This window comes from Myodes glareolus, chromosome 24 (assembly GCF_982192425.1).
Source record: "Myodes glareolus chromosome 24, mMyoGla1.1, whole genome shotgun sequence".
NCBI classification, from domain to species: Eukaryota; Metazoa; Chordata; class Mammalia; order Rodentia; family Cricetidae; genus Myodes; species Myodes glareolus.
Genome location: NC_142049.1, coordinates 27826389 through 28403104, shown reverse-complemented (window position 1 = coordinate 28403104; position 576716 = coordinate 27826389). Strand labels below are relative to the sequence as shown.

At 45.6% G+C, this 576716-nt stretch overlaps 3 protein-coding genes, 1 long non-coding RNA gene, 1 other non-coding gene and 2 pseudogenes across 7 annotated transcripts; 3 read left to right on the top strand and 4 right to left on the bottom strand.

The window, feature by feature from the left end:
* Nucleotides 1-16165: 16165 nt before the first annotated feature.
* Nucleotides 16166-16344, bottom strand: LOC148117984 (Nuclear RNase P; annotated as a pseudogene).
* Nucleotides 16345-79641: 63297 nt separating this feature from the next.
* LOC125400827 (large ribosomal subunit protein uL24 pseudogene) lies at nucleotides 79642-80093 on the top strand (annotated as a pseudogene).
* A 78246-nt stretch (nucleotides 80094-158339) lies between these two features.
* Igf1r (insulin like growth factor 1 receptor) lies at nucleotides 158340-443206 on the top strand. Its single transcript, XM_048434815.3, has 21 exons — nucleotides 158340-158586; nucleotides 208303-208848; nucleotides 371882-372194; nucleotides 375940-376091; nucleotides 379428-379572; nucleotides 387685-387899; nucleotides 390140-390266; nucleotides 391731-391969; nucleotides 394844-395011; nucleotides 395161-395365; nucleotides 401185-401468; nucleotides 402983-403119; nucleotides 403602-403761; nucleotides 410034-410136; nucleotides 410843-410913; nucleotides 416575-416804; nucleotides 417080-417190; nucleotides 421171-421333; nucleotides 424375-424504; nucleotides 428123-428257; nucleotides 435647-443206. The coding sequence occupies exons 1-21, from the start codon at nucleotides 158493-158495 to the stop codon at nucleotides 436032-436034; spliced, it is 4116 nt and encodes a 1371-aa protein (XP_048290772.1). The 5' UTR covers nucleotides 158340-158492; the 3' UTR covers nucleotides 436035-443206.
* A 5796-nt stretch (nucleotides 443207-449002) lies between these two features.
* On the bottom strand, nucleotides 449003-450133 carry Pgpep1l (pyroglutamyl-peptidase I like). The gene is given in 3 exon segments (XM_048434969.3): nucleotides 449003-449248; nucleotides 449946-450023; nucleotides 450026-450133. Coding segments are annotated over 3 exon segments (420 nt in total). The 5' UTR covers nucleotides 450122-450133.
* Nucleotides 450134-470625: 20492 nt separating this feature from the next.
* Nucleotides 470626-472274, bottom strand: LOC146889912 (uncharacterized). The gene is made up of 2 exons (XR_014999598.2): nucleotides 472195-472274; nucleotides 470626-471046 (listed from the first exon to the last, which is right to left on the bottom strand). It is a non-coding gene; the product is annotated as an uncharacterized LOC146889912 (long non-coding RNA).
* Nucleotides 472275-484888: 12614 nt separating this feature from the next.
* On the top strand, nucleotides 484889-576349 carry LOC125400701 (protein FAM169B-like). 3 transcript variants are annotated; one of them, XM_087901314.1, is made up of 9 exons: nucleotides 484889-484980; nucleotides 506087-506217; nucleotides 510148-510247; nucleotides 528495-528580; nucleotides 535043-535220; nucleotides 558933-559115; nucleotides 563898-564029; nucleotides 570263-570366; nucleotides 574031-576349. In XM_087901314.1, the coding sequence occupies exons 1-9, from the start codon at nucleotides 484950-484952 to the stop codon at nucleotides 574271-574273; spliced, it is 1188 nt and encodes a 395-aa protein (XP_087757440.1). In that variant the 5' UTR covers nucleotides 484889-484949; the 3' UTR covers nucleotides 574274-576349. The 3 variants fall into 3 exon arrangements, with proteins under 3 accessions (XP_087757440.1, XP_087757439.1, XP_087757441.1); XM_087901313.1 differs by lacking the exon at nucleotides 484889-484980 and adding an exon at nucleotides 489220-489403; XM_087901315.1 differs by lacking the exons at nucleotides 484889-484980; nucleotides 506087-506217; nucleotides 510148-510247 and adding an exon at nucleotides 520035-520238.
* On the bottom strand, nucleotides 492263-492373 carry LOC125400858 (U6 spliceosomal RNA). The gene has a single exon (XR_007232118.3). It is a non-coding gene; the product is annotated as a U6 spliceosomal RNA (small nuclear RNA).
* Nucleotides 576350-576716: the final 367 nt, after the last annotated feature.

Here is a 576716-nt window from a genome sequence, read left to right as displayed (position 1 = left end):
TAGTTGGCATATATAGGGAGAATCATAGTCCTCAGTGGAGTAGCCATTGGTGGGTTGCTCTTATGCCAATAAATAATCACATACACACTCACACACGACAAAAGCTTTTCTAGATATTTAAATGAAGTCTGGAGAGATGGCTCAGAGGTTAAGAGCACTCACTGCTCTTCCAGAAGATGCAAGTTCAAATTCAAGCACCTACACCAAGCAGCTCACAACCACCTGTAGCCACAGCTCCAAGGGATCCAACAACCTGTTCAGGCCTCTGGGGGCGGGGGCTGTACACATGCAACATATATCCATATGCATATAAGTAGATAATAGCTATTTAAGACATTAACTGACATATAATAGCATTATGTGTCTATGGGGTACAATTGATATATTGGCACATATTTCATCCTATGTTCATATTTCATCTATGTTCATATTTCACCCTATGCTCATATTTCATCTATGTTCATATTATCTCATCCTATGTTCACCAAATGAAGGGTTAGCCCTGTCACCGCACACATTTATCTTTGTGATGTGTGCACTCCAAAACGACTCTTTTAGCTGTTTGGAAATGCACAATATGAAGTTAGGTGTGGCGGGACATATCTGTCATCCCAGCAGTCAGGACTGAGGCAGGGGGATCGCTACACGTTTGAGGCCACCCTAAATGGCACTGCAAGTGCCAGGGCGGGCTTCGTAGCAAGACCCTGTCTTTAAAAAGGGGGGTCTTTACTGATGCATTACTGACTGTATGGCCCTCCTACTGTGAGATCCAAAGCAGAACTTACTCCTTGATCTCTGACTCAGCACCCATGGGCCCATTTCTCCCCATATGCCCTTCCCCTAGCAAGGGCCTTTGAGAAACTGGCTGCTACTCTAGTCTTTATCACGGCCCCATAAACACACCCCTTGTCCCTTTAGGATCCGTTCTTCTGCCTGTTTCCACCAGCGGCCAGTTAGCCAAAGTCCTCCTGGTGGACGGTCCTCCCAATTTCTTCTTGTTGTTGTTAATATTTATTAGTTGGTTAGTTAGTTCATCCTTTTAGACCAGGCTGGACTTGAGCCCGTGATTCTTCTGCCTCCATCTCCTCAATGCTGGGGTTATGCGTGTGCTTTACCAGGCCCAGTTCCTTGAACATTTTTAGCTCTCATGACTCCGTGGGGTTCCTCGCAGACTCCCATCTTTCTCCACACAGTGGAGGAGCAAGGTGCTCCCCTTTCTCTCCTGCCAGCCCGAGTCAGGGGAACCCATGAATTCATCAGTCAGAGCTGAACAGCGGGAACCTTCAAAACCGTCACCAGCAACTCTGAGGCTGATAAGAGGCAGAGACTTTAAACCTTTTTTTTTTCTCTAGGATGAGTCAGCTTCTTATCTGTGGTGTAGGTCAAGTAATAGCCAAGATCATACTCAGAGAGTGACATGTGGTCCATTCTATCAGCATTCCCTAATCCCCACGATCTCTTCGAGGAAGGGTCCACAAACCAGCAGCCAGCCATAGAATCACATCCTTGAATATCTCAATTCTCTGGTAGCGACTGAATAGGGAAAGAGACTCTAAAAGATGCGATTTTAAACATCCCCACACAATGACGTGTGAACACTTCACAGACCTGTCAGAGTTTCTGGCTGTTTTTGTCTTTCTACCTGGTTCTCGCCAAACAGAACTGGCAGACTCTCCCCTCTCCAATCCCGGTTCCAACCCCAATCCTAGTCTAATTTCTTGCACGTGGTCTGAGGACTTAGCCACACAGGAACACAAGGGAACAAGTTTGGTTTTTAATAACGCAGGAGAGGCAGAGAAACAAGAGCCTTCCCTGAGTAATGAGACGCGGACAGCCTAGCGTTCTGGAAGAACACAACCTTAACCAGGGATTTCCCCTTTTGACTCGTGCTTGTTAATATAGAAAACATTTGCTGCCACGTTTAATGATGAAGCTTTGTAATATGTCTGTAGCCAGCACAGAACCAATTAGTGTAGTGCGGATGGAGTCGTAGAGGCAGCAGGCAGAGCTCCTGCTCCCACCTCGGCCCTTCCAGCAGACAGGGCATCTCTGGGTCTGAGGACAACTGGGCATTACAGGTCCTCCCTTGATGAAGGCTTGCACCAAGACAGGGGGATCAACCATTTCTTCATAATCTCCTGCAGGAACCCACTGAGAAAAGAGCAGCCTGAGGTGAAAGGTTCTATTGATAACCTTCAGAAGTTTCCAAATATCTTAAACCTCGCAAGAGCAAAAATGGGGGCATAGAGGGACAGGCAAGGGTTCGTTCCTATGTGCTTGCCAATCTCTAGCAGCCAGTGGCACCCAGCTGGGCCTCAGCCAGTGGAGGGTGGGAAGCCTAACCCACTCTGGGCAACTTTGTTTTCTTATGGCAGGCACAGCTGCCATCCAGGCGTCTCCCTGGGGTGGCACCAGTCCTACCAAGGCTGGTCTTGGTCACCTGGGTTGACTCAGTGTCCCTTCCCATAAGTTGATGCCTATGTCTTCCAGATTTGGAATGTGGCTTTGCATGTGGACTGGGGAGAGGCAAGTGAGTCTTGGCGATCTCACTTGGTCTTCATGACAGTCTCGTCATGGAGAGTTCTTATTTCTCGCATTTTTTTTAAAAAAAAAGGAAGGTAAAATTCATATTACAGATGAATCACTTACTGTTGAAAGAGTACTGCCATCTTCAAGGGTGGGGAAACTGAGATTCCAGCCAGTCAATGGCTGGAGAGGCAGAGTTCTCCAGGATTAACTCTGGTAGTCCCAGGTAGGCTCCCTTACCCTTGTATTCCCAGAGCTGGAACTGAATAGGTGCTCAGTAAGCAATAGCTGAGTGAATGAGATGTAGAATGAACGGCAGAATGGCCAGGAGCTGCCACCCCTTCCAGTTCATAATGCATCCTACTTGGGATGAATTCCCTTCTGGTTTCTTGAGGCTTGTCTCCTCTTCTAGTCCCTGGGAATTAAGCCTGTGACTCTCGGCAGAGAAGCCTGGCTCATGAAGGGGACTAGCCACTTGTTGAGACCCTTGAGTACCTTTCCCATTGTGCTAGTTAGCCTTTGTCAAATTGGCACTAGCTATAGTGACCTGGGAAAATCCATCCTATTGGTCCATGGGCATATCCGTGGGGCATCTTCTTCTTAAGAGCCTAGCCCACTGGACCAGTGCTACCTCTGGGTAGGTGGTTCTGGGCTGTATAAGAAAGCAGGCTGAGAAAGCCAGTGAGCAGCATTCCTCCATGGCCTCTAGGTTCCTGCCTTGGGTTTCTGCCCTGATTTCGCTTAGTGATGGACTGTAAGCTGTTGCTTTTGGTTAGTGTTTTATCACAGAATGGAAACCTAACCAGGGCACCTACCATAGCCTCTGCCTAAGCCCTGTTCATCCCTGAAAGAGTACCTCTACCAGCCTCTTCACAGGGGCAACCACTGTCAGCTCTACCCTCACTGTGTCTATGACCAAGTCCTCGAACTTCTCTGACTCTTGATTCTTTCATCTGTTAAAAGAGACAAGTAACAAGGTTCATTGTGTGACTGGACCAGACCAAGTCTGTGCAAAGACAGCCAGATGGTTCCACCACTAGAGTGTGTCTGTAGACAGGATCTTCCATGATGTATACATGGTTATTTACTATACTAGGCTCTCTTTGTGTGTTTGAAATACATATTTTTTTCTTTTTTTTATATTTATTTATTTATTATGCATACAATGTTCTGCCTGTATGTCTGCCTGCAGGCCAGAAGAGGGCACCAGATCTCATTATGGGTGTTTGTGAACCACCATGTGGTTGCTGGGAATTGAACTCAGGACCTCTGGAAGAGCAGCCACTGCTCTTAACCACTGAGCCATCTTTCCAGCCCCTATTTTTTTCTTAAATAAGTGAACTCATGTAGATACTGCAATGAGGCATAAAGACCATTTCTTTAAAAGTTTTTCTTCTACTTCCTCTCCTTTATCTCCTCCTCCTCATCTTCTTCGTGTGTACTTCCGCAATGGCTGAAGCCAAAAGACGTAGGTCTTTTCCTTCCTCCTTTATGTGACCACCAGGGATCAAACTCAGGTGGCTAGACTTTGTGGCCAGTACCTTACCAGCGGAGCCATCTCCCAGCCCATGAAAACCTATTTCTAAGGAAAATGAGGGCAAACACACCCCAGGGGCTCTGAGCAGTCTGAAAGGGTGGTAGAGGGGCAAAGAAGTCTGATCTCCTTTGTGTGCACAGATGTGGAGCAACGTCTCAGCAGCTGGAAGTCAGATCGAAGCACCTTGGTGGGTCCACATCACCTACAAGACATCCACTGGGGGAGTCCAGAGGAACCGGGTGCTGGGGACAGGGGAGTCAAATCCTCCACGTGCACAGATGTGGAGCAAGGTCTCAGCAGCTGGAAGTCAGATCAGAGCACCTTGAAGGGTCCACATCATCTACAAAGCATTCCATTGGGGGAGTCCAGCGGAACTGGGTGCTGGTAAGAACTTCCTCCAATACGGAAGCTCCTGGTACCCCCACTTTTATTTCCATCCACGAACCCAAGCCCCTTCTCCTAAGTTTTCCCTATTGGCTGCCCACCATACCCACACTATCACGGTCCTGTAGGTATACCTTTCTCCCGGGTCCCTTATTTTTACCTCCAAACACTTATGACATTTCCAGTGACTGTCCCATTCCTACTATCCCTGAAAACGGTCCTCTGCACTCCTCTAGCAGAGCTCCCAGAAGGATCCAGGGTTCTGCTTCTTAAATATTTTCCAGGTATGTGAAGAGTTGGCTGAGTGATAGGACACCCCTTGCCGGGTCAGTAACATGTGAGTGAAGACACCAGAGGCCCCATCCCAGGGAGCTGTGAGAGCCAACACACCGTTTACTAAGCTTGTCCCTGTAGCTAGGGGCATTCTACCATTCATTTGCATCCTTAAGTGAAGTTTAATCAGGAAAATCCCCCCAATGCCCCAGTGACGGACATGCAACATGGTCAAGAAAGCAGGGTTTTTTTGTGGGGTGCTGTTTGTTACGCAGCATGATTAAACTATCTGATGCAGGGTGATGGCGGCAACTGAAAGCGCTCACTGGCCATTGGTAACGTCTGATTGCCCTCTCAAGGATACCAAGAGATAGAAACAGAGGCAGGACATCAAGAGAACCCAAGGCTGTGAGTAAAGAGCTTCCATGGGACAATGTAAAGACATAAAGAGCTTGGCATTCCTCGGGTTCACTGTGGGAGCCTACAGTTCTTAATCTGCTCCATCTTGACTGAAGGTCAGAGAGTTCAAACCTATTCTTGCTCCTCAAGGAGAAGTAACAGGACGTTTGACCCAAGGTGTGGTTACTGGATGTCTTGCTACTCAAAGACCAGACAACAGGATGTTTGACTTAGGGCGTGGTTACCAGGTGTTCAGAGATGTGAGGAAGTCATTACGCTTGTCCGTTCCTTGTCTCACGGGAGGGAAGTCTTGTGCCCTCCCCTTTCGAGTGGGGTATATAAGGACTATGAACAATAAACTCAGGGTTGTTATAGTAGTCACCGGGAGCTTTAATACCGTTCCTCATGCCGTGGTGACCCCCAATCATAGAATTTTCATTGCTGCTTTATAAATGTAAACTTGCTACGGTCATGAGTCACAGTGAAATTATCTGTGTTTTCCGATGGTCTTTGGTGACCCCTGTGAAAGGGTCGTTTGACCCCCCCCCCAGGGGTCGCAGCCCACAGAGCGAGAGTCACTGGTTTAGAGCTTGCTGACTCATCCAAGGGCCATGAGTTAAAGGCTGACTCAGCAGCCTATGTTACCAAAGGGGGTAATAAGGGTTCTGCGTAGAGTCTAACAGAAGTTAGGTCACTGGGGGTGTGTCCTCAAAGGGGATATTAGGTTAGCCATTCCTTCCTCTGTTACTTTCCAGCCACGAGGGGAGTAACTTTATTCTACCGTGTGCTCCCTCTACAGAACCACTTCGACTCAAAACTGTTAGAACTGCCACCACCCCAATTCCCCAGCCATCACTAAAACCTTAGAACCCCTGAGACAAAACAGGTCTTTCCTCCTCTGGAGTAGTTTGTCCTGCCTAGTCATCACACCCAGCGTCCGAGAGGAGGGGAATGGAATTATCTCCTGTGTCCCTCGTAACACAGCAAGGGAATTTGATGGGATTGTGTGGTAGGGTCAATGCTATGTCCCTTGCTGTGGGCCCAACGGGCTCGTATTGGGACCAGGGGTGTGTTGTGTGTAGAGAGGTAGCCGCAGTGGCCCACACTCTCACAGTTTGCTGGGAAAGAAGATGATGGAACATGATCAAGAAAGCAGGTTTCTAATCATGAAGTAGGTGTGGTCCTATTGGTCCAAAGGTCCCAACAGCACATCTGTGTGGGACAGATGACCGAACCAGGAGCTGTGCCTGCTTGGGAAATGCACTGCCCTCCTCAAAAGATACTCACAGAGGGGCATTGTAAGTGCTCCACGCTTGCCGTCCAGTATCTGGGAGGTAGAGACAACAGGATTTTGAATTTGAGACTAGCCTAGGCTATACCGAGCATTCCAGCCGGGGCTCCATAATGAGAGTCTCTCCCCTCCCGCTCTGTCTCTCTCTCATATCAAAAGCACTGAATTCAAATCTTTTCAGGGGTACCCCCAAAATACTAAGGAAGTCCCTTGCTAGAGTCTGAGACAGGTTATCAGCCAGGGCTGGGGATCTGAACGCAGGCCCTCACACTATCACAGCAAGCCCTTCGCCCACTGAGCCCCTTGCCCAAACTTAGTGCTCTCAAAACTGAGAGTGGCCATCTATAAATGATGTGCGAGGAACGCATTTAAACTCCAAATATATGGTGTCTACACTAATTGCACTTTAAGCAAGCTATCCCGTAAGAATGCATTTAGTAACAGGCGGTGAGGTATAGTCTGTCACCCATCTTAGCTCATACAGTCCTGTTACCCAGGACCGGGCATTACCACATGCATCTCCACACGGGAGGAAGTTGGCAAGGCTGGACCCAGGACGCCAGGGTAGGTCAGCCTGACCACACTGTCCCTACACAGTCTTTAATCGAAGTCTCAGGGTCTCTATTTTCCAAACTGTGGGCATGCCTTGTGGTTCATTCAAAGACAACCACAAGTGGTTACTGATGGGCCAAGTCAGGATGGCTTCACGTTCAACACCACGGCCTTCAGCATCCAGACTGGCTGGCTGCAAACCCCAGCAGAACTGCCCGCTAGTGATCTGTGGGTGTGCTGCCTGGCACACGCAGGAGACTCTCTGTATAACACTATATCTAGTATGTAACCATTCTTGCCCTTGGACTTGAGACCTGGTCCAAGACATCAGTCCCTCCTGGAGAAGGCAGGAGAGCCTTCTATGACCTTCCATCAACAAATCTGGAGCTGGCTGTGGCTCTTTGTCCTTGACGGGTTGCACATGCACAACAGAGACTCTGCCAGATGTCCGGTGCAGATCTAAACCCCTCCCCCAACATCTACCTCTGCCTCCTGACTCTTGCTATGCTCTCTGGGATTCTACATTTGACCCCCCCCTTTGGGTTCTCTGCAAGCTCCTGTAACCAGTGGCCAGACAGCACATTGTTCTATGTCCTCCCTAGCATCCACGCTGCAGTGTCAGGATTGCTCAGACACGCGACATGTGTTTTCTCTGACGGGGAGCTGACTGGCATGCCTTCCACAGGGAGACACCGGAGAATGACCCATCAACCTGCTGGCACCAACTTTTAAAGTCTCAGGGGTCTCTTGAGCTGGTTGTTAAGTGGCTGACAGATGAAAATCAGTCATGGTGGGGATGTTTTCTGCAGAGACGGTGCATGCTAGGATGTAGGCCTTTTCCTGTTGGCATGCAGATTAAGTAGGGATCAGCACATCGCTGGGTACACGACTTGGTTTTAGCCGGCAGATTCCATTGGAGGCCTGGAGTCTCAAGTAGGTGATACAAAAGCTAGAACCCACCACTGCAGCATCCGGTCACATCAGCATCATCTGTGGGAGTAGGTGGCAGTAATCAGGGGGGCCGGAGCCAGCTGCTATTTACTTGTATCACCGAATAGGTCTTCGTTCATCCTGCCTTCTTTTCTTCCTGCACAGTTTTTAAGACTTCCTCTGCCTTTCTATTAGTTCCTAGCTGCCCCTTTCTGCTCTGTTAACCAGAATCAATTCCTACTGAACGTCTCTGCCTTGTATAGATGCTTGATTATCTGATAGAGGACACGCTCATTTTGCTTTCTCAAAAAGAAGAAGGGCTGTGATCAATTGCATAGTAAACATTTATGGAGTGCCTACTGTATGCCTGGGCGGACCTGGTATCAGGATATGGAGAGGTTAGGAAAAGCATGTCTCTGCCCTTGGGAACATATTGAACTAAAAGAAGGCCAACATCAAACAACTAATTATGTATTATTTCTTCAGTGGGCCCTTCACCATTGCTAGGTGGTACCAATCTATAGGTGTATATCTATGTGAGTCCTGCCGTGGATAAAAAGAACACACGGAAACCAGAGAAGCGTGTCTCCCTTCCAGAGTCACTGGTTCAGCTGGCAGCGTAGCTGTGTGCTCATGTAGCCAAGCAACCATCCCACACAAGTTCCCACACCGAAGGAACATGGGGATCTGTAGCGTCCAATTTGGGGGACCAGGGAAGAAGACTTTGTGGACAGCCTTGACAGTGGGTCACAAAAGATCTCGGTAAAATCAGCCACCGAAGGTTCTATCACCCACCAGGGGCGTGAGTGCCCTCCACACAGCCACAAGCTGAGATCCAGTTATTCACACTGTTGGATCCCAGATGTTTCCATGAGACTGTGTGTCCTGGATATATGCCCCTGCCAGTTATTCCCAGTTCATATCACCATCTAAGCAGCTAGAGAATATCCCATTATATAGGTGTATTGTAAATTAACCAAACCCCCATTAGTGAATGTTTACTGTTTGGATCAAGGGCACACACACTCTTGGGCCCCAAGGCCTGAGCCTCTACCCAGTTAGTGATCTGGCTGGGTGGTGAGCGGAACTCTATGCTTTCTGAAGGCCTGATCCTTCTTCCTAATAGAGGTATTACTACCTGCAGATGGTGATGCTCTGGGATAGTTAGAATACTTTGGGATAGTAGAATAGTGTTTAGCACCTAGTTAAGACTCACAATTGATAGGCTATAAGCATCCTGCTATATGACGTCAGTTTGTGCCGCATCCATTTCAGTACCTAAAACACCCAAAGTGCAAACACAGTCAAAAGCACATACTTAAAACCCTGAGAGCTAGTGGGGCGGTGGTGGCGCATGCCTTTAATCCCATAGGCAAGCGGAACTCTGAGTTCGAGGCCAGCCTGGTCTACAAGAGCTAGTTCTAGGACAGGCTCCAAAAGCTACAGAGAAACCCTGTCTTGAAAACAAACAAACAAACAAAACAAAACAAACAAACAAAAACCCTGAACGCTATCATTCAGTCACCCCCTCCAAAAGTGTTATCAAGCTTTGCACACTGTAGGAGGTTGTGAATGAAAGCTTAGCCAGTGCTCCTAGAACAATCCGGACCCTCCCAAGTCATCCACAAAGCAGCCAGCGAGGTTTCTTGATTTGCCAACCTTCTGGGTGGCTTTCTGGAATCTAAAGCAGGAAGAACAAGGGTAGCACGTCAAGTCAGCCGCTTTCTCTCTGATTTCTAAGAGGGAAGCTAGACTTGAGGTCATATTTGAAAATATAGGTCAAATTTTGATTTCTGTGGTTACTGAACAATCAGCCACAGTAACTCCCTCCGTGTGGTTGACGCGAGGGTTTGGAGGCCTGGCAGCCTGACCTAGCTCCCCTCAGAGTGTGACACCCACCCTCCACACCCACCCCGTCCCCCAGGGTCCAAGGCTCCTAGTAGTCCTGCTGACCAGCGGTCCCAGAGGGTCCGGAGCCTGGGCAGCACCTAGGAGCAAGCTACCGCGGGCACCCTGATCTCTGAGGTTGCTGGGGCTCAGAGGTGCTGCTGGTGGGGTTCAAGGAGGCCCGGATACCCTGGCAGTCCTACCCACGAGTCCGCTACTGCGTGCGTGCGTGCGGGGTGGGGGTGGGGGGACCGCGGGGGAGCAGGGAGGAGACCATGTGCGGCGGGAACAATGTAGTGGGTTGTTTTGCCGACTGTCAGCCTCATTCTGGGATCCTCCTTTCCACGCCCCTTGGTCTAACCGCCACAGGCACAGCACGCAGAAGGAAGAGCCCCCTTATTTGGTCTTGGAAAGAAAGGGGAAAGGTTATCCTCGGATGCCTGCGGCGTTGGGTCATCCGCCCGCAGTCGCTGGCCCGCACTCTCGGGTGCAGTTCCGTCTCCCGCCGGCAGGTGGCGGCCCCGCGCAGGGCCTGGGGAGATGGCCAGCTGGTAAACAACCCGCAGGATCCGGTGCCCCAGGGTGGGGACCGGCCCGGGTGGGGGTGGACTCCTGTGTCTGCACGTGGACGGAGACGCGGAGGGAGACGCTGGGGCACAGAGGAAGGGAAGGGAGGAAAGAGCCAATACCTTGTTTGTGAGAGAGTCAAGCTTCCCGAATTGCTTTGGTTGTAGGGTGTGACTTTGCCCGGTGGATTTCACGTGAGCCCCTGGAGAGCGCACTGTAGGAGGCGGGAATCTGTTTCAAAGTCAGCCACGAGGGTGCAGGGGACTGGAATCTCTGGATGTGGATCAACAAAGCACCCTGTGGGGCTCTGCACCAGATGGAAGATTCGCTTTCTTGCCCATCCTTTCCCCTCTCACTCTCCGTTCTCCCTTCTTCCCCTCCCTTGCTTTTCCAGCCTCTGCGTGAGCCTAGGCGTGTGAAGCGACCCACTTTCCTCCTTGTAGCCCAAGGAGGAGGACGGAGGGCGGTTATGTACGAACCGCCACGTAGTTGGTTCCTTTTCTACACCATCCTGCAAGAGAAGAATTACCACCATTTTATCTGGAGGTCAGAAAGACTCCACTCACTCACCCATCAGTAACAGACAAGGCTGGTTCCCCAAAGCCAATGCTTGCACAGTAATTGAGAACTCACTCCCCTCCCAGCGACTCCTCCAGGTCAAACTCAGGGGTATCATTGAAAGTTGGAAGGGTCTATTGCTTTCTTTAAACCCAGCACTCAGGAAGCTGAGGACCTCCTCGGCGAGTTTTGGGCCTTTCAGGGCTACATAGTAACAATCTGTCTCAAAACAAAAACAAACTAAAACGCAAAGATCTGGGCTGCAGAAATGACTGAGTGGTTAAGAACACTTGCTCTCGCAGAGGACCCAGGTTAGAGTCCCAGCACGCAGAAGGTGATTCACAACCCTCTGCAATCTCCAGTTCCAAGAGATGCCTGCTTCCCATCTCCTCAGGGGCCAAGCATGCACGTGGTGCACACCAGACATGCAGGCAAAATATACATAAATGAGTAAATCTCGTAGAAAACAAAACAAAACAGAATGCTGTTTTAGAGATGACCCCACAGTGGAGCCTCTTCCTGAACTTTCAAGTCTTGTCCCAAAAGGCTCCTAGGTAGCCAGATTCCTGCTGCGGTTCTTGTTGCTCCATCGAGGGCTCCAGAGAGATGCCTGACCGGAGTATAAACTAGTTTTGTTGTTGTTTGTTTGTTTGTTTCTTTGTTTTTCTATTTTAGGTAAGTTTCAGTCAGCCTTTTGCTTGTAGGCACATCCCACGTGCTCCTCCACCCGTCCCCATCTACCTCCTGACCAGGGGTCCCCAAAGATCCACTAAGGAGGACCCACTTTGGGTTTTTTTTTCACTCAAAAAGAAATTAATTTTCCAAATCTGCACATTTATGGATAACTTTTGAAAGTTATTGGGGTGACAGGTCCATGCTTGCCCTACAGTGCACAGTACCCATTTCCTTTTCTTTGTGTGTGTTGTGTGTGTGCATGTCCTTGCATGTGGAGGCCAGAGGACAATTCGAGTGTCATTCTCCAGGTGCTCTCCACCTGTATTTCCCTAGGCTGACTGTGAACCCCAGGGGTCTGTCTGTCTGCCTCGCTCTCATTTCTAGGCTTATACACCCATCCCACACACTGGCCTTTTTTTTTTTTTTTTTTTTTGGTAGGTCCTGGGAACAGAAATGAGGTTCTTCTGGGCCTCTTTTTCTTTCTCCTCTTTTATCTTAAATTTGTGTGGACAAGAAAGATTAGGAACATCTTTTGTTTTTCACGAGACACTCTTTGAGCTGCTCCTGTCAGTTTGGGTGGCTTCCTTGTTTCTAAGAATCTACTTATCATGCCATATAGTAAGCGCGGGTGTGGGGAGTTCCCAAAGGCTGTCCAGGAACTGGGTACTCCGCGGTCATGGTTTTATTGGTTACAGTTACTCTAAACTCCACTGATAGCCAGGTGGTTCACATGGATGAAGCCTCCCTTTTCTAAAGCCCCCAATCCCACAGGCTCATGACGGCCTTCAGTGAAGTCCTCTGTGGCATTTCTGTTTTACATCACAGGAGGCTAGGCTGGCTTTCTCTGGAGCCATCTTCCCTGACAGCATTGTCGTTGCCCATCTAGGTTTGCCCTGGCATCCCAGAACCGAGTTCCTATATCAGGAGCAAGAAACAGTTTGGGGTAGCCTGTACTATGGCAGTATGGTTTGTCCCCGCCCATGTGTGCTGGTCAAGTCGGGTGTGCCCTTCTTCTGCGCTTCCTCCTGAGGTTGACCCCACCAGAAGATAATCCCCATATCTTGACTTGGTTTCCTTCAGTTGCCTAGGTCCTGTCCTCTATGCATGCCTTAAGGTAGGTTGACCTACCATCCCTTTAAGAATGGCCCTTGTTTGGGGGGCAGTGGTACCCAGAGATGAACTGTAAACTTGGGGGAGGGCAGTTGCAGAACCTGAGGCCCACACTTTAAACTCTGTGCTGTAACTGTTAGGGGAATTTAATGGTTCTGCCTGGGTGCAGGGCTGACCATACTGTCCAGCCTATGGAGCGCACAGAACGCCCACCTTCAGGGTTGAGGGGAGAAGGAAATAAACTCCTGCTGCTGCGTGGGGGGTGTCCTGATGTCTGCTTAGATCTCTGCGGCCACACAGAGCCACTCTCAACCCAGGCTGTCAGGATTTATCCTTTGTAAAAGACAGAAACTCGGCCCAAGCTTGTTTATGCAAATAAAGGCATTTAATTGAGGAAAATGACAGTGGAGATGTTCATTTCACATACAGCTTCATCTAGCAGATGAATGACATTATTTGAATCGCCCTTATTCTTATCTCAACCAGGTTGACTTTATTCTCACTGGCTCTTGATTAGCCTGCATTGGCCAGGTCTAAGACATCTTAGGAGACTTTAGTTCCTGAAGGGAAAGGGGGGGGGGGTACGTGTGTGAAAGAAAGCCAGAGATCCTGAGCAAGAACAAAGAGCCGGCGTGTACTTCCCTCCCTCCGGGCCATCAATCAGAAGAGGGAAAACATGAATGGTGAACATTCCTGCCGTGAAGGGTACTTAGCAAACATGCTGGCGAGAAAGGGTAAGGTGAGCTGTGTCCACTCACCCAGGAGACCAGCTCCCTTTCTGACTTCAAATGACAGCAGAAAACCGTGCTGTCTGTGTCGGTGAGATGACACCCACATGAGAGAACCTGAGTAAGGATCCCAGTATCCAAGAAAAAAAAGCAAAGTGTAGACACCCACCCACCAACCCAACTGCTGTGGGGGACAGGACAGGGAGATCGTCCTGGCCACAGCATAATTCAAAATTCAGTGAGAGACCTTACCTTATAACGTGCAGAGCAATGCAGAGAAGTACCTGATGTCCTGTTTCCAGACCCACATCTATGCATGTGCACCTGCATTCATACATGTGTGCATAGAACACACACACACACACACACACACACACACACACCCTTGCTGTCCATAAGAACTCTATGTAAAGAAGTCTAGAAATCCTTATGCCCGAATGTGGCAAAATGATTTAACAACATGATATACAATGGTATGAAGAGAGCAGCTCATAAGATGGTCATGACAATGTAATATGTACAAATAATCATGAACGTACAAATATACTACCATAAGATAATGGCAGACAAGTACATGTGAAAATGCAACAAAGTCTCACTGAAGGAGCGGAGCTAAGGATCCCTGGGGACCCTTAATGAGCATCAGCGCACAAACACCTCTAAATAAGACCTTAGCAATCCACACCGAGGGGCATGCCAGGCTGTGGACTGGGCTCGGGCACAAACTGCATGCGGACATACTTCTTGATTCAATCTGATGCGATTCAAGCTGGTGCCAGAGCAAACAGGCACATTATTAGGCACTTGTGGACCCTTGGGTGCTTCTCAAGTAGTTAAACTGGAATATATTTACTGAGCCAGCTCTGGTCATCCAATGTCCCCTGAGCTGAGGGGACAGCATGGTGGCACATTCTGCATTCAAGAGCACCCCAGGAACCGAGCTAGAACGTGGGCAAGCCTCCTCTTTTCTGGAGCTGAGTCTCCACTCTCCCCTTTTCCCCTTGGACCCGCTCCTGTCTGCATTGTCGTCTGGCAGAAAGACCCTGGACCCGTGCACAGGTTAGCCTTTGACGACAGGCAGGGGCATCTATTGGTTCAAGAGCTCTTCAACGTCCTGTTCCACCAAAAGCAGAGAGTAGGGGAAATGAACATGAAACCGGCGTCCGCACCTCCATGTGTCTGCGCTCTGGCTACGTGCCTCAGCTGATCCTCTGGCCCCCAATATTTGTTCCTTGGGTGCCTCTATTGTGGCTGCATCTACAGTGGCTGCACCTCTCCGGGAGTCACCACCTAATTCTCCTGCACACCATTTCCTTCATCCCGCCCCCCAAGGGCCCCGTGAGGCCACCACTGCGGGGCGCCATCCTGTCCAGCAGGAATGAACCCCACCAAAAACGAGAATTCCTTCTCTGGTCACATCTTTATTTGGAGCATTCCCTTGAGGAAAATTGGGGGAAGGGAAGATAGAGCAGGGACGAGAGAAAGCTTAGAGAGAGAGCGTTGGGCCCCGAGGCAGCTGCTTTTAAACGGTGGAGCGGCTTGAGCGCTGTCCTGATTGGTTAATGCCATTCTGCTGTTCTGAGCATGTGCAGGCAAGGGTGCAGGCAGGGTTGCTCAGCCCCACGTGGCTACCTCCAAACTGCAGGACCACCTGTGCCTCCAGGTGGCTCCCAACATCTCCCCCTAATTATTGTCTTTAAGAGCAATAAGGCAAAACTATTTTCCAATCTGGTCCCCACCTAGACGCAGCATGCCAAGGATATCTGCTCCCACCCATCCCCAAGGAGGGAAAAGGCAAAATAGAGTCAGAGATAAGAGGTTGCACAGGGTGTTGCTCAAGTCGATGGTGTGAAACAGCTGCTCTTGACACCGCCCAGAAGGTCATCTCTGCTGTCTCCGCACGAATCTTCCACAGCAGGACACTCAGCATCCACTGGGTCATCTTTCTTCTTTACTTCTCTCGTCAGTCTTGCTGGCATCCAGATGTATGTCAGCATTCCTAGAAAAACATAAACAAAACTCTCCTCCCAAATTAACATTTAAGAGTACTAAAAACTCTCAGTGTAAAAATTCAGCACAATCAGTACTGGAAGTAGGCTGGTTTTGAACTTAGAGGTCTGCAGGTCTCTGTTTCAAAAAGCAAATCTTGTTTGCCTGTACCAGCAAAATTTTGAATTAAAAATTAAGTGTATAGAATGCAAGAGAAATCCTTTCTCTGGGGGAAGCTGTCACTGGTAGTGTAGTCCCCCTCTATTGTTTAAAAACCAAAGCAGTTGTCATTGGGAATTGAACTCATAACCTTTGGAAGAGCAGTCAATGCTCTTAACCTCTGAGCCATCTCTCCAGCTCCCCTATTTAGATGGAAAAACCTCTAGGTAGCATTGTTTATCTCACCAGGTGCCTCAGGCAAAAGGTCCGCCTTTCTTTGTTACCTAGGATACGGTAACCAGGTAAACATGCCTTTATTATGATAATCACGACCAGTTTTTTAAGGGAGAATGGGCGTTGCTCATCAATCTGGCTACTTCCTGCTGACGAAGGGGCGATGTTTGGGGGATAAATGTTTTTATCTGACTGAATTTTTGGCGACAAATGTTTTTATCTGACTAAATTCTTGGCGACCTTGACTGAGGGCGGCGGCAGCAGCGGACAGCGGCGGCTGCCACAGCTCCGCCTCTGAAGCCCATAATGGCGCGCTCCGCATGGCCCAAAGGCATGGCTCCGCCCCGGGCCGTGCGCGGGCTCGCCGTTTCACCTCAGGCAATGAACTCGCACCGCCGGCTGTGAGCCTTTTCCAAGCTCCGGCGAGGGGGGGGCATCCGCCCACCCGTGGAGGGCCCGGTCTGCCCGCGCGCGGAGCCCCGTTCTCTGGGAACTCATCTCCGCCCGCCCATGATGCTATGGAAACACAGTTTTTCCGCAGAGCCGATTCAGCTCCTCTCTGCCTTCTATGGCGCCGCTGCTCACCACGCAGCTTCCGCCTCAGTCAGGCGAGTCCGCTCAGGTGCTGAAAAAGTCCTCCAAAAACCATAGCCCCGCCAGAAGGCCGGGACATATAGCCTCTGATGTCACACGGACTTTAGCCCGCCCGTCGCCATGGCGATCTGGCTTTCCGTAGGCCCCCAGCAAACTCCCCGCCAGCAACCGGCCAGCATGGCCACGCCTCCCGAACGAGCCAGCACTCTCCAGCGCAACTTTGCAACTTTGCGTCTCCCTCCTGAGTAGCTGGGATCACAGGTGTGCACCACCGTGCCTGGCCCACTTCCGTGTTTCTAATCAGGCATTACCGCTCAAAGGCGGGCCGGCTGCCGCCAGCACTCTCAGCACGATCAAGCAGCTTGTCTTTCTCAGTCAAAAATTAAAGTTTTTTGTACGTGAGAGCCAGAGACTGAGCTCTCTTAACAAAATTAGGCGAAAATCACCTCAGAAACTCTGTGGCTCTTTAAGAACAGGGAAGGCAGTGATCAAGTTCGCCTCCCTACGAGACTGTTGCCTCCAGTCTCTATCAGCGAGTACGCAGGTGGACGGAAAGGGAGCGGAAGCCGCGGTCTCCCGTACCCCATCGTCCTCAAAGTCCCGCCTTAGTTACCTCGCCTTTTTTTCTGCTGTTTACATCCCTCCTGCACTGAACTTAAGGGATTTTTCTTCCCCGTTGCTTTCTGTACCTCCTTTCAGATACCTTAACTTTGATTTTTTTTTTTTTTTTGTATTTTTTTTTTTTTTTTTTTATTTTAGGCCTATCCTTTGAAATTCCTTTTTACATTTCTTTTCCTCCCCTTTCTGGGGATTTCAACCGACGTCACTCACCGCTCCATGTTCTCAGAGTTCTGAAATTCAAGGCTCTCTGTGCTGGTGTCTGATCTTGGCTTTTTCTCCCGGGCTTTCTCAGGGTCCCCCGGCGTAGTTGTCAGGGTCTCTCAGCGTCCCGGAGTTTCGAGCACCAGTTGCGGGGCGCCATCCTGTCCAGCAGGAATGAACCCCACCAAAAACGAGAATTCCTTCTCTGGTCACATCTTTATTTGGAGCATTCCCTTGAGGAAAATTGGGGGAAGGGAAGATAGAGCAGGGACGAGAGAAAGCTTAGAGAGAGAGCGTTGGGCCCCGAGGCAGCTGCTTTTAAACGGTGGAGCGGCTTGAGCGCTGTCCTGATTGGTTAATGCCATTCTGCTGTTCTGAGCATGTGCAGGCAAGGGTGCAGGCAGGGTTGCTCAGCCCCACGTGGCTACCTCCAAACTGCAGGACCACCTGTGCCTCCAGGTGGCTCCCAACACACCACTATTATATTATTATTATTATTATTATTATTATTATTATTATTATTATTATTATCTTCATTTGGTGCTCAGAAAGGCCTTGTCAGTTCCCCCAAATCACACACAGAAGAAGAGAATGAAACCAGATTGAGTGTCATTGATTCATTGTTTTCAGGGTTTCCTCATGGAATGTGTGAAGGCGAGAGGGTCAGACTTTGTTCTTATTCCTTAAGTGCAATTCATGTTGATTTTCCTCGGTCTAGAACTCACTGATTTGCTAGGCTGGCTGGTCAGGCAGCCCCAGGTAAACTTGTCTCTCCTCCCTAGAGCTGGGATTCCCAGCATGCATCATCCCTGGCTTTTTTTTTTTTTAACATGACTGCTGGCAGCAAGCATTTACTGACCTCACATGGCTTCTCTGTGTAATAGCCCTAGCTGTCCTGGAACTCACTCTGTAGACCAAGCTGGCTTCGATCTCACAGAGATCTTCCTGCCTCTGTCCCCTGAGTGCTGGGATTAAAGGTGTGCGCCACCACCACCCTGCTTGCTTGCTTTGCTTTTCTAAAGCCAGGCTCGCCTGTGACTAACTCCTGGGGTGAGCCACCAGATGAGGCCCCTGCACCTGTCCGTTCATCTTATCATTCTGTGCAGAGCATTGTGCATTAGTATGTCTTAGGCAGCATTGAAGGGCATCTGTCAGTTTAGTGGAAAGTGAACCTTTGCTATCAGGGGGCTTAGAATCTGCTGGAGAGGCAGCTTGTGGGCAGAGGTGCTATGACGCGTGAGCTACATGACATGGAAATCTGTCTTCACCAAGGTTTACCCCCAACACTGTGAGATGCAGTTTGCATTTGAGAGCCCATCTTGGAAGTGAACGGAGGCAGGAAAGGTAGCTGCCAAAGGGCATGCCAGTGGCCAGCTTTGTTCTGTGGGCACTGGAGGTGTTCTGAGAGGTCACAGGTAGCACACTGCAGAGGTGTGCCAGGGTAGGTGAGAGACTAGATGCTCATCTGTGCCCCTTATTGCTGAAGGATGCCCATAGGAGAGCGCCCATGACTAGTACTTTGACCTTCACCCAAAGTCTGTGGTCTGCAGTCACGGAAGACCCTCAGGAAAGGAGGGGGTCCATCTGCTGGGGAGCATCCTTCAAATCCCTAGGGCCTTGTGGTTGACAATCACATCTACTCACCTGATCTAATTTGGTAAGTGTGGGCATGGCTGGGTGCCAAGGCAGGAGGAAGCCCAGGTGTTGGAGAGCAGGAACGAGGTACATGGACCTGGCACACGGAGCTTGAACTAGGGGCTGGGGTGCTGCATGTGCTACCTTGAATTTTCCTCCTGCTGAGAACCAGGCAGACTCCTGGGAGCTACTGTGGTTGGGCCCAGGCCATAGGAGGACCTCTGTGGCTGGGCCCAGGTCGTGGGAGGACCTCTGTGGCTGGGCCCAGGTCGTGGGAGGACCTCTGTGGCTGGGCCCAGGTCATAGGAGGACCTGTGTGGCTGCTCATGAGCAGTGATTCCAAGATGGCTGGAGAGACAGGAAGAAGTTGGGTAGAGACTATTGCTGAGAGGGGATGCTAGCTGGGCCAAGGCAGGGAGGTGGTAAGGCAGGAGACACTTGCTCTTTCTGATGTCCCCACACACTTCTGCCAATATGGTTTCCCACTGGATCTACCCCTGTGTACAAATTCCATGTTTCGACTTTCATCCCAACCCCAGGATACTTATTAAGTATTTTCAGATATCATAAAATCTGAAAAATATTCCAAATCTGGAACACTTCCAGTCCCAGACATACTGGACAAATGTCACTCAATGTGACATAATTATTGTGTCTACATTCTGACATCATGAAATAAAGTTGTAAAGAAATGAATAATATATAATACATGTGTCCAGTTAAAGTGAATTTAATTTCATTAACCTCCATTTTATGACTAGGTATCATTTTAGAATGATGTGGTTGGAAGCGTTTTATGGTTTGTTTTATGCATTTACCAGACTGTGACTACTATAATGTGAAAACCTGGTTCTAAAGTGTAGTTTACTTGAAGATTTGGGTTAATGACTATTTAGCTGCATAGGATAATTTCAAATGTGCCCGACTCCAAGGAGCAGACAGCATCTTTGGCTATAATTTGTTGTTGTTGTTTTTCTTCAGTCTTATCCATTAACTGACAAAGTCTTAATAAGATGTAGCCAGTAATTATCCATCTTAATTTTGCTCAAAATCTTAGCCAGGGCAAAATAAGATAAGAGGAAGAAATCTAAGTAGGAATGAAGAAGTCAAGTGGTCTCTATTGCAGACAACATGATTCTCCATACGTAAGAGACCCTGCTGAAAACTCTTAGGTTTAATGAATGCTTTCAGGGAAGTGGTAGGACACACTGAAGACAGCAGACAGAAGCTTCATGCATTGCTGCTGTATTCGGAATAGCAAGGAAACAGGACCAGCCAACTGGTAGATAGTGAGAGGGTGGCATAGGAACACAGTGGGATTTCACTCTGTTGTAAAGAAAAACAAAATTTTCAGGACAGTGGACGGAGCTGCACAGTAGTGTATCAGGTGAGGTGACTGGATCTCTTAAAGACACCAATCGCATGGGCTCTCCTAGGTAACTCCTAACTTCTGATGGTTGTCTGTATGTGCATAAGGTGTTCTGGGCGTGAGCAGAGGTTATAAAATAAAACTAGATAGGAGAAGCCAGGAGTTGGAGAGGGATGGGCGTGAAGAAGGTGGAGAGGCAAAAGTCACGGGAACCTAAAAGGGAGGTTCCTGGGCTGAGAGGACACAAGGGAGGGAGGGAGGATGAGGAAGAAATGGGAGAGAAACTAACAAAATGTTTGTTGGAAAATGTCTTGATGAAACCTAATTCTTTATAAAAATAATTTAAAAAACAAAAATAAGATGTAGATAATAATTCTCCATCTCCTTTTATAGCAAGTCAGCTATTATTGAAATACGTTAAGTATTGGCACTTTGTATTGTTTTAATTGTAAAGCCTATGTAACATCAAATTTGCCATCTTGACCACTTTTCACTGCAATGTTCAATTGGCATTAAGAGCATCCACATTGCGGTGTAACTCAACCTCTGAACTATTTTCTTGTAAAATTGAAATTCCGTACCCATTTAACAATAATCCAGGTTCATATACACACCCACTTTGTGTGAGTGGCGTGTGCATGTGGACGTGTTCATGCGTGCACATCTGTGTGTGGATGGGCATGTATGTGGAGGAAGAAACCCATGTCAGGTTTCTCCCCTCTTTGTCCTTCGTCTTATTTATTTATTTATTTATTTATTTATTTATTTATTTATTTATTTATTTTTGAGACAGGGTCTCCCACTGTATCAGAGCTGACTTATTCAGCTAGACAGGGTGACAACGATCTCAGCGCTTTCCCCTTCTCTGCCTTCCCAGGACTGGGGTTCAGAACCTCAAGCTACTGTAGCCAGTTTTCTTTACGGGTGTTGGTGACCCAAACTCAGGGCCTTCAGCTTGGACAGCAAGCATGTGACTGAGCCATCTTTCCCCAGCCTATGAGCTTATATTGTCAATGGCTGAGTTCAAAACTCAATTACCTATTTGCTTTGGAAGAATGAAGCTTTGTTCCTACTTTTAAAAACTGTACATTATTTTTTTTTTAAAGAATGGATTTTGGCCATGTGCTTTTCAGTAAGAAAAATCAAAAGTGCAACATGCTGACAACATCTGGCCCCTAATTATCTCTGCGCAGCATTTCCTTCTGATGCAGTTCGTTTCTAACTCATTATTCAAAGCAACACCTTTATTTGAAGGTTCAGGCGAAATCCGTTTCTTGAATTCCACCTGTTGTGTACCTGGGTTAATGAAAGCCACTTGCCATCCGGGGAAATGTCGGGCAATCTGCAGCATTTTCTTTTTGTCAAAGGACAACACCTGTTCCCAAAGATCACCGCCTGGCGTTGTCCCTTCATGTACGCGTACGCCTATTGTTGAATGCTGAACTGTTCTGAACCACCACGATGGTTCCGGTTCTCCCAGGTGATATTTTGCTTCTGAACATTGCGCTGAGCAGCCTTCGTCTGCAGACTTTCTCCAAACACCAGCCTCAGACTTTCTCAAAATTTCTGTCAAAGGAGTCCACCCCTGCTGTGGTTACAGTAACATCGTTTTCCCTCAACACCACATCTTTGGAGCCCACCCCTGAGGGGTTACAGTAGCATTGTTTTCTCTTAACACATCTTTAATAAATGCCATGTGATTTCGACAGTGTCTCCTCAGCTACATTTTTTAGCTTCTGAACAACCAATTTCTTCATGTTTTTCACCATTAAAACAAATTTAATAAAGAACATAAACTAATACACGTCTGAAATCCCAGTGACCTTCCACACGATCAGCCAGTGCCCCGCGTTCATATGGTGCTGGCTACCACACTTGCTGGTGAATGAATGTGTTTTAGTTAAACCTTTATTTTTTACTTTAAAAATTGTTTCTTTTTATTTCTGCTAAGGAACAAATGCCATTAGAATTTTGGTCTTTTGCATCAAGAATCTTGGCAGACGTTTCTAAACACCCTTGCATTTAATGAAGTGTTTTAAAATTGGGATTAAATACCTCCGTGAAGATGGCTGGTCAAACTGTAGAGTTTGACATTGTGCTCTGGACGAAACAACTATTTCAATATTATTAAAATACACAAGTCTTAGGCGTTCAGGCCATTGGCTTTTACTCTCTGCTTTCATCCGTACGAATAGGACCCAAATCAAGATAGAAAATGTTTCCTAAGGCTGGGGAAATGTCTCTGTGGGTAAGAGTCCCTGCTCTGCAGCCATAAGGGCTTGAGTTCAAATTCTCAGCATTGGGGATCTGGACCAGTGGACCCTAAAAACTAGCCGGGCAGCCAGCCTAGTCAAAATGACAAGAACAGTGAGAGACCATGTGGAAAGTGATACAGGCATGTAGCTGGTGTCCTGCTCTGGCCTCCACAGGCGCACACCCTTCTGCATGCTCGCAAACATGCACCGTAAACAAGGAATGAAAGGAAGGAAGGGAAAGGAAAGAAGGGAGGGGAAGCATGAGGGAGGGAAGAAAGGAAAAGAATGGAAAAGAAAGAAGTAAAATCTATCCCGAGTCACAGAACCCCCACTCACGAAGCTGTGGTGGTAATCATGGCTGGTTTGGAGTCGCAGATTAATTAATTGTGCAGTTCCAACACACAGAGTCCATTTCGTTCCGTCAGTATCTGTGGAATCGCTAGTGCTTGCCTCCCTTGATGTTTTTAAGGCGGACTCAGGTTTTGTGTGTGTCCACACGTCATTCTTTATTGTCTCATTCTGATCTCACAGGCAGGTACACATCACAGTCTGTTTGCTTGATCTTCAGTAGAGCATTTGGAGCATTGGGATCATCAACACTCGGACGCAATAAGAGAGAAAGTCGCAGCGAGCTTTCTTGTGCCAGTCAGGTAGCGTAGGCTTACGCTTAAATATCTTAGAAGCCACCAGAAGCTTCCTGGAGTTGCTTCCTGCTCCCAGCTTCTCCAGGTCCTGTAACACTTGGCCTTGAGCATGTTCATTTATTTATTTATGAAACTCTCAACACTCACACAAAAGGCCAGCATTGGGGATCGGGACCAGTGTCAGGGTTTCACAGGAAATTCACTACATGGCAATAAATGAATACTTTTTAAACCCTTTTGTGCCAGTTTTTTGTTTATTTGTTTATGTGGTTGTTTGGTTTAGCTTTAGTTTAAGTACTTTTGTGGGAGGCACCTAGATGCCACGGCATTTGTGTGGAGGTCTCCTTCCATCACGTGGGTTAACTCAGGCCATTAAACTTGGTAGTAAGCAACCCTTATTTTTATTATTTAAAATGTTATTCTGAACTCTTGAATTTAAGCCTTTTGCGGTGGGGGACAGACTAGGCTGGCCTGGAACCCACAGGGTTTCACCTGCCTCTGCCTCAAGATTGTTGGGGTCAAAGGTGTGTGAACCACCTTGATTCAGCATTTTCTGCTATAGTTCACTTTGTCCCAGCTTGGGCGGCAATGTCCTCTTCAGGTCGGCTTCTGGGTCCCTCCGACATAACAGGAGGTCTTCGGCAACTTCTTCACTTTTTTGTTCCTACATTTTTTTTTTATTTTTTAGAATTTCATACATGCGTGCTGTATTTAACATCACTTTTACCCCACCCCCAGCCCCTTTAACTCTTCCATGGCTCCCTCACTTCTCTCAAATTCATGACCTCTTCTTTAATTATGATTACACATAGGTGTATACATACGCATATATACCTACAACCTGCTGAGTCCAATAGGGCTGCTCATATGTGTATGTATTTATGGCTCACGACTTTGGATTGTGTAGCCTATGGGGGGATTGTGTAGCCTATGGGGGGATTGTGTAACCTATGGGGGATTGTGTAGCCTATGGGGGGATTGCCCCTGGAGAATGGTCTGCTCTCAGCCTTCTTTATAGCTCTTCGTCTAGGGGTGGGGCCTCATGAGATCTCCATCGCCATTGGCTGGTCAGCTGGTGTCACTGTGCAGGTCTTGTTTAAGTGCCATATTGTTATTATTCATAGGTACAGTTTCCCTGTCACACACAGGAGGCACCGACTCACAGAAGACATTCTGGCCCTCTACTTTGTTAGCCTCCGCACTTTTCTGTGGATACCCAGGCCCGATTCAGGTGCGCGCTTTCCTGACTCAAGTCCACGAGAATGGACGATTGTCCTAAGGGTTTAAACACACAGACACAAGAGACCTGATCATTCACCAAAGAGTAAATGGCCACTTTATTAAACTCAAGTCGGGTATTTATACCAGTGGGCAAGAGGGCAAAAGGGCACGGCCCCCTCCCATCAGGAGCAGTGGAATAGGATGACAGGCGCCCGGTGCCTCAGGCAGAATCAGCTGCGGGGAGGCAGGCATGGCAGGCGTATAGGACCTGCAGCTGGAACCTTGTTTACAGGTGGAATCACCAGAACAAAAGAGAGCCAAGTTCTTTCTAAACTATACCTTCAAGCCAGTGCTAGTGCAGAATCTCCAGGGAGCCAGAGGTCAAACGGCCCTGCAAATCGCCAGGAAGAAAAGGGAAAAAGACCTGTGTACCTACATACCTCGATCTTTCCACCCCCTCTGCTCTGCCGTTCCCTGAGTCTTTGGTGCTGCGTTGTCTTGTGTGTAGATGTGTCGACGGGAGTGGGCACCTCCCAATCAGTTGTCCTCCGCAGTTTGGAGCCAGTCATTCATTTCCGTGATGGGCTCCATCTGGTGCACAAGGAAGCCGTATTTACCTGTGGGTGTGAGGCTCAGCATTTCGAGTGCCGTTGGGAATGATACTGGTGTAGAAAAGTCGCAGTGGTGGACTCTCCTCCAGGGTTCATGGTTTCAACAGCCCCAAGGAGTTGGTTTACAGCACCGGGTGTGAAGTCTCTGCCATTGTGTGGTCCCTAAGTCCTCTCAGGTGGTTATGGAACATTGTGCCGCTCCTGAACCGTTGGGTATCCCTCGCCATCTTTGTCATCATTGTGTTTTGTAGGTGGCACAGCCACACAGGCTAGTGATTGCTTTTCTCCCCTTTGCGCCTGCCGAGAACCTTCTGCGGGAGTCTTTGCCTCTCACTAGGACGAGATGTTCTACGCTTATCTTTTCCGTTTCTAGAACCAGTCCTGAAGTCACTGAGTTATTGAAGAAATCCTGGCTCTTCTGAGAGGGAGTTGGTGCTTGGATACACAGTCCTTGTGGCTACATAGTCTCAGCAGGAGGGACCGATGTCTCCAGGTTGGTCATTAGAGGAGCTAAGGATGCTCACCTCTCCAGGTCAGTCAGAGGAGCTAAATACACTCACTTCTGAGTTCTTCTCCTTCCAACACACTGGGTCACGTGTGTGTACGTGTATATATAAACACAAATATATATGTCTACATATACACAAATACATTTAAAGATAAAATACATCATGAATTAGTATTGATATCTCTGGTCTAATTCAAGATTACCAAGATTTTATTTACTTCTTTCCCTCTATGTCATGAGTTTTGATTTTTAAGAATATAAAACACAAAAAACTAAAAAAACTTTTAAAAAAATCCTTTTTTTAGAACTTAAAAAAATTAACACCAATAGAGCAAATAGTCCAACCAGCAAATAGGCAAGTGAACTGGACAGAGAGTTCTCAGCATCTAGTAAATAAATAAAAAAATGCTTACCGGCGGGCTGGAGAGATGGCTCAGAGGTTAAGAGCATTGCCTGCTCTTCCAAAGGTCCTGAGTTCAATTTCCAGCAACCACATGGTGGCTCACAACCATCTGTAATGAGGTCTGGTGCCCTCTTCTGGCCTGCAGGCATACACAAAGACAGAATATTGTATACGTAATAAATAAATAAATAAATAAATTTTAAAAATGCTTACCGTCTTCAGCCAGTAGGGAGATACAAACGAGCTATTCTAAGATTTCATCACCTGGTCAGAATGACTGTCAAGAAAAAAAATGACCAATTCTGAAGAGCGGACGGGAGGGACTCACACACCGTGGTGGGGATAGAGAACAGCGGGATTACTTCTCAGACACCTAAAACTAGGAGGTGTGATCCTACTGTCGCCCAGAGGCATCTAAGTCAGCGTTCTACAGAGGCACTCCACATCGGTGGTCCTCAGACTGGCTCTGTTCATGACAGCCAATCCTTGGAATCAGTTTAAGTGCCTACCGAGAGGTGAACAGAAAAGAAAATCCTGGAGAGCAGGGCAGCTGGAGGGTGGTGCAAAGCCCCTGAGGCTCTTTCAGAGGACCTGAGTTCAGTTCCCAGTTCCTGTGTCTGATGACTCATAACCGCCTTTAACTTCAGCTCTAGGGGATCCAGCGCCCTCTTTTGGCCTCTCTGGGAAACTGCACAGATGCGGTGTATACAAACACACACACACACACACACACACACACACACTAAACAATAAATCTTTAAAAGGTGTGGTTTACCTCTGAGGTCTGGTGCCCTCTTCTGACATGGAGGTGGACATTCAGGAGAAACATTGTACACATAATAAATAAATAAATCTTTTTTTAAAGGTATGGTTTATACTATATAATGAAATTTTTACTTAGAAATAGAAAAATAAAATCATCTCATTTTTAAGAATAGAAATCATCATGTTAAACAGAATAAACCAGACTCTGGAAGGCAAATGTATGTTTTCCCTCATGTATGGAATTTATATATATATTTTTAAAAAGACATAAAGGTATAACTGTTACTAAAAAAGAAGGGGAAGAGGGACCAAAAATGGGAAATAGAGGGGCGAATGTGGTCAAAGTATGTTATATGCAGATATGAAAATGTCATAACAAAACCCATTGTTTTATATTATATATTAGCACACATTGTATTAATACATGTTAATAACTTCTTTTAATTTTTCAAGACAGCGTTCCTTTGTGTGGCCCTGGCTGTCTTGGAACTCACTCTGTAGACCAGGCTGGCCTCCTCAGATCCACCTGCCTCTGCCTCCTGAGTGTTGGGATTAAAGGCAGGCGCCACCACTGCCTGGCACCAATATAGTTTTTAAAGGACAATATAACAAGACATTTTCCAATTAGTGATTTGTTTGATTCCACTGTGCACACAATAAAAATATTAAGCTATAAATCTCCCACCAAATATGACAATTTAAAATACTAAAATAAATCTTTTTGCACCTCTTTTCATCCTACCTTGTCAGGGCAGAGGGCTGACAGTCTACGCCCCCTTCCCTCCAGATGTCAGCCCTCCAGGTTATGGTACCACCTTCCAGCCTGTTTGAAGAGAGGTCTCCTGTATTTTGCTGCCATGTACACCAGGTTAGCCAGTGTGTACACCAGGTTAGCCAGTGCATACACCAGGTTAGCCAGTCCATGAGGTCCCCAGGAATGTTCCTGTCTCCACCTCCCGTCTCACTGTAGTAGCTCTGGGATTACATGTGCACTACCCCATCCACTTTACATGGGCTCTAAGGATTCGAACTCAGGTTCTCATGCTTGCTCAGCAAACCCTTTGCCCACTGAGCCATCGTCCCAGTCCCTCTTCATTCCTTCCTTAGCGTCTTTCCAAAACAAATGTATTTCTGCCTTTAAATTTTCTTCTGATGAATCAGTCGGGTATGGCGGCACACACCTGTAACCCCAGCACTGAGTGGTAGAAGCAGGAGAATCAGGAGGCCAAGTATAGCCTTGGCTATGTAGCTAGTTCAGGGCCATCCTGGGCTACATGAGAGCCCTTCTCAAAACCAAACATACAAAAACCAAACCAAAACAAAAAAATCTTTTAATGAGTGTTACTGGAGGCACATTCACAGTTTTTATTTCTCAGAGCACGCTTATTTTCTTATTCTTAAAACAACCACACAGGGCCTCCGTCTTCTTTGATACTGTGATTCCCTGCCCTCCCCTGGGAGCTGAGGCTGGATCCGCTTGTTCATTAAGAAGCTTGCCCGCCCGTAGGTTTGGAAGCTGCTCAGCTAGTCACAGGGGACACCACTTGGTCACAGAAACCCTGGAAGAAAACGAATTCCTTATTCTTGCAGCCTGCTGTCTCAGGATGCAGAATCTCATTTTTACCCGTCCAGTTGATGACACCGCTGTCAGCTGCCTGACGATGTCCACTCCTACGGCTGATAAAGCACAGATGATATATCTGTTTGTCACCGGGTCTTTACTCTGCTTCTTCGGCAACTTTCAGGGTTTTGGTGTGCTGACACTTCCCTATGATATCTTGAGGCTTGTATTTCTTTTATTTATTCTGCTTAGGGCTCATTATTGGGTACATCATGGAATGATTTGTTTTGAGGGGTTTTTTTGTGTCACAATTTTTCAAATACAGCCTGTCTGTTTCGTCTACGGGAATTGCTCAAGTACGCGTTAAACCTCCCTTCGTCTTCTGTATCTTGGACCCTCTGCTGTGCATTTCCATCTTTGGGGAATCCAGAGGATTTCCCACTTACTCAGTTCTCTCCCGAGCTGTGCCCAGTGGATCGCCTTGTGCAATTCAGTCATTTCCTGGGTCCTTTAGCCCCTTCTTCTGTAGAACTCCTACCTTTCTTTCCAGATTGTCTATGTTCCTTTTAGAGTTCCCTGTACAATGAAGTTATCATTAATCTTTTCTATTAAAATTTTATTCTAAAAAAAAAACTTGCCAATAAAAAGCATTACACGTCAAAATTAAACAGACCCAAAGTCTAGTCTATTCATCTCAATGGACTTTGATACAGTTAAAGTAGCCACTTTAAAGCCATGGAGTACAACCCTGGGTTTTATATTTTCACTACTATATTTTAATGCAACACACACACACACACACACACACACACACAGAGAGAGAGAGAGAGAGAGAGAGAGAGAGAGAGAGAGAGAGAACCACCACCACCGAAACAAAACAAAACAATCTATGAGAGTTAGAGTTGGGAAACCACAAGCTTATACAGCCTCTCTTTATTCAAGTGGCCACTATCTGCCTTCAGCCCTCCTCCTAGCCTTCCCTCTCTTGGTTAAGACAGCAGCATATTGCGACAGGGACTCGCTCCCTCCCTCAGGGCTTCTGCTGCTGCCTGCACTGAAGACATTTGACCGGAAGAAAGGAAGAAAGCCCGTTGGCAGTGCCAGCAACAACTCGACACCTTCCGCTCCCTCTAACTGTGGAGTTCAGATCCACGGGTTCAATCACACCCGAACGGAAAACCTGAAACAAACAGCTTCCAGAAGAAATATGCAGAGTACTTTCCAATAATACAGAACAGCTGTCTGCATGGCGGTCACATTGTTCCGGGTGATAGGAAAAGCCCGTGAGGCAATTTGAGGTAGGCAGGACGGTGTGGGTCAATTATTTTCATGTCTTTTGCCACTTGATGTAGAGAGCTCGAGAATTCATAAAAACTGTTACTGACAGAGGCTGTGGAACCAATCCACCAGAGACACGAAAGGACAAATGTACTAGTGAAAAACCAACTCATTTCTTAGTTTCATATAAAAATTTGAAATGAGAAACCACCGACTTCCTTTTCATATATAAAAAGATCATATTATGTTTTCCCTTTTGACTTCGGGATCTGCCCCCACCCCCAGCACTCTCCTATGAGTCTGTGGAACCTATCAGTAAGCACACCTGGGTCCCCGGATGCTCCTGACTCCACCTCTTTCCTTGGCTGTTAAGTGAACTGCAATTGGCTCACTTACCCTGACCTTTAGCTTTGAGTCGGTTTCTCCCACCCCACTTGACTGGGGTGGCCACTATACTTCTCTGTGCATGTGAATGTCCCTTTTGTTTTGTGGCTGTCGTTTTAGTAGTGCTGGGAATCAAACACAGGGCCTCCTGCACACTAGGCAGGGACTCTGACACTGAGCCACACCTACAGCTCCCAAGAACTTTTAACTGGGAGAAGGAGCCTTTGGTTTGTCTCTGAGGCATCTGATTATACACAGCCTTGATACACCGATGTCTGGGGATTGCCAGGAGCAGACACGGGGACCCCTTGTTACCTTGCCAGCTGCTCTTCTGGGTAGTTCTCTTGGGAGCCTCTGTGCTACATTTTGGAGCCCCATTTCGTTCTCATTTTCACAGTGCTGAGTACATAGCTCTTGAAGTCTGTGAAGAAGTGGCTTGTGGCCCCAGGTTACCATTTTGAGGGCTTTTGACTAAAACTGGGTAATTTTTAAATTTTGTGTTCGGAGGATCAAGCAGGTCTGCTCTGGATGGAAAACCTGAATCTTCATCCATCTTTTGCTGCTACAGCATGTACCTTGAATGTCCCTCATGGCACCAAGCATTAATGACTCAGGCACCATGGTGATGCCCTAGGGAGTTGGTGGTACTTTTAACAAGTGGGTCCTAGTGGGAAGAGTTGAGGTCACCATGGCCTCCCCTCAGAAGGAACCGTGCACTCTTAGTCTCTTTCCCTTTCCCGTTTTCTGTCCCTGACCACAAAGCAAGCAGTTTGATCAGCATGGCATATTCCTGCCGTAATAGACCATCTCAAGACAAGCCCCAAAGCAACGGGTCCAACCAACCATGGGCTGAGACCTCTAAAACGGTGAGCCCCGAATACACCTTGTCTCTTTATACTCTGGGTATCTTGGGCACTGGCTGTGGTGATGGAAAGTTGACTGTCAGTTGTGGGCCGGTTGGTAAAATCAAGGAAATTGCTCAGGCTTTCTGAATGCAGTTTGTGCTTCGGCAAGCAGAGCGACAGATGGCCTGGTGATCTTTGAGATCCCAGCTGAGTGGGGCTGGAAGATGGCTCAGAGGGTAAATCTCTGCTGTGTGAGGACCTGAGCTCCTGGGATGGGGAGGTGTGGTTCACTCAGAGGTGAGAAGCACTTGCTACTCTTGCAGAAGATCTGGGTTCAATTCCCAGCACCCACAAGGCAGCTCACAACTATCTGTAACTCCAGCTCCATGGGATCCAGTGCCACCTTCTGGCCTCAGAAGGCATTAGCCATCTGTGTGGTGCCCATATATACATGAAGGCAAAGCACTCATACACATAATTTTTTTTAAGTCTTAAAAAAGGAGGGGGCAGGTAGTGGCAGCACACCCCTTTAATCCCAGCACTCGGGAGGCAGATCTCTGAGTTCAAGTCCTGTCAGGTCTCCAGAGTGAGTTCTAGGACAGCTAGGACTACACAGAGAACACACACACACACACACACACACACACACACACACACACACACAGAGATTCCATATTACTCAAACACTGCTATTCTTTCCAATGCAACGTCTATTTTATCTCGACATTTCGGGTTTATGGTAGGATAGATGGTCAAAGTCTAATCTGCAAGTCAGAGCGACTTCTCCCGCCACTTCATTTCTTGTAACTTTTGAGAACTGGCCAAACATCATCTCTGGGGGCTAAAATTCAAGGTCGTTACCAGGACAACACAATATAGATACCATTCTTCAAGTTTAATAAACAGATGAAGAAATTTGGAACGGAGTCTTGGATTCTGTTAGGTCTCAAACCAGGACCAACTGGTAACTGAGGTATCTATTTAGCAATTCAAAGCAGACCTGGCTACAAGTTCTCCCAGCATCCCTCAGTCCCTACTCAGCCCCCATCCTCAACCTCTCGAGTCCAGGGACTGGGCTGTCCTGACCCGAGCTGCCCCTCCTGTATAACCCAGCCATTTTGATTAACCACCCATTCTGCCCACTCTTCAGTCTCCTGGCTCGGCTCTCCCCAAACAACTCAGCGTCTTGTCCACTCCGGACTCTCCCAGATGTCTCTGCCTCCAGCTATGTCTCTCTCTCTTTTATTGACAACGAACTTTCTCCTCCACCATCCCTAGAAGCAGTCATGTCCGGTTTTATTTATTTACTTTTTCATTCAGTTTCCATGGTAGGATTTTTGTCCTGTTTATTGTTTCAGACCAATTCGAATGCACTTGCACTAAACGCGGGGATAGATGTTTTCCTGTTGCACTGCTTCCTCTCCATCTTAAAGACATTCTTGACTGTGGCTTCCTCCTTCCCCTTCCCCTCTTACGAGGAAGCAGACGCACTCAGTGCCTGCCTGGCTTTTCAGAACCGACCTCCAGAGCCCGGTTTGTAGTGTGTTTGGCTCTCGAGAATGAAAGTAGGTGCAGCATACTGCATCGATTTTCCCTTTCTTCTCTTTCCTTTTTTTTTTTTCCATGATCTAGTTTTCACAACTTAAAATTACATTTAGAACCTGGAAGAAATTGTGTTATTTTTAGGCACGCATAAAAATTTGGATGGCTCTGCTCTAACTCAGCTCCAGAATCGCTGGAGGAAGGAGTGTGCTGAGTGAGTGGCCAGGCTTGGCCAGTCCTGTCTGGTGTCTGCCTCCTGGCTGTAGCCAGACCTCCGTACTGCGAAGAGTTCCTGGTTTCCGTTCCCAGGTGCCTGGTTTGCGACATACATGGAGACCACCACACGTGGCTCCCCGACAGGCTTTCTCTTGAGCCCATCCGTTTTCAAACCACCATTTTTTAGTTCTACACCACATTTTCAGATTTTTTTCTTTCTTTTCTCTTTGTGCCTCGGTGGGTAGACTGGTGAGTTTCCAGGATCCCTGAGAAAGGTGGCAGCCACCATCTGTTCCACTGCTTTCCAGCTTGGGAACATGAGATGTGAGCTTGACATGGGTGTGAGATGGTGGCGGGGACCCAGGCACCGGGAAGCTGTTCACACCCTCTCCAGGGTCTGACTGCAGCAGCGGTGGGATTCTGAAGCAGGGCCTGGCTGCTCGTCCTGCTCCTCTGACCAACCCAAGCTGCACAGGGTCTCCCGAAGTTAACGGAAAGCCAATGCTTCATATCTGCAGTGGAGGACTCTCAGGGTCTCTCCACATCACACACTTGCTCCCCCTACCCCCAGGATTCCTTACAATGAAATTGTGAATTGCTCCTCTACTCCTCTGTTCTCCTTAATGGGCAGGGTGAGAAAGAGGAGGTATTGTAGTGTGGGAGTATTGTGAACCGGTGTATAGGTATTGTAGTGTGGAGGTGGGTGTTATGGGCTGGTGCACATGTACTGCAGTGTGGGGGTGGTATGGGCTGGTGCATAGGTATTGTAGTGTGGAGGTGTTGTGGGCTGGTATATAGGTATTGTAGTGTGGGGTGTTGTGGGCTGGTGCACAGGTATTGTAGTGTGGGGGTGTTGTGGGAGGTGTATAGGTATTATAGTGTGGGGTGTTGTGGACTGACATATAGGTATTGTAGTGTGGGGGTGTTGTGGGAGGTGTATAGGTATTATAGTGTGGGGTGTTGTGGACTGACATATAGGTATTGCAGTGTGGGGGGTGTTGTGGGCTGGTATATAGGTATTGTAGTGTGGAGGTGTTGTGGGCTGGTATATAGGTATTGTAGTGTGGGGTGTTGTGGGCTGGTGCACAGGTATTGTAGTGTGGGGGTGTTGTGGGCTGGTATATAGGTATTGTAGTGTGGGGGTGTTGTGGGCTGGTATATAGGTATTGTAGTGTGGAGGTGTTATGGGCTGGTGCACAGGTAGGGGGTGTTGTGGGAGGTGTATAGGTATTGTAGTGTGGGAAGGTTGTGGGCTGGTATACATAGATATCTGGTGACTTGTGGCTCTCCACATGGACACAGTATGGAAACTGATACAGCATAGCTGTGTTATGAACGATATGTAAGTCAACTAGCACAAAATGTTTTTAAAGAAAGATCCATAAGAGTAGCAATAATAGATAAAAGACAGATATAAAGACTATGTGTGTGCGTGTGTGTGTGTGTGTGTACTTACTCACTACACAGATTAGTTCTATATGATTGTGAAATACTGCTTTGGATGCTGCATTTGCATGGACCCTGGGTCTTAGGCTTCTATCAGGATCCATACATCTGCTCTTGAGAACCTGTCAATCAGTGCCGGCTGGTGAATCCAGGAATGCACAGCGTTTCTAAAGCAGGCTTCTCAGTTTGTCCACAGGGCTCAGCTCCACGTGCCCTCAAGTTGCTGTTTAGGAGTACGCTTGATGTGTGGCCTCTGCTCCCTGTCTCATTTCCCACAGTCCTGCTGATTTCCTTCTATCTTTCAAGTAAACCTGCACTGGAAACCCTGGCTTCTGACCTGCTTCCATGGGAGACAAACCAAGGTGTGTGTGTGTGTGTGTGTGTGTGTGTGTGTGTGTGTGTGTATGCCTCTGTTGTGTGTAATGGTTTGTAACTCTTTAATTACCTACGTGAAAGACAGCCCATGCATGAGAAAGTGTGTCGTGCGTGAGAATTGTAATTAACGCAATTCTACGTGCCTGAGGTCTGTTTTCAAACTATTTGAAAGCATGGACTCTGGAGCCAGACTATTGGGCTTGCCCATGCCCTAGCAAGCTGCTTATCCTCAGTTTCTTCATCTATAAAATGGGCGTCGTAAGTTCATACAGGTTCTGTGTGCACCACAGGAGCTAGCCTGTGGAAAGCTGTCAGGACAATGCCGGCAGCGGGAGTTAGCTGCTGCCGTATTGTTGCTCAGCATCAGGCTTCCCTACCGCAGGGATCACCAAGACGCAGAGAAAGAGAAAGCAGCAATAAAAGCTTTATTGGGACTCTTTGAACCAATACTCCAGCTTTCGCATGACTAAGAAGGCCCAGACGTTGGGCTGCGCTAATGAGTCCTTATTGTCTTAGTCACATTTTCCAGGGTCTGCCAAGAGCAACCCTGGTCCCCATCGTTCAGATTCCCGGATTCCCATCGCCAGAACACACAGTCAGCGCCTGCTTTACGACCCACTGGCTACCGAATCCAGACACAGGCAGGCAGTGACTTAGCAGAATGAACTCTGTCGGGCAGCAGGTCCCTTTGGCATGAGAGAGCCTCTCCGCAGTTTTATCTCCGAGTTGCAGCCCCAGTACAGAACAGACGCAGGCAATTACTTCATGCAGTCACACAGGCAAGAGAGGGCCCAGATTTTCTTATCCCACCAGTAGCGAGAGGAAGCCAGCATGCTTCCCGCCCATCACAGCTTCTGAAGTGACGGGTTGCTCCAAAGTAGCTCTGACGGTGGCATCATTTGTTTGTGAGTCAGATCCCGTGAGCTGATAAAATGTTTAACATCCCTACAAAACTCGGAACGCTAATTCCCCTCTGGACCCAAGCATTTCCACATAGCTCCACAGTCCACAGACACTGCTTGCTAGAGCAGGGAGTCCCAGCCCACACAAGCCTCTCCTTGCCCTGATCACATCAGATGCACCTCCTAATCGAAAGTTTCACTTTCTCCTACCATCCTCCCTTTCCTGTTCCTTCAAGCCATGATCTTGCCGTGTGACTTTCCCCCACTGCATCCAGCCAACCGCCCAGTAAGCGCCCAGGAACCGACTCTGATACAGCTGTTTCCAATACGCCACAGGCTAGGGAGTTTTGTTTTTTGAAAGGATACAAAGTAAATATTTCAGGCCTTGGTTAGTCCTATCAGACTTTGCCATTGTAGCTTGAAGAAGCCACGGACAATGAATGTGTCCTTTTTTTTTTTTTTTTGTCTGAAATAAAACTGTATTTGCAAGTAAGCGATGGGCTGGGCCTGGCTCACAGATTACAGTTCAGCTCTCACCATAGAACATCAGAACCAAACAAAGTCGGCTGTCCTCCAGCGCCGCTCGACAGGCTATTAATGAACTCTCTGGCTTTCTTTAAAAAAAAAAAATTTTATGTAAAATCATGCAATGAAAATTTTCTATATTTACTTCTAAAGCTGCTTCAAGACACAGCCGGAGTTGTGCTGCCACATTTTGTATATATTCACTCTACTTTGTCAACTAAAAGCAGTCATTAGGGTCCGGGTATTCATGCTTTCCTCTCATACAAACCACACGCTGGCCGTGAGGTTACGCCCGTCGGAACACTCAGCAATGCTTCTTGCTTTGCTTTCCTTCTCAGGGCGTGCAGTATAATTTTGTTTACCACATTCTGCACAGTAACAAGACTTTTCTCTACCATGGACACACAACTCAAAGGGGGGAAAACCGAATATTGACTGTACTAACTTGGGCCCGAAGAAGTCTGTATGGAAACTTTGGGCCAGAAATACAGCTTCTCAGCTCCTCTCCTCTCCTCCCCTGAGTTCAGCTTGACACAAATGACTCGTCCTTGGGGTGACACAAATATGACTCCATTAACGTGGCCATCTGATGCACTTGAGCCCCCTCAAGAGTGAGATCGCAGTGAAGTTCATGGTAGGTGGCCCTGCCGTTTTCATTAAGGCAAACCTTGGCTAAACCCTGGTACCTCGGTTACACAAGCTGCCATTCCAGTCCCCGGGGTTAATGAAAGTACCGACGTGCCCTCGCTGAAAGACGACAACGCTTGCAATCATAGGCCTGTCACATTTTTATTTAATGATATGTGTCGGCGTTGTTTCTAGTGTGTTCTTTCCTAATCCCTTGTTCCTTTGCACCCCCAGTGGATGGAAGAGGAATAAATCGGGTTTCAGCAGTGACACGTGGTAGTTTATTAACTATCAGGAAACCCGGGTTTTTTTTTTCTTTCTTTCTTTCACTTATAATTAGAGATCAAAGTAGTCCTTAGAGATGACAAAACCTGGAAAGGTACAGTCCCAGGCACTTATCTGGGATCGTGAGAACGGAAGAACCAAATCACCGCTCTGTGAAAAACATGAGGATGTGGCTGTTTCTTCTGTGGGAGCAGAACACAGGACATGAAGGCACAGCCCAGTGTTCAGACCCCTTCCTGATGTGGGTTGTTGAAATGGGGGAGTTCAATTTCCTGATGTGATGTACACTAGGAATTCCCAGGGGGCAGATGCCACTCTGAATGCAAACGTCTGTGATGGCCTGACCAGCCAGAGAGGATGCCATCCTTCACAGAATGGGTTCAGCCTCTGATCTGAGCCTAGTTCAAGGTCAGGTCCTGCCTCTGTTAGAGCCAAGCCTGGTTCTACTCACAAACTCCTTGAAAAAGTCAGTAGATTGGCATTATACCATTTGGGGATAAGAGAAGCCCTGTTAGTGACAGGTGGAAACCAGACCCCAGAGTGGTCTTTCTGGGAGTCAGTGGGGTGAAGGCAGGCTCCAGGACAGGGCTATGGGACAGGACAAAAATAAGATATACATCCAGGGAGCATGAATGTCACCCAGGGCATACAAGTAAGTATCACGGGTCCTGGGGCTACTTGCTATTGAGATTACATGAGTCTTTGATAGCAGCTTTCTCTATGCCCCAGGCAGGATAGTTCCTCTTTGCATCCTTTTTTCTGAGAGGTTGGCTTCAGCTATTAGACGAAGCAGAGGTGGGAACAAAGTCTGCTATAAAGGGGAGGCAGTCGCAGCTAAAGAAAGATTTGTGCATCTGGATAAGGGCCCACCATCCAGCGCCTGAAGCCAGAGCCTCCTCTAATCTCTTTGAGAGGAGAACTTGATAGGTCCAACTGGCATCTAGATGGGAATCTCGGTGAGAAAGTGTGTGTGTGTGTGTGTGTGTGTGTGTGTGTGTGTGTGAGAGAGAGAGAGAGAGAGAGAGAGAGAGAGAGAGAGAGAGAGAATATCAGAAGAAGAAGAAGAAATGGAGGGAAGTGGAAAGACACACAGCTGTCTGGACTAACAGCTAACAGAGGCCCAGGAAGAAGGCTCCCAGGTAAAGTGCTTGCTAGGCCTTTGCTCAGATTGCCAGAGCCAGCCAGGCATGGTTGGTTGATCTTTACTCCTGAAAAAATGGAAGGGAATTCAAGTTCTTGACGCTGTCTGTTCTGGGAACACGTAAGTTGGCGGGGGCCACTATGAACACAGAGCCCTTTGATGGCCTCGCTGTAATCCCAGCACCGGGAGGTAGAGCCAAGAGGACCCCAGTCTAACAAATTAACAAGCTCCAGGCTCAGCGAGAGACCCTGTTTTAAGAAATCATAATAGTAAGACAGAGAGTGACTCTAATGTTAACCTCTGACCTTACACACACAGGCCCTTGCAATATAAGCACATATGTGCACATACATGTATACACCAAACACACCTCATATACACACAGAATAAAATAAGACAAATAACTCAAGATAAACATTTGAAAACAGATGTTGCACTTCGGATCTAGATTCTCGGCGGGGCGGATGAGGAAGATGACAGGACAATGAGATCTTTCGCTGCACCAGACAGACCAAGTGCTCCAGACACGCATCACTGTAGGCTTTCATCCACTCTGAGGTCACTCCTGCCATCCGGAGGCTGAGCCAACGGCCGAAGGCTTGTCTACACTGAAACTGGCCTCGGGAACAGACTGGCTCTTCAAGAACTAAGTTTACCGTCAAAGGGAATTTGCAACTGATCGAGACCAGAGTTCAAACCCAAGGGGCTTTCGGTTTATAAAGAGAGACCACATAAGCTGAGCAATAGCTTCATCTAGTGATAATAGTTTGAGGCCACGGGTATGTCCAGCCTTGCAGACTCTGCACCCCCAGGACAGCTCTGAATGTAGCCAAACGCAAAGAGTAAACTTACATAGAACATTATGGGACTTTTGGTTTTGCTTAACAAACAAGCAAACAAACTATACTTGAGGCGAACCTTGCAGATGGCAGCACCATATCATAACGTCAGAGAGCTGGACACACCTGGCAGGGTCCTTCCACGCACTGGACTCTGCCTTCCGCCTCACGCAGACTCTAAGTTCCCAGAGCCTTCCAACAGACCCACTGTTAGTTCCTTTTCTAAGAACCACGGAAGAACTATGAAGCAATAAAAGACTAACTATTCAATCAAGTTATTCTCCTCATGAGGTGGCAAGGTCGGGATCCTAATAAAGCCCAGCACTCTAGGAGGAGAAGGAGAATGAAGACCAACCACTATCAAGACAGACAGAAATGCAATTACTTCCCGGGGAATCATATTCAATATGCTTGGTCCCTATAAAGTCGGAGTATGCATCATTTTTCAAATGAAGAGATTGAGCACCAGGTATACTAAGGTTTTTCTCTTAGGTCACCAACTAGTTCCCAAATTATGACACAGAGATTTATTATTAGTTTCGAACACTTGGCCTTAGCTTAGCCTTTTTTCGTTTTTGTTTTCGTTTTTGTTTTTTGTTTTGTTTTGCTTTTTTTTTTGTTTTGTTTTTCGAGACAGAGTTTCTTTGTAGCTTTGAAGTCTGCCCTGGAACTAGCTTTTGTAGACCAGGCTTGCCTTGAAAACCCAGAGATCTGCCTGCCTCTGCCTCCCCAGTGCTGGGATTAAAGGCGTGCTCCACCACCGCCTGGCTATTTTAGCTCTTTTCTTGCTAACTCTTATAACTTAGCCTGTGTCTCCTCATCTACGTTGTGCCTCGGGCCTTTTCTTACTTTCTTGCCGTCTCTGTGTCTGGCTGTCGAGGTCTGCCTGGCTTCTTACCCCAGGCATGTCCCTTGTTGTCTCCTCTCTTCTTCTCTCATTCCTCCCTTCTTTTTCTTAAGTCTAAATTCCTCCTATTTATTGCATCCCGGCCTCACTATCCCGCTTCTGCCTAGCTATTGGCCATTCAGCTCTTTATTAAACCAATCGGGTTCCTTAGGCAGGCAAGGTGAAACAAATGCTACACATCTATTTCATAATTAAACAAATGCAGCATAAAGAAATGAAGCAGTTTTACACAGTTAAAGAATATTCCGCAGCATAGGCAAAGGTGACATATCTCTGCCCAGTTCAATCTTCCACAGCAACCAGGAGAGGGGGTGGGACCATAGCTAGGACCTGGCAGAACAGGGACCCCAAGCTGGTTCTCTACTGTCTACATGCATCTCGTTCTCCTTTCACCAATCTACATTGCTTGATGCCCTGACCCCTGTCCAGGTTCCATGATGCTTCTTTGCTTCCTGGAGATTTGCTAGAGCTGGGAGCCCACAATGGGCAAGGCAAGATTTCTCCAGAGCTGAGGTCTACTCACTGAAGGCTAAAGGAAGATGAGATTATTTTTCCACATAGAAGAAACAACACAGAGTTATCAAGTGTCACAGTTTCCCCCATCTGCAGAACCAGCTTTGGGCTATATGGAAGATTTAAACCTTGTTAAAAAAAAAAGGCACAAAACTTAGCTCTGTTCTATAAGCCCAGTGTGTCAAGTAGAGTTTTAGGACATCCCAGAAACCAGAATTTTGAATTCTTGACTGGGAAGACCACACCCTGAAAGGGCTGTTGTAACAAACACCGAATGGCTTTGCCGCCCACTAATTGAGTCATCTGTCAGGTTAGTGTGGAATTTTGCATGTCAGGGTACCCAGCCCTTTGGAGCAGAAGGGCTGGTGACATGAAGTAACTGGGACTTGAGGTTTCAAATAGCATTCTTGAAGTAAGTGGCATTTTGGAGCCTCCAAGGGTTGTAGCAGGCAAGTTTAAATGCAAAGTTTAAAATCAAATGAACAGAAGCAAAAAGTAAAATCAAGGACTTGTCAGAAGGGACGGAGGCAATCAACAGTTCTTCTGTTGAGATTGTATTTTGGGGGGGCTAGAGAGATGGTTCAGCATTTTGGAGCGCTGACTGCTCTTCCAGAGGACCTGGGTTCAATTCCCAGTACCCACATGACAACTCACAACTGTCTGTACCTCCAGTTCTGGGGGACTCAGCACCCTCACACATACATACATGCAGGTAAAATATCAATGTACGTACAATAAAGGTAAATTTTTAAAAAAGAGATTTAACTGGAACCGGAGTGATTGCTCAATGGGTAAAGATCCATGTTTTGTGCTGTGATGCTTTTAAGGATGTGGAGGTACAGACCTGTCACCCCAGCACTGGGGAAACTGAGACAGATGAACTTCTGGGCCTTTCTGACAAGTCAGTTTAGCCAAAAACAATGTGTTCCAGGTTCAGAGAGAGACCAAGTCTTTTAAAAAAATGGTGAAGAGCAATTGAGGAAGTCATATTGATATCTTTCTCTGACCTCCACACACACCTGAGCAGGTGAATGAACCTGCACACGTATGAATACATGCATCCACCACAAACACACACATGTGTTCACATAGGAAGAAATGAAAAATGCAGAAGAAAAAAAGGGGGAATATCAAATTTGTATTTCATAGAAGGAAACCCTCAATAACAAACAAGAATTATGGAGATTGTAGAAATAACAGACGAAAAGCAAGAAGCATGGCTTGTTTCTTTTTTATGAGCATCCCAATGTGGACTCTTTAGAAAGGTGTTTCTCCAGTACCAGAGGTTGAACATAGACTCGGTGCTAGGTAAGTGATCTCACTGAGCAATAACCCCAGGCCTCCAATATGGTCCTTAAGACTAGTGCAGCCAATTTGCCTCATAGTGATCTTGAGGAACATTTTAGTTGGGGTTAATCCTATCTGTGATGATAGGCAAGCCTGAAAATTTTAATGTCTTAACAAAAAAAATGTTGCCCTTACCAATTATGAGTCCAAAATAAGGGTTAATCCTCAGTGGATACCTTTTCTCCGTAAAGTTTTATAATACTAGTTAAGTAAATCACCTAAAGAAGTGTACTCAAGGTTTAAGCAACCTGGGTTAGAATTCCACCAACCTCTCAAGTCTTGAGGTCCTCGGCATGTGGTTAGATGTAGAAGACAATAGGGGATGGAGTGTTGATCCCAAAGATCCACATCCCCAGGTGAAATCCATCACTCCTGAACAAATTCCATTGGCTAGGAATTATGAAGAAGAACAAGGAGCTTCAGGAACCCAGGGCCCTCCGATCTCCTTGTAGCTCAATGATGAGTTACGCTCAAAATTTCCTCTGTGATCCAGATGCTCTGCATCTGGAAACCCAAAGAGCCACCGAACTCCATCCTGAATACAAGTCATGACCTCCTCTGTAGTGAGTTAATCTCCTTGGGCAGTCAGACGGAGGAAGGAAAAACAAACAACACAATGGAATAAGGGTGTCTACAAAGCGTCAAGTGTCTTGGCTTCCTTGTCTGTAAAAAGGGGAGATCATAAGAGTGCTTGCTTCATACAGTCTCAGGAAATGAAGGCATAGTACAAGTAGGGTCCCTACAGGGGTGCCTGTCTTATAGTAAAGGCTCAATAATGGGCAGCAATGGGGGAAAAGAGACCAGGGAGATGGAACAGAAAAGAAGGGGTTCCTTGGAATGGAAGTTTTACCTCAGCTGAAGATTCTGCTTTTTTCTTATTGGTCTGAACTTAGTCACATGACCACGCATAGCTGCTAAGGAGACTGTGAAATGCAGGCTTGATTTTCTAAGCGAGATTTACATGTTTGTCTAGAAATCAGAACTTCCTTCACCTCTCATGGGAAAATGAAATAGATATTTGGAATAACCAATGGTCTTTACCGGTCACCATCAGCCTAGGCAAGACCCCCTTTCCACGGCTGCTAAGTTCCTGCTTAGTGGGCAACACCTTCTGGTTTAAAAGACAGGACAGTTTTGGGTAGACCTGATGGACAGCTTGTCATCCCACCCTCCCTGTACTGACGTCATCAGGGAACCCCAACAGGAGCATCCTGGAAACCGCAATGTTGGATACTCCTTTCATGCGGCTTGAATGCCTCATTTTCAAACACATGTCATCCGTTAGAAATTGTGCAGGGATAGGAACCACCCCCAAGACTAAAGCTAATGCTCCTACCATGGGCCTCACTCCCCAAGTCATTCCACAGCGCCAGGCAGGAAGTCTGTCTTCACCACGCCTCAGATACTTCCTCTTCTTTCCTTTATCCCACAACCCACGATGACACTCAGCTTCCATATTGCTTCCCTGGGTTCCATTCCCACCTAGGCTCCACCCCTATCAGTCTGCCCAGGCCTCATCCAGGCCCTGCCTCCCCCTAAAGACTTGATGCTGGGGCTGGAGAGATGGTTCAGTGGTTAAGAGCATTGCCTGCTCTTCCAAAGGTCCTGAGTTCAATTCCCAGCAACCACAGGGTGGCTCACAACCATCTGTAATGAGGTCTGGTGCCCTCTTCTGGCCTGCAGACATATACACACAGACAGAATATTGTATACATAATAAATAAATAAATAAGTAAATAAATAAAGACAGACAGACTTGATTTTTGTCTTCTCAAGCCAGCTCCTATGTTGACATCACAGCCCTGGTGCCTACCAGTGTAATGTCATTTGGCAATAAGGGTCACTACAGATGATTACAGGTGTCACACTGGGTGTGACTGATGTCCTATAAAAGGGACATGTGAAACCTTGGGAGATTGTTCAAGTGTTAGTTGTGCAAACAAGAGGATGCAAGTCTGAATTTCCAGCACCTACATAGAAGCCAGGCATGACAGCATGTGTCTGTACCCCCAGCACTGGCAGAGCCAGACAGAGGCCAGGGCTTTCAGACCCTCTCATCTAGCTGAAATGGAGGCATCCAGGATCAGTGAGAGACCTTATCTGGAAAAACAAGGTTGAAAAGGATTGTTAAAAACATCCAATATTGAGTTTTGGCCTCTGTATGAGCATGAATGCCCATGTACATATGCCCACCTACACATGTGTGTACACATGAACAAGTGAACAAGTAGACCCTCTAGTACACGTACACACACACACACACACACACACACACACACACAGGAAATGTGGACCCTGAAACACAAAAGCTTTCACTGTTTTTAGTAGTAACCAACATACATTACCAATGTTTAATCTCAGGAGGGCCTGGAGAGATGGTTCAATGGTTAAAAGTGCTGGCTGCTCTCTTAGAGGACCCCAATTCAATTCCCAGCACCCACATGGCAGCGCACAACTGTCTCGAACTCCAGTTCCAGAGGACCCAATATGCTTACACAAACATGCATGCTGGCAAAACACCAATGCACATGAAATAAAAATAATTTTAAAAACAAAACAAAACAAAAACCTCAGGCTTCGGAACAGCAAGACAATGAACATCTGTTGTGTGAGACGCAACCTGCAGCCTTTTGCTGTGACTGCCCCAGGAAACAAATATTCTCCTTGCCTGGTCTCAGCTCCTCAGAGAAATACTCTGTCCTGGCTGACCAGGCTGGGGGTTTTCTCAGTTGGTCCCAGCCTTCAGCCCATGCCCATGTTGTCTTTTCCGTTTCCCAGCTCACTCTATTGATGCCTGCTTTATCCATCTGGCATCCCCCTGCCTCTCTGGGCCTCCTTCCCTTAAACACTCCAGGTACTGCCTTCGGCAACCTGGGGTGGGCCACCACACTCAAGGATCACACCTCCATTTTAAGACTTCCCCCTCACACAAAACTGGACAAGCAACATATCAATGGAAGTTACAGTCGTTCACCTCCTCCTGGGGCTTTATTTGGGCTGCAGAATGAAATGGGGTTAAACAGCCTTTGTGTGATCTGAGGACTACTGACAATCAATGATCAGATGGCTTTCTTGGAGGAAGGACTTTGCCAGAACCAAGGCAGAGGTGGGTTCTCAGCAATCCTTCTCTTCCAAGATATCCAAAATGCAAGATACCTCAGCTGTTATCGACAACACACTTCTTCCAGTAATAGAAATGTGATAGCTAATTTTAATTTTTGACCTGACTGGATTTGGAATCACCTGGGAGACACACCTTGGGATGTGGTTGTAAGGGTATTTCCAGAAAGGATTAACTAACTGATCAAGGAAGACCTGAATGTGGGCGTTCATCTCTATTTCCTGATTACAAATTCAATCACCTTTGATCAAGGACGGCCACCTGAAAAATCTCCAGTAGAAACAGATGGCCCAGATGTCTGAATTCTACATCCAGAACAGATTCAAGACTGCTGCCTGAGATGATCAAGGCTCACAGGATAATCCAGTCAGGACTTGATTATAACTCTAAATTTTCTTTAGGTCCCCATAAGATTATCAGCGCCCCCAACCAGCAGGAAGTAGCCTGAAATACTATGCCCACATTCCCAACAAATGGACTATGGGTATTTTCCTTTGTTTAAAAAAAAAGAGGGAAATGGTGTGGGAGAATTGTCTGTATTCTGTCAATCATATTTTAATAAAACGCTGATTGGCCAGGCAGGCAGTAGAGGCGGGAAAGCCAGACAGGAAGTAGGGGTGGAGCAAAGAGACTGGGAGTATTCTGGGAAAACAGGAAGCTCCCTCCGCAGTTCTGCCCAGACCACCGGAGAGGAAACATGTAAGCTGCCCAGCTGGAAAAGGTACTGAGCCATTATGGCTAACATAGATAATGATAATGGATCAATATAAGTTACAAGGACTAATAAGAAGCCTGACCTAATGGGCCAATCAGTTTATAACCTAATGTAGACTCTGATTTCTTTGGGACTTGCCGGCTGTGGGGTACCAGGCGGGACAGAAACCCCAGCAAGCTGGCCCTCGTGCTACATATGCGCCCCAGACTCCTACCAGCCAGAACCATTCTCACTGAACTGCTTCCCTGCTTTGATGGCCTGGACCACCAAACAGCAAATCAAAACAAACCATTTGTTTTTCCTTGAAGTTGCTTCTTATTGGGTGTTTGGCCGCAGTGATAAGAAATGCGACTACTATAGCAAATAAGTGGGTTCCATGCATCAGAAACCCAGGAAACGGTAAGGCACTCCCTGCGAATCTGACCATATCCAGAAGGGAAGTCCACTGGAAAAGCTCCTGAGCAACCTGCGCCGTGGTGCCGATGCCGTGTGTCCCAGACTGTCCATGCAGTTGTGTTATCAAAGATTTACTTCCTTAAATATCCCAAGAAGTCTGAGTTTACAAAACATGGTTTCTGAAAGATACAGAGTAGAGGAAGAGAACCCTTGCTGATGGAAGGAGGAAGGAGGAAAGTCACTGAGGGGTGCTGAGGAAAATGAGCCGAGGACCACACGCCGATGGAGCTGCAGATCAGCGAGGTTAGTATTGGGGCAGGAGAGTCTCCATCCCCTGATAGTGAAGCAAATGCTCTCTGGCTAAATGAGCCTCGGCTGCAGCTTTGAACTGGAAAAAAAGTCCTAGAAAAATAACCCAAGAGGGGACTTCCAGAGACAGCCATCAAATGCTCCCTTGGGCTACTGAGAGTGTGGAACAAAGGGGACCCTTTGGGACTGTGGCATTGTCTCTCACCTCTAGCATTTAGCCAGAATGGAAGGCAGAAGCAACACAGGGGGCTGGCCCAGGGGCTCTGCCTAGCCATGGAGGGCAAGCAGCAGGTTATAGGCTTTCCTTCTGGCTAGCTCTACTTCAGGGAGCCAAGAGAAGTTTCTGCCTTGGGCTACAGGCTGTGCCTCCTGGGTGTACTCCAGGTTAAGCTCCCAGGTCCCCATTGAGTTCTGCAGATCCGAGGTTTACGGTAATGCATACTCGGGTGCCTGGCAGCCATGTTGGGTGTTCAGGCTGTTCCCGTGAAAAGATGCAAGGGAACATGCTTTCCTTGGTCCGTGGCCTCACTTCCAGGAAGGGAGAAGGAAGGAACAAAGAGAAGGGACATCCCGTCTGCACTGCATCCGAGTTTTATTTTGTTTTTATGTTTTTAATTTCCAGATGAATAATTCAGTGGCTATGCCAAGGTTGAAATATTTTTCTGTTTTCAGTGAGATGTGAGAAGAGGAAATGAATTTTAATGAAATGTTTTGGTTTACTTTATCTGAGACTCCCAGTGTAGTGGGATTCCCATGCCCTAAACTAATGTCGGTCCTGGAGCTGCTTGGCTGGAAGAGAAAACAGAGAACCAGATGGTCACCCTGCTCAGTCCTCATGCCTGGATGGACAGAGATACCTGTGGGCACGGGTCTGGTGGACCACTGAAGCTGCGAGACGGCCTGTGATGTTCTCACAAGTGTGGATGCCGATACATACGTCTCCATCCATGATCGGGAAGTGCCTGCCTCAAGTTACCTGGGCCTGGCTCCATCCCTGTCTGGTCAGAATGTTCTGGAGCTGGCATTTGATCAAGTATTTTTTTTTTTTTTTAGCAGAACAGAAAGCATGCAAGTGTTTCTCAATTCCATAAACAAGACTTACGGGAGGCAGAGAAAGGTGGCAAGCTCTCCAAGGGGAAGCCGGAGTTGTCAGTCAGGTGGAGGTGACATCACAGACATCTGCGAATATGCCAGAACATGAGCTAACTCATAGCCTCAGGCTCAGGACATGTTTTTAAGCAAAGGTTTGTGAACAAAGGCGGCAGCTAAGAACAGACCACGTGGATTCTGTTACAGAGGATTGCTGATGAGTTTTCTCCAGAGTCAAGAAGCCACCTGCCCCAAGTGAGTTGTCATCGACAGATCACTCAAAGGAATGATTCGCTGAGCCCTTCCCTAGTGTCGGCACGGAGGTGGTTGCGCGACATGGAGAGCTGGGGATAACCAGCCCCGGCCTGCGAGCACTTAGGAAAATAGGCTTGGCAAGACAGGGCCTAAGCACACGAAACCAAAACCCCAAAGGGAGTCTGTCATTGTTTGAGCTCTCAGTGACCATCCTGTTTAGGGTCACCTTGTCTAGGGATCCTCGTGAACATCTGAAAAAGACAAAGACATCTCTTGAAATAACGAGGCTATAAAGATGGATGTGGCTTCCCACAGGAAGCGCTAGGGAGCCTCTCCCACGTTTGCTTGTTTAAGGTTTTCAAAGCACCGTCTGAGTTACGTACTTTATCCTTATTGTAGTGAAGGGGAAGGTCATTGGCAACTTGGAGAGGACATTGGGACTCCCCAGCCCCCTGGTCCCCCAGTCCCCCAGCCCCCGAGCCCTGTAAGAAGAAAGGCATCAGGCAGAACACGTGTGACTCTGATGATCTGGAACGGAAACCAAACCAGAGTCTCACGTTTCTCGTTCTCTTTTCTGGGTCTGACGCCGTCCAGGAGAAAAGTCCAAAGCTCCCTCACGGATGTGACACTGGCGTCCTTCCCCGAGTGGCTGAAGGATAGATGCTATTGTTCGGTGTGTAGTTTCTGCTCTTCCCTGGGCTCCAAATCCTCCACCTCCACCCTAGGCTAGTCTTTCACCCCCACTGCACACGTTATCAGCCGTCAGTTATGTGTAATCACCCTGTGCTTGTAACGGCAAAGCAGAGGTCCTTGTTCTCCCCCAAGGCTGAAAGGGAAATAGAGGGGACCCCGAGAGCTCAGCAGGGACAAGCCTATCTTTATAGGAGGACAGGGATAAGGTAACATGGAGGGGAAGGTCTGGGAGAGTTGGATTCGATAGATCTGGCTCTAGAATACATCTGGCTGTGGGAAAGGGACAGAGAGGGAAGGAACATCTCCACTCTGTGGAGAGCTGCAATGAAGAGGTGAATGGGCCAGGGCAGAGATGCACTCTGAGCAAAGCAAGCAAGACTGGGCAGGAAAGCAGGGTGGGAGGTTCAGGGAGATAGACCCAATCCTTCTGAAGAAACCTATTTCACAGCTTAATTTACCATAGTGAGGAGGTTGTTAAATGTTCTGACCAATTTCTGCTGCTATCACAGAATCCTGGAGACTAGGGGATGTGTCAGGAAAAACGTTTCTATTGGCTGTTTATGCGAGGGGGGCAGGAAGTGAAGAAAGTGGTGTGGTAGTTTGAATGGGAACGGTCCCCATAGGCTCTCCTGTTTGAATACTTAGCCCATAGAGAGTAGCCCTGTTAGGAGGTGTGGCCTTGTTGGAAGATGTGTGGCACTGTGGAGGTCTTATATGCTCAAGCTACACCCCGTGTGGCACACAGTCTCCTTCTGCTACCTGCAGAACAAGAGGTAGAACTCTTAGCTCTTCCTCCAGCACCATGTCTGCCTGTGCACTGTCATCCTTCTTGTCATGATGCTAATGGACTAAACTTCTGAAACTGTAGGCCAGCCCCAATTAAATGTTCTCCTTCCTTTATAAGAGTTGCCATGGTCATGGTGTCTTTTCACAGCAAGAGAAACCCTAAGACAAGCATCCCTCAAATGTAACAACACTGCTAACTCACTACCTTTGTCCAGCATTTCCAGCTCTGGAATGCTAACCATTGCCTCTCTGGGATGGAAATCTGATGAACAAGGCTCATTGTTGTATGGTTGCTGGAAGAGGAAAATGTGAAACCCAGAAGAGTCATCAAATAAACCATGCACCACTGTGCAACTTAAGGAAAAATGAATTGGAGCCTCTATATCCTAGTTGGGAAATCTCTCCACAGTGTAGTAAGTGGGGGAAAGCCAGCTTCAGAACTATGCTGTCTTCTCTTCAAGAAGGAGGGCACATAACACGGTGTACTCACATTAGCACAAGCAACACTGCTACATACATAGGAAAGTAATCTATAGGTACATGAGGTAGGACAGAGTGGCCAGGAATGGGACAAAGACAGACTTTAGGTCTGGGTCTAGCTCCCCTGAGATGAGTCCAAAGCTTTTCTTACATTTTCCCTTTAGCACTAAGCAGATAAGCAAATTTCAGGTAAGAAACAGGGAAAAGCTAATAGGAAGAAATTCAGATGAAAAACAAACTTCTCTGAAATGTCATTTACCCTGAACCTTCGGTCTAAGTCCCATCCTACATTAAATCAGATATCAACAAGAAATCCCAAGTCTGGAAATAGTGTTTCAAGCTACGAATGATTTCAACCGTTTGCTCCGTATGTGAGTTAAAATCTGGATTGGAGGGTTGGCTCAGTGGGTAGAGTGTTTCTTGCATCAGTGTGAGGACGTGAGTTTGGTCCTCAGTGTTCATGTAAAAAGCTGGGTGTGGTGATGTGTTTGTAATCCTGGAGCTGGGGAAACTGAGACAAACAGATCCTCAGAGCTTACACGCCTGTCAGTCTAGCCAAAAAAAAAAAAATGAATGGTCCCTGAGGAGGATCACCCAAGGCGGTCCACTGGCCTCCATACTCACACAGGCACATATATGCACCTGCATGCGAACACACACAGCAACAATTAGATTTTATAATATCTGTGGGAGCGTATATATATATATATGGAGGTTTATATATATATACATATATATATATATATGTATATATATATAAACCTCCATAGTTCTGACATATAAATATTTAAAACAAAGCAATGTGATATGATGTTGCAAAAAGAGATAAAAATGTCTGTCCTTGTGCCTTCTGTGTTTCCGAAGCAAGCACTTTATGGAAGGTTCTTTGGAGCTCGCTGGTCTCCAGGCAGAGCCCCTTTTGTAGGCTCTGTGGCTTTGATGGCACACTGTGCCTCACACCTTCGCCCTCAGTCTGTCCTGTCAATTTCGTGCCCACGTTTTCTGTCTTCCATCTGCCGACCAGGGCATGCCAGCAGGGAACGGGCTGCCCATCTCATCTGGCCAGCTGCTGCTTTTGCCTCACGCCTCCCTCAGCTCAAAAACAGGGCTTCACACAAAGCCCTGCGGGGGCTATGGCTGTCCAGAGCTGCAAAGAGCAGGGACGTGAGGCCATTGATCCCAGACACAGGGTTCTTTTTGGGTTAATGGAAATGTTCCGAAGTTAAATGATGACGATGGTTACATGATTCTGAAAGTACTAAAGCCCACTGAAGTTGAAAAGACAAGTTTGTTTTAATGCCTTCTTCCAGGAAGTCTTCCTTGATGTGCGTGTGCACCCACTGGGTCAGGAAACCCTCCTGCCCACCACAGCAGGTGCCACTGTTCTCAGGAGTAACTGGGTCATACCTTTAGGAAACTGAGGGCAAGGCGGAAGGAGGGCTGCTTCCTCTGTGCAGAATTCTAAAGCAGCTAAAAGCTGCCCCCACTTCCATTGCCACGACCTAAGCATTCTCAATAATATTATTAATAGAATACACGTCCCAAGCAGAGAAGATGATTCAGGTCAATAGAACACTGATTGATTATTCAATTTATACCTTCTCAATTATGTGATGGCACAGAAGCAATGGGCTTGGAATTTGGAGTCTTTTCTTCCTTTTCTCTTCCGGATGCTGGATAGCAGGGGTGAGTCTCATGCTAATGAGGGTGAACCAATGATCCTCCACTGTGCTGTATTGCTAGGCTGTGAAGTCCGGGAGGCTGGATGAATGCACTGCATCTTGGATTTATGACACAATCAATGGTCCAGCTGTCACCTCACTGCAAACTGGGGTGCATCCGTATACATCAGCATCAAATCTCAAAGCAGTATCACGTATCCTTTAACAAAGCAATGTTATTCTATGTGGAAGTTAGCTCACACATTCCCAACACCCTCTGGTCCCACTAGAACCTTCTGCTAAAGGGCTCTATCTGAGGAGATTTCCAGCACTTTGGTCGGGAGTAGCCCCATGCTACCAGCCTCATTGCTTTTAAAATATATACCCAAAGCAAAGATCAATAGCAACCGGGGCAGCGAGAAGAAAAACAGAACTGGGTGTCCTCAGTGTCCCCATTCTGTGTGATCGCATGAGTTTCAGTTTGCGTACTAAAATTTAAGTTGTAAGAGGTAGGACACTTCCTGTGGTGGGAACAAATTTTAGTTCATACGTGAAATATGTCACAGTTGTTTTTTATCTAATTTGTTCTATTTACCAATAAAGACTCCAGCATCAGATATTGGGCTGAAAACCTTCTAGATCAGAGGAGCTGAGACGAAAGCAGTTGGCCTTCCTGTCTGGCAGCGGACCCAGCAACAAAGTGCCTCTCCACCCATCCCAAACCACAAGGACCTTGACTCTCCAAATCCCTCCCTACTCCTTCCTGTGTGTCTCTCTATCCGTCTTCCTGGGTCCTCCCTACTCCTTCCTGTGTGTCTCTCTATCCATCTTCCTGGGTCCTCCCTACTCCTTCCTGTGTGTCTCTCTATCCATCTTCCTGGGTCCTCCCTACTCCTTCCTGTGTGTCTCTCTATCCGTCTTCCTGGGTCCTCCATACTCTCTATGACTAATACTTTGCAACTAGTCAATGGTTCCTCTCCCTGATCCAAGGTTAATTTTATTAACACAGTCTAGGGGTTTTACAACGTGATCAAATACCCCACAACATGTTACTGACTTTGACACTGAAGGAAAATCATTTTGTTTTACACTCAGAACAAAACAAGTCACTATAACAATGCTGGGTACCTAAGCTGTATCTCTGATATATTATTGTTTTATCAAAGTTCATTTAGTTAATGAACAAGTATTTGCACTGAGACTATATTGAGACTATAATAAAAATCAATACTTAATGCTCACTAAATATAAAACTGATAGAGTAATGGCATTGGATTTTCCCCTTCTTTTTCACTTATTTCTGGCAAGATTAAATAAATAATCAGTTCAAGGAAATTTTTGGCTGAAATTTCTTTTCTGGCTATTTTTGTTATTAATTTCACTACGTGATTATTGACAAAACCATTTCAATCATATAGAGAAAGGTTATTTCCTAACACTCTTCTCTATTCTACTAAATTGAATATTATTTATTGAAATATTAAAAATTAATATGTATGGCAAATGTATTAATGTGCTGCTTGAGTATATTTCTAAATGTTGAATATAAACATATTTATATATTAAAAATATTCCTATTAATGTAAAGTAGTCAAGAAAACAATCCTTGGTGCATGCTTTTGATAAACTGCTAAATTTGATAAATTGTCCTAGTGACTTGACATGAAATTGCTTCCGCCCTAAAGACAGACAGCGTGTCTCTGTAGAAAAGCTGAGGTAGAGAGTATGTGGAATAATTTATCAGTGGTCAGCACACCAGTGAGAGGTGCTCTGGTCAGCAACGGGCCCTGAATACTCTCCTGGCCTTCCCTCACACTCTCCCTCCACCACTTCAGGTACCCACGAGATGCCACCTGCCTTTCCTTCGCTGGAAATGCTGCTGGCGTAAAGATCGGCAGCTGGAAGGACCTGAGACTCTGGTCTACAGCCCTGTGAGTCCACCGCCATGTCAGCTAGGAACTAGAAAGGGAGAGGATGACCCACACATCCCAGGACATGGACACACTTCTTGTGAAGTGCATTGGCTCCATCTCCCAGATCCCCAGCTATGCTCCGTTCATTTCTGCCTCAGGCCCTTTGCTCTCAACTGTTCTTTCCTGGGCTTTCTGCCTCTGCCTCTTGAGAGAACTCTTTCCTCCAATTACCTGGTCAAAGAGTTGCACCTTGAGTCAGGGATGGTGGCTCACACCTATAATCCCAGCACTTAGCAGACAGGGGCAGCAGGTGTGCTCTGAGTTTGAGCCAGCCTGAACTACACACAGTGATTTCTATGGCAACTTGTGTTACTGAGAGAGGCTACGTCTCAACCCCCAACCACAAACAAGCAAACAACTGACTACCGAAGGTAAAATGACCCCCCCCCATCACTAGCCAATTACTAAGCATTGCCCTATTCCATTTATTTTATAACCCACGGCACTGCTTTGCTCACTATCCATCCGGTTATATTTTCTTGCTCACTTTCCAGCTCTGATATCAGATCAACGCTTAGCATACAATTGGCTCCTAATAGCGCTTATTAAAGCATTGAAGGAGCGAAGACATGAAAGGATTAGCAATGCACTGCGCAAAGCTGAGCCGACCTGCATTCAAAGGGTGGGGTGAGGGGCGGGGCACCTGGCTGCTGAGCCCTGAACTGCCACAGATGGGGTCAAGCTCCACCACCCCACCAGCAGTGCTGGACAGCATACTAACACAGTTCTTCCAGAGGTAGGTTTTCCTCAGACTTTTCTCTGGACCCCCTGGGGACGTGCAGAGGCTGACCTTTGAGGAAGGCAAATGGGAGCGAGCAGCACACTGTGGTCACAAGCCTGACCTCAGGGTCAAGGGGACATTGATATATCACCACTCTCACTGTTCTGTGGAGACGGGAGAGCTGACAGTGAGCAGAGGCTAGTCCACAGCAGAATCCAGTGACCAAGCCCCCGTAGGTTCCCATACCCCCAGTTCAAGAGAAGCAGGCAGAAGAAATAAAGCCACCCTGACCTCCACTGTGTGAGGTTTTCTCCTTCCCCTCCCAAATCATTAACAAAGACTGACACTGTAGTATTTATCAGAAACTCTTGTCTCCTAAGTGGCGATGCAGAATAATTATCTCAGCATGCAATCAGCGCAGCTATCTTCTTCAAAGCAATTTGTGGCAAGGATATGCATTTTTAAAATAGATTAGATTTTCAAGAGCTTTGCCTCTTAAACCCCGGTCAGAAGGTATTTACAACTCACCCGGTGAGATGATGCCTGTCTCCAAGCCGGATTTCTCTTTCATTAGGTCTTACTTAATTGAATCAAACAAAGTCATTTTGGGATTGTCCCAACAGAAACCCTTTTTATCTCTTGGTGAATGTGTCTTAACAAGGCCCCAAAGTAAACAAAGCCAGAATTCCATTCACTGGAGCCCCAACCCCCACCCCACCCCACCCCAAGCCTACCACCCTTCTTCAGCGGTTTGTCTTGTCCTGAGGAAATTGCTTGTGGAGTTAACTGTTGCCAAGGAAAGCAACAAGTTGACTGGTGGACTCTTGTTTGTTTTAATTATTAAAGAGAGACATTGTTATTCCCACTCCCTACTTCCCAACCCTATCCTATATGTGTATACTAGAGATGGAACCAAGGATCTTGCGTATATTAGGCAAAGGCTCTACCACCTTCGACTCCCGAAACCCCACCCCAAGCTATTACTATGTGGTTCTCTCTGACCTGGAACTCACAGAGATTCCCACCCCCCCCACACACACCTTTGTTTTCCAAGTGCATATGCCGCCACCACCAGCCCCCTCCTTTCTATTAATAAATGAGTGCTGGTAGCCAGAGTAGGCTTGCAAAGCCATGGATCACAGCATACAGTCAGGAGCGTTGCATTCATCATTGGTGGATTTGCTCTGGGTCGGAACTTAGTGCATGTGGAGGCCAGGGGCTGACGTCAAGTGTCTTGCTCAGTCACTCTCCATGACTCAGGCTCTTTCACCGAGTCTGGAAGTCACTGTTTTGGCTGGCCTGGCTGACCTGCCTGGCCAGAGAGCCCCATGGGTCCTCCTACCCAGTGTTGGGATTACAGATGCACCCCCACTTTTGTATGGGTGCTGGGAATGGGATTCAAGTCCAAGCACTTTGCTAACTGAGTCATCTCCCAAGTCCCTGGGTCTAGAATTTAAAACTCTGTTTGCTATTAATTAATGGCAGGGCAAAGAGGATGTCTGCGCAAAGTCCTTACAAAGATATACAGGGCTCATCTCAGTCGCCAGGGTGCCTGTCCCCTACACCTGTGCTCCTGGGGACCTGGCTCTCTCCAGGCTGGGAACATAGCTCAGGGCCTCACATGGACGGAGTAAGTGTTCTACCGCTGAGCTGTATTCCCAGGCCAGCCCCTGCCTTACTAATAGTCTGGGTCAGAGAGATGGGGCATGAAGTAAGCTGTGAAGTAAAACGGACCAGCAAACCAGATACTTCAGACCCTAGAGGCAACCCCAGCTCTGGATGGTTTTATGCAGTCCCCCAAAACAGTCCAAAATTCTGGAACATGGCTCGCGTGGCCTTTTTCTCCAAGACTCTCCGGCTTTCAGCCTAGAAAACACTGAGGTTTTGACTTTATTGCTTTGGCGGTGGGTTTCCTTAACTCCACCTAAACTCCAATTCGACCCCAAATTAGCAGCAGCCAGAGCTCCCCCGTGGCCTCCACCATAGGCCAGGCAGCCATTTCCTCTTTTTGCTCAGGCTAGTATCCGATGTCACTGGGGGTGACCCTGAGATGATTAGCCACACTCCCAATTCAGTCATCTGACCTGTCACGTGACTTGATGCTCCCACCCTCTGCCCATCCTCTGGATCCCTAGTGTCACCAAGTCTTCCGCAAAGCTACGCAAAAGTCCGTGGGTACCCACAATGCATGGAGAAGCTGAATGAACGCTCTGACTGGAAAATCTGCTCTCAGCTCCCCACCCAAGCCAGACATTCCGCACCCTCCCTCCCGCCCTCCACCCCCTTCCCAGCAAGGAAAGAACCCAGGAAGTTTCTCCCATAAGAAATCATTCAGGAGGGCTGGAGAGATGGCTCAGTGGTTAAGAGCACTGCCTGCTCTTCCAAAGGTCCTGAGTTCAATTCCCAGCAACCACATGGTGGCTCACAACCATCTGTAATGAGGTCTGGCACCCTCTTCTGGCCTGCAGACATATACACACAGACAGAATATTGTATACATAATAAATAAATAAATATTAAAAAAAAAAGAAATCATTCAGGAGCTGGAAATCCAACAAAAGGCATTTTCCATCCTAGATCAGTGTTGTGTTCTGCAGCCCACAGGGAGAGCAGGGGCATCCTGGACTCACGCATTATATAAACTTGGCCTTGGCTTTGGTTCTGTGCTCAGCTTCAGCACTGCGGGACATTTGCAAACAAATTGGGGGTGAGACCCAGCGGTTCCAGCTCCTCCCATCTTTTCCAGCCTTGGCCTACCCAAGGCCACCAAAGTGTCCCTTTCTCACCAGTCCTCCTATGACCTGGAGATGGCACCCTGAAGCATGAGGCCACCTAAAAATGGCATTCTATTCTTAAACTAAGGTGTTTCTGTCACAATCCTCGTTCCCAGCAGGCATTTAGAAGCGTTTGGTTCACAGAGTCTCAAGGAGGGGATCAGGGATCAGCATCCCTATGCTTCTCAACGTGTAAACAGAATGGCTCTGAGAAGAGAGATGTTCCAACTCTGAAAGTCAGGCCCATGCTCATGGGAACTGAGATGGCCCCAGGAACAGCACTTCTACAAGCCCCCAAGCCAAGATGCTGATGTTGAATTTTGTTTGTTCATTCCTCTTTGAGACAAGGTCTCAGTCTAGCTGAGGCTGGCCTCAAACTGGCAGCAATTCTCCTGCCTCAGTTATTTGGATACTGAAAGTGCAGGCCTGTGTGGTAACACCAGACTCTACTGTTTTCCTTCATTAAAAAAGAAAAAAAACAAGTGTGTTCAGCCAGGCATAATGAAGCGGCCCTGTAAACTTAGGACTTGGGAAGCAGAGGCAGGTGCTTGATCCTGATCTGCATATCTAGTTCTGAGGGAGGTGTGTGTGTGTGTGTGTGTGTGTGTGTGTGTGTGTGTGTATGTATGTATGTATGTATGTTGCAGGGGTGTGTTGACTCCGTTGCTAGAGCTCTTGCATGGCATGCTCCAAACCCTGGGCATTCACAGTACTTCATGACCTGGCACACATCTGTAGTCCTAACACTCAGAAGGTAGAATCACGAGAATCCTAAGTTCAAGCTCCTATTCAGCGACAAAGGCATTCCAGGTCAGCCAGGAATACAGAAGACCCCGTCTCGGGAAAATAAATACATAGAAATAAACGTTTGCCAACCAACATAATACCATAACCAAGAAGTCAGAAAGCCAGCCTCCTCTCAAGGAGTCCCTGGCATGCCAGAGGCACACACTGACAAACACAAACATGTTTGTTATAAATTATAACATCTGTCCTTGTGTGTGATGAAAGCCTTTTCCGGAGTACCGCAACTTAAGCCGGGCTCACTCTGAGAACATGGAAATCGAATCTTTCATAGCAGCAGGAGTCTGCAGAGACTGGCCAGGTGCCAGCCTCACAGAACAGAGCCCAAACAAAGGTCAGTACAATGTGTGGATCTGAAAGGACCAACATTCGGGCAAGCAGGTAGGATCCTCGCTAGGACTCAGATTCGGCCACCAAAGAACTGTGACAACTTAATTTTTCTCAGGTTCCCGACCTGTGAACTGGGATCCAAGTCTGTTTCGCTGCAGCCATGTGAAAATGACACAGAAGGCAGGAAAGTCACAGTTTGGGTCAGGTTGGCTCAAGCGTCCTGCTAAAACCAGAACTCCAGCTTCGATACCTTATTGATAAGGGGCCTTCTGGAGCCCAGGTTGCCTCCACTTTGCTATTTAGCCCATGATGATTATTTCCCCCCTTTTTTTCAAGACAGGGTTTCCCTACCTAGCCTGGCTGACCTGGAATTCTGAGAGCTTCCCGCTTCTGCTTCCTAAATGCTTGGAATGAAGGAGTGTGCCCCATGCCAGGCGGCCCAGTGACTTTGATCTTCTCATCTTCCTGCCTCCAGAGTGGGGGGTGGGATTATAGGAATGTGTCATCTTACCTGGTTTTGTGTTGTGCAAGGGATGGGATCTGAAACGTTGTGTGTGACAGCCAAGCGCTCTGTCGGGAGAGCTGCATTCCCGACGGTGGATCACTAACTTCCAGATCAGATAAATTCTGCTTTTCTGACACTGGAAATGGAGCCCAGGGTCTAGTGTGTGCAAGGCAAAGATGCTGTGGAAAATTATTTTAAGGTGTGTTCCTCTTGTTTATACGGTGGAACGTTTGTGTAATGATGGAAAAGTGTGTGACTTTTGTTTATGCTGCATTTGTTTAACTCTGTGAAGCTGTGATTCTTTGCCTGTCTAAAACACCTGATGGTCTAATAAAGAGCTGAATGGCCAATAGGAAGACAGGAGGGAGGATAGGCGGGGCTGGCAGGCAGAGAGAATAAACAGAAAGAGAAAGGAGGAGGAAGAAGAGTAAGAGGAAAAGGGGAGGAGGATTTCAGGAGTTAGCTACCCAGCCAGCCATGGAGGAAGAGTGAAAGTAAGGTACAAAGAAGAAAGGGGAAAATCCCAGAGGCAAAAGATAGTCAGGATTATTTAAGAAAATCAGGCAAGAAATAAATAAACTAAGGTGTGGGTATTCTGAACTAAGAATAAGCCTCCGTGTGTGATTTATTTGAGAGCTGGGTGGTGTGCCCTTCAAGAAGCCAAAAGAGTAAAACATCACACGACACAAACACTCCACTGTCGACCTATATCAACCCTCAGGTTATTTTCTTCAATTCCAAGTATGAGATACTTAATATTTTGAATAAGATTTGAATTATCACGACACAAGAAGACACAAAGGTTACCATGCCTATCCTCATCAACCATAATAGGCTGCATATTTTCCAAGTTTTACGTCTTAAAATCGGGTGTGTAAGAAGCTTGCAAGATGGCTCAGTGTGCAAAGGCCCTTGCTGCCAACCCTGACCTGAGTTTGCTACTGAGGCTCCATATGGTGAAGTGAGAACCAGCTTGTGAACGTTGTTCTTTCGCCTCTGTTTGCACATGCCGACACATACATACCCACACATACACATACATACCCACATATACACATACATACCCATACATACACATACGATAAATAAATGTAAAACATTTTTAAAATAGGCTCATAAAAATTGCATGTATTTAGGAGGAAGGGTAGGAAGGGGGTGGGAAGAGGAATATAGGAGTAACATACAGAAATGTACAGTATATACTTATATAAAAGTCCTATGTAACATAGTACCATGTACAATGAATAGGTACAATAAAAATTAATTGGACTGAGTGGTAGCTAATGTTCGCACATACTTTTATAAGGGCATATATTTGTTAGATCAAGGCAAGAAGATTTATCTCCTTCTTATCTCTTTTAATAGTTTTCAAAACTGGGTTTCTCTGTAGCTTTGGAGCCTATCCTGGAACTCGCTCTGTAGACCAAACTCAAACTCAGAGATGCACCTGCTTCTGCCTCCTGAGTGCTGGGATTAAAGGCGTGTGCCACCACTGCCTCGCCCCTCCCTAGGTCTTAAAATAGGAGTTTTTCACGGCCCTGTTGTGTAGAGAACATTTCTTCTAGCATATAGCTGATCAGGGCTGGAGAAATGGCTCAGCAATTAAACCCTTGCAGAAGACTCAAATTTGGTTTCCAACACCCATATCAAGTGACTCACACCTTCCGGTAGCACCAACCCTGCAGGGATCGGACACTTCTGGCTTCCACTGCATATATATACACGTGCACACACACACACACACACACACACTTTTAATTTCAGCACTGGGTAAATAGAGGCAAGAAGAATTCTAGGAGTTTGAGGGCAGCCTAGGTTACACAATGAGATCCAGGAAGTCAGGCCACAGAGTGAGACTCTATCTTAAAACAAATGAATACACAGAAACATATGTTCAGGTGTGCATGTGTGCTTTCATACACGCAGGAAGCCAAACCTCAATGGAGAAAATGCCTCCATCAGATTGACTGTAAACAAGTCTGTAATGCATTTTCTTAATGGTTGATGTGAGAGGGCCCAGCCCCTTGTGGGAGATGCCACCCCTGAGCAGGTGGTCCTGGGTTCTATAGGAACCCTGTGGGACTGAACCACGGAGATCAAGCCAGTAGCCATGGTCTCTGTTTCAGTTCCTGCTCCAGGTTCCCGCCCTGACTTCCCTTCGTGAACTATAAACCCTTTCCTTGCCAAGTTGCTTGTGGTTGTGGACTTTATTATAGCCATAGAACCCAAACTTACACATATCTTCTAGCTTTCCACTGACTTCAAAGCATTTTCTCCTCATTAGCTCCAGTAGATAAAATATATTGACTTCTTAGTCGCTAATGAAAGTTACTGCAGTAACACCCACAGTCCAGGAAGATTCTAGATGCTGCTTCAGAGTCTTGGTGATATTTCTACTCTACACTGCCTCTTCACCTCCCCAGCCCCCATCTCTCTTGGTTTCTAAAACTGGAATTTTCAATAGTCTGGAGCTAAGAATAGGTAGGTGTTGAGCAAACTATTATTGCCACAGATAGCTTAAGAGCTATGAGTTTTTAAACTTCAACCTGTTTTTGTTTGAGTGGATGGGGGGGATATTCTGAGAGGAGTTGGGGGAAGGGAAAGAATATGATAAAATATATGAAATTATCTGAAATATCTGAAATTATCAGATAATAAAATAAGCTTCAGCCTGAGAATATAATAAAACATAATATAAGAAATTATTAGATAATAAAATAAATAAGCTTCAGCCTGGAGCGTTGTCCCTTTGAAGGACCCCAACAGGCCATATTCCTTCCTAAAGAGCTTCTCCTGGGTCATCCGGAGGCAGGGGCGGTTGCAGCATTTTTACGTTTGCCGTTTTGAGAATCCTGAAGGGAAAGCGATGGGGGAGGAGATGACTGGTCAAATAGTTTAGGTGGGTCCACTGGAAGTGTGCACAGCTGTGCTGGTGAGTAGAGAGGACAGTCGCAGGCCTTTATATCCGGAATGAGATGCTGAGTCGCTAATGGCCTCCCAGGGGTTCTGTTTGCCGCTGTGTGTGTGTGACGCCTGCAGATTTCATCAGACTTTGGGTGCATTAGGGTTATCACCGTTCTGACTCGCATTAACCCGTGTTCTTGACGTTGCCGCTGAAATCATGCGGGAAGAACACTTCTTTTGCACGTAATGCAGCTGCGAGTGGGTCTCAACAGACACCTCCACATGAGACGGCCTTCCTGGTAAACACCGCTGTGACGTCTGTGGCTTTGAAATCACTGCGGTGACGCATCAAACAAGTTCAGAGTTGCTGCTTTTCGCTGGGAGAAGCGCTGGCCTTTCCATACCCCCACCCCCACCCCCGCCACATCCCCCCAACACGGCTCTGATTCACCTTTTGGCTCATTTCATAATTGGTCTCATTTTCACCCCCCTCCCCGACTCCTTATGTGGCCTTTAAGATCTTGCCTTTCCACTCTGGGTCTCATGGCTTGTCGTGTCATGAAACCACAATCTGGGGTTTTAAAAGCCAGCTGGGTGCACTGAGCCAGGTGTCCCTAATGAGTCTGCAGGTGGGTGCCATCTGTTACCGGATGGAACTCCATTTCAAATCAATGTACTTCCTTTTCTGAACATTAATGTCTTCCCTCGGTTCCCTCAAGTTGCTGTCTTGTTTTCCCCTTTTCATCTTCTTGAGATTTCCCTCCTTTGTCAGTAACTTGCGATTGTGTTCTTAGCTGCTTTGATAGAGAGATTTTGACCAGTTTAGCCTTTTACCGGCTCGTGTTCCTTGGTCTCGCAAAGCAAGCTTGTATTGTACCTGTGTTGATTATTAGTGTAACTAATAGATACAAACCTGTCTGTCATTTACGATACAACTGGAAGTGGGGTCGATGTAAAACTGAAGCTTGCTCATCAGGATTTTTCTTCCAATGACATCCATGACTGTGATGCATTTAGCTAATTATTCTCTATCAGTAAACACAGTACAATATCAGAGTAAGAACCTGAGTGACCAGAGAAGCGGCAAAAGGCAGTGACCCTCTCGAGGCCCTGCCCTACTACTTCCTGTCTTTCTATCCTCAGCACGCCAAAACCTCTATGGTTACTTTTGGTTGACTGGTAGCTAGCTTACCCTCTGGTTCAAAGCAAACTTTGTCAGAATGTGATCAAAATATCATACAACATGAGCGTTTTCTTTTGCATTAAGTTCTTGGATAGTAAACACATGTTCTTGTCCAGAAAACCCACTGATGCCTGGCTCGGGTTATACAAAGAAATACCTTTTTCCTTGGGAATCTGACGATGGTGGCCAAATACGAGTGGCTTTGACCCTTGACAGTGCATCATGGAAAGTACCAAGGGCTATGGAAACCTAAGGAGCGGCATCTGACCTGCGTTTGGGAGGCCAGGATGGCTTCCCAGAGTTGGTGGCTGCTCCGCTGAGTGTAAGAGGAAAAATAAGAGCTAGAGGAAATGAAGAGTCGGTCACACAGGTCAAATGACCCTTTGAATTGCTCTTCTCAGAAATTCATGTATGTCTACAAGTGGCCAAAAACAGAACAGAAGCTATTTTTTCCCCCGTTACATAAAGCCTAGAAATGATATAGTGGCCGGTATCTAAAGCCCACTGTTCATTCTTGCACCACTGTGCAAGGCTTCTGTCCCCTACCCAACGACTTGATCCAACATGGCTGCAGGAGCTTCAGCCACAAGAGGGTCATTTCAGAAAGCAGAAATACGGAAGACAAAGGCAAGAAAGCCTTTCTTCTTTTCTTTCTTTCTTTTCTTTTTCTTTCTTTTTTTTGTTTTGTTTTGTTTTGTTTTCTGAGACAGGGTTTCTCTGTGTAGCTTTGGCTGTCCCAGAATAGTCCTGGCTATCCCAGAATTAGACCAGGCTGCCCTTAGACTCAGATCTATCTGCTTCTACCTCACAAGTACTGGGATTAAATGCATGTACCACCACCGCCCAGTTTTGTGTGTGTGTGTGTGTGTGTGTGTGTGTGTTTGTTTGTTTGTGTTTTGTTGCAGTTATTGTTGCCTTTTTCAATGAGTTCCTCAACTGCCATGCTTTTCTCATTGTCAAAGCTCATTGGATAAGGGAGGCTAGGAAAGGAAGCCTTGACTACACTATGAACAGAATAGCTGCTAAAAACAAACACAAACAAACCAAAAAAACCTACCTGTGTCAGCCACGGTACTTGCAGGCAGAGATGTAGCCTGCATAAAGGAAGGAAGAAACTCTTAACCTTGTTTCGGGGCATAGACAAAGCTATGCAGGACAGTTTAGGCTTAGCGTTTGGTTTGCCAAGGCACTGAGGAAATAAATAAGCAGGTGTTAGGAGAGTCGCTGCCCTGCTGGAGAGTTTTATTCTGAGGAAGCTGGGAATCAGTGGAGGGAGTTGTAGTCTAGATGTTGAAGGGAACATGCATTGGGAAGGGAGGGCTGCACCACCTTGTCAGGCAATGGCAGCCTCTGAGAACAGTGACAGCCTGGGCTGATAGGCATCAGGGACAGGAGAAGCAAACAGAAGCCGGAGGTATTAGAGAGGGAGAACTGGTCAGGGGATGTAGGTGGAGAAGACAAAAGATGGCAGACACCAAAGGAGGAGCAACTAGGTGGAATGGCACCAGCCGTCAAGGTAACAGGCAATTCAGGAGGGGTGGGTGGGGAAGGGAGCTCGATTGGGGTGTTGAGCTACACACTCAGATTGGGTTGATCCACTTCTTAACAGCTTTGATGAGGTATAATTTACATACCACAGAACTCAGGTGAGTCTCTGGAACATGATAGTTGAGCAACCACCACCATTCTCCAGTGCGGGAAGACTTGCTCAGCCCCAGAAAGTTCTCTGGGTGCCTGTTTTCAGTGAGTCCCTCTTTTCCCACTTTGGGAATCCCTGCTTCACTTACTGTTATTTCTACTCCTTAATTTAATAAATTGATCAATATGATGACTGCAGGGACCTAAGGGGGACCTCATGGCTCTAAAGAGAGGGAGCAAGAATCAAATCATCTTGGGGCTTTCTCAGCTTTTACATCGATCCCCAACATGCTCAAGGGTGGTGTCATCTACCTGCTTCCCTTCTTCCAGAGGAGGGGGGGTCCCCTATTAACTAGAGGACCCCCTCAGCATACAGGGCTTATTTACTAACATGACAAATTTTTGTTTTGTTTTATTAATTTAAAACATATGTCAATAATTAGCATTCAGATTTCAGTTATATCATAAACCTGGAGAAATAATGCCTAACCAACCAGTGTGTAACACCTCAGTTTTTGGAAACAATGCCTGACTTTCCCATGGGAAATACATTGATAAGTGGCTCACTCACTACTCCTTCAGTAAGTTTTTGTTTGTTTGTTTTAATTTTGCTTTATTTTTGTCCAGATGTGGCGGTACATGTCTTTTATCTCAGGACTCAAGAAGCAGAGGCAGGTGGGTCTCTGAGTTGGAGGCCAGCCTGGTCTACGTGGCGAGCTCAAGTCCAGCTCCATAGAGAGATTCTGCCTCAAACAAATGAACAAACAAACAAGATTTATTTTATTTTTAATTGTGTGTGGGTGTGTGTGCAGGTGAGCAGCAGTGACTTTGGTGAGAAGAAGAGGGTTTCTAAGATCCTGGAACTGGAGTTACAGGTGGGTATTAGCTGTCAGTGCTGGGAACTGGACTCCGGTACTCTGCAGGAGAGGTACTGACTTGCTGAGTCATCTCCCCAGCCCCTTCAGTAAGGATTTCTAAGTGCAGCCCAGTCATGTGAGACCTTAAGGGCCTAGTCTCCCTGGATACAATTAGCATTTGGGGGGGGGGGCTGTGAATAATTTCCCATGTAAACAGGGGCAGGTGGCGACTTCAGCGTCTGCATGGTTCTGTTGAATGTTTGAGGACAAATCTGTTTGAAGGGTCCTGGTGTTTCTAAGGCAAACTATCCCATCAGGGACCTGCTTCTTAGTACTTAATCTCTGAGCTTATTACAGATAGCTAAAGTCTCTTAAATTCCATTTCAATTTTATCTGTCTTGAGTAATGTCAAGATTTCTTAATTAGCTACAAACAGTGTCAACACTATGAAGCCTAAACCGCTGCTTTAGATATGATAATTATCAGCCACTTCTCTCTCTGCTCTCCCAATTGTCTCAAAGCACCAGGGATTCAAAGAGGCTTGAGGAAGGCAACTGTGGCCCTGTTGTATTTTCACTCCTCAGAAAGGTTCCTCTGCCATGTCAGCCTCCCCAAGTCCATCACATGCAGAGATAGGAACTGCTATAGTTAAGGTGATAGCAGCCACAGGCTTTACAAAGTATCCTATCGCGAGAAAAGCAAAACTGTTGCAGCAACAGTCCCCAGGTTGAACCTAGGCTCAGCAAGCTTCACCAGCGCTGGGGCTTATCTCCAGAGAAAGTGACGGAAAAGGGCTTACAAGGCATTCCTTCCTCAGCCTCTATTGTTTTCCCTTGATGGATTGCTCCAGCTGTGATAGGTGTGGAAATTCTCGCTCCTGCAAGATGGCTGTCTAGAGAGTACAATTAACCAGCCATAACCCCAGGCAGGAAGGAAGAGGAAAAGGTTACATTCAAGTTCAAATACATCTTCTCCTCATGACTTGTCTGATGCCATTTCATTGTTATCGATACTTTAACCACAGAAGTGAAGAAGAATACTTTTTTATCACTAGTGCCAAATCCATGAGACTGCTGCTGCCTGTCCAAGGTAGGGACTACATGAAAAGAATCCTGAGACAAAGTCTGAGCTCTCCAAGAAAGATGGAGTTAGTCGTTGATTAGTAATGTCTGTACCGGCCGAGGAAGAGACCACTAAAGCATGTAGGCCGGTCTCATCCTCGCTGGAGTTCAAACCTGCTTTTGTCCTCAACTACATTGAGTAATTCCGATTCTCCCAGCTGATATGGATCCTTCTTCCCACAATATTCATAGCACTTGGTTCAGACTTCTGGCACACCTGCCACAGCCTGCCCCATGCCCCTATTAGTCACATGTGAGTGTGTGCATCTCTTTCCATCACTCCTGGAGATAGGGGGAAGGGCATCATCTTCTTGTGTTCATCCTGTCTCCCAGGTCTCTCCTGACACCCTATGGCACTCTATATCTATCCAGCACACAGACTGCTTGCAGAATGTAATAACTCTATGGACCTGAATATTCATACAGTCCCTAAGGGAAGAGAGAGCCCTGAGGAGGTGTAGCCAGGGATGGGAGAAAGTATGAAGAGGGAGGAGTCGAGGGTGCTTGCTGTCATCCCCTGATGGCTGCAGCGGGCTGCCACCAACTTAGCTACTTAAAACACACATTTATCACCTTACAGCTCAGGACTTTATAAGCGCAGTGTGCTGGGGCTGTGTTTCGTGAGGAGGCTCAGGAAAGATTCTGCCTTTGTCATCACCTCCTGCAGAGGCTGCCAACTTGCATTCCTTCCTCCTGACCCAGCATGGAGCATCTGCCCAGCCCTGGGCTTCCCTCCTTCCCTCCGCCTTGTCCACAAGAACCCTGTGTTTGCACTGATGCAGCAGGCTTCCTCCCAAACAGTCTCTGTCTGAATCGGCTGAGAGGCGGCCTTGCTTCCACCTGCAGCTATGCCTCTCATTGTCGTGTGTTACAGGGGGACTCTGGGATGTCCTCCACAGGCTCACGTGGTGGTGCTGTGTGTGTATGTGGGGGGTAATGAAACATACATTACTATCTCAGAAATGTCTCCGGCCACACCTTGGCCTGACTTTGCCTACAGCCTGTCTCAGCTCCATAAATACCTCATGACAGACCTGTCTGGGGGCTACTTCCCACAGATGTCTCGGGACTCAGTGGTCCCTGAGCCCCGCACAGGAGTCAGCCACCCTGTCCACTGGCTACAAGACTGTCGATGACCAGACCTGGCAGGGCACACTGGAACCTGCAATTGTGAGCGACTCATCTCCACAGCTGGCAAGGGGACCACCCTGACTTGAGGGCTCTGAGGATTCATGGGTTCCGGGAGGGGCTGACTACTGCAACAGAACAGTATTGAAGGCAGGCGAGCAACAGCAGGAATATTCAGTGATGACGTGGGACAAACATTGGGTCGGGAGGGCCTTCCTAGGCTGTGTAGTTTTCTATTGGCTTTGTGGCAGGGGAGAGTGTTCAACTACTTTTGGAAAATGAACATGAAAAGGTTGCGAGAGGCGGAGGGAGGTCCTGACGGTGAAAGCCCTTAACGTGGCCCCAGAGGCACAGGCGGTCCTGGCTAGGGATGAGGTTTGGAGCAGGAGCCTACAGAGTAGAGGCATGGAGTCCTGGAGGCAAATGCACCATGGGAAGTCTGTGAAAGCCTTCTAGGCTCTTCAGCTTACCTGTTACTCTACCTGCAAAGACGAGCCAGACAAATCCCACTCTTCCCCTCTTAGGATTCAATCAGGCATTTCCTGTAACTCTCCAAAAGATGTTTACCTTGGTATCTAGAGATACCTTGAAATGTGTCTGTTGACTTTGTTCTGGAGTGAGTTTCTGGATCTTTTATAATGTTCCTAACACATTACTGAGTGCGAAGACCCAAGTGTTGTGACCACATTTGGGTCTACGAGCTTGCCTTTCTTAGGGGACCTCACACCTGAGGTCCTACTAATCTTATCAGTCATGGACCCCCCTCACTGTGTAGGCAAAATGATTGGTCAGGGACAGACACATGACCCAGGCTTAGTCAATCATAGGATTGATCTCTATGGGCACAGACTGAACACAGCGATTAGTCAGGAGTGAACACATGGCCCAACCTTGTCCAGGCACAGGTCCTCTGGACATGGTGTTTGGTTCTTGATGATCACATGGTCCAAGCAAAGGCAAGGTGAGTTCGTCTGGGGAGATGGGAACTCCCCAGAAGAGCAGAGAGCCCTGATTTCTGCTGGGGCCACCAAGCGGGGTCTTACCTGGCTGCAGGAGGTAGCCTATGGAAGGAGAGCAAGCTGTGACAGAAGGGAGGTAGATCGACGCCACGCTGAACTTGGAGTCGGGACACTCAGTTGGGTAAACTGAGAAATTCCCTTTTCATATCGAAGTTTTTTCGAGTTGAGTTTCTGTTACGTACAACCTGAAGGATTCTAACGCTTTCATTGGAGGTAGTTTTTGAGTTGGAAGAGCAAGGCTCATATTAGAGTGGATGCTGGAGGCACTGTTTCCTCGGGTTCTTTCCTGTGGTCATCACGGCTATGCTTTTATTTGCAGTGTGTACGTCTAGCTACCCTCCCCCCGACACACACACACACACACGCACACACACACACACACACACACACACACACACACGCACGCACCCTCTGCTGTCCTGTGGCATTGGGAGGCAGCATGGCCTGTTCTTGTTCCCACCTCATCAGCAGTATCTCTTCATCCATGCAGCTGAACACACCACGATGGAGCCTCCCTGAATTGTCGGTAAAGTGCCCGTCATGAGAATGAAAGTCTGCACCATGAAATGTGTGCCCCGAAGCCCCCCCCCCCTCCCAGGCCAAGCTGCCCTGGAATGGTGCAAAAGAATGAAAACTAGTTGCAGAAAGGCAGGATGGTGCAGTGGTGTAAGGTATGGTCTCAAGAGCCATACTTGTGTCACATCTCAGGACCACCGTCTTGCTAGCTAGCATAGAACCTAAGCTTCTGGTCTCTCATTAGTCTTGTCTGTTCAGCGGAGCAATGGTGACAACTGACCCAGAGGGCTGGGCTGTGCATTTAGCTGCCTACTGCGGCTACTAAACAGACCCCCAAACCCAGAAACAGACAGTTCAGACCCAGAATCCCAGGGACCATCCACAAAATCCTAGTCTACTCTTTTAGCTGTGACACATTGCGAGTCAGTGTCCCTAAGACCATTTTCACCTTCTTTCAGGACTGTGTGAGGACAGGATGCAACAGGGCTATAGACTGCTTGGTACGTGGCAGCTACTTGGGACACCTGTGCCGTCAAGGTAATCAAAGTTGTTCTTTCTTGAGAGGTTGAGAGTGAACCATCCCAGATGCCTGTGAATGCAGCAGACTCTGCCAAGTGTGAAGTGTGACACGGGGCATTTAGTCTGACGCAGCGTCAGAAATGCTGCTCTGGAAAGAGCCCTCCGCCGTTGCACCTGGACACACACACACGTGCAAATGGGCAGGCACACACACCCTCAGGCCAGGGACCTCTATCTTCCCATGGTCTCGAGGTGACTTCTCTGATAACTGGTTCCAATACTTACGTTCTCTTCTTACCTATTCTAAATCAAATGGCCTACCCTGGTGCTTCCTTCGGAATCCTCGCCTTGTGCAATTTGTACCCATGTCCTCTCTACCTTCCCAGGCATATCTTTGACCCTTTACCTTTCTTCAAAGGTTGTCCATGTGGAAAGACTCAAATATTATGAAGAAATAACTTCCATTTGAATGCAGCTTTAATAACATCATTACATTTTACTTTCAACCATTTTTAATTGAATACTTGAAATTCATACTTTATACAGATTTAAGCATATTGTTACACTAAGATTACACACACACACACACACAGAGAGAGAGAGAGAGAGAGAGAGAGAGAGAGAGAGAGAGAGAGTCAAACCCAAGCCTCACATGTTAGGCAGGTGCAACTCCTGAACCCCACAGCACAGCCTTTGTCCTTGGTGCCATGTATCTATTCTCTCCCTCACAAACACTAATGCTGTTGAAGGAAAAGATTTTAAGCTTTAAAGATTTTAAAAGAAAACCAGCGGGCTTTTTAAAAATATCAACTTTAAAGTTGCAGTCGGAGAGATACTGACAAGGTCAACCACTGTGCAGAGGCTATCAAGGGCGAAGACTAGGAAGAACTGTCACCAAACAGGCATTTCTGAGCCATTTAATGGGGAGAAGGGGCAACTACAGTCTTGACAGGACCGCGTCTTTGAGAGAACCAAGACAGATCGCATGTGGAGAAGAAGGTGTTCTCGCAATTGCTGCCTCTAACTCCTGTGGGACTGGGGACTGATTTCTAGGTCTTCCCTCAGACTGGGTAGGCAGGTGGGCTTGGGAGTGGATAAAGGTTGCATTCATGTGGCTCCACCTTGAAGGCAAGAGAGACGGCCGAGCACCCAGATCAATGAGCCGTGGTGTAACCACAGACAAACAGCTACCTCTGAGACAGAATACAAACCAAAGATTTTGCCAGGCTGTTCCATCCGTGCCATAGCCCAGTGTTTCCTATCTGTACCAAATATTCTGTTCCCTTGGCATTCAGTGTAGCATTTTATCCTGTCTGCCTTGTATTGGCCCCTGTTTCCTGGGTGGATACTTTGCCTTCCTGGTCTGTCTGGGAGGCCAAATTGGGAAGTATAATTAACCCAGGTTTTATAACTAACTACACCAGTCTGAATCCCAGCAGAGGGCCCTAATGGCCAAGAAGAATCTGGCAGATGTTTATTATCTGCCCCTTTGGAAGTTTTGCCTTTAAACTCTCCTCTGAGCCTCAGCTAGCCCATTCATAAGCTATTAATAATGTCTGCCTTATAGGTTTGTTATAAGAGTCAACCCAGAACAAAGATTACCGCGTGGTAAACCTAGTCCCCCTTGTCCTTGGGCAGGGGAACTTTTCATGTTTCTCAGTGTCTGCCTGAAGCTGCAGAATATTAACTCCTAGTTTAATGCCTTTAAATTTAGTTGAGCTCTCCTTATGCATTGTGGCTGTTGACTTTTGCAATGTGAGATACAATGGCAAAATCAGCATGGGTTTCTTTTCTCCTTACTATACTGCAGGTAGAAGATTTGATTTTTACTGTAAAACAAATCTTAGAGGCACGAGGACTGGGTTCTTTTCATCGAGACAAAAGTTTTCACCTAAGAGAAGAATTTACTACTTCTCTTTGGCGTGTCGAAAAGTCCAGCATCCCTGCTCTTACAGGGCTATCACTGAACAAAATAAAGTTTTATTTAAACCCAATATGACAAGCTGATCTGACAACCTTCTATGATTAATGGGTGGGTAATATACACGACATGGATATGCTGGGCCAAGAGATGATCACACCTAGGAGGGAGTTGGGTGCCATGAGATTTCATTATGCTTGCGACAATGGCATGTAGTTTAAAACATGGATGCTCTTAATTCTGGAATTTCCCATTTAACATCTTCAGGCCACAGCTGACTATGCTAAACGGAAGCTGAAAGGAAAACCTACAGGTGAGAGGCACCATTGTGCCATCCACAGCTATTATTTCTACTTTCATTAACATATCGCTAGTGTAAAAGTGGTGTTTTCCAAGGCTTTAAGTGCCCTGCTTCAAGGAAAAACACTTGGAGTCTAGCTTCTCTCTTGTATGATTAAAAAAACAACAAAAACAAAAACTCTGCCTCATAAAGAATAAGTTCCACATCAATTACAATTCCACGTCAATTTTAGGATACGACACCATTTTTAAGTTTGAACACAATCTTAGCAAAGAAATTTAAAATGTAGAAGTAAAATAAATATCAACTTATGTTCTTCCCAACAACAAGAAGAAGCAACAGCAAGAAGGGGTGGGGGAGGCGGTGGCTCAGTAGGTAACGCATTTGACACACAAGCATGAGAGCTTGCTTTTGGTTCCCCAGACTCCACACGGTGCACATCTGGAATCTCAGCACTGAAGAGCAGACACAGAGGAATCCTGGGGGCTCTGCTTAGCTCAACCAAATAAAGATAGAGAGGGATTGAAGAGATACTCAGCACTGACCGTTGCCACTCATTATAGGCGGTAGTTTCTGTCCTGGCAGCCGCTCCCCAAATAACCACAAGAGAGACTTATTAATTATAAATGTTCATCTGATAACTCAGGCTTGTTATTAACGGTTCTTATGTTTTAAGTTATCCCATATTCCTTACACTCGCCATATGGTAGTACCTTGTTAGCATGGCAGTTCATCTCCTTTTTAAAGCTTCTTAGGTCTTATGTGGATGTACATGGCTTTTTTTCTTTTATATTATTTTATAATATAAGAACTTTTTTAATAAGTCCTTTATATTTTATAATATAAAGGACTTCTAAGGACTTGATTATTTTAAAGCTATATATTTCTTTTTATGACTGTCTATAGACTCTTTTCTCTCCCAAATGTATGAATATTTTTAAACATGTTGTAACCCACTTAGAGGTTTTTTGGTTTGAATCTCTCTTTACCAAACATGCACATACAAACATGTAAGCATGTGTGCACGCATATACTCAAAGAGGCACATACAAACATGCACCCACACACATAGAGTCACATTCACACACACATGAATACAGCACACACACACACACACACACACACACACACACACACATGGAGAGACAGAGTAACAGAAACAGAGAAAGGGAACATAGGGGAGGTGAGATGTGTCTGAAGAGGACCTACTAACATGATCCCTGATCCATGGTCTATTCTGTGCTTAAGTGGCAATCAGATGCAGAAATCCCTCCTAAGGAGTTCTGATTCTCTCGAATCCCTTTCTTGCTCCCTGGAATTCCACTACTGGCATCAGGTGTCAGAGCACTGATTGCTTTCTTTCTGGGAGCCTTTGTATACCCAGAGGCTTCATCCTTACCCTCAAGCAATATATAAACCCTTGCTTACTCTAAGTCACATAGTAAAAGCATTCAAGTCAAGACGCTAGTCTACATAGTTGAACTGTCATTCAGAATTCTTATTTCTGTCCTTCAGGCCATCAAGACACGAAGGGTTTGCCTGCAAGAATCTGGTAATGCTACCATTCTGACTGCCTGCTGTTGGCAATTGTGCTCGATTTCCCACTTTTAAGGAAGCAGCTAGGGTTGTATTGAAGCAAGCTGGCGCAGGCTTAGTAATGCTCCACTTGGTTCCTTCAGCTCTTCCAAGGGTTCTATTAAGCATGTACAAGGCTCACAACCTAGAATTCTCACTTAAACTTAGTGGAAAACTGGAAGATGAATGGAACTCTTTTTTTCCCCTCCCCAGACCTTCCCAAACTCAACATAACCCATACCTCCATCCCAGGGATAGCAGGCAGGGTGGTGGCTAAAGAAATAGTAGGCTCACACCCAAGCATTTGGAGACAGCTGGCTCTTTCTGCTCTCAGTGGTGGTAATACTCAAGTGCTAGCCAACCGTGCCATGGCCTGTGCTGGGTCACCAAGCTGCCAGGCTTCACTCAGCAGTTCCCATAATGTGGCAATCGCAGGTTAGGTAAGTGCAAAATGTGTGCAGAAAACAGAAGCTGTGACCCTGCTAAGGGGCTGACGGAATCTCTGCAAGCCCCCCTCTGCTCTTCTAGCACTGAGAGGGTCTCTGCAAGCCTCCCTCTGCTCACTATAGAAGGAGCACTGAGAGGGTCTTTGCAAGCCTCACTCTGCTTCCCTCACTATATGGCACACAACTCAGTTCATAATGTTATTTATTAAAAACCATAGTCTTATGTTTTGTCTTTGTTTAGGTCCATGCACCCACACACATAGAGTCACATTCACACACACATGAATACAGCACACACACACACACACACACACTGAGAGACAGAGTGACAGAAACAGAGAAAGGAAACATAGGGGAGGTGAGATGTGTCTGAAGAGGACCTACTAACATGATCCCTGATCCACGGTCTATTCTGTGCTTAAGTGGCAATCAGATGCAGAAATCCCTCCTAAGGAGTTCTGATTCTCTCAAATCCCTTTCTTGCTCCCTGCACTATGTGTGTGTCTGGAGCCCTTAGACACTAGAAGAGGGCATTAAATCATCTGTGACCAGGGTTACAGATGGTTCTGGGCTGCCATGTGGATGCTGGGAATAAAACCCAGGTCCTCTAGAAGAGCAGGCAGCACCCTTAACTTCTGAGCCACCTCTCTAATCCCTAGATTAAGATTTTAAGACATGAATAGACTTTAAGAAATATCCTATCAATCAACTGAAATATTATCTAATGGACTTAGTAAACAAGTTAGCTAAATATTGATTGAAATTCATCCCAAACAAATAATTCATATAAACCAAATGTAAATGATCAAGTATTCATGAAGTGGAATAGCCCCCTCCCACCATCAGTTTTCAGGTTTATTGCACTCATTGACAATAAAGTGTGAAACAAGAAGACATGTCACATGAGTTCTAATTGGCCTTAATAATAAAACCCGGGGTCAGATATAGGAGTTAATGCCGAAAGCTCAGAGAAGCAGCGCATTAAGCCACTAGAGAGTTCTTACCTCTACCAATGCTCAGACCTAATGGGTGATCCTGTCTCTACAAAACCTCAGACTGCATCCCTCTGTGGATTCTCAGACTGCATCCTGAGACTGAATCCTCAGACTACACCTGAGCTCCTGCCTTACACGCCTCTTTCCACTCAGCCATATCACTCCTGTCTCCACCTCCCTGGTGCTGGGATTAAAGGCATGTGAACCCAAGTGCTGGGATCACCTCTGTGTGAGTTCTGTTTCTCCTTTAGACAGATTCAGTCTTGTGTAGCTTGGAGTGGGCTTGAATTTACTGCAACTCATGTACCTCTGTCTCCCGAGTGCTGGGATTGAAAGTGTGTGCCACCACTGCCTGGCTTCTATGGATAATTAGTGGGTTAGCTCTGCACTCTGGTCTTCAGGCAAGCTTTGTTTGTTAGATTAAAAACAAAAATATCACTACGTTTCCCCTTTTTGTCTAAAATAGACTATAACCAATAAAAGAAAAATGACATACAATAAATACAATAATAACTAAATATAATATAATAAATAAATAATAATTAAATTATTATACTAAATTAAATATATTAAATATAACATAATAAATATAATTAAGTACAATAACTAAAAGTACAATATATAGGCAATAAATACATCAATATAGAATGTATGAGCTTCAAACACTGGTGTTTCCTGTAAAGTGCAAGGAAGGATGCATTCAGTTCTCTTTATAAGTTGAATTCCCTTGCTTTTGGGATATTTGTTGTTAATATCTCCCCAAAAATTACTCAAACTCTTTGCCAAGGTTCACTCTCTGTCCATTATTTGTCAATTTCATCATTAGTAAAAGGTGCTTTAATTTCAGCTGGGTCTATTCCTACTAGTTAACAAAATCTCAGTTTTCCTTTTATAATTAATTTAGAGATCTTTTCACATAAATTGTTTTTACCCTGTTTGTGTGGTAAAAGGATCCATTATACGATAATATCTTTCCTCTGCATCAAAATTCCTGTAGAGGAATGCTTGCAGGATTGTGTGAACAGAATGCAGTTAAACTGTAGAATCACATGATTCACATGTGCATTCTGTAATTTCTCTTCACCCAAAGCCAATTCTCTCCCAGATTCAGCTGATAATTTTCTGGACTAGTTAAGTCCTTGTCACCTTCTAAGGTTTTGAAAAAATTACTCCGTTCATCAAGTTTTATCCCAATAGTGGTTTGTAGATAAGAAATGTCTCCTAGCAATTTTTGAAAGTCATTAAAAGTCTGCAATTGATCTCTTCTAATTTGCACCCTCTTGTAGTCTAAGTTTTTGTAAACCTATTTTATAACCTAAATGATTAATAAACTCTCCTCTTTGTATTTTTTCAGGGGCAATTTGTAGTCCCCAAAAAGGCAAAATTTTTTTTCTTCAAACATTATTTCTAAAGTATCAACATGTGACTCAGATAGTAAAATGTCATCCATGTAATGGTAAACTATATATTAAGGAAATTGCTTACATATTATTTTCAATGGCTGACTTACAAAATATTGGCACAGGGTAGGGCTATTTAACACTTCCTGTGGGAGAAGAATCTTCTATTGATATATCTTAGCAGGCTGAGAATTATTATAAGTAGGCACTGTAAAGGCATTTTTTCTGTATTTTTTTGTAAATGTATAGTGAAGAAACAATCTTTATATATATATATATATATATATATATATATATATATTTGTTTTGTATACAATATTCTGTCTGCGTGTATGCCTGCAGGCCAGAAGAGGGCACCAGACCTCATTACAGATGGTTGTGAGTCACCATGTGGTTGCTGGGAATTGAACTCAGGACCTTTGGAAGAGCAGGCAATGCTCTTAACCACTGAGCCATCTCTCCAGCCCCAGAAACAATCTTTTAAATCAATAATTATGAGAGGTCATCCTTTAGATAATAGAGAAGGCAAAGGAATGCCAGACTGTGTCTATCCCATTGGCTGAATCACTTTATTAACAGCTGTTATATCTGTTACCATTCTCTATTTTCCAGATTTCCTTTTAACAACAAATACAGGAGAATTCCAGGTACTAGTTGATTTTTCAATATGCTGAGCATTTAGCTGCTCCTGTACCAGCTGTTCTAAGGCCTACAGTTTCTTCATTGTTAAAGGCCATTGCACAGCCCATACAGGTTTGTCAATCAACCTTTAAAGGTAGAGAGAGCTGTTGGTACTTTTGAAATATCAGGCTGTTTGTGCCCCACTCTTGTACAGTCTGAATGGTTAGTGACTGCTCTTTCATACCTTGCAATATTTTTCCCAGACACATATGTTAATTTATGGTTTGTTTCTAAGATTGGGGGGAATGTTAATCTGAGTATTCCATTGCAGTAACAAGTCATGTCCCACAAATTCATTGCTATGTTAGCCACACATGGCTTTAATTTCCCTCTCTGTCCTTCTGGCCCTATACATTTGACCATCTCACACACTGTTTTACTTGAGATAGAGTTCCAATCTCTAAAAGCTGAACATTTGCCTCCTAAAGAGGTCAATTTGGATGCCAAGATTCTGGTGAAATCATTGTTACATCTGCACCTGTGTCTACCAGACCTTCAATGACAACAACATTTATTCATATTTTTAATTTTGGCCTTTGTACATTTGTAGAAGTTTGCCAGAATACTCACTTTATGATTTCTCCTGAATTTTTTGTTCTTTATTCTACAGATGTTCTATCATCTAGTGCAGTATGGTTTCTTACAAATAGGCATTAGGTTCTTTAATTACTCTGAGAAGGAGTTTCCTCCAGGATGACAAGAAATGACTAAGCTGAATTTGGTGTGGGGGCCAGTGAGGGACCCCTCAAGGAGTTTCCTGACTATAAAAGGCTACCTTGACTATCTCTTGTCGATCTATATTCATTAATCCAACACCTTTTTTGCCATACCTTCTGCATAATCCAAAAGGGAGGGGCATTCTGTTTGGACTATGATCAGAAAAAAAACATTGTTTCTAGGAATGGCATGCTTACAGTCCCTTTTAAGGAGACCTTGTTTACCACAATTGAAACACTTGTCATTTTCTTTTTTCTTTTTCTTTTTTGTTTGTTTGTTTTGTTTTGTTTTTCGAAACAGTATTTCTCTGTAGTTTTAGAGCCTGTCCTGAAACTGTTTCTTGTAGACCAGACTGAACTCAAATTCACAAAGATCTTCCTGCCTCTGCCTCCTGAGTGCTGAGTGAGATTAAAGGCATATACCACCACTGCTCATCTTAACACTTGACATTTCTATTTTTCTTCAAAAGTCTAGAAATTACCTCTCCTATCCAAGAGTCATCACAGTTATGAGATTCAATATTGATTGTATCTTGGATCCATTTCTCCAACAGTGTTGATCTTACCTTTGATGGCCTAATTAACCTTTTGCATTGAGAATTAGCATTTTCAAGAGCCAGAGAGTCAATTATTGTTTGTCTAGCTTCTGAATTTGGTATCATTCTCTTTACTGTCAGTCTTTGTAAGAAATCTGTGAAGGTTTCTTTCAGGCCCTATATGACTTTAGTAAGTGACTCAGTCTTCTTTCTTACTTCTTCAATTCTATCCCAAGCATTCAAAGCTGCTGTATGGCATAAAGCCAGGGTGTGGCCATCAATAGAGACTGACTTTTTATATTAGCATTATCTCCTTCTCCATGAAGTTGATCTTGGGATATTTCCAGGCCTCTAGCCCTACTCCATTGTTCAATGATTTTAGCCTCTTCTTTCCACCAGGTCCTCCATTGTAATTGTGGACCAGGCTCCAAGATTGCTATAACAAAGTCTCTCCAGTTTTGAGGGATAATTCTATTACAAGTTGACCGTGAGTTTGACATCTGCTTCATAAATGGTGAATGCATACCCTATGAGACTATCACTTCCTTGAATCTTGAATCTCCTTAAATCTAACATTGGTTCAATCAGCTCTTACAGAGTCTTGGGGATTTCTATCATTTGGCAATTTCTGTAAGGTTACTGAATATATGAAGGTTGATTGTTTGAAAACCTTAGGCTGTTCTTCTCTAACCTTATAATGAAATGCTGAAATTGGTTCTCCTTTAAATTCCTCTATCTGGATTTGAGTATTCTAAGATCTGTTTTTATTAAGTTTTTCTAAAGCCTGTATCTTGGCACTCATATCAAACAATTTTTTAGAGATAAACCAAGAATTATCAAGGTGATAATTAACATTATGCCAATCCCAGTTAAGCTTATTATTTCTTCATTTAATTATTCCATTTTTAATCATGCATTGCATCAATCATACAGAGACCTAAGTCTCTCCATCATAACAGCATTTTCCATTCTTAATGTGGGAAGAAAACCTCTCTCTCTTAACTAATTCCTCCCTTTAAAAATTCCCAATTTTTTCACTAAATCTGCCGCCAATAACAATGAAGATGTGAGATTGATTACTGATGCATAGAAAGCCTATCAGGAGAGAAGAAAAATTTAACCAGAAGGGTGGTGACTCTCGTTTCATATAGTTCTGGCCTATGCCCATGACTGCAGAGCCACAGATAAGTAACTTTTTTGTGACTACATAAACCAAAAGTTGGGCGCCAAATGTAACATGAATTGTAATTATAAAAACCCACAGTCAGATAAAGGAGTTAATGCTGGAAGATCAGAGAAGCAGGGCAGCCAACCACTAGAGAGTTCTTACCTCTACCGCTGCTCAGCCCAAATGGGTGATCCTGTCTCTATGAAACCTCAGACTGCTGCTGTCTCTATGAAACATTGAACTGCATCCTCAGATCGAATCCTCAGACTGCATCTGAGCTCCTATCTCCTCCTGCCTCATATTCTTCTCTCTGCCCAGCCATACCCCTCCTGTCTCCACCTCCCTGGTCCTGGGATTACAGGCATGAGATCCCAGGGGCTGGAATCACCTTTGTGTGAGCTGCTTCTCTTTTAGAAAGACTCAAGCTTCTTTAGTCCAGGGTGACCCTGAACTTACAAAGATACATTTGCCTCTGTTTTCAGTGCTGGGATTAAAAACGTGTGCCACCACTGCCTGGCCTCTATGGACAACTGGTGGCTTAGCTCTGCAGTCTGATATTCAGGCAAGCTTTGTTTTTAGATTACAAACAAAATATCACTAAAATGGCATTAAGTTTTATTCCTGTTACATCCCCAATGATAAGAACAGTGGACCAGAACACCTTACCTAGGACAATGACAATGACAGCAGTAACTAGAATAGGCACAGCAGCACCTGCTGGTAAAGTATGGAGAAACTAGAATCCTCCCACATAACAGGTGGGAGTAGAAAACGCTGGAGCTGCTTTAGAAAATAGTTCAGTGATTCCTCAGTTACAGGTTTACCACCTGGCTCAGCGATTACTGTAAAGAGCAGAAAGGAATCTTCAAATGCTTGAACAGGAAGTGTACAGTGCACTTTACAGCAGCTAAAAGAGGTAAACGGCCCGGGGCAGTCTGTGGCTGGCTAGGCAAGTGAACTGTAGAACCTGATAGACTATTGCTCCATCATCAAAAGAGAATGAAGCACTTTCCTCTTGCGGCCATCGCTGGATGGCCGCCGCCAAAATGAAGTTCAATCTGTTTGTGACTTCTGACCGGAGCAAGAACCGCAAATGGCATTTCAATGCACCGTCTCACATTCGGAGGAAGATCATGTCTTCCCCCTTTCCAAAGAGCTGAGACAGAAGTACAATGTTCGATCGATGCCCATTCGGAAGGATGACGAAGTTCAGGTTTTCCGGGGACACTACAAAGGCCAGCAGATTGGCCAAGTAGTCCAAGTGTATAGGAAGAAATACGTCATCTACATTGAACGGGTGCAGCGAGAAAAGGCTAATGGCACAACTGTCCACGTGGGCATCCACCCCAGCAAGGTGGTGATCACCAGGCTAAAGCTGGACAAAGACCGCAAGAAGATCCTGGAAAGGAAAGCCAAGTCTCGACAAGTAGGAAAGGAGAAGGGTAAATACAAGGAAGAAACAATAGAGAAGATGCAGGAGTAGGGGCGTCTCATACAGTTTTCATTAAAGACTGCTTGAGTAAAAAAAAAAAAAAAAAAGAGAATGAAGCATTGATACATGCTATGACATGGATGAACCTTGAAGGGATGATAAATGAGAGTCTAATAACCTGCACACGTGGTACGATTCCATTTGTATAAAATACCTACAGAGATAGCAAATAGAGGAGATGGCCCATAGGGGCTCAGGGACAGGGAAGACCTGCTAGTGGGCACAAAGTTCCTCTCTAGGTGATGAAAACACTTGGGTTCTGGCGGAGTGATGGACGGATGCACAGTACTGTGAATGTAGGAAAGTATAAATACCTTTTTTTCTTTTTACATTTATTATGTATGAGTGACAGTGTGTGAATTGGATCAGAAGACAATTTGTGGGGTTCAGTTCTCCGTTTCTATCATGTGGGTCCCAGATTTTGAAGTCAGGCGAGAGCAGGCTTGGTGACAAGTGCCTTTTACTCCTGAGCCATCTCAACAGCCCCTCTAAAAATATTTTTATATTTTCTTACGTGCGTGAAGCAAACACTGTTAAAAGAAAAAAAAAACAAGAGAAAAAATGAAACATATTAGGCAAAAGAATTTGCCAGCTTTAAGTCTGCAGTTCTGAAATCTTTCTTTTTAAATATTGACACAAAAAAGTGTTAGAGGAACCTCTATATTTTATTAAATGTGTGGCATTGTTTGATAACACAAAAATTCAAATCTACGGTACTTGAATTTAACAATACATTACAAAGTAATTAAAAGAGATAATCTGTGTAAAGAATTTTGTTTCGTACAAGTATTTGTCAAGGTACGATTTTCTGAATTCATGAATCTAAAATGAAAATATTTTGGTCGAAATATCTTTCACATTGTAAATACTGAAATAAACGGAATATGCTACTAAATAGAATTTCCTCTGAGCTTAGCGGGTTCCTCAGAACCTGTAGAAAGAAGAGATTTATCATTAGTCATGGTCTATTCTACAGCAAAAACCTCAGTGGCGTTGACATCAAGTTAACAGTTCCTATATGGAACAAATATAGGATGACAAAGTGTGTCCTTGAGGATGATCCTAACAGTGAATGTAGCCCTGGTGTGACTGCGCTCTTGATATAAGCACAGCCACTTGAAGGTCTCAAGGCCAGATGAATGGCAAGGGCTCCCCTGGGCCGCAACTGTGAAGCTGTATAACACTGACCTGCCCCAGAAGAGCAGCATGCAAGGCTCCTGCATTTTCCTTGCTCAGGGAGACCGCATGACCACAGGCTCCTGCTCCAGACCCCTAAGATTAGCTGCCTTTCCCTTGTTTTGCCTGTGTATAATGAACACACCAAGCACTCTGTAATCATGGTGCCTCAAGTCTAGCCTGTCCACACCCCAGCACAGCTTTTCTGTACTTGTGCCTGTCATTTCTAAACTCCATGTTGCCCATTGGGCTGCAGTCACCTCTTAATCCAAGCATCTTAATACCACCCTACTGGATCCCAGCTTTCTGTATTTTGTCTATTTTTCTCTTAGTTATTTTTTTAATTTTTAATTTTTTGAGATTATATCATTAAATATCATTTCCCCTTCCCATTCCTTCCTCTAAACCAGTGGTTCTCAACCTGTGGTCATGACCCCTTTGGGTTGCCTAAGACCATAGGAAAGCACAAATATTCACATTATGCTTCACAACAGTAGGCCAATTACATTTATGACATAGTAATAACTTTATAGTTGAGAGTCGCCACAGCATGAGGTCAGCATGAGGTATTGAAGGTCAGAGTGTTAGGAAAGTGAGAACCACTGCTCTAAACACTCCCAGGTACCCTGACCCCTCTTTCAAATTCATCATCTCATTTTCTTCATTGTTTCATATATATGCCTATATATGATATATACACATATATAAAACACATATACAAAAATGCATAGATACAATCTGCTCAGTCCATAGCTGTTCTTTGTGATATGTATTTATGTTTCAGGGCTGACCATTTGCTCTTGGCTAATCCCTCAATATGCTCTTCCTGAGGAAGACTATTTCTTCTGCTCTCAGCATTCTTTGGTGGCCTGTAGTTCTTTGTGTAGAGTTGAGCTTTCCCTCTTCCATGTCAGCATGGATATCGATGTTGTCCTCATTCAGGTCATGTTTAAGCCGCCATATTGGTGAGACCTCATGGGTGTAGTTTCTGCCATCTCTAAGTAACACAATTTCACAGCAAACTCCCTGTTCTTCTGACTCTTTCCATCTTTCTGCTCATTCTTCTGTAATGATCCCTGAGTTTTGGGTGCGGGTGTTTGGTACTTTTGTTTGTTTGTAGATAAATCAGTTGGGCCTGGGCTTCATAACTCTACATTTTGATTAGCTGTGTTTTTCTGCAGTGGTCTGCATCCGTTGCAAAGAGAAGTTTTCTTGCTGAGGACTGAGGACACGAGTGGAAAAACACATGTTGAGAATGTTGCTCGGAATTGTGCTGGTTTAGTAAAGTGACAGGAAGAGGTTCTCCTGAGATCCATGACATCGCCAGCCTTGAGTAGTTGCCTGAGCTTCCGTTGTCAGGCCTGTTTCCCCTCTTGTTGAACAGGTCATAAGCCCAATTAGAGAGCTGTTGGTTACTGCCAAGGTATGCAGCCACTACTGCACCCTGGGGACTATAGTGCTGGTCATTGTTACGGTCTGTAGGCAGTAGCTGGGTAGGACTGTTGGTTGCTTTCGAAGCTTGCATGGTGCCTTCGTGTTCTATGAAAGCTAGTCCTGAGGACGAAAGCTTTCCGGTTAGACCTAGTTCGGGTCCTTTGGGCTCTATTTCTGGAGTGCATGGTATCTTCAGCAATAGGGACTTACCTGTCACCTCTGGGAGGCAACCTAAGCCACTAGCAATAGCCAGCCTATAGTATATTGAGAATCTGCGGGGTTCTGACAACTCTGACCAACAACTCAAACAGTAGTTTCTCTTGCCTGGTATTTGGATTTTTGTTAGATTGTCTTTGGCTCTTGAAGGGAGCATTGTCAACCCAGATGAAAAAATTTAATTAAACTATTACGTGTATTTATACACAATATTGTAAGGTTTTTAAAGGTAGTTGATAGTGTGGTTCCTATGACTTTCCAGACATTCCTACTGCTGCTTTACCCTTCCCTCCCTCTTTTGGGCTTATATTTCACCCCTCCCTATTTAGAGTCCCTTGTTTTTCCCATTTTCTCGTTCAGATCACTTGTACCCTGCTATTTTCCTTTCTACTGTTTCCCTCCCTACACACACTGCCCTGCCCCCCTTCTTAATCTTCCATTGCTCCCAGTTTGGTTTCCAGAATCTGGCTGTGCCGGTCTCCAGTTGACAATTTTATAAAAAAAAATGATAATACCATGTTATAAATATACTGGTAGAACAAATAAAGCCAAGAAACTGACAAGAGTTTGTGAATCTGCACCGAGTTTCTCTCTCTCTCTCTCTCTCTCTCTCTCTCTCTCTCTCTCTCTCTCTCTCTCTGCATGTGTGTGTGTTGTGTATTTTATGATTATATGAGTGCCTGGGTAATAAATGAATCTTTATTATTTTTAATGTTCATAGTTTGTTTCATTTTAAAAAAATATATTTCAAAAATCTTGAATAGACTATTGTCACAATGTAGTAAAATTAATTATTGTTTAATAAACATTTAAGATGAATATTTTATGTGTTTTCAGTGCCTGCTTTCATTTCACAAATATATACTTGGATGATGAGTTGCACTGCCAACCAGAGGAGCCCTGGCTGGTAGGGCATATGGCACCCTCTGACCCATCACCTAGCTCTGCTCGACCATGTAGGCTGAAGAAGATGGAAGGAGGAGAGACCAGGTGTAAGGATGCCTTCAAGACTAGGTGGTAGCTCAATTGGCAGAGTGCTTGCCTAGGATGTGGGAGACTCCGGGTTTGATCCTCAGAACCTTGGTATGGTGTCACATGCCTGTCACCAAACACTGGGAGATAGGGCCAAAAAAAGATTAGAAATTTGAGGTCATTCTCAGTTACATACTGAGTTTTGAGCCACCCTAGGCTATGTGAGACCATGTCAGTGTCAAAATGAATATTTGTATTTGGCTAACTGCTTTGAACTTTGAGGGTCTGGAAGATAGTTGAAACTGATTGTCTTAATTTTGAAGAATCTTCACCCACCTGACTCCCCCACCATTGTTGATGAGCTCCGGTTCTGGCTATTGCTGTTGGATTTGGAGGAGAACTTTTCTATACAGAGAAAGGGATCTAGTGGAATGACTTACAGGCTTCAGTCCAGCTAATCCAGCTCTGACTGGATGGGAATAGAAAGTCCAAGAATTGAGTAACTGCTCAGTTCACAAGGCTGGATGTCTCAGCTGGTCTTCAGTCTATACTGGAGTCCTGGAGACGTAGGCTTTAATGCCAGTGAAGGGATGGATGTGCTCGCAAGGGGAGGGCAAGCAGGCAAAGGGCAAAAGCTTCCTTCTCCTATATCCTTGTATAGACTTCCAGCACAAGTCTCGTGGCCAAGATTAAAGGTGAGTCTCCCCGCATCAAGATCTGAATTAAAGGCTTGTATCTTCCTGCCTCAAGATCCAGATCAAAGGTGTATATCTTACTACCTCAAAGGTCCAGACTAGAAGGGGATTCACCCACTTTAAACCAAGCCAAAAAAAAAAAATCTATCACAGTATGCCCTCCATTTCCAGATTGAAGTTCACTCCAGATGTAGCCATGAGAACAACCAAGAGTTGCTATCACACTGGGTTGCAGAGTGAGTTCCAGTCCAGCCTAAGGAGCTTAGTAAGATTTCCTTGCAAAATCAAAAGCGACAAGTGCTTAGGAGTGTGGCTCAGTGGTAATGTTGTCTAGCATGTGAGACTCTACCTTCAATCCCCAGCACCAGAAAATGCAAACAGAAATATACGTACAAGGAAAGGTGTGGTAGTGCATGCCTACTAGGCTAAGACACGGACTGAGACAGGAGGATTGGACGCGTAAGGTCATTTGGGCTACATAGAAATGTGCTATAAAACAAATTCAAAAAGTGAGGAAAACATGAATGAGTTCCTGTTGGTCAAATTTAGAACAACCTGTGTGTCCTAGTAACACTGCCCATGGATGATGATAACACTAAGTGAACTTAAAAATAAAAGAATGCAGGGAAAACAGAGAGCTCTGCCTTGCAGGGAGATAACAGGTGACGGTCATGCACAGGCGCAGAACTAGGGATCATCATTTAAACAGAAAGTAGAGAAACAAGGTCAACGGTAGCATGAGGCAGCAAGCAAGCCCCCCAAGTTTAGAGTGTTCTATGGGGAAATTAGACAGAAATACAGCAGGGCCACCCTTGGCATCACTTCCCACCAGGGGAACACAGATGCATCTGGGGCATGAGAGCAACAGGAAGAGGGGAGGACTTGCATCACAGAGCATGGAGCTATCAGTGCACACTAGGGTCAGGTTAAAAACCTGGGAATCCACTTGAAGACAATTTGGGACACTCGGCGAGACAATACGAGCGCAGCTGCAATATGAACGGAAACACAAACAGGAAAAGAAATCACTGAGTTTGGCATATTTTGAAGTCATGTGATTGCTGCTGGCTCTTGCTAGACACTCGTAGCAAACAAAACAAAACCTTGATGAATAAAGACAAAGAATCATACACTTATTGTCTTTCTCTAGAAAATGTATTTCAAGATACCTAATGGACAGCCAAAGGATGGGAAGGATGGGGGAGTTTCCCCACTTTGGGTCTTGTAATGAATGTCACAACCAGGTTGTGAGCATATGGCTCTCTAGTGTCGTACAAACACTTGCTATTTAAGTGGGAAGAAAGAATGTGACCTCCCGGGGAATTTTGGCATGAAAAAGGGAGGGCTAGGGCTGTGGTCAGTTGGTTGAGTGCCATCCTAATATGCATGACATCCTTGGTTCACGTTTAATCCCCACTCATGCATAAATTGGGCACAGTAGCAAATGCCAATAATACAAACTCTTGAAGTGGAGGAAGGAGGATGCGAAATTCAAGGTCACCCTTGGCTACTTATTGAGTTAGGTGCCAGCCCGAGCTAAGAGACTATCTCAAAACAAAATCAAAACCAACCAAACAATGAACAAGACAAAGATCAACCTGAGGACAGTGACTGCAGCAATGAGCAAACAGCTATAGAACCCGCCCCCCCCCCCCGCCCCTGCAGCATTCTTGCCAAAATATTTAGTCCAAATTGGATTAAATCTTTTGATCTAGCCACCAGTTTACTGAAAAAGCAGAGACCAGGCTAAGATATACACACAGGCGTAATCAGCACTAGAAATGATATGGAAATGCTACCGACAAACGCCCCGGAAAGAAGCAGGCCTTGCCCACTGAAAGGGATTTAAGCAACACGTGCACCCCATGCAAGGTGTGTACACATTGTTTGGACTCTGATTCAAACCCATTGAGGGAAAAATAGAGATAACAAATAAATTGGGGTATTGATTCATGTTAAGGAAGGTAGTGTAATAGGGGGGTGAAGGAAGAAAGAGAAGGAACACAATTGGAACAAAATGTAGGAGCACATTCTCCAAGCAAATTCATTGCAGTGACCGGAAGTGATAGGCTAGAGACAGATCTTGGCATACTCAGGACCTCATCAGAAAATCCTGAGGGGTCTCTGGGAAGGTAGTGGTTATGTGGGTTCAGCTTCCCTCCAGTCAACAAGATTCATCGCTCTGTCAAATTCTAACCTTTCTATTTCAGCCCTAAGGCTCCCTCGGGGACCCCAGAGGGATGCTTACCTCAAAGTTGGCAAAGCTTCGAGAACTGTCAAGACAGGAACTCCTTTTGAGGTTCTGAGGAAGACAATACTACTGTTGGTCACGCGACTACATAGTTTTGTAAAACATACAAAATAAGAGTCAAAGCATGTTCAAGACTCCCAACTCTACTTCATTCTCATGCTGGCATTGGAATGGTCCTGTAGGTACCATCTATGAGTCTATATACATATACATCAGTGGGTGTATATGTGAAGGGAAGGGAGCCCTGTGATACCAGCATCTCTGGGTGCTTAATCTTGCGATATTGAATGGCAGTAAATTTGCATATGTGCTAGGTTCATTCTCCTACGCATGCTAGGGCATACTTATGTTCCTTCTATATCTAAGGTGATATAAATGCTGTGTCAAAAGTTGTTACACTGTAATGCTTAAAGGATAATGACAAGATCTATACTTGTTTCGTACAGGCGGAGGTGCCGTACTTTCCCCAGATTTTTAGCAGCGGTTCAGTCTTGGGATCTAACCCCAACAGGCCAGGTGGAGTCAGGGAGAAGCAGGGAATGTACAGAGTTAGTAGCCAGTATGGAAAATTCTATCAGCTTTTCTCCTTTGTCCATAACATAGATCTGCTCTCTCCTCCCTCCTCTGATCCGACTCCAGTCCTGTGTCCAGCGTGACCAATAGTGAATTCAGTTATCAGAATTCAAAAACAAAGGTCAGCCGGGTGGTGGTGGCTCACAATCCTAGTACTAGGGAGTCACAAGCCTTTAATCCCGGCACTAGAAAGAATATAAAATGAGAGAAGAGAGAGGCTTAGTCTGCTTAGTCTGTGGTCGCCCAGCCTTGGTAGAGATAAGATTTCTCTAATGGCTTGGCTACTTTGCTTTTCTGTTTCTCGGATTGAACCCCCTAAATCTAACTCTTGCTTTTATTATTCATGCTACAGACAAGACACAGGAGTCTTGCATGGAGACATGTCGTGATTTTTTTCTTTACATTTTTAAGTTTTCTAATTTGCTACCATTTCCTTGCAAATAACTACTTATTCACTGACAAATAGGATGGAATGTTTATAATTTCATAATTTGGAAGAGGCCTCTGTGTCTAGTTTCAAGCTCTGTAAAACCTGGATTCCCTCAGAATACCTTACTTGAGCCCAAGGTCACTGGGGTTCTCCTTCCAATCTCCGAAGGCATCTTCCATCTACGTGGCTGCTCCGATTATAGTCTGGAGCTATGCATTCCACTGCGGCGGACTTCTCCCTTGAGAAGGGAGTCTCCCTCTGTTGTCAAAGAATCCTCTCGAGACGATAGGCGGCACCATATTGCCTACGATGACAGTGAAAGTTTGATTGACACCTGCCCTCTCTCAGAAGTGAGATTCTGCCTTGGAGCAGGGGATTGCTCCCTAGTAACAAGGTCATAGTCAACAAATGTTTGTTGAATAATGATCGAATGTGCATGGCTTCCCTTCTGGTCTTCAGTAATTCTGCTTCTCCTTCAGTCTTATTCTCTGATTGTTTCTGTTCCCTTTCTGTCTCAACAGGTGGTTGAAAGCGAGAAAGCATCGTCTTGAAGTTTTCTAGGCATTAGCTGCTTCTGTGTATTCAGTCTTTTTCAAAGAAAGTTCGTAAACCTTTATTTCATATCCACGAAGTGTGATGCTAAGAGGTTTTCCTATTTTCTTACCTTAAAAAAAAATGGTATTCTATTTTGGTCTCTTCCAACATATGTATTTTCCTTCTCACTAAGTTACCTATACTTTCATTAACTATAAGTAACTATGAAAAAACTATCTTCCTGTGTGAAAATTAGATATAGCAAAGGAATCCATTCAGAAACCTGAGGAGCTGTGGGCAGGTGTGGCGTGCGCAGCAAGGTGGTCTGTCGACTACTACTCCAGGACACACTGAAAGGGGCAGGGGAAGGACAGCAGATGTTGTTCTTAAAGTACATTTCCAAACCTAATGTTGGCTGCAAGTGTTAGGTGTCTACCACCACCACCTACATTAACACTACCACCATCATCTCTACCATCCTCCCTTCTACCATCAGCAGCGCCATCGCTGACATCATCACCAGCATCAGCAGCATCACCATAATCACTGACATCATCACCATCACTGACATCATCACTGACATCATCACCATCACTGACATCATCACCAGCATCAGCAGCATCACCATCATCACTGACATCATCACCAGCATCAGCAGCATCACATCATCGCTGACATCATCACCGTCACTGACATCATCACCAGCATCAGCAGCATCACATCATCACTGACATCATCACCATCACTGACATCATCACCAGCATCACCAGCATCAGCAGCATCACATCATCACTATCATCTATTCTGTTTTACCACTTCTTGAAGTTTTTAAAATATATAACTTATACCAATTCAAGGTGTCATCTTGGGAAAAAAATACATACAATGCAACTGTATGTATTTCTTGCTTCTATTATGACAGTTAAGGAATTATACCTCTGTTTAAATGAAATGTTTTCCTTTTTAAATGATAATTTGTATATATTGTAACTCAGAATAGGAGATTTTTAAAATTGGAAGTTCTTAGGAATAATTTTCTAGAAACTGTTTGGAAAATCATGTCTTTGAAGGGGAAGCTTGGTTTATTGTATTTTCACCCACTCCACTTTTCAATGTTTATTACCATTTTGTAAGCCCTTGCTGGCCTGGAACTTGCTTTGTAGACTAGGCTGGCCTTGAATTCACAAAGATCTATATGCCTCTGCCTCCCACGTGCTGGGAGTAAAGGCATGTGCCACATGCCTGAAATGTGTATATGCTTTATATGTATAGGTTCTCATGTGTGCATGCATGTGGAAGCCTGAAGTTGATGTCAAGTGTCTTCCTTGCGCACACTCCTTTTTGTTCAGGCAGGATTTCTTGCCGAACCTGGAGCTTGCTGATCTCACTAGACTAGCTTGCCCAGAGGTTCCCCTGTCTCCACCTCCTGAGTGCTGGGATTACAGGTGGCTTCCACGTCTTTCCAGCTTTTCCATGGGTTCTGTGGTTCTGCACTCCATTAGTCATGCCTATACAGCAAGTACTTCATCCACTGAGCCATCTCCCCAGCTGCAGGGCAATCATTTTAAGGACTGACTGGTTCAGTGCTCAGTGATATTCCTGAATACCTTTCTAACGATTTTTTTTAACTTATGCGTGTAGGCCTGTATGTGTTTACTGTGCACTGGGTGCATTCGGGTGCCTCTGGAGGCCAGAAGAGGATGTCAGATCTTCTGAAGCTTAGCTGGGGTCACAGGCGATTGGGAGCTGTTTCGTGGATGTGCTGGAAACAGAACTAGGATTCTCTACAAGAGCACTAAGTACTCCAAACTACCTAGCTCTTCCTGCACACTCTTGATGGCATCCAGGATGCTCTCTGAAAGTGCGTGTCTGGAACAACGCCAGTCAGGGTTGAGAAACAGTTTTCCAGGAGACGTTTAAACTGCAAAAATACTTGTTGAGTCTGCTGTCAGTAAAGCAAGAGAACCCTTAAAGACTGTTGCTTTAACTTGTCCATTGATGCCTAGTGTATTTGAATTTTAAATTATATATTTACCGATCATTTTTAAGGTTTTTTTTGTTTGTTTGTTTTTCGAGAGGGATACAAGCATCCACTTCAACTAGGGCAGGGGTTATCTTTTTTCTTTCTTTCTTTTTTAATTAAAATTTTTGTGTTATGTGAATGGATGTTGCGCTTGCAGGTCTCTCTGTGTACCATGTGCATACCTGGTGGCCTGCAGAGGTCAGGAAAGGCACTGGATCCCCTGGGGCTGGAGTTACAGACAGTTGTGAGCTACCACGGAGGTGGGAATTGAACCTGGGTCCTCTGAAGAGCAGCCAGTGCCCAGAACTGCTAAGTCATTTCCCCAGCCCCTGCCTTTCTGTTTGTCTGTCTCTGATTTGTATGAATAGGTTTAGTTTCAATGAAACTATCAATGACAGTTTCCAGGAGGCCAGAATAAGCTGTTGGTGATGGTCAGATTGTGGTACACGGCACCAACACCATTTGTTGTTTTTTGTTTTGTTTTGTTTTGTTTTTTGTCTAAAACACTAGGCATAAACACCATTTTAGCGATGACTGTAGCTAACTGTCATGCTCCCTGACCCCACCCCTGACGTGCTGATGGAGTGTACAAGAAGTGAGGCTCAACCCTTGCCTCCTGACACGGAACATCTTCTGAGGACTCACAGAACTGCAGCTCTAGTCAACCGCTGTAATGCTATCAGGGATGTCTTTCTGCGTCTGAAGACTGGGTGTTCTTGCAGAGGTTCTCAGAGGATGCACGGTGTCAGGCAGGCGTCGTGCAATATCATGGAGAACAAACTTCCTTTCAAGGCAGTCTCAAGATCCTCAGAAAGGGGAATAACGAGACCGCATCCATCTGCGGATTTGCAGCAAGTCAGAGGCTGAGGGGCCGACGCACTTTGTGCCCAGCAAGGCACTTATTAAGTGTTTAATCCACATCCCAGCTGCAGGAAGCAGCTTTTCCCGCAGTGACTTATTTTTAAAATGTTCATGTTTTCGAAGTAACAATCAGGATGACTTTTAACTGCCTGCCTGGCTGATGATGACTCAAAAGGGGGTTCAAACACAAATGATGCTGCGCTCCTTCCCTGTGTAAGACAGGGAGCACCTGAAATGTTATTGTCCCCTCAAAGTCTTCTCTAAAACTGGGGGGTGGAGAAAAATAAGAGACAAATGGGGAGAGGTTGAAGCACTGGTGCCATTTGGGCATGGGTAGGTTTGAATAACACCTTGTCATCCCCCTACCATGAACCTTTGCTTGTCCCTACCTTAGAGAGGACAATTCCGTAAGTCTGGCCACTAAGCACACACTAGCCTTTCTCCTGAGAGGTTATAAGAATGCAGGAACCACTCTGGGCATGTAGTCCTTTCTGGCATGCACTCCCACACGACCTGGTGAGGCAGAAGGCATGGAAAACATCAACGAGGCGGGTACCCAAGCCCAAAGACGTCCTGCAGCCAGACAGCTGGCCAGATGCTGTCGTCAGCAGCGGATGTGCGTGTCACGGAGGAGTCCAAGGTGTCTGGCTTGCTCTGCATCCTGCCTCTCCAGCAAAATCATTTCCACTTGGTCCTTGAGTTACAGGCTCTGACGATTAGGTGAAGTGGCGGTATCCCTTCCTGGCACAATTGACAACACTAATAAAAATAGATAACGTATTTTTAAAAACCTACAGCAGATTGTCATGGCAATAAATAATTGTATCATGTTGCTGTCATAGCAACCAAGTCTGTGTAACAGAGACAAATCAAGCCTATATGGAGTTTTTCTAAATTTAGGTGTTTGAAAATAGTTCAAATACTCTATAATCATAGAGAGGTACATTGAAAAAAAGATCTTCAAACTCTCCTTGGAAAACATATTTGAGTCACGTATTAAAAGTTGGGTTGCTTATTGTTACATTTTGTCAATCTCTTCAAATTATGAAACCCAACTCGCCTTTTTGCATGCATACTTTAAAAATCTATAAATTTCACTGTGGGCAAATACGTAGATTATATATGTGCATATGTATACAGTCATAAGAATTTTCATGAATGGCAAAAGACTAGAAAGCGTCCCCTTCTCTTTTTCTCATTCTTTTACTCTCCCTTATAATGTAATACAGTAACTCTTGTATTTCCCACTGGCAGACAGTAATACAGTACTAATGGGACAGCAGGTTGGATTAGATCCACCACAACGTACAGAATGAATGTCTTAGATTAGATCCTCACGACGCACAGAGTGAATAGCTTAGATTAGATCCACCACGACATACAAAGTAAATAGTTTAGATTAGATCTACATGGTGTACAGAGTGACTATCTTAGGTTAGAGCCACCACAGTGTACAGAATGAATAGTTTAGATTAGATCCACCACAACATAGAGACTGAATAGTTTAGATTAGATTCACACGATGTACAGAGTGAATAGCTTAGATTAGATCCACCACAACGTACAGAATGAATGGCTGGTTTTCATGCGTTTCCCTCATCTCTTCAGAAAGCACACCATACTCTTTGATATTGAGTGTCATTAAGAGCTCCAGACTACCATCGTAGGCTATCATTATTTTCCGACACGGTAAGCTTTGCCTGCAGATTTCATCTAAACTCTTTGGAGATGACAAGAGGAAGACTTTGCCCAACAAGAATGATTTTTGTTGCAGATATGTAATCATTGTGCCATTAAGAAAAGTCTCTAAGCCCAAACTAATTGCAGAAGGAAATAAGCTTCCCACCTGACAAAGCAAGACCTCTGTTCCCTGACCACTTCCCCCCTTCCCTTCCTTGGTTTTGGTGCAATAAAAATCTTTTCTCCACAGCCTCACCCTTCTATTCAAGTCCCGATAAAAGACTATTACATCATAAAAACATAAGTTTAAATTTAAACATGTTTAAATCCCAGATTAGCTGTGTAAACTTGGAACAACACTATCATGAATTATTGTTTTACTTTTTAAAACCACATATAGGTATTAGTTAAGAAAAAGAATACGCTGGGCAATGGTGGTACATGCCTTTAATCCCTGTACTTGGGAGGCAGAGACAGGCAGATCTCTGTGAGTTTGAGGCCAGTCTGGTCTACAAAGAGAGTTTCAGGGTAGCCAGAGCTGTTACACAGAGAAACCATGTCTCGAAAAACTGAAAAAAAAAATGTGACTAGGACTTTAAAGGTCTGATAATTACAACAACCTGTGCTAACCACTACTTTCAATCCAAGTCAAATATCAAGTGGCGTGTTCAATTTTGATAATAAAGAGAGAAGCGATCACGTACAATGCAGAAAAAGTGTGACTCCGGAGAATCGTAAGTAACCTGCATCATAAACCAGTGACTCCAGTGCTATACACCTTTTTATCAGCTCTCCTTTATTCTCTTCATGAGACGCTTTATTCAGAGGTGGCTCAAATTGTGGAGAGACTGATCTTAGTCGAGGCTGTGGAAGGGGAAACCTCACGCTGTTGTACCACCTAGAAAACCTGACGCTTGACAGTCAATGTGGAAAAAGCTGGAAGGAAGAGGGTGTCCCCAACCTGGGAGCGAACCAGCACGTATGGATTAAGTGTGTCCAGCAAGGGACTTCCTGCTGGCGGGTTCTTCTTCAGAGCTGGACCTCAACCCTGATGGCAGAAACTCGTCCCATGCCGCGGTGGTCAAGCACACAAGAGAACTCCGTGTGCCTCAGAAACACTCTGGCGTGTGTTCAAGTATTTCTAAGACTTTTGAGGGTAACTTATTGTCTTTGCTGCCTGGGGTTTTGTTTATTTCATTGTGTTTTTAAGAGGACTTAAAATACCACCAAAGAATAGTGCAACTTGCCAGTAATGTTTTACAAGTAAGTCCTCAAAGTAATATCAAATTTGGTGTTAGGAAGTTAATGCGGGTGTGGAAAAATCTTTCTCAGATTCCTGAAAGCATGGATTGGTTATCTTTACTGAAACCCTGGTTTCCTGGGAACATCATTCTGCCCTGCAAATTTTTAAAGAATGGAGGAAAAGTTAGTGTATTTGTAAGTGATGGTAATATGGATGAGTTCTGCTTTCTTTTTTTATAGCTCGTATCATTCTTCCACCTAAAGTTTTTATCTGGAAGAGATTATTCTATAGGGAACTCATTTACTCTTCACACGTAGGTGGTGACTGCACTCACTGCCTTCTGTTTGCCCTTGTTCTGATTGTAACTAAAAAATAAATAAAAATGGAGGAATCATGTCACATGGATTCTGTGATCCTTCAACTTTTAAAAGATGGATTGTCACCATGATCCATGCCAGAGGAAGCAGAGATTGGCATCCGGCTGTGACCTGAATGGCAATGTTTACCAAATTGATGTTGTCGTTAGTGCTATTACATCATGCATATGACACCATTAGATATCTTCAAACCCCTTTATGCTTTTTCCCCTAAGACAGTAATATGACTTTACCCATTTTACAGGAAAAAAAGACAAATCATCCCGTATTGTTTTCTAGAACCATGTCTTATACTGTATCTCCCTAGGAAATGCAAACCCTACTTAGAGCTGACACTGATTCTGCAGTGGCATGTGATATTTGTGTACATGTGTGAGAGGTGGCAGCACATTTATCTTCCTAATTATGTTTTGCTTAGACTAACGAACATACAAATCACATACATTCTTGGCATACTGCCAGCTGGGAAGTGGAGAATGCGTTGTGATGGGGGAAGCTGCTTTCCGACTCAAACTTGGCCATAATTACAGGCAAACAAATGGAGCAAAACATCTGCAGCATGTGCCCAAGCATGTGCAGCCTGTATTGGAAGAGTTAATGTCTTCATTAAATAGTGAGCTAGCAAATGGATAACACTGTCAACACCCAGCAGATAGAATGGACAAACTTTCTAATACCACGACTAGGAAAAGAAATATTCTCAGTTGAAGATTTAGAAAGGCTTCTTCACTCATTGCACTTTTCTCAGTCCTTTAATAACCAAGAAGATTATATTTAGGCCAAATTGGAAAGAGGTGGGTATTAAAAAAAGGTTAAATCAATACATTTAATATCAAAGATAATCCCTTTTTAAAAACCACCGTGGTATTCTTTGTATGTGTTTGGATTCTTCAAAATGTGCAGGGTCTTTTTTTATTATTTTAACAAAGCTCCAGTAATTCTGTAGTTTCAAGACAACGGTCATATGTACAGAAAGGTTGTAAGACACTTGGAATGGTGGTTTGCGTGTTCCTGTGTCTGTACTGACTTACAGATAAATGCAGAGGAAGAATGGAAAGGGAGAACACCTGACCCAGCCTCTGAGAGTCTTATTTTTGCCATTGTCTTTCTTTTCCCCAATCAGTGACCACTGGGATTTTGTTTTCTCCTTTGCTTTTAATTGTTTCCATCTCTTTCTCTTTTCCACACGGTAATGAACACAACCCGGCCAATGCCATCCACACCTGGAAAGCTGAATACGGATCAGCTACTCCAGAGAGGCGTTTGAAAGCATGGTGTCTCCCTCTAGGTTTAGGAGTGTATAAATGTCACCCTTTGAGACAATGGGAGCTTGGAATGGTTCTGTGTGGGAAAAATACCTTTCTCGGCATGTCTTTTAGCATCAAGACTCTAGAATCTATGTTCCTTTGCCCAGTTGCTGTTTAAGGACATCAAAGGTAATGTGAGGACGGTTGTGGGAACAGAATTTTTTTTGTAAGATGATACTTCCTTATGACATAAGTCTCAGGGCCAATCACTGTCCGTTCAGCAGAGACCGAGGTTATAAGGTGTTCATTTATAAACTGTCTTCTTTAAAAACCAAGCCAACCCTCTGTGCCCCCACCCCCAGTCAAGAATTTCTTTCTGTGTTATCTTACGCTGTCAAGAGCAGGTCCCAAGCCTGTGTGTCTGTAATCACCACCGTGCATGGCTGCCTTGTTTTCCTCAGGTTGTCTGTGTCCTGTGGTTTCAACACTTTGATGTTTTATCTTGAAGTTCCCTCAGAAGTAAGTAGGTACAGCAATTGAAAATAAACAAATGAAGAAAAGGAGTTTGTTATAAAAACAGAACACGGCTATTGTTTTCAGAGGCAAACAGGCTAAGAGAGGAGATGGGGCGATCACAGAGTTTTACTGTCCTGCTCCCAGGGATCCAGGGCACTGTACAGCGTTCATGGCTTTGAATGGACAAACTCATCTTATGCCAAAGCAGTCAGGCTTGTGGTGTTTGTTTTTTACATTGAGCTTGATGTAGTTCTGAGAATCTAAATTTTTTAATTAAAAAAATTAACTAAAGGGTTGGAGAGATGGCTTAGTGGTTAAGAGCATTGCCTGCTCTTCCAAAGGTCCTGAGTTCAATTCCCAGCAACCATATGGTGGCTCACAACCATCTGTAGTGAGATCTGGTGCCCTCTCTGGCCTGCAGGCACACATGTAGGCAGATATTGTATGCATAATAAATGAATAAATATTTAAAAAAAATTAACTAAAATATACTTACTCCTTTCTTCTCCCTCCAATTCTTCCCAGTTCTCCCATGCCCTCTCAAATGCCTTTTATTGTTGAATTATTATTACACATAAATTATTACACACACACATGAATAAATATATAACAGCAACCTGCTGAATCTCTTCAGAGTTGCTTCTGTGTTTTAGGGTTGACTACTTGGTATTACATAACCAGTCAGGGGGCTGTTGCTAAAATTCCTTCCCAGGGTGGAATATAAATCATGTCTGCCTGTCTTCCTATGGTTCCAGCAACAAACCAAGTCATGATTCGACAGGAAGTTAACTTTGCGAGACTAGTGAGTTTATTGGGCTTCCTTACTGAGCATCAGGGATGAGTTCCTTAGAGGGATGTGGGTGTTTCTCCCTTCCCATAGGATCCACTCCATCCTTTTACCCAGCAGAGATGATGACTTCCCCACTGTAGCATGGACTGAGCCCCAACCCTCCATTCCCTAGTCTTCGCCGATCCCTCCCCAGGCCATGTTCAGTTAAGTCAGGTGTACAATCAACAGATGGTAGGGAGCAGTTAGAGACTCAGATGAGGGTCTAGTGACCCTCTCCACCTTTACACAAGAGAGCAGGAACAGTCAACAAACCCAGCTGGAATTATTCTTCTGAAGGAAGTCACAGTTGCTCCCCAAGATGGCAGTTACTTGTATCAAAAGTTAGTCATTTCTAACAGAAGCTCATCTCTGGGGAAGATAGAGTCTCAGTCTCTCAGCAGTTGTTAATTACTGTAGCTCTGTCTAGGGGCAGGGCCCCTGGAGGGGTCTCCCGATTGTGTTGATAGAACAATGGTTAGCATTGTTCAGGTCTTGTTGAGACTTCATGGCTGTAGCATCCCTGCAATATTTAGAAGACATAGTCTCAGCTGGCTTCCTGGTTTGCTGGCTTTTACAGTCTTCCCGCCCCCTCTTCCTTAATGTTCCTTGAGTCTTAGGTGTAGGTGTGGGTTGTTATGAAATAGAGCGTGATTTCTTGTAGCCCCACTCAGGTAAGGCACGCTAAGTTCCAGATATGCTTTCCAGAAACAGCATTGTGTGGTAGATGACCTGAAATCTCACATCGAAACTTAAAGATCACCCTAAGTCCAAACACCCCAATTGAATTCTTCCCAGAAGACTCAGGACCGCTCAGCTTAGCAGATTCAGGTGAAAACGTCAGCAAAGGGCTATGGCGTCTTTAGCTGTGGGTTTCAGACTTGAGGTTTCTGTTTTCATTTTGTGCTGCCTTCTCTCACGTCAACTCGGCACACCCTGTAGCCCTCTGAGAGGAAGGAAACTCAATTGAGAAACGCCTCAATAAGAACAATCTACAGACAGGCCTCTATAGGGCATTTTCTTAATTCATGATTGATGGGGTAGGGTCCAGCCCATTGCAGGTGGTGCCATCCCGGGGCTGGGGGTCCTGGACTCTATAAGAAAGCAAGCTGTGGGGGTTGGAGTGATGGCTCAGTGGTTAAGAGCATTGCCTAATCTTCCAAAGGTCCTGAGTTCAATTCCCGGCAACCACATGGTGGCTCACAACCATCTGTAATGAGGTCTGGTGACCTCTTCTGGCCTGCAGACATACACACAGACTGAATATTGTATACATAATAAATAAATAAATATTTTTAAAAAAGAAAGCAAGTTGAACACGCCTTGGGGAACAAGCTAGTAAGCAGCACCTCGCCATGGCTTTCTGCTTCCAGGTTTCTGCCCTGTTTGAGTTCCTGTCCTGGTTTCTTTTGATGACGAACAGTGGTGTGGAAGGATAAACTTAATAAGCCCTTTCTTCCCCAAGTTGCCTTTTGGTCAAGGTGTTTCATCACAGCAAAAGAAACCCAAACTAAGACACTTTTTTTTTTGTCTCTTGTGACTTGATCTTCCACCGTGAGAGGTCAGACATGTGGTGAGTTTTATGGTTGGTCTTACTTTTAGAACAAGAAGCAGTCCTGGGAGAATGGACATAGGCTCAGAGAATGTAGCTCAGAACTTCCTAATTAAAGAGAATTTCAGTTCTTTTTTTAATAGCCAAGAATGGGTAGAATTCTTAGTGCTGGGGGTTGGAGGAGATACACAGAGAGAACTGGGATGAACATCGAGTTTTACATTGTTTTGGGGGTTTTGTTTGTTTGTTTTGATTTTTGAGACAGGGTTTCTTTGTAGCTTTGGAGCCTGTCCGAGAACTAGCTCTTGTAGACCAGGCTGGCCTCGAACTCACAGAGATCCACCTGCCTCTGCCTCCCAAGTGCTGGGATTAAAGGCATGCACCACCACCACCCGACTCGAGATTCACATTGTGCATTTTAATTTATATATTACTTGTATGTGCGTGTGCGTGTGTGTGTGTGTGTGTGACATGTGTATATATGTGCATACAGATACCTAAGAAGCTGAAAGAACAACTTCACAAAGTTGGTCCTCTCCTTCTACCTTCCCATGGGGTTCTTGGGTTGAACCTAGGCTGCCAGACTTGGATAGCAACTATCTTGCCTACCCACATTCAAAGCACTGAAGTGGAGGCCCAGGAAGACGGCTTCATGGGTGAGGACACTTGCGGCACAAATATGAGGGACTTTAATTTGAACCCCCAGCACCCACATAAAAGCCAGACATAGGCATATACAGAGGAAGAAACAGGCAAATTCTGGGATCTCTCTGGTCAGCCAGCCTAACTGAAATGGTGAGCTTTGGGATCATTGAGAGGCCCAGTCTCAAATGAATAAGGCAGAGAATGATAGAGGAGCAGACCAGACACCCTCCCTTGGTCTCTGCACACACACACACACACACACACAGACACACACACACACACACACACACACACACACACACACACATATACACACACGAGGATTCACACACATGTACCACAGCCCCACGACCACATGGATCAGATAGGGCAATCAATGCATAAGTATTAAAACCAAGCATAAAAGCTTAAAAGGAAAAATTAATCAAATACACATAATAAAGAAAACTATCAAAGGACCCATCATGTGGTCCATGTGCCTTTTATCTCAGCACTAGGGAAGCACAGCAGGCACATCACTAGAGTTTCAGCCCATCCTGGTTTATACCAGGATGAGTTCCAGACCAGTCAAAGCTACACAGTGAGACTCTGTCTCAAAAACAAGCAAAATCGCTCACAAATGTAAAAGAAAAGAAAACTATCAAAGGGCCAAATAAATATAAACATATAAAATGTCCTGATTCTCTCTCTTTCCCTCCTTCGCGCCCCGTCCCCCTGCCCCTGTGTGTGATATGGACAACTGAACTGAGTCTTGTATAAGTTAAGCAACTCTTCTATAATTGACCCACATCAACATCCCATGCGGTTTTTTTTTAATTTCTGTAATTATTTCTTATTTTTATGTTTTTATGACAGGGTTTTATGTATCCCCTCAAACTCTCTGATTTTTTTTTTAACTTTTTCTTTTTAACTTTCTTTTTCTGTGTAGCCTTGGCTGGCCTGGAAATCTCTATCTTGGCTGGTCTCAAAATTCATGGAAATCTCTGTGTAGACCAGGCTGGCGTCAAAATCCACAGCTATCTCCCGCCTCTGCCCCGGAAGGGCTGAAATTAAAGGTGTCTCCTGCCACGCTCAGCGCCCACCCCCTTTGTCACAGAAGCCCACTCAGGTTCTCCAGAACTAAGCTCGAGATTTCTTGCTACCATGTATCAAAACATCAGGCTTCCAAACACACACACACATGATTGAAAACATTTTTCTCCCTCTGTGCGAACTTCTTCCTTTCTAAAACAGCTGGCGGAGGTGTGAGTAGAGCCCGCGGGATATTCCCTCAGGCGCGCGCCCTCGAGGATTTGGATGTGGGCAAGCTTGCTTCCAGCATCGTGTCCTCACCGTTTGTGGTCCACCAAGGACTACAGACCTCCACGTCACCTTGCCTTGCTCTTTCTTCTTTGTTTCTCAAGTGATGGAATTTGTCCAAGAATACAATCTTTTGGAAGGGCTCCCACCGATTCCCCCTGTGAAACCCACAGATCCTCCCTGCTACGCTTGACAACTATGTTGAGATTCTCCAAACCAGCTGTTCTGACCAGGAGGCCGTTAACAACTGTGCCAGAGAGAAATAACTCTTGCTGTTTCCAAAGTCAAACACTTCGGCCATTAACACTCTGCCTAGTTGTAGTTTATCTCTTTGGGGGGGGGGGGGGGGGGGAGAGGGGCGGGCGTAGCCGCCCAACTCACGCCCTCATTTGATCTTCGCTATCTTTCTTTCACTCCTGTTCGTTCCTACTTCCTCTTGTTTTTAATCTCCCAGGGGGCATGTCTGCTTCCTTCTGTCTTTTTTCTTTCACGTCCCCTTAGCCCACACAGCTCCAGAGCCACTAATTAGCAGGTATCTCCAGGGAGAAAGCAGTCCTTTCTTGTCATAGGAAGGCTGGGAAACACGGCTGCCTTTTACTGTTGGAGGGGAGGAAGGCATTGCCGGTTGATTCTTGTGAACGAGGGGATACAAGCCATGCTAGTGTTCCCATCTGTTTGGAGAAAGAACAAGAATATAGGGACAGTTGACCTTTCCTGTTTCAATAAAGCTAGGGTGAATCAGGATCTTCAAGCCAGGGAGACCTCAGTGCACATTGTGTAAAACAGATTTTAGACTTTCTCTTCTATATGTGTCTGCCATGATAGTTTTTGAAACATTTAAAAAATGAATGAATGACTGCAGGAGCCCCTTCTGAATGACCTTCAAATGAAAAGCTGGTGAGGCCTATGGGCTCACTGTTGGGGACTCCGACACCAATGGTCCCCCTGACATAGGAGATGCTAGCTCCTCTCTAGGCCCCCCACTTCTCTGCACTTTTATGGGTCCCTCCGAAGTTTGGTAGTCAACATGGGTCACACAGCACACTGAGAAGAACACTTGTAGACACTTTGGACCATCCATCCCTCCACCATCCCCATCCAGGGCCCACCTTGTGGAAAGGCCCAACCAGATGAGGAGGGTCATGGAAAAGTGTGGGAGCCAACATCACCCTCTACTGCGGTACTAGCCCCAGGCTGGACTCTCCTGATTAACAACCACAAACTGCTCTGCTTTTCCCAGGCTCTGGTGCCCTTCAGCCTTCCCCGGAGTCTGTCCTTCCTTAAGGACCGTCTAGCTTGCCCATTCCTCCACTCCTGCTCCATCTTGCCGGACCACTTGAGCCTCACGAGAGAGTGTAACAATGGAAAGTTAGACTTTATTTCTTAGTTCTATGTTATGTTCAGTTCATGCTATCTACAATATTGTAAAATGAAAAAACAGTCGCAACAGGAAAGCTAATTTCGGCAGGATTCCGAGCACTTTGAGATGTGAGGGACAAACCTGGGTCAGCCAGACCCTGATTTTTAAAGTCAACATGGGACAAAATACTGGCTTCAAGTTGTGTGAACCTGGGAACCTCTGTCACTGCCTAAATCAGAATCTCAGGGTCTTCTCTTTAAAAGCAAGGAAATTGAAACACATGATTTCTGATTGGTTTTAAAGTTTGCACCTTGTAGCCCTAGGAAACACATACATTCTTTTGGCAAGGAATTTCCTAAAAAAAAAAAATGAAATATTGTCTTAAAGGAATTAGCAAATTTCTATATAAAACTTCAGATTTAGTTAGGTCCACTCCCACTTCTGAAGATACAAACTAAATAGAGGTATTCTTTACAGACATGTAAATGTCACTGAAGCCCGGGAGACTGGCCTTGGCCTCCACTGAACATCTTCCCTGGTTTCAGAGTAACACCTAATTTGATGGTGACAGATACTGCGGGTGACTGATAGTACAAGCCAAACAAACAACACACTGCCCTCAAAGTGAAAGCAGAAGTTCTTTTTCTAAAAGCTCCAAAGACAGTCTTGATGGGGGGAAAAAAAATACCATTATCCTGTCACTCTAGAGCCATTCTGGCACACCTCTGTCTCCGAAAATGGCAACAGGGTCAGCCTCTGTTTGAAAATCATGTGGTTGTCATCACGGCCTAGCTGACTCGTTTTAGCTAAACCTTAGCTTATGTTCTTTGTATTAAGATCCAGTGAAACTTGCTCCCTCCTTCTGAGCCAAACAGAAACAGCTTCGTGTATACACACGTTTGTATGCGTGGATATGCATGTGCGTGTGTGCACGTTTGTGTATGTGTGTGTCGATGTGCATGTTTGGTGTGTGTGTGTGTGTGTGTGTGCACAAGTTTCTGGCCCTTGAGCTTCTTGGAATTCTCCTGTCTTCACCTCCCAGATTGCCCTTGAAACATGGGAGTTGCAGCCGTGAGATACTGTATCCAGCTTCATGTGGAGTCTAAGGATCCAACTTAAGTAGTTCATCAAGTGCTCTGTGCAATGAGCCCTCTTCCCTAGCCCTGAAAACTTGGTTGTGTTTCAGGTGGATTTAATTGAAGAGATAGCTCTCCTAGCAATAGGCATCAGGTCATGACAGCACCCTAAGCTTACTGTAGAAGACGAAGTGAGTGCCTAGAAATAGTGACCAATGGGTTCAAGGAAATCTCCTGTACACGAGTCATGTAAAATTCGTTCCTTGGCTTCCAGGCAGAAGACAGCGGGGTAACAGGTGAAGAGAGGGCTGTCTTGCCGGGCAGTGGGGGCGCACACCTTTAATCCCAGCATTAGGGAGGCAGAGACAGGTGGATCTCTGTGAGTTCGAAGCCAGCCTGGTATGCAGAGTGAGTTCCAGGATAGACTCACAGAAAAACCTACAGAAAAACCCTGTCTCGAAAAACAAAGAGGTCTTCCTGGAGCAGGTTTACCAATCCTGTTGGAACAACAATAGGTCCTCTCAATCTATCAATGGAGAATTTACTGCACCTCTAGTTAATCTCTCTCTCTCTCTCTCTCTCTCTCTCTCTCTCTATATATATATATATATATATATATATATATCAATGGATATATGTGATATATATATATCAATGGAGAAATACATACATATATATGTGTATATGTGTAGAAAGGAGCTGCGGGCAGGCCTGCTTTTCGCCTCACCCGGCTCCCGCACGGCTAGCTTAGTCCCAGAAATAACAACATACAAATTGTATTCATTTAAGTACTGCCTGGCCCATTATCTCTAGAGAGTTAGTTACTAACTAACTCTCATATCTTGATATTAACCCATTTCTAATAATCTGTATCACACCATGAGGTGTGGCTTACCGGGAAAGATTCAGCATGTCTGACCTGGTGGCAGACTCCATGGCTTCTGGCTCATAGCCCTCTTCCCAGCATTTTGTTCTGTTTACTCCGCCTACCTAATTTTCTGTCCTATCAAGGGGCCAAGGCAGTCTCTTTATTGACCAATGAAAATAACACAATAGACAGATAACCCTCCTCCATCATTTCCCCTTTTTCTGTTTAAACAAAAAAGAAAGGCTTTCATTTTAACATAGTAAAATTACACATAACAAAACAGTTATCAAGCAAGAATTACAGTCACAATATTTATAACTAAATCTTTATCATAATAATGGAAAACTATAACTACGACTATCCATTCTTTAACTCCATCAAAGCCTCCAGAAGGATATATTACCTAAGTAAACAAGAAGTAAGCAACTTCCAAAACTCTAGAAATGACAGAGACATCTCGCTGCCTGGACAGTCACCCAAAGTTCCTCTGTATCGTTGGGGCACCCATCTTCAGCCTTCAGGCCCATAATATCCAGAGACATTTTCATGAAGCAGGAAATTTCAAAGGCAATTCAGTCACTATCTGCTGTGTCCTGCAGAATGTCTCGCAGACTCTTTCATGAATCAGGAACTCCGAAATATCATCTCACCTTTAGGCAAGTTCAGCAGTCCTCTCTCTGCAGGTTCTCTGTGTCCAGTTTATACAACAGTCCAGGCAAGAGCAGTTTCTTGCCCAAATGACTAACCAACTCCATAAGGAGCCTCTTCGATGCCCATCTTCCTCTTGAAGTAGATTGGTGCTGCCAGGAGCAGACGTGTCTCATTGTCATGAAAAGTCCTAAGTTATTAAAACATTAAATGCCATGTTCTGTAGTCTTTGAAAGATATGAATGTCTATCTGAAATATATCTGTGCACTTCTAGAAAATCAGACTAACATTACTACAAGCTTGACTATTATCGATATTATCCATTAACAATCTATATTTTCTAATTATACATTACATTTTTAAAATGAACTACACAATCACAATACATCAGTCAAGATCAGAAATATATATACATATAACAAAATTGACCTTAAAATCCATACCAATGAAATTATTCATAACTATATCATATCCCCCTTTAATGTAAAAGAACATTTATAAACAATATTTGGGAATATGGACGCAGTTATTTCTCTCCAAACTTCTTCCTGCTGTATAGGGGCGCAGTTAATCAGGTCTTTCATGGTATAACCTGTCTGCCAGGTTCATCTCAGTCGGCAGTTGAGTGAAGAAATTTTTTGAGGGTGTTCACAGAAACCTTTCAGGAGGGCGTGGTCTATCATACCATATTGGGATAGAAGCAATCCACAGGGTCTCATCCTCTGTGAAAACAAAAGAAGGACCTCCTTTCCAAAGCATCATATTCTTAGACCCAAATTCTGAAGTCAAGGTATTTTCAACATATGTGTAATTTCTCTTTGGGATTTGCCGGCTGTTGGGGTACCGGACGGGACGGAAACCCCAACAAGCCAGCCCTTATGTTACATATGGCGCCCGACGTGGATAACTGAATCCACAGAAAGCTGGAGAAAGCTTGGGAAAGAGTAAAGCATAATTTCTTGGTAACAGCAATTTCTCGGGTCTGCTCTGCTTGCTAGAGGCAAGCAAATGCTCTCATCTAAGAGAGGCTTCCTGACTCAGCTTTAGCTGCAAAACCTTGCAGCTCTTTTAAGAGGTCCTGCTGCGAAGCACTTAAACGGTGTTGATGAAAAGCTGAACGTATGCTTTTCGGGTTTTCAGCCGTAGCAGAAAAAAAGCTGCGCTGTTTTAAAATGCCGGTTTTCTGGGCTGTCCTGCCAGGTCAAACTCTGACTCTTTCAGGCAGGCAGTCTGACTGAGTGTGGTCTGTGAGCAGAATGCTGCAGCTTGCTTGCTGGCAAGGACCTTGAAACGCCATAGAGTTGTGGCAATGAACATAGCTCTGGCTGGTATCTCAGCCATGAGACTGGAGAGCTGGGGAGTGGGTTGGATCTAGCCGTCAAAGCCACTGCTCTCCATATTGCTTAGTAAATTAAAGACTCATATGGTCAGAAAAAGAAAAATATACAGTAAAGAGAGATTCAAAGAGGAAGAAAACCTCTAAATGGTTTACAGTGTGTATATGCAGGCTAAAAGTTAAAGTTCTTAAAGTTAAAAGGAAAGAAAGAGAGTAGTTGGGTGTGGTGGTACACACCTTTAATCCCAATGCCTGGGAGGCAGAGGCATATTGACCTCTGTGACTTCAAGGGGTAGAGGTAGATTGACCTCTGTGACCTCAAGGTGTGGTAGTACACGCCTTTAATCCCAATGCCTGGGAGGCAGAGACAGATCTCTGTGAGTTCAAGGTGTGGTAGCATACACCTTTAATCCCAGCACTGGGGAGGCAGAGACAGGAGGATCTCTGTGAGTTCAAAGACAGCCTGGTCTACAGTGTTATTCCAGGACAAAGATATACAAAGATCCTGTCTCAAAAAGTAAAAGTAAAAATAAAAGAAATAGAGGTTAAAATAAAGCCACATAAAGATGGAAAATGCACAGAGAATCTTCATACTGTATGCTATTATGCTCTCTTTAAATTGTTTGATTGCTGAGGAAGGAGCAACAACTGCTAAAAGACTTTTGTTTATAAATGCTGCTGAACTAACCCAAGATAGGAATTTTGAAAATACCTTGGCTTCAAAACTGAAGTCAAAAGGTATGTTACTTTGGAGAAGAGATTTTGCTTTTGTTTCCACAGAAAACGAGAGGCTCTGGATTTATTCAGAGTTAAGAAAAATCACCTTTGACCAAGGGAGGCCACCTGAGAAATCTCCGGCAGGAACAGATGACCCAGATGACAGAGTTCTACATCCAGAACTGATTCAAGGCTGCTGCCTGAGATGACCAAGACTCCCAGGATGCTTCAGTCAGGACTTGATTATAACTCTAAATTTTCTTTAGGTCCCCATAAGACCATCAGCGCCCCCAACCAGCAGGAAGTAGCCTGAAATACTACGCCCACATTCCCAACAAATGGATTATGGGTATTTTCCTTTGTTAAAAAAAAAAAGAGGGAAATGATGCGGGAGAATTGTCTGTATTCTGTAAATCATACTTTAATAAAACGCTGATTGGCCAGGCAGGCAGTATAGGCGGGAAAACCAGACAGGAAGTAGAGGTGATGCAATGAGAACAGAATTCTGGGAAGCAGAGAGGTTCCTCTGCCATTCCTGTCCAGACCACCGAAGAGGCAACATGTAAGCTGTCACACTGAGAAAGGTACTGAGCCCATGTGGCTAACGTAGATAAGAATAATGGGGTAATATATGTTATAAGAGTTAACAAGAAGCCTGACCAAATGGGCCAATCAGTTTATAACCTTATGGAGTCCTGTGTGTGATTTTCTTTGTTGCTTGCCGGCTGTTGGGGTACCAGGAGGGACAGAAACCCCAACAAGCCGGCCCTCATGTTAAATATATGCATACATGTACATATATATACGTATGTATGTATGTATTTTTCCATTGATTCTTTGGGAATTTCACATCATGCACTCCGATCTTGCTCACCTCCTAGCCCCTCTATATCTGCTTTTCACCCCACAGTGTCCCCCCAAAAGAATACGCCCCAAATTAATTAAAAACAAGACAACAACAAAAAAACCCACCTCCATTCTCTGTCTTTCCTGCCTCTCCAACACCTCTTCATTCATCCTAGTGGCGCTGGGAGCTGCAGTGTGTCACACAGCGTCCAATCTGCCCCACCTGCAAGTGCTCACTGCAGTGAGTCGCTGGCCTGGTTCAAGGCCTCTGGACTCTGGCCCACCATCATCACTGGACCCTCACCAAAACTCCTCTCAGATAACCTGCTGTTACCCTGGGTCATGGAGGTCCTGTGGCTACGGTTCCACAGGACCAGTCCCTTTATACACTCCAGCCAGGTCATAGATGTGTAGCTGTTCTGGTGGGCCAACCCAAAGCCTGGATGAGGACCTGGGTGGTAGCTGATCTGGTCAGTTCAGGCCACTGTGACTGCCCCCCCCCTCAGGCAAGGGGCAGAGCCAGCTCTCCTGCACTCACAGGGAGAGGGCAGATCTCTCATGAGGGGTGGGGCCAGCTCTCCTGCTGCAGTGTCTACCTCTCTCAGAGCCAGTTGTAGGTGGAGCTCAGCTGGGCCCTTGGATCTCGACATGCATGGTTCCTATAGCCCCTGTGGTAACACGGACCATGGATATCAACACAGACCCCAGTTGCAGCAGGACTATGAACCCAGACACGGACCTAGACAGCAGCTCAGGCCCAGATGTCACCATGGCCCAGGTGGCAGCATGCCCCTTGAATACCAACATGGCCCCAGGTGGCGGCCCAGACCCCTGGCATCAGCATGGCCTTTGATATCAGGAGTCATGCACATCAACACAGATTCTAGATGTGGTAGGGCCACAGACACAGACATGGCTCTCAGCTGCAGCCCAGGACCAGACAACACTTTGGCCCCTTGTGGCAGGGCAGGTCACTCAGATGCCTATGGCCCCTGCTGCGGCATGACCCTCAGACACCAACATGGCCTCAGGCGGCTGGCCAGACCCCAGGCATCCGCACGGTCTTTAGTGGTTACTGAAGCCATGAACATCAACACAGACCCTGGCTGCTGTGAGGCCATGGACCCAGACTTGGCCCTGTGCTGCAACCCAGACCCAGACATCACCATGGCCCTGGGTGGCAGCGCAGGACACTCAGGTCAGCCTGGCCCCAGCAGTGCATGGCCCTCGGACTCCAACATGGCCATAGATGGTGACCCAGATCCCAGGCAGCCTGTAGATTTGGGAGGCAACATAATAACAGGACACTGGATTCTGTGTCAACATAGACCCTGACATGGTCCTCAGCAGCAGTCCAGACCCGGACATCACCATGTCCCTGGGTGGTAAGCAGGCCTCTAACATCAGCCTGTTCCTCACCACCTTGACTTCTTCAGTTCTGCCTCTTTCCACAGCGCATGAGCCTTTCTGCTTCACTTTCTCCCCCATTTCTCCTCCATAAATGTGTTCACCATGTTGTTACCTACCCACAAGGTGCTGGGCAGCCTGCGGATATCTTTACCAAGCCTGGGCTGTGAAGACCCAGGCTGGCCTATGGAATCCTCACAACCATGGCATGAGACAGTGACTATTATGGCCCCAGTTGTACAGTCCAAGAAGTCAACATGGAACAGTCCCAAAGCCATGCATCTTATGAGGCTTGAAGCAAACCCAGGTTGTCCTATTCCATAAACATTAGCGGTTTCTTAAATGATGCGGGATCGCTGGAGGGAATCCAGGGTCCTGTATCCTTCTGAAGTTTTTCTAATTAATTGCAGACACTTCCTGATCCTAACGAGCACGTGAGTTCCCAGACATCTTGCTAATGTGAGGGTTCTGGTAGGAGGTATTGCAAATTCTGTAATTGCTTGTTTTTTTTTTTTTTATTTTTTTGAGGAGGGTTGGTTTGTTTTTTGAGAAAAAGTTTCTCTGTGTAACCCTGACTGTCCTGGAACTTACTCTGTGGACTAGACTGGCCTCAGGCTCGTAGAGATCTACCTGCCTCTGCCTCCCGAGTGCTGGAGTTAAAGGTGTGGCACCTCCCCTGCCCCAGCAAATTCTGTGATTATAATAAGCTTCTGAGGGAGGGGGCAGTTTTGCTGCAGGCTCACAAGCCGCAGTTCAAGGACTGATTTAGAATGTAATTCTCTTCGGGAATGGTTTAAAAGGACCAAAGTGTTCTGGGAATGGGTAACCCCTGCGTCGTTTGCAAAGGACCCCTTGCTGGTGTCATCTAAAGACATTTGAATCAGATGAGGTGCTACAAGCCTGTCATCTCAGCTGGCACCTAGGAGGTTGAGGCAGAAAGATTGTGAATTCGTAGCCAGTCTGGACTACATGATGAGATCCTGTCTCCTAGAAGAATTTAAAAAAAAAGACTCACACTTAACTACATTCCGCAAGCAGATGGGCTCTTCTTACATGGGACAGGTGAATGAAAGTTAATCTTTCCTGGTCTGGAGGCACAGAGATGCCAACTTGATGTCGGTAGAAATGCAAAGATCCCTTTACACTTCTTCTCCATGCTCTGGTGGGGTTTATCATCAACCTGAATAGTGCTCTACCAGAGTCCAGGACTGAAAAATGCACCTGCTCTGTCCCTTTCAGGCAACTTCTTTCCCAACGAGCCTGAGGTCCTCCTATTGGCTATGGAACCACTGGGAAGGAAATCTGTGTCTCAAAACTCTTGGGATGCAGGGCAGATCTCCTCCTAGATCAGTCCCATTTCCTCCATGTACACACTTCCCTGATACTGAAGAAGTATGATTGTTTAATAGTAACTGAAAACACTGTGTACAAAAAGATTCAGCCATTACCAGATGGACCTGAAATCTAAATAATAGAAACAGGCTCCAAACAGACACACAGAGAAAGTTTGCTTGCCAAGGAATTGCATAAGGCTGGGACAGATGAAAAGACAGGGAAATTGTAAGATGCTTATTGTCGTGACGATATCTGCGTCCAGAAGGAGTCTGTGTGACTTAACTTCAGAGTGGAATGGACAGTGGTGTGCATACTTTGGGAACTGGTGAGGCTAAACTCAAACGTCAGGAAGCTCAAGGCTCTGGGTTTCTGCCACGTCCAACAGGAGAGGCACTCATGCCTGCTTGTGTGTTTCCGTTTGACAGGGAAAGATAATGAGAGCTGTTTAAAGGCAACGAGGATAGCTTGATCTTCCCTTTTGTTGGGCTTCATTTTGTCTAGAACCGGGTTGCACAGCTTAACCATCTTTGCTGTAATGTTGGGACTCTTCCGGTTACCAAGAGCAGACGCTGAAGTTCCCTTAGGATGTGTCAGAGGGAGGAAGAATGATCCGTACATTGGTCCCACTCCGAAGCTGCTACACATCTTGAAAATGACCAGATGTGAGTGGGAAGGAGCCTCCTCTCCCAGAAGCTCAACTGTAAATGATTTATTTGTCTGCCTCGTTTCTTGTTTTTGCTGTTTTGTGTGAATTGGAAGTCCTCCCCCCTCAGTCACAGTGAATATGTAAGCTTGACGCCTCTGTAGTCGCTAGCCTCAAGTGGTCTCTGCACATCTGCCACCTTGTCCTCCGCTTTTGACTCCGCTCTTTCTAGGAGGCCTAAGTTCATGTGAAAAGTCACCTTCCATCACGAACGGTGCCTCGACCACACAGTTTGGTCAGTTTCACTTTCATCCCATTTCCTCAGCCTCAAAGAACGTCCTGGACCAGGATCTGGAACTGTGCTGGATCGGGCCCCTGCATTCTTTCTGGAAAAGAGGAACCCCGGGAGCAGGAAATGGCCCAGGTTGCCTTCTGGGACTCGAATGGTATCTTCTGGAGAGGACTCTCCAAACCTTCTCACGGCCCTATAAAAACTAAACACACCTTCAAGGAATCCACGTTTTTCATACCTAGATTTCCATTAAGATGACTCTTTGCATCAAAAAGATTTCAGTTGGCACGCCAATATTCTTCTATCTAAAGACTACTTAAATATCTGATGTGTGAAAAACATTGGGTTGAATTTACCATTTGTAATTGGAGCTCACATTAAACCGAATTTGTCAACAAGGCTTATGTAGAAATATACGTAAAAATGCAGACTTTCAGTGTACATACATAGTGTGTGTGGGAGGAAGAGACATGAAAATATGCAACATGTAACTCCACAAGGCAATCGTTCATTAAGCAGGAGAAGAAAACACATTTCCGGACACATTTTAGAAGATGACAAACTGACCTTAGAGGAGAGGAGGTGTCATGGGGAAGCAGTCATCCCTCTTTCTCTTAGGTCCGATTGACTGGCTGGTATCTCTCCAAACCACTGCTGTGTCCTCATTCTGGGGAACAGGAATATGTGCCTGCTTGATTTGCTACCATATCCAGAGCTAGCATTCCATATAATGCTTTGCACTGGAGAAGGGTTTTGGATGGTAACTAAATGAACTAACTCATACCTGACAGCCAGGAGAGCCCTCAGTGGCATTAAAAAGCAAAAGACAAGGTAGGCAAGGTGGCTCAGTTGGTAAAGATGCCTGCTGCATCTTTACCTAATATTAGGTAAAGTCTAATGATCTGAGTTTGATCCCCTGGGACATGCATAAAGGTGGTAGGAGAGAAATGACCTCTACATACATACCACGGTGTAAGTCACCCCCAGACAATAGTACAGTTGTTAAGGGGTAAAAAAAGAGGGAGAAGCCTTGTTGCTTTCCAATGACTTTTTGTTTTTAATTCTGCCTTTAGTTAAACATTCTTTGAAACGCCAACTTTGAACATGTATGACAATCTTAGTCATAATGGCTGCTGTCAAGGATTTACTGTTTTTCACAAGTCGTTTGGGATCCTGGTGATACCCATTTGGATAGAGGGAATCCTTCTCTTCCTCACTGCTATGCCCGGTTTACAGATGAGGGCAGTCATGTTAGAGGCATGCCCCAGAACACGGATTGCAGTCCTGGTCTCCAGGCTCCATGCTTTTGGCTGTTAGCTGCAGTCGTACCTCTATGAGCCCAATCCTGAGGAAAACTACTTTGACTTTGGACATTAAGAACCAATTATCCGCTTTTCCCCAAATCTCAAGTTTTTAACTTAAAAACTCAAGACTCCCAGACTCTGCATCAGGACTTCCTAGGCTTAAATCCCAACTCAGAACGTGTGACTCTGAGTAAATTTCTCAGTCACTTTGTAGGCTGATGAAACACCTGTCTCCCAGAGCTATGTCTATACCCCGAAAGTCTGTGTATTCACATACATTTCTACATAAGCCATGTTGACAAACTCCATTTGATGTTAGCTCCAATTACAAATGGCAGTGTGGATTCTATGCCATTGAAGTGAAAGATATTTATCGACAAACGGTTGCAGATACAGCAGAAAGCGAAGACGCAAGCACAGACGCAGATAGCAGGGACACAAAGGCACGAACGCTGGCGAATATTTCATGCCTAGAGGCTGGAGAGCTATGCAACAAACCACCTCTATTTATAGCTGAGGAATGGGAGTCTTGTAGAATTCATCTCCAGGCCTCCTTCTTGCTGCTCCCAGTGAGTGGGGCTTTCCGCTCAAATCCCAAGCTGTGAATGACAATCCACACCAAGTTTTAGGTTTAACATTTCCAGGGCCCCTATGTCATGAACCAAAAATGCGAAGTTCAAAAAAGTGGAATGGAATTTAATTTCCAGGGCGGGGGGGATCAGGGACTTGTGCAAGCAACTGAGTCCCTCGAGTGGGAAGCATGTGTACACATGAGCAGACGAGGGCAGAACTGAGACCTCCTTTTACAAAATGGTAAATACAATTTGGAAAACAAGCAAGTCCCTATATTTCTTGGGTTGGAAAGAATTGGGCATACAGGTATTTACAAAACCCAGGCTCCCTGAAGGGTTCTTAAGAGCCTTGGGGGCGGGTATCAAAAGTGAGTGGCGTGTTCCTCTTCCCACCCATTTGCCGTTTGCTTATTTGCACGCGCGCGCGCGCACACACACACACACACACACACACACACACACACACACGCTGCTCCGTCCAGGATTCCGATCTCAAGGCTGCTGGCTCCTGTGGGTGGTCACTCCCCAAAGAATGTGCTCTTTTTGGTTCCCCTGCTAGGAGGCCTCCAGTCCTCTTGGTCTCTGGCCTGCTTTCTTGTTGGCAGGTTTTTATTCTTATTTTCCCACTCTGGAAGTCCATTCCTGATTTCCTCTGAGGGGACTGAGCCCTGGGAATCTGAAGCCGCCACACTGTGTTCACGGCAAACATAGAAGGTTTAATTTAACTTCGAACTACAAAGACATTTCCCTCCAAACAACCAGAAAAGGAACTTGGCCACGCTTTCAAAATGGGAAATAACAAAGGGGCCAAGGGAAACCTCAATGAAAACGCAGAGGGAACATACAAATTAGTCTTCTCATAAACAATTTTGTGTCCTTACAAAAACTTGGACCTTCATAACCCTTCTCATTAGAACACGGAAAGTCCTGTCATAAATCTGAAATAGTCAGGGAGTGACATAGGCGGTACAGAAATGACTGAGGAGCTTGAATCAAACCTGTCCCCTTAAAATACCATGTTCTCACAAAAGCAAAAAGATAACTAACAAAATGAAAAAAAAAGCAAAAAAAATATTTTAGCACATTTGATGAGGTGCTAATACGTGGGATCCATAAAGAACTCTTAAGGGCCAATAATAGGAAAACAAATAACCCAAACTGAAATGGGCAAAGGATTTCAACAGATATTTATCCGAAGATAAACACTGACTAATAGGCACATGAAAAGACGTTCCCTTCCCTAGCTCTCAGGAAAATGCAAATCCAAACCACAAGAGATTTGCCTCACAGCCTGAAAGATGGCTGCAATAAAATGACAGGCGACAGCCAGCAACAGATAGCCTGTGGGGAAGTCAGAACCCTCTTGCTGATGGCGACACACAGCAACAGTGCAGCCACAGGGGCAACGTTTGTTCCCCAGGCCCTCAATCCGTAAGGTCTAGACTTCATCACGCAACAATGCAATTCCTCTCCTGCCATCTGCCAAAAGCTCGTGCCTCCACATTCCTGGTTAGAGCAGCCGAAAATGGAAACAGGGAGGTGAGACAGCTGGGGGGGGGGGGGGGGGGGGATAAAGGTGCTGGCCTCTGAGCCTGACAACCTGAGCTCATTCCCTCTGTGGTGACAGCCTTCATGTTGCCCTTTGATCTCCACATGTGACCTGTGGTGCTGGTGAGTTCACACACTCGCAATAAACAAATCAGATATTGTTTGGCTTTGTTTTTCTAAGTAGAAACAGCCCGAGTGTTTACCAACTCCTGAGTGGGATGCAGCCTATACTGGAAGAGTGGTCAACTATCCACAGAAGTCAGTTAGAACTGAATTTTAAAAATCATCTTAATGAATTCTTTGAGAGTTTCTTTTTTTCTGCATTGAGTTTTTATTTTTATTTTTTTATTGATTTTATTGAGGTATACGTTTTTCTCTGCTCCCCTCCCTGTCCCTCCCCTCCCCTTTAACCCTCTCCCATGGTCCCAAGCCTCCCAATTTATTTAGGAGATCTTGTCTTTTTCTGCTTGCCATGTAGATTAGATCCATGTATGTCTCTCTCTTAGGGTCCTCATTGTTGTCTAGGTTCTCTGGGATTGTGATTTGCAGGCTGGTTTTCTTCAATGTATGTCTAAAAACCACTTATGAGTGAGAACATGTGAGAATTTCACACAATATATTTTGATCATATATTCTCTCCCTAACTCTTCCCAGACCTAATCTCACCTTCCTCTCCCCCAACTCCTTTTCTTTTCTTTTTTCTTTTTTTTTCTCAAAGTTTATTAAAATACAAAAGTCTCCCTTTCCACCCCTCCTCCCAAAACCCTCCCATTCCCCCCACTCCCTCCCTCCCCATCCCCAAGAGCAGTCAGGGTCTCCCACCCTGTGGGTAGTTCAAGCTTCTCCCCCCTCCCTCCAGGTCCAGGAAGGTGAACATCCAAACAGACTGGATCCCAAAAATCCAGTATATGCAGAGGAAACAAGTCCCAGTGTCATTGTCAATGGCTTTTCAGAAAGACTCCGGGCCAGCCACACTCAGAGAATCCGGCCTCATTCAGAGAATCTGGCTGGATCACGTGCTCGCTCAGTCCCAGACAACTGGCCTTGATGAACTCTCATTAGATCAGTCCCCTTGTATCAGTGGGTGATCGCACCCCTCGCGGTCCTAATTTCCTTTTTCATGTTCTTCCTCCTTCTGCTCCTCATTTGGACCTTTGGGGACTCAGTCCGGTGCTCCAATGTGGGTCTCCGTCTGTATCGCCATCCATCGTCGGATGAAGGTTCCCTCTGATCTTGCCTTCCTTGCTCACGTTCTCTTTCCTTCTGCTTCTCGTTTGGACCTAGGAAGTTAAGTCCAGTGTTCCAATGTGGGTCTCCGACTCCATCTCCATCCTTCGCCAGATGAAGGATCCCTCCATTGTATCGTCTGCTACCTTTTCTTTTTTTTTTTTTAAGTAACCCATAAACTCCAATGTGTGCTGCCTGTACACTCCTGTTGTGGGGCATCATTCATGAAAGTCTGATCAACTAGGAGGCACTACCTTCAAAAACAAAAACAGCTGGGCAGTAGCAGTGAATGCCTTTAGTCCCAGCACTCAGGAAGCAGAGACAGGCAGACAGGCAGATCTCTGAATTCGAGGTCAGCCTGGTCTACAAAGCAAGTTCCTGGACAGGCTCAAAAAAAAAAGATTCTTCCTACCCTAAAATGTATTTAGTTTTGTTTCTGTGTCTGTATATGTGTCTGTGTAAGTGTATGCTCCTTGTGCCCTTGTGTGCAGGTGCCCTTGGAGGCCAGAAGAGGGCATCAGATCCTTGAACAGTCACGGAGGTTGTGAGCTGGCAGTGGATGCTGAGAACTGAACTCAGGTCCTCTGCAAGAGTAGCAAGTGCTTGTAACTACCGAGCCATCTCTCTTGTCACCCAAGCAAGTTACTATATAAGCCACAGCTAGGACAAATCTTGAGCACAGTAGGCCAAGTGAAAGGCACAACCAAAGAACACAGAGCTCATGACTCTATTCGCATGGAGTGTCAGAAACAGGCAAGCCAGGGACAACAAAGGGCAGCACAGAGTCTGCCTGTGTCTGGGAACCGTGTGCTGGGAGGAGCTGAGTTTCTTTGGGGGTGATGAAGATGTTCTAAAATCGGGTCATGGTGTTACCACACGGCTCCAGAAAAAGAACCAGCCTCGCCAACCTGAACAGATGAATGAGGCGAAATCCGGGGACGTGAACTGTATTTCAGTGAACATTTAACATTTAAAGTAGTACGTACCTTGCTAACGTGTCTGCGGTTTGGTGCTAAACACCTTAATTTATCATTTTGTTCGCAACACACTTTAACACACCTGCTAGACTATTTCAATCCTTAATGGTTAAAAAAAATGTTTTGACATTAACTCTTGAAAAAAACTGACAATGGCTAGGAGCTAAACTTTCCACGTTTTTCTCGGCATAAGTACTAGGAAATGCCGTCCTACAAAGGGTGGGATTCGTTTCCTTCAGAGAGCACAAAGGATATAATCTTCAAGGCCTTTCCCACTAAAGAACGTTAAGCATTTTTTCTTTTTTTTTGGTAAAGAAAGAACGAAAACCACCACCTAAGTGTTTTTCCAAAGCTTCAGAATAAACATATACTACCTTGTTTCCTCAAACAACAGCGAAACCTTTCACATGGGCTCACTCAGGGGTCTTATTCCCCTGGCCCTAGTACCACACATGCAGGTGGCGCCTCCTGATGCATCTCCAGAGTCTGCGTGTGCAGGAGAGTGACGTCTGACGCCTGAGTCTGCACTGTTGTTGACTCCACCACCCCTTCTAGGTACACAGAGAAAATACTGAATGGATGGCGTTCCCAGCTTATCTCTGTGTGCTAGGCCGGGTATGTGTCCTAGTGTGCTTCTGCTGCCATGGGAAAACATTATGACCCAAAGCAACTTGGGGGCAGTGGTGGGGGTGTCAATGGGGTGGGGGTGTCGGTGGGGATGTCGGGGATGTTGGGGGTGTTGGTGGGGGTAGCGGTGGGAGTGTCAAGGGTGTGTGTGTCGGGGGGGTAGGGGGGTAGCGGTGGGGTGTCGGTGGAGGTGGAAGTGGGGGTGGAGATGGTGTTGGGGTGGAGGTAGCGGTGGGGGTGTGTATTTCCCTCTGCTTCACATCACTGCCCATTCCCGAGGGAAGTCAGTACAGGAACCTGCAGGCAAGAACTGAAGCAGAAGCTCTAGTGAAGTGTGGCTGACTGGCTTAGTGTCTCTCCATGGCTTGCTCAGTCCACTTTCTTTTCTTTTTAATTTTTCTTTTTTGAGATGAATATAATTACATTTCTCCATCCCTTTCATTGCTTCAAACCCTCGTAGGTATCCCCTCTTGCCCTTTTTCAAATCCATGGCCTCTTCTCTTTAACTGTTGCTGTCTATACTCACATATCTGTATGTCTGCATCTGTCCTGCTCAGTCTCTGTAATGTTACTTGTATGTATATGCTATGTTTTCAGTACTAACAAAGGGCCACAGGCTAGTAAGAACTTCTGAGAGTAGGGGAAGAAGACACCAATGGGTTATCAGCCTTCTTTCTTATATAACCCAGGACCACCTACCCAGGAATGGCACTGGTCACAGTGGGTGGGGCCCTCCTGCATCAATTATTAATATGAAAATACCCATACCTACACAGACATGCCCACGGGCCAATCTGATGGAGACAATTCCTCTGGTGAGGTTCCCTTTTCCTTGATGACTCTGCACAGCATTGTCCCCATCTTTCCAAAGATTCCAGTTCCCTACGTGCTTGTGTCCGGGGGCCATGGGATGCACAAGCACATGTCACAAGTGCCTCTAGGAAGCATAAACGGGGATGGGGAGTCTCATATTCACAGAACCTCGGTCTGCGTGGGAAGGAGCTCAGCCTGCAGCAGGTGGGATAAAAACACAGAACAGAACCCAGACTTCAGAGGGCAGGGGTTGGGGTGGGCGTTTCTGGGGGAGCTTGGTTTTGACCTTAGACCTGGGCGGGGAGTATAGTGGCAAATGATGGGAGGAGGGAAATGGGTATCCTACCAGGTAAGAGGGGTAGAACAAATAAAGCCCTGTGCCTGGAAAGCAAAGGACCAGCCTAGGAAGAGAGCCCAGGAGAGGAAGAAGCTGACTTCAGAAACAGGAATTGATGAAGAGGGAGCCTGGAGGACCTGTGGAATTCAGACCTAGTGAAACACCGTTCAAGGAAGTGAGGACCTTAGCTGCAGGTTTCAAGACGCTATTGCTGGAACTGTGTGCTTGGGAGTTGGGGAGCTTAGACACGAAAGCCCCCAGGTGAGGAGAGCCTGGTCAGCAGACATACTTCACGGATGGTTGACTTGCGGTCTGCCAGGATGACCTAGTACAGTGTTTCCCACCCAATCACGGCCGTTACAGCGCCATCAAGTCTGACCGTGTTTACTCAGTGCTATTATATCGACCACAGTGGCCCATATAGTAGTTCCTGTTGTTGGCAACATTTTGTGGGGGGGGGGGGAAGGTCCTCCTGTGTCGCCCCCAGACAGATCACAAACTCCCAGGCTCACATCGTCCCCCTGTCTTGACTTCTCCAGGAACTGAGACGTCCAGCACACACCATTACATCTTGGATAAACAACTTAAGAAAATAGGTCACCAGGCTAGAATCAACAGAAACAGAAACGTTATCACTAAACTCCCAAATAGTATCTGGGAGCTTTTGAAGGGCTTGAGAACAGAGACCTGGGAATCGAAAGGCGACACACACTTGACAGCAGAAGCTTAGGAGTGTCACACAACAGTAATTCCATCTTCTAATGATCCTAGGCAGCTCCACGGAGTGAGCGGAGAAGAGACAGTCTAACTGCGACCTGCACCACTCGCCCTATTTGACAGATGTGCACTGTTTGGTAAGGAGCAAACTTGATAGGGAGCAGATGGGGATGTGTGACCCGAGGCAGGAAAGATCCTCGTCCCCACCCTACCTTGACCTGCCAAAGGAAGCCCTTCCTCTCATCCGTTTGTTCTGAAGAGCCCATCAGGGGACTGTTGGGGGCTTGGCACGAGGTGAGGCCCTGCGATTTCCTTACTGCTGTGGGATAAGAATAGAATCCTATCATCAGGGGACACAGAGGGCACAGCCAAACTTCACAGACAAGTCGCCTTCGGCTCTTTTAGGATGTGCCTGCTTCTCAACATACCAGGGAACCCTAATCCTTTTCCGAAGGTCCTGTCTAAACCTGCCTTGCTCTAGAACATTCTCTGGCACCTTTCCTACCCAAGGTCCCCCCAGATGATGGTGATTCTCTGGCCCTGTGGAAGCTCACTACCCTCTCTCCATTCCCTCACTGCTATTTATCCTTTGTCTCCCTGGTCCAGTGGAGGAGAAGAGCCTGGGAGTCATCTGTGCATCTCTTGCCACTAGAACTTGCCATAAACCTTGCCGTAGAGCTTCTGCATAAATGTTTGCCGGGTGAAAAGCCAGCCACCAGTGACTGTGGTGCTGATGGTGACTGCAGGCAGAAAGGACATCGCTGGAATGTTTGTCCTCTTCCTGTATTTCCTCAGTGGAGTCGACCTGGACAGAGACTTTGAGGTGGAACAGAGAATAAAACATTTTATTAAGGCTTTTAGGACAAAGACTATGTGGTCTAAATGCCTAATGCTGTGGGTAAGAAAATGGAACTTTTCAATACTAACCCTGAAGGAACTGCATCTCCTGGGTGTCCAACATTCCTAACGATGTCATGCTTGTATGAGATGAGAAAGACGTGGATTAGGTGTGGATTTCTATAGCATACAAAGAACTGATTCAAGAAGCTAAAGACCTTTGCTTGAGTCCTAGACCCTCTGCACTGGGCAAGTCAAGCATATTTTCAGCCCGTGTTACTATCTAGAAAATGACAAGAATTATTACCACAGCGTCTTCCTTACCAAAACATCACAAAGTATTAGATCTCAGGCATTCTCACATTTTAAACATCTTAGTCTTTTGCTAGTCATTGCTATGTTTATGATTCTCAACACACCTGAAGCAAGTTAAGATGACAAAAGGCAAGTTTGGCTGTGACTTTTATAAATAATTAAAGGTTACAAATGGGGTATTTGGGAAACGGGGATGGAGGGAGGCTTGGAACAGGTACCAAAGCATGATTGGATGGAAGTTGATTAACATGATCAGGTGACTATAGGTTATAGAAGTTTGCTAGACATATAGTCCAAAAGTTCTCCATGCACAGAAATGGCAAGTGTTTAAGGACATGAAAATGCTAATTAATTTGACCTGGTCATATACGTGTATCAAATCATCATATTATATGTATGTATCCAATCATCACTTTCTATATATTATATATAATATCATAGATATGTATCACCTTATCATTATATATATATCATTCTCATTTTAATGTGATATTTTATTTATAATGCATTTCTCCATAAAGTATTCTATGAATGCATAGAAATATGTTTTACCAATTGAAAAATTTTAAAACTAAAATATCAAAAAGGTGAACACCTGAAGATGTCCAGGAGCATTTGACTGTAGAATGTAGCTGAGGTCCCCCTCCCTGGGGAGACGCTGGCTAATCTGCATCCAGAAAAGCCCAAGGTTGAAAACTGTGGGAACGGAGGGTCACTCCTCTACTTCGAACGTGTCCTCTTGGCCCTGGTTCAGACCTTTGCATCTTCATCTTCCAAGGTAAAGAGTTGGGTTCTCCGCTTAGAAGGTGACTTGGATCTGTTGGTGTCATCAGGAACATGGGGCACCATCTCCCAGGGTTCTTGCATATTAGCGGTAGCTTTTCATTGGTGACTGATCCAAAGCAGTACTGCATGCTTGACTAGCATTGAGAAAGTCAAGCAGGTTCAGAATGTCTGGGAAAGCTGCAGATCAGACTCCTGAAAGTGCGGGCTTTGGTATTCCTCCTTTATCCATCCTCACTCAGCCATCCAGGGCAGGGACATGGAAATACCACGTAATATTTTAACATAAATAGCAAAGCCCCAGCTGCATCTTTGATAGCAAGCACCACTCAACACCACTCTGCAAGACCCAGAAGCTGTTCAGTACACATGGCTGCCCTCTGGGGGGCACTGACAGAGTGCCAATTGTCAGATTATCAGTGTCTGGGGGTTACTATACCTCTTCCCCACTTCCGTGGCTCGCCTCTTTTCAGCCCTGCTACAAGGAGAGTAACAGTTTTTTTTTTTTTTCAGTCATCCCTTGAGTGACAAATGGGTCAGTAAAGAGGGGCAGTGGCAGCCCTAGGATGCTGATGGGACCCGGGATGGTTTTGCAAGTCCAATTTTGGGTAACTTGGTTGTCACGAGGGTTTTTTTTTTTTAAGATGATAGGGGTTGAAGGAAGCTGCCATAGTGTTCCGAGGTATGAGCAATGTCAGTGTCCTTGGCTGGCGATGGATGCAGGTAGAAGTGGTGCTCTGTCGCAAGTGTGTTAACTCTGAATGAAGTCACACATGGGGTTAGGTGAGGCTCAGTTGTCAAGCTATGGGGGTCACTCTTCAGTATGCACACACACACACACACACACACACATACACACACACACACACACACACATGACCACCAAACACACCACAAAGACAGTCACAGTTCTGCCTCTCAGGTGTTCAGCTTTCTCTGTCCAGTATTGCACTATTAAACTCTTTGTTTGTTCATGCCTCCATTGTTTTAAACCTTTACTGTGAACAGATTTATATATATATGTAACTAAAGCACTGACTTAAAAGTAAACAAGCCAGAGTCTAAGAAAAGGCACAAGGAAGGAGAGGGGAAAGGCAGAGATGGCTAATTGTTCATAGGTTGGTTCTGAGGTCCTTTCCATTTATAGTCAAGTAAGCAGCCCTGTTTTGACTGCTCCATGCTGCAGGCCTTATGGCACCTAGCACAGACACCCCCAAGAACGACTTTCCACCTTCCTCCTGAGTGTCCCCATCTTGGCTTGTCCCCAGCCTCCTGGTGATGGTAGTAACTGGATTTTTCCTGAGCACACCTGTTCCCAGAAGACATCTGCCTGGGGTCTCAAAGAAAGTGGCCAAGGAAATCCAGACACAAGCTCTGGAAGGAAGGTCTGTGGTTACTTGGAACACTGTGGCATCCTCAGCTGTATGCTTGGATGCCCGAATTTTCTCTGAATAGACGCAAAAATTGAAAGTTAATTTTCCCTCCTGTACTTTATGTCTCTCTCAGAATGGCCCTGCTAACTAGAGAGGGGAGAAAAAGTGTTGTCAACCCACCAATAGACACTTACTGTATGAAAGAGCCAGCAGTGGCTCTTGTAGAAATAGCACCCTTTGTAATTTTATCTGACTCGCAGGGTGTTTCTTTTCTTGGTGATTGGTTGATATAAAATAGAATAATTATTGTCTGTTAGTATATCAACTAATTTTTTTTAAGTTCTTTAGAGCCAGGCAGGGTGCCACACGCCTGTCGTTCCAACAGGAGGCTGAGGCAGGAAGAGCGACATCGGTTTTAAGGAAACGGTGGAGGTGTCAAAATACCTGCAGACCAGGTTCCTGTTCCCAAAGTAGCCATAGCTATGACAGCGGAAGGCTGCAGAGAGAATTTTTCAGTGTGGAGTGTGTGTGTGTGTGTGTGTGTGTGTGTGTGTGCATTCGTGATGGCTCGCACGAGTGTGTTTGCGTGTGGTGACCTATGCAGCCAAGACTGACCTCCGACTTATGATCCTCCTGCTTCAGCTTCCTCAGTGCTGGGATTCCAGCCACCACACCCAGCTGCTGACGGTATTTGGAGGAAGTGGTGCCAAGTCCCCCTTACCCTTCCAAGGAAATGGCTACGGGCTTGTCCCGAGCCCGTCGGAGTCAGAGGCCGCGCAGGGCGTCTCGGTTCCCATCTCCCCAGGCTCGCGCTGTGAAGGGCCACCGTATGCAGAAGGTGGCAACTCTTGAGCATCCTCTGCTGCCCACCTACGTGTGGCTGAAGACGTCGACTTCTGCGTGGACTTGGTTCTTGAGGCTGGAAGAGGAACAGCTGGGATCTTATTTCTCTTCCTGTTCTGGTGAGAACAGTGGAAGACCAAGTGACGAGAGGCCCTGAGTTCAAGTCCAGATCCTGAGTCCCTGGGTAACCTGGAGCAAGTAGGAGCTTCGAGACATTTGTCTTTGAAGGGAGGTGACAGTCTCTCTCTCTCTCTAGCCTTGGAAGGAGTCCATCAGCTGGGACAAACACAAGGACATTTCAACCATTAAGAAGCCACCACACAGTAAGAGAGGGCTTTGCTGTGACTGCAATTTCACTTCCTCTTGTCACCTTATCTCCTGCTTGGCTCACAGTTCTGGCTAACCATTTGCTTGGCACTTGTAACTCAGGAGTGGCCCAGAATCAGGATCTGCTCTACTAGGCTGGGGACATCACAGAGAAAGTGCCAAGTAACTTGGTAATTTACATGTTTATTGTTTGCCTTGCCCCATTAGACTGTCAACTCTGCAAAGTTCATGGTCTGTCATATCTGCAAAGCCTCCCTAACCAAGCAGGAAGACGCCTAGACGTCTTCACCAACATCAACCAACAACACTGACACGTGTGTTTGTGCACAGATGTGTCCTTGTATGCACAGGTGTATTTGCCGATATGTGCATGCAGAGGCCATAGGCTGACCTTGAGTATCCTTCCTCAGAAACTGTCCACCTTGTTTTCTAAGACAGGGTGTCTCACTGGTCTGGAGCTCACCAGTCATGCTAGGCAGACTGGCCAGTGTGCATCAGAGATCCATCTGTCTCTGTCTCTCCAGATCTGGGATTACAGCTTCACCATGATGCCCAGATCTTCTATGTGGATTCTGGAAGTAAAACTCAGGTCCCCATGCTTACAAGGCAAGCACTTTACTAACTCTTTGCCCGACCTAGCACTGATACTTGTAATCAATATCTTGCTTTACTGTTACATAGTATCAGTTATATAGTTATCTACCATCAACATTGTCAACTGCCAGGTGACCACTCTGTGACCACAATCTTTATCTCCCCTTATCTCTGTCCCTCTCACTTTCCTTCAAGGTTTTCTTTATGCTCTTGTGGTGTTGGGGACTGAACGCAGGTCATGCACACTAGATCAGTGTGCTGCCACTGAGTTACAACACCAGCCTATCTCCTCTTATTTTTACAGAAATTCCTTGTAAAAATGTGCCAGGCTTGTCCCAGCTTACCCAAGGACAGACAGAAAGGTGTGGAGACTGTGGTGAGCCAGACTGGAGTGAAAAGGGAACTCATGGGTGTCACCCCATATCTATGCAGCTCTTGCCTATCTAAGGAGCTCTGTCCACTCTCTCCATTACGGTAGTTCCATATATAAGCAAGGTCAGCTGGAAAGAATTTAGAAACCCATGCCGGGTGGTGGTGGCGCACGCCTTCAATCCCAGCACTCGGGAGGCAGAGGCACGCGGATCTCTGTGAGTTCGAGACCAGCCTGGTCTACAAGAGCTAGTTCCAGGATAGGCTCCAAAGCTACAGAGAAACCCTGTCTCAAAAAAACCACCACCACCACCACCACCACCAATAGTAGTAGTAGTAGTAGTAGTAGTAATAATAATAATTTAGAAATCCAGTGGGTCCCTCGGATAGTTCTCCCCTCCAATGTATATGGTCAGCCCCTTGATTGATGTTCTTTGATTGATGTTCTTCAAGGTTAATGTCACAGAGGATGGGTGGGGATATTTCTCAAATGGAGAGTTTCAAGGTCAAAGCAGAAAAGCAGTTTCTACTACAGGACAATTCAGAATGGCTCCTATTTTCAGTAGGCTGAATAATAGTCCCCCAGTGATAAACCAGTCTTCGAAAATGTGCTTAAGTTAGGTTAAGGTACAGGTTGATCCTGGGTTATCTTGGAAGCTTCCAAATGTGGCTGAAAGTGTCGCTTTAAGTGTCCAACTGTGGCAGATTTGATGCAGGTAGAAAGGGAGAATGTCAAGTGATCATGGAAGCAGAGATAAAAGTGACGTGGCTGCAGACAAGAGATGCCTATAGCTGCCAGAAGGGGGGACAACTATTTTCTTTACCCTGAGAGGTAGCACAACCCACCGGCATCTTGGTTTGACTTGGGAACCCTGGCTTTGGCATCTGACATCCAGTACTATCTTAGTTAGGAATCCTATCGATGCAACAAAACACCATGACCAAATAGCATTTGGGGGAGGAAAGGGTTTATTCTGCTTACACTTCCGTATCACTGTTGGTCATTGGAGGAAGTCAGGACAGGAACGCAAAAGGGCAGGAACCTGGAAGCAGGAGCTGATGTAGAAGTCATGGAGGGATACCGCTTACTGGCTTGCTCAGCCATCTTTCTTTTCGAACCCAGAACCACCAGCCTAGGGATAGCACCACCCACAATGGGCTGGGCATTCCCCCATCAGTGGTTAATTAAGAAGATGCCGAACAGCTGAATCTTATGTAGGCATTTGCTGGTTTGTGGTTCCCTCTTTTTAGATAACTCTAGCCTGTGTCAAACTGATGTAAGATGCACAATTTCTGCATCAAGACCAATTCCTCTTGTTTTATCTCGAGTTTGTGATCATTTGTCATAACCCCCACAGGAAATTAACACAGTGTTTTATTTTAAAACAATTAAATTCCCTAAGGCTTAAGATATTTTCTGATTAGTTTTCCTGTTTGATTTCAAATCGCTGAATAGGACTGGGCTCTTGGTATATGTTCAGTGCATATTTATGGCATAAATGTAGATATTTATGTATCTGTGAGGGGACAATAAAGTCTGGTGCTTCTAAGTTTGCTTACTAAGAAAGACCTTTCTCAAAAGGCAGATGAAGACTATTCACTCTGGGAAAAAAATCCCTTCCTTCTTTCCTCCTGTCCTCCTTCATTTCCCTTCTCCCTCCCTCTTTTCCTCCCTTCTCCTCACTTTCTTTCATTCCTTCTATTCTTCCTTTCATGTCTTCTTCTTTTTCCTTTCCTGTCTTCTTCTTCTTCCTTTCCTGTCTTCTTCTTCTTCTTCTTCTTCTTCTTCTTCTTCTTCTTCTTCTTCTTCTTCTTCTTCTTCCTCCTCCTCCTCCTCCTCCTCCTCCTCCTTCCTCCTCCTCTTCCTCCTCCTCTTCCTCCTCCTCCTCCACCTTCTCCTCCACCTTCTCCTCCTTTTCCTCCACCTCCTTCTTTTCTCCTTCTTCTTCCTTCTCCTCCTCCTCCTCCTCCTCCTCCTCCTCTTCTTCTTCTTCTTCTTCCTCTTCCTCTTCTTCTTCCTCCCCTTTCCCTTTTTCTTTCCCACCCCCATCTTGGGGAGAAGGTTTGTGTGTGTGTGTGGTTTTGTTTTTTTTTGTTTTGTCAAGACCGAGTATTTCTGTGTATGTTTGGAGCCTTCCTGGACCTGTAGACCAGACTAGCTTCAAACTCACAGATACCCGCCTGCCTCTGCCTCCTGAGTGCTGGGATTAAAGGCCTGCACCACCACACCTGGCTGAAAGGACCAGCACTTTACGAATGTCCTATTTGAAGCTGGTGATGAAAACTACTAAGGCTGCTGATGCTCAGATTGTCAGGGAAAATGTTTCTGGGGGTGAATGGCTCTGTAAATGCTACCCAGGCACTGTTCACAGATTCTCCCTGTGAAGGGAGAGGAAGCCAGACTGTCCTGCTTGCCCAGCTTTGCAGTAGTAGCCCTGTTTATTGCAGGGACACAGGAGTGACACTGGCAGTGTTTAGCGGTAGCATCCAACTTCCTGCTCCTAGCCCATGCTAACACTGTGTGCTGCTGCCGACCGCAAATTATCAATTATGCTTCTCCTGAAGGGGACCAGCTTCCTTTCTTCCCCAAGGTGACTGGTGGTGTTTACAAGAGTAACAGAAGCTCTCTCTCTCTCCTTATAGTTCCCAGCTTGTTTATTTTAGGCTTTTGAAAAGCAAACATGCACAGATATGACTCAAATTTGCAGGGACTCCGAGTCCAGGGTCTACTACAAATGAATTCTTTCCCAACCCTGTGTGTGTGTGCTATTTTGCACTTCTGGAAAGAGGTTCAGAACTACAGAAACAAATTGGTGGAGAAAAGATCCTGGGTGGCAGGAATGGCCGTAATGAAAACCACTTTGAGTCTTCGCTTATGAAAACCTTTTTGTTGTCCAAAGTTATCGACTTTTCTGCTTAAGAAAAAGACAGTTACGCTATAGCAAGTTCTAGTAATCTTTGGAAGAAAGGGAATTGTACACACAGGAAGACGCAGAAGCCGAGAGATTATCACCTGTCTATCATCTGTTTTTCCTTTCCTGCAGTGCTGGGAAAGGAAGCCAGTGTATGGAAAGCACAGGTGTTACTGCCACTCATCCCCAGCCTGCTATCTTTATGTTATTTATAATAAAAACTTATAATGCAGAATTAGAAGATACTGAGGAACAGAAGGGACAGAGAGGATGAAGAAGGTTTTTATTGCTGCCTCCCATCTGGTGATCAGGTATGTGGAGCGGTGCTCTGTCAACAAGGTCTCCTGAAGTGGTGGCTATGTGTGCCATTCGATGTATGGACCTATATGTTCCGGGTCTTCTTCGGGGAAATCAGGTTCCACAGGGTGATTCTTCTCTGTTAGGACCATCAAGATAGTAATTAAAATATCTGAAACCTAGAGAGATACTTTACGGCATGCATTAAAACTTTCTAGAGAAATAAGTGAGCCGTATGGGAAAGGAACGAAGAGGAAACAGATGAAAAGCAAGTGTAACTTTGTTTGGTGCCCACCAGGAATAGCATGAAAGCCTGCCCCTTCTGGAAGAGACCAGAGGAATCAGAACCAGTGTAGACGCCTTTCATTCTCAGATCAAGAGGGTTGACACAGAAAGCCCTAGAGCCTGTTGGGCTGTTAACAAGACGTGGCGCTTGCTTTAGATGGCACTTGAGAATAATGATAAGCAATTAAAGACAGTACCTGAGATATGAATCAGTAACGCGAGGAGAAATTAGAAAATCAACTGTACAACAAACAAGGATTAAGCTCTCCATGAATAGCGTGGAAAGAAAAAGTTTACAGTCTGGCTTTGCCAAGGAAACAGCAAACTGGCAACCGGGTCAGTTGGCAGCAGCCGCTACTGATCCCGCTGTCCCTACAGACGTGACTAGCCTCCGAGACCAGCAGGGACAGTGGCCAATGCACAGTTGATTTCATAGGTGTTTAAAGTATTCCACATCTCACGCCAAAAAAGAGCCTCGGCTGTGTGGGGCAGTTACATAACAGACCGGCTATAAATAAAGGACGAATTAGATCAATGGATGTATAAATAAATGAATCTGGGATAAAGGAGCCGCCCTAGAGGTCGGCCTCTTTGACTACTCCAGCTTGGCTTGGAGAGTGCCTTGGGCTTTAGGGAAAGAGGCTGCCGAGGGTGGCAGAGCTAAATTTGATTTCTAAACTCCACACTCCTCCTAGCAAGGGCCCACGACGTCTGACAGTCACAGAAAGTCAGCCAGCTAGGAGCTGAGATTTCCCAGGTGAGCGCAGAGAGAGCAACCAGGATCGCTCTCTGCTGGGGAACGACTATATTGTGGTACCAGCAAGACGGCAGTGCTGTCCTCACACCTGTATTTAAAACGCAGTCAAAGTTGGTGGCTTTCTGCTTGTAAAAAACGTTTTTTAGGTTGTAACTGTTGTGAGAGCAAATGCAGCAACCGAGACTGCAACATTTCTAAGAGACATGGAAAATACTCCAAACCTTTCTAAAAAGAAAGAGGGAGTAAAGACAAGAGGGGAGGAGAGGGAAGAGGAGTTGGAGGGCCTGGGGAGGGACGGCTGTATCTACTGGATTTCATGGCAGAAATCCTTGAAGAAAACTCCTTGTCACATATTTTACCACCAAATTGCATTTCTGCATTTCCAGCAGCAGCAGATACTCAAGCATCGGGGTTAGAAAACCAAAAAAAAAAAAAAAAATGGTTTTTTAAACGATTTATCTCAGACAGATGAGCTGGGAGGAAGGAAGTAGGAAACTGCAAACAAGTAGGGAACTAGAGGATTCTGTGTCAGAGTCTCTGCAACAGTCATCGCTTCATAGTAACAAAATATCTGCTTTGTATTTCAGCTGATAAATAAAGGCGTTTAAATACGACATCTTCCCAAATGAAGAAACAACAGCAACCAAAGAAACGGAACAAATGAACAGAACCGCAAAACTATAACAAGACTACGGTGGTCTGAATAAAAGGTAGTCTCAATGGAGTACACGTTCTCATTTTAAAATTGCTTCCTTTCAAGAAAACAAAAACCCAAGAATATTCTTTCTGAAAGGAAACATGAGTAAATGTTGGGAATAGAAGAAATGGTTGGCAAAAAGAGTGTCAATCAAACATTATGATCTCCGCAGCCTACAAATTCCACTGTGAAAAATTAGATAAATTAGGGGGGAAAGGAAATGAGAATTTGTGAAGCAGCCAGGAACAGTAAAGAGAGGAGTGTGAGCAATTTGATGGTGAGGAATTATAGGGAAAACAAAAAATATGGAAACTTTCGAGGAAAAAAAAAATCATGCACTTTGCTAAGGGGAAAACCCCCCCCAGGACTGCATTTGATACCTTGTAGGTCCTCCCTGGAAAAAAAGTTAATGCTTTATTCTGAATATAGATGAAACAAAGGTTCTATTGTCTGGTTACAGAAATTCAAGACACACTACAAACCGATCTAAAATAATTATCAAATTTTTATGTATTTTATTAGCCATAGATATTAGCCATCAAAGCTTCAAATTTGCAACAAAAAAATGTTTACAGAAAATGTTGTTTTTGAAGGTTTTTCTTAAGAAAAAATAAAAGAACTAACAGCCAGAAATGTCATTCTAAACAAAGAATCAAGCCAAAAGCCAGGGGAGAGAAATACCTGCACCCCTAAATCAGTTGCTCTTGTGAGATCTTTCCAGGACCGGAGAGTACTGATGAATGGCACTCCAGAAAAACAAAACAAAACAAAACAAAAAGCTAAACTTACTGACAAACTTAGTGGAAAAAAAATCATCTTTGAAAACTAGAGAAAAAAAATCAAAATCAACAGAAAGACCAAAACCGATTTGATTCTAAGTAGCTATTCACCATGGAGACGCCTTTGGATGCTTAACTGAAAAGCGCAGTTAAACGATACAGTGGGACCCTGAGGATGTGGATGCGCCAATAGCTGGGGAAAAATTAAGAAAACTGAAGCTAAGAAACTGATTTTCTTGCCACAGCGAGTTCCCTGAATTTTTTTCTAATTTTTAAATAAAAATTACAACTCTAAGACTAAAAACAAAAGCCACAAGAAATCTGCTCAAGTTTAATATTTCTTCTTTTATGTAGCACGCAGAAATGGTCCTGTTTTCAAAACCAGTAGAATTAAAAGGAGATTTGTCTCTAGGTGAGATTTCTTTTTAAAAAATTGTTCATAAAGAGGTAAGGTTTATAATTATAACACAGTGAGTTTAATAAATACAAAATACAGAATGTTTTAGGTTCAGAAACAAAATTTATATGATCTTGATGTAAATTTTAGTATTTTATGAAATTCTATGATTTTTCCTAAACATTTTTTTCTTTGAGTGGAAAACATGACTTAAAAAAACATTGTGTCACTGTGTAACAGTGACTTCTGAAACCTTTTACTTTGAAGGAAGCAAATACACAGATTGTAGTATGAAAATAGTTTATCATGCATTTAGAGATTCTTGGCATCCTAATAATGCTTAAAAAATGTTCTAAAGGATCTCTAGCTTAAAGACAAATCATTATTTTAATAGATATCTTAGATACAGGTTGTTAATTTAGCTTGAACTTGAAAAAACTCAGAATTCCAGCTGAAATTATTAAAAGTCAAAAAGAATTCAGGAGTGTGTGGTGGTACAGGTAAACCCATGAAACTCTGGTACGTTTTAGAGAACCTAAGAGGAAGGGGCAGTCGGTGAGCTCAGTGGTTTCTACTGTGTTAACAGAATCTCAATTGCAGGTGAGCAAACAGCTCTGAGGATGCTCAATGACAAAGGGGGTATTCAGAAGGGTGGGCAATCAGCACGCCAGCTCTTTGAGTATGAAATAGGTATTTTCTATAAGCTAATTTTAAAACCGGATTTACTTGCCACAAACTCTAGAAAAAAACACTTAAAATACGTTAACAAATCGTTCTGGAAAATAAACAGGCATGAATGATAAACACAGTCATGAATCCTTTTTCTTCATTCAAAAAAATAATAAAATCGAGTGAAATAAAAAGCATGCTTGTTGAAATGTTTTAGAAAACACAGAATATTGTGATTAAGAAAACGTATGTTACCCTGGTTTGGGTTTCAAGACAGAAGTTCTACATAAGAGACTAGAAAAGGGTAAAATTAATAAACACATGGAAAAGTAATAGTTATTTAACGGGTATTCCAGGAATGCTTAGAAAGTATAAAAAATAAAATGGTGACTAGTTAGAGACCTCTAACCCATTCCTCTAATCAGCAGTGGCTGGCTCAAATGGTGCGATAATAATTAATAAGCATGACAGGAACACTGGGAGGAAACAGAACAGCCTTACAAAAATAATTTTGGCTACTCAGCAAGAGAAAAAGCAAACTGATAGAATGCGATTTCTAAAAATTATGAGAAACAGTTTAAACAAACAACAGGCAAATGCTTACTGTCTGCAAGAGATGAAAGATTTCTACAAATTTATTTGAACAGAATTAAATACCAGGGCTCAAAAAAAGTAAACGTTTGAAACTGGTGATATAAAAATAAAATGAAAGGTGCACTTGAAACTCCTCTGAGGAACCAACCACCTTCTCCAGAAGTTAAAGAAATTCCTATATAGCCTAAAAAAAATCAAATTTATGTCTTTTTACTTCACACCATAAATTCAACTAAATTAAGAAAATGGCAAAATGTTGCTTGGCTATTCTTTCTGGAAACAGAGAATTCTGGTTGTATGGATGGTAATAAAAGTTTGTTCTTTGGGATCAGGGAGTAAGGAGGAAAATGTGCTTTTTGGGTTTTTTCTTAATGAAGATTTTTTAAAGTTATATTCAGTAATGCTTTTAAAGGCATCATGAATATTAGAAGAAGTGACATGGTAGGGCACAGATCCGGGGTTTGCTGGGTGTGCAGTCACTGGCGGGGCTAGTACAGCACAGAGAAGCCAGTCCATCCTGGCACTCAGGGGCTTATCAACAACAGCAGCAATCACAAGCTGCTTTGCTAAAGAAAATTTGACTGCTACACTTTTCAAGAGAAAGGGTTTAAGATAATTGTCACTGAAAAAAGTACGAGGGGAAGTGGAAAAATCAGAACACAGAAGTGCAGGGAAATGTGTACACCTGTGGCTTAAGGTAGTACAAAACTCCATTGTGCGAAAGACAGGCGTGTTAAAGGGCTTGCGGCAATGGGACGAATAAAATGGTTTACTCCAAAGAGTGACTATTGTTTTAAAATTGGTTTGCTAGTAAATATAGTTAAAACCACAGGTTAAAGGGAACGCAGAAGGATGGACCCTTAAGCCTCAAGCAGGCTGAAACCTCCTGCCTCATGGCTTGGGAGTTCCAAATCACACCCTAGCAAGCAAGACACCAATTGGAATAGAAAGCTCCAGTGGCCCGTGTGCATGGAGAGGGCTCAGCAAGAGAAAAGGGCTCTGGTGGGATCTTTAATGCTCCTCCTACTTATTTCCTGGGGCTGTTTGTTCTGCAGCAAAAGTACTCAAAGGTTTGTCGGGTATTCAATTAATCCAAGTCCCCTTCTCTTGACCTAGTGATATTTATCATATGCCACTGGCCATATTGTTGTTTCTGGTATTGAGTAACAAGATATTAGATACTTTGTTGAGAAATGAAACAAACATTTTCATCAGACGCTTTTCTTCCCCTCCTTCTCTTACAGATGTCGTGAGTTTGCGGGTGAGAGTATGTGTGTGTGCTCACAGTTCGTTCTAATGCACAAGAGGAATGGGGATTTGTGCTTGCTTGCTCAGCAAAAGGAGTTTCAGAAAAGAGATGTGTGAATTTGTTTCTATTTAACACAGCCCAACCTGATGCCCTGATGCTCTCCTGATTTTTCACTGTTGATGAAAACAACCACATCAAAAAAAAAAAAAAAAAAAGAGAGAGAGAGAGAGAGATAATTAGAAAAAGATGAAGTAAATTAGCAGGATAGCTAGCCAGCAGTTAAAAAATACTGGTGGATAGAAATGCAGTCTATGCACCTTTAAATAAAATTTACCCCAAACTGCTTATTACCATAGTCACCTCCTACAGCACTGAGCCTTAGGACGATGGGAAACCCTCCATTCCTGGTCTGCATGTCTAGAGAGCCTCCAGGACTACCACAGCATCTCCATAAATTTAACCTCTTGCTTTCCAAAGGGCACAAGTTCCCCTATTCTTTTCTGAAGGACCGTGTAAATGCAAACATTTAAATTAGCTCTTTCTAACTTTTAGATTAGTAACTGGATGCATTAGTAACTGGATGCGATACTTTGAAAATAAAAAATAATAATAATTGTTGCGTGTGGGGACAGTCAGAGGACAGCTGTGGAATCGGTTGTTCTTGCCTTCTACTATGCGGGTCCCTGGGGTTGAGTTCAAGTCTCAGGCAAGTGACTTTTTCTGTTGAGCCAACTCACTTACCCTTGACATGGTTATTTTCACACCAGAAATGTCAAAATATGAATGGATGAACACAGAGATGCATGGCAAATTCTCTGGATGTGGGGACAAATGTGAGGGCTTTGTCATGATAGCCATCATTTTTCGTTTTCCCCCATCTCCTTTCACTTTTTAAAAGTTATCTGATTTCCTTTCTGTGCCAGTTAGACCCATGTCATTAGATTTCTATAGAATTCCCTATCAGCTTCTTTTGTTTGCTTTGAGATGGAGTCTCAGGTAGCCCAGGTTGGCCTCAAACACACGGTGTAGTCAGGTGTGATCTTGAACTCCTGATCCTCCTGCCTCCACCTCCTGAGTGCTGAGACTGCAGATGTGAGTCATGCCTGGTCTAGGTGGTGTTGGGGATGGAAGCCAGGGCTTCGAGCATGCTAGGCAAGGGCCACCAACTGAGCTGTGTCCTCAGCCCCTCTAGATGAATTTGAAGAGTCTTGTGTGCAGTTAGTTGAATAATCCATGTTGCTGAGGTTGCAGGAAGCTTCTCAGAGTTAAATGCAGAAAATGCCAACAGCAGAATTTTCTGCAGGGCAAATTAGCAGTACCCTGTATTAAGAAACGTATGCATTTATTTTAAATTCCTTTTTGGACACAGGGTCTTGTTCACTGCACAGACCTGGCTAGCATGGGAATTGCCATGTGGACTAGGCTGGTCTCACACTCACAGAGATCCCCCCTGCTTCTACCTAAGAAGTGCAATTCAGGGGCATGAACCAGAAAGTTATACTTTGTTTACATCTTTGATGGATTTATTTTATGTGTCTGAGTGCTCTGCCTGCATGTACATCATACACGTGCCTAGTATCCTCAGGTCCCATGGAACTGACGTTGCAGACACTTGTGAGACACCACGTGGGTGCCAGGACCCGAATCCAGTTCTGAGCACGAGCAGTAAATGCTGTAACAGTTGAGCCATCGCCCCATCTCTGCAGCTGCCCTGTTGTTTTGCTTTAGAGCCGTAATCCTCAGCCTACTAATTTCGCTTTGAGAAAGTTATCCTAAGGAAATAGCTAAAAGTTCACAGCAGACATGCAAGACAGTAAGAGGTTCACTACAGAATGTTTAAGACTCTAACAATAATTCCAATCTTTTACATATCCAACAGCAGCTGGTGGGGTAAACTAAGGGTTCTGGGTGAGATTGGAGTCTTTCTTTTATGTACACAGTGAGTGAAACAAGCTATTGTAGTGTGCTATCCTTTGTATACTTAGGCACATGCATGTGTGCATAAATGTGTGCTCGCTCCTCTCTCTCTCTCTCTCTCTCTCTCTCTCTCTCTCTCTCTCCCTCTCTCTCTCTCTCTCTCTCTCTCTCTCTCTCTCTCACACACACACACACACACACACACACACACACACTTGTGACCAACAAAAAGAAAACTCATCACATCTATCCATGTCACTACATGCTTAGATAACAGGCCATTACGATTTTGTTTTGCTTCATAAGGCTTCCTAAGTTCCCTCTCTCTCCATCCAAGTTCTGGGACTCAAGTTCAGAGACTTTTGTGTGCTAGCCTACTGCTCTACTGCTAAAGTCTACCTCCAGTCCAGACAATCCCTTTAATGAGAATCTGTCTTCTTATTGAAATAGGGATCGGAGGAAGATGCTTTCCAATTTCTTTACTGTGGCAAAATAAACATAACATCACTTACATATTACATTTTAATCATCTTTAAGTATCAGGTTCAATACCTCATATAAATATAGAGTGATACATAAACACAAACATTTCTTCATACTCTCAGAAGATAATGTTTGTCCTATTTGAAAGCCTGAGAACTACTCTGGAAGTGAGCATTCAGTACAAAAGGCAGCATGCTCCGGGAATGGGGTTATCTACCATCACCACAATTTCTTTAAAACGCTTTTTATTTTTTCTCAGACAGAGACTCTGTCCCAGGAAGCAACAACTCCCTGCCTCTTTCTCTATCCCTACAATCCCATAAGCTCTCACCAGCTTTCTGTCTCCGGGAATTTACCCTCCATGATGAGGGAAGTGGGGTAGGGGTATTTTTTCTTTTGCGATTGGTTTACTTCGCTTAGCACGGTGCCTTCAAACCTTGTCCATCTTGTAACCGGCACCAGCATTTGATTTCTTGTTGACAGTGATTATAGCATTCATGTGGATACTGTGCTTTCTCTGTATTCTTTACTGTTGGACACCAGAGTTGCTTGGAATAATGAAGCAGTAATAATGAGCGTAGAAAAAAATCATGAACATTGGTTATCTTAGTTAGAATTTCTGTTTCTCTGATAAACACCATGGCCAAAAGCAGGCTGGGGGAAGAGAAGGTTTATCTCATCTTACAACTTTCAGGTCACACTCCACGGTGGTTTGAATAAGAATGGCCTCCACAGGGTCATGCGTTTGGATACTTGGTCCCCATCTGGACCTTTTTAGGAAGCATTAGGAGGTGTGACTTTGTTGGAGGAGCTGTGTTACTGGGGGTGTTACTGTGTTACCAGCTGTGTTACTGGGCTTTTGAGGTTTCAGAAGACTACCATTTTCAGTGTGCTTTCTCTCTCTCTCTCTCTCTCTCTCTCTCTCTCTCTCTCTCTCTCTCTCTTTCTCTCTCTCTCTCTGCCTTCCATTTGCAACTCAAGATGTGAGCGTTCAGCTGTCCCTGCCACCAGGCCTTCACTCCTCAATCACGGACTCTCTGGAACCTTAAGCCCGCTGACCTTGGTTGTGGGATTTTTGTCACAGCAATAGAAAACTAACTAAAAACTTCCACCTCTAAGGGGAGTCAAGGCAGAGGCTGAAGCGGGCCACCTGCAGAACACAGATAGAAGCTTGTTCTTCATAGTTTGCTCCTCTTGCTTTCTCATACAATTTTGAACCCCCTGTGCAGGTATGGCACCACCACAGGGGAGAAAGCTTTCCCATATCAATCATTAATAATAATGATAATGATAATAATTTTCCCCAAAGCTTGCCCACAGGTCAACCTAGTCAGGGTATTTTCTCAATGAGGATCCCTCTTCTCAGTTGACTCTGGCTTATATTAAGTTAACAAAAAACAAACAAACAAAACAAAACAAAAACAACAACAAAAAACTAACCAGGATATTGATGTACAAGTCTCTGCTTTTAATTCTTTGGTATATATAGCTAGAAATGAAGTTCCTGGATCATATGATAATTCTACAATTGACTTTTTAATGATATGACTGTTTTTAATCATAAAAAGACATATTTCAGAATTTAATGTGATTTAGCATCTGAGTCTATAGGGTAGAAAGTAGTAGTCTGCTAGCGGTATTTATTGGTTGGAAGATCGAGTGTCTCGGAATACTGTTTCATACGCATCCACATCAGCTAGACACCTAGACCAACCTACAGAAAATGTCGATAGAAATTTAACTAAGCTGCACAGGGGACAGAAGGAAGCAGCCAAGCGTGGCAGGGCCGGGAGCGAAAGGAACTCTGTGATCAGGAACTCTTCTGGAATGTTCCAAGTTGCAAAATCACTTGCAGAGATGCACCGTTTACTTTTCTGGTGCCTTTTGCCAGGACTGACATCTTCTCCTCACATCTTCACACACTAAATTCTTCAGTTTCAGGAACACTCCAAGTATTTGCATTCAGGGTTTTTTTAGTGTTTTTTTGTTTTGTTTTGTTTTGTTTTTTGTTTTTTTTTAAGAGAATGTCACTTTGAACACTTAGTCTGAAACCCAATATTGTTTAGTTTAAAGGAGATTTTCTTAGGTAACTTGTCAGAAAAGCATGATTGATTGCTTATGACTCAAATATTTAAAAAATGAGAATAGTAGAATTTAATAAAATAGATTGTTTTCCCTGGAGGTTAAGACGTCTACACAGGATCCAACTTAAACAGGATGTCTAACCTTCCTAAATTTTTCTTCAAAAAAACCTTTTTCTTATTAATCTGGCAAAGAAATAAATCTGGCCAACAGTTGTCCAGACGGGAGGATTTCCCTTTTTTGCTTGCTTTGAAAAAAAAAAAATCTTTGAAAACCCTTGTATATAAAGAGAAGTTCTATAAATAGGAGAATGTGAAAAGTCTGGGTAGAATAAAAAAAGAAAGAAACCTTTACAAATACCCAAGTTTCAAATCTTTCTAGGTGTGCCATCTAGGTGTCTCATACCCTAAAGCCACAGGCATCTAAGATTCATTCTAGAAAGAAACAATCTAGTGTGCTTATAATGGAGCATACTTTAAAATGGTGGTGGGAATATTGTGAGGAGGATAGAAAAGTAGACTTTAGCAAAGGAAGTATATTCAGAATGTGTTAAAATTCCTTCAATTCGATAAGAAGACAGTGTCCCTTAAGAACTGATGAAGGGTTGACTATGTAACAAGAGGAAGCTGAGATGACCAAGAAGCATGCAAAGATATATACAACTTTCAGCAGCAGCTGGGAAAATGTAAATTATAACCGGTACAAGAAAGCAGTTCCTAGCCAGGCTATCGGTCGAGATAAAGGTCTAAGAACATGAGGTATTAGTCTGGAAGCGGGAAAGAGAAGATGCTCACGTCCTGGAAGGAGTGGAAATTGTTGAAACCACTTTGAAGAATTGCTTAGGAAAAAAAAAACCTAGAATAGTTTAAAAAGTGTACCACTGGGACCCAGAAAATCTTGTGCTTGGCATCTATCCTGGAGGAGTTCTTACACACAGGCTCAAGGGGAACAGTACAAAACTTTATGCCCAAATGAGTAGAATTTCTGAAATACCTGTTGTACACTCATTAAATCCCATATAGCTTTATCATTTAAACTGGATGTGGGGGTGCAGTCCTGGGGTCCTCAAATTTGAGAAGTTGAGAAACAGCAGGACTACAAGATCATCCTTGGCTAAGGCAAGTTTGAGACCATCCTAGGTTACATGAGACCTCTTTAGAGACAAACAAACAAAAGAAAAAAAGGAAGAGACAGAAAGGTGAAAGAGACAGACAGAAGGAAAGAAAGAAAGACAGAGACGGAGAGAAAGAGACGAACAGAAAGAGACAGACAGACAGAGACGGACGGAAAGAGATGGACGGAAAGAGACAGACAGAAAGAGACAGACAGACAGAGATGGACAGAGAGAGAGAGAAAGGAAGGCAGGAAAGACGATAGAACAATCTCGTCAATCAAGCACTAACCAAGAAAGGGGTTTCTGATGCTGGCAGAAGTCTCTTGTATCATAGATGCTCCTCACTGCATCCTGAAATCTGAGGCTCCTTCCATACTGGATAGCTGAATGTTCATGAGCAATTGCCTAGACCAATTTTAATTGCTATAAAAATCAAAAGTGTGCTTGGGTGTTTTGGCATATACCTATAATCCCAATACCTATAATCCCAAAGAAAAGTGGAGGCAGGAGGATCAGGATTTAAAGCCATCCTCAGCTACGTAGTGAGTCTGATGCCAGACCAAGCCACATTAGACTCTGGCTTTGTCAAAGAACAAAACAAGTCCAGCCTGGTGGCTCAAACCTTTAATCCCAGCACTTGGGAGGTAGAGGCAGAGGGATCTCCAAGTTTGAGGTCAGCCGGTTTTACCAAGCGAATTCCAGGTTAGCCAGAGGTACACAAGATGATGATGATGGTGATGGTGGTGATGATGAAATAAGAAAACACATCCCAAAATAGTCTTCTCCATTGTTCCCTCATTTTAAGACAAGGAGAATGCTTTCAAGTTTTCAGTTTTCTTTCTAAGTACTTATGGTGTCACCAGATGGCTTACTAGTGAAAAAGCCTAGGGGTTGTTAAGGTCACTAAGCCTGTCGCTGTTTGCTGTGAAGGAAGGCGTTCCTGTGGATTTTCATCTGCAGCCTCTGTCCATCACCAAGACTTTGCAAGTTACTGCAAAAATAGTAGCCTGTTGGGAAAAGTCAGATATGAGCCAACAGCTCTTCCGTGAACCAATATCCTTCCCCTATTTACCAATTACAGATTAGGTAATTTAAAAAAAAATCAGTTGTAATGAGGTACTTCAAAACAGTAGTTACAGTGTGGAGTGGGTCAGTGTCCCCCACAGGGAGTAGGTGCAGCACGCTGTATTCACAGCCTAAGTCAATGCAGATGGATTAGGTCTGTGTCCATCACCACGAACAGAGCTTGAAAACATACTATTAAATTACCTACAGTTGCTGAAGCCTCTCCAGTTACTGAAGCCTCTTCTGGAAGCTCAGAAAGTATTGGAAGCCCATGGTGTGAACTACTTTACATACTTAAGGAGACAATTGCATTTTTTTTTGTCCTGTTTCACCAACTCAGACCTCCACTCCCTAAAATATTGCCCTTTCTACTTTTGACTGGGAAAATTAAACTTCCTTTGTCTGCTAAATCGGTGGTAACTTTCTCTGAAGGAGATGCCGGACAAGACAATACTGATGTCTGCCAGGGTCCATCGGTAATTACCCCTAGACCTATCACCAGACTAGAGACTTAAGCAGGCTCTTAAAGGGGAGAGGGGACATAGTCCATAGAAGGGGCACTATGCTACTAAAGAGCTGAATGAGTTTGCTGATTCATTCAAGCAGAAGTCTGGGTAATATGTGTGGGAATTGATTTTTAAGGGTGTGGGATAATGGTGGAAGGAACATAAAATTAGACCGGGCTGAGTGTATTGACATTGGCCCACTGAGTGGAGATTCTAGGTTTAATATGGAAGCTTGTACAGTTTTAAAAAAAAAAGGTGTCAAAAGTTTGAATGGCTGGCTGAAGCATTTGTCAAAAGATGGCCTACTGAAAAGGATTTGGAGATGTCTGATATCCCTTGGCTTAGGGTTGATGAAAGGACTTTTAAGGCTTTGAGAAATTACAATGTTAGAGTGGATACGCTGTGTAAAACCTAATCCTCCACAACTGAAGCCCAGAAGATGTGCCCTTCACTAATTCTATAAGACACAAAATGGTGAGGGCGCAGCAGCACATCTGAAGAGCTTTGTTGTTGCTTCTTTCCTTGTGTCAGACCTTAGCGCTGGAGACGCCGCTGCTCAGTTGGATGGATTAAACGCAGTAGGTTTACTCAGCCCCAAAGTAGCAGGGGCCAGGTGATAACACCTAATCACCAAAGGCAAGGTGATTGCAGTTTTTGTATTAGACAGCATAGACAAAGAAGTCTCCATAATGGCCCAACCCATAATGGCCAACACAGGCGAAGTGAATTTTATGGTGGCATGACATGTACGGACCTTTGGGACTGGCTAATCAACCACGGTGCTTCCAGGCATGAAATAGATCAGAAGCCAATTGCTTTTTTTTTTGTTTTGTTTTTAAAATCTGTATAAGTAGAAAAATTCTCAAGGAAATGAAAAGCTACACTGGATCATGGCAAAAAGGGAATCTTGGCCTGGAATCAATTTTTAGACTTGAGTCCATGTGCAGACCCCATACTCTTTGAATGAAGGGATAGCCAGGTTCCCGTGAGGAAGGACCTTGATAAAATACCTGAGTGTTTTACTGTTAGCCTTTCTCCAGTCCTTCCCCAGAGGGACCTATGGCCTATTACAAGGGTAACGACACACTAGTGGAAAGGAAATACTCAAACTTTCTGAGGTCTATTGGTCTAGTCTAAACTGATTTGATTCTGGGAGATCCCAAGAAACATTGGGGCTCTCCAGTTAAATTAGAAACTTATAGGGGTCAGGTAATGAATAGAATTTTGACTGAAGTTCAACTACAGTAGACCCAATGGATCCCTGAATTCATCCTGTGGTTGTTTACCCAGTCCCTGAATGTATAATTGGGATAAACCTACTTAGAAGTTGGTGACATTCTTACATTGACTCCCTGACCTGTGGAATGAGAGCTAATATGTTGGAAAGACTAAATGAAAGCCATCAGAGTTGCCTCTGCCAGAGAAAATAGTGAATCTAAAATAGGGTCGCATCCCTAAAGAAACTGCAGAAGTTAGGGCCACCATCAAGGACATGAAAGATACAGGGGTTGTGCTTCCCACAATGTCTCTCTTTAAGTCTTGTACCTGGCCAGTACAAAAGACGGATGGACCTGGAGGAAGACAGTTGACTATTGAAAACTCAATCAAGTGGTGTCACCAACAGCAGTTGCTGTATCAGGTGTGGTGTCCTTATGGTGTCCTTATTTGAGCAGATTAGCACATCTCCTGGTACATGGTGTGTGGCTATTGATCTTGCAAATGCATTTTTCTCAGTACATAAGGATCACCAGAAGCAATTTGCTTTTAGTTGACAAGGCCAGCAGTATACCTTTACAGTTTTATCTCAAGGATATATTTATTCTCCAGCACTGTGTCATAACTTAGGTAGAAGGGATCTTGATCATCTGTCTCTTCCACAAAAATGCATGTTGGTCCACTATATTGATGACATTACATTGATTGGACCAAGTGAGCAGAAGGTAGCAACTACTTTGGACTTGTTGGTAACACATATGCATGTCAGAGAATGAAAAATAAATCTAACCAAAACTCAAGGACCTTATACCTTAACGAAATTCTCAGAAGTCCAGTGCTGTGGGAGACAGTTCTTCTAAGGTGAAGAATAAGTTACTTCACATGGCCCCTCCCATCGCTAAGAAAGAAGCACAGGTTTACAGGGCCTCTTTGGATTCAGGAGACAGCACATTCCGCATTTGGGTGTGTTACTCTGGCCCATTTACTAAGTGGTTCAGAAAGTTGCTAGCTTTTTATGGGGCCTGGAACAGGAGAAGGCTCTTCAACAGGTCCAGGTTGCTGTATGTATGCTGGCCCATATGATCCAGCAGAAACAATGTTACTTACTTGATGTATCAGTAGCAGGTAAGAATGTGGTTTGGAACATTTAGCAGACCCCGTAGGTTAATCACAGAAGACACCATGAGGATTTTAAAGCAAGGCCTTACCATTATCTGCAGACAACTATTTTCTCTTTGAGAAACAGCTCTTGGCCTGCTATTGGATCTTAGTGGAAACTGAACGTTTGACAGTGGGCCACCAAATTACCATGAGACCTGAGCTGCCCACCAAACCATAAAGTAGGATGTGCAAAGCAGCAATCTATGATCAAATGGAAATGATATATATACCAGATTGGACTTGAGTCGGTCCTGAAGACACAAGCAAGTTACATGAAGGAGTTGCCCAAATGCCTATGGTGTCTACTTCCATTGAACTGATCTATTACTGCCAACCATCCCACTATAACCTCATGGGGTGTTCCCTACTATCAGTTAGTTGATCAAGGAAGAGGAGACTAGGGCTTGATTTACTTCTGGTTCTGCGTGTTAGGCAGGCACCACCCAGAAGTGGATAGCTGCAGAATTACATACAGCCCCTTTCTGGAGCAACCCTGAAAGACTGGTGAAGGGAAGCCTTCACAGTGGGCAGTACATGTGGTCAAACAGTTTGTTTGGAGGAAGAGAAGGCCAGATGTACAACTGCTCACTGATTTATGGGCTGTGGTCAATACAAGATTGCCTGCATAGCCAGGGACTTGGAAAGAGAGTGACTAGAAAAAGGGTGAGAAAGACTTCTGGGGAAGAAGTATGTGTATAGAGCTCTCCAAACAGGCTTAGGATGTGGAGATACTTATGTCCCATCTAAATACTCATTGAAAGGTGACTTCAGCAGAGGAGTTCAATAATCAAGTAGATGGGATGACTTGTTCTGTGAAATCAGCCTCTTTTTTTTTTTTTTTTTAGACAGGGTTTCTCTGTAGCTTTGGAGCCTGTCCTGGAACTAGCTCTTGTAGACCAGGCTATTTTCAAACTCACAGAGATCCGCCTGCCTCTGCCTCCCAAGTGCCGGGATTAAAGGCGTGTGCCGCCACCACCCGGCAAAATCAGCCTCTTTCTCCAACCATCCCTGTCATTGCCCAGTGGGCCCATGAACAAAGTGGCCATGGTGGCAGAGAGATAGGGGTTATGCATGGGCTCAGCAACATGGACTGCTACTCACCAATGCTGACCTGCCCACAGCTGCTGCTGAGTGCTAGATCTGCCAGCAGCAGAGACCAACACCAGATATGGCACCTTTCCCCAGGGTGACCAGCCAGCAACCTGATGGTAGACTGACTGCAATGGACCACTTTCTCCATGGAAGGACAACAATTTGTCCCCTGTGGAATAGATATTTATTCTTGTCTTTCGTGCCTATAATGCTTCTGCCAAAACTACTACCATCCACGGACTTATAGAATGCCTTATCCACTGTAATGGTTTTCCACTTTTAACCAAGGAACTCACTTCACAGCCAGAGAAGAGTGAGTGACTATAGGCCCCACAATCACAGAATCCACTGGTCTTATCATGTTCTCCACCATCTTGAATCAGCTTGTCTGATACAAAGATAGAATGGCATTTTAAAGACACAGTTACAATGCCAGTTAGGTGACAACAGTCTTGGGGGCTGTGGTAGGTCACTCTAGAAGGTGGTGTACGCTTTGAATCTGCATCCAACCTACGGGATGATTTCTCCATGAGGCCAGGCGTCCAAGTTTACTTTGCTCAACACACTTACTCTGTCAGACATTTACTGAGTCCTTACTATGTGTAAACTCACTCCTCAGCTATACTGATAACTGGAGAGATGTGTTGAGTGTTAAGAGCATTTCCTGTTCTTGCAGAGGACTTAGATGTGGCTCCTGCACCCACACGGTGGCTCCCAACCATCTGTAATTCCAGTTCCAGGGAATCTTGATAACCCTTTTCTGACCTCAGGCATGAGGCACGGTACACAGAAGTACATGCAGGCAAAGTACTCATCCACATAAATTAATGAATCTTTTAAAAAGAAAGAAATGGCAAAGACACCACCTATAGCGAATGGACAGTCAATGGTTAAGGTAGGGAGGGCTCTACGAGGAGGAAGAAGGAAAACCTACCCCTACCTCAGGAGAACTGAGCTGCCCATCACATCTGCCGAGGTCTGTAGAGTGAATGGCTGAAGAACATCCAACATGGGGTTTCTCCTTGAAGATGCAACAAATTGTAGAAATTCAAAGTTTTCAAAAGCATCATTGGGTGAAAACCCAATACAACGAGACAAAAGATCCCAACAACGTCTTCATCGTAAATGACACCAGACACCTGAATTCCCTTGATTGTATTTTATTTTTCTGTTTTTTCCTTAATGCTACATAACTAGGCATCCAAGTTTACTTCGCTCAACACACACACTTGAATATTGATATTTGAAACTGACCACTGTGATATTATTCTTTTTCACTTGTTGATTTTCTGTTTTGTTGTTGTTATTTTTGTTTTGTGTTGGTTGGTTTTTCTTTTTACATTTTGTTTTGTTTTCAGCAGGGTTGCAAGGGCAGAGGGCAGATGGGGATGGGGGGAGATGGTCCAGGAGATGAGTGGGATTAGGATGCATGATGTGAAATCCAAAAAGAATCAATAAAAGTTTAAAAAAGAAAAAGAAGAAAAACTGGCCACTGTCTGCAATTTGAGGCAGCTTTCTTTTGCCACTCTACCGTGACATTGGGATTATCTCTCATGTCTTCCTGGGTATCAGTTTCCCTAGCTGTAAGTTCTTGTGACAGCAGAGATGGCTGGTTAAGGAGAGGGGAATGGAGAGTTGGACACCATGCCTGCTGAGAGCTGCTACTCAATGAGAGAAACTTGCTTCCTTCCCGCTCTGGGAGAGTCCATTTTTATGAACAACAGAAATGCTTCACAAAACAAATATTCTCAGGCCTTGCTGTGTGCGTTTCCTAATTTCCTAACCGCAATTTTAATTCTAATAAGAATCCACTTTTAAAATCCTTTTGGAAACAACAAAAGCTACAATTTATACTGAGGAGTTGTATTATGAACGCTGCCCTGAATCTCATAGTTTTCTTATGACACGGAGATAGCAAACTTGGCATTCGTAGAAAGCTCATAGAGGGTCTTAGGTGTCCTTCAACTCTAGAATGGCTTACACATTCCATGTAGAACCAGAGGAGAGTTTTTAAATAGAACTTCTATTTGCTTTTGCTTGTATGTGTGTTTATGATTTATGTGTGGACACGCATGCCATAACATGTGTATATGGTTTACAGAACACCTTTGTGGAGTCAGATCTCACCTTCGACCTTTACATGGGTTCCAGGAATCGAACTCAGGTCAACAGGTCTATAAAGCAAGTGTTTCTAGTGGCTTAGCCATCTTGCCTGCTGAGCCATCTTGCCAACCCCAGAAGATTTTGCCCTGAGAGAAACCATCACTTGAGAGAAACCGCCTTCACCTTTATTGCATGTCCTTTACTGGAACCCAGCTTCGTAAAGATAACATTGAACATGGCTCTGCCTACCTCAATTTTAACTTAAAAGTGATTGCCAGGTGGCAGTGGTGGTGCACATCTTTAATCCCAGCACTTGGGAGGCAGAGACAGACGGATCTCTGAGTTCGAGGCCCGACTGATCTACCTGGGGAGTTCCAGGACAACCGGTGTTACACAGGGAAACCCTGTCTTGATAAACAAAAACAACCACCACCACCACCACCACCACAACAAAACCTGCTAAGGAGGGAAATGAGATTGGAACATGTGGAGAAAAGAGAAATATCAGGGAAAAAGAGAGGGGGCTGGTACAGACCACCGGCGTAGATGAGTACACACATCCTTGAGCCTGTGGAGGATGAATGTTCTCTTGTAGCTGTGGCTACTGAAAAGCAAGAAACGAGCATCTGCTGACTGTCGGTAAACAGGCAGACAAGATACCTGCAAGCATGGACAGGACCCGGCCAGTGATGATTTTCGATTTTTCAATGTTGCAGTGGTATGACAGTGACGTAAATTCAGAAAGAACCGTGCTTCAATGCATGGCTTTGCTCTCTTCCCGCACTGCTGATATGTATTACAGTTTTCTCTTATGATGCCCAGTCTCAAGGTCAGGAGGACAACAGTTAACACCCTGCCGTGTGCTATGGCTGAGCTATGGTGCTGGAAGATTCTCTGGGAAGACATTTGGACTTAAAGCTGGGCAGTGGTGGCGTACTCCTTTAATCCCAGTGCTCAGGAGGCCGAGGTAGGTGGATTTCTGAGTTCAAGGCCAGCCTGGTTTACAAGAGCTAGTGCCAGGACAGGCTCCAAAGCTACACAGAGAAACCCTGTCTCAAAAAAAGGAAAAAAAAATTGGACTTAGCTTATTTTCAGTTTGTGATGACTTTCATCTGGAAACTGACTGCATGGTTCTCTGAGGGGCATCTGTATATAAACTATATTGTGGAATAAACCAGTTTTTATTCATTTTCTGATGGACCAGCATATGCTTTATTTAGTACCTAGCACATGGTAGACATGCTTCACTTGGTACCCATCATGCCAGAGGAATAAAAACTCACTCTTTAAGTAGCAGATCGGTGTGGGGGTGAGCACACACAAGAGACGGGGGTAACCTGGCTGTAAAGTTGGGATGCTGTTGTCCTCATTGCAAGCCCAGTGTGTCACCTAACAAATGAGAACAAAGAGACTTCACACAGAATGCATTTGGCTTCCCTGACCAGAGGCCCAGGAGTGGGCCGTGGGAATATTTTTCCAGGCTGAGTGGCCATTGCCTTCATCCTAATCTCAGAGATCCATTATTCCAAAGAAGGTTAGAATTGCTGGGACACGTGAGTTTTTCTCTCTAGCTTGCCTCTTGTGACCTACCGTTCCATTGCTGCCGCCACAGCCTCTTCAAGGTGTCCCTCCAGCGAGCCTGGAGCACTCTGTCCCTCCCAGCAGGGCTTTAGGATTCTATTCTGACAGCTGGTTTCTGATTGTTTTTGTGTTTTGCCTGCGTTGCCATGAGTGTCCCTTAGAGGGAAAAAGAAAACCCACACATGTGTCCCGGCCCCCCAGCAGGAGAGTGAGTGGGATATGAAGTGGACGAGCAAGGGCCTGTAAAACCTCTACCTACAAAGTCACCTCTGCAAATAGGCTGAATTTTTGGTTTAAATACTGTAATAAGTTGAAGCATTTCCTTGCAGTTACAAGTATTTCTCTCTCTCTCTCTCTCTCTCTCTCTCTCTCTCTCTCTCTCTCTCTCTCTGTGTGTGTGTGTGTGTGTGTGTGTGTGTGTGGTATGTTTCTGATGCAGGGATATTTGTGTAGCCATCGAAGGGCTTTGTAAAAATGGTCCCAGGGATTGAACTCAGGTCATAAGTTTTGCACAGCCAGGACTTTACCTACTGAGCCATCTAGCTTTTCCCCTTTTATCTTTCTAAAGGTCTGAGGGGTGGTCTGATGATTAAGTCCACTGGCTGCTCTTCTAGAGGACCCAGGTTTAATTCCCAGCACATATGTAGTGGTTTCCAACCATATGTTCCAGGGGAATCCCTCTTCTGGCCTCCATGGATACTAGGTATGGCATGCACAGACACACATGCAGGCAAAAAAAAAATCCATACAGAGACATAAAACAAAAATAAATAAATCTTAAAACATAATTAGAAATGAACATGGATGGCTAACGGGCCAGCCAGGTGGTGTCACTGTGATGTGACAAAGAAGGAGAAGTTCAAGTGACTTGTCAGCTGATGGCCTTCAGCAGGAATCGCTTCATGGAGAAACAGCTCGTTGCAGCTGGAAACATGTCCAGCTACTCACAAATATAAGATAGGACACAGACACACCTATGTGCTTGCTCTGCCACCCGAAAGATTCTCCCTCCATGTAATTTAGCCCAGTGGCAGTAAGCAGAATTAGCAGCCTGGGTTGGGCTTTGAACAACATTCTGAATTAGAAGGAATCAGAACACCTTGGAGAAAGAACTGATTATAGACCATGGCAGGAACTGTAGAAGGACAATGAGTATACAGTGGCAGAAAGAACATGCCAGAAACAAAACCTGAAGTGATAAAAGGAGCGTCGAAGAGACTCAAGAGGCCAGTGAAATTGCCCCCAGAGGCCAAACTGGATCATTCTGAGCAGCATGCTATTATTGAAATAAAAATGAAACGCTAGCATGGAAATACGAAATAAATACCCACAAGCCTGTTTTGCTATAGAGAAACGATCAAACAGATAGCCAGGAGTAGAGCTCTCCAAATAATTTACACAGACGCTTAGCTCTAAGGAGGTGGAACACAACTCTCTACCTCTTAAATGTGGGCGGCCCATGATAATTTTCTTTCCAAGAATATGGCAGTGTGACTAGGTATGGTGGACTGCTGCCATCAGCAGCGCTGTCACACTGACAGTTACACACCCTTGATATGAAGCGTCAAGAGTGACACTTTATCACTGTGGTCGTGTCTTCTTCCCTGACACACATCCCCCACTCTAATAGTGAGGGAGGAAATGAAACCCCAACTGAGGGACAGTCTGCAAAATATTGCATTCTCAAAACTGTCAAAGTTATCAAAACAAGAACAACGTAAGAAGCTGTCACAGTCAGGGGGAGTCGTAATTCAAGGATGTCCTGGATGGCATCACAGATAGAATTAGGAGAAAACTGAGAAAATTGAAGTAAAGTAGGGACTTAGTTAATAGTAATAATAAATAATCATAACAGCAAATAATATCAACATCGATCTGCTAATTCTGACAAATAGACTTTGACCATATAAGATGTTAATATGGAAAGCTCAAGGTGGCTACACAAGACCGCTGTGACTATAGTAATTCTGTAAATTCTTAACTGTTCTAAAATAAAAGGTTTTTAAAAGGCAAAGGAAACTCACAATAGATCCAGAGTGCAGAAAATAATGTAGCAGACCAGCTAGTTTTAGCAGTACTTTTTCTCTTTTTCCTTTTAAAGAAATAAAATGTTGCCAATGTAGTCCAGACTATTTCCTACTCCTCCGCCCTCTTTTCATCCCTGCCTATAAAGCCTGAAGCTGTTCCTAAATACCATGTATATTTCACTCTTGCTACATGTGTATGTATCTGGTAACAATAGATCCTATTGTCTCTGGCTTGCCAGTTACATAAGAGAGACCACACAAGTTATTTAACCTTGCTGAATCACAATGTTGATTCATTGAAATCTAGTGTCTTCATTTTAACCTCTGTATAGTATTCTACTATATAAACAAATCATGTCATTCATCCTTCCAGTCAGGGACAATTAGATTGTTTCTAGTTTTTTTAAACTATAGAAGACAGTTCTACCTGATACTCTTATGCATCTCAAGGCAGGAGCCTAGAGCATTCATGGTACAATTCTTTATGAATGGAATTGCCAAGTTGTTGGTAGACACATCTTTAAGCTTACAGATACCGACCAAATTGCCCTCTAAAGCAGACACACTAATTTATCATCTCTACAGTCATGAATCTAATTCTCCCTATTGTGCCTCATGAGAAGACTGTACTGCCCACGTTCTAATTATGCCAACTATCATACTGAGTATATTTTTTCTCTTACTGGATGCCCTGTTTTTTTTTTCTTTCTTTTTTTTTTTGAGTTGCTTGTTTATGACTAGAGCCATTTTGTACCAGATTGCTTTTAATTTTCTTACTGATATGTATTTAATTTGCCACAAAGGCAACACAAAGTTCTTGGCTATCTTGGTCATGGATGTCCTGGAGCTGGTTTAGTGTCTTGTAAGTAATCAGAGCCTGAATCTTTTTAAAACTCTGTGCCTAGCAGCTTCATTCTGGGTGCTCAAGTTGGTCACAGTGGGAATATTCGTACAGGCGAAACTGACAATGCCAACAAATCAGGGCTTCCTCCAATTCCACATACAACGTCGAAGTTTACGTGCCAACCATTATCATAATGTCTATCTGCCCTTGCCTGTTCTAACATCTTCCTCAACGTGACTGACAAGTATCAAGTTCTGATCTCTGAATTTGGCCCATTGGATCTAGACCCAGAACCTCTTTCAGGTGTGGTTTGATCAGGATTTCCAGAATACAAGACAACTTTTGTATCTCTTTGAGCACTTGCGTCTTCAACCGTAGTGGACACTTCTTACTTATTTAAAAGCAAATCCAAATTCTTTCAGTGCTTCAGGAGACACGGTAATTCAAACATACATTTAGAATCCATGTATTGGATTAGGGTGGAAAGGGACCACAAATAACACGTCAACATCATCTCATTCAATCCAAAGTTTCTTTGGATAATTTCTCCTGAAGGTGTGAGTTTAGTGTCTCCACAGACGTGCCAAAAAATAAGGGCTCTCTGCCACACAAAATACATTCCTACCAGAGACTGAAAAAAATTCAATTTATTTGTCTTGACAGGAAAAGACAATTTTTCAGAGAACAGAAATGTACTTTCTGTGGGTCTTGCTCCATGCACTAGCCACTAGGAGCCTATCTAACAATCATTTTTCAGGTATCGAAAATCGAGAGTCCTATAGCATTTCTCTTAACATCAATCTGTACATCTCCATCCATCCTCACTGGATGGAGGATCTAGCCTGTTTCTATGTCCCTGTGTTAATGTTGGATTCTTTGCTTGATCAAAGACCCTTCGAAGACAGATGGAAGGGAAACAATTCAATTCTGCAGATGTGGCTACCACACTAGAGAGTCAATGGTATTTTCTCTGTGCCTTCTGTAAAGATTTCTGTGTTCAGTAGCCTGTTCTTAAGGCCAGAGACAAAGTCATCCATCAGGAACCTGACCTGTTGACGTTAAAAAACGTCACAGAAGAGGCATGGTGTAGTGGCGCATGTCTTGAATCCCAGCATTCAGTAGACGGAGGTAGGTGAATCTCTGAGTATAAAGCCAGCCTGGTCTACATACTGAGTCTCAGGCTGGTCAGGGCTACACAGTGAGCCCCTGTCTCAAGGATATAAATGTATCTTACAGAACAAGTTTCCACTGGGACTTAATACTCCAAATAGAACATTTACAGGAACATTCCCAGGTTGGGACTTTCTTTTGTGGGTTACCGTGGCTACTTTGCCCTGCTTTAGCCATGTTTCTGCTTGTCTTTCTTAGGGGAATATATATGGGCACTTAGAACTGCTAAATATAGCTTCTCATCTAAGAAACACTAATTTGTAAACAAACAACAAACAATCAAAAAAAAAAAAAAACCTCTCTTAGTGAAGCAAGGTAAAAAGTCATCATTCCCTGAGCCTGGGGAGCATGATTTATAGACTGTTGGTCATTTGACAGAGAAGATAAAGGTACATTATAAAGTGCTAGAATATCAATCAGAAACCAAAGGTATCATGGGATCTTCAGGCTGAAAATTCCGTGACAGCTTTATCATTTCACAGAGAAAAAGACCAAAAGCTAGAGAGATTCACAGAAAGCCACACCACTTACGCAGAGTCAGAAGGGGCTGGGCAGCGCTGCAGTGTGCTTCTGACTGGCACGCTGTACTGATGATCAAACGCCTCAGAGCTGTTGGCACTAATAAGAGGAAACAGACATTTGATTTCACCTGCATCTTCATGTAATCGAAGATGCCCTGCATCATCGAAGAAGCCTCTTTTGCACTGTCTGCCATGCAGGGATCTTTGCTATTGATATGTCTGAAAGTTAATTACATGGAGATCTAAGGATGGCACACCTATCCCTGGAACTAACCACTGCAAATAACAGCTGAGGAAGACTGCACTCAGACAGGCGGGGTAAGCCTGTGTGTGTCTGTTCATTTCCTCAGATTACCGTGTAGGGCATGATTCATGTCCACTTTCAAGCCAGGTGCTCTCATGGCCCCCTGTGAAGTACTGTGCTTCAGGCTGTGTGTGACCACAGAAGCTACGGCGGTTCCGCCTTGGATCGACAACAATCCCAATGACGGCTGTCACCCCTAGCCCAGACCTGGGTTGTCCATGAATCTTCTCTGTTGCTATTTCACTGGACAGCATGGTAAAAGCAGCCCTAGGAGGGTGTTTGCTTGCCTGGCTTCATACGAACGCCCTCTGTAATCCCTACATGGAGCAGTACAGCGTTTATGCCTTGAAAGCTGGCTGCTGGTGAACCCCAAAGAGAAAAGTTTGTCCATTAGCTGGGTGTGATACCTCATTCCTATAAGTCCAATACTTGGAAGGCTGAGGCAAAAAGATCAGGAGAATCAGGAGTTCAAGGTCAGCTTGGGCTATATGAGAACTTGCCTCAAAAGAAAAATAAATAAAAAATAAAAAGGAAAATCTCAAGCTGAACACACCACTTCTCTAGTTGCTTGTGGCTGTGTGGGGACAGGAACCAGCCACAGCATCACACCTTTGTGCCCCTGGACTTCTCAACAAGGCAATGTGATTACTTTCATAGCCAAAGGCCCTTGTGGGAGATCTCCAACAAAGGCACTCCTAAAAGACAGTCATCTATAAAGACAGCCTGGGTAGGGAGATTGAAACTTCTAATAATTTATATAGAAGCAAAACCAAGGAGCACTGGGTTAACTTTTTTTTTTTTTAAAGAACAACGGTAAAGTTTTCAACATACATCCTGCCCTCTTCAACATCTAAATCAGATACGATCACATGTACTAAAGTCCATGTGTTGAAGTGTACAGCTTGACGGTTTTGGTGAATGCATGTACATAGATAATAGCCCACCGGCGGTCAGCCAGTTGCCATCAGCCCAGAAGGGACTTCGTTTCTTTTCCTTCTGAATTGAAGTTCCTCTTTCCCTACCCACCAAGGTCAACCACGAGCCTAATTTGGTTTAGGTTTCCTAGATCCATTTTGCCTGCTCCTGAATTTCATTTGAATGGTCTAATGCAGTATGTATTCTTTTGCGTCTGGCTTATACATTCTGCTCTGGAGACTTGTTCATGTTTTCACATGGATTAGCGGTTAGCTCCTTTTTATTGCTAGGCAGGGTTGTGTTAGATGATTTGTTTATCCATTCTCCTTCTCAAATACATTTGTGTGGTTTCCAGATTTTCAATAGAATGAATAAAGTGGCTACTAGCATTGTCATATAGCTATTTTTTTTGTGAACTTATTTTATTGCTCTTGGTTAAAAGATAAGGGTAGACATGCCAGAGCCTAAGTTTGGTGTGTGTTCAGCTCTTTTAGAAACTGCCAGTTTGCTTCTCACAAAGTGAATTTTGTCAACGAAGCCAATTGTCCTCCAAAGTGAATTTTTACATTTTGTTTTATATCTGTTTTTATCTTAAGGTATTGATCTAGTATGGGTATGCATTCTTCTGAAATGTATTCTTCAGTATCACATTAATCCCATCATTTTAGTTTTTCTTGATAAATATTTTTGAATTGTTCACAAAACAAATTAAAATCTGGAAGATTGGTATTGGAAAAAATTGAAATCTGTCACATGCTTTGTTTTCTTTAATATTCAATATATGCAAAAACTCTTGGAACATGTGTTAGTCATAAAGTATAATCATAAAGTGGAGGTTTGTAAATCTTCCATGTTTGCAAGAATTTTGTGTGTGCTCAGGGAGATGCCCCTCTTCCCTCCAAGAGAACAAATACCCTTCATTCATCCTTTATATAATTGATATATTTATTTCTATAACCACATACTGAATTTTGTTGCTCAAAAATAACTTTCCATTTTTTCTTTGCATTCAAGAGCTTCATCAAAACAGTGTCATGCTGTGTGGCTTTTGGGAGCATGAATATGCTTTCTCCACATCCTGTCTGGAAGATCTTGCCCTTGGTAGCCAAGAGTTTAGTTCACTCCTTTACTGTGGATTAAGATCATTCTGGAAATTGATCACCACATACCATCCTACCTATAACACTTGCCAGTGATCTGGGCCGTGTCTCACATGTTCACTGCTTACCCGTTAGATCTTTGGGGAGTCTGGTACACTGAACAAAATAATTAGATCTGAGGCCGTTATCAAGTAAAAAAATTATTTTTAATGAAAACAAGAAACCCCTTTCTGCCCAAAAAGGAAGACTGTGTAAGATGCTTAGGGAAACAAAATGGTGTGAAGCAAAATGTGTGAGCCACCATGCCTATAGGGGTGAAACACACAGGGTTTTATTTCCAGGGTCGAAGAAAAGTAAGTTTGATTGGGTAGGCAGAAGGTGATCCCCAAGAAAAGTGAGAACCAACATCTTTTTCAATGCTAAGATAGAGCCTAAAAGCAAGGTCAGTTTCATCTCCTCTTCCAAATATTAAGCATTCAGATTCTCTGTCTAAAAGTATTCATCTCACTGACCTTGAATACATTCGGAAAACATTCAGAAATTCACAGGTAAAGTATAATTTTTAGTAAAACAAACAAATAACAACTAAAGGTGTCCACTACAAATAACCGTTATTTCTCTTTGTTCTATAAACTTCTGCTTGCAGGGACAAATGTACAAACATTTTTATAACTAATATTAAAAGCATATTGCATTTAAAGATTTCATGCTTCACAAACCTAAGAATCACTGCTAAACTTTGCCTTAATCAACAAATATAGATAAAAACATTCTAAAATCAAATCTAATGTTATTCCTTTGCATTTGAATTATCTGCTGAGAGTACCAGGCTGGAAGTATTAAGACTCCCTTGGATGCAAGGGAATGCTCTGAAGAAATACTTTAAAATTAGAAGACTAAATTTGTTTTAAAATGATGCATGATAAATTAAAGTTTTAATATATTTATTTCTTAACGTTCAGGAATATCTAAAACTGGAATAATTTACTTTAAAACTAAGGCAAGTTTCAGCTAAAGAAAATAGCCCTGCGTATGTAATTTTTTTTCTTTCCTTTTAAAATGCCCCTTCTATACAGTCGATTCACTGAACATAGCCCACAATTTCCAAGGGAAAAACTGATTCAGACGATACTGAAAAACATGGGCTTAGTTCCCTTTACGGTAGCTTTTGATTTGTCTTCAGCTCTAAATTTAATAAAAATCCTCTATGAAAGATGGGATGCGTAAGTGTAATGCCGAAATCTTTTACTATTCGAGTAAATGAAAGAAACCTTTCTTTGCTACAGAACGGCTCCTCTCCACCAACCAGACAGTCCGACTGTTTACGAGAAAAACACTTCTATTTGATCCAGACATTCACAAGACTTATGAGCCATCTTTTTATTTATTGTGGATATCAATTAGCCTGAGTCATGAAGCCCGACCGCATTAAGGGCGACACGTGATTCAATCACTATTTTTAAAAGTCCACGTATTTCAAACTCTTCTCTCCAGCCATTGCTGGTTTCTCCCCCTTTGAGACCTGGCCTCCGCAGTGTTTGTTCGTTAGATGGCTGTCCCGGGGAAGCCTCGTCTCGGGGAAACCTCTCCTCTGGCACATTCGCGAAAATCACGGAGGAGACTTGGGCTGGTGCTAGTTTCTAGTTACTTACGGATCAAGTGAAGCTAGGGGGACTCGGAGGGGAGGGGGATTTGAGGCAGGTGCGGGTGGATTTCTGCAGTGGCCACCGAACCCGGGTGAATGCCACACGTTCTTAGATTGGGAACCAAGCCAGACAACGCGTCCGGGGTCGGGGTACCCGCCCGCGAATCCTTCCTTGGGAATCCTTCGGACACGCCCCCCAGCTCCGGGTTCCCGCAGCCCAACACGCGCTGCGGTCCCTCTCCGCAGCTGCCCACGTGGTGGAGCCCGGAACAGCGCGGTGCGGTGGAGCGCCCTCAGGGCGGGAGATGGGGATGGGAGGCCTGGCCAGCACGACCCAGCCGAGTCGATCCCCGACTCGGGGCCCCCACATTTCCTCCCCCGGAGGGAGGGAGGCGACATTCCCCGAGCCAGCCCTCCCGGGCTGCCGCCGCGCCCTCTGGCGGCCGTCGCGGAGACGCGCCCTGGGGACGAGGGGCCGCCTGTCTGGGTCCCCTTTCCAGGGCTGGGGGCCCGCGGTGGGATCGCCGGGCTTCGAGAAGAGCCACGCGGACCGCGCCCTGTCCTCTCCCCGACTGCGCGCGAGCACCGGAATACCCGGGGAGTGTCGCCACGGACGCCCAAGTATGGCGTGAAAAGTGCCCTGCATAACAATCTTCAGGGGTCCCCTTTCCCCCAGGTGTGTGCCCCTCCCGCCGCGCCCGGGCTTCCCACCACGCTGCGAAAAAATGCCGCATGCATGCACTTATTTATTTATTTTGCAACAGCTGCAAGAAACAATGAAGCTTTTTCACAGAGCAGGCCGGCGCGCTCTCCAGTCGCGCTGTTGTTTTCAATGAAGCTCCGGGGCCGCACTCCCCGCCCACCGCGCCCGCAGCCTGCCCGCTCGCCCGCACGACCGGCCGCCTCTCGGGCCACCGAGTCCCACCGGCGCCCGGGGCATTGTTTTTTAGAGTCCTGCGGGAGGGGAGGGTGCATACTGGGCTGGCCGGCGCAGTGCGGGTGGGGGCGGAAGCGTGGGCGCGCGCGTGGCTCAGTGTGCGCGCCGGGGCCAGCGCGGGTGGAGGCGCGGGGGGCGGTGCCTCCCTAGCCCGGCTCCCCACGCCCGCGCTCCGCTCCGCACGTCCCTGCGATCCCGAACTCCGGCTCTTGGCGCCTGCCGAGTCGGGGCCCGGCCCTCGGCGCGCCGGGACTGCGGCTGTGGCCGCTTGGAGTGTGCGCGCGGGCACGTGTGCGCGGCCCCGAGAGCGCGCGCGTAGAGCCCCCAGTGTGTGGCGGCGGCGGCGGCGGCGCGGTGAGGCTGAGGCTCTTGTTTACCAGCATTAACTCCGCTGAGCGGAAAAAAAAAGGAGGGGGGGGGAGGGAGGACCTAGGAGGAGCGAGCGCACCGGGCGAACTCCGGAGAGGCAAGCGAAAGGGAAGCCGCCAGCGAGCCTGTCCCGGCGCGCCCGGCGCTCGCAGACCCTCGGCCCCGCTCCTCGGACCCTCCACGCCTCTCCCGCGCCTGCGAGAGCTCCACGGCGCGCGGCGCGCTCGGCTTTGACCTTCAGCGAGCCGGAGCCCCCGCGCACGGAGTCGGCGGCGGGCGGGGGCCGACGCGGGGCGGCGGGAGCGCTGAGCGCTGCACAGCCGCTGCTTTGTGTGTGTGTGTATGTGTGTGCGTGTGTGTGTGCGTGTGTGTGTCCTGGATTTGGGAAGGAGCTCGCGGCGGCGGCGGCGCTGAGGGAGGAGGAGGAGGAGGCGGCGGCGAGCGGAGCCCAGAGGAGGAGGAGGAGCCGGAGGAGGGGGAGCCGCTCATTCATTTCCACTCCGCATATCTGCCCCTCGCCGGCCTCGCCCGCGCCCGCGCCCGGGACTTCGGACCAGTCTCGCCAACTGCGTCGCGCTCTCCCGCCGCGGAGGCTTGGGCGGTCGCTCCCTCCGGGGATCTGGGGGCGTTTGTCCTCGCCTGCGGCGATTTGGGCTTTGCTCCTCTTTCGGTAACAGTTTTTTCCCCCTCTTCTGCATCTCTGGGTTTGCAAATGGAGGCCGACGACGCCGACAGCCCGCCCCGGCGCGCCCCGGCTTCCCGACTCCGCCGCGCCGTGGGCTGCTGCTGCCGGCGCTGAGGGGCCGCCCCGCGCCACCCTCCCAGTCCACGCCGCCTTCCGAAGATCGTCGCCTGCGCTGCGCTCTTGTTTTTGGACGAGAGTGAGAACTGAGTTGGAGACTTTTTTTTTCTCTTTTCTTTTTCTTTTTTTTTCTTTCTTTTTTGAGAAAAGGGAATTTCGTCCCAAATAAAAGGAATGAAGTCTGGCTCCGGAGGAGGGTCCCCGACCTCGCTGTGGGGACTCGTGTTTCTCTCCGCCGCGCTCTCGCTCTGGCCGACGAGTGGAGAAAGTGAGTATCTGCCCGCCGCCCGCGGCCACTGCGGGAACTTTTCCTCCGAGGGGCTGCGCCCTGTTTGGGAAAACCCAGTTGCCACGGGCGCAGCTGTCGGACTCACTCCGGGGCTCGGGAGCGGAGGGTGGGGCTCTCCCGGAAGGCCGGAGCGGAGCGGGGCCCGAGTTCCCAGCCCAGGAGCCCCACCGGTCTGGTTCAGCGCATCTGCGCGCGGGAAGGGCCTCAGAGCTTTCTCTTTCGCTGTCCCGTGCGCGGCCTGGTGGGTGGGCAGCACTTGTTCCCCGGCGGTTCAGGAGCAGCCCACGCGTGGGCACTTGACGGGGAACTTGGTGTCTGGGTGGGGGCCCGTCCCACCTCCCTCTCCCCCGCCACCTTCGCCTCTCCCCACCCCTGCGCCCGGGCCTCTCGGCACCCAGCGCCCATCCCGCGCAGCGCACCACGGTGACAGCACCTTGGGAGGCTCCACGGGTGGCTGCTGGGGTAGACCTTGGTGGCAAGCTGGAACCTTCTGCCCCGCGTGGTGCAAGTTGTCCTGAGGGGGAGGTGCGGGGTGGGGAGGCCTCGCGGCCCCAGGACACGTTTCCAAACAGCACGGCGCGGCCTCCTGTCGCCCAAGTTGTTTGGCCCTTCAGGCTCCTGGAGTTCTTGGCCTTAGGCATTTCATGAGCCGGTGGGTGTCTAGTCCCCATTTCCCACACGGTTTGGTGACCCGGGGCTGTGCAGTGTGGCTCTGGGGTTCAGGGTGTACTCCCGGACCTTTCCTTAGGGAAGTGTGAGCTTGGGACCTTCTTCATACTCCGTCGGGGGTGGGGGTGGGGCTTGGATCTTCAATTTTTAGGGTCCTTGGGCAGTCTCTCTGTTTTTACCCAGCCCTGGACGCCTCTTCTTCCGAAAAGCGTCTAAGTAAGACGTGGTAGGGGCATCATCCCATGCGCAGAGCCGACGTGCTTTTCTACACACATGTGCTCTCAGCGCGGATTTAGGCGCACCCACAGCCCCACGACCACGAGGGGACACCTGGACGCCCGGCCCGGGGGAGAGGTGTCGTGTACGGTGGTTTGGGCGGCGTCAGGATCTGGAGCGTGGTAGCGGAGGGGGCGGTTGTTTTGTTTTGCGAGCGCGGAGCCCTGGCCTTGGTTTTGTTGTGGCCAGAGTTGTGTTGCACTGCCAACCCCCCCCCCACCCCCGCCCCGCACTTCCTTTGTACATACTTAATAAGCGGTATCGCTCCTCGCTCGCTATCGCTTGCAATCTGATAGCTTTTGTTTTGGTGGTGTCGGGTAGGAGTGCGTGCGTGCGTGCGTGCGTGCGTGTGTGTGTGTGTGTGTGTGTGTGTGTGTGTGTAGGGGGGGGTGTCCCTGGGAGTGAGAACTTTCTACAGTGGCAGGAGGATGGCAGGAGGAGGAGGGTTTTTTTTTTTTTTTCCTCGAGAAAAACAATGTGGCATACTGGTACTTTTGAGACGGTAGAGTAATTTGAACACGATTAAAAGTTTAAATGCAGTCTCTGAGCTGGGGCTGGGGAGGTGAGGGCGTGCGAATGAGTAATGGTTGCAGAATGTATGCAGGTGGTGCCTATTAACTTCGAAAAATCACGACTAAGCCTTGAGTTAGCAAGGGGGAGACGACGGAGGCTGCGCGGTGTGGGCCCCGCTATTGGGGTAGTTAACAAAGGCTGTTTCTGTAAACAAACCCCTGAACCTCTTTTAAGTAATGTCTACGGTGGAGCATGAGCAGATCTTTATAGAATTATAGCTGTTTACTGCCTAGAGCAAGGCGCAGACTGGGGCCGCCCCACAAATCTGGGCTCTCCTATCCTTTGTTTTCCAAACTTTGAGCACACTGGATTGGGCGAAAGGCTTCTGGCTCCCTTCTACTCAGTCCTTTAGATGGTGTTTGGGGGCAGGGTGGATTTCCATCCTTTAAGGACTAAATATGGTTTAGAAGACACTAGGGAAACGAGTCCATTTTACTATGGCATCCTATTGAACTGTGTGCTTTGTCTACTTCTGTTATTTAATAGTAGAAGTTCTGAAATGCAAAGTAGCAGCGATGGCCTTGCCTCTCCGGGCAGGGCGCAGACGTCTGAACCAGGTTGAGTCTGGGTCTCCATGAAGAACGTTCTTTGTCCAGAACAAGGGCGACAGGAGGATGTTTGAATGTGTGTTGTTTTAAAGCCTGTTCATGCCAAGGCTTTCTGAAAATGTGATGGATGTCTAGAAAGCACCCGGAGTCCTGGTTAGGGGCTGCTGAAGTCCTGACTCTCGGCAGGCAGTGACTGCCCCTTACAGTTGAAGGGGTCCATGAAGCATAGGCACCCCGTCTGAAAGGTGTAGACCACTAAACTCAGACGGAAGGCCCTGGGTCCCAGCAGAGGCAGGCTTCCAGTTAGGGATTGGGGAGTCTTTGAAGTGGGACCGTAGTGTGGGGCGTTTTCATCTTTCACTTTGGGACTGTGGAAGTTTCTTGATGCAAAGGCCGCCTTGCAGACATGTTTGCAAGATGCTGAGCAGAGGTTCGAAACAAGGGAATTGAGGAGGGGTGGCAGCCAGATAATCTAGGGCTAGGGCTGCTTTCTGTTTGAAAATGCACCGTGCACTTTGGAGTTACCGTGGCCAGCTCTTAAAAAGGGTTTAGTCAACTTTTTGCCGAGGGCTCGGTAACATCCTATTGACAGAGGAAAGGAGGGACCCGGGGAATGTTGGTCTTGAAAGACGTTAGTTAGTGTTACCTACCAGAAGGAGAACCCAGAATAAGAACTTTTGAAAGAACCTAAATAGCAAATTATAGTTTAGGTTTCTCTGCAGGGAAATAGCAAGTCAACTGTACTTTGTGGAGGGACAGGCCGGTGGGGAGTCAGGGCTTGCAGTTTAAAAGGTCTTATGTATGAATTGTGGGAAGGATTAGAAGAGAAGGGCTCAGTGAAATATGCCAGGGTTGAATAGAGGGGCCTTTAAAATATTACAAATAGAGAAAGAAGCCCCTTATAAAACACCAAGTCTCCTATGATCCTATTTATGTGAAATGTTCAGCCAATCCATAGAGACAGAGACATTGATCCCCAGTTGCTGGGGAGTGATTGTTAAAGGATACAGGAGTTTTTTTTAGGGAGGGATGAAAATGTTCTAACTTCAGTTTTCAGTGATGGTTATACAACTTGGAATATACCGAAAAACAAAAAGGGCATTGAGTTATGTGTTTGTAAACAGCTGTCTTGGGGTGTGTGATAACATCTGGACCAATTTTTGTTTTTAATTGCAAAGATTGAGACAAATACATTGTGCCACCTAGGAGGTAAGATTTGGCTAAGATTATTCAGGAAAAATTAATGCAGATTGGTATTGCTCTTTTTTGTGTTTTTTCTAAATTTGTGAGTTTTTAAGGTTCATGAACTAGTGCAATACAAATTGGTAATCGGAGCTCTGACAGCAGGAATCGGATGCCAGGCAAGAAATGGACAAACGGAGAAAAAAGAATCTTGATTATTCTTAGCTTGAGAATGGAGGGGTTGAATTTAAAACAACAACACACAGATACTAATCGTAGTGTGATTTTTTTTTTTGATAGTAAAAAATCCTCCAACTGAACCTAAATTGAGAGTCTGTATAGTTTAGGAGCCGAGGCAAGGGGCTTTTTTGTGTCTGCAGGCTTCCAACAAAGAAATATTACGTTGTTTTGAGCAGGAAAGGAAGTTTATCTCTCTTGTATTAACTACAAGTGGTGGTGATGGCAGAAGAACTGCTTCTTTTTTCTTTCTTCAAGAAATAAAATTCTTAAATGAAAATACTCCACAGTCTGAGTATATGGAACTGGGTTGGTTGTTTAGGAGTCTATTGCCTTAAAAAACTTTAAATGAAAAATTAAAATTTCTTAGAAAAGATTTAAGAATACACTCAAACCGTTGTGCCTTTAACTAAATGTACATGGCCTTTTCCATAGGAACAGACATAGAAAGTAATGTTTGCACAGGTTTTGGCCTTTTTTCTCAAGGTTATTTATTGGTGAAAATATTTCCTGCCTTTATTGTTGCAAGGTAGGTCAGTAATGATCATCAGCGGTATCATTTTCTCTCCTTGTCCATCTGTCCTCCCTCCTTCCCTCCTTCCTTCCTTTCCTTTCCTCCTCCCTCCCTCCCTCCCTCCCTTCCTCCCTCCCTCCCTCCCTTCCAGAACTCTTGAGGTACTTTTGTTTCCTTTTTAATCCGGTTTCATTTGGTTTGTCAGAATGTACTTCAATGAACTGAATCCAGCCAGTATTTAGTGGGCACCTACTGTATGAAAGCCGGGCTGGTGCTAGATATTGAATTCACCAACAGAGAAAAGACTTCCTTCCTGATACCTTTGGGACACTTTCCATGTATTTGCATGAAAAGAAGTTCCTTGAAAAATCAGACCCCCCCCCCCCCCCAGACCTAGCATGCATTTTCAAGACCCTTTACAAAACAGGGTTTGTAGGGTTGGCTAGTGTGGTGGATAGCCAGTGCCACACTGTTCTTATCCTATGACAGGTTCCCTAGTGTTGGGCTTTCACCATAGGCCATAGCATATGGGTATCTGTCTAATCAGGTGTGATTGTAACAGTGGCTAAAACCTTGCATATTGTGTGATGGGCGTGCTCATGCTCCTGTAACACTAATAAGGGAAGAGTCTGAGGCAGGAGGCTCACCCTGTCTCAAAATCAAAATAGCAACAAAATAAAAATTAGTCACACGTGTGTTCATAAATGTTGCCTGGCAGGATTCAAATTTCAGGAAAGGTGGGACTAGTTTTAGAGGCTCTCCAAGTATACGTAGTTTCCATAGCTTTGAGGTAGTCATTAGGAAATGCTAAGAATTCCAGATATTTTTGTGATTTAAAAATGAATGGACTTGGGTTTTAAAAGAATGAGGGGTAAGAGCTAGATGAAGAGGCAATAATACCTTAAATGATTTTTTTGTTGTTGTTGTTGAGGGAGTTGAGACAGGGTTTCTCTGTAGCTTTTGGAGCCTGCCCTGGAACTAGCTCTTGTAGACCAGGCTGGCCTCGAACTCACAGAGATCCACCTACCTCTGCCTCCCGAGTGCTGGGGTTAAAGGCATGTGTCGCCACCACCACCCGGCATCTTTTTTTTAAATCATAAAACATACAAGACCAGTTTTTCTCTGATTGTGATTTTCTCTGTTTTGTTTTCAAAACTCATTTAAAACTCAACTCCAGAGGTATTTATGCCTGGAGGCCAGCTTGCTTTGAGCGGCTTTTCTTAGCCACTGTATGACAGGTGCTGTCTGAGCCCCAGAAACAAGATGTTTTTCAGTTGGACTAAGTATGTAAAACGTACTCACGTGCTGTGGCTACAGCTCTTGGCTTCTCCATCTGAGATGTTCTGAGGGAAACACTGAACACTTGAAAGACAACAGACTGAATAGTGGGTGTTGCGCTCGGAGCGTTTGGCCTCGGGTCAGCAAGGGGACGTTTCCCGGTTCCTTATAAAGATGTGTGATTTGGCTTAAACTCGGAGTGGATGCGGTCCTAAGTGTTCCGTGAGATACTGAGATCTGTGGACACTGAGGAGAACATAGTTGGTGCCTGATATTTACAAAGATTATAATTAAAACATGTACATATGCCCTATCTCAGTTCCCTTGCCCCATGGATCTGATTTGTTTAGAGATGAGGACATGGGTTTGTAAAAAAACGGTTTGTAAACAGTGGATCTTAAAACATAACCTTGGCACGATGAAGTCCATGTCTTTTGTTGAAGTGTTTGACATTGACTCACAGTCGTAGTATCTTTGGGTTTGGTGCCTGTGGGTTTCTGGAAAACGCTGCAGTGTGTTTTTAGTCATCTCTGCTAACATTTTCCATGTCTGCAGATTTCCTTTTATCTAATGCCGGTTTCACTTAGGATGGATGAACATGGTGAATTTCAGGATCTTAAGGTTGGTGTGTCTTGAGCTGAGACATCATCCATCGTCTCCTTAAATACCTGCGGAGTACTCGCAAGGCTCCGTTCTCCAGGTCAGAGTACTGGTATTATAATGAGTCTGGCCATTCGTTTTTTCCAATGTACTGAACCATAGAAATCATGGCCATGTTTGTTTAAAGAACTAAGAAACTAGTAAGAAAGGCGTACATTTCTCTTCCTTTTGGGTCCCAGGCTGTAGGGATTTATCAACTCACAGCTTGCTGTTCAGACTTGACTAGAGCAGAAAGTGGGGTCCCCTGTGCTGAGGGGTGGACAGCTGGGGCTGCAGGAACTTCCACAGGATAACGATGCTGCTCTTGGGTTTTATATTTAGCCTCAGCTTGGTTCCTGCTGGTGTGGGATGTGTTCCTGAAGCTTAGGGACCATTCCTCCATGCTTCCTGATGGGCTTGACACTTAGAGTTTCTCGTTTGGAGCATCTGGTGACCAGCTACAGAGAGAGAGAGAGAATGTGACCGTGATTGATGGAGCCTGCATTGCGTAGAGAAGGACTCCAGTCCCAAATTGTTTACTTTGCAATGGAATGACAGAAATGACTTTTGCAAGAATCGGAGTTTGTTTACTTGGTGTTGTTTTTCTAGAGACGGTCTTGCCGTGTAGCCCTCCTGCCTCAGTGTCCTGAGTACTAGGATCATTTGTAGGCCTGAGCTACCACACTTAGCTGGACATTTTTGTTTTTTGTTTTTCGAGACAGGATTTCTCTGTAGCTTTGGAGCCTATCCTGGAACTAGCTCTCGTAGACCAGGCTGGCCTCGAACTCGCAGAGATCCTCCTGCCTCTGCCTCCTGAATGCTGGGATTAAAGGCGTGCGCCACCACTGCCCGCCCTGGATAGACATTTTTTAAAGGACTTTAAAAAGTAATTTATCATTATTGCAGAAAATTCCTTGTAGTGGGAGCTGGAACCTTAAAACTTTATTCTTTATTTCTCATCTCACCGCAGGAGTTACAGAGTTACTCACGGTGTGTACACCTGTCTTGGTGTGCGTGTGAGCACGCATCCGTCTGGATTGCTGACTGCAGTGTGCAGCTCTTGGGCATCTGTGTAGTTAAACTTGTCAGTCTCTTTTTAAACACGGTGCTTTGTTTAAGCCGGCTCTGGACTTGCCATTTTAAAAATTAGTCTTCACATGGCAACAAGTATGTTTCATGATACTAAAGCAGAACTTGAAAGTCCCCGAGATATTTTGCGTGTCTGCTTTTGCTTGTCTATAAAATTATTGGGAGTATTTCTGATTGAGTGAATGAGACATTACCAATTTATAAGTCCCTTTAAGGTGTAGAAGCCTGAGGGTAATTAGATAGCAGTGAGTTAATATACAGGACTTTTCTTTTAATTTGGATTATTTTAGTAACCTTTGATAGCTAACTGAAAAACAAAATAGGAAGTACCTGTAGAGATTCCAGGTGACCACTGGCCATTTGGGTGACTGGAAGTTTGATGAGAGCGTCGTGAGTCACTATCTGTTGACTATATTTAGATAGTGAGGTCGTCATCAGTTGTTCCCATGCTCATCCGAGTCCTATGGTGTTTGTTCTCCCTGGACGTCATTGTACTGAAGTAATACACAGGCTCCCAGACTTGCGGGGAAGCCCTGTTGATGGCTCTGTTGTCCACTTCTGGGAGTTAGTGGGTTCACGTGGCTGTTTAGCCACAGCGCAGAGTGGTTGAATCATAGGAACTTAACTTTGTTAACAAGTGGCCTTTCTCACTTGGATGCTGTATTTCCAGCATTTCTTCTGCCGTGAGCTCTTTTCAAGTCCCGAGATTGGCTCAGGATGGAAACTCCAGTTAACCTCAGCTCTACCACCTGCCCTTTTCTGAAGAGACTGCTTAATTGAATGTTTCCTCTCCACCTCACTGAGTCATTTGAAATCACACAGATTTGCCCATTTCTGGTTCTGCCTCTGTCCAGTCCAGACCTGCATCTCAAACCCTTAGAGTAGAGAGGACACCCTGCGCTGGCCTGTGAGCCGGTCCTCAGGCCTGTAAAGGTTCGTGGGCTTTGTGTGCTTTCCAGCCCTAGATCCTCACTATGTGCAGCAGCTGAGTCTCCGGTTTCCACGAGAAGTCCCCCCCCCCCACATGTATTAGACTGTAATAGATTCTTAACACTGTCAGGCTCCACAGTGATGCCCAGAAGCCCCCGTGCTGCCTGAGCATCTGCATGAGCCAGCCATGGTGTTCCTCTCCACCCCAGATATTGCTCTGTATTTTGCCCTGTTTCTGTGGCTCGGTGTGATTTCTTCTGCCCCCTCCCAACACTGAACATTGGAAAGTGCTACTCTGGATGACTGGAATGTCACCTGGGTCAGGATTCTTTTTAGCTGTCCATTCTTTGATACAGCACATGCTATGGATGTGGAGACTCAAAATGATCGTGAAAGAAATTTCTCCTTGTCTCACTAAACCACCAAATATCATTTTCTAATACATTTAGAAAGTTAAACTCAGGAAAATTTGGGGAGGAGGTGTGGTTTTTAATTTTTATAAGTTCTCTCTCTCTCTCTCTCTCTCTCTCTCTCTCTCTCTCTCTCTCTCTCTCTGTGTGTGTGTGTGTGTGTGGTTGTGAGTGTTAGTTTGGCCAGTGTATGATGTCAGTTGACTCCTCCCAGTCCCCAGGACTTTCTAGGATTTTAATATGTAAGAGATACTTGTTTTTTAACTCTGTTTTTAACTCTGCTTTCTTCTTGTGAGGGTGACTGCCATTTCCCCGACTGCATAGATCTAACACTCCCCTTCCTCCCTCTGAGCTCAGACACTGCTGGGCTGGCTCACTGATAGTGATGCCTTGTGTCTTGTTCCTGGACTGTCATTATTACTAAATGACAGAGGAATCAAGAGGAGAGGATGGTTTGAGTCTCAGTTCTTCAGCTACTGGGGCAAGTTAATCTTCCCGTGGCTTTGTTTCCTCATCTGTGAAATGACAACTTTGCTAGTACTCACTGTGTGCTTATTCATTAAATTAAACAAGTTAATATTCTTGTCAAGTGCTTATAGATGAACCTGGCACCTACTAACCCCCTTGGGCTTGAGCTGCTCCTCCTGCCTTACAGATGTGCCATCATCAAGCAGAGATTTTCTTTGGTAGTGCGGGCAATACAGAGGGCACACTCCCTGCTTCCATCCTTAGTTATGTGAACCTGGCGCCTAGTAAGTGCGTAGTAAATATGTATTCTGTGCGAAGATTTTTCTTTGCTAACGTGCATTATAAAGCTGAGCTCTGCTTGTAAATACACGGAATAAAAAGGTTAAACCCAGCCAAGCATGGTGGCACAGGCCTTTAATCCCAGCACTTGGGAGGCAGGTGGATCTCTGTGAGTTTGAGGCCAGCCTGGTCCAATAGTGAGTTCCAGACCAGCCAGTGCTACCTGCTGAGAACTTGTCTCACCCCCCCACCCCCACCCCCACAACAAAACAACAATAACAAAACAACAGTAACAACAACAGCAAAACCCCTAAACAACTCCATTTCCAAACCAAAAATATTAAACTTTTTAAGTTCTGCCCTTTCAGCCTTGTCCTGTTCGTGTGGCCAGCTCCGCTCAGTTCAACTTCCACTTCCCAATTCTGTTTGTCACAGTTTCTCCCTTAATCCTTTCTTTTGTTTCTCTCAGCACAGCATCTTAGATGTGGCCAGTGTGCACTTTGTCAGTCTCACCAAGGCGTCGTCGCCATCTAGTGGTCACATGTGAAATGCAGCCACCTCCGTGAGGTGCTCAGAGGAGGACAAGAACCCGTTCTCCCAAATTCCCAGCTTTTCCTTGCTGGTGTGGCTCCTGGGAAATGATTGGAAGAAAATGTGGATGCTTCAGGCTTTAGAGATCACTGGGCTACGGTTTAGTATAAAACTTGTTCTACTGTTTTGAGTGATAAACTCAGAGAATTAAAGTCTTCCAGAGCAATGTACACACGCGCCCTGCAAACCCAGTCGGAGTTGTGTCTTACAGTCCTAAAATACTTCCCCCGAGCCATGGAACTTTTTTATGTGTAAAGTTTAAAAATGTTTCATTTGAGATGAGAGATTTAAAAAGTTAATTCTGCTGGGGCCAGCAAGATGACTTACCTGGTAAAGGTGCTTGCTGCCAGAGTTGAGTCTCTAGAACCCAGCACAGTCGAAGAAAGAACTGATCTCTTGAAAGTTGTCCTGTGAGCTCCATATATGGCCATGGTGTTTTCATGCTCACCTCCCAAATAAATGTAAAGTAAAAGTTTTAAAAAAAAGGGACTACCTTTTTTTTTTTTTTAAATCTATAGCAAGCTCCGCCTTTCATTGCCCTTTGTAAATAGGTGGCTACACTTGCGTTTTTGTTCCTGTGTGTGTCCCCTTGGGCTACCTCACGCGATCAAGATGTTCACCCGAGAGGAGCGACAACAAGGGACCACGCACAGCTCCATTTCTGATGATCCTCATCCTGGTGCTGGTCGTACTTCATTCGATATTTTCTTTTCCGTTTGTCCTCAGATCTTATTGATAATTTCAGGATCTGTGCCCCCATTTCTCCAGTGACACTGTATCTAGTGGATACTTCCTTCCACGGTGTTATTACCCCCCTCCCCCAGACAAGGTTTCTAGTACCGTCCTGGCTGTCCTGGAACTTGCTATGTAGACCAGACTGGCCTTGACCTCACAGAGATCCACCTGCCTCTGCCTCTCAAGTGTTGTGAAAAGATGTGCACCACTGCCTGGCCCACGGTTGCTTTTTGTTACTTGATTTTAACTTGGAGATCATTTACCGGGCTGAGGGCTTCCGTGTGTTCTCGCAGACACATCAAACAACCCCATCAGCTGTTTCTCAAGCAGACACTGAGTAGTGACAGAAATAGAAGACAACACTTGATCTTGACTGCCCTAAATTGATAACACAACATATAGTAAGTGTTCAGTAAATGTGTGTTTTCTCATAAAACCTTATTTTGCTAAGGTGTGTAAGAATAATTAATAATTCATAAGTTTGCCCCTGTGCCTGGGGCAACCATATTATCACTTTGCTTTCTGATACTCTTCTGAGAATCAACCAACAGTTGATTCCGCATCTAGGATTCTGATTTCTTATTCACAATGCCCTGAACCCATTTTTACCTACCATTGGGGAATGCTTGGTGGGTAAGAGGGTCTCAGGAAATGGCAGACTTCTTAAAGAGACCACCTTTACCCCTTTCACTTGGATACACTGTTTATTTACAGTGAATGTCTTTATCTCATAGTAGCTTTGCCCTTGGAAACATTTTATCACCCCAGTTTCTACTACATAGAATTTAGAAGCAATAAAATGATCTTTTAAACCTTTGGTTAGGCCTTCTGTTCTTGGAGGTGAACAAAAAAAATTTAGAACTGGAAAGGACATTTGCAAGTCTAGTTTTGTGTGCCTGAGGTTGGTGACCATTCTCCTTAAACTTGGATGGGAACAATCCACCATTACCATTACCAGCTACTTCGTTTGTGGCGTACCTTCAGCCATTGGGGAGCTAGCTGCCTGATGAAAGATTGCTGTCTTCAGGTTGGGTGTGACTGCGCCCATCTCGGGAGGAGCCTCAGAGCTGGTGGGCCCTATGCCCTGTGCTGCTGCTGATTGCTCTCCTCCTTCAGGAGTGACCCCAGGGCTTGGAAAGGTTGCTACACTTTTTCAGCCTTCAGATTCCAAAACAAGGCAGAGGGGGGGGGATTCCTAGGTAGCTTTGTTTGGAATGTTGCAGACTCCTGTGGATAGAAGTTTGCTTCTATTTCTTGCATTGTTTTCTAATGAGATCAACGAGAAGTTGCCTTGAATTCCAACAGGGACAATAGTCAGGTCTTCTACATTTGTCCTTTAAGTGCCTGACAAGGCCAGTAACAGTTTGTCAGAGGGCCACCGGAGACTCGAAGTCTGCTTCTATCACTGTGTCCAACAGCAAAATAGTCTTCTTGTCTGGGGTGCTGTAAGAAGGCTACTGAACTTAATACCCACGAAGTCATTGCTGAAGGTTTGATGCTCCTTAGGCATTCAAGGTGAGCTATTTCTTATAGAAAATGCAAACAGAATCATCAAATCAAGTGTGTTTATTTCAAGGGCGGCTAATATAAAAAGCATTTTCATAAAAAGCACCACTGAGCTGAGTGAACATGGGTTCATCTGCATGCCCTGCCTTTGGGGAAGCCTGCTCTCCGCAGGTGCCTGGAGGCCCGTTAGAGAGGGAAGTATGGACCTTGGTACCCATCTGTAAATTGGAGTAGTGCCAGTCTAGCAGGCATGCCAAGGGAATCAGCAATAATATTTCTAAGATGGCCAACAGAAGCCTGTCGAAGGCATCCGGCAAGTGAGTGCTTGAGTTTTTCTCCTCCCACATTGCTGTGGGGCACTGGGAATTTCTGTCTCCCAGTCCTTCCTGCAGCCCCTACGAAGGGGAGGTTTGCCATATCTATTGGTTTAACTCTCAGAAGTGAGGGCTGGGGAGATGGCTTAGTGGTTAAGAACACTAGGATTAGAACCCAGGTTCAACTCCCAGCACCCACATGACAGCTTTATAACTATCTGTAACTCTAGCTATGGGGGTCCAATGCCTTCTGACTTCCTTAGCTTGAACTCTGAAGTGTTACAAAATCGAGAACGTGAATCCATTCCCTCAGCTTTCAGAAAGTTTCCGCTTTCAGAGCATTTTGGATTTTCATATTAGGGCCAGTCAGCTGACACAGATGTTCCTGAGTCCAAACATCTCCATCTCGGAAACACTTGTAGTTCCACCATTTCAGATACTGTGAAACAGTAATAGGAAGTTTGTGTTCGGCACCAAATTATAGGATCTGAGCTAAAAAAAAAAAAAGTCTTTGCGCTGCTGAATAGCCAAGGGACTTTTAGTGTGCCTCCAGTGTTCAGTTCAAAGTGATGGAGACAGTCCTCTGGAAGGTGGGGGCAGGTGGCAGCCTGCTCAGATGCAGGGGAAGGTGGGCGTGAGAACCAAGTACATTGGCGGGAGTTGAGTGATGGGTGGATAATGGGGAACTTGAAAGCTTTTGGAGCATTGTGAATAGAGAGGCACAAGAGCTTTCCTGCCATGGGACTCCAGTGCTGGAGACGGGTGCTGTGCAGACAGGGAGGCAGGGAGCTTAGGGCCAGGGAGGGACATGTCATCTTAGACACAGGATCCAAGAAGCAAGAACTCACTGCGTAGTGACCTGGTTCTGTGGCGTGGGAGTGAGTGATGAGTTCCTTCCTTCCTTTGTTGGGGAGGGGGTTGTGTTCCTGGAGGAGCTAGTGAGGTGTGACCCTGGGTCAAGAGTAGGGGACTGTATAGAATGCGGCCCTAGAGTGCCTCTGGGTTGGCTTGGGGTCTGGGGTCAGCAGCACAGAGCAGGCCCTTAAGGAAGCACCTTTGGGCACAGGATAGTGGGAGAAAGCCTTTTGGAGACTGCAGAATTTACCTTTCTGATTAAAACCGGCCTTCAGGAAAGTGGTGAGGTCATGGTTAAACATGCTGCTTTTTTTCCAAAAATAAACGTCCCAGCTTTCCAGGCAGGCCCTCCTGTAGTTAGTTGCTGGGTGCCCTTTTCTGAGTTTGAGGGCAACCCAGGCCAAAAAGGACTCTTGCTTCCTTCAAAGCATGGTTAAGTGAACCCCAGGCTGGCCCTTCACTGTGGCTGAGGCAAGGAAGAATCCCCTGCTCTCCTGTCGTGACAGCCAACATGGTAGGATGGTTTCCAGCCCTTGCTGTGTGAGCCAAGAGGAGTGATTTGTTTAAATGGGGATGCCAGCCTTGTGTCCCGGCCTGGCTTGCTACTGGCACTTTTTTAACACGTACTCCTTTATGATTTTAAACGGATTGGGCACATTGGGATTGTTGATGAGAAGCAATTGCAGGGCCTTAGCCCAGATCAGAGCTACCAGCTGCCTGCTCCGCAGCTGGAATTGTTGGTTTTCACTCACATCTAGAGTGTAAGAAAGCGGTGATATGCGTGAGGCGCCCTAGGGAGGTGGTGTCCTTTGGTTTGTGGGCCTTTGCATGTGGGGATTTTAGTGAATTCTGAAATTTAGGTCGCTGAGTGACTCAGTTCCTCCCCAGACCCCAAGTTTAACAAAGTTGGTTTGACTGTTTTGGCCCTTTCCTGCCTACTTCTGTGCCTCCCCCCCCCCCCCCCCCCGCCGAAATCTTGCTTGGTGGATTTGATTCAAGCCTGACCTTAGAATGAGAGCCCCGAGAGCTAGAATCCTGATGATAAACTGTGTCCGGTTCACCCTGCTGCTCTCCTTTCTTCATCTAGAAAACGAAACAGCGATGCCCACTTGGTAGGTTTCTTACAAGGACTTTGAGAATGATGGTGGACAAAGCTTTTGAACTCTGCCTGCCATAGATACCAGGCGGTGGTTGGTGGTGTTCTTCAGGGTAGATGGAATATACAGTAGAGGTGTGAGAAAAGGGGACAGCACTTTCCTGGGTGTGCACTGCCGATTTTACACCCTGCCAGGGGACAGTAGCCTCCCTCCCCCCTCTCCTTCCCCCTCTTCCTCTCCCTCCCTCCCTCTCTCCCTCCCTCCCTCCCCCATCATGTTCCTGCGTTTGGGGGAAGGATTGAGGCATTTTCTTCCAGAAGACAGATTCGGATTCCAATACCCTTTAAAGAAGGCTCATGTACCCTGCCCAAGGGGTTGAATGACAGAAATGAATGATTGATGTGTTATGGTATGTGCGGAGTCCTGTGTCCCTGAGCGCTTTCTCTTTTCCAAGGACGGGACCGTAGTTGGAGGTCATACAGCTTCTGTGATAAGAGGCAGATCAAGGGGCCGAGTGTGGTGGTGCACACCTTTAACCCCGGCACATAGGAGGCCAAAGCAGATGTGTTTCTGTGCATTTGAGGCTACCTTGAGCTCTGAAGGAAGACCCCGGTTTGTTGTTGTTGTTGGTTTTTTTTTTTTTTTTAAGCCAAGTCAAGGGTATGAGAGTGGGGTGGGGTTTATGTTCCCAACCAGGTTTAGGATACAGGGTCTTAAATGCAAGGATCTATATTTGCAGGTGACTAGTTAGATAGGCCGAAGTTAAGAGTGGGGCAGGTTGAAACCCTTTGGTTTTTGTAGATCAGGGGCTTGCCACAGGGATAGTTCCCAGAGATGAAGAAGGAGAAAGCTTCAGTGGGACTCTGACCCATTGTACCTAGTAAATAAGTTCTTGCAAGACAGCCTTCCTTGAAGACAGGGCAGGGGCTTGCCTCCTGTTCTGCTCCTGGTTTCCTCAGAGCCCCTTTCCCCAAGACCTGCATTTAAGCCTAGGCCTGCTTCAGTATGTTTTAAGTGGGCTTAGATGCATTTGCTAGGTGTTTCCAAAAAATTATGATTTGAATCTGGACCACTCACTTCACAGATCAGTCAGTAATGGTGCTATTTACTTTTGTAACCAAACATCTCTTAGAAGGTGGAGTGATGCCTTGAATTCCGTAAGCCCCTGAAAAGACGTTAGATACCACTAATCATCGATGAACTGAGGTCAGAGTCCCAGTTGGTCCCAGTTCATACCTCTTACTACAACGCTGACGGGAAACCAGACAGTAGTAGCAGGCATAAGCGAAGACATGGAGAGATGGGGGCTGTGTGTCTTGGCCGTGTAAATGCCGGAATGAGAATGTGGTATGGGTTCCTCCAAAGTTAGTCCTGAGTTGTGTGTGATCCAACTGTTGTACTTTCGAGTCTGTTGCCCAGAGTGAAAAGCGGGGCCTTGAACAGCCCTTTGTATACCAGTATGCGTATTGGTGAATGAGTTTGAAAAGTCAAGGTGGAAGCAAACCAAGGACCCGCCAGTGCCGGTTGAATGCACAGAATGTGATGTGTACAATGGAATGTTGTTGAGACTTAGGAGGAGGGTCTGTTAAGGGCTGCGGGGAGGATGAGTGTGGAACATGGTGTATGACGTGAAACTTGAGTTGTGTATATTTCATTATATTTTTAAGAAGAAAAGCTGTCCATCTAATTGAATAGTGAGAACGTACCAGGTGGACCGTGGGAGAGACATTCCAGACCAGTGTCCCGTGAGGCCTCATTAGAGACACAGGGGCAGCTCCTGGGAGCCAAGTCTCACAGGGCAGGGTCTGCCTTCCATAGCTAGTCACAGTATTGCAGGCCCTTTGCCTCTCACGGAAGCCGAGTCCAGAGTCAACTGCTCATGCCGCTGCCGTCGTCACACATGAAATTTATTGCTAATCAGCCATGTGACGTGTAATTGCTTTTTCATTTTCTCATTTTTCCAGAAGAGAGACTTGTTTAGGTATTCGGGTCCCTCCTTGATTATACTGGAAGTTTTTCATTTGCTTTGACAGCTCAATTTTTTTTTTTTTTTTATTGCAAATGGACTACCCCATCATGTGGGGAGATGAAAGGAAGAGATTGGCTACTGGTGTCAGGAATTCAGGTGTCTTGGAAGTTGAAGCTGGCCAGAGGCTTTCCTTCAAAGGTGAACCCAAAGCACTTTCAGGGCCCGTACTGTTTGAGGTCACAGGACATTGCCTCAACACCTCTCCAGAATGTACTCTCTGGGGCCAGCCCTTTGGACGTGGTTGTCTTAATCTAGTTTAACAAGGCGCAGGACTCAGGCCTGGACCTGCTGAATTCCAGACAAGACTGAGAGAGGTAGTCGAGCCTGTCTGGCAGCGAAAGAGCTTCCTCCACCCCACTGACCCACCACAGCTCCTCTTGGTCTGATCCACGGGAAGAACCCGTGCCCTGTCCGCAATCTAGACAAGCATTTCCCCGAATGTGGAAAGCAAACCCGAGTTTGCTTCTTGCTTTCCTCTGGCCCTCTCCAAACTGTCAAGCCTGTCTGTGTGCATGTCTGCATCGCCTGGCCATTCTCCAGGAAGCCAGCCCTTCTCTGGCCAGGTGATGGGCTCCTGCAGGGCAGTGGAGATACCTTGGTCAGCTCTGGCCGCCGTCGCAAGCTAGAGAAGCGGAGTGACTCCAACAGACACCTCTCAGAAGTTTACCTCTCGAAGCTCCATGTCCAGTATCAAGAGTGTCAACCAGTTCAGTTTCTGGCAAGGGCTGATTTTTTTTGCTTTCTCCAATAACAAATATCTTTTTGCTGTGTTTTCATGTGGCACAGAGAGCAAAGGTCTCTTTTTCTTCAACTAAAGACACGGATCCCTTCATGACCTCATTCAAGCCTAATCTTGTTCCAAAGGGTCTACCTTCCAATACCATCCCCCTGGGACGTGGAACTTCAAACTGATTTTCATCCAGTCCATAATAATAAAGGGATGTGCTATAGTTAAGGATTTTCAAGGTCATGATTCTATTTATGTTTGTTTTTGCCAAGGCTGATAGTCGGTTACAGATTAATTGTAAGACTTAAGTGAAATTGGGTACCAATTGTATATCGAACCCTTTAAATCCATAGGCTCACATTCATGAATTCAGCCAGGCATAGATCAGAAGTATTTGGGGGTGGGTGGGAAGAAGTGTGCCGTGTTGAGCCTGGAACTTTGTTTCTTGTTCTCTAAGAGACACATTGTAATATCTGTTTGTAGCAGGTGCTGCCAATCTTGAGGTGGTTGAGAGGATGTGGGGAGAACTGAGATCGGCAAATAAGTTTGTGTAAGGGACTTCTGAGAGTGAGGTATTTGTATGGGGGAATCCCAGAATCAGCCTTTGTGCTGGGGGACCACTTTATGTGTTTTCAGGATCACAGTGAACAGCCATATTTTTTTTGTTTTGTTTTTAAGTAGATGCCCTTTGAGAGGCACCCCCTTATTGGGAAACTACACACGACTCCATCTCCCACTTCAGAACAGATAAGTCGCTTATTTTAAACTCTGCAGGAGCTACCCAGAGGGCCATTATGCTCCCTGGGAGTTGTAACTTGAAAACCCAGTTCCATGTTAACTCTCTAGCTTGGTGAGTCTGCTCTTATCTGACCTGTGGAATCAGGTCAGAAGTGGCTCCTCCTGATCCTGCCTCGGGGGGTCTGCTTTGCGGAGCCGCCACCAGCACCCGTGGGTTTGCACCGGTTGCGGCAGCACGCAGGCCTGCCACTGCTCCCCCTGCTCCCCCTTCAGAGCCCATGAAACAGCGCTGCTTCTCCTCCAGCAGATCCAGAAGGCTGGGGCGGCGGCTGCTAATTGTTTATAAGCATTAACTGTTTACCAGTCATACTTGCTATTTTGAATCTGACCCTGCTATTATGTTGTTTGTTTCTCTTCACAGCTGAGCCGTAAACTGGGTAGATTTGGTGAGTCACTGGCGGGATGGTAAAACCAGTATCGATCAAGCCGCCCTGCTCATCCTGAGAGCCATTTAGAAAGGGAGATGAAACAGTCTTCAGGGTTTCTTCAGTTGGCCTTCAATCCCAGAGTCTTTGTGCTCAGGCCGGGCTGTCTGTATCTCCGAATCCCCCCCAGGAGCCCAAGGGCATTTGGCTTGCTCCTTGGAAGCCTTGCTCTGTTAAAAGAAGGGGAGAGCAGCCCCTGAGAGAGTTTCTCTTCATCTTTGTTCTCCAGATTCCATCCTGATTACCGACTACTGCTTTCAGGAGCCATGCACAGTTATTTGTGGGGAGTCTGACTCCCCCCCCCCCCCCCAAGCCCAGGCTTTGAATTCCTGGGATGTTGAAGGTTGATTAGAGTTGCCTGGGGGGACAGATGTGCTTGCTGCTGTGGGTTCTTTGAGGCTGGAGTATAGTGAACCGTTGAGCATTAGAGAGGTAGTCAGGGGGTGTGAGGCAGGAGGACACTGATTGGGACCCTCTGTTTCTGGACCCTTTTTTGGGGGGTGGGGTGTAGGCTGTCTCAGGTACCCTGGAGGAGATCTGACTTATTTCAGTGGGCCTTGCAAAGGCTGCTCTTCATTGCTCTTAGACTTGACCGTGTTGTTTGGGACAGGTTGTCTCCGGATGCCTGGAAAAAGGCCCCTCAATGACTTTATATTCTCTTGTGCTTTGCTCCTGGGTCAGCAAACATTTTTTAAACTTGTCCTCTTAACATCGCCTGCTCAGACAGCTGTGTGTTTGATCCCTGTAGAAAGCAACTGTGTTATAAATTTCAGTGCCTTCCCGGTAGGAGTGTCCCCCACTCCTCACACCCCCACTTACCCCGTGTCCCCCTGTTGCCACCTCCCCGCACCTTCCCCCACACCCCTCCCCATACCCTACCCAGGAAGAAGTTCCCACTTGAGTTTCTGTCACTGTTTGTGGAAGCTCAGGAAGGCACCCTCATTCCCTTAATGCGAAACAGACCTACCCACACCAGTGTCCCTACCAGGTTTGTTGGGTGTAGTTTTGGTGGATGGAGTCCTGCCCCTGCCTGTTCCTTTGAGGCAGGTGGGCTAGAGTAAGAACCCTGTCGCAAGGTGTCGAAGTGTTCCTGCATGCGGTCTCCCATGCTTTTGCCCCTTACCTTTGGCCAGAGGTAGTGTTTCCCAGGAACAAATGATGGTTGTTTTCAGACAGAACAGGGGACCTTTGGAGATGTGAAGTGCTTAGGGTTCTCAGTGCATTCCAGGGTCAACTTTGCAGAGGAATGACCAAGCTGAAGTGTGAGGGAACAGACTTGTGTGTGGAAAGTTCTCAGCCCCCCCCCCCCAACAGAACAGGAAACAAAACCCCATTTGTGGAGAGCAGGTTCCAGCCGAGCCTTTAATTATGGGGGTGACATTTGTATTTTGGTAGGGGCATGGAGCCAGAGGCTGGGGGCTTACTAGCTGTCTCATTTTCTCTGGCTCTGTTCTCTCAAGTCTCAGCTCTTTTAAGATTTGAAAAAATAATGCAGAATGCCTAAGATTTTTTAAATTCCTGGCTTTGGAGACTTGACTACATAAAAGGACCAGGGTTTTCTGGCTGGCCATTTGAGGATCTGCAGTTTCTCACTTCCTGATTCATAGCTTCCAGGGTTTGTAATGCCTGCAGACTTTCCCCTTCCAGTTTAAAAGCAGCCATTGACTGAAAAATAAATAGCAAAATCTCTGTCCAGAAATTCTACTTCCTGTTGTCATTGCTCTCTGACAAATAGCTTTGCCAGTTCGGGCTCTTGTTTGGGCTTTTTCAAAGGAATTCCTGAACTCTTTCTGTTTGGATAAGCTGTACGGAGGCGATAAGTTAAAAGAGCCCCGGCTTAATCAGCAGAGTGCAGAGGCTGCATTTTAGGGTCTGCTTTGGCTTTCCAGCGAGCCTGTGAACGCGATACAAGCAGCAGCCATCTGCACAGTTGGGGCAAACTGGCGTTTCTCACACAGTACCAGTTGTTTTCTCCATAGTGTTTAGCATTAATTCATAAAAGGTATGTTTAGACACAGATTTCCTCTTGTGACCATAGAGGAGTTGGGAATATTCTTGGTACAACAAAGGAGAAAGATCCAAAGAAGTCCAGCCAGCATCTGAATAGCAGTCGTCACATTTTCCCACCGTGGATGAGAGTTCAGATCAGCAAACTCCTGCAAGTTCCGATGCTTCCTTGCTACAGTTTATTTAAACAGTTTGAAGATCCTAGGCTTCTTTTTGCTGAATTGACTAACATTTTGGGAAAGATAAAACCTTTCAGGTTTTGCACGGTGATGCATTGGTCCTTCAGGTGCCTGTGACTTGTTTTATCTGTGGTGATTGGACACCCCTACTCTCTGCAGGTGCATAAGCAGTTGGAGCTGTGTATCTGGTGGCACTTACCAGAGACCTGGTGCAGCTAACACGTATTTCTGGGTGGGTTCTAGTCTTCAGTGTCTACTCCACAGCAAAGTAAAGACTTGGGTATTAGCTGGGAGTGTCATAAAGAGCCTTAGCCATCCTTCCCTGAGGTTACTGTGGGGTCCTTTTGGAGCACACCTGGCTTTATACTGTGTGATTAATTGATATCATGGTATATCAGTTGTACTGTGTGTATCACTGTATGGTTAATTGATATACTGCCTTGCATACAATTTTGCAAGTATATGTAAGAGGCTATATCATTAAATACTGTGTGGCTAATTGAAATACTGCTGTATTGACTATACTGTGTGTGTCATTATAATATGTGGTTAATTAATACCCTGGCCAAACAGCCTTGTTCTGGAGGGCTCTTGTTTCTGCTCTCTCAGGGGCAGATAAGAGGTTGTTGTAAAATAAATGGGTGATGATCTTCCTTTTTTTCTTTTCTTTTTTGTTTTGTTTTGTTTTGTTTTTCTCATCTGCCCTTTTAGGAGAGCGACAGGTCTTTTGTTACTGCCTTCTGGAGGTTCTTTCCAGAATAGAAAATGGGAAAAAATTATAAAAGATCCTGGGTGGTGACTTTGGTAGCGGAAGGACCGTTAACTGTAAGCAGCCTTTACAGCGCTCACCTTTGGAAAACAACCTTCTGCATGGTGAATGGAGTGATGGCCGTAGATTCTGGATGCTGGGTTCATATTTTATAAAACGGCCACTCCCTGCTGTGCTTTTGGCTAACAAAATGTTTCCAATATCTGCCTGTGGCACAGAGTTCTTAGGCTCTGAGGGCCCTGAATTGCAGATAGCTGGGACCTGCGAAAGCTGCATCCATTCTGTGGTGGGCTGACAGGTAGACACTACATCAGCATTCCTGGTGTTCTGCCTGAGGCGATCATATTTTCATTTTCCTTTTTCTCTCTCTTGAAATCTCATAAAAATCTTTTCCTCTTCATTCAGTAAATTTTCCATAGTACTCAAAATTCTTGGAAAAACCATTTGGGAAAAGTAGCGAAGGCTTTATTCAAAGTGTTTGATGGACAGGGTGACTCCGGTGGTTCCTGGGATGGTATTTGGTGCTATCTTTAGAAAGTAGAAAATTGGTGTGCTCAGAAATGTTACCAATCTAGTCTTAGGTCTTTGAAGAGTGGACTTAAAGAATTTGTAAAGGGGATCTGATTGTCATGTTGAAAAGTTTATTATCAGACCATATTGAGAAATGCTGGGCAGGTAAAACTGCAGTGGTCATAATTACTTGAACTGGAAGGGCTGTTGAGATGGTTCAACAGGTAAAGGTGTTTGGCACTAAACCTGTTTGATCCCCAGGACCCACACTCCAGAAGCAAGTTGTACAAATTGCACCTGCTGTGATACATACATCCACATACTACATACATGCACCTTAATACACATAATAAAAATGTAAACTGGGTCCCAGAAAAGCAAGAAGTGTTGATTGTAAGAAGACGGGGGAGCGGTTGTTCATTGTAAGGAGGTGGGGGCACAATGATTCCTGACACATGGTAGATGCTCTGTAAATGTAAGCTAAGACGTGGATATCCTGAGCATTCTCCGGCCACAGACTGGATGACAAAGCTGATTCCTTCTGGCACCCGTGTACCCACAGACAGCCCAGTGTTCACAGCTCTGACCTTGGCTTCCACCACTGTGCCTGCACACAGCACCTTAGTAGTTTCACACGTGACCTGTCTAGAGATAATGCATAGCGTGATGAGCGTCAAGCCTTTAATTAGGTGCAAATTTGTCCTCCACCTTCTGCACAATTATTATGTTTTATGCTCCCCCCCAGATTATAATAGCACTGGATGGTTACTGAGAAAAAAGTGAGAAAAACATAGTTAGGTTAAAAAAGGAAAATAAAACTTATCTTTAATCAACCAAGAGATAGATAGCTTCACCATTGTTATTTTCTGTTGTATTTTCCTAAAGGGCTCCGGTGCTCCAATGTGTGTATGTTTATTCATATATTTTAAATTGCATTACCTTGTATATACCGGGTTATTTATTAGCACTTTGCCATTTATCAGCACATTGTATATTTCTGTCTTACGTCATTTATGCTATTATATGGTAGTTTAAGGAAATTATTAAAATTAGTCTCATAAAATGATTCTATAAGCTGCAAAACTGAAACATTTAACACTTTGCACTAAAGCTACTGTAAAGAAGTCTGTGTACTACAGTGGATGTGCTGCGCTGGTTAGTTCTTTGAGAGAAACGTGTAACTCGGTTTCTTAGCAGGGATTCTAAGATTTTATGGGGAGAGAAGAGGGGGAAGAAGTTGTTTGAGTGAACCAGCAATCGATCATTGATAAATATTGCCAGAATAATTTCCAGGAAGCTGCAGATTTCAGCTTCAGAAGCTGTGCCCGTCATCTGTCTTGAATGCTAAGAAGAACCTCACAGTTTGAGCATTAAAGAAGTTGTATCCCCATGTTTACATTTTTTTTTTAAAAAATTGCTAGTAGCATCTTCATCCCTCAGTTTCCATGTTTTGCTTACATTAAAACAGTTACACTTGCTGACCAGCGCTTCCTTTGAATCTAGAAACCTCAGCCTGTTTCCTCTTACCTCCTAATTCAGGACGTGTTTAATAATTGGTACTTCTGTGTAAGGTCCACGTTCATGTCAGAATCAGTTAAGTTTAATCAAGTGTACATCTCATTTGTTCTCTCTTTCCCCCTTTAATGTTTAATACTTCCAAAACTTACTTCATATTTCAGTGATGAGGGATGTCTACCCCTGACGATTTCACTTTGCCCTCGGGTTGCGTTGCCATGCTTTCGTCACTGACTTTTCTGGTGTCTTGCACGTTAGCGATACTCGGAAGGTTCTACCGCTGGCACAGCCCTGTAGTCTCCTTACACCTGTTACAGCCTGAGGGACATTCGTGTCTGTGAACTTAGAGCATGAGTGTGCACACATGTTTTTATTTCTGTTTTTACAAGTCTTTCTCGCCTTGTCCCCCCAAATGGGAAAACCAAATAAACAAAACCCCAAATCCCAAACCAAGAAAAACTGGATTTTGACTATGTTGGTTAGTAAATCAGTTTTGGGGGAAACAACATTGCCAAATACTTGAGCTTTTCATGAATGTTATTTTTCTCCATTCATTCAGCTTTTATTTCTGATCAAGAAGGTCTTGTAATTTTCCTTCTGGTTATTTCTAGGTATTTGACACCTAGTTTGATTCCCTATTGTTTAATTTCTCTGATTACTGCTGCGTATCTGCTGAGAAAGCTATGGTATTTTGTTGATATATCTTGCAGCTACCTAATTCATTGATGGTTTCCCTTGTAATAGTTTTCCACTTGAGTCCCTGATTTCTCCTCTGCACAGAACCTCTGATGATCAACAAGAATACCTCTGCCTTCCGTTTTCCCAGTATGCAGTACCTCCTTATCTGCTTAAGGTCTCCCGATATTTAGGAATTGTCCTAGTTACTTTTCTCTTGATGTGATGACATCATGACCAAGGCAACTTACAAAAGAAAGGGTTTAATGGGGGCTTACAGTTTCAGAGGATGAGTCCATAGCCACCATGATGAAAGGCATGGGAGCAGGCAGGCAGGCAGGCATGAACTGGAACAACTGAGAGCTTATATCTTATCCGTGAAGGGAAGGGAGGCAGAGAAGAGAATGTGTGAGTTGGAATGACATGACTTCAAACCTCAAAGCCCACCCCCAGTGACACACACACACACACACACACACACACACACACACACACAAAGCCTCACCTCCTAATCTTTCCCAAACAGTTCCACCAACTGGGATCAAACATTTAAATATACGCCCCTATGTTGGACATTCTCATTCAGACTACCACAGGAATATGCTAACTATAAACCTTCTTAATAAAGGTTTAGTCCTCTAGGGGCTGAGTTTTCCCAAGTTAGAAAGGCTGGAGGGAAGCCATGTGTGGCCCCGGCAGTATGCTTTGTTCTGAGAGGGCATGGAGGACCCGACTCCTGCGTTCTGTATCTTTATTACTAGCGTTTGTCTCTGACTTTAGTTGTCACAAGATGGCCCACATACCTCCAGTCACCACAGTTGTATTTCAGGCAGGAAGAATCCAGAAGAAATTAAAAATAAAGGGCAGAAAGGCAGAACAGATTGTCAGCAAGCCCTGTTCCACCAGCTGTCTGTCCCTCTTTCTTATTGGCTAGTCCTAACTCACTGCTGTCTATCCCTCTTTCTCATTGGCTAGTCCTCACTCACTTGGCTACTGCAGGTGGCTGGCTGTGGCTTGAGCCTGCTGTGGAGGTAGATGGGCCCAATGAGGTATTGTTGCTTTGGTTTTTCCATCCAAAATGGTGTTAAATGCTGATTATGGGATATTTGTCTACCCCTTTCTTATATTAATGATGCCTCTCATATTTCTCGGTCTGTATGATATCCCTTGGTTTAAGGGGAGTTTTCATCATGTTGAAGAATTATCTGTCTAGTTTTCGTGGGTGATGTATTAGGGATGGCTGTGAATGTCCTCCCATGTCATTTAGACATCTCTTTGGAGTCAGATACTGTTACACTATTAGTGTGATGTAGAAATAGATCACCTGATGGTAATCCCATTGAAGATTTCTTGAGAAATGACTTGGGCTTGTAGTGGATAACTGTTTCAAAATCCTAATTAAATTTAGTTTGTTAAATGACAGATTTAGGTTTTTCTTTCTTATCTAATTTAAAGAAGGATGTGGCTTTATATTTCTCTTTATGTGCATTCTTTTCCAGATTTTGCTATCAGGTTTAGGCCAGCTTTGTAAGATGAATTAGTGGCTTTCCTTTTCAGCGTCTTTGCCATGGTTTATATAGTGTGACAATAAGCTGTCCTTTGTTAAAAGCTTAGAGGCAAATGCTTTAAAAACTGCCTAGTTCTGTGTCAGTTTCTTAAAATTTGTCTATGGGGATTTGTGTGCAGTTGGCTTTTCTGTTTTTCTAAACTGGTTTTCTGTTTAGTGTTTGGAATTGAAAAAATGTCACAAGTCAATTAAAAAGCTCAGTTATGTGTGGGGTTTTATGTTTTCCCTACCATGTATTTTTTTCTGCATTTTTCAGTTGGCTTTCTCTTTTATTCTTGGTTAGATCTGTCAGAGCTCTCCTTGCTTGGTGCGCCCATCTAGAGGATCGCATGGCACTTTACGGATAATGGGCAGGCTCTGTCTTGTCTTGGGTTTGCTCTGTTGTTCTGTTGACAGTGACTCGATGTTAGAGGCGGTATCTTTTCCGTGTACATCTGACTTGTTTCAGGCAACTCTTGAGTATAGCCCTGTTTACTTGTGTCTCTGCTCTGTCTTTGTACCAAGCTGTTTCCTTAGTTACCAGGAGTTTTTCATTGGCTATAATGTTGTGTGGTGGGTATTGGTAGTATAGGCCTTGATCTAAGGAGCTATCTGGAAAAGACGATGTTTGCATATGTGGGGTCATCCCAGGGGAGTTCCCTGAATAAACTTCCAAAATTCAGGTGGTGTTGTGATTGCTTGATTCATTGACCTCATAAGGCACTGCCCATGGTGCCTGAAACTCCATAACTACAGAGATCTGAAGCATCCCTGGGACTCTGGCCTGAGATAGTTGTCTCTGGTGGGTATCTTGAAGCCCTCTCAGGCCCCCTTGCTCCAATTTCAAACTTGGAAGTTCTGAGACATGTTACTTCCACATCTCCTTACTGTTAAAGGTCAGATTGACTAGTTTGAAATTTCTGTTGACTTCTTGTCCTTGAACCCACATTGCATGAATTAAGGGTCTTTTTTATGTACTTTGGATTCTTGTTTGGTATGGGGGGGCCACTAGGAGCTTATTGTTATTTAATGTAGGGAGGGAGGAAGGAGAGCTGTGATTTTGGTTAGCTCATATGAAATCTACCTTTAGTTGTGCATGTACATCTTTGAACTGTGAGGGGCCCTTCAGGTTTCTTTTGAATCTGCATCAGGTAGAGAGTGATGAGGGAGGAGGTTGTATCCTCCACGCACTCTGGTCATGGGGTAGTGTGAGTGGATGATTATCAGGGTAGATGGCTAGAGCAGGCCTGTACCTAGTCGAAACCCTCAAGAACTTGATATTGTTAGAAATGGTGAGTGATGATGATGTTTGAATTGACTGTGACTTGTATTTCTCCCGAGAAGAAGGACCAAGGAGTTCTAGGGAAGACAATCCCCACTATGAGTTTGCATAAAGTATTCTTGTTGATTGGCCCTGTGTCCATTAAGGCCCATGGAGACTCCACTGCCTACTGAAGAATTGAGGATCTCTCATCCGTACTAATTTAGTTTTTGATATAAGTGCATGGTGTATGCCCGCATGTGGATGTGATAAGAGGTGTCTTGTTCTATTACTATTTTTTGCCTTATTCCCGGAGGCAGGGTCTCTAACTGAACATGGAGCTAGGCTGGGGACGAGCAACCCCAGTTATTCATGTCTAGGGTTAAAGGCATGTGTGCCTACACTTGGCTTTTTACGTGGATTCTGAGGATCTCAGGTTCTCATGCTTGTACAGTATGCATTTTACTTGCTGAGCCATCTTCCTAGCCCAGATTATGTTTCGATGGAAAAAAAATTATCAGTTGTAATTAGAACACGCCCCCTCCCCTTTTAAAGGCTTGCTTCAGAAATGTTGCAGGTTTAATTTAAGAATTTGACTTTGTACCTAGATTCTCCTTAGGGACCCAGAAACTAGTATCATTCTTTGGGTTGCTTTTAAATTTATGCTTAATATCTTATTTAGGGCTCAAATGTCATAAATAGTTAAACTTGACTTTACTTGCTATACATTTCATTCTGAAGAGGCATGGAGTCAACAGTCTATTTTCCAGAATTGACAGATCCCTCTGTGCCGGTTAGTTTTTGTCAACCTACTTCCCTTTATCCCTCCCTCCCTCCCTCCCTCCCTCTCTCTCTCCCTCCCTCCCTCCCTCCCTCCCTTTTCTTAGCTCACCCTGTAGACCAGTTTGGCCTCAAACTCACAGAGATCTGCCTGCCTCTGCTTCCCAAGTACTGGGATTAAAGGTGTGCACCACCACCCCTGGGTGTGAGGTATTTACTTGATGGCTGATTGATTTGGGCTGATTGATACAGCTCATAGTGGGCAGTATCATCCCTGGGTAGGCAAGTCTGGGCTGAGCAAGCCAGTGTGTAGTGTTCCTCTATAGTTCCTGCTTCGGTACCTCCCTGACTTCCCTCAGTGATGGACTATTCCCCGAGAATGTAAGAGGAAATAAACCCTTTCATCCCCAAGTTGCTTTTGGTCATGGTGTTTATCACAGCAACAGAAAGTAAACTAGAAGACCATCTCATGGGTAGTCTACCTGCTTTCTAGAACAAGTAGCATACAAGTCTGAATATACTGACCACATGGTGCTAGTATAGTGGGCCCTGTGTTTCTCTGTTGGATAGATCTCTTTAAAAGCATGGAGTATGTCCTTTATGTCTCTAGGATCCAATGAAAGGCTTGCCCCATAGTAGGTATTCATTAAACCAGGTGTACTTGGGTGAATACAGGGTGCTTTTTAAAGAGATCTAATTTAAATATGGCACTCGGAAAGGAGATACAGTTTGTTTTTTATGGAAAAGAGCCTGCAGTTCCTCAGGTGGTGTATATGTCTGTTTAGGATTCCAGAAGTGCTTATATAGCAGGCTGAGTGTTTTGCTATTCTCCAGTCTGCTCTGTCCCCTTCCGAGTCCTGTCCTGGGGATCTTCTGGTCTGGAAGATGAGAAGGCTCTGGACAGTCCCTTGGGCTTTGCAGAGGGACTTGTACTTGGTTGGACACTGTCAAATGACTTAGAGTTTGTTTACTGTCCTTGGATTTTATGGAATGGTGTCATCTTAGCTCTCCTTATTATAGTACAGAGTAGTTTTGCCTGTTGGGAAAACTTTTATTGATTGAACTTCTTAAAAAGATTGTTAACTGGCTTAACAATCAAACAATTAAAGGTGACACACACCTTTAATCCCAGTACTCGGGAGGCAGAGTCAGGAGGGTCTCTGAGTTCCAGGACAGCCTGGTCTACAGAGCGAGTTCCAGGACAGCCAAGGTCCCACAGAGAAACCCTGTCTCAAAAAAATCAAAGTCAAAATCATAAAGTAAAAAAAAGATGGGAGGGATGTTAAGAGTTGCAGGCAGGGGAGTGTCCTCCATCTCACAGGTAGTTTTGCAGTCTCATCTGTCCCGGTTGGGTGGCAAGGTTTATTGTTGGAAACTGGGATCGAAAGAGTCTGTATGGAAACCAGGTCACTTCAGAGGCCAAGACATGGCATGAAGGCCGTGGGTGTTTGGAGATCTGGGTGTAATTCACCCTTGTTTTTAATTTTATTGGCAGTCTGTGACAGCTGTTATTTGAACCTCTAGTACACGGTGTTTGAGATGTGAGGGCTGTGTCCCCACTCCGTTGGTGCGTGCACTCTTCGGGATCCTCCCCAGACTTACAGGGTCGCCCTGTGCACCGCCACCGTCTTGGCCGGCTGGGCCTCAGAGTGGATTGGGTGGGATAATGCTCATTCAAAGGCCGTGCTGCTCCCGCCTCAGCCAGTTGACAAATCACTTTGGATATTGTGACAGACTCGACACGTCTTTAAAAAGTTCTGAAGGTAAGGAAGTAGTCTCCTAGTGAGACAACTTCTGCCTCAAAAATAAAAGCTGCAAAGACATAAATCCTGTATTATAAACAACTTGTAATTTTCATAGTTTTCAGTGTTAGCGCTAGCAGCTTCTATGAGATCTTAAATATGTTTATCACAGCTGGAAAAACGTTGTATTGTCATCCTCGTTCATCATAATATGCCACCTGCTCTGGTTGTGCCTTACAGTGTGGCTCTGCTTTATCATTTTATGCTTTTTTATGGGGAGTTGGGGGCCGGGGGCTGATGGATATAAACGATAGTGAGACATTGACGTGGAGGAGAAGAACGTATTCAGGACAGTCTGCCGTTACAGTGGGACTTCAGCTGGCTGCCTCCACTGTGGCTTTTTTGAATAGCAGTGCCGAACACAGCCCCGAGCAGAGATCCTCAAGTGGCCGTTTCCCAGTGTTTTGCAGACTTAACGAGAGAGTGCGTATCAGGATAAAGGTGGTACCTTTCTTTCCTTCTTTGTAAAAATGAGGCGACTTTGCTGTTGGGATATTGCAGTTTGGACATACTGGAGGAGCAGAACCCTTCCCTCGGTGTGCCAGGAGAGCCTGTGGTCCTGAGAAGTCTGGGTTCTCTACCCGTCCAGCCCTAGAGCATGATGACTGACCTGGAGCAAATAACATTAGGTATTTACTATCTTCCATTTGAGAAGTTTGACCTCATTTTACTGTTGCCATATTCAGTTGGCCCTCTGTACCCACCCCTTCCACAACAGCAGATCTCACCTGTCTCAGTTGAAATGCTCTTTTAAAGCATGCATCTGTGTGTGCATTATAGGCCCATTCTTATCATTCCCTGAACAGTATGGAACAGCAGATATTTCCATAGCTCTTATATCGTACGAGGTATTAAGAGTGATCTGGAGATGACCTGAAGATGGTGGAAGATGTGCATACAGTTATACAACGCTGTACTCTGGGAAGTAAGAGACATGTGGGGTTTTGGTAACCGAAGAGAAGGGGTGTTACCATCAAGGATATTGTAGGACCTCTGTGCTCGTTCATCGTTTTCTCAAATGTGATATCGTCCCTGGATTGATTTTTCTTTTGTGGTTTGATTTTTTTTTGCCCTGCTGGTGATTGCGTACTATTTGTTAACATAATTTGAGAATTGCAAATTCACTTTAATAATCTTGCAGGCCACGTGCCTGGGATGAAGAATTATATGACAAAGCTAGATGCAAGCCAGAGTTAAAATACTTTATCAGTTTGCTTTCTTCCCATGCTCTTGTCTAGAGCATTGGACTTCATTAGAGAGAGTGTCTCAATATTGGTTCCTAGCATTTCAAAATTGCATTTAACTTTTGGAGTGCTGACTTTTAAGAATAGTGATGTGGTGTCTGAGTTTATAGTAACAGTCCCGTGATTTCTGGGCAATGTGTAGAAATGTTGGCCCTAGACATGGAACCCAACAGTGTTAAGTTCTGTCGGACCTCTCTGAGGTGTAACCATTTTAGAGGGTGACCTCTAGATACAGTTCAATGGCTTCCATGGTGTTGGCATCTGCCTTCAGCTTTCTTCATTCCCAGCTGGACACTTCTTTCGTAGAAGCTCGACTGTAAGCCTCTGTCCCACACGGACTCATATGGTGTCTGTCTATATCTGCTTCTTGTTGTCTATCATCTCCAAAGAATCCTCTGTGGTAGTGCTTCCCCAGAGTACTGAAGATGGGGGCCTAAGTGTGAGGCCTTCCTGAGGCTGACTCTCACCACCCAGTCTTGGAACTGTGGCTTCCATAGACGATGGGGGAACTCCTAGAGCCTGAAACGACTTACAGCTTCACTTTAGAGCAGTGCCACACAGGAGGGTACTGTTCAGGTTTGAGTTTTGAGTTTTCAGAGACCCTCACTATGGAGCCTCAGATTTCAGTCTTCCCCCTCCTGCTGCCTGTGGACCATGATACCTGGCTTAAAAGTTTGTTTTTTTTATGATAATAAATAATTTATTATTATACCCCACTCCCCTTTGAGACTGGGTCTCATGTGGCCCAGACCCCCTTGAACTCCAGCTCGTTATATAGCCTAGGATGACCTTGAACTTGTGATCTCCTGCCTTCACCCCCTGTGTTCTGGGATTGTAGGCGAGGGATACCACACTTGGTTTATATGGTGCTGGGGATTAAACCCTGGGCTGTGTGCATGCTAAGCAAAATGCACTCTGCCAGTGGGTGATTCCATTTGTGTTGTGCCCACTTTGGAGTTCAAAGGTCAGTGGCTTTGAATACGTTGCATATGCCACAACCCATCTACGTGGGGCTTTATCAGTGTTCCGGACAGAATCTCTGTGTCCAAGCAACACTGGTTCCGTATTCCTTCCTTCCCTCCACCCTGCCAGCCACCATTTGTGTCTCTAAGAAGTTGGCTACTCTGGCACTGCAGAGAAGTGGAGCCATAGTCTTCTAGTCTGTCTTATTTCTCTCTGTGGAATGCTCTCTGGCCCACCCTGTGTGAGAACTTCTTTTAAAGTTGGAACAATACTCTGGTAAATAATGTGCCTGTACCACATTTGTGCCATATGGCAGCTAGCATTTACCCATTTATCTTTGGGGTGCTTGGGTGTCTCCCATCTTTTGGATCTTATCAGTTATGATTTTATAAGCATGGCATAACAGTAGCATTTCAAGTTTCCGCTTTCGGTTCTTACGGGTGTATCTCCAGAAGTGGGGCTGTATGGTGGTTCTGCTTGGTCATACAGTAGTTCTTACGGGTGTATCTCCAGAAGTGGGGCCCTATGGTAGTTCTACTTGGTCATACAGTAGTTCCACTTCCAATTTTTTTTTTTTTTGTTTTTGGAGGAACTGCAATGCTACTTATTTTCCAATCCCTCTTTCTCCCCCTCCCCTTTTCTGTGGTGTTGGCAATTGAGCATAGAATCCACTCATGCTGGTTAAGTGAGCCCACCCCCTAAGTTCAGCATTTCTACTTTTTATAGGTACAAACTGACTAAAACCTGAAGGTTTGGGAGAAGGGGTTGGGATGAGAGCAGTACATGTGGACAGCAGTTAGCAGCTGGTGGCCAAGTGCTCGTTCAGCTCCCAGCGTTCCTCAGGTCCTTGGACTTAGCCCTTGGGACAGAAAACAACTGTGTAGTCCGAGTTTCCCTGAGTGATCCCATTCCAGTAGGGATCATCATTGACATCCAGGCGAGATGAGCTTTGAAGGCTTATATCCGAGAAGATGAGTGTTGGGACCAAGGGCTTCTGGGAGCTTCAGGTGGCTTCATAGCCCTGTCAGTAGGGTCTCTGCTAACCCATGTTCTGTGTGCTGTATGCTGTCTGAAAACCCCTGTTGGCAGTGTGAGTTCAGGCCTTCGTCTCCACTCCTCTGCTGGTGAGTGGGAGAATTTATATACTGTCATTTAATCTCTCTTGGCATCAGTTTACCCATCTGGAAAATGGCATCACAGTCACTTACAGCCTAGAACAACTTAGGATGGTAGATGAGGTTCCAGGGACCTTTCCAGCTTGATGTTAATGCATTGGAGGCGTTAGAGAAAGGTTCAAGCTTTTATGAGTCTTACGTTGATCCAATCTGGGGGTTCCCGTTCACCAGCTGTGCATGTAGACAGCCCCTCACAAGGCAGCTCCTTTTCTGCGAAGTGGGTGAACGCGTTGGCTGCCCAGATGTTCACTTCAAGTAAACAAAAGCTCAGTCAGTGTTAGGGAAATTAAATCACCCTGCAGAAATCAATGTTAGTGAAATTAAATCACTTGATCTTAAAAGCAACAATGGAAGAGCCGTTTTTCATCTTCCTCGTGCCGTTGTCGCTCTCTGCATGACTTACGGAGCGTGCGTTTGTTTTTGGATATCCTTTTCAAGGAGAGCCGCTTTGGTTGCGTGTGCTAGAGTTTTACATACTGTGGCTGGGGCTCCAGGGATTTGTAATCAGTTGATTGATTAATCAGAAAATATTAAAGGATTAGGCTATCTGGGGATGATGCCTGGTTTGATGACTCGGAGTGCCATACAGAATACTCTGTATTCTCTGCCATAGTGGGTGGGTGTTGTTTACCACGGTACCTGGGTCTTTCAGAATGCTCCGGCAGGGAGCAGTGCTGGTTCTGAGCAGAACCTGTTTAGTAGGTACTGTTACCAGCCAGCGATGTGAGCAAAGAACCAGCCTCAGTAGAGGACAGTCATCCCTTGTGATCATCCCCATGACCAGGAAACCGGGGAGAAGGAAGCGTTGTATGTCCTGGACTTGGAAGCAGAGTTCCAAAGATGCCTGTTGGCTCCAGTGGGTGTGGGTGGTGGGTCAAGGAGATGGAAGAGGTGAGAAATAAATGCTAAGGATTTGTGACTCTCTTGATGGTTATAGAGAAGGTATCATGGTAAAGCACTTGCAGAGATAACGGTAAGAATGCCAAGCCTGCTCCTTCTCTTCTTCCTCCAACTTTTCCTCTTTCTCCATCTCTGTCTGCTGCCCCCGGAAGGCAAGCTTCACGTATGTCTTTCTGCTGAGCAAGCATGCTGTGTCCTGCTCTATTTAAGAACAAATTTATCTTTTGTAATTTTTCAAATTAATGTATCTTGGCTCCCTTCCTATAGTTAGATGATCTTTGTTCTTCAAGTGGCTTTGAGGATGATAAGGAATACATCCGTGAACTCTTGAGTTAAAGCGATCAGTACAGAATCAGAGTAGGAAGTGGTCGTCTGCCCTCTTCTTCCCCTGCCACCCAGTGCCTACTGCCCTCTGCCGCGGGCACTGCCAGTTGGTCTGTGTCATCCACTCCAGGTTCATGCATCCCTGTCTGAGCCAGCAAGGGGATGGGAAGAAGCAAGCTGCAGAGAAATAATAATGATAGATTTTTTTTTAGAAAATACGTGTTGGATCACTGTTGTCCTTGAGACCTGATCCTGCCCACACAAGCTTCCTTGTTCTGCCCGCTGAAATAGGCTTTCTTTTAGAACAACGCTGGGCTTACAGAAGTGTTACCTTGATAGTGCAAAGGTCTCCTGTAGACCACACTGTTTTCTCCCTCAGCACTTGGGTCACCATGGTCTGTGAGTGATTTCCTTTGAGCTTTCGCCAGGGCCCTGCTACTTCACCGGTTGAGGTCTCCTGCAGGACCCCACGTTCTTCGGTCATGTCATCTTAGCCATTTCCGAGCCTGTAATGGTGATTCAGCTCTCTGCCCTCCTTGGCCACTGCTCAGCTTTTATGCAGACTGCTCCTTAGTTTGATTTTTGTCTAACGGTTTTCATATAATCAAATGAAAATGTGAGACTTAAGGAACGGTCACAGAGTGAGGTGCTCGTATCCCATCAAGTCAAGGGGACGCTACTGTCAGAGTAATTTACGGGTTGTTAATATTGATCGCCTGGACGGAGTTTACAGGCGTCAGCTACACAGTCTCTGTTCTTTTTACGTGCTGTGTCTTCTTGTCGTGGTTTTTAAAAGGTGGACAGTCAGAGTTTTGGTTTTATAAGTCAGATCGTGGGGAATACTCCAAATGTGTATCCCTGTTTGCCCAACCTGTGTGAGGATGGCATCCATGGAAGAGAAGCTGATAAGTCAGAAGAGTGGGCATGGGGAATTATGGGTAAACGTTTCCTCTCCAGTGGCCATGTGCAGCCCACAGTAGAGAATTGCTGCTGCCCGGTGGCCGTGCTCAGAAATGGTGGTGTTAGAGCTGTCATTTTCCCCTCCAAATCCAATAAGGGAAACACTTTATGTTGCATTCTTCTAGTTGTGAGAGGCATATCCATACCCTGGCACCCTTAACATACATGGTGGTGAGAACAGGAGTCTCTAGTGATATTTGGGAAACAGCTGCTTAGTATAAGACTCTGGTAAAAATCTATGGAGATCTACTCTCAAGGAGTCAAGTCTTTATCTGAAAGCTCTTTTCACAACACTTACCTGCCATGATGCCTTTGGTCCTAGGCCCCACCATTTAGCTGTAGAGTTGGTATAATGTGAGTCTTTCGTTTTATCTTTCTTTCTCTGTGTACGTGTACACACACACACACACACACACACACACACACACCCATATGTGTTTTTGTGCACATGTGTTAGCATATGGCTAGAGACCAGAAGTCATTGAGTATCTTCTTCAACCTCTTCTCTACCATACTTTAGAGACAGGGTATCTTACAGAACCTGGAGCTCATTAATTAAGGTTGATTATCTGGCCAGTAAGCCCTAGGATCCTCCTGCCCAGCACTGAGAACAGAATCGAGTATCACTCCTGCCTGGCTCTATTACGTGAGTGCTGGGGGTCAAACTCAAGTACTGAAGTTTTTGTAGCAAGTGCTTTACTCATGGTGCCTTCGTCCCAACGTCAAGTCTATTGTTTCCTGTCTAATGCTTGAGGGACTGGAAACATGAATGGGGAGGGCACCAGGGAAGAAGCGAGCCCTAGGAGATTCAGGATGAGGTAAGACAGAATAAATATGCATTGTGAGAGCCTGCTTTTTAATTTCCAAGGTCCAGTATGTTGCCTCATGTCTCTTTGCCCTGTGTCCTGTTGGCCCCAAGCATTGAAGGAAGAGCTGGAGACGCCCATGGAACATGTGTGTTGGTGTTGACTTCCTGGGGCTGCATAGTCTCCACAGCTTCCTACTCCTACCTCCAGCTCTGCTGGCTGTTCCTATGTGAGCATCTTTGTCTTGATCTCTGAGTTGTGGCTGACGGGGGAAGCCTATCACTGCTGGTCCTGTCTGAGAGGGAGCAGATGACAGCCAGCATGGAAGTGGTGTTGGCCACAGGTGGTAAGTGTTGACCTTGATATGCTTGTGGTACATGCTTGTTGCATGTGGAACAGGACTTAGTAGCTATTGTTGGTATGTGAGACATTTGTTGAGGACAAATCACTTCTCCTTTGCTGAGTGATTTCCTGGTCCTGCACCTAGAGTACCCAGAGTTTTGTTCCAGGCAGTTTCCTCATAGTGACTGATGCACATGGTTCCTAAGCAGGGCTGCTGTCCAGCGTATGCTGCCTCCTGCTTCATACTGCAGGAGCCATACCCACAGGCTTAGAGGTCTCCAAGGCCTCTGCTTCCTGGGCACACTGAACACAGAGCCTTCCTTCGGGGCTTTCTCCAGCTAGCATGGGTTTGTTCCTTGGCAGAATGATCTTCCATTTTCTGTGCTCTTCTGATTCCAGGGTTGGTGTTCTTCCAGGCTGTTCCTTCATTATCCGAAAGAGGAGGAGGTCGGGGAGTTCTCTCTGAGAGAACCGTACTTGGGTCTGCTCCGCTCCTCTCACCTTAGCCATGGTCCCTGCTGTCTACTACCAAGAAACACGTCTGATCGTCTCTCAGCACTTACACTCGATCCTTTTCCATCCCAGGATTTTGGATTGTTTTTACATAATGGTTTTTGACTGCATGGTGTACCTCTCCTCTAACTTTTAAGTGCATTGATATCTTGTCCAGGCTAGGGTGTGACAGTTAGGAGAAGCTCGAGTTGGAACCTCAGTCCCATCATTACCATTTATTCATGGGATCTGTTCTATGCCGCACTCTAGTCTCCCACAGGAACTCACCAAGATGAGATGCTGGCCCCTCCCACCCCAAGTCACAGCCAACTTATCTGATACTTTTAGGCCCTCACTTGCCTTGCTTTGTGGCTTTGGGGACATTGACTGCCTTTTTGGACCAGGTATAGGGTGTGGCTGGCCTAGTTTTTTTCCCCTGTCTCCTTGGCACCTCAGTCTGCAGTGTTCCTGACTGGGCTCCTTTGCCTGCTTGATTGAAGGAGCTGGGTACTAACTTCACACCTCATTGAAGAGCGTTGGCTTTGAAGGTTGTTTGAGATCATCAGAGATCTCCACGTCCTTGAGAATTATATGTCTCAGTCAGAACCTGTAAAAGCAGTAAGCAGAACTAAACAAAACAACATGAACTGGAGAGATGGCCGTGCAAACAGCCCTGCTGCTCGTGCAGAGGGCCTGGGTTTGCTTCCTGGAACCCCCGTGGGGCAGCTCACAGCTTCCCCAGTTCCGGGAGGTGTGCGTTCATGTGCACACACACACAGACACACAGACACACACACAATGATAATGAAGAATATCCTAAATTGCAATTTTTTTTTTTTAAACTTCAGGTTACAATATGAACTCTAGGCCTCTCACTTCCATAGCAAGGGTTTTACCTGGTGAACCATCTAACCTCTAGTAGTAACATAAAAAAAAAATTCTTTGAAAATTTTTATTTTTATTCTCTGTGTGTGTGTGTGTGGGGGGGTGTATAGGCATGAGGACCAGGGGTAGATCAGAGGATGACTGTGTAGAGTTATTCTCTCTTTCCAATTTTATAAGCGTTCTAGCAATTGAAACAGTCACCAGGTTTGTGTGGCAGGCACCTTTTACTCACTGAGCCATCTTGCTGGCACCCCTGGTGGTAGCTCTTACTGTTAGGGCTTTTCATGTAATCTGAATGCTAGCATCAAGTGAAGGATGTGCAGTGAAACCAAGGAGGCCAGCTTCCCCCACCTTGCAGAGGGAAGTTTGAATGGTATCTAAGTGTGGCATGGAAGCAGCTGCCTACTTGGGAGTTGAGATAAAGAAAGGAAATGTGATTTGGTGGCGATGGGGAGTGAGTGGCAGATGCCTGATGAAGCTGGGATCCTGTGAATGGAATTTGTGAGATATGCCTCTGTCCTCTGAGGATGCCTGTAGAGTTTCTGTGGTTATGTTGCGCTGCGTTGTGCTTTCTGTCTTCATTTCTTCCTATGGGTTATGACTTCTGTATTTACACCCCTTTGTTTGTGGAAGCACGTGCTGTTTAGGGGCATTAGGTCTGGAACAACAGTAATTCCCCCCAAAGAAGCAGGACTTTATCCTTTCCCTTATGGGCTGTGAAATAGAAAATGAGGCCTTGCTGTCTGTGCCTTTTCCAGCTTCCCTCGTTGTCAGTCTTTGAGAGATGATGGAGGAGATGCTAATAGAGGTGTCTCCTAGTCACCATAGGGAAGTACCTACGCTGATCATATGGCTCTCAGGGTACACAGTGTGAGGGTCTTTCCTCAGGGCTCTGTACCTGGCTGTAGCATCCTTTTCAGTCTTGAGCGAGATCTCCACACAAGAACGCCATCCCATAAAATTGCATACAGTAATTTAGATTTGGGTCCTCTTTCTACCCCTGCTCCCCAATACCAGTGTGATCCCAAACAGGCAATATGGTCCTTATTTACCTTGTTTCCTTTGATACACAAGACAGACAGGGGCTGAAGAGATAGTATAGCTGTTGAGAACGCTTACTACTTTTGCAGAGGACCCCGGTTTGGTCCCCCAGCACACACATCAGGCAGCTCACACACCACCTGTGACTTCAGTTCCAGGGACTCTGACTCCCTCTTCTGGCCTTTGTAGCCACCGGGCAGGTATGTGGTACATGTACATATATGCAGTCACTCAGACATACATGTAAAATAAAAATAAATCTGAAAACTAAGGCACCTAAGAGCCCAAGAGTTTCAATGGCAGTACAAGCAGGCTTATGAAATCGCAAAAATGGGCTCCACCAAAGAAGTGCTTGTTACCTTCGTAGGGAGCTTAGTGTGATCTACAGTAGATCCTTCTGTGTGTATTGACTGAAACTCTTGGTCTGCTTTCCCCAGCTGGTCATGTGGGACCCAAACAGCCCTCCCGAGGGTCCTGGCGTGCTTAGTTTCTGTAGCTGTTCCCTGTGATGACTTTCTGGTCTTTGCCTCTGTCTGCCTGTCACTTAGATGTTTTGCTCATTGGCTTGCCTATTCAAGTGTGGAGGCAGAAAGAAACCCACAATTTGGGGGTCTATTCTTCCACTTCTTAGTCTACTAAGGGCTACTTAGGTGTAGCCTAAGATTGTCTGATGGGGGGTATGGGCACAGCACCCCACCATCACATACAGAAATTATATCTAATTAAGTTTCCTAAGTCTTTCTCACACCTCCTACATTTGTGCATTTCTTTTTCTGCACCCAGTGTCCAAATAACACAATTTCCTCTCTGTCGCAGTTCCAATCTGTTGATCTTTTTAGCTCTTGCCACTCTCACCCAGTGCCTTTTCCGTCTCCCCTGGAAACTTGTCCTTGAATTAGAGGAACAGTTGATCGGTGTCCTCCATGAAGGGGCCGATAGAAACCCTGCAAGAGATGTGACCCAGAGAGAACACCTTGGCCCTCCATTCTGTTTGTTAGTCAGCACCTTGCACTGTTACTAAGCTGATTGATGTAGTTCATATTTCCTCCTTCTGTCAGCAGGGTGGTGATGAGATTGTTTTCTGCCGTTCTATAGACAAAGCATGCGATCTTGGAAACAGCCCCTTTGTCAGGGAAGGGAAAGACACACGTCAGAATCCCCAGTTATTGTGGTGTGTATGCCGACTTGTGGTCCATGACCTCTGACTTCATTCTACGTCAGTATTTCTTGCAGTTTTGCCTTTGGTTGGTGCTGGTTTTAGGATGCTTATGGAAATGTTACTGCCGTGTTTGGGCTCGTGTGGAAGTGTTGAGATGATTCTGAGAGCGGAGACCTAGGTGGGCATTGGTCCTGGTAGAAGGCTGGGAGCAGAGTAGGTGGGTTGTTTGGACCCCTCTGTCTCGCAGTCTTAGTGAGAAGTACAGCTTGCCTCTGTAGAAATTAGAGGTTCACATTCTCCTCTAGATACTTGGAGAATATAAAAGAATATTACCTATAGTGGAGGAGTCTGCAGGTATTAGAGCAGAGGAAGTACATAAATTACAGGAGAGACAGAGGCTATCGCATGACGAGGTGAGATAAGTATGATGACAGAAGTGTAGCATAGGATGGTGGGGTGGACAGGTTAGAGCCTAAGATCCCTGCCTTTCCAGTGGTGGCGCACACCTTTGATCCCAGCACTCGTGAGGCAGAGGCAGGTGAATCTCTATGAGTTCTAGGCCAGTCTGGTCTACAAGTGCTAGTTCCAGGAAAGGCTCCAAAGCTACAGAGGAACCCTGCCTTGGAAAAACAAACATTCAGACATACCTGCATCAAGGAAAACAACCCAACAGTGCTTACAGTTAGGAAGTCAATGGCAGGGGTGCAGTTCTGTTCTTCAGTCTTACCACATAGTGAGATGCTGTTATAGATTGGTTTGCACAGATGTGGGTTGCATATGGTGTCCTGGCTTCTGTCCAATCCAAGAGGTGCATGCAGGCTCCCAACTGCCTCAGTGTGTCTGCCTGTAGGTGAGCTATGTGTTGCGCTCATCTCCTTGGCCAGTCAGACTCTTGCTGGGCCGCTGGGCCTGTGCGTGTGCACTGTGGTAGAATTGTGGCCCAACCTGCCTCCCGTCATGCTGGACTCTCTTAGATTTGTAGTAGCGGGTGTGATTCCTGCCTTCAGCTGTTCTTTTACCTTTGTGTGACTGCATTAAGAGTAAAATAAAATGGGATGACTGTTTTCCTCTTGTCTTAAAAAAAAAAATAAGACAAATTACATAGAAAATAGACTGTGTACTGTTTTCATAGTTTACATTTGTATCATTTATGTTAACCACATCTCCACATTTCTTTTCATCTTGAAAAACTATACCATGTACCAATTCTCCACTCCTTTATCCCTTCTATCCCTGGTAACCACTTTTCCTGTTGTCTGTGCCTTTGATTTGTCTATTCTATGTGCCTCCTAAAGTAGAATGATAGACCTCTATTTGATTGGCATGTTTTACTTAGCACAGTGTCCTCAAAGTTCATTCATACTTGCCATAGGTTAGAGTCTCATTCCCTTTCAAGGCCAAGTAATGGTCCACTGAACACCTAGATCTTGTTTTTGTTTTTATCTGTTTATCCATTGGCCATCACTGGGTCTTTTCCATAATTTGATTGATGTGAACAGTACTGCCATACACATGAATGTGTGGTTCCCTATAGTACGGTTTGGTTAGGTTGATTGTTTCACACTTCATGTTTATCTAATGTTCATGCTACGGAGTCCACAGTGGCTGTCCCTTTTCATTGCTTTGTAGGAAGTTTCCCCCTTGGACTTGAGTATCTTCTGGATGGGGTGAACTCTTCGCTGATCTTGCCTTCCTCTTCCTGTGTGTGCTCTGTCTCTGTCTCTGTCTCTGTCTCTGTCTCTGTCTCTCTCTCTCTGTGTCTCTCTCTCTCTCTCTCTCTCACACACACACACACACACACACACACACACACACACACACACACACACTCCACTGCTTGCTTACAGGGACTTCTTTTCCCGAATTACGGTTTGGTGAAGTTTTTAGTACTATTTGACTATTCCATCTCTGCTGTCCCAGACTCACATTTTATCATGTCTTGCAATTTATGTGTCTACCTAGAGGGCTCTTATCTTGATCTGCTTGTGCATCAAGTCCACAGCATGGTCTGTGTCCTAACTCTGGGTCACTGACACAGAGTGAGTGGACTGTCTGTTCTGTCAGCCCATGAAGTCCAATTTTTGTTTTTAATCACTGCTGACTTCCCAACACCTAGGAAGCTCTTAGCTTGTAATAAGGTTGCTTATCTGTGTATTAGAAGAATTAATAAATTTAGTTCCAAACTTGCATCTGAACCACAAGGAAATGAGGCCTAGAGTGACTGACTGATCTCAGTCCTTCTGGATGTCTAATGAGACTCAGAATTACTCTGGCAGAATCCCCAAATCAGGAGGTACAAACAGGCATGTGTATGAACACACAAAAGAGTTTATGTGTATATTTACACATGTTTAAATTTAAACCTTTTTCTTTTGTTCTTTTGTTTCTCCCTCCCTCCTTCCTTCCTTCCTTCCTTCCTTCCTTCCTTCCTTCCTTCCTTCCTTCCTTCCTTCCTTCCTTCCTCACACATGGGGATAGAACCCAGGGCTTCTTCATTCAGACAAGGGCTGTTTTCCTAAATTTTATCCTCTAAGGTAATTTGACACCACCATGCAGAATCCCATCATAGAGTTGGAGGAACATGTGAGTGAATGGGGTTTCCACACTTGATTATCAGCTTCATTTTGGTAACCGGTTCATTAACGTGAGCTCAAGTCACTAACGGAAACTGGAACCTTGTAGGGCAAAGTAAGACACTCTGGAAAGGAGCACATGGCCTGTAAGCAGAAAGATGCAACATATCTGACAGACGAAGCCAGCATGCAGAAGGGTGGGGGGGTCAGCCCAGCTTGCAGGAAGGTGGGGGTGGGGGTGGGACCATGCCAGCCTGCAGGAGGGTGTGATGAGGGGTCAACCCAGCATGCAGGAGGATATGGGGGTGGGGAGGGTCAAGCCAGCCTGCAGGAGGACGGGGGTGGGTCTTTGCTTAGAATGCTTGCCTGCTTCTGAGTGGAAAGTCACACCTCAGGAGAAGGAAAAAGAGGGAGGTTTTCTCTGCAGGCCCATACTCACTGCGGGCTTGTCCTGGCTTGACTGCTCCCCAGAGTGCCCCCCCCTTTCTCGCACCAGCTTCTAGCTGTGCAGCTCACTGTTGGGAGTACGAGGTGAGGATGAAGGTATGTGACCTGCTGAGGCTCAGTCCTGGGAAGGCCTCACAGTGAGGCAGAGCCTGGGAGCAGGTGGGAGTATTAGCTCCTGGACCCTGTATGGTACCTAAAAAATAAGAACATAGTGAAAAAGGCTAAGAGCCTTTTACAAGAGTCTTACTCTAAATCAGACGCCTTGAATGTTGGACTTTTGGATATTTTAGGACCAGAAAGGGGTGTAGAATGCCTGCCAGAGCAAATGAAGTGTTCTTCAGAAGATCTCCGGAAACAGTTGCTCTTCTGATGAAGCAAACCCAGCTCCGTCCTGCACAGATCTGTTTGGCTGCAGGTGCCTTACGTGGAGGGGACACCCCGAGTGTGTTTCCTCGCCTTGGAACTAATTCCCTGTACATTTTCCATTTCTTAATTGGCACGGTAGGATGAAAGCGCCTCATCCTTCTCTAAATTCCGTGCCACACGCAGCCTTGGTTTTCATGCGCGCAGCCTTTAGAACTGCGTTTTATGCGCATAGATATTTAGATTGTTTCTATGGTGAGATGGCTCCTCTTTAGGGTGGCAAAGAACAGTTTGCACATCCAGATTACACTGTGTTTTTTTTAAAATTCCCGTGCTCAGAGTCACCCATGTAATGGAAATCCCTTCCATGCCCGCCGTTGCCGTTGCTCTCACTGAACATGTCAGGTGGCCAGGCTGTCTGTCTGTATGAAATAGAAATGTACATACACAGTGTAAACACGTTCTCCTTGACACATGGAGATAAAAGGCTTAACATGAATTGTGTCTGTTTACACTTAACACAGAAAATTCTACTCTGACAAACTCTGGAGTATCACCAGTGTTTGTTACCATAACATTGTTTCCCCCCTTCCCCATCTGATTTTCTGGTTAGTTGCCCTTTACTGCAGGTCAAGGCCCCACTTCTCCCTCCCCTGGGGCTGTGCTTCCAGACCTGAAAGGACAGCAGAATCAGCTGCTGTGGGAGGTGCTGTCTTCACTCTCCCACCCCATTTTTTTCTTGGCCTTAGTGCAGTTCCTGTGTTTCTGTATGGGTTGCTTTTCTCGGCTAGCTTAGGCAAAGTCAAGAAAATGATGCAGGTGCTGAGAGAATGGCTCAGTGTAAAAACACTTGCCATGCACGCCTGGGGGACCTGCCTGTGTTTCAATCCCAAGCACTCAGGTATAAAGCCAGGCATGGGTGCATGTACCTGTATTCTCAGCATTTGGGAGTGAGCAGGGTATGGAGGGAGGTGGTTCCAGGATTTCCATGGTTAGCTAACCTGGTCAAAAGGGCAGGCTTCTGGCTCAATGAGGACCTTTCTGATGTTAGTAAGGTGGACAACAAAGAAGACAAGTCGCTACGTTCTGTCTGCACAGGCAGGCATGTGTGCGCACACACACGTACACATACACACAGAGGGGAAGGGAGAGAGACACAAGTATGTAGGCTTTTCCCTGGATCATGCTGCAGATCCTAGCGGGTGCAGAGAAAGGGTAGTGACGAGAGAGTTAAGGGCCATTTCCTGGGTCTCAAAGAATAGTGGCAGAAACATCTAAGTCAGCGTTTGCCATTTCTCAGATGTACAGATTTGGGGGCCACTTTGTGACCTAGCAAACCTCAGCGATGCCGTGTGGTTCTGTTGCGTGTTGGGGAGTCTGAAAGCCATCCTACGTGCAGAGTGAAGCAGGTCCTCTGAGTGCGTGCCTCAGTCTGTTTCCCGGCCTCCGTCCTGCTACCTTCTTACTCTCTTTGCCGCACTTGTTGCACCCCTGGGTTCCCTCAAGCCGCCCCCAGCCTCTGCCTGAATGTCCTGCCCTTTACACTTGTTAGGCCTGATTTTGGGTCCTAGAAACAGAAGGGGAGCAAACCCTTGCCTGTCTTCAGACTATCTTCAGGGATTCCCCTCTTTGAGAAGTCTTCCTGACCCCTTGAGAGCTGGAGAGCTGTGTGCGTCTTTCTTCACACAGCCCCAGAGTCCTGCCCATTGAGTTACGGGAAGTTTGTTTTTCCTCATTGGTTTGGCAATTGCTGGAGAGGGGGTTGTTCGTTCTCCTTGTACAAAGTTCATTGACAGTAGTTCTCTGCCACGCCTTTTAAGTCACTTTGACTTTTACAGAGTGACGGCATCTAGAAGTGGTTTTAGTTGACGGAATGACAGGTACTAGTGGATTCATTTTAAGAGACGTGACTGTTCCGGTGAGCCACCGGCTAATCCAGACTGGGCTTCTTCCACCATGCAAAGGCTTTGCTGGGTTGGAGCTCATCCTCAGAGCTGGAGGTGGTTGCCCAATACATCTTACTCCATCATCCACCTTGAGACCTATAGGAAAAAAGATAATTCAAATTCTGCTCTAAGTGTCTTTTATTTTCAGCTATAAACGACGACTCTCCCATATTTCTGAAGGAGAGTGAGTGGATCAAAATTCAAAACTTTTTTTTTTGTTGTTGTTGTTGTTAAATGGATGACTAATGCTATTCTTGAGTGGGAATTATTAGTAGGTTAGTCAGTAGTTTTGCTAGCTTCCCTCCTATTAGTAGTAGTTAGGTTGGGGTCACAGAATAGAGTGATGCTTTTGCTACAATGCTTAAGGATGCAGCCATCACCGCATCCCTGATGACAGTAACACAAAGCACTCAACCTGACTGGTTGGCACTGTAGTAGGAACAGCCCATTTTACAGGTGAGGCAAGAGAGGCTTAGAGGTGGAGTGTGTTCACTTGAGGGTATGAACCCATAAAGGACATTTCAAAGGGCATTCTGGGGTTCAAACCCTAGTGATGCTCTTTGTCCATTTCCAGGACCCCCGGGTGCCATGCTACTGCCTGGTGACGTCCATCTGCTTTGCTTCTGCTGTCCTTCCCTGGTGGGACACTGCAGCTGGGGACCACCCTTGACCTCCCAGCACCGTCCTTTCTTCCTGTTTACCTGGTTGCCTTCATTTCCATAAGCGTCTACGATTCCCTGTAGGCCACCTGGGATCTTAAATTTTGAAATCGACCCTATATTCCGAAAGCAAGTGTTGAGGTCTTTTGGGGTCTGCCAAGTATGTGTTGGCCTTGCAAGGAAGAAAGCGTGTTTCACGATTCCCCTGCTCAGCTGCGAACAGAGGACGTATGCGCCTCACATGCTGGGGAGTGTCTTCTCCCTCCGTGCAAGGATCCTTTGACAGGCAGGCATGCTGCGTCTCTTTCCTGCTTGTGGCTTGTGCCTTTTGAACAGTACGCTGTCATTCACAGACCGTCCTGACTATCCTCCTTTTCTGTTTCTGTCATCCAACACCCAAAGGCCGGCAGTGTCGGTCAGAATCCAAAATGGCTGGTTGCTGGGTCCTGCCTTGTATTTAGTGGCTTGGGCTTGTCTTCTCTTCTGGAATAAGTAGGTAGTTTCTTCCTACTTTTCCTTTGTTCTATAAATGGGGGTGGGAGTGTAAATAAGGAAATGGCTCTTCTCAAGGAGCTTCCAGTCCCAGCTTTGTGCGACTTGTAACTTCTGTTCCCAGGGGTCTTCACTGGTCGAAGCGGCCAGCGGGCAGGAGGTAGCAGGTCCTTCATACTGTCTGCATATTGATTGCCTATGAAAGACACTTTAGTTATGTCTCCCTGTGCTGCTTCGCTGAGTCCTGAATTTCTATCCTCTACTGGAAATAATAACAAATGGCCTGATACCTAAAGTTTTAAGTACATATTTGATACAGTAACCTAGTTCATTGTTCCTGTAGAATTTAAATCAAATTAATACACCTGATTTACAGTGGTATAGAAGGAATAACATTTTTTTAGGTTGGGCATAGGAAAATTTTCTTTTTCTCATTTCCGACAAATGACCTGTTGCCGTGAGGTAAAGGGTTTTGAGTCATTGACTGAAGCTGGGTAAAGGGGAAGGGGAGAGCTGGGGAAAGAGATGGGAGCTGGAGAATAGTTGGGGGAACGGTTGAAGCGCTTGTATTAAACACAGAGCTCTGGGTGGAGCAGTGAGTGAAGGGGAAGCCCTGTCAAGCCAGCAGGCTTTGGGGAGGGAAGACTAGCCAGCAAGCGTGCATGCTAGCAGGGATATACTAGATGACATAGAAATAGATGGCCCTGAACTCTTGCAGAATCCTTTTCGCCTGGTGTTTGGTCAAGGATGGACTTGGTGGAGCATTGGGTTGGAGGCTGAAGATGACAGTGCATCAGAGTTACAGAGGGGAAATGACAAAGGCGTGGTACAATTCACATAGGCTCCATGTATGTGTCCTCTGCGGTCTGCCATGTATCAAGTGGTGTGTAAACCCATGAAGACATAACTTGTGAACAAATTAGAAAATAGTTTCCCGTCCTCCTGGAGCTACCATCGTGATGACCGTGACCAGAGTGGGAGGACGCAGGAAGACGGGCTAGAGTTGGGCTCCCAAGAGGGTGGATGCACCCTGAGTGGGAAGTGAATGGGGTTGGAGGTGAGCCGTGAGCATTGCAAAGAGGAAGAAGGGAGTTAATCGTGGGAAAAGTCACAAGAATCCATTAGGTTTGGAAGGGAAGCCCAGAGGGTGGGTGTTCTAGACAGCATGTATTCCAGGTGATCCAGGAATACATGTTACTGCCCCATATTCTGGTCACGAATATATCCACCTGCCTATCCCCCATCTTAGAGAGCTTTCTAATAACTCATTTCATTTTCTTCCCTGACACTGATCCATGCTCCCAGCTTCCATATCTTGTTCAGTGATGCTGCTGTGTAACTTGCTCAAGCCAAAAATAAATCTACCCAGTTCTTATCCTTCACCTGGCACACACGCTGTCTGGTAACTTGCTCATACCAGAACCAAGGCTTTGTTGCCTTCTCTGGATCTGTCTCCTCATCCTTAACGTAATGATTATGTGATCTCAGGTGAGCTGTGGTTGGAAGCATCATAGAAGAGGACCAGGACCCTCAGAATTGTCCAGCGTGTTTGACATGCTGAGTTTGCCTTCTTTCATGTCTTCTGTCTTAAGGGCCTTGTTTTCTCAACAAAGTGAACAAAGTAGACCAAATGGATTCATAATCTAGGTTCTATTTTTTAGGTGTCTGTTTTCCCTGCTATCCACCTCATCATCAGATCCCTGCACAGTTCCTTCACTGGCTGTAATGCTCTAATCCACTTTGTGTCTATCCTGGATTAACCCTCCACAAGGCCTTTCTTGGCCTTCTCTCCCCTGTGCGATTCTTGAGAGGGGCTCGGTTCCTGTGAGGTCGTGTTCATCTCCTGAGATCCTTCTCGTCAGGGTCCTCCCGCCCCTTTCCTTTGACCCTTTGCTCCCTCCTGTCACTCTGCCTATCTCTGGCTTCTGTAATCCACAGGTTGTTCAAACCCTGTCTTTGATGCTGTCTCTCCTTTGTCCTGTTGGAAATTGGAATAGGCTTTCTCTGTGCCTTCCACCCATCTTGCCCTGTCTTGACTGACGGTTGTCCACCGTGGGTCTTAGCTCCTGGTTTTTGCTATGAGCTGCTTTGTATCTCTCATGGAGCCAAATAAGTAAATTATGTGGGCCAGGAAACTTTATGGTGTCTGAAAAGCTTTGGTAATGGCTGAGATTATTAAATACTTAGTAAGTATAGGAACCAGGACTGTTTCTCTGTGTGCATTTCAAATTTTTGAAAATAAAAGGTTCAGGGTCTAGATTTCTATACTCCAGAAAGATGGCCCAGTGGTTAAAAACAGCTTCCATATTAGATGACTCTCCACACACTGTAACTCCAGCTCCGAAGGATCTGACACCCTTTTCTGACCTCTGTGGGTACCTGCTCACACGCACGTGCACACCCACACCAAAGTTAAAAATAAAGAAAAAAAAGGTCTAGTATTGAGGTCATTTTTACTGAAAAACTATTGTAACCTACAAATGCCAGAGCAAGTTCTTCTACTTTTAGGTTGTGTCCTAAGAAAGTGCTCTTGGATATTTGGAGTACTGTTTATAATGCAAAAAGGAAACAAAATAAAAAACAAACAAACAAAAAACAGAGATGGCCAAGTATCTTAACAGTAGGAAATCAGTTAAAAGGAATAAAGGACTTGTACTTATTAATAATTTAAAACTAGTTTCCCCTTTTTAAATAAAAAACAACCAGTAAGAACAATTAGTGTGTCTGTGTGTGTACATTTGAGTGTGCAGGTCAGGACATTTGCTGGAGTTGGTTCTCTTCTTCCACAGTGGGTCCTAGGGATTGAACTCAGGGTTGCTCATCAATTACCTCCCTCTCCCTGCCGAGCCAACCTGCAGGCCCCTAGTTTTTCTCTTTAAAAATACAAAGTTGTACAAAGACTGGCCTGGTTAAGTGTTCATGTTAGCTAAGTGAAATAAATCTACTTACAAATGTTATGTTCTTGTTTAATTTTTTCATTATTTGCAGAGAAAAGCTTGGCATAGGTAGATGAACACTGTTTATCTGTGACTGTAGAGATCATTAGTGACTTTTACAGACTTTGCTATCTCCTAACATCTTTAGGAAACATCTTACTCAATTAACACAACGCATTATGTGAAAGTTACAACATAGCAAGTTAGAAGTGTGTACCTCTTCCTTTCATACCATTTTTTATTCAGTTATTTCTTCTGTCTATATCAAATAGGGTCTGCTCTCCAGGTCACAATAACTGTTCTTGAGTAGACGTCATTGTTCGATGTCTCTTGGGCTAGACACAGTAGTAGGTTCCTGACACTTGGCTGCTGAGCTTTTGTCTAGGTGTTGGTGACTTGCACTCTATGGAAGGGTTGGGGACAGAAGCTTGGCAACTCTGGGCTAGACTGAGTTATAGCGTGGACTTTTGCATACAACCCTATGTGACCTTGGACTGAAAGCTTTAGTTTGGATGGTTAATGTAGCTGTCTTCTCCCATGAGTCAGCGAGCATGTCACGTCTGGATCCGTGTAGGTGCATGAGTGGCGGTAACTAGGTAGCTATGCAGGTGTGCAATCTGCAGCCCATGTCTTATTAGTTGGCATGGAAAAACTGAACCGCCCTTTATGATAATACAGGTTTCATGGAAACTCACCGATTGGGGGACTGGAAAGTCATTTTTAAGAATGATCTCTGTCTAACACTGCCCGGCTTTGCCTTCTTGTCTCCCTTCAGTTTGTGGGCCTGGCATTGACATCCGCAACGACTACCAACAGCTCAAGCGCCTAGAAAACTGCACCGTGATTGAGGGCTTCCTCCACATCCTGCTCATCTCCAAGGCCGAGGACTACCGAAGCTACCGCTTTCCCAAGCTCACGGTCATCACCGAGTACTTGCTGCTGTTTCGCGTGGCCGGCCTCGAGAGCCTGGGAGATCTCTTCCCCAACCTCACGGTCATCCGTGGCTGGAAACTCTTCTACAACTACGCACTGGTCATCTTTGAGATGACCAATCTCAAGGATATTGGGCTTTATAATCTGAGGAACATTACTCGGGGGGCCATCAGGATCGAGAAGAATGCTGACCTCTGTTACCTCTCCACTATAGACTGGTCTCTCATCCTGGATGCAGTGTCCAATAACTACATTGTGGGGAACAAGCCCCCAAAGGAATGTGGGGACCTGTGTCCTGGGACCTTGGAGGAGAAGCCCATGTGTGAGAAGACCACCATCAACAATGAGTACAACTACCGCTGTTGGACCACAAATCACTGCCAGAAAAGTAAGAGTGCGCGACATGGGACTTCTACTTTCTCCTTCTTGTTTGTTTTCTCCTCTTCCTCCTCTTTCCCTTTGTCTCTGTTGGGGCAGGGTGAGGTTGTCTCACCTGTTCACATTGCCTTGTGGACATGTTTCCTGAAGATGGGGAGGGGTTGGTCTTGGCTCGCTTTCCTGTGTAGGTGGAAGCTGAGGGTACAAGACTGGGGCCTGGATGGAGACTGCTGTGACTGCTGCCGAGTCTGGCTAGAAATAATTCTCTTTATTTGGGGGCTAGAAGTTTACTAAACTTTAGCTTCTGTGATGGGAAAGGTGACGTGGTGTGCTTTGTAAGTCCCTGACTGGGCAGAAAGGAGCTTTTTACAGGTCCATTCTCATATTCTTTGTGTAAAAGGATTATATAATATCATAATCGTCATTGTCATCATCATCTTTGTAGAGCAAGAGTTCCTTCTCATGAGTTTCCAACTTGGAATATGGCTGACTGGAGGAAAAGTATAGCACTCACTAGTGTCCTGTGAAAGTGACCCATGACTCTTAGGACACTGGTATTTAGGAGACCTGGTTTAATATGGAACACTTGATAGATAGGAGGCCTATGTGCTAGTTTCTAGGAGTCCCTGGTTCAGTCTCTGCTTGTGACAGCTCTGTAGGAGAGTGTGGTTTTGAAACCCTGGGCTTTCATTTCCATTATTGTAAACCTGTTGGGAAAGTCTTATGTGGTCCCTTAGTGAAGGAAGCTTAAAAACCTTCAGCGGCCCCCGAGTCACCTGATGATGCTTGAAGCTTGTTTGTTGATCTACAATGCACGTAATTCCTTTGTAGAATACCTGAACTCTTACCCTAATGTGATCAATGCCATGAGAATCAAATTTTTTTTTTTGTTGTTAGCTAGAATGTGGCTGTGGTTCAGGGAATTTGCTTTATATTGCATTCGATAATTCAACACTATTTAGACATAGTGGCCAGCAAGGTTTCCCTCGCTGGTTTCCCTTAGCATGTTAGCTGTTCTTTAACTTTAAAGACTCAAAGAGTCTATATATCCTAACTAGTTAAGAAGAGCCCACCTCAAAAAGAAAAGTTGATAGGCTTGTCTAGTCTGTGAAATGCATACTCAACTAACGCAAGGTCAGCCTTTACAGATAGCTGATTTAACATCCCTTCAGTTGGGGCCCAAGGAGGAAGCCACACATTGTTCCGCTTCCTGTAATTAGATCTCTCTCTCTCTCTCTCTCTCTCTCTCTCTCTCTCTCTCTCTCTCTCTCTGTGTGTGTGTGTGTGTGTGTTGGGGAGGGGAGTTGTGGGGTGAGGTGTGTGTATGTATGTGTGTGTCGGGGGGGGGTTAAGCTATAATAGTAGAGGCCGGGATCTCACTGGTCAGTACCTTGACGAGCTAAGTGGAAGGTATTTTCCTGGGTGATTAAAACAGTTTCCTATCTTTGTCTTAAATTCCCTATCTTTTTGTAATCTTTTTGGTTGGTTTGGAGATAAGGTCTCAATCTGTAGTTGTGGTGTGGCTACTCTTGAGCTCATGACAGTCCTCCTGCCCTAGCCTCCCAAGTCCTGGCATTACAGGAATGAGTTACCTTGCCCATTGTAACAAATAGCTTTATTTATTTAAATTAAAATGTGTTTGGATATTTTATCTGTGAGTATGACTGTTCACCACAAGAATGTGTCCATGGACCAGAATTTCAGACAGGTATGAACTGCCCTGTGAATACTGGAAATCAAACCTGGGTCCTCTGAAAGAGCAGTCAGTGCTGTTAAGAGCTGAGTCATTTTTCCAGGCCCCCAAATTTTGTTTCTAAAGTAGCCTTGGCATTTGAAAAATTTTATCTTAGAAAGCATCCTCAGAGATTTGAATGCAGAAATGAGAGTCCGGGTGACTGGGCTGGGCTGAGCTGTGGTTAGGCCTGTTCCTAGAGCCGTCGTGTGACCCTTGAATGGTGACCAGACTAAGTATAGGCAAGCAAGCAAACACCTGCTCAGTGGTTCACAGCCGCCTTTGTCTCTCCGTGCTCTTCAGCGGGTTCTGAAGAAGCTCAGGGCAGAGATAAGGCCTGTGTTCTGGGTCAGAGTCTAAGGTCTGTAGCCAGAAATTACCAAGTCATTTAAATTACGTAGGCTGTAGTTTCCTCATCTTCAAAATGGCACGGAACCTGCCTCCCTCGCAGAGTGGATGGAAGGTTAAAAAGAAAACAGGGAAAAGTAACCAGGGTTAAAAATTGAGCCCTGGTGCCAAAGAGCCCGTTGACCGGAACTGGTTTTCCCAAGGCCGTGCTCTGCAGCCTTCTCCTTGGCCTGCTGTGCCAGTCCTGGTGACGTACGTGGTCTGCGATTTCACAATGGAGCAAAACCACAGAGTCCATTCCAGGGTATTGTCTTCTTACCCTAACCTGAAAACTCAGCCAAGGTCACCGGCTCCTGGAGGTTTTCTATTTCCACTAGAATTCTTTTCCTCTGCTCAATTCCTATACAGTCTGTGCTGTCATGTATGTCCATAGTAGCCACTAGCCACGTGTGCCAGAGCTGTGTGGCATGCCCCAAGGAATACGCACTATTGGTATAAAACTTCTAGGATGTATATATAGGAAAAATTCTCGAACAATTCCATGCATTTTTTTTTTAAAAAAAACTGGTTCTATACCGAAATAACACTGTGGTGGATATATTCGCAAAAGAAAACTGCACCATTACAATCAGTTCACCCGCCTCCCTTCACTTCTGTACGTGGCCACTAGAATGTCTGCAGTGTAGATGACTGGCATTCTCTTTATCCTGGAGAGGGCAGCTTTAGCGGCTTCCTTTGAGGCTAAGTTCTTCCCTTCGCCATCTCTAGACAACCGGCTTCAACCATACCGTCTTCTCCTGCCTGTCTCCAGTCAGGGCCCTTGATCCTCATTCAAGGAGCCAGGGCAAGGGTGTTGAGTCCTCACAGAATGCCCACCTTGAGTTCATGTAAGCCATTTAAAACGAATATGGGAAGAATTCTATTCAGCTGTTTCCTGCTGGCTAGTGGTAGAAGAGGGAGGACAACAACAGCCCGGAGAGAAATACCGTGTGACGTTGTCGCTGTAAAGGGGGAGCATTGGTTGTGCTTTGCTGATGGACTGCTTTCCCTTGATGTGTTCACCCTTCTTGGGTCATGTCTGCTGGCCAGTGATACGGAGGAAGCCCTCTATTGACTGCATTCTTTGTATTTCTGATTTTATGCAGGCTTGAGTTGTTCCTAAACAGTGAGGGGCCCTGAAGGAATTGTGCTGTGACCTTTCTGCTTTAGTAAGGAAATAACTGGCAGTGTCTTCACGTATGATCACTGGACCGTCCTTGTTTCGAAATGGCTTCTGCTTCTCCATCTTCCCCTGTAGCTGCTGCTTTGTTGGCCTCTTGTCTACCGAGGCTTTAGGAGCTGGTGGCTGCCAATGGAACTTAGCCTATTTGGACTGCTGTCACCATTTCACAAGCCAGATGACTTAGAAACAATGGCTTTGTTTCTCACAGTACTAGAGGCGGGCGGTCTAAGAAAAGGTGCTGACAGGTTCTCTGTCTGATGAGGGCCTACTTTCTGGGTTCACCTTACCTTTCCACCATGCTTTCACATAGTAGAAAGGGGCAAGACAACTTTATGGTGTCTCTTTTACAAGGGCGCTAATCCCACTTACGAGGACTCTATCCCCATGATGTACCATCCCAAATATTGCTTTACTCTGCCATTCTCCACGCTATTCTTCTCTTATAGTTGTTTTGCCCAAATCTGTGAAGTCCCAGCAAAAGCCAACAAGAAGACCGAGTTCCATGTGTAAAAGCAAAGAGCCTTTATTTTCAGCAAGTTTGCAAACTCGGTCTCTCCGCGTGTCCAATGTATTGGAATAAACAGAGATCCCTGAGCTCAGTTAGAATTAGGTTTTTATAGTAGTAAAGGTGGGGGTGAGGGTTTTTTGAGTTTCAGGACCCCTGATTGGCTGACATTTGTCTAGGGGGGTCCTGGTGAGTGGGGCCTGGCAGGTGGTCCTATCTGTGGCAGTTGGAATGTTAGGCATTTCCTTTGGATGATCTGTTTTTGGGTGGTGCTTGGATAATCTCAGTTTGTGGTTCTTCCCGCAACCAGGTATTGCTTCAGGGTAAACTACTGAGACTCAGGCCTTTTATTAAATTTATCAATGGCTGAGTTCTACTCTGGCAGGTGATAATGGTTGGAAGTAAAGAACTTCCTTTGGGTGACCTGCCCAGACTTAGCTTATCATGGCTGGCTCCCACAACAGTGACTTTAGCTTTGCTCCAGCCTCCTGTTCTGTTTCCTCCCACTTTGCTTGGCACCAGTGACTGTCCCACGCCTTGGGTGAACACGCTGTCCACCTACACTTCTGTAGTAGGCCCTTAGAAAGCTCCTTGGTGGTCTTGCTCTCCCCCTTCCCCATTTTACTGCATCATGAAGTATGCTGTTCCGCTGTTCCCCCCCCTCTTACATGCAGCATCCTTGACACCCTTGCCCAGTTACCTTTGTCTGAACTTGTCCGCCACCCTCTGCTCTCAGACCTGACTGAGTTCTACAAGGAGTTTCCTTTTCGACAAGAAGACCCCAGGACTTTGTAGCCTCCAGTGGTTCTGTCTCCTAGCACCGGGCAGGTTGGTTTTTGAAGTATTGTAAATCTTGACCGTATCTTTCCATGCATGGCTGTTACTCCAGGGGTGGATCCAGCACCTGCTTTGTGAAAATCCACTTTCTTCCAAGCAGAGAGAGCAGTCTGCATTGGTAGATTATAAAAGGTGGTTCTGATGTTCCCTCTGTCCCTGCCACCGTCACAGCTACTGAGGAGCACTACCATGCAAGCCATCTCTAGTCTCAACTGGCAGAGAGAATCTACTTTAGATAAGAGCTCATGTCTCTTTTGCCATTGTCAGATTGATCCAAGGCCCAAGATGCAGAAGCTGTTTATTAGGTTGTGCAGCCATTTGTGACGGCCAGCCTTCCAGAGGTGAATCTTCCTGAGTACCTGTGGTTTTCTCACTTCTCAGTGGGTTTACTTAAGATGATGCTTTGATACAGAGGCTTTCTGGTATTTGATTTTATGTATGGACACTGCCACTAAAAAAAATAAAATAAAAAATAATAAAATCTAATAAAAAAGAATAAAAGTAAAGTCTAAGACCTTACTGCTAAACTTGGCCTCTAAATGCCTCTTTGCATGCCAGAGTCAGCAGCTTGTGACCTGCTCACAGCACCCCTGTTGCATGTTTGGAGGCCATGTCTTTGCCAGAAAATCCACAAAGCTGCACTGGAAGCTCACTTTGCCGGCAGGGCAGCCTTGTTTTGGTCAAAAAGACACTGACTGGGGCAGTGGTCCTGCAGAGTGTGGCATTTCCTCCTGTTCTAAAAATGAGAAACCCTTGTGGCCCCCTTTATTGACAGAGGAAAGCATTATCCTCTCAGGATGGGTTCAGGAACTCACAATGAAGGCTGGTAGTATAAAACAGACAATTCTGGGTCTTGTTATTTTGTTTTTCCGTGATACCAGTTCTTAAGTTCTTGTTTATCAAATACTGGTCACCAGGGCAGCGTAGGTTTCCTTTCTCCATTCTTTGCTTTTCTTTGCAGGCTGGTAGAACATATTCCCCTGGGGAGAAAGTGGAAGGCTTGTTCAAGCATTTGTAAATCCCCTGGAGTTTTTTTGTGCTGTGAGAGTCCAGCCATGTATTTGGCAGGATTTTATTTTAACTTTAATCTTCAGCTACCTGGGAAGACCCAGAATATGTCTGGAAACATGATGGAGTCTGCCTCCGAGCTCCCACAGATTGCTAAAATAGATCATGATGTAAACGTTGAGACAGGCCCATGGACCCTGATGGGTAGGCAGACCCAGAGTTGAACAAGTGGGCTCTGGCTTCTCACATTGTGTTAAGAGCTTGTCTTCATTCCCCGGGAATGCCTCTGTTCTGGTCAGCTGCTCCCACTGTGGGGGTGATCTTTATTTAGAAGGGGTCACATGCCCTAGGCCTCAGTGCTATATGCCTTTTATAGTCGGGTGTGGAGATCGCCTTCTGCCCTTCTGATGGCTAACTCCTTGAACGGAGGTGTTAAAGCAGTTTGTGTCCGCGTTTCTTAGGGACACCACTCAGCAGACTTCAGATCTTAGAGCAGCAGCGTGTCTACTTCCAGAGAGGATTTGCTTTGGGCTGATTCTTCCAGTTAAGGCTTCACTCTTCGGGTCTCACCTTAGAAGTTATTTATTTTTCACTAGGGATGTCGTCTTACTGACTGCAAGGAGTTCAGACTCTCTTCATAGTGTTTATTTATTTCAACTCGAGGTTTTGGGAGTTATAGCCTGAGTCCCTTCCTATTTCTTGGCTGTGCCTACTTGTACGTGGTTCTGATTTCTTCCTGATAGCTTCTTTCTTTGGTTGTGTGATGTTTCTCATATGTATGCCAGTGTGACGTTCTCGACTAGAGTGGGGGAGACATGGAGCCTATGAGCCTGTGGCTAATCTCATCCTGGGTTGCATTCCTCAACTCCAGTGTGTCATGGTTCAAAAGGCAAGTTCGGCTAGTGGTGACCCTGGAAGCCTTCCTTTGGAAATGTGTCTCCTTCCTGCTCTCATGATCTGATCAATCAGGGACTCAGGTTTAATAAGGGGGACGTCTCTGAGCTTGGCCTAGAGTAGAATGTTCCCCTTGACGTGGCATAGCATGGCAGGGCTTTTCTCCATACATGAAACAGAGATGATCAGATAGTAACTGGAAAGCTCCCACCAGACTGCCCAGCATTTAGTGAGTTCTTGGTCAATGGTAGCAGCTGCTGCTATTTTAAAAATAGCTGTGTTCAAAGACCATGTAAAAGTTTGAGCATGAAGCCAGGCTGACTGTATATTTACTGCCATATCTTAAGTGGTCTTTCCCGTTCACTTTTCCTGAATTGCCAGCATTCAATTATCATAAATAGCAGGGCATAGTTGAGGAGTGGTTCTGGCTAATTTAATCTGGATTGTTCAAATTTTCATGTCTGCCCAGATAAGCCGTATCTTTTAAGAACACTCAGTGATGTGCATACATCTGTGTCCAGATGCCTCTGTAGACCTTACAGGTGTATGTAGACTCTACTTCCTTTGTTATCAAACTCCATGAATTTATTCTCCTTGCAAACTTGGTATTTGGGAGAATTTAAGAAATACCAACAGATTTTTTTTTCTGTATGATGTTGACATTAAATATTATCTTTTGAAACCTTTTTCTCCCTTTCTGAGAGCATTGAAGTGGTTAGAGAGTGGGCATAGTTTTTAGCGAAGATAACAGGGAGGCACGTTTTTATTGGTGACAACTGCAGGTCTCACAGAGTGAAGGTAGCAGCCATCTGCTTCAGGCTGGAGCCTGTGCCTATTTGTGCTCTTCTTGGGGTAATAATAGCTGGGTGCATACTCGTTGGTGCGCGCACATGTTTTTGCATTTGCACATTTGTGTGTGAGTGTTTGTGCATGTGTGTTTATGTGTTCATGCATATGCAGTCGTACCACTGTCTTTCTCCCACCCGGCTTCCTCTGCTGTTTTGTTTGGTTTCGTTTCGTTTTCCTCCTCTCCTTGCAGGAAACAAACACTGGCTCTCTGTGTCTTCTCTTAGATCTTCCTTCCGTTCCAGGGGATCAGGTGGGTGGGCAGATGTTGTGCAGGAATGCCAGGCCCTCTTCCGGAAGCTGGGCTTCTGTTTCGTCCCCTTGTTGGACAGAGGTTGCTTGTGGTGTTTTGTTTGTTTGTTTGTTTGTTTTTGCCTTGGTCACATACAAGGACTTGGTCCTCAGTCCTCTCTTCTTCCTGCCGTTTGTTTTCCTTTATGGAACCACGTGAGATGGCAACAGAGACTTGGTCGCTTGATACTCAGCCTTGTCGGCTTTGGTTAGAGAAACTGTCAGCCTGACCCCGTACGTAACGGCCTCCAATGTGTCTTCAGAAATCTTAATGAAGACACTGGATAAGGCAGTCAGGCATGCCTAGTAGTTTCCCCCTACATATTCCGTGACCTCCAGCAGATGAGGAAACCTCTTTATGTGTTCAACCCTCCATAGACTATCTGTGATTAAAGTTCAGTTTACAAGTTGGACACAAGTAGAGATTAGCAACAATAAAAGCATGCTACAGTTACAGCAGGACACGGTAACAAAACTGCCAACACCACTCAGGACTCCTGCACTTGGGGGGCCATTATTAAGTAAAAGAATGTTTACTCGAGGACAAACACTGCGGCCTGAGACCGAGAGGCAGTACTAATTGACAGATGGGAAAATGGTGTATATAGCGGGGACAGACAGAGTGATGATTCGCATCCCAGGTAGGACCGATGGGTGCAGCTCTAAGTTTCCTCTCAATGCTCAGAGCAGTGTATAAGTTAGTTGTTGGTTTGCAGGCTCATAGTTTTGCACTGTAGTGGACTGGGTTATGAAGCCCCTGCGATCCACAGTCAGGCCTAAGGCTGTGCCTTGTTTAGTGTGATAGCCAGTGACTCCCTCCTGGCTAGCCTAGGTGCTGAGCTGCCTGTGGCTCCTAGACCACCAGGAAGGAGGACCCTGCCCTAACACAACGCATCTCCCTCTGGCAGCAGGTCTGTGAAGGCAGGTTATTCGTTCTGGGGTTCCTCATAATGCTCAGATAGTTATAGCAGCCGCCGAAGACCAGGGAGTTGCCCTTGGGTAGCATAAGGGAGGGGAGAGCACCAAAGATCAGCGTACAAAGAGCAGACCCCTTTCCCCAAAAGAAAAGACTAGAAAAAAGGAAGATGATAGTCCCCATAGAAATACTTCTGGGCAATTCTAGTGTTTGAATTAGGTCTCCTGCTGCCCCCACTTCCTAAGAGTACTGTGGTATGAAGATCAGTGGTGACTAGTCAGAGTCCTCTGACAGGAAAACCTAACTCTTCTCCTGGGGTGGTGACCTCATGGGCGGTTTCCTCTGATTTCTTGACCCCTGGATGGATGGCCTCTTACACTTTGCAGAGTAAGTGCTATCAGACTCCTGGGCTAGTCCACAGAGGTAGAGAAATCTTTTTTTTTTTTTTTTTTCTCTACTACTCAGTGGGTTTGAGATAGTTAAATTAGTCTGTGATGTGTCAGTGTTCCCCTCAGAAGCCCCCCGATAACCAGTCACAGAGGTTTCAGAGACTGTTCAAGCACAGTGGCAGGAAACATGACTTCTCCCCTCACAGGGAGAGAGAGAAGTTGGGAGCCGAAGCTTGGACCTGTTTCCCACCCCGTCCCGGTGCTCCTTCCCACCCTGTCTCCATCTCAGACCACTGGGGTTCCTGCCCGCTTCTCCCAACTTCTCCCTTTGTGACCACAGCGGGGCTCCAGTCCTGATGGTCATACGGGTTTATGAATGGAATTCTGAGAATGTATAATTTTCTCTGAAGAATGTTTCTGTAGTTTAACAAATACTTCTTGTTTGCTGAGGGGAAGAAAAAAAAATCTTTCCGAAGAGTCACTAGATGCCAGAGATGTCAATTAGGGGTGGGCTGGAGCTCTGGGTGAAGCAGTTTATACTGACAGACAATGGATGAAAAGCCAAACCCTCTAACCTGGCCAGAGGAGTTTGTCTCACAGGATTCATTTCACTGTAGGTTTGTTGCGGGCTACACCGTGACCATGACATTTGGTTCCTGCTGCTCATAATGATGCAAGCTTATTTGTATTTCGTTCTCGGCCAGAGGGCCTCTGAACATCACCCATTTGCCTGGTGTGAGCAGGTTGCAGACATTTGAGTTGGCTTAGTCTCCCTGGGAAGCTTCCTGAGAGTTTTTGGATAACCACAACTTGATCTTGGTGGGCACTATTGTTACCCTAGTCCTTGGAAGGCCTCAGATCTAGAGGTATTTCTCAACCTGTGGGTTGCAACCCCCTTGGGGGGGGGTGCAAGAGTCACCCTAAGACTATCGGAAAATAGAAATACTTAAAACACTATGATTCATGACAGTAGCCAAATTGCAGTTATAGAGAACCAAAGAAAATAATTTTATGGTTAGGGGCCATCCCAACACGAGGGGCTGTATTAAAGGGCCAGCATGAGGAAGGTTGAGAACCACTGAATTATAAGGAAAGGACTGCAGAAGATGAATTAGGTCAGTCTCAGAGACATGGTAGTCAGGGTGGTGTGCAGACCCCACTTCAGCTCACAAGTTCGAGGCAAATGACTTGTGCGTGGCTCATTGTGGGCTGCTTCAGGCTCTGTTAGCAAGCTTGGTGTGTGTACACAGCCCGGTTTTCAAAGTAGCACTTCATTTGCGAGCTCCTCAACCTCCTATTATTCCAGTCTCCGTGTTGGCTAATATATTCAAATAAATACGAACCTGACCTTCCTCTGTACCTTCGCATTTTGAAGCCAGTCTGGTGGCCTAGATGCCCAGTTGATCAAATGGTAAAAAGAGGAAGGCCCAGCCCAGCCCCATGATCAGGGAATATTGCAGGAAAGTTGTGTGTGCACAAAGATAACGGTTTATTACAGAAGCGGATCACATTTCCCCCAGCTTTGGCAGGCATGAGTGGACCGAAGGCTGTCTCTTTGCCTTCCCTCCTTTTTCTTATCTTTCGCCACAGTGAGTCCTGAGTTTTCTTCGGACTTTGAGATTTAATGTTGAGGAGGGTGGTCAGAATCCAGGGTGGCTGCCCTAGGTCTGGATTCTGGCAAATGCTACCAAGATGGACGATAAGACATTCCAGTCAGTCTCATTGGGTTACGCCCTGTAGTAAAGAGCTGGCTCCCAGACTGACTTTAAGTGGACTGTGAACAGCCATAGGAACTGGATGCAGGCTAGCAGAGCACTTTGGTGATGGGGCAGAAAGAAGGAAGGGTGATTGGAGGAGCTGAGAGCAAATTCAGGTAGGATTTATGTTCAGTCTTGCATTTTTGAAGTGACATTTTCCTTGGTCTGGCCTTTGCTGTTACCAAAGTGAATTATTTATAAGTACTTCTGAGAAACACCAATGAAACTTGATTATGTGGAATGAATTTAAATTCATTAAAGTCATTCTTCTAGACCAATGTCGACTTCCCCTCATCTAGGATCTAGCAACTTGATAACCTGGGAAAGAGCGTTCTCTCCCACTGGTGATGACTGATGTCGTCCATGCTGCAGCTGTTGAGGGATGGATGTCTCAGTGCAGCTCTGTTGGGACGTTAGAGCAAAATGAAAATCTTCTCGTGCTGTCTTTGTTGTTGAGTGCATTTCGCTGTGTGTTCTTCTCTTGGGCCTCAGGGTTTGGTGTGCAGGTTTCAGCCAGGGCAAATATTAATTGCTGGGATATTCTACAAGCTCTCCCCTTTTTTGATGTCCGGTCATTGTCCACTTCCTTTTATACAGTTTCTCAGATCTTCTTTCTTTACCAAGAGCCCTTTTAGGTTGTGCTGGGATAGCTCCATAGAGGCTGTAATTTGGTCACTGAGGGTCGTTTCTGTTCTTTGTCAGTAGGTTGGAAAGGCCTTGTTCACTCACCCCTCCTCACCTCACTCCCCAAACAGTTAACAGACAGCTTGGTGGTTCGGACTGATGCCCTTGCTTAGAATATAGTTTTTGCTTCTCCTGCCTCCCAGTCAATGGCAGGCCAGTGGAGGAGGTATTATGTAAACTGCCACCTTTCTGTGTAGCCCTGATCATACACAGCAATTGAGTAGTCAGACTTAGTATGAGATGAAGGGGACTAAGTAGACATGGTGGGGCACCTAGCACTTCTCCTGGTAGGACGAGAGTGAGAATTGTCTAACGTCAGGACCCCCAGTGTCATAGTTACTCTTCTGTTACTGTGAAGAGACACCAAGACCAAGGCAACTTACAGACAAAAGAGTTGGGCATACAGTTTTTGAGGGTGATTCCAGACCGTCATGCAAGAGAACTTGACAGCAGGCAGGTAGGCATGGCACTGAAGCAGTACCTGAGCGCTTGTATCTGATGCACAAGCAACAGTCTTGGAGCTATTGGGCATGGTGTGAGCTTTTGAATTCTTAGAAGTCCACCCCCAGCAACACACTTCTTCCAACAAGGCCACACCTCCTAATCCTTCCCAAACAGGTCCACCAACTGGGGATCATGTTTTCAAAATACATAGGCCTGTGGGGCCTGTTCTCATTCAAACCACTGCAACTAGAGAGTAGTCTTGTCTCACTCTCCTGTTGATTCTGGTAGGTATGGAAACTTTAAAGAGGGATTTTTAATTTTTTTTTCAAATGACCAGAATGGTCCATGGTTAGCTGGGGTAAATAAAGCTGACTAAATAAAAAAGTTTAAGAGTAGGGCTGGAGAGATGACTCAGAGGTTATGAGCACTGACTGCTCTTCCAGAGGTCCTGAGTTCAATTCCAAGCAACCACATGGTGGCTCAAAACCATCTGTAATTCGGTCTCATGCCCTCTTCTGGCCTGCAGGCATACACACAGACAGAACATTGTATACATAATAAATAAATAAATAAATATTTAAAAAGTTTAAGAATAAATGTGTGAAGAAAAACAAAAAAAAACAAGAGTGAGTGTGTGTCAGGCCCTCGGAGGTCTGTGCTCCTGCTTGCCACCCTTTCAGCCCAGTGTTGTTGGTGGAGAAGAGGTTGCTCTCCTGTGGATGAGGAGAATGCTGAGTGGGCTTGCATCACGAGAAATGTCCAAGTAGGGTCATTCTTTTCTTGGCATAACTGGCTAAAGTCTCTATCCACCCACCCACCTACCCCCATCTTGTTGAGTGTGAGTTCCATGCTGAGCAATATGAGATGGCACAAGCTTATGATTTTGTTGGGTGATAAAAAGCACACAATGGGGGCTGAAGGGATGGCTCAGAGGTTGAGAGCACTGGCTGCTCTGCCAGGGGTCCTGAGTTCAATTCCCAGCAACCACACGGTGCCTCACAAACATCTGGGATGAGATCTGATGCCCTCTTCTGGTGTGCAGGCGTGCGTGTAGACAGAACTCAGTATACATAATAAATCATAAAATTTAAAAGAAAACATATGATGTTGGGATGGGGTGATAGCTTATTGGGTAAACCATTGCTTTATAAGTATCAGGACCCCGGGTTGATGTCCAGAACCCATGTAAAAGAACTGCCATTGGTAGCACACGGTTAGCCTTCCTCTGAGGAGCAGAGACAAGTGGGTCCCGGGGCTTGCTGGCAACCCAGCCAGTCTAGCCAATTTGGTACATCTCAGGCCAACGAGAGACCCTGTCTCAAAAAACCTGGTAGATGGCACCTGAGGAACAACAGCCAGGACTGTCCTGCCCTCCACAGAGTACACACACCTGCATAATCCATGAATACACACACACACACACACACACACACGTCAGAGGATCAGAGGGTGACGGCTTACACTGTGTGGCAGGATAATCTCGGCTTTAGTTGAAAAAGGAATAGAGGTAATAAGTGCAAAAAGCTCAGAGGAGGACGAGTTTGGTTGGTATTTAGAGTTTTGTTTGGACCAGATATTTGCCTCCGGTGAAACTGAGGTCTTTCCTTAAGAATGTTACACTGGCTCGTTCCTGTTTACCCAGCATTGTATACATGGTTCTTAACTCTCGAATAGGTTGTACTCCAAACTTTAAGGTGTTTGGAATGTGAAGCATATCCTTGTGTAAAAACAGAGATTTGGGTGGCGATTTGAAGCCCAGGATCCCACCATCTGCTTGGGCATGCAAGCCTAATTGGCTTAGATGTTGGGTATATCTGACTGACATCCAAAGCTTTAATTCTGTGAGGATAAGGTGAAGTGTTGCCTATTATTTTTTTCTGTTGAGTGAGGTGGTACGAAATCGGTTGTTTGCATTTTTATCCCCCTCACAATTGCCCTTTCTGAGAGCTTGACGCTTTTCCAGATGTTGAGGATGTAGGCATGGGGCAGCAGAAATGCAGGGTTACGGAAGCTGGAAACCAGTACTCCTGGCTCTCTGCTCATCCAACAGGGAGGATTCTGAATGGAATCAGGATCAGGGACATCGCCACCAGGACTTGAATTCTTTCCTCTGTAGCTTATGTGTGAGGGAGCATGGACTTAGGGTTCACATACAGTTTCTACTCTACACAAAAGGCTGCTGAGAAAGTTGGGTAACACAAAGTCAGTAGAATGTCTGACAGCATTTGCCTCTGAAAAGGGCGGGTATGGATACAAATGTGCAGCTTGTCCTCTGGAGGGATTGCTCTCTGGAGTTATCTGTAAAAACAGAGGTGTTCCAGACCACCCCACCCTCTGCGTGTGTCTTCTCTACCCTCTAATGAAAGAAAAACTCCTGGTTGTGATCCTTGGCCCGAAGAAATATGAAATCTATGTTAAGTATGCAGGCCTGAATGGGCATAGGAGAGATTTGTGGACGAGGGTCTGCTGAAACAAATGATAAAAGTGGCCAGTGAGAGATGCTAATTGATTCTCTCTTTCAGCTCCTGGTGTTTAAGGCTGAGATAAAGTCGTTGGAAAAGGTGGTCATTTGAGTAGTGAAAAGAGGGGGTGTTTTGCAGCGAGCTGGGATTTTCCCGCCTGTTCGTAGAGTGGCTTGGAGGATAGCATGTGACGAGTGGGGCAGCTCCAGTCTTGATGATCCTGACTGCGATCTGAGTTCATAGAGGAAGCTAACATCCCCAGGCTGGAGTTTATTGGATAACAGCTCCTTAAACTCCCATCAGAAGGCTGCGTTGAATGTTGTGCGGAGACTTGCAGTATCTACATTGTGGAGCTCTTTAGATCTTTTGAAAAGCGTGCACATAAATTATTTGTTTATTAAGCGGGGAAAGTAGGTTACGATTCCGTGCAGCTCTGCTCCTTCGTAGTATGCCCAGAAGACCAAGATTTCTTGGGATTTTTTACTATGATAGTAGTGAGAAAAAATTTAATTAGCAAGTTCAAAAACACATGAGAACCATTTAGGCCAATCCACAGTTTAACTGTATTGGCGATGTTGAGAGAACGGAAAGAATAAAGCAGATTTACCGTTTTTGCAGGGGAAGTTTATCTTTTAAGATGGTGGGAAACTGGATAAATGTTTTAACTACCAGACTGGAACAAACTACCGAAGGTCAGCCGCGACGTTCTTCTTTGTGGATTACCCCATAGTGTTACCTGTGAGGCCCGTACCTGGGAAGTTCCAAGAGCAATTGATGGTATGTGTTAGCACACGCACCATGTGTGTGTGCGTGTGCTTTGGCTAGAGGTGCCAGGCAAGTGCCTTACCACTTAGTGAGACACCTTTTCCACGTTTATGTATAGGAAATTTTAGTTGTAGGCAGCAGGAAGGAGTCATGGAGGGGAGATTCCGACTCTGCATAGTTGAGGGGCCTTTTTTGTTTCAGGGTTGACTGCTGTAGGAGAATACAGCTGATTTGGGTAACGCTGATGGCACAAGTTTTGGTGAGTGAGACAAAGCCTGAGGTTGCTTGTCTGATCTTTTTGTAAGTTCAGAAATCCTTTCTCTACTGGCCTTAGCAAGCAAGCGCTCTCTTGATTGTGCCCGGGTAAGATTGTGCCTGAGGTAAGAGCTGTCGGCCTTTCTCTAGCCTAGAACTCCATTTTCTGGTTGAATGGAGACTTCTTTCTTTGGGACTTCAATGTTTCTTTTCCTTGTGTCTGCAGGTATGTGCAAGTGAGTTCAGTCTTCCAGTTCCTGCTTGATAAAGTAGGAAATTACGGTCCTGTGGGGTTCATGGCCTGGAGTCAAGTGAAGACATTTTGAAGCCTGTCTTTCCTCCTCACTATTCACTGCAGGGCTCTTAAAGCCTGTGTGCTATCTACAGATTTGGCTATTCAAGGGCATACTGCCACGGAAGTGAAAGCAAAGGCTTCTCCTGGATTTGAGTTCAGTTACAATGTCTGTTTTGCACAGTACTTTCTAGGAAATAGCCTCACATGTCCCTTTAATCCCCAGAAGAGTCATGGTGAGCCAGAGTGGGTACTGACTTGGACACAGCCACATCCAAGTTACCAGAGGCCCTGGACACCACCAGCTACTGTCTACAGTTCGCCTGCCTCAACTGTCCTTCTTAAGGCTGCCAGACACCTTGGTCTGAAGGAGGAGATGGGCCAGTGGAATGAGCCGCACGGACCCACGGTAGAGACAATACACAGGGTTTTAGATGGATCTTTGTCCCCTCCTCCAAGATCTTGACATCATTCAGTGTTTTTGGAAAAGGGAAGAAACTTTCTCTTCTAAGTCACAAGCATTTGATGGAAGGACATCTGGAGGCTAGTCTGTGGTGAACACTTTTCAGGGACTCCCCTACACTTTGAGGTTTTGTGAGTTAGGACCCCAGTTTGTCCCTGAGGTTTCTGTAACTTGTGCAATGAGCTTCTTGAACAATGCCCACGGTTTTCTCATCTGAGGTGGAGATCACCTGCCATCGTTGTTTGCTGTCTATTGCTGTGACCAAAAGGACTTGTTTTGATTACGTATCCCAATCACAGTACATCCTGAAGGGGCACCAAGGCGGGAACTCAGTGCAGGAACCCTGAGGGTGGGAACTGACACTGAAGCCATATGGAAATGCTGCTTAGTAGCTTATTCTACCTACTTTATTTTTTCTTTTTTAACTTTCTTTTTATTCTTTGTGTCTTTCACATCATACATCTTGATCCCATTCATCTCCTCGTCCCTTTATATCTGCCCTTATACCCTCCACCAAAATAAAATTTAAGAAAAGGGGGGAAAATCTTGTCATGGAAGCTGTAGTATGACACAGTGAGTCTGTACCCTTTACTCCATATATCTTTACCTGCCGGTGTTCTTTGCAAAGTCATTGGTCTGGTTGGAGGGCTCCGGTTTCTACTACACCGTCAATGACGGGCTCTCACTGGGCCTCTTCTTGGATATTCTCTTGCTGCCCCCTGTCATGGAGATCCTACAGCTTTGGCTCTACAGGAAATCGCCCTTCAAATAGATGGGGTGGATGTTGGGGTGGGCCTGGATAGTTGCAGGGTTGGTGAGCCTGCCAGCTCTCTCCCATCCTCATCACCAGGGTGAACTCTCTGGCATTGTCCTGGCTAGTTTACCTATGTAGCAATGGGCAAGGGATGGGGTGGTTTGCCTGCTTTCACACCCTCAGGGTTAGCTCACCATGCCTTCACTATCAGGGGCAGCTCTACTGTGTTGTCTAGTCAAGGCGCTGGGGCCACTCTCCCGAGTGCCACAGCCGGTGAGGGGCAGGTATAGCTCTTCTGCTTTTATGACCTCAGGGCCAGCTCTCCCACCTGCCGTAAGCATATGGGGGCGGTATCTGTCCCTCACTCACACCACTATACAGCAGATGAAGGGTGGGGCCAGATCTTCCAAGCTCATGTTATTGGTCTTGGGACCAGTTTACCCACACCCCAGTCAACAGAGTCCACTCTACTGTGCTGTTGAGGGGAGGTGCAGGGCCTGCTTTCCGGAGTGCTGCTCTAGTAGTGGGAGTGTCGGCTCCCTTGGCTGCCACACTGGTAGGGGTGGGGGGGCAACCTTTTTTATATTCAGTACCATTTGCTCAGGGGTGACAGTACCCACATCAATTATTAATAAAAAAAAATGCCCCACAAGCCAATCTGATGGAGGCAGTTCCTCAACCGAGATTCCACTTTCTCAGTTAGGTTTATGTTCAGTTGACAAAAGCCATCCAGCACCCTGCCAGTCCCTCTGTGGGCCTGGAAACTGGGGCGCAGAGTCTTGGCATAAGTTATGCAAGGTACTTCGCCGCTAAATTTCCAGCCTGCCTTCTTGTGGGAATGACTTAAGGCCTGCCTTGCTTGGCTGAAGGTGAGAGACCATCTTTGATGGATTCATGAGGATGTTTGGCTCATGGTTGTATCATTAATATATCTCGGGGGGATCTCCATGGTGATTGATAAAATACGTTCAGAGCCCTGTTGGCATGGTGTCCTCCTGCTTGCTCTTCCCCATACCTGTTCATCCCTCCTCTGTTCCTTCTATCTCTCCATCCTTCCTTAACTAGTCTTCCTCTCCATCCCTCCTTACCACTTGTCACTCTGTCTCTCCTTTGTCCCCTTTCACATGCTGAGGACATCTGTGATTCTTAAGATAAAGGAGATAGAATTAGAAGAATGACCAAAACATAGTTAAGTTACAGCTGCTTAGTTGCACAGCAACTTATTTCTGAATTGTAAGACCTTGCTTCTGCCAACTCTTTATATTCCTCTTCCTCGGGCAGGATCGATTCACAGGACTTTGATGTTGATCAGCAATCGGACTCCTTTGATTGGCTGGTTTTGAACTAAGGGAGACTGTTTTCAAACTATTCTTTAATCTTAATGAAATGGATGCTCCAGCTCTGATGCTTGACAGGTTGTGGTAAAGGAAGAAAGGGATGTGGTTTACAGTAAACGTTTTATCCTCTTAGGAGAAAAAAAAATGTAATCATTACACACAGAGTAAAATGCATAAAGTCTAAGAAAGTAATTTATCAAATCAGATCCTGGATGGTGATTGTGGCAGTGCAGCTTGACTTTTACTTTCTTGCCTTTTAATTATGAACTCTGGGCTCCAGGTTGCCTGATTAGAGTCACCAGCGTGTCCTGAGTATCTTTTCCAAGGTTATAGAGGTATCCTTGGTTTTCTGACCTCTTGGGAAAGTAAGGTGTGCATATGGAACCAGATGCTGTTGTAGAACCAAGCACTCTTTGGTGTCCCCTGAGCACAGGTGGGCATTGCTCCTCGCTACCATGCCCCTGCTGCCCACATGCAAGGACTGAAGAGTTGAGTGTGGTCTTCCTGGCTAGCGAGGGCCCTCCCTGCCTGTCCTGTGCCTGCCTGTCCTCCGGGTGGGTCTAGCGCCGACTGGGATTCTTGTGGACTTAGTCACCATGCTGCAGTGGTTGGAGGACAGAGAAACCACTGGGTGCTCTGTCACCCCAGAAGAATGCAGGCTGGGCTGGGACTGCCTGGCCTAGAAAGTTCTCTAGGCCCTATGGCAGATCCAGCATAAGCCGACTCAAATCTACCTCTTTTTTCCTATCAAAGGGGATAGAAGGGGGAGGGAGAGAGGAGCATGAGGTGCCGCTTTATTCGCAGAGGACAGCTTCTAAAAACTCACTTCAGAATGTACCTTTGTTCTTCACCTTCCCAGACCTGTAAACACGGTTACCCAAGATAGACATTTTCCTGAGAGCTGGAGTTTGAGGAGAAACCCTGCCTGTTGTGGCTGTCCTTTTGTTTGTCTGTAGGAGGATGGCTGGCAGGGTGAGGTGGGAGTGTCAGGTCACTCTTAAGTTCTTCTTGAACTGTCGAACCACATGCTAGGGGACCTTAGAGCAGTGCCAAGGGGTGGCCGCCTTCCTGCTGCTCCCAGAGAGCGGGCTGTGCTTGGTGGTGGGAGTTCTCAGGTGCCACTGATGGCACTGACTGAAGGATCAGTGGCTGACAATAGACTTGCAGGGAACAGACACAGGCAGGAGTTTAGAGCTGAGGATGTTCAGACACAGAGCCATTTAAATCTGACCCAGAAGAGACATCTGTGCTGCTGCTGCTGGGGTGGGGAAGGGTGCACCTGCAGAGTTAGCCCCTTGACTCTGCCCTCTTCCCCAAACCAACTGCTCAGCTTTGGTGACCACTGTTTTTAGGTGACTTCCTTTTCTCTGGTCTGTCCAGGAAGCAGCAGAAAGAATCTGATGGCAGCAGTCAGATCTCACTTGACGTCTTGGTCAGCAGAGCTGGGCTCTGGAAGGTTTTCCAGGTGTACAGTTCTACACCCCGCCCTGCCCCGCCCCCTCCTTTGATAGGACTTGCTAGTTAGTAAGACTGAGAACAGGGCTGTTGTGGGGGCAGTTCTTCAGTGAAGAGCTGTGACACTATTATAATCTTTAAAAAGTAAAATCCCCACGGTAATTGTTTAAAAGGAATTACACTCGACAGAGAAAAGTAGGACACTTTGGAGAGTTTCTTTTCTATATATGTTTCTTACTGTATGGCTGTTTTTGTTTTCCAAGTTAGATCTTGGAGCTGGAGAGATGACTCAGTGGTTGAGAGCACCTACTGTTCTTCTGGAGGACTCAGTTTCTGCCTTCCCAGGCAGTTTACAACCACCTATAACTCCAGTCCCCTGGGACCTGAGATATCATATGAAGGCACAACACGTAGACACATACTTGGAAACAAATAAATTTAAAACTTAGATTTTTATATACTCCTATAAATTAAGTGAAAAAGACCCAGAATAGTGCACAGAGGTCTGATTGATCAGGTTTCAGCTGCTATAATCATTGCAAGCTTTCCAGAAGGGATCCTAAGAAGTAGGATCTCTGTCGCGAGGAACTGGGGTCATGGGTGACCTTCACCGTTCTCCTTGTATTCTCTTGGCAGAGTTTATGTTTTTAACCCGTGTGTTTTCTCCTTTTTTTCAAGGTCCACAGGCGTTATCTGGAAAAACAGGGTTCTGGTCCATTTTGTTTTCATTTCTTTGCGCTAAGAAGAGCACACACATACACATAACTAAACCCAAACCTTGGTGTTGTTTTCCTCAAGAGGACTTTCCTCTTTCGGCTGTCCTTCAGTGATCCCAGGCTGTGTGTGGTCTTAGTGTCCTCCCAGCTCCCTGGAGACAGTAGCTAGCTAGGGTCTCCTTGACTTAACTGGGTCTTTTCTGGAATTTGAGCCTGGGGGGGGGGGGATTCACCTTGTTCTAGAGAAGTCCAAACAGTAGGTTTTGGCAGGGCCTCTGGTCTAGTATGTTCTTGAGACAGCATGTGTGAGCCTGTGTATCTCGCCTTAGTAACTGGCCTTGAACATGCTGTGAGCTTGATGCAGTTTCCCCTGCACAACCCTGGGGAGGCACTCTGTCTGCAGGTCCCTGATACTGCAGTTATGGGATCACCAGGCCCCATTTTCAGGGCATCTGGTCCAAAGTTTAAAAGAAATTGTACTGGTGGTTCCCTTAATTTCTAAAATATGATTATTTGTGGGTTCACCCTTCTGGATACTTCTGTTGAGTATTTTATTGCCTCTTGGAAATAATGTTTAGAGGGCTCCGTGCTCACGTCTGAGTGGATCCTTGCTAATATGCAACTTCACTGTAGCAGTTCACCTCTCTTGGAAAAGGACATGATAGCATATTGGTATTATTTGAAAAAAAAAAAAAAAGACCCAAAGTAAGATCCAGATTTACCAGAGCCCAGATAAAATGACTGTAAAACGAAAACCGGTTGTTTCCAAAGCACTTCTTACTTGACACAGCACTTCCCTGCAATGCACGGCATTTCCTTATTCTGCTTTGCTGGTGATGAGAGTCGCCTTGATGGAACTGTTTAGGAAGCACTTTGCTACAGCCCTTACCAGCCCTGTGCTGAGTCTGTGGGCCAGGCTGAGGACCCAGTTCTCATACCCAGGTGTTAACCTTTGAGGTCAGTCTCTTGTTTTCTTATGAAAATGAGGCTCCCAGGGAATTCATTGTTTCTTCCTGGCCACCTCCAGAGGACTGGGAGGAATTTGAGAACATGAGGATAGATTCCCAATGGTAGTCTATATTTCATCGTTCACTCACAGATATTTGAAAACATTTGAAATCTGCTGGGTTTGGGATGACTTATATAAACTCCTACTCTAAAATTATTAAAAGTCAGCTATTGAAGAAATAAACAAAGCCAGTGGCCAACTTATCTTTCAGTTTTTGTTATACTTTTAATACATTTTGGAAAGACATTGCAGTGACTTTACTGACGAATTAATTGTTTCTGGGCAGCTTTTTATTAGAACTGGAGCAGCCACGTGATATTTGCGCGCTCTTTGTGTACCATGGCTTCCGTCAGCTTGCACTTGTAAGGAATCCTATTGACTAAGTTTTAGCAGGGCTTCGGTAGATATCATTAGATGCGTTGTGAAAATAATGTGGTCTGTTCTACAAGGCCTTCGCAGATTCAGACTGTTTTGGACCGGTGCTTGGTAACTCTGATGGCCAGTTTGAAGGGTTACCATAGTGATAATTCTTCTGGAATCTCCAGTCATTAAAAGTGATATGGCTAGCTCTCGGCCCTGTGCTGTAAAAATAGATGTCATGGGTTCTGCGTATCCCTGTTTTCAGTGTTACAGTTTACAATAACTGAAGGAACGTTGAGCTGACTTGTGCATACTTATTAAGAGGCTGGTTGTTTTTGCCGTATAAATCATCTGTTCCTGTAATAATTAACCCCTAAGAATGAATGGCATTTAAAGCACGATTCAGTTTTCCCCTTAGTTTGACTTTGGTTATTTTGTTCTCGGTGTTCTTTTCCCAGGACGTTTTTCAAAGGTTGAGATTGACAGGTTAATCATCGTTGCTATTGCCCCCGTGGAGTTATTGAGAGAGTAACTAGAACTGCTCTACTCTGTGGGCAGAGGTAGAGCTTTCCTTCATCCAGGAAGTCTCTTCTGGGGAGGCCTGGGTGTTGGCTCAGTCTGCCCCCCTTTCTTCCTGAGGGTAACTGTGGAGAGGTTGGAGGACACTGCTCCCTTTCAGCTCAGCACTGCTCCTCTTTCTTCTGAACCCCAGGGTAGTAATTAAAGGTAACTGTGATCTTTCCCTGGTTAGAGGCATGTAGGTTGGAGACATGTCAATAGGGATGGCCCAGTTGGTCCAGGGTTTGAAGTAAGCCATTGGGAAGTATGTCTGTGCTCACCGTGGGGGTGTTCTAGTTCTACTTGTTGACCAGAATTACTTGCCCAGCTTTACTTAGCCAATGGGTAGCATGAGAGCCATCATGTTCCTTCCTGTGCCCCAGTCCCCTTCACTGGGTACTCCATGTGCTGCATCTGTTCTTCACAAACGTTTGCTGGTTGGGAGCCATGGATGAAAGCATGGCCCTTACTTGTGACAGGCACACTGTCTGAAGGTCTGTGATACTGTAACTAGAAATCCATGTGCTCATGGAGGCCAAAGGCCGTACTCAGCTCTGGGAGTGTATAGAGGAGTGGGCATAGCAGTTCTGTTGGTGATTCCTCTTGTGGTGTCGAGGCTGATAGAGACTGATAGACAAATGGCTCCGCTCCGTGGTGTTTTGTTAAAAGAGCCAGCAGAGAGTCTCAAAAGGCTGAGAAAAGGGGCAGGTTGGTGTGGAAAGGGCATGGAAAAGCCTACCCAGCAGCAGGGCCTCAAAGGGTGCAAAGAAGGTCGCAGGGATTGGGAGCGATGGTGGGGTTGAGTGGACAGAGTTAGAATATAAGGCAGTGTGGCCAAACGGCCAGTAAGGGTGAATGCAAGGTTGCTGGTGGAAATTGCCTGTATGCCTGCATATAGAAGTAAGACTTTATATACAGTGACTGAGAAGCAGGGGGATATTGCAGCCTTTCTGTGTTCTACACAGATTCTCTGACAGCCGCCCAAGGAAGGCAAGAAACCAATGTACCCAGGAAGTAAGCAAAGGGATTTGCCGTTCAGGAAATAAACGTAGAGGATAAGTGTAAGAAAAGATGTCTGAGAGATGGGGGGTGGTGGTGAATGATAAAGCTGGTAGGAAGGACTGCAGGGAAAAGTCAAAGAGCCAGTGGATGGATGAATGAGAACCATTGGGAAAAAACGGATTGACCTCTGAAGCCATTAACTGGGATTAGGAAAAAAAAAAAGGAGAGATAAAAACTGAGCAGGAGTAGGAAAGAGCATGGTAGTGATATTGGTGTATTATTTGAGGATCTTATGTGTGTGCAGACTGAGCTGGGTTTGGAAAGACAGACCTGCAAGAGGGGAGAAGGAGACCTTAGACACCTGATTTTGGAACCAATTTAGTGACACCTCCAGGGATATGATAGTCAGCTTTCTGTTCCTGTCTTAGTTACTGTTGTATTGCTATGAAGAGACACCATGACCAAGGCAGCTTACAATAGAAAGCATTTAATAGAGGGCTTAACAGTTCCAGAGGGTTAGTCCATGATCATCATGAGCAGGCAAGGCACTGGGGATGTAGCTGGAGAACTTAAATTCTTATCTGGAGGCAGGAGACAGAGAGAGAGACTGAGACTGGGCCTGGCATGGGCTTTTGAAACTTCAGATCCTGTTCCCAGTGACATACCTCCTCCAGCAAGGTCAGACCGTCTAAGCCTTCCCAAATAGTTCTACAAACTAGGGACCAAATATTCATATACGAGCGTGTGGGGGCCATTCTCATTCAAATCACAACAGTTCCCATAACAAATACTTGAGAAAAATCAACTTTTAAAGCAAAAACGTTTGTTTTGATTCATAGTTCTGGACATTTGGATATATGATTAGGGAACTCTTGCGCTTCTACCCGTGGCAGGGTAGTACTTCGTAGTGCTGGGGTGATGACAGAGCTGATGACTTGGTGGCCACAGAGTGTGACAAGAAGAGAAAGGGGTTGGGATTCTGCCATCCGTTTAAGGGCACATCTCAAGACCTCCCATTGGATCATACCTTTAAAAAGATCCAGCCTACATGGCCAGAATCCATCATGCTGCTCCAGAGGTGGAGAAGGGGGTTTTGTAGAGGCCCAGCTTCTTCTGTTAGGGTTGAAAGAGAAGTTTCAAAGGAGGTGGAATGTTTCCGCTAGAGAAGTCTGTCTTTGGGGAGCCTGTACTGCTGTTGTCCATCCTTCTGCAGTGTCGTTTAAGGAATAGATCCTCCAAACCCTTAGGCTTCCTCGGTAGGAGCCATTTAAACTACCCATTAAAATGATAAGCATAGGGGTCCCCTCTCCACCCCCAGGAAAGCAGTCTGTGAAGAACTCCGTGAGAGGGACCCTGGACAGTTTACTAAAAGGTGTCTTTGAGAGGCAAAGCCTAGGGATTTGTCCTGTTTACGTCTAGTCTTTGCTTTCACTTTTTGTCAAGGCCTGGGTCCAGATAACGTACATTTGATCTGATTAGAGGCAGGACCAGAACAGGGGTTGATAGGGCACGGGGGCGGGGGTTGGAGTGGGGGGTGGTTCCTTACATACACAGTGCAGTGGCAGCTGAAGTGTACAAAGCAGCAGTTAACAGTAGACCACCTTGTGGGGCCTTCAGACACTGGCCCTATCTGCCAGGAGTTTACAGTTTTTAGGTGTAAGAAGCCGTGTATCAAATTCACATAAACTACACTGCTCCTCTGTCTTAAGTTTTTTGTTGTGTTGTGATTTCTTTGGATTTTGTTTTCTCTGCAATGATTTCCTGCAGTGGGCAGAGCTCTCGGGGTTGGTGACCGAGCGTGATGCTATCAGATGTTCCCCATTTGGTCATTTCGCTCAGTGATGTTGACCTACAGTTGTGGAGCATGCCACATTTTTACTCTGCCTTTCAATTTTTTTCAAAAAGTTGTCAGCCCTAAGCACAGTTGTTTTAAACGTCAAAGTAGTTCAGCACCGAGTCTCAGTGCTTTTCCTCTCCCCTTCACACGGAAACACAAGGAGAGAAAATAGCGCATCAATACCCTTTGGTCACACCCCAGACTGCTCAGAAAGGCATATAAGAATTTACATCTGTAGAGCTTCATAAAGTGGTATTAATTTAGTGGTAAAGTTACTGACCTCAAACCTGTGTCCCTGTAGGCTTGGACAAATACTAACAGCGATTTAAATCTAAAACGGAAGAGGGAATTTGATAAATCCACGCCTGTTGTAGATTAATTGGTGACTATTATCCTGAACATTAGCTGCCTTTTGTATCCAAGGATCCAGGAAGTCCCTTGTGGACCTAGAAAGGCCTTGTTGTTTGGTGGCAAATAAAATTCACTGGTGCCTTCTGGGTCATGATGACTTCAGGGAGCCACAAGGTTGTTTTCTTAGTGTAGTTTTGCTTTTTTAAAGTTTTAAAGCTGTTCTTAATTATATGTTTCCCTTTAATGCAGAGGCAAGTGTATAGGGTGAGAATTTTCCTACATTTAAAACGAGAAGCATGTGGATGACAGCCTTTCCCTGCCTCTTCGGGCTGACGTGGGTTCTGAGAGTCCGAATGGCAGGTTCCTTGGGTTCCAGCGTCTAGGGAGCTGTTTACTGGCGTGTGTTCCCATGCCTTGCCCCTGGCAACATGAGAAGTAGCTGTCTCTAGTCTCATCCTCCCCTTCAAGTCCCAGTAGGGGTTTACAGGCCCATTGGAAACGCATGAAGACAGCTCATCTCATCTGGTTTATCCTTTGGATCTTCCTTAATGGCAGAGTTTAGGAATGGTCTTCAGGTGGATCTCAGTGATCTGCATGCACCTGCCTGCTTGTCTGCATGTTGAGTTTGTTTCTAGGGTCCACGTGGAAGCAAAAGAGTTGCTGGCAGCATCTGTCTTGTACCTCCTTTGATGTACCATTCAGAACCAAGAGCAAAGGCTCTGTCCTGATGGCAGAAGCAGGTTTCTAGAGGTCTCTATCTCTCTGTAGCCATTCATTCTTCTTTTGTGTTCTTGATATTGGCCATCTTAGACCATAGGTTTTTTAGACTCAGGAAGAAAACAAAATGGTTCTTTTGAGGAAACAAAAGATAGATCAAAGAACAAATAAACTCCCATCTTACATATATGGACCATTCAGAGTGTGAGGGAATCCCATTTTGGATATGAATATGGTGGAAGGGTTAACATATGACCTAGTTTTATTTCTCTTAGCGACACTGTGTCAGGGAATGAGAGACTTATAAGGGGCATCTAGAAATAACCAATCCAGGATGTGTGCAGCTTCCTTTGCTCTCCACTGTGAGCTCTCTGCCCTGGAAGCAGCTCAGGGCCATTTCTGTATTGTCAAAATGGTATTGAGCAGGCACATCAAATTAAAAACTTTTGGGATCACTCACCAAAATGGTTTCCGGTACTGTACGCCCCTGAGGGACATCACAGCAGTTACGCATCCATTTCATTGATCCATCGTTTTCATTAAAAGAAAAAAAAAAAAAAACCTCAACCAAGAGAGGAAGTGCAGCTAACTGCCTGAATAGTAGAGAAGATGGGAGATGATATTTTGATTACATTAATCCGTATCCTGTTCATTCAGTTTGCCTCTGTCACTGCTGCTGGTGAAGTTACTAATGTGAACTAATTACATTTGCTCTGAAAAGCCAGAATTTTTAATGCATCTCAGCAAGAAAGGTTAATATTATCAATTTAACAGCATGAATGAAGCATTGTGTGTATTGAACTTGAACTGTCCTAAAAGCTTGGATAATAAAAACCCAGTCTCGCTGGTAACTCACTGGGTAAACAGTATGACTGAGATCTGGGCAATGTCTTCATCTTCTCTGTAAGTTTTATGGAGATGGTAAGGGGTTAGCACTGGATGCATGAGGGCTGTGAGTGTTTTCCTGATCCGTGGAGATAGTCTAAAGGGAAGAGCAGTCCACCCCACCCTCAGATGCTACCAGTCTTGTTTTCCAAAGAATCTGCAACTTACAGCAGAGAGGCTTTAGAAGTTAGTCATTTCTCTGGCGCAGACCCAGTGCCTGAAGACAGTGTTTTGGAAAGTGGAGTGTTCTGGGAGGGGCAACTCCTCTACAGGGACTTAAATTGCCCTGTCCTCTTGTCCTTGCACATGGGACTTCAGTGATCCCCGATGTGTAATTATTTCCTGCTATCACGTGACTCACCCACCCAGCATAAACAATGAGAATGGGAACAGCCTGAAGTTACCCTGCTGTCTCCTCCTTGGGGGCCACCGTGCGCCATTCTCCGTTCTCTGTTAAGCAGGGTGCTGAAGTGTTTGACCAGTGACATTTCGGTGGCCAGTTGGTTCCTTGGTGTCTTTCAGTGTAGAGATTAGGATCTGATAGAGGATTTGGACCTTCGCATGTGTTCTGCCTGGGACAGCGTGTCTCTTGCCCTGAGAGTAGAGGAGTAAGTTGATAGGAGATTCCTGGGTGGGATCCATCCAAAAGGGTGGGCTGAGTCACGGCACTCTGAAATATGATAAATACATCACGTGGGGTCCTTGGCCTCAAGACGTCTTGTGCCATTGCTGCCCTTAAATGGTGCTGAGTGGGAACATTAAATTAAAAACTCTCACGGTCATTCAAGATTGGGATTTTTCAAAAATAAGTATTTAGTTTTGAAAAGTGGCCTTAAAATGAAGAAAAAAAGGTTTTAGAACAACCCCCCCCCCCATGTGTTTTTAAATGGACTGGCCTCTGGAGCTAGGAGGCTGAAGTGGGCAGACGTCCGGAGCAGATTTTGAGGAGGTGTGGGGCGAATGGGTTAGAAAGTGCCTTGACCTTCTACAACCTGCTTCTCCCACTCAGTGTTTCAAGTCAGCCATGCAGGCCTGTACCACTGGCCTACGCCGACAAGGAAAGACCAGCTCTTGTCTTTGACGTCTGTCATAGGAGGAACAGATTTCCTGTCCTCTTTGGAATTCCTGCTCCCTTGTTTATGAAGACCTGTCACTCCTGTTTGGATGATGATCTACGCAGTTGTCACAGTGCTTGGTCATGCCCTTGCGTATGGAACAAACTCCCGTGACAGTTGGCCAGTTCATACCTAAATGCGTCAGGGAGCCCTACAGTGGGAGAAATTATGGAGGCAGAGAGGTCCCGTGACATGGGTAGCACATAGTTTGTCCCACAGTCTGCTCTGTACGACCAGGAAGATACCCAGCGGATGAAGAGCTCCTGACTGTGTAGGCGTCCGAGTGACCAGTGAACCTGATATTCTGTTTCCATGTATGCTGTTCTCTTGCCAGTTGAGCTTGTCCGATGAAGGGGAGGTGAGCGCCCCACCATGCCGACAGACAGCACGAGGGTTGGATCTGGTACATGCCATCCAAAGTCTCTTCAAGAATGAGTACGTTGGCAGATTGTCCCATATTACTTTAGTTCTGGGATGTGCCGTGTTAGGCAACCGTGTTTATCATTACTTCATAGACATTGTGTCCCCCACCTGCTTCAGAATTTGCGTGGGTAAACCCTGTTTTCATTATCCAATGACTTTACTAAGGCTGTGAAAGACCACGGTAAACTGGAAAGTCACTTTGTACTTTGTAGCTAACAATCAGCGTTCTTCTAAACCTCACCTCCCAGTATGCAGTCATTTCCCCTCATCCTCACCCTGTTAGGGATGTGTAATTAACCCTCGGTTGTAGTAAAGACTGTTGCTTCAAAGCCTTTGCTGAAGACTCGAAAGCCTCTAAAATGACCATACTTTGAGCCTTGTCTTCCCAGTTTCTTATACACCAGGTTCACAGAGAAGTGGAGGAACATAAGGACCGAACCCTAAAGTCTATTTTGCCACTTAAATTCCAGTTTATGTTTGTGGAAAAAAATAGTTGTCACTTTGAGCGTGGGATCAACATGCTCACTGCGTTTATGCCATGACTCTGCAATTGGTGTGAATGGACTGAACTCTTCATGGGTCTCAAAAGTTGACCTGAGTTAATGGTTAACTCAAAACTATGCAGACCGTCCAGGAAAATGGTGGCAGCTGATGGACATCTGCCCTGGTGATGGTCTGAGCCAAGGGACAGGGATGCTGACCTGTGTAATACAGCCTCATAGTCACTCTGCACACCGCATTTGTTTTTTCATCGTTTCCTTCAAAAGGACACTTTTGTAATTCCTCGTAGCCAAGGTTTAATTGGGTATTTATTCCAAACAGACTGGGGTCAATGATTAGACGTGTTTTCTGTTACCACAGGGAAGATCCTCGGTAGCTAGTGGAACTGACTAACAAAATTTTGTCTTTTGAATCTGCATTATACACATGATGTTTGTCTGAAAGAGAAGGTAGTCTGTGGAAAAAAATGATACTTTTGCTGAAAGAAAATAGTAACCTTCGAACAAGAGTTGTAACCTGCATAGGAGCGTGGCGCCTGTGCCTGGACTCTGCCAGAGCCCTTCAGCTCTGTACTATGGTGAAGGCCAAGGTCTCATGCCTTCAGGTGCCATGGAGATTTCTGGATGTGGATGACAGTTCAAGCCTGGGTATTACTTTTTACTGAAAACAATTTGACTCATATTATTTACTTTAAAAAAAAAATAACAGCATTGGGTTAGTAACCTTAATGTTGTAAAATACCTTAGCATTCCTGCCTTTGTTTTGCTTGGCATGTGGGTTTGCTCCAATTTACACACCTGTGTGTGCGCACGATCGATTCACCCCTGCACTCAAGGGCTTATTAATGCTGCTTTGCAGCCTTTCCCTTGGAGACTGTCATGGCCATGGTTAATAAGATGATGAATGGGACCACGAGGAAAAATAAGCCAGAGAAGCATTTAACAGGTTGAGGCTCTGAATCGTTTGAGAAGAAGAAGAAGAAGAAAAAAAAATAGTAAACAGGAAGCCCAAACGAAGGTAAAATAGGGCGTCCCCACTGAAACCTGAGGTTCAGAATTTGTGGTAGCCTTGTTGACAAGCTATGGTAGAAGCTGGAAGGGTTTTGTGGTTAGTTTTGTGTGACAGAGAAATCGATGTGTCTGAGAGCAGTGGGATTTCAACCTTGGAGGACAGAAGTTCAACAAAGGGAAGTGTTACATATCATCAAGATGTGGCTTGCTGTATCTGTAGGGTGAAGATTTGGTTAGCCATATATTGAATGCAGGAAAAAGATGTCTAGTAAAATGCCTGCATTGGAGGCTCACATGAGGGCTGCTCAGGAAAGGCATTCTCTCGTCCACCTTGCTTAAACAGAACACTCGGGTTGGGAAGCACTTTTTCCCATTCCCCTCTTTTCTCCACATGCCTCCGCCTTTATTCCCTTAGTCTCTGTAAAGAGATTGAGTGAGACTTCTTTGTGTTGGGGAAGCCATTTTGCCAGAAGTATTGGTTTCCAGGAGAGGGTCCAGTTGGCTGGCAAATAAATATATTGATGATCTTAAAAACAGGTAAAAAGACCAAACACTGATACTTAATAGTGTTTATATTATAAAAGTATTTTCGCATTCTGAACTTAAAGTTTGATTCGTTGGAACTCAGTTGTGGTAAGAGGAAGAAGGTCTTGCACCATAGGGTGGTTGTGCATGATGACAGATTGTCACGTACTGTTCTAAAGCTACAAAGGAAAGAATTGTAGAAATTTTTTTACCTTGAAGAAGTGGGCTGCCTTTGAGGAAGTAAATAAGTTTTCTATAGATTGAGCTTCACACAGTGTGTCTGCGCATTAAAATACTCCATGAAACTGGGCGTGGCAGCACATTACTTTAATTTTGGTTGGTGGAAACTGGACATTCACACCATTAAGGGCAGCCTGGGCTACAGACTAAATACAGAAATAAAATAGAGACAGAAATATCACAAGGTACTTCATAAGCATTGAGTTAATTTTAAAAATTGTGCTTTGTAGATTTCAGTGGAATGTGACATTTCTAATCTCTGTATTTTAGAGTATTGCTCTTAGGTAAGTTATTGCCAGAAACTCTCGTGGCCATGCCTATCTTCCTTGCTGTTCAGCTGTCTCCGTTGTAAGTACAGATGTAGTTTCGCTGTCGTTTCCCTGGGCACTTGGGGTAACAGGTCTGTCTGCACTGAAAAGAACAAAAAACCCTTGCTGCCTCAGTTTTAAACAGTTACTGAAGCCAGAGGATGCTGTATATGGAAGAGACTTGTCTTCCATCGTGGAATAAATTGCTTCCTTCTGGACTACAGGGTCATTCAGTTCTGCAACTTGGTTTGCACCTGATTTTTCTTAGCAAGCAGCAAGAAACTCTCTTGTCTTTTCCCCAGGTATGCAGAGGGCCATGTTGAAAAGCGGTAGCCCGAGCAAAACTGCCCTTTCCCCATAATTAGCTACACAAACTTGAGAGTGTGGAAGAGTAAAGGGGTGCACGTGTACCTGGCCTCCTGGCCCCGTGTTTCTTCATCCTTAGAGGATGACTGAAGGCTGCAGATTTTCTCAGGAGCAATGTTAAGAATCATCATCAGGAAATAAAATCAGGGGCAGAGATGGTTCAGAGGGTAAAGGTACTTGCCACCAAGCACCCAAGGAAGCATGGTTTATGCCAACCATGATTTCATAATAAATAGGTTATTTTTAGTCTTTTTTTTTAATTCCTCTTCTGCCAATGACTAGGTTCTAGCTTTTGAAAACAGCACAAAGTAGATGTTATTTTAAAGAGAATTTTTTTTTAAGAAATCATTTCTTTTTGGTGAGATTTAGAAATACAAACACAAGAAATCATGTTTCCAAGACACTGATAATGTCATCAAGGTATTAGAGTGTACTTGTGAGGTCACTGGAATTACCTTGTCCTTGAGAGTAGGGCTGGGTTGGTGATTCATGTCTTTTCATTGATGCTTTCATTATATAAATAAATCTCAGTGCCCACCGGGGTTGACGTGTGTCCTCATGTGTATGCAAGGGGTGTTAAAGATAATGTGACAGCTCCACTAGCAGGGTAAAGTTTTTTTAGTGCTTTTTTTGGGGGGGGGGGTAATAGGGAGAAAATATCCAGAGTGGTCTAGAACAATCCAGAGCAGAGAGAAAGAGAAAAGGACCAGACATGGCCAGGGTGAGAGCAAGACAGAAGAATGACTATAGTGAGCATTTGGCTCCCCTGTGATCACAGGATGCTAGTGAGGAGGTAGGGAGGTTGCAGACGGGGGCTCCCACATGCCATCCTACCAGCTTGCTTTCTACTCACTTGAAATGAGAGCGGCCATTGGAGCTGGCTTAGACTAGATCCTGGTAGTCAAGAGGAGTCTAGGATTCTGGTGTTGTGATGCCCTGAGACTTAAGTTTGTGCCCGCCACTCTGGAGAATTGCATCTGTGCTATGTAAAGATCACAGACTGAAACTATCGGCTGGGTTACTCAGGTTCATTTGTGAAGAACATTTTCGTGTTTTGAGTCTTAGAACGGCACTAAAATCTATAAGCCTGTCAACCGTCTCAGTTTTCGGGATTTTGAGGAAGCCAGAATTCTCGCGCTTTGCTGTGGAGAGCATAAAACGATTCAGCCTTCACGGAAGGCAATTTGGCACAGTCTGCCAGTTACCGTTGTATGTACCCTTCCATGTAGAAGTTCTACTTCAAGAGATTTATCTTAGAAATACACCTGCTTGGGTATGGACTGCAGGGTTGTTTGTGGTAGTAGCAGGTTGGAAACAGCTCCCTTCAGAGGGCGACTGGTTAATGCATGAAGATCAGTGGATGAAATGGAAAGTATGCTGCCTCTCAACAAAGCCTATCATGGTGTGAATAGGTACTGAGGAGATCCAGGCAGGATTCTAAGCAGAAATCACAAGGCGTACGTGGTAGAGTAAGAAGCAAGGCAGTTTGCGTTTGGTTGTACTTGTGTAGACTGACATTAGCAGGGAGTCCTAGAAACTGATAAGCACTGTGTATTGCATGGGGTAGGTGGGGAGCAGACTAGATGGGAGCAGGGATGATGCTTTGTGTTCATCTTTGTATTGTTTTTATTTTAAAGCTGCTGTGCTATGTCCTGGTTAGGTACAACGGCTTTGGAATGTCCCATAGGTTGGTACAAGACAGCATTCTTCTAGCAAGCTGGATGTGAAAGTAGAGGGTGAGAGCACACACTCTCTTGAGTAGGTTTCTTTTTTACTGACAGGGTTTCTCCCATCCAAGTACTTAACCAGGCCTGACCCTAGATCGGAGGGGATGGGTCATGTTCAGTGTGCTGTGGCTGTCGTAGGCTGGACAGTGCTTCTCAAAGAAAGCTTCTGTCAGTCCCTGCTCTTCCCCCTGTTCCTCAGAGTCCCGAGTCTTTGTGTGTAGAGAGGAAGGAGCATTTCCAGACAGCGTGTCTTTCCTGTTTGCTTGTCAGTCATAGGGCTAAGAATTGAGTATGTCCTTAGGGCTTTAAAAGAACTTGCTGTTTATGGTTGTTGAGTGTTACTTTTTTGAGAGCAGAGGCCCCTAGGTGCATCTGGTAAGGAATTCCAGGACCTCAGTAGGTGTGTTTTGCTAATTTTTTTTTTGAACCTGTTTTGGTGCTTGAACCGTTTTTTTTTTTTTTTTCTTCTTCACTAATTAGGGTTGGCGAAGAAATTCTTTGAACCTTGAAATGTTGCTGTGTTATTCTTTCTCCCTATCTTTTGAGTCAAATCTGTGCTTTATTTTTGAAGGACAAACTTGTAATTCACTAGGTGCGTGGATCATTATCCTGAATTCAAAATAGCACAACACCAGATGTTCAAGAGATGACGTCAGTTTAGTGTAATAGAAATCGAAGGTCGTGACTTCAGCAATTTCCTCTTCACAGTATACTCCTATCGGTTTCTGTTTATTTGCATGTTATTGATAGTTTAGACAGTCAATATCCCCTAAAAGTCAGTGGAAAAAAGACTTAGTCCCTGTTGATGCCCTTGAGAGTTTGTAGATCCTTTAGGAGGTGTGCTCTATGGAAGGTGCTCAGGTCATTGGGCCTTTGCCTTCTAAGTGGATTATGGGATCCTAGGGTCTGTGAAGTGTGAGCAGATTTACCGCTTTCCTTGGGTTTATAGCAATTCTCTTGCTTCCACCTCCTAAGGGCTGAGCTTACAGGTGTGTTATCTCATGATGAAGGCCACCATGACTGGCATTAATCTCTGTTTTTGATTTACCTTTTCCTATTAGGGAATGATCCTTCCACAACAAAACTATTTTCTTGATTAAGCATCCGCACGTCCCATGTTAGAAACTTTTAACTACTAAGTGTCATCGTCAGCAAGGACGTGCACGATGAAAAGACGGGAGCCAATTCTTCTTCTTTCTCTCGTAAAATGTGGGGATTTTTATATCTGTAACAAGTCCTGTTAGTAATTCTTAATGTGCACGCTTGCCTTTGTCATCATTTGACTGACCTTGAACTCCTGGTCCTCGTGCCCTTCCCCTCCCAAGTGTATCACATGCCCAGTTTACAGTTGGATCTTAAACATTTGTGTTGCTGTTGACTGTTGGTGACACAGAGTGTTGCGGGTCATTATGACATTTAATCAAGCTGAACAGCTGGCTCTTAGAGAATGCTTAGCAGGTAACCTGAGAGGCCCATACCTAGTCACCCAAGCAAGTGGTTTCATCAGGATTAACTGATTAATTTCTTAAGACCTCTTTTCTATTTTTATTTTTGTCTCTTAATTTTCATTTTTTTTCCCCAAGAGTTCGCTCAGCCACTGTGGCCTTGCTCATTATTTAATAATGAACAGTTACAAATTGTTTGTATGTTTTTATAATTAGAATGCGATCACCATCGCCTACCAGATGAGCTGACATTGTAATGACATGAAGTCAGTAACAATTATGCCTAACAGGAAAATTAATTATGGAGTCCCATCATTCCATATTTTGTCTGAGATTAGATTTGGCTGCTAGCAGGCTGCCTGTGTGGGTAGCATGGGTAGCATTTCTCCTTGTGACTGAAGCAGCTCACGAGGGTGCTCATTGTGTCATTTGGGGGCACCTTTGATCACTTTATAATTTTTTTCAGTTCTTGATTTTCATTGGGAAGGCATTCCAAATGGCTTCTTCATATCCTAATTTCTCACTTTCCGCCTCAGAGGAGCCATTTTTTTCCTCTTCATTCTTTCCCTATAAGGAAGGAAGATTGATCCAAGGGCAGAGCTGGGGCCACAACGTAAGTGCCCCCATCCTATGGTGTTCCCTCCGTGACATTGATTCTATTTTGTTCTGCTTAAGAAGTAAGATGTGATAAGCATAAAGGGATAAGGGACAACACTTTATTGCTCTAACCTCACAAATCTGGGGGAAAGAAAACAGAGCAAAATCTACATTCATTGCTAAGAGCACTGGGGGACATATTCTAGATTTTAAAAGCACATTAAAATTTATTTTCAGAAAACATATAGTTGAGTCTTCCAAGTTTTATGTTTGCTTCCTGGTGTTTGAAAGTCTTTCAGTGCCGTGAACTCCATATTATTTTTAATGACTTGTAAAGTTGTGAGGGATGAAGATTCCAGTATGCTTAATCCACTCCCTGTGCGCTTGGGAGCCAGCATCATTTTTGCATAATTGTCACATGGTGACAACGTTGTTGTACCTTAATCTTTATTTTAAGTTAAGAGAAGAAAAAGGATTTTTACTGGTTTTGCATTTTAATTCTTACTTTATCCCTAGAATCAGGTTTCTGAGTGAAAATAAAGTATGAACGTAAGGTTCTTTTCCCCACACATACAGGGTCACAGTTTATTCTCTGAGTGATACCTCTAAATGCTACAGTGCACAGTGTCATCCTGGCTCTGTGAGAAATTCCCCATGAATAAGAGAAAATAAGGGAATCATTTAGAACGCATGCTTCGGTTTCTATGGGCTTCCACACTCTCCTCTCTCTCCAAGCCAGTGTTCTGCATAAAACTTGTCTATACTCTTGACTATTTGTCTTCCACATTTGTTGTGTCCACCCGTGTTCATTTACATGAGAATTACACTGGCTGTGTGCTTTCAGATTTACCTGCGGGAATTGTGTACAATGTTGGTTCTTTGGGTACCGAGCTGAGGAGCCCCAAACCCATTTAGATGACTGCTCAGATAAGTCTCAGTAATTGCCTTCCGTGGGTGTCCCCTCCCCATGTCAATCAGTGACTTCATTCTTTGGTAGATTCTTGCCATTTGTGACTGTTTTCTGAACCCAAACCAGGTCACTTTTGTATATATATAAAAAAAAAGGACACAGAACTAAGAGGTCTCAGGGCATGGGGCTCTTCTCACTCATGAGGTAGGTCTACTGTCTGTGGATTGTTTGGATTGAAATCTGTTGTCCAGAGTATAAATTGATGAGAACTTGTGAAGTGTTATCCCCTAAATATATCTCAGGTGAGCTGTATAACACAAGCTAATGATAGATATAAAACTGGTTGTTTTGAGTTACTAGAAATGATCCATTGTTCAACGTCATAGTGAAGTAGAAAGAGTTGTTTTGGTAAGATGGGGAAATGTATGTGGTTGGAAAACCCAGAAAATTTTGATATATTCCCATCAGAGGAAATGTGGCTTCCCCCACCCCGAGAGTGCAGTTATAAAGTTAATTTCTCTCTCTCTCTCTCTCTCTCTCTCTCTCTCTGTCTCTCTCTCTCTCTGTCTCTCTCTCTCTCTGTGTGTGTGTGTGTGTGTGTGTGTGTGTGTGTGAGAGAGAGAGAGAGAGAGAGAGAGAGAGAGAGAGAGAGAGAGAGAGCGCTTTTGGCTTATTTCATTTAGTTTTAAACTTATCTGAGGAAAGATTGCGACGAATTCCATAGTAGCCAAATCATGGTGAATTAATGTTTCTTACAGATGGTTTTATTTCCTTTGTATGATATTATTTGGATCGCAAAGCATGTATCTTGGAAAGTGTGAGCTGGGAGGTCTCTCTGCTGTAGAGAAGTGATAACCTCAGCCGGGCAGGATGTTTCTTCTTGCTCTTGAGTGTGTCTGTCTTATGAGGACTTAGTTGCCGGGCTTGCCTGGACTTTTCCACTTTTGGGACAATGTCTGATTGACACTGCAATGCTTCTGCCACCTCTCAAGACCCCTCGTTTCTCAGGGAAGCCTTACTTTCCTTCGATAGAAAGTTTAAAGCCATTTACTCCTTCCCTTCTGCTGATGTTTTCCTTCTTCATATTTTGTTCTTAGTTAATAATATAATATCTCAGTACATTGGATCAGTATTGGGACAAGGAGGTGTCTGTGTTTTGAACATCTCCCATTTCCCCTTTCCTTTAAAGAATGACCGTTAATTAATCTAGGCCTTTTGGAAGCAGTCGCTGTGGGTTTCCCTCGTGGTTTCTCTACTCCATTCCTGTCCTGGGGAAACCCGAAGCTTTGAAAGTAGAGGGCTCCATTAGTGCCTCCTCCTTTGTCCAAGAGTCTTAAGCAATCTCCAGGAAATCTCTGGTCCCTGCCAGCAGTCTGCCTGTTAGTATTGAGAGAAGTTGCTGCTTTGTAAGTACCAGTTAGAAACTGAGGGTTGGTAGCGTGGTTGTGACAAGCTTCTGGGAAATTCTGGACCACCAGCATTCTCAGCTCACCTTGGGCTGCCTCAGGCTGGCAGCTACAGGAACACTGGAAGGAACCGCCCAAACACCCCACTGTATTTGGAAGCAGCACATAACATGGATGTAGCTACTGACAGGCAAGCCCTTGGAAACCCACTGTGGGGGAAGTTTGCTTCCTTCTTGCCGTCCTTTTTTAGAGGAATAGGCTAATAATAAGATAGACTAGTAATGGCTGGAATTTAAGACTCGACATAAACATGTAATCCTGTGTAACAGGCCAGTGAGCACCACGCATCATTGTTCCCTTCCCATCGATAGGCAACAGGCTGCTAGGTCGAGGCTAAGTGTAGCCAGGGTAGAAATCCAGGTTGGACTGAAGCCAACCGTTGTATGGTATTTCCTGCCTCCCTTTCCAGTAAATAATTCATTTGTTTTCTAAGTTTTGTATGGCTACAAGGTACTTTGTATATATGCATCTACCTACCTACCTAGTCTATCTGTCTGTCTGTCTGTCAGCCAGTCACTATTTATGCAAATGCTCTATGATTCTAGTCTCTTTGAATGTTTATTTTACAAGAGCCTGTAATCCCAGCATTTGGAGAAAAGCAGAATGGCTGGAAGCTGGAGCCCTTTCAAGGCTGCATAACAAGACTCTGTCTACAAAAGCAGAGCAAAGTAAACAAAAACTTAAAACTCACAGTATAAAAACAGTTAAGTACTTCAGGTTAGCTTGGGGTGTGGCTAAGTGGTAGAAGGCTTGATTATCATACATGAGACCCCAGAGTTTGATTCTAGGACTGGGTGTGTGTATGTGGAGGATCTGGGAGGGTGATACATAGATGGAAAACACATCCTTAATCTTTTATTTTTTCCTCTAGACATGTAAAAAATAAATATGTTCAATATGGGTTCAGTTTTTTAAAGGGAGATCATGATAAAGGTTAGGTCTTACAGTGTTTTATATAAATTTTAGTTTTTTTCTTGATGTATAGCCATCACTTTATGTCAGTTGCAAATATTTAAATAAGATTTTTAAATTATAGAAGTTGACAATATGAATGATTCTTAATTAGCTATCTTACATAAGGGCAAACATTATTAATCTGTTTCCCTTTGCTTCTAAACAAGATGATATTAAATTTTCTTGTAAATGACTACACTCTTGTTTATTTGTGCTTTTATGTTTGTGTTGTGGTTTGTCTTTTGTGTTTGTGGTTCAGATAAAAAATCCTTCTGCATTTTAAATTTTAGTAAATACAGTTTATCCTATTTAAGACTATTCATTCCTGTTTTAATTTTAATTTTAAGAAGCTAATGAGTTTTATTAAATGCCCTTTGGCACAATATAATAGTGAGCTTTTGCCTTTATTTTGTGGTGTAGTAAATTATATTGATTAGATTTTCTAATAATGAGTCATCTTTGCATTCTTGAAGTAAACCATATTATTGCTGAAATTTGTGTATATGTATATATATATATGTATATGTATACACATACACACACACACACATACACATATTCATTTTGTCTATTCGGAGACAGCTCTGGCTTCTCTGGAACTCATTTTATAGACCAGGCTGGCCTCTAACTCACGGTGATCCGTCTGATTCTGCCTCCTGAGTGCTGGGATTAAAGGCATGCACCACCAGTGCCCAGCTGGCTAATATTCAGTTTTTCATAATGGCAGTTTTGAGATGTTTCTATAGTTTTTAATGTTTGTACTTTTAGGGTCATATATTTTTCATAACACTTAAGAATTTCAATTTTTTCTAGAATCTAGAGTAATTTATATAATGTAGAAAATGTCTAAATTATTTTAGAAAATTAAACTGTAATGAAGTGTAATGACAACCTAGTCTTAGTATTCTTGTACCTTCGCCCCCAAGCTGTTTATTTTAAATTACCTGTGAGTATGTACATACGAGTGGAGTCATGGGTGCTTATGAGTTGTCTGTTGTGGGTGCTGGGAACTGAACTCAGGTCCTCTGGAAGAAAGGCCTATACAGTTTGCTATCCTCAAAGGACTAGTTACACTAAGCGTTTTGCTAATCATGTTTGCTTTTTATCTTAGTGTTTAGCCTGCTAAAGTTCACTTTTCTATTTCTTTTGACTGAAGTTTATTAAATTGAGTCCCCACCTTCCTGAAATGGTGGCATCCAACCTGAACATTTTCCTGAGAACAGTTTTACTCTGCACCTTCGTTTCTGGATCACTGATTGTCAGTTATTCGCTAGATGGCTAATTAAAATCCCTGCTTGGCTTTTGATCCTGAGGTTGCTTAGACACTTGGGTCGGAGTTTCTCTTTAACTTGTCGTTTGGTATCTGTTAGGATCTCTACATGTGTGTCTGAAAACTCCGAGGGAACTTACTGAAGTTGACTGGAGTCCAAATACATGGTTAATTTTTAAATCATATTTACAAAATAGAGGTTTCATTTCTGTGTTTAGTAAATCAGACTTACTAGTTAGATTGTCTTCAGCTCTTTTCAAGTTCTTGTTTGCTTTTAGCTGTCACCTGGAGAAAAAAATGTTTAAGCATCTCGTAATTGTGTCATTTTCTCTTCTTTTTCAGAGTGCTTTAAAAAAATACTTTAGATTAAATAATACTTGAGAAATTACTTAATTATTTTATGTTTATGTGTTTGCCCTGTATGTATGCATGTACGTTTGTATGTGTCCTGTGTGCGTACCTGGCACCCATGGAGGTCAGAAGCACCCATGGGCGTGGGGGGGGTCCCCGCTAACTGTAGTAACGGATGGTGGTAAGCTAACTTGTGGGCCTTGGGAACCAAGTCTTGCTCCTGTGAAAGAGCAGCAGGTGTTCCTCCCTGCTGAGCCACCTCTCTAGCCCCGCCTGAGCCTCTTCATGGACTCACCTGTCTTTAACCGGATGCCCAGGGGTACAGCACCATAGCGCTTGTCCCAATTCTCTGTTATGCACAATTTCATATGGCCCAGGGCTCTCATTCCTCTGATTTTAACATTGTCACTTTTTCTTTGCTTTTCCCTGTGACTTCAGCTCTTTATTTAGCGCTTCTTACCTTTTTTGGGGTCCCTTCGTTTTGTGTAAACGGTTTTGTCTTTCCATAGAAAAATCTTGCCTTTTTGTGCAGACTGTGGCAATGAATATATTTTGACCTGGTTGTTTTCTAGCTTATCATAAACTCCACTTTCCCCCTCCATTCCCACATCCATCTCACTCTTCCTGTGTTGTTTGGAAAGGTGTATTACTTCCCATCCTGTTAGTGCTTTGCTGTTAAAAGTTTTATTTTCCCCCTGCAAACAGATGCCACTGTCAAACCACCGACTCTCCTTCCACGATGCACCTTCACCTCTACCACTGGGACCCCTGGATCTGTCTCCAGATCTGAATGTCTGGAGGCTTACTCTTTGGGCAGTTCCTTGTTTCTCCTTAATCCTCTAGAATGTAAATCCAGTGCTCAAGAACAGTATTTTTTTTCTGTTCTGTTTACAATTTTAACCTTTTCAAATTCGAGAGAGTATGTGTGGTCTCGCTACTCTTCTGTTAGGTTCTCCTGTGTTGTGAGTTTTTCGAGGATGAGTACCAACCGCTGCAGTCCCGCTTGGCCGCCCTGCTCCAGGCCCTTGTGCAGTCTTCAGTGAGTCATGGTTTTTGTTGACTTGCTGATGGCTCTTCTCAGAAGGGATTGCTAGGTCAAGGAGTAGATTATCGCCTGCTGCAGAGCCGCTGTGTGCCCCAAGCCTAGGAAGCAGTTTTACTGTCCACCAAAGCCCCTCCCTATTGAATTACTGGTTCATTAGAATGAATAGAATCTGAAGTCAGCTTCCATCAAGAGGGACTTCCCTGTCTGTCCACCACAGAGATGTTGAGTACTGCCAGAGGCTCAAAAGGCCCTAACCCCATGTGCTACCTGGAAGTCCTTTAGACCACGCATTCCTTGTTCCTTCTCCAGAGGCAGGGTCGAGTAGAATTCTTCAGGCCACTTACAGTTTTCCTCAATTAAGCCTGGAATACCATTGCTGCCACACGTTTCTCCTTCGGAAAAGGCTATTTCTTACCCCCAACCAGCACTTTCCCCCTTACTCCAACATCACTCAGTATAGAGACTAATACATTCTCTCAATGGAATAATCTCTGTTAATAGCATCCATTATATGCCTGTAGGTGTGCATTGTCTCCTTTCCCAGTTCGTAAATAAGGTAGGGATGCCTAACCAGGTGGCCCAAATGGTAGCACTGACATTGGCACCTTGATGCAGGCGTTTGTGACTTACCTTCGTGTTCTGTTTGTACAGAGTGGGGCTGGGGCACCCTAGAAAGGTCTATAGCACTAGCTTAAGCGTCTGGATGCTCATTGTCAGTTTAATGACAATCGTGTCTTTGGAATTATTTGGTGTATTTTCCTGTTTTTCAGTAGCGGTGCCGAAGCACCCCTATGGTTTAGTGGAAACTACTCCACCCCAGGAGCACAGTAGAAATCTCCCCCTTCTCTCCTCTCTGTCTGATGCACATGTCTGTGATTGCAGCAAGGTGCTATAGAAATAGCTTCTGTCCTTGCAGAATTGCCCGCACCAGTAAGGACCTGGAAGTGGTTGCTACGCATGTATGTCAGAGGGTTTATTAACCACTTCTGTGATGACTAAAATACTTTTTTTCCTTTTTTAAAAATTCTTCTCTCATCCTTACTGTGGTTTCCCCTCCCCCCCCTCTCCTTCCAGTCCCTTCCCCTGACCTACCCTACCCCCTATCCACTCCTCCTCCATTTCTCTCCAGAAAAGAGGCGGCCTTTCATGGATATCAACCAAACATGGCATATCAGGTTGCAGTAAGACTAGGCAGCTCCCCTCTTATTTAAAGTGCATGTGTATATGTCCCGCGCTTCCGTCTCGCCAGCAAGAACCACGCGGTACACATAGGATCCTTCTGCAGAAAAGCTTTATGTCTCTTGGGAGCTAGAGCATAAGCCACATGGCGGAGACCCAGATAAGATGGAACCCATCCCTTATATAGGAAACAGACCCTGCTCTGGACGTGTCTTTCCTGGATTGGTCAACTGCTCCCAGTCCTAGGTGAAACCTTGGGAGTAGTGGAAAAATACCAACACGTGTGAGCTTTCTAGCTCACCTGACGGTGCAGCGCCATCTATGGTGGAGAGTGTGGTTGCAGCCTTCTACATGTATATGTGTATGCATACACATTTCCAGGGCACACAATCTGTTCATTCCTTTGACTATATGAGTCTTAGGTACTGAACTTAGATGACCAGACTTGGTGACAAACACCTTTGCTCTTTCAACCATCTCATCAGCCTGGATGTTTTTTTTTTTTCTTTCTGAGACAATGTGCTGGATCTAAATGAACATTTTTAAGTCACTTCTAGTTCATAGATATATATATATACTTTGTAATACTGTGTTTCAGATCTAAAAGTTACAATTGCCCCTAACCTGTTAATGAAAGCTGTCTGCACTGGCCATCAGAGACACACCCACAGTTTGTCTGGCAAAATGTTCTAGCCTTGCTATCTTCTTCTTCTTCTGGCTTGCAGTCCAGCAGATTGTCCCACAGTATGTGGAGACTTACTCTGCATCCAGGATGACCAGTATTTGCACGCAGTACCACTGCCTTTGCTGCTGTGTTTTGCTTGGTTACTGCATGGGAGCACCATCATTTTTTCTCTATTTTAATGAAGCATTAAGGTCCGTTTACACGGCGATAAATAAAGTAATTACTGTAGCGATGGCATTCTGCCTAAGTCGTCTTGAAAACTGAAAGCAAAATCTTTTTTAATAGCTCCATAATGGTCTCTTGAAGTGTTACAGATTTTTATAACGATAGCTGTAATATAAGTGCCATTATTTACTGCGGGACTTGGACATTTTGACCATTTACATGGTACTTGTCTGTCTCCAGCCGCGCTGAGTGTATGCCGCAGCGACACAGCAGACGCGTGCATGCTGGCTTCTGTAGCCGCATGCCTGCCAAGGGCAGTCTTGGCCAGGAAAGGAAGGCCACATAGCATCACTTCTGATGATCAGAGTGCGTCGGGTCCAGTTCTCTGTTTCCATGTAGGAGTTTTAAGAAAGAAAGAAGAAAAAGAAAAATAGCCTTTTTGGCAAAATAGAGATTCTGTTTTGGGAACTCCAAGTCACTGCCCAGTTTGATAATCTTATGTAAGAAGGCACATTTCTTGTGTTTTCTGATTATACCGTCTTTGAAACAGACCAAACAAAGAATACTACAACAATAGAAAGAGGAAGGAAGCTGTCACTCATCTCTGCTTGGCTGGTGTCATTTGCTTTGACGGAATTCATGAAGGCATCTTAAAGTGGCGTGCGTACTCACAGTTCCTACCAGGTGTCGGGAAGATGAGCGATGGGTGTAGGACATCACTGTGTGGATTCTTGCTTTCTGGGTAGTGACCTGGCTTAGGGGGTCTGTCTGGCTCCCATGCTAATGGAGGGGGAACAGCCCAGGTTTGCTCACTCTGCAGGGCTGTGGCTCAGGTGAGCCTGGCTAGGACTTTCCATGACCCTGTGTGTTTTTGAAGCATGTGCTTTGTTTCCTAGGTGCCCGGGAGACAGGCCCCTTCTATGTGTCTGGTCTGCTTTGTTGATTCTTCCGGAGAAGGCAAATGCTGCTGCTGAGAACACTTGGTGCACTGCATCTGATTTGTTCTCCTGGTGTCTGCATTAGCAATAAATAGACACTGCATTTGCATATTTAACACCCCTCTCCCTTCAGCCCACACCTCTTCACTCCGGGATTAGCTGTTCATTACTTGAAGCTTTTGTGTCTTCACTGGGATTTAACTTTTCTCCTCATTAATCAGCAAAAGTCACCTAAAATGGTGTCATTTAAGATGAAATAGAGAAATAGTCACATGTGAGCTTTGCTGGGTATTTCTGAGATTGTTATTCTTTTGTTTTTTTTTCTGCTGTACCACCTTTGGGGTGTGTGTGTGTGTGTGTGTGTGTGTGTATACAAGCCCCAGAACTTTAGGGAAGTAAAAATAAATTACTCACGTGCTAAAACTTTCCATGCTTCACACATAAAATGTTGGTGTGTATGTGGGAATGCCAGGGACTTCTACTGAACAAGGGAGGTCTGGACTTCATTGCTACATTGTGGGTAGAGTTGTTAGACACAGGAGTAAAGACGGGGTATGAATGTTGTAACATGTTTCTAGAGATAGCAGAATAATAGCGAGTAACAGGATTTCTAGTGATAGCAGAATAGCAGACTAATAGAAAACACTCACTCAACCAATTAAAATCGTTTGCAGGGTGTATTTTTTAGATGACAAGAATTTGAAGGTGAATTACCTATGATACACGCTCATGTGTGTCCTGACCATTGGAAATCCATTTTAAACATCTCTTTTAAACTTCCATTCTCATTGATGTATATGGCAGTAGAATTATTTAAACATAACTATTAAGGTGAAATTCATATAACATAAGCCAGCCATTTAAAACTGGACAGTTCTGTGATATCTCATAGATCCATACTGCTGTGTAACCACCGTTTCTGGTCCCAAAATAGCCTCATCAACCCCAAAGGAAACCCAGTACATTGTGCCTTCTATTTCCCCATCCTCTAAAGGGACAGGCAGACCCCACGCTGCCTTGTGTTTCCATAGAGTCACCTCTTTTGTATGTTTTATGTAAATACAATCATGAACCTACTGTTTTCATGCCTTGCCCATGCTGTAGCAGGTATGGGGACCAAGTTGCTTTTCATGGCTAAATAGTATTTCATTATATGAGCACAGTGAATTGTTTTTTAATTGAGAGGTCTGCTTTTTATTGCATAAATCCAGGACCTTGAACATCTCAGTCTTTGTTCTGGGGTAGATGTTCATGTGTGATTGGCTCCTGTCAGTCCCCTCTCCCTCTGAAATCTAGCAATCCTGTCGACACTTCAGAGAAAATGGGAAGAAGGCACATGAGGTTAGAGTTCAAAGCACTTGAGAAATAAAAATATCCAGTATTAGGGTGTGGTTACCCCAGTGGTTTGGACCCGTCATATTCACCCAAAGTCCTTGCAACACTTTAGCCTTGTAGCAGTCTCCTGGCAGACAGACAGACAGACAGAGAGATACACACAGATGCATAGATACACACAGATTCTCCCCCCACATGCACGCGCGCGCGCGCGCGCGCGCGCGCGCGCACACACACACACACGGGTACCTCTCTCTTTCAGCCTGTGTGCAGTGGGACTCAGCTGTACCACTCTGTGACCATTCTCAAGACCTTGAGGGTCCAGTTAGGGGGAAACTAACCAGTAGATGTTGCTGATACGGAGTGAGTGAGTGAGTGAGTGAGTGAGTACATGATGGGCATGCATGTGGTGAACCTGGGAGAGCCAGCTTCCAGTTCTGCCCAGTGGCTAGGGCAGGGGAAAAGGTGTTCTGCATTGGTTTGGGTCTGGAGCAGCACGTTAGGAAAAGAGTGAGGACAAGGAAGAGGAGGGTGAGGCCCGAGTAGTGGGGTATCCATAGTCTATACGGACATCCCTGGAGAGCTTTCCTGTTGAAGCAGAATTCCCCTAATTCATTAGTTCTTCAGCTTAAATTCAACAGTAATAAACTGTCCATCATCCAAGTGATGAATTTAGTCCCATCGGACTTTCCAAATCCCTAGAAATCCCTTTTTCATCCCACGAGGTTCACTGAGCATAGGACTCCATTTCCAGTTAGCTTTGTTCTAATTCCTGCCTCTCACTTTTCCTCAATTTTCTGCTTACTGGATTTATGCTTCAACCAAATGAAGGTGAAGTACATATTTTGAAAATTCCAATTTTATGAATGATTTAACAAGAACTTTGATGCACTGGGGGGGGCAGTCATTCCATAGTTTTCATTCTTTTTTTTTCTTTTTGCAATAAAATTATACATTTACATATTGCTGGTTCATATATGCACACGTCATTATGTAACTAAAAAAGCACTGTGCCTTTCAGGTGTTTGAGCAGTACAGAAAATCTGATTTCTCACAGGGGTATGAATAGGTGACTCCTTTGGAACCTCTAAAGACAAACTTTCCCTTGGAGGAAAAGGGGAATTTACTGTCCATTAGCACATCAAGAGCCGCATTTAGGGGGCCATTAGTGCTTTTAGCTCTGGGAAGGAAATTGTCCTGTACTTTTCTCTACCCTTGTAGCAGTGGGTAAGGAGCTCTGGCTTTGTGCAGAAAGCCTCTGAGGTGCCTTGCGTAAGTTGCTTAACATCTCTGAGCTTCGGTCACCGCCTGGGCATGGAAAATAGCACCAGTTTGTTCCGAAGATTATACTAAACGTTCCAGATTCAGAACTGGCAGAGCGGGAAGCAGGCCTGCCCTTGTTGAGGTGTGTACGTGATTTGAGGAGATTAAGAGAGGACTAAATGATGTGTCGCTGACTATTTATCTCTGTGGGTCCGTAAGGCTCCAACTGGACTCCCTTGTGGCGCCTTTGTAGTCCTCTTTGAAAATTTTACAGTGCTGACTTCTCCCTCTTGCGGTAGGAAGCAAGCCTTTTGATTTATTCTTGAAGGCATTAGAACAACACCGTCTTAAAGAACTGTGATCACTGTGTACCTAGAATTCAGCGCCAAGTCAGTTAGTTTGTTAATTCATACTGCGAAAATAAACTCACCAGGAAGGAGGTTACTTACCCAAGCCACAAATTTATGATCCTATTTCTAGAAAGATTCCAGCAGATCTAGCTGGTGACATTATTCTAGGACCGCCTGATGGGAAAGTGGAGCCCCTTAAACAAGCGCCCCCATGCCTCCTACCTTAGCAAGTTGTCCACCCTCCTGGTGATACCTGGCCAGCAATTAGAAAAGCAGATAGAATTCTCATGGTTCCCCGGGATTCGTTTATTTTCTCATCTGTGTTTGTTTTCTTTGCATCCTCTGGATCATTAGCTATAAATAGCTACATTTTTACATGCATTCTTAATGTAATCGCTTAAGAGCTGCTCTCTGGGAAGAATGGCTCTGGCATTATTATTTTTCGTTAGGTTAGATGAGATACCAGTGGTTTCTGGACATAGATTCTCCTCCCTCTCTCTGTTCTTGGCCGGACTGGCTCTGACTCCATGCCGTGACTCCGGGGTTCCACCCTGGAAAGGAAGCATGTGTTGTTCAGGAGGCACGACTGGTTTGGGCTTTGTGTGTACCGTTATTCACATCTTCCTCAAATTTAAAGATTTGAAACCCAAAAGTTCATTTTTCCTCTTTCAAAGCTTTCTAAAATGAAGAATATGAGTTTTTAACAGTTGTGAATAACTCAGAATACAGTTTCATTGTTGACCGTCAACAGCTTACAAGTTCAGTAATCCCCCTGCATCTGTGCCTTGTTTAGTATATTAAAAGTTTTGACTCTACAGAGATAGAATGCGCGAGCACAGCTTCTCACTTGAGCCCACTGTGTTTGCTCTAGTGGTTGGCACAGTGTCCCCTGCAGGTTAGGGTGCCTCCTCCTGTTGGTGCCATTGGGGTAGAGAAGAAAGGGGTGGGGAATGCCATGCGTCACCTCCTAAATCAGATCCTTCACATCGCTTGGATATTTGTGTGTGGGGTGATGTGTTCTAGAGAATGTTGCTTAGTTATAGAAATTCCCAGAGTTCTTCCTTCTGCGGACAGCAGCTCACACAGCTAGATGTGTGCCTTGTGCCTTCTGGCCGTGAGGTAAGATTTGAGTTCATAGGAAGACAGATTGACCAACTTTGCAAGCTAAACTTCGAATCTGCTAGAAGACACTGGGTTTGGGGGCCAGTTGAGGCATAAAGGCCCTGATCTGCGGCCTCTGCCTTCCACTTCGCCCTTAGTCCCTTAGACAAGCTCACACGTTCAGGAATTCCTGTTGTTCCCTTCTGCATTGACTAGTTTCCTTTTGTTATCTTGAGACGGGTCCTCATGTTACCCAAGTTGGCCTCAAACTCCTGAGCTCTGAAGCTCCTTCTCCTTCTCCTCTTGAGTAGCTGGAACTATAGACATGCACCATCACATCTCTCTTCGAGATCTTTTGTTTTTTAAAATATGAAATTTTGATTTCCATTTATTTCCAATCTGTTTTCTGAGGAAAACAATCTGATGCCCTTTCTACACTATGGCATTATGCAAGAGGAATCAGACTTTGAAGCAAAAGTGCACGGCCCAGCCTCTCACAGCTCTCAAGTTAAAACATTTAGACAGTGTGAAATGGTAGGATTAGTTGCAAAACCAAACAGTTTACGTGATCTCCTGTTGCGTTAACTATTTTTTAAAATTATCTTTTATTTTTTTGAGACTATAATTAATTGCATATCTTCCCATTCTCCTTCCTCCTTTCTCCAAACCCTCCCATATCACCTTGCTATCTTTAAAGTTTGTGGCTGTGCGTGTTTGTGTATGTGTTCGTGTGTGTGTACGCGCACATGCGTGTGTGGTTTCAAATACATAAATACAACTTGTCCAGCCTGTATGATGTTACATGTGTTTGTTTAGGGCTGACCATTCAGTATTAATCTTTTTGCTACAATCTTTGGACTTTTTTAAAAAGCAATTTTAAGTATGCAATACTTCATTCAGTTTAGTAGAAATTAGCAACATTATCTTTGTAAGCAAACAGGTGTCTGTCCCGTGCATCTTGTAGCTGACATATCCATGAAGGGACACACTGAATATTACTCAAATCTCTCCACACATTACCACATCTACCTGCTTTGCTCTAGTGAGTATACGCTCTTTAAGAAAATGAATGGCCGTTCTCTTACAGTCTCACTCTGTCCATTGGTTTCCTCTGGTGCTTTCTCTGCACAGATCTGGTGTGGTGTGCCCTAGCCTGCCCCCGGGGGCCCTTTTATGCCCTCCTTCTAGCAACAGTGCTACCTAGGAGCAAGGGAAAGGAGCACGCACCATCATCATTTCTTTCTCTGAGGCTTGGAAAGAAATACATCCAAGAGATCAGATGCTCTCAGAATCACAGCGTGTCGCACTTCTAGTAATTAAAACTGAAGCCCAAATTGAATAAGAAATAATTTTTTATTGATTGCTGGCATTTGTGAAAAAGGTTTAATTAGACCAAGATACAGAAGGGACTTATTGGCTCTTTCATTTGAAAGACACTGCTGACATGGTTGTTTTCTGTGTCTCATTTTGCCTGGGAATTTATGATTCTTTTTTACCTTCTTCCAAATACACCAATAGCAAGCCTACACATTCATTAGCCCATGACTGTTTTTTCCTTTTTTTTTTTTTTAATGGTGTGGGCCCATGTTCAAGGGTATTTGCTTGTACAATTTCTTTACAGTGGTGTTTGGGGAATTCTACCCTATCTACTTTGGTGGGTTATCCTGTGCATGTGTTAACTTTTTGTCTCTCTGTAGTCTCGGGGTGGCCTCAGGGTCTCAGGAGGATAACTCAGTTATTCCTGTCAGTCAGTGTGATCATTTGCTTCTTCTTACATCTATCCCAACTCTGCCCAGGTTTAAATCTCTGCTGGGATTAAAATCAGAGGAAGATACGGGTTGGGCATAAATTCAGTTTTTAACCTCAAGGACCTTCGATGATGATAGTTCAGAGATAGTTTTAGAGTGTCAGTATTAGGGCCAAATTTATCTACATGCTTTAGGGTAGAGCAAGAGGATGATTAGTTGTCATCATGTTCTCAGAGTCCCAGCCTTTGAAAATCAGCAGTGAATGAGAAGTTCGGTTGTGTCATCTCAGCCCTCTGGGCCAGTTTATGTGCGCATTTAAAGTTGGAGACTGACCTACTTGTGACTTCATTTGGTGGCTGGCACTGAACCTGCCTTTCTGGTAGCACTAGATCATCACTGTATGCAGAGGTACCCATGGCACTGCGGTGTCTTTGCTCCGTCCATCTGCTCATTTTCCGTCCGCACGCCGAGTGTGGAGATCAGAAGGGTGACTGACACACACTGCTGCTGCTTCTGTCCTGTCTCCAGCGTACTGCCCGTGAGTGCTTCTGAGAGCATCTGTGGAATTCTTTCCTGCATGCCATCCCCACAGCGCCCCCACCCCCGGTGCATCTGTCTGTAGCCTCACCATTTTTCTTAGAGGTTCCTAGGTTCTTCCGCATAGAGCAGACTACATGTAGCTATGGTATTGATGCATGCCATGTGTATTCAGTACGGGGAAAGAGCGACAAGAATAATGTCGGTAGGAGCAAGCCAAAGATTTATGTGTATTGACGTTCATAAAACTAAAGTTAAAGATAGGTCTTGCCCTATCTTTAGGTCCAAAGAGATCACCTGTAGGGGCCCTGTGCTTCCTGGAAGGCGTGGATCCCAAGCTTGGCAGTTCGTCTATGAATAGGCAACAATTTATGTGACAAATTTGAGCATTTTTCAGTAATAAAAGATAGGAAAAACCCTTCAGGTCAAGGTTGAGCTAGGGTTTCTGGCTTATTTGTTCTCATTATTGGCGATTGTTAAAGAGCGCAGGGTGTTCTTTGTTTACCAGCCCCGCTAATCAAGTTACTGATGTTCAGGCCGGCCCACTTCCTCCCTCCCTTCCTCCCTCCCTACTCCTGAGATACTGGCATCTAAAAAAGAAGGGGGGAGAAAAACAGTTAACTTTTTCCAACAGCAGGAGAGTAGCTTAAATGCTCCCCATCTACTGGTGTGCTTACAGTTAAGGTGCGGGCAAGAGGAGCTTGCACAGCTGAGCTCAGAGAATAAATTTATCACCCCTGTTCTCATACATACACTGAACTCCTCTGCAGAGGAACCTCCAGACTGTGAACAAATAGAACTTTTCTTGAACCGAATGCGTGGGTTTTTGTAAGGTCTGACTTCATGGCATCTATGATGTAACTGGGAAGTATTTGAAATACAAAGCACACAGGTGTTTGTTTTTAAGGTTTCTTTCTTTCTTTTTTCTTTTTCCTCTTTTCCTTCCCCACTTCAGACAGAGTTTCTGTGTGTAGCCCTGGCTGTCCTTGAACTCACTCTGTAGACCAGGTTGGCCTCAAGTTCAGAGAGATCTGCCTGCTCTGCCACCCGAGTCTTGGTATTAAAGGCATGTACCGCCACTGCCCAGCATAAGGAATTTCTTGACGTAACAAATTTGTGAAATAAATTTTATGAAACTTAAAAAGTGCTTATTCAGAATTGTAAAAATTTTTTTTTGTAGTTGATGAATCTCTGTTTCTAGACTCTACCTGGAAAAGAAATCTCGAACTTTCATTCAATATATAAAATGGTATGTTTTGCCTACATGTATGTCTATGTGCCTGGTGCCCAGGGAGTGCAGAAGAGTGCATCAGATCTCCTGGTTAGCTGCCTTGTGGGTGGGTGCTGGGAACCACATCTGGGTTCTGTGCTCTTACTGAGTCATGTCTCTAGCAATCCCCTCCCCTTTTGGAGGTAGGGTCTCAACATGTAATTTCTGGCTGTCCTGGAACTGGCTTTATAGACCAGGCTGGCCTCAAACTTGAGTTTCTCCTGCCTCTGACCCCCCTCTCCAAGTTCCCAAGTCCTGGAATTGAAGGTGTGAGTCACCATGCCCAGCTATCATTTTTGCTATGGATTAGTATGGAAACCAATAAGGGTTTATGAAGAATCAAAGTGAAGGGAGACTTCAGAAGGCCGCTTCGTGCAGTTTAGAGGGGCACGGACACAGGACTAACAGTCACGACTTGGTGGGGTCCTCTCGGGTCTTACAAGAACAAACACGTTATGGCTGTCGTTCACACAGACTCTGCTTTCCATGGGGATGAGGCTGAAGGCTAAGTGGTTAGAATTACTCCCTCGTACCCTGGAGGTGGCGGGTGGTTAGCACAGCTGCGACCAAATCACTCTATTATTTAACTTAGGTGTATATAGATGTGTGTTCCAGCATTGGAATTACAGAAGCTTGTCCCACACTTACATGCTCTTCTATGGCAAGTCATCCCGGGTGGGATTTTTATTTCTGCTCATCTGGGTAGCTGAGAGAAGTTACAAGTTATTTGCAATACGGGAGCTTGGATTATTTTCCTCCCCCGTCGCTGTACCGCATGCTTTTCTAGCATTTTACTGTTGTACTTGAGTTTGCTCATGTTTCAGAAATGCTTCCATGGCTCCTGTATATATTCCCCTCCAGACGATGTTGGGGGCCGTGTAAACACTTGCCTTACTAAAGGACGGACAAGGGCTACCGTTTTCTGGGAAATCCTACTTTGTGAAAATCTGCCTAAGTAAAGAAGATAAAGGCCTCTATGATATAATCATACGAGACAAGTCTGTTCCCCACGTAAAAGGAAAATCAGCTGACATAATTGGCTGCCTGTTATTCTCATTAATGACAACCCAAGCAAGCAGCATGTGGGAATTTGACAGTCAGATCAACTTGGAGTATCCTTTAAGCCTTGGGATTCTTGAAGGGTGTTGATCAACATTTTCTTTCGCACGTAGTGCCCAGACTTTTCTCCTGGGACTCCTGTACCCGTGTTGCGCAGTGGGCATACCTTGAAGATGAGGTTAAGCCAAAGGTGCATGAGCTTGTCAGACCTCCTCTGTCTCCCAAAGACAGGCTATACCCAACTCTTTGGAAAGGAAGCAATTTCTGGCCGAAATTAACAGTCCAGCCAGGTTGATCTGCTAGGACATTGGTGACTCTAAGAATCAACAGGCACCTTGTATCTGAGTAGGGCTGAAGCGTAGAGCTGCAGTGGGTATCTGAAGCCTCTAGGGAAGCCAGCCTTGGGACAGTTGCTGTGGGGAGTGGGTCAGACATCCAGAAACCAGCCCCGTTTCTGTGCTGTGTTTGTTTTCTCCAGTTGTAGCCCGCCAGTCCTCTCTGTTGTGTAGTTTGACTCAGTGGGACTGGCTTTGATCAGTCACAGTAGGACTGAGGAACTGTGCTGTGGGTTGGACGCCAAGCTCCTGTGAAGAGGAGCGGTCTCAGACGGGGAGCAGTATCCACTAAAATTCCCAGGGCTCTTCCTCAGCCTCTTCAGGTCAACGGTCATTCCTTCTCTATACAACTCTGATGTGTCTTTTCGGTCTGTTTGGCACCTAGGATTCAGGTTCTACGTGGCCCAGTTTGGGGCTAAATAAAAGACAGATTGAGAATTGTGACTACCCTCAAAGATGTTGTCACCTGCTGGACGGTGGTTGTACGCCTTAATTAATTATTAATTAAGTGTTGGCCTTTAATCCCAGCACTCGGGAGGCAGAGGCAGGTGAATCTCTGTGAGTTTGAGGCCAGCCTGGTCTACAAGTTGTCATCTATCACAGAAGAATTGTAATGTGTGTTTCCGGTTGTAAAAAAAAAAAATCAGAAACCTTGGCTAGGAAATCGAGATTTTGTGCTTGAGAATATGTTCTTTAAAAATGCAGAATATAATTCAGTTTTTAAAACGAGGGAAATTCTGGTGCATGTACAGTGTGTATAGACCTTGTGATCATGATGCTAATGAAATGGGCAGTCCTTCGGTGTCACCAGAACACTCCAGGGTCAGCAGCTACGGGATGGGGACTGCTAGCGTTTGGGGAAGGCAGACATTGAAATGTTTTGGTTCTGCAAAGTGGAAAAAGTGGAGGCGGTAGGTAGGTCGTGATGCCACACAGCTGTGTGAACATATTTAATACTGCTGTGTTTCATGACTAAAGATGATTAAAATGGTTGGTAAGGAGAATGGGATAGTATTCATCTGGCTGTTGACTAGTCCTGGAAGAAGGGATATCCTTGGCCCTCTTCATACATAACAGCTGAACAGTCTGGGCTGCGTCCTGACCCCACCTGGGGTATGAGTGAGGGTGACAGCTGCCTCTGTCCCAGCATCAACCCTCTAAAGTGTGTTTCTCAACCTGTGGGTTCCACACCAGACATCCTGCATATCAGTTATTTACGTTATGATTCATAACAGTAGTAAAATTACAGTTATGAAGTAGCAGTGGATAATTACCTGACTGGGAAGTCACCGCAGCATGAGGCACTGTCTTAGGGGTTCGTAGTATCAGGAAGGTGGAGAGCCACTGCCCCAAGGTATCCTTGCTGGTGATTTGTGTCAGGCCATCCCTGGTGCCAGCCGTAGCTGGATGAGTCCCACATACACACCTGACTTAGGAGGCCTCCCTGTCCTCGCTCCCATCCGTGCCCTCAGGGCCCTGCCTCATGTGTTTTCACAGTGCTCCCGTGACAGCGCGGTAACAGATCTAAACTTGTTTTCACATTATAATCGCCCCAGAAGTGTTTCAGCGCCAAGGTCGGGCTGCCTCCCTCCCCCTCAGACGGACTGAATCACCCTTTCTGGGGGTGAGACAAGGCATGAGTATTTGGAAAGCTGTTAAGGGCCTCCTGGAAGCAGGTGTGGGGATCAAGGCACTATACGGTGTTCTCCTCTGGGCTACCTACCACTGCCACTACCACTACCACAGTCACCTGTGAAGTGTCCCAAAGCTGTACATAGGTTCTAAACTCTTGGGGAGGAGTGTTCGGTTGGATTTGCTGTAAAAACTAGAACCCCTTGGGCTTAGAGAGTGAGGGAAGACACTGGGATGCCGGTGTGGAGCTGATGCTATGTGACTCCCATTCACAGTCCTTTGAGACTTGTTTAGGCAGACTAGCTCCCAACCCTGGGCTTTGGACGGTTCTGCAGGTCCAGGGCTGCAGGCCTTAGGAACTCCCTAGTGCTCCTGCTGCTCTGGAAACGCACCTGGTGAGCTGCTAGGAGGACAGATAGTTGAAAGTACGTGGATTAAAAAAAAAATTCCAGGCATGTGCCAAGTACTCAGCCATCTTTCTGCCTTTAATCATAGAGACTTTGTAAATCACATGTAATTGCACATCCTTTAGACAGCTTTTGACTGGCTCAGGCTTTCTCTTTAGGTGATCCTCCCTCAAACTCCTGGAAGGAGAGGGCTAGTGGGCAAGAAAGAGATGTCTTTGAAAAGAGAGATACAGTGGTTTGTGGTGGAGTTGTGTTCGCGTATTATTCCATATTCTGTACTGCTTAAGAGCCACTCCGCAGTCCATGCCTGACTCTGTGGCTGTTGAAGATCACAGGTGTGTGAGGGAGGATGTCTACCCTCTGTTGACCGTCGGTGTTGTCTCCCTTGCCTGTCCTTTCCTAATATTGTGTCAGTGTGTAAGGTCTGCCTTAATAATGTTAGAAGCAATCGTTTAGTCTTTGTCTTGTTAGTCTGATGGTAAACCTTTAAGGTTGTGCGTATTAAACCATCGTGCCCTGGACGGGTCTTGGTGGAGGAGAACTTGGGTTGGTGCTCTTGTCATCTCGGGTATGTGTCAAACTGCCCGTTTCAGAGCTGGGCACAGGTGTTTAGAAAAACTTCTCACTGAAGGGCTTTTGGGATTTCTAAGTTCTTGCTGTTTTTGTGACCTTGTGTGGTTTCTGGTTTCACAGAAGGCTTTGTTTCTCAGTTCTGTTGCTGCTTTCAGCCTTGCCCTATAATCACGGGGCGCCAGGGAGGGCTGCGGTCTCTTTCCCAGGGTGCTGTGCCAGCCCACGTGTGTCACCACAGCAGCAGGAGGCTGGGAGGGGGCCAGGAGGGGCCAGTGTTCCAAAACATACGAGAGTGCCTATCAGGCCTTTGTGTGATTTCTGAGCCTGCCCTGGAAGGCAGGCAGGCAGGCATTCCTTGGAGCTGCTCCCTTTGGCTTTCTCTAAATGGACCTTTCCTTCCTGCATGTGACCCAAGCTTACGAGACTAAGTAAATGTGCCTTACAAGATTAAAAGTGGGAGCAGTACGGAGCTATTGTCCCTTTTTTGGGGGGTTGTGGGTGGACAAGGCCTTTTGTATTCTTGAACTTCCTTTGCAGCCCGAGGATGACCTTGAACCTCTGATCATTCTTCTCCCCTCTGAATGCTGAGATCACAAGCAGGTGCCACTCTGCCCAGCGTGTGTGGTGCAGGGATTAAACCAGGGCTTCAAGCAAGCATCCTGCCAACCGAGCTACATCTGCAACCCTATCACAAACCCCAAAGAACTAAAAATGCTTATTTTGAATTCAGTTTCGGGGAGTGAGGTTTGGAGGACAGGCAGGAGTGAGGCGCTTCTAGAGGCCCCAAGAAAGGATGTGATGGTTCAGGACACAGCCTCTGGTGGGGCCCACACAAGATTGCCTTGGTGTTCTCCTGTAGTGAGGCGTGATGGTGGCCACAGCGAATGTGTAGGGTGCAAGTGGCTTTGGAGTCTCCGTCTGAACATGTCAGTGGTGGAACAGGCACTTTTTCGTGGCCTTGGTAGCTACTGGCTGAAGTCATGGCGGACGGGAGTATAGCTCCCCAGGCCTGGGGCATGAGGGGTAGACAGGAGTTGTAGTGGGCAGAAAGGTGGGCCCAGTGCAGCTTGACAGCACATGGAGAGAACAGTGCACACCAGGTCTACATGTGTACTCTGGGCACAGAGAGAAAAGTTCTCTGAGGAGCCGCCAGTGGTGGTCTCTGGAGATGCCACACGTGGCTGCAGGTGAGAAGGCTGGTAGTCAGGAAACAGGAGAAAGGGAGCAGACGTTCCACGGTGAATGTGTCTGCAGGCATGGATTGAGCACCTGCCGATGATAGCGAGGCGTGCTCCAGGACCAGTGCAGAGCATCCTGAGAGCGGGCTGTAGACTACAGAAGGAACAAGAAACTGGTTCTGCAGCCACCAGTCGACAGCGTGGCCCCTTCCACGCAAGAGTGACTGGAAGAGACGGAGAGCCACGAGCCTTTGCTGCCCTCTCACCATCCTTCACTGAGCTCTGCACGTGGTTCAGGGTCTCTCACTTGGGTTGTTTGGGAGTTGTCTGGCTGCCCGTCCATTTCATAGGTGAGAAAACTGAGACCCGGAGAAGAGGGCTCTGGTTTACTCAGTGTTCATGTCTGGCCATGTGGGGTAGAAACCTAGCCTGGCCAGTGGCGCATAGACTGTCATCCTCGGGTGGCTTGAGAAGAAGAGGAGGACGGGGACTTCTCAGAGGGGAAGAGTGACCCAAGGCGGTCCTGCTGTCTGTCTGCATGCTGCAGTTTTTGCTTTCTGTCTCTGAGCAGTGTCCTTCCTTGGCCCCATGAGTGTGTGTCCCTCGATGGGGTGAGGAAGTTAACCCGCACCTGTTCCCACCCACCTCCTCACTCTCACTGCCCTGGGCCTCCTTCCCAGGGGCTTCTCAGTAACTTCTAGTGGCCTTAAAGTGTGAGCTGCTAGGTCACACGCCACAGATCTCTGGTAGTGACCTTTTCTGTATTATGACTTCGCTGATGGGCCTCTGTAGCCTCTGTGGAAGTTAGCATATCCATAGCTGGCTGTCTTTTACAAACAATGGAAAAACCCATTACCAGCCCCCAGACCAGCTGTCTTTTCTTGCGATGAATAGACAGCAAGCCCTGAAGAGCAGGAGAGTAGTTTCTCGCAAGTACTCTGGGACTGCATAATACATTTTAAATAAGATTAAAAATTATGTATTCTTCTTCCTACGGTCTCCGTCGGGTCATTGAATGTGAGAGCATTCAGTGCTGTGTGCTCAGTACGAGGTAGTAACATCTATTCAGTGTGCCGTACATCCACTTTGTTCAAGAACAATGTATTCAAGGTCAGTGTATTTTGGCTCTGCGACAGACTTCTGGAAATTCCCAAGAGAATAACTTTTTTCCCCCCCTACTGTTATGTAATCCAGCACAAGTGACGGAGTGGCAAGCAACCTCATGTAAATGACTTTTAAAATGCACTTGATTCTAAAATTTTGCTTTGAAAAGAGTGGCTTAGTTGTTTTTTTTTTTTTTTCTTTCCAAGTTCCTCCCAGGGTTTAAGGCAGGCTTTTTTTTCTTTATTGAATTTGTTCAGGAGTTATCGGTAAGCACTGCTCTGTAGTAGATACCATTCACTGCGCTCTCCATGCTGGTGTCTGAGTACTGCTTCTCCCTCTGCACGGAGTCCGAGCCATGAGAAGACCCTGTGAAGTCCAAGTTGCCCTCCTTCTAGGTAGCAGCCGTCTTGTGAGCTCCAGGGTCCTCCTTTAAGAAGCTGCACATTTCAGAGTCCTTCCTAGTGTTGACCTGCTCTCATCATGCCCTCCTTCTAGGTAGCAGCCGTCTTGTGAGCTCCAGGGTCCTCCTTTAAGAAGCTGCACATTTCAGAGTCCTTCCTAGTGTTGACCTGCTCTCATCAACACGGCTCGCTTCTCCCCGTCTAGGCTTTAGTGACCCGTTGGCACTTGACCACAGCCAATCCCTAGAGGAGGCTGTCTCTTCCACAGGAGTGGAGACAGGAACCTGGGCTTAAGGACCACATCTGTCCAGTAGAGGGAACAGGCGAGTAGGCTGAACATCCGAATGTCCCGGTGGTGCAGGGGATGAAGTGGGCTCAAGCAGCAGTGCAGATGGGCTGATACGCATCAGTTTTCACGCCAGGCTCGTGGGCAGGGATCCCTGGGAATCTGAAGTGCCTGTTCTTCGTGGTCATTGAAGGCACAGATGTGGCCTGCTGGCTGTTAGAGTGTCCTGAAGTTCAGGCAATCCTTCATAGCCTTTAACTTGACTTGTTCAACTGGCCAAGGATGAAATCAACTGGATTTTTTTTTTCAGTCTGCACATTCAATGTCCATTGAATGTTCACACGCCAGACACTTTTCTAAGTGTTCTGTATTATCTCATTTAACATCACTCTGTAATAGAAATCAATGGAATCAGTACAATTACAAGGGGTCTGTGTAACCTCCTTGATAGAACCCTCTCAAGTACCTTGAGTTTCATAATTTTCTATTTACAGACGAAATTGACATGCTAATTACAAATCATTCCCTACTATTCACTCAGGCAAGCTAGCTCCTTAAGGTTTAGATGGATAACTTAATTGAATTGCTTAATGTATTTAGAAGTGATAAAACGGCATTTCTTTTTAATTATGTAATCCAGATAGCAAGGAGTAAGTCTAATAGGAAAGGTCCAGGGCATCTTCACAGGAAATCACGGTCTCACTGAACAATACAGAAAGGACTGGAATGGAGGGGGAAAACACCATTTTCCCGAGTGTAAGAAGCTCAAGTGTTGTCTGTGTTATCTCTTTATGTATTGATGTACAGTTTCAAACCAATGATAGGGTTTGATGAAATAGTTTTAAAGTTTTGTCTTGAAGGTATAATAGTGAGAAAGAGTTGGAATTTACTACTAGTTTTGTTTTATTCTGTTTTGTTTTTTGCTTATTACTTTTTTTTTTTGACAGTCTTTATTTGTAGCCCTGGCAAGCATGGAACTCACAGAGAGTTGCCTGTCAGTGCCTCCCAGATGTTGGGATTAAAGGCATGCACCACCAGGGCCAGCACTTTACAGTTTATTTTGAAGAAAAAGAGGAATGAGCTAGGGGCAGGGAGTGGGCTTGCTAGCAATATTAATTTTTTTATGGAGAATTCCCAAGTCATTGGTGAAGACTGTGTTTTTAATGTGTGAAACCCAGTTTTTCAGTTTTCAGTTCATATTTTCTGGTTTATCAGATGCTTTGTGCATAGCGATAACGCGTTAATCATAGCTAATGTTCCTTGGTAAGTTATGAGCAGCAGCAGATTGTAGTTCTGTAACTGTTGAGAAACCTGCCTCACCTTACAGGTTTCCTCAGTGGCCGCATGTGCATGTCACGCGCTCAGGTGTAGAGGAGTGTCCTCACTGTGCTGCATCTCTTAGTGCGTGTGACGGAGAATTTGGACAACACTGGGTGTTGAGCGGTCAAGGAAAAATCAAGTTCTACCGGTTTCAGACTTGGAAATCCACTGAGCATCTTTACATGCACTGACCTACAGAGTTCCTAGTCAAGTGATGGGAAGCTGATCACCTAATTCACACCCACTCGTGTGTGTGTGTATGTGTGTGTGTGTGTGCGCATGTGTATGTGTGTGGTGGTTGCTGTTTATAGCTAACTTTATTTTCATTGACATTTAATAATTTCATAGGAGAACTTTGCTCTAAGATGAACAAATGAACACCCATTCCAAATCTCACTGGGAGATACACACACACACACACACACACACACACACCACACCACACCACACCACACCACACACATACATAGTTCTGGGCAGGGAGTGACCTGGGGCTTGACACCTAACATTAACCCCGTGAGATGTTATCCACTGGTACAGAGAGAAGAGAACGTCATCACATAAGAACCAAACACCGTCTCAGAAAGCCTCTAATAGTAACGGCTCAGCACCCCCCTCAAACCCAAGTTCACATCGTTTTCCCGTCATTGTGATCTTTAAGTAAAACATCAGACTATGTAAATTTATTGCCATGCTTTGTCTTAATGTGTTCAAAATAGTAGAAATTTGAAGACTTTCAATTCTTCAAGAATTCAAGCTGGGGTGTAACTACTATGGATCGGGTCTACCCAGCCCACCTAATTCTAAGTGGGACAACCATCAGTAAACTGCCAAATACAATTAACTCACAGGCATAACTTTTCCAGAATTGTAGACTCTCCCGTTCCCCAAATGCCAGCCAAGACCCTAGATGTAGCTAGGACTATGCACACAGTGCCAGGATTCTGAGATAGTTGGTAAGCCCCAAAGCATGCTAAGCACCCCACCCCCAGAAAAAGAAGGCCAATAGGCAGGGACGGGGGCACACTACCTGCTTTTACATAGCCAGTAATTCCCACCAGTAACAACCAGTAATGCACGGCTGAAGCCAAAATAAAGAAAATGTGTTAGTGGGGTGTCCTTCTGCCTTCCTCTCTGTCTAGACAGGAGACCACACCAGGCCTGTACCACGCTCCTTCAAGCAATCTCCTCTGCTGGGGGACAAAAAGGGGAAGCTGCAATGAAGCCTTTTAAATAATTCCTAAATGTGGCGTTCGAGAGCCTTTTTTCAGAAGGGCTTCAGCAGGGAAGAGAGGAGGAAGTCTATGCTGTGGGGTCCCCATTTGTGTTTAAACTGCATATTTCTTATCGGTTTGAACAAATAACTTTCCCATTGCTATAAAGAGGTCTTTCAGAGATTTCAGTCCGTGAGTTGCTGATGCAGTTCTTTTAAAAGAAGGGACAAAAATTATTAGATTTGGTTTTAAAAATTGCATCATGCATTTGAGATGAAAGGAAATAATCTTTTCCTTTCTCTCTTTTTATTTTTAAGAAAACAAACCAAACGCAGTTTAATTCCAAGGAAAAGACATTACTTCATAACTATGACTGATAGAAATCTGAATTTGTTGTATTTTTATCTTGTTGTATTTTAAAATAATGGAAATGAATATACATACTTTATCTACCCCCTTAAGTCTTTATCACAGATGATTTAGATAACACTGTATGTTGTACGTAAACATATCCTGATGTGCAGCTTCAGAGTCCCCGGATCCTTCCTTAGCATTGTCTGTACCTTTTCTAGCTTTATAATTCACTGTGATTCTCACTGTCAGTCCACTCTGATTGCCCTGGCTATGTTTGTATGTTTGTTTCTTTTTTTCTTTCCTTTCCTTTTTTTTTTAGATTTACATATTTATTTCATATGTAGTGTTCCACCGACATGGCAGACGAGGGCATCAAACCTCATTGTTGATGGTTGTAAGCCACCATGTGGTTGCTGGAACTCAGGACCTCTGGAAGAGCAGCCAGTGCTCTTAACCTCTGAGCCATATCTCCAGCACTACCCTGGTTATTTTTAACATGGCGCTAGGAGGATGGACACAACCTTTTTAAGCACCAGATGAGGTGTTTATGTTATATTACAAACAAGCCTGCAAGAAGGATGTCTGGGGTGTGTTGTCTTTCACTTTCATGAGGTCCTGTCAGAAAGTTGCTCAGGAATCAACCTGGAGTTTGTTTGTATTAGCTACTCTGGTGGCTTACTTTGAAATCTTTTCTAGCTACTGTTTTCATAGTAAATAACCCTAAACAGCTATGACTAAAATAGTAACTTTTGCTAAGAATGCATTTAATGGGGTTTTTACATAGACACTTGGGAGCTCGATCCCTCTTTGGAGCTGTGACTTCTGAAGTGGCCATGCACAGGCAGAAGCTGTGCCGCGTCTGGATGATGTCCTGCAGCTAGGGCAGTGTGGGTTGCAAGAAGCCATCTGCCTAGCCTTCTAGAGGACGTGAAGTTAGTTTACTTGTTGAGTTTTTTTTCTCTCCCATTAAAAAAAATACTACCACCACCAACACTTCATTCTTGAGAGATGGTAGATTCACAGGCAGTTACAGGAAATAATAGCATTCCATGCTGTGTTTACCCTCCCCAGCCCTTTGTAAAACTGTAATACAGTTTGGCAACCAGAAAATTGCTATTGCTCCATCAGGAAGCGTCCCGTCCGTGTGGAAGTCCATACTGTGTTGCCTGTTACCCTGCTCGCTGCTGACCTCCTTACCCGAGGTCAGAGAGTCTGTTTGCTATCTCAGAGGGTCATCACTTTAAGACTTGTCCCTTTTATACAAACAAGAGTTTACTCATTTACCCGTCTCCGTTCAGATTTTGGTAGACCTAAGCTTTTTCTTGTTTGGGAGAAGTATGTAAAGTTTGATTTCTGTATTATACAGCTATTTTATATAATACCTATCTTTTTATATAGTAGCTGTATGTTTATTTGTAAAGACTCTGTCAAACAGTCGGGAGCAGCTGTGTTATTTTATACTCTCCTCTGTGGAGTCTGAGTGACCAGGCAGGCCCTTTACTTGCTTCTCAGCATTTGGGGTGTGTCTGTCTAGGTGGGGGTGGGTGTTTGTATATGTGGTATGTGTGTGTGCGTTTGTGTGTTTGTAGAATGTATGTCGGGGGTGTGTGTTAGGGTGTGTCTGTCTGGGTGATATGGGTGTCTGTATATGTGGGTGGTGTGCGAGGGGGAGTGTGTGTGTGTGTGTCTGTGTGGGGGGGTGTATTCTCATAGATGTGGTGCGTTATCTCATTGTGGTTTTAATTTGCATTTCCCTGGTGGCTAATGATGTCAGACACCTTCTCACGTGTTTGTTTACTATTTATATGCCCTCCTCGTTGTTGAAGCATCTGTTCATCTTTTGCTCTAATTAGACTGTTTATTTTGTAATGTTAGTTTTTGGAGTTCTCTATAGATTCCAGATCCTAGCTTTTTTGTCAGATATGTGGTTTGTAAATATTTTCTTTCAGTCTGTGCTTTATCACTTTGTCTTCTTAACAGTCTTTCGCTGAGCAAAATTTTAATTTTGTGAAAGCCCTGCTTCCTTATTTTTCTTTTTATGATTTTTTTCCCCTCTTATCGTCTAGACCGGGACCTTTTTTGCCTAGTGTTAGATCCCAGATCCCCCTGCCACCCCACCCCCTGCTAACTTTACTGTTTGATGGTTTATGTTGAATTCTTATATTCTTTTTCTTTTTTCTTTCCTTTCTTTCTTTATTTTTTTGTTTTGTTTTGTTTTTCGAGACAGGGTTTCCCTGTTACTTTGGAGCCTGTCCTGGAACTAGGTTGCTGGCCTTGAACTCATAGAGAACTCCCTGCCTCTGCCTCCTGAGTGCTGGAATTAAAGGCATGCGCCACCACTGCCCAGCTCTGAATTCTTAAATTCTATGAGTTGTTTTGAGGTGATTTTTTTTTATAAAGTATGAGATTGACGAGACTGCCTTTTCCCCCTTGGACATTGCTGGCACTCAGTCATGTGCTGAGCAGGCCTTGCTCCAAGATCTGCCATTGCATTGGTGAATGGGTGTATTTCTTTGCCAAGATCACATAGTTTAGAATGGTGTCACTATATCCTAAATTTTAAAATCAGGTAACCTGACCCAGTTCTTTCTGTTACTAACTCATTTTAATTACCACCACCTTTTCTATACCTAAAACAATCTTGCTGGGATTTTACTAGAAAATGCAATATTAAGTTTAATGAGATGGGACCGTACATCTTGTGTGTGTGGGTGAGTGCACACGTGTGTGCTTGCATGTGTGTGTGTATGTGTGTGTGTGCATGCATGTTGACAGAGTAGTGAAACCAGAGGTTGACATTAGAAGTTATATTTAGTTACTTAGTTACTCTTTACCCTAACTTTTTTGGGGGGGAGGGTGCAGACACAGAGTGCTTATTGAATTTTCAGGGGCCCATTCAGCTAGGATGGCTGGTCAGTGAGCTCCCAGGGTCCACCTGTCACTGCCCACTTGCTTCTGACTTTTCAATGTGTGCTGGGAGTCGGAATCCAGGTCCTCGTGTTTGTGACAAAAACTTCAGCAATGAGCCACCTCCCCCACGTCACGTCTGATATTTTGACACTGTAGTAAAGCGGGAAGAATGCGAACACGTGTAAGTGCATTTGACTGTGTGGTTCGAAGATGGCAAGTAAAATATTTCTCGTTTCTTGTGGTTTGTAATTATTTCAAAACTCAGGTTTGCAACTGAACTTTTACTTGATTGGCTGGTGTCTCGCAGTAATTAACCTCCAGCTCATGAGAGTGACTTATTGTTACAAGAAATAGAATCTCATTTTCTTAATGTACAGAGTGTTTTTAGAAGTAATACAGAGCATATCTAATTTGTACCAAGAATTGATTGTCCCAGACAGGTACCTGAAGTTCTTGTGAGTTGGATTCCTCATCCTCCTTTCCATCAACTGTCAGAGTTTCCTGTTCCCTTCATGATGGTGGGAGAGCCTGCCTCTGCAAGTCGTCAGCGTTAGCAGTGAGTTTAACATACAAGGGCAGCGACATCTACTCTTCAGACCTGTGCGTAAGAGGCCATGTTGCTCAATCCCCAGGGCACAGGCATTGGAATCCGCTGGAATATGACTTTGAGGTCTTCTACGAAGTTTGTCCTGAGCATCAGTCAGTATGGCGGGGATAAATATGATACCCTTGGAGGTACTTTGTCTATCATATTAGATAACCTGAGCCTGCTATTGTGCCTTTCATACGTGTATTTAGTAACTTGGGTTACTTCTCCTTTAACCCCACCCCCACCCGGCTCCTATTAGATGTTCACCTCTTCAGCTATTCAGGCAAAGTGAGGCCCAAGGTCTGAGTAAGAAATACACTCCAATAAGGGATTGTGTTTTTCTTGCTTTCTGATCCATTGAGAGATGTTCTCTCAATGCTCAGCTTCACGGTCCTCTCCTGCCCTGCAGACCATTCCAGAGGTCCGTCTCTGGCTGCCCTAGAGTGGCACACACATTCAGGTTTCTGCAGGTACAGCCACTTGAACCCAGAGTCCACAGGTGAGAGTTCCTTCCTCTCCGGTTGACCTCCACGAAGGTTTTGTTGGCTTCAGGCCTTTAGGGCCAGCCTGTGTTTGAGTCTTGGACAATGAAGAGTGAAGTGAGGAAAACGTGAGTGTGTAGCCTGGTTTCCTTGGCTCATTTACCTGAGTTGATGAAAATTAGCGTTGTTGCAGATTGTCATTACTCTGCAGTCTTGATTGTTAACTGCCTAGTTAAAAATTATTTTGAGTGAAAATGGATCATCCAGTTGAAGAGAGCTACTGTGGGGCCTCCTGTGATCTTTCTGGGTCAGTGAGATAGTCACTGCATGTTCCTTTGCCTGCCTGAGGACATGCAGTTGTCCCAGCAGTCACAAGCCCCTTCCAGGCTCTTCGCGTGTTCTTGAGAAGCTGGGAACAGAGGTGTTTAACGTATTTACTCAGCAGTGAAACCCCTCTGCGTTTTTTACTTGCACCTCAGAGGGAAGTCCAACTTTGCTTGTATTTTCTTCATTCATGGGGCCTGTTTGGAATTTGGGGGAGGACATTGTCACTGGGCCCTGTGTCTGGTCATAAGACAATAGAGCAGGTACCTGTGCTTTGGAGAGCTCCCTGAAATGAGAATGCTTGCTACCATGTTTCCCCTCTCACCTTTCCTTAGGTCACAGAGCAAGGACACACGTGGTTTGCCTCTCTTCACCCACTTGAGGATTTCTTGGAGTCTGGGATGAGGATTGAAACGGCACTATTTCTGTTTCGTGGGGACATTTCCTAAGCCTGCATTGCAGTGTGACTATTCACAGGGTTGTCCTCGACCCATCAGCATGAGACTGGCCTCCCTGGACGAGGTTAGAACAGACTCCAGGAGGTGTACAGCCTGTCTCTTAGGGAGCAGTCCCGGTGTAGTGGCACACTCAGGCTGTTGGGTGTCTGTCCTTCCCCAAACCAAAACTCTTTCTGGACAGCAGAACAGAACAAAGCCAGCCTCTGCCAGCCTGCTTTTATGTATGAGGGACTAGGCTACAAAGTGGCCCGATGCATTGCCTTCCTGAATAAAGTACTTTCAGAAAAACACAAAAGTCGAGCTTCAGCCACCACCTCAAAGCAGTAAAAATTCACTGCCTCATTAAATATAGGGGCGGCAGTGTTGGCTTCAAAGCTCAGGGGAAGTAACTGAGTAAAGCTGTGACTTCTAATGCATGGTGATAGAGCCCCTTGGCTGCATGGGACACGTGGGCCTGAAACACACTGTTTTCTTGGCGGACTATCTCATCTTGGGTTGATTTCTAACTAAAACCAGTTCCACGCTGATAATACCCTGGGCTGGCCTGGCATCCTGAACTTGAAGGGAAATAATCAGAAGAGCTGGAAGTAGTTGGCTTGGACGCGTGTTAGCTTTTTGAATGGATTTGCCAAGTCTGTTGATACATACACCCGGAGGCCATTAGGAAGTTCATTTGGAAGTGGAAGTTGGGGGCAGGAAGGCGGACAGAATATACATACCATGGTTTGCAAGGCTACTTTTCTACCCCAGGGAAGGCAAACTTGGGGGCAGATTGTCTCGGGAGTCTCTAGGCATATTCCAGTGGTACATGGGATTTTTTTTTTCCTTTTTTAGTAGCCAGAATAGAACACTTACTGTAAATTAATAAAGAATGCTCTCCAATCTGCATCTACACCATGATGTATTGGAGGAAATTAATGTAGGAGTGGGTGCTCAGGACATATTCCACATGGCTGGATTTTAATCAGAAAGCACCAGATTCGGTGGCACCACCAAAGGTGGATGAGAAACCATCTCACCATCCTGGGTGCTTGGGTCACCCTGATGTAAACAAACTTGTAGGAGATGTAGGGTGTTAGAAGAGGAGGTGTGGGGGTCTCTTTTTGCTCTGGAGGCACATGCAGCCTATGAGAGCTCAGAGGAAAGAGATGCATCTATTGAGCCACAAACTGGTTGTCTGCTCTGAACTCTGTCACCCATGTTGCTTTCGACTCATTGGTACCAGTGTCTGTTGGAACATGACTCCCATCAGAGTGTCTTCAAGGCACTTGGCAAAGACAGGTCTCTCTCTTCAGGGATCTTTCCCTGATTGTGTATCGGTGATGACTTCTTCAGATCGAACTGCTGGCTTCCCTGGGGCTTCTTGAAGGCCCCTATCCTGCTGCGTGAGCTCTGTCAGTCTTGGATAGTGAGGACCATCTGTACACCTGCTCTGTGAACAAGTGCTCAGGACAGAGGCAGAAACCATTGGAGTCCGCTTTCAGTATGGTGTTTTTCTCCTCCTGTTTAGGACCTCTCTATAGCCCTAGCTGTCCTGGCACTCGCTTTGTACACGCTGGCCTCAAACGCACAGAAATCCACCTGCCTTTGCCTCCCAGGTGCTCACTTCCTGCTCTTTAATTTTGTTGTCCTCTTTGGCCTGATACCTGTGTGGTTTTCTTTGTTTGCTGACAGCTGCTTAACAGTTACCTCAGTTGATGGAATCAGTAAGGCAGTTTTGTGTCCACTAGTCAACCCAAACTAATAGACTGGACTGAGAATGCAGATTTCTTTCTCTCTTCCTCTTCTGCTTTTGTTTGCTTATTATTATTTTATTCGTTCCATTTTAAAGGTAGCCCGTGCTCCTGGGTTTGAGCACACATGTTCCTGAGAGCAGACTTGATCTGGCTCCCTCTTCTGCTCACTTACCTTTCTTTAACACGGAAAGACAAACAGACCCTTCAACCTGACTCGGAGAGCCACTGCCAATTTTTTTTTCCTTCGTGCGTAAGTAGTTGTATTATTTCTAGGCCCTGTTCTTTATCTTTGAAAGGAAAAAGAAACTACCTTGGACTGTTTGCCAGAACGCGTTGTTCCAGGCTTGTGTAGCTGCACCTGGGATGCCATTTTCCTCTTGGAACCACGGGGGTGATAAGGTCGGTGTCAGCTGGTAGGCCTTTGAGAACACAAAACACAACTTTAACATTCAGTGGATGTTCTCCTCTTGCATGTGATACGTCTCTCAAAAAAAAATAAAATAAAATAAATGTCGGAGTTCAGCATCTACTCTCCAGGTGCTGTTTGCCCTCAGCTCTTGAGTCCTCACTTGAGGAGATTGAGGTAGGAGTTTAAAGCCAGCCTGGGCTACATAGTGCGGTCAGCCTGGGCTATGGAGTGAGACCCTGTCTTAAAAACAGCAACAAATTGAAAAAAATTGACTATTTTGTACCTTACCCAAAAGGTGAAATGCAGTGTCTTTGTAAAGTTTTGTGGAACAATGACTTTTAAAGTCCCTCTTGACAGTGAACTTTTTCTCTGGAGCCTATCTCAAGTTAGAGGATCATCTTACAGGTCAACAAGGCAAACAGGGCAGGTCGTGTCTTTTCAACGTTGGCAGGTAACTAACTGAAGGGCTGTGTTGTGGCCTGGAGAGGGCACTTGGGTTTGCAGGAGGGGCATGGCCAGTCTTAGGGAGATGCACATTGGAGAGAGATGGTCAGAGAGAAGCGGGTTACTGGGGTTCGGAGAGGAAAGGAAGCCAGTGTGCTGGCAGTGGCCTTGGTTTGCTTTTGAGTATGTTGCATCCCTGGTCTGCACTATCTTAAGTCTGAGCCAGGGCGAGGAAAGGCTTGGTGGTGGCTCTGCTCCTGTGGAGTGTGTGACCTGGGACTTGGCTCTGTGGATCTCAGATCTTCTGTTCCACTTGGGGAAGGACGTACCTAGGGTACAGGAGGGAAGAGTGTGTCCACCGTCAAGTTAGTGCTTAGTTACCTTACTGTCCAGGGTGGCCCAGCTTCTCACTGTAATACCGACGTGATAGGGACCGCTAAGACGGGGGATGTTTGTAGCACAAATAATAAAAACCCAGAGATAGTAAAGCAAAGCTGCCAGCCACTGGCTCTTCCCTCTACCTTAGACCGAAATGGTGATCCTACCTCCACGAATCCTCAGAATTACACTCAGCTGAGACCAGTCTTCTATTCCCCTCTTGCTGGGATTAAAGGCATGTACCACCACCTTCCAGCCTCTAGGACTAACTGGTGTGGCAACTGGGATTAAAGGTGTATGCCACCACTCCCTGATCTTCAGGCAAGCTTCATTTATTAAGATACAAATAGAATACCACTACAGATGTTCAACATGAAGAGGGTCTCCTTTGTCTTTACTCAGAGTGGACTTTGTGGTTGTTACTGTCTCACAGAAATAAATGTGAATGAGCCATAGAGAATAATTTTGTTCTCCCTGTTTTTACAGCTTCCCAGGCCCTCAGACTCTGTCCATTGTAAACAGAAAATACAGTGCTTCCACATGAGAGCATTTATGGAAAGATTTATCTCAAGTCCAGTTTGTATTTCCTGAGAGGTCCTGTGAAGCAGGGACTGGGAAAGACAGACAAGCCAAGCATCTAGAAGACTGCGGGCTGTAGGTGGCTTGCAGCTACTGTGCCCAGAAGACACATGTAGGAAGCAGGGAAGAGGGGACCCCACCAGTCTTGACTCCCATAGAAGTAAGGCAGGAAATAATATTAAAACCTAGCAAAATTTTTGGCTCTTTTCTAAAACCAATGTTTCTCTCTTCATGTTGAATCATTACCCTAGTGAATCACTGGCTGGGGTTCTTACCTACTACTATAAATAATAGGTGTTCAATTCATTTATCTAACAATGCTTAAAACAAAAGCAGAAAGTTTTGGCTTAAACATACGGGGAACATCATGCTTCTACTCTTGTTGCCGTTCAAGAAGTCTTGAACCCAGAAAACTTGAATATATACAAATAAAACCATTTGTAAGCCTTCATTACACTGACGCTTACCCCACAACTTCTTTTAAATTGTTGTAGCTGCTAGTTCGCGGTAGGTGGTTTGATGTTGCTGATTAAAACATACGCAACATGCCCGATAGGCTTTTTGAAATTTTGTGCCAGTTTTGGATTCAGGTATATAGGTGGGCGCTGTGGGTGTGGCTGCAGGTCATTGGAGGTCAGGGAATAACCTGGTAAGATTCCCTAGGTGCCACTTACCTCCCCAGAATTTTAGAAAGGTAATTGGTACAACTCAGCAAGTAGGGTAGCCTGGCCAGCCAGCCAGCCAGCCAGCCAGCCAGCCAGCCAGGGAGCCCTGGGGATCTGTCTGCCTGTCTACTCCTTCAGCGTCAGAATTACAGGTTCATGCCATCACACCTGCTTTTGTGATGTGAGCCCAGGGATTGAACTCAGGTCCTGGAACTCACAAGTTCATTCTCTCAGTGCCTACATCATCTTCTCACGATGCTCTGAAGACACCATAAGGAAGACACCCTTTTCCTTTAGCCTTTAATTCTTACGTTAAATTTATTAAGACGTTTACTTTTTTATTGTATTTTGCACCCAAAAGGGTGAAGCGAGGATAGATTGGTGACCTGTTCAGCTGAAAATTCTAGTTGAGCATTTACTTCATAACGTGTGATTGGTGGACCGTGTAAAAGGACAGCAACCCCAGAGGACCCTTGAGTGTCACATGCCAGTGTCATGGAAACTAAAGTGCAGGATGGAGTTGGAAGCTATGCCACGGGGAAAGAGCCAGTCACAAAAGACTAGAGGCTCGTTCCTCCTTAACGTGTAATAGGTCGGTAGACATGCATGACCGACAAAGGCTGATTGTGTTATGGGAAGTGATTATTGTCCAGAGATAAGATACAGTTTACAGCGGAAAGGACATAGAGAATTCGTGCTCATCATTGCGCGGTGTGGCAGTTCTGTACAAACAGAAGGTTAGATCGGAAGAGAAGTAGAAGGTGGAAGGGGAGGAGAAGGTAGAGCAGAAATCTCCTGTGATGCTACCCGGTTTCCTGTCTAGATGGAGGGCCTCCTGGGGCAGCATGTGGGATTGGATGAGGGTGGACGAAGTAACTCGGAGAGTACAACCCTTGTCCTTCTTAGAACCAGTTCAGTGTTCAGAAGAAACTTTAAAACCCTCCTCCCCCATTACCTTAAAAATGTCCAAATTTACTTTACGTAAAACGCTAGAGTCTGGTTTTTCTTCTGAGTAACCCTTATTTGTTTGCTGATACAATGGAGCATTAATTAGTAGAGTATTGTAGACATGGAGAACATGGAGTCCAGCTTTTATATTTTTCTCTGCTCGTCTCACAGAGAGGGCAAGATGACTGGTACCCAAACGGACACCTATCATGAAAGGAACTTAGTGTTTTTAAAACATTTTTATTTATGTAAGAGACCAGAGACCTCTCCCCAAGTGAAACATCATGAGATTTGTCTTTAGAATTTTTTTTTAAAAAAATAGCATAAATGTAATTTTCAAATGTGTTTTTTTTTTAAATCTGATGTCTGTTTGGAAAGAAATATTTAAAAATAGTCTGTGTGTAGCCACTGTATTGTAAGGATAAATTAGGTGGGCAGTCGTTACCCAGGTTACCAGTTTAAGATGATTATAACTAATCCAAATTATAGGCTACACACACACACACACACACACACACACACACACACACACATTTTACATTCATATATATATATATATATATATATATATATATCAGTCATTTATAGTAATATTTCCAGGAAAATAAGTGGAAACAAGGATGAGAGGCCAAACTTCCAGAGCTCAAATTTTAAATATTATTCTTTATAATTACTAGTTTTTCTTGTGGGGAAGTTGGAGTGTCGATTGTGGGTGTTCTGTGCAGGTACTCTATGTGTACATGAAGAACTTTCTTGGCTCAGTAAGAGTAGCTGTTTCGTTAGGAGTTGACTGCTTGGAAAGTCCAAATATGGGTTTGAGTTTAACAGGCCTTCGAAGTGGATGTCTTTGTGTGCTGAAGCTTTGTAAACACTCGGAGCTTTGTTCAGCATTGTATAACATGTATTGATTTTTCTTTTTCCTCTCCAGAAAACCTCGGGTCTTTCTTTTTCTCTGTTGATACAAAGGCTGGTCTGTTCCCCAGGATCACTCCTGGGGAACCTCTAGGGCCAGGTCACTACTGTTGAACACGTCTAAATTCTCCAGATCTCCCCTTTCCATCCCAAAATCCCACCAGGAGCACCATTTTATATTGAAGCCTCTTTTGTCCAACAGAAGTGCCTGTTTATCCGGCAGACCCAGCGATCACTCGTGAAACATGAAAATTAGGTAATAACAAGAAGTCTCCCTTCTAGGAAAAGCAAGTCCTTAAAAAAAAATCTTGTTTGTCAGTAAACTCACCATTTCAAAAGCATTTTCACAGATAGCTAATGAAGGTGGAGGCCTGTGTAAACTCACTTTCGTGCCATCAGACACTTCTCTTCCTGATGTTGAGCAGTGTTTGGGCTGCCTTTTACCCTTTAAGTCACAGACTCAAGTTAACTCTTGGTGTTAGTGATGCTCAGAATGCGCTTCTAGAAGAAAAGAGATGCTTACTTAGTCAACACTTTCCTGTAGTAGAGCAGAAAGATAAGCGATTTGCCAAAAATGGCAGTTTAGATACTGTTATTTTGACAGAAATATTAGTAAATGTCTTACTATCCTTTGCTAAATACAGTCTAGGATGTAAACTCTGATGCATAATATTCTATGGAAGAAGCATCCTTTGTCTCATATCCCTTACGCTGTTCTAACATCTCCCTGTAGTTTATGTCCAGAGACACAAAGGAAGGGAACTTTATTAATGCACTCTTATTTCCATAGAAATCAATTCCATTCCAAGAAAGCACTGTAGAATCTTTGGTTCTCCTCAAGGGGGACGATTTTGAAATACATACTTGAAGTCTTTCCTGGATTCAAATACCAGTGCTTTTACAAAAAGGTGCGGTGAGAGAGTGGCGGTAGATGAGGGATTTTAGTTGTCAGACAAAGCAGCATGTTCCGAGTGAAGCAGCTGGTTCAAATGTGTGTACATGACACATACGGGTCATGACAGCCCTCGCTCACATGTCTGTCAAGAGAGGAGATAGCATTTAGAGCTTGCAGTGTGCTCTGAGTTCATCTATGTGACTGAACCGCGGTGTCCAGGAGCTGCGGTTTATAAGGTAATGTCTTCTAGATATTTTTCTCCCGGTCATTTAGAAAGAACAATCTAGCATTGTGCAGGTCTTGATCCATGGTCATAATTTGGGGTTGTAGTAGCTAGCACTCCAGGGCACTTTTCGGGCAGGTACAGATTTCATGCCAGCTGTGTGAGGTGATTTCCCCCAAAAATATATGAATATATTAGAAAATTGTGTTCTGTGAGCAGAAGTTGTCCGTGGTGGTCCGCAGGTTGTTCAGATGTGAGAAAGAACTGTGCCTTCCACAGAGTTCTGTTCATGACTTAATGATTCTCTACAGTGAGCCTGTTACTATTTTTACATACAAAATGGACCTGAAAACTAACCGGCATACAGACTCTCTCCACCAGGCAGCAACACTGTCTCTACAGTTCCATCTCTACAGTAAGGTGACATACAGCGTGTTTACATACGCCGTGAGACCGTGGTGCAAATGTGTGCTGTAGGATCAGTAACAACTTTCAGAATGGAGTAATTTCAGGGTGCTTCATTTACAGCAGTTTGGGAAACTCTTGAAGTACCGAGTGCCCTTAATTCACTGTAACTCTCGAACTGGAAAATGTGCCCAGTGTGTCCTTGCTCAAGAATCCTCACCTCTTAACCCTCACTGTTTTTGTAGATGTCAGCATTCCTGCTGTGTAATCAGTGGTCTCCCCACCCCACCTCCTCCTCCAGCTGCTCTTCCACGTTCTGAGTGGGTCCCTTGCCCAAGCATCACTTACAGTTTGAATCAGAAACCATGGATGTACTTGCTCAAGGAAAAAGCGGATCTGCTGATGTCTAGCTACTAAATCATACTTAAATTTCATAATATTTAGCCTCCAAATCCATAAGCGAAGTAAGTGGGGAAATTGAAGTTGAAAAATTGACATTGCAGCAGTAATAGATTGTTTGTAAATGGGAAAATTCAAAAGAAGTATTGTGAAAAGGGCAGTAGAAGAACACCATACAGAAAATGGCATCCTGTGTTGCTTTAACTTTGTTATACTCTTAAAGGAAACAATTGGGTTTTTTTTATCTTAAAATTGTTCACATGTATCAGTAGGTTAAAAACAATATGCAAATTCTTATGTGTCGTTTTATTTGTATTATTATGTGTCTCTTAGAGAAAAGGTTTGTTGTTGCTTAAATATGGGAATCTTGCTGTATTACCCCGGCTGTTTTCTGAGTACCTGGGGCTGCAAGTGTTCTCCATCATACTTGACTAATGCAACTGGAAAGCTGTGCTTTAAGAACCATCAGTTCTAGATGGAACAGTTCAAATGTTTGTGGATAATTCATGATTTCTTTCTGGTAATTTCAATACCTCTGGTGAGCAAAATCCAAAACTGCATTGAAGTTGGTGAAGACATCTAATCCAGAGATAGTACTGAAGTTGATGCCCTTGCCTCTGCAGTGTGGTTGACATCCATGTTTGCCCTGACCTGTGGAGGTGCATGGAGCAGGTAGGGAAATATTGGGGGTTACTGTTTGTTTTAGAAGCTCACTAAAATGTTGACCTTAGGGACTGCTGTTGATGACTCAGTGGTTAAGAGCACCGACTGTTCTTCCTGAGGATCTGGGTTCAATTCCCAGCACGCATATGGCAGCTTACAACTGTCTGTAACTCGAATTACAGGGGCTCTCACACCTTCACACCAATTCACATAAAATAAAGTTAAATTAAAGAAATGAAAATTTAGTGAGCAAGCCCTCCATTGCTTAAGCCTGTGTGTTTGCCAGCCTTGCCTCTACCAAGTGATCTTAAGTTTAGAGTCTCGCATGAAGTCAAAGATGTTGTTCATGCAGTTTTCTGCCTAATGGAGATATTTGTTGATCAAACAGGTTAATTGCCTCTTTGGTGCCTGCCCGTTCCATGCTTGGTCTTGACATAGCTGGTGGGTCTTAAAACTGGTGTAGTTGAGTGCTTGTTCATCCTGGGTTTGTTTGATCACCATCTCTTAAGAATCCCATTGAAATCCTAAAAACCACAGTTCTGGGGTATCTTTGGGAATATACCCATTTCCTCTTGTTTGTAGAGTGCTGGTGTTGGAAGGAGTTTCCCGCATTTTTAATGTTCCCTCTTCCAGTGTGGGTGCCAAAGCTTGTGCATGTGCTCTCCCCCCACCCCCAGTGTGTAGGGGGTCTCACTTGTGGTCAGTGGACAGCTTTACCACACAAGCAGTGTTTCCTTGAAAGGAATGACCTGATGTGTTGTCGTCCCCCCACTCCACTTCGCCCTGCACAGGAGACATATTCAATGCTTCACTAGTCCCCAGGCTGCAGACGGAGTCCTGTTTTAGATGTTTTAGAGCTGAGTCCTCCAGACAGCTATGGTGATTGCTCAGAAGCCCATTCAAGAGGAAGAAAATCCCACTTCCCAGTATGTAGACAGTTAGTGGCTAGTGGAGACGATTGGCCCTGTGTAAAATTGGTCATTCTGTGGTGGCAGATATTAAGCTGTTACTTAGTAACATATTTAATAACCTTGTTTTCCTTCTGAACCCTCCACTGGGTTTGGCCAACCAACATGTGAGGCATTCTTAGATGCCCAAAATGGGCCTATAGTTCAGGGTTGGAACGTTTGCCTAGCTTGTCGGAGGCCGGGTGGCAGGGCGCTCTATCATCTGGAATCGGAGATTCCTTCCCACTCCCCAGCCCCAATATCTTGCTTATAATTGTTAAAAGAGTCTCTCTGTATACAGCATTGCTCTTCTGACAAAAACATAGACCGAATATTCACTTGCACTAACACAGCCTCTGAGTAACCAGAGAAGAACAAAGCCAAATCCATGAAAGCAGTCTCGTAGTCTAAACAACAAACTGGGGTGCTAAGGAAGAAAAATAATAGGAACAGTTTTTTTAGGGGCAGGGACTTCTAATTGAGTTCTCAGAGACCCTTTAAAACATAGCTTTTATTAGCTTTCTTCTTTGACAATGTCATTCATGTTGTAATGCATCGGGATTACTTTTACACACACACACACACACACACACACACACTCTATCATCTCTAGGCTTCCTCTACCCTTGTCAGCCTTGTCCTCCCTCCTCTTACATCCTCCCTCTCTCCCTCTTTCCCTCCTTTCCTCCCTCCTTTCTTCTTTCCCTTTCCTCCTTCCCTCCTTGCCCTGCTTAATTTAACCAGGAATATCTGTGTGAGTGTGGTTGGACCTATCTGTTGGAGCCTGGTGGGCTCAGCGTGGATCCAGTCAGAACCCTTTCTGAAAAGGGGACGTTTGCCCTCAGGTGTGGGGAAGAGCCCTGGTGTGAGAAGATCTGCTGCTAGGCTCATTCACTCACTCCACAAATATTTGTTGAGCACCTGTCTGTGCCAGGCACTGTTCCCAGTGCCAGTGACATCGTGGGGTACGTGGCAGGAGGTAATCTGTTCTTGTACGTGTGGTGTTTAGAGAGTGTCTAGTGAGACTTACGGCAAGGGACAAAGGACCTTTAGGAAAGGTAGGAAAGTGAGAAGGTAAAAGGCCTCTGTCCTGAGGGTATAGAGGAAGTGAGGCCCTTTGTATGGAACCCTGATAAGGAGCCTTAACCTCTAAGAGTAGACAGTGGATTCTAAGCTATATTATGTTCAGGAGACCAGAAAGCTGTTGATTTTAGAGGCCCTCCTGTAGAACAGAAAAGAGTCTGAGGCCAGCATGGTAGTGAAGAGTTAGGAGAAGCTACCAGAGCCTAGACGTGCAGACTAGACCAACACGTGGATTTACCCCCGAGTAGCCAGGAGGATAGTAGATTGATGTGTCCCAGTCTGGAAGATACTTTGTTCCTGAGGGAAGTTTATATGCCTTCAGGTAACTGTGGCTGCGTTTCCTGCTCAAGAAATGTGTTGATGGTTAATTCCGAATGTTTAGCCATGGAGTCAGGTTATTTTACATTAAAGTCCACTGCGCCTGAATCCAGAGTGTAATTCGTGGACATCATCATAGGTACCTGCTTCCTTTACCCAGAAAGAATGTTCGTGGCCTCAGAGTCAATGGGTCTCACAGGTCTTTCTAAAGGACAGCCAGCAGGTCGGACAAAGCTTCAAAAGAAAATCCAAACTGCTGCGGGTTCTAGGCTATCCCTCATAAAGCTTGTCCCAGCAAGGTAGGGCAGGATGGGCTGGTGGCGTTAAAGGCAGACTGTTCCGGAAAAGTACCCTGCTTTCCTAGTAGACTCTGGAGCCCCAGTTGTGTTCTGTAAGAGTTAAGGGAAGAGCTATCTGAGGTTATGCTCATCTGGTGTCTCTTTGCAGAAGCCTGCTGTGGAAAAGCCGCAGAAAGCCCTTTGTTTGCCCCTCTCTCTCACCTCTCTGTCTCTGTCTCTGTCTCTGTCTCTGTCTCTCTCTCTCTCACACACACACACACACACACACACACACACCATTAAGGTGCATACGCCTGTATTCCGTTGCCTTCTCCTTCCGTTAACACTATTCCAGAGGATGGGAACAGGCTTCTGCATTCAGAACGGTTTCTGAGGTAAGAGAGTAAGGGTACTGGGTTTTAAAAGTCATTAGCCTCTCACTAACCTTGGGGATTCCTGACCTTCCTTGGGACTTGGTAGGACCTTCCAGACCTCAGCATTCTACAAAAAAACAGCTTTCTGCGTTGTGGAGGCCGCAACAGCCAGGCTAAGGTAGCAGTGAAAACAGGTATGGGCTGGTGGGGAACACTTGCCCAGAGGGAGCTCGGTGACTGCCAATAGAAAAAAGAATATTAAGAATTGAGATTGCTCCTCAGCTCCTAGGATTTTTAGCAGCCTGTGTTAGGTTTAGGTGTGATGATGCCAATATTTAAAAATATATCTTTTGGGAAATATACTGCCTCCGTTAGCACGGTTTGTCGATCTGTAATAAGCCAGCAGCCCCTGTTTTACTAAGAACCTTTTCAACAGTTTTTAATAAAATGGCAGGGAACAAAAAGATGGAATGTGTGCTAGCAGATAGGAGGAGTTCCTTTAATAACATGGTAGGTGTTGGTGTTAATGTTGGAACCTCCCAGGCAGGCAAGAAGCTCTGAGAAATACCCTGGTAGCCTGTGCCTGGCTTGAGCAAGGGACCAGCTGCCCTACAGAGGCCCCTGCAAGCTTCCCAGAGGACTCAGAGGCCAAGCTGGTGTCTGAGCACTTCTCTTTGTTTTGGTTGTTTTTCCCGAGCTGTCTTGGAAAATACGGACACAAACCCAGTCCCGGTCCCTGCAGCTGCTAGGGCTTTTTATGAATGAGGCCCAGAAGGGGGGGAGGAGAGGGCTTGCATTACACCAGCCGTTGGGTAATACAATTCATTCACTTGCAGCCCTGCAGTCCAGGCTTTATTTTAAAGGAAATGGCTTGTTTATTTGACAATTCAGATTAGCCACTCCCCACCCCCACCCCAGGCAGCTGTCAATACGTTCAAACACTAAGTTGGTGAGGACATTACAGCTTGTTTTTTGAGCATTTGCTCAGCTGAGTTGGGTGAAATCTTAGGAAAGGCTAATTAAGAACAGAAGGAGAGGCCTGGCCCCCTTGGGGATCTTGGTTCCTTGTCTGTCCCCGTGGTACAAGGGGAGACGCAGTGGATCCTTTTTACCGAAGCCTCAGACCCCTGGGAGCCATAAAAAGTGGAGTGCTTTTGGCAAAGTGATATCTCCCTGAGGCCTGCCCAGGTCTCAATGTGCCTTCTTACCCTGTATCTTGGCTCGTTTCCCTATCCTGCACTGGCATTTCTTTATCTGTGGCATTTAAGGCCCCATTTTTGTGGCCACTAAAATCTGAATTGGAAAGTGTATGACAAGGGCTTGTCCTCTCCCCACCACTGCTTCCTGCTGGGGGCCCGAACAAAGAGACCAGCCATTGTCCTGAGCATAAATGAACCTCTATCAAAACAAGCACCCATAGAGAGGGGCAGCCTGGTTCCAGCTGCCTGTGTGAGCCCAACAATGATCCTCCTCCCTCACAAAGAGTACTTTGAGGTCAGGAAGGGACCATTCCTTGATGGCCATCCTGGGTGTGGAAAGGTACTCACCCCCACCCCTACCCCCCCCCCCCGCCCATAGCACAGATCTACTGGCTGTGTCTGCCACACTCATACAGTGATTTCTGGTTTGTGTTTATGACCAGGATTTTAAGGAGGACCACTCTCTATGAATATTGTGCCCCCTTCAGTGTGTGTGTGTGTGTGTGTGTGTGTGAGAGAGAGAGAGAGAGAGAGAGAGAGAGAGAGAGAGAGAGAGACTGAGACTTAAAAGTTGCTCAATCACAGAACCTAAGAACTCCTTTCTTGGGTAAGGGGGGCAGAATAAAGGTGGAAGAAGTGACCCTGGGTGTCTTGAGCTTTTAAGTATCATGAATAAAAGGATGGTGTTTTAGGACATCTGTCAGCTAGTCGGTACAGACAAAGAGTATCCAGATGTCGGTGGACTGCACCTGTTGCGTTTCCTGCTCATCCTCTGGTGCTGTATTAATACACTTGATGGTGACCTGAAGCACCACGCAAGGTGTAGGCACTCAGAGGCTTTCTCTTGTAACCGTAGTTTTTCTCTTGTGTGGGGTCATGCGTAACATCCTGTTATCACAGTGAGGACCTTTCCAAACCCCGAATGCCACGCTTGAGCTGTTCTTTGCTTTCCTTGCCCTGAAAGGGGAAGGGGGCAGTTGTTAGCCATTTCACTACAGGAGTGGGCTCTCGGAGAGGGAATGAGATCAGGAGTTGATAGCTGCATCTAGCTGGTCTCCGGTCCTTCCTGGCCAATTGCTCTTTCTGGATAATGTGAGTGTTTACACCCATGGCTCTTGGCAGTGCCCTGGCAGGGAGAATTGCAGGCGTACAGTGTGTATGGACTCCGGCTTGCTGTGGTGACCATGGAACTCAGGGAAGATTGTGCTTCTTAAAACCCGGAGTGAGCATCTGGACTAGAATAGCCAGTGAACTGACAGCTGGGTGTGGCTGGTGATTCTGATCTAAGGTTTTAACCCTAGTCTTATAGCTAACAGCAGCAGGTCGCTTTCCTGCCTCATCTGAGATGTAAGGAGACCTTTGGAGGTCTTCCAGACTTGAGGTCAGAGGTCAGAAAGGAGGTAGAGCAAGATCATGAACTGTTTCCTCTGTGGCTTCATGTGGTAATTTCATAGTTTCTGGCCATAAATATTTGACCTTTTTATCCACTTGAAAAAGTGTGTGTCCATATCGATGACAGGCGCTAATTTCATTCTTCTGCACGTGGATATCCTCTTTTCTACTTCATTCTGTTCCCAGCTTAGATGTCTATTTTTCTGTCAGTACCATACTCTTTAGGTGACTGTAGCATTGTAATAAACATGTAGTAAATTATTTTTAAATTTTGCTTTTGGGAGCATTTTTGTTCTTGTTATTGAGACAGTGTCTCATATCGCCTAGGCTGGGCTTGAACTCTCCATCCTCCTGACTCCACCTTGCGGGCGTAGTTTGAAGTCAGATGATGCTTTTCGCTTTGTTCTTTTTACCCAAGATTCCTTTGGCTACTAGTGGTTTGGGGGTAGAGGACTGCCATAGCAGGAGAAGAGGTGAGACGTGCTAAATGCGAAGATGAGAGGCAGGGAGATGACAGCGTGTCAGTGCATTGCCTGAGGATCAGGTTCTCAGCAGAGGCCAGGTTTCTGGAGGGTGTTTCTGAAGGGACAGAAGATGGAACGGGAGCAATGACTTGGGACTGAGGACTTTGAGAGTGCTTGGGTTTGGGGTGACATCGAGAGCCGGGACGGTCGGACACATTGTGACCCATAGCAGCTTTGTGGAACAAGCAGTGTTGCATTTTAAACTTAGCTCCATAGAAGTCTTTGAGTCCACATCTAAAGTAGCATCCAGGTGTAGGGCTGTGTGCAAACATCTGCTTGTGCGTAATATTTGTTCAGTAGCATTGAAATGGACTTTTGTGTTTTGAGAAGTGGCTTGTTTTGTTTTTACTTCAGTTGACTTTTCCAATAATCAAAGCCCACTTCTTAGAGTTCATGATATGTACGTCTTCTTAAATGTTATTGGGAGATGTTCACTGTGATTAATCATGTATCATTTTCTTGGTAGTGCAGGGTACTATTACGAAATATGGAGCACTGAAACCTTTAGGCACATGAAACGTTGGTTTTCATAAAGAGCTTTGGATATCTATGCATGCTTGTATTTAATGTCTTTTGTCTCTTCTTGCTGCTTCCTGGCATCATGAGTACTGATTCCAGACTATCTCTTAGTAAACTAAGTGCTTGTGCCTTTTTCACCAACAAAGTGTGAAGATTTTCATTCTTGCTTTTAAGTTGGCATCAGATGCTAGGAGTTTTCACGGTTGAGGCACTAAAACCCCGTCCATCCCTTGGATATAAACTACAAATGGGAAACACTGGTAATGTTAAACCCTTTTTGTTTACATCATTTTCTCTTTTTCTCATGTGTTGGTGCTCCTGAGTGAGTTTAGCCCCTTTAGAATTCCAGCTCCTTTATCTTCCTTTGCCTCCCCATGACTCCTTATGTTTTCTTAGATAGGAATTGTACTAATGAAAATGAGAAGTACATGTAATATGTAATGTTCTGTTGGTAATTGTTTGTTTGCATTTTAGCTTGTCACTGAGCTAATGATATTTTAATTGTAGCTGACTTGAAATACAATGAAAAAGTGGCTTCCTGCTGTTTTGGATTTTTTGAGTTTCTTTTTTAAAAAGCTGGATTCAGTAACTTGAAGGTAATTTAAAATGCTTGAGACCCAGAAACATATTTATATTCTGCAGCCACAGACTAAGCCCGCAGTGCTGGTGTTTAATCATTGGCTAGGGTGTAAGCGCTGTAAGTATACAAGCAGCCTGATACATGCATCCGTTGCATTATTGCTTATGTAGAGGAATCTTAAAAAAATCTTGCTTCCCTGAAGCTCTAGAATGTCATGAATGTCTAGCTGGGGCAATGCTATTTGATTTTGCAAGGGAGTCTTCTATTTCTGAATGCTGTTGCGTGTGCCAGCTCTCTGAGGCTATGTGAGGATTCCAGAAAGAAACAGAAGGCACAGATAGAGTTGAAGGAGAAACACATGATTCTTACAGGAAAGGCAGTGATTTGCTTGCTGAATCAGCTTCAAGACCGATGGAGGAGCAAATGTACTCCAGAGTAAACTTGGGTGAGTGCGGAAGGGGTTGCACATGCAGCCCCAGAATTTGATTGTGATTGTGGCATGTGATTTGCAGACATTTAGAGTGTACTTCCTAATCCATCTGTTGGAAGAGTTGGTGAGCTGCAGAGAACTTTGAAAAGAAATGTCAGTCTCAGATAAATATGGGATAATGCTTTGTCAACATTTAGAAATTTTATGCTACCACAATGTGGTGGCTCTTGCCTGTAATACCTGCCCTGAGGAAGCCGGATGGGAAGATGGCTGTGAGATTGAGGCCAGCCTGGGCTACATGGATGAGTTCAAGTTGAGCTTGGACTACAGAGTGAGATCTTGTCCCCCAAAACAACAAACAAACAAAAAAATTACCTGAACTTAGCTGCCAGGGTTAGCAAACTTCAGCAAGTTTAAAAGGAGCCAGGATTGGACACTTGAGTTGACCTCTGGCCGTCACACCACACACTCTCATAAACGTGCACACACATATACAGTTCTGATAACTTCATCCTCTTCACACTTCCAAGTGCTACACTAGGATTGCTTGTCCGTAGGCGCAGGTGTGCACCCTTGTGTCTGGACAGGGCTGTGAGGTCACAGTTCAGAATGTCGGACGATGTTTATAGTACCTCTTCCTGAGGCTGCTGGCAAGCTTGTACGTCTTTTTGTGAGAGAGATTCGAGCTACCCTAGAGCCTCAGTATCTCTACCCCACCTAGTAGTAGAAGATGACCCATGTCTGCTTTGTTTGCCCTGAAGAGTGGCAACCTGTCCTGATTCCATCTACCCCACCTAGTAGTAGAAGATGACCCATGTCTGCTTTGTTTGCCCTGAAGAGTGGCAACCTGTCCTGATTCCATCTACCCCACCTAGTAGTAGAAGATGACCCATGTCTGCTTTGTTTGCCCTGAAGAGTGGCAACCTGTCCTGATTCCAGGGAGAGCCCAAAGGAAGTATTTGTTCTGCTTGTCCTGTCTAACCAATTCAGTCTCGGTTTTCAAAAGAAACTAAAAAGTAAGAGCTACGGTAGTTCCGATAAGTCAGAACTTCACTTGTTTCTCAACTCTCATAAAGCACTTTCAACACCGAGCTATTTTTACTCACGACGCTTCTGAAACTCCATGTGTGGTTTTCGGTACCAGCAACCAGCTCTGCAGCCCTGCAGACACCTGTAATCTAGCAGTCACACAGAATCAGCATGTCAGAGCAAAAGCCTCTTAGATTGTCCTCTCGTCGCAGAAGTGCAAAGGCTTGAGTTTATCGCCAGTTCCCCCCTTCAGCTTTCATCATTTGCTACAATGGCCCCCACGTGGCAGAGAGCTTGCCGTTGCTCTTTAGCAAATGTAACTCAGGAACAGCTGGTGGAAGAGCTGGGCGAGGCAGAGTGTGCAGGGACATGGCTTGGAGTTCCTGAGGTGGGGGTTCAGCTCAGAAACGGTTCATCTCCTAAGCTTACCCATTCTTAAGTACACAGCATTCTCTGTCCTATCCAGTCTGATGGGGAAGGGTGGCGACTGGCTTAGGATCAACTCACCAGCCTGGCTCATCTTCTGCCCGCTGCTGCTGCGTTTGAGTTTAGAATATCTCCCTTACTTTCCAGCCGTTTCTTCAAAAGTTCTAGCCGAATAGTGAAAGCCTGTTTCTGTAACGGGCATTTGGGGAGTTGAGCGGTAAGTGAACGCCTCTAATGGGGGTCACTGGCGAGGGCTCCTGTAGAAAGTGTCTCGTTGCTTTCTGCATTTGCAGAGGAAAAGCTGCTCTCCAAGAATATTTTCTTCCCTCTCGTTCTTTCTGCAGATATGTGACGAGAGCCAAGGGCAGCCCTGTGTCCAACAATGTCCATTCTCTGGCACTTGTAAAAGATCAACAAAGATGTGTAAATGCCAGCATTAGGGGTCAGCATTGTAGAGCAATGGTACTATAGTCTCCCTCTCTCTGAGGGAAGTAGATCCAGAGATCCGCAGTAGATTCCTGAAACCGTAACATCAACCTGGTATATACTGTTAATTCCTCTACACACGCACCATGAAGTTTAATTACAACCAGGCATAATAAGAAATTAACCACAGTATCAATAAGGCAGTTATAAAAATATGCTCTAATAAGTTGCCAGCATCACTCTTTTTCTAGGTTGGGGTCATTGTTAAGTAAAATTAGGGGTGCTGGAACAGGAGCCCTGCCATACTGCTTAGGTCTCTATGAAGTTACTGGCGCCAGTTAGGATATATAGACTGGATCTGTTGCAAGAAGGGAGAACCCTTACAGAGCAGGACAATGAGATGGCTTCCTCTAACTCCAAATGGCAGGTAATTTAAAACTGAGGAATTTCCATTCAATATTTCCACGTCAAGGTTGTCCCCAGGTAAGTAAAACCAAGGAAAGCAAACTCTGAACAAGGGAGAACTGTTACTCAAGCATCCCTTCACTTGATGTGACTGTCAATATTCTGCAAACCGGAAAGTCTGTCAGGTCAGAGGCCGTGATCTCCAGGCATTGGAAACAGTGCTGCCTCATTCACCCTGGGTCCCTATTATTAGCTCCTGCGCCTGCGCCTGCTGCAGGTATCTGGTAAAACGCTTTGTTGAAGCTCGGTGGGAATTTGTGACTTGACTCTAAGGAAGTAGCTGTCACATGTTTAGCAGCTGGAAACATACTAATAATGCAGCCTGGTTTGCTGTGGGTGGGGCATTGAACTTAGGCTGCAACCTGGATGTGTTAACAGATGGGCCAGGTCGTGAACACATGCCACAGACTCTGTCCTTTTGGGACTTTCTTTGGGTCCTTTGTGTTGGTTGAAACGATGCATGTTCTGGCAGCCTTTGAGAGTCCTTGCTTGTGCAACACCATAAGGACTGTTAGCCCGATGTTTCTACTTTCTGAAGCATTCATGTCACACCGAGGTTGTTAAGAGTTTGCTTTAGATGTTGACCACTTTAGATGATTCCATCCTCGCAAGTAGAGCACAGGACAAGAGCACCGACTCTATGACCGATGGGATTCCGTCCTGACTCTGCCTCTCTTTCCTCGTCTGTATAATGGTTTTTTTCTTCTTTTCTACAGTGGGATTTTCTCTGGTCTATACAGTGTGAATTTTGGATAATAACAGCAGCTATATGGTAACAGAAATATTTCTTGCCGTGGGAGTTTAGTGTTTGATCTATAGGCTCTAGAATAATTGAAAATTTTTCTCATAGCATTCTAGTGAACAGTAACTTTTAAAGGTCGAGGTGCCATTTCTATATAAAGTTATGATAGCAAAGATAAGGTAAACAAGTTTCTTGTTCTGGAAAGGTGGTCAGGACAGCTTGGCATGGAGATACCGATATTAGCATATGCCTTCACTGAGACGCTCGGAATGACCAATGACAAAGTAGCATTTAATACTGCAAGGTATAAGCTGGAGGAAGGACAGATATGAGAGCAAGGAAAGAGATATCTTGATTGAGGGAGCCATTATGGAGTTAGCAAGAGACCTGGCTCTAGAAAAATGTCCAAGAACCCACAGGGATGACCCCAGCTAAGATCCTAAGCAACAGAGGAAAGGGTGTCTGAACTGACTGTACCCTGTAGTCAGACTGATGACTATCTTAAATGTCAGCATAGAACCTTCGTCCAACAACAGATGGAAACAGAGGCAGTGACCTACATCGGAGCCCTGGACTGGGGCAGGGTCTGTGGAGGAAGAAGGAGGGGAGGGAGTGAGAATTTGGATTGGTATTATTTTTAAGCAATAATAAAAAAGAAAGGAAAAAATACTGCAAGGTATATTATTTTTAAAAATAATGACATACTTAGTTGAATTTGGACGAATATTAGTTCTCCACAAAGTTAAATGATGGCATTTATATGAAACCTAAAGTTGAAATGTTTTTTATTCTTGTCAGTATTTTTATCTCCCTCAAAAAGACGCTTTCAGCTTTGAGATAAATTGTGGATAATTACTTTAACGTTGGCTTTTAATCATGGCCACATGGTCGGTTTTGCATTAAAAAGAACTGTGGCTATAAAAATGATTATTTGGCCCCCTTCTGTACCATTTCTGCCTGTGTCTGGTGGTCAGCTTTCTATTACTGAAACAAAATGCCTGAATGCAGCAAGTTGTAGAGAGGAAATTTACGTTGGATTGCCGTTTGCAAGATTTTGGTCCATGGTTGGTTGACTCCATTAATTTGGGCCTGCCACATGGCAGCACTTCAGAGTGTTAGCGGCACTGTAGGAGCTCATGTGGAAGCAAAGCTGTTTATCTATGGCTGGCATACAAAGGGAAGAGGGTAGACTATTTATTGCCTCACTGTCTCCTCCAGTGACCAAAAAGACTTCCTGTTAGGCCACAAACTCGAAAGTCTCTACCGTATTCCAATAGTACCAACCTGGGGACTATGCCTTTAATACACGGCTGTTGGCAGTCATCCATATTAAGTTTTAGTGCCCTGTCACCAGCAACATGTGGGTACTTAAAATACAGATAAATTCATTTACCATGTATTCACCACGGAGACAAAACTAAGGTCATAAAAAGACTATAACGTGGTCCTCACCCTAGAGGTGCTTATAGTTGTTTGTCTGCTGTTCTTGAAGGTGCCAGGTAGCTGTGGTGTTGTTCTGATGTGGAAAAGGAATGTGTGAAGAGGGTGCATCTTCCAAGGATCTGTCTGAGAACCACTGATATTCCTCTCAGGGGTACCGTACCCCCATCTCTCCTCTTCACATATTGGAAGCAAAGGCAACTTTGGGGTAGCATGGAGATTTTCCCTTGTTGCTAGCAGTACCTAAGGGAATAGGGTGTCCCAAGACGTTAGGTTGGAAGATTGGATTCTCCTTTCCCAAGACAGCCTATACTGGACTTCATTTGCTCAGGGCTGAAGGAGCCTGGCAGAGGAGCCATGAAGTAGTATGAATTCTGTTGTCTCCCAAACACTTCCGGCTCAAAGGCTTGCCTGGTGCCAGGACTCTGGTCATTGGGAGCATCTCCTGAGCTGCCAGGCAGAAAGCATGAACCACCAGTATGGTCAGTTGGCAGTGAATTAGCGGGCCCTTTAATTGACATTTTTCTTTTTCCTTCTATGTTTTCATAAAGCTATCGAGTAGACACCAGATTGTAAATGCTATGCAAATAGTCAGAATTGGTATTTACCACCAAAGAGGTGTGTAGGATTTTAAGGAGTAATTAGAGAGTTGGTTCTGTTTTCCAATATTAATGCCTGAACAGAGCCATGCTTGAGGTGCAGTCCATACAACCCCAGTGAATACATGCAATAAGCCACCTCTTGTCACACTCCTCACCCTCCATCCTGATTGCCCCACTGAGGTTCCACTTGTCTTATTCTATTTGTGAATAAGAACTCTCTCTCTCTGCCAGGGTGGGCTTCTGAGGGGGGCACATGAGCCACAGGGTGGTGTAAATTTCATAGGTCCTTCCATTCTTTCTGATGGACAGCCAGCTAATCCAAGCCAAGCCCCACTTTTAGGTGTTTTGTGTGAGGTCAGTAAAGTAGGTCGTGGGCTCAGGAATGAAGCACATTTGTAGTGGTTAAAGTCAAGCCGTGGCACACACAGCTCTGGGTATCGATTCTTCAGTGGAAGGCATTGAAGTGGGTGGTTTTCTCCTTTTATTGTAGGGAACTCTGACCCTTTTAGATGTTAACCATCACACATGTTATTCCTACACTGCTGCTGTTTTGTACAAAGCTTTTCAAAACTTGTTTTAAGATTAGAGACATTTCTTGTAAACTTGATCAGTGGTTTTTTGCCTCAGACTCGGTGTGTAGCTGAGGAAGGCCTTGAACTTCTTTCTGATCTTTCTGACTCCGCCAAGTGCTAGATGCACAGGACTGCACTGCTTGAAGTTGGTCTTTGTTCTGCATACTTTAACTTGAATCAATATCCGTCAATTACACACACAAACACACAAACGCATACACACACACACCAATGTACGTGTATTACAGTGTTAAAATCCTTTAGTCCTTGGGCTGACCATTAGAACAATGTCATGCTGTCTTGACCCAGAGATTTGTCCTCTTGACAGAAGACAACAGGTCTACAGATACATTATTTCCCTCCCTCCCTCTCTCCCTTTCTTCCTTTTTTTACCCTTTTGGTTTTCCAAGACAGGGTTCCACTGTGTAGCCTTGAGTGTCCTGGAACTTGCTCTGTAGACCAGGCTGGCCTCAAACTCATAGATCTGATTGCCTCCGCCTCCCAATTGCTGGGATTAAAGGTGTGCACCACGACCACCCAGCCTCTTCCGTTTTCTTTAGCCTTCGTTTGAAAAAGAGTGACTTTTCCAGTTGAGTTGGTGAGCTCAGAATTTCTATCCTGTGTTCCCATTTTCTCCCTCAGTTGAGGCAAGGGGTAATACCTGGAGTTATGGAAGTTTTGAGCTGATTGGTTTGTGCCACTATTCCCTATCAATCCTGCCTATTTCTGGTACTTATATTGATTAGCCATTTGGGGGCCTTGCTATACTGAAGAGACTCTTCGTCCAACTAGCCATTTTCTAGGTAGGAAAGAAACGTAGACTTCAGCCCCCACACTTCCTTTACTGGGCTCTCACACTCTGAGCCGATGTTCTTCTGTCCTGGTCTCCTCGGGGCCACATACCAGACGACTGTAGATTGCCCAACCTCATTGCCTGCCAAGATAACTCAAACAAGTCCATTGCAAGCCTGTTTGTCCTGCTTTGTTTTTTCATTATTAGTCAACATTGTGTTGCTAGTTTGAAGACACGGGCTGCCTTTCTGAAGAAAAAGTTTTAATGTCTGGAGTTGAGCTTCAAAGTCCAAACATCATAGTGCAGCCATGGTAAGGGTTGCCCCTTGCTTGAGTCAGCGAGAGAAGTAGCTGTGGTTAGAGGTCACCTGTGATCTCTTTTCTCTAGCTCTCTGCTGAGAATTGCTAATCTTACCTGGGGACAACGTACGTATGTAGTGATCTATAAGGACCTCTCACCAGGCCCCACCTCTTATAACTTCTCCTACCTCCCAGTACTGGTGATTCCTTGGGGACAGCTTTCTCACATGGACTCCAGAGGGATACCCAGCCTTTCACTATAGAAACGATAATGTGGGCCTTCATTATTGTCCATTGTCCCCCCGACTGACCTGAGTTCTTTCCTGTGTAGCCTGCATAGCAAACTGTCTTCCAGGGATCAGTGTCTTCTTGGGTCTGTTTTCACTAAGCCCTTCATCTGTACATAACTTTGAGAACATCACCTACTGAGAAACAGATCAAGATGAGGAATACAGATTAGCCCTGAGCTGTTTCCAATGTCTGCAATTTTTTTTTTAACAAAAAGTAGTAGAGTGTCAAGAATTATCTTATTGGGGCACTGGGGTGAAGACACATCAATCAATCCTTCTCATCAGTGTGGCTCCATGCACAGTCAGCTACAGTGGATTTGGCAACAAAATTTAATCCACTGCAGTGAGGGTTCCAGAATAGATTCTGGTATCAGTTGGTACTGTTTTATACTGCTAAAACCCACACCAATAAGATAGTTTGGTGAGGTGAATGAAGTGGGACAGATGTCCCCTGCTGAGCTTCCTTCCAGAGGAAGGCCCTGAATGTGGAGTGCTTGCTTTGGTAGATCCTGTTGAGAAGCCATGCTTAAACTTTAAAATGCATTTGTGTTTCAGTTACTCTTACTAGCACGAATGATAAATCACGTCAGGATAGCGCTGTCCAGTGCAGCCAAGAATCCTTTTTTATGCCCCCTGCAGCACTGCTCTCTCTAGCCTTCCATGGTTTGTTTACATGGCTTTCTAAACAAAACATGGCTCCCAGATGACTTTTCAGGGGGCTTATTAGCGTTTCAGCCATGTAGAGCTACATTTCATTTTAATTAAAAGAACAAAACAGAAGTGGGTGGGAGAAAGGTCCATAAAATAGTAGGGAAAGAAACCTCTTAGTATCTAACAGAAGCCTGCCTCTGACTGGGAGATTGACCGTTCTGAATTGCTGAGAATGTAAAGGCATCTTTTTAACTTCCTTAATGGAAATGTTAACAATGACAACCCCCCCCCAAGACAGAAAGATTACCACCAACATTTAAAAACCAAAACAAAACCCCTAAACACAGAAACAGAAACTTGAATTCCTGACTGAGGGCTTGTGCCTGTGTGAGGAGGAATCAAAGGACGTGTTTGTCAAGCAGTGGCTGAAAAGCAATGAAGTTTCTAAAAAAAAATAAAAATTATTTTGTTGTTATTTGTATGTCTGTGTGAGTATCTCAGTGTGGGTATCATCTGTACATGTTCCCTTGGGGACCTGGGGTAAGCATGGGATGTTGAGGAGCAGACTCAAGCCCCCTCCTCCAGCAGTAAGCTCTCCTAACCGCTGAAGCCCCTCTCCAACCCCTGAAGTGATGAGTTTTGTCCTTTAGTTCCACCTGACCATTGTAATAAAGAAGCATGGTTTATCGGTGTCTGCGTTCCTTTCTGCTGCTGTGCTTGAACACCCCAGCTGCTTGGGAAAGACAGGGTTATTTTGCCGTACAGTGTCTGAGCTGTGGAGTCCATCATGGCAGGCAACACGCTACAATGCGTGACTCGCTTCCTCCAGCAGGACTCCACCTCCTAAAGGTTGCATGACCTTCACACTGTGCCCCCAAGTAGGGGATCAGATGTTCAAATACATGAGCCTGTGGGGACATTGAGCACACCACGGCTATTAAATAAGAATATCTATTTTCATTTTATCCCCAGGTACGAAGCTGATGTGAAGATGTAAGTGTGAAACAGGAACATTTTATTGTCTATACATAATTTTTTATTTACTTATATGTAACTTTGAGACAGAATCTCAATGTGTAGGCCCAACTAACCTAAAACTCATTGTGTAGACCTGACTGACTGACCTCTAACTTTGGGCGATTGTCCCGCCTCTGCCTCTTACATGCTAGGATTTCAAGTATTATTTTTAAAGCTAATTATAACAATTTCAAATAAGTTTGGAAAAACATTTAAAAACCATTAAAGTTATCCCCAGCCTAAAATGGTGGGTGTGTGTGTGTGTGTGTGTGTGTGTGTGTGTGTGTATACATACACATATATAGTGGAGCCAACTGGTGCTCTTCTGGTGAATGAAGAACTCTGTGGAGTCGGCCAATGGCAACCGAAAGGCAGGCGTGAACAATGGCAGTCCTCTGATGGGAATTGTTCCTTGTGGTAGCAGCCCCTTCCTGGTCTCCTTTTCCGATGGAGGGCTGTCATGGAGTTGCTAAAGAAAAGAAGAAAGCGGGTGTATGCCCATCTCTCCAGAGCGGATCCTCTGAAAGCAGCTCTTTGTGTGTACTGGGTTGGGCCCATGTCAGACAGGGCACAATCAGGCTATTGTTTCTTTGAGGAAAGCAATGGCATCCTCTTGCAATTATTTATGGAAGAAAATATTTGATGTTTTTGGAAGAGACTGGATGTGGAGGGGTGAGGAAGAAGGGGAGGCCAGACTTTACCCCTTGTCCCATCTACTTCAGAACTCCTGGTGAATGGGGCAGGGCCAGTGTAGTCCAGAGTGAGCAGTTTTTGGACGCTCTATGTCAGGAGTGTTGAGGGCACAGAAATTCCAGGCCTTTGCAGTTGTGGCCCTGGGGATGATGGAGGAGTAGCTTTTCTGTGGGTGAACTGATGACTGTGGTGTATTCCACCATGGCCTTCCTGTCTATCATACTTTCTGATGCAGTCTTGACACCTTTGCTCATAGGCTCTTTTCAGATGCCTACTGTTTGAACTTGCACACTGGATCTTAGCTCATTGTTAGTGGAAGTGGTAAGTTTGATGCGGTTTCTCCTCACCTTAGCCTTCATCCCTCTTTTATGTTTCCCTCACCATAACAGGTACCTCAGATTATTCGTTTCTAAAGAAAAACCAGTTTTGTTTTTTTTGGGGGCTCTTTTGTTGGTTGTGTCTTCGGCTCACCATTTTGGAAGTTTCAGTCTGTGGTTTGTTAACCCCATTGCTTTGGGGTCTGTGGTCAGCATTGCATCATGGTAGGAGCTTGTGGTGGAGCGAGGTGCATGCTGGAGTTCCCCGATCCCTTCAAGAACACACCCTACTAACCTGAACATTTTCCACTGAGCCACCTCCCCAAACAGAGTGCACTTGGGGGTCATTCTGGGCCCAGGCTCTAGCAGTACCTGGAGCAGGACTGAAGATAGATGACCCCCAGTCTCAGCATGACTATTCCTCCAGAAGGGAGAAGAGATGCTGCCCTGCTTTCGTACTCTACCCACTCTCTCTGCTTCATCTCTTTTTCTCTCCCTCAGAAGCTTCCCATTTTCTTGGATGGCCCTGCCTTAATAAGTCTTGCCCTTGTTGGCCTCAAGCAACCAGTTCTCTTGGGATTCTCTCAAATTTCCACCAGTAACCCTAAGCAACAGCCACTTAGCACCTAGTGCATAGTCGGCCTCAGCATTTTGAGGTTCCTGGTCCATTATCTGTATTTCCTTCCCAGGCTTGTGGGTACTCACACTGCCATTGTGTATAGACCTCCCCCTTTACAGAGAGGCAGTCATTCATAAACACCCACCTGTGACCAGCATGGGAGCAAGAACCGGTAGTAGTGCTGGCTGCCGCTGTTGCCCTCCTTGATCTCCCTTACTTTGTGCCTGAGACTACCTGCGCCGCCACCTCAGAGAGGCATCTGTGACTATACGACTGTATGTAACACCCTTCTAGTTCACAGTTCCTTACTGCCTCTGTATGTGTGTCTGTGTGCATGTGTGTGCGTGTGTGTGTGTGTGTTCAGAGTTGGTCTCATAAAATTAATACGATCACATCCTTACCTGCTCTGTGGCTACCAGTAGTAAACATTGGGGATTTCCATGGTGCTTCATTGTTCCACGGTGACCCCTCCACCCCGCCGGCCTAGATTTTATTCCCTGAAGATGAAACAATATGAATAAGTACCCATTCTAGATAATGCAGTCATTTATTCCCTCCTGTCCCATACAGTCTCAACAGGAACCTGAGGCAGACATAAACATGGCAGCTCTCTTCAAAGAAGTGGCAGAAGGAACTGGCTCATGGGCAAGGCACGTTCACATGACTTTCTGGTCCCTGAAAGCCTGCTGGCTCAATGGCCAGTGATGTCCACCTTCACTTGTTTTTATTTAACAGATTTGGGCCTCATAGATTATTCCACCCTGATCTGGAAAGGAACACGATAGGAAGGTTTCTTCACTGTACTGAGTGGAATAGTAAACAGAGGGCAGCTAACCTAGAGATAATCACGGGGTTGTCCTCAGAATGCAAGCAGGGCGGGTGTTTAAGAAGTATAGTGACGGAGTCCCTCCTGAGATGGTGGCGTTTAGACTAGGGATCATTAGGGGTCAGGTAATGGCAGTTCAGGAGTAAAAAGGGGGGGCAAGAAGCTGTGACTTAAGTGGCCTGAGGACCAATGAACTGGAACTTGGCCAAGTAAGTAGCAAGGTTGAATGTATTGGCTCAGGCTTTTGTAACAAAATAGCATAACCTGGGTAGCTTAAACTACTGGCGTTCTCTTCTCATAGTTCTAGAGGTGTGAGGTCCAGGGCCAGAGTTCCAGCAAGGTCAGGTTCCAGTCAGGTTCCATCTTCTCACACAGGAATAGAGGGAAAGAGAAAGCTTCCATGTGACCTTCATGAAGGCACTAGTCATGACATGGCTTCTGCCTTATGAGCTCATTTAACCTTAAGTTACCATCAAAGAAGCTCTGCCCCAGCAGTTTCACCTGAGGGTTTAGGACTCTGAGGTAGGAATTTGGCAGGGGTGAGCATGTAGATACCATTGGGGTCGGGGCAGAGTAGACAAGGGCCTACAGGCCGTCCTACAAGACAGAGCACTCCAGGGGGTCACACTCTATTTCTGTTGATGGCTTTACTTGTTAGATGGAGAGAGAGCAGTTAAGAGTGAAAAGCAGGAAGACCAGCTAGAAACTTGTTTTGAGAGAGTCTGGTGGCTTGGAATAGAGCTGAGCTCCTCAGTGTTGTTAACATTTTGAATTGAACAGTTCTTGGTGATGGGGCTGCCCTGTGCATTGTAGCAATATCTGTCAATATCCCTAATCTCTTCCTGCCAGATACTGGTAGCCCGTCTACCTGATGTCTATGCAGAACAATCAAAAATGCATCTAGATATTGCTGAATGAACGTGGGGCTTAGCAAAATTGTTCCTTGTTGAGAGCCATTCTATCACTTACAGTAACCAAGAGTAGATATATTTAGAAATATTTAGGGACTTGTGAAATGTTGCAGGTGGGGCAAAGACGAAAGGAAGATGATTCAGACATTTGGCTTAGACAGAACCAAAAGTAAAGTTGCCCATTCCTGAGCTGGCAGGAGGAGGAGGTTTGTTTGGGAGGTGTGTGGTGGGGGTGGCAGATGGAGCTAGATCTCTGCCTTGCATCTCTTTAAGTGAGAGATGCCTCTTTGCTACCCAGGCGAGAGCTAAAGGGGGATTGAATATAGATGTCTGGAGTACAGGAGGTGGGCCAGGGCTGGAGAGAAGCATGTGGGGCTCATCTGTCCGCAGCAGCCTCTTGGGATGAGATCACTTTGTAGTTGTTGGACTTGGTATTTTCAGGACCCTTGCACCAGTTTAATTAGCAAACCATGTCATAACTTGCCATGACTGTGTTGAAAGCTAATCAAGGAGCTGTTTGGGGGAGGTGATTAGGCACTGAAGATTGCACCTTCATGAGAATGCTTAGTACCCTTGGAAAAGAGACTACCTGATACCTTCCACGGTGTGAAATTAGTCTGGTATCATCTGTGAACCAGGAAAATGGGGCCCTCAGAAGACACAGAATCTGTAGGTACCTAGGTTTTTGTTTTATTTAAAACCTGTTCAGTTGATGGATTTGATTACAACAACCAAAATAAATGAAGACAAACTCTGATGAACTTTTATTTATGTAGATTATATCCATTGATATTTGCCCCTTAAGAAGTTTTTTAAAAAAGTTAAAAACCCATTCATTTAGAAACAATCATAGATCTAATGTGTACTGTATTTTGTTGGGGGAAAAAAATCTCTACACATTGGGTGAGCAGTGCAGTATTATTTTTGTTTTTGAAAAAACCCTTTTGTATTTGGCTTTGGAGAGCAACTGGATATTGGTAGTCCACTTCTGCATTTGGTTCCTCCGTGTAGCCTCTGCCTTCTGGAGGACTTCTGTGTGAGCTTACCAGACCATGAACTTTTAGACAAGCCATGGAGCTAGAGTGATGGCTCAGCTGTTAAAAGTGTCTACTGCTCTGTCATGAGGACCAGAATTTGGGTCCCATCACCCAAGTTAGGTAGCTCATAATTGCCCGTACCTCCAGCTCAAAGGAATAATGAAAATACCTGAGTGGTGGGTGTTGCCTTTTTGAAGCAACACAATTTAAACAATCATTTTAGAGGGGATCATTTGGAAGGCTATTTCTCATTGCTTGTGTTAAAGAAACTTTAATGGGTATAACCGTTAAAGTATAACCAACTTCCTCTTGATGCTCCGGATCATCACTATGGAAGTAGCTTCACTGTGAGGTCGTGGTGCTCCCAAGTGAACCTGGCAGGATTTTCCATCTGAGATTATTGAGACACCCCCTATTAAAGGTAAAAAGGATGCACTTGCTGTCCCTCAATGCCGGTATAATTGAGACTTTAAAAGATACCTAAATACCTGTTAACTTAAAGCTTGGATTACAGCTTATGTTTCTAGATCGTTTACAACCATACATTGAAAACATTTACCTATTAAATCCATATAAAAAACCAATTGAGACTTGAATACTAGTGCAATGTTTTGCCCAAACTCAATCAGTGTTCCAAACACAAAGTGACCTCCAAGGGATAAGTATCTTTGAGTGATAGAGCCTTTGCCTTTGGCAAAGTTCAGTTCTTTCTTCCTTTTAAGTATCACAGAACTGCAGTTTTCAGCGTAGCAAGATGTGGTTTGGACTCTACTTGACTATCAACAAGCTTGTATGCTTGATGTGTTCTTTTTCTTCCCTCTCTGGTGTAGAGTAAAATGTTTTGCTTCCAGTGCATCTTATTCTACAAATGCTGATGCTAAAATCACCTGTAAGCACTCACTTATAAGAAGGCTGAGTAGATAAATTAGAGAATGTAGAAACAGATCATTCTTAAGACGTACAACATAAAAATTATGGAGGATGACTCGGGAGCTCCTCAGCGTGTGAGGTTGACTTATCATTCAAGAAGCTCTGTGCTCTGTCAGTGGCCTCGGAATTTCCACTCCTGGATTTCTCTGTTGACTTTTAAGTTTCAGTTTAGTGTTTTTGAGAACATACATGAAAAACATGCATCTACATCACCCCTCCCCTGCCAGCTCCTCCCATGCTCCCACCTCCCAGATTCAGACCTCTTCTTCTTTCATTATTGTCAGTCCATATGTGTGTGTGTACACGTGTGTATACAAGCTTACTGAGTTCACTTTGCATTGCCTGTACATATTTGTGTGCAGGGCAGACCACTTGAGGTAGGGCAGCCTATGTGAGAGCTAGTTCCTGGAGGACTCCCACTCTCCCTTTCAGCAGCCCTTAACCGCTGGTAGCTCTCCATCTAGAGGTGGGACCTTGTGGCCTCTGTTGACTTTTTAAGAGTTGTCTCCCTCTCCGCTCCCTGCACTCGCCAGGGTCTTGTTTGTTTGTATTTACTGCCTTTGTCATCGCTGTCTCTAGCCCTGTATTGGCTGCTTGTAATCTACTGGGAATATAAATATTTATTCTCGGGCAAAGTGTATACAGCTCAATGTTAAGTAGTCTGTGATTTAGATGAGTAATACACCATCGTGAATGCAACTGCTGCTTTGCTGGAATTTGGGTTTGGAACCTTTTCCGGAGGCAGAAGAGGAAGGAACACTGGCTTGCTAGATACCTGGGCTGAGAATGAAGAAGGGGGTCAGATCTGTGCTCTGAAGTGCACTCGAGGTTTTCATGTGCAGTTTGCCTGCTCTTCCACTGGTGGTGAACCCAAGGTGGAGCAATGTAGATAGGACTGGTTATTAGGGGAGGGGGGCCCTTAAACCACTAGACTTCTGAGGTGACTAAATTTGCTTAATTGGCATCTGTAGAGAGCTGCAGTTGCAGATAGTGAATCTACAAAGCCAAGACATTACATGTCAGAGCAGCAAGGAATAGTCGTGTGTGTGTATGTGTGTGTGTGCGCGCACACACATGCTCACACATACATGTGTTTGTGTTCATGATGGCCTCTGCATTTCAGTTCCAGGCAGTCCAATTCCCTTTTGCCTCCACAAAAGATTATGCCGTGGAGGGTTTATGAAGTGCTGAAATATTTGCAGAATATGTTGCCAATAGAAGCCACTTCATAAATGATAAGTAATAATTGACTTGGCAAGTCTAGGCAGAGACAAATCAGTGAGATTATAAGAAAGTAGATGGTAGTCTACAGAAAGGTGCAGAAGGTCTCTGCCTGTACAGGGTCTGTCATAGAAATCGTTACCCACTGAATGCTCCTTGGGCACAACCTGCTTTGTGTTTGCAAGGTGTGTAGACCCAGCTCCTCCTCACAGGCCCAGGAAGAGTTCTCCTGAGTCTGTACACTCATCTTTCGTGTTGTTTGTGGAAGAATTGGAGTCATGGGCATATTTCAGGCTTGAGTTGGCTCTGTGTGCTTGGTTAATGCCACTACATTTCTACAAAATAAAGTTCCACCATAAGGAAAGTTTCCTGTCTTATAAAATCCCAGTGAGAATGATGGAGCCTAAACATGCACTTTAACCCATCGATACTAGAAACTGGTGTGATGTGTGCCAGGAAGCCAGGGGGCTCCTAATTGTTTGGATCTATTAAGTCTGTTTTCATCCATCCACCCAACCATCCGGTCATCCTCTCCTATGAGGAAGGTTTTTCCTTTGTGTTGATCATAAAAGCTTAATCTCTGGGACTGGGGAAATGGCCTAGTCACTAACATACTTGCCATGCAGGCTTCAGGACCGAGTTCAGATTATCAGCACCCATATAAAATAGCTGAGCATGGTGGCACGTGCCTGTAATCCTAGTACTGGGGAGGCAGAAACCGGAGGATCCCTGGAGCTTGCTGGCCAGTTGGTGAGCTCTAGGGTCGGTTGCAAAACTAAGATGGTGAACAAAAAAGGAAGAACTGGATATTGACCTGTGGCTGCCATATACGTGTACACACACGCACTGGTAGTCACACATACACTACACATGCGCAATTAATGGTTTTTAAAAGTTAATTGTGTTTGAGCTGTGCATCTGTTTCTTCTCCGGTAACTTATTGTGTAAAGATGGAAGAAATCAGAATAAATGTTTATTTTCATAATCAGAAAGAGGTTACTGTAATTTCTTTCTAGAGGTCACATTGCTAAATGCAAAAATAGTAGTTAGGTGAAATAAATTAAGACTAATTGAAGAGAGAGGAGTGGTGTTTGACTAAATTAGAAATGTTTTCTGCATTTTAGAAGCTCAAATGCTTTAAATGAGGTTCCAGTGTAGGATTGCATGCGGTTTCCATTTTATAGTTTTCTTTCCCAATTGAAAACAAACTCTGAGGGTTTTTATTGAAGTTGGTCAGTTGGGACTTACCCAAGGCTAAAAAGCCACCCTTTACTCCTTTCCCATTCTTTCTGTCTGCTGTGAGGAATGCCATATGCCAGGGTGGTGTTGACAGAAGCCTTTGTTTTACCAGTTCCCATCTTAGGAATGGCTGAGACGTTTGGCACTTCCTGACTACCCAAGACTCCCTTCTTTCTCTCCTAAAGTGACTTGGCCAAGAGAGGCTTGAAGTCCCTGAAAGGAGGAAGCTGAAATGCAGAGTTAAATAATGAAATAATGTCACTGTGAACCAATCGGAACAAGTGGTGTCACGTGCCTGGCAGCTACTTCAAATGCCCACAGTGTAGGAGTAATGGCTTAATGCCTCTCCCCTCCCTCTTCCTCCTCCTCCAAGTCCCAGTAGCCGGGGACCAGATGCAGAATGCAGAACAGTCATTATAGCAGGCTTAGCAGTCCATGAAGGGTGCACAAGTTGTAGGTTTTTGTTAAGCATTATGACTAATTCAAAACTTATTTTCTGGTTCTGTCTTACCAGTTTGGCCAAAAACCATTTCTTACTCACTGAAAAAAATGGGAGTGGGCTCTGATTAGATTCCCTTTGAAGTCGCAGTCTCCAGGGCTGGCCCGTGAGTCCAGTGGCACCTTTCCAGGTGTGTCACACTGTGATTCTAAGCTAACATTACATTCACTGGGCTTCACAAACATCACGTCTTGGATTCATTATCACAAAGATTTCTACATAGCCACCACACGTTTGTTTATGATCCAGTAGTTAAAAATCTTTCCAGAAAGTGTTTCTCAGTCTGGACCACCCTGGTTGAAATAACAAGACAACCACCATACAAAACAAAAATCACTCTTTTCAAGCCTAGTGTGGGGTTTAGGGTAAGGGGATGGGAAAGGGGATCAGGGAGAACGAGAACAGTCTAAAATTAAGCATTCCTTTTGGAGTTGTGCTAGTCTTTTATCACACAGTCATTTGTGAGGGATGTGGTTCAAACAAAAGTAAAATGAGAATCCGTTGTCTTATTTTTTAAAAACAAAGTGTTTGTTGCATAGCCAGACCTGGGAGCCAGCAGGGTAGGTGACCCGAGAGTCCAGAGTGATGCCCTCTGCTCCCACTGCAGCCCTTTGAGGAGGGGGGAGTATTGGTGATTAGAACTGCCAGCTGTCCCCAGGAAGAAGAGCACAAATGCCCTTGTGTCCACCCCCCTTCCTGGTGACTCTCCAGTGAGTAGCATAACTAGGCCCACTTGGAAGGAGTTCTCCCTGTCTTCTTCTCCAGTCTTCTGCAAATGCCCCTTGTGTTCAAGTCATGCTTTCGGTACAGAAGTCCTCTGCTAGGTGTCCTCCCCGCAGCCTTCCTCCCCTCTTTTGCGCTGTACATTACTGCTAGGTTGTTGCCCCTCTCCCGCTGTCCGGGCTAAGATTCTCACCCGTTCTCAGTAATTCACAGTGACTCTCTGTTTGTCCTTACTGTGAGGTCTTAACTGTAGGGTATCCCCACTGGCTACCTAAGTCTTTCCCCATTGACTGTCACTCCCCAGCTAAGATCTGTTTTATTCTCCCTAAGAACTTGGTTTCAGTTGTCTGCATTCTCTCTTAAGAAAGACTTGATCGTGTACTATATAGTTTTGCTCATTAATTTCACAAATTTGGCATAGATGAGGAGATTCCATGTTGGTGTAGGATGCTGCTGGTTCAGTCCATGAGTATGAAGCCACAGTGAATCCTGTAGGTGATTGTACACCTTTATGGTCCTGGGCCTTGCTTTCCACGCCTTTTCAAATGAGGTGATGGTCTCTATTCCCAGGATTGTTGGAGAGGCTCTGTGTTTGCAAAGTGATTGGAGGCTGTGTCTTCACTGCCCTTAAACCAACTGATCGTGATGGTAATGCAGTCAGCACCCTGAAATCAAGGAACTCCCAATTTCTCGCCCCAGCCTTGATATCTTCAGGAGGCTGGAAAACACTCGTTGAGCTTGATACCTGTGTGAATACACAGATAGAACCCAAATATTTTAAAACTGAAAAAAAAAATTGTAGTGCCTCCTCGTTCAGGGATATAACTTGCTAAATGTAGAAGAGAAGATGGAGTTAGGCAATATTTGAGTTGTGTTTTTCTTGTGATTCTCTGCCCTGTCCATGTTGCAAGTTAAATCAAAGATTTTTGGAACACAATGTAAAAAGGTGATTTACTGCTCAGTAATTGGTTTCCTGAAAGCAAAATGGTATTTATGTGAACAGCCATGAAAGCTGCAGCTACTGTATTTTATCGTGCAAGAGTATTTTCAAAGTGTATAGAATGACTAAAGCTTAAGTGTATTAAGTATTCTAGAGGAAGACATATTTAGGCCATAAATTTAAACTTCCCTTGGAATTTGTATTCCTTCTTCTCTGCCAGGTGTATGAAGTCTTTTTAAGTTCTTAGGCCTCAGTGGGAGGAAGATTTAGGGTTTCGGGAGTACATTTATATCTCTCTGAAATTTCTATTGTTTATCAATGACATCTATAAATGTTTTAGGGAAGTGTTGACTGTAACGTTACCCACTTCGGCTCTGTGCAGTTGTCTGGAAACCAATGTGGTAAAGATGGAAAGAAGGGTGCTGTATTTTGTTGTTGACAGGTGTATCTCAGAAGTGCTTAGGCACCTGGGCAGGCAATAAAATATTAAGGGCTGCTCCCGGAGCGGTTTACATCGCTTGATGTGTGAACATATATGGGGTTTATAATTGGCCTGGCCATATGGCTGCCTAGGATTAGACTCTTCATATCCCACTAAACCCTCTTCTTAGAAGCAAGAACATGGAGAGAGTTTATTTTAAAATGTAATTGCCGAGTTACTGAGATTTGAATTTGAGCACTCAGAATAAACTGTATTTCTGTTTAGAGTCTGGTTGGATGAAAATTTTCAGTCATAACCCCTCCCCATCAGAGAATGAATAATGAGTACAGGAGCAAGGTTCAAGTCACTTCTAGAGTTGTATTTAGGAGTTTTAGAGCCAATAAAAGCAGGCAGAAAACTTGGGGTCACCTGTAGGGTCTGAATGAATTAGGCCTTGGGCCTTGTGTTCAAATAGGACTGTCATGTATACCATTAGGATTCCTTTAGTTCTGATGTTTTTTGTTCCATTTAGATGGTTGGGTTCTTAGTGAACCAAAGAAGAAATGGGAGAGGAGAGCCCAGATGACTCAGTTGCAGTGCATGGTTTACAAGCAGAATTCTTGTGAACCCTCAGACTTGGTAATTCAGGGTACTTGGTGGTGCTGTAAATTGCTTACAAGGACACAACAAAGCTGGGAGAGCATTCTTACTTAGCTAATTTAACATGACCACTAAAAATGCTAGGAACAATCAGGAAAGCATTTCTTGTCGTGGGTTCTGCAGTTCAGAGTAAAAGTTTAAGGAGAAATGCCTTCTGGATCCCTCTCCCACCTGTCAAGCTGAGTGGCCAGTCAGATGTGACCGGTTCTCTGGTGAAAGTAGCTGTCAGGATATAGCCTATGCTGATGGGAGAAAGCAGGACTCTGAACTATCCCACGAGAAGGGTTTTCCCACGTATCCCAAGGAGTGAGTTCCTCTGTCCTTTAAACATGACTGCTGAGTTTAGCTCTGTCTTAAGGTCTCCCCAACATGTGGACCGTTGGGCTGAACCTTTTATATGTCCACCCTCAGATTTGGGGTGGACCCCTGAGAATTCTTCTTTGGTGGTGTTTGGTTAACTGCTATCCAGAAACCCACTAAGAGATGTAGGCAGGCCTCTGCGCCCTTGACGTGTTAAGACCGGTCCTGCCGTTGTCGTTGTCTGCCAGCTGGAGCAGACTTTGGGCGCGTGGATAAGCGATCCATGGAGATTTCGTTTATGAATCTGACTTCCTGTATCAGCTGGGTAATATAGTGGCTTTTGGAAATCATCGGGAAAAATATGGGAAATGAGATAATGCTCCCCTCTTCCTATCATGTCCCTGTGGGCTTCATGGTGGCCACTGTTGTCATGTGGGCTCTGTACTCCAGAGTTTTTGCAAAGAAATTAATGATCTGTGAAGAAACACAAAAATGAATAATACCCACCATTTAGAGGAATCCTAAGGCGAAGTTTTCCTAATACATATTTATTCTGCTATGTTTACTGTGTGAGTGAGTGAGTGAATGTGTGTTCTGGAGGTTTTAAGGTTATTGTTAGTTTTTCTTTGTTTAAACCTAGGGAATGCCTAATGTGTGCTGGTTAGTGTGCTCTGTAATCATTCTATCCTAGTACCTTGAAAAGTTGATCCAATTCAATGAAATTCCTTTGAATCCTTTATATGATTTAATGCTATTTGATCTAATACTTAAGACTAACTACTTTCAAGCCCTCAGAATCGCTTAGTTTCAATTGTTGGCCTAATTGCACGCTATTTTTACTCATTTAGACAAGTCCCTCGTATCCCTTTGGGGATAGTGGTCCTTGTTATAAGTCCTTCCAACTAGAAAGACTTCATTAATTGAGAAATAATCTCCAGTTCATACTTTATTCAAAAACAAGTCATATTTACCAAGCCCAGTTTAAAGAATGTGTTTGCTGTGTTTGAGTGTGATGCTAGAGACAGAATTCCAAGGCCTGGCACACACTAGTCAAGTGTGTCCTGTCCTGAGCAGTGTTTTGTTATTTGAATGATATTTCACTTGGTGACAGAACATTTTACTCGTTTTCTTGTTTGTCATTGCAGTCATTTCTGCATTATCCCTGTCTGAGATAACATGCCATTGAGTAATCACAGAACCCACTTTATAGAACTGCTTAACACTTTCCCACAGTAGTGGTAGCTGTGACCTTAAAAAATAATAATGCATTCTGCTGCCCCCCCTGTTTATTCAGATAGTATACAAATATATCATTAGTATGCTTAAGGGTTAGACATGATGTCTGCGTTGTTTGCTTAAGGCAGACATGGTTCTACGACCCAGCCTGTCTTGGAGATACATAATCTGTGCTGGCTTTGAACTCAGGACCGCCTTCCTGGTTCAAGTATTTGACTTTGAAAGGAAAGGAAATACATTTGTTGGTAGATGGAAGCAGGAGGATTAGGAGGTCAAGGTCATTTTTGGTCATATATAAAGTATGAGGCCAATCTGGGCTACCTGAGACCTTGTCTCGAAAAACGAAAGAAAAGGACCAATTTATTTTTAAGCCAACCTACATGGAGAACTGCTTCAGGCCCACAGTGGGCTACTGTCTACTTTTCATTTTGTAAAATATTTTGAACACTTCTATTTAGCATTCACGATGCTCTAAATAGAAGCAGGACACTGTAGCTCTTAGATCCTGGGAGAGGCAGGTCATGAGGGCTCCCACTGTTTGGGGACAGACTGTGACTCTTGATGTTTTAAATGTAGCAATTATGACCTTGAAAAACTGTAACTCTAATATTGGCATTTATTGGTCATCCAGGATGAACCCGAATTGACCATTGCTGTATTTGAGTGAAATAGGATACTTTTGCTTTTTCTTTGTGCTCTTCTTTATCATAAAATTACTTCATTATAAAGAAAACCGCTTCTCAGATTTCCATCTTAAATCTGTTGATTGACTGTGAGCCAGGCAGTGGTGGCACACACATTTAATCCTAGCACTTGGGAGGCAGAGGCAGGCAATCTGTATGAGTTCAAAGCCAGCTTGGCCTACAGCATGAGTTCCAGGACAGCCAGGACTATACAGAAACCCTGTACTGAAAACAACAACAACAACAAAACCAGTCTATTGACTGTGGTTTCCTAATGTAGAGACAACAGAGGTGAGCATTCTTTTCTTTGAAGTCATTCATGTTTCAGACCTGAAAGACTCTCTCCCCTTCCTTCAGTGACTTCTTCCACTCCTCTCCCACCTATTCCTGTCCACTAGCGACCTCCTTGAGATACCTGGTCTCCCCAGGGAGCAGAAGCCAGAGCTCATCACCTTCATAGCTAGCTTCACCAGAGTTACAGCCATAAATTCAGTTGGTACCTGCTGTTTCCTGAATTTACTCCCTAGCTCCCCCACTTCTTTCTCTACAAGATAATTGTTTTTGGGAAAGGTTCCCATCATCTTATGTGTAAGACATTGGGGTTTCTAAAGCTAGCATGCATTCTGGTCTCTTAAACCATTGCACACATTTATGTATTTACTTGCTGTATGTGTGGATGTGCCGTAGCACGTGGAGATAGAGTGCAGTATGTGAGAAAGTCTTTTCTCTCCTTCTGATACGTGACTCTGTGGACCACACTGAGGTGGTCAGACTGGGGGCAAGTACCTTTACTCACTCACCCCTGCATTCTGGTCTTTGTGTTGACATCCTGACCTCAGTTCATTCGAAAGTTTTCATGGAGTTAATTCTGTCAGCTCTTTTCTACCTAAATGTCCTCTCCTCTGAGTTCTACCCTCATTCTCCCTAATGATTGCTACAGATTTTCAAATACACTTCCCAAATCTACGTGTTCCCTTCCTGACTCTGTCTCGCCTGCTGCCCCAGAGTTCTGGTCAGTTCTCTGCGATGCACAGCGTAGCTCACCATTAGCCATCTTAGAACCCACACCCCTTCCCACCCTCTGTGAGATCTGCACCCACATTTCTATCTTGATAGCATGCTTTCTTCTCTCTGCTGGAAACAGCCTTCGTTGCCTTCTCCGTGTGTCTGACTCCCTGTCTTCAAACTCTAAAGAAATCCCTTGTGTGGCCTCTGGTCCTCTGTGTCTGTTTAGGTTCTTCGTGCACAGGAATATTGTAAACTTCAGAGGACAGGACAAGGATCATGTCTACATTACTTGAGGGTAGAAATGTCTTAACACATGCCTGCTGCCCAGCGATGCTCATGGGTGCAGGAGTTATGCTGGCTCATTCCACATGGGACCTGCAGAGTGTGTTCTTTAGGAGTCTATGACATCATTTCATGAATGACTGCAAGAAGGAGAGAGGCCAGAAAGGGCAGTTTGTAAAACTGAAATTTTCAACCTCCTCACGGGTCAAGTTTTAAAAGCCACAGTCTGGACATTTTATTTCTTCTACTTAAAAAAAAAAATCCTGAAAAAATAGCGATAAAATTTCTGTAAATGCACGCTGACTCATCTCAGTGAATGTGAATTAACTGTGCATCTTGATCACTTTTCTTGCAGAGTTGCCTCTGGAGAAGCGAAAGCAAGTTAGATGGAGTGCCTAAGGAAGCTTTCAGTTCCTTTTCCGTTCCTCCCATAAACATAGGACTATAGGAATTGGCTTCCTATGCTGTTTACTTACTGCTCTGCCAAAGAACCTGTGTTATATAAGCCCAGGTTTAGAAGGTGGGGAACCTTCAACCCTTGCTGTAGGTCTGGGTCAGAACTAGTGCTGACTATTAGTGGGAGGAAGTGATGAGCTCATAATGGACTTGCATGATACAGTGAAGCATACCTGGAAACCCAGCCAGTCAGTCTGCCTTCCCAAGTGCTGTAAATTCAATTAATTGCCTTCTGCTTTACTCTTTGCATCTGCCAAACAAAGCAGTTGAACTCCATGTCCCCTCTATGGTAAATACGTTTGGCAGAGCCATACAATGTTATAGAGCTTTTCTGTGTCTTCCAGGACTATCATGGAGTATAAAAAGTGGCTTAGTTGGAATTGACTGGCTCGTTCACTTCCAACGGTTGGTCTGGTAGCCCTGATTTGGTTCAGCTTCAGGAGTTTGCCGGTTGACAGCTTCCTGGTGTCTAGTGAGCTGCTAGAATACAATGTGGACCTTCAGTACCATTGAGTTCTGCATCTCTAGATTCAGCCAGTGACATATTTAAAAAGTACATCAGCTAGGCATGGTGACACATGCCTTTAGTCCCAGCACTTGGGAGGCAGCATTACGAAGGTTGAGAACCACTGCTCTAAGCAGCGCAGGGTGGCAACTGTTTATACAACGTGTGTCCTATCTTGAGACATGACAAACCAGCTATCTATGATTTCTAGTATGCAGGAAGATGAGCCTAACTCATATGCAGATTTATCGTCTATAATAAGAAACTTGCTCATCTCAGATTCTTATGTCTGAGGAGGGATCTCGAACCCATCCCCCCCCCCATGGATACTGAGAGCTAAATGTATTTGTGTCTCCTGTTTTATGGAAATGATTCCCTTTAGATGATAATGCATTCATAATTTCATGTGGATGCTTACAATGGTTCTGTATTTCAATGACCCATTGATAAGTGTAGTCTCAAATTTTGCAAAAATTATGCAGAGATATTAAGAAGATAGATTCCTCCCCCTCCCCATACCTATCAGTTCCAAAAGTCTTCTCAGGGGCAATTACAAGCTGTTAGGAGTATCATACACTAGCAACACGGCAGATACCCAAGCTTGCAGCTTAGAAATCATTAATCATGTGTGCTCTTGACAGGGAGACTCTTTTCTAGGTTTTAAAAAAGAAAATGTTAAAAAGCTTATGCTGTTTTGTTTGCTTTTTTTATTAAAAAGTAATTTGGAGCCAGTAACTTAACCTGTTTTTCATAAATGTGCTAGCTAGAGGCAGCCAAAAAATACAAAACGAAACAAAAAGAACAAGCAACAACAACAACAAAAAAGCGTGCTTTCATAGTTAGGGTCCTCATGTGAACTTAAGTGTGGGATCATGATAATGCTGGTAGCTGCTTGGATTATTCTGTTTGAGTAATAGTACAGACCTTGAATATAAGGTTTGCTTTCTACGGCCCAGCCGTGCTCTTGCAAGTTTATGGAGACTTGTTAAATGTAGTCTCCTGATTTAAACCTGTCAGCACCCTTACGGTTCTCCTTCCCTGCCCCCAAGAAATGGATACTTTCTATTTCCTTTGGTATCGTGGTTTTGTTGGGACCATGTGTTTACAGTTTGAGTTTCCCCGAGACTGTGCCTTTTAAAAGAGTTTATACAAACTGGATTCCTTGCTTTATATCCTCATTGCCACTACAGTGCGTGGCACACAGTAGGGCCTCAGAAATATTTCTGGTAGAAATACCCAAGGAATCACTCTGGCTGCCCTTACCAGTTGTCACCTATATTTAGGGCAAAGCGCACTTAGGAAAACAAAAGCCAGTAACCATTTCAGCTTCACTAATAGATACATTTTTTTCCTGTCGTGTGCATTTTCTCATGAAAGAATCATAGTCCAGTCAAGTCAAAACAACTCTTGTCTTCACAATTAGTTCAACTTGATTTTCCCTTGCTCAGCACTTCTTCACCAGAATTGATACATAGGTTCAATAAGGCCCAAGTCCTTTTAGGGCAAATTGTATGGGGAAGACGTGGAACTCTTGAGATTACCAGAAGACTCTAAAAACAGAGCAGTTTGTGTGAGGTAGAAGGAAGTCTGAGTCTCCTTCTTTGAAGATTCATGTGGCTGCTGAGAAAGAAAGGTCACCGTCAGTCCTGGGAGGTTCTTTTAGCCCAAATATCCTTCTCCCTTGAACCTGAAAAGGTTTTAGGTGGAGATAGCATTTGGGGCATTCTATAAAGTAACAGGTTTAACCTGGCAGTTAAAACCAAGTCATGCACTGCTTCAGTGTGCATGCACCTGTGCTCACACTAACAATGGTTTTGGCTGAGAAATTGTTTCAGGGGTTGGAGGTCATGGCTAGATGCCTGGATACTTACCTGTGTTTTTACAAATCAGTCTGTCCTCCCAAAAGTCATATCCTTTGTTACAAGTAACTCAAGACAATTTAGATGGCCAGGATGAGAGACCACATGGCATACTTACAGGAATGCTAGGTAAGAGTAGGCAAGCTGGGGGGCTGGAGAGATGGCTCAGAAGTTAAAAGCACTGACTGCTCTTCCAAAGGTTCTGAGTTCAATTCCCAGCACCCACATAATGACTTACAACCATCTATAATGAGATCTGGTGCCCCCTTCTGACATGCAGGAATATATAAAGGCAGAACATAATAAAAAATAAATAAATAAAAAAGAGTAGGCATGCTGATAATAACTTGCGAGTCTTACCTAGTCTGGATATTACAGAATACACTTACTTAGGTTCTGATTGGATCTATTATACAACCAAGCCCATTGGAGCATTTCCCAAGTAATTTCCATGGTCGCTGTTTGGAAAAGGGACCCATCAGTAACTCATACCGGCTAAGTGGAAGCACATATCTCTTTGCCATTGCTGCGCTTTCAACAAAAGATTTGGAGGGTAAGGAAAGGGCGGTTTTAAGGAGCCATTTCATCTTTAATGATTCTTTTCTACACAAGGGAAAAGGACTGAATATGTAGTTCAGTGTTAAGCACAGGCCTGGCAAGGGTGATACCTTAAGTTCAGTCCTCAACACCATTAAGAAAAGAAAAAAGTCTACTCCAAGGAAGGACCCAGACAACCAAGAAAAAGTGTTCTGCAGCTTAGGAAAGTGAAGTTTAGAACAGAGGGTGGTCAGTTCGCTCCAGCTGCAGTCCTTGTAAACAAGAGATGCTGCCTTACTCTGTAAAGGAGGACAGGAAGGGGTCTAGAGCAAGTCCCAGCAGCTTCGGACCTGCTGATGTCTGGAAAAAGTGCTGCTCCCCAATAACCTCTGGAGCCAACTCCTAGAGAGTGCTGGATCCACATCAGTCACTCACACACTGGAAACTGGTTCAACTACATTTTCTAGAGAAACGGTGTTGTCAGGAGTGCTGCCCATGTGACTGCGGTCCAGGTTGATGTGGGATGTTGACCAAGGCATTACATACTTAGAATTTTGAAGTTTCGGTTTTTTCTTTTGTTTTTATTTTTGGTAATCTCTGTCTTTTTTTCGCCACTGACACTGTAAGTTCATTCATTTTCTGTTCAAGTTTCAACTGTGTAACATCAGGTTGTGTCGCCAAAGGTCATCGTCAGGTAGGGAAAGTCTGAAGAACTGCGACGTAAACGAGCCCTGTAGTGTGATGACCCTACTTACCAGGGACACACTGAACTCAAGAGTTAGTCAGCCTCCCCAGCTCTCTCCTTCCTCCTCAGCTTTTTTTTTTTTTTAATATTTTTAAACTTAGAAGAAGTTGAAAACAGCACAGAGGGTTCCTGAAATGTCACCCAGCTTTCCTAATGTTAACATCTTACATAACCATAATCCAGTTATCACAACCAGAAACTAACATTGGCAAAATAGTCTCAGCAGACTTTATTTAAATTCCACCAGTCTTTCCCACTAATGTGCTTTTTCCAGTTCCAAGTCTTTCATTGCGTTGATGTACCTTATGTGTGTGGTCTTCTCTAGTCTGGGGCAGGTCTGCTTAGCTTCCAGATTTTGCATGGCATTACCACTTCTATAGCCTGCTCTTAAACTGGGGTCTCTCATTGTAAGATTAGGTTTGTGCATTTGAGTAAAGAGACTTACAGGAAGTGTAGGTATACAGGGCCCTCCTTGGTGTATCCTGCTAGGATGGCATCAATATATCTGTGGTGGGTGATGGGCATTAGTCTTGGCTACGTGGATGAGGTGGTGTCTTTGAGGTTTTTTTGTTTGTTAACACTATCCCTTGATTACTGATGACATCAGAGGAGAGACTTGGAGCTCATCTGCACCAGTTAATATTGTAATACCCCAGTGACAGTTTTCTATTTCTCGCTACACTTCTTTGGTCTTTTCTAGAAGAAAGGTGATCTCTCAACACACTTTTCTCCTGGTAACTTTCTAGGAGGCTGAAGCTGACTTTTAAACACTAAAGATGTCTTTAAATATTGAAAGAATGACTGGACCCTAAGAATGCCTGGAGACCACAGAGCATACTCTATACTCTTCAGTTCTAATTTGGATCTCTTCTATGCCCAAGCCCTTTGGATCCCTATACAAATAGTTTCCAAAGCCTGCAAGTCTTTCTGACATGGCTTATTCCTTGATTCTATGGAAACACCTTAGTTGGTTGATTGGATTGGGATTCACCTCGATTGGAAAGAATTTTGATTTTGTAATTTCAGCCCTTTCACTGTCTGCCCTTAGCTATTTATTATGTGTTTTCCAAACTTTTTGCTTACTTTACCTAGAACTTTGTGTTGGTGACCGTCGTTGAGGGGTGGGGGACAAGTGTGTTTGGTAGTATCCACACCAGAGAGTTATTAGGTCAGTGAAGGAAATGAGATGTATCTCTTTGAAATTGCAGAAGGGGTACGAGTTAGAGATGAGAACATAGGAAGTTAACCTCATCAGTTGAAAGGAGTACCCTCAGGTTTCAGTTAGCCATGCATGCTCTTTAGACTTTTAAATGGTTGATTGTCCTGAAACATGAGAGAGGCAAGTCCTACCAAATGCTAATGGTGATGGTGTTCCTGATGCCCAGCGACTAGGGGTGTGAGATCAAGATGAGAGTCCTGGCCATTGTAGCTGCGTTTAGAGAGGTGAAAATTGAAATGCCTTCTGTACCCTGCATGAAAATTAACACATGCTTCTAAAATCCCCTTGCCCGGCTCCAGACTTTGCAGTTGGAGATGCGTTTTGGAGTGTCAAGAACTAAGATTGATTGGAATGGGGATAGCTAGGGAATAGAAATGGTAGAGGTGCCTGTTTGCTTTCTTGAATTCTTCCCTTGTTTAAGAGCTGGGCACATCTTCTCCATGACTTAAGCCTGGATCCTGAAGCTCATAGCCTTCCCATGCTTTTGCCTGTTGAGACCCTTCCAGCACAGGGAGGTCAGAGGGTGGTGTGAGCCAGACTGATCTGATCAGTGTGTTCTCCTTGTTTCACTCATCCCTATTTATTCATAGATCCAGTGCCCAGAGCATCCCTGTAGAACCTCAGAAGTGAGACAGAGAACAACTTAAATAAGCTTTCAGCCAAAAGGCAGCTAGCTGCAACCCTAGGGAGGGTACTGGGCTCCATTGTCACTGCCTGAGACTGTCCCCCGCTGCCCCTCAGCTCTCCTCCTGAGACTACTCAGCTGACCCTGGGGAAATAAAAAAATCCTGTAGTGATTGTGGGAGAAGAGGGGCTCCTTCTTGCTGAAGACGTTTCAATCACCACTCACCCTTAACTCCCGCCAAGGCCACCAGGACTGGAAGATTGAGTGATGTGGGAAGTCCTTCTGTATATGTGTTGATTTTATTGGATAATGAATAAAACTGTTTCTGCCACTGGCTTAGCAGAGTAAAGCCAGGTAGGAAATCCGGACAGAGATGTAGAGACAGAGTAAGCTAAGTCAAGGAGACACCATGTAGCTGCCGAAGGAGAAAGACCCGGAATCTTTTTGGTAAGACACAACCTTGTGGTGATACACAGATTGATAGAAAATGGGTTAATTCCAAGATGTAAGAGTTAGTTAATAAGAAGCCTGAGCTAGTAGGCCAAGCAGTATTGTAATTAATATAGTTTCTGGGTGATTTATCGGGTCTTGGCAGCCTGGAATGAACGAGCAGTCTCTGCTTACAGTTGAGTAAGGAGTGGAGATGTCATTTGCTCAGTAGTTTTACCAACAGCCTTATCATCCAAGTTATAGTTTGTTAGTCTTCCAGGAAGCTTTTGTGTAGATCATAGTGATAGGCAGCCATTCAGGACTTACTGTGTGCCAGGCTTTCCATGTATAAGCTTAGTTTTCACGTAGATTAAATTATTGTTCCTATTTAAAAGGTGAGGAAGATCAAGATATAGTGGTAAGGTAAAGGGATTTAATCAAGGAATCTAAGAAACGGCAGGCATAGCAGTGGAATTTTAGTCCGTCTGACTCCAGAGAATGTATTCTTTGACCCAACTTGTACCGCCAGTTAGTAGACGGACGGACAGACAGACGCACGCACGCACTCATGCACATACACACAGGCTTTTGACACCACCACGTTTATGCATGCACACTCACTCAGTCTTGCTGGGTCAGATAGCTAGAAATGGTGGTTCAACCCTGTTATGTCTGAGACACAAAATTGTTTGTTCAAATGCCACTCTGACCACATTTTCTGTTATGATAGCTGCAAGTAGAGGAATGAGAAAGGCAAGTCTCCTTTCTTGAGAGACTATCTCTTTCTTTCCAGACTTTGTTGCAAAGTCAGTGCCTCTAAATGGTGGCTGTGGTGGCTGGGGTGCAGCAGCACTGACGCTGTGTGCCCCATTTGTGAAGGTCTTGGAACCTCTGGCTTCATCCATTCGTTGCAGGGACTCCAAGCTACCAACCCCAGGGTGCTGGACACCCAGCGTGGTTTTCAGTAGGGACTATTACCCACCGGGTCTCTGCAGCTGTTGTTGCCTCTAAAGTAACAAGATTTGCGCTCACCCCCAGTCTGCCTTGGCCTGAGGTATTTGCAGGTTTGACAGTAGATGGACGTGTGCTCAAAGGGTCCTTCATTCTTCGTTTAGTTTGGCAGACAGTAATTCACCGACCACCATTTTGTTTGCCACCTGGGGAATGGTGCTGCTGGCACCCAGGGTTCCAAGCCAATCATAGGTGTTACAGTTAGTCTTGTCGGGTCAGTTCTGAAAACGCCTTTGCTCCAGACAGCCCTTGTGATTAACTTTTAATTTTATTTTATTTACTTATTTTATTTTTCAAAACAGTTTCTCTCTGTTGCCCTAGTTATCCTAGAACTTGCTCTGTAGCCCAGGCTGGCCTCAAACTCACAGAGATCCCACCTACCTCTGCCTCCTGAGTGCTAGGATTAAAGGTGTTCACCGCCACTGCCTGGCTTTTCTAATTTGTGTGTGTGTGTGTGTGTGTGTGTGTGTGTGTGTGTGTGTGTGTGAGATTAACTTTTCCCTGTGTCCCTCATAGGTTTAATTGCACGGTCCATTCCTTTTTGTTCTTGGATATTAATGCTTCCACAGTTGAAGTGGGTCCCCGAACCTCTCCCTTTTTTAATAGAGCCATACTAGAAAGGGTGTAATAAATTAGCCTCAAAACACATGGTGTGAAGGTCTTTCTGAGGAGATACTGAAAAAATATATATACCCCACCTGCTTCAGAGTTTGCTTTCTGTGATGGCCAAATAATTTTTTTTTAGTATATTATTCCTTTTGATATCACTTAAGCAGTGGGAGGAGAAATCACTAGCATTAGCACAGAGGGAGGGTATCGATGATGGCATTGGAGTCCTTGCTGTACCATTGCATTGATTTAGGCCACCAAGAAAACCCTTTCCTGTGGTTTGGAGAGCTCTGTTCCAAGACTTACCTAGTGAGTCTCTCCTGTAGTTCCTAGTGAAAGGACTGGACCAAGTTCTTAGTGCAAAGGAGATTTACTCCTCAGAATGACAAAGGGCAGAGAATAAGAGACCACACAGGAGATGGAGGACAGGGAGGGGGGTTGGGAGGGGCTGGGGGGGACATCGGACTATCTCTGGATAGAGAGGGGACAGATGTGGCCCCTAGGCCACAAGTGGCTGTTTATGAAAGTAAAGGGGGGACTCCGTGTTAGGATGAGGTGTGCTTAATTTTAATTGGATGTATTCATTAGGTGAACCAAATGGGGCTTTTGATGGCCAGACTTGAATACTTTGATAGCTGGTCCTTAGTAGTCAGCCTCAGGAGGAGGAAGTGGCCAAATAAGAGAATAGGCCTTGGTTGTTAGCTTTAGGGGTGTAATGGTTTTCAGCAACGCAGAATGGATGGGAGAGAAGGGCAAGGCCTGCCAGAGCTATGTTTGCCTTACTTGGGCCTGTTAGAGCCCCTTCACCAGGCAGTGTTGGAAGCCATCTTGAACTATATGCGCAAGTTCTATATGAGCCAGGAACACAGTCAAACCCTATCCTTTACTTTATTTTTTATTTATTTATTATTATTATTATTTTGTTTTTCTAGACAGGGTTTTTCTGTAGCTTTGGAACCTATTCTGGGACTCTCTCTGTAGACCAGGCTGACCTCAAAGTCACAGAGATCCGCATGCAGTCCAACACTATCTTAAGAAAGAACAGTTTCACTTTCTTCACAAGGATTAAGTCCCATCTCCTCCCTCTTTATTTTGTTTTTGTTTTTTTTTGTTTGTTTGTTTGTTATTTGGTTTTGTTTTGTTTGAGTTCTCTCTACATAGCCCTGGCTGTCCTGAAACTCACTGTGTAAAGCAGACTGGCCTCGGACAGAGATCTGCTTGCCTCTGCTTTCTGAAGTTTTCTTTAGAAATTGTTATGCCACAACAGTCTCCAGCAACCCATTCAGCTCCGGACCACAGGCGGTGTTTGTCCTGCACCTTTGCCACATCTATCCTTCCTGGCTCGTTTATCCTTGCCTTGATCAGGGAGGACTTGGGGTTGCTAGTCTTGACTGTTGATTCTCCCCGTGTCTAACAATACACTGCCAGTTGAGTATCATCAGAATCAAGAAAGACCGAGCTTGAGGAGACCCCGGCAAAGTGCCTTTGAGAAGCGAGCTGCCTCGCTTGCTGTGAATGGAAGTTCATTTGCATCATTCTCTTCTGCACGTGTGTGGAAGCTGTAGGCCCCTGCTTGTCCTTGGCACATAAGGGATTCTGTTCCCCTTTGCTTGACATTTTGATGCTCCTCCGCTCCTTGAAAAGGTCTCAGAGGAAGGGGGATTTCCTACACTGCCAGCTGATCCGGGAGAGGTATACTTTGTCACTTTTCAACAAACCACTTTGAACCTTCTCTTTCTAGATACTCTCGTTCCTACAACTCCCTTACGAGGGATTTTCTGTGTGTTTTGGTTTGCTTTATCTCTTTAGACAGGAGTAAAACCCTTGACTATACTATATTAGCAACGATGACCTCTTTGGAAAGTTCCAGAACCCGCCTCTCCCCTCTGTTTCTGGAGAGCATATTTCTGGAGGCAGGTAGGGCTAGTTACCTGCTAATTCTGTACAATCTAAGCTTGGAAACCCTTCTGTCTACACTTCTGTCTTTGATGAGAAAAGGACATTCCTATGAAAACAACTTTTACTCCAAGGGACGAACAGAAAAACAATCTATTGTCCCATGGAGGTAAAAGCTGTGCTCAGCAGCAGGACCATTGTACCGCCTGTGGCTTTGGTGAACAGGGGGAGTGTTTATAAAAACAAACGTGTAAAACAGAATGGAATTTCTTTTCCAACCAGCCTTTAAAGTTAAGGTACTCATTTTGCTTGACAATAATAAAATGCAGAGCTGTAATTAGAAAGAGTTGATGTAATTGGTGAGCTAGCAATCATTATTTAAGAGTCGTTTGGTGATTCCTTTTTTGGACAGTCATGCAATTGTTTTTGTTGAAGCCCAAATCAGAACCTTTAGTCGAAGAGCTAAATCAAGCCTCAGGAAATGCTCACTGTTCTTTGGCTAGGAAAGACAAAGGCCCTTGTTCTCTAGTCCAGTGTGTGTGTTTGTGTGTAAAGTTTTCAAGACGACTTTTGCCATTAAAGTCTTTTAGAGTAAAACAGACTCAGGTTTTTATGGAGGTGCAATAGGATCTGTGCAAACATTCCACGGTGAGCCCAAGAGTTTCAGAGTCATAAAGAGACTTGCTCATGCCACGCTACCCTTCTTAATGTAGAGTATTTGTAGAAAATATTTCAAAACTCAGTTGCACCCCTACTTTAATGCTGTTGGCAACTGGCAGTACGTATAGGATCACTAATAAAAACTTAAAGCTGCCTTTTCATTATCAGATTTAGAATTGGATTTTGAAAGTTGCAAGTTGAGTTTCTTCCTGTAGGACAAAGGCTGGTGGGTGTTGGTTTACGTTGATGTGTAAGTTTTATGACATTTTGACTGTTGAAAGTGCTCCAAGGTGGGCTGGGGCTGTCACTTAGTTGGCAGTATGTTGGTAGAGTGCTAGTTTAGAATGCACGAGGCCCTGGCATTCAGTATAACATAAGCCAGGTGCAGCAGCATGTTTCAGATGTTAAAGGTCATCCTTGGCTACATAGGCGATTTGGAGGTTGACATGAGGATGCAGGAGAAATTGTCAAACGAAAGGTAGGTATGCTTCTGTTATTTTGACCTCTGAAGATACCATCTGAGTACCTAGCTGCTGCTTATTTTTGTATTGAATGTGTTCGCAAGATTTGTAAAGACTTCCTTGGTCACATGTATATGAATGTGTGTGTGTGTGTGTGTGTGTGTGTGTGTGTGTGTACCTATATATTCATAATAGGGTGAGGAGTATATACTGAAGAAATGCTGTAGCTATTATAGAAATGAATGGGACAGGGCTATTTCTCCTTGTTTTTGCTTCTTCCTTGTTGATTTAAGTTTTGTCAAATCTAAATTACTCCAAAAAGAGTGTCATATCTATAGAACACTTTGTGTGTGATGTTAGGTGTGTCTGCCTGTATCTGTGTACATGAGTGCAGATGCCCGTGAAGGTCAGAGAAATTAGATTGCACCTAAGAGCTGGAGTTCCGGTGGTTGTGAGCTGCCCGTTGTGTGCTGGAAGTTGGAGTTACATCCTCTGGAGGAGCAGTGTGCACTTTTACTGCCGAGTCATCTTTGATGACCACTTCTGGTCTCCGCTACGCCCATACATTTGAGCGTACTTGCACATGCATACATACACACAGAGATACACACACTATTTCTTCAGCACTCGGTCTCCTGAGTGGAACAGTATACCTTCCTTTTCTTTATTTTTTTTAATTTGCCCCATGGAGGAAACAAAATGAAATAAGGAGAACATGGCCATGGGCAACTTTACTCGCACTGGGCGGCAGAGAAGACACTCCCTGCTGGTTCTGAGAGTGGGTTTTGTTCTTATTTTTGTTTGTTTGTTTTATTTCACCATACGTACTAGCCTGTTAAGTCAACAGTTGCTAGCGAAGCAGCACCGTCTGCCCCTGGAGACAGGTTGGGGAGGCCCCATTCTCCAGCCACTAAAGCGTCAGCACTGCAGGAATGCCTGCGAACCTAGCGCTTACTGCTTGCTCCCTTTTGTTTGTTTGTTTTCAGAGCAGATGGGTTTGTTTGCTTTTTGCTTAAACATTAATCAAAAATCAATTTCTGGCTATGTAAGTGGCCTTAGATAATTCTCATTCTGGCTATAGTAAATAATATCTATTTGTTCGTGTTAGATAAGTCTGGATGGTGCTGAAATGTAAAATAGAATTACATGAGATATGACATACGACTATGTGTTTTATAAATTAATGCTTTTACGCATGTGGGAGGAGAAGTAATTTAACTCACTGACAAGAAGAAGCAAGGGAAATTCCAGAGAAAGGAGAGGATTCCGAATGCAAACAAATTTGGACGATAAAGAGAGTATGGTAATTTAGTTCAATCTTTTCAATAAATCATTACAATTTATATGTTGGAATAAGACGCAATAGGAAGGAATATTGCAAACCCCGAACATTTTTATAGACTCTCAGTGCTTTCCCATCTCTTCTACTTGGGTCACAAGGGACATACCATGTCTCATAGCTGAGGACATTTTTCCCAATGCAGTCGGGATGTCTACTTATAAATAAATTGCCAGAGTTCATTATACATGTACAGACGTAACTAATATTTCCCTGAAGTTTGAAAATAGAGTTATTTAGTAAAACTTAAACTTCTGTTTGTTAATCTGCATATGTGTCTATAGAGAATCTGATTGTTACCATTTGAAATATATAAAGTGAGAAGTTACTAAAAGTGGCATATGCATTTCTTCCTTTCATAGGTTTAGATCTGTTAATTGCAAAAAAAAAATCTGTTTTTAAATCAGTCAACGGGAACTTTTTATGCCTTTTCTTAAGACTCATTTCGCTTTGAAAAGGCCAAAAGTTTAATGAAGCTTCTAAATGCCAATCTCTCTTCCTCCTCCTGGAGAATGTGCTTCAATTGTAATTGCATTTGCATTGTTTAAAATACTAGTAATTCCACAGCCCAACCTCCGAGGTAGCTGAGCACAGGAGGAAAGCTGCACGAGGCTGGAGCCTGGGCCTGCCGTGCCTGCCACCCTAGCACACACCAGTGTGTGGGACCTGCCAGTGAGTGTCTTATGGGTGTTTCTTTTCTTCAATCCGAAGGATCTGGCCAGTTCCCCAAACTTGGTAAACCCTGTGCTCTATATTCATACAGTACACGTTCAATAACACTGAAAGTATAGAGAAATGCAAATAATTAAGAATCTAGACACACAAACACAGCATGGTGGTGGATGCCTTTAATCCCAATGTTCCAGATGTAGAAACAGGAGGATTGCTGTGAGTCTGAGACCAGCCTGATCGACATATCAGTTGTAGGATAGCCAGGGCTACGTAGAGACACACTTTGTCTCAAAATAAGAAATACAAAATGTATGTAGATACCTATTTAAACAAACTTCATAAAATTAAATACTAGCAATTCAAGTCAGTGTGTGTCTTAACAAAATAGACATAGGGATGAGTTGTGCTATGGACTTCATTTTTGTTTACCCGGATACAGGGACATATCTGTCATGGTGGCCTTTGAGGTGCTCTGCATGCATGCAGTTTGGAAACTGTTGTTTTCCTTTCCCTCCTGACTGCCCTTCTGATATTCCTGTGTTTTCTCATGTTTTTGTTGTCCGTGAACTGTCTTTGCAATTGGCTAACAAGATTTCCTTCTCCCTCGTCAGAAGCATTGCTTGTTTATGTCAGTTTTTGGGAATGTCTTCCCAGTGGTCCTGGTAGCAAATTAGAGTGCTCCAGCCCCATTGCCACGGGTGTTCCAGAATAGCGTTTTTTAAAAAACGAAAAATAACAACAACAACAAACAAACAAAACTCTCCTACGCTCTTATCTCACAGTTATATAGTGGTTATTAAATGTACCCTAATTGACTAAAATTCTTGTACTATGCAGTTGAACTGTAGCCTTGCAAAACCAAAGGTTGGAGATGTGAGCCTAACACTCAGTGTTGGTAGCGTCTCCCGGCTGCCTTCTCTGTTGTCCTTCGCTGCATTGTCACGAGACATCATATGCTGCCAACACTATTTTCATTTGACTTTTGTTTCTCTAAAAGAAACATTAATTTTTCCAGGGAGTCTCTGTTACTGACCAACAGAAAGATTCTTTGACTCTATGTACGACTTCAATATCTGACTAACACTGATATCAAAGTTCACTCCTTAGAATGCCTTATAAAAATTTTAGCTTCTGCCAACTTGCATAAGGCACACATAAAAACCAGGTCTTTCCGTATGCTGGCAGTGCATGTGTACTTCGGGGTGTTGAATTGTCTTCACCTCTTCCACGAATTCCCCTGTTCTTCAACTATCTGCATCTCTCACAGTTCTTAAAGGGATTGTCAGATACACTAATGCTTTTCTGAGTAGTGGCCAGGGTGCAGATACAACAGTGGCCTCACTAAATTGGCAAATAAATGGATTTGGAGAGAATTTTGCAATAAGCATAATTGTTCTTTAGTGTTGTGCTTCTCCGTGCAACTCCATTTGGGAGGAGCATCATCTCTCCGTTGCTCCACGGAGAAACTGGGTGACTTTCTTTGGCAGTTCCACAGGGTCCTGTCCAGTCTCTGGTTCTCCACGCTGAGCTTCTCAGAGACTGCTGTCTAGGACAGGAGAGCAGTCAGTACTGCTGGACTCTGGGATCCAATTCAGTGCAGAACAGAGCAGAGGTAACTCGAGTGAGAGGTAGTGATGGGAGAGGATGGTGACGAGGTGACCCTCTGACCAAGACACCACTTGTACAAAGACTGTGGGCCACTTGTCACAGTCAGAGCAAAGGTGTTTATTCAAGGAACCCCTTAGTGGACAGATGTGTGTGGCTGTGCTGTTCCTGGCCCAACATGACCGTAGGAAGAAGCATTACCTCAGTCCAAGCATACTTTCTGAAGCAAGACACAAGCTGGCAACTCTGCTCTGATAGTTTATGCTGGGACCTCTGGGCTTCAAAGATTAGTATTGCCCGTGAGATTTGACTTCTGTATGGCTTTGAGGCAGGGTCTCGCAGTTAACTCCAAGCCAGTTAGAGATCCCTCTTCCCCAGACCTGCATGTTCTGGGATTAAATGTATACACAGCCACACCTGGCTAGGTGTTTTTCTTTTTTTCTTTTTTTTCTTTCTTTTCTTTTCTTTTCTTTTCTTTTTGAATTGAGCTCTACATTTTTCTCTGCTCTCCTCTCTCCCTTGGTCCCCATGCTTCAAATTTACTCAGGAGATCTTGTCTTTTTCTACTTCCCATTTTGATTAGATCCATGTATGTCTCTCTTAGGGTGTTCATTGTTGTCTAGGTTCTCTGGGATTGTGTTTTGGAGGCTGGTTTTCTTTCCTTTATGTTTCAAAACCATTTATGGGTGTATACATATGATAATTGTCATTATGGGTCTGGGTTACCTCACTCAGTATGATGTTTTCTAGCATCATCTAGTTGCCTGCAAATTACAAGATGTCATTAATTTTTCCACAGTGTAGTACTATATTGTGTAAATGTACCACATTTTCTTATCTATTCTTAGGTAGAGGGGCATTTAGGTTTTTTTCTAGGTTCTGGCTATGACAAACAATGCTTCTGTGAACATAGTTGAGCACATGTCCTTGTGGTACGATTGAGCATCCTTTGGCTATACACCCAAAAGTTGTATTGCTGGGTCTTGAAGAAGTTTGTTTCCTAATTTTCTGAGAAATCACCACAGTGATTTCCAAAGGGGCTGTACCAGCTTGCACTCCCGCCAGCAATGCAGGACCGTTCCCTTTACCCCACAACCTCTCCAGCATAAGTTGTCATCAGTGTTTTTGATCTTGGCCATTCTTACAGGTGTAAGATGGAATCTCAGAGTTGTTTTGATTTGCATTTTTCTGATGACTAAGGATGTTGAGCATTTCCTTAAGTGTCTTTCAGCCATTTTAGATTCCTCTGTTGGGAGTTCTGTTTAGGTCTGTACTCCACTTTTTTATTGGATTATTTGTTCTTCTGATGACCAATTTCTTGAGTTCTTTGTATATTTTGGAGATTAGACCTTTGTCTGATGCTGGGTTGGTGAAGATCTTTTCCCATTCTGTAGAGACTGTCGTTTTGTCTTGTTGACTTGTCCCTTGCTTTACAGAAGCTTTTCAGTTTCAGGAGGTTCCATTTTTAATTTTTCTCTCAGTGTCTGTGCTACTGGGGTTATATTTAGGAAGGGTCTCCTGTGCCAATGTGTTCAAGTGTACTTCCCACTTTCTCTTCTGTGAGGTTCAGTATGACTGGCCTTATGCTGAGGCCTTTGGTCCATTTGTACTTGAATTTTGTGCATGGTGATAGATATGGATCTATTTTCATTCTTCCAAAAGCATCCAGTAAGGCATGCAGCTAGCTTTCCATCCTGCCCACCCTGCTCCAAGTCCTCAGTCTTTTCCTCCCAACACCTTTGACTCTGTTCTATTGAAGTTTAGTATTAGTCCCCCATATCTAGAACCTTGCCTCTGCCACCCAGCACAATGCCTTCCAACATCTGATTTGCTTACCTTATGACTGCCATATCAAAATGTATTGTTTTAATACTTGATTAGGGCCTCAGTGTTTATTAAGAGTTCTAAGGGCATAGAGGACCCAGCAAATAACTCTATCAACGGCATTCTTGCCACACTGGCATAAGGAACTGGTTTCAAATCCAAGAACAAGCTTTAAATACACACACACACACACACACACACACCCATATACTCTCTCTGTGTGTGTGTGTGTGTGTGTGTGTGTGTGTGTGTGTGTGTGTGTGTTGATGAATGCTGTGGCATAATTGTAACCCAGTTCTGTGGAGGCAGAGGTAGACAGGCAGATCCTGGGGACTCATGGCCAGTCGGCTTAGTTTGCCTACTTGGTTAGCTCCACACCAGTGAGAGAATCTGTCTAAAAAATTAAGTTGAAGGGTTCCCAAGGAACAGCACCCAGGGTTGACCTGTGACCTTTCACATGTACACAAATACACCAATTCTAAGGACATCAAATAGGGCGTCTGCTGCAACTATCATCAGCCGATCATGATAACAGTGAGCAGGTAGTGCCACATGATACCATAGAAGAAAAGTTTTCCCAGAGAAAATGCCAAAAATTTTAACAAGAAAATCGTGCTGAAAAAAAAAAAAATGATACTCAATGTAATTCAAATAAATAAAAGAACCATATCTAGTAGACAAGTCTAATCACTATTATCAAGATGTCAGTTCTCCCTTTGTTTTTAAATTTAATATACTTCAAATAAGAGGTGGTTTCTTTTAATTATGCAAAGTGATTCTACCTCTTTTTAATTATATAAAGTGATTCTACTGTCATCTATGATAGTAATAATAATAATAGTAATAGTAATAATAATAATAATAGCTCTAAAGAAGTACAAGGAGAATTTTAGTCTTACCAGATAGTAAAACATCCTGTGGTGCCTAAATAATTAAACTAGCAAGGTACCAGTGCATGAAGGAAGGGGCAGAGCCATGTTACAGAGTAGGAAATCCAAACACAGATGCGAGAGCACGTGGAAGTTCATTACTTAGTGAAAGATGATGTATTACATCACTGGAGCCGAGATGCACCCCCAGCTTAACCGATGCCAGGGTCCAGTCTTCCTGAGACTCCATGTGATTCCAGTGAATTCAGAGTGAAAGCATTAACAAACCCCCTGAGAACCTGTAGTAGACACACCAGGAAGTCCCCGACCCCACCATGCTTGAAAATCTAAAATGTTTGCTCATGCGCTCTGCCAGTAAATCTATAGGAAAGCAGCCCCACATGGCAGAGGGACTGCAAAATGGCACATTTGTTGAAAGGAATTAGTGAAGGGAGAAACAGGTTAACCCACTGGATCTCAAACTTATTTCCTCATTAGAATTACCTGAAACTTTGTTTCTGCTATCTCAATTCAAGACTCGGAAGTGATAGCCTCCAAACTAATTAAACCAGTTTCTGGGAAAGTAACAGGGTGATTTAGGTGCACAGATAAGGTTGGGACCGTTCAGGGTTTGTCTACAGAGTGGCATGCTGTTTGTTAGAACAGAATGAAGACATTTTTTCCTTTTCTTTGGCTTTTTTTTAGTACATATATTTACACGTTATAAAATGTACTTTGACCACATTCCCGTTGCCTTCTCTTGTTCTTCCTTCTCCCCTTCTGTATTGTCTCCCTCACCACAAATCGTCTTCCTTCTATTTTCATTTAAAAGAAAAATGCACATATTAGAGAAACATACTGGTCTGGCTAATTTCACTTAAGATGGCTTTCCCTCTTCTTAACATCCTGCCAATGCTTTAGTTTTATTCTTTACAAAATCTCCGTGTAGCGTACGTCATGTTTCTTCATCCTTTTATCTGCTGATGGGCACTAGGCTAGCTCCGATGCTTGGCTGTTGTAAATAGTGCCACAGCAGCACAGATGTGTTGTATGCTGACTTGGGTACTTAGAATCACTTGGGTACATATCCAGAAGTGGGCTAGCCAGATCGTTCCTGGCCATATTGACTTTTTATTTTCATTTCCACCATCACTGTATAAGGGCACTCCTTTTCCCTGCATCCTTGCCAATATGTTCTGATGTTTGCCTTGATGCGGTGATAGCCATCGTGAATGGGGTGAGATTTGAATCTCAGTGTGGTTTAGATTTGCATTTCCCTGGTGGCTAAGGGTGTTGAACATTTTTTTTTCATGTATTTATTGGTCTTTTTGTCTTTCTTTTGAGAGCTGTTCATTTGATTAATTTGCCTGCTTATTGGTTTGATTGTTTGTTCTTTTGACATTTAAAGGTTTTCCTTACATGATCTGTATATTAATCACTTGTCAGATGAAGAGCTAACAAAGATTGGGTCTTCACTTTATTGTGTTTCCTTTGCTGTTCAGCTTTGTAATTTGATGAAATTGTTAGTAGAGAAGACTTTTCATTTGTAAGCATAGACAGATTGAGAATATAGTAAGTAGGAAAGAAAAACTAACTTGCTTACTGAAAGCCAAGTGAACGTTCTGTGCTATATTTAAATAGTATATATGTAATATGTGTGTGGTGTTAATATTTATTATCAGCTTGATAGGATCTGTAATCACTGAAGAGACAAGCCTCTGGGCAAGCCTGTGAAGGGTTATTTTCATTAGGTTAAGACTCATTCTCAAAGAGTGTAGGGCAGCACCATTCCCTCTCCTGTACTGAACTGAAGAGAAAGGAGGAATCTAGCTTTGCAGTATTGTTCCATTCTGTCTGCTTTCCGACTGAGGATACAGTGTGGTGATCAGCTACCTGAAGCTCTGGCCATCATGACTTCCTCACCTCGATGGGCTGTAAACTGAAATATACCCTCCCATCTTTAGGTTGCTTTTTGTTGGTTATTTATTCCCAGCTCTGTGGGGAGTAGCTAATATACTGTTTATTTTAAATATTTGATTTGTTTTGGTTTTAAGCAATATGTATTACCCATACCAAAGCAAATTCCATTAACAAACAAGTACCTGTAATCTTAAAGCAAAGCTAGCTTCTATTGCTCCAGGTACCAAGTTTATCTACAATAGTTTCCCCCTTTCCACCATAATGAAGGCTTGGAAATATGGAGGGATGCTGACAAGTGTTATTGTAATTAGGGTATATTATAATATTTTTATCAAGGTATAAGCAGAGACTATGGGGCCTTGCAATTCTCCGAACTCTACATATTGCCATTTGGGAGACAGGAGACTATGAGAAAGGCAGTGGATGATCAGATAGAAAAGAGATAGTTCAGTGTTGTCCGTAATTGTCAGCACATGGATGTGGGGAGACGTTTGCGTTGAGATGGAAGAACGAGTAAAAATCATCCTGAGACACAGAAGAGGCCTTCAGACTGAAAAGCAGAGAAAGGCCATCGCAGACACAAACTCAAAGAGTGTAGGGCTGCTCGCCCTCTGAAATGGGAATGTGTTGATTCTGTAGACACTTGGGAGACCATGAAATTTTGCTTTTCAGCTCTTGACTTTCCCAACAAACCATGCTAACTCTGGTTCCGCAGCGAATTCCGGCCAGAGAAGTGGTCCACAACATAGTTGGTTCGAGTTTGTGAAAGGTGTGCCAAGAGAAGGAAGTGACTTTAGGCAGAGTGGAGTATGCCGAGCAGAGAAAACAGAAAATTGCTGACCTGGCAGAGAAGACACAGTAATTGCATGTGTCTAAGGAAGCGCTGAGATATGTCCAGTGGCAGGGGTACTCCGGATATTAGAAAGAAGTCGGGCAAATGTTGGGCAAGTTTGTGGAGGGCACTTTGATTATGAGCCCATCTCCACTGAAGACCCAAATCAGAAGATAGCACCATCCCAGCTCTCAGGAAGTTCAGAGTCTTCCTGAGAAAGGCAGACCTACGAAATACAGCGTTAAGAGCCCTCGCAGGGACTTAGTGCAGTGGAAACAGATTTCAGTCTTCTGCAAAAAGTGAGTGGAGCAGCTGGACCAGGGAGAACGGTGGAGAACAGTGGCCTCTCCTGGGCAGGCAGGGGTAAAGTCTAGAAAGCATAGAAACCAATCTTGAGCAAAAGGATGTGTGTGGTCTGGGCAGGGGCCTGGGAATAGAACAAAGTGTCTGGAGGGAGGATGCCTACAGAGAAAGGAGCTACTGGTTTGGGGTCTGACGCCAGGTTGCCAGGACCAAGGAGATTCTAAGTTCATGTCCCTGGCAGTGAGACTTTGTACAGCAACGATGACTTGGGGTGAGCATTTGCCAGGGTTGTGTGTGACAGGCTCCATAGGAGATAACAGAGGCTGAGGGAGATCACTAACTAGGGTGGCCATTTGCAGAAGTTACCTCCTACAAGATACCCTTTATTGATGTCTTCAGTGTGGACAAATGACAACATGGCTTCTGCAGAGTGTAGAATCAAGGAGCAAATATTAAAATGGAGAGCCCTCTTGTCTTCCCTCCCGGTTCCCTTCTGCTTTGAGAGAGCTTGCTTCGGATAGCCACTTACATAGACTCCCGGGGATGATCATGTATCAGGGTGAACAACGCCCCCATACTAGGAGTGGATGGTTTCCTCCAAGCTGGGGTCCTGTAAGGATGGTGAGGCTGGAATGAGGGAATGGGAGATTCAAGCCAGACTGCCGGAAATACTATGGAAAAAGGCAAGTTAATCTCTTATTTCTTGTCAAGTAGCCCAGCACCACTTATTTCTTTTTGTGTATGTTCTCGATCCCAGCTGCTCCGAATATTCCCAGAGCTCCTAAAACTTATCAGAAGATGTAACAGGGCATCTGGTACACCAGTGTGCTATTAATGGCGTATTGTGTACTGCAATAGTTTTAGTGTGTGATTTAAAGCAACTTTCGGAAGATAAATCTAAAAATTTTTTCGACAGCGAGGAGGGGGCTTCTGGACAGAATCGACTAAATCGGTTATCATTGCCTTGGAGAGTTGTTTCAGCCCTAAGATGGAGAGCAAATGATGGAAGCAAAACCTTTGCGGTTCCTCACAGAACAAAAATGATGTGGCTCCGAAAGTCAGCAATTCTGGCGCGGGGGCTCCAGATGACGCCTCTGGTGCTGACTTTCGGGGGCACCCCCTTCCTGCCCTCCCTGCTGCGGCAGCGGAGGTTCCTTTTGTCTCGGGTGCTTCCCCACCCCGCCCTGCCTGCCAGAGAGAGCTGGCACCGCGAGCTCTCCCCACCGCCCCTGGACCAAGGTTGTTTACTACTTTCTACTCGGAATAACACGCCAATCACCAGGGCCCGCCCTCTCTGTCTGCCAATCGGTTTGTTGGGAAATTCCACCTTTCCAAAGGGGCCGGGCAATGATTGGCTAGGGAACTTGTCAGTCAGTGGGCATCCCGCAAGGATGCAGCAGGAGTATTAGGGACGCGATCACCAGAGCCGAGGAGGAGTAACCTCCCCATAAACAAGATGGGCCCCCCAAGAAAGCAGGGATTGGGGTGGGGAGTCAAAGCCCAGCCCAGCCCTGGGGCCCCACTGGAGTAGAGAGGGATGAGTGCAGAGCTGGGGAATCCCTCCCTCTACCTCCCGCCCCTGCTGCAGTTGTAAACACGTTTCCCTCCATGTCTGTTTTTCTTTCTCTAGCCGTGGCCATTACAGGCTGCTGTTTACAAAAATCCTGCAGGGCAGTGCTGTTTCCTGGGACCCTGTACTCCATTCCCCTTGCCTCCCGACGCTTTTTCATGCTTTTTCCTTTTCTTAAGGAAGCTGCTGGGTCGTGTAGGCTTGTTTTTCCTTTACTGCTGCGAGCAAGGCAGGTCACGCTGTAGCAGCAGCACCATTTCCCAGGAGGACTAGCTGGCTGGCTGGCCATTAGGAGCACCAAACAGCCCCAACAGGCGCAGCCCTGGAAGGGCTGGCTGGGCTTTTTGTTGTTGTCGTTGCTGGTTTGAGACACAATGAATGTTATTTTGATTCTGCATTTTCGTACTAAATTCATCTTAAAATCTATGCCCACTTACAGGTTTGGAATTTAACACACACACCCCGCCCGCGGGCGTGCTCCTCTCGTTTTCATAAAGGCAGTATTGTGTTGAACTAAATGTTTTTCTACCTTCTGTGATCTGAATCAGGTTTCCCATTTCTAGCAGCAGCACAATGTAGTTGTATTCTGTGTGGTTGGGGCGTAGTGGACATGAATTATTTGCGACAGGATTGCCTGGAAGATGTGGAGTGGAGTTTGCGTGGCGCGGAACAGCTCCAGTGCCCAAGGTTTTCTGTTACACTGGCTCCAAGCAGGAAGCGCAGGCAAGATGGCAAAACACAGCACGTGGCATCCCATTCGAAACGCTCTTTCTAGAGCTGCTATTGCAAATGACATCGACTCTTACTTAGGTCCCCCCCTCCATCCTTTCTTTTACCGGGCAAACTATTGGATGGAAATTTGTTGCAGATATTTAGCAGGAAGCTTTGTCAATATGAAAAGCATGGTTTGGAGGTTCTGTTCAGAGTCCAAAGGACCTTAAGGGCGTGTTTTACAAGGTTTGGGGTTGTAGGAATTGTAGAGTCACATAACATACAGCCTGCAAAGTTGTTACAGTGGTTCCCTTGACGACCATAGGGGAGATGCCAAAGGGGAAGCCCAAGGGGAAGGTGGCTGCAGGTATGAATGCGGGCCTTGCATGTTCTGGCCAGGATTGAATTCCTAGGAGAAGCTTCCATGACCTGCCTGTGCAATAATGTGGAAGACTCCAGTTTCAAGTTAGAAAGGCCTGTTTTGGATTTCAGTGGATGGCTCATTTTTCTCTCCCACTTATCCCTTTGCTTACCCCCCCCAACAGTCTTTCCCGAAACAGTCAAATTAATATATAACACATCATTACGAGTCAAGTACATTGAGCTATCTGTCAGGATTGAGAGGAGAGGTGACTGTGTAGCATGTAGTAAGAGCAGGTTAAGAAGGCCAGAGCTGGGGCAGAGTTCTGCCTCAGGGCTACAAAGTTCCTGGCATCATTGCCCCACCTTATGAAGTTACAAACTGGGCAAGGGATTGAAGGCAGAAAGACACGGTAATGAAGTATGTCGTAATGATGTGTGCGCCAGCTCCGGTCCCTTATTAGCCGTCTCCTCCAGGCCAAGTAAGTTCACCTCTGTTAGCCTCCTTGTCCCTTGCCTGAAAGGAATGCAGTGATGTCTACATGGCTGTGAGGGCTCAGTGACTTTTATTATGCAGTGACTTGGTACCAGCCTGGGCCTATTGGAGAGGTGCCTGAGCCTGGGGCTTTGACAAATCATCTTGCCCCTTTTTTGTTCCGTGACCCTTCCCCAGTGTCTCCTACTTACTCGGGCAATTCCAACTTATCTTTTCCTGGGTATTTGTGTTGCCTACTCCTTCCTGGCCATATCAGCCTGTTTAATTTTCCCATGCCATCGTCCTCCAAGTGCCAGGAAGTCACATATGAATAACCAACGTGTGTTCCTGTAAGAGAATGCCAGGGTGTCTTGTGGGTTCTTCAGATGCAAGGCTAGGGGGAGGTGTTATGAAGCCAAGCTGCTCTTCTCTACAGCAGAGAACTGTTGAATCACATCACATCACGAGTGAGGTCTTGACTTAATCCCAGGCTTTCCTAAGCATGGCAAAACAGTGGCCCTGGCCTGGCTCTGAACTCTTCTTGACCTCATTTCACCCCGCCTTTGCTTGTGTCTCCTGTCTCACCAGTACACACGTGCACATACCATGCGTGTGAGCCTCCTACCACAATGCTGCCTGGTTCCTGTAATGAGAGTCTGCGGTGCCTGTCCAGGTCTGGAATGGTGTCTGGGATGCCAGGGTGAACCGTTTTTCTAGAAAAGTCTTCAGCCGATGTCCTCAACGTTCTGTTCCAGTTAGTACCTTTGATCTTACCATTCCTGTCACTGCTTATGAACCAGTGATGTCCTCTTATGCTATGTCCTGTGATCCCGTGGTTGACTGGCTTTTCCCACAGACGGTTTTCTGTGTGCTCCAGAGTGAAAGCAGTCTGTCTCCATTCCCTTTCAGTAGAGCTTTCCTGTCGTGCCCGGGACTCAGGCCTGTCCGAAGAGTCAGTCTGTCTTTCTTAATCTGGAGCAAAAGTGATAATACCTCTTCCTTGGGGAGTTGTAAGGATTAACTGTGCCTGGCTTCAAGTTTATACCTAGCAGGCACCCAGGAAGGGGGAAGAGTTATTGTAAGTGTTTGTTGTCTTTTTATCATCCATAGATGGAGATGTTAGTCGCTGTATAGGCTTGCCAAGAGAGTGACTGAGAATTGTGTAAACCAGGGGCCTGATTACTGCTCCGTTACCCTTTCCCTGTAAGGATAATTATCCTTTTTACACTCCGTATTTGGCAAGTCTTTGATAAATATGATAAAAAAAAATTCTCATATATGCTGAGTTGAAGAGCTAGTGCTTCATGATTTTTGTCAAGGTTCTAGAAACCCTAGCCTGTGGGAATTGCATCATAGAGGAAAGCGTGAGACACCTGAGGGCAGAGTCTAGTGTTTTTGCCGTTTGGCATTTAATTATAGGGTTATTGGATTGAAGCTCTGACAAATGTCAACAAATAGCATTGCCTGATATGCTTCCGAGTCTTCTCAAGTCCATCCAGCTAACTGGTTGTTTTGCAGATGCAGGCCAGACCGTAAGGGAGGGCTTCTGACAGCTGCAGACTATGGCCACAGAGTGAATAGATAATGGGCAGAGTCCAGGGAGTCCCCCTGCCAATGTTAGAAGAGGTGGGTTTTGCTGAGCTCTGCCCAGTTCCATCACTCTAGAAGGGATCTTGCATGCAGGTTGACACCAAGCCAGTAGAACTCTTGAGCCTTACTCAGCAATGATTTGTGGGATGCCTACAAATCCTGCCCTCCTTTGAAAGAGAACCTTGTAACTTTCCTGATCCAGGCAGGCACCCTGCCACCAGGTTAGTATAACCAGCATGGTCTATTATCTTCACTGGAAGAGCTTTTCCATTTACATGTCTATAGCTCTATGTTCTAGACTAGTCTCTCTCCCAAACCTTGGTTTCCTCCTCCCCATTGTATCGACAAAGGAATAGGTGAAATAGTATATGTAAAATGAATAACTCTAGATCTGTTTGGCTTTTGGTTGTTTTTTTTTTTAACTGTGATAAACACTGTGCCTATACGATTACGTAGATAACACCAATGACATTTGGACAGAGCCATTGCGGAACATGGAAGACACGGAACTGTAGCGTACACGCTTGTCTGAGTCAATCTGCTGGGTTACTTTAAGATTGCATTTGAAAATACTGGGCGGCTTGCTACATAAATATAAAGGCTGTATCCTGGCTCTAAGAGAATATTTGCTGTTCTTTGGCAAAATATCATTCTTTTTTTTATTTGATTTGATTATTCCACAATAAATTCAACTCCCTGTTTTGTCCTGGTCCTTGTGCGTATGCTAGGGGTGCAGCGGGAAGAAGGGGACTTACTTTGTGCTCACGCAGGACTGAGTGTTGGGAGAAGAATAGAGAGGCATGGGACGCATTATTTGCCCTTTCTTCTGTAAGTAACTCCTTTCTCTGTCAGTAACAGGAATCCCACTCAGGTTGGGCTATTGGGAAAGAGGCATTTTACAGTAGAGAGCCAAGGCGGCCAGCTTGGGGAGAGAGCGCACATATAGGTTGACTTTGTGCTTGAAGTTGCTTAGGGAAATTCATTGGAAACATACCAATGGAAAGGCTTCCAGAAATTTGTTCATAACAGTTACATACTGTGGCGAGTAGCGCATACTTGCAGTCCCAGCGTAAGGGAGGCAGAGATGGGATCAAGACGATCTTCAGTGACTCGGTGACGTTGAGTCCAGCATGAACTATACGAGAGCATGACTGAGACAAACAGGAACCAAAGACCACAGCTCTGCCCTTCTTTCTAGGCCTACACTGCTCTACAGACCTTTGTGCCTTGACAGAATGTCCTATATCTGCCCTGTCTGTGGTAGCCACTAGCTCATGTTGTGAAATGCTTAAGTTATGGCTAATACTGTTGGCAGACATTCCAGATTTTTACTTAAGTCTTATCTGTTTTACGTTTAAATGGCAACAAGTGGCTAGTGACTACTGAGCAGCACAGATCAAGGTGCAAGATTAGCAAAACACTTTCCTAAAGTATGTGTTTGCTTTGATAAGGGTAACCAGTAGTTAAGGTCTGAGCGTATCATTTTCCTCATCAATCATATTTAGGGCTAGTAAAGAGGTCTGTACGTTGTTTAAAAAGCACTGTGCTGCTTGGAGCCGCTGACTGCTCACATCCAATTTTGCTGGAGATGGTTCCTAAGAGCCAAGTACTTAAACTGATCTGCTGTGTGGGCTGGATAACAAGGGGTTAACATTCAGAGGGAAGTGGTTGGGAGAAAAGAACTAGGAAAAGCTCCATGGTTCTGTCAAATGGCTTTTGATTCATGGCTATTCAAAAGCTTTTGTGGCTATGAAAATAAACTAGATTTTAAACATTTTGAAATAAAATTGAAACTCATTTGAGTTGAAAGCGTTGAGTTGGTTCTTATTTTTTCTGTTGGTTTATTTGTGGCTTTGTCCCCCTCAGCTTTGCTATTTCATGAGATTTGGAGAATAAAGCCTGGCTGGTCAGTTTCAATTTTATTCAAATTCATTTTGCCTTCATTCATCCTAATCTAGCGCAGTCCCGTGATACATTGGGATCAGAGTGCTCCCAGGAACCGCTGAAATATAAAAACATTTTCATGAAGACCTTTCCACTTATATTTAATTTTTTTCTCAATAGAAAAAATATCTCCAGCTTAATCCTGCCTCTCCCCTCTTGAAATGAACCGCGTGCTTTAGAAATAACATCAATTCACCCAAGTACACAAGGACGGTCTCAGCCGTTTAATGGAAGATAGGAAGACGTGGAGAACACCCAGCTTCTGAAGCACAGGCTCTGCCTTTCTGGCAGCGTGGGCAAGCCCCTTATCTGGGCCCTGGTTTGTTCCTGAGCAACACACCAAGCACACACGGCACTCAGCTCTGGCCTGCCACAGCAAAGCCTCTCACTCCATCTTAAACTGTTATCCTGCCCTTATCGTCGCCGCCTGAGTTTTATTTTTGAACGACTTGTGAGCCTCTGCCAAGGCTAACTGATGTTGAAACTTCCTCTTTGCAAGTCCTATATGACATCTGGGTCCAGCTATGTGGGAAGGTGTTGGAACATGCCATGGAGTGTAGCTCACTCTTTACTTCGGGGAGGGAAGCAAGTGATCTCCTCTCAGTGGTGGAATGCGGCCTTCACTTCACTCTTTGAGATCATGGTTGCTCACAGCAGAGTCAAGCCCCTGGACAGCCAGTCTCGGAGGGAAGGAAGCTTGTCTTCTAGGAAGTAGCAGACAGCCATAAAGAAAATAAAGTACTAGCAGAAACATAGTCCATCTCAGCTGCACTGTGTTCTCATTCCAGGTACGAAACCCTTGTATACCAGGGTCCCTGTAAAAGTTCAGCCATGTTATCTACATAATAATCAGCCCTGTTTTGATAGTATGTATATCATTTAGTTTTTGCTACAGAATGTGGTAGAGTCATCCAACATCATTCTACTGGTGAGCAAACAGAAGTCTAGAATTATAACTTGTACATACAGACACACAGACATGCACACAGATATATACACACAGAGAGACACAGACACACAGAACCCTGGTAAAACAATTTAAATTAAGCCTTGGTTTTAGATACATACTTTTCATTTGTACTGCTGTCTCAACAATCTGTGTACCTGAAAATTTGAAAAATTGTGTTACTTCCTCTCCTTCCTCTTCCAAAACACCCTAGTAGCCATGTGTGCTTACAGCCTCAGAGCTCTGGAGGCAGAGGCAGGAGAGTTGCTGCAAGTTCCAGGCCAAGTAAGACTCTACCAAAAATCATGTGTAAGTAAATAAGCACAGCATGGGTCTGTTAAAATGAGAATTCCAAGTTTTTGTCTTTCAAGAGAGGAGAAATATGCTTATATTTCTAAAATAAGAAGAAAACCAGACAACTGTATTATATCAAAAGATGTTGGTTAATTATTTTATAATATTTTTCAGAGTGGATATATCTACAGATTTCCCTTTACTAATTGGAGTCACCTTTTTAGATATATGAGTCACATTCCCAAATTTGTAATTAAACATGACAGATTGACTTGGTTATGGGATGGCAAAGGGTGAACATAAGAATGAATATATTAGAATGAATTTCCTCAAGAAGTTGTATTTTGATGTATGTCTGTGTGCTTAGACATGTGGCCATGGATATGGGTTCTTAGAGCAATGCTAATCTTTGACTTTATAACTGTGATCTTTATTTCTTTAATTTTTGATGTGCCTCTGCGCGTGTGCGTGTGTACATCATGTGCATGCATGATACCTGTAGGCACCAGAAAAGAGCATCAGTTCCCCTGAAGCAGGGGTTACAAATGGTTATGAACCTCCATGTGAGTGCTGGGAGTTGAACCTGGGTCCTCTGGAAGAGCAGCCAGTGCTCTTAACTACCAAGCCATCTCTCCAGTCCCAACTGTGTGATCTTAAATCCTCTAGCAATTTTAATCCTTTTAGTCCATTTTCAGTTACAGTCAAAAATTAGTCCAAGACTGTTTTCAGATGCAACCTCCCGACACTCTGGGAAGCATGATAACAGGAAGTCCTGGGTATGTCAGCTGCTTAGTAGATTTGAGCCTGGCCTTTGTGGAGCAGGAGCTTTGCCTCTCAATGCCGTGTTACCAACATGCTGGTCTTCCCCGAAACGGAAGAGTAAGCAGGTGATATGTGCATGGCTGAGTGCTAAGACTTCTACACCCATTTTCCTGCACGGTTTTGCTGAAGATCTTTCCACCTCACATTCTGGACTGTTGTCATTGCACTCTGCTGACCATGGTCTGGTTATTTCGTGCCCACTCAGGACCATCGGCGAGCGTACATAACTTGTATTATGTTTAATCCAGCAATGCCCTCCGGGGTGAGTAGGAGGCAGTTTGCTCTCTGCTGAAGGCTTCTTGCGATGATTGTGTTCTGATGGTCTGGGTTTATCATTTTTATGCCTCCTTTTCTGTCTAATAGACTTACCACGGTAAGAGAAGTCTGTCTCCATCAGCTCCTCTGCAGGTGTTTATTTGCTTGGAGTGCTTTGAAAAGAGATGAGCGTGCTTGTTGCCACTGTGTGAGGGAGTAGATAAGCAGGGAGTGAAAGCTGGCTTCTTCCTGGTTCCTGACTATCCCCTAGAGATGTGTTCTCACGGAGGGTTGACTTCTAGGACGGTGAACGATGAGTCCGTGTGAGCTGTCCTTCACGGGATGTTTGTCTGCTTCACTGCCCTCCCTCTCCCTACCTTAGCATTCTCTTTCTGCATCTCTCAGTCTGCTTCTTTCACAGCATGGCAGTTTCTGGACTAATTAAGATAAAGATGACACATTTGGCCAGGTTGACGCCTCCAGCAGAGGTCAAAACCATCTTCAAATACATGCAGTTCTCGCTACTGTATCTTGGACAAGTCCTCAGCTCCCAGTTCGCAAAGTAGGATTTCAGGAACTCCCTGTGCCTTCTCTTAGATAACTACCTGAAAAGGCTTTCCTAAGCAGCTTGCTGCCAGTGCTCTTAGTACTTAACACCTCCCACCCCACCCACAGTCAAGAGCCCTCAGATGCTCCCTCTGGAGACACCCTCCATGCTGCTAGACACCATGTGTCCAGTGTTGGACTCTCTGCAAATAGGATTTAGGAGACAATTTTGTATAGTGTCGTAAAGCCTGGCTCCTAGCCCGGGGCCAGCTTGAGTACCTGTATGTAGCCCTCAGTCTCCCGAAGGCTCTCTGACCCTTCACAGGCTGGGCAAACCTCTTTGCCTCTGCTGTTCATCTCTTTCAAAAAGGGGTGTTTAAGCCTGAAATCTGAGCTCCTCAGAAGTATTTCTGTGCAGGTTGATTTCTTGAGCTCAGGAGTTAGAGACCAGCACTGGTGACAAAGGCAGCCATCTCTACAGAAAAGGACCTCATCCCATATCAGTTGTCAGAGGACTAACATAGTTCCTGGAGCCAGCCAGAGTCTGGTGTATTCATGTCTTTCTGTCGCACTGCCTGGAGGAGACGCCTATAACTCAAAGTGTTACTACATCCTGTTACGATAGTGTTCCTCTACTGTGGTATGTACCCCATAAGACTCAAGTCACCAAAGTGAAAACGACAGCCTTTTCACTTTTCTGTTCCTACCCAGTGAATATAGCTTCACTCACAGGATAAAGATTCTCAGATGCTCGTAGTAAAAGCCTGACAAGGTCTTTATATTGCCTTTAGTACCACACCGTGATAGATGAGGAAACTGGGGCTGTCATACTGGGAAATGGCTGCTAATGCAGTAAGATTTTTTTTCCCACCTTTGGGAAGAATTAGGTCTATTTCATGTTAAACATTCGGAACACAGGAATACACTGTCTGTGGCAGAGGACAGAACAGTGTCTGCCCACATAAACAAGGACGTAAAAAAAGGATCCGAAGACGACTGTGTGGTTCCTTTTTAATTTGTGTGGGTGTTTTGCCTGCATGTGTATCTGGGTAACACTTGCATGCTTCGTGTCCTGGGAAAAGGGCATCAGACACTCTGGGGGCAAGTGTTACAGATAGTTGTGCATCTTGTCAACCGAGTTCTCTCCATGCCCCCAGTATACTTTTCTGTTGGATGAAGGGTGAGCGATTGGCAACATGTAAGGATGTAAAAGCTCTTCCACATTGAGGACTAGCTCTGTCAGCCGAAAGAACTTCTAAGATACACTCCTACAATGTACAGATTTGTCCCCTCGTTAAGCAACAGATTTGCCTTATTGTCAAACCGTTGGTGAAGGCCAAACCTTACCTTGCTCAGTATGTCATTGGAAGTGAGGTTTGCTTTTGTTTTTATAGTTTACCAGTGATTGGTTGGTGTGCATTTGTGGCTCAGGGATCTTAATTTCATTGTAGTTGCTGGCCTGGTTGAAAGTTGCTTTATTTAAAACACATTTATTTAAGTTTTCATTTTAAATATTTTAAATTCAGTCTTGCAAAGGTGGGGATGGGACATGTCCTGAGAGCCAGGAGTACCGTCATCTTCATCTGTCATCTTCAAATTAACATCTTACAAAATCCTGTAGCAGCCGTCACCTCCTGCCCTTTCTCACCAGTGCCCCCTGATCTAGGAGAGGCTCCCACCCAGTACTGATTACTGTACCTTTTCTATTTCTCTGGTTCTGGGACGTTTTCTCCAATCTTCCATACCCACTTGCCACTTGTTCCCTTTTCAGTAGTGCGAGCCAGTCACTTCACAGAAGGGTCTTTTCTTGTGCTACACAGACAGCCTTGTGTGCTCTTCACAGAAGTCCAGAACTGCTGCCGTGACAGTCGGTGCATCCGTCCACCAGGACACCTGAGGCCCGAGTACTTCAGTCTGGGTGGGTGATTTGACACTTGGTTAATGTGGTCTCTGCAAGGTCACCTCGTCATTTGACGCCTTTATTTCCATCTTTGATTAAGAAGGACTTTGAGACTAATCTTAGGACTTTGTAAATACACTGTTCATTGTTTCTGCCTTTCCTGATTTCAACATCCATTGCTGTGGTGTTTGCCAAATGGTGACTTCCTATTTTTGTTTTTTTACACTCGGTGATTGAAGTTCTCTTCTTAGGACTTCATGTATCCTTTGAAAGTGAAGAATACAAAACCTTTTTAAAATAGCAGTGGTGGGTCCCCTTTTATCTGGGAGGACAATTATGCATGCTGTGGAGCAGAGAAATATGCAGAGCCAAAAAAATCTCAAATATGCATGTTATTCGAAACGTTCCTTCTGGTTTTTCCTGTGGAAGCAAAGGACAAGGCTCGGGGTTCAGTTGCCAAAATAGCCCAGTAGTTTTAGTCCTGGGCCACAAGCTCTTCATTCTGAGGTCATAGAGAGGATGCTGTGGAAGGGAGGAAGGCTTGGAAGGACTTACCTGACATTGAACCTGACTTCTCTCTATGTTCTTAAGCTCTGGTGAAGACTATCCAAGACATGGCTTCCTCCTTTAAGGTGGCTCTTACTTTTGACATAGTAAGCAAGGTGGCTGGAGGAGTGTCTCTTAAATTTCAGCATCCTCTCGTTTGTTACAAAGGAAACATTCTGAAGGGGACCAGGTTGAACCCAGGAGTGTTCACATGCCAAGCACCCACACTATCATGGAGCTGTTGCACCCGCTGGCCCATTTTGAAAAGATTAAAGCAACTCTCTTTATCTTGAAGAGTTTTTAAAAGGTGGGAGTATATTTTGTTCTTTGATTTTTTTTTTTAATTAGTCCTTCTTATCCAGACATTTTATTTGTCCCTTACAAGACTGAAAAGAGCCAGGCGGCACACGCCTTTAATCCCAGCACTTGAGAGGCAGAGGCAGGAGGATCTTTGTGAGTTTGAGGCCAGCCTGGTCTACAAAGTGAGTTCCAGGACAGCCAGAGCTATTACGCAGCGAAACCTTGTCTCAAAAGAAGAAAAAAGATTAGTTCTTCAGTTGTGTTTTATCAGATTCTGTGTATGTCTTTGATAAAACTGTGAAGGTCTAAATTTTAATGACCCTATGTTCCTCCCAGAAAGACCTGTAGAGACAATAAACTCCCGACAGTCCCCATTTTTCCTCACTGATCATGTGAGAACTAGTCACAAATGAAATTCTAAGGTATGAAATATATTTGGAGGTTAAAAAAAAAAAAAAGAACCTCAGGCATTTCAGACCGCAAATGTTCAGTGACGTCAGCTGTCAACGAGGAATTTTGTCGGTAGGATTCATGATCCTGATTCAGTTTGTATACTGAGTCTATCCAGGTATTGGCAGTGAGGCTGCACAGAGTTCATGTGTCATAGCCTCCTCGTTCTGTTGTGTTAGCGTTTCTTGGAGAGTATTTGAAATTTGGCAGCAAAACAGCAGAGATAGGTAAAATCTGAGTGTTATTTCTAGACCCTAAGTGGAAATCAATGCCATTGTGTGCTTAAGATGATTGCCAATGCCAGTCTGGGCTTAGAAAATCTGTGCCACCCCTGATAGGGTGCCAGCGGAGGTAGAACTAGATGTGGTATATTATGCTCTGCGCCTACCCACTGTCACCTCAAGTGGTCTCCAGCAGGCCTGGACTGGTTGCAGAGAGTGGGGTGGATCTCTAGGTTGGAAGGCAGCTTAACTTCCTTGCCTTTTAATTCTATAATACTTAGGAAATGCACAAGAAGTTTGCTCTTTTTCTCAAATCACACTTTCTAATTCTAAGTTTTTTTTTGAAAACCCTCTTTTACGTAATTATATCCATCCAGCTGGACAAGCCTCGGGTCAGCAATATTTTATGTGGAGGAAGATCATTATGAACTATTTTGCTACATGCTCTCATGTCTTAATAATTACCTGAATTTTGGTAGGAGATCAATAATTTTAGAACTCTGGGGAAAAATGTTCCCACCTGCTGCGACCCCGCTGGCAATATTGACACATTCTCTGCAGCAGGAGGCAGCTCATGGAAGAAAGCACTTGCCCGGGTCACTCAGGAGAGTTGCTGACTCACTCAAGCACACACCACACGGTTTAAAATGAAAGTAAGAGATGCAAAATGTGCTTGACAGAGGCAAATTTAATGCAGCATAATGCAGCATACGTAGTCTCACATTGAATTCAGGCTCCTGGGTCCACACTGATAGATACGTCTGTGGTCAGGGTCCAGGTTTCACAGAAACAGGGAGAGCAGTGAAGTCTTCCGTAAGAAGCTGGTTCTGTCCCCATCCAGGACAAGTACCCTCCTCTGTCCCTGCACGCTGGGAAGTGCCGGTCATCCTGTCCACTGTCAGCACACTTGCATATTCCCCGGCTAGTAGAAGAGGCCTCCTCTTTGCTCTGTTTCTTCCTTTTCCTTCACTAAATTCAGTAAAACAGTTAAGTAATGAAGATCCCAACCTATAGAGGATATTTGTTGAAAGGAAAAACGAAGTTCCGAAACATTGAGCTTCCTCTTTAAAAACCAAACACTCTTGCTGGCAATATCTTTTTACAATGGAAATCTAACTTTTGATAAATTATTTTGGAAGGCGTGGGTCAGACTTGGGTGGTAAATCATCAGTTCCAATGGTTTCCTTGCAGCTTGCCACATAGTCAGCATATTCATGTGTACCCCATGTGACTCGGACCTTCAGGAGCCATAGAGCCTTCCTCTTGGGTTGCTTAGAAGCAAGTGCACACAGTCAAGGACAGCTGAATGAACCCCGAAAATGATAAGTCCAGGAGAAAGATGGTTGCCATCTACTCTTGGCTCCCTTCTCTTTTCTCCTCCTTGTGAATGTTGAAGTTTAAAAATCATAATAAATGTGTGATCCTTTAGAATTCACAGGGTATTTTGGTATATGAATGAATGTGACAGTACAGATTCGTTTTAACAACTGAGGTTTGGGTTTTCCTCTAACCGGCTAAGCAGCATCACCGCTCTGGTGTAAAGTCAGGAAACCCTGCCCAGCATGGCTCTGAAGCCCTTCTCTTACTTTCTGATGGGAAGACAAGGAAGTGGGCACCAGTGGCACCTCTCACAGTGGAGGTTTGGTTTTGATTTAAAGTTCGTGGAGGGATTGTAGTTTTAAGTTTGAAACCTTGTACCAGGGGAAACAGAGTGGATTAGCCTCTTCTAGTCAGCTTCAGGCAGGAGTGGGTTATCATCCATGGTGCTTCAAACAGATGGGTGTGTCTAATTATTATCTTTTTAAGGGCAAGTGCAGTAAGCTGATTTTTTTTTAAGAAATTGTAGTTACTAATAAAGATGGCAGTTGATAGTTTTCCTTTGAAATGCATGGATCTGAGGTAACTCTGGCTCCGTCAGGTTCGTGTGTGTACTTGTAAGGTCACTGCATGGGAGCCTTGCACATCGTTTTTCTTTCTGTGATCATAGCTGGCAGTGCTCTTGTCTTCCTGATACACATCTTTGTGACATAAACTTGTGCCTTGAACCATTATCTATGTGAGCATCTTTGCGTGTGGATGGCCTTGTGCGTTTCAGTGCACCCTCTTTGTACCTGGTGTGCTTTGTCTGTGCACTCAAGTAGTTAATGAACAAATGTTTCATGGAAACTTAGAGCATGTCAACAGTGTGTGTGTGTGTGCACGCACACACACACATATCTATTATTAAATCTTCTGTTTGGTATGCTGCTGGTTCTGTGCTCACAAATTTGTATGGATTACACTGTTTGAAGTAGAAATAATTGAGTATTTAGATGTCTTAAGCACAGCAGCAAGGTCCCCACTCTTGTTTTGCTTTGGTTTTGTTGTTGATTTAAGACAAGGTCTTGATATGTTTCCCCTGCAGGTCCTGAACTCCGGCTCTCAAGTCATCCTTTCGCCTCTGCCTTGCCTAAGTCCTGGGATTACAGTTGTGTGCTACTGTACATAGCTGTTTTTTTAAGTAGCCAATTGTTGTTCTGTTTACCATTCAGATGGCTGGAAATAGTGTTTTTGTTTATTTGTTTGGTTGGTTGGTTGTTTTTATTACTGAGACAGGGTTTCTCTGTGTAGCCCTGGCTGTTTTGGAACTGCTCTGTAGACCAGGCTGGCCTTGAACTCGGTATCCACCTGCCTCTGCCTCCTATTAAGAACTTCACTTGCTGTCTGTGAGATCTTTAGTCCTTCCCTGTCTGCTGTGAGAGTGTTTCTAGTGACTCTGTGGCTGGTGCTGGTCCACCACGGCGTGTTGGTCAGAAGCATTGACCTTATGGCTCAACCACTTAGGTTTGAATTTCTGCTTTGCCTTCTGTATGCTGTGTGACTCTGGCCCTGCCACTTGCTCTGTGTCCCAGGCTCTGGTTCTGAAGGCAGTAGACCCTCCATTCTGGGGTGTTTGTGGAAATGAACTAAGGCAGTGCATGGTAAATTCTTGGCCCAGGTAGCCATGAGCAACCCAGAAATGGAAGATGCCCTACTGCTAATCACAATAGACATACATTGTTCCCATGCCCTTGCCTTCAGCTCTTGCTACTGTCGCACCAGTGAAATAGAGAATTAGTATTTTCAGTACAATGTCTTTAGTCTACTCAGAAGCCAGCATGGCCTGTAAGAAGGCTTGGGCTTGTTAGGACAAACCATTCCTTTGCTTAGTCTCAGGGAAGACCAGCAGAGAAACGAAGCCAGAAGCCTGTGCTGTGTTCTTCATCCACTAAGACTGATTTCTTTGATTCTTACCATTCTTCTCCCACCTTTTTTAGGAAGGGGCAAAGAGATAATATTTCATAGTACCCTTGTCATCAGCTCCTTATTTAATAACAACTCACTATCAAAACATAAAGCGCTTGTCCCCAGGAAACTCCGTTGTGTGGTTTGGTTTGTTTCCTATTTATTCTTTGCCTAATCCCACCCCCCCCCCCCAAAAAAAAATTGAAGCAGCTTTCTATTAAAACAAAACAACAGAAGATGTTCCAGGTCACAGAAGACCCAAGTAGTCAAAGTAGCAAGATGACTTCACGTGACAGAAGAAAGTTTGTGGGGTATTATTTTGATTTGTCTGCCCCCCCCACACACACACACTCCTGGAATCTGGGTCCTCTGCTGCTCTACAGCAGTGAGTTCTACAGTCATGCATAAGCTTCCTTCTGGTTCAAGTGCATAAAATTCCAGAGCTCTGATTTTGGTCATTTCCTGTGAGTATTACCCTAATGACCTCGGGGTCATTAGCCTTTGTTGTAAGACTCCCTAGAAGGTGCAGGGAGGCAAACGGAAACAGTGACGATCCATCCCCAGATCTCTCCATCCTATACCCGTGAAGCACAAGCTCTTCTTTCTCCACCGCCCTGTAGATCTTGAACAAAATAAGACCTTAAGAAAGATGGAAAGGGTGCTGGGACATACACTGAAGGCGCGTGAGGGATGGCATCTTCTCAAAGAACATGATGGCAGACAGCAGGCGGGTCGTTGGGACAGCTGCAGGAAGATGGAGAACAGATAGAGGCATAAGCTGAGCAGAATGAGCAACGGGTGCCAAGGTTGAGTCAAGAAACGTTTGCCACATTCCCCCAGCAGACCCAGTTCTAAGCTGCTGTGGGATCACTTAATCACATCCATCCACAGGGAGCTGGTGTGGTTGGAGTGGTAACTGCAAGCGCAGAAGGGCGTATGTCTGTGTCTGCCTTGGGGGGTAGCCCATTGTACCGCTACAGGCTGACTATCACCTCACACCTGTACCCCACAGAAGCTGCGGGAAGCCAGCCCAGGAAAGTACAGAAGTCTTTGCTAACAAGATGAGTAAGTCCGTCTTCCCTGATCCCAGTGTGCTTCTGGAAGACTGCAGTGGCTGTGTCCACAATAAACATAAAAGGATATAGCCTGGTCTTGGCCATAGATGACTTTTTTTTTGTGATTCGAGGTCAGTGGGTCATAGATAGTAATGCTACAAATGACGTGAGGCCGGGACATTCTAGTGACCAGCCAGCCAGCCAGATATCCTCTCCACTCCCATGCTCAGGAGCCTGTGCAGAGAGCGTGTGCTCCTGGAGGAGCCTGCAGATGTTGTTGTCCAGCCCATGGATCCAGAGGAAGTGCCTTGGACCTGGAAAACCAGTGGCAAATGCTTTCTCAGTCCTCCACCAAGCATCTAACTCCCGTGGAGCCTCTGACTGAGTCTGCAGTAAGAAGTAGTTGCAGAGTCATTTTGAGTCACACAAGTTAGCGTTGTCTGTTTCCTTGAGTATTTGGGGTACCTGCCCCAGATTTGGGTGTTACCATTCTTTATGGTTCCATATCTGCTTCCATCTGAACCTAGTAATTAGTAGTTGGAACCTACTTCCTCACCTGGTGATAAGTAATGTTTCTTTACCACATAGGAAAGAGCTTCTGTATCTCTGCTAATATCAGAGTTTTTATGGAAGATGTACAAGCTGTATCTTAGAAGGGTTCTTCCTCCCTGTTTAAAACAGGTTTCATGTAGCTAGTTTGCCTTACACTCACCACATAGCCAACAATAACCTTGAATTTCTCACCCCCTGCCTCCACCTCTGAGGTACTGAGATTACAGATCTCTTCCACCGTGCCCCATTTAAACAGTGCTGGGAATTGAACCCAGGATTTCTCAAATGGTAACAAGCATTCTACTAACTGACATACATTTCTAGTCAGTCCATTTTCCAAAAACAAGGTAAAGAATTTTGAAACACACGTTTCCTTCCTTGTCTTTGCTTCCTGGTAGACATTTTATTTGTTTATGTAACTTTTTTAAGCAGTCTTGGGGGTTTGAGGTAGGGCTGCATGTATGCTAGGCAAGCACCCTGCCGCTGAGCAACAGCTCCTGTACCTGATGCCCTGTCAGTCTCCATGTAATCTCAGTGGTCAGCCTGTACCTGTGTGCATTCCTAGCAGCGCGTAAAATCAAAGCAACAACAGCAGCAAATCAAAGCCCTTACGTCGAACCTTTAAGGAATCCGGGGGAGCCCATGACTGTTGTATGCTACAACAGAGATTCCTCCCGAACAAGAGGATTTGAGACAGGCACTGAAATTCAAAAGTTGGTTTATTCTAAATTTTGTAAAATTTTTATTGGAACAGAAGTAAAGTTTAAGTACTTTAGAATTGCGTTCCTATGATCTAGTGAAGGACTAAGCAGGTAAAGGTGCTCTCTGCTTAGCTGAGGTGGTAGGAGATGCCTGACTCCCACAGCTGTCCCTTGTCCTTCCTATGAACACCACAGCGTGTACATACATGAACACAATTTAACAATTTGTATAATTATATTGTCCTCTAGTTCTCTTTTCTTTCTTTCTTAGCCATACAACCATCCTTCCGTGAAAATGAGTCTTTGGTGTCTCTCCGGTACATGAAGTGAATCAGAAGCCCCGCTTTTCATCACGTTCCCTTTCCGAGCACACCATGGGGGGAATGAGGACCTCTCAGAAGGTCCTAGGGGGAGCCTCATCGTCTCTCCTATACCTGCATACCAACTGAGCCTGCCTAGTTGGTAGCACCAAGGTGAGACGCCAGTCTAGACATCAAATGGAGAGAGCAGCCGGTATTTTCAGAGCACTCTCGATGTCCAGGAGACATTCGGTTTCTTTGTGTGCACCGCCCCATGTATTCTTGAGCCACAACACGTGGCGTGTCATCTGTCTTGTGTGGACTACTGAGGAAGCCGAGTCCCTTTGACTTAAAGCGGCTGAGAATGACAAGGCTGGGCTGTGAATGTCTGACTTCCAAGCACGCGCTCCCCAGCCAGCTGCTCTGTACTTTGTTTCTAACATGGAACGTGAACCCCGCCAAATGTGAGATACTGACTCTCCCTGAAACTAACTTTGCAAAATATGGGCAGACCAGAGAGACAGGCAGACAGACATGACTTGAGCCTTTTAATATGTGGCCAAAATGGCATGTACATAGGTGTCCGCTGTTCCTAAATTCTTGTTTTAGATGTTGCCAGCATGGCTCCTGTGTAGTTTTTTGTTTGTTTGTTTTAACGTGTATTGACATGATTTCTGTGCAGAGGAATGCTCTTAATGCTATCATGTCCCTTCTCCTAGAAGATGGAGTCAAGGACACCTCGGAATGTGTATCCACAAAGCAAAGTGGTCCCAGTGGGAGGGTTTGAAGTAAATGACAATATTTTTGGCCTGGCAGGTTTTTTTAAATAAGATATTTCTACACAGATACTGATTGCATTATTGCATAACCTGAACTACATCCACCGGTTCCAATTAAATTCTTTCTGTTTCTAGTTTCACTGATAACTCACTCATAAATAACTTCAATGAGTTAAGGACCAACTTAAAACTACGTTTTGTAAATCGATTTGTCTTAGGGTTTTTTTTTTCTCTGATTTAACTATTTTTCAATAAGTGTGTATAACGTGTGTGCAAGTTCACTTGCTGCCTGTATGGACATGGTACATTCAAGTGCACTTGCTTACATGTGCATGATGTATTCGGGTATACTTGGCCTATGTGTGCATGGTGTGTGCAGGTACACTTGAGTGTGTATGCATGTGCACAGGTGATTGCCAGAAGTGACAGTGGATGCCATGTATGATCCTTTTGTGATCTCCACCTTTATTATTATTAGTAGTAGCAATAGTATCTTTACTACAAAGTCTCACTGAGCCCAGAGATTTCTGTTTCAATGTGGCTGACTGGCCAGGGAGCTCCAGGGGTCCTCCTGTCTCCCAACTCTCCCCCACACCCAGTCCTAAGACTACAGATGCAAGCAAGCAGGCCCACTGCTTGATGTGGCTGCCAGAAAATTCCAACTCAACTGTCATGTTTATGAAACACCAAGCACTTTACCTACTGAGCTGTATCCCCAGCCCAAGTTTATGTTCTTAATACCTATCTTTGTCCAAGGAGAAGTGCCTCTAGGACCCTCATAAATGATACACAGTTAATGGATTCTTTTTCTCAGTGGCCTAAGGCATGGTGCAGGTTGTTTCTTCAGAAATGTAAAACATCTTCCATTGGGCAGAAGACATGCATCCACTGTACTTCTGTGTTCCCCTCCATGCCCTAAGACTTGAAAGTAAGCCACAACTAGAAAATGTTGGACTGAGATGCTACTTTTTAACATCTGGCTGATTTAATATAAAATATTTGTGTGTCATTGTCTCTGGCATGGGGCTTTCTGTGTAGGTGGTGGCAGATTTCCTGTGAGTTTCACAAGCTCCAGGGCCAGGATAGTTGCAATATGTACCCTCTGTGGCCACAGCAACAGGAAGGAGCGTTTCTTAACCATCTATTGACTACCGCAGTATAGGTGGAAGGTGGCTCTATCCAAGGGGATGTCCTTCCCACCCCCAAAATGTTGCAAGTTCCCAGGTACTGGAAATGGAGCTGAATAAGAATGGTGCTTTTAGGAATTCTGAACGTTGGGTTTTCGAGGCAGATTATCTCGTGCCTAGATGTGCTCTGGTCGGAATTGGTGCTTACAATACCCTGTGGGTAAAACGGATATTTTGAGCATGACTGAGCTTATTAAGAGCCCTACAGTGCTTCCTCTGCTGGGGTTTAGAAATTTCAAAGGATTGGGGAGTGGGTGGAGGGGAGGATTATGGACGTGCAATGTGGAGAGGGCAGGAGGACGGAAGTAACAGGTTTGTGATGTATCATTTGTGCCCCTGAATGGCACCGGGCCAGCGGCCAGTGTGGGCTGAGAATTTAATTTAGGAAGATACAGTGCAGGAGAATGTCCAGGTGTTATGGTGTAGACAGGCACCAAGGAAACCGCTTCGGGGAAGCTCATCAATCTGATCAGAGTTTGTTGGAGAAGTTGTTTTAAAAGTTTCAGAATTAGAAAATCGAGGTAAATCTACTTCAAAATTCCCAGCATTTTTAAAGAAGATGCGTAGGTTGTGTGTTCAAAGTTCTTGCGCTTTCAGAGGTGAGAAATGCCGCTTTTCTGGTACCTCAGTCCCTCCGTTCAGTGGTTGGAAGCTTGAGGGTTGCCCTGCTCCAGTGGGTGAGGAGGGCTGTCTTCCAGAGCTTGAAATACCTGAGCCTCACTTTCTTCTTCTGCCAAGTGAAGGTGTCCACTGCCTCCTGAGTCTTCTTTGTTCCAGAAGCCAATGGCTCATGGGCATTTGTTTCCTGAATGAAACAGATCAAAGTAGTACAGCCCAGACTTCAGGTGGCCATTTCTCCTCTCGCCGAGGGAAGGAACCTAGGCCTTGAGAGGGGAGACCGCCAAAGCCTCTTCCATTTTAGTAAGCTCTTCAGAGTGGAAGTTGCATGTATGGCTCCCCCTGTATTGGGAGAGCATTCTTCATTCTTTACCTGGTTCCCTCTCGTGTTTGCAAAGGTTGTTCTCTTCTCTTTCTTCCTGGATCCTCTTCATCCTTTTTTTTTTTACTTCTAGCACTTGCTCTGTGAGTCAGACCCAAACACAACCTGAAGGATGTTGCAGACCAGTTTGCAGGCTGCGGCTTCTCCACCCTAACCTCCAGGCCTCCTGCGAAAGATGAGGATGCTCTGGGGTCTGGGGAAATGCAGCAGCAGCAGCTCTTTTGACACTAGTTTCAAGGAAGTTGCTACATGGCTTATTCTTATGAAGGAAAGAGATAAATGTAGCTTTTCCAGATCTTTATTTTCAGGTTGAGTCCAGAATTTGTAAAACTTTTTTTTTTTTTTAAAGAATATGTGTATGATAGAGATACTTTCTTAGAAGGGAAAAAGGACCTCACTAGTTTGGGAGTTGCACAGCATTTAAGGGTTCTTGGCTTAAAAATTGATTTGGAGGACTGGAGAGATGTTTCCATGGATAAAATGCCTGCCATGCAAGCCTGAGGAACTAAGTTCAAATCTCGAGCACCCATGAGAAAACTAGATGTGGTTGTGCTCATTTATAATCCTAACCTTGTGGAGGAAGCAGACAGACGTTTCTCAGAGTTTGCTGATTACCAGTTTGGCCAGTCTTTGAGCTTTGGCTTCAGTGAGAGGCCCTGCCTCAAAAGATAAGATAGAGAACAAAAGTAGAAGACATCCAGCATCTCCCTCTTGTCTTCCACGTGCAGACATATGCACATACCCTCATGCACATACACAACATGTGCACGCGCACACACTTACCTTTAAGTTGATTTATAAAATATGGTCATGTATCTTAGGAGTTTCTGTACTTGCAAATCCCTTCATGTAGCAATTAAACCTCCCATATCCTTGTCATTGCCAAACGTTTGTGGGATTATGGGTACCATTGTTGGAGCCTGACTACAATTTGGCCCTCTTCCATTTATGAACGTTTCTATTTTCACACAAGGATGAAATGAAGGAATGATTCCTGGATGCCCTTTCAAGTTCCAACCTCATGTGTGCTTGGTGAACTGGCACTGCCTGCATACTGAGTTTCGGTAGCGGTACTGAGATACTGCATACTGAGTTTTGTAGCGATCACCATTCTACCTGTTACTTTTCTTTAGCTCCCCACGACAGTTTCTGTGAACCGTGAATGCCAGCCAAGAGGATATTCTAGAACATGTCGTGAGGAGAGGAGCTAGAGTAAAGGTTTAAACAGGAAAAAAGCCGAAAGTCATCCCTACCTCCCACGGTGTGACCTGCCCTGTCCCCAGCCCAGTGGGGTCAAGTAACCTTGCAGGACTGTACAGACTCCATACCTGTGTCAAAAGGATACCTGGAGTTTCCCCCAGTGTTTCAGAAGGGTCTTGTTGTACTTTGTTTCAGTCTCTAGCTCTTACATGGCCAGGATAATGTTGGGTGGGTTTGAGCAATCTAATACTCTTGGTAATTTGGATAACACTCTAGAGGGAGCCAGATAGCTGAGATCAGAAGATAATAGTTCAGAGACCAAATAAAAATTTACAGACATACGGTCCCTAATTAATTGGAAGAGGCAGAAGGAGCCTATCTCTGTTGGCATTTACACCTGAATAGCTCTGTCAGCTGGCATTCCACCCACTGTGCCTGTGTCGGCTCCCAGTCTGGACCCAACTTAACAAAAACAGCAGCAAAATAACAGAAAAGTCCTCAACTATTAATTTTTTTTTAAGAGAGCATCTTGAACTTTGGATTCCTTCAGTGAATTTTTCCATCGTGTAGAGTCCCATTTAAAAACAAAAACAAAACCTTGGTTGAAACTGAGAAAACGATCATTTCCAGAATAATAATTGGATTCCTAGCAGCAGTATGGAACATCCGCACTTCTAACGCATTACAGCAGAGTTGATACCTTTTTCCCTCAAGCAAATGCATTGCCTCTATCGCCTCCTCTGTCGCAAAACTCAGGAAAAAGAAAAACCAGCAGAAGTCTGTGGAAATAAGTGTTGTTTTCCGTGTGTGCGTGCGTGTGGGGGGGGGGGGGTTAAGACAGGGTTTCTTTGTGTAACAACCTTGTCCTGAAACTTGCTTTGTAGACCAGACTGGCCTTGAACTTACAGAAATCCGCCTGCCTCTGCCTTGTGCGTACTGACATTAAAGGTATGCACCATCATACCTTTAATATGCATAAAGGTATGCAACACCAGGTTGCGCATGTGTATGGGTATGTGCATGTTTAAAGTTATTTTTTGCAATGATTTTCCAAACATGCTATTTCAACAGTCATACTTTTTCCTAGGCACTTTTGGACTATCAGATAAGTTTGTCCGTTCCATGTATTTTTGCAGGTGGTAGTATTGTACAGGTTGTCCAAAACCCTGGTTCTCTTGAGTCTTATGTTAACCAGGATGTATAATTATCAGAAACAGTTGTGTTCTGCCATCTGGGATAATTTAAAGGCCTAGCTGAATTTTTTTTTTTTATCATTGCTACATGCTTGGTAGTACAAGTATTTGGTAGGGAGTTGAACCCAGGGCCTTGAGCATGCTAGGCAAGCATCCTACCTAAGTCATATTCCCAGCCTAGTCAAAGAAATACTTGCACTGCAGGGTGGAGCCAGCATGTTGATTAACAACAGAAAAGCAGATGGTGGTGATTTACTGCAACACATACGCTACAACAGCAGTTCTCATTCTGTGGGACATGACCCCTTGGTGGTCATATATCAGATCTATGAGGGACTGAGTTAAAGGGCCGCAGCATTAGGAAGGTTGAGAACCACAAATATCTAGAAGCCCCAAAGCATTCCACGAAGAAGGGGCGTAGCAGAATCACAGGAGTGGCGAGCAGAGGCGGTAAAGGAGCCGTCAGAAGGTTACCTACCTATCCATAGCTGTTGATGTCTGTGCTGTATTTAAAGTTTAAGAGTTGTAACCGATTAAAATGCAGCTGTGCATCCTGGAAGTTCAGTTCTGTTAAGATGGTGGCTAACGATGTCAAAGTCATCTTAGTTTATGTAAACTTCACTATGTTCACACAGTGATGGAATTACCTAAGACACATACATTTCTGAGGTATTCTCCTTTGAGGTGGTAATTTATTTCATATATGGGATTATGGTAGAGGTTGTTGCAATAGAATTTAAGCTGTATACTTGTGTATAGTGAAATAGTTAAGATTTCAGAAAGGGATGAATCTGGGGGCATTAAGTGGTATAAACAGGAAAAGAAAAAGGCCGCAGTAAACACAAGCCAGCTTCATAATTAGTCACAGAACTGAGGTGAGGCACCTGTTTTCCCTTCTGATGGCTCACAAGGAAGAAAAGTAGACTGTGGCCTCTTTTTTTCCTTGTTGTTAATAGAGACGTGCTTCTCTTGGGGCAGTATGAAATGAGATATGACCGTTAGCAGAAGCGCTGTTCCAAAGAAGATTCTGGAAATGGTTTTTTCCAAGCTGGGGCTAGGCCGCGTTAGAGCAACTGATGTTACTGTTTATGGGAGTAGCATGTCCGTGTACACGTAGCCTCTGAATTCCATGGGTAGTCTGTAAGCACGGTTATCTTACACATTCATTAGTCTCTCAACAAATGGTCTTGCTTTTCACAGCAGAATTTCATCACAAGGCTTGTGTGCTCTGTTCTAAGTAGTAATTTCCCTGTGAGTGGCACTGTTCATTATCTTGACATAAACATTTATGTGTATAGAGGAGCTTTTTGCTCGGGCTATTAAAGCACTGTACCTTTTGGTCAAGTAATTCCACTAAAATCAAGATGAAGAGATGACATAGGCTCACTCACAGCTTGAAGGCACTGAGTTTCCCGGGTGTGTGTGGTGCTGAATTCACACCGCTGATCCAGATCTCTGGGGCATCAACAGGTAGGTGTGTAATTGCCCCAAAAATAGGCTCAACCTCTCGATTTAAGAGGTGTAGCCTAAGCAACAATGCTTGAGGCCTCCCTTATGAGCCCAGCCTTCACTTGATCATAACAACCCCCAGGTTGCCCCTATGGGACACAGGCCTGCCTTGTTAGGAAGTGAGCAGCATTTAGGAGCCCACAATACTTCACATAACTCTGTGTACAGTACCAGGGACTGGAAATGGGGCTGTAAGCACGAACAAGCAACGAGTTATAAATATAGAATACTCTCTTCAATTCCACTGTAGTTAGTCATGGAAAGACAGTGTGAGTTTTATAAACTTATAAGGAATATACAAACAGTTCCAAATTTAAAATAACTTAGAGTAATTTTTAAGTGTGTGAAGGGTATGTTTTTCCATCTTGTCCATTTAAGCATGGGTGACAGGCAGTCATAAGTGACCCGCGTCTTTATGTGTTCAAGCCTGCTGCCCGGGACTGCAGGAGAGTCAGTGCTCTGCTGAGACTTCTTGTTTTTCTTCCTCTTTCAAGACATAAAAACTGTGTGTGTGTGTGTGTGTGTGTGTGTGTGTGTGCGCGCGCTGTGAGCTTTGTGAGAGAGAGACTCTCCAGCCATGAAGCAGCCCTGCTCTGTGGACCAAGGCTCAACAGCATGGGGGTCCCTCCTGTCCTCACCCCAGTGCCAGCCCTCCTCGGGTTCCGTTTCTTGCCTATGCTTTTGAAATCTCTATGTTGGGTTTGAAATGGGTGGAAAATAATATTTTAGGTGATCTAAAGGGGCTCTGCAGCGGGTGTGAAGACATAATGCTGGTTAAGGAACATAAGGTTGAGGTTCTCCCCCACCAAAGCCTTCTTTTTTACTGTTAGCCGTTTCTCCTTTCCTTCACTCTGTGCCATCTCAGCATACCTTCTGGGGTGCAGTTTCAGTATCCGTTTGTCAGGAATTTCTACAGAAACCAAACTCAGTGTGTTTGTGCATCTGATTCTCTGTCAGTGGTATAGGTAGCATGCGGAGCAGAGCAGAGGACACCACAGATGAGGCCACTGTGACAGTTCTATCCATAAAAGAATGACACAGGTTATTGTGGCTAGCGTTAACAGGCCCTTCCTCTGGGTAAACCCGAAGATTCCGGGGTGCAGATAGACCCTTCTCGGGCAGTGGTCTTTTCTGGACCCTCGTGTCCACCATCCTTGTCTTTAACTTCTTTGCCCTTTTAAAACTTGTCAATGTTTTTAGCATTTCTAACCAGAGTGCCTGTGATGTTATCACCACACATTAATAGGAAGCCTCACTTTCCCACAGTGTGAATCATGAAAGCCCAAATGCATGAACCACAGTCGAAGGAAGGAAGTACTCATGGATGCCACACCAAGGGTGAACCTTGAAAGCGCTGTGTGAAGCAGAAGGAGGAGGTCACAGGACCTATTTGGTTCCATTATGTAAAATGCTTCTGGTAGGCAAATCAGTGAAGACAAGAGTGAGGTTGGTCATTGCCCAGCACTAGGGAGAGGTTAGGACGGTGGTTACGGTTTCTTGGGAACAATGAAAACATTCTAACATTGATTGTGGTAGTGTTTGCACAACTCAATGAAGGTACTTAAAACCACTAGATTTTCTACTTTGAATTGTAAAATGTGTGAGTTATATATCAATAGAGAGCAGAGATGAAAAATGTGCAGGAAGTAAAAGGCATTTTCGTAGCGCACAGTGAGCAGAAAAGCCGAGGAGCCCTTTCTGCTTTCTTGGCCTTTGTTATTCATTGAAATCTCCTGCTCTCCATCTTTGGGTCAGCAGCGCCTCTGTCTTCACTCTTCCTGCCCCGCTTTCTGGTTTACAGTGCTATTTATAACTTTCCTCCTTCTGGCTTCTTTGTTACCCCCTTTGCAGTGTTTGTTTTCCCATTTTCTCAATACCCTGCCCAGCGCCGCTTGGTTCCTGAGGCTTTGGTGATCCCGTGGGCATTGTCAGTAGACGATTGTTTCTTTTGCTCATTAATGAAATGTTCACAGATGCTTCCGCAGCTGAGCTTTGTGGCTTTACCTTCTGTCCTGGACTGTGAGGTGCTGCTTGGCTATTTCCTCGGCGCGTTCCAGCCGTGCCCTCCCAAAGGGAGACACCCTGAACTGTCCACCCACTTGAGAAATTTCGTTGGGGGAGATGCACACTTGCCCCAACATGTGTGTGGAGGTCGGAGAACTGTTCGTGGCAGTTGATTCGCTCCTTCTACCATGCGGCTTCCGGGGATCAGACAGGCACTAGAATGGCAGCCAGTGCCTTTACTACTGTGCTATCTCACTGGCCCTGACTAAAATTTTCTTTTCTTCCATGAAGTTTCAGTCTTACTGAACTGTGTGAATTGACTAAGGGAATGCTTCTGTGTTGTGAATGGGTTTGAAAGCTTGGAAGGTAGTTCTTGAATATGGCACGAGCTATGACTGAGCAAGTCCCTTGAAAAGAGGCCATATGAGCATTTGAAAGTCTGAGCCTGGTAAAGCACCACCTACCCTATGTACTGTTAAGTAGACTTAACTGGATAGAACTGACTCTGAGGGCCCCTGGACCCTTTTTAGGTCTTATTGGTCTGGTTCCCTGCTAGCACAGTAATTTCATATCAGCTAAGCCATGTTCATTGTGCATCTTCCAGTAGAGAAACCTCTGCTTCAGTGTGCAACTTGCAAATACCAACAGGATCCAGCCTTGTGTGCAGGCATGGTGGCTCACACCTTTAATCCCAGCACTCTGGAAACAGAGGCAGGAAGATCCCTGAGTTTGAGGCCAACCTGGTCTATGGAGCAAGTTCCAGGATAGCAAGGGCTACACAGAGAAACCCTATCTTTTAAAGAAAAAAAAATTCAGCCATTTAAATTTGTCGTGGAAAAATGTCCTCGAGACTCCCATTGGCTGCAACTCAGTAAACGGAGAAATTGATGAGTTGGTACGTATTCTCTGTTTATTATCATTTGGGTGCCGGGCCCTTTTTCCAGTTCTGTGTTTCCTTAGTTTTGTCCTTCAGACTGAGGGATGTACCTCAGAGAGTAGGAAATGGGGATAGGACTTGTAGTTTATTTCTTCCTGATGGATGTGTGCTTAAATAGAAAAGCAGCGTGAAAGTATCCCCTAGAACATGCCTTTCAGACAGCAGAGATGCCTAGAGATGCCCCCACACCACCACGGGGGACATATGGGAAGGCTGCCATCATTGCCTGGGGACTCTGGATGTGATGTCCAGCCTGAAGCCCAGCAGCCTGATGCCCTTGCATGAGGTATTTAATCTCTCAGTTGTCTCCAATTTGGTCATCTCCAAGTAAATAATTCCTACCGTGTGTGATTGTCAGGAGGATTAAATAATGGACATAAATAATACGCCTAAAGTATCACCAGGCATATTGGAAATAACACTGAAAATTAACCCTGTATTAGTAAGCAGACTTGTGTTTTGCCTCTGTGGTATAAACTGCATTAATATAAGAGAGACTCAGTTAGCTATTGTGGAAAGGATGACCTGGGAATTTTCAGTGATTAGAAGCTCAGAATGAGGCCCCTGAGTATGGACGTGCCCTTGCTTTTCAGACCTGAGTCAGATTAAGTTGCTTTGGGCATGGAAGACCAGAGTTGGTTCTTCAGTCTCAGCATATTCTACACTGTTGAAACTGCTTCTGTACTGTTAGAATAGGGTTGCAAGTACGGTCAAGAGAGCAGCATGTGCCCCCATGTGTCAGACCTTCATTAAGCACCTGGGAAATATGCTCTACAAGAAGGACTCTTTGTGTGGGGGAACCAGTTCAAGATCGGGGCTGTCTAATCATTGAGGGGCACTGCCTGGAAAGCAGTGGGCTTCTTCCTTAGTGTTCCTTGAAAGCACTGTCTAGGGCTTTGCACAGGTATCTGGAGTTAAGATGGGGACCTACCTGTAAATTTCCTTGTGACTCTGGCTTCCTGTGACTTGCTGCCTAGAAAGCAAAACTTTGAAGGTTGGGGAAAGCAGAGAACAAAGCCAGAAAGGAGTGGTAGGGAGAAACAACGTGTGACTTGTTCCCCCCTCTCCATACACCTCAAGAGTCGAGAAACTCCCCGAGTCTAGTTGCTGTGTCTAGGAGTCTTCATGGTATGAAGCCAGCCAGCCCAGACTGAGTGGAGAACCCTTTGAAAATCAATACGGAGAGCTCTCTTGGCTAGCATGCAAACAGATCAGAAAAGCATGTGGTCCTGATAACCAGCTCACGATGCATTAGGAGTGTTCTGCGCAAGTGCACTTTTTCTCTGGAAGGCCTTCTCTGTTACAGCCTTTCAGTTAAAATAGAAATGGAAGTATTTTGGATTCTGACTTAAAATGACATCTCCTCTGGACCTGCCTTCAGCCCCTCCAGAAAAGGAAGTGTTTTGATTGGTTTGGTTTGACTTTGGGCATTAGACAGAGAATACTGTTGCCAATGTGATTTTCTGCGTGAACTTTTGAGACACTGGTTGCCACGTGAATGTTCTTTTGCTGTGTAACTGACTAGATAGTGGCTACAATCCTCCAGGCAGACACTTGATTTCAGCATTTTTTTAAAGTCTTTGGGTGATTTCTAAGCAGTGAGGCAGTGGGGTTCTCCTTTAGACACTGCAAGGACCATAAGCATGTTAGGTTCTTGACTTCCTTTTGAAGAAAGCGTTCTCGTTGCTCCTCGTTCTTATTCTCTGTCTCTTGTGTTTCCCTTCCTCCCTCCCTCCCTCCCCTCTGTGTGTATATAGCACTATTTAGTTTTGCTTTATGATGTAAACCTTTCCACCGAGCCTGAAAAACCTTGCTCACCAGTGCTTCATTCCTTTCTTGATGGATCCTTGTCTTACTTGACATGCCTGATGGTAGATAATTTATTAAGAAAATGCATTTATTTTTCATAGTTCCAGAGACTGAGAAGTTCAAGGACATAGTGTCAGCCTCTAACGAGGACCCTCCTGCTGCATGGTGACAGGGCCGAGGCATCGCGTACTGAGCTTGCCTGCTTCTCCTTATGATAAAGTCGCTACTGTCCTAATGATGTCTCAGCCTCATGACTTCATCTAATGTTAATGCTCTCCCAAGATCCTACCCCCAACATACGAATTTTAGTTAGATGTGTCTTAATCACTACAATGAACAGCCAAATTGCAACATAATTTTTTTTCCAGAGCTGCATTCAAGTCATAGTGATATCTTTGCTTGGGGTGATAGGATTGGGAAGAACAATGTGAGGAGAGATGATAGGAGGGCAGAATGAAGACTATTTTATAAATTGAGAGCACTTCGTGCACTTGTAAGGGTGCTGGGTAGACACAGCACAGGCCCCTGCTAGGCTGTCTCCTCCCTGTGTCCACCATGGGCCCCATGCCCCTTCTCTTTGGTCAAGCACGGTTCCTGCCCATAAAGACACTCATTCTTTGAAAACTACAACTTCCAACCAAATTGCAAGGAATCCTGAGTTCCCTGGTCCATCTCTTCTTCCCATGGAAGGCAGCAAGGGATGATGCAGGCATCATGAGAAACTTTTTCGCTGGTTAATTTGAGGACCACACAGAAAATGTGTCCAACTTTGGTTAAATTCTGTGCCTGGGCCCTCGGCACCCTGGTTGAGTGTGAGGAGAGCTCTGCACACACACTATTAGGAGACCAAAGAGATGGCTGTGCAGTTGTTCACACCGGTTACCCTTGCAGAAGACCCAGGTCAGGTTCCTAGCACCAACATGGTTGGTTCACATCCAACTATAACTTTGGTTCCAGGGGATCTGACACCCTCTTCTAACCTCTGGGCACCAGACATGAATGTGGTACACATGTATGCATGCAGGTAAAACACCCATACACATACAGTAAAATATAGAAATCTCTCAAATGCATTATTATCTGTTGGGTGATATAATTTTAAGGTGTGTTGCTTTTGTTGATGCTGCATTTGTTGACCTCTGTAGAGTTCCGATCCTTTGCCTTTCTAAAACACCTGATGGTCTAATAAAGAGCTGAACAGCTCATAGTGAGGCAGGAGCAAGGGTAGGCGGGGCTGGCAGGCAGAGCATAAATAGGAGGAGAAATCTGGAAAGAGAGGAGGAGCAAAGAGAGAGCAAGGGGCCAGCCACAGAGTAAGAGTGAAAGTAAGCCATACAGAAGCAAGGAAAAGAAAAAGCCCAGAGGCAAAAGGTAGTCCGGGATAGTTAAGAAAAGCTGACTAGCAACAAGCCAAGCTTAAGGCTGGGCGTTCATTAAAGTCTCCATGTATGATTTTCATTTGGGAACTGGGTGGTAAGGTACCCCCCCCCAAAGAATAAAAAGAGCAAAACAATCAACAACAGTTAACATTATGGTCCTGAGTATTTTAAGTGCTCTTGCTTTGGAAGGAGCCAGATTGACTCCCAACTAAATTTATGGGAGAAGAAGAAAGGGAAGGAGAGAAGACAGATGATGGAGGAGTCTATAGTTTTAGCTGCCGGGCAGGATGCCTCCAAGGTCAGCCACAAGACTATGCCTTATCTGCACTCTCTTCCATAGAATGCTTGGTTGTAGTAAAGAAGTAAGAAAGGCTTCTTTGTAACTAGACAGCCAGGTCCTGTGCTACAGCCTGCAGACAGGTCTTAAGGGTGCGGTTTTGAGCCTGGGGAACCCTGCGGAAGTCCTCGGAGCAGGGTTCCAATGAATGTGTGGATTCTTTCCCAGAGGGACTTGAAGGTTGATACAAAAGTAGCTTTTTAACCCCAAACTAGAGTTTGGACTACAACTGTGTTGGGTGTTCAGAGCTGTACCCCCTGTGGGCTCCGACAGCACCCACAGCACCTACCTGTTCCCTGCTGCCCTCTCCCCAGGCTCTGCTTTATGGCCAACCTTTCCCTCCCTTTTTGTCTAATGCTTCCCTCCCGTTAGGCAGTTTCTGTTACCTTCTTCTTTCCGCATTCAACTCAGAAGCTTTAACTTAGACATTCTCAGGGCAGTTCTGCCCTTCAGCAGTTATTTGAGTTAAAATAAATTGCGCAGTAAAAACTTGTGTGGCCAAGGGACCCCCTCTTTCCTTATGAAAAGTTGAGACTCCCATCTTCTGGCAAAGAACTTTAGTGCCTGTTCTTTGAAGATACAGTTTCTTAGAGCTTGCAATCAGGAAAGAATTTACTGACACAAGCAAACAGGTTCAAAAGAAATTAGAATTTAGTAAATGCAAGGGTTCTAGGGAGGAAGAGAGTCAAAGGCTGATGTGCCAGACTCATTTTTCTCTCCTAAAGAAATGAAGAGAAGGAGTTTTAAAATATGCACACTGACCCTGAACTTGTCTGTCTGGTCATTGACACAGGACGTGTTGTGACTTTTGGGGGTTGTTTCAATAAGTTTTTGTTTTTATTGTCATCCCTGTACAAATGAATTCCAAGGAATAGAATGGTCTCGTGAGCAAAATCAATTTGCTTTCCTGTGTGCATTAGTGTATATCAGCTTCCGTTTCCTCTGTTTAAGGTCGAGCTGCCCTTTTAACCATGAGCTCCTCCTCGGGAGCTGAGGAAGAGGTCCCCTCCTTTCCCCTATAGTGCTGTAATTGGAAATTTGGTTACTGCACTAAATTTTAAGTCTGGCACTCATGTAGATCAGCCATCCATCTGCTGGCAAGACGCGCTGCCCGGGGCTTTTCAAGAAATCCCTTAATAGTCCTGAACACTAATAATATTTATATACATCGAGATGAGACAGAATTTACAGCAGGCTTCTGAGGCTGGCTCCAGGGCTCTCTAATCCCGAACGTCCCTGTGTTCTCTTGCTGCCTCCTGGATCCTGTTGGCTAGAGAGAGGAACCACCGCTTTCTTCCCGGTGGCCACCACAGATTTCTGGAGTCTGTCTTCTTGCAAAACGTCAGTTCTCTTTCATCTTGTTCTCTTGCTCTGCATACCCTTTTCCTATCCCCGCTACAGCATATTAGATGTGCATTTGTTCACCGTTGGCCTCACTCAGTGCTAAGGAGCCCATTGATGTGACATTGGCTTAAAAAAAAAGTGCTCTATTCCCTTGGGCCTTGCACGCTCCCCTTCTGCCCCCTTCTTCTCTCTCTCTGTCCTCTTTTTCTCTTCCCTTTCTCTCTCTCTCCTCTCTCCCCCCCTCCCCTTTTCCCTTCCCCTCCATAACTCAACTAATAAACATTTAACCTCAAAAAAAAAATAATAATGTCCTCTGTAGGGACAGTGTTCTAACTTTACTCTTCTTGGTTGGGATGAAGTTCCCATCATCGGCATGGAACAGGACTCAACACGTTCTTTTTTCTTTTTCTTTTTTTTTTTTAAGATTTATTTATTTTGTATACAGTGTTCTGTCTGCATGTCCGAAGAGGGCACCAGATTTCATTACAGATGGTTGCGAGCCACCATGTGGTTGCTGGGAATTGAACTCCGAACCTCTGGAAGAGCAGCCAGTACTCTTAACCACTGAGCCATCTCTCCAGCCCCTTAACACATTCTTGCATTAACGGGTCTCTGGTCAAGAATTTCTGTTTCTTTCTCATCCTGGGAAAACGTCCCAATTTGGGGGAAACAGATTCGAGACAGTGGACAAGGTTATTCCCGTTTTTATATGGTAGAGGCTTTTATACTACAAAGCCATTTGACCTCACTCTCTGTTATGATGTGTCGTTTCTATTCCTATGTAACTAAGTAAGAGGTCCATGAGTTAACATTTAGTCCTGTTAATAATCTCTGATAGTGGTGGGATTCCTAATCTGTTTTCCCTTCCTCTCACATCACAGAGCATGGTGGTGGTGGTAATGGTAGGATGGATCTACCAGGGAGGCTGTATCTAGTTAGTCTGAACTTTGTGGGTGGGTTACTCTGTGTGAGCATAGAGGGATGGCATAATCGGAAGCAGATTCCTTTCCTCTGGTCATTCTAATGTCTGCCCACTGTGGTCGTCATGCCAACACTCTACAGCCTGAAGGCTTTCTAGGATGAGAAGCCCTGCCTAAAACCTTAAGCGACTGTCTACTATCCAACCAATCGGTTGCCTGCGGTGCCTCTCTGAGCTGACCCCATTCTATTCCCAATAGCATCCCAGCCGGTGTTTACATGTGCGACCCTCTTTGAGGTCTGGTTTTGATGTTCCGTCCCATCATCCTTCTGCTTTTCAGTGCCAGTGTTACCATCTCTGACACTCAATGCATTAGGAACACCATGTGCCTCTACTTTTCCCTGCATCCCTGCTGTACTGTCCTTTCCTTGATCTCAGAGACTGCCGCTGACCAGGGTATGCAGTTGCCTGGCACACAGGTGTGGCACACATGCAGTCAATACTGGGTGGATAAATAAATGCACAATGGATCGATTCACTTCTGTCGCTGATGGATTATGAACTGAAATCAATACAAACAACTTCAGTGTTCGTTTAGACCTCAAACCTTGATGTAACCTCTGCAATATGTATATTTAATTAAATAATTAAGCTGTATCATCTTCAACTATGTCATTTTTATGTCTTTGAGTGAAAGAATCAGTAATAGTATGTGAAACTAAAAACATGGAAGGCTGAAAGTGAAATCCACTTTACTGTCTTCAAGATCATTGCTATGGTAGGCAATGCCTATTCCAGCTTTAGGGGCTCCTGCAGCATATTTTCTTTGGGTGTGCCCAGAGATAATTAACTCCTGCTTATTTGTAAGGCTCTCAGGCCAAGGTATGTGCTCGTGATGATATATTTTTAGAAGCGTACAGCAGAACATCTGTTTGGGGTGTGAATGGTGTATCTGTGGTCCCTGGGTGCAAGGGCTCCTGTGTTCTACCGTCCTGTACTATCTGATCAAATGACTTGCTTATGGTTGGAAGGTTATGCAGTGCAGAGAAACCACTGATCCACGCAGACACAGCCATTACCAAAGACCTTTTGTAAGCACTGTGGTGGTGCCTTGGTTGTGGCTTAATCCTCCTCAGAGCAAATGAACACTTCTCTACATATCCTTGGTTTCTTTTTCTGGATTTCAAAAGCGGGAGACCACGATCACACATTGGCACCCGGTGAAGTGTGTGGCTGTAGTTTGCTGTGACCTAGACATTTTGATCGGTCTCGTGTTGGATTAGCTGCTTTTCTGTTGCTCTGATAATACGCCCTCAGAGAAAGTAAGTTAGAGAGGAAAGGGTCTGTTTTGGCCTTACAGCTCCGGAGGGGATAGAGTCCATCATGGCGGGGAAGACATGGTGTCAGGACTGTGAGGCAGGCTTGTCATGCAGGAAACACAAAATGAGCACATTTCACACACACACACACACACACACACACACACACACACACACACACACACACAGAGGAAATGGAGAAACCCTGGCCCCCAGCAAAGTACATCTTCTAGCAAAGCACTCCCTCCTAAAGGTTTTATAGCCTTTCCAAACAGGCCACCAACTAGGGGCTCATTATTCACATCCATGAGCCTGTGTGGGACATTTCTTCTTCAAACCTCCATACTTGTTATGCCTCCTCTCTTACATCACTGCAGGGGAGGGGATTGGAATGTGTTCTCGACAGCGTTTTATATGTGATTCAAGCATTTACAAGGACTGGAGGGCAGAGTGCCTCGTATAGTGCTGGTCACCCGTATGGTCTCTGTTTCTCTCTGTTCGTCTGTGCCACGGGCTCCCTTTTAATGGGCATAGTCATCCCATTTTACAGATGAGAAAAGAGAAGGTCAGGGTTGTTGGAAGTTAATGGCTCATCCCACAACAAATCAGTTCATGAGAGAGAAATAACTTGGGTTGTGCTGTGTCCTTTCCCAGTGTGGGGTTCACAGGTGGCATTATCTTTACAGATTTCAGAGAACGTGTGGCTTTCCTAGCCTGCCTCGGGGACACCTTTTAGTGCTGGTGGTGGCAGCAGAAGACCCAGGGTGACTGTGTAGTCCTTCATCTCACCGCCCTCTCCCCTGTTCCCACAGTGTGCCCGAGTGTGTGCGGAAAGCGAGCCTGCACCGAGAACAACGAATGCTGCCACCCAGAGTGCCTAGGCAGCTGCCAGACGCCCGACGACAACACAACCTGTGTGGCCTGCCGGCACTACTACTACAAAGGCGTGTGTGTGCCTGCCTGCCCGCCAGGCACCTACCGGTTCGAGGGCTGGCGCTGTGTGGACCGCGATTTCTGCGCCAACATCCCCAACGCCGAGAGCAGCGACTCCGATGGCTTTGTCATCCACGACGGCGAGTGCATGCAAGAGTGTCCCTCAGGCTTCATCCGCAACAGCACCCAGAGGTCAGTGGCTCTGGTCCCCGGACCCAGGGGTACTCTGCTGCCTATTCCATGAGGGTCGGAACCACCCAGAGGTTCATCCGATGGAGATCCTGGAGGACACTAGCTGAGCTTATTTTAGTGAGAATCCTGGTGTGGCTGGTCTGTTTTCGTGTTTTGTTGACTGGCTTTGTTTTCTTTAAAAGTGCCTTGCTAGCACTAGAGAGAAGGAATTAGCCGGGCATTGGGTATGCAGGAGGCAGAGGCAGACGGATCTCTGTGAGTTCGAGGGTAGCCTGGTCTAGCATAGCTAGTTCCAGGACAGGCACCAAAAGCTACACAGAGAAACCCTGTCTTGAAAAACATAAATGAATGAATGAATAAATAAATAAATAAATAAATAAATAAATAAATAGAATTAGCCATTAGCCTGCTGGCAAGGTGTCCGTAAAATGGATGGAAGGAAGGAAGGAAGGAAGGAAGGAAGGAAGGAAGGAAGGAAGGAAGGAAGGAAGGAAAGAAAGAGACAGAAGACAGAATTAGCCTGCTGGCCAGATGTCCGGATAGCCTTGCTGAGGCTTCACTGGGAAAAGAGAGATGTTCCTACTGAACAAGTGCTCTGTCCACAAACATGCTGGGGGCTAGTATTGTGGAAAACAGGATGTTTATAACTGGAGACAAAGGACAATCAGAAGTCTGGAGTTGCTGTTCCCATCCCTCACGGAACACAGGGCTTGGGGAAAGCTGTCATTCTTGCTCTACCTCCTATGCTGCACACACAGATACACTTCTGGCTTCCTCAAAATAGAGCCAGGAGGCTCTGAATGTAGCTCATGCTTGGCCCTGGGAGACCCTCAAACCAGTCCCCAGCCTGTGGGAAATCCTAAATCCAGAACCCCATCCTGTGGAGGTGGGGGTGGTCCTAGACCCAGACCCCAGCTTTTATGGGAGGCCTAGATCCAGTCCCTGGCACATAGAAGGCCTGCAGTCCAGTTCCCGGCATGGCTAACAATTCTGCAAGTGAAAAATGTATAGTTTTGCTAGTCACTTTTTATAAAAGATAACTCATCACATCTTCAGTAAGAGGATTCCATTTCTGTTGTAGTATAGCTAGCTTGGTTGGTGAATTCACTGTGGTATCATCTTTGACCTGCCATTTTGTTTCCTCTCTCTCCTCAAAGGCATTCAGCTGTGCTGCAACACACAGGAGAGTGCTAGGTAGTCCTAGGAGTTGGTTCTCCTTCCCTGCAGTGCTCCCTGCCCATTCTCACAATCTTTTCCATTGTAAAGTAAAACACCACCAAGAAACAATAGCTGTCCTTGTCTCAGCCTTTGAACCCTGTGTAGCACTCACCTGAAAGTGTTTTTTTTTAAATACTGTTTATACTTTGTCGCTACCAGAGTGAAGTTTAGGAAACTTAGACTGTAAATATGTAATCAGAACATGTCCTTATAAAACATTTTTAAGTGCTAAATGATACCTAGACATTTTATTTGAATAAAAATGGGGGAGGAACAGGCGTGGTTTTACCTTACAGCCCAGTCATGTTGACCCTGAACGTTTACTGACTTCTTTAGTTGTAGCACCAGGAAGTGAGGACAACACAGATGCCCTATAAAAGGCAGTAAAGCGTGCGGTGTTACATCCACCCATGGAATATTACTCAGCAATGAAAAGATTGAGGTTCAAGGATATTTGAAGTACAGTGTAAAGTACACCAATCTCAGAAGTCATGTACTTTATAACTGTATTTATGTAAGGATCCCCAATTAAAGGTGGGGAACAGTTTAGCAATTCCCAGGAGTTAGGGATAGTGAGGTCTGGGTTAGGCAGAGGTTAGATATAAATGGGTAACAGAAGAAAGGACTTTGTAGTATTGGAGTTGCCCTGGATCTTGATTGCAGTGGGGATTTTGAAAACCTATCTAGACAGCTGAAAAAAAATACACAGAACCCCCACTAGTGGTTGGGTTCTTGATTTTAATTGCTGTGTTGTCGTTGTGTAAGATGTAACAACAGTTCTGGAAGTTGGGTAAAGGGTACATGGGTACTCTGTACTGCCTTTGCAACTCTGTTTATGAAGCTGTAGTTATTCAGTGTGTTTTTTTAGGGGCAGCTAGAGTGCATAGTTAAATTAGAAAAACAGCACAAAGAAAGTTCAGAAGAAAGCCCCTCCCCAGACTAGAAATGCGAACCATCTTAGTTTCCCTTCTGTTGCTGTGATAAAACGCCATGACCAAGGCAGCTTATTAACATATATGTTTAATTTGGCTTACGGTTTCAAAGGCTAGATCCCAGGATATGGAGTGGGAGGGGGCGCTGAGAGTTCAGCATGAGTCTTTGGAACCTTCAAAGCCCACCCCTCCCTATCCTTCCCCAATAGTTCTACCAACTGGGGGCCGAGTGTTCAAATACATGGGTCCAGTGGGCTGCTAGTATTCAGACACCACAAGATGTTGCTTGTGGTTTTATGGAAAATCAACTGTCCCCCACTTTGACTAGCTCAGTCCAGTTCCCAAAGGACCCCCTACAAACCTCAACCACACTTCCCTAACCAGAAATAGGGAGATACCAGAGGACTGTTGGTTACCTATAAGCTTTTTTGTTTGTTTGTTTTTGTTTTTGGAGACAGGGTTTCTCTGAAACTTCTGTCCTGGAACTAGCTCTTGTAGACCTGGTTAGCCTCGAACGAACTCACAGAGATCCGCCTGCCTCTGCCTCCCGTGTGCTGGGATTAAAGGCGTGTGCCACCACTGCCCAGCAATCTGCAAGCTTTTAAACAAAACCAAACTGTGTAGTATTTTGAGAGAGGATGAAGGACTTTAGTAAAAGGAGCTCTAATTTTACACGGATTTTTTTTTTCTCTTCTTGAAGTTTTCATAGGCTCATTTAAGAGCAATAATTTGAATGTAACACTATGCCACACACACACAGTTTGTATCATTTGGTTCATTCAGAAATCGACCCAGCTTCGCAGCCGTGATTCTGTACACAGCTAAGATCTCAGAAAGTGTAGCCCCAGGCTGAGCATTTTCTCTGTTGTTTCCTAAATGATGATCTGTGAGCAGGGAACACACCCCTCCTTCTGGCTCCTGGTGGTGTGTGGCACTCAGGGTCGCATTTGGACCAGGACCTCATTACAGAGCAGAGGAAGTTCCTGGCTTTTATTGTATGTGCCGCAAAACAACATTTGGATCAATTTACAAGTTTCTGCAGAGCACTGTGAAGTATCATCTCACTTGTGCCTTAGCAAGAAAATAATGGGCCTGCACTGTGCCTGGTGCCTGTTGGAATCCCTCCCTGGGCTTTATGCACCCTGACTTTGGGAATCTGACAATGCTATCTCTTCCCTGCCTGTGCCAGTTTTCCCAGCCTCCCCTGGTGTGCAGGCCAGGGTCTCATCAGAAAGCAGCTCCTCTTTTCCAGAGCCCCAGAATGCCTTTCTGTGAGTCTGTCTCTCCCACATGGACCAGCTGGCTCCCCAGTCACAAGCCTATGATACCCACATGGTTCTTGCATGGATCATGTATTTTTTCTAAAAACAAGCAACATGCTTTCCTCCTCCTCAGTATGTGTTCCCTTCTTGTGGTTGCAGCTTGAATGGCTAGGCCTGTGGGGGAGATTCTGTGTGGTCACTCGGATACTTCAGAACGGTTCCCTCATGAAATGCTATTGTAGTAACAAACAAAAAGCCTTCTTACTTTTCTGTCTCTTTATGTAGGGAAGATAAGCTCAATTGTGTGGTTTCGGTCTACTCTCTCTTCCACAGCATGTACTGTATCCCCTGTGAAGGCCCCTGCCCCAAAGTCTGTGGCGATGAAGAGAAGAAAACGAAAACCATCGATTCAGTGACGTCAGCTCAAATGCTCCAAGGTTGCACCATCTTAAAGGGCAACTTGCTTATCAATATCCGGCGAGGCAGTAAGTACTCCACCCCCCCAGACCAGTGGCTGGATCCCTTGGTTTACTGCATTGTTTCTCTGTCCCTTCATCACAGCCAAACTACAGGCTTAGGAAAACAGCGTGGGATGTAAGTAAGCCTCTTGTGTGACGTCTCTCCCGTGAGCTTCCCTGAAAGATAAAGTCCAGATTGAAAGGCAGCCTGTGTTTGAGCCCTTAGCCCAGAGTTTATTCCTACAGAGAGGATCAGCCCTTATCTTTCTGTTAGCCACATCTTACGCAGGAGAGGCCTATCCTGACACCACACACACACACACACACACACACACACACACACACACACACACACACACACACCCCTCAGCGGACACGGATGGATCAGACCCATGAGTCAGCATGCTCGAGCTGCCACTGAGTCCACACAGCAGTGAGTTTGGCCTGCTTGCCTCTGTTGAGACTGAGCAAAGGGAAGAATTTACTAATATGAGTTTTTAAGAAGTCTTAAAGAATGGTGGGTCTCCTGACTTAATTCTGAGAGTCAGAAAGCTGTGCTGTTGTGTAGTGTTTTTGACTCCTTACTCTTCTACTCTTCCAAATAAATACATGGATGCTTATTCTTAAGTATGAAAGCCTGGCCTTAGCTTGGCTTGTTTCTTGCCAGCCTTATCTTAACTTACAATATCCGACCTGCCTTTTGTCTTGGGGCCTTTCCCTTTATTCCTTTCTTTACTTCTCCATGGTGTGCTGTGTGCCTGGCCCCTAATGTCCTCCTCTTCTTGTTCTGCCTTGCTCCGACCTCTCTGCCCAGATTTCTCCTCCTATTTATACACTGCCTGCCAGCCCCACCTACCCTTTCTCCTGCCTAGTCAGCTCTTTATTAGACCATTGGGTGTTTCAGACAGGCAATAAATAAATAAATAAATAAATAAATAAATAAATATTGATCAGTCACAACTTCACAGAGATAATCAAATGTGGCCTAAACAAAACACACCTTACAATAATTTTCCAGGGACTGGAGCGATGGCTCAGCAGTTGAGAGCATTGCCTGCTCTTCCAAAGGTCCTGAGTTCAATTCCCAGCAACCACATGGTGGCTCACAGCCATCTGTAATGAGGTCTGGAGCCCTCTTCTGGCCTGCAGGCATACAGACAGACAGAATATTGAATACATAATTAATAAATAAATAAATTTTTTTTTAAAAAGTAGTAATTTTCCACAACAATGTGCCGTCCGCCGCTCAAGCTTCATTCCAAGCCCTGCCGCCTCCATTTCGCTTGCAGTAGGGACGGTGTTTATGGTGCACCGCTTCAGAACTGCATTCCTGGGCAGCATTTCCCCTCAGTGGCAGCACAGCCCCACAGTCTTCTCCCCTCTAGTCTTTTTTGTGATGGTGGTGAGGGGATTGATTTTTCGAGACAGGGTTTCTCTGTGTAGCCCTGGCCGTCCTAGAACTCATTCTGTAGACCAGGCTGGCCTCGAGCTCACCGAGATCCGCCTGCCTCTGCCTCCCGAGTGCTGGGATTAAAGATGTGCACCCCCACCACCCAGCTTCTCCTGTCTAGTCTTTGACTGGCAGAGAAAGGCCCCAGATACACTGCCTTCAGTTCTCTGACACTGGGGCCGCTGGGTTGAGGTACTCAGAGTTTCGTAAGTAGAAAACTATGGGCGGGAAAATTTTTATTGTCTTAATCTGTACTGGTAAATCTTTAAGAGAAAGTTTTTTACTGCTTGAAAGGAAGGTGGTTTATTAATTAATTAGTTAATTAATTCTGTGGATGTCCTTTTTGCTAAGTGTTTGTTAAATGAGTAAATTCTTTTCTTGAGTGCGGAGATAATATACATAATTGTTTGTTTATTATCCGCAAGCCCTTAGTTTTTATTACCTCCTTTCTACATGTCCACCTTGGAGAGGACTGTGTTCACCACATAAAAACTATGACCCTTATGATAGCACTAACCATCTTGTGTTCTTCTTGCTCATACTAGATTTACTAATTTTTTAAAATTTATTCGTCCCTGGGATATGCCTTTTCAAATACATAAACCCTATTGTTTTTTATCTTTCTGTCTTGTCCTGGGTGATAAATGTGATTGGTAAATTCAGCCCATGAAGAAGTTATTACTTGCTCTGTGGGCAGTGGAGGCTCATGCCTTTAATCCCAGCACTAAGGAGGTAGAAGCAGATGGATCTCTGGGAGTTCGAGGTCAACCTGGTCTACATAGTGAGTTCCCAGGATAGCCAGAGCACTAGCCTTGCGCATTGCTGAGGTCCTCGGTCAATTCTGAGGAAACAAAGCACACAGAATTAGCTGTGGCCACTCTTTCCAGGTTGAACATCCCTTGCCATTGAGTGTAAGGCTTTGTCCTCTACTCTTTTATTTGTATCAAACCAAATTAGAATCTTTCACTAAATCAACCTTCACAAATCACATACAGTAAAGTCCCATTCAGTGGACCTGGCCTAATTTATTTTATAGTCTTAGATTTTTGTCATGAGCTGAGCTGAAGTTTATGTTTCTTATTTACTGTGTGAAAGGTGTGTAAGCAAGATAAAAGAAAATTCACTGTTTCTGTGTCCTGTTGTTATGGTGATTTTCGCTGCCTATTTTCTGGTTACAGAAGTAATTGTGAGCAGAGTAGAGAACTTAGAGATACAGAAATGATTAAAAAAACAAACAAACAAACAAAACAAAAACTACTTGCAGGCTAGGTATAGGTGGTGCCCAAGGAGGAGAGGCGAGGTGGTCAGGAATTCAAGATCATCTTCAGCTACGTAGTTCAAGGCCAGCCTAGGATACAAGAAGTCCTGTCTCAGTGCTGGAAAAGACGAAAGAAACAGCTCTCTGCAGCCATCATTGCTGTAATACCGGAGTTGCTTTCTTCCCTCCTTGGATGGAGTCTTTAACTATAGATCCCCAAATCTTAGGAACTCCAGGTACAGCAAAGACTGTTCCCACTGAGACTGGGAAAGGTTTGCCCAGTCCTGCTATGGCACTGTTGAAGCGGGTCTGCCTGTCATGGAGCATATTTCAAAGACGTTCCCTCGGTTTGTCAGCTGGGGCTAATTAGCAGCCTGGCATTTCTGATTTCACGTTCTGTTAACCAGCTTGGCAGCTGCACTCCCACCCTCCTAGAAATCTGCTTTCCCGCCTCAGAGGCCTCGGCCCAGCGTGCCTGTGGAGCGTGGAGACTGTGTGTGTTTGACAGGGACGGTTGGTCCTGCACCAACTTTCTCACCCGGCTCCCCCAAACAAGTCCTGCTCTGTGTATTCCTCCACACCTCTGTGTGGATCCAGCTATAATATGCCAGCTGACCAGAGGAACTCTCAGTGACACAGACTCCTCTTCCTTTAGATAACATTGCCTCAGAACTGGAGAACTTCATGGGGCTCATCGAGGTGGTGACCGGCTACGTGAAGATCCGCCATTCCCACGCTTTGGTCTCCTTGTCCTTCCTGAAGAATCTTCGTCTAATCTTAGGAGAGGAGCAGCTGGAAGGGTAAACCTTCTGTATTCTCCTTTTATGAGTGGGTGTGCTTTTTTCTCCTTTTTACATTTTAATTGTGTGTGTGTGTGTGTGTGTGTGTATATGCACACACACATTCCTGTGGGGATTCAAAGAGAAATATTCTCAGTCATTCTTCATCCTATTTTTGAGACTGTCTCTCACTGAGTCAGGCACTCACCAGTTTGGCTAGACTACCTGGCCAGTGAACCTCAGAGACCGCCTGGCTCCACCTCCCAGGTGCTGAGATGCCTGGTGTGTTAGGTGGACTCTGCGGACAGAACTCGGGTCTTCCTGCTTGTGCTTCAAGCGCTTAACCACCTGACCATCTGGGCCGGCTCCTTCTCAAATAGGGAAGCATTAATGACTTGCCAAGTATGGACAGTTTATTTTGTTACAAAGATATTTCAACTTGCAGACTTTGTGTGTTGGTTAGTTTACAGCATTTGTTTATTGATTAGCTTGGAGGATTTGTGTTATTGATAGAAACTTTGCCTTCTGCACAAAAGTGCTTTCCGCGCTGGGTTTTAAAGCAACCGTGGGTTTCTCGGCAGAGGGTAGAAGCTGGTGTCTCCTGCGTGGGTTCACAGCTTCTCTCCAGTCTGCGTGCATCTTCACTGGCTGCTCTGGACATGTAATACAACTCTGGCGTGGCTCTTAGGTTAATGCTTTGAAATTTTATAACTGTATCAATTAAGGAATAAACTCCTTTGGGAAGAAAGTGGTGGGAGCATCCTGGGAATGTTTGTCCTTGCTCGTGTGTCTGGATCAGGTTGTCACCTGAAGATGTCTTTGTAGCCTCCAGTTTTTATCAGACCAGCTCTGTCCTAAATTCTGTCTCCTGATACCACCAGACACTGAGCTTCTCACCCTGTCATTGAAAGGCACACCATCTTTCTATTGGGAACAGGGAAACTTCAGAAAAGCGTCTTCTTCCTCGCAAATCCAAGGCAGGTGCCAGGCACGTAGCCCAGAGTGTTCCAGGCATTCCTGGGCTGTTAGTTCCTGATCACTGTTAGTTCATTATTGGTTGTGTTCAATTTTAAAATGATCTGGAATTCGGTCTTGCTTCATTATTTGCACCAGTAGCTCTGTGTTCTGGGATCCCTCGCATCGGTAAGCTCTTCTTCTTTGGCAGATTAGTAGCTGTCACATTTGCTAGTTTCTTAAGGATATACGCTTCCCCCCTTTTCTCAGACCGAGCAAGTGATAGTCATAGAGGAGAGGAGGCTTTATTTTTATCAGGATTATTATGTGGTATCTTATCGTTATGAGTTAACTGAAAGTATCATGCACTTAGATGTAGCAGAAGATTGAAGGCTGGCTTTTATTTCCAAGAATATTTGTAGCGTGTCTTTCATTATTTGAAACTTACATGTGAGGTGTCCCGGCCAAGTCTTGGTAAGGATGCTTGTGTTTGGGAAGCTTCTCTGGAAAGCTTAGGGCCCCGCCCTGCTGGCAGCATTTTAGAAAGTAGGGGAGGACAGAGGAGTTCTGGAGGCTGCTGCCTAGAGGCTGTGTCTTGCTAGGACCCTTGAGATTCTTTAATAGTCTTTAGCAGTAGCTTTCTCCGGTCTGCCTTTTCTTCAGCTGTGATGAACTCCCAGGCTCTGTTTGTTTGAGAGGCCACCTGTTTTCTCTCCTTGGTTCGGTGTTCTCATCCCCTTCATTTCTCCCTCATTCAATAAAGGAAAGAATGGGCTGTGATAGCAGACAAACATAGTGTGAAGCACAGCTTTCAGAGCATCTCAGGGCAAGGAGAGGAAGGCGCCCTGAACATCAGAAGGCAGAATCTGATGGGAGAGGGTCAGACAGGCTCCTGAGGAGAGCTGACAGCAAAGACTGCCCGCCCTCTGGAACTGGAGGAGCATGGGGGCAAAGACAGACAGTCAGGGAGAGGCAGGCAAAGAATGCCATTCTGGACCTGTCTTCCAAACAGCGCTGGGGAGGTAGGCGGTGGTAGGATTCCAGGCGGAGCTGCTGCACACAGGTGTGTAGGTTTCATTTAGGTAAACCGTGGGACACGCTTGACTTTGGAGAGAGGAGGGTTAGTAGAGATGTCTGACATTTAGTTTCAGGGTTCTTTCCTTTTAAGCCAAGGAAACCTTCTCCCCAGTGTTTGCCAGAATGTGTGATGCGTTCCAGTTGTGGGGGAACGGAAGTCCTGCTGTGCCTCACCCCAAATCAGTCAGTAAACCTGGGGTAGGGAGAGGTGCAGGCTTAAGCTTGAGTCCTTTTTCTAAGTATTTCTGTATACTTTTGGCCCATACATGGCAAGGACGAGAAATGACGACTTTATAATCATTCTAATGTATATATCCCCCAGGCCACTTGTGATTTTTTTTTTAAAGCATCTTACTTCAACTCATTATTGAAGGAATCTATTTGTTGAGCCTTTCATATGGCTAGTGAGAACAAAATAAAAGCTTCCATTTATTTCAGGATGATTCTGAAGCCTTTTGTTTTGGTGGAAAGGTGAACATTCCTCGTGAGGAATCCTTCAACCCCAACTGTATAAGGAAAGACAGCAGTCCCTTTCACGCAGCCTTCTGAGCAGCCACCATGGAACACAGTAGTTTACCTCGAGAGTCATTCCTGGGTTTTCTTTCTGAGCCACCTTAACCTGGGTCATGCATGTTCATCATGAGTCATTTCTGTAAAGCTGATTTCCGGGCTGGCGACAGGTGAAGCAGAATTCTGCCTGAACACAGATCAGAATGGGCAGACGGAGAACAGTACCCAAGTAGCAGCAGGACCCTTTGGTTTTTCCAGAATGCCTCAACCATCACTCACACTGTAATGTGGCACATCTATAATCCCAACTTTAGATAATAAGAACGTCACAGGAGTCAGAGCCATGGCTCAGTGGCTAAGAGTGCTTGTTGGGCAAGCATGATGCCCACGTTTGAATCCTAATCCCCCAGTACAGGTGTAGCTGTACATGGATGTAGCTCCACGTGGTGAACTAAGATAGAGAGTTGGATAGTCTCCAAGAATGTGCTAGTAACCTAAACGATGAGCATTGGGCTCAGTGAGAGGTGGAGAGTAGCAGGAGGATGCACATCTGTGTATGAGGCACACATACACACCAAAGAGAGCAGGGGACTCCTCAGAAGTGGTGGTGCAGTGACTGATAGAGCTCTTGATTTGTAGTGCAGGAATGCCTGCCACCCTGATCTCCAGCAGAGCTTGGGGATAGTGGGAGGGAATGTAGAAGGAAAGTCGTGTTTCTGCTTTTGTTGTTTTCTTCACTGGGTGGAGAATTTGGTGGTTTTCCCTTGCATAAAAGAGAAGGTGTTTTCATTATCTGGAAAATGCTCTGCTTCAGACAACCTTGGTTTGGAGGCAGTCAAATAAGTTAAAAGTTCAAGTTCTTTGATGCTGCCAAGGATTGTTGTCTTGAAAAGAACAAAAGTTTCAGGAAGGTGGCCAGTGAGAAGAGTCGTTAGTACGTTTAGGCATCTCTACTCTGTTCCATTGGACTTTGGAGACTCGGTTTTTCACAATGCCTTCTTGCAGCTCTGGGACTAGACCCTCCTGTGAAGAGACACCATGACCACGGCAACTCTTAGGAAGAAAACATTTAATTGGCATGGCTCACTCACAGTTTCAGTCCATTATGATCACGATGGGGAGCATGACAGCGTGCAGACGAACTTGGTGCTGGAGCTGACCGTTCTTACACCTTGCAGGCAACAGGAAGTCAGCTGACTGTCACACTGAGTGAAACTTGAGAAAAGAGACCTCAGATCCTGCCCTCACAGTGACACACTTCCTCCAGCACGGCCATACCTCCTAATAGTGTCATCCTGGGGGTCCATTTTCTTTCAAACCACCACAGACCCTAACATAGCCTCCTTTTAGCACACGCTTGGGACTTTTAAAATGCATAAAATTAATCATGTGACCTAGCAATTCTAGGCTCTACCTAGAGTTGAAAACGTGCACAAGCAAATGTTGTATGTAAATGCTCATAGCAGCGTTTTTCATAATAGCTACCCAAAATAGCCCACTGGATCAAATCCAAGGGTTCGTCAGTGAATGAGTGGATGAGCATAATATACACAGAAAAAATACTACTCAACGCCAAAAGGATTGGGTCATGTTGGGACATGTAGCACCATGGGTGGACAGACTAGGGAGGTACTTGGTTTGGGAACAGGATGGGGGCACTTTGACCTGATACAAATATTCTGAATCTGGATGATGGGATGATGGTTGGACATGTGTGTAAATTTATTGAAGCCCATGTAGCTGTATATTTATAATGTATATAATTTACAGTGGGTGTGTCTATATATATAAATATATATATTCACACACACATAATGTATATACATAGAATTTATAATGGGTACCATTTTAGAAGGTAAATTGTACCTCAGCAGAGCTATTTTTAAAAGGCACTAGACAGCAAACAGCCTTTTCTGTGTGGTACTTGGTTTGGTTCTACTTGGGTGTCTTATTTCCATACTCCTTGAACCCATGTAGATGGTGTGACTTTGGTCTTGAAGTGAACCAGTACTCTACAGATGGGCTGAGTGATGGTATAAATTGATGGTATAAATGGTTATGCTGGTGACAGCTTCCGTGTGCTGGCTTCTGATGCCCTTCTAGAAACTGCTGTCAACAGACAGCAGTAGTGTCTCCTTGTGGAAATGAACAGGAATTATTGGTTGTATACGTGTCTGTAGATTTTCTCCCAGTATGTCACTGAGGGCTTGAAAGAGGGGGTCCTGTGTTGGCTGGAGACCTCAGGCTCAGCCCTGTGTATCAAAGTATAGGATTTGCATGTATTCTGGGACTTTTTTCTGTGGGACTTGACACTTCAGAGAGTAGCAAGGTCATCCTGTACCTTTGTGAGGCGATTCAAAGCTCACAGCATCCTTTTATATTTAGCTCATCCGATTCTTCCCATTGGCCTCAGGGCCAGAAGAGACCAGAAGACACATCCCCTGGGCAGCCGAGAAACTGCAGCCCTTGAGAAGCCAAGTAAACCACCCAGAGTTGGCACTTCGTCAGCAGTGGAGAGGATGCTCAGGGCTGGTTTCAGTTCCTGCATGGAATGCTCTATACCCTGTCTCTGAAAGTCTTTCAGGCGTTACTCCCTTTGCAGCATTCAAAAGGGAGGTGGTGGTGCTGGCCTAGAAATGGCGGTCACAGGTCATAGAAAAGTGTGTGCTGTGTGGTTATAATGTGACAGTCCTTCATAGGTCTGCACATTGCCAATGAAACACATCCAGATAGAGGGGAAATTTTTCTTTTCCTAACATTGAAAAAAATTAAGAGCTGAGGTATCAATCTCAATAAAACTCCCGGGCATCACACAGCCTGTAGGAGCCAAAAGATAAATAAATAAACAATTCAGATTTTAAAACTGTTTTGTGAATGTAAAGAGGCAGAGAGCTTAGGAACAATTTATGAAATCACGTTTGCTGAGTGGTTTTCTTAACTAGTCATTTCCTTTAGAAAACAATGACATTTCAAGCACATTAGTGTTGGAAAGTGTGCAGACAGATCTCCGCCTGGGATCATCTCTTAATTCGCACCTGATTGTAGAAGGATGCCTGGGAAGCGGAGGCTGGAAAGCAAACACCGAGTTGACAGGGCACTCCCAAGCACTTAGATTATTATTTTGGTGAAGGTTCATATTTTTTTTTTACTCTCTGCAGACTCCACAATGCTTGGGTTTTATTGATACTGATATTCTAGCTCCCAGCCTTCTCAACATTGTTTAAAGAAAAAAAGTTTGTGTTTACTGTATAAAGATAATCTCACTTTTCAAAGTGATTAGTCAAATACCCTGAATTTCTGTATGCCTGCCATTCATTTGTCAGATTCCTGCCTTCTCGTTCATGCTTCCTCCCTGGGGAGAAGAATGTTTTGTTCGGAAGGAAGGTATTTTTGGTGCAGTTCTGTTGCCTGCGAATGAAATTAGTTTACTAAGAGGCCTTGGCCCAGATTGTGACGGAAGTTTGACCTGATTAATTGGCCCATGCATCCGGCCTGGAGGTGTCTTCACAAGATTTTTTTTTTTTTTTTTTTTGTCTCCTGAAACTCTTGAGACCTGGGAACAGCCAGACCATTGAGGTTAGAGATGAGCGCAAAGCCTGAAAATATCCCATAGGTCAGGACGGACTCATGATGGGACCAGTTCTTTGCACCATCACAATAAGAGTGAAGATTGATGGGTCTGTGGGTGACAGTTCTGACTGACAGGGGGTGCCAGGACTTCTTAGGACATACAACCTTGTGTTTTCCAGTCTGGATTCCTTTGATCAGTGTCTCGAGTTCCTATTCTGAGACACAAGCATAGTAGGGAAACACTCTTACCAAAGGAAAGGGTTGCTGCTTCCCCGAGCCCCTGCATGTACAGAAGCTGCACTGTAGCATGTGTCGGGGTCCTTGAGGTTTGGCTGGGCGGATTTCACTTGAGCTCCGACTCCTAGGTAGGCGGACTCTTGAAATAGAACTATTTCGTTACTGATTGTGTGCGCACATGATGTCTGTAAGAGAGATGTATGTACAGAGGTCAGAGGATGACCTCGTGAAGTCAGTTTTCTTCCTTCCCGGGAGTCTGGGTCACTTTGGCTTGTGCTTGGAAGCCTTTGCCTGTATAGCCATCACCCTGGCCTTCCTAAGGACTCTTAAAGCCAGTGAGAACTTGGACTTCACCTGTTAAACTCCAGCGTATAGACAGTGCTCTTCGTAGCACTAAGGCACCTGCCTGCAGCTTATGTTGTGTTGAATTCATAGCTTTTCTGGTCCTGCATCCTTGCCTCTGCTCTCCTGGCAAGTTTCTATAGGAAGTGTCCAGGGCTGCTTGGCAGCATTGCGGCTGTGTGGAACTCACACCTTGCTATGTCAAGGTCAGGTTGCAGGTGGACCCCCTAGTTAGTAGTTCATATTTGGGTGAGGACCCTCAGCAGGTCCAGAGAGATACCTTGGGCACTGCCTTTGGGGCAGAGCAGGACTTAGGGACTCTCTTTTGTCTTGGCTACTTCTGGCCCAGCAGGGCAAAGCTTTCCTGTCTGCACGTTTGTTTGTTGGATGTGGGGCGGAGGGGACTAAGGATGGGAAAACATCAGGGAAGAAAGGACTCATGGTTCATGAGGAACAGACATCTCACTTAACTGAGAACTATTACTAACACACTGCCTGCAGTTTCGGGGTGGGGGCAGAGAGACCAACCTGCTGCAGAGCCCTTCTGTGGACACACCAGCAGAGTTCTTGCTCTCTGCCCTCCCCTAGATGGGACAGAAGAGTGGCCAAAGGTAACTGCCTCCCGTTTGGCCACGCCCTCTAGTCTAGTGGAAAGTGAGCCGTGGGAATAGTGCCACGCCAATCCCGGTCGACTCCAGGTTTTTTAAGCGTGGCCCCAGGACTGGTGTTATCAACATCAACCATTCAGAGTCCAGATTCCTGATCCACTCTGGTCCTGTGTATCAGAACCTTAAGGGTAGGGGGATGGTGAAAACTAAACTGTGCATGCCAAACATGCAGAGCCACTGTTGGACCCTGTGCCCTGCTACCCTGGTGGGAGATCCCAGAGAAAACACTTACTGGGTATTTCTCCTCCCATACTTTTTGGGGACCGAAATGAAGGCTTCTTGTAGTGAGAGGGAAGCGTGGAAGAGGGAGCCGCCAGGCTGTCTCCCGTCCCATCATGCACCGCTGATTGGGCATGGGTAGGATTTATTCCCAGGGATAATGGCAGTCTTTGCTGCTAGTATGTAAGCTGTTCCGGTTGAGTAGCAGAGCATGTCTGTTCTCCTGTAGGCTGATTTCAAGCACATTGTCCGTATCTGGCTCTTAGAAAAATAACCAAAGGCATTTCTAGGGAATGATTCATGGAACATCCTTCGGTGGGAGAACCTTTGTGTGTTGGTAATAGAGGTCACAAAGTTAATTAGTGTCCTATCGATTTCAAAACATTGTCCTTGGCTCATCTTTTTGCCCGTGTTCACAGTGACTGTCTGCTTTTACAGAACCCCAGGAGGTAAACCCCTGGTTGGTATGGAGCCACACATACCACAGAGAGGTTCTGTGTTGCTGGAGGGGGCCATAGGCACAGTCGGTTGCTAATGCGGATTTCTGTGATTCCAGGAACTACTCCTTCTATGTCCTGGACAACCAGAACTTGCAGCAGCTGTGGGACTGGAACCACCGGAACCTGACCGTCAGGTCGGGGAAGATGTACTTTGCTTTCAATCCCAAGCTGTGTGTCTCTGAAATCTACCGAATGGAGGAAGTAACAGGAACAAAGGGCCGCCAGAGCAAAGGGGACATAAACACCAGGAACAACGGAGAGCGAGCTTCCTGTGAGTGAAGGCCTCCAAACCACTGTGCTACCACAGTTAAGATAACAGTGGCTTTCATGGGCGGGCCCTCCTTTGTTTCACCTTGGGCCCGTCAATCAAGCCTTACCTTAGCCAGTACCTGGCCTCTGCATGTGTCTTCTCAGTTACTAGTGGGCTGGTGCCTGATACATTCATACTGATACATTTTTCTGAGTGTAATAAACATTCCAGTAGGTTCTTAGAGCGTGCACAGTTAAATATCTTTTCAATATGAGCAAACAGTGTTTGTCACAGAGCCAGTCCACTCCAGCACTATGAACAGGCCAGCTCTGCCTCTCCCTCCTGCGGTGCCGAAGGCTCAGGGTGGAAGCTCCGCTGCAGCACCCTTCTGTGGGCGTCAGGTTTCCTGGTCTTCACATTTGGCCTCCTCTTTGAAGAGAAGTAAACCCGCATCCTTGAGTCCATAGTGCTCTTCACATTTCAGATGATGTAATAATAACATTCTCATAATACGGTTTTCACCTTAAGATCATAGACTAGAGTTCAGCCCGTTAGCCCAGCCATTCTCCAAGTGTAGTCCCAGGCCTGAAATGTCAGACTTTTCTCCTCTAGCCTTGTATGGAAAACTGCCCTTAAAAGTGTCATGGCTCTGTCAGGCATGATGGTACACTCCTATAATCTTAGCTCTTAATACGCTGAGGCAGGAGGATTGCAAGTTTGAAGCTAGCTTGGGCTGCATAGTAAGACCCTGTTTTGTTTTGTTATTTGACTTTTTTTTTATAATTTATTCTCTCATACATTGCATCGTGAGTGCAGTTGCCCCCCAAACCCTATCCTTCTCCCCACACCCTCTCTCCTCCAGATCCATTCCTCCTCATTTCCCTGGGATATCAACCAACCGTGGCATATCAAGTTATAATTAAACTATGCACATCCCCGCATCAAGGCTGGATGAGATAACCCAGTAGGAGGAAAAGGGTCCCAAAAGCAGGCAAAAGAGTCGGAGACAGCCCCCACCCCCACTGTTAGAAGTCCCACAGGAATTCTGCTACACAACCATAACCTATATGCAGGGGACATAGGCTGTAACACCCAGTCTTTAAAAGGAAAAAAAGCTAAAGCTTTATTTGACTCTCCCATCTTTGACGTTGGGGCATCAGTAGGAAAATAAGGAGTCATATGACCAAGGGTTAATCAAATGTACACATACACACAGAAGAGGGGCTAGCTTTGTCTGCTGTACCCAGGTTTGTCTGATGCCCTTAGGACCCGGGAGACATTTAGGGAAGAGTTGTCAAGGTGGGAATTGTGTACATAACCAACATCTTCACCTTCCTGCAGAGCCCCTGCCCTGTTCCCCATTAAGACCATAGCAAAAGTCTAGGACCAGAGCATCTCCCTTAGAGGCATCCAGCCTGACATGGATTCCGCAGCCATTTATTTTCCTTTGAAAGCAGTCAGGGTTTTTCTCTTTTTGTGACACTGGAGCAGGACCTGCAGTGCTCTCTGGATTTCCGTGGAGCACATTTTGCTCAGAAGACTTCTCGGTGTTCAGTTGTTCCGAGTCTCCTGCCTTTAGCTCATTAGTGTGACAGTTAACGGCAGGCAGTTTGGGGGCCCGGGGACAGCTCGCTGGAGAGCTTTGAGCGTCCTGCAAAATGTTGACCATCAGTTCCAACCTTTGCAGCTGGAGTAAGAGTGCTGAAGTCAGGACAGGCTCAGTGCCTGGTACCTCACAGCCAGGGTGCACCTCCCACAGATCACAAGGCTTGCCCAAGACATTGCTTGCCTAGTTTCGTTCCTGCTAGAGCACTCCAAGGAGGTGTGCTCTAGCCTGCTTGTTTGGTGTCATATTCAGATTAAGATACGCTGCTTTTGGTGGCTTTACAGAAGCCAGATGTCCATACCTGCAGAGCACTTGTGTCCTCTCAGGCCAGCCTATAGATTTGCTGTCATTTAACCAGATCCCCGTTAGCAGCCAGCATCTATAGATGATCCCAAAGGTAAAGCCACCTTTCACTAAGGACCATTACAGGTTCATGCGCCATTCCCCGGGAAGGTGGCCAGTGCAATGAAAGAGGAGCCCATAGGAACTCCCCGGTGAAACGCTTGGACCCTTGATGGAAAATAAGAAAACTTCCTACTAAATGCAGCCAGAGCTTAGAGTGGACGGCTAGCCTCAGGAAAGGGAAAAGGTAGTGCACAGCTTTTGTAGAGATGCGTGGATCTCTGTCCCTCACGGATGTGCCTTTGTGCCCCAGGTGAAAGTGACGTTCTCCGTTTCACATCTACCACCACCTCAAAGAACCGCATCATCATAACCTGGCACCGGTACCGGCCCCCAGACTACAGGGATCTCATCAGCTTCACAGTTTACTACAAGGAGGCGTGAGTTCCTGTGTTTGTGCCTGTCGTTCTGGTGTGGAGCTTGCGGGTGAAGCTGACCAGGCCTTTGGTTGTTGTGTGGGTTGGCTGAATAGGGAGTCAGTGGACTTCCTTTGAAGAATCAGGCCAGGAGACCACTTCTTCCTCACGTAGCCTCTCATTCGTCACATGACACTGTCCCAACCTGTGACAACTACTCAGAAGAGTATTACTTTCAGGCCTTTCTTTGTTTATAAGGTATTGGTGTTTGATCAAGTTCAACCCAAGGAAAAAGGACTGAATTAAGAGAATTGGATCCATCCAAACTGTCAAAAGCTATAATGTGGGCTTGGTTAAAATACCGTTTTAGCCTCTGTTCCCGAAATACGCCATAGGGTACACTGCTCTCACAGAGGTTACCCTGAACTGATCCAATATCTTCTATTCACTCTATGTGTGCAAGGCCTTGCCCAGACTCTGCTCTGGGTCATGAGCTCTCTAGCATTCAAAAAGAATGGAGAGGGACCAGCCTCCGTGTCAACAGTTCCCAGGGTCTGCCAAGACTTCCCCAGTACTGACGGCATCATCCTGCCTATGCAGTCATGACTTATTCCACGTTGCCATTCTTGGAGGCATTCCATCACCCCACTTGGCCTCCTGTGTCCAGGTGGTTTCCCCCAGTCTACACGATCATCCGTTTTCCCAGAAGCAAAGGTGCCCATGGCAGCGGCTGGTACCTTCCCTGCTGCTTGAACTAGGGTCCTGGGAACTGTTATAGCCCGTGGGAAATAGGAATGGAGCTCCCCCCCATCTCCCATTGTGGTTGTTCACAGGTCTGTTAATAAGTTCAGAAGCCAGTGGCCAGCAGCCGTTTCATCTCATAAAGCCCCACCCACCCACCCACCATGCCTCTGTGCAAAACCCTCTTCTCTTTGAAAGTGCTGCCAATACACTGCCAAAGTTACCTAGTGATTTCACTAATGTCACTTTCTGAGACAACTGGGAAATGAAATATTTGAGTATTATGAGATATTTAAGCATCCAAGCCAGCTGTTATCAACTTATATTTTTGAAACTTTTTTTTGAAGGGGGGTAAGAAAATTTTTGTTCAAAAGTTATCCTTTCTCGGTATTCAGTGTTTGCATTAAACAGCAGTGATTTTTTTTTCTTATTAGTTAAAAAAAAAAAAAAAACCACTGCTCCAATTCAGAAGAAAGTCAGCATCTGCATGTGTTAGGAGCAGCATTTTCAGTCCCTGCGAATATAGAACTGGCTGTCTCTGAGGCTGCTTGTTCAGTTCTGTGGTTCATAGCTGGTGAGCCCCCGAGTCCAGATGCTTGATTTTATTCTTGTATAGAAATCTAATTGTTGATGAGTTTTATTTGGAACTCCCATTATTCACTGTGACAGGCTCAGCCCCTGGGGAGGTTTCTTGAGAGCTGTGGTGACAGAGCCCTTCAGCATTCTCTGGTCTCCATTGTCTTTCAGGCCCTTTAAAAACGTTACAGAATATGATGGACAGGACGCCTGTGGCTCCAACAGCTGGAACATGGTGGATGTGGACCTGCCTCCCAACAAGGAGGGGGAGCCTGGCATTTTACTGCATGGGCTGAAGCCCTGGACCCAGTATGCTGTTTATGTCAAGGCCGTGACCCTCACCATGGTGGAAAACGACCATATCCGTGGGGCCAAAAGTGAAATCTTGTACATTCGCACCAACGCATCAGGTATCCAGGCACTAGATAACCCCTCCCCCCCCCCGTTCCCTGACTTTTTATAAGCTTGCTATAGTTAAATGGGCACAATACGGCTCTAGGGCCAGCAATGAGATGCTTGTTGTTGCTTAACACTGTTTTATAGTCTTTTTTGCTGCTAACACCTTAAATTCTCCTGGGCCATTTTCTGGACATGGTACCATCTTCAGCATCTTATCTCTCTGCTCTATGCTAATGAACCTATGTCGTCCAGGATTGTAAGATGGTTTCTTTCTGAATGCCCAGGATGTAGCTACCTATATCTGTTTTCATCTGTTTTAATGCGAACTTCTAGGACCTAAAAATGATGCTGGCCTGTGCGCCACCCGCCTCTAGTGGCTTACTGATTTTCTGTCTTTGTTCAGTGGCCATCAGCATTTTCAGCAGGCAAATAAAGCCTGAAAACCTACTAGGCTTAGAGCATTGTGATAGCCAATAGGGCCTATTGACTGATTCCTCCTTATCTTCTCTTCATATGCTTCAGTGCTAGTTCCCAAAATCTAAAACCTAGAATAGTAAACATTTGTGTAAATTTGTATGCAAACACTAGAGGTAGAAAGATATATTTCATTGTAAAGATAATGACTGTCTTAATACATTTAGGCTATTACAAGAAAAATCCCACAAACTGAGTTGGCTTACAAAGCAAAGAAAGGTACTTCTCACCATTCCAAAGGTTGGGAAGCCCAAGCTCAAAGAGTTGGCATTTTGTGTCTGGTGTGAGCCGACTTCTTGGCTCATAGGGATCTGTTTGATGTGTCCTCACATGCCCGAAAGAGTGCACATGGGAGTCTCTGACCTTCTTTTTGTTAGTGTTAATTCTGTTGATTAACACTCCACCCTCGTGACCTAATCGCTTTGCAAAGCCCTAGCACTTGAAGGCTAGGATTTTGTGGGGTGAGGAGTGCACACGATTTGCAGGACAGGTACACATTCTCTGAGAACAGATTCTGTCAAGTGTGCTAAAGTACCCCAGACCAGCACAAAGTAAGCATAAAATGGCAGAGAGAGAAAATTTTAAAAATAACGTAGAGCTCACGTGTCCTTGCATCTCCAACCCCTCCCCACTTTGGTGACCCCATAGCCGTCACAGCCAGGCTGCTGACCCTGCAGTCTCCATAGAAGTGAATTTTCCACAGGCTCCTGGTACTGGAAATGGGTTGATTTCGTGGATTTTCAAGTGCAACAAAATACATTCATTTTTTATCTTAAAATTTGGGAGTAACAGTTCCCAGAGAATCATTGCAGCAGATTTGGGGGGGGGGGGGAGAGTGTAATTTCTTCTTACAGCAGAGCCTTAAGAAATCTGATTCTTCTTCTAAATATTAAAAACTGCATTTTGGCGCCTGTCCTCACAAGTGCTCAGGACCGATGTGACATCCATGTTCATCGTTTGCCTCTGCTTCATCTGGGAAACCTGTCAGTGAACCATCCAGTCATAAACTGTTTGAGGAATACTTTTGGGGACCCTGTAAGGGAGCAGGCATCATGTGGTTATATTTTCTTTGCAAAAGTTAGTATGAGTCCTACTCTCCCAGCATGCTGCCCCTCAGCAGTTCTCAGGGTCTTGAGCGTTTCAAACATTAGTTAGGCTTTCTATTGATGTGGCATACGACCAGAAAAGACCTGGCAAGACCTTGACTTACATATCTGGATCACAGTCGGTTGTTAAGAAGCCAGGGCAGGAACTTGTGCAGAGGCAAGAACCGTGGGGAAGTGCTGCTAACCTACTGACTTGCCCCCCATGGTTGTTCAGTCTGCTTTCTTATAGAACCCAGGACCACCAGCCCAGCGTTGGCGCCACCCACAGTGAGCTGGGCCTCCCAGATCAGTCACTAATTAAGAAAATACCCTATGGGCTTGCCGATAGATCTGTCTTTCTATCTTCTTGAGGCATTTTCTCAGTTTAGTTTCCCGCCTCTCATTGTGTCAAGTTGACATAAAACTAGCCAGCCCAACCTGTTTTCACCTTTCAGATTTAAAAACAGCTTGTTTGGACCTCATGCTTAAGAGACATACCATGATCTCTTTGTGTGTGTGTGTGTGTGTGTGTGTGTGTGTGTGTGTGTGTGTGTGTTGGGGCTAGGGAGCGCTTTGGCTGTAGCATTGATTTTTGCCATAGGAACTCCACTGAGAACATGACAGTAGTCCTGGGTGTTTTCCTTTTTAAATTAAATCAATTCTGCGTTTTGAGTTTGCGCATCGGTCCTGAGTAAGCTTCAGTTAGATTATTGAACTCCTCTTCCTGGTAACAGAGGACTTTGCATAAAACCAGGGCTCATGGGTAGTGGCTTCCCAGCATCATGGCCTAGCCATCCCACAGAAGCTTGCCTCCAGGATCTTCAATGCCATGCTCCTTGTTCCGCCATTTCTTTCATTCAGGTGCAGGCACACACACTGCCCCACTCTTTCCAGCCCCTACTTCCGCTTTTCTGTCTCCCTGTCATTTTTGTCAGAGATTCAAATTTGCAATCACAGATACAGTCCTGTGGAGTCCAGCTTGCCATTTGCTAAAACACGCTAGAGAGTGGCAGTTGTCACGTGCGGCTTAATTGTAGGTTTTTAAAGTCCCCTTTAACCCTGGCTGTGTGCTTACAGTCTTTTCAGTCCCGCTCTGTGAACCACGCATGTTTGCGCAGAGATTATCTGAGAACACATGCTCTGAAGAGAAGGCTGGTGTTTCAGTTAGTACTCTTCTGAAAACAAGGCTCAGGTTCACTCTGTGCTCTGCTGGCCCAGTTGCTATCGTGGTGGGCAGGTCAGACTTGCAGCTTCCTGTTGATTTGCATTGAGTCCCTGATAACCTTGACCTCTGTTTTCTGAAATGTCCTTTGTTCGTCTTTCCAGTTCCTTCCATTCCCCTAGACGTTCTTTCCGCCTCAAACTCCTCTTCTCAGCTGATTGTGAAGTGGAACCCCCCAACTCTGCCCAATGGTAACTTGAGTTACTACATTGTGAGGTGGCAGCGGCAGCCACAGGATGGCTATCTGTACCGGCACAACTACTGTTCCAAAGGTGAGCTGGGCCAGCGGTGGGCAGGCGGCGTCGGAGAGTACCCGGGTGCCAGTGTGAGAAGCGTGTCCTGTGCCGGGCGTGATGCTCAGTTGAACAGTACTCACAAGCACACCGTGCTTGACTTTCATCCCCACTCCGTTCTTTTTCAGACAAAATACCCATCAGAAAGTACGCGGACGGCACCATCGATGTGGAAGAGGTGACCGAGAACCCCAAGACCGAAGTGTGTGGTGGTGATAAAGGGCCTTGCTGTGCTTGTCCCAAAACTGAAGCCGAGAAGCAGGCCGAGAAGGAAGAGGCTGAGTACCGCAAGGTCTTTGAGAATTTCCTTCACAATTCCATCTTCGTGCCCAGGTGAGCGTCCCCTTTGGGAGTGCTGCGTTTGGTGCTCTTCGGTGAGTCCCATCTCTTCAGTTCCCCCACTGCGAGGTAGGAGCACAACATGGAGCCAGCTTAGAGGGTGCCACAGAAGATGATGCCGGTGTGGTGAGCAGAGCTCCTACAAAGGCTCCTACAAAGGATGCAGGAAGGGTCCCAGGACTCATGTCGCAGGAGGGGCGTGTGCGTGAGAATTACACCTCAGCCGCATCACCTCCCTTATCTTCACCAAGCACTGCCTGGATCACTCGACTGTCCTTGCAGAAACCAGTAAAGGGAAAAGCGGAGGTTTGGGCCCATCTCTGCCCTCCCCTCCTCTGTCCTTGGACTCCCTCAACCTGGCTGAGGAGTGATTCAGCGGGTCCTGGAATCAGAGTGGGTTTTAAAAGGGACCCAGCTCCAAAACAGCCGTGTGCTCAGTGTGTCCATTTTAATCAGGTTTTTTGAGTTGAGTGGAGCACTGTCCCAAGAATTCTCTCTGCTCCTGTGTTCTACCCTCAGTTTCCACAAAGTAAAAATGAAAATAGAAAAAGGGACCAGTAAGACATCTCAGTGGGTAAAGGCTCCTCCTCCTCCACCTAAACCCCTGAGTTCAGTCCTCAGAACCATATGGTGGAAGGAGAGAGCTGACCCCTACAAGTTGTCTTTTGACCTCTACCCTCATGTTGGGGTAGGGAGGACAGAAGTAGATGATTTAATCTTTTTTAATAGAAGAAAGGAAAAGTCCAGTAATAACAGTAGGAAAAACTCAGTTGTTCATCAGTACATGACTGGATAAACAAATGGTGGCATAACCATTCAATGGAATGCTAGTTAGCTAGAAAACAGAAATTCTGACTGCTGACACAGTATGCACAAGCCCTGAAAATGCCATCAAAAATGAAACAAAGCTAGACAGTAAAGAATAAATACAGTGTGGTTTTTTTAAAAAAAATATATATTTATTTATTTATTATGTATACAATATTCTGTCTACATGTATGCCTGAAGGCCAGAAGAGGGCACCAGACCTCATTACAGATGGTTGTGAGCCACCATGTGGTTGCCGGGAATTGAACTCAGAATCCTTGGAAGAGCAGGCAATGCTCTTAACCACTGAGCCATCTCTCCAGCCCCAATACTATGTGGTTTTATGTGTATGAAGTAGAAGAGACGTGTGGCGAATTAGGGGGTAAGAGCAGGATACAGAGGAAAACAGGTGATCACTTTTTAATAGTAGGGTTTCTGTTTAAGGCAGGGACATCTTTAGGAAACAGAGACAAGGGTCACACATTTTCACTGTAGCCAAATGTCATTAGCTCGCATACTTGAAATAGTTAAACACTTGTGTTAGAGATCGTTTTTTTAACTTACCAATTTACTTGATGAAAGTTAGAATGATGAGCACGGTAGTTGTGTTGGTTTTTTTAGCATGTGTGCTAAAGCAAACACAACAGAGTAGGATTTTTTTTAAAGACCAGAGGTGCCAGTGATACGTGGGAAGGGGATTAAGGAAATGACCCTGGGCTCTCGTGATAGGCTGTGGACAACCTTGGAGTCTGAAAACTGCTTGGACGGCTAAATTCAGAGCCGTGAGGTACCCACCCCAGTCCCCATAGTACCTCGGCTGCCTACAGTGCTCTGGGCTTGTTCCCTCCCCTTGAGGTTCCACAAACCTTTAGCGGCTGCTGTTCCTGCTGTTACTTTGTCTTGAGTGCCTTTCTTGGATTGTATCAGCAAATGGATTTTAAAATGACTTCTTGATACTTGTGAGATCGCCAAAGACAGCCATCTCACTCCGAAGAGTCAGTAGAGTAAAAAATAAAGACCTGTTCGCTCTCGACGCTCCAGTCCTTTTGAGACTAGAACTCCTGGGTTCCTGGCAGCCTTCTTCCCCTCCCTTCCTCTCATGGGCTATGCATTCTCCCACCTGCCTCACTGACCTCAGCTCCTCTTGGTTGGAAGGCTGCTGGGCTGCTGTTGAAGTCCGCTCTGTGGGTCAAGACACACTGCTGTTTCTTACCCATGTTCCCTGTGTATGTTTCCTTGAATTTGAAAGCCAAAAGGCAGGAAAGAAGTCAAACGTGTTTAAAAACAGACGCAGTGACCTCTCTGTCCTAATTAATTTACTGACAGTTTGAGTCTTGAGTCTCAGACCTACATTCTCCATCACTAAACCTCTTTCCTTTCAGTGGGTTGTCTATGTGGGCCAGTCCACCCAAACCAGCACTCAGCTAGTAAGAGTTCCTGTAACCACAAGAATTCCCAGGTATGGTGTCCTGAGGAGGGCAGGCAGGATGTCCTCCCCTCTCCCAACACTGTGCTGGTGACGGTCAAATCCAGGACTTCTTCACCTTACACGTGTCAGGCACTGCCAGAGGTTCAGGTTGTGAGGAAGGATTACCGGTTCTTTTGTTGTTGCTGACAAATTATCTGATGCTTTAGTAGTGTGTATGGCTCAACAGTTTTAGAGAGAGAACACAGAGCCGGCATATGCTCTGCTCGGATGAAGGCATCCTTGGCTGTGACACGGGGCATCGTGGCAGAAGTGCTTGTGGGACGGAGAGAATTTAAGACAGACAGGAAGCTCAGCAGAAGTTGAGAGCTTTGTGTTTTGCTTTTGTGACAACTCCCGTTTAGACCAGCATTGAACCTTCTTCAGAACACCACCCAGTCACATTAGGATCTCCTTCCTCCGTGCTGCTGCCCGCCTGGTGGCCAAACATCCGACAATCCATATCAGAAACTCCTTAACCTTTAGTTGTTTTCAGATGACATCCCTTTTGCTGCTGTGGTTATCATTAAGTGTGGAACACCAGGTTAAGAGATGGGGCAGCAGAACTGCGGTTGACCTAGATGTGAATGAAGTATTTGTACTCTCAGCCAGATCCTGCGTGCTAAATGCCGTCACCCTGTTTTACAGCCTGGCTTCTCCATCCTCCGTCCTAAAACAAGCCCAACGTGTAGATATGTGTCACCACACCTAGCTATTTGGGTTTTTGGTTTTGTTTGGTTTGGATTGGTTGGATTGTTTTTTGTTTTGCCTCCTACCAAGGCATACATCTGGCATCCATACACATTGTAGCAAGGCCCCAGTAAAGGAGTGCCCAAGGTGACAGGAATGAGTCATGGAGTCTCTTGTGGTGGTACAGCTGAATCATCTAAAACCGTTCCTACTTTTATGTCATTCTAGGCACAGTTTATTTGGGGGTTAAAGGCAAATAAGTCAGATTGAGTCTGTCTGCAGTGTCTGACTCTGCCTGTGTGTTTATAGAATGGAAGCTAGTATATATTATGTTTCTTTATGAACTTGGTCTTTGGTAAATGACTTCTGTGGGCCACTATCTTTATTTTTCGAGTTTTGTCACTAAAACAATGACAAATGTTAAGAAAGACAAGCTTTTCCAATGGTAATAGGTTATTTCTTGAAGTGAGGAAAACTGATGGTACAGTGTAGGGGGAAGGCGCTTGTTTGTCCCCGGCTGCCCAGACCATGAAATAATCACACAGAAACTATATTATTTAAATCACTGCTTGGCCAATCACTTAAGTGTATTGCTAGCTAAGTGTATTGCTAGCTAGCTCTTAAATCTTTGATTTACCCGTTTCTATTCATCTGTGTATCGCCACATGGCTGTGACTGTGACTGTGGCTTACCGGCAAGGTTCTGGCTGGCGGCTGGTGTCTTTCTCCTCTGGGGGCTCCGTGGCATCTCACTGACTCTGCCTTCTTTGTCCCAATATTCAGTTTAGTTCCCCATCCCCACCCCCGCCTAGCTCTATTCTGCCCTATCACAGGCCAAAGCAGTTTCTTTATTTATTCCCTAAGAAAAGCAAGACTTACAGAAGGACTTCCCACACCATTTTTGTGTTTAAATAAAAGGGAAGGTTTTAACTTTAACGTGGTAAAATTACATATAAACAGGTATCGAGTAAGAATTAACAGTTACAACATTTATACCTACTTTATCTTTTATCATAACTAAGGAAAACTATAATTATAACTATCTATTCTTCAACTCCATCAAAGACTCCAGAAGTATATATTAAGTGTGCTGTTAGTCACCCCAGTTGACATGTAGCTGTTGACAAATCTGGGCCCTCCCTGTTTAGATTATCCCCAGTCTTCTAGTGCCTGTATTGCCTCCCTCCCTAGGCCTGACTCTGTATCCACAGTAACTGCTTCGCAGTTTGCAGAAGTGTAGTGTTTACAAATGAGTAGACTGCTGAGTGTGCTTGGTCCTGTGACCCAGTTACAAAGCAGGGAGTGGACCTAACGTCATTCTTCAATAAATCAAATACAAACAACCTTTTACGTGTAGGCACAGTTTTGTTGTGTTGGTCTTGAAAAGGAGGGAGGCAGGAAAGGTCTTAGTGCTGTTTTGAATGCCTCCCTACGCTGGGGGGAGGGGTCGTGTTTCTTCCTTCCAGGAAGGTAGGTGGTTGGTTCGCTGATAGGTTGGTTTTCAGAGTGTGAGCATGGTAGACTAGTACTTTGATTTCATCGCTCTTCCTTCTCCAGCGTCCGGAAAACAAATGCCCATTCCTGAGTTTTGAGATGAGGTCCTGCACGGGCATTTTCGATACTTGTATTGGGGCCTGCCGTGTCAGCACCGAGCAAAGAACTGTGGTTTTATAGCAGGTCCGTCAGCTGAGCGGACTGGGGAGCATGCAGCCCTTTCCCTAGCTCTCTCCCTTACACTTCTAGATGTTGGCTTAGACAGCATCCACAGGCCTGGAGCATGGCTTCCAAGGTGTGTCCCTTGTATATGTACTTCTCTGCTCCTCTCTGCTGGGCTCTCCTGCAGAGAGACTGGTGAGCTCCATATTCTGGGCCCTCCTATTCTCTTGCACTCCTAATGTTCTTACCAGGTGGACTGCATCCCACGTGGTGATCTCATCCCTTGCCCAGTCCCAAGCACTGCAGGAATAGCTTCAGCACCAGCTTCCCCACCATTCACCCGCAGCTAGCCTGAGGGTGGTGCATACCTCATAGGAGTGCTTGTCTGGTTTTATCTTTTTATTTCCTCTGTTCTTATCAGTGTTATAAGCCTGATTTTTAAAGTTTCTGGAGGCAGAGGGAGCCCCAATCATCTCTTTCTGTTGTTCTTATATCGTTTCTCAAGCCAACACAAGTCAATGGCTGAGGCTCCACTCCCTTCACAAGCAGGATATCGGGAGGCCACAGGTACCCACTGCTAAAGGAGAAGCAAAGCCAGGCTTGATGGACTTCCAAGACCATGATGCATACTAGGGACTGTGGGCATCAATCAGTAGAAACCTCTGTTCCTCAGGAAAATCCCTGAGATTTTAGGTACTTGCTATAGCTGCTCTGACCAGGGCATCTTCATTTCAGAGACGATCAAGGAAGCTACTACTATAGGCCTTTGGGTCCCTTCTGCCCTGTGTGTCTTAGGCCTGAGCTACCTCACCTTTCACCTAATCAGTCTTAACTGAGGCGATTTGGTTTATCCTATCCAATAATCAGTCATCAGGACTGACCAAGTAGCACTGTTGATTGTGCGAAACAGAACAATGCCTGACTAAAAATGGCCGATGCCTTGTTTCCTAGTAACATCGAAGGACCACTTGTGTGGGTGTAGGTGTGAATGTGGGTGTTTCTGAGGGTGCCACAGAGAATGCAAGATGGGTCTTGAAGAAGGAAATCCCCTTGTTATTTGTTGGTTCTCATCCAAGGAGCCTAAAGAATTTTGTTTATTTCAAGGTTAGGATTTTCCTTTTCTGTCCCTTCCATCTTGGCCATAGAAAAGTAAAGGAAGCTGATACACTTACTAGCTGACCTTCTCTTCCTTGCAGACCCGAAAGGAAGCGGAGAGATGTCATGCAAGTGGCCAACACCACCATGTCTAGCCGGGGCAGGAACACCACAGTGGCAGACACCTACAACATCACAGACCCAGAAGAAGTCGAGACAGAATACCCTTTCTTTGAGAGCAGGGTGGATAACAAGGAGAGAACTGTCATTTCCAACCTCCGGCCTTTCACTTTGTACCGCATCGATATCCACAGCTGCAACCATGAAGCTGAGAAGCTGGGCTGCAGTGCCTCCAACTTCGTCTTCGCTAGAACCATGCCCGCAGGTACACTGCATTACAGCCTAGTGGGAGAGGCTGACAGCCCGTAGATTCAGCCCTACGAATGTGTGGCCATTGGTAAACAACCTTGTCCATCAGGTGCCTAGGGAACAGAGAGTATGTTCCCAGCGCCAGTTCCCATCCCAGACTCTCTTGAGAAAGTCTTTACAAGCCTCCTTCAGGGCTCCTACTCATGCTTGGTTCACATGGTATGCTTGCACAGCCCTGTCCTCTTCTATGCACAGCTGAGGGAGTTACCTTCCCATCACTATCACAAAATACTTGAGATAATCATCTTACCAGGAGGAAAGGTTTATTCTAGACTCAGTGTTTGGGAAGTTTCAGGCCATAGGCACTTGCCTATTTGCTTTTGGGCGTGTAGTGAAACAGCCCATCCTATCGTCAGTGCATGGTAAAGGTGACCTATTCCCCTCGTGGCAGTCATGGAGAAGAGAGAGAAAAGGCTGCTTCGATGGCAGCTCCCTAATGCCCTGACCCCTTTCGGTGAGGCGCATCTCCTAAAGGGTCTACCTTCTGTCAGTAGTGCCAAGGGCTGGAGACCAAGAATGCGAGGCCTTCTTAGCACACCACGGACCTATGGGGGGCACTCCAGTTCCCAAGTAAAGCAGCTGCCTTGGTTCGGAGGAATCACTGATCCTCGTGATCCGCGAGAACAGCCTGTGGGCCTCCTTTTTAGCCCCCTCTTCCCTTGTAAGTTAGACACTCCCTGTCACTCAAATGGCCACTCACCTGTCTTTCAAGCTGGGTAAACTCCGACTTCTCATTTCTGGAAAAGGCATCAAGCACTGGGAAGAACAAAGGATGATGGGAACTGGAGGAGAAGGACCTTTTGAAATTGGCTCTGGCACTCACATGCAGCCCTTAGCCTCCTGTGCCTCAGTGTCCCAGTCCTCCTAGAAAAGACAGAGAACAGCTTACCTCCCAGGGCCTTTCTTAGCTGTTAGTTTTAACAGCTCTGGTTCACTGCCTCGGTTTCCGAAGTAAGGCCAGCAGGAGCTGGAAGGGATGATGTCTTGAGCACAGGTTTCCTAGCAGCTCCCTCCAAGGCCAGCCTTGTGATTGGTCCTTTCTCCCATATGGGAGCAGCAGTTGCTGTGAGCAGGTGGGCTGAAGAGAGTGGGTGCCACAGCTGGAGCCTCACTGGAGCACCCTGAAGCTCACTGCCCTCCTTCAGGGATGCTGTGTTTGAAGGGTTCGTTTTTTCTTTAGATAGGACAAAATGGACCTGGAGAAAGTGACTTAGCTTGTCAGGAGTGTTTTCTTGTACTCAGTCACAGATTTTCCTGGGAGATGCTGTGGCATCTTGAGATGACAGGTCATCAGGCATGTCCAGTCCTCACCCTCTGCCTTGTGCTAGCAGCTATCTCGGGAGGACCCGTACGATGTCCCTGTGCAGAGTCCTTTATGTACATGAGTTAGGGGAAGAGTCACTCTCATGGGAGCCCATCCTTTCTGGAGACCTAAACCCAATTCGGTTGCTTGTTTACATCCTTATGTAGAAGGAGCAGATGACATTCCTGGACCAGTGACCTGGGAGCCAAGGCCTGAGAACTCCATCTTTTTAAAGTGGCCGGAACCCGAGAACCCTAATGGATTGATTCTAATGTATGAAATAAAGTACGGATCGCAAGTTGAGGTAAGGCGGGGACCGTGGCCTGCACTGCGTATGTTTCTGTCGGCCCTGAGAGCACATGCTATTGCATGTCACTGCTCTGTTGGCTCTGAACAGACAGCACAAAGACGGTCAGTCAGTGGGGATCAGGGTCTTCCCAGAAACCCAGGCACTGTAGAGCCGTAACCGCAGTGCAAGGAGCCAGCTGTCCTTCACCTGTAATTCACCTACAGTATCGTTGTAGGTGGGCCTTGTACACAGACGAGACACATCTTGATAACTTTTCATTCCTCTGGGGTTCCATTCGATTACAAACATGACTGATTAGAGTTTTCCGTGTGCCACCTGAAGACTACCATTACAGATGTCGTTTCTTCCTTTACATTAATGACCTGGACAATTGCTAGGCAGATGTTGGGCAGCTGGAGCTACCACCGTGGTGACGAACTAGCAGGTGTCAGACCTCACGCTTGTAGGAAATTAACACTTATGTTTTATTTCCGTAGGATCAGCGGGAATGTGTGTCCAGACAGGAGTACAGGAAGTATGGAGGGGCCAAGCTTAACCGGCTAAACCCGGGGAACTATACAGCCCGGATTCAGGCCACCTCTCTCTCGGGCAATGGGTCGTGGACAGATCCTGTGTTCTTCTATGTCCCAGCCAAGAGTAAGTCTTATGAGGGGGATGTATGGTAAAACAAACAAACAAAAAAAGCTGACTGGGCCAGAACGGGGCTTCTGAAGTTGTCTGCTTTACTGCTAGCATAGAGCTGGCCAGGTTGAGGAGATGGCTTATTAGGCAAAATGTACCTGTTTGGAGATCGAAGTTCAGAGCCTCCACATCAAAGCCAGGAGTGGTGGTGTGCTTCTGTAACCTTGTTCAGTGAATTGACATAGCCAGTCTAGCCCATTGGTGAGATCTGGGATCCATGAGAGACCTTGTCTTGAAAAATGAGGTGGCAAGGCATAAAGGAAGAGCTTTGACATCTACCACTTGTGTGCACACATCTGTGTGCCCCCCACACACACATACCAGAGCTGGGTACCTTTCAGACATGGTCACACTGAGGAACCAGTGTGTGTTATTTGGGATCTCAGCCTGGGACTCTGTCTGTCTGTCTGTCTGTCTGTCTCTCTCTCTCACACACACACACACCAGAGCTGGGCAGCTTTCCGACATGGTCACACTGAGGAACCAGTATGTTATGTGGGATCTCAGCCTGGGAAGATGGTGATCCTTGGATTCTTATCCCACTTGACCAACTAGAAGAGGGCGGTCCACCTCTGGGGAGCTAGAAGATAACTTTGCTTTCACCCTGGCTTCTGTGTAGAAGCATTTTGCAAAGCATGGAGTCGAGCATTCCATCTCCTGCCCAGGCAGTGGAATCAGCTAGGGCTCAGAGCCAACACTCAGAAATCACGAGGTGAAAGAAACCTGGGGATCGGCTGGGTTCCCTGCCCTAGGACTGAAATCTACAGGACAGCATCCCCGGCAGAGGCATTCTCCTCCCCTCATCTGTCCAGTGGTGAAAAACACATGTACTTTTCATCCACCAGTATACGGTGAAAGATACTGTGTTCATTGTTTGGCCCAGAGGATAATGTTACAAATTTCACTCAAACCACTGAGAAGACAGGATTCTTAGAAGGCTATTCTATATGGTGATATCATATGTAAAGATAATGTTGTGAAATGATTAACTACAAGGGCCGCATACTTGTTTGATCCTGAAAAATGAGACTTTAGTTTGGGGAAATTTTGTACATAATGCATTTTTTTTACATAGTGCATTTTTACGTCTTACTGGAAACCAGATTTTTTAGATCGTTTCATGTTCATGTAAAATATGAACAAATGACACAAGAGGATCAAATGCGAATTTCTTTTGTACCCCACCAGAATCTCGGCTCAGATCCAACAGTCCCCGTTCAAGAGAAATGAAGTCAGTTGTGTCAAAGGGTTGCACATTCTCTTGGTTATTGCAGCACTAGTCACAATAGCTAAACAATGGAAATCACCCAAGTATCTACCAGCAGAGGAGTGGGTGAGGTGTGGTTCATGTCCATAACAGAGTACTACTCACCTGTTAACCAGAGGGAGTGGGTGAAATGTGGTTCGTGTCCATAGCAGAGGGCTTACCTGTTAACCAGAGGGAGTGGGTGAAGTGTGGTTCATGTCCATAGCAGAGTACTACTCAGCTGTTAACCAAAGGGAATGTTGATGTTTGCAACAACACATGTGCATGAATGAAATTAGCCAGGTACAGAAAGGTAAATATCACATAACCTTTCTTACATGTAAAATAAATCTAAAAGAGGGGGCTTGCCGAGAGTCCTACAGGTTACCTGGGGAACTCAATTTACAGGGTGTTGGTCAAAGGATACACCATTTCAGATAGATAGAAGGAATAAGTTCTAGAGATGAATTGTCCCATTAACTACAATTAATAAAGCAGTCTTTATTGCTCAGAAAGTGTTAATCACCTCAAGAAAATGGTTACGATGCTTATGTTAATTAAGTTAATGTACACATGCTTCAAGAATATGTTGTCCATGGTAAATATGTATGTATACTATATGTAATTTTATGTGGGTTAAAACTGATAGTTCACCTAGTCGTTGCCAGGTGTTGAAAGCTGCGCTTAAAAATCCTCCTAGTGACCGATGGCAGAAGGACAGAGATGAATGGAATGACAAACAGTAAGCTAAGATTCTTTTATGTGCTGCTGCCAGGCCTTGGTTTAGGTTTTAAGAATAATGAAGTAGAGAATTCTGGCAGTTACAGTCTGAATCTTCTCATTTATTCCAGGTAGCCCGGTCTCAATAGCTAACTCATGTGCTAATTTTTCATTGCAGTGTTACAGTAGCTCTTCATTTTGACAAATGCGTGAGGTAATTAGAGGGAGAGGAAATCTCTTTTGGCTCACACTGTTTGGAGATTGTAGTCCATGATCAGTTGTGCTGAGCCATCACAAGCTGGGAATATGTGATGAAGCAAGGCTGTTTCTCCCCCAAAGAAAAGGACCAGATGTCAGGGTCCTCTCAAAGGACACATACCTTCCAGTGACCTAACTTCCTCCAAGATCCACCTCCTAAGGTTGCCACTACCTCCCAGTAGTGCCCCAGGCTGTCTACCAAGCCTTAAACATCCAAGTCTTCGGGGGACATTTACCCTCTGACCACAGTACAAAGTGCCATCACACCAATAGTAGAACCCCTCTATTTCTGCAAATCTGTCCAGGCTTGGTCATAGTCCCCCCCAACCCTTCCCCAGTCTTCTGCTTATTCCTAGAGCACACAGCCTAGGTAGTGTTCTCTGAGTAGCAGTCTTGGCTTCTGGAGCTGAGTGAGCCTGGCTGTCCTTAGGAGAGGGCATGTTGATAGCAACCTTTGCCGTCCCGTTTGTAACACCCAGACTGGGGTGCCACTGGGGAGTCTACGAAGCCCTCTGATGAGGTTTCTTTGGTGGGAGTTGGCTCACCCGACGAGGGGTTGAAGCTGTGTGCTGGCTAGCTCTCTCTGCTCCTGGGAAGTTTTCCTTGGTTCCGACAAGACTCTGCAGCTGCGGTTTCGTGTGCTTCCCTGTGTTTAGTCCTCAGAGGAGGGATGCCCTGAAAAGCTTCGCACCGCCACGTGCTGTTTCTAAGGAACTCCGTGTGCTTGAGTCCTATTAAACTCCTCTTCAGATTTCTCCCCTCCAGATTAAATAGTCTCGGCTTTCAGCCTTTTCTCGAGGACCAGTTGCACAGACAGTTTCCTAGCGGTTTTGTTCTTCTGATGTGTTCCAGTTTCTCCGTGTCCCCGCTGAAATGGGAAACTCAGAACACAGCACAGCCTGACCACTGGTATCAGGGATAGAAAAACAAGAACTCTCCGAGGGGCAGGAAAAGCCGTGCTGTGAGCTCCTCAGTGGCAGTGATACCTTGGAGTACTTCTAGGAATTGGAAGGTGCCAGACCTCACTCATTTTAAAAGATATTGGATTCAAAAAGAGATTTAATATGAAAAATTCATTCAGCCTGGCGGTGGTTGTGCACGCCTTTAACCTCAGCACTCTGGATGCAGAGTCAAGCAGATCTCTGTGAGTTTGAGGCCAGCTTGGCCTACAAGAGCTAGTTCCAGGACAGACTCCAAAGCTACAGAGAAACCCTGTCTTGAAAAACAAAACAAAGAAATGGATTCAGCTTTTGTAATAGCTCAAGAATAAATAGATTTTAGTTATGTACTAACCACGCTGGTGAGTGACTTACAGTCCATGAAGATGTCTCCAGTGAGTTCCCAGCTCCTTTCCAAATAGACATTTTTTTTTTATTTACTGTTGTCGTGTGTGCAGTGTGCACATTTGTGGGCTTTTATGTCACGGCCCACATGGAGAGGTCAGACGACAACTCTGAGGAATTGGTTCTCTTCTCCCTTTACACCTGGGATCCAGGGATTGACCTCAGGTTGCCAGGGTGACCCAGCAAGTGCAGGGAAAACCTGCAAAGCCATCCCATCAGCACTAGTGTAGACACGCCTTCTAGGGTGTCTGGTGTTACTGTGGGCTGCTTATTAAGAAACCTGAAATCCAGGATGCTGCCATCTGAATACCTCTGTCCTTTCAGTTCCTTATCCGTGCCCCATTGGTCACTCAGATAAGCACTCTCAGCCATCCTCTTCTCTCCAGCCACTCATCTCGTTTGTTGTTTGCTTTTCCATTTTAACTGAAGTCTTACGGATTCTTTCTGATACATATCTGGTATCTGGCCTCTCTGTTGCCGTGCTCACTGCCACGAGCTCAAAGCCTCCTAGTTCTTGTGTCGGGACTATTATGAGCAAGGACGACAGGAGAACCAGGCCTTCACTTGAGAACTTGGCTTTCCCTTTGCCAGTGCAACCCCGGGAAAGTTGGCCAGCTCTCTGATCTTGCTTATGAGAGGATTTCCTCCTGAGTTTGAATCAAGCAATGCACAACATTCCCAAGGAGCATAGCATGTTCCCCTGACTCCTCCTAGACCTAACAGTGCGCCTGGTCCCCCACTGTCCCCACACACACCTATCTCCCCAGTACGTGAGTGAGTCTGATCAGTTTACTTCTGGCCTTGAGAGAGTTCACTGGTGCTTTTTTTTTTACTGTTTTATTTTTAATGCTTCAGTTGCAGTTTTTGAGAATTTCTTACTGTATTTGCTCAGTGCTGTGTTAAATCAGTACTGTATTTACGTCAACTCCCTCAACTCCTCCCATGTCCCCGTCTGTCTTCTTTAACCGTTGCTGTTACACAACACACACATGCATATTTATAGAGAGAGAGACCTTGCCAAGCCCATTTCGTGTTATCTATACGTATATGTGTTTAGGGCTGACTGCTTGGGGTTGGATAACCTATCGGGGAGCTTAGGCCTGGATACAACTGATTCTCTTTCTCCCCAGCAGCCATTAATTGCCTGCATGTAGCTTTTCATCTAACGGTGGGGTCTTACGAGAGTTTCCCTCAACCCGTAAGCGTGTCAGCTGGTGTTGTCATTATGCAAGTCTGATTTAGGTAGTTGTGTCGTTGGGATTTTATGTATGCAGCTCTTATATAGAAAGGGTACTGTCTCTCCACAGACACCATGGGGCTCTGGCTCTTAGAGTCTTAACACCTGCTTTACTGTAGTGTTCCTTGAGTCTTCATTGTAGGGGTTGCGATGTACATGTATCCGTTGGAAATGGGTACCCCACTGTCTGTTATTCTCTGCATTTCGACCAGATGGAGAGCATTTCTCTAATGCTCTCCATCATCTCCTGCTGAGAAGAAAAAAAAAGCAAGCTTCTTTGATGAGGAGTGGGGGCTGCACTCCTCTGTGAGTGTAAGCGTAAGTATGCAGGACGTAGTTGGAAGTGTACGGGTTTAGGAAAGCAGAAGTAACAGTTGGTTCTTTCCTAGGGTCCCTGACCTCGTCAGTCACAGTCACAGATAGGCTAGGTTTACAGTGTCGGGCAAGCATTTCCTCCTGGTGAGCAGGTCTTAAGCCCTGTTCGACAGCTATTGGTTGTCCCAAGATACAAGTGCCACTGTTACACACTCAAGAGAGATCTTGAGCCCCGGTCGTTGTTGCGGTTCATAGGCTTTACTGCTTGATCACTGACTGCTTCTAATCTGCAAAACAGGATAGGAAACCATTTACCTTGAACTGAGCCTCTTCATCAACCACCATCTGTAAAACATCCCCCCCCCTCCCCGGTATGGAAGCTGTTTACGTGAGGAAAGGCATACCTTTCTCCCTCAAGACACAGGCTGAAGGACTTTTCCTGAAGGGCATCCCCTGTCTTCCTGTCTTCTCTTTTCCTTATGCCTTCCTGCCCGGCTCATTCACGTTTCTCCACCTATCTGCATGCTGAGTTGTTGTGTCTGGCAGAAGTTTCAGAGTTAGAGACCTGAACCCCTGAAACCCATCGTTGCCACACGGGTACCGTTAGCAAGTTCTGTGGCCAGCTCTATGGTCTTAGACTTGGATTTGTTTCACATATTTGTAGAAGATTCAGAGCAACATTGGCAAGAAGTATCGGGGAGGGGGGTGTGAGCAAGCTGTCCATGGAACTTCCGTAAAGACCAGCATAGCATGAGTAGTTAGTATGTGTGCAAGAGTCTGTTCATTCTGCCTCAGCAAATATGTACGCTTCCACAAAACTACATACAGAAGTCACTTGCCTTCAGGCCGTCATTCGAGGTATTGTTTCAGAATATACAGTACTTAAAGGGAGTATCGTACTTCAGTCTGTATTGATTTACCTTTTTCTCTGAATGGTTCAGTTTGTTTTCTGGGCTAGCCTTGACAACGCCTTGAAGATTCCTAGCGTGTGAGGGAGGAGTAAAGGCTTCTCCAGAAATGGTTTTATCATACTTCCAACCCTAGATAAAAGCAAGACGCGCCCATTATTCACCTCCTGACATCTGCCTGTTTCCCCTTGCTTCTGCAGCGACGTATGAGAACTTCATGCATCTGATCATCGCTCTGCCAGTAGCCATCCTGCTGATTGTGGGGGGGCTGGTAATCATGCTGTATGTCTTCCATAGAAAGAGGTGAGTGTCTGGGCCAGCAGAAGACCATAGTTGTAGCCAGGCGGTGTGACAATTTGGAGTTGAACATGGATCGTCCGTGACAGAAAATACTGTGTGGACTGAACAACCCGAGTTCCTAGTTGGACGTTCTCCAGAGGCAAAAAGAACATTTTCTAATGATTAACGACAGGAAGGGGGCATGCTTCTTTCTCAGTACCCTTTTTTTTTTTTTTTTTTTTTTTTTTTTTTTTGGCTTTTTGAGGCAGGATTTCTCTGCGTAGTCCTGGCTGTCATGGAACTCGCTTTGTAGGCTGGCCTTGAACTCACCAAGATCCTCCTGCCTCTGCCTCTCAAGTACTGGGATTAAAGACGTGTGTGCCACCACCAACCAGCTCCCATCTCTCCCTTTTTGGCTGTAGTGGCGCACAGATTACCATCCTGTAAAGAGCTTTTCCAAGCTCTTCTAGCAAGGGAGTCTTGTTATTTCCAGTGAAGCAAAGAAACAAATGCTTCTTTAAAAACTCTTGCCTGAGGCCACGGAAGGAGCTGAAGGGCCTGACCTCAGAGATCTGCTAGCCCACAGCGCAAGGGTTCCATTAGCAGTGAGCATGCTTTCTGTCTCTTCCTCAAGACAGCTCAGGAAACAGGAAGAAAAGACAAAGATGAAAATGTTTCCGATAGTGTGTAGAGATGGGGTTGTTGACCTGGATTTCGTCTTTTTTGACAGAAACAACAGCAGGTTGGGCAATGGAGTGCTGTATGCCTCTGTGAACCCCGAGTATTTCAGCGCAGCTGACGGTAAGGATCCTGACCAGGGTAGGGAAATAGGGGAGCTCTCGGTGTTGCGACCTGGATAAAAGCTTTGCTTAATTTTGAAGTTCTGTGGTCCTGTGATCTGCCTTTGGTAGCATTTCCTTTTTGTCTCTTAATAACATTTTTAACCCTCAGTGGCTTTGTCAGAAATTCTGGGACTCCCAGATGTCCCAGTGAAAACCAGGCTCCGCAGGTACTTATGGGTAGACTAGAAGTCGGTTCACGCGATTGCTTGAAATGGTACCGCGGAGTGAAAGAAACCTTCTAACTGCTGGCCTCCTCGTCAGAGGATGAGCTGCAGCTGACCTGGAGGGCGGAGTGGCTTCAGCTCCGGCCGGGCTCCAGTTCTTCCTGTACCAGTCAGGGCTATGTAGCTATGTATGGTCTTGGAATCCCTCTGCTATTCTGTCCTGATTGGGGTCGTACAGCCTTTACCCCGTTTCTAGTCCCCTTAGCGGTAAATGAAAGTCATTTAATTAAATGGCTCTGACTTGGAACCTCGATTGTACCTACTGGTTATTTCTTCTTTTGTCTTTTTAACTGTCTCTTTATTACCTAGTGCCCAACTTCAGACGTTTTAGCTAAGTTGGGGAGTAGTCCTGTAATGCTATCCTTAAATTGGTGGCCTTTCCAAAAACTATCCCATTTCCTCGCTAAGCCCCTGTAGTGTTTCTCACACCTATCCTATGCAGGCAAGGAAAGAATCTCTGAGAAGGACTTGTTCAGGCTCACACAACCGAACAGTAGGAAGTCAGGAAGAGGGGGCAACCCCAGCCCCTCCACCTGAATTCTGATAATGTGGTGTTTGGAAAAACTGTGAGGTTGCCAGGGCAGGGAGGGAAGCTCTAACCAGGCCTGGCAGGGAATGCGCAGGGGCGTGAGTGTGGTGGATGCCTTCAGGGGAAATGTTGTTCTGCTGCCTTCTTGCTGCAGAAATGTAAGTAGATGTGCAAGAGAAAAGAAACAGGATTATTCTGATTGGCTTTCCTGTTCAAATACAAAAACAGAGAAACACTTGGGTAAAAGCCCTGTGTAAATCTATATGGTTTTACTATGGTTTCTTTAATCATTTCTAACTGAATTATGTTTATAGTAAAGCCAATCAAAAACAGCCTCTTCTGAATTTGAATCAGGTGCAGAATAACGATGTTATTTCTGTTTACCAAAGGTCTCACAGAGTTATTTTTTAAATAGGCATACATGCATATGTTTGTGTCTGTAAAGCATAGAAAATACCGTAAAAGGATGTGCACAGCACTTAAGAGCGTAGTTACTTACGGAAAAGATCTTTCTCCCTTAAAAATAAACAAAGCAGGTTTGGATATGTAGCTTAGTGATAGAACATTTGCCTACCAGAACCCAGGCTCTCTCCCCACACCACCAAAAACAAACAAGAAAGCAAACAAGCAAAATCAAGAAGCTCCATGTGCACTGTTTATACAAAGAACTTTCCTTTTTGGAGGCAGGGCCTTCCTGCAGAGCCTTACTATGTTATACAGGCTAGCTTCAAACTCCTGGGCTCAGGTGATCCTCACACCCATCTCTGTCTCCTAAGTAGCTGAACCATACAACCATGGTGTCCAGCCCAGTAACTGCTTTTGTGAAAAAGCAGTGGTGTGGGAGGGGGGTCGGCTAGAGAAATAGTCTTGCTGTCCTTCAAAGCAAAGCAAGAAAAAACTTGTCGCCACCCAGGCCAACAGGTGAGAACATTGTCACCTCATCTGAACTTAACTTATTTGTCCTTTTGACAAGCACCAGCCACAGCAGAGTCATTTTCCTCAAAGAGCTACAAAGTGGCATTGCAGATCAGAGGTGCTTACAGACTCCTTTCTCCCGAAGTTAATCTGCATGTCGCTGTTGTCAAGAGTGCACTAAGAATCCCCTACAGGAAAGCACCGATAACATTGTGTGCACTTACGAACCACGCTGAGTGCTGAAGCTGAGGTCTGCTGGCTAAAGTCAGCTGCTGGATTGAGTTTAGAAAAGGGTTTGAGAGCATTAGCTTCAGGAACCTCCCAAGGAATGGATGTGGTTGGCTTTAACTCCATGTTCTATGGCAAGCCACGTCGTTAATGCTCACTAACAGCTAGCCTGGATCCTTGGAGATAATAAATGGAGACAGGGACCCCCATCTTTACTGAGAGATTATAGAGACCTCATTTCCTATGCTCTCCTAAGCAAGATCAGCCTCTGCGGAGTCACAAGCTATCCAAATCCGATGGAGGACAGAATTCTTGTTAAGAAATTACCAGACTTGTGTGTGCCATTGTAATGATCTGATACAAAAATGTGCATAGGAGCCAGGTATACTGACCTACACCTGTAATCCAAGTGCTGAGGAGATTGAAGCAGCAAATTGTAAATTCAAGGGCAGCAAGTTCAAGTCAAGTCTGAACTATCTACTGAATTTCTGTCCCAAAATAGATGTTTTAGTCAACATTCTGTTACTGTGAAGAGACACCATGACCACAGTAACTCTTAAAAGGAAAGCAATTAATTGGGCTTTGCTTACAGTTTCAGAGGTTTAATCCATGACTGTCATGGTGGGAAACACGATGGCATGCAGGCAGATACAGTATTGGAAAATAACTATGAGTTCTGCTTCAGGACCTATAGGCAGCAGGCAAAGAGGAAGACACTGGGCCTGACTTGAGCATTTGAAACCCCAAAGCCACCTTCAGGGGCATACTTCTTCCAAAAAGGCCACACTTCCTAATCCTTGTCAAGTAGTGGCACTTCCTAATGACCGAGCATTCAAATCTATGAGCCTATGGGGTTCATTCCTATTCAGACCACCACAATATGTTTATGTTACTAACAGTCTTCAGGATATAAATTGGTGTTGTTCCCAACATGAAATTTATAGTAAACATCCTTCCTTTCAGGCATCACAGATAAGTGCCTGTCATATGAGGATGTTAGGATACTATGGTAGCCTGCTAGTGACCTCTTGCCTCCAACTCAGCAAACACAGCCACAATTCCCTTCCAAGTCTCGTCTGAACCAGAACTTCCTTCTTGCTTCGAGGCAGTATCCGCTGGCCATCCTCCTTTATAGGGGCTGTCAGTGTCCATGCTAGATTATGGCTCTAGTGGGATGAGTGTCCTTTTTACAGATCCCATGTATTAGTTTAGTATTATTTCAGTTCAGTTGTGTAACGGCGCTTCTGTAGGATTTCTTACTAGCTTTCTTTTCTTTCTCGCCATCTTTTCTTCCTAAAACTGTTCTTTTTTTTTTTTTTTTCTCAAACCAGATCAAATATAACCAACAGTGGGAGCTGGGGGAAAGAATTCTGTTCAGGTTCCTGTCAGGGAGGTCATGGAGGTTACAGAGTCCAAAGGCCTGGGGTCACCACTAAGTCCTCTTCAGTCCCAGACCTGACATGCCTCTCTAGAGATCCCCTGCAGTGGGGATCCCAAGCATCCCCCATGTTAGGCAGGCATTCTACTACTGAGCTTCAACCTCTGGGTTTGGTTTGTTTCTTTGGTTAGATGCTTAAAACTTTTATTTTTAAAAATTTATACATTCTGGGTCTAAAGAGATGGCTCAGAAGTTAAAAATGCTGGCAACTTTTCCAGAGGACCCTGATGTGATTGCCAGCACCCACGGCAGCTCACAACCATCTGTATCTCCAGTTCCACGGGATCTGATGCGGATTTCTGCCCTTCTTAGGTATTGTCTATATACATACGCAAGCATGTACACACATGCAGGCAAAACACGCGTACATAAAACTGATTTTTTTTTTAAGAAACATTATGCATTCCAGTAATTCACATCACTTGAACAGCACAACAGCAGTGCTAGGATTAAATGGCATTGTATAGTCTGCAGGGCGCTTTAAGCTTTAGAGTTTCACCGTGGTTTTCATTAACTCCCATCCTGTTTCTTCCTTCATCAACATGCGCGTTCTCCTTCCACTCAGGTGGGCAAGGCAGGCACAGTGTCCATCATCACTAGATCTCCGTTCTTTGCTGTGAGATGGGCAGCCTGGTCACTCAGATGTGCCCCCACCTCTTGGCAGCTTCCAGAGGGAAACAGGCAGGCAGTGCTTGTGGCACACACAGCGTTCCTGCAGCACGCTCCTCTGCAGTTCGCCCACTCACTTCTGCTCCTCCGTCATTTCTTTTGAAGCCTGGGGAGTTTTCTCTGGAGTTTCTGCCTGCTTCGGTTTTGTTTTGCTGAGTTTCTCCATCTGCGCCATATTGGGTTTGTCCAACATGGCTGTGGAAAGAGTGGGATGAGGTACATGAACTAAGAATCTCATCAGCACAGTGGTCCTTGACATGTCCCCTTGACTTTTGGAAACATGGTTTCACTAGTAGTCCAAGCTGTCTTCAAAATAACAAGCCCCTCTCTAACCTCCGTCCCCAGGTGCTGGCATGGACTCACAGGCAAGTGCTACAGTAGTTACATTTATAAGAGTAAAGCAAAGCCAATGAAATAAATTTTAGTTACATTTTTATTTAGCCTAATACATCCAACAGTCAGTTTTAATATAAAAATAATCTTTTTAAACCTATTTTTAACCAAGTCTTTGTAAATGCAAGGCTGGAGAAATGGCTTAGTCGTCAAGAATACTTGCTGATCTTCTGGAGAAACTCGGGTTCAGTTCCCAGCACTCGCATGAAGAGGCCCACAACCATCTGTAACTTGGCTTCAGAGAATCCAGCACTGTTGTCTGGCCTCCCCAGGCATCCAAACACTTGTAGCACCCACACCCCTCCCCCCCCCACACACACACAGTGAAAGAAAGAGATTGATTCGTTTCACATGTCCAAGTAAATAAAAATAGGCCAGCCTGGTCTACAAAGAGAGTTCCTGGAAAGCCAGGGCTGTCACATCAAATAAATAAATAAAAATGCTTCTAAAGGGCCAGGTGGTAGTGGCGCACGCCTTTAATCCCAGCACTTGGGAGGCAGAGGCAGCTAGATCTCTGTGAGTTCGAGGCCAGCCTGGTTTACAAGAGCTACTTCCAGGACAGACTCCAAAGCCAGAGAAAACCCTTGTCTGAAGGGAATAAAAAAAAAAAAACTTCTAACGGTTATCTCTTTGTTTTGTTTTAAACAAGTCTTTGAAAAAGGTGAATGTTTTACTTAGAGCACACATCAGTTGGAGCAGCCATATTCAAAGTCTCAAAAAGCCAGCATTGGTGTCAGATGCTCTGTTAACTAGCATAGGTCGAGAGTCCGGGAAGAGGAGGCTTCCTAGCCTCAGCTGAGAAGGAGGAGATTACCTCTCCTCACATACACTCTGGTCCTTTACCTTCCCATCCATCCCCCCCCACACCCCGCTCTCTCTTTCTGACATTCATTTTAATGCCTTGATGAAGATGGGCAAAAATTCCTACTTTGTCTCTTAGGGTTAATTTGCTTTTTTATTTTGTTTCCCTGGGGTTTTTTTGTTTTTTAGTTTTTTGTTTATTTGTTTTTTGCCAAGGAAGGAAAAGGGAAGCACTGCTTTCTTTCCTGTTTTCTTCAGATTCTTAGATGTGTCATGGAGTCCTCAGGATTGAGTGTCTGTCTTTGACTGTATTGTTCCTTGATACTTTCCTCTGTGGGTTTTAGGGAACAGCATCTTCTATTTTCTACTCTGTGTAAGGGCTGTTTCCATGTCTGTTCCAATCTCCATCTCTTAACTCCCTAGTGTACGTGCCTGATGAATGGGAGGTAGCTCGAGAGAAGATCACCATGAACCGGGAGCTTGGACAAGGGTCCTTCGGGATGGTCTATGAAGGAGTGGCCAAGGGCGTGGTCAAGGATGAACCTGAAACCAGAGTAGCCATCAAGACAGTGAATGAGGCTGCAAGTATGCGTGAAAGAATCGAGTTTCTCAACGAGGCCTCGGTGATGAAGGAGTTCAACTGTCACCACGTGGTAAGAGAGCATCTGACAGGGACAGAAAGCACTCCTAGGGCCGCTTCTGCGCTCTCGGCCACAGCGCTGGGCTTGCTGTCTTGCTTTCTACCCAGTGAACACTTCCCCTGTTACTTTCCTTCCTGTGGCCCACAGACCTATGAGGTGGAGGCTTCACCCTCTCACCAGAACTCTGCTCCTGGCCACAGGCCCCAGCACCACACAGTTCCAACAGGCATAGGTCATCCTGTGGGATGCCCTACCCCTCTGAATCCTTCTCTTCTTGATTCCTCCAGGTTCGCTTGCTGGGTGTGGTGTCCCAAGGCCAGCCTACCCTGGTCATCATGGAGCTAATGACACGTGGGGATCTCAAAAGTTATCTCCGGTCTCTAAGGCCAGAAGTGGAGGTCAGTTTTGATTCTTGCCATGTTATCTTCCCTGTTCCATTTCCTTCAGGAGCTCCCTTGTAGGATACATGTTTTTAAATCCCTCTACTTCTCAGCCTGGAGTGTCATCCTGCATGCTTTGTTATGGGTCCGGGCGGGCCGCAGTCTGTGTGAGAAGATCTTACCTGTCTTTGGATCCCACCTGGTCTACCTCAAGCATCTCCACGTTCTTGTTTCTGCATTCCCTCTACCCCTGCCTGTATCTCCTAACAGCCCCCACCAGCCCTAGGACATTTTAGGGCCAACCCTTCCCACAGCCTTTGCACTCACCCTGAATGGTCTTCGATACTGATTTGGCAATAGATTTGGCTCCACCTAGCATGCATTTTCTCTTGCTGTGGTCCTCAGAGAGTGCCCCATCTTCACTCCAGGGCTGTGTTCATACATGTTTAGTAAAGTTCAGTGTTTAGGCTGGCAGGCACCTTGACCTTGGCCTACCCAGTTTATTTACCAGGTAGCCACTGCCTGTGTGCCTCCCTCCCTCCCTCCCTCCCTCCCTTCCTCCCTCCCTCCTTCCCTCCCTCCCTCTCACGAGCATGCTGCCCTTACCTTGATGGCAAGTGCTGCTCTCCCTTCCTTATCCCAACTCTACTTCGGAGACTTCGCACCAGCCTCTCAGTCCGAATGATTAGCCAGTATCCTTCTTGGACTTTTAAATGATAATTATCCCAGGTGTGTGGTCTCTACTTAGCCTAGTGAAAACCTGAAAATTTCACATCGTAAACCTAATAAGGTCCTGTGTCGATTTTCATTAGTCACCGTGGAGTCTTCCCCCTTCTGCTGTAGTAACCCCAGCCTGCTTCTTAGCCTGTATAAGTCTGATTTCTAAGTCCTTAATTCGGAGAGTAAGCTGGTAGTCAGACATTGAGAACTATTGCCAGGGTCAGCTGCCTTTTATAGGGCTGCCTCAGTGGTTCTGATGTCCTCGCTCTGACCCTGGCTTTAGGACTTGTGGATGAGCAGCTTCTCTCCCTGCATCCTCTCCAGAGGGAAACTCCCCTCTTCTCCAGCTTCTGTTTCTCTTCCCATTCTCTGTGTAAGGTTTTGTTCTCTTTCCCCCTACAACTTAAACATCTCCAAAGTGACAGTTCCTTCGTTTTAGTTCTGAGTCCATGGTCACAAATGCCCTCACTTACTTTTGGGGTTTGAGGAGAGCCACAGGACTAAGTATGGACCAGAGCTCTGAGTGGGTGGTTGGTAACTCCACCAGCCTGTTTCCCCCAGCATCTGTCCTGGTGGAGCCTTTTTCCTGCCCCTCTAATACCCAGTCTACAGAAGAAGAGCTTAATCCAGTAGGTGCCTGGAGAGCGATCCATTGAGGGGCCTCCTAACACCAGGAAGCACATAGCTCCTTTCAGTCCTAATTCTGCCACTAACTTGCAGTCTCAGGATTGTTCTGCCATTGGTTACCGCCAATCCTCAGGCAACTGTGAGAGGCCTCTGGGCCTCCAGTTTTCCTCTGTAGAGATGTCTCTAAGCAACAGTTAGAAGCACTGACTGCTCTTCCAGAGAACCCTGGTTGAATTCCTAGCACTCACATGACAGCACACAACTGACTGTAACCTACTGTGCTTCTAGCCTCCATGAACACCACTCTTGCGAGTGTTGCACAAACATGCGTGCAGGCGAAGCACCCATATACGTAACATGTTAATAAAATCATTTAGAGAGACAAAGTGTGTTATTAAAGCCCCCTCTCAGAATTTACCTTTAAATTCATCAGATCTAAGTTTTGCCTTTCTAACTCATCTCAGAATAAAATATATATATATATATATATATATATATATATATTCGCATGTGTGTCCTAGCTTTAGTCTATGCACACTAACTTTGGTGCCTATACCCTACCTTCAGTGTGTATACTCCAGCTTTAGTATGGAATTCCCCATTGGAATTTGCATTAATAAATGTATGGATGTGTGCTCGTCTTAGGGGGCTATAACCAAATTAAAGATTTCTACTCTCTTGCGGCAAAGGAAAAAAATGACAGCATAGTATCACTAACTGACAATAGCTTTCTCTGCGTATGGATGAGTCCCTTTTGTTGATGGTTTTTCACCTGAGTGTCAGTGTCCTGTTGATTGTAGTCCGGTGTGTATTGTGAGCCTAAATACTTGTCACCTGCAGAGGTCCTACTTTGTCATGCATATGTAAAGCCCTAAAGACAGTGTGAGAGGGGGAGACACCTGTGTAAAAGAAATGGGAGATTCAGGCTTCCTCCAGATGCTGGAAACATCCTCTGGATTAGAGGTAGTGATTAAATAAATAAATAATGAGCTTCACTAAATCTGCCTCAAATGTGGAAAGTACTCCTAGCCATTCTAGATTTTGGCATCCCGTGAGAACTTAGCAACCCTGGGCAAGAGTGTTCTTCATGGCTAGAGTCCGTGGGACCTGTGTAGAGCAGTCCAGATAGTTATGATCTCAACGATTTGCTATGCTTTTCCTGTGACTCTCAAAATAACTTAGGGCTTTGGAAAGTGAGGTGACTTCACAGTGTTGGGCAAGGTACTTTGCGGTTAGGGAAACCGAGGCATCATGACTGAGCTCTTACTGTGCTGTTAGTGTGTAAACTGTGGCATCATGATTGGTGTTTGCACATGTGGTTAGGGTGACAGGGGACCTTGCGGGGTGTGGGTGGGGCTCACTTTGCAGTTAGGGAAACCAAGGCACCGTTTACTGCACTCTAACAGACACACAAACTAGTTAGTGTCTAAACTGTGGGATCGTGATTGGTTTTACACACGGGGCTAGGGTGACAGGGAGCCTTGGGGGAGAGTGTGTGTGTGTGTGTGTGTGTGTGTCTGCACACACCTTGAGGGAGTTGGTTCTCTTTGTTTACCATGTCTGATTTGGGGATTGTTTTAAGGTTTCTGTTGCTGTGAAGAGACACCATGACTACAGCAACTCTTACAAAGGAGCGCATTCCATGGGGCCTGACTTACAGAGGTTTAGTCCACTGTTGTGATGGTGGACAGTGTGATGGCGCCCAGATAGACATGGTGCTGGAGAGGGAGCTGAGAGCTCTGTATCTGGATCCACAGGCAGCAGGGAGCGACAGTGAACCACTAGGCCTGACTTGAGCTTCTGAAACCTCAAAGCCCACCCCCAGTGACACACTTCTTCCAGCGGGGCCACACCTCCAATAATGCCACTCCCTATGAGTTTGTGGAAGCCATTCTCATTTAGACCACCACAGAGATTGGACATAGGTCTCCTGGCTTGCTCTCCTCTGCAAAACAGGGCATTTGTCCACGCTGCTGGTCACTGACCTTGGTCCCCTTCAAGGTGAACTCCATCTGAACTTCAGTTGTTCTCGGTGCCCATAGAAAACAATAATCCATGGCAAGAGCATTTTGTCTTCATATCTTTGTACTTTGGAAGAAGGGGATGAAGACAAATAGCCCCTGGCAGCTAACATGGGAAACCAAGCATGCGGTGCCCGTTTAGCAAGCTCATTTGTTCCGTGTGTCCTTCCTCTCACTTGCACTTTGTGATTGTGGAAGTCAAAGGGACATCAACTAGTTGACCAGCTTTGGGTTTGGCTGGGAGACCCTGCCACAGTGAGTAGATGGTGGAGCAATTTAAGACGATTCCCATCATCAGCTTTAGGCCTCCACATTCAAGTACATGTATACATGAGGGTGGGGTGGAAAAAGAGAAGCAAAAAGGTAATAATGGTCCCAAGGAGTACTAATCGGTGTTTCTCCTAGCCCCCCTGTGATATGGTCAGGGAACAAGCGTGTGATGTTATCACAAACAGGTGACCCCAGAGCTCAGCAATGATGTGTTCCTTCTGAGCAAGTCCTAACTTCCTACAGATGACCTGTGCTGCTCAGATTAAATAAACTGGGATTTGCAACCTCTAGAATAAATGCGCAAGTAGGGAAAAAAACAGTCCCAGATACTCATGTGTTGTCTTGTTTTTTAATCTGCAGCAGAATAATCTGGTCCTGATTCCTCCGAGCTTAAGCAAGATGATCCAGATGGCTGGAGAGATTGCAGACGGCATGGCGTACCTCAATGCCAACAAGTTTGTCCACAGAGACCTTGCTGCTCGGAACTGTATGGTGGCTGAAGATTTCACAGTCAAAATTGGAGGTGTGTCCTTTGCTTTCCTGATTGGAGCAGAAACCAAACTCAAGGTGCTTTAGGGCCTTTGCAGTGATTAGATTGCCCCTGGAGAGGTTTTCAGTATGCTCCAGAGGTACAATGGCTTGTCCTGAGTGCAAAGATGCATATAGTTAGTGTGATTGGCTATTCCTAGCTATCATCCTGAGAACTCCTTAACATAGTGGTCCAAATAGGGGCCTTGGTTCTAGGGTAGAATGTGAGTTACAAACTCAGGACAGCTTGTGTCCTCGAGTAATTTTGGTTTGAGGATAAAAGTCAGCATCCAATGCCCCCTCAAGTTCCTTAGCTTACAAAGAACATCGTCCCTAGATAGACCCGTGAGGGTCCTAGGAGGGCGTGCCCCTATGGTGAAGCTCCTGTGTAGGGTAATAGTGATGCTAAGGTAGGTATGTTGGTCCTCAGGAGGTGAGGGGAGAGCACAGCTTAGTTTGACACCCTGGTCGGCTCAGAGGTATCCCTTCCTCTCCTACTACCAGAAATTGTCCCAGGACCTTCGTGCAGGCTAGTTAAATGCTACCACTGAGCTGCATCTCCCAATGGTAGATCCAAGCTCTTGACCTTTCCGTCATACATAACACTTCACACCACGACCTTAGCTGCTCAGCCTACCTGTTGACCCCTGTTGCTACCAACATAAAACTGTGATCTTAAAACCCCGATTGGACTGTATTTCCGGTCACTGGCTAGAGACTTTTCCCCAGCCTTTCTGTTGACTGGCTGTTGGCTTTGGATTTTTGTTTTGTTTTTGTTTGATTAGTTTTGGGTTTTTTTTTTGTTTTTGGTGTGTTTGGTTTGTTTGTTTAAGACAGGGTTTTCCCTGTGTAGCTTTGGAGCCTGTCCTGGAACTGGCGCTGTAGACCAGGCTGACCTGGAACTCACAGAGATCCACCTGCCTCTGCCTCCCGAGTGCTGGGATTAAAGGTGTGTGCCACAACCGCCACCACCATCCCCAATGTGGCTTTGTTTTTGTCTTTTAATGATTAAAAAAGATAATAAAGAAGGTAGTGACAAAGTTGCTTAAGAAACTACGTGCATTTGCCAGGCCTTTACCTTGCTACTGTGGTAGGCCAGCAGTTCAGAAGCATACCATGTGTTCATACTGAGAAAGAGTAGAGGGCCAGTATGTAGCAAAATCTCTAAGCCACTGCCTTTGGCCACCTCTTGAACGTGTGTTCTAGAAAGGTTTTGCTTGCCTCAACCCTAACAGTGATTTTTTTTTAAATGAACTTTTTAGTCTCCTAAGTGAGCAATGAACATCTTCTCTACAGAGGTACCCAGAGTAGAGCTGTCTGTCTTCATTTTGCATTGATTGCACGGGTGTTCGCATGCCGCTGTTTATAGAGCTGACATCAGTCATTGGAGTTACTCAGAGGCCCCCAGCATGTCTGACCCTGGACTTGCACACTCACTTTTGGAACCCTGGGAACCCAGCATGGTGGGTAGCTGCCAAGAGGCAGCTCTCCTGCCCCAGAGTTTCTAGATAAAAGCCATCCTCTTACCAGCCTTTGTGATCCTTCCTGCTTGCTATTACCATACTTATGCATGGGGACCCTATTTTACTTCTCAGAGGAAACCATTGCATTCCTGAGTAACCTGGGTTGGCTGCCTTCCATTTGGGGGGCATGTTTCCCTGCCTCTGAAAGCCAGGACGTGAGCACGAAGAAACTGATGTAGACAGCAAGCCTGTGCCCTTGTCCTTATCCATCCCGCACTCCCTGAACCCCCCTCAGCACAGGCAGAACCTCAGTTAAGGCTGCTTTCGTCCCCCTTTACATTACAGCAGGGAAAAATTCTTGTGTTTCTTGCCATTTTAAGTCCAGATCAGTAAGGATTATATTTGCTTTTTAGCCATATGGCATATTTATGAGGATAGTTTGTCTTGTACTTGTGATTTTTTTTTTCTAGAATTAAATTTTGTGTGTGTGTGTGTTTTAGGAAGGTAGGGTTGTTCTGTTTTTCTCGCGCATTTAGGGAGAGATACTGTTTTCTAGAATTCCCCTTTTATGCAAGTCAAAGCAGATCTTCTCATTTTGTATACCACTGGATTAATTCAGGGATGAGACTTGAGCACTTCCTCTTTCCTCTTCAGGCGGTTCCTCCGAGTCCCCCAGTGCCCCCGTCTCGGGGATGACACACCCTAAGTCAGTTCACTGGAGGCAGCCAGTCGTTTGTAAACAGTACAAGTCAACCGTGTTGGTTAACATCCAAGCAGCCTCGTTCTCTTGTTTGCTCTGCCTCTGTGACCTGTTTGTGGCACCACTTAGAGGTGTGACGGGACATTTTTAAAGTAGAGCGGCTCTTCCTCCCGGGAAAGAGAACAGAAGGGTTTATGTGCGAAAGGGTGGTGTGATTGAGTGGAAAATCAAAATTTGATGAAGACACAATAATGGGAGATTATAAAGCAAGCCTGCCATCAGCCATTGTTATGTGACACCTTCAGGAGACTCAGAAAATGGAGTGGGGGTGTTGTGTTGGGAAAAGGTGTTGGGTAATAGCTCCAGGAGCCTGGTAAAGAGCATCTCACCCGCTCGCTGTGTGCTTTCATCTTCATGAGTTGTTGCTCCGAATACCTTCTCCCCTATTAAGTGGCGAGAGGCCTCTTCCTCAGCAGCAGAGCCGTGCTACCAGGTGTATGAGGTGCACATCTTCTAGTGTATCTGGTCAGGCTTCAAAACCACATGCCGCCCATCCTTGGTCTGCACAGCATATAGTTTCTTGATAAATCATCATATTCAGTAATTTGCAAACTGCCTTTCACTTTAAATGCAGAACCCGCTTGTAAATTATTGAGGCCAGAGATGTCTTTAGTTGACTGGTCTTGTCCTGCTATGTCTACCTTATAAAATTACAAACGGTCATGCTAAGCTTCTTCGGAGTACAACAAGAACGAGTCTTGCCTTGAATATGGAGGAAGGCCAAGGACCCCATGCTGGGGCCGCCACGTAGCCTTTGCTGCTGCCCTAAGACCTGATCCAGCTAAGTCACTGCGTCCTCTCTGCACCCTCCAGATTTTGGTATGACACGTGACATCTACGAGACGGATTACTACCGGAAAGGAGGGAAGGGGCTGCTGCCCGTGCGCTGGATGTCTCCCGAGTCCCTCAAGGATGGAGTCTTCACTACTCACTCCGATGTCTGGTAAGAAAGTTTCCTCACATGGCTCGCCTGGACCCTCCAGTTTCTGGTTCAGGCTCCTGGGTCCTGTTCTTCCTGGTCTCCGTTCACTGTCACCTATTGCCAGCCTGAGCGCAGTGTTCAGTGCTCCCGTAGCCCTTTATCTTAGATATTCCTGTGTGGAGTCCATTAACACAAAAGGGTATTTGTGGGACTCCAAGGCATGTGTAGAACCAACATTTCCTTCCCTTTTTAGCTGATACTGATTTTTCCAAGGAATAAAGAAATGCCAAACGTCTCAGCCTTTGCTTCTGTTTCTCCTGCCTGTTTCCCTCTCTTTTTCTCACTCTTAGTAGGTTAGTGCTTTGTTTGTGCCCCTGCCTCTCCTGCCTCATCACCTCCTGGAACCTTCAGATTGCAGGCACTGCTTTATTAAACCCAGAACTTCAGGGTCTTGCTTGTGGTTTCCTGTTGGTCCCATCTCATGTCTGACACACACGCACCCCATCTCTGCTGACCCAGAGCATCTTCCTTAGTAATAAAAGCGTCTGCGGTGGACGCATACCGGCCAAGGGGGGTGCCAAAAGTTCTCTGTAGTACTGTTTACTGCAGTGCCTTGGAAACGCTGTGTAGAGGTCATCGGGTTCCAAAATACAACTGGAGTTCTTGGCAGGCGAAAGCTCTGGCACGCCCCCCTCCTCGAATGTCAGCAAGCGTCTTGGCTTTCCTCTCGGGAGATCCCGTTGCTGTTGTGGTACCGAAAAGGTGGTTGTTTACTCCAGCTGCCGATGACCGCATGGGAGAACCATCCCAGTAGTGACTGACATCATTATTTTAGCCTCGTGAACCTTTCCCAGTCCAAGAGCCTTGTATCTGATGTGGAAGACAGGTGCAAATTGGAAATAGCATTTGAATCTGACCCAGCACAGCCTGGTTGTTTCCTGACGCAGGGATGAAGCCCGTGCTGCTGTTAGCCCATCCGAGGTTACCTCTTCCCTGTCAAATCAGCGTACTCTGCTCTGTGTTGAGATGAGGTGGCAGGAGAGGGCACACCTAGGGCCACGCTTCCATCTGTTTGTTCTGGGCTTCATGCTTCTCGAAGCTCTGGGGTCAGCTTGCAGGGTGGGAAAACTGAGTCAGCATAAGAAATAAAAGTGAAGTCTCAGCCAGACTCCTTCCACCCCAGCCCTGGGTAGCAGCTGTCAATATAAGGTATAGCGAGGGGCGTGCAGCGTGCTCCCTGCCGATCTTCTCCACTCTGACTACACAGCCGTTACAGACCAACAGAGAGGAAAGGCATTTGAAATTTGTTCCCCCCAAATGCTAAGGCATTGACAGTGCTTTGGATATTTGTTTTCTCAGCCCAACCTTTGAGCCTCCAGCTGAAGACCGCAAGGACATTGGAATCTGTAAACCGTGTCTCGGCTCTAACCGGAGCTGTGCCTCTTAGGAGAATGGCAGTCATTTAAGAATGAATTCACGGTCATGAGACAGTTGCTCCTCAGTAGGCAGAAGTTCAAAATAATTTCAAGGAGTTTTGTTTAACATTGTAGGAGACCTCAGCAACATGGCATCAGGAGGGACCGTCAAGTCAAGTCAAGCCAAGCCAAGCTGCTACTTGAGCTTCTGTGGAAATGTTCCAGGGAGGGGGGCCATCCTGTCCAGCAGGAATGAACGCGACCAAAAACGAGAATTCCTTCCCTGGTCACGTCTTTATTCGGAGCATTCCCTTGAGGAAAATTGGGGGAAGGGAAGATAGAGCAGGGACAAGAGAAAGCTTAGAGAGAGCGGAAGTAGAGTCCCGAGGCAGCTGCTTTTAAAAGGTGGAGAGGCTTGAACGCTGTCCTGATTGGTTAATGCCATTCTGCTGGTCTGAGCATGTGCAAGCAAGGGTGCAGGCAAGGGTGCTCAGCCCCACATGGCTACCTCCAAACTGCAGGACCACCTGTGCCTCCAGGTGGCTCCCAACATCCCAGGGACCAGCCCCTCCCTCAAAAGAGCAGGCAGGCCAGCCTGTCTCTAGACATCTTTGTTTTTTCTTGTTCTGTGCTCTGTCTTCATCTCCTCCATGTTAGCGGACTGGTGTGGAGCGCGAGGCGGCGAACAGGGTGCCTGAGAGAGTTCAAGCTGGAGCCGTACTGAGTCCCTAGAAAACGTAGTCCGTGCTCAGGGCCAAGGTGACTGGATGTCTAGGAGCCTGTGTGTCTCCAGGGAAAGCATTAGAAACAAGGGGCGTCTGCCTGGAAGGAAACCTTGTCAAGACCAGCCTGCAGTTGACAAAAACAGAAAAACCAGAGATACCATTGCTTGTCTCAGGCCGTATTTCAGACACGAGGGTGAGCGCTGCAGCCTCCGAAGGGCGTCTCTGATGTGGCCAGGTGGGCTCTGGAAGGCAGAGTCCATGACTGACATTGACAGGAAACCCGTTTCTCTGGGCCCAGGGTTTTCAGAACAGTGATTTCACTGCAGAGAGTGTCTTTTTTGGATCTTTTGTACAACGTGAAGACTACATCTTAGTCATTGCTAGTTCAAAAGAACCTTGGGTCTGACTGCTAAGGTTCTATTTCTGTCTAACATTGCTTGGTATCAATTTGTACAGAAACCTTTTGTTCATAGAAGGGAGCTGAAGCAGCAAGCCAAACATTATGATTCAATCAGAGGTTTCCTGCTTCAGCTTAGGCTAAGGGGAAAATGCTGGCCCCAGGCTCTTCTGTGTGCCCCACTAGGGTTTCCATCCCAAGTTTCATGTTGACTTGGCTTTATTGCGTTAACACAGCCCAAGTGTGAGAGCAAATAGGCCAGGGACAATCTGGCAAAGGCAGGGATTCTCTCTGAGGTGTATTCACGCTGCAGTTGACAGTATCAGCTTATTACCTATCTAAGTTTCTGCTTGCATGGTTCTCCTATAGTCTGATCGGGGCTGACAGGCAAACTATACACACGGTAGAGTTCCTTCACTGCTCTGCCTGCTGAGTTTATACTTCAGCCAGCATCTCTACCAAAGGACTCTTTGTTAACTGTGACATGCACCATGGGCCAGTGCATCTCACCCCAGTTCCCTACCTGATGCAGCTGCGTCCCCAGCCGGTGGCTCCTGAGTTCTGTAGGGGATGGGTTTTCATCTTCCTTGTCCCGAGTCAGGATCCTACAGAACTTTTAGATATTCCAAGAGCCAGTTCCCTGCACCACACCTATCAGATCAGAACTGCTCTGGGGAGCCCCAATACTCATTGGTTTTAAGAACTCCGTGTAGATCCTCCTTTGCAGTGGTGTGGAGAACCATTAGCATAGAACTCTCTAAACTGTGACGGAAAGAATCCCCTAAGGAAATAGTTACGATGTTTAGCTGTCCCAAGCCAGTGACCAGACTGGGACCTGGCGCTGAAGTTGAAACTGTGTGAGGGATGGTAAGGCTCCCCGTAACCTCAGCTGTCTCAGCCGTGGCCCTACAGGGAGCATCAACAGTGACCAAGAAGGCCAGGTATCCCACACTTAGTCAAGTAGTGGGTTTGACACACAGAGTGCTGTCACCACATTGAGGACACTTTTGTCAGCACCGAGGATTGAAGAAATGCTAACAAGGAACGGGACACGATCCTGCCCATCCTTTTCTTAGCTACTCGTGTTTTGTTTCTCCCATAGGTCCTTTGGGGTTGTCCTCTGGGAGATTGCCACATTGGCTGAGCAGCCCTACCAAGGCTTGTCCAACGAGCAAGTTCTTCGCTTCGTCATGGAGGGCGGCCTTCTGGACAAGCCGGACAACTGCCCTGATATGCTGTATGTATTACCTGAGCCACTTAGGATTAATAATTCCAAAGCCATTCTCTCTGTTACTGTGGGTATAGGGAAGCAGTAGAAGAGAGAGGGCTTATCTTTATTGGTGGAGATAAACTTGTTGGTTCTGTGACTTTGTGCAACGCTTTATTCCCATCCCATGTTCCTTAGTCTCTCAGTGCTGGTTGGCACTGTGCACTGTGGTTTCTCAGGCCCCCCTGTCTCTGTGAAGTACGGGACAAGAGCAATCCTGGATCATCTTTTCCATGAACAATTTCATTTTTAATGCAATAATGTAACAGTTATTACTGTGAAGCCAGGTTCAAGAGCTCTCCCAAGCCGTTGGCAAACCTGACAGGTCTGTACAGCAGGTTCACACGGAGCTTTGTGGCCAAGAGTCACTCTCTTGCACTGAGAGTCGAAACCTCAGATAGCCCCAACACCAGGTCACAAACCCTCTGCTTTCCGCTTTCTCCCTGTGAGTCTCATGGACCAGAAGCAAGGTTGAATTCATCCTTCTTCGGGCATACTCTGCTGTGCACACCCACTCTAGGGTGTTGGTAAAATTGTTATCTTGTCTCCGCTTCTGATAAAACAACATCCTACAGCAATTAGAGTTGTCAGGTGATAGCAGTATGCCCATGGTACCATGTATGTCTCAGTGTTCGGCCAGCATGGCTTCCAAAAATGCCTCCAAGATAATCAGCTTACCAGAAGAAATATTTACATCAGCTCCTAGTTTGGGGGCAGAAGGGGGTTCCATTGTTTTTGCGGTGAGGCAGCTGTTAACAGTGGAAAGAGCGGAGATTCTCACTTTGTGGGTAGAAAGAGAAAAAGAGCCACTAAAGGGCTGCAGTCCTGATAGAATCCTCTTGAAGGTACCCTCCTACTAGGCTCCTCCTCTTAAAGGTTCACCAGTGTTGCCAAGCTGGGGACAAAATTTTTCACATACGGGCCTTGGTGTAGGGCATTCAGCATCCAAATTTTATTTGTAGCCTCTTGAATGGAGGCTCACTGGGTAAGAGAATGGTCCTTCCCAGAATGAGACTCCAAGGGGAATAAGAAAGTATTCTGATTAGTTCATCGGGTACAAGTTGGTAGCAGTGTACCTGTTTTTGATGTGCACACCTTAAGTCAGGGCTCAGCTGTTGTTCTGTGTCTCGAGGGTAAACATCAAGGGAGGTTCCCACTGATTTGTCAAGACCAGTGTAGGAGTTTTCTAGAAACACTTTTCAAAACAGGTTCAGCTTCACTTGTGAAAGAATGCTGGGGAATTGCTAAGGTTTCTTTATGTCTGTACAAAAGATACTTGCCTAGTCTTCTTCAGCAAAGCACGGTCTTGAATGGAGCCTCAGATGGTGAGATGAGGTACAGATGGGCTGGGTGTGTGGACAGTGGGCAGGAACGTGCTTAGGATCCTGGGAAGTTGAAGTCAAGGTGTGGGCCAGCCTAGCCGCACACGAGGCGCCATCAGATGGTATCCAGAAGTTAGCACCTTGCAGTTGCAGGACTGAGGTCCGGTAGGAACACGGGTGTGTGTCTTGCACCGTGTGAGGTTGTGACTCCTCTGTGGGCCTCCGCATAGACTGAGGAAATTTCTCTCACAGACTGGAGAGTATTTGTGGTGCTGTAGACTATATGCTCACTCTTACCCCTCAGCTTTGCCACAGTGATACAGTGACCCAGAAACCAGCAAGTGTAGAACCTTTGAGAACGAGAATGTAGCCTGGGTTGCCTGGGACTTGGGACAGTCTCCCTGCCTCAGCACCCCCTGACGCTAGCATTACAGGCTTGTGTCAGCGGTGCCCAACTAAAACGTTATATAATTTTTATGTTAAAATTTGAATTTCTCCGATTTCCTTCTCACAGAATACTCCTGTTTGGGGTTGGTTGGTTGGTTGGTTGGTTGGTTGGTTGGTTTCCCCACAATTGTCTGCAACTGTGAAAGCCCTCTTAATTGGAAGGGCCTTACAAAATGGAGTAGGCAGCAGGCCGTATTGAGCCACTGGCTTGCCCATTGTATGCCCTGACGTCTTCAAGGAAAGAGTGCTGCCTCGGTGCCCTTTCTCAGCTGACTTCATAAGGTTTACACGATGCTGGGGTACTACCCAGAGCAGCTCTGTGGGTACTAAGTGCTGCTCATGGTACCCCCCACAGCTTACCTTTTACCTCAGTGATACAGAAGCGCTCATCCTAGTTCATTGTGAGACGAGTTGGTATTTAGGGCAAAGTTTAAGGGGTGGAGTAGGCCCCGAAATTTGCATGAGGGTGTACCACACCAGCATAGATTCGGATACTAGAATCCATAGTGTTTCCCAAACTGAGAAACAGTTCAAAAGAGCAGGTGTGAGTCGTGTTCCTGTAGGGAAGGCTGGTCACAGGAGAGGCCTTGTTTTTGTTCTTTTGTTTTATTTTTTTTTTTTTAATACTGGGGCAAACATTAGTCTCAGAAACTCATGGGACTCCTGAAGTTGATCCATCTCCAGCTGACTGGACTTTTTTTTGTATGAATTTAATCTGCTTGGGAAGCAGCCACCTGCCATGGGAAAGGCAGTGGGCTTCCTGTTCCCAGCATAGAATCAGGAGGCAGTTCACACACACAGGCTGCTCCTGGATGTGAAGTGGTTGACTCGGGAGGCATTTCTGCTTTGCCATTCAGAACCCCCTTGGCAGATTTGTCTCTTTTCTAAGAAAAGAACATGGTAAGGGGGACAGGCTGGCTTCAGCAGGGGGTGTGACTCAGAATCTGCTTCGGAATCTGCTGGGGTACTGATGAGGAGAAGATGTGTTCTGGGAAATAATTCTTTTGTTGCAGTAAACGAACACCCTTGAGAGTAGTCGGAAACTTGTTGGGTCTCACACGTAGAGGAAGGGCTTCAGTTGTGTGATTCCGAGGCAGGAACTGCCCTCCACGGCCATGTCGTGGCCTCGTTGTGCCTGCATGTGAACCAGGTTGCTTCCGGGTCGCCGAGTGTCCAGCCTTGAGTATCACAAAGTGTTCTAGCCTTAGAGAAAAGGCTGCCGTCAAACCCCAGGGTGTCCTGAACTGAGTGTCAGTGCCATGACTCAGCTTGAATCAGTCTAGCAAGTACTGCGAGATTGGATCAGGATTGTGGTTTTCATGTTTAAATTGTAGATAAAGCCCATCATTACCCTCATTACCCCTGTGTAACAAGCTGTCTTGTCGGGCTATCTTTGAGCCACCAGCCCACAAATAATGACCCGAAGACTTACTATTAATTATGAAAGCATGACCTTATCTTAGACTTTTTCCCAACTAGCTCATATAACCTACCTAACACATAATTTTTTAATCTATGTTCTGCCACGTGACTCAGTTATCTCTTCTTAGTCCAGCACATCTGACTTGTCCCAAGTCCGCTGGCGAAATCACGAGCCTACGTTGCTCCTCCCAGTTCCTCCCTCTCTGCCTGGAAGTCCTGCCTATTCGCTCCTGTCTAGCTATTGGCCGTTTAGCTCTTTATCCAGTCAGGAGGCACCTTAGGCAGAGACACATCTTTACAGTGTAAAGAGATAGTCCACAGTGCCCCTGGATTTCAGTGTGCCTTGCACACAAATTTGTCAGTGAACCCTGCTGAGGTCAGAGGCTAGTCCCCGAGTTCATGGAACCTGGAGACCCTGAAACAGGTCCCAGTCCTAATGCTCAGGGATGGGATGGTGATTTGAACTTAGCCACAAAAACTCAGGTGCCAGAACCATTTGTTCCTGTAACATCTCCACAGCTCACATGCCAAGTCTTCAGGATTCAGGAAGGAACTTGAACTTTAGCTCAGTGTCACCAGCTCATTTGCAGCTAAGATATACTCAGTCCAATCTGAGAACTTTTGCATTTTTCCTTTCCCAGATTCAAGCCTCCAGGTTTCTGGGAATCCTGGGCTGGTTTTGTAGAGATAAATTGTTTGAGTAGGATCCAAATAGGCAGATGACAGTGTCTGCCTGGTGAGCCGTGGCATGAACCGTGTACCAGAACCTGGGCTGTATAGCATCCCCCTTCAGGTCCTAGGTGAGAAGTAGCCCCTAAAACAGACTTGGCTGTTTGGGGATGCAAGAAGGGGCTTCACTCAGCCCTGTAAGACCTACTTACAGTCTGATCACTGGGCGCTACGGCACTAACACTCAGTAGCAGGCATGCTACAGACATGGGCTCCCGAGCATATCTCAGCGTGCCAGTGCCTGTCCAGCTCAGGACGTGAGGTGTGGCTGGGGATTCAAGAGCCAAGAGGGGTATGGAAATAACAGTGTGCATATAATCCTAGGATAGCTCTTTCTCCGCGGAAGCTGTTTTAAGATAGGGCAGGACTTCCACCTGAGCTGTCCCTCATTTCTAGGGGAGAGTTGGGTATATACCTTCAAAGAGGGGTATGCTCTGTAAAGCTCAGCTCCAACTCACTGGAGCCGCCCCGTGGCTTTAAACTGTGCTTTTTTGAAGAAGCATTTTTACCAGTTTATTAATCCCAGAGTCTACTGGAGAGTTTTCTCATGGAAAGAGTATAAAACAAGGTCTTAAATCACACAGAGCAAAAAGACTTCCTTTTATGGGCAGCGCTGGAAGGACGGAGTCTGGAATGACTTAAAGGAGGCATCACATGGCTTGTTTGTGCTGATGTCACCGCATCCTTGCTCTGCTGGTGGCACCTCCTCAGCCCCCACCCCCACCCCCACCCCTACCCCTGGCCGCATGGCATGGAGCCAGACATATCTCATGTTCTTGCCCCCAATTGCACTTTCCTATTCAGGGATAAGCCTGTCAGCCAGAGAGGAAACTGCAGCCCAGCCACAGAGATGAGGTCCTTGTATTTACATCCCATTTTGACTAATTTTGGGGGGAGATGATGGGGACATGGGAGAGCCGGCTTCTCTGCCACCTAACCAGAAGAGGCCAGGGTGCTACCTGCCTGCAGTCGCTGCAAACCAAACCCTCCCATGAGATCTGGCTGTCTGGGCTGCCAGGACAGGGCAGCCTCCTGGTGAGACCGTGGTTACTCTTCTTCAGGTAACTAAAGCACAGCTATATTGTTCGACAGAGCCTCATTCCTACTCCATGTCACTAGTTGTGTGACTTTAGACAAATTATGAAGTCTTTTGGTTGGTGCTTTCTCCTTATCTATACGGTGAGGTGGTTATAATTTTTATAGGAGAGAAACATCTCTGGCTCTTGAGAACTAATGTGGCCCCCAATGCCCAGAGCTCTTGCTGCCTCCCTGCAGCCTAGCATGCACCACCAAGACCATCGTTCGGTCCCATGGACAACAACTCGTTGGCCTTCTCTTTGGTCCACTTTGTTCTCCTCTGACACAAGAATTGGCCATTTTACTGGTTTGTTTTTCACCCCCAGAGGGATCGATGGTAAATATTGTAGGGTTGTAAGCTTAAACGGCCTTTGTTTTAACTACTCGACCTACAGAAGAGCTTAAAAACAGCCACAGATAGAGCTGGGTGGAGGCGTGCCTTGAACCCTAGCACTCGGGGAGGCAGGGGGAGGCGGATTGCTGTGAGTTCAAGGCCAGTCTGATATACAGAGCAAGTTCCTAGACAGACAGAGCTACACAGAGAGACCCTGTCTCTAAATAAATAAATAAATAACAAGAACAATCACAGGTGATATATAACCAGCTGTGGTCCAGTAGAATTCAATTTACTAAAACAGGCTTCGGGCTGCATCTGGCCTGGCTGTAATTGGCTTCCCCCTGGACTTCTAGAATGCTTAATTCCTGATGGACCGACAACCTTCAGCTTACACTTGTCCACCCTCTCTTAAGGTTAGTGCCCTCCAGCTGGCCAGATAGGCAGTAGTACCTTTTTCTCCATGGGCCACTTTATACCTACCTGTGGCTGCTTCTGCATGGGTTTTTCCCTTTGGGATTGTTTGCAAGACCTGTCGTAAAGAAGTGACCTCTGTGGTTCCATCGATCAGCAGTAACACAATGCTAGAGGCCAGTTTGGGATTCTGTGAGATTCCCGCGTGTGTAAAGTTCCGTCTAGTGGATCTTTGTGTAAGGCATCTGTTGAGGCAGGGGTTTTTAAACAAAACAGAATTTCCTTCAGGGACTTCAGGGACAGAGGTAGAGGTACTTTGGTCTTATGCTCCTGTGGATGAAGGCTGGTTGGAGACCCCTGCTCAGGAGTGTGACCTCCCCTGTACTTACTTTCTCCGTGTCCTGTCCATCTGTCAAAGCTTGGGTGCAGCAGTGTCTATCTTGGGTACCAGAACCCTGACCTGACTAGGGACATCAAGGGAATGAAGAAAGGACAAGCGTGTGGATGTAGAAAAGCCAGGTTGGGTGGACTGGGTGTGTTTTATACAGATAAACAAGAAAGCAGGGTTAGTGCATACAGCCAAACAAGGAGGCAGGTTTAGTTTATCTCTGGAGGAGCAATCTCTGCAGGGAAGCAGTCTTCAGGTCATAAATAGCCAGCGGGAGAAAGTGACAGTAGACACCTACACACACCGTCAGCATTTGCACTCAGACCTCAGGAAGGCTTTGTCATCTCTGAGCGCCTCCCGTGGAACTGGGGCATTGGGATCATGTCAGCAGTACACCCTAATTCAGGACTTCACTTGCTCCAGGCTTCTCTGCTCTCCACACCCGGGCCTTTCCCAGTCAGGGTGGTGGCTGCGGGAGCAACCTCCTCATCTGTCCTATATGGCTGCTGGTCCATGTGACTCGGGGCTTTGCGGAGGTTTGTGACCCGTGGGAGAGATGGAGGCGCAACACAAGCTCCTTCTATCCTTACTTTGGCCTTGCGTGTGCAAGAAACTCATGCTCTGGACTTTCCCTGACTTGTTGGCATCTGACCTGAGGCTTCTATTAGGACTCTCCTTGGGGGCAGCCTAGATCTTGAGGGCAGGGCTCTGCCTTCATGGGCCTTGTAATAAACAGGTGCTGGCTTGAGATAGCAAGCTTGGGATGTGTGGTCCTTCTGTCTGGCACGTCTGCCACCTCCTTCCTGAGGCCCACTGCCAGGGGTCCTCTAGTGCCAGGAAGAAGCTTAGAAATACCCTAGATAGGGGTGCAGAGGATGATGGGTGTCAGGGAAGCTGTGGTCCTCATTAGTGGGAAATGGGGCTTCCTGATTCTAGTTCTGGAATCATGGCTGGAAGGAGATGCTTCAGACAGAAAGTAAGTTGTTGTATGTCTTAGCGTTGCCACCATTAACATGACCCTGTCTTGGTAGACTCTGCGTGAACCAAAACTTGAAGTTAGTTTGGATTTGGCACTGTGGCTGGGCCTAGGTTCTGGGCAAGATACATGGCAGGATGCCAGAGGTATCCAGATGAGAAGAGGTGCAGAGGTGGTACAACTGTCGGGCCCGTTCTGACCTCAGCAAGAGGCCTTTTGGCGTCTCATGTCCGTTCCTTCTCACCCTTAGGTTTGAACTGATGCGCATGTGCTGGCAGTACAACCCTAAGATGCGGCCCTCCTTTCTGGAGATCATTGGCAGCATCAAGGATGAGATGGAGCCCAGCTTTCAGGAGGTCTCCTTCTACTACAGCGAGGAGAACAAGCCTCCTGAGCCGGAGGAGCTGGAGCTGGAGCTGGAGCCTGAGAACATGGAGAGTGTACCGCTGGACCCCTCGGCCTCCTCCGCCTCCCTGCCTCTGCCTGAAAGACACTCAGGACACAAGGCCGAGAATGGCCCAGGCCCTGGAGTACTGGTTCTCCGCGCCAGTTTCGATGAGAGACAGCCTTATGCTCACATGAACGGGGGACGCGCCAATGAGAGGGCTTTGCCTCTGCCCCAGTCTTCGACCTGCTGACCCTCAGACACCGGAGCACACGCAGACAGTAATTGCGCCCACTCGGTGGGCGGGGAAAGCAGGTTGTAACAATCTATTCACAAGCCTCCTGTACCTCAGTGGATCTTCAGAACTGCCATTGCTGCCCACGGGAGAAGGCTTCTCTGCAGTAAACACATTTGGGACCTTCCTTTTTTCAATATGCAAGCAGCTTTTTATTTCCCTACCCAAACCCTTAACTGACATGGGCCTCTGCAAACCTTAATGACAACACTTAATAGCAACAGGACACTCGAGAATTGAGTCTCCTCATTCTCTGCCTTTCTCTCTCTTCTGCCTTCCCCCTCTCTCCTCTCCCTCTCTTCCTCTTCCACTTTCTCCGTTCTCCTTTTTCTGCTTCACAATGGAAAAATGTTTGCCGACAGTCCAGCCGGGAAGCCTTTTTGTAAAAAAAAAAAAAAAAAAAAAAATCAGATTAACTTCATGGCTGTCCCTGGGGCTCCTCCTCACCCCATACACACCTGCCTGACACCGTAGGTCTTTACAAAAAACAAAACAAAACAAAAAAAATGCACACACTGAGATGGAATTTTTTTACCTGTATCTTTAACCTTTTTAGGGTCATCTGAAATTTTCAAAGGGCCATTGTTCATCCATGGTTGTTATCATTTTCATGCTGCCAAATTTTGCCAAAATCCTAATTTTTTTTTTCTCGCATGCACTCCCTGTGCTGATTTCCTTTTGTCCAGAGGCACGGGGTGAAACTTGGCATCGAGTTGGTAATAGCATTGGAGAGACACATTGGCGATGTCTCCGCTGTGCCGCGGTGTGCTCTTCCAGCCCACACCCTCCTGGGTCTCACTGTTTTGTGACGACTAGGTGATTGTTTGGGAGAACTGGGCAAGATGGGACTTGTCTTCGCTGAAGAAGGGGAAGGCTGAACTGGCTCCCCTCTCCTACCCCACCCACAGCTCCCCCAAGAATTCTGGAGGAGATGGTCATGAGTAAGCCTGACGGTCAGGTTGTGGGTCAAGGTGGTCCTCATGCCAGCCTCCTTCCCCTTCCTTCCCCAGCCTCCCTCCTGGCCCCCCCCAAGGGACACAGATGCGAAAGGGTTCCAGGGATTCAGCCCAGCCGTTGATGCAGATGTGCAAGGAAGGGATTGAGACACCATAGCAGCAGCACGACGCAGCGCAGGCAGTGGATCCAAGTAGTCTAAGCTTTGAGATTGTCTCTGTTACTAGGACTTCTTCATGGGTCTCTCAGTTCTATGTTAGACCATGAAACATTTGCATACACATCGTCTTTAATGTCACTTTTATAACTTTTTTACGGTTCAAATATTCATCTATACGTCTGTACAGGAAAAAAAAAAAAAGCTGCTATTTTTTTTTTTTTTTTTTTTGTTCTTCGTCTTTGTGGATTTAATCTATGAAACTTTCAGGTCTCCCCTTCTTCCTTTTCGCTCGCTCCGGGAACCTTCCTGTGCGCTCTGTACTAGAGTGTGATTTCCCTGCCTCTCTTCCAGTGACTGATGCTTCTAGAACATAATTTGCCACGAACTGTTTGATGCCTTTTTATAAATACATCTCCCTTCCCCTGCTCCCTGCAGCCCCCATTCATTATCTCCTAACCCATAGGTTCTGTGGGCGCAGTGCTGGTAAGGGACTGAGGAAGAGGGAGACCAGGACCCAGGTACTGCTGGGCCCTACTCTCATTCCCACACCTCCCTGCACACAGCATTGGAGTCTGTTACCCTGCAAGACAGGCCTCAAACTCAGGTCAGAATCAGAAAGGTCAAAAATCTCACACATCCTGGGTTAGTGTTTATAGTTCCCATTGTTGAAAGTCACACCTCTGACATCACTCTTTGTTTTTGTTTTGGTTGTGACACACACATAAATAAATACCTATCTATTCATTTTGGGATACAAGAGCAGTTTTAACTACAGACAGTAGGCATTTGAATTATTATTTTTTTATGGCTATTTCATCCTTCTGACACACACACAAACACACAAAACAGAAACAGCTGCCGAGTCCCCAGGGTACAGCAGAGCATGGCCTAGCGGCCCCTCTGCCATCACCCTCACCAGACCGACCTACCTGTCTTTAGAACCAGAATGTGTGAATGGGTGGCCTCCATGTGAGCAAGGTGCAGGATACCAACACCCCATGGTCAGAAGCAGCAGCCTCAGTGGCCTGGAGCCTATTCCCAGGTCTGAAGGCCTGAGTGGCAGGTGGAGCAGAGCTGACCCCATGGTAGCCCTGGGGTCCTTTGCTGTTCCTTCGTCACCAAAATGGCAGACCTCTGGACCTAGGGGTCTTGTTTAGTTTTAACACTATTTTCCAGAATGGTGACAGCTTGAGTTGCTTCTGGGGTGGGGATATTTAAGTTATGAATACGAAGAAGCCAGAAGATGATGGCTGCCATTGTGACTGGAGATTAAATACAGAAAAGAAAGCTTGTAGTTCTCTGGCTTGTCTGTAGTTCAGGCTCTCGGCTCTCAGTAGCCTCTGCCCCACAGTGTTTCCCCCTAACAAGAGAGAGAGAGAGAGAGAGAGAGAGAGAGAGAGAGAGAGAGAGAGAGAGAGAGAGAGGAGAAAAAAGTTTATTAAGAAGGTATTACATGTAGAAGTTTTCATTTATCTTGTGATACCTGTTTTAATCACTGTAGAGAAGCCCCCATTATAAATTTAAATACCGAGGAAAAGAGGCGTGCGTGTGTGCGTGCTTGTGTGTGTGTGTGTGTGTGTGTGTGTGTGTGTGTGAACGCGCATGTGCTTTGGATGGGACAGTTTTTGTTTCGGGGGGTGTTTTTTTCAAACATTTATCTACCTCACACTTATTTTTCATGTGTGTATATATTTAAAAAATACATCTCACACTTCTCAGTACCGATAACAGGCCAATGATACTGGTAACCTCATACACACCACAGGCCACATACCCGGGGGAAAGAGAGGTCAGGCTGGATTCAGGGGTCAAAGCAACACTAACTCACTCAGCCTCCCCCACTCCTGTCCAAAAGCTCACCTTTCCTGGGCATCTTTGGTTTTTGTTTTTTTGGGTTTTTTTGTCACCTGGTTCCCTCAGAGGTTTCCCTGCTTCCAACCCAGCACCCCACATGAGCCCAGAGCACACCAATGGAGGGGATCCCTTGCCCATCCTTAGTTGCCTGACTTCAGAACATAGCGATTGAATGACCAACACCTATCACCCCCAAGAGAGCAGGTACTCCCAGATTTTTGAGGGCTGAGGCACCCACACATAGGTTGTTGCAGAGTCCCAGTGTGTGTAGATGTAGGGTGCCTCGTTGACCCCCTCTGCTGCTCTGTTGAGGCCTACACTGTGGCAGGAGCATGCCACCATTGCTGTCTTGCATTGGTTTCTCTCAGAGGTACAGCCCTGTCAGCCGTCGGAGAGCCCTGCCCTTACCCTGCTTCTGAAAGAAGGCCAGTATGATAAGGGGGGGCAGGACAAAGTCTGCACCCCCTGCAGGCTGCTGTACTTTCCTCTTCCTCCCTGCCCCCCAGGGCTACACAAGGCCTGACCAAACCTCGAGGCTGGACAGCCAGTGGTTGGCACTCAGCCTTCCCTGTGCATTGCCTCTGTCCATCCCATCATTTTGCTGCTCATTTGGGGTGGACGGTGCACTCCTCAATTCCAGCAGCTGCTCTCTCAGGCCCTGGGGACTTCAGCTGGGAAACACGGTGGGTGATCCTTCCCCAGTGTGGAGAACTGCCTAACAGTTCAGTAAGCTCAGGAGTCCTTTTCCTCCTGCCGGAATGCTGCCCCTTCTCTGAGTTCCTAGGAGCGCACAGGGGCCCTGGGAGATACTGTTTGATCAGGGTTTCCCTCTTCTACACTAGGGCATCCGATGGTATAGTGGCCTCTCCTGTTTTGCACAGACCTACCAGTTTCCACAACTGGATTTCTACAGATCATTCAGCTGGTTTTAAGGGTTATTTTTTGGTTTTCTTTTTTTTTAATTGTCCAAGTTGTTGGTGGTCTTTTATGTAGATTTTTTTTCAAGTAGAGAGAAAACACTTCACAGTGTAGTGCCCACCATAACATGCTCCAGAAACACTTCGATAAAAGAAAAGTCTGTTTGTATGATGATACAGTCACTTTGCTGGACCGACCCACCCACCTTGACTATTGTAAGGCATCATGTATCCACAGTTCTAGCCTAATTTCATGCTGATTTTTCCCGCCTCTTCCTGATTTTTTTCTCTTTATATGTTTCAAGTAATCTTACCAAGCTGAGTTGTGGCCTTTTTTCATGCAACCTCCTTTCCTGGCAGCAGCTCACTGCTTGAAGTAACGTGAACCACTGAGGCAACGTCACTGCGGTGATGTGAACATTGAGGTCTTCTCCCACACGGCCCTCCCTTGAGGCAGCAGGATCTGAGTTGTGGAGACACAGTCGAACCTGAGCTGTGTGAGACCCACGCTCTCCCATCTCCTTTCAGGAACGTCCTATTGTTTGACTCTTAGTCGGAAGGAGGCTTCCTCCTGGAACGTAGAAGACTGTTGAAGGCCATCGTTGGCCTCTCCTTATGACAGTTCAATGGTAGGAAAAGCAGCTTCCTAAGATAGACAGCGATCATGGTGAACTGAGCAGATGGCTGAGTGTTTGGTATGCAGTAGTGGTTTTTGGATGGGCTAACAGATGGGTGAGCTCTGTATGATGCCAAGTTCTAAGCCAATGTGTGCTCCCAGAGCCTCCTTCTTAGCAGCCCACCTCTGTTGGCAGTGGCTGTACCTGAAGCAAGCAGGCTGTTGTGGCAAGGTCACGCTAAGCTCAGATGGGTGAGAAGGCTAGGATGCTCACCCAAGGTCCACTGTTGTCATTGTTGGGTCCTCTCAGAGTGGCCACATAGTGTTGAAGGTAACTCCTTTCCTAAACATTGGCATCCTGCAGGTTACAATTCCACCCTGCTGATATGTTTGGCCCATTTTAACAGTAATGAATTTATGGTTTGGGTCTTATTTTTATTTTGTTTTATTATTATTATTTTTGCTTTTGTGTTTGTCTGATGTCTTCATTTCCTGGGCTAAGCAGCAGCATTGGGAAACCTGGACCAGAGAGATCCACTCCTTACGGACCAGTGATGATGGTCAAGCTTTATCACTCCACTCTGAACTAGGTGGTGGTACAAATTAAGAACTTCAAGACAGGATGTTTGTTTAAAGTGAACCTCTCTGACCAGAGGTGCTGAAGATAACAAACCTTGAACAGGTCAGGGGTCTTCGCTCTAGGCCTCCGGCTTTGAAAACCAGTTGGTTATTTAGAGAAACAAACTTTCCTAAATGGAATGACGGGATGACCGGGCAGTAGGAAGCGGTAGGAAATGGGACCGTGACGTGGAGAGATTTGCTGACAGCGTAAAGGGCTTAGAAGAAGCTTGAATCAGATTTGGACGTGATGGTTTCTGAAGGCGTGAGACCACATCGAGGCTGTGGAGTCATCGTGGGCATTTGGTTTCAGAGAATAAACGTAGCATCCTGCTCTGGAAACTTCTCGCAGAACTCAGACTCCATTACGCTCCCCCGTTGAGTTGTCAGTCTGGGGCATGCTAGGGATTTGTTTTGTTTTGTTTATGTGAGATCTTCATAATATCACTGATTTGTGTGTCCACATGTGTCTGCATCTTTCCAGTAAACATTGTTTTTAAATTAGTCACTCATTATCGTTTCCAATCGGGCTTCTAAGTCCAGTAGATTACGGGTAGTCAGTTGACGAAGATCTGGTTTACAAGAACTAATTAATGTTTCATTGCATTTTTGTAAGAACATAGAATAATTTTATAAAATGTTTGTAGTTTATAATTGCCGGAAATAATTTAAAGACACTTTTTTTCCCTCTGTGTGTGCAAATATGTGTTTGTGGTCTTTTTTTTTTGACACTTGTTTATTAGCTAGCTTTACAATATGCCAAAAAAATACCAAAAAAAAATTTTTTTTTTAATTCCCCCACCCCCACCCTGAATCCAAGTGGTGGATCACCCTCTTTCCCACATGCTATGTGCTCTAGTTTTAAAAAAGAAAAAAAAAAGGAATGACAGTGGTTTTAAAAGTACTTCTGTATTCTTCAGTATCTTGCTCATCTTTTTACTGATTGTGTCCTTGTGGAGTGTAGCAACCTGAACAGTTCCGAAGTACCAAAAGCCTTGCTGGCCGTGAAGTAGCAGTATGTGGTCACCCAGCAGTGTGGGATGGTGTCCACGGCGGCCTCTGACTCACGTGGCTGGTGTTTGTTCTTGTTCTGCAAGGCCATGGAGATGGGAGGGCTTCCGGACACAGAATGGCTTTACAGTGGCCACACACCCAGTTCTGGGGCGCAGCCCACGGACTCCTGTGCCTCAGAGCCCTGTGGTGACTGTGCCTGCTTGTGTTTAAGGCTGGATGCTGAAGGTACATTTTCCGATACAGAACAAACAACAGAAACCACAACATGCCCCCCACCATTTTTTTAAGAGTTAAAATCCACGTCTTTTTTTTGACTCCCACTGCATTATTGGCCATGTCTCTGCCGTTCCAGAAGATCCCACTGCTGGAAACAGCTGGAATTGTCTAACTCTACAGGAAAAGGTTCTGGGAACCATTTGTGGCTTGGGTTGGATTTGGTTTTTCAGTTTATCTCGGATGTTGGGCATTGCGCAGACATGGACACAGGTGGGACAGATACCTGCCTGGTGATGTCACCTGTCTGCCTCCTAAGCCAGTGAGGTTGGGTGAGAGGTTTGCCAGGGTTTGTCTACCTCTGGGTTTAAAAAAAAAAAAATCAAAAGGCGTGATGGAACCGATGCATTGCCAATAATGTATTTCTGAGTTTTCTTGTTAAAAACTTTTCTTAAAAAAGAAAAAAAAGTTTTAAAAAAGATAACAATATGGCCAATTTGTTACATAAAATAACTTTCTGTGTATAAATTATTCCTAAAAAAGCCCTCTGTTTATATTTTAAAAAAATCAGTAGATGAAAAAAATTTAATGTTTTTGTATATTCTGTTGTAAGAATTTATCCCTGTTACTGCGACATACTCGGGATTCTTTACATTATAAAAAAAGAAACTTTGTCTATTTTGAATGGCTGAAGCTAAGGCCACTTGAGTTTCTTATTACTCTGCTTTTTTCTAGTAGTTAAAGTACCACATGGGTTAAGTTAAATAAAAGAATTCTGTATGCACCTTTGTCTCCAAGTTTGTCTCCCCTCTGCTCGGGAGAGAGCCACCACCGCTTTATCGGGAAGCTGAACTTCTCGTGGCATGTGTGTTCACACGTGTCATGAGAAAATGCTTGGCGTGAAAGCATTGCGAGTCTCTGACAGCTGAGCTTCTCTGAATGTAAATTGCTGTGGAGCTTCGAGCCGCTACTGGCTCCCCATTAAATCAGCTAGAAGAACATTAGAATACATAAAGTGCAGTTTTCGGTACTGGCTTGTAGGCGCTTCTCCTAGACCTTCCGTTGACAGAGGCCATTGTTTGCTGTGTGTGATGCTGGGGTGGGGGTTGCCAAAGACTTAAATACATGCATTTCCGTGTCTTTGGTAATACTTCACAGTTGGTATGCCCTGGTGCTGAAGAGAACCAAGAAAATCAGAAACGGTGTGCCAGGCTGCAAGGTGACATGACACGTTAGTCCATTTCTCACCCTTGAGTTGTAATCCCGCTTCCCCACAGGGATTCTGAAATACTGACTTTGCCATCTTTGTTCCTGGGAAGTTGGAGGGGGGGTGATTATGGTTGGAAAATGAAGCAAGCTATACATTCTAGACTCCGACCAAAAGCTTAAACACACTTTGGGGAGAGTTTGCCCCTCTCACCAAATGCCCATTATGGGAAGCTACTCAAAGTGATGGAAGCAGTACACCAGATGAAGAACTGAGTGGTAAGATACAGGCTGTAGAGCAAAGGTCAAGGTGACCCAAGGTGTAGTGAGTCCCATGAGCGTTCAGATGTACAATCAAGATGTCATTCTTGCAAGAGCACATCCTGGTACAGTCTGGCCTTATCCTGAAGTTTCTGCTTAGCTCAGGGCGTTTCCTTTGGTCACTATGGAGGTCGATTTCCCTGGGTGTCCCACACATCGGTGCTATGCCTGCAGCTCGCCGTTGTGTGCCTTCAAATAAGCCTGCCTAGCCAGAAGCAGCTGCTGCTAAGGATGAAAGTGGGACCTTTTAAAAGTCAGATCCTCTCCCTCCCTTCGGAGTCACCTGTTAAGCAGGTGGCTTTATTTATTCCCGCAGGTCCAGATATCTCTGTTGACTATAGAACAAAATACCCGAGGTGGGCACATTGCTAAAGAAGCTCTGCTCTGGTGAAGACATCATAGCAAAGGGAGGTCATCACTCCCCAAACAAGCCAGGGAGCAATTCAGAGGCCAGCAGGCTCGTCCAACACAAGGTTCCCTCAAGAATATTTAACTTCCCAGGGCAACTAGCCTAAGGGCTTCCCACCAGCCCCACCTCATAAAGGTCCTGCCTTTCCTAAACCTTTGCATGCTGAGGGGTGGGAATAAGCTTTCAACACATGAAGCCTTGGGAAATTACCTTAAAACTATATCCTAAAGTCACAAGTTGAGAGCCCGCATTTGGTGTTTGTGTGCGTGTGTGTGTGTGTGTGTGTGTATACTAATGTGTTGCTGTGATATGCTATCATCCACCCCTTTACTGGGTGGTGCAAAGGCGGAACTTTTTATTAGTCTGGTTGCTTGACAAACATAGTCAAGCTCCAAACTGCCCAGCTGTTAAATGATCAATGCAGCCTTTTACACTGTGTCTATCAAACATACAAACCCACCATATATCAAACCATCACACATACAAAAGTCATAACTGAACAGAACACAATATGTATTGCCGGGGGATGTCGGGCCATTTACAAAAGCCACAGTGTAAATAGTTCTCTGGGGTCTTGAGAAACTTCAGAGGTTTGGAAGGGGAACAGGAAGGTCATCAATGGGGAGCTCTGGTCCTCCCAACTGGGTATCTTCTGGCCCATGCCAAGTAATGTGAGGCAACACTGGAGTCCATTCCCAGAACAAGGGGATGTAAGGCTTTAGGCAGAAACTCTTTGCTCACAAACAGAGAAGGGCATCCATGGGACAAGCCAGGCATCTAGGCTCTGTGCAGGTGACCTGTACCATCCCAACCCACATTATCAGCCTTGCTGTGACTTGGATCTGTCATCTGTAAAACAGTCCTGGTTTATATGCAGGGGGAGTTTCACAGTTTTTTTTAAATTATTTTTTTATGTGCATGGATGTTTTGCTATGGGTATCAGGCCCCCTAGAACTGGAGTTACGGACAGTTGTGAACAGCCATGTGGATGCTGGGACTTGAACCTGGGTTCTCTGGAAGAGCAGTCAGTGCTCTTAACCACTGAGCCATCTCTTCAGCCCATGAAGTCTTTTCTTCAAGATAGCAGCAAGAGAAATGAGAGCAGCTAGGTGGTGGTGGCTCACACCTTTAATCCCAGCACTTGGGAGGCAGAGACAGGTTGATCTCTGTAAGTTCGAGGCCAACCTGGCCTACAGAGCAAGCTTCAAGATAGCCAGGGCTACACAGAAAAAAATCCTGTCTTAGGGGATGGGGGATGGGGGATGGGAGCTATTCAGTTCCTTTGGTTTTGATAGTGGGTTTTGGCAGCTCTTCGTAATGCTAGCTATTGAACCCAGAGCCTTGTTCGTTCATATTCTCTATAGTCTCTCCCCACCCCCACCCATTTCTCCTACCCCTGCTCCTCTCCCCATCTCCCCTTCTCCCTGACTGTCCTGGAGTACATTTAGACTGGGCCTCATGCAGCACACTGCCAGGGAACTACATCCCCAACTCAGTCTCTCTTAGCTATTAGGTTATAAACTCATATTCTTACAGTGAGCCACCGTGATTTTTTTTTTCAGACATAAGTAGCAAACAGTAGTTTTGAGCATACCAACAAGACAAGAAATTGCCCAGTGTTTGGTAGTTCCTTTCATTTGCTTTCTTAGAGGAAACAGTGCTACTGATGGGGACTTGTGATGAAAATGAGGACCCAAAAGACACCGACATGGTAGATAAGCAGGACTCTGCTGCACGCAGCTTGGCACACAACTCGGTGTATGTCCTAAAATGGAAACCAATGAAACAAGAGTGTGGTTGCTTGGATGAGAATGGCCCGCACAGGCTCTTATGTTTGAATATTGGTCCTCAGTTGGTGAAACTGTTTGGGAAGGATAAGGAGGTGTGGTTCTTGTTAGAGGAGGTGGGTTACTGAGGGTGGGTGGACTTTGAGCTTTCAAAAGCATGTGCTATTCCCAGAGTGTCTGTCTGTCTGTCTTCTGTCTCTCCTTCCCTCCCTCTCCCTCCCTCTCCCTCCTCCTCTCCTCCCTCCCTCCCCATCTCCCTCTTCCTCCCTCTCCATCTCCCTCTTCACCCCCCTCTGCCTTGTGCCTCTGGATGAGATATACGCTCTCAGCCACCACCCAAGCACCATGCCAACCTGTCTGCTGCCACACTCGCCACCGCAATGGCCATGGACTCTAACCCTCTGGAACTGTAAGCCTCCTATAAAATCTTTTGTAAGTTGCTTTGGTCATGGTGTCTCATCACAGCCATAGAAAAGTGACTAAGACAAGAGGATTCTGATGTTTTTAAAGGGTAGTGCTGATGGAGAAGAGCCAAGTCTACCTTCTGAGCTGGCTTTCTGAGCAAACCCAACCAGTGGGAAGGTACAGTGGTACAACCACTGTAGAAAACAATGTAGTACTCCCTCAGAAAGCTAAACAGAATCCCCAGGGGCTACTCACCTCTGGTGTTATAGTGTTTTATTGCTGTGAAGAGACACCGTGACCACGGCAATTTTTATAGAGGAAAACGTTTCATTGGGGCTGATTTATACAGAGGGTTCGTCTATTATCATCACGGCAGGAAGCATGGTGGCAAACACGGGGATGGAGACGTAGTTGAGAGTTCTACATTTGGATCCACAGGCAGCAGGAAGAGACAGTGAGCCACTAGGCCTGGCTTGAGCTTCTGAAACCTCAAAGCCCAACCCCAGTGACATACTTCCTCCAACAATCGGCAACTATTCCCACAAGGCCACACTTCCAATAATGCCACTCCCTATGAGTCTGTGGAGGTCATCTTTGTTCAAACCACTGCATCTGGGTGTAGACAAACAAACAAACAAACAAAACAAAACAAACAAACAAAAAACCCTGAAGATCACGTACTTAAGCAGATACTCAGATGTCAATGTTCAGAGCAGCATTAATTAAGTGACCATCTAGAGATGGTGGGGAAAATTAGTGCTCTGTCTTCATACAGTGGAAAACTGTTCAGCCTTACAAAGCAATGAGATCTGCCACATGCAATCACATAGATGACCCTAGAGACACAGATAGCGTAAGGTTCTGCTTGTATTTGGTATATGACTCATGCAGGCCATAGAGATGGAGGGTACTGTGTGGTGCTTGCCAAAGGCTGAGGAAGAGAACAATAGAGAACTGTTGTTTAATGGCGTATTTGTTACTTTTCCTACCATTGTGGCAGGGTGCTGGGACAAAAGTGATTTTAAGGAGAAAGGGTTTTGTTATGGTGTACAGTTCAAAGGGACGCCATAGCGGTACAGCAGGAGGCAGGCTGGCCTCATTACCTCTGCTTTCAGGGATCCAATGTGAAAGAAAGTGGGGAAGGCTTTAAAGTGTGGAAGCTTGCTGGCAGGAACTCACTTTCTCAGGCAAGACTCTAAAGATTCTACAGCCCTCCAAAACACCACCACCAGCGGGGGACCAAGTGGTTCAAACACAGAAGCCTGGGGTAGCCTTTCACATTCAAACCACAACAGAGGGTCGCAGAGAAAGTTCTAGAGCTGCACTGTGATGATGGCAGAGTGCATGAAATGAATACCACTGAACTGCTCGCTTAAAAATGGTATAATGGCCCGGCAGTGGCCGTGGCAGTGGTGGCATGTGCCTTTAATCTCAGTACTTGGAAGGCAGAGGCAGGATCTCTATGAGTTCGCGGTCAGCCTGGTCTACAGAGCAAGTTCCAGAACAACCAGAACTGTTTCATAGAGGAAACCCTGTCTCGAAAAACAAAACAAACAAACAAACAAAAAAACCAAAAAGCAAAAAAGTCATTAAAATGATGAGGGGTGGGAGACAGACAGGCAGACAGAAGAGAAAACCAAACACTAAAGACTGGGTGACCCCAAAGTCATTCAGAGGACCTAAATGATAAACTTGGGGACCAGAATTGGGGCCCCTTGGTATGGGAGAATTGTCTGTATTCTGTCAATCATGTTTTAAATAAACGCTGATTGGCCGGGCAGGAAGTATAGGTGGGAAAACCAGATAGGAAGTAGAGGTGATGCAATAAGAACAGGAGAATTCTGGGAAGGAGGAAGCTGATTCCACCCAGTCCTGCGCAGACCACCAAGGAAGCAGGATGTGACCTGCCAGCTGAAAAAGGTACCAAGCCATATGGCTAAAATAGATCAGAATAATGGGGTAATATAAGTCATAAGAGCTAATATGAAACCTGAGCTAATGGGCCTATCAGCTTATAACTTATGGAGACCTCTGTGTGATTTTCTTTGGGGCTAAACAGCTGTGGGAACTGGGCAGGACAGAAACCCCAACAAGCTAGGCAGCCTTCATGTTACAGCCCCTGGAGCCAGAGTTGCATCTCCATTTCTGGAACCTCTGAAGCAGCTCTGTGGTCCCATTGTGGTCCTAGATTGAGGAAAGACCACGCCATCTTGGAATGGAAACTACTGGCTTGCAATAAGGTTGTCCAGAAAGCCTTAGCTTCTGCTAGCTAATCCCTTGTGAAGCATCTGCCTTTGGGGATTTTCTTTTTGCTTTGTACTCTGAAGTAACTCCGTGGCATCATGCCCCTCCCCCACCCCGATCCCTAGCCATGTAAACTGTCTCACAAGCCACTCTGTAAGACCCTCTCACAGCACAGCAGCCTTTCCTACCCAGGGTCCAAACGTTTTATCTAAAGGAGCCATCCCCCTGCTGCTTCCCTTCGGCTGTTATATTTTTGAGTCTGGACTTCGCTTTCTTCCAGCATTTCTTGGATGATGACTTGCAAGGCTTTGCCCAGAAGGCTGGCTGGGAGCCAGGGTGACAGTGGAGGGACATGGATGAGCGCTGCATGCCCATCTCCAAGGTTCAGAGACAGGCAGTAGGTGAAGTCGCAGACGCACCTGCAACCACAGGAAGTTCCCCATTGCTCCTGCACCTGTCCCTTATAGACACAGTTAGTGTGGTGGGTGCTCATGAAGCACGAGGAGGCCACCACTTGAGTATGGTTCTCCTGCTAGAGAAAGGACACAGAGACATTGGGTATTGGTCTCAGAGTCTAATGGCCCGCAAGTGGTCGTGACAGAATTGAGCCAGACTTTTTTTTTTTTTTAATTATTTTTATGTCATGTGCATTCATGTTTTGCCTGCATGTATGTCTGCGGGAAGTTGTCAGATTGATTCCTCTGAAACTAGTGTTACATGCAATGATGAGCGGCCATGTGGGTGCTGCGAACTGAACCCGGGTCCTCCGGAAGAGCAGTGCTCTTAACCGCTGAACCATCTCTCCAGCCCCTTGAACCAGACTTTCAAACAACTCCCGGTAAAACACCTTTACCTCAGTGACTCCCTCAGTGGCGTCCTTACTCAGGCCTGTCTTGATACCTTGAAGAGAGGACAAAATGCTCAGCGGGAGGGCTGTCAGTGTTTGGAGAAGAGAATTAATCTTTAGGGCCTGTGGCAAAGAAGGGCGACTCTGGGGAGGCCTGTGACCACAGTAGCCACCTGGACAGCATAGGATAACATCTTGAGGAGAGAGAAGGGACTCTGATGGACATTCCCTTCCTTCCACCTGTTTGGCACATGGACACTTAAAGTGTACCTGCTCTCACGGAGGTGGGGGGAGCCACCTTGACATTCTTAATAGCTCCACAGCAGACTTTCTTCATGCTGACGACAGACAGCGTCACTTCCGGACCACCTGAGAGGCACACACTCCACCCTCAGGCTGGAAGCCTCTTATGTCTGTATCCTGATAACTTCGGTTCTAGTCACACTGTTCCAGAAAGATGGTTTTGGGGGAAGCGTCCATGCCCACATGGACAACAAGCTGTGTGAACACAGATCAGAAATCCTGGGACACCAGATCACTAGATGTGCAGAAAGACCCAGCCACGACAGAGTCCAGCTCCAGGGTACAAAACATATCAAGCTCCAAATCCACCAGGAAACCCCAGGATCCCTGCCTGGGCCGCTCATCCCTGGGGCTGGACCAAAAGGAACATCTTTGGGTTAAAGAGAAGACCTGTTACATCTACATTTAAGTATTTTTCTATTTCAGATCCTCTCACAAGGTTGTGTGCTCTCTTTCCCCACGGGTGGGTGGGGGCAAGCAGGTATCTAAGATGGCCCCAGGAGAAAATGACTTTTAACAGGATCACACATCTTTTTAATGGAACATTCATAAAAGAGGCTAGCCATAGTCTAGTCAAATCTTATTAGATTTTAGTTTGCCTCTTTTGAAAATAGCTGTATAGCTGGGTGGTGATGGCGCATGCCTTTAATGCCCCCCTTTCCCCTGCACTCAGGAGGCAGAGGCAGGTGGATCTCTGTAAGTTCGAGGCCAGCCTGGTCTACAGAGCGAGTTCCAGGATAAGCTACTAAGCTACAGAGAAACCCTGTCTCAGGAAGAAAAAAAGAGAGAGAGAAAGAAGGGAAATAACTGCATTTGGTTAGTCTCTCACCACGGGGTGCTAAGATTGACCTCCTTTATTCTATGACCTTTGGGGGAATGTATATTTGTACCCCCTTTTTATGCAATGTTTATATTCAATTACTATGTAGGCAGAGTGCTTTGGTTTGCTAGAAATGGGGTTTTGAAACCACAATGTAGACCAGACTGGACTTAAACTCACAGAAATTCACCTACCTCTGCCTCCCGAGTGCTGAGATTCGAGGTGTGTCCCACCACACCAGGACTCTGACAGGGTGCTCTCAGGGTGAGCCAACCCTGCGTGGACTACCATCTCACCTTCTTACCCAGGCCCAAAAGCTTTTTGGCTACATCCCTCAGAGCAGGCAGTGCCAAATCAATAAACGGGACCTAATTCAGGTCCTGTCTCTTAGGTGTGAACTGTCTTTGAGTCCTGGCTTGAAATGAGATTCCTCTGTTTTGCACCAGGGAGGCAGAAGCAGACAGATCTCTGTGAGTTCGATGACAATCTTGTCTACAAAATGAGTTCCAGGACAGCCAGGGCTACACAGGGAAACCCTGTCTCAAAACAAAACAAAACAAAACAAAACAACAAAACAAAACTCCCATTTCTGCCCAGTCATCTTTTAAGATCTACCTACCGCTTGTTTCCGCATAGATTTTTATACAAACCCAGATATGACAGGAGCTTGCACCTCACACTGCTGATGGGGTCCTGGGGAAAGGTGCTCTCCAGCCTTCAAATCAAACCTAGAACAAGGTCCAGAAATTTCCTAGGCCCTGGCGCATGAACAGCCTCTCCAGGCGTCAGAACGTGGTGAGCCTCCTCACCTCCCTGAAATCACAGGCAGCTGCAGAGTTCGCAGTTCTGTGTTAAGTGTCCACCCCTAAGCCCAGCTTAGAGAGCTCCTGAAAAACATAGCCGGAGGGAGGCCTTGCCTCAGTTGTGTGTACTCAAGGGAACCTTGGGCGTCAATCTTGCCCTCCTAGCGTGGAGAAACTCACAGTAACTGGGAACCAGGAGAAGAGCCCCAGCTCACTCAGCACTTGCAGAAACAGGGCACCCTAGGGAGATGCAGCTGAACAAACCATGTTAGCAGAGCTGAGGTCTGTGGACTAAGAGGAGCCAGAGGGAGAGGCTGGGAACACACACGCCGGCAGAAGTAGCTAGGAGAGCAGAGGGAAGCACAAGGGCCATTGGGAAATTGGAATGACAAGCTGCTCTCAGCAGCTGACAGGTGTCTTGTCACAAGACAAATCGTCTAGCACCCCTGGTGCTAATCCAAGCTCCAACTGTCCAGTGTAACCCGAGGAGGCCCTTGCCATCTCTACCAATAGTACATCAGGGACAGTTCACCCCATGAAGGATGGGAATTGAAACTTGAGAAGACTGCAGATGTCCGATGGAATGCTGAGTCAGGTGTGGACTTCTCTAGGACAATAGGGAACCATGGGAGGATTGTGGTCGGGAAGCCAAGAATTTAGAGCTACCTCATAAGCAAGTGGAGGAAGGGCAGAAGTGGGGTGGGGATGTCTCAGGGTCAATTTGAAGTATCTGAGAGGAGTTGGACTCGTGGCTTTGTATGCCTGGAATTGGCGGAGAGGTCATTGCAGAGACAAGAGCTCGGTAGCAGCAGCAAAGGCTGTGTGTGGGTTTGTTTTTTTTTTGTTTTTTTTTTTTAGATGGCTATTTTTAGAGAAGACAAGAAAGGAAGGAGAAAGAGGAAAGAAGGAAAGAATGAGGAGAAGGAGGGAAAGAGGAGTAAAAGGAGGAGGAGGAGGGAAAGGAGAGGCAGGAGGAGAGAGGAGGGGAGGGGAGGCAGTGAAGGATGTGGGCATCCCCTTCTAGGGAGTGTAGGAATAGGTGGGCTGGAAGAAAGAGAACCAGAAGCTTGAGATCTTAAAAGTGTGTGCTTGCTGTGAGTCATAGTTCAACCAGGAACACAAGCGCTGGGCTTGTGTTTTCATTTCTGCCTATGCAGTTCCTGAACTCCTTTCCTGGCATTTTCGGGCAGCCTTCTGGGTTAAGATGGGCTCCCACAGATCCCAGGTCCTTCTCTGGGCTCTGAGGAGGTAGCCCTCGGAGACAGATGGGTGACCCGTCTGTTTGTGCTGATATTCTCTGAGGATGGGGTACATCTAGACAGTAGTTGGGTCCTCTCGACCCTTGGCTTCCCTGCCTGTGCTACACAGTCACAAGAGCTCCTTACGGGGTTGCCATGAAAGTTAGGCAAGGACGCACAGTTGGAGGGCCACTCGGAGGGAGATACTTTTTGGATCCTAGAGTTTGCCCAGCAAAAGAACGCTCTGGAGCAGGAACTACATGGTTTAAAGATGCAAAAAGATCCTGCTCCTTGCTTCCTTTCTCTCTCCCCTTCCCTCTTTCTCTTCATCCTTCATTCCTTTCTTCACACAATTCTTACCTCTCCTTCCCTTCCCCCTTTTCTCTCTCCCTTTCCATTCATCCTGCCCCCACTTGTCATGTGGTCACTGTACACGATCTAATAGTGATCAGTGATCATTCTGGCTGCTTGACTTTAAAAATGGGAGTAGCAGTGGGAGAGTGATCATGGGTTCCCTTACCTGAGGTTCCGAAAGAGACCTGAAGGCCATCAGGTATCAGGGAGACCCTGGCTCGGCTTCCAGCATCATCCAAGCTGAAGGCTTGTGAAGGGTGCCACGAAAGCCAGACCTGGGAGAGCTTGCCAGGCAGATGGGGAAGAAGCATTAAAGAGACAAGAACAAGGCAGGGGCTGAATGTTGGAGCAGCTTGCCTAGCCCAGCATGTGCAAAGTCTTGGGTTCCATTCCCAGCACTGAAAGAATTAAAGGAAAGGAGAACTGGCAGAAGGGGGAGGAGAAATACATGCTAGTCATTGGTGGATGCAGCCCTTAAAATGACTTTACAAAGACTTCAGAAGCAGAACTACTCTGAGACGGGATCAGTAAAACAAGTTAGGCTCACAAATTGTTCCTTGAAGCCATGGATGGAGATGGCATGGCCAGCCCTGGGCCATGTGTAGCTCATTCCCTGCTATACTTGGTAAGATACTTACAACCATATAATGTATCATTTTTCTGAGTTAACAAATAGTCCAGTCACCATCCTCGGCTGCCTCTGGAGGACCCTTGGCACTCTGTTAGACATCTCCCCACAGCCTCGTGAAGAGTAGATACCAGCCCCATTCTACATGGGAGGCAAGCGAAGTCCACAGAGACACAATTAAGTGGAAGGAGTTGCAGGAAGCAGCGCCTAAAGACACACAGAGAGAAGCCCAGGGAATCCCCCAGGGCCGTCCGCAACCCTTATTCCTGTCTTAAAAAAATCCTTGTTAAAAGCGACTCTGCCTGAGCAGATGTCCATTTCCATCCTGCACACATGATGCGTGCCCCAGTCCTCTCCCAATAACCTTTATGTGATTCTTCCAAACCTGCTGGATCAGCCTTGCCTGGTAGATACAGGAATGAATGTCAGTCTCCAACTATTTTTGATCATGTGCCCCATTAATAAAACGGTTTGCCGTGGCATGCCAGATCATTAGCCGATGTCTGGATGACACAGGGCACCATGGACACTTCACTATCTCTGCCCTGATGGTCTACTAGTCAGGGTTTACGGCTCTTACTCAGGACACATGTTTTGGAGTGGGCTTCCTCGGGCAGAGGTCATCTTTAAGGGCTTCCAACTTTCTTAATTCTTTCCTCTATTTGAACCAGCATGTCGGCTTGTGTTTGTTGCTATGATGACTAAGGGGCTCTGCGAGGGCCACAGGAATTGTGACCCCTCGTTTCCTTGTGGCTCACATATTCATCTGGTCTCCTCTGTGTGATGTTCTTACAGATCATTTTTTTATGAGATGTCTTGATCATAATGTGGGGGTTGGCTTAATTAAGGTGGAATAGCGTGAGCCTGAAGCCCATTACCAGGTTGAAATGCTATATGATAACTGAGAGTGGGTCTAAGAAGACAGGCTTTCATACCACCATCGTGGCCCTTCCTCCCAAGGAGATAAAGCCCTCATCCCAAGGATCCCGGGCCTGTCTGAGGACCTATGCAGGTACCAAGCAAGGGGGATGTGATGCTCGGCCCATTCAACACATACTGCTCAAGGTTAATTTCATACTTTCACAGCCTACCCAGAGACCTTCACATCCACAGCGGTGGCTGCTATGGGGAATACTATTTCTGAGGATGTCGAGAACTCGGCGGTCCTTAATCAACCATGTGACCCAGCACCCCACTTCTAAGTCTATACCCTGAAACTGAAAGCTTGCCCAGTGGCCAAGAAGAACAAAGTGTCCATGAGTGGATTCACCGAGGAAATCCAGCACGATGGGGTCTGCGTGAAAAAGACCCCATCTCCTCCTCTTCTGTCTCCTTCCCACCGTCTCCATTTCTTACTTTAAAATGTTTATGTGTATTCATTTATTTTTGTCGGTGTGGATGCCTTCATGCCATGGCTCACATGTGGGGATTCAAGGAAAACTTGTAGGGATTGGTTTTCTTCGTCCACCATGTGGGTTCTGGGCATCCAACACGTTGTCAACTTTGGTGCCAAATGCTTTTACAATAAGATCACTTGCTGCTCCTCTCTATTAATTTATTTTTATGTATTTATGTACATGTATATATGTGTATTATGTGTGTATGTATGTATATGTATGTATGTATGTATGTGTGTGTGTATGTATGTATGTATGTATGTATTTTGGTTTCTCAAAGCAGGGTTTCTCTGTGTAGCCTTGGCGCCTGACCTGGAAGTTGCTTTGTAGATCACACTGGCCTTGAACTCACAGAGATCTGTCTGCCTCTGCCTCCCAAGTGCTGGGATTAAAGGTGTGCATCACTACCTCCTGGCTGGTCCTCTTTATTTATTTATTTATTTATTTCAGTTTTTCAAGATAGGGTTTCTCTGTCTAGTCTTGAGTGTCCTGGAACTCTTGTAGCCCAAGACGGAGTCACCTGCCCCTGCTTCCTGAGGGCTGGGATTAAAGGCATGTGCCACCACTGCCTGTCTCTATTTTGTTCTTTAAAGAAAGGGTCTCGTGTATTCCAGGCTGGTTCAAATTAACTATGTAGTTGAAGGGAGAAGACCTTGAACTCCTGACCCTCCTGCCTCCCCCTCACAGTGAGCTACAGTGGTATGGACCACACCAAGTTTTCTTTCCTTCCTTCTCTCCTTCCCTTCTTCCTTTCTTCCTTCCTCCCCTTCTTTCTTTTTTCCTTCCTTCCCTTCTTTCTTTGTCTTAAAATAGGAAATGAGAGCTAGGATCTCACTGTACAGTTCAGTCTGACCTAAAGGTCTAGCTTCTCCTGCCCCAGCCTTCTGAATGCCAGGACTTTAGGCATGTACCACTGTACTCAAAGACATGGATGAATCGTGACATTTTTATACTAAATGAAGTAGGCCATTCACAAAATTCAATACTGTATAATTCCACCTCCATTAAGTAGCAAACACAGCCAGCTTCAGTGTCCGGAAGCAGAATGATAGACACTGGCAACCAGGTGGAGGGGAGATGGGGACCCATTGTAAATCAGCAGAGTTTCAGTTCTGCAGATTCAAGTTCTAGAGACTCGCTCGATAGCAGTATGAATATACAATAATAATAATTACCAGGGAAAGGAGACAATCATGAGGTGGGAACATTCCAGAAACGGATAGTGCTGAGGGTCAGAGAGTGATGGGAATAGACTCACTGAACTGTACACTTGCGAAGTTAATGCTATGTCTGTTTACCACCATTTTTAAAGCTATGGCCTTTCCCATCACCCTCTCACACAAGAAAAAACAATTTTTAACCTGGCTAATAACTGTGGCCTGGAGAGAGACTGCTCCCCCAGCATGTAGTGGAGCTCAGCATAACTTCCCTGCCTTTTACAACAGCCAGCAGTGAAACTGAGATTTGAAACTCAACCATACCCATGTCAGCACCTGAAAGCCAACTACAGTTCCCTCATGTCATCAGGACAGGTGAAAGACGAGAGGGAATAGTTACGTGTGCACACACATCTGTGCACAGACAGTTCCCTCATGTCATCAGGACAGGTGAAAGACGAGAGGGAATAGTTGCGCGTGCACACACACCTGTGCACATGTCTGTGCATGCATGTGGAGGTCAGAGGACAACCTCAGGTGTTGTCCTTTTTTTGTTTTTTAAGATGGGGTCTCTCACTGACCTGTAGCTCACCAGTAAGCTAGGTTAGCTAGTCAGTAAGCCCCAGGGAACTTCCCTGTCTCCTCCCTCCCAATGCTGGGATTACAAGCATGCATCACCATGCCCAGGTGTTTTTACTTGAGTTCTGGGGACCAAACTCAAGTTCTTAGGCTTGCAAGGCATACACTTTGATGTCTGAGACATCTCTCCAGTCAAGAGTAAGGTCTTACCAGTGAGAAAAGAAAGGGAAGGTCCAGCAGAAGCACACAAAACAAACATTTGTGAGATTTCTGTTTTGTTCTATCTGTGATTCTTTGGTTGTTTTTTTTGTTTTTTGGGAGGGGGTTGTTTTGTTTTGTTTTTGAGATTTTTGTTTGTTTTGTTTTTTTGAGACAAGGTTTCTCTATGGAGCCCTGGCTCTCCTGGAACTAGTTCTGTAGGCCAGGCTGGCCTCAAAATCAGAGAGCCACCTGCCTCTGCCTCCCTACTCCTGGGATTAAAGGCAGGTGCCACCACCACCAGATGACAAAACAAACAGTTTGATGGACAGAAAAGTGTGTTTACTCAGAGTCCTTAATTTCCCCCCACTTTAGGGTCCCAGTTAGAGCATCACAACACATCTAGTTATCACGTCTTCTGTGATGTGGGAGTCCCCTCTGTGTGCTGTGATTACCATTAATGAATAAAGGAACTGCTTTGGACCTATAGCAAGGCAGAACTTAGGTAGGCAGGGAAAGCTAGGCTGTATGCCGGGAGAAGGAAGGGCAGTCAGGGGACGCCATGGAGCCGCCACCAAAGATAGACATGCTGAAACTTTGCTGGTAAGCCACTGCCACGTGGCAATACACAGATCAATGGAGATGGATTAAATTAAGATATAAGAATTAGCCAATAAGAAGCTGGACCTAATGGGCCAAGCAGTGATTTAATTAATACAATTTCTGTGTGATTATTTCAGATCTAAGCTAGCCGGGCAGCCAGGACAAACAAGCGGGTCCACCTCCTACACTTCTGTGAGTTCCTTGATTTTAATGACTTCGATGGTTCTGTGGAACACTGGTCACTGCAGAGCTCATGCCTGATGGGATCTGTCTCATGCTCTTCTCAGTGCAGACAGGCGCTCTAGGCTTTGAGGAGGATAAAGTGTCCTTCTTATGATGATATTTCCAGGGTGCTGTCAACGAGATTTGTCGTTGTAGATGTTGACTTTGATCACGTGGCTGGGAAAGTTTGTCAAGCATCTTCCCCGGAAAGTGCCCTTTCCACCACTTCACATCCTGGGTTCTGGGCCAGAAAGTCCCTGTGTTCAGTTAACACCTAGGGACCAAGATGAACTTCTCTTCAAGGCTAGAAGTATCTGCATAATTTATTCATCGCAGAAGCAACTTGACTCTCCCTCTCCACTCCCTAATTTACATAGAGAATATATGTAATTTTCTTTAGAGTGTTATAGGCTCCTGGATATTCATTTTGTACTTCAGGTGGTGGTTTGATTCCTGCATGTTTTTCTATCTCTCTCCTATTTGACTACCAAGACTCCTCTGTCCAGAAGTATTGTAGGCATCTGTGGGTTATAAGCTTAAAATGGACACCTTTTAAATAACTGCCCTTCTACACAATGAGTGTTGTTCTCTCTCTCTCTCTCTCTCTCTCTCTCTCTCTCTCTCTCTCTTCTCTCTCTTCTTTTTGCTTTTGGTTGTTTTTATTTTTTTTAAGACAGAGTTTCTCTGTGTTGCTTTGGTGCTTGTCTTAGACCTAGCCCTTGTAGACCAGGCTGGCCTCAGACTGACAGAGATCCGCCTGCCTCTGCCTCCCAAGTGCTGAGATTAAAGGTGTGCACCACCACCACCTGGCTATTGTTTGTTTGTTTTTTTTTCTCTAAATTCAGTAGCTGCCCCAAAGGAACGGCTGTCTTTATCAGTAATTGCAGCTTCACAGCTACCAGTGGTGGTTCAGCAGAACCTGCCTCAGACAGGCAGAAGTTTATCTAGATCTCTATCCCTTTGTAGAACTCAGAATTCAAAGGTTGAGGTCAAATTCTGTTCACTCAGAGAGGCTGAATAGCAAGTAGCTAACCTTCTCTCCTAGCTTGCGTCTCCCCCACAAAATCCGGTGTCCTTCTGCTCAACCTGCAATTACCGGGGTACCCTGTCCCTTTAAGAGACAAGCCCCACCCACTTCCAACCTTCCCCTTCAACCAAGGTAATCTCTCTCTCTCTCTCTCTCTCTCTCTCTCTCTCTCTGTCCTTCTTCTGGAGAGGCAGCTTCTGCCGTTCTCTCTTCTCCCCTCTTCTCCCTTTCTCCCCTTCCCTTCTACCTCCATTACCCACTAAATAAACTTTTTACCCCAGCTCTCTCTGCATGGGATATCTGTCTATCTCCCTCTGAGGCCTCAAGTCACCCACCAGGGGACCTGCTGAGGCCTCAGGTAACCTGCTGCCACCCCTTGTGGGACCAGGCAGGCTCAGGTCACCAGCGTTATGAATGACTACATTGGTACTATGACGCAGCTGGCTATCACTTTCAGCTGAGGACTGATAGGGATCTTGGAGTCTTCTAACTCTTCTTCTATACAGTTGCTTTTCCATCTTAAAATCACTGAAATTCTATACCCAACATCAAACCATAGGTTCCTCCCACATATCTGGTCATGCTTCCTTGAGTATGCAATCGCTCGGCAATTATTCCCCGCGTAAAAATGGTCCAGTACTGGTCAACTGGTGTGGGAAGTTGTTGTTTGAGGTTTTCTGTCCCACTGGGTCTCACAGTCATTTCGCCCCAAAGAAATCGCACAGAGGTCTACATTAGTTATAAACTGATTGGCCCATTAGCTCAGGCTTCTTATTAACTCTTATAACTTATATTAACCCATCATCCTTGTCTATGCTAGCCACATGGTTCAGTACCCTTTTTCAGCAAGGCAGTCACATCTTGCTTCTTCTGTGGCTGGGTCAGGACTGTGGACTAAGCTTTCCTCTTCCTAGAATTATCCTGTTCTCATTGACCTGCCTCTACTTCCTGTCTGGTTGTCCCGCCTATACTTCCTTCCTGGCTACTGACCAATCAGCGTTTATTTTAAATATAATTGACAGAATATGGACAATTGTCCCACACCAGAAAATCCTTCTGTACATGTGTTGCTTTTATTGGTTAATGAATAGGAAGTTGCTTTCAGTCAATGGCTTAACAGAATATAGACAGGCTGAAAGAGATATAGAGAGAGAGTAGACTGAGTCAGGGGAAGTCAGGGAGCTGTCAGAGGAGAAACACATGAGCTGTCAGCAAGAACCTTGCCAGTAGGCCACAAACCTCATGGTAAAATATAAATAATAGATACGGGTTAGTTTAGGATCTAAGAGCTAGCTAGAAATAGGATTAAGCTATTGGCCAAACAGTATTGCAAATAATATAGTTTGTGAGTGATTATTTCGGGTCTATGTGATAGGGAACGAATGAGCAGTCTCCAGTCTCCTACAACAGACTGGCATACCAGCATTGGATTGAGAAAGCTTGGAAAGGAATTCTAGACAAAAACAAAACAAAACAAAACAAAGTTTAACCATATTTTTTTTTTCCGGCTGGTGGCATGCCACAGCTCCCTTAATTGAGGTCTTCCTGATTCAGCGGTAGCAGACAAAAGTAAAAACAAACAAAAAAGAAACTATGTGGTTTTAAAAAGGCAGCTTCCTGGGCCTTGCTGTCAGCACGAACTCTGGCTCTTGCAGGAGACCAAGCATTTAAATGGGATTTGTGAGCAATGTGTTACAAACCGATTAATGGTGCAACATAGACTGCTGCTGAATACTGGAAACCGGGGTGGTGTGTGCGGCTTGCAGAGGCAGGGAACGTGCCTCCACCATGTTGGACTGGGTGGAGCCAAAAGGCAAAGAAGCCTTAGTCCTAGTCATGCTGCAGTTTAGCATTTTAGGAAGCGCTCCTGGACAGAAAAGGATTTCAGATACACAATAGGACAGATTCAGACCTAAAAGATCTCTAAATGAGATGCAGTGTGTCTAAAAAAAAATGTCCGTAAGCTTGGGAAAGAGAAGAAAAAGAGTAAAGAGACAGTAAATGTAATATAAAAGAGTACAGACAGTCATAGATTAAAGGAGTAAAGATAATAAAATAAATATTTAACTTGTAGAAAAAGTAATAGAGTAAGAAAAATAAGCCATGTAAAGATGGAATATATACAGAGAGTCTGGATTATGTATACTATTGTGTTTTCTTTGAATTTTTTGACTGTGAAGGAGCTAAGTACAGAGAGACATTTCATTGTATAGGCTGCTAAGCTAAACCAACCTATATATATTAAAGGTATCTTGATTCCAAAATTTGGGTCTAAGGATTTTTTGCTTTGGAAAAGAGGTTCTGCTTTTGTTTCCAAAGAAGATGAGAACCTGTGGATTAATTTCAGATTAATGTGGTTTGATGGACCAAGAGCCCCTGAATACCCCTAAAAATACTTCAGCCAACAAAAAGCAAAGAGAAGTTTGGAAAGAACTATGCCCATACTTCTAAATATTGTTTATAAATGTTTGTTTACATTTAAAGGGGGATATGCTACAGAGATTTGCATTGGTGTGGATTTTGGTTTACTGATACAAACTTAAGGTCAATTTTATTATATGTGTATTTCTGCTCTTGATTATGGTTGTATGTAATTTTAAAGTTAAAACCTTCCTTTTTATTTAAACAGAAAAAGGGAAATAGTGTGGGAAGTTCTTCTGTAAGTGTGCTGCTTTTAATGGTCAATAAATAAAGAAGCTGCTTTTGGCCAATAACTTAACAGAATATAGCCAGGCTGGAAGATATATATATATATAGAGAGAGAGAGAGAGAGTAGGTGGAGTCAAGGAGAAGCCATGTATCCCCACTGGAGACAGATGCTGGATGGCGGGTGGAACTTTACCTGGTAAGCCACAGCCACGTGGCAATACACAGATTAATAGAAATGGGTTAATCAAAGATATAAGAGCTAGCTAGCAATATTCTTAAGTGATTGACTAATCCGTGATTTAAATGATATAGTTTCTCGGTGGCTATTTCCTGTCTGAGCAACCGGGAACAAACAAGTGGCCACCAACAACAGTCAACCACTTTCCCATCAAGTTTAAAGTCCCTCGCTCAGGCCTCTGACTCCATGTGACAGCATAGAGGTTTGGTTTGTGCCCACCCATCCTCATGACCCCTGGACTTTGACCCAAAGTCAGTTTGAGCCACAGTTCATGCTAAACTTCCGGGATGCTTGAGTTCGGTCTGTGTTCTTCTTGCCTTACTCATGGAGACTGAACCAACCTCCCCTAGATATTAATCTACTTAGCTGCCTATCATCGGTTTACATTCTGCCAGCAATTGTTAGTTGGAAATGCAGCTTACTTTTTCTGTTTTTCTATCTGCTTTTCATTACCAGCATGAAATCACACCATGCTAAACTGTCCCACCACTGCCGGGCCCCACTCTGTCTTGTGGGCTCTGGCTCCCGGCTTGGTGGGATAATGGGCACTCTGTCTCATGGGCGCTCCTCCCTGCCCCTCGTGCTGCCTCCCACTGTAGTGGTAGAATCTGTCTCTCTTCCATTCATGGAGTCCTATTTCTGCCACTGCTGTGCAGTGGACTAAAATCCTAAACCTAGACCTTCTACCTAAACCAGCCCACCTCCCAACTTTCCGTCGGTCTACTGGGACAACTAGTAAGATCACCTCTGACATTTCCCACGAACAAGGAAGGTTCTAGGGCTCTGCCCTGGCACTGCACTCACTGAGAGGTGCTTTTGTTTTTTCAGGCCAGAGCCCCTCGGATCTATGGATCCTTTTTGGGATACTGTTCCCTTTTCGTCTAGTGCCTCTCGGGCGACAGCCCTTTCTTGGCCCCTGTTATCTTGTGGACGACTGGATAATGGCCGGAGCCAGTTGTTTATTTTCCTGCCTCACTCATGGGAAACAGTCTGATATTTCTAATTTCTACCAGCAAACAGGCAGATTAAGAAAGTTTCTATCCAGTCACGCTCTGCCCACTGGCATCTCACGCCTGTCTGCTTTTCCTTTTGCTGGGCAGCCCCACCCCCACCGCCTGTAAACTCTCTTTTCCTAGCTCCTATTCCTTCTCTCACTCCTATTCTGTCTCTGCCACTGCTACAGCTGCTCCTCCCGCTGCGATGAGCAAAGCTGGCTGGATTCGAGGTGGCTGCTCCACACCCAGCCCTTGCTCCCTGCAGCGCTAAGTAATTTTCCTGTCTACTTCATGTAAGAAAGAACGTGTGAATGTTGTGGCCACACGGGTGTAATTCTGTTTTAAATGCATATTCTACATGGCCTGTATGCCTCTCTTGTTATTTGTATCTGCTTAAAAATCCTGCCGCGGCTCTGAAAACATGGTTTCTCCATATAATGCATGGCCACCACCATTTTGACTAGGGTCAGGCCAGATGACCTCACCACTATCTTGACTAAGGGCAGGTTAGGTAACCAAGTTGCCATCTTTACTAAGGTAGTCCTTGCCTAGTCTTGCAGTTTGCTTACATTTTTAGTCTCACAGTTTATTTATGTTTTTGTCTCTAAATTCCTCTTACTGACTCTGTTACATGTGTGTTTTGCACAGCGGCATGCTTCTGATAGGGCCCACCAAAGCCTCCACTATACCCAACTCCTGTTTTATATATGCATGTGTGCATGCATGTGACTTTTGAGTTAACTTTATATATAAACATATGTTAGATATAACCCTGTGTGTATATGTGTATAAAACTTAAATTCAACTGGGTGTAAATGTGCATTCACTTACTGTTAAATGTTTTAATTGTCTGTTCATTGTATCTCATTCCAGACTTAAAAAAATAAATCTCATATTTTAGATTGGTATGTATTCTTAAATCTCTTACAAAAATACTGTATATGTGATCCAACCCTGCTTTAAAATATATTAGGCTGTTCTCCACTGTTGTCAGTCCTGCCCTTAAGCTTCTATTGCAAACAGTTTTTCTTCTTTGTCTTTCGCAAGTATAAATCTCACCTGTTAAATTAAAAATCCCATATAGTCAAGCTTGGACCCAGCTCTCCAGGCAGATCCCATACTGTAATCATAATTTATCTATACCCTATCAACAGCCCTCAAATGCTCAGAGATCTGGGGACTATTACATTTAAATGTTTAACTATTAAAAGACTTTTCATAACAGAGAGACGGGTTGATTCCTAGCAGCAGCACTCTATTTCCTCCAAAGAAGACAAATGGACACAAAACAATGACCATTCGCAATCGCTTCATCAAGTGAAAGCGCTAACCACCGGGCAGAACTGTCTTTCATTTAAACTGAAGATCTCTAGACATGGACAAAGAATCAAATGGAATCGACTGCCTAGCTACTCAGGCCAAGGTAAGGTTGTCTTCCTACAGACTTTCTAACCATGGGATCTTCTGAAGCCTGGCAGGCTCTGCTTCTAACAGCAGAAGGCAAATACAGACCTGATGCCCTTGCCCTCAAGGACCATGGAGGACCCTGAGGAGCGGCTCTAGGTAGTCAATCGAGTAAGTTCTCTGTCATTTTTTAAATCAATAACTCCTCAAGTCAAATTTTGTCCTTCTCAAAGATCTCTGGTGCAGTTTGACAGCTGAGAGGTTTTGTTAGTTTAAAAGGACAAACTCACCAAATAAATTTCATAGTCTTAAGATATACAAAGGCAAGTTATTAAGATATGTACCTGCAAGTTATAAAGGTGTGAGGACAAATACAAATACAACTCTCTCTCTCTCTCTCTCTCTCTCTCTCTCTCTCTCTCTCTCTCTCTCTCTCACGCTGCCTCTCGTAGTCTTAAAGATAATTTTCATTGTACGGAAACGTCTGTCACAGTCATTCTGACATAAAAATGTTGGTGTTTATACAATATACATGTCTAAAACTGATGTTTTCACAAACTCAAAAAATTCTTGTGAGTTCCAGGGAACTGAATTGAAGGATTCACCTTAAACAGGTCAGATACACCCCTCTTAAATCCCTGGTCCTGAAAACTTTTCTCCTCCCATGGCAGTAGCCATGGTTGTCAACATGATGTAACTCTTTAAATTTAACCATTCACTGGTAGAAGCTAGGAATGTCAGCCTGTTTCCCACAAGTGAGGCAGGAAAATAAACAACTGGCTCAGGCCATTATCCATTCGTCTACAAGATAACAAGGGCAAGAAAGGGCTGTCGCGCGAGAGGCACTAGGCAGAAAGGGAACAGTATTCCAAAAAGGATCCATACATCCGAGGGACCCTGGGCCCAAAAACGAAAGCACCGCTCAGTGAGTGCAGTGCCAGGGCAGAGCCCTAGAACCTTGTTCATGGGAAATGTCAGAGGTGATCTCACCAGTTGTCCCAGTAGACTGACAGAAAGTTGGGAGGTGGGCTGGTTGAAGGTCTAGGTTTAGTGTTTTAGCCCGCTGCACAGCAGTAGCAGAAACAGAAGTCTCTGAATGGAAGAGGGACAGATTCCATGGCTGTGGTGAAACAGAGTGCCCATTGTGCCACCGAGGCAGGAGCCAGAGCCAAGCCCACAAGACAGAGCCAGGCCCAGCAGCAGTGAGACAGTTTAGCCTAGGTGTGATTTTGTGCCAGGAACAAAGAGCAGATAAAAAAAAAAACATAGAGAAAGTATGTAGCATTTCCAACTAACAATCACTGGCAGAATGTACGCTGATGACAGGCAGCTATGTAGCTTGATATCGTGGGGATCGCAGTCTCCACGAGTAAAGGCAAGAAGATCCGAACCCTATCTACACGACTCCTCCCTACCACTTCCATGTAGGTATCAGAGCCTACACTGGGACTTCCATATCCTACCTAGGAGTGTCCCTTAGCCAATCTTTCTTTATTGCACAAATAGGAGAAGTACCTGACCAGGGAAGTCACACCACCAAACAGCCAAGGACAAATCTTTCTTCTGGGATCACCGGTTCGTCTTCCCTCCAAGGTGATGTTGGTTCCTCTGAGTCCCTTGCACTGGGGTTTCTCAACAGCCACAGAAGGAAGGAGCCAGTCTGGCCTGGGGTGGGGCTTACCTTTACAGCATCCCAGCTGGAATCCACCAGGTACTGCCAGAAAGACCCAAAACTTGAAGCCAAAGATACCCAGAGGTTTGCCCAAGCCAGCCCCTGCCAACCAGCGACAATTCTGTAGGCCCCAGAGAATGCCTGCAGCTTTACTAATCTAGGTGTTTCCCCAGGCTTCTCCGTGTGTATAAGTAGAGAAAGGGGCTGACCAGTAGCCTGTTTCATTGCTCCCTGCTGCTTGGTTATAGATACGACCCTGCCACTTTGGTTCTCCTGCCACAATAAACGGCACCACTGAACTGTGCTCCGGAATGAACCCCTTCTCCCTTAAGTTGCTTTCATCAGAGAATGTTCCCTGACAGCAACAGAAAAGTAACTAAGACGGAAACCCAAGAGGCAAAACCCTGGTCTCCTATGTTTAACAGCTTAGGCTCAAGTAGAGCCAACATGGAGGGTAAGGCCTGGGATGTAAGAAGTCAAACTGTGAGACTTTTAAGAAAAAAAAATGGGGGAGGGGATTTTAGGAGCCTTGATTTATAAAGAAAACTTGACAACTTAGACTCCATAATAATGGCAAACTTTTGAGGCTGGGGTGGGTATGGCTCATGGAGTGATAGGTGCGCAGCTGGTATGGACTCAGCCCCAAGCACAGAAGAAGGAGGAGAAAGAAGAAGAAGTAGAAGAAAAAAATAAGAAGGAGAAGGAGGAGGAGGAGGAGGAGAAGGAGAAGGAGAAGAAGAAGAAGAAACAAGAAGAAGAAGAAAACAAGAAGAAGAAGAAGAAGAAGAAGAAAAAGAAGAAGAAGAAGAAGAAGAAGAAGAAGAAGAAGAAGAAGAAGAAGAAGAAGGAAGAAGAAGAAGAAGAAGGAAGAAGAAGAAGGAAGAAGAAGGAGGAGGAGGAGGAGGAGGAGGAGGAAAAGGAGGAGGAGGAGGAGAAGGAGAAGGAGAAGAAGAAGAAGAAGAAGAAGAAGAAGAAGAAGAAGAAGAAACAAGAAGAAGAAGAAACAAGAAGAAGAAGAAGAAGAAGAAGAAACAAGAAGAAGAAGAAACAAGAAGAAGAAGAAGAAGAAGAAGAAGAAGAAGAAGGAAGAAGAAGAAGAAGGAAGAAGAAGAAGGAAGAAGAAGAAGAAGAAGAAGAAGAAGAAGAAGAAGAAGAAGAAGAAGAAGAAGAAGAAGAAGAAGAAGAAGCCATAGACTCTGTAGGTTGAGTCCTTGCCCAGTGTCTTAGTTAGGGTTTCTATTGCTGTGAGGAGACACCATGACCACGGAGACTCTTATAAAGGAAAACATTTAATTGGGTGGCTTACAGTTGAGAGGTTCAGTCCATTATCATCATGGTGGAAAGCATGGCATCATGCAGGCAGACATGGTGCTGGAGAAGGAGCTGAGAGTTCTTACGTGACCTGCAGGCTACAGGAAGTGGTCTGGGACACTGGGCACGATTGAGCATATATGAGGCCTTGAAGCCCCCCTCCACAGTGACCCACTTCCTCCAAGAAGGCCATACCTACTCCAACAAAGCCACACCTCTCAATAGTGCCATTCCTGAGCTAATGGGGGCTAATTATATTCAAATGACTACACCGCAGCATTCAGAATGCCCAGGGTTTAAGCTCCACCATAAAACCACCCATGACAGTACACATCTGTAATCAGCAGACTGAGGAGGTGGAGGCAGGAGGATCCTAAGTTTGAGGGCATCCTCTTCTACACAGCAAATATATCAAGTTTGAGGTCAATCTGAGCTACAGGGGATCCCATCTTCAAACAACCAAGAATGAAACAAAATAAATTGACAATATCTGCTCTTAAAAACTGTATCAAGGGGGCTGGAGAGATGGCTCAGAGGTTAAGAGCATTGCCTGCTCTTCCAAAGGTCCTGAGTTCAATTCCCAGCAACCACATGGTGGCTCACAACCATCTGTAATGAGGTCTCGTGCCCTCTTCTGGCCTCCAGGCATACATGCAGACAGAATATTGCATACATAATAGATAAATAAATAAATATTTAAAAAAAAAAAAAAAAAACTGTATCAAGAGGATGAAAAGGCAGTGGCAGGGAATGGTTGAAAAGCATGTATCTTATTCTATGAAGAGCATGGAATATATAAGAAAAAAAAGCCTAATTTAAAAATAGGCAAAAGGAATGAGGAGAGTTTTCACTGAAGAGGGAGTGGAGAAGCGCAGGAGTGGAGCTTTGACATCACAGTTCAAAGTCTCAGAGCAGCTGGGCATCGTGGTAAATGCCCTACACCTGAAAGATTGAGGCAGGAGGATTGAGAGTTCCAGGCTAGCCTGAGCTACACAGCAAGAACCTGCATCAAGATAAAATAAAATGAAACCACACTGAATGGTGACACCCTATCTATAGATGCTGGTAAGAATGGAAAACCGGGTCCCACATACCGCTGATGGGAATATAATGTGCACTTTGGAATGTGATGGTAGATTTTTTTTTTAAATAAAGAACTGAAAGTGGCTGGGTGGTGGTGGCACCTTTAATCCCAGCACTCGGGAGGCAGAGACAGGTGGATCTCTGTGAATTTGAGGCCAGCCTAGTCTACAATAGCCAGTTCCAGGACAGACTCTAAAGCTACAGCGAAACCCAGTCTCAAAAAACCAAAAACCAACCAACCAAACAAGAACTGAAAGTGGGTTGACCAATGCCTGGACATTAATTCCAGAAATAGAAACTGCTGTTTACAGTAGTGCTCTTTGTAAAACCTTAAAGCTGTAACCTGTCAATATGTTCTACAGGTTATGGACAGTTGTGAGCCACCATATGGGTCCTGGGGATCAAAACCTGGTCCTCTGGAAGGACAGCCAGTGCTCTGAACCACTGAGTCATCTCCCCAACCCCCATGAATGGTTAGATTTTCATTTCTTGATTATTTAAAATTTGAATAGACTACTCTGAGGTAGAAGATGGAGCCTGGTTGGAGGAAGGGGTCCCTGGAAGCATTTCCTTGAGGCTATCTCTTGCCCTAACCCGTCCCTGTCACCCTCCCAGTCTGCTTTCTGTGTGCCACCAGACAGCTTTCTCTCTACTCTCCTCTTTCACCATGCTGTTCTCCCTCAGATACAATGGTGCTAGCCATGCTGAAATTGCTGACAAGAGTTAAAATAAGTGTCTTGTCCATCTCTGGTTCCTGTCAGACATTCTGTCACGACGACATGACCAACATGAAAACCAAATCTGAGGTTTGTCAACTCCATATATTCTAGCATCTCTGAGAAAGACTTTCAGTGAAGGATTATCTATACTGGACTGGATTTTGGGCGTGTCTGTTGGGGACTGTCTCATTAACTGATGTGGAGAGACCCAGTTTGCTGCAGGCGGCACCATTCCCTAGGCAGCGGGTCCTGAACCATACAAAAATTGAGCAGCTGGGGCTGGAGAGATGGTTCAGTGGTTAAGAGCACTGCCTGCCCTTCCAAAGGTCCTGATTTCAGTTCCCAGCAACCACATGGTGGCTCACAACCATCTGTAAGGAGATCTGGTGCCCTCTTCTGGCCTGCAGGCATACATGCAGACAGAATACTGTATACATAATAAATAAATAGATTTTTTTTAAAAAAAAAGAATGGAGCAAGCAAGGCGAGCACAAAAGAACGAGCATGGATGCTCTGTGTTCTTGACTGTAGATGTGCCGGGACTAGCTGTCTGAAGTTCCTGCACTGACTTTCCTACAACGATGGGCTGTAACCTGGGATTGTGAGCTAGACTAACCTCCTTTATCCTCCAAGTAGCTGGTTTGGGGTTTTGTCTCTTGTTGTTTTGAATTTTTTTTTGTGGATATTTTATCACAGTGAAATGAATCTGGAACACATACCCAGCATTAGACTGGGAGAAGGAGGTAGAAGGGGCTATGAAGGAGCCTGAGGGGGCTTGTGACGATGGCCAAATTATCACAATACAGCTTGACTGTGGAGGTAACTCCAAGAAGCTACATACTGGTTGAAATTGTACAGGGCTGTTTGTGAGGGCATACACACATTCTCATTCCTCAAACTCTCTCTCTCTTCCCCTTCCCAACCTTCTCCCCATCTCCACCTTCAGAATCATGTGACCTGAGGAAAAGATGTAAGGAGTTCTCTGTATATTTCTTTATAATTTCCTCTTGATCTATAATATTTCTAAAATGAAAATTGTGTGACCTCCTATCAGGGGAGGCCAGCCTGTCAGCCTGGCATGCCACAAAGGGGACACTCATCTCGGTTGGGCTGCAAGTAGGGTCAGCACTGTTTTCTTTGGAGTATGGCTGAGGGTTTTGAGCTCCTCTTGAGTTCCTCAGCAGCCTTCTCAATTCCGCAGATCTGAGACTGTGAGAGGTCAGGATTCTACATCAAGTTCCTGGACCTGAGGACCTCTAGAGTAGGTCCAGTACTGGAGAGGGGACCCCGCTGTGCCTGGCAATGGCTGAGTGTCTGGGTTTTGATCCACCAACAGGATTGCTTCACAGTGAGAAAAACCTCAGGGGAGAGACAACTTTTCAACAGAATGTCCCAACAGCCCAGGAGCACCATCTGGCCTTGACTGGGAGGACACAGTCTTGCAGCTGCTTTGAGAACCTGCAGCCTTGAGAACAGCTCAGACAATGTTGAGATTAAGTAAAAAATACCAAGAAGTCAGCTTCCTCCTAAGATAATAAAAATCCCATCAACACACACATAACGTCCTGTAGAATCCTACTCAGCTTTGTGAAAACTACATCTTTTATTTGTTTTAAATTAGGAAGAAATAACTTGGAGTGCAAGGTTAGAAGGTCCTGTTTTGCTGGGCTAAGCCTCACCATCAAGACTGCCTTGGAGTGAGGGAATCAGCCAGGGAAATCTGGTGGAATCCGGGGGCTCTTAAGGGTGTGCGTTCACCTGGTTTCTCATTTAACTGTTGGTGCTGGCCAATATCTTGATCTTGAGGGTGTTTGTTGAAGTTCTTGCATTTCTACCATCTGTCTACAGGTCAGGTGTCAAGACAAGATTTACACACTCAACGGATCCAATTAAATGAAATGCCTGCCCCAGCGGCTCAAAACACGGCTAATAAAGGCAGGTCACACTCTGGAATCCAGTGGCTCTTCCCAGTCACCCTGATTGCTCCTTGCAGGCAAACTGTGGGCTGATGAGAGGAATGTAGGGTCAGAAGTGGGTCCAAGGCGGGCCACACATTTCCCTCCCCATATTTCATTTGAGACAGGCACAGCTTTTACGGAGAATACGGGTGTTTTCCTGAAGGAGTCAAGTGTAATTTGAACCCTTCAATCTCTGGACCCAGAGTAAGAAGATAAAAGTGCAAGGGGAGAAAATGTTTCAAAAGAATTTTCTTTTTTTTCTCGTGTGGTTGATAGTATGAATTACTGTCTGAAACGGCTTTCAATTAAGACAGGTGACAGGAATCCTTTATGCGCCCTCTATCAAGTACAAGTTGAAAAATTTTGAAATGCGCCAACTGCCTAACTAAAAATAAATAAATCGCTTTGGTGTCTAGCTAAAAATAAGAGCATTGTGAGGAAAGAGCAAGCCCTTAGGGACCAGCTGCGACAATGACAGGGTGCATGTGGCTGGGGTGTCTTCAGATGTGCTGCTGAGACAGAGGATCGAGCAGCCATTACATCCAGGCTGACCTTTGGGGGTTCAGAGGCACCAAGCAGTGTGTGTGTGTGTGTGTATGTGTGTGTGGTGTGTGTGTGTAAAGTGGTTCAGAGGCATCAACTAGTGTGTGTGTGTGTGTGTGTGTGTGTGTGTGTGTGCGCGCGTAAAGGGGTTCAGAGGCATCAGCCAGTGTGTGTGTGTGTGTGTTGGTTAGTTTAGTGTTCCCATAGCAGCAAGAGCACCATGGAGGTGGGGACTGCTGACTGCATGGTCATTGTAGGACAGTGTGAGCCTGCTTAGGGTCTGTACGGTCCGAGCCTGCAACTCTACCCTATCCCTGGGTTTGAGGCTTAGGGACAACAGGTGACAGACTGGGCTCCTCCCTATGGGGCTGAAGGCCAAATAAGGTCCGAGTGAACCTAAGCCACAAGTGGGCACCTCCGTGCATGCCACTCGAGTTATTTGCGGCGAAGGGGGCTCTGAGGCAGGAAAGCCTGTGGTTTATAATAGGGCAGAGCAGGAAGTCAGCTTCCATCTGGAATTCCTACCACCACCAACCAGCTGCCACTCATGGTCCCCAGGGAGAGCGGTTTACAGACAATGTCGAGCAAGTGCGCATTCCAGGCGCCAGTGGAAAGCAACAGCCACCCGGAACGCTGGGAAATGCGGGCTTACCGGTCACCACCACGCAGCGGGACTCCGAGTCCATGAGGCCCGGCTGAGCTAGGCTGGGGGTGGGGGTCAGTCACGTTTCGGACGGGAAATGCGAGGACCAACCACGTGGGGAGTGTGGCGAGGCCACGCCCTCGGAGCTGAACTGGCGGCCTCTGGAAGCTTGAACCTAGACGTTGCCAGAACTCACCTGGACTCAGCTTAGGTGGTTCCGTAGGATGCCTGTCATCAAGGTGCTCGACCCTGTAACGACCAACTGTCCCAATGCTGCGCGCTTACTAGGGCCCACGACCGAAATATCTCAAACTGGGACTGCCGGCCACTCTCTGTGATTCGCACCTACCTTGATACCCCCCGCCCCCGTCCTCGGTAGAAAGCCCTGCTGCCCAGTGTAGTCCCAGGTTTGTGCTTAATCTTGAATTCGGCAAAACATTTAAACAAGCAACCAAACACTAAGAAAACACTAGAAACTGTAGGCGCTGGCTGCAAGCACCTGCTGCCTAGGCATCATGGACCCACTGTCAAATTATCCTCAGCGCCTGAGTTTTCTTGTTCTGTGGCGTGGGGCTCACCCCCGCCCCGCATATATGGAGCATTCTGCCTCCCACGCATGTCCCCAGCTGCATCAGCCTGGAGCGACAGGGCTCACCAGCTGGTTGATGTCTGCTGGCTTCAGACTGCCTCATCCTGTCTGTGAAGTGCTTCGTACTGCACTTCCTGGCAAAAGTGCCATCCGATGTCACCCACAGCCTTGGCATTTTTCTGCGTTCTAGATGCACCTTGGGGCTTTTAAATTTTGCCAGCGATACAATAACAAGAAACCTAAAGTTTGGGCCAGGTCTGCTGATGTCTTATGCAGCATGTTGGCCTTTCAAAAATACTATTAACATTTTTTAAACTGAAAACACTATTTTTCGAAGGATGTGTAATAGAGAAACAACACACATATTTCTCTTTCTCCTTGCCATCCCACCCCCCCCCCCCGTCCCCCCTCTCCACGCAATGGGGTGGGGAGGAGCCAGTAGAGTGTGAGCAACGCACCCTACAGTTTCCGGAAGTTCCTTGTGCTGGGGGGTGATCTAGAGAGACCAAGTAATTGTTATTTAATCGGTCCTGACCTCTCCCTCTCCTCTCCTCTCCTCTCCTCTCCTCTCCTCTCCTCTCCTCTCCTCCTCCTCTCCTCTCCTCTCCTCTCCTCTCCTCTCCTCTCGTCTCCTCTCCTCTCCTCTCCTCTCCTCTCCTCTCCTCCCCTCCCCTCCCCTCCCCTCCCTCTCCTCTCTCTCTCCCTCCCCTCTCTCTCCCTCCCCTCTCTCTCCCTCCCCTCTCTCTCCCTCCCCTCTCTTTCTCCCTCCCTCCTTCCCTCCTTTCTTTCTTTCCTTCCTTCCTTCCTCCTTCCTTCCTTCCTTCCTTCCTTCCTTCCTTCCTTCCTTCCTTTCTTTCTTTCTTTCTTTCTTTCTCTCTTCTTTCAAAAGTTAATTGAGATTCCTGCTCCAGACTCAATCTCCTTTTAATTGGCCCCTGGAGGTGGGGCCCCGGCCTCTTGTTACCAGGAAACATCGAAAGCCACCATTTCTTTCAGCCAGCTTTCTACCACTTTCCCCGGGAGGCTGAGGCCAGCCGGGTTCTAGAGGAACTCAGAGGGCTTTGTACTAGGCCTGGCTGGGGTAGGGCTGCAGGTGGGGGTCCTAGTTTCTTTCACTCCTGTGGGCTTTTGTAGACATTTGTCCAACTCCCTCTGCTGAACTGTCCCTCCCTGACTGGTGGCCTTTACATTTTTCTGTTAGGAGGGATATGTTTCCAGGTCACAGTAAAACCAGCTGACAAAATGACCAAGTTTGAAAAGGTGGTTGCTGGTAGTGGTTTCTCTGTGTCGCTTTGGAACCTGTCCTGGAACTGGCTTTGTAGACCAGAGCTGGCCTTGAACTCACAGAGATCCACCTGCCTCTGCCTCTGCCTCCCCAAGTGCTGGGATTAAAGGCATTTGCCACCCCACCCGGCATAGGCAGGCAGATCTTGGAGTTTGAGGTTGTCTTAGTCTACAAAGTTCCAGAATAGCCACTGCTACACAGATAAAACCCTGTCTCCAAAACCAAACACGTGCCAGCAAGTCTAACCCTGTTTACTAATGCTTACTCAGTTTAGAGAAAGCTTTCCCCTTAACTGCAATTTCTATTTGTGAACAAGACTACTCTTTTGGTAATGAAGCTGTAATCGCTATTGTTGTTGTTATTTAGAAAGGATCCTGAGCTGATGACTATATTAAATATCACCACAGAACCTTCATCCTGCAACTGGTGGAAACTGAGGAGAAACCCGCATCGGAGCACTGGTCTGAGCTCCCAAAGTCCAGTCGAAGAGTGGAAGGAGTGAGAATATGGGCAAAGAGGTCAAGACCGTGATGGGTTCACCCACTGAAGCAGTTTACCTGAGCGAATGGGAGCTCATCAACTGCAGCCAGACAGGAAAGGAACAAACATAGGACCAAACTAGTCCCTCTGAATGTGGGTGACAGTTGCATGGCTGGGGAAGTCTGAGGGGTCACTGGCAGTGGCACCAGAATTTATCCCTACTGCTTATACTATTTTTTGGGGGACCTATTCTCTTTGGATGGATACCTTGCTCAGCCTAGATATAGTAGGGAGGGCTTTGGACCTTCCCCAAAGCAATGTGCCTTACCCTCTTTGAAGATTGGATGGGGGTGTGGTAGGAGGTAAGTGGAGGGAACGGGAGGAGAGGAGGGAGTGGGAAATTGGATTGGTATGTATAATGAAAAAAGATAGTTTGTTTGTTTGTTTGTTTTTTAAAGAAGAAAGAAGCCAGGTGGCGGTCGCTCACGCCTTTAATCCCACTCGGGAGGCAGGCGGATCTCTGTGAGTTCGAGGCCAGTCTGGTCTACAGAGCGAGTTCCAGGACAGGCTCCAAACCCTGTCTCAAAAACAAACAAACAAACAAACAAAAAAAAACCACCAAGCAAAACAACAACAAAAGAAATAAATAAAAGAAAGAAAGAAAGAAAAGAAAGGGTCTTGATGTGTGGCACAAGCTAGCCCTGACGCTTGGACTTACGTTGTACTTGTGTTCTGCCTCTCAGAAAAGTTGGGATCATAGGTCCATGCCATGCTAGGGTGGCATTGTTAGTCTCTGTGTATTTGTTCTTGTTTTTGGATTTGACACAAATTATTTTTATTTTTTACCTTAAACTGGAATGCATCAAGGAATTTTCACTTGCCCATCATTCAATTACTTTCTCCTGCCCGAATGTTTTCTCTCACTTTGTAATGAAGTCATCAAAAATCCCTCACTGACATAAAATATTTTAGTTATTCACAATGACATATCCACTACTGTATTCATCCTGACTTGCAGACAAACAACAAAAGAACCCGTCATCTTTCTCTAAGATGAAAACAGCTCGGAGAGGTCTGGGTTTTCAGGTCTGGATCTGCTCTTCCGTTTCGTTTCCACTGTAGAAACAAAAGGTCTCTAACAATCGCTCGTGACGAACACCACCTTCAGACTGATGAAGTACAGGAAGCCTTGAGTATTCGTAAGGCCGTGAGGGAGATGTTTGGCTTCAGAGAAAGCATGATAGTCTACCTTCCAGGACATTCCCCAGAGGGGATATTTGCAATTATATTTGGCTGGAGGGCAAGGTGCTAGCGATCCAGCCATGTGTTCTCACTGGGGACAGCCAAGATGACAATATCCCCAGACTACAAATATTTTACATTTTAAACCAAACATGAAGCTTTGTGGGGTTTGTTTTACATTCCTTACTGCTGAGTGGTGACTTCCGGCTTAAGCAGGCTGAAAGGGCTGTTTACCGTCTGCGAGCCAAGCAACCCTGATGCTATGACATGGACAGCTGTACCGTTGACATCAGTGAAATTTCATCAGACGGATCAAATTCCTGCGGGGGAGGGGTGGGGAAAGAAATCAATCATCAAGAAGCGGTGATCGGTTCAAAAAGGGTGTCAACAGAGGCCTCCCCTGTGTCAGACATTTCGGTTCCTGGCCCACTACTTACCTCTCCTGTCAGTCACACAGCCCATAGCCAAATTGCTTCTTGTCAAAGCACAAACTGATTCCACCAAAAAGTCACTTCATATTTGAGGGTCATCTCTCTTGCTCCCTTATACCTGGAGGCGGGGGGGGGGGGCGAACAGTTCTGAAGTTTCTATGAAGGGCTAGGTAAGAAGGACGTCTGGCTTTGTGTAGCGCACGGCCTGTGGTCTGGTTCTCCATTTGTTTCTGCTGCAATGGGCATGTGGCACGGAGTCTATGTAAAGCAGCTCTGGCCCTGCTCCAAAGATTATTTATGGATGCTGAATTTGGATTTTCCGATACTATTGACATGTCATGAGATAATGTTGTTTTGATATTTTTAAACTATTGACAAGCATAGAAACTATTTTTGGGTCTTAGGCTGTGTAAAAGTAGGTGGAGGGTTGGATGAGGGCTGTGGGCTGTACTATGTGAAGTCCATGAAAATTCAACATTTCTCCTCTGGGAAACTTTAGTATAAAGTAGTGGGGCAAATCTCCAGTAAATTGAATAAATAGACTGTACTTAGTGCCTCTCTGTAAACAATGTGGCGTCCGTATATTAAGTTGCCCATGGTTGCTTGTGGCTTGGAAATACTGAATGAAAACAATTCTAGTTGTAAACAGGGCTTAAGTCCAAATTGCACATTGTTTGGAGTAGTGTGACAGAAAATTGCACTGTTGAGCGCTGTCCCCTCTGGATGTGGGCCGCCGCTATGTCCAGTGTCTGCTGCCCTCCCCTTTATCACTCAGCAGCCCTCTTGGTCATCAGATGAACTAAGTATCCTGATATTTGTATTCATGTTCTTACTTGGCTTAAGCATGGCCCTAAGAAACAATACTGGCTAGCTTGCTATAGCATATCATTATGACTGTCTAATTTAATCACTAGTTAGTTATTAGTTACTAATTAATTATTGATTAGTTATTGTTGATAATCTTTTACTGTGTCTAATTTATAAGTTACATGTTGGCATAGGCTTGTATGCATAAGGAAAACACATAGTGACTGCAGGATGAGTCTTCGCTTTGTTTCAGACTTTGTGCGCTCCTCACAGGTAAGTGGAAACTCTGTATGTGGGGAGCAAGAGAGGTCCTGAGGAGATATGTGTGGGTAACATGGACACAGCCATGTCAAGGACCCCAGTGCCTTAGTCCATGGGAAAGGCAAAGCCTTTCCCTGGCTAGGCTGAGAGGGATGGCAATGGGAAAGCTCCGAGGGAGGGGAAAGGCTCCCTCTGGTCCCTGTGTGGATGTTGACAGTGTGTCCAGAAAATGTCCACCATGTCTTTCTGCCCCCAGGATGAGCCTGCAGACTGCTTCCCTCTGAAGATTGCTCCTACCCAGATCAGCTAACCCGCCTCCTTGTGTAGCTGTATGCCATGCTGTACACCGTACATCCCGCCTCCCTGTGCGGCTATATGCATTAATCAAGCCTCCCTGTGCATTGTATGTACTAAATGAGCTGAGTTTCTGGGGGCGGTGCCACTTTTCCATCCGATTCCAACTTTTCTGTGCATCCTTGTGTCTTTTCTTCATTCTCTTGCTGCCTCTAGTCAGAATTCAATGACCCAAAGATGAAATGACTTGGGAGTTTGGGGAGGTAGTCCAGTTAGTAAAGTGCTTGTCTTAGAAGTATGAGAACCTAGGTTCAGCTCCCAGCACCCACATAAAAATTCCAAGCATGGTGGTGTATGACTATTACCCCGGTACTGGGGGAAATGAAGACAGGAGGATCCCTGGGACTCCCTGACCAGCCCAGCTGGCTGAATTGATGAGCTCCAAGCCTATAAAAACAAAACAAAACAAAACAAAAAATTCCAAAGCCAAACAAAATAAAAAAATGGTCTCAAAGGAAGTGGGTGGACTTATTGAAGATGATACCCACAAGGTAGGATCTCTGGTCTCCACTTATGTGCACACACTTGCGTGGACCCCTGCATGTACACAGGCACACACATGCATTAAATGAAGATTATTTAATACAGAATATTTTTTTTATCAAAACCCCACTGCTTTACTTTTTTTTGTAAGGTTCATGCAGAAAAGCATGCTGAATGAATCCAGCCCTCACTGTTACTTCAATTGTAGTAATGATTTCTACCGTGTATGAACTGACTCGATTATCAATTTCTTTGTCATGTTTGGTGAGAAGCAAAGATTGCAAGCCCCTCCCCAGCCTTGGCCTGCAGCTGCTGGCTGATGATACAGTCGAAGGACGGGCTCTGGCTTCAGCACCCACCTGGGGACGTCCCCATCCAAGGTGGGCTTATACTCACCTAGGGAAGACCTTGAAAGTCTTCTCTGTGTTTGTGGCGGTCCCAGATTTGATGGTTTTGCCTCTGGGAATGCTGCCCCGAATACAGCTGATCTTGTCCGATAGATTCTTGACTCACAGGCCTTCACGTTTTTTAAACCTGCCACTGAAAAGGCGTCTCTCATGAATGCTAGCACCTTTTTCTTATTTAAGAATTAGTACTGAGGTACTTTTTTAAAATAATATTCCAAAACCATCATTTAAAACTTTTAAAGCAACCAGAAAACTGAAATTATTAGGGAATTTATCATAGCAATGGAATTATTTCAGTACCCCATAGGAAACTAGTACAGACAAGAATGAGTTTCTGTTTTCTTTTCTTTTCAACAGGGAGTCTCCGCACGTTGTCTAGGCTGGCTTTGAACTCCTAGGCTCAAATGACCCTCTTGTCACCATGACCAAATAAGATCGCATATTTTCTGATGTCCTCTGTGAGTTATGAAGTAGCTGTTCATTATTTCCTCTTTTCAAACTCTGGCAAGTCTTCTAGCTCACACCAGAAAGTAACGCTCTTCCTCCTCACGCTGTCGGACAAAGATTCAGCCGCGGGTTTTGTCTCTCACATTTTCCCTGTTTTCACTAATTTTTGCTCTGACACTTTTTTTTTTAAGGTGTACATCTCCTTCACTAAAGCGTGACAACTGTCACAATGGAAATTTGTTTAGTCAGTAAACCCAGGAGCTTGCTAGGTCTATTGTTTACGTGCTGGATTCTTTCCGTTGAATTTCTCTAAAACCTTGGGAGTGACTCAACAGCTGTATTCTTTACACAGAGAAAGTTCCTGTGTTGATAGCTGAAGCCAGGTGAAGGGTATGGGACAGAACTTAAGAGTCCTCTTGGGACACAGAAGCCACATCAAACACATGGCTAGGTCTTTGCTGGCCCCTCCTTGACACAGATATCAAAAGCATTTTCCTTTTATGTTGGCTGAGGGCCCAAGGCAATTTTGGTGTCAGCAGTGAGTGTTAGTGGCTGAGTCTGTTTTGTTTTGTTTTGTTTTGTTTCCGAGGCAGGGTTTCTCTGTGTGGCCTTGGCGGGCCTGGAACTCACAGAGATCTACCTGCCTCTGTCTCCTGAGTGTTGGGATTAAAGGTGTGTGCCACCACCACCCAGCAGCTGAGTTTGTTTTAAGAAGACTTGAGTTGGTCGGTGGTGGCACAGGCCTTTAATCCCAGCACTCGGGAGGCAGAGGCAGGTGGATCTCTGTGAGTTCGAGGACAGCCTGGTCTACAAGAGCTAGTTCCTGGACAGGCGCCAAAGCCACAGAGAAACCCTGTCTCGAAAAGCCAAAAAAAAAAAAATACTTGAAAATACAGCAACTCATTTATGGACAATCTGATTGTCTGTCTGGGAAATCTATGATAACTTCTGATCATGGTCAGACCTCTGAAGTGGCTGGATATGAGACCAGCAAGTGCCCTGAGTTAAAAGTTTTGTTTACCAACAATAGGTCATCCTAAGGTAATTAGTAAAAGGGGAGGGGCCTTTTGTGAAAGCTGTGAAGTAAATCTGTCAAGGAATGTGCAAGGCATTTGAAGGAAAATGACCTTGGCTGGCTCTGGGGCTCACAGTCTCAGAAATACAAGAATCTGGTTGAGCCATGACAATTCAAATGATGTGAAATGGTTGTAGAAATAGTAAAACCAAGCATATATATTATGGAAGTTTATATGTATGCATATGTGTGTGTTTAAGGAGATGATTCAAATTATAAAGAAAGCCTTTTGTTTCTTAATGAAAACATTATTATTGTATGCGTAGGTACCCTATGCCACGGTGCAAGTATGAAGATCAGAGGACAGTTTTATTGATTGTTCTCTCCTTCCATTTTTATCTTGGCTCTGGAAACTGCATTTAAGTCACCAGGATTCACCGAAAGCACCTTTATCCACAGCGACCTATCTCTCTCAGGACAGTGTTGTATAAACAAACTTATAATCACCCTACATAGGTAACTGACAACAGACCAAAGGACAAAAGACAGACCAAAGTACAGATACCAGCAAAGTCCCCCCTTGGAATCAATGAGTTTATTTGGGTTACTTCCAGGTATCTGGGTGAGGGGTTACCAACAGGAGCAGAAATAAAGAAAGCTCTGTCACCAAAACCCACCCCAGCATAGATGACAGCTCACAAAAGCTGGAAACCTGGAGCACACTACACAGCCTGCTAGTAGCTGAGGGCGTCCTTCCAGATGGCTCAGTTGGTTGGAGCCTCTTCTAAAAACCTTAGCAAGCATTTTAGGCAGTTTTGTTGGTCTCTTTCTCTCTCTCTACTCTTTTAGGTAATCTGAGATTAATTTTCAGCAGTCTTTACCATTTATATACTTAGGAAGGAGGAGCCTAGTGAATCTGATCAGTTTCAGGGACTTCCTGGAGCTATTTTGAGTTATTTACTTCCTGTCTTAAGAAACTGCCTTGCAGCATCCCATTAGGACAGTCCTGTTGTTTCATTTGGGAGGCGGAGGCAGGTGGATCTCTGTGAGTTGAAGGGCAGCTTAATCTATAAAGCCAGTTCTAGGATAGCTTAGGCTGTCACACAGAGGGACTGTCTTGAAAAACAAACAAACAAAAAAAGAAGTTTCCCTCAAAATTGCAAGGTTTTAATCTGAGAGGAAATGGCTACACTATGGAAGGGGAAGCTATATATACTATTTAATGTGTGGAAAGAAATGGGTGCAGATGTTAAGTAAACACTGGTTGTATTAAACATTCTAGCCTGGCAGGTTGTGCATGGCTGTGGTTCTGGTGCGTGGGAGACTGAGGTAGGAGGATGGAGACTTTAAAGGTCAGTCTGAGCTGTATAGGAAGATGCTGTTTGTTTGTTCAAATTTAAAACAGAACAACACTAGTAAAAACATCAGAAGCAAGTTCAGAATTTATTTTTCAACTGTGAGTTCAGCTCAGTCTATCTAAGCACGAAACAAAACTAAGAAACAGAAAGAGGAAAAACTTAACTCAAGATTGAGTTAGGAAATAGGAATGAGAAACAAGGAATGTTCCAGTCGTCCCCCCCCCCCCCCCCGCCACCACACTTGAGTTTTTGAGGCAGGATTTTTCTGTGTGCCCTTGTCCTAAACTCATAGCTGCTGTCTCCTGAGTGTTGGGATAAAAGACAGGTGCCGCTACTGCCTGGCTGACATATTGTTGGACTAGAAGTCCAAACATCAGGAAGGAGTTGCTCCAGACACCACTCTCATAACCACAACTGATGCAAAAGCAAGAGGATTTTTATTCTGTCATGACAGGGCCCTTCAGGTTTGGGATATGAAGGACATCTGATAGCTGTGACAGTCCATCTTTTAAAGCAAAAAGCCACAGACACAAGAGGGGAACCTGTAGGTTGTTTTCCAACTTATTGGATTGGCTTATTTAAAAGGTCACTAGCAGTGATTGGTCTATTCCAGGGCAGGAGAATAGCTGCGTGGTCAGGTGAGATAAGGGGAGCATCTGTGGGCCATCCTGGCCTTGTTCTAGTGACTAAATCAATGCATCAGGAACTGAGTCAACATCTGTTTGCCTTAATTCCCAGAATGGAGTTATGTTTGAAGATTATTCACAAGGACACAGGAGGATGAACAGTCCAGCATGGGGGGGGGGCTTACAAATGCATTTGGAGTCTTTCAATATGTATATATATATATTGTTTTTGTTTTTCGAGGCAGGGTTTCTCAGTAGCTTTGGTGCCTGTCCTGAAACTAGCTCTTGTAAACCAGGCTGGCCTTGAACTCACAGATATCCGCCTGCCTCTGCCTCCTGGGCGCAGGGATTAAAGGCATGCACCACCACTGCCAGGTTCTATGTCTATTTTAAAGCTTCTAAGTGTAAAATGTATAAAATAAAGCTCTCTAGAAAATGGTAACAAGGTCTTAAAAATGGTTTATAGTGCAGATTAGCAAGTTTTCAACCTACTTGTTAATAGCCTGAGTAACACCCATGATTATCAATGTCTTTCTCTACAAATGCTGCCAGGCTAAGAAAGAGAAGAAAAAAGAGGAGCCTTGCTGCTCTCTCAAGGCCTTTGCACTTGTCACCTTTATAGATATTTCCCATAAAAATGTGAAAATAGCAATGAGCTGAGATTAAGGCCTAAACGAATATCAGTTTCGTCCCAGCTGCAAAACTGCAGTTTTCTGGGGACTCTCATCTTAACTTCTGGGGCAACCCTTGTGACCTACAGGATAGGCGACCCCACAGACCACATTACCATCTCATCAAGTTCCCCATACACCCTTTGTGATGTAACTTCAGAGCCTTCCAAGCTATGTAACCACACACATATAATGGCTGATTGTAAAGACACTCTATGGCTAAAGACACTTACAAATATGGCTATATTTTATAGACACTTAAGTGAGCTCTCTTGAGAAGACTACGCCCACCTGGGTGTGTCCCGTTCCCACCCCTCCCCCCAACACCTATCTTTCTACTAACCTTACATCTATGTTTAATGTAACATAGGACTCACATCACACTGACTTATTCCAAAATCTTTTTTGCCGGTGATGTCAAGCATCCTGGCTTCACCAGAGAGAACTTCTGAAAAGAATGTTTTAGTTTGATATGCCCACCATGGAATTGTGTTGTGTCCAGTTACTATTGCCCTGACAGGATCTCCTTGATTACCCAGACTGTTCTCCAACTGATGAGTTAAGCCTTCTTCCTCCTTCAACCTCCCTGTAGTTGGGTCATTAGGTATGTCTCCACCATAATCGGTTGGAGGGCATGTAATTGGTCTGTCCTGTCCCTTTAGGATACAAGCCCTGCCCACCCATCCCCACCTGTTTGCCAAGGCAAGCAAATCTGCTTCCAGCCTGAGCTCCTTCCCTCTCAATCTCTCTCTCTTCTCCCCACATCTCCCCTTCCTCCCTCCTCCTCCTCCTCTCTCTCTCTCTCTTTCTCTTTCTTTCTCTCTGCCTCTCTCTCTGCTCTTCTCCCTTCTCCCTTCCCCTTTCCCCTCCATAACCCACTAAATAAATAAATAAATACCCACTTTCTCTGCATGGCGTGCCTAATAGGTCTCCATCTCTCAACCACAGTGGGGCTCACTGCCTGGGACCTGCTGGCTCTAATAACCCAGGGCTCCTGGCACTCTGAATGGCACCCTTTTACTTTTGCTATAACAGGGTAAAATTTGAAATCATTCACTTCTGCATCCTCCCAAAACAATATTTTGAAACAGGCTGATTATACTGGAGAAAAAAATTGTTGATATTGAATTTTGCTTTGCCAAGTGAGCGCCAGTTGGAGCTTTCAATACATCGTGAGCACATTATAGTTTCCAGGAGGCTGTTGGAAAGACTCTTGAAGTGGACAGAGAAGATGCATGGATGCCCTGCATTAGGTGCACATTTCTTACATTTTAGCTATTTTTTTCAGCCATGCAAGGTTGTTAAAAAAAAAAAAAAGGTTAATGCCCCCATTTGGTCAGAGGATTGGAAGAAGTCAGAAGTCACTGGTGACTGCTCCTTTACTTCTCTGATCTTTCAACATTTATTTCGATATCTGACTCCAGGTATTTATTGATAATACTAATCAGGGTCACGCTTCATACACTGATTATGGTCTAGTGTGAGGTCAACGCAGGGAAATACAATTGCTGTTGGTTACTGATTACAATAAAGAATAGCATGTCTTATCTCTTCCTCCTCTTTCCCTTCTCATTCCCTTTCTTGATCTCTTCCTCAGTGTTCCCAGAGCCATAGACAGGATGGTGTAACTGGCGGTTTCAGGGCTGGAACCACATTCCTTACTTATTTTTCTGCAACTGGGACAGCAAGAACCTCTGCATTCGCCATTGCATTTTTTTTTACTCCAAATAATTTATCTATATTTTATCTCAAAATCACCTTTAGCATGAATCACACTAGCTTGTTTCTGAGTTAGTAAAATGACAAAGCCACCATCTAGGGGTGAGATCAGTTCAGCTCAGGATAAGAAATATAAATTTATGAAGTAAAAAAATTATTTAAATAAAGTGTTAATGCAAACAATTTTTGCGCTTAGAAATAAAAGGGGCCGTGGTGGAAAGAAAATCTGACCAGTACAGACCTAGGTGCAGGGACTCTAGCCAGCTGACCACAGGAACAGTGGCGGGGAGGGTGTGTGCCTGTGTGACTTGGTCGCTCAAGGACAATAATAAACTCTATTTTGGTGCAAACACTGTTTTTTGTAAACTTTGTGGAGTCAAGGTGTGGTAATGAGACTACTGGGCTGTGGTCCTCAGGGAGGAAATAAAGAAGGCCAGGAGGCAAACAGTGAGGAGAAAGCCCCCCGGGAAGGTGGCAGGGGCGGGGTAGCCCCGAGGGAGCTCGAGGTAGAGAGGTGGTGGCCATGGGGGTTGGGGTAAGAGGGTAGAGGCCGACACGGTGGCAGACGCTGTACCAGCTGAACCGAAGCATGGCGGCTGAGGCCGCCCCCGGAGCCACAGGTAAGGGGTGCCGCCGCGTGCCCCGAGTAGCTGAGGGGGAGAGAAGGACGCGCAGCGGCCGGGGACACTAGCCCGCAGGGTGCCGCGCACCTGTCGCCATTGCAGCCTACGGTGTGCAGCGGGGCTGAAGGTCTCCCCGCTTCCTGTCTTCCTCTGATCACTTCAGTCCCGGGTCAGCGGAAACTGCGGGAGGAACCTCCAGAGTTGAAGCCCTCGAGGGTCCTGAACTGAGTACTCTCTGAGCTGGGTACCCCGTGGGCTGGGTACCCCGTGGGCTGGGTAACCCCTGGGCTGCTCCCCACCCTCCAACACCCGCCTTGGGACCTTGGATCTGGGCTTGCTGGCGTGGTTGGAGAAAGAGCGAGGTTACCAGTGGCCGTCTGGGAATAGGAACCCCACGGTGGAGAGAATTCTTCACAGCAGTTCGTGCCCATTTCCCAGCAACAAGGACCTAGGTTCAGGCTTGGAATGAGAGGGGCAGTGTTGCTGCCGCCCAGGCTTGGTGCCAGCCTCTTTCTAGGCTCCAGGCACAAAGCCTACATGCCTCTTCGGCCCAGAGAGCTTTCGGGGAACCTGGATTTGAAGATGCATCCTTGAGCCCGCCGGCCCCTCTGAGGCCTCAGGTGATGCCATTCCAGGCCTTTTTGCTAGGCATCCTGGCCACAATGTGACTGGCCCTGTCTCACAGGCGTTCACATCGCACGCACAGGCCTCTTTCTCTATAGAGTATCATGTTGGGGCGCCTTGGCATTTTGTCGGAAGCCTGTGGCAGCACCGGAAGCCACTAGTTTTTATGGCCTGCCGTAACTGCTGCAGTCCGGTTGTTTTTCTTCTAATTTTAGGTGAACAAGATAAGGAGAGAATGTAGCCACTAACTAATTATATGGCTTATTACAGTTTTAGTTGATCTAGAGATTAAGAAAAAGTTTGTCGTTGATTTTGGAAAGGGTGGTATTATTTCTCGTTTGTTTTTTGGTTTTTCCTTAGTTTTTTTTTCTAGAAAGTTAGTGTTAAAGGCTTGGATAGTGAGGGCTGTTTCCAGTTTATGTGTTGAAAAACTAGAATAAAGTGGGGGTGGGGAAGGCTTGCTTTTTGATCTTATCTTCCTCATCTACAAAACAGGAGAAGCCCCCTAGGGCCTATTCAGTCTCCTGTTACTCTCCTAGTTGGTCCCCCCCCTCCCCTCCTGGAAGGGGAGTGATCCAGAGCTGGGGGGCCTCCCGGCTCCTGCTGCAGAGATCTGCCTTCCCAGCCCTGCGGCATTTTAATAGGAAACAGAATCGCAATTTCACCTTCTGGAAAAGTATAGTTGGCCGAAAGCAGCTTATGGATTTTCCTGTACTCGCTTCGACCTTTGCTGTGGTCTGGATGGTCACCCACGGTTCAGATGACACACAGCAGTCTCGCGTCTGTCGTTTCCACACATGTGCTAGATCCTAATGGGTTGGAGGCTTGCATAGTTGAACTGCTGCCTGAGCTTTCATAGCTAGTTCCAGAAACAGCTTGGGCAAATCTCGTCGACTGGGGAATCCCTTTCTTTGAGCGGGGCAGCATGAAAGGAGAAGTTCTGCTTTCAGGTAAGGCCACATGCCAGCCTCGGCTCAGCTTCGCAGAAAAATGAGGAAGGACGTGTGACGTTCTTGCAGCAGCTGTGCTGGGTGCCTGCGTGAGGCTTTGGTTTGGGGGGCAGTACCGTCCAAAGGGGATTTGAGGGTACCCCACAATAATTTACATCCTGACATGCCCTAAGTCGCCCCCTGCTTCCCCCGTATCCATGTATCCATTCTCTCCCTCCTCGCTACATGTTTTTAATTTCCCTGATGCCAAAACCTTCTTAGGTTCCACTGGACCATCTGTTGCTGTCATTTTAGCTTAGAACAGAGCTGAAAGAAAGGAGAAAACCAGACACAGCCTGGTCCTGTTACCACCCTCATCTTTTACCTTGAACTTCTTCCCTGTCTGTGAACCAAGGTCTGAGCTGCCTTATAAGGATTATTTGGGACCCTGGGCACGCGGGAATTCACAGTTGGTCCCGCTATCATTAGTAGTGAGCGTAGAGAAAGCTATTCACTTTGGATTTTCTGATAATTGGTGCTGCTAACGAAGTGGAGAGGATAATAAAGCATAAATAATAATATATAACTATATAAAAATAATAAAGCAGAGAGGATTGACGGCACAGAGCTAGAAAGCAAACTGAAGCAAGACAGAAGCTTGTGCCGTTTGTCTGACCTGCTGCAGAAGGGGACAAGCGTGTCAGGGGACAGGAGAGAAGTGAGTGGGACCTTGGTTTGGAGGCCTTCCCGTGTCCTTTTTAAATCATTGAGTACATCAAAGGCCATATCTTAGGGTTTATACTGCTGTGAAGAGAGACTACGACCAAGGCAACTCTTATAAAGGAACACGTTTATTTTGGGTGACTCGCGTACAGTTCGTAGGTGCTGTCTATTATCATCATGGCAGGGAACATGGAGGCTTGCAGGCAGACATCCTGCTCAGAAGGCGGCGGGACGGGGCTGTGATACTGAGCCAAGCTTAAACTAAAGGGACCTCAAAGTCTGTTCCCACAGACACACTTCCTTCAGCGAGGCCACACCCACTTCAGTGAGGCCACACCCACTTCTGCAAGGCCACACCTCCCAACAGCGCCACGCCCTATGAACTACGGCAGGCCACGAGTTGAGTTATCAGTTTTGAACCCTCCGCAGTCCCTAAGGAGCAGCACGGGGTGGTGGTGGTGGTGGTGGTGGTGGTGGTGGTGGTGGTGGTGGTGGTGGTGGTGGTGGTGGTGGTGGTGGTGGTGGTGGTAAAGAAGCAGTGGAGAACTGAATACTGAGGGACCTGAGGTGTGCAGTGTGCGTGGAGCCAGAGTAGCCCAAAAGTAGGGCTGGGGGAGGGAGGGAGCATGTCATAGGACTCTAAGGGGCCAGATATAGGTTGGAAAGTATTTGCAGACAACAGAAGGGAAAATGTTAGTGTTAGGTGAAAGTCTGTCTTTCACCACATCACACCCAGGGATTGAACTCTGCTCACAAGGTTTGGGGAAACTGCCCTTACCTTTACATTTATTTATTTGTTTGTTTGTTTGTTTGTTTGGTTGGTTGGTTGGTTCATTTACTTTTAGGAGCGCTTTTACTTCAGGTGTTGCCCTGAGCCCTCCCCAGGCTTTACCTTCACTGACCTTCACATCAGATAGTAAGATTCCGTACAAACGAGGAAACTGAGGCCCAGAGCTGAACTAGGGTTATCTGGCCACTAAGTGGCAACAACCCTGGGCGTTGATACAGAGGTTTCTGGCAGGGCTGGGTCTATGGCTCAGGTCAAAGCTTTTTCCTACCATGCCTGAGGCCCTCTGTTCTACAAACAGCCAGGACAAAGTAACCCAAGAGACATTGGATTTCCTCAGAGGGCGGAAAACTTCCCTCTAGTTGAGAAAGAGAGGTGGTCCAAGTAGCTGGGAGAGTCAGTTCACCAAGGTGTTTAGAGGTGACGTCATGTTAACACAAATTTAAACCGTGCCCGTCCTGGTCCTGGCGACTAAGTGTCCTTGGAGGGGGATGTGGATTTGGCAGGTTTGGGATCTCAGTTTCTGGGAAATAGAACCTCACTGTGGACAGAGGGGCTTGGCGCTCAGCTGTCCTGGAGCACCTCTCTGGCGCTTCCAGTGAGAAAGGAAAGGATCCTGGGGGGGGGGGGTAGGGTGGTGTGGACAGACAGTCAAAAGCAGAGGGCTGTGTCGAAAAGTCGGCTTGACTGTGAGGATTGTCCTTTGCTTCCTACCCAAGCAGACCTTTGTCTCCGGGGGAAGCAGGACCCCTGTAGATCTTTGTGGTCAGTGCCCTGAGCTCCCTGAAAGAGAGTGGAGGTAGCAGTTCCTCTTAGGTGTGGGCAGAGACCCTTGTTGGCACTGCATCCAGGAAGGATTGCTGGGAGGGAGTCTCTGCAATCAGGCAGGTGTATCAAGCTTGCTGTGTTTTGGAGAGAGTACCCTGGCCAGGGCTCTGGGTTGCCTGACCCCTAGAAGGGCCAGGTTCTCCCAGTGGCTGAGTGTCTGTGCACCTCTCCTTTTGTGGTTCCTGGTGCCCTGTGGTGTCTATAGTCCATCAGTTCCTGCTCACTCACCGCTAGACTTTGCAGTAAACGGGATTGATATTACAGAGACTTGGCAGGAGATCTAGGTGTCTTGTTGGGGACTAGTCAGATGGGGTGAATGACCAAGTGGCCAGGATTCACACCGGGCAGTGGGACAGAAGGCTAGCCGGCTGGCCTTCACTAGCTCCTGGCTCCTCTCATGTTATTTGTTGAGCAGCTCTTGCAAGTTCCTCGCGAAGGACTGTAGAGAATGGATGTGCTTTGTGGTAGAGGAACAAAGGGTTTGTAACAGAAATGGAAGCTCTTGGTCACTGGGCAACCACCTTTCAAGGTCAGTACAGTTGTCGGGGACTGTCAGTGGCCTCGGATTACAGTTAATCAGGGTGGGACAGTTGTGATTTTGAAATGCTGTGTACACCTGGAACCCCAGTACTCTGCAGGCTGAAGCAAAGGGGTTCTAAGGTCAAGGTCAGCCTGGGCCGTGGTGGTGTGACTCTGAAAAATACAAAAACAAAAACAAAAAAAGTCTAGGCTGCCTGCATGGCTCATCCTGAGTTAGCTGCTTCTCTTTTTAGAGTTAGTGATCAATTAGTATGGATGAGGGGCCAAAGCCTTGTGAATTTAAGGCCATTTAAAGTGTGTTTAAATATAGGCATGTCCTCACCCTTGCTATTCTTCGTGTCCCTTGTCCCTTTCTCTAGTCTCTTGAACCCTCTCCCATTAAAACCATTGCATCCGGTCATTCAGTATCCCTAAGCTGGGGCCTCATTTTCTTTCCCCCCATGAGAAAACAGATTTAACCAGTGCCCATTGGTTCTGAGGACATACAAACCTCTCACAGGGGTTTGTACCTTCAAGTCAGGACGACTCCCATGCCCTGAGTGCCCAGAATGAGTACTTTGGGGTTGAGGCCTTTCAGCCATGTGTGTGTTACCAGGGAGGACGCCACGTCTCCACCTAGACAGCTTGACTTGTTGAAATTAAGATAAATGTGTTGTTCTTGGAAAGCAGATCTGTAACCACGACTTGGAAACTCCGCTAACAGAGAGAGCTGTGTTCATCTCCTCATTGCTTCTGCTGAAACATGCTCTCAGCATTCTCTGAATATTTTGCTCGGTGATAGGGACTTGAGAAGTTAGCACTGTAGTGTCTTCCTTGTATAAAGCTGCTCATACAGGACAGCCCACTTCCCAAGAGTGCTCTCTCTGTTATTCTGATTGAGGGTGGACTCTTTTGGGGGGGGTTGTGGACGGTGCAGCTGTGTTAGTTAGGTTCAGAGTGTGTATTACAATGGTTGGTTGTTCACCTGACCTTTATGATTTCCTACAAGTGTTTTAAGCAATGCATGTATGCTAACCACATTTGGACAGAACATCTTAGACCAAAAAAGACCCCAACAAAACAACAAAACTACAACAAAAACCCCCACACCACAATAACAACAAAACAAGGTGGGTAGGGGTGTAGCTCAGTGGTAGAATGCTTGCCCAGCATACACAGAAGTCTGGGTTCAGTCCCCAGGATCCAGAGGTAGAAATGGGGGGATCACCTCCATAGCAAGCGTGAAGTCAGGCAGGGATACATGAGACACTGTCTTAAAAAAAAGGAGCTTGCAGGGTTGTGGTGGCACACGCCTTTAATCCCAGACAGAGGCAGGCAGATCTCTGAGCTTGAGGCTAGCCTGGTCTACAGAGTTCCAGGGCAGCCATAACTACACAGAGAAAACCTGTCTTGAAAAAATACAAAAAAAAAAAAAAAAGAAAGGAAGGAAGGAAGAAAAAGGAAAAGAAAATTGTTATTAACAAATAATTATCTGCTTTTAATTACAATTAAACATAAGTGGCAGATCATCTGTTCCATCTTTTGCCCCTTTTATGTCAAGTGGCATCACCTCCATCCATGCCCCAATTTGATTTTTTTTTCTATTTTGAAATTTAATAACCGTGTTTCTCTTCTTTTAAGTGCTAACTTAGGAATTTTAATATTCATATTTAATTAATTTATTCTGTGATTAGTCAAATTTTAACTTCTTCTGGAATAAGTTAAGGGCCTTCCAATGCTTTCCTCCTATTGTTTCCTTCCCAGCTCGCATGCCGTGATGGTTCATAGACACTTGTCGACTTGACTAGGTTTAGAATCACCTAGGATACACATCTCCGAGCATGTCTGTAAGGGCGTTTCCAGAGAGGCTTAATTGAAGAGAGAAGACATGCCCTGAATGTGGGTGGCACCTTCCTACAGACTGGGGATGGGGGAAGTAAGGGACAGGGGAGATGGGAGCGCTAGACTGAACAAGAAGGAGAAAGTGAGCAGCTCACCAACACCCATCTACCCATCTGCTTCTCTTTCCTGAATCCGGGGGCAGTGTGACCAGCCATCCTTGCTCCGGCCACCACAGAGCTGTTCCTGCAGCCATACCTGTCTCTCTATGATGGATCTTATCCTCAGCCTGTGAGCCAGAATGAATCCTTAAGTTTATTTAGTCAGGCGTTTTGTCCCGGTCCCGGGGAAAATACCAGATACACATACCATTTTCACACGGCACTGTAAGCGCTATTACACTTCTTTCTTGCTCCTTCAGTGAAATGTTTTATGTTGTATGGTCAACATTGGCTTAGACTGTAGTCAAGTTTATTATTGCTTTCTTGTGTCCATCTCTTCTCGAGCAGCCTTTTCTTCCTTCCAGAGGTCCATGTCCTATATGCCTATGTGCATAAGAAATAGTGATGCGGGAAGTGTTGCTCATAGCAAACTCCCCGCTGATACGTTTCTCAGTGTTTCTTTATCTCATTCAACGTCTTGGGAGCTGTTTTTGCTAGATGGAAGATGAATGTTATTTTCCCTTTAGCTCATTAAAAGTGACATTCCATTGTCTCCTGCCTTCCATAGCTGTATGGAGAAGGCAGCTGTCCACTTATTATCAGCCAAGTAGAAAGATCTGTCCTTTCTTCCTGAATGCTTTCAGGGTCGTGTGTGTGTGTGGTGTGTGTGTGTGTGTGTGTGTGTGTGTGTGTGTATGTGTGTATTGTGTGTGCGCATGTGCTCGTTTGCAGTTTGACTAGTCTGTTTAGGTGGGAGTTTCTTTGGGACACTGGTTAAGATTACAGAATCTAAGAGTGGAGGTCTCTCGTGAACTCACCTATAGTTTCTTCATATTTTGATTCTTTCTAATTTTTCTCCTTCTAGATCTTTTTTTTTTGAACGCTTCATGAATAATTTGCGTGTCATCCTTGCGCAGGGGCCATGCTAATCTTCTCTGTGTCGTTCCAATTTTTAGTATATGTGCTGCCGAAGCGAGCACCTCCTTCTAGATCTTTAATTAGACTGTCGTTGCTTCTCGTATCATGTTCCTCCACTCTTGATTTCTCCTTAGTTGCTTCCCAAGTTTACCAGCTGTGTCTGTCTGTGCTGCATCCTGGGTCAGTTTCTCAGCTAAGCCATTCCTTTCCTCCTCAAATCTTATTGGGCAATATGAAGTCTTGACCCCTTTTATCCTTAATTAATTAGTTAATTAATTAATTTTATCCTTAATTTAAATGTTTATAAAGCATTTTGTTTTGTTTTTGTTTTTTGAGACAGAGTTTCTCTATGTAATAGCCTGTCCAGGAACTGGCTTTGTAAACTAGGCTGGCCTTGAGCTCCCAGAGATCTGCCTGCCTCTGCCTCCCGAGTGCTGAGATTAAAGGCGTGTGCCACCGCACCTGGCTGCAAATCATGTTTAATATCAACATCTTCTATATTGCAGCATTTCAATGGGTACAGTTTTTTGGATCATAGTCTATGCTACCTCTATGGTAGTTTATTTCACCCGGAGACCTTTTTTTTTGTCTCAGTCTTTTTGTCTGTCTATCTATCTATCTATCTATCTATCTATCTATCTATCTATCTATCTATCTATCATCTATCTATCATCTATCTATTTATCTAGAAGCAGGGTATCACTGTGTAGCCCTGACTAGCCTGGAACTTGTTATGTAGACCACAAAACCCTCACATTCATAGAACTCAGTCTGCATTTGCCTCCTGAAAGCTGGGATTAAAGATGTGCACCATCATGCCCAGCTGCTTGAGATTTTAACCTATTAGGTCTGAATGACCTCATGGCTGGTACCCATATCCTTAGCCTAAACACACATGTGGCTGAATATTGAGGAAGGTCAAACTTGCCCTTTACCAGGTTCAATATGCTATGTGAGAGCTGTCCTTTTGAAGGCTTTCCCACACATTTTGACTTTATAATACCTTACTGAAATATTTAGTGTGTAGAGGAATGTGCATCTTGTTCTCCTGTTGGCATGTTTCTTAGCTTAACTTTCTGGTAATAATAGAATCGTAATAGACTTAGGCTGATTTCAGAGTTATCTCATGGAACCGTCGCAATGGAAAGCGGCCAGGTGTCTTCTACTGACTTATTTGGAAGGAGAGATTAGAATAAGCCAGGTTGCCAAAACCTGGCTCACGTGTGTCCTCTCTCTTGCCACCTCCCTGCCATCTCCAGTCTAAGCTGTCTTTGTTGCTCACCTGAACTCTTCAGAATGCCTCGGACTCAGTTTCGTACCACAGCGCGCTCTGTATAAAACATTAAACGGTCCACACACCAACTTCTCCCTTGCCGGTTCTTGCAAATCTTCCAAGGCTGGTGTCACATACTAAGAATATATTGGCAAAGGACTTGAGAGGACACTTCCCAAAGAAGATGTATTCATGAACACGTGGCAAGATGCCTGATGTCACCAATCATCAGGAAGGCGCAGATAGAGACCACGGCCAGCTGCTCCCTCTGCCCCATTGAGTGGCTACTGTAAAGCATCAGCAAGAGAGAAACTAGGAGAGTTGTTAATGATGGGGAGAAGCCGGGATCCTTGGGTCTTGTTGATAGGGATGTGAAATACTATAGCTCAGTCAATAGTATGAAGCGCCGGGGATGTAGGTCAGCGGTGCGGCTCTTGCCTGGTGTGCCGGAAGCCCTTGGTTCAGGCTTCACTGCTGCCATCGGAAAGGAAGAGAGCAAGGGCGGGAAAAGAATGGTATGGAAGTTCTGATAATCATTAAGCAAAGTCGCCATATAGTGCCGTAATTTCTCTTCTGGGTGTACGGTCTGAAGAACTGCAAGCTGGAACTTGAACAGTAATCCTTTATTTACAGGTTTGATTGAGACAGGGTTTCTCTGTGTAGCCTTGGCTGTTCCGGAACTCACTCTGTAGATACGGTTGGCTTCAAACTCACAGAGATCTGTCTGCCTCTGCTTTCCAAGGGTTGGGCTTAAAGCTGTGTGCTACCACACCTGACAAACTGTATTTGCGTATCCAAGCATCTTCTTTAGTATCTAAGTGTCCATTGACAGTTGAATGGAGAGAAAAAAAAAATGTTACCAACAATGGATTATCATTCCGCCTTGAAAGAAAACATGTATCACAAGGATGAACTTTGAAGACATTATGCTCAGTGAAATAGGTCAGTTGCAGAAGGAAGAGACTGTGTGCTCAGATGATGTACCTGAAGGAGTCACGGAGACTGGAGTGTGAAAGTCCATGATGTGGTGTGTGCTTTTGCAGCCTGAGAGGATGAAGTGTTGGGGTGGATAGTAGTGATGACCGCACAACGACACGGACATGCGTAGTGTCATACAACTGTCCTTTAGAAATGGTTAAAATGGTAAATCCTGTATGCATTTTACCGCAATAAAACTATCTGGGATAGTTATGGCTATGTATTGCGATTTTTATATAAAACAAAACTCTTGAAGGCAGAGGCTAGATATTTAGCATTTTTTTGTTTTCTTTATTATGATTGATATTTAGTATTTTAAGTGTTCATTTACTGCGGTAAAATACACACAACATAAAATTTATCATTTAATTCTATTTAAGTGTCTCGGTCAATGCAATACGAACTATTGCCACCATCAATTTCCAGGGCTTTTTTTTTTTCAATCATTCTTAGTAGAAACCCTGTGGCTGCGGGTCTCTGAAAACATCTGTTTCACTTTTCTGCCGAACTTGCCTATTTTAGGTAGTTCATGTAAGGGGAAGTAGAAAATTCTTTTTCTTTTTGACTTTTATTTCCTTTACTGAAGTGTCCTCAAGTTCTGTCCAGATCCGTTGCTGTTAAGTCCCCTTTCCTTTGAAAGCTAACTGATCATCGCATGCTAAGTGTATACCGCATTGTGTGTGTTTTCCTGCCCGTGGACACAGGAGCCGAGAGCCGTTTCTAGCTTTGGGCTTTTGTGAGCAATGCTGCTAGGAACAGTTTCTGAGTTCAGTGGATCCTGAACTCGGGCTGCCCTGAACACTGGCTACCATTTAAAGCGAGTGGTTGGTTCTGTATGATGAGTAGGCGAAGCTGGACCGCTGGCTCAGCTGTTAAGGGTAGCTGCTGCTCATGCAGGGGAGCTGGATTGGACTCCTAGCACCTTGTGTGGTGACTCTGTAACTCCAGTTCCAGGGGCTCTCATGCCCTCTTCTGGCCCCTGTGGCAATCAGGCACCCACCCAGTGCACACGTAGGCAAATACTCATACACCCACAATCAAAACCTTTAAAATTAGTAGGTAGGTGAGCCACTACCAAGGGCTCTGCTGGGAATTCAAGATCTGGGTTTGAGTTTTAACCTCATTACCGTTTAATCTTTGAATCTCTGCTCCGTCATCTGAGAAGCAGGGTCACTGCATCGTGCTTTATTGACTCTGTGGGGTTGACGTCCACACAAGCTGCGCGTGTAAAAGCCCTTTGGACTCTGGACATCTGCCAGCGTGAGGTTCAGTGTGCAATGTCACACGAAAACCCTTCACCACTTTCCCCCCAATTCTTCTACTTTAGAAATCTTGTTTGGCCATAAAACACGAAACATCACGTTTCTTTTCTATTTCTTCACATGAAAGCCGAGCTGGTACCAGGCTCAATGCAAGTATCTGCCTTCCCTTCTTCATTTACTTCTCAGTCTTATTTTAGGCCCACGAGTCTAGCACTCTTTAAAAGGCAGTTATCACGATGCTTTTCCAGTTGTTGAGAAGCAGATCTGTTTCCCTTAGCAAATCCTCACATAGGTCAGATGAGCCCCTTGAATGCCACGCATTCTTGGGTGCTGCATATCTGAAGGATGAGCCTAGGGACTTCAACAGTGGGCGGTGACAAAGTCCGCAACCCAGCTGCCTAGCAGAGGCCCTGGCTTCTCTCAACTCATTGCTCTTCACAGAGCTGGCATATGGGCTGGAACCCCCCCCCCCTTTCCTCGTTAGAAGCTTTGTTGTTTGACATGTAACAGGTGAACACACAGGGGTGTGATTTTTCTATAGACGTTTGTTAAGTTCATAAACGGCTGGGCTGTTTGGTTGGGCCTGTGGACTGTCATCCAGTGGCATATGAAATGGATCACACTGCGAGAGGTTGTTTTTCTTTGTCCCTCGGGTCCTGTGTGGTATGTGACTCTGGTTCCTTGCTGGGTGTCCTACCACAGAGCTCCCTCACCAGCTCCAGGACTGTCACCCGCAGTCTTACTGATACGAGGGTATTTGCATGCGTTCTCAGGCGATTAAATACAGGATGTTAAGACTCGGGTTTTCTGCCTTGTCCTGTGTACGCGACAAACCCCTCTTCCTTTCCAGCAAAGCTCAGACAAATAGCAGCCTCACAGCTGACCAGCTGGGGGTGGAGTGAGCTGGTAGCAGCTGTGTTGAGGTGAAGACCTCTTTGGTCGCCATGCATATGGAAGTAGATATCGAAGGCGTTGTTTCCTGATCTCTGTCCCCCTCCCTGGGACTCCATATATATCTCTGTGTATGATACTTCTTCGAAGGCTAAAGGAACAGAATGCTATAGTCTCAACTCATATCTTTTAGAAAGTGTGTGTGTGTACGTGTTATTACATGTGTTTGTGAGTGCCAGCATGTACATACTACGGCACATATGTGAAGATTGGAGGATGACTTTTGGGAGTTAGAGCCAGGGCCCGAACTCAGGTCACCAGACTTTCTCACCGAGCCCTTTTTTTTTTTTTTTTTTTTTTTTTTTTTTTTTTTTTTTTTTTTGCCTGTTGAGTCACCTGCTGGCCACCACCTCATAAGGTTTTGAATGATTCATGGGAAAAATAATTTCATGGCATTCATTTGCCCAAACATAAGAGGCACTGGTAGTCAGATGACAAGACCAGAGACCGTCATGCTAAGAGCAATCAGAAGCTGGAGCGATCGATGGCTTACAGGGAAGAGTGCTTATTGTACAGGTATGATGAAGATCTGAAGCCATATCCCAGCACCCATGTAAAAAGCCGGATGTGGCTCCGCCCCTGCACTTCCCTTGTAATCTCATCACTGAAGGGGGCAGACATGGGAGGATCATTTTGAATGATTACTGCCCAGCTGCCTGGAGTCAGCGAGAGACTCGGATAAGGCAAAGAATGATAGCTAGAACAGGACACCTAATTGATAAGTATTTTTTATCCCTGGTAGTAGGTCTCTACTACTGCGATAAGTCAGATCAAGCCGAGTCAGAAAGACCAGGTTTAATGAGCAAAGCACCCCCGGGTGACTCTCAAGCCCCCCAAAAGTGAGGTGGAGGAGGGAGGAGGGGAAATCACATGGCGGGTCTAGGGGCCAGAGCTTAAATACCCTGTAGGCATGGTCATGAGCAGCTCCTGGGGAGGAGTCGCTGCTTGATGGGCTTTCTGAGAAGGGTAGGTGGAGGAATGGGGCCTGGGTGGAGCTCCCAACTGAACACTAATGTCCTCCTCCGGCATCTAAGCATGCACCGACACAAATGTGTACTTACATCATGTAACACCCCACCTTGTTATGTGTGTTTGTACCAGCATGCATGATATGCACAAATATGGAGGTCAGAGGCCTCTCTCTGTCTCTCTCTCTATTACACACACACAAACACACACAGACATACAGCAATTAGGAACTGAAATATTCATATATTAGAACTACCATAGCAAGATTAGCAGATCCTGACCGAAAGTTTGATAACTTTCTAAAGCTATCTACAAGAGAATTAGAAACACAGTATGTATATACCCAATATTTATAGCAAAATTATGAAACCCTTATTTCATCATATTATATTAACTAATACTAATAGCTAACTATAGGTAATGATTTCCTATCACTAAGATGATTTATATATTGTTGATTTCATAAAAAAACAAAACAAAGCAAAAACAGGACTATGTAAACGTTCGTGTGGGTGTCACATAAAGTCATCTGCATATTCTACCATCTTAGATGCAGGGCAAGTGATTTATTCTCAGCCGAGGCATCGACAAGTTGCAAGCTGGCCAATATTAAACACGCGACAACAGAGCAACAGGCAGCCTGTCAATCACCAGGGGATAAAAACTCCAGCACAGCCACCTGCAGACCTTCAACAGCGCCTCCTCACTCCTTCACAATTTTGCTCATCTGCTCAAAAAATTCTAACATATTCCACATTCTGTCTTCCAACTTCAAAAAAAAAATCCTTTGCTAAGAATATTTTGGCAATCAGACGCTTTTCATAAACAACAAAAATATCCGAGTGTTTGCTGGCCTCACCTTCTGTTCTCTACTTCATTGGAAAGAGATGTTCTGCAGCCTTCCCTGGCGGCAGGGTCTTCACGTCTGACCTCGAGCTCCAGATTCTTGCCTGTTTGTAGTCTCTCTGATAGGAATGGGTCCCTCTGATCTCATGTCTTTTCAAAGGCTGTTCTCCAGGGTATGTTTTGTCACCTGAAAATTAGTGCTCAGGGATCAGGGGCCTTTGTTCACTAAGTCTGGGAAATTAATCTGAGTGATGTAGCCTTTCTTGCTGCAAATATTTTGAAGAGGACTTGGTTGCTGATGGACGCCTCAGTCATGAGCCGAGTGTCTCACGGATCGCCCTTCTACACTTGCTGGCACCAGAAACTCCCTCTTGTCTATACTAGCGTGTCCCAAGCATATCTGCCCAACTTGTTTCTCATCATGCATCGGGGAAAAAAGGAGTCATGCACCGGGAAGTAGGTGGAGATGTGGGCACAGACCTCAGGTCTGCAGCTGTCTGAGAAATGCAGGGAACTACCTCACCTGATTCCTCAGCGAGTATGTGTGTGTGTGTGTGTGTGTGTGTGTGCGCGCGCACGCACACGCGCGCGTGCGTACATGTGTACACATTCGTGCACATCCACAGTGCACCCATGGAGGTCAGAGCACAACTTGCAAGACTTGGTATTCCCCTCCCACCATGTAGGTCCTGGGATTGACTTGGGTTTGAGGCTTCATGGCATGAGATTTTTATACACTGAGCCATCTTGCCAGCTTGCTTTTTTTAAAATTTGTTTTTTTTATTTTTTGTTTTTTTATTTTTCAAGGCAGGGTTTCTCTGTGTAGTCCTGGCTGTCTTGAAACTTGCTCTGTAGACCAGGCTGGGCTCAAACTCACAGGAATCCTCCTGCCTCTGCCTCCTGAGTGCTAGAATTAAAGGCATGTACCACCAGCAACCCCTCTCCCTGGGTGGATTTATTTATTTTAATTTTGAGTGCATTAGTATGTTTTGCCTGCATGTATGTCTATGCACCATGTTTGTGTCTGGTCTCAGGGGAGGGCAGAAAAGCATGTTGGATCTCCTGGAACTGGGGTTCCTGATGGTTGTTAACCTCCAGTAGGTGCTGGGGATCAAATTCAGGTCCTCCAGTAGAACAGCCAGAACTCTTAATGAATGGCTCAGTTATCTCTCCAGCTCCAGTAAGAGGACCTTTACTGGGTTGTGTGGAGGTTCTCCATCTCCATTTGTGACTTTATTTTCTTAAACCTCATCTATTTTACAGACCTGGCCCTAGGGAATGGATTGTGTTGAGTCACAGGTACCTCCAGTGACACTGAAGACCTCCATGAGGTGGCCTTTGAAATCTGAGCAATTTGGGCGTTTGGGGGATTACCCTCCTCCAGTGTGTTTGCAGAATGCACAATAGCTGTCTTGCTGCATGCTTCTAGAGTTTTCTGCTGTCCTCCCTTAGCTGATGAGAAACTGTCTTGACCGAGCCCAGAATCGGTCTTTTACCTTCCTAGGTAGTAGATTTCTTTTCTAATAAGAATTCCTTCTAGAAGAGTTACATTTTAGAAGAAAATTCTCCTGTAAACAAAAACACAGAAAACAAACACATGAGAAAGATTTTCAGTCAGTGTTATCCACTCTAGTTCATAGACCACAAGAGTGGAGGATTACTTTAGTTTTGTGTCCTTGCATTTTTCCATATTATCAAGGATTGTTCTTACTGTAATTGAAGAACAACAACCCACATTACTAAAAAAAAAAAAAAACAAAAAACAAAAAAAACCCCAAAAAAACAAAAAAACCTGAGTGACTACAGCCAGCTTTTCCAGTGACATAATGCTCCATGGTTACCTCCAGTACTCCAGGTAGTGGCGTTTAATGAAGCCAAGTTCGTAAGAATGGGACTAGTAAAATTTAAAATATTTCCCTTAATGTTTCAGGATAATAGTCCCATCTTAGAAAAAAAACCAAACAAACGGCGCTTTGCCGAAACAAAAGCCTCTTCCTGCTCTTCGTGGGAAAGGAGTCTGGGGAGAGAGACACGATTAAGGGTGGATCTTTGAGTCCATCAAAGTCTCCATTAATGGGATTTACTGTTTACTTTCAGAGGACCCAGCATTTCTGGGGACCTGTCTGAACACTGGGCCTGTCCGGATTGGCTGGTGGCTGACTCCCTGGGCTGCGGGGCTGTCCTGGGAGCTCCTTGGGAAAAGGCACCTGGGAACTCTCAAGCCTTTTACATATTTTCCCTAGAAGAACACGTTCAGGTGCGCCATTATTTTCGTTTTGAGGGGTGAGGCCACCAGCATGTGCTCAGGCGACTTCATAAAATCAGGCTTTATCCGGGAATCTCCGTTTTGTTGCCGTCTGCAGTGAGTTATTTCAACTGTATGCTTTTTAAATAAAAGCATTTAGTGTTGTGCTGTGGGGATTACATTCTTTTGGCTTTGGAAAAATATTTCCTGTTCGGTTCAAGCCATTAAGGCCTGCTAGGGGCTCACATCTGGAAGGCTGAGGGGAGGGGAAGGGGCCTGTCTTTCACCACCAGAATTGAGCTTGGCCTGACCCACCCCAGACTTGTTTAAATTGCCAGGGCTGCTTGGAGTGGGAACCTAAAGGGGGGGTCTATTGGGGGTTCTGGGGCTTCCTCCTGGGAAGGAGGAGGGGAGTCCCCTTTTCTGCCTGGGTTTGAATGTCTATCACTTTTCCTCCTTGGGCAATTCTCATTTTCATGTTCCCCTGGTTTTCCATAAAGCTTATGTGAGCATTTTCTATTTAGAAGACACACTGTTGAGTTTTGGGGTGGTAGAGTTTCCCCGGGGGTAGGGTAATTGGTGTGGATGGGGTATCGTGGGCCCTGGTTGCAGGGTGCCCCAGGCATTCTTGATGACTCTTCTTCCTCATGGATACAGGTCTACAGTCAGTCTCAAGTGTAACAGGAAGGGGACTGCTTGTTGGGGTTTCTGTCTCACCCGGTACCCCACAGTCAGCAAGCCCCAAAGAAAATCACATAGAGGACTCCATAAGTTATAAAGCTGATAGGCCCATTAGGTCAGGCTACTTATTAGCTCTTGTAGCTTATATTAACCCATTATTCTGATCTATGTTAGCCATGTGGCTCAGTACCTTTTTCAGTGGGCCAGATCACACCCTGCTGCTTCGGTGGTCTGGGCAGGAGTGGGAGGAATCAGCTTCCTCCTTCCCAGAATTCTCTTGTTCTCATTGCATCACCTCTACTTCCTCTCTGGTTTTCCCGCCTATACTTCCTGCCTGGCCAACCAGCATTTATTTAAAACATGATTGACAGATTACAGACAATTCTCCCGCACCACTCAGGTCTTAGCCAATGAAACCCAGTGTTGGTGCCAAATAACTGATGAGTGCTGACATCCCTAGTGCTTAATTTCAGTTCCCTGATGCTCCTACTCTCCAGATAATCAGGCAGGGCCATGTCTTGCTGGTTCCTGTTGTGGGGTTCATTCCGCCAATAGCTTTGGGGTACCAGCCTTGGCTTGCTACCTCCTTTGTCTCTCTTGGATTCTGCTTGTAACAAGAACCACAAAGATATATATATATATATATATATATGTTAAGGGGTGCGGGGGAGAACCGCCTCACGGAGTTGAGGATCGAGGGAGGCTTGGAACAGGCCACACTCTGCTTCATGCCACCTCACTTGGTCTTCACAACCCAGAAAGTGTGCAACCCTTGCCTCTCCTTTTAAGAGATTGCATCAGCAGACAAGAAGCCATGCCCTAAGGCAGGTACCCCCAAAGCTATTGGCAGAATGACTTCCCACAACAGATTCCAGCAAACCTTTTGTTCTTGAGAAGACCTCCCCCCACATCTGCTCCTGTGCCCTTTTGGAGAGGCCAAAGTGCCCCATTTCTCTTATGGGGACAGCCAATGTCTTGGGAGCACTGTACGTGAGTTCTTTGAGCAGGTTTCAACTTTTAGGGTAAATGATTTCATGATGTGAAGAGAGCATAACACATTCATGACATTTATCCTGACCACACACCGACCAGAAAGGATATCAGACAACTCCTGGCAAGTGTCTGGCTTCGGCCTTGGATAGCTGCCATTAGCAAACCTAATGATCCTCGGGTCAGCTTTTCCATGGGGCAGATTGATAGTGGTCTTTGTGAGTTCTGCAGTCCATACTTCAGGGGGCTGATGGTCCAGATCTAATGAGCATTCTCCTAAAACATAGGCCTAGAAACAACAAAAATCCAGGTCTGGTCTCTCAGTGCACTTCGGGCTGGTGGTCCTGGGGTGGTCGATTCTAAAGCTGGCTCCCACAGTACAAACGTAGCATGATGGGTACCCAGGGTCCATGCAGCCCACCTGCTGGCCTCTCTTAATTTATTGGCATGCTCACTAGATCTCCTATACCCGTGAGAAGCCATATGACAAGTCCATGAGACAGCTGTTGAAGTGGCAAGATTAGCCACCCACATTTCCTAAGTGCTTCCTATGGGAAAGGCATGGGTATGGGGCTTCCTATGGGGAAGGCATGGGTGTGGGGCTTCCTGTGGGGAAGGCACGGGTGTGGGGCTTCCTATAGGGAATGGCATTTGTGCTGGGACCGGGACTGCAGCTGAGTTGTGCTCCACAAGCCCCAGCTTCTTTTGTTTATGGGTTAGGAGGTAATTGCTCTAAGACAAAACTAAGGGGCAAGCTGGAAGGACTGCAGCTCTATGACAGAAAGATGGCCCGGCCGTGTCAGTTCCTATCCTAGGTTGAGGTGGTGTTTGAACTCAGGCCTCCGTAACTCATGGAAAACTTGATCTTGGTTTTCGGGGCTCGAGGAGGGCCCCCGAGGAGTACTGGCTGTATCTAGTGAGCCTTGAGGATGGAGTGGCAGAAATCTGAGAGCAGGGGACTACAGGAGCCCATTGGGTGCTCCGCTGTAGTGATGGGGAGCTTTGGTTTAAATAACATAATATGAATGCTTTATCCGGAGGTTGGAATCAGACGGACCTGGGTTCATGCTTTGTTATTTTCTTTTATGAAGCCTTGCTCCATTCCCTGTAAACTGGGGGCAGGCAGGATACAGTGCGAGAAGGTTGTGGACACTCAGCTGCCTCTTGGCCACTGGAACCCAGAGAAAGTTGGTTGTCGCTGTTAATTATGGATGGAGCTTGGATGGGTGGGAGGGTGAGGCCTGAGGCTCTCAGGGGAAGCTGTGGCCTTGATCTAAGTGAGGGACAGACAGGAGGGCCGTTGTAGGCTGGGTTAGTCTCTGTGACAGATTTGAAGCAGGCTCTGGGTAATTTGATATCCTTCAGGTCCCTCTAGCTCTTGTGCTGAATACATGACAACCCCAGGAAAGAATCAGGGCAGGCCTGCCTGGGCTTAGATCTGCAGGCCTGCGCAGTCGCTAAGGGCATTACTGAGCATGTTGGTGAGGTGCCTGAGCTTCCTTGAGCACATGTTTTTTTCCGTGTAAAGAGCACATGAGTGTGTGCCTTCTTGGCCAAAGAAGATCGTGGCTTTATAGAAACTCATCTCTTTTATAGTCACATAGTCATTCCCCTAGTAGACCATGAACCCTGGATGTCTTTATTTTTAAATATTTCTGACAGTGTGCTTTTAAGAACATCGTGTGTGTGCGTGTGTGTGTGTGTGTGTGTTACACTCAAAGGTTTTATAAAAGATTGAATAGTGACAGAATGTCCAGTTTTCCTTCAGTATCCACTGGCAAGTGGTTGAAAGACCACCATGAGACATGCAAATCTACCTGCATTCAAGTCCCTTGCAAAATGGCATGTTTATGTGCAGCCTGCGCGTGTTTTTTTCGATACCCTAGTTTCCAGGTGGCTTATAATTGCTAATACAGGTAAATGCCACGGAGGTAGTTGTTGTCCTTTACTCCTTAGGGAGTCGTGGTAAGGCTATCTGTACGTGTTCTGTGCTGTTCTTTAGTCTGTGGTTGATTGGATCCATGATGTAGAACCTCCCGAAGGGAGGCCGTTTCTACTCAGCCACGGGGGGGGGGGGGGGGCTGCGTAGTCATGGCATCGTGCCCTGGAAATTGAGCCTGAGGGTTGGGGTGCATGCAACCTGGTCCTAGTCCTCTAATATTGGCGGCTTGCACACCCCTGAGTTCTCCCACCGGGAGTTAATGGGCAGAGGTCAAAATTCCCCACCCCCTCACCCCGGGTGAGCTCGCTATCGACAGCCTTTTGGATCCCGAGAGCGACTCCCAGAAACAATGGTTCTCAGGAGAGAACAGGCGTCAGAGATGCCCCAGGAGTTTGGAGCTGGACTGCATGTCCAGATTAATCCACGTGAGGAGATAGGTGGAGAAAGAGGAGCAGGGGAAGGGGAAGGACAGAAAAGGGGCAGCTGCTGCTAGGATAGCCTGCTTCTCTCATAGGAGACCGCAAATCAAAGGTAGAGATGTGGTGGGGTCCACAGAATGAGCTCCGAGTCCCTATGCGCTTCGGAACAGGTCAGCCAGAGGCAGGCAGCGTCTTTGTCCACGACTGAAGGGGCGACCGATTGCTGCTTCCAAGACCTGGGTGCTGCCCATTCGTAGGATGATTCCAGGGGATCTGTTTCTGTCAGAGGTGCGAGAGGAAAGAGATGCTGAGGATGGCTGCAGAATACCTTGGATTAGTTTTTGGGCAAGTGATTGCAGGGATGCGCTCTTTCATTCCCACAAGCCACTGTGCTCCCAGTGCCGAGGGACGAGAAAGGGGTGAATCCTAGGGACTTGTGCGGTGATGGTAATCTGATGGAAAAAGAGTAATTTAAGTTGCTTGTGACAAAGGCTGATGTCAAAGTTCCAGCCTGCCCTTCTCTACGTTCAAGGGAGACTGTGTTCACGGCCCAAGTGGACCACAGTGAAAGGTGGAAAAAGCATTCAGTTGATGGGTGCCGTGATTGGGTTTTATGTTTTGTTTGTGTGTGTGTTGGTGTGTGCGTGGGCATGTGTGTATGTGTTTGTGTGTGTGGGTATGTGTTGGTGTGCGTACATGCTGACGTGTGCACATGCTTGTGGAGGCCAGACGTCAATATCAGGTGCCATCCTTCGGGGCCATTCACCGTCTAGCTCGTTTTTTTGAAGACCTGGACTCTCATGGGCCTGGAACTATTGATTAGGAAAGGTGCCTGACTGGAAAGCCCGAGAGGTCTGTCTTTGCTTCTCCAGGGCTGGGATTGCAAGCTTGTTTTTGTTTTTTTGTGTTTGTTTGAGACAGGGTTTCTCTGTGTAGCCCTGGCTGTCCTGGAACTTGGTCTGACCTCATACTCAGAGATCTGCTTGCCTCTCTGCCTCCTGAACACTGGGACTAAAAGCACAGGCCACCACTGCCCAGATTTGTGGGATCTGGGGCTAGATCTCAGGTCCTTATGTGAGCATGGGAAGTCCTTCACTGAGCCATCTCCCCAGTCAGACCGTTATGGTTAAAATAAACTATTCCTTAAAAAGCCTGAAATAATAAACTCTTCTTTTAGCTGCAGAGTACCTCTAACTGTTCCTGCCCTTTTCTCCTACAGAGGCCTACCCTGTGGATATCCTACAGGATGACTCCGGGGCCCAGCAGGCAGCAACACAGGTTTACTATGACTCGCTCAGGGAAGGAGTCCCGGCCTCAGCAGCGGTTTTCTCCCTTCCCACTGGGGAGCAGGTATGTTTGACCTTCCTTGGAGGGGCGCGCTGCCCAGTGTAACTTAGAAAGTGGGGTGCTATAGAAAGACGCTCTCAGGTTTAGAAGGACAAAGACCGACCAACAAACAAAGAAACTGCTGGAGGAAATGCTAAAGTAATTCCAGTTTGAGGTAGAAGAAATTCTTCGCTGGGATTCCAGAGCCCCAAGCAGGAGGCTGGCCATTGTGGACCGTGGGCTGGCTAAGCTGTGGGAATCCCATGCCTGCCACTTAGGAGCTCTGTGGACTCCAGCAAGAGCTTTCCCTCTCTGGTCCTGGTACTCTCATACCAAATGCAGAAGAGCATTCACATCATTTTCCTCCTTGGGCTAGTGTGGGGGTTAAATGAGATACTATATGAATGCCTGGCTGAACCTCACTTTCTTTGTTTTAAAGAGAAGGTGTGGCTCATCTCCTCCAAAGTTTGCTTCAGTTCTGGTACATGATTTGGAATGAAGCTGTGCTGTGTCTCTTTGAATTTGGCATTGATGAGATTCTGTGCCTTGTGAGTAGATACAGCAAGGGGACACAGGGAACTGGGAACTTTATTTATTGTGGCAAAATTTAAAAATAATGTGTTGTGGCCGGGTGGTGGCGGCGCATACCTTTAATCCCAGCACTCGGGAGGCAGAGGCAAACAGTTCTCTGTGAGTTCAAGACCAGCCTGGTCTAGAGCTAGTTCCAGGACAGGCTCTAAAGTTAGTTACAGAGAAAGCCTGTCTTGAGAAAAATGAAAAAAGGTGTTGTGTGTGTTGGTGTGTATGTGCACATATGTGTAGATGTCAAGGCCCAACCTCAGGATACAATTGCATATGAAACACAGTCCGCCGTGTATTTTGAGGCAAGGTCTCTCATTGGCTTGAAGCTCATAACTAGGCTAGGCTGCCAGGCCAGCAAGACTGGAGATCCGCCTGTCCCTACCTCCCCAGTGCCTGGGATTACGAGGACACCGTGTTGCCTTGCACCTGTCTTTTTATGTGTGTTATGGGGGAGCAAACTCAGGCCCTCCTGCTTACAAGGGGAGCACTTTAATGGCCATGCTCCCCCCGACCCAACACTGTTTAAGACTCCTTTCCTCCCCATGCTATCATGGGCAGTACTTATAGTGTTTGCTTTACCTGTGAATGAGTTCACACTTGTGACCTCACAGGCAGCAATGGTAGAGGAGGTAGTCTTGTCCAAGAGTTAATAAATTGAGTGGCTTGTGCAGTTATAAGCTGTGGCTTCCCTGAGATTTTGGAGGTGGGAACTTACAGGCAAAGAACACCCCTCCCCTGGGTGTCCTTAAGTTGTTGGGCAGCAGCGGGAGCTTGCTGGCCTCAGTAGGAGCTTGCTGTCTTCACGTGCTTTTAGTGCCTCCTAGTGGTGTTGTCGTAGAATGACATGTGGCCCCATCAGACACTGCCTGATCTGATGGGTGCTGGTGCCAAGCTGCAGCTTGAGAGTCGGAAGGAGGCCTGCCTGTCCGCCCCCCTGGGGGGGTGCTGCCCCCAGGTTCTTTAGGACACAGATTTCACAATCTGCTATTACCACACACATATTTATGAATAACTTAAAGAAATAAACACCCCAACATGGAGTATGTTCTGTGGAGGGAGAAAGCTGAAGTTATTATCAAACAGACAGTGAAACAGTTGCTGACATGAAGTTGTTTTATTATGACATGTTAGCTTGACTGAGGACTTCTTGCTTCCTCTCTTTCTAGAAGGAAGGAAGGCAAAAACCATCGTACTTTATCAGTGAGTAAGGAAGCAGGGGCAGGGCCTTGCCACTTGGCACACTGAACCAAGCTCCCCAACAGGGGCCTGGACCTCCCCTCAGGATTCATCAGGCCTTTGTGTATTCAAAGATTCTAGACCAGAAGGGAAGATGGTTTGGGGAGGTATCATGTCTTGACTTTCTTCTTTTCGTAATTAGCTGGGTTTTTTTTCCTAGTCTTGACATTACCCTGTTGCATTTAAAACACAATGCTCACTGATTTCTCTGGTGTAAAGCAGTGTGCGTCCATTAAGTGATATTTAAGGGCCACAGCAAAGGGCAGAAGAAGCCCAGCCATGTGTGGTTAGCTGCTGTAAACAAGTTGATGTGTCTCTGTGTTTCTTTTTGATTTTTATTTTCTGCCGTTTTTTCCTTTTTCTTTTCTTTTTCTCTTTCTTTTCTTTCTTTCTTTCTTTCTTTTTTCTTTTTTCTTTTTTTTTTTGGTTTTTTGAGACAGAGTTTCTCTGTAGCCTTGGAGCCTGTCCTGGAACTAGCTCTTGTAGACCAGGCTGGCCTCAGACTCACAGAGATCCGCCTGCTTCTGCCTCCCAAGTGCTGGGATTAAAGGCGTGTGCCACCACTACCCGGCAATAGTTGTGAGTCCCCATGTGGTTGCTGGGACTTGAACTTGGGTCCTGTGGACGAACAGCCAGTGCTCCTAACCACTGAACCATCTCCCCAGTCCCTCCTTTTCTTTTTCTTTTCTTTTTTTTTCTTTTTTTGAGCCAGGGTCTTAGGGTCTTGCTGTGTATCCCAGACTGGCTTCAATCTTGCAATCGCCCTGCTTCATCTTTCCAAATGCTGTGATTTTGGCCTGCTTTTAAAAACCTGGGAGAGATTCCTCCTTGAAGACACTGTGTCTAGAGTGAGCATCTTTCCAGGTAGCTGTGATGTTTGGCAAACTTGGTGTTCAGTGACCTTATAACAGCCACCCCTGTGGACGAGCCCCTTGAGGACCCTTCATTAAAGTCACTCCCCAACAGGGAGCTACCAAAACGTTTGCCAGCCCCGGGACTTGCCAGGAAACAGTTCTCTGTAATGATGGTGGCCCGCTGTAAACTTTTTACAAGAACCTGCCTGCCTAGCTCAGCCGCACATTCTTTTCTCATTTTCCTATAGTCTCAGTTTTCAAAACAGTGCCGGTAATGGAATGTATTGACCTTTCTGTGTTAGAAGCCGGGAGCAGAGCGTTGGATGATTGCGACGAGGGCTTCAGATGTGGCCGTCAGAGACCGTCTGGTTCCTCTCACTCACTAGCAAAACGGCAAACTTGATCTGAGTTTCTCCACCGTGGGGCCGAAAGGACAGGGTGGAGCCTGGAGGGCTCAGACTCACTACCCATTTTAATGGCTGCCTTCAGAGCTGGAGCCAGGGTTGTGGAGGCGGGCAGAGCCTGGGCGCATTCTACTGAGCAGCTACCAGGGCTCTAGAACGGATGAAGATGGCGGCAGAGTTTCTTGTGTGTGGTGGGGTGAGGCTATCAGCCTTGCAGGGTGAGGTGCAGGGAGGCCCAGGATGCGGAAGGCTTCAGGAGCATGACTCACAGAGAAGGGAGAGAGCACGAAGGGCATTTGGTAGAAGAACAGTTGTCTAATCCATGGGTCTTGGGATGGGAAGGCTTGCTGGTGGCAGACAGAAGCAAGACTGTTGCTATACCTAGGTTGGCTAAGGCTTCCATTGTTGGATTTCTTTTCTTTTCTTTTCTTTTCTTTTCTTTTCTTTTCTTTTCTTTTCTTTTCTCTTTTCTTTTCTTTTCTCTTTTCTTTTCTTTTCCTTTCCTTTCCTTTCATTTCCTCTCTTCTCTTCTCTTCTCTTCTCTTCTCTTCTCTTCTCTTCTCTTCTCTTCTCTTTCTTTCTTTTTTTTTTTTCGAGACAGAGTTTCTCTGTAGCTTTGGAGCCTGTCCTGGAGCTAGCTCTTGTAGACCAGGCTGGCCTCAAACTCACAGAGATCTGCCTGCCTCTGCCTCCCGAGTGCTGGGATTAAAGGTGTGCACCACCACTGCCGGGCCCATTGTTGGATGTCTTGCATTCTAAATTTGCCTCTGCTAACAGTGTTCTTTCAGTGAGCACCATGCCAAGCAATTGCCCAGTTGTTTCCCGTGCCTTAATCCAGTGAGAGAGCCCAAGAGTAATTCATTTGTTCTTTTCTTTAGGTCAGACTTGAAACTTCATCTCTTCGATTTTGCGCTATGTACCGTGACGAACCTCAACATAAATTACTGACTTTGGTTAGTCCCCAGGACACAAAGACAGGTTGGTAGTCATTCTGTTTGTTTATTTAATGTGCATTGATGTTTTGTCTGTATGTCTGTCTGTGTGAGATGTTGGATCTCCTGGAACTGGAGTTACAGTTGTGTCTCACCATGTATGTACTGGGAATTGAACCTGGGTCCTCTGGAAGAGCAGCCAGTGCTCTTAACCACTGAGCCATCTCTCTAGTCCTATGAGTGGTAGTTATTAGTGGACGTGAGGTGTGTGTTGGTGTGTGTGCATGATGTGCTGAAGATGGAACCTAGGGCCTCACACATGTTAGGCAAGCACCACGACCAAGGCACACGTACAGCCTTGGTTTTAAAAACCTTGATTTTTATGGTATACAATCTATGTAAGTCACATACCCAGGGAATGGTGTCAATGTCCTTTGTTGAATTTGGAAGAATATTAAGGTAGACTGGCTAGTTTTCAACTTTTAGGGACCCAGTGGTACCTTCTTGTCTCTCTTGAGACAGGGGTCATTCTGCACGTCTCCCCTCACAGTTCCTACTCAGAGCTGCTTTTGTGGCTCACTCTTGCTATCCCATTAACAGCAGTCTACAGAGCTGTGGACACCAGGTAGGACACTATTGGGGTATCACCATGACCTTGTGGAATGAAGGGGTCATTCTCATTACCAGATGCAGTGAATGAGGGTCTCAGAGTGGTCAAGTGACTCGCCAAAGGCCTCTAGCCAGAGTATGGGAGGGATTGGTTTCTGCAAAGTGAGAACTGGGTGGGGGTTCTGTTTCTGGTGCTGATGGTCATAGGGTCTGTGATTCATTTATCTTTCCCTCCAGCTACAGAGAAACTATCTGGGCCAGGCTTTTGTGATAGCTCCATGGAGCGAGTCCTCTGGAGAGAGGTATAAGCATGGCCAGTTACATCTTTTTTGTTGCTGTTGTTCTTTGAGACAGGGTTTCTCTGTGAAACAGTCCTGCCTGTCTTGGAACTTACTCTGTAAACCAGGCCAACCTCGAACACACAGAGATCCGCTTGCCTCTGCCTCCCGAGTGGTTGCATCTTACGCAGAGGCTGGGGGGCGTCGGCAATGAGCAGCCTGCAGTGTGGAGGTCTTCCTGAACCAGAGCACCAGCAAGCTGGTAGGAGGCCCCTTACTTCTGACCTCCCAGTAAATAATCCCACATGACATTTTTCTCATTTGTTTTGCCCTTCTTACAATGCCAAGTATTGCTTTCCAGTAGGAAGTAACAATGCTAGTACACTGGTAGTAAACTTTTAAATTAGTTAGCCCCTCTAAAGGTTGGCATTGTGAGACTCTAAGTCTTTTAACTACTCTTTGCAAAGGAGGTCCGCCCCAGCTCTCCACCTCCCCTGGATAAATAGTTTTGCTTGTCACTTGACTATCTGCCTGGAGTGTGTGCTCAGAGGATTCCTTGCTCAGCTGGTGTCACCAAGTCCAACGTGACATCTTTGGAGGCAAGCTGTTTAAAAGTATGCAAGACTCTTTTTTCTTTTTTCTTTCTTTCTTTTTTTTTCGAGACAAGGTTTCTCTGTAGCTTTGGTGCCTGCCCTGGAACTAGCTCTTGTAGATCAAACTCACAGAGATTCACCTGCTGCTGCCTCCCGAGTGCTGGGATTAAAGGTGTGCACCACCATTGCCCGGCTCTTTTTTTTTTTTTAAGTATCAGGTATTTTTTTTTTTAGCAGTTCTTTATTCTTTATTTATTATGTATACACCGTTCTGCCAGAGGAGGGCATCAGATCTCATTACAGATGGTTGTGAGCCACCATGTGGTTGCTAGGAATTGAACTCAGGACCTCTGGAAGAGCAGCCAGTGTTCTTAACCTCTGAGCCACCTCTCCAACCCATATGAAAGACTCTTTATGCTTCTCTTCTTGCTAAACATGAAACATCAGTGTGCTCAGCTCACTCTCTGGGCATTGGGGGTCTGATGCCAGGGCTTTCTTAGTGCCCCACGACCAGCAGAAGCTGTGTGAGAGCGCTCTGGTGGCAGTGAGGGTGCCTCCTCTCTCTCTCTCCATCCAGCTGAGCCTTGACTGCCCTGAAGAGAGGGTCCCTGAGAACCTCAGGAGTTTGACACTACCTTGAGTTTGCAACCCTACTACCAGGGGCGAAGAGGAGTCCTTCAATGCACAGATTATGAAAATCTCTTAAAAGACTCATTTTAGGAAGATGTCCAGATATCAGCAGCTCCTCCACCCCATTTGGACACTGAACAAGAATCTGGTTACAGGCTTTAAAAGACAGTCTGCAGGATGTAAACATACGATGGATTCTTAGAAATCTGTTTCCCATTTGCACTGTACTTAATTTCTGTTGTTAAGAGTACACCCTAATACATATTCATGAGCGCTGAGAAATCTCGCTGTGGCTCCACGCTCGTATGCGAGAGTGCTTTTAATAAAGTTTCCGAGTGACTTCCTGCTGCTGTGGGCTCCGTCATTGCTAGCTACGATTGTTTACAATGTCAGAGAAACACTTGTGCTCTTGATGCCCTGTGCACTCTAATCCAGTATTTAGACGGTGTCTTGAGTTCTTCCCAGACTGTGCATCTTGGAACTTGAGACTTGCAGACCCTGTCGTACAAGGGTTCTTTACAGCCATGCCCAGTGTGTCATTTACCCTTCTCCAAAGCTGTGTCTACGGAGAAGGGCATTGCTGACTCTTGTGCCGTTGTCTTTTTCCCCCTGTATGTAAAAGCAAAGAGCCTTTATTGTATGCAAGTTTGCAAACTTGGTCTCTCTGCATGTCCATCGTACTGGAATAAACGGAGAGCCCCGAGCTCAGTTAAGAGTTGGATTTTTATAGTAGTAAAGGTGGGGATGAGGGGTTTCTGAGGTTCAGGACCCCTGATTGGCTGGCATTTGTCTAGGGGTGTCCTGGTGAGTGGGTACTGGCAGGTGATCCTTTCTACAGCGGTTGGAATGTTTGGATGGTCTGTTCTTGGGTGGTGCTCAGGTAATCTTAGTTTATGGTCCTTCTTGCAACCAGGTATTGCTTCAGGATAAACTACTGAGACTCAGATGGCTGAGTCCTACTCTGGCAGGTGATAATGGTTGGAAGTAAAGGACTTCCTTTGGGTGACCTGTTCATATTTAACTTGTCATGGCTGGCTCCCACATTTCCCCCTTCACAAGCGCCAATGGCAGGACCCAATCTTGGGTCCTGCTTGCCCTTGTTTTTTTTTTTTTTTAAATATTTATTTATTAAGCATACAATGTACTGCTGGCAAGGAAGGCACCAGGTCTCATTACAGATGGTTGCGAGCCACCATGTGGTTACTGGGAATTGAACTCGGGACCTTTGGAAGAGCAGCCAGTGCTCTTACCCTCTGAGCCATCTCTCCAGCCCTTGCCCCTGGTTTTTAAGGAGGTCTGGAACTACTTAAACTAGTAAATCCATTAACTGACAGCTCTGGACCTATTTTCCTAGTATATCAACAGTGCCATTATCTTTACATTCTGGTGAAGGCAGATGCGTGTTTAAATGGAAGCTAAAGGGACCAGAAGCTGTTTGATCGGCCCTATGTATGAGTTAATTATTGATAACTGTGTGTGAGTTAATTATTGATAAGCCGGTTCGCTCCATTACCGTGACTTCCGATAAGTCTGCAAGCAAATGAAAAACATCCAGGAAGGCCAAGGTCCCCAGTGGCAAGAAGTTGATACTTAGGGCTTCCTGCTCCAGCATGAGGGACGAAGCCTTCCACCACTTGCCCTGTAGGAAACTGCAAATGCCTTCCACATAGAGGTGGCTTCAGAAGCAGGCATTCTTGGCTCTGCGGCTTGTATTTATTCAGATTTTCTACACAGCGGCTGGTTTATATTCCCTAAGGGGAAATGGACAAATGAAGTCAGCAGCCCTGCTTTCTATGTGGCCTCAGCTTCCCAAGGGCCTTCACCTACTTCTTCATATTTTATTTCCCTTATTTTTTAAATTATTAACTCAAGTGTTTACGAATATTAGAAAGTGAGTCCTTATGCCAAATGCAAAGCGACCTCCCCTCATCTCTCTATCCAATCCAAAGCGCTCACCCTTGGGTTCACAATTGTCAGCACTGGTGATCTTGGCTTTCCTTAGTTCTTCCTTTGTCCTGCATATGCAATAGGACGAATATGGACTTGGGTATCTAGTGAAGCGACGTGAAGTCTTGATTCAGTCAACTGCTTGCGTGTGGTAGCTGGACTGTTTGGCTTCTCCGAGCATCAGGGTCACCATTTACAAAACGGAGATCTTATACTTCCTGGGATGTCTGTGGAAGCCGAATGACTTGTGGTAGCAGAGAGGATGCTTTGGGACCATTCCAGCAGAGAGCAGGGGGCCCATAGTCCACCACGGCCAGCCTGGTTTCCTCTTCACCTTCACATTTTCATTGTGCGAGAGGAACACATGACTTCAGAGGGCTTGGCTCATGTGTTAAATTTCTGGCCAAACTCTATGAGTGGGAGTTATATCCCCCAACAGATTCTGCCTGCCACACCACTGGCAGCCTAGTTTGACTCTGAACTACACTAACAGTAAGGTTGTTCTTCTACACACCCCAAAGTACCTAGTGGAGAAATGTCACACACTTGATCTGAAAGCATCAGTTGATCAGGGGTAGGCTGTGGGGTGGGCACATGGCCATCCTGGGTGAAAAAGGTAGCCATTCCAGCAAGGGGAGATGCCAGCTCTGATCTGGTGCCGCCAGAAGGGAGAAGATGGTGTTTCTAACGGCCTCCTTTGCCAGTCAGGCCACGTCTGAAGTAAATGGTGTTTGTCCATGGAGTGTTTAGGGAACAAAGTGGGGGCGGAGCAATGACTGAGGAGACCAGGTTGCAGATAAGGGATGTGGGGATCCAGGACTCCTGGTGGGAGCTGGAGAGATGGGGTGAACACTTTAGAGCATTTTCCAGAGTTTGAATCCTAGCATAGAACAAGCCAGGAGTCCCACATATTCTTTTAATTCCAATTCCAAGGGAGATGATGTTCTCTTCTGATGTCTGTATGTATACACACACACACACACACACACACACACACACACTCACACACTCACACCACACACATACTCATTCATTTACATCACACACACATTCACACAGACTCACATATACACTCATACACACTCTCTCTCGTGTGTGCACACATACACAGATGAATAAACAACCAGAAGATGGCCTCTGAAGGTTTGCTCAAATCCGCAGGGCTCTGCAAGGTGGGTTTTAGGCACTCTGGCTGCCTTTCAGAAGGAGAAAAATGGGTCATCTTGAAATAATTCTATTTCAGTTCTGAACTTATCAATTTTTCTCTATTTCAAATATATCAACATTCAATCATAAATATTTTATTTCCACTTCCTGAGAACGTGTCCTTCTTGCTTGGCTAACTATTAATCCCACTTTAAAACAAGAAGGAGCAGGTTTCTAGCCGGATGCTCTGAGTTAGGGTGAGATGCTCTTTGTAAGATGTTGATCTGGACGGCAGTGATGCTGTGTTGGTACCCAGGGTGCTAAGAGGATAGGCGTATACAGACAAGTCAGTCAGTGCATCTGGAACCCTGGGGTGCTTCAGGCCACTAGGACATAGCATGCAGATATGCCCATGTGTCTCCTTTCTGACCGAGTGCTTTCCACACTTGGGCCATCCAGGCCAGTGGGTGTGGCCTCTTCAGGGACGGCTCTTCTCAAGTCTGGGGTTGCCTTTTCCTTCTTGCTCCTCACTCTCTGGCTGTTGCTTCTGTGATGTTTCTTCCATGAAGTGGATCATGCAGGAACTGCGTGTGATCTGCTAAAGACATGCCTCGTGGCTTCTCAGAGTCCCCGTCATCATCGGCTCTTTCTAGTCCTTGCCCGACTTTTTGCATGTTTCAATCCCAGGATCACAATCGTAGGTTCTGGCAGCTTCTAGAGCCATTTGCCTTTGCAGTGAGGATGGCCCTCTGTGACCGTCAAGTGCTTGGCGTTTGGTTTTTGGATTCTGTTCTCCACGGCTGCAGCCTGTCAGGCTTCTTCCTTCCCTCCTTCCCTCCCTCCCTCCCTCCCTCCCTCCCTCCCTCCCTCCCTCCCTCCCTTCCAGTCCTCTCTCTGTCCCTCCCTTCTCTCTGTCTCTGTCTCTATCTCTGTCTCTCTCTCTGTCTCTGTCTCTCTCACACACACGCAGAGAGAGAGAGACAGAGAGACAGAGAGACACAGAGAGAGAGACAGCATATTTGTGGAGTTCAGAGGACAGCCTTGGGTGTGGCTCTTTATTTCCCACCTTATTTGAGACAGGGTCTCTGTTGTTTGCCGCTGTGTCTGCCGGGCTACCTGGCCTGTGAGCTTCTGGGGATTGTCCTGTCTCTGTCCCTTTTCCGCTTAGGGTCACTTGAGCACTTACCCAGATTATAGAGTGTTCTGGCCCTTCCCACCAGGGTCATACAGGGCCTTTGGGGGCCTGGCAATTGATCCTGCCTTATGGGACACACCTTCCCTGCTTTACACAATCATACCTTTGTGACAGAGGACATTTTCAGATGACAGGCTTCTCTAGGAACTGCTAGGCCACGTCACAGCTGCCCTCTTCAAGAAACTTGTTGATGACCTCATTAGGTTTTTTTATTTTTAGCTCTCTTCTGACAATGTTTGTGATACTATTTATTTATTTATTTATTTATTCATTCATTAAATAAAACCAAGTGGTGAGAAGTCAGCCAGCAGGCTGACAAAGACTATCTAGCAACCGGTAAAGGATGACACTCTGTAACCGAGTCATGTGACAGAGGCACAATACCAGAGTGCTACAGAAGTTTCTGGAATGAGATGGCACTGCTCCGGTAAAGGGAGAGCCGCGAGTGGTTCTTGGCCGGAAGGTAGAAGTTGGGCCAAGACGAGGAGTGTGAACTCTGAGAAGATGGCCACGGCCACTTCCTTGGCCTTCTGTCTGTGTCTCCTGGTGCCAGGCTCAATGGTGGCATCGACTCCTCCTTAGGCTCACACAGGGCACTCTGTGACCTACAGGGCTCAGGGACTTGGGCTATTGGCAGCTGGCACTCCTGGGCTTACTCCAAAGCAGCCCTCCGCCTGGAAATCTAGCTGTGAATCTTATCAGTCCCCTACCCGCCTTGCTTTTTGAAGGAGCCCAGGCTTCTTTTTGTGGCTATCCTATTATGTTCTTGGCTATCGCTTTCCCTGGAGGCCATGATGGGTGGGAGGGGGAGGGGACCACAGAGTTCAAAAGGTTCCTGGGCTCGGGACTAGGGCTGGAGGCAGAAATTCAGACTCTGCTACGGCGCCCAGCAGATTGCCTTTGAGTGGCTGGAAGGAAAGCTGGCTTTGATTAGGGACCAGAAGGTTCATCCCTGGAGGCTGCCAGTAGCCACGTCGGGAGTGCAGTGGACCAGCCTGGCACCTTTAGGGGAAGCAGTGGGAAAGGGACCATTAAGGGGCGGATGGAAGACGAGGATGAAGGAGACTTGGGCCTGGTCATGTGCTGATGCTAACGAAGTTTTGTTATTTAGGAGAAACGGTACCCAGTGGGACCAGCTGGAGTCTTTTCCTGCATGTTCTGTGGGACAGCAATGGTAGTGAAGTGTAAGGTATACTGTGGGCAGGGGAAGCTAGATCTGGATGCTCTGAGTGGTCTCACGTTGTAGGTGTCCCACTTCAGGGGTGGGCACACCAGTTGCAAACATATATGTGTGTGTCATCGCCCATGTCCCTGGTCATTCCTTGCGGCTGATTCTCTTGGATAGATCATAAGCACCGTGAAGGCAGGAAGGTCCCCTCAGATCTGGCGTGGAAGGGTGTGTGTCGTCCCCAGAGGATGCCTGACACGTGTTCCTGAGCCTTCTGCCCAGGGAGCTGTGACACACAGGCTCAGAAAAGGCAAGCCAGACACTTCCGGAGACGGGAGACGGAGGTGGTTGTGTAAACAGCTGGTGGCCACACATTGACTTCCCTCATGAGAACGTCTGCCTTTCCCCCTTGGCTCCCAGGACATTTTGTGACCAAGCGTAACGTTCACTCTTCAGATTGCTGCTAATTTATTTACAGAGTTTGGTGATTGCGTGTCACGTGCACCCTGAGAAAAACAAGCAGGGGATTGAAAAATGATGATTTCTTTTTTTCCTGGAAAAGCATGTCCATTATAGCCTGCAGTGACAGCCGGTGCCAAGGCAAACATTCAGACGAAAACAGAACCTCTGTGTAGTCAGCCCTCCGAGGGGCTGTCTTGTCCAAGGAATATTGCGACACTCAGAGCGGACCTCTGCGGTGCCTTTAGGGCAGGTGGTTAGCTTACAGAAGTGGAGGATCAGATGGGAGCTGCACCCCTGAGGGACTTGGAGGCATTTCTCAGAACAGAATGCCCTTCCTGAGGAGCCCTTACCCCCGAGCAGGCCCCCTAGACTTTGAGGATGGTGTGGGGATGGAGTCTGGGCACGGGGTGGGTAGCGCTGTGGATTTCTTGAAGGGAGGCATGAAATGAACCGGTCCAAGCAGTTCTCCAGAGAGATGGTTTTTATGCCTCCAGGAAACGCATGGGTGGCACCTCAGGGAGGCTTGTCTTCAGAGCAGAGTCGGTGGAGGAAAAAAATGTACAATTTTTCTGGCTTTAACTCCACCCCCTCTCCAAACTCCAAAGCACAGAAGCAGAGAGGGATAGCTCCTTCAGGGTCCTCTGGGCTAGCAGACACCCTGTTGGCATCTGGGACCCAGGAGACCCAGCAGCTGTCTGTTTAAGCTGCTGCATAAATTTTGTATCATACAAAGACAGACACCATCCTGGGGTACGCCAGATTGTCTCACCTTGAGCAACGGGGGAGCCCCACTTAGATAGTTCAGATCACTGAAGGGGGTAGAAAGGGTGGGTTCTGGCTGGAAACTTAGCTTTATCTTGGGTGCCCCCTTCTTCGGGAAGCTAAGATGTCCTATGGCTGCAGACTCATATAAACTCCCGAATCTTGTTTTCACCGGTATGTGAAGGAAGTAGATTGGGGATCACTCACAGTGGCAACAGTGTGCTTTGGAAACACCTGTTGGCCATGGTTCGGATTTCTGTCTGTTCCCCGCTAATTTATGGTACTGACTGTGAGACGGATTTACACAAAGGGAAAGACCATCCCAGGAGGGCGTGTCATTCATACCCAGACACTCATGGTGTCTGGAAACCATGGAGGCCAAGGAAAGTATTCAGTGTCCAGAACAGGGGTCTTTGTCCTGAAGGGCAGGGACGGGTTTGCCTAGGCATGCGGAAGGTTTCTGTCCATGTCGCTGCAGGGTCTGTCTGCAGCATCTCTGTTCTTTCTGCCACTCTGGGAAATTTGGTGTGTTTGCCTTGCTTGGTGCACCTAGGCAATTTTAAGGATCCTTTCTTAGATAGACTGGACTTTTTTTTTTTTTTCTTGCCCTGGTATCTCTTAGCTCAACTGTACTTCGGGATCCAGGCGTGACCTCCCTCCCTCCTCCTCATCTTCCTTGAGTTCAGCTCTAGACCCGTGAAGACACAACAGCTCGAGGCAGGAAAAGCCCGAGGAACGCAGAGGGCCTACTGTGAACGTACTGCGAGCCAGATGTTTCTTTCACCCGTGACAAAAGGCGCCCAAGTTCACGAGCATCTGGGGAAGCGTTTGTCCTTTAAGGGCTACATCTGTATGGAAATGGTAGCCCGAGTAATGCAATGTGACGGTTGCTATGCCAACTGGCGTATTTTTTCCCCTCCCCTGAAATTATTGACCAGCGCAGTCAATGTTGCATAAAAGTCTTGTAGCTCAGTGGAATGTGTTTATGTGCCGGCCTCTGCCAGAACTTTTCATCGCCCCCCCCGCCCCATGTATGTGCTTTGGGGAACGATGGCCTGTCACTTTGGCTTAACTGTGCCCCCACCCCTCAGCCCCAGCACGCATATTTCTAAGATTTGTCACAGGCCAGTGGTGACTTAAACTGCGGGGGAGCCATAGAGGGAAGTAAGAAGGGCGTGAGGGACTGATGAAGAAGATCAGACCTTGGGGGATAAAGTATGGGAACACCTCACAGCTGACTTGGGGAGGTAAGATGTGTCTTGAGGGGGGGCAGGCGAAGGACACTGGTTCTTCTTAAAGCTCTTGTGAAAATGGAAGGGGGCATGAGCTCTGTGTTTCTTAATTTGGGCGATGTGTTTAGCTGCCTGCTGGCTACCCCTTCCCTGCTGTCCGTGTAGCTCAGGTTGGCCTCAAATTTCCAGCATCCTTCTTCCGCAACCTAAGGGGTACTGGGGTTATAGACATGTGCCACCATTCCTGGCTTTCTTTGCTGTCTGTAATTGCCACTCCATGTCTCCTCACAGTCTCTGAGTCTTCCTGGCTAAGGCATCTATTTCCTTTGGTTCAAGCTGACTGCCCACTTTTCTGTCTGGGGTCACACCCATCCCCCAATGGGTCCTTTCTGCCTCCCCCGACACCCTGCTATTTTGTCAGCAGGATTGCTATAGGTCAGCCCCTTAATTCGTGGGCTATATCACCTTTAGCCTCCACTTCTCCTCCTGGCCTCTGACTCACCCCTTCCTAATCCATTCTTTACACTTTAAGTCTTTAAAAAAAAAAAAGACGTCATTTCTAAAAAATAGCAGTTTTAAGTACACACAGCTTTGGGTGCCATGGTTTGTAGTTAAGAAGGCAGAGATTTAGCAGAGTCCCCTTGCTTGCATCTGTATGCAGCTACCTGTAGTCAGCATTCATGCTCCACCGGGACACGGATCGTAACCACTGCCTAAACGTATGTGTCTCCATGATCCAGCATCCTCATTTACAGCAGTTTCACTCTTGGTGGTGTATATCCCGTGAGGCTGGACACTCGCCTCTTTTGCTTGGCCTCTTCTGGGACTTATTACACAGCCCGATACCTTGGTCCAACATCTATGGTCTCCAAGGCTGGACCCTGTCCCATAGCTGGCCACCATCTGTTGCCTCAGGCTTGGTCTTGGAACGCCGTCTCCATCCTTCGCAGACAGTCTTGCGAAGTGCTTGTCACAGCGGGAGTCATGGCCAGGCTGCCCTTCTGGCTCTCTAATGCTGAACACAGTATCTGGCACTTGTTAGATTTGCTGAATAAGTACCGTGCCCCCTACTTCCCTCAGTGTGGCAACAGCTTGCCGATATTGGCTCTGCCGAATCCTTTTCTTCCCAGCCTCTGCCACACAGTGCCTGGGCCGGTTCTTTCATTGATCTCCTTCTGCCTGACCTGGTCCCAGCTCTACACAACTGGTTTCCTGTCTGTTTTAACCTGTGGTCACAAGGCTTAGAAGGGGGCCTTTGGAGCCGGGCGGTGGCGGCGCATGCCTTTAATCCCAGCATTTGGGAGGCAGAGGCAGGTGGATCTCTGTGAGTTTGAGGCCAGCCTGGTCTACAGAGCGAGTTCCAGGTCAGGCTCCAAAGCTACACAGGGCAACCCTGTCTCAAAAGACAAAGCAAAGCAAAGCAAAACAAACCGAAAGAACCTTTGGAGCCAGGGAGACTGACCAGGTCCCCATCTTTTCTCAGTGGTACCGTTTACACACATACAACCTTGAACATGTGTCTCAACTCCTGAGCTTCACCTGGGAAACGGGATGAACTTGGTGGCCACTGCGTGAGGTGCCACACCTGCCATGGCACCGAGTGCTTGCTGAGCACCTGGACATGCTATTGTGTTATGGTTACTACTTTACCATAGGAATTGGATTGTCTCTCTCCCCTCCTTCCTTGGAGTCGAAGTGGCTGTCAGTCAGCTCCAGAGCACACCCCAGACTAGTCGCACCTCAGACTTTTTGTAGACCAGGCTGGTCTTGAACTCACAGAGATTTGCCTGCCTCTGCCTCCCAAATGCTGGGATTGAAGGTGTGCACTGCCATGCCTGGCCTGCCTTATTCCTTCTTATGTCTTTGGTGTTGGTGTGGCCGTTCTGTCTTTGCCTCCTGTGTTCTCTCTTTTCTCACGTCTGGAGTGTCCTCCTGTTCACTATTGCCCCACTCATTCTTCTGGTCTTTGTCATTCTTCAAGATTCTTGTTTTGAGTGACCCCCTCTCCTCCCTCCCCTCCAGCAGCATATAGCTTGATGTGCCCAGATTTTATTTTGTGCGGACCCAATCCTCCCTTTTTCTCTAAGATGGACTTTTCCTAGGACAGAGCTCAGATTTAATCCCCAGAGTAGATGTAGTTAGTGCTTTGCCCTCAGTGGCTCCCCAGGGTGTCTGTGCTTCATGGGAAATTGACACTTTGGAATTGCGACTATGGTAGGACTCTGGCACTTTGGCGCCCCCTGCTGGACCAAGTTGGGAGAGGTGTCAAATAGCCATCCCTGATGGATGTGGCAAATTTGTTAGAGCACTACACTCTTTCCTGAGTTCAGCCTTGGCCTGAAAAATTTGTCCATGATTCTGGTTGTCACAGCCTGCCCATTCAAGGTGACAGGGGGCCACTAGCTCTACCTACTCTATTCCATTGCTTTTTCCAAGTGGTTGTTTTATTTGAATGTTAATTTGGAAGATACTTAAATTAGGAAGGCTTAGTTCTCATAAGGAATCTTAGCAGGATACAAGGCTTAAAATTCTCATTGGGGGCCGGAGAGATAGCTGTCAGTCAAATATACACAGGAAGATTTTAGTTAGATCCCTAGTGCCCACTTAAAAATCTGAGCATGACCATGTATACTTGTAATGGGGACAGGGACAGGGAGCTGGGACTCTCTGACCAGCAAGCCCAGTCCAGTCAGGGAGCCCCGGGTGCAGTGATGAACCCTGTCTTGAAGAATAATGTATGTGGCACCTGAGGTGGAACACAAGCCTCTCCGCTACACACATGCACATACATAAACATGTGCACTGACATATACTGCTCATCTGAGCGTGTGTGTGTGTGTGTGCGCACACACACACACACACACACACACACACACACACACACATTCTTGTTGGGAGGTGCTGGTCAGGTGAGGTGCGTGCCCTAATCAGTAGTACCGTCATCAGTGTGATGCTCTCTGGTAGAAAAGAAAGGGGCAGTGATAGAGGGGTGTGATGTGCAGAGCATTATTGTATCATCCCACTGGAGGGGAGGGACAGGGTGGCAGATAGTAAGCAGTGAAAGACAGACAGACAGACAGACAGACAGATATACATACATTTCTGTACAGACTGTCTGGAAACCTCGTCTCCCAGGCAGAGATGGCCTGTTATAAAACTTTTTATTTTTAATTGCCTCATGGAAAGTTGCAACAACCAAGGCTCCTCACCCTGCAGAGTTTAAGGCAGGCGGCCGAAATTTCTGGAAACCACAGGAGAATTTTTAACACTTTAGGAAATGTTGTTCGGTGAGGTGCATTCTCCCACGGAACCTGCGATGGAACCAGGGGGAGAGGATGCTGCATTGAACTAAGGATTGGTACACAAGGCAATAATGGAGGAACTGGCGTTTGAGACCTGGCTGGCTTTGGAGTCTGGATGCTTCTCCCTACACCAGGTCCCCGGGTGTAACACAAGGGGCCAGCTTGTTGGGGTTTCTGTCCCTCCAAGTACCCCAACAGCTGGCAAGCAACAAAGAAAATCACACACAAGACTCCATAAGGTTATAAACCGATTGGCGCATTAGGTCAGGCTTCTTGTTAACTCTTATAACTTATATTAACCCATTATTCTCATCTATGTTAGCCATAATGGCTCCGTACCTTTCTCAGCTGGGCAAGTTATATGCTGCCTCTTCGGTGGTCTGCGCAGGAGTGGCGGAGGGAGTTTCCTCCTCCCTAGTCTTATCCTATTCTCATTGCCCCGCCTCTACTTCCTGTCTGGTTGACCCACCTATACTTCCTGCCTGGCCAATCAGTGTTTTATTAAAATACATGATTGACAGAATACAGATAATTCACCCGCACCACCCGGGGCTGTGTATGGAATCGCTGCCGGCTTCCCTGCTCACTGCTTGGGCTGAAGTCCTTCAGATGTTAGAAGCTAAGTGAGTGACTCGGCTTTGTTGGGCTGGCATTTGCCACCTCTCCTCCTTGTGTTTTTCATTCAGTGCTTTAGTTGTGCTGAATGTAGCCTTGAACTTGGGGGGCTCCTTGCCTCGGCTGTACATTGGTTGCCTGTCTCATCCACCTTCTCAAGCCTTACCCAGTGATTCAGGGTTTGTGGAATTCTCTGGGGACACTGTCCCCTCCCCCCTCTGCCAATCTGTCTTCTCCTCTGGGTCCTCATGACAGTCAATTTTAGCACTTCCTTGCCTTGCTAGCTGGACTCTGTTCCTTCTCTGCAGCATGCCAATCCCTGGAGTCAGGATGGAGGTGGATTCACCAGTCCCTGGGGCCAAGGTTCTGTGGACAGAGTTGGGAACTCAGCCAAGGAGAGCTGAAGTCACTTGATCCCTTCATGCCTGGGATGAATCTGGGCCACTGGGAGTTCACTTGGGGACCTCACTGTCTTCACTTGTTTGAGAAACCTTGGCTTGCCCTAGAATAAAATCCATCAGCAACATCTTCCGTGTGGTCCCTGTCACCTGTCACTTGGAGAGAATGAGAGACCTGAAATTGGTGTCAGTGCCTTAGCGATGCTGGCTCCTCTTAGCCCTGGGACAGGAGCTGTGTGTGTGGGCGGGGTGGGGGTGAGTGAGGCGTTGAGGACATGCTGATCTATGTGATTGTTTTTGTTTTTTGAAACATAGGTGTTTTGGTTTCCATTTTGTTACCCTTGGTACCGCTAGATCCAGGGTCTCTGCAGTGCAGGCCCCGTGGCACATGTCAGTTCACCTGGACACCATCCTGTGACATGTTCTGGCTGTGCTCTGACAGCTTTGGCATGGGTTCTCCGGCCATCTTTTCCTGCCTGCATTTCCAGGCACTTGGGGCTCACTGATTAGAAGCTACTGTGTCCTCCAGGCTGGTTTGGTGCAGAGGACAGGTTTATTTTAGACTATTAAATTTGATTGGACTCCATCTTGATTGTTATGCACACTTAGTCGCCGAAGATGGGTTTTGAAAAACATCATGAGGCGGGTTTGGTAGCAGCATGACTAATGAATGCTCTGCTGTTCCCTGTGAAACTCAGAAAGTGCCTTGTCAACACGGTTCTGTGTGAAGTGGTATTAGTGAATCGAACATCTGTATTACAGACAGAAATGCAGTCGGCAAGTAGACCGAACGGTTCTGCCGCTTCACTTTGTAGACCTGGGAAATAATCCCTGTGGCTGTAGAATGCCCTTGCAAGTTCTAGTAGCTGCCATTTTGGAAATTAATTGCACTGGATAAGCGAAGGTGAATGCCAGGCATTTAATTGGCTATTCTCTCCCAGGCTGCTGCATGAATTTTAGAGTCATTGTTAGAATTCACCCCGATTGGAAGCTGACAGGCCGGGACAGAGGCTATTGGCTTTAGGAGGGGGAAGGGCAGGGTCTGAGACCAGCTTAAATGTCCGGCTTGTGCCTTGTAGCCCGGTCCTCCTGGAGCTCTACTAACGTGCCTCAAATAGCAGATAGGGCAAGAGGGAGTGGCGGCTGACCCTGAGTGGGCCACAATGTTTGTCCACAGTTGCAAACCTTATGTTAAATGTTCAAGTGACTTGGTTTTTGAATCCATTGTCCCCCAAGTATTCATTTAGAAAGGGTTGGCAGGGAAGGTGCATGTAAACCTTCTGTGGCTTCCCAAACCCTTGGCTTCCTTAACCCTCGGCTTAAGAAGTAGTGAAAAAGATGTCTATTAAAAAGGCATAAAAGATTGCAGAAAGCAAGCAAAGGGACTTTTGTATGTGAGATGAGGGCAAAGAGGTAGAAGCCAGGGTGGGAAAGTGACCACTGAGCAGGGAAGGACTGGCGAGGAGGCAGGAATGGGCCAGGCGAGGGGCTCCTTTAGTCATCTGAGGCAGGAGGCTGAAGAGAGAGCAGAAAGACATGGAGCAAATGGCTCATTGATTGACAGGCAGGGGTCACATACTGCTTGCCAACCTTATCCTGGGTATTTCAAATCAGTTCACCTTGCATTTCTTAGATCCCTGGGGCGATGTCTTTGGACAGTTCTGGCGAGGAATCTGGGGCTGTGTGAACAGGTATCCGCATCCAGACTTGGTCCTGAGGATGTTGGGCAAATCAGCAGGGCGGGGGCACCGTTAAGTTGTGGCAAGGCTAAGAGTGAGGAAGGACAGGCATGCCCCCCATCCCTACCCCCGAATCATTGCTCCAGAGCTGCCTTCTTCCAAGACAGCCCCTCCCCATGTGTCCCACCACATTCTGACGCGCATGCTGCAGCTCTGGCCTTTTACTGGATTTGTGGTCCAGAGTCCGGGGCTGAACCCTCTCTCTGCTCTTCCCAGCCAGTGTCTTCAAGCCACCCTTCCTCTCAGAGCTGCAGTATCCACAGAATGATGCTGGTAATAGCTTCATTACGGGCCTGGAGGACATCCCAGTGAAAACAGGCTGTGCTGAGCCTAATGCTAAGCAAGGCATTGCTCAAGGCACGGGAAGTAAGTCTCTGTGCTCAGAGCTCAGAGCCCATAGATAACATTCGGTCAGACAGTGTGTGGGGAGTAAAGAACGGTGCGAGTGATTGGACAGTTTTTTTTTAAAGATTTATTACTTTAAAAAATTATGTGTTTGAGTGTTCCCTGCATTTGTGTCTGGGCACCACATGTGCCTGGATCCTGCAGAGGGCAGAATAGGGCACCAGATTCTCTGGAACTGGGGCCATGGATGCTGCGAGCCACAATGTGGGTGCTGTAAATTCTGAACCTGGGTCCTCTGAGTGAGCGCTCTTTTGGTTGGTTAGTTTGGTTTTGTTTTTAAGAGACAGAGTTTCTCTGTTTAACAGCCCTGGATATTGGAACTCTGTAGACCATGCTGGCCTTGAACTCAGGAAATCCACCTGCCTCTGCCTCCTGAGTGCTGGGATTAAAGGTGTGTGCCACCATGCCTGGCCAGTGAGTGCTTAACTGCTGAGTTATCTCTCCAACCCCAAAATGATTGGACTTTGATATGTGCTCCTAATAAGGAAGAATATTTTTTTTAAAGGCATTGTCTCATGTAGCCCAGGCTGGCCTTAAACTTGCTATGTAGCTGAGGATGGCCTTGCACTTCTGACTCTCCTGCCTCTACTTTTCATCTTTGCCCCTGAAAGCTGGGACTGCAGGTATATACAACACTGAAGTTTACACACCCAGTTTATGTGATGATGGGGATTGAACTCAGGGCTTCATGCGTGTTGGGCAAGCATCCTACCAACTGAGCTTTCTCCCCAAACCTAAAAGAATACAATTCTTATCTCATTGGTTTGTAGTTTGTTTCATTCAGTGGCATTGGGATATTTATTTCTCTGAGCCACAGACAGGCCACTTGTGACATGAATACATGTCTTGTCCCTTTCAGGTGACTCTTCTGATTTGTGTTCTTTTTTTTTTAATAAAAAAAATTGATTTTATTGAGCTTTACATTTTTCTCTGCTTCCCTCACTGCCTCTCCCCTCCCTTTCAGTCCTCTCCCATGGTCCTTATGCTCCCAATTTACTCAGGAGAGCTTGTCTTTTTCTACTTCCCTTGTAGATTAGATGCATGTAAGTCTCTCTTGGGATCCTCATTGCTGTCTGGGTTCTCTGGGACTGTGATTTGTTGGCTGGGTTTCTTTGCTTTATGTTTAAAAACCACTTATGGGTGAGTACATGCACAATGATGACAGCTTATGCTGGAGAGGTTGTGGGGAAAAGGGAACACTTCTGCATTGCTTGTGGGAGTGCAAGCTGGTACAACCCCTTTGGATGTCAGTATGGTGATTTCTCAGAAAATTAGGAAACAACCTTCCTCAAGACCCAGCAATACCCCTTTTGGGTATATATCCAAAGGATGCTCAATTGTGCCACAAGGACATGTGCTCAGCTATGTTCATAGCAGCATTGTTTGTCATAGCCAGAACCTGGAAACAACCTAAATGCCACCTTAACCAAAGAACAGATAAAGAAAATGTGGTACATTTACACAATGGAGTATACTCAGCAGAAAAAAAAAATTATGACATCTTGAAATTTGCAGACAAGTGGATAGAGCTAGAAAACATCATTTTGAGAGAGGTAACCCAGACCCAGGTTTGTGTTCTTATAGAATGTTGCAAACCTGACCCCAGGCTGGATAGATAAGTCCGTGGTAAGACACTTGCATAGTACGTGCAGGGTCCAGGGTTTTCTCCCCAACATCATAAAACAACCCAAATGATAAAAATGTCACCCAATTCACCCACAAAGCACTCAACCCTTGCTATTGGAAGTGCCACCCCAGACCTCCAGTGTGTACGTTGTGTGACTCATGCCCTTTTCTCGATTCTCCCTTCAGTTGTGGCTGTTTACTTAAAAGACTCCTGGTGGTCCATTGAAGACGTCCTAAGAACTTCTGATCCCACAAGGGAAGGGCTCATGAAGGTGAGGGCATGTGATGTTAAATGAACATTTGCAAAACAGGTTTTTGAGGTCTTTTTATGGGGACCTGTGTTAAGAAATTAAGACTGATTACCAGGCGTTTTTAAATCAGAGAGCCACTTCTTAATCTGCCTGAAGAACAGGTTCCTCTGTGTCCACATTGTCTCTCTCCGTGTATTCGTTCCGTGGACTGCCCTATGGGCACCAAGTCTGGACTCCGAAGGCTAGAGGTCTGAGGTCAAGGGGGACGTCTTTTGTGTACTGGGGGAATCTGTTGGCTCTGTCCCCACTTCAGATTGCTCTAGCAATTCCTTGGCCTGAAGATGGCCATGTTCATGTGTCTCCTCATCACCTTCTTCGGAAGCATTGTCAGCCTGTGTTGAGAGTCCCCCCCTTTTGCTAAGGACATCCTTTGTGTTGGATTTTGGGAGCATAATGTACCATCACGGCCCGATCACCTATAAAAACTCATTCCAAACAAGTTCTCATTCACGGGTTCTGGCAGGGCTTGCAGCATCTTTTGACGGGCATCCTGCTAGCATCTTTTTGTTAGCATCCTGCCAGCAAGGGAAAGAGGAACATGTGACTGTTCACCAGACACCTGACTACTGTCCAGTCTGCTTTACCATCTCCAGTGTCTCTTAGGCTTCAGTTTATAAACTTGAATCTGTCCCATTTCTCTGCCGTGCTGAGAAGTTTTTCTGTCGAATATAATTAGGTCACGGTTATTATTGATGGACGATTTAGAACCGAATTGGTCTGCCTGCATATTTATTACCCCAACTTCTTTATGGGGCTGGTCTAATTTCAGAATCTTCGAGCTCTTTGTTGTGTGTCCTTGGCGGCATGGGCTTGAGTTACACGGCCAGTGAGGGATTTGGTGTAGACTTCGGTGTCTTTAATGTCAGGCTTGTGGTGTTGGTAAGCGGTTGAGCGGTCGTAAAGTAGGGGCCTGGGATGGGGATGGTGAAGGCGGCAGCAGCGAGCGGCTTCTCAGAGTGTGAGAGAATCGCTGGACTTCAGCTGGTGCGGGTTAAGGAGGGAGACAGTGATCAGCCGAGAGAGACGACTGTGTGCCTCAGAGCTGCCTGCTCATCTGGCTGCCGGGTTTATTTTAATTCTGTAGGTGAGAGGAAGATAGCGTTTCTGTATCATCCCGAAAGGGTGTGTCTTTCCACGACTGTCTAGAAAACCGCTTGCTTCTTTCTGTGGGGTACGGTAGGTGCCGGATGAAATGTCAACAGTTGTTCACACTCAGTTTGGAGAATGAGTTTATAATGGAGTTTCTTTTACTGAACAATTCAAACACTGAGTCCTAGGGCTGAGCAGATGGCTCCCTGAGTAAGAGCCCTGTTCTGCAAGTATTAGGACCCGAGTTGGAATCCCCAGCACCCATTCAGAAAGGCAGGCATGGCTGAGTGTACCTTGCCTGTGAGGGGGGGAGACAGGGGGACCCTGAGAGCTCCCTTCCGCTTCAGTGGGACTGTCCCAAGGGAGTAAGGGTGACAGAGGAAGACACTCAAGGCTTGCCGTGGCCTCTGTATGAGCTCCCACATTCCACACGCAAGTACATGCATCATACAAATGCACCAAACACACAGGCTGACAATCGAAAACTAAGTCCTGTTTTAAGCAAGTTTCATTGACATGTACTTTGCATGCCAAAAATTTACTCTAAAAATGTACAATTCCGTGATATTTAATAGACTTAAACCCACCCCTCCACAGCAATTTCATTTTCCTAACTCTGTTTTTGCTGACGGACAGCCCGGCATACGGATAGACTACATTTTATTACCCATCCGTCAGCTGATGGACATTGAAGGGGGCCCACGTCTTAGCTGTCATGAGTCCTTCTGGGTGACTGTTGATGAGGACGTGGACTCTGAATTTTCTTGTGTACATGCCTAGAAGCATAACTGCTGTCACACGGGGTCTCTCTCATATGTTGAGGACCTGCAATGCTGTCCTCCACAGTTCCTGCACCAGCTGACTTTCCCCCAACTGTGGTGGTTTGAATGGGAAGTGTCCTTCCCATAGGCACGGATATTGGGACACTTGGTCCACAGTTAGTTGTGCCATCTGGGGAGTTATGGAACCTTTAGGAAATGGAGCCTTGCTGGAGGGAATATGTTCCGCGCTTGGTCTTGCCTGCAAGAACCACGCGGGACACAGGATTCTTCTGCAGAAATAGCTTCAATGCCCCTTGGGAGAGCGAGCATCAGCCAACATGGCCGGGGACCGAGAGATCAAGGAACCCATCCCTTATATACGAAACAGACCCTGCTTCGGACGTGTCACTCTTGGATTGGTCCGCTGCTCCCAGTCCTAGGTGATGCCTCGGGAGTAGGCGGGGACGCAGTAGTGGAAAGTTACCAACACCTGTGCGCTTTCTTGCTCACCTGGCGGTGCAGCGCCATCTTATGGTGGAGAGTGTGGTTGCAGCCCCCCACAGGAATAGATCACTGGGGGTGGGCTTTGAGGTTATAGAGTCTTGCCCTACGTCCTATATATTCTCTCTCTCTCTCTCTCTCTCTCTCTCTCTCTCTCTCTCTCTCTCTCTTCTTCTCTTCTTCCTGTCTTTCCCACCATGATGGACCCTGTCCCTCTGGAATCTTAGCCAGAATAACCCTTTTCTTCCTTAAGCTACTTCTGGTAATGGTGTTTTATTATAGAAAGAGACAAGTAGGTTGTTCACCATCCTGTAGGTGTGAAGTGGTACCCTAGAGATGTGTTGATGTGCATTCCCTGATGGCCAAGGATACTGAGCATCTTTTCTTGCTTTTACTGGCCATTGTCTGTTCTTTCTCTCTGGGAGAATGCCCATTGCGATCCTTCCTTATTCCACCTTTTGATTGGAATATTAGAATTTTTATTGCTAAATTGTAAGAGTTTCCTACAGATTCTTCGTGCAAGTCTTTTATCTTGTATCTGTTTTAAAAGAACTATCACGCTGGGTGGTGGTGGCACACATCTTTAATCCCAGCACTTGGGAGGCAGAGGCAGGCGGGTCTTTGTGAGTTTGAGGCCAGCCTGGTCTACAACAGCTAGTTCCAGGACATGCTCCAAAGCTACAGAGAAACCTTGTTGGTGTGGGAGAATTGTCTGTATTCTGTCAATCATGTTTTAAATAAATGATGATTGGCCAGGCGGGAAGTATAGGTGGGTAAACCAGACAGGAAGTAGAGGCAGGGCTATGAGAACAAGAAAATTCTAGGAAGGAGGAAGCCCATTTCCTCTGAGTCCTACCCAGATCACTGAAGAAGCAGGATGTGACCTGCCTCACAGAAAAAGGTACTGAGCCATGTGGCTAACATATACCAGAATAATGATGGGCTAATATAAGTTATAAGAGATAATATGAAGCCTGAGCTAATGGGCCAATCAGTTTATAAGTTATGGAGACCTCTGTGTGATTTTCTTCAGAGCTAACTCTGCGGTAACTGGGCAGGACAGAAACCCCAAAGGTGGCCCACATGCTACACCCTGTCTCAAAAAACCAAAAATAAAAAGAACTATCACATATTTGCTATAAAAACTTACATGACTCTTTTCCCATTCTGTAAGCTGCCTATTTAAAAACATTAAATCTGCATTCAGTGGTCTTGATAGATGTTATTATAGATGTTGTGCCAAGGTTTTCTTCGAGAAAATCAATGCTACTCTGAGATCCAGCTGAGGACCATAATGTAGTGGTGTGTGCTGTTGTCCCAGCCCCTTTGTCACAGGTGGACTCGGTGGGTAATTGATGTTAAGGAGACTCTAATTTGCTCCATTTAATGCTCCAGAATGGGAGTCCTTGCTTTTCTTGCCTCCCATCTCTTCCAAGTCTAGACTGGGAGCCCATCTTCAATTTTCTGAGAGTGTTCTGTGCTATGTATGTTTATATTCTGAAGAGAAAGAACCTAACAAACCATATTGTTCTACGCCCCCCCCCATGCTCCCCCATGTCCCCCTCATGTCCTCCAACTCCCATTTATGGGCATTTCCTTCTCTCCTTTCTAAGGCTTACTCTGTACTTTTTACATTCAGATTTTGTTTCTTAGCCACTTATTTTTTTCACACATTACTAGAAAAATCCCCTTTACTGCTCTCTCTGTTAACACAATTAGTGGTCCCAGTGATGGCTTAGAAATGGATCTTAGTTTTATGTTTTCAGAAATGCTTAAGTCAAAATGGCATGTCATACATTCTTTCTTCCTGTAATGGAATTGGACAAATTAAGCACACTCCCTTTCCCCCCTTTTTCTCTTGCCAGCGTTTGATTGGGTGTTTCCCTTCTGCCGCACACAGTCTGGCTTCGCTCTGGTGCCATTGGTTGAAAGCTACTGCCTCCCAGATGATACCCATTAGCTCTCGAGGTCAGCTAGTTCTTAAAGCTGAGCTTCACTTCTGGCTGCCACTGTCTGAGAGAGAAAGTGAATGGGTCAGATCTGCACACGTTTTTTTCCTCTTCTAAGAGCTGATCCAGATGAAGGTGACATCCTTTATATTCTGCACCAGCGAGGATGTGTGCGGACACTGGATACTTGGGGATGCTAGGACGAGCCGCCATATTATTAGTAAGTGTTTTAAAAGCAGGCAAGTGGGCCAGTGAGGTAGCTCAGTGGCTGAAAGGGCTTGGCACGAGCTTGACGGTCTAAGTTTGAGTCTCCCAACTCTTGTTGAGGCAGAAGGAGAGAACTGACTCTACAGAGTTGTCCTGTGACCTCCACATGTGTGTCATATGCCCACACATGTATATCATATGATAACATGCATATGTAGGTTCGTGTGTGTGTGTGTATGTGTGTGTGTGTGTGTGACAGAGAGAGAGAGAGAGAGCCCATGCACACACAACAATAGCAACAGACAAGTGTTTTAGAGCTCACTCGAGGACCTTATCCCCAAAACTGAATCTCAAAGAAGAATGAACGGCTGAGATCTCCCAGGAAATGCAGGCTGAGACCCTCTCCCACAAGTACAAATGACAGTAATGATGTTGGGGAGAACAGTATTTTTGGGATCAGGTATTAAATCTAGAACTAGGAGGCTGGGTAGATGATTTATTTGGCAAAGTGCTTGCCGTGCAGGCCCGAGGACCAGGATTCAATCCCCAGAGCCCACATAAAAAAGTTGGACGTGGTGGCACATGCTTGTAATCCCAGAGTGGGACCTCAGAGAGGCTCATTGGCCAGCTGGCCTAGTCTGTTTGGTGCGCTCAACACATACACACACACACACACACACACACACACACACACACACACAAAATCATATACACCATATACACTCACCTCCATATGAACAGTAACATAAAACATAAATAAGTAAAGTTGCCTGTAAGACCATGCATTGATGATTTTAATGAATGCCTCCATTCCCCAAATCTGGCGGATGGAGAGGCATAAGGGAATTAATGTCGGTCTGGGCTTGAGCAGGTGTGCTGTTTGTGATGCTGGAGCCCTGGCCTGTTATTCCAGCCTGCTTCTGAGCTGGCCCTAACGCAGCTGTCTCAAGTTGTCTCTGGAACGAGACAGTAAGACGGATGCCTGTACCCACTTAACCTCTTTGAACTCCAATATCTGCACCTGTAAGCCAGGCCCTTCCCCGGCAGAGGAACACCAGATGACAGCTCCGGGGGTGGGTGGATCGGGTGGTGATGTGGATCCACGCACACACACATGCCCACACAGGTGCCACTTTGGCTGTCGCGTAGCAGAGTTGTCAGATGAAACCCAGGGCTATAATACAGTCATTGTGGGAACAGCTGGCTGCTTTCATCCCCCACCCCGGATTGGATTAGTTGCCTGTGCTGCCTAGACGGATGTTTGTAGGATGAAACAGATCCTGTGCAGCCAGCCGTGGTCAAGTGGCCATGTCTCCTACGAGTCCAGTCACACATTCACCCTTTCAGAGTCACAGGCAGGAATAGGATGTCGTTTTGGCCATGTAAGAGAAAGCTCTCAAGTTGTTGGTGGCCCCGACTTTGACCATGGCGACAACTCTGCTGTGGGCAGGAGGGTTCTATTATACTGCTAAGTTCAAGGTGGTCCCTGAGTCCTAGTGATGTCATGGGGTTGAGACTCCAGATTGTGCTTGAAGTCTGTTTTCACTGTTTTGAAAATCAGTGACTTTTTGCTTTGACAGTTGATCCCTGGGGCAGAGATGTCCCTGCTGGATAAATGGCAGATTCAGGCCACAGCGGGTCATCTCTTGGAATGGCTGACCTGGCCTTCCTAGAGGCAACTTCTTGTTCTGTTACCCTCAAAGGGTCCCCCACTCTGTGGACTTACAGCCCATGTCTGTGGACCCCAGACTTTTCTGGCATGGTCACTCCATACTGCACTACAATGATTCAGCGGTATTGAGACCCCACAATTCACGCCCTGATCAAGAGCATCCTGCCACACCTGGCCCCGCCGCGGGCTGCCTTTCCTGTCTGGTCTCACTTGGTGGTGGCGGTTCTTTCTTTTTCCTTTTTAGGTTCAGTCCTTCGGGGAAAGGATTGTACTTTTTGTTCTCAACACCATTGTTTTTGGAAGACTGGAGAGAAGTCTGGATGCCGATGACATGTTTTTCTTACCTCACCCGGCGAAGGAGCAAGCTAAGATTCTGTGGAGAGATGGAGCGGCAGTTGGATTTTATTCAGTCAAAATGAAAGGTGAGGGATGTGTGGTCTCTGAGGTACAGGGTGGGGTGGGACACCTTGGATGTCTGATCATCTCTGCAGAACCCCTCAGCATGGGCGTTCTGTGGATTCTTCTGGCTTAGGAAAGCACAGCCAATTGAACTTCTGTATAAATAAACCCAAAGCATGGATTTCATTTTTATAGTTCTGTAAGCTTTCTCCTTGGTTCCCAGGAAGAGCCGTGTGGCCCGATGACAGTGAACGGTATACATGCCTGAGGCTTCATGCTTTTCCTTTTTCTTAATGCTAACAGTTTGCTGTCAGGAAAATGCTATTGCTAACAGCTGATGTGTGTTCAGGAAGCGCCCTAGATGCCAAGACTTACAGACATTACCTCAGAAGACAAGACAGGGAATTGGCCATGGGAACAAGCTTAGGACACCAGCAACTTCCTTCTAGGGACCTTGGCAAGTGGTTGGCTTTTAACTGTTAAGACGAAGGTGTCTGTCTGTCTGTCCTTTCAGGTGTCTGTTTTCTTTAATAGTTTCTTCAGCCATTTAAAGACTGTCACCGTCTGACCCAGCTGGCTCCACCATTGCCACCACTCGCTTCCTATAACGTTATTCATTTTAAGAATTGTTTTTTTTAAAAAAAGGACATGCATTTACTTGGCAGCAGTGGGGTGGGTGGCATAGGTGAGGAGGTCAGAGGTCAACTTGTGAGTCTGTTCTCTCCTCCCACTGTATGGGTTCTGCGGATCAAACTCATGTCGTCGGGCCTGGTTGGGAAAACTCTGAGCATGCTCACTGGCAAGAAAGTGACCAATTTTAGCAACAATTAAATTTCCCGGAAAACCCTCGTGGATGTGCTATTTTTGGAAGTAAGTGTTGTTCTTGGGAGATAAAGAGGCTGATTTTTTGTTTTGAACTATGTTCACATGGTGTGTATCTGTGAGTGAGTGTGTGTGTGTGTGTGTGTGTGTGTTCTACTTGCCTGGGATGGAATGAAGTCCCTTCCTTGCTCCTTCCCCAGCTGCCTCCCCTCTTTCTTCTGTCATGTGATCAGATTCTCATGTTTTGTCTGTTTGTTAAATGTCTGCTGAGGTCAGTTGTAGGAGCTTTGGCTCACGGCTGCTTCACGACGGCCGCTGGCCCTGTGATTATAACATGACGGCCACGGGCCCTGTGATTATAACATGACGGCCACTGGCCCTGTGATTATAACATGCATTTATACCTTTTCAAGTTCTTGTATTCCTGATTTATTCACTTTACATAGAGTTATGGGCCCAGAGAATAATTAAAATGAAGGGTAAATGTTTATAATTCATCGTTTGTGAAACATGTTGTTGTCTTCACAGTTCTGTAAGAGAATCGTGTGTAGCCTGAGTGACCGTCCTTGTAGATCTGTGGGAGTCTGGGGTCTCCTGACAGAGCCAGGTCGTACATAGAGTCTTGGTTAGGGACTGACTGGCGAATAAAATGTTGACTTAGAGGAGCGTGTTTTTATTGGATGAGGAATTCAGATTGGTGAATTTCCGTAAAGTCTCGATTATGCTGATTGTTTCTTCCTTCCGATCTTGGCTTATGTAACAGGTTTCTTTTTTAAAAGTTGTATAGAAAACTCCCTCAGTCAAATAGTCTGGGCTCATGGGGGCTCACAGAGACTGAACTGACAACCAGGAAGCCTGCATGGGACTGACCTAGGCACTCTACATACATGCTACAGTTGTGTAGCTCGGTCCTCTTGTGGAACCCCTAACAGTGGGAACAGGGGTTGTCTCCAACTCATTTACAGGCTTTTGAGATCCTACCCCTCATACTGGGTCACCTTGCCCAGTCTTAATACAAGGGGAGGTGCTGAGTCTCACTGCAACTTGATATGCCATGTTCTGTTGATACTCATGGGAGACCTGCCCTTTCCCAAACCGAAACAGAGAAGTAGATTGGGGGTGTGTGGGAACAGAGGGGGGATGGCGAGAGGGATTGGGAAGGGAGGAGGGACAGTAAACTGAGACCAGGATGTAAACTAAATGAATGAATTAAAAAAAAAAGAACTACTTTGTACTATCTCCTATAGTCTCCTTTCTCATTCAAACTGCTTTGGAGGCGTTCAACAAGTCTCGTCATTTTCAAGTTCTTTCTGAAATGAATATTAAGACAAACTGATTTTCTCACACTTCTGTCTAACTAGTTAGGTAAGTCCCCCTAGTCCAGCTTTTGTCTGACAGATGTTTGGGGGGTAGATATGGGTCAAAGGTCATTCGTTTTCCCTCAAGATTTAGTCCTTTGAGCTATTTCCAAGGCAAGGGTGTTCAGGCCTCTGGTCACTTAGTGTGCTCTATCCTAATGTGTGGCCTTTGGTGGCAACGTGGGCCTCAGACTTCAACACAGAGCATTGAGCCAGACATGGTCCTTAGCTGCAGCAACAGCAGTGAATTCATCTGGTCCCGAGCTGGATTTTTGTAGCCGCTCACCTTTTATCACTGCTTCAATCCCATTGCTTACGAATGCATCTGTTCAAGTTTTGATTTATCTTTCGATTTAGCTTTGGTATGTCACATATGTCTAGGAACCTATCTATTTCCTCTAGGTTTTCCAGTTTTCTGGAACATAAGTTTTCGATGTAGCCTTTAATGGGTCTCTGGTTTCAGTGAAATCTATAGTGACCACTCTCTTCCATCTCTACTTTTTATTAGTTTGGGTTGTCTGTCTCTGTGTTTCTCCGCCTTGCCCCCTTTTCTCGTTTGGCTACAGGCTTGTCAATCTTGTTTATTTCTCAAACAATAAACTTTCTGTGTGACTGATGTTCTCTTAGACTCCCTTTCAGTGCTGTCTGTCTGGATCTGTATTCTTTACTGTTGTCCGTTCTTCTTAGGTTTAGATGTTTTTTTCTTTTCTTTTTTTATGAGAAAGTAATTCCATTTCCGCCCCTCCTCCCAACACCCTCCCACTCCCCCCATAGATGTTTTTTTCTAGAACACTGAGCTACATCATCAGGCTACTTAGTGAAATCTTCTGATTGTTTTCTAGAAGCGCTCAGAGCTCTCCATTCTCTTTTTAAGACCATCTTGGCTGTATCCCGATGGTTCTGGTGAACTGTGATATTGAGAATGTTGCATTGTCCTCTTTGGTTTTCCACTGGTCATTCAAGAGGCTATTGCTCCATCCCCATGTATTTGTGTGGTTTTCCCTACTGTTGACTTCTGTTTTCTTACACGATGATCAGGTAAGCTACAAGACGTTATTCAGATCCTTTTGTGTTGGTGAGGTTTGTTTTGTACCCAGAATGTCCGTCTTAGAAAAGGTTTCATGGGAATATGAACTGAGACAAATATGAACTGTGTATCATTTGGATAGAATATTATGTAGAAGTCAGGTGAGTTTATTTGCTCTGTTCTGTGATTTAACTTTGAGTTTTCTTTTCCTTCCTTCCTTCCTTCCTTCCTTCCTTCCTTCCTTTCTTTCTTTCTTTCTTTCTTTCTTTCTGTTGTAACGTGCCAATCAAAGTTTCCCCTCCCTTCCCTCCTCCCAGTTTCTCCCCCCTCCAACTCTGCGTTTTCTTGGCTGACTTCTCAGTGAGATGCCTGTCTAAAGATGAGTGTAGGATATTGAAATCGCTCACTATCATTATTGATAGTGTCTGACCTCTGATGTCTGTTAGTATTCGCATACTGAAATTGGGAGCACTAACTAGTACTAAATGTACTATTGCTATAACTTCTTGATGAACCGTTCCCTTTATTACTACGTAGTGGCATTCTTTCTTCTTCTAACAAATTTTAGGTTGAACTCCAGTTTCATAGTGTTTTGAATGATCTCATGTACCCAGGAAGGCTTAGAACTCCCACTGTAGCTGAAGGTGACCTTGAGTCTCTGGTCCTCCTATTTCCCTAGTGCAGGGATTATTGACGCCCATCCTGAGGCCTGATCCATGCAATACTCGGCAGTGAACCCAGTGCCTTGTGCATGCTGGGCAAACATTGTAAGCCCACTTAACTGAATCCTCATCCCTGAGGTCTAGTTTTTATCAGCTACCAGAATAGACCTGGCAGCTTGTTTTTCGAGTTCTCCCCACTTGACGGATTGTTTTCCATTCGTTGACTCTGTCTGTGGATATTTTTACCAGTGAGTTGGGTTTCTTGGAGACAACAGATGGTTGGATCCTGGTTTTTAATCCAGTCAGCCAATCTGTGTCTCTTTTTTGTTGACTTGAGGTCATTTACATTGAAAGTTATTAATAGCAATGTTTCTTGATTTCTGTTCTTCTGTTGGTTGGATTATTGTTTTTCCATTCTTCCCTGTTTATATAAAAAGGTTGCTGGTTCACTGTGGTGGACATGTTGGATTCCTTCCTAGCTCTCCTTGGATGATCTATTCCTCTCATGAAGTTTATTCTTTCTTGTGTTCTTGTGACGGTGAATTTTTTTTCTCTATTTTTTTTTACGATGCTGGACTACCTTGATGGGGTTTGTCTTGGAATGTCCTTATTATTCTGCCAACTTTTAAACATAGCTTTGCTGGCATTATCAGTCTTGATTGGCAGTTATTTATTTTCAGTTCTTGAAATATACCATTCCTGGCTTCCCTGGATTTAAGTATTGCCGGTGAGAGACCTGGTATTTTATGGACATGTCTGCCTTTGGAGGTCAGTTGACATTCCTCCTGGGGAGCTTTCGATCTTGCTTCCTTGTTTTGGAGTTTTGATGCCATGACTATATGATGGGGAGATTTCCTCAGGTCATGCTTCTTTGGAGTTCTAAATGCCTCTAGTGTTTGGATGTGTGTTTCTCTATGTTTGGGACATTTTCTGCTATACTTTCATTGAATAGATTCTCCATGCCTTTAGTGTTTCTGTGAGTTCCTTCTTCTGTCTCTTATCTCTGCATTCTTTTTTTTTCTTCTTCTTCTTTTTTGTCCCCAAGACAGGGTTTCTCTGTAGTTTTGGAGCCTGTCCTGGAATTCCCTCTTTAGACCAGACTGGCTTTGAACTCACAGAGATCCGCCTGCCTCTGCCTCCTGAGTGCTGGGATTAAAGGCGCGCGCCACCACCACCCAGCCTATCTCTTCATTCTTAAGCGCAGTCCCTTGATCACATCTGAGTTTTTGGATGTTGTAGTCATGCCTGTTGGCAGAGGCCTTTAAAAAAACTATATTTTATCTACTATTGTGTGAAAGAGAGTCACATAAGTGCCATGTCATGCATATGCCATGATGGGAATGTAGAGGTCAAAGGTTAATAGGTGGGAGTCGTTCTGAGGAGGGCTCTGGGAATTTAAGTCAGGTCTTCAGGCCATCTCACCAGCATAATGCTCACTTGTGTGGCTCGTTTACTTTGTTGGTGTTTGAATGAGGTGTGTGTTCATCTGCTTTGTCCTCTAGCCTTGGTCTTTCTTCTGCTTGCTTAAATCTGTTATTGATACTCTTCACTGTGTGTGTGTGTGTGTGTGTGTGTGTGTGTGTGTGTGTGTTCCCCTCCCTCCAGAGACAGAGCTTCTCTGTGTAGCCCTGGCTGTCTTGGAACTCGCTCTGTAGACCAGGCTGGCCTTGAACTCACAGAGATCTCCCTGCCTAAGTCTCCCAAGTGCTCGAATTAAAGGTGTGCACTACCATGCCTGGCTTCACTGTTTTTCATTTGATTCATTGAGCTGTTTCTTTTCTAACATTTCTATTTCCCCCCTAAATCTTAACTTCTTTATAGAGTTGTCTTCCATGTTGTGGCTTTCTCATCCACATTGCTGGTTTTCTTATGCATTACTGCCCTTTTCTAATATGTGGCTGACTTTCCTCTCCAGATCCCGGGACTCTTTATCTGCTTGTTTGTATCTTCTTTTTGCAAGGTTACTGATATTCACTGTGTCATTGGCTCTCAGGCCCCTATTTCTGGCATTGGTGCCTTGTCTGAGCAGTCTTTCGGCTTACCTCCATACTGGTAGGCATTTGCCTTGTTTGGGGTTGGGCTGTTTTAAATAAAGTTGCTCTAAACATTGGTTTTCAAAGAAAGAAAGAAAGAAAGAAAGAAAGGAAGGAAGGAAGGAAGGAAGGAAGGAAGGAAGGAAGGAAGAAAGAAAGAAAGAAAGAAAGAAAGGTTATCGATCATTTCTTTTTACCAGAAACCTCGAGAAATCTTCACCTGGCTGTAGGGATTCCATATTCCATATGCATCTTAAAGTCACCCATGTATAGAATATTGACTAGTTTCAATACACAACATAGCCATTTCGCAATAGTGTGTTTTAATTTATCCCTCGTTTACACTGAGCCATTATGTTATATTTCTTTGTTACAAATCTGTCAATATTGAGACATAATTTTGAAAAGTAGTAATACTGATGAACATGGTGGCGCATGCCTTTAATCCTAACACTCAGGAGGCAGAGGCAGGCAGATCGCTTGAGTTTGAGGCCAGCCTGGTCTATATAATGAGTTCCAGGACAGCCTGGGCTACATAGAGATCCCTGTCTCAAAAAGACAAAAACCATCCCCTCCCCAAAATGGTGGCAACTCTTTACCATGCAGTCAGAAAAGAGTGTATGACGTACACATATTTATTCTCTTTTCTCCCTCTCCTCTTGTTTTCTTCTTCCTCTGGTTTCTACCCAGTTCTGTTTTCCTTCAGGTTGAACTACTTCCCTTACTATTTCTGGTAGTGCAGTTCTGTCGGCAACAAACTCTCTGGTTTTGTTCACTGAAGAATGTTTCTACTTCACGTTCGTGCCTGAAGCTGATCTGGATAAAGGATTATAATAGCTTGCACCCCACGTTCCCACCAATGCAGCCTGTGGGGGATTTGACTTCCTGTTTATCTTTTGTGGGGCTTGTTGTGTTTCTTGACCCTGTAAATATTTGATGCCGTATTTTTTTTTTATTTCTTTGTTTTTTTTGAGACAGGGTCTCACTCTGTAGCCCTGGATGACCTGGAACTCACGGTGTAGATCAGATTGGCCTCAAATTTACAGAGAGATAGATTCACCTGCCTCTGTTTCCTGAGAGCTGGGGTTACCTCACCCTGCCCAGCCCCCTTTTCTGCCATATGTGGAGAATTTTTTTAAAATATATATTTTTTAAAATTTAATGTGTATGGGTGTTTGACTGCATGCATGTCTGTGTACCACATGCATGTCTGGTGCTGGAGGTGAGAAGAGGCCATGGGATTTCCTAGAACTGGAGTTACAGACAGTTGTAAGTCGCCACGTGGGTGCTGGGACTTGAACCTGGGTCCTCTGGAAGAGCACCCAGTGTTCTTAACCAATGAACCATCTCTCCAGCCCCTATGTGGAGAATTTTTGTTCATTACTTTTTAAAAATACTTTTTATGCTAATTCCTTCTCCTTCTCCCTCTCCTTCTTCCTTTCCTTCTCCTCCTCCTCCTCCTCTTCCTTCTCTTCCTGGGCTACATATGCCCTCTTTCTTTCCTTTCTTTTCTTTCATTCTTTTCTTTTCTTTCATTCTTTTCATTTCTTTTCTTTTCTTTCATTCCTCTCCTCCTCTTCCTCCTCCTCTCCTCCTCCTCTTCCTCTTCCTCCTCCTCTTCCTCCTCCTCCTTCACTTCCTCCTCCTCCTCTTTCTCCCCCTCCTCCTCTTCCCCCTCCTCCTCTTCCCCCTCCTCCTCTTCCTCTTCCTCCCCCTCTTCCCCTCCTCTTCCCCCTCCTCATTTTCCTCTTCCTCCTCCTCTTCCTCTTCTTCCTCCTCCTCCTCTTCCTCCCCCTCCTCCTCTTCCTCCCCCTCCTCCTCTTCTCCCTCCTCCTCTTCCTCTTCCTCCCCCTTTTACTCCTCCTCTTCCCCCTCCTCCTCCTCCTCTTCCTCCCCCTCTTCCTCCTCCTCCCCCTTTTACTCCTCCTCTTCCCCCTCCTCCTCCTCCTCCTCTTCCTCCCCCTCTTCCTCCTCCTCTTCCTCCTCCTTCTCCTCCTCCTCTTCCTCCTCCTCCTCCTCCTCTTCCTCCTCTTCCTCCTCCTTTTCCTCCTCCTCCTCCTCCTCCTCCTCCTCCTTCTTCTTTATATTTTGAGATAGGGTTTCTCTGTGTAACAGTCCTAGTCTCCGAGATGCTCTTTTACTTTTGGTTTCTTTTTTTCTTTCCACCAAGTCTTTTACACCCCAGGCTGGCCTCCAACTTGATACACAGCTGTCTCAGTTCCTTCTCTGTTGCTGTGAAGAGACACCATGACCATGGAACCTTATAAAAGAAAGCATTTAATTGGGGGTTTTCTTACACTTGCAGAAGGTGAATCCATGACCGTGATGGCAGAGAACAGACAAGCAGGCCTGACACAGCACTGGAGCAGTAACCAGGAGCTTACAAATGATCTATAGGAGGCATGAGACCGAAAGAGAGAGATCGGCCCGTTATGGGATTTTGAAACCACAAAGTCTACCCCCAGTGATACACTCTCCTCCAAAAGGTCACGCCTCCTAATCCTTCTGAAAGAGTTCCACCAACAAGGGAGCAAGCGTTTAACTGCATGGGCCTACAAAGTATATTCTCACTCATACCACCACAGTGGTCAAAGCTGGCCGTGAACTCCTGCTCCTCCTGTCCCCATCTTCAGCACTGGATTATAGATGTGTACTACCTTTCTCGGCTCTGGAATTTTTAATTAAACATTTTTCTGTCTTCTTCAGTTAGATATTTTTATTGATATACACCAGTTTTATCTCCTAAGTATTCTGTTGAGATCACTAATAAGTTTAGTCATTTTCAAATTTTAGAATTTCAGGTATTATAGTTCTACATCTTTTGTTGAGAGTTTATATCCATTTATTGATTGCACATTTCCTTCATTAATTTTATGAATTAAACCAATTACCTTAATTGGATATATTTGGAAAGCTGATTTAAATCCTTTTTTTCTTCCCCTGATGATGCTCTTTTAGGTCAATTATGTTGAATAACCACTTTTCCTAAGTATTGGCCACACATCCCAATTCCTTTGTATGCTTAGTAATTTTTGGCTGCAAACCAGTCATTGAAAATATATTGTGGAGCCTGGAGAGATATCTCAGTGGTTAAAAGCATGTATTGCTTTTGCAGAGGACCTGAGTTCATTTTCCAACACCCACATCATGTGACTCACAGCCACCTGCCTCCATGGACACCTACTTCATGTACACATACCCAGACATAGACACACATATGCACATGCACTTAATTTAAAAATTGATATTAGAAAGAAGTTATATTGTACAAGTTGTCTTTGTGTTTCTTGAAGGCCTGTAGTGTTTTTTTTTTTAAATTCTTTGTTCTTTGGAGACCTGCTACCCAACTCTCAAATAAATACTCAGAGTCTTATTCTTGCTTATGAATGCCCTGCCTTAGCTTGGTGTATTTCTTGCTAGCTTTTCTTAAATTATCCCATCTACCTTTTGCCCAGATTTTTGCTCTCTGCTTCTTCTGTTTATTCTCTCTGTCTGGCAGCCCCACCTATTCCTCTCCCACCTCGCTGTTGACTGTTCAGTTCTTTATTAGGCCAATCAGATGTTTTAGACAGGCAAAGGGACACAGCTTTACAGAATTAAACAAATGCAACATAAAAGAATGCAACACATCTTTGCATCATTAAACAAATATTCCGCAACATAAAGTAACGTAACACATCTTCAACTAATATCCCACAACACCATGGGTTCATTCCAGGAGACATTTAACCTGTCAGGATTCACACTGGAAGTGTCTCCTCTGAGCTATGCAACTGTTGACAGGTGTCTGTGTGGCTTCCTATGGCTGCTGCTTTAGCCCAGACTTGTTGAGTTTCTTCCTCCCTTTGCCTAGTGGTCAAAGATGTGCTAAAGATGTGGCTATCCTCCGCCTATGGATTTCTTGACTTTGCTACTTTGGAGCACTGTGCTCTGATCCTTCAGATTGAATATGCCTCACCTTTAGTTAAGGAAAGTACCATAAACCCAGGTCCAGTGGCTCACGCCTGAGTCGTCACACAGGAGGCCGAGGGAGGATTGCTGAAAGCTTGAGACGATTTTTCAGTGCAGAGTCTCAACAAAAAACAAAACAAAACAAACGTCTTAAAAGTCCCATGTATGGGAAATAGACAAAAAAAAAAAAAGATCTCCTGAGTAAATTGGGAGCATGCGGACCTTGGGACAGGGTTGAAGGGGAGGGGAGAGGCAGGGAGGGGAGCAGAGAAAATGTAGAGCTCAATAAAAATCAATAAAAAAGGTCCATGTATTTCTGAAGACCAAGTGTCCAACATGGAGACTTTCAGGGGTCAGTGTGACCACATCCCAGACCACAGCATGGGTAATGAATGATGCATGGGGTTAGCCACCTGTCAAGGGCGTTCCAAATTTGGTAAGAGTTCCCTGATGGTCTTGGGTCATTGGGTCATAAATGGACTTTAGGATGTTGATGCAGTTGTGAGGTGCTTCTCAGCTTCTCAGTAGCACAGTTTCTCTGTGTAAGTTTAGGTCCATGTGCTCAGAACCTCTCAATTTAGCCTAGGTGCCCCTGGAAGTTAGATTTTCATTTTGTGAGCAAAATAAAACAAACTCGCTCTAGGAGGAGGACCTGGGGCCAGGTTCTCGCAGCTGAAGGCTCTGCAGATGGCCCCCCGCATGATGGTGATTTAGCTTTGAGTCTAGGATGGTGTGACAATGATAGGTAACTGTCATTGGAAACTATACTCTGAACCTTTTTCTCGATGAAGTGATGTATGGCTCATTACATTACTCTTCCACCATGTTGGGCAGAAAGAACAAGCTTTAGTACCAGTGGAGTATGTCTGCCTTGAGGGCACCATGCGGCTACTCTGCAAAGTTATTGTGCTGTTTGGTAGGTTAGGTACATTAAATATCTTTTCAGTTCTCTCTCTCTCTCTCTCTCTCTCTCTCTCTCTCTTGCTCTCTCTCTCTCTCTCTCCCTCCCTCCCTCCCTCTACCTTCCCCCCTCTCTGTCTCTCTTTTTTTCTCTCTCTTTCTCTCACACACACAAACACACACACACTTTTAAAAATACAATTTAAGAGATGAACAGAAAAAATTCTGGGCTTTATAGAACTGCCCATTTTAACCCTTGTATAGCTTACAGTCAAAATGAAATAAGGCGTAATTCCCGATTGACCTCACCTTCCCCACCCCACTCTGCATTGTTCTTCTAGAGTTAGCTCCGCCTCCATCCCTGTCACTCGTGTCCCTGCAACCTCTGGTTATTTTCCCACCACGGTAGCTTTTGAGTCTTGTGTTTCTAAGAAGGCAATGACAGTGGAACTGAGCATCTTTTAGTGTTTGGAGACCGAGTTCTTCCACTCAGCTTCACACGGTTGAGCATTGCTCTTTTGGAACGCGTGTTTCTATTAGAGAGCTCTCTATTGCTAAGGAGCATATTCAGCTTTCAGACAAGCGAGTGCCTTCGTGTAGAATGGATTGGACATCTTCAGGTGGACTTCTCAAAGGCAGCGGTTCGCCGATAGGCTGGTTTTCATCTCTCAGTTGGTTTGATGGTTCTGTAATTGGTTTTCCTACAAAATAGTGACACTGGTCATTTCAATATTTCATGCTGGAGCTTCCCTTGAATAATAAAAATTAGCGGGGTCTACTTTAACTTCTAGTTTCAAACCACCAGTCCATTAGTCTGTTAGCATTCAAGGGAGGAGAGCACCACACCAGGGAGTGGAGCGTAGATTTAAGACAGAACTTGTATTATACACATGTATAAAAATCTACAAAGAATAAACTTGAATTCCAGATTCCTAAAATCCCAGCAAGAATGAAAACCATGATACAAGAGTGGCAACTACAAATATTAAATGGGGTGATTAGGAACTTGGACCAGCATGTGACCTGTGATGGCCATGAAACTGGCCTTGCCTTAGCCCTGTTTGTGCCTGAGGTCTCCTACATATTCAGGGTTACAGTCACCTCCTGCACTCTTGACCTGTGAAGCAATAGTACCTTGTGCCATCTTCTGGACTTCTGGGTTCATCACTTGTATTTTTTTTGAATAAAGTTTTATTGGTACACAGCTGTACTCTGGTGACTTCTTTGCACTAACTGCAGAGTCCAGTAGTTGCAATGATAACCTGATTTCCAAAGGCTAAAGTAATTTCTATGTCATTCTAACGAAACATTTCATTGACCCCTGTTCTAGAGATTACATGATAAACATTTCCTATGAAAACAAAACAATTTAATTAAAATTATATTAGTGGAATTCAGGAGCATTTGAAGTGTTGACTGCCATCCTAATAGCTCTTTAGCTGCCCTGGGCTCCAAGGTTTCTGTCTTATTCTTGTAGAGTGTCCCCAGGACAGACCCAATAGCATGATTATAACCAAAAGATTGTACTGACTCTTAGAAAAGCCAGCCAGTTTAGCCATTGGATCTCTGGCTCAATCAATCAAGATCAGTGGTTTAGTCATTGGATCCCCAGTGTCTTCATCACCTGCTCACTTGTAGGGTCTTTGATTGGCAATTGTGCCCATGTGATCTAAATTTGGGTTTCCCCAGCCATTCCTCTTACCGTTCCACAGAGCAGTAGCTATCCTCAGTGTATCTCCTCCCTGGGTTTTCAGGACAGGATTTTGTGGATGATTGATACCCACCCAGTTGGCTGCCACCAACTCTACATTTGGCTATTCTGTACCTGTCAGTCCACACCAGAACTCTCTGTCCCATCTTGATTCTCAGAAACAGTAGGGCAGAGTGGGCATGGCCTTTGTCTCTCTACTTACCTTATCTTCCTTGGAGCCAACCCTTTCTGGGTGCTGGCTCTTGTCCTTTTCTGGTGGGTCACCTGTGAATTCTGATTCAGGCATTCCGAGAAGTCACACATCTTTCTTTAAGTAAGCCCATTTCTAATGGTTGCTGTTGGACATTATTGCTGCAGACAGCCTGTTGGCTCCATGTTGGGTCCATTGCATTTGGATGTTATTGCTGCAGACAGCCTGTTGGCTCTATGTTGGGTTCATTGCATTTGGATGTTATTGCTGCAGTCTGCCTGTTGGCTCCATGTTGGGTCCTCTTTAGTCTCAGGGCTGCCCATGCTCTTGGAAGGGAAGAGCTCTGTATGCAGTGCTGTACCGTGTCTACATCTTTGCACTGCAGGTACCCAACTGATTGTGTGGTACACAGGAAGTTGGTGCCTGTATGATCCAGCCATCTGTGGTGACCTAAGCTAACTTTGTCTACCCTGTTGATGTGTTAACGTTCATTGTGTGTTTTGAAGCATGATTGATAAAAATTTAGTCCGAAATGGTGATCCTGTCTCCAGAAAACCTCAGAATGAGACTGTGCCTGAACGCTGTCTCCTCCCCTCTTATAATCCTTTCTAGTTCTGGGATTAAAGGTGTGCATCACTATTACCTGGTTTCCATGGCAAGCTAGTGTAGCTACTGGGATTAAAGGTGTGTGTCATTGCTTCCTGGTCTGTATGACTGGCCAGTGTGGTTGTTTTATTTTTCTGATTCTTAGGCAAGTTTTATTTACTAAAATACAAGTGAAATGTCACTACATTTTTTTTTGATATTCAAATAGTTTACCCAAATTTCCCCCTGTTCTTACCTGTCTTTTTTTTCTAATTTTCATGGAATATTACACTTCACATAATTTTGGAGAATATTCTTTTCTTTTCTTGCAGGAGGTTTGCAATTTGGTAAAATGTATCGCTAAAATCAAATGTTTTGTTAATTCACTAGTGTGAGATTTTTCCAGCTTCTTTATGTAGGTATTTAGTGCTATGAACTTTCCTCATAATTCTGCTTTCATTGTGTCCCATGAATTTAGGTATGTTGTGTGGTCATTTTCATTGAATTTTAGGAAGTCTTTAATTTCTCCTTTTGTTTCTTCCTTGACCCATTCATGATTCAGGTGAGCATTGTTTAATTTTTATGTGTTTGTGGGCTTTCTGGAATTAGTATTGGTGTTGAATTCTAGTTTTAATCCATGGTGATCTGATAAGATATATGGGGATATTCTAGTCTTTTTCTGTATCTGTTGAGGTTTGTTTTGTTACCGAGTATGTGGTCAATTTTTGAAAAGTTCCCTTAGATGCTGATAAGAAGGTATATTCTTGTATGTTTAGATGGAATATTATATAGATGTCTGTTAAGTTCATTTGAGTCATAACATTTGTTAATTCTCTTATTTTTCTGTTCATTTTTTTGTCTGACTACCTGTCTAGTGGTGAGAGTGGAGTGTTGGAGTCTCCCACTATTAGTGTGGGGGGTTTAATGTATGATTTAAGCTTTAGAAGTGTTTCTTTGACATATGAGGGTGCTGTTGTATTTGGAGCATAGACGTTCAGTATTGAGATTTCTTCCTGATGAATTTTTCCTGTGACCAGTATGAAATGTCTTTCTTTGTCTCTTTTGATTGATTTTAGTTTGAAGTCTATTTTGTTAGACATCATTAGGATAGCTACACCAGCTTGTTTCTTAGATCCATTTGATTGGAAATTTTTTTCCCAATCCTTTACTCTGAGGCGATATCTGTATCTTCAGCACTTGACATTCTCTATCTCTTATATTCTGCTGTTTATGTTTGCATTTGTGGTTCCTGATCGTTTTCTCGTGCTTTCTGTTTCTATAATTTCCTTGACTTGCGTTTTCTTTATTGTCTCTATTTCAGTTTTCAAGTCTTCAATAGCTTCTTTCATATGTTTGATTGCTTTTTTTGTTTGTTTTTCTTTAAGGGATTTGCTGATGTCTTCTAATTTTTTGTTTGTCTTTTCCTCCATTTTTTTTGAGGGGACTTCTCATTTCCTCTTTAAGAATCTCAAACATTCCCCTGAAGTTATTTTTTAGGTCATTTTCTTCTGCTTCATCTATATTTGGTTGTTCAAGTCTTGCTGTTATAGGGTCTCTAGATTTCACTGGTGTTGTGTTGCTCTTTGTGGTGTTGCGTGTGTTCTTACCTTATCTACTCATCTTTTCCTCTAATTGGTGTGATTGGGGCTGTTTGTGACTCTGGTGATTAATCTTCTAGGAGCTAGTGCATCCAAGACTCAGATGGTTGTTCCTTATGGTACAGTCAGTGCCACGGTTCTAATTACCCTGTTGGTAACTCTGTGTTCCTGGAGGTTGCTTAGCACTCTAGCGGTTTGCTCTGCTCCAGTGGAGTTTGCTGTCTCAGGCCTGCTCTGCTCTAGGTTGCTGGTTTAGACCTGTTTTTGTAAATGTCCTTGGTCTGGATCTGCTTCTGGGGAGGTCCATGGGTTGGGGTTGGCACTGCAAAGGTCTCTGGCTCTGATCTTCTCTTTCAGAGGTCCTAGAGTCAGGTGTTCCCAGACCCACAGAGGTCCTGTCATAGCCATAGTTCCTTGGAGGTCCCAGATTTGTGCCCAGACCTGCAGCGGTCTCTGGCTCTGGCCTACTTGCTCAGCAGTTGCTCCCCCGTACTTGTTCCTGTTGAGTTCGCTGCCTCAGGTTTGCTCCAGCTCAGGTGCCTGGCTCAGTCCTGCCTCTGCAAATGTCCCTGGTCTGGATCCACTCCCGTTCCCATGGAGCTTGCTGCCTCAGGCCTGTTCTGGCCTAGGTTGCTGGCCCAGTCCTGCCTCTACAAATGTCCCTGGTCTGGATCCCCACAAGTTGTTTTTTGAGAGGTTTATGGAAGAACTGCAAAGTCAGTTCAGAAAGGTCCTCTGTGCCTGCTAGATGCCTTCCTTAATACCTGTTTCTTATGTAATTATAGTATAGTGTTCAAACAGAGGAAATCACCATTGATCAGATTTCTACCAGTGTCTGTTTTCTCTTCTGGGATCAGAGCAAGTGAACACCTAATATCTCCTCTGACTCTGGAGTTCTCCCAAACCTCCTGCCTACTCTCTCACTGTTGGTTCCTTTTGTCTTTCATCATCTGAACACTTGAAGGAGGATGGCCTGGCAATCTGTAAGGCGTTCTCAGTTACCAATGGTCTCTGATGATGATTAGTCAGGGTTATGGTTTGGGGGAGGTGGAGCAGCCTATTATCACATGTTGGAGCCTATGATGTATGATGTCAACATTGGGATTGGTAATAAAACTGCTCTGAGTATGGTATTGGTGATACCACTCAGGATTGTTGATAATACTGTTCTGTTCCTGGGTTAAGGCGTGGGTTATTTTGGCTCACTAATTCAAGATTATCTGGCTCCACCACTTTATCCAGCCATGAAGCCAACTGTGATGGTGGCCAGAGTATAGCATCGTGTGCTGATGAGTGTGGCAGCCTGAAAGTAGAACGAGAGAGAGAGAGAGAGAGAGAGAGAGAGAGAGAGAGAGAAAGAGAGAGGCCAGAGACAAGATAGAACTTCCCAGAGGACCTGTTCCCTGATCTTCTTACTCCATTCAAATCCCACTCCCTGATATTTTACTCTTAAAGATGTTTTATGAATTTGTCTATGTGTGCATGCGTGGGCTTGGGCCGGCTGGATGTGCTTGATCATGTGCCACAGTGGGGGTGTAGATGTCTGCCCCTATTAGTTCATTGCACCTTTTTACACTGACACATAATTGTACATATTTATGAGGCGCAGCATGATTATTTGAGAAGTGTATGCATGCATTATGATCCAGTCTGGGTTAATCTGGCACTTTGTGTTGGGTGGGAGCCATCAAGTTTCTCTTACAGAATATATAGTAGATAGCTGTAAGCTGAGTTGCCTTGTTGTACATGCTTGATACTGTGTCTTTTAAGATACACTTTATTGCGGTATTATAAGTTTATATCCTATAAAATTTGCCTACAATAAGTGTAAAATTCAGGGATTCGGAGATTGCCTACCAAAAGTGTAAAATTCAGGGATTGTAGTGACTTTAATGGTAATGATCACCAAAACCCCATGTTAGGACATTCCTGTCACTGCCCTGGATGGTGTCTGCTGCCTTTTGTCTTCATCCTAGCCCTAGGCAATAGCTGAGTTGCCCCCGCCCCACCTCTGCCAATTAGCATGGACCAGGTGTTGTAGCAGTCAGCTTTCACTTAGGGAAGTGTCTTGGAGCTACTGCAGATCATGGCCTGTGTATGTTCTTTGTTTCTTTTTACTGTCACGTGACTCTGCCTTATGAATACGCTGTACCTCACTTGTGAACCTACTGGTTGAGGGATTGTTTCCAGATCTTACTTCTATGAATAGGGCAGTTATAAACATTCTTTTACTTGTTTGCATGGAAGTTTTTTCCTTCCTTTTGGGTCGGCTCCTAGGCGTACAATTGCTGGGTCATTTGGCAAGATCATGTCTGTCTTTTAAAGGAACTGCCAAATGGCTGCGCAGTCTGGCTGCACCATTGTGCACGCACTTCCATTAACCACATGTGAAGGCTCCAGTTTCTGCATGTCCCTGTCGTCACGGACTCTCCCTTGATCTTCTGGTTATAGCCCAGAGTGGCCTTTTGCTGTGGTTTTAACTTCCATTCCCCTAATTGTGAGTGACGTTAGCTGGTTTTCGTCAGTAGTCATGTGAATGTCTTCTTTAAAGAAAGGTCTGTTCAAGCCCTCTGCACAATCTTAATGAGGATATTTGTTTCATTTTTATTGGATTGTAGGAACTCTTTATTCTGGTTCTCAGTAAGCCTTCTTATGAGAAGTGTGATTTGTAAACATTTCTGTTGACAGTTGATGGCTTGGCCTTTGGTTTTCTTTAATAAACTCTTTTGAAGAAAAAAGTCTAAAAATTCTGATGAAGTCCAAGTTGCCAGTTAGCTTTGCCTTTGTTGCTGAATCTACGAGCTCCTCATTAGCTCAAGGTTGTCAAGACATTTTTCTATTTTCCATGCTAAGAGCTTTATACGCTTGTCTCTTATCCTTTTATCTGTGATCGGTTTTGAGTTTATTTTTGTAAATGATGTGAAAAAAGAGTATAGTTTTTTTTTAACTCTTTGGGGGGGGGGCGCCACACAGCTCCCAAACAAATACATGGAGATTTATTCTTACTTATGAATGCCCAACCTCAGTTTGGCTTGTTTCTAGTCAGCTTTTTTTAAAACTTAAATTATCCTGTTTCTCTTTAACTATGTTTTGCCTCTGGGCCTTTTTTTTTTTTACCTTTCTTTATTCTATGTCTTTCTTCCCTTCTTACTCTTGCTGGTTATATAGCTGGGTGGCTGGCTCTTGGCGTCCTCCTCACCTTCTCCTTTTCTTGCTCCTAGTTCTTCCTGTTCTTCTCCCTCTCTACCCCAGATTTCTCCTCCTATTTATTCTCTCCGCCTGCCAGCCCTGCCTGTTCTTTCTCCTGCCTAGCTATTGGCCATTCAGCTCTTTGTTAGACCGATCCGGTGTTTTAGGCAGGCAAAGTAATGCAGCGCCACAGAGTTAAACAAACGCAACAGAAAAGAATGCCACACATCTTTGCATTATTAAATATCCCACATCATAAACAAATGTAACATATCTTGAACTAATATTTCATAACAAAAGAGTCCAACTCCAGTTAAAAACAAACAAACAAAAACAGCTAACATACTTCAAAAGTAACCCTCCTTTTTGGAGGACTCAACACAGGGCTTAGCACTCTGGTTGTCTTCAACCTCTGGTACATTAAAAGAGAGAAGCTGTATTATAGAGCAGTTTTGGATTTACAGAAAAATATTGAGGCAAAGGTGCAGTTTTCCTGGTGTAGCTTCCCCTTTTCCTCTGTGTTCTAGCTTTTCTTCCGTCTCTGTGGTAAATCCCATGATCGGGAGTGACTCAGGGAAGAAAGGGTTTATTTCCTGTCACACTTCCAGGTAAATTAGGGAACTCAAGGCAGGAACTGGGGCAGAGGCCATGGCGGAGTGCTGCTTACCGGCTTGCCTCCCATGGCCTGCTCAGCCTGCTCTCTTATGGTACTGAGGATCTCCTCCGTAGGTGGAGCACCGCCCATAGCGGGCTGGGTCCTCCCACAGCAATCATTAATACAAAAAATGTCCCAATGGACATGCTCACAGGTCAGCCTAATTCAGGTAGTTCCTCAGCTGAGAGACCCTCTTCCCGGCTGACTCTAGTTTGTGTCAAGTTGACAGAAGGGAACCAGCATGGTATGATTAGTACATTGCATCTATTTGGTCCATGAATTAACACAGATATATTCTTTAGTTTGTGTGGGCCGTCACAAAAGACACAACCCTCTGATACAAGCAACAGGAATTTGTTTTTATCTAGTTCTGGAGGCGCATCGTTCTGGTTCTAGGTGTGAGCAGGTCTGTTCTGTCTTGAGGCCTCTCCTTGGTTAGCATGGAGCCTCCTTCTCACTGTGTATCTCCGCTGTATTTCTCTTGGTCCATATTTCTTCTTAGATGGACAGAAACCCTATTGGATGAGGGTGAAGCCCAACAGCCTCAGATTAATCCCACTCTATGTTTTAACAGCAGCCTATCTAAATACAGACATATTCCAAAGGGTTTGGACTTAAGCACATGAATGCTAGGGAGACAGAGGTCAGCCTGGAGATCACATTATTGTTAGTCAGTGGCCTTGGTGTACCTGTGGGCTCATCCTTAGTGTTGGATGCTCTGTGTATCTAGACAAGCATCTGATGCTCTGTGTTATATAGGGCAGTCTGTCCCGAGTCTCCTGTGCTCCATCAGCTCATCGACCTCCACCCTGGCAGCCGACATATTTTCATCACCTCTGCAGATTGGCTTTTTTCAGCATGTCAGGGACTTGTAATCAGTGTTGACCTGTTCATAGGAGCGTCTTCTTCCACTGTTTAATGTGCTGCTCACTACCTCGTGTGTCAAATCATTCTACTGCTATCTGTGCCAAAAATTACTTCCTTCCCAAAGAACTGTCTTAGCACCTGGGTTGACCAACATAGAAGCATTGATTTCTGGGCTTGGCAAGGTGACTCAGGGGGTGAAAGAACTTGCTGCCTAGTCTGGCAACCTGAGTTCTTATTGTGAGGGGAGAGCCCCTTGTTTGTCCCAGCTGCCTGGCTAGCTTACACCCAAAATAACCACACAGAAACTGTATTTATTAAATCACTGCCTGGCCCATTGTCTCTAGCCTCTTTTTGGCTAACTCTCACCTCTATTAATTTATTTATCACCTCGGGAAAGATTCAGCATGTCTGATCTGGCGGCTCCATGGCAGCTCTCTCTCTGCCCTTCTTCCCAGCATTCAGTTCTGTCTTCTCCCTGTACCTAAGTTCTGCCCCATCAGGCCCAAAGCAGTTTCTTTTCTTTTTTTTTTTTTTTAGGTCAAAAAAAATCTGTGATTATCTTTAATTCCTAGATAAGCATCTCTCTGTGCTTGCAGCATTAATGATTATATAAGACATTAAAGTTTCTATTACATGTACTATAAATTAATATTAATTATATGTTTCAATTAATTTTTACATTTGAATAAAACATGATCATGGTTCATGCTTGTTAATTCTTTTTTTTTATTTGTTTGTTTATAAAAATTTCCACTTCCTCCTCTCCTCCTCCCATACTTCCATACCCTCCCACTCCCCCCACTCCCTCTCCTCCCCCCCACTCCCTCTCCTCCTCCCTCTCCAGTCCTAAGAGCAGTCAGGGTTTCCTGCCCTGTGGGAACTTCAAGTTCCTCCCCCCTCCTTCCAGGCCTAGGAAGGTGAGCATCCAAACAGACTAGGATCCCAAACAGCCAGTACATGCAGACGAAACAAGACCCAGTGCCATTGTCAATGGCTTCTCAGTCAGCCCCCATGTCAGCCACATTCAGAGAATCCGGTTTGATCACATGCTCGTTCAGTCCCAGTCCAACTGGCCTTGGTGAGCTCTCATTCGATCAGTCCCCTTGTATCAGTGGGTGAACGCACCCCTCGCGGTCCTGATTTCCTTTTTCATGTTCTCCCTCCTTCTGCTCCTCATTTGGACCTTGGGGGGCTCAGTCCGGTGCTCCAATGTGGGTTTCCGTCTGTATCGCCATCCATCGTCGGATGAAGGTTCCCTCTGGTCCTGCCTATCTTGCTCACGTTTTCCCTCCTTCTGCTTCTCATTTGGATCTAGGGAGTTAAGTCCAGTGTTCCAATATGTGTCTCTGTCTCTATCTCCATCCATCGCCAGATGAAGGTTCATATTCCTCTTTTTGGGTCTGGGTTACCTCACTCAGTAAAGCGTTCTCTATTTCCATCCATTTGCATGCAAAATTCAAGATGTCATTGTTTTTTACCGCTGAGTAAAACTCTAATGTGTATATGTTCCACACCTTCTTTAACCATTCTTCTATTGAGGGGCACCTAGGTTGTTTCCATGTTCTGGCTATTACAAATAGTGCTGCTATGAACATAGTTGAACAAATGCTTTTGTAGTATGATAGGGCATCTCTTGGGTATATTCCCAAGAGTGGAATTGCTGGGTCCTGAGGGAGGTTGACTCCCAGTTCCCTGAGAAACCGTCACACTGATTTCCACAGTGGCTGCACAAGTTTGCATTCCCACCAACAATGGATGAGTGTTCCCCTCACTCCACATCCTCTCCAGCATAGGCTATCATTGGTGTTTTTAAGTTTGGCTATTTTGACAGGTGTAAGATGGTATCTCAAAGTTGTTTTGATTTGCATTTTCCTGATCGCTAAGGAGGTTGAGCATGATCTTAAGTGTCTTTTGGCCATTCGAAGTTCATCTGTTGTGAATTCTCTGTTCAGTTCAGTATCCCATTTTTTAATTGGGTTAATTAGAATTTTAGTATCTAGCTTTTTGAGTTCTTTGTATATTTTGGATATCAGACCTTTGTCTGTTGAGGGGTTGGTGAAGATCTTCTCCCAGTCAGAAGGTAGCCTTTTTGTCTTGCTGACAGTGTCCTTTGCCAAAGCAGTTTCTTTATTCATTAACCAATGAAAGCAACACATGAACAGAAGAACCTCCTACACCAAATTCTAGCCCCATAACTCACATGTTAGAAGGCAAAAAACGGACTTCTGCAAATTGTCCTTTGACCTCTGCTCACCTGCTATCACTCTCTCTCTCTCTCTCTCTCTCTCTCTCTCTCTCTCTCACACACACACACACACACACACACACACACTGTGAATACAGTGAATGAATAAAGAATGAAACACAACTTTAGAAGAGTTGGGATTCTGCACTCTCAGTTTTGCCATTGATTTGTAGCTCATTGTGGTGTGTCACACTGGATGTCTGACAAAGCCCTCGACCCGGCATTGCTAGATCTCCAGCTCTGGTCCTGTTGAAACAATGCTGGTTGTCCAGGAAACTTTGCATTTCACATACATTTAGAATCAGCTGATCAGTCGCTACCAAAAGCTTGCTGGGATTTTGCTGGCTTTGAATTTATAGAATGATCATGGGAAGGATAATGGGAAAGAACTGTTGAGTCCTCTGACCCATGACCATGGTATTTCTTTTTATTTACCTAGATCTTTAATTTCCCTCAATAGTTTACTCTTTCATTTTCCAGGCCTGTTCTTCTTTTGTTAAATATATTCCTTTAATTTTATGGTTAATGGAGTTGCATCTTTATTTAAATTTAAACCTTCTTAGCTCCAGAAGATTTAATATTAGGGTGACCCTGTTCTCATCCAAACAAAATAGAGACTGTGAATTTCCAAACGAACTGATAATATCTTTTTAATCATGCTGACGGTGAAATCCCAAATATTTTTTACAATTACTGTTTTCATTGGGTTGAGGTTCCTTGTTGGACATACATTGAGCATTCACTCATGGCATGGAAGAATAACTTCATTTAACCACAAATAATTTTGGCACTGTGGGCTGGGCTTAGCGGGGTGGTTTTCTAGTCTTGATGGATTTTCCGTGTGAGCATGGTGACGTGTTGTTGGTCAGGTGCTTGTGCTCCTTGGGTTTGCTAGGGCTTTGTTGGGACAAGCGGAACTCCCAAGTTACATTTCCTTCATAGTAACAGGTTGGTCTACACTTGATTTAGTAAGGCAAGTAGGTATTTGAGAGACGATTTGAGGCATACTGGACCCCATGATATCCAGGCCTTGGTACATCATTCTGCCCCATTTTGCTGCTAAGTGAGTCACAGGCCAGCCTAGACTGAACGGGAGAACAGACCCCAGTTCTCGATGGAAGAGCTTTAAAAACTCACACACATCCTGTGTCCTGTGTGGGTACAGGAAGGGAGTCGTTGTGACCAAGGAACGATTTTTCACTGTATTGCGTATCTTGTAATTTAGTCCACCTAATTAAATCTGAATGTTCCCTTTTCAGGCTTGGGAAGTTATTCATTTTCTGAATCTTGACAGGGACAGGGTTCACCTCTCTCAGTAGTGTCATCACATGGGATGACAGCCATGTGAATGCTGACATTGGTTACAGTACAGATGTTCAAGGTGGAATTGGAGAGGGCACAACATCTGGCCTCTCCAGCAGCAGCAGCAGCAGCAGCAGCAGCTGTTCATGTGTGGGGCTTATGTGTTTGGAGGGCATGCATTTCACCAGAACTGGACACCGTAAGCCTTTATTGAAGTAACTGACACAAGCCCTTACTTAATGACGGAACCAGTTGGCTTCTGCCTGCACTGTGGACAGGCCTGACCACGCGGGGAGAACTTGGATGTTGCTTCAGTAAACCTCCTTGCTTCCAAGGGCCTCGGTGAGGAGAGAGGTCTGGCGGGGTCCACAAGGCTTTGGCGACACTTGGTCTCCCAGGCTCCATTTTCATTTCCATGACCGAATCCATTTTCTGTGCTCGCGAATAATTATGTGGGTCTTTGAGAAAAACACGCGGGTCCAATAGAGAACTGGTGTTCTGGTGTGATCTGGTATCTTATTATTGTTTGTGAAGTTAATTCTGCTCCCAGGCGGTACCAGTGTCTCTGGCTGAACCCCTGAGATCTGGGGGAGTCAGCATGCAGCTGGGGGGACAGCACCTATCTCTTGCTTTCCTGCAGGCAGCCTCTGTGGTGACGGCACCGGTGCATGCTACCTGCTGCCTGTCTTTGACACAGTGTTTGTGCGGAGGAAGCACCGCAGCCAAGGCCTGGGGACAGCCATGCTGAGGGACTTCTGTGACACCTTTCGAGAAGATGAAGCCCTGGGTATCAGTTGCCCAATTTCTCCTGCTATGTACAAAGGTAACTCCCACCCCGTGTCCTGGGTGAGCATTTGGGTGCCGGCTAACACACGTGCCCTGTGGCGACGGAAGGGGAGGAGTCTCGGAGCTTCTGGGGATATGCTGCCGTGACTGCTCTTTCAGTTTCAGCAGAACCAGAGCCCCTGTTTGGTTTGCAAAGAGGGCCTCTCTGAGCCCAAGAAATGATTACATTTGAAAATGCTGTTGGTCCCCGACTCACCAACAGCTTAGGATTTTTTTTCAATTTTATATTAGTGTGAATGCAATACACACTCAGTAGAAATCCCACTCCGTGTTTAGAGTTTTGACATTTTCCTGGCCTCGTGATGTGTGTGCCCATAACAGTCTGAAGAGAGGCAACAGTCGGGATTCTGTGGTGGTTTGTGTTCGCGGTGGCCTTGGATGCGAACATCCACATGAGATCTTCACGCTGATTAAAGAATGATTAAAGAATAGACTTGTGTTAGGTGGGTTTGTCCTGCAGGGTCTCTGTTCTGAGTGGTTTTCTTTTTCTTTAAAACAATGTTTTTAAAATGTGTGCGCGTGTTGTGTGTGTGTTGTATGTTGTGTGTGTATTGTGTATGTACGTGTGTGCCTTGTGCGTGTGTTTGTGTATTGTTTGTGTATGTGTGCATTGTGTTTGTGTATGTGTATGTGTATGTGTATGTGTGTTGTGTGCATGCACTCACAAGGGTGCAGACACTCACATGGATGTGAGTGCTCAGGTGGAGGTCAGGGTATTTTCAGGAGTTCATTTTCTCCTCTCATGCATTCCAGGGACTGAACTTAGGTCCTCAGACTTGCACAAGTCTCTTTTCCAGCTGAGCCATCTCAGGGCCCTCTAGCACGCGCAAGAGTCAAGGTTGCTCTGTAGGCTGTATGTATCATACGCACTGCACACATTACCCACCTAAACGGTTGTTTTGGGGTATAGCGTCACCATAAGTTGAGGACATATGTAATCGGAAGCAAAGATCTCAGGGACACACAGAATCCAGGGAACTGCACCAGGGCCCTGCGGTGACCCTCCTTTTTCATTTGCAACTGTTAGGGCTGTGGATGGCACTTGGTGTGGGAGACTTGCCTAGCACGCGTGAGGCTCTGGGTTCTGCCCCTAGCACAGTCGTATGTACGCATGGCAGGAAACTACGAGCTGTGGCAAGGCCGGAGATCTCAAAGGGCACTGCCACGGCTTCAGCTCCTCTGACACCTTCACTGTAGGAGAAGGCACCCTCCCTCCACTGCTGCCACCCTGCTGGGTCTCTCCTGAGGTCTTTACTGTCCTTGCACTCACATTCCATGTCACCAAGGATGGCAGAGTGTAGAGCATGTCATTTTAGGGTTTTCCCCCGTGTGAAGCATGCCAGCTTTATTTTGAACTCAGCCTCGGTTCCTTCTTTCTTCTTTTCTTTTCTTTTCTTTTCTTTTTTTCTTTCCTTTCCTTTCCTTTCCTTTCCTTTCCTTTCCTTTCCTTTCCTTTCCTTTCCTTTCCTTTCCTTTCCTTTCCTTTTCTTTTCTTTCCTGTTTTATTTTCCCCACCCCGGGTGTTTCTTTGTGAGCTTTAGTTGTCCTGGAACTTGCTTTGTAGACCAGGCTGCTGCTGAACTTACAGAGATCTGTCTGTCTCTGCCTCCCGAGAGCTGGGATTAAAGGTGTGAGTTACCACCCGACTCAATTCCTGGCTCGATGGTTCTGAAGCCTTGGGATTGGGTTTCTGGGGCCTTCGTGTTTCTGGGAAACAGTGGTAGGAGAGGAAAACTGGAGACAGCGGGAAGGCCTGCCACTCCGCAGCCAGAGAGGGAAGCGGTGGAGTTCAGTCCCCAGTGCTGTTTAAGTTGTTCACTGGCACCCCCCCCACCCCATTTTATCAGCCTCCGAAAAGCCCTTCATTTTTTCAGAGTGTGTTTGAAGCATCCTGCATGGTGTACTTGACTATTGGGTTGGGAGTGGGGGCAATTCTGGTCCCTAGGCAAACAGTCCTTCATCCTCAGATGCATCCTCTATGCTCTCCTGAGACCCCTCTGGAGTCCCCTCCCAGTACAGGTTACTTCAGGCTCTCAGGCTGCCTTGCTAAAGGAGGTGAAGAGCCATTTGTTTCCCAGTAGGGTGTAGATAGGAAAGACAGAGCTGTTTCAGAGTTCATGCCTTGCTCATGTGATTCCTTGTCTTTGCCTGCAGAGAAAGACCCAAATATACCAACCTGGGATCATTCTTCTTTTGGAGGTTCAGCCACCCTCCACCCCTAGCAGCCTTTAACTGAGGACAGTTCTGTCCTTCAACTGAAGAGATCTACCCCCCTACACCCCATTCTTTAAAGCCCGTTCAGCTACACTTCTCTGTGAGATGAGAACTCCAAGGACCCAAGGAAATGTATTTAACTGAGCCTGCTGCTGCCTCTAAACCTGCTCAGGGTATTAGGACCCCCAAACGCCAGCCACTGCCCACCAAAGGTCTGGTTGTACTTCAGTCCTGGGTCTGTCTTCCCAAGGGTAGACTGCAGCACCTAGTCATACAGTCTTGAGTTCCAGGGACCTCTCTGGGGTGTGGGTGGGTGTCCTTACTGTACGCACAGCCCCTGTGAGCCATGAGAGTGGCAGCAGGGGCAGCAGAGAAGGGTGGGCTGCCAACCGGCGCTCAACTCTCTCCACATTCTGATGCACACACCTCCCATCATCCAAGGACTCAACCATTGCAGCCGCCTTGCTCTGATGAGAAGTTAGACTGGCCAGGCTTAGAGGGCAGGACATGCTACCCGCAATGTTTCCCAGCATGTTTCCACCTGGCACACAGCTCCGTAGGTAGTGCACTTCCTTATGTGCTTGTGCCCAGAGCTGGCGAGTGAGCAAGAGAGCTTGCTTGGTGATGTCTTCGCAGTTACCTGCAGGACCAGAAGTGGCTTCCCCTTTTGTCTGGTGTTGGAGCAACTGCTACGTGAAAGGACTTATCTAGGACATGTGGATGGTTTGCCAGCCTTCGAGGGCCAAGAGGGGGCTTGGGAGGGAGGGGAGGAGGAATGATTTGTGAAGGGAGCCCCGAAAGGGAGCATGTTAGCAGCTGGACTGTGCCCTCCTCCCCACATTCATGGGTTTGGAGATAGTCCTCCTTTAGTGGTTATTAGGGTCAAGTAAGGTCAAAAGGGTGGGCCTTAATTTAAACGACTGGCACTGTATTAGTCAGGGTCCTCTAGAAGAACAGACCTTACAGACAGTACATATATACATATGTAGATATGGGACTTACTCGAATGGCTTACGTGTGTCGTGTGTGTGTGCAATTTATTAGAATGGCTTACAGGTGATGGTCCAGCCTACCCCATGATGGCTTTCGACCAACTGAAGGTCCCAGAATTCCATATTGCTCAGTCCACGAGGCTTAGCTGTCTCAGCTGGTTTTCCCTATGTGCTGGAATCCTGAAGAAGTATGGTCTAATGCTGATGAAGGAGTGGTCTTGCCAGTGAGAGCAGGCAGGACAAGAGAGCAAGCTTCCTTCTTCCATGTCCGTTCTATAGGTTGCCAGCAGAAGGCCTGGCCCTGGTGTATCGTCTCGCCACAAAGATCTGGATTAGAAGGGGGTTTTCCCATTTCAAATGATTTAATTGGTGAAAAAACCCCTCACAAGTGTGCCCAGCCATTTGCATTTTAGTTAATTCCAGATACAGTCAGTTGATAGCCAAGCATAGGCATCACAGGCACCGTTAGAAGAAGGAGGCCCTAGGGATACACACAGACATGACCGTGTGAGGACACCGAGAAAAGATACACAGGAAGGTCAGGGGAGAGGCCTCGGAACATCCCAACTCCAGGTACCCTGACTCCAGAGCCCTGAGAAATCAGCTTGTGTTGCCATGGTACCGGCAGCCCATCGTATCCGAGGGGGTCTGATTCCAGAATTCAAACTGACCATGGCTTGAAAACATTCAGAAGTGACACTTGTGCTGGACATGCACGGATCTGCCCAGTGACCTTATCCCCTAAGCCTCACAGTCTAGTGGCTCTGGAGGTGGCGTCTACACAGCATCAGCTACTGAAAGGCATCTTGATGATGAAACTTTTGTTCTTTTAAAAAGAATATGATGATGGGATGTCCCGGGCGGCTCACGGAGTCCGGCAGGGATGGCCGTGAGTCCCTGCAACGCCATGCGGCCGGGGGAGTCAGGCGGGCGGTTACGGCGGATAAAAGGCTCACAAGACATAGTAAATAAACATAAGGGTAAACATTTATTACTTAAAAAGAAATAGAAAAACAGAGAGACAGAGATAGACAAATATAAAGACATAAAGACACAGAGACAGAGAGAAACGTGTGCACACGACAGGAGACAACCACACAAGAGAGAGAGAAAGATGGCGAAGGGGAAGGTCAGAAGTGGCTGGGTGGGCGTGGTTAGTTCTTAAAGTGGCAGCAGAAGACTAACAGAAACGTGCCCAGGAAGATGTGTTATTGGCCATGCAAACACCATGTCTGACGTTTTATGTGAATACAGCATCCTTGGATTTGGTGCCTTCAGAGGTCTTCACTGCCTTTGGATACCCAGGGATGGCTACTTCATAGTTGCAGCCCTGGCACGCAGTGCATGATGGTTGGAAGTGGGAGATGAACCGGATGATTCTGTACCCATGGAAAGTTGGTGAAAGGGGTTTGGATGCAGCAGGGTCAGGACAGTGAGGGGCAGGGTAGCCACCGAAGGGCTGGAAGGGCCGTCTGTGAGGGTCCAGAGAGAGCTGATTGGCTGAAGCAGGGTGGGCCAGAGTCAGGTTCACGTCCTACCTCTCTTCCTCTCAGTCCTCAGGCGGTTCCTGTCCATCCATCCAGGCGAGAGAGGGCGCTTGTGGGAGGTGGAGCCCCCAGGGGCCTGGGGCCAGCGCACCAACATCTGGCTCAAGGTTTGTCTTCAGGAGGCAAGACCTCAAGACGGTGAGTGGGATGGACATCTGCTTTAGTACCCATAGCTGCCCTACATGGGGGCAGCTTCTCTTCCACTGACTGAGTCTGATTCACGCAGATGTTGCGGTCTTGAGTATGTAGCCGAACAAAGGAGGGACGGAGACCCAGCGGGGGCATCTGTTCTGTGTTTCTTCTCACCCGTGACCTTCTCATCTGTGCGACTCCAAAAGATCTTCCTCGGCTCTGCACCTGGAAGCTCTCTCATGGTCCCCACTTTTCCAGTTAGACTAGATAGACCCCTACAAAGACCGCTACTAGATAGACCCCTACAAAGACCAACTACTAGGTAGTGATAAGGGTTTGAATCCCCATTAATGGAAATCAGCTGCCACTAAGCTAATCAAACCAAATTATTAAATCCAGGTTTAATGAACAGAACAAAGCAACTCCTGGGTGACCCTCAGGAGGGCAGGAGAGGAATCACGTGGCAAAGAGTCTGAAGTAGCCTATAGGTGTGGTCTTGAGCAGCTCCAAGGAGGGGCGGAGTTTGAAGAGAGCAGCTCTGGGGACGGGGCCGCCTCTTGGGGCACTGAGGGTGGGGTTTAGAATGGGAGGGGTGAGACCTGAGTGTGGAATGGGGCCTGTTGTTGTTTAATGCTGGCATGTTCCCTGGCAGGCTCGCAGAGCAGCCCTAGTCTGACAAGGACGGCCGTGGGTCCCTGCAAGGGTGGCAGGCTGGTCCCGCCATGCGGGCCCCGAGAGTCAGGTGGGCGGGTGCGGCTTATAAAAGGTTCACAGGACATAGTAAATAAACATAAGGGTAAACATTTATTACTTAAAGAAAAAGGAGAGGAAAAAAAGGCAGAAATAGAAAAGAGGACAGAGAGAGAAAAAACACGTGTATACAGGCCAAGAGACGGGGAGAGAAGAGAAAGGGTTAAGATGGCGACCAGGAGGTCAGAAGTGGCTGGGAGTGGGCGTGGCTTGCCCTTAAAGGGACCAGAGCAAAAGAATAACAGGGCCCCAAACTGGAGATCCCAAATATTCTTTTTGGGTATATATGGATGCCAGTAGGGCTTCCATCTAAACAGATAGACCACTACATAGATCAGCTGCTAGGGAAACGGCCATGAAGTCCGCTAGCCAATGAACATCTACGAAGATCATCTTCTGTTCCTCTGTGTTATTTTGAGGGAGTAACGTGCACATGGCTGAGAGTTCCAAAGATGACTAGGGTTTGCTGTGATAGCCCGATCCGTCCCTGTGTGCAGGCTGTGTCCGTGGCCACATGGCAATGTTGCCTAGTGCTGTGTAAATCACTCTGTGCACATACATGTGTGGTACACGTTTGTAAGGTGTGTGCATGTATACACCGAGGCCAGGGGTTAACATTGGGTGTCTTCCTTTGTCATTGTCCGTTTTAAAGTTTGAGACAAGGTCTTTCGGTGAGTCTGGTACTCACAGCTAGACCCACTGGCCAGTGAGCTCCAGGGACATTCTCCCACTCCTGTCCTTGTGCTGGACTTACAGAGTAAGTCATGCCTGACTTTGACATGGGTGCTGAGGATTCGAACTCAGATCCCCATGCTTACCCAGCGCACATTTTGCCGACTGAGCCATCTCGTGTTAGCCCACATCAGCTCACTATTATTATTATTGTTATTATTATTTTTTACTTTTTGTGTGGATTTCATCCACGTATACAATGCCTTACGATGAAATCCATCCTTCCTAACTTCACACCCTCTTTGTAAAATCATTTAAAAATTTTTAGATTTCATTGCATCCGGTCAGTGCTTCCTGTGTGCGCTTGGGTGTTGGGTCGACCACGAGGGCATAGGTATCTACGAATGGCCGCAAAAGGAAGATAGCCATCCTTACCCAGCCAAAGAACCTCCAGCGGCTTCTCAGCTACAAATGGGGCCTGGTCAGTTCCTCGTTCATCTGTGCTATGATGCCCTGCGGACTTACCGTTTATCTCCTGTTGACGACAGCTCCCCCCCCCCCCCCCCTGTCCTCAGTTCCCAGGGGTTCCAGACAGTGCCCCGGGTCATCAGTGAGGTTCGGATAGAGGGATCTCCAAGGGAGAAAGGTAGGAAATTGATGGCAGGTTTCCCAGGGGAGGCAGGACCCTCAGATGGCCAGAGCGGGATGCGAACATGCCTGTCCCAGGATTTACAGGTGGCTGTCTGACTTCCACGGGGGAGCAGAGCGGGTGCGGGTGCGGGGGAGATTTCATATTACAGGTTCCATGTAAGGGGCAGGGTAGGGGGCTTAGGTGCTGGGACATTCCAGCCACAGGTGCCACTTGTACCCGGGAGACAAGCTTCCAGCAGTTTTGCCTTTTCCCCTTTCCGTGACGTGGGCACCCGTCACATTCGTGGGGATGGTTCTGCAGAAGCAGGTGTCTCATTAGGGGCCGACGGCCCCGAGGTGTAGGCTGCCTTTCTACCTGGGCGACTGATTTAACTCAGCTGCTGACAGGCGAGTGCCTGGAACTTTATTGATGGTAATAGTGATAGGTCTTGCCTTAATGGCTCCCCTCAGCTACAAGGCTTAATGGGTCCTTACAGATATTAATGAGGTGAAGGAGTACCAGGGAAGGAGGCTGGCAGGCCTGTGACTGTGACCCTAATGAGGCAGTTAAGCGACTTGCCCTGTGGCATTGTGTTGGGAGGGAAGGGAAGCCAGCCTGCGCCCCTGGGCATGGGGCTGGCCATCCGCACAGGTTTTTTAGCTTCACAAATGAGGGTCCGGCTTTGGGCTTTGGCAGGCGCCGTTACTTGACTGAGAGTGAAAACCGCAGATGTGCATCGGAATGTGGACGCCGCCTGGCCAGAGGGGCTGGACGGGGAGGAGGAAGCTTTGGCTTAATTGGGGAGAGATGACTTCCTGGTGAAGAATTCCACTGGGGGTTTATTTCAAGAGTTAGGAGTCTGTGTGGTCTGATCGGAGGAAGCTGGTCTGGAAATCAGATGCCAAACCTGTCACTTTAATCCACGCTGAGAGTCGCCAGGTCCCACTTAACAAACAGCAAATGAGAGGACCTTCACAGAGAATGTTCCAGAAATCCTTTGCAGCAACAAGAATCATTGTTATAATTAGGCTATAATTAGGTTACTCAAATTCTGTATTTTTTTTTTTGAGAAAAAAAATTAAGGGTCTTTTCATTCTTTAAACCCTGATTTGTTTTCAGTGTCCCCCTCCGGGTTCCTGGGCAGTTTTGACCAGTGGCTTTCAACCTTCCTAACATTGTGACCCCTTAATCAAGTTCCTCACGTTGTGGCGACCCCCAACTATAAAATTAGATCATTGCTACTGCATAGCTGCCACTGTTATGAATTTTGATGTAAACATCTGATATTCAGGATATCTGCTATGCGACCCCAAAGGGGTCTTGATCCACAGGTTGAAAACCACAGATTTAAAGGGACTCTGCCACTTTGCGCGTGGTGGGAATGAGCCTGTGAGCAGGCCTCCCCGAGGAGTCGGTGGCGTCTGACTTTGGAGAGGTCCTGAACGGGCATCTTGCAAAGGGAGAGTCATTGGACCCCATCAAATGCTGGCAGATCTGTGTGTGAAGCACCTTCATTTGTGGGTCTTTTTAAATTTTGCATGGCCCTGGCTGCTGATAACATCTGTGGCTTGTAATGACCCTGGGAATTTTTAGATTTTTTTTTCCAGACCCTTTGAGAGAAGACGTTTGTGGGAAATGCAGTTTTTCCCTGTTCTCAGTTACATGGGAAACCTTTGAAACTTGACCTATGATAGGATCATAATTCCTTCTGATGTGATCACCACGTCAGTCTGCACATGCCTGGAGTCTCTTTACTGCAGGGGATGAAACTGAATATGTCAACAAGGAAATGTTCTTTTGAAAAAAAGAAAGAAAACCAACAACAAAGTTACTGGAGGTGGGAAATATTGCATATGGCTCCAGAAATTATTTTCATTTCTAAAAGTTCACAATTTCCTTTTTCCAGATTAATTTAGCATGGATTCCCTTATCATCCACAGGAAAAATGATTTTCTTTCACTTATGTTTACCTAAAACAAAACCCTAGATATGTTATATATAGAGAGATGTGAATTATTTGAGAGGGAAAATGGTCCTATTTTTCTAAGAGCGAGGGCCAGCAAACTGGAGCCCTGGGCTTGTTTCAGCTTGTTCTCATTAGCCACACAGTACACAGTGCAGTAGCAACAACAATTTTATGGTGATCAGAGTCTCCGGGAGTGTGGAGAGTCAAATCAACCTGCAGAGACGGTTTTTGTTGAACATTGCTTTGTGGCAGGTTTTATGGCTCCCTCTAGTGGCCGTTGTCCCGCATTGCAGTTCTGAACTGCTGCAGGCGCTCCTCACGGCCCTCATCATGTACCTGACCGTCTGGAGCTCGCCAGATTCGTACCTTTCCAACTAGTGTATTAAAAGAAAACTATGCTTGAGACCCGTATCATGAAAGAGAGCTTACCCCTAATATTGTTTGGAGGGCCAGGACCCAGAGACAGGATAACTCAGAGATCTAGAATAGAACAATATATCAGGACTGGCAAAAAAAAAAAAAATCTGCTACACTCATAGAGTAGTGCTAGCCCAGCTATCATCGGAGAGGCTTTATCCAGCAAGTGATAGAAACAGATGCAGAACGGCATAGACAAATATTCGACAGAGCTTGGGGGAATCCTGTGGAAGTGGGGGTGGGAGGATGTAGGACCCAAGCGGTATCAGGGGCACCACAAGAAAACCCACAGAATCAACTAACCTGGGCTGATAGGGGCTCACTGAGACTGAGCCAAACTGAACTGAACCAAACACCAGGGAGCCTGCACGAGACTGGTCTAAGCACTCTGATTATATGTTACAGTTGTGTAGTCTGACTTTCTTGTGGGACTCCTAATAGGGAGCGCAGGGGCTGTCTCTGACTCTGTTATCTGCTTTGGGGACCCTTTCCTCCTACCCGATTGCCTCATCCAGTTTTAGAAGGAGAAGAGGTGCCTAGTCTCACTGCAACTGGATATACCACAGCTGGCCAATATCTATGGGAGGTCTGCTCTTTTCTGAAGAGAAACAGGAAAAGGAGTGAAGGAAGGGGGTGTGGAGAGGGGACTGCGAGGAGAGGAGGGAGGGGAAACTGTGGCTGGGTTGTAAAAATGAAAAATAAAAATCTTTGGGACATTAAATGGTTAGGAATAAAATACAAGTAAACATTTGATTTCGCTAGCATGATTTATCTCATAGCATGCGAGACTATCAGGAATGATGGAAGTCTGCATTCATCTGCTCCATCCATCCAGCCATCGTTTTGTGCATTCTTTCATTTGATATCAGTCCATGGTCCAGGCAGGCACTTTCTCAGGCTTTAGAGAGTCAGCGGATAAGGCCGACGAAGGTTCTTCTCTCACTTATAAACTATTAAGTCCATGGGCAGTCACTCCTGTATGACGCAGAAACTAGACTAGAGAGAGAGAAAGTGTACAGAGGGTTTTCAGATGCTTAAATTGTCATCAAACCAAATTTTGCTAATTTCTGCAGTTACCCAAACGTTTACAAATATACCTACATAGGTAACAACTGAGTGACCTGCTTATTGTGTAGTCAAAAGGCAACACATACATACCTTCAGCTCAAATGTAAGAACTGCATTTATTTTCCCCCACAGAGGACTCCCAGGACCCACACTGATTTCAGGGTGTGGGGCTGTGTACAGGACAGGGATGTCACCCTTTCCAAATTAGTGCTGACTTGGCAGCGAGTGAGGGTGGGGCATTTAGTTAACTGTAAGTAAAGACAGCTGTGAGCAGAGAGGACCTTGGAAAATGCTCAGAACAACAGATACTCTCTCCCCCTCCCATTGGGAAGCGCTTGAGTAGAGCCACCATTTTGATTCTTTTTTTGAGGCAGACTCATGTAGCTCAGGCTGGTCTCGAACTTGCTGTGCTGCTGGAGAGGACCTGGAACTTCTGGTCCTTCCTCCTCCTCCTCTTGAATACTGGGATTCCAAGGGTGTACCACCATGCATGGTTTATATGATGCTAGGGGTTGAAGCCAGAGAGCATTGGGCATGCTGAGCACTGTCCTAGGCCGGAGTTCCATTCCCAGCCCCAAACCACCTGACACTTTGTATCCCGTGACATCTTGCAGCTGTCCCCAGGGGAGTGCCGAAGTCAAAGTGGGGATCGGGAAGATGGAGTGGGCAGCAGTGTGTTGGGAGGGGTCCTGAGCGTTGGAGCTAGCCCTGTTGCTTATTCTTTCTCTTGTTTAGGGACCACAGTGCATTCTAAATGCTCTGAAGAGGACACAAACACCCCGAGGCAGACTTCTCAGGGTGATGGACCCACACAATTTGATCACGGAGAAAGCCATAAGGTACACTATCAATGCGTCATTCCACAGCCTTCCTGTCTTCCCAGCGACCACCTTGGTCGTTTTTAGTGACTGCCTGGCAGCTCCTTGGACACCTGGGCTATGTGCTCCTATTTGGCAGTGGGCCATGTTGTTGCTGATTAAATGCCAAAAATTTCCCTGTCTTGGGATAAAGGGGAAGGGGTTAGAAGTCTTTATAGTTAGACTCTTTGTGGTCCAGGCTCTCAGCTAGACAAACATAAATGAAGTCAGGCGGAGATTAGGAACCTGACCCCTGATATCGTTAGAGAACTAGTGAAAAAAACCTGAATTTGGAATTTGGCTACAGACCAGAACAGAAGCAAGGCGAATCTACCTTGCTTATTCCTCCTGCCTCCTCTGTGTGGCTGCTAGAAAGAGGAAGACGGTGTTAGGTCTTTACATCTTCCAGTCTTGGGAGGAAGGAAGGTTACAGAGTCCTTTTTAGTATCTTGGTGCTCCATATTTGATAAGATTTGGAGATTGCCCTGAAGCCAGCCCCTATGTGCACCAGATCATGCTCTTAAATCCTTAAGAGTCCGCTCTCAAACCTAACTCTTGTATATTAGAAACCACACTGCCCATTTTGTTATGCCAATTATTTGGAGATAGAAGATTCTGCAGAGGCATAAGATGTTCCAATAAATCTTGAATCATCCTTGAAAGCTGTACATGGGCAAGCATTAGCGCTTGTTGCCTGGCAGAAAGGGGCTCTTGTTTTTTTCGACTGCTGACAGATGTGCTGGGCTAACCTAGGGCTCTGCCAGGGCTCCAAGCAGAGACTTATAGTAGTCGGCCTCCTCTGGTCACTGAGTTTTAAAACTTCTTTTTAAAAGAAGCAGCAGGAGTTCTGGAGCATTTGAACGTATGCATGTATGTCTGGGAATGTCTGCACTCTCAAAGGCAGAATACCAACTTAAAAAATACACTGGCCCTGGGTGATGTTGACACACGCCTTTAATCCCAGTACTCAGGAGGCAGATGTAGGTGGGTCTCTGAGTTCGAGGCCAGCCTGGTCTACAGAGTGAGTTCCAGGACAGCCAGGGCTACACAGAGAACCCTTGTCTGGAAAACATAAAAAAGAAAGGAAGGAAGGAAGGAAAAGAAATTATATTGGCATATATGAATCATACTCAAAGAGTTTTATTATAATATCTCCCAATATATATATTTTGATCATAGCTATTGGCTTCCCTCTCCCCTCCCACTGGCCTTCTTCCTTTCCCTGACTGGTCCTACTTTTACCTATCGGCTACACATCCTTCAACCAGTAGCTGCCTATAGAACCTCAGGGAGGTATGGGGCCTCACCAGCCCAGTCTGCTGCTGTCACAGAATGCTGAGAGGCCTGGTCTTCCATAGGCTCTGGGCAGGTGCTCAGAGGTGCTGAATTCAAGAGTGCAGTGGCCATGCCTTGCCTGGAAGACATCATCCCACCAGTTGGTACCTTCTTTCTACACTCTTTCCCGCGATGTTCCTGAGCCTTGGAGGGGTGGTAGGATGTCACATTGGAGGCGGAGCACATGTCTGTCACTCACTCTCAGTACGTTGACCTTGACTACTTGTGGGTCTCCATAGTCAGCACCGGCCATTCTCAAGGTGAAGATTTTTTTGACCAAAACTAACAGCAGCAGCACCCCATGGTTACTGTAACAGGCAATCATGCCCATTTAGTAAAGCAGCCTTAGTGGCTTCCCCTTTGGGGTCCATGGCCCACGCTGGCCGTGGGCCTTTGAATAAACTTACAGTGCAAGACGTGAATTTGCTCCTGTAGGTCAGGCCTCGCATCCAGTCCTAAAGCAACCGGCCATAGCAGATTTCGCACTATTATTTAGCATGTTTAATAAAAACTCAGAGACAGAAATTGGGGTTCAATCTGAAGGTCAGAAAAGCAAAACAGCCAGTCACTGGCTCTTACCCCGACCTCAGTCTGAAAATGGTCATGCTGCCTCCAGGAATCTCAGAATGAGACTGAGACTGAGAGCTGTCTCCCCCCATTTTATATTCCTCTTTAGTTCTGGGATTAAGGGTGTGCACCATTACCACCTGGTTTCTGTGGCAAGCTAGCGTGGCTACTGGAATTAAAGGTGTGTGTCATCACTGCCTGGTCTGTAAGGCTGGCCAGTGTGACTGTTTTACTTTTCTGATCTTCAGGCAAGCTTTATTTATTTAAAATACAAACGAAATGCCACTACACTATTACATCAGTGGACCCATCCGGCCTGGTCCATCAGCAATGTTGCATGCTGAGTCCCCGGCTGAGAATGACCGCCGAGGACAGCTCTCCACAGCATCCTGGCCACACCTCTTGACATTATCTGGGCTGCCCAGCAGGGAGCAAGCTTCTAGTTCTGGCTTGATATCCTGTTATCCTTTGGCCAGAACACGTGGTGCTGTCAGCAATAGATCTTGTCCTGTAGTTCTGATGGGAACCAGTCACGGTACAGTAGCCTGTATTGTTCTGGAACCCCTGCTGTCTCCCTGTCCTATAACTCTGTTCTGGAACCCTGGGTCCTCCCTGTCCTGTAACTCATACAGAGCACCCCGTATGGCGTAGCCTATCCCTAGCACCAGGATTCCCATTTAATAATCTGTGCAAGCTGCTCGTTCACACAGAATAACCCCGATTAAGCGAGGCCTGGGGTGTAGAGTGCTTGCCTAGCCTATTTGAAACTCTGTAGAAAGTGGGTATGGTTGTCCACACCTGGAAGTAGAAACAGGAAGATCAGGTCATTCTTAACTCGTGGAGAGTCCAAGGACACCCTGGAACACATGAGACCCCCCCCCCCCAAGCAAGCAAGCAAATGAATGAGCAAACAAACAATCAGCACAGACGCTTCCAGCTCCCTTTCAGTGTAGAGTAGTGCCTTGGTGTCTATGGAAGTTGGTTTCTTTTTTTATATATTTTATTGATATTTATTGAGCTCTACATTTTTCTCTGCTCCCCTCCCTAGCTACCCCTCCCCCCTCCAACCCTCCCCCCAAGGTCCCCATGCTCCCAATTTACTCAGGAGATCTTGCCTTTTTTTTACTTTCTACTTCCCATGTAGATTGTATCTATGTAAGTCTCTTTTAGTGTCCGCATTGCTGTCTAAGATCTCTGGTGGAAGCTGGTTTCAAGACCCTCCTTGGATGCCCTAAGTTGGATGTTCAAGTCTCCCCTGTGTAAAATGGTGTCCTTGTTTGATTCATCCTCCCACGCCTGTGGCATCAGCTCTCAATGACCCAGGCACCCAGTGCAGTATAAATATCACGTCAATCATTGTTCAGTACCGTGGAGGGTAATGACGTGGGAAGCGTGGGCATGCCCAGTATGACCTGAGCTGCTTTGGAGTAGTCTGACTTGTGTTTAATCGAATCTGTTCATCTCTCAAATGCTAGGGCCCACTGCACGGCTTCCTTGCTTTGCTCTGACCTTATTCAAGTCTTAGCTGGGCTGTCCTTTGGGTTCATTCATGCAACCATGGCAAAATGTCCTTTCCCTGTGGCTAGCTGGTATGTTCGAACATGGCTTATGGCCTTTAATCTCAGCAGGAAGTATAGGGACCAACCCAGTCGGGTCAGCCTAGACCCTTCTTGTCTAGTACTGGCCAGGATGACCTCATCAGAATGTTTGAGGTGAACGTCTTTGGCTTACTGTCTGATTTCAGGTGTGGATCGCTGAAGAACGGGAGACACAGAAAGACCAAGAAAGTGTCAAAAGAGAGGAGGAAGCTGGGATACCCCTGAGGCCCTCCTGGGATGAGATGGAGGGCAAGGGAGCCAAGAGGACAGTGACAGTCGCTGGGCTGGCTGGTGAGCCGTGGCAGAAGCGTGCACAACAAGCTCCTAACTCCTCAGAGGTTCATCTGGCTTCATCAGAATCTGAGCCTGAGGGTTTGAAGTGTCCCTGAGTAGTCTCTGGAGCTGGAGACAGTATCTATGGGTCCTGCCTATCTCTGCTCACCTTTTAGGCTCTGGGGTGAGGGAGTCTGAAGCAGTGGTGGGGTAGGCCAAATATGCTGTGAGAGCCACTTTTACAAGTCAACTGTTGGCAAATCCAAGACTCTAGAAGCTCACCTGTTAAAAGTAAAATGGCTTCCACTACTTACGAATATGGTATGCATGGGGCCATGTGAAGGGATCTTTTAGTGGAAATGGACTCAGACGGGCCATGGTCACAACCCATGATAAGCATTCTGTCCTGTTGGGACCTCAGAATGCAACTCCAGAGGTTTTCAGGCAGACAAGTTCCTTCTCCAGGGACTTGTCTCACTTCAGAGCTTCTCAAGGGCAAACGCCAGGTGTTACAATGTCCACTCTGCCAGTGTCAGGTGGTGCCCACTGTGGGCCCAGTGGGTTTAGCCTATTGTGTTCTGCCGTCTGGACATGAGGTAGGGTTTCTCCTAGAGAAAGCTGGTCTGTTCTTTATGTTTCCTGAGTGGTCAAAGGACCGTGGGACCTCAGTTCATCACATGTTCATCAAAGCGCCCGGTGGTGTGGGAGGTCCTTCTGTACATGTGTTGCTTTTATTGGTGAATGAATAAAGACACTGCTTTCAGCCAATGGCTTAACAGAACATAGCCAGACTGGAAGAGCTCTATATAGAGAGAGTAGGCGGAGTCAGGAAGATGCCATGGAGCCACTAGAGGGGAAAGATGTGAGCTGCCAGTTGGAACCTTGCCGATAGGCCACAAACCTAGTGGTAAAATATAAAATAATGGAAATGGGTTGATTCTAGATGTAAGAGCTAGCTAGCAATATGCTTAAATGGTTGACCAAGCAATGATTTAATTAATACAGTTTTTATGCGGTTATTTTGGGGCTGAGCAGCCGGGAGCAAAGAAGCAGCCTCCTACAACAGCCTGGCTCTCTGCTCATCTCACATACATGAATATATACATACATACAGCTCTCCTTTTCTCTCTCTTCTGCTTCTTTCACCTCTTCTCTTCATCTCTTCCCCTTCATCTATCCATTTATCTTTCCATCCATCTAATCTAATCTAATTTAATCTAATCTAATCTAATCTATATCTCTCTATAGTCCCCCTGAGTCACTTCTGTATCCTTTATCAGTCTGTTCTCCCTTACTTCCATCCAACTCTCCACCCACCCACCCATCCACCCACCCATCCACCCACCCATCCATCCATCCACCCACCCACCCAGTCACTCACCATCCGTCTGTCCATCTGTCCGTTCGTCCATCCATCCATCCATCCATCCATCCATCCATCCATCCATCCATCTATCCATCCACACCCAATTACTCACCATCCGTCTGCCCGTCTGCCCGTCTGTCCGTTCATCCATCCATCCATCCATCCATCCACTCAGCCATCCATTTATCCATCCATCCATCCATCCATCCATCCATCCATCCATCCATCCCCCCATCCATTTACTCATCATCCATCCGTCTGTCTGTCTGTCAGTCCATCCATTCATCCATTCATCTATCTATCCATCCACCCATCTACCCATCCATCCATCCATCCATCCATCCATCCATCCATCCATCCACCCACCCAGTGAGCTTTCTGTTGAACAAGTCCTGTGCTATGCTTGGGAAATTTAACCAAGGCCTGATTTTAGCCCCAGGGAGCTTCTTTGTCTGGAGGGATGCTCTTGAGTATCTACTGTAGTTTTCATCCCTCTCACGCTACAGCAAAGAGGGAGGGTCCAGCTGGAGGGCTGCTCTTGAATGTCTACTGTAGTTTTCATCAAAGAGGGAGGGTCCAGCTGTAAGGAAGCAGCTCCTGCGGCTCCCCCCCCCCCCGGGAATACTGTGAGGCCCTGTTTGCATGTGGGATCTGCGAAGGAGACCCAGACCTCAGAAGCGGACTGTGCATCTTAGAGGTGCTTGGTGTGGGACCCCGCACCTCCTTAAACGTGGTTCATGAACTGTGAAGATTTTGTGTTTTCGGTTTATATGAAAATTAACTCATAAGTATCTCTGAGATTTAATAAAGTTAATATTCAATAAAACCATCTATGTACTAATAGCTTCATTTTACGACTTTCAAGGTGACCAAATGTTACAAGAGGTTCTCTGGCCCAGAGCAGCACCCACCAGGATGGGCACAGTGGATACCAGCACTGGGACTGGTGCAGGGTGCTTCCTGTGCAGGGTTCCTAAGGAGCTCTTGCTTGCGTCAATGTGTGATGAACTGGTTTATGGAAGATATTCAATTCTGTGTAACTCAGGCTACACAAACTTGCCACCTTTCTGCATAGTCTCTACAGTGCTGGACGACAGTGCCCTGAAGTGCATTCCTATTGCATTTAAACAGCTGTTGCTAGTATAATTTAGAGACCATGAATGTGCCGTTCAGGGTTCTGCAACCACTGCCCC

What these genes read in the sequence shown, in the direction of transcription:
- Igf1r (XM_048434815.3), top strand. Translation starts at nt 158,493, where the DNA reads ATGAAGTCTGGCTCCGGAGGAGGGTCCCCGACCTCGCTGTGGGGACTC. An exon ending in TATCAATATCCGGCGAGGCA is followed by an intron (nt 376,092 to 379,427) that starts GTAAGTACTCCA and finishes CTCTTCCTTTAG; the next exon opens with ATAACATTGCCTCAGAACTG. An exon ending in AATTCCATCTTCGTGCCCAG is followed by an intron (nt 395,366 to 401,184) that starts GTGAGCGTCCCC and finishes TCTTCCTTGCAG; the next exon opens with ACCCGAAAGGAAGCGGAGAG.
- LOC125400701 (XM_087901313.1), top strand. Translation starts at nt 489,367, where the DNA reads ATGGAAGCTCTTGGTCACTGGGCAACCACCTTTCAAG. An exon ending in CTGGGCAACCACCTTTCAAG is followed by an intron (nt 489,404 to 506,086) that starts GTCAGTACAGTT and finishes TTTCTCCTACAG; the next exon opens with AGGCCTACCCTGTGGATATC. An exon ending in GGAGGCAAGACCTCAAGACG is followed by an intron (nt 564,030 to 570,262) that starts GTGAGTGGGATG and finishes TCTCTTGTTTAG; the next exon opens with GGACCACAGTGCATTCTAAA.